General features: G+C 43.1%; 10 protein-coding genes and 517 non-coding genes across 531 annotated transcripts; 522 read left to right on the forward strand and 5 right to left on the reverse strand.

The window, feature by feature from the left end:
- The first annotated feature begins 13,271 nt into the window (after window positions 1–13,271).
- On the forward strand, window positions 13,272–13,354 carry trnal-cag (transfer RNA leucine (anticodon CAG)). Its single transcript has one exon. It is a non-coding gene; the product is annotated as a tRNA-Leu (tRNA).
- A 298-nt stretch (window positions 13,355–13,652) lies between these two features.
- trnal-cag (transfer RNA leucine (anticodon CAG)) lies at window positions 13,653–13,735 on the forward strand. The gene has a single exon. It is a non-coding gene; the product is annotated as a tRNA-Leu (tRNA).
- A 298-nt stretch (window positions 13,736–14,033) lies between these two features.
- trnal-cag (transfer RNA leucine (anticodon CAG)) lies at window positions 14,034–14,116 on the forward strand. Its single transcript has one exon. It is a non-coding gene; the product is annotated as a tRNA-Leu (tRNA).
- A 1,102-nt stretch (window positions 14,117–15,218) lies between these two features.
- trnal-cag (transfer RNA leucine (anticodon CAG)) lies at window positions 15,219–15,301 on the forward strand. The gene has a single exon. It is a non-coding gene; the product is annotated as a tRNA-Leu (tRNA).
- Window positions 15,302–17,589: 2,288 nt separating this feature from the next.
- Window positions 17,590–17,672, forward strand: trnal-cag (transfer RNA leucine (anticodon CAG)). The gene has a single exon. It is a non-coding gene; the product is annotated as a tRNA-Leu (tRNA).
- Window positions 17,673–21,207: 3,535 nt separating this feature from the next.
- trnal-cag (transfer RNA leucine (anticodon CAG)) lies at window positions 21,208–21,290 on the forward strand. The gene has a single exon. It is a non-coding gene; the product is annotated as a tRNA-Leu (tRNA).
- A 700-nt stretch (window positions 21,291–21,990) lies between these two features.
- Window positions 21,991–22,073, forward strand: trnal-cag (transfer RNA leucine (anticodon CAG)). The gene has a single exon. It is a non-coding gene; the product is annotated as a tRNA-Leu (tRNA).
- A 298-nt stretch (window positions 22,074–22,371) lies between these two features.
- Window positions 22,372–22,454, forward strand: trnal-cag (transfer RNA leucine (anticodon CAG)). Its single transcript has one exon. It is a non-coding gene; the product is annotated as a tRNA-Leu (tRNA).
- A 299-nt stretch (window positions 22,455–22,753) lies between these two features.
- trnal-cag (transfer RNA leucine (anticodon CAG)) lies at window positions 22,754–22,836 on the forward strand. Its single transcript has one exon. It is a non-coding gene; the product is annotated as a tRNA-Leu (tRNA).
- Window positions 22,837–25,165: 2,329 nt separating this feature from the next.
- trnal-cag (transfer RNA leucine (anticodon CAG)) lies at window positions 25,166–25,248 on the forward strand. Its single transcript has one exon. It is a non-coding gene; the product is annotated as a tRNA-Leu (tRNA).
- Window positions 25,249–25,948: 700 nt separating this feature from the next.
- On the forward strand, window positions 25,949–26,031 carry trnal-cag (transfer RNA leucine (anticodon CAG)). Its single transcript has one exon. It is a non-coding gene; the product is annotated as a tRNA-Leu (tRNA).
- A 298-nt stretch (window positions 26,032–26,329) lies between these two features.
- Window positions 26,330–26,412, forward strand: trnal-cag (transfer RNA leucine (anticodon CAG)). Its single transcript has one exon. It is a non-coding gene; the product is annotated as a tRNA-Leu (tRNA).
- A 299-nt stretch (window positions 26,413–26,711) lies between these two features.
- Window positions 26,712–26,794, forward strand: trnal-cag (transfer RNA leucine (anticodon CAG)). The gene has a single exon. It is a non-coding gene; the product is annotated as a tRNA-Leu (tRNA).
- Window positions 26,795–27,917: 1,123 nt separating this feature from the next.
- Window positions 27,918–28,000, forward strand: trnal-cag (transfer RNA leucine (anticodon CAG)). The gene has a single exon. It is a non-coding gene; the product is annotated as a tRNA-Leu (tRNA).
- Window positions 28,001–28,319: 319 nt separating this feature from the next.
- trnal-cag (transfer RNA leucine (anticodon CAG)) lies at window positions 28,320–28,402 on the forward strand. The gene has a single exon. It is a non-coding gene; the product is annotated as a tRNA-Leu (tRNA).
- A 298-nt stretch (window positions 28,403–28,700) lies between these two features.
- On the forward strand, window positions 28,701–28,783 carry trnal-cag (transfer RNA leucine (anticodon CAG)). Its single transcript has one exon. It is a non-coding gene; the product is annotated as a tRNA-Leu (tRNA).
- Window positions 28,784–29,102: 319 nt separating this feature from the next.
- trnal-cag (transfer RNA leucine (anticodon CAG)) lies at window positions 29,103–29,185 on the forward strand. The gene has a single exon. It is a non-coding gene; the product is annotated as a tRNA-Leu (tRNA).
- A 298-nt stretch (window positions 29,186–29,483) lies between these two features.
- trnal-cag (transfer RNA leucine (anticodon CAG)) lies at window positions 29,484–29,566 on the forward strand. Its single transcript has one exon. It is a non-coding gene; the product is annotated as a tRNA-Leu (tRNA).
- A 319-nt stretch (window positions 29,567–29,885) lies between these two features.
- On the forward strand, window positions 29,886–29,968 carry trnal-cag (transfer RNA leucine (anticodon CAG)). The gene has a single exon. It is a non-coding gene; the product is annotated as a tRNA-Leu (tRNA).
- Window positions 29,969–30,287: 319 nt separating this feature from the next.
- trnal-cag (transfer RNA leucine (anticodon CAG)) lies at window positions 30,288–30,370 on the forward strand. Its single transcript has one exon. It is a non-coding gene; the product is annotated as a tRNA-Leu (tRNA).
- Window positions 30,371–30,689: 319 nt separating this feature from the next.
- Window positions 30,690–30,772, forward strand: trnal-cag (transfer RNA leucine (anticodon CAG)). The gene has a single exon. It is a non-coding gene; the product is annotated as a tRNA-Leu (tRNA).
- A 319-nt stretch (window positions 30,773–31,091) lies between these two features.
- trnal-cag (transfer RNA leucine (anticodon CAG)) lies at window positions 31,092–31,174 on the forward strand. The gene has a single exon. It is a non-coding gene; the product is annotated as a tRNA-Leu (tRNA).
- Window positions 31,175–31,493: 319 nt separating this feature from the next.
- trnal-cag (transfer RNA leucine (anticodon CAG)) lies at window positions 31,494–31,576 on the forward strand. The gene has a single exon. It is a non-coding gene; the product is annotated as a tRNA-Leu (tRNA).
- Window positions 31,577–31,874: 298 nt separating this feature from the next.
- Window positions 31,875–31,957, forward strand: trnal-cag (transfer RNA leucine (anticodon CAG)). The gene has a single exon. It is a non-coding gene; the product is annotated as a tRNA-Leu (tRNA).
- Window positions 31,958–32,255: 298 nt separating this feature from the next.
- Window positions 32,256–32,338, forward strand: trnal-cag (transfer RNA leucine (anticodon CAG)). Its single transcript has one exon. It is a non-coding gene; the product is annotated as a tRNA-Leu (tRNA).
- A 298-nt stretch (window positions 32,339–32,636) lies between these two features.
- Window positions 32,637–32,719, forward strand: trnal-cag (transfer RNA leucine (anticodon CAG)). The gene has a single exon. It is a non-coding gene; the product is annotated as a tRNA-Leu (tRNA).
- A 299-nt stretch (window positions 32,720–33,018) lies between these two features.
- On the forward strand, window positions 33,019–33,101 carry trnal-cag (transfer RNA leucine (anticodon CAG)). Its single transcript has one exon. It is a non-coding gene; the product is annotated as a tRNA-Leu (tRNA).
- Window positions 33,102–33,399: 298 nt separating this feature from the next.
- On the forward strand, window positions 33,400–33,482 carry trnal-cag (transfer RNA leucine (anticodon CAG)). Its single transcript has one exon. It is a non-coding gene; the product is annotated as a tRNA-Leu (tRNA).
- Window positions 33,483–33,780: 298 nt separating this feature from the next.
- trnal-cag (transfer RNA leucine (anticodon CAG)) lies at window positions 33,781–33,863 on the forward strand. Its single transcript has one exon. It is a non-coding gene; the product is annotated as a tRNA-Leu (tRNA).
- A 298-nt stretch (window positions 33,864–34,161) lies between these two features.
- On the forward strand, window positions 34,162–34,244 carry trnal-cag (transfer RNA leucine (anticodon CAG)). Its single transcript has one exon. It is a non-coding gene; the product is annotated as a tRNA-Leu (tRNA).
- Window positions 34,245–34,543: 299 nt separating this feature from the next.
- Window positions 34,544–34,626, forward strand: trnal-cag (transfer RNA leucine (anticodon CAG)). The gene has a single exon. It is a non-coding gene; the product is annotated as a tRNA-Leu (tRNA).
- A 319-nt stretch (window positions 34,627–34,945) lies between these two features.
- trnal-cag (transfer RNA leucine (anticodon CAG)) lies at window positions 34,946–35,028 on the forward strand. Its single transcript has one exon. It is a non-coding gene; the product is annotated as a tRNA-Leu (tRNA).
- Window positions 35,029–35,326: 298 nt separating this feature from the next.
- Window positions 35,327–35,409, forward strand: trnal-cag (transfer RNA leucine (anticodon CAG)). The gene has a single exon. It is a non-coding gene; the product is annotated as a tRNA-Leu (tRNA).
- Window positions 35,410–35,728: 319 nt separating this feature from the next.
- Window positions 35,729–35,811, forward strand: trnal-cag (transfer RNA leucine (anticodon CAG)). Its single transcript has one exon. It is a non-coding gene; the product is annotated as a tRNA-Leu (tRNA).
- Window positions 35,812–36,109: 298 nt separating this feature from the next.
- Window positions 36,110–36,192, forward strand: trnal-cag (transfer RNA leucine (anticodon CAG)). The gene has a single exon. It is a non-coding gene; the product is annotated as a tRNA-Leu (tRNA).
- Window positions 36,193–36,511: 319 nt separating this feature from the next.
- On the forward strand, window positions 36,512–36,594 carry trnal-cag (transfer RNA leucine (anticodon CAG)). The gene has a single exon. It is a non-coding gene; the product is annotated as a tRNA-Leu (tRNA).
- Window positions 36,595–36,913: 319 nt separating this feature from the next.
- trnal-cag (transfer RNA leucine (anticodon CAG)) lies at window positions 36,914–36,996 on the forward strand. The gene has a single exon. It is a non-coding gene; the product is annotated as a tRNA-Leu (tRNA).
- A 319-nt stretch (window positions 36,997–37,315) lies between these two features.
- trnal-cag (transfer RNA leucine (anticodon CAG)) lies at window positions 37,316–37,398 on the forward strand. The gene has a single exon. It is a non-coding gene; the product is annotated as a tRNA-Leu (tRNA).
- A 319-nt stretch (window positions 37,399–37,717) lies between these two features.
- Window positions 37,718–37,800, forward strand: trnal-cag (transfer RNA leucine (anticodon CAG)). The gene has a single exon. It is a non-coding gene; the product is annotated as a tRNA-Leu (tRNA).
- Window positions 37,801–38,119: 319 nt separating this feature from the next.
- trnal-cag (transfer RNA leucine (anticodon CAG)) lies at window positions 38,120–38,202 on the forward strand. Its single transcript has one exon. It is a non-coding gene; the product is annotated as a tRNA-Leu (tRNA).
- A 298-nt stretch (window positions 38,203–38,500) lies between these two features.
- Window positions 38,501–38,583, forward strand: trnal-cag (transfer RNA leucine (anticodon CAG)). Its single transcript has one exon. It is a non-coding gene; the product is annotated as a tRNA-Leu (tRNA).
- Window positions 38,584–38,881: 298 nt separating this feature from the next.
- Window positions 38,882–38,964, forward strand: trnal-cag (transfer RNA leucine (anticodon CAG)). The gene has a single exon. It is a non-coding gene; the product is annotated as a tRNA-Leu (tRNA).
- Window positions 38,965–39,262: 298 nt separating this feature from the next.
- Window positions 39,263–39,345, forward strand: trnal-cag (transfer RNA leucine (anticodon CAG)). Its single transcript has one exon. It is a non-coding gene; the product is annotated as a tRNA-Leu (tRNA).
- A 299-nt stretch (window positions 39,346–39,644) lies between these two features.
- trnal-cag (transfer RNA leucine (anticodon CAG)) lies at window positions 39,645–39,727 on the forward strand. Its single transcript has one exon. It is a non-coding gene; the product is annotated as a tRNA-Leu (tRNA).
- Window positions 39,728–40,046: 319 nt separating this feature from the next.
- trnal-cag (transfer RNA leucine (anticodon CAG)) lies at window positions 40,047–40,129 on the forward strand. The gene has a single exon. It is a non-coding gene; the product is annotated as a tRNA-Leu (tRNA).
- Window positions 40,130–40,448: 319 nt separating this feature from the next.
- On the forward strand, window positions 40,449–40,531 carry trnal-cag (transfer RNA leucine (anticodon CAG)). The gene has a single exon. It is a non-coding gene; the product is annotated as a tRNA-Leu (tRNA).
- Window positions 40,532–41,249: 718 nt separating this feature from the next.
- Window positions 41,250–41,332, forward strand: trnal-cag (transfer RNA leucine (anticodon CAG)). Its single transcript has one exon. It is a non-coding gene; the product is annotated as a tRNA-Leu (tRNA).
- A 319-nt stretch (window positions 41,333–41,651) lies between these two features.
- On the forward strand, window positions 41,652–41,734 carry trnal-cag (transfer RNA leucine (anticodon CAG)). Its single transcript has one exon. It is a non-coding gene; the product is annotated as a tRNA-Leu (tRNA).
- A 298-nt stretch (window positions 41,735–42,032) lies between these two features.
- trnal-cag (transfer RNA leucine (anticodon CAG)) lies at window positions 42,033–42,115 on the forward strand. Its single transcript has one exon. It is a non-coding gene; the product is annotated as a tRNA-Leu (tRNA).
- A 319-nt stretch (window positions 42,116–42,434) lies between these two features.
- trnal-cag (transfer RNA leucine (anticodon CAG)) lies at window positions 42,435–42,517 on the forward strand. The gene has a single exon. It is a non-coding gene; the product is annotated as a tRNA-Leu (tRNA).
- A 319-nt stretch (window positions 42,518–42,836) lies between these two features.
- Window positions 42,837–42,919, forward strand: trnal-cag (transfer RNA leucine (anticodon CAG)). The gene has a single exon. It is a non-coding gene; the product is annotated as a tRNA-Leu (tRNA).
- A 700-nt stretch (window positions 42,920–43,619) lies between these two features.
- Window positions 43,620–43,702, forward strand: trnal-cag (transfer RNA leucine (anticodon CAG)). The gene has a single exon. It is a non-coding gene; the product is annotated as a tRNA-Leu (tRNA).
- A 721-nt stretch (window positions 43,703–44,423) lies between these two features.
- Window positions 44,424–44,506, forward strand: trnal-cag (transfer RNA leucine (anticodon CAG)). Its single transcript has one exon. It is a non-coding gene; the product is annotated as a tRNA-Leu (tRNA).
- Window positions 44,507–45,227: 721 nt separating this feature from the next.
- trnal-cag (transfer RNA leucine (anticodon CAG)) lies at window positions 45,228–45,310 on the forward strand. Its single transcript has one exon. It is a non-coding gene; the product is annotated as a tRNA-Leu (tRNA).
- Window positions 45,311–45,608: 298 nt separating this feature from the next.
- Window positions 45,609–45,691, forward strand: trnal-cag (transfer RNA leucine (anticodon CAG)). The gene has a single exon. It is a non-coding gene; the product is annotated as a tRNA-Leu (tRNA).
- A 319-nt stretch (window positions 45,692–46,010) lies between these two features.
- Window positions 46,011–46,093, forward strand: trnal-cag (transfer RNA leucine (anticodon CAG)). Its single transcript has one exon. It is a non-coding gene; the product is annotated as a tRNA-Leu (tRNA).
- Window positions 46,094–46,391: 298 nt separating this feature from the next.
- trnal-cag (transfer RNA leucine (anticodon CAG)) lies at window positions 46,392–46,474 on the forward strand. The gene has a single exon. It is a non-coding gene; the product is annotated as a tRNA-Leu (tRNA).
- A 319-nt stretch (window positions 46,475–46,793) lies between these two features.
- Window positions 46,794–46,876, forward strand: trnal-cag (transfer RNA leucine (anticodon CAG)). The gene has a single exon. It is a non-coding gene; the product is annotated as a tRNA-Leu (tRNA).
- A 319-nt stretch (window positions 46,877–47,195) lies between these two features.
- trnal-cag (transfer RNA leucine (anticodon CAG)) lies at window positions 47,196–47,278 on the forward strand. Its single transcript has one exon. It is a non-coding gene; the product is annotated as a tRNA-Leu (tRNA).
- Window positions 47,279–47,597: 319 nt separating this feature from the next.
- trnal-cag (transfer RNA leucine (anticodon CAG)) lies at window positions 47,598–47,680 on the forward strand. Its single transcript has one exon. It is a non-coding gene; the product is annotated as a tRNA-Leu (tRNA).
- A 298-nt stretch (window positions 47,681–47,978) lies between these two features.
- On the forward strand, window positions 47,979–48,061 carry trnal-cag (transfer RNA leucine (anticodon CAG)). The gene has a single exon. It is a non-coding gene; the product is annotated as a tRNA-Leu (tRNA).
- Window positions 48,062–48,359: 298 nt separating this feature from the next.
- On the forward strand, window positions 48,360–48,442 carry trnal-cag (transfer RNA leucine (anticodon CAG)). Its single transcript has one exon. It is a non-coding gene; the product is annotated as a tRNA-Leu (tRNA).
- Window positions 48,443–48,740: 298 nt separating this feature from the next.
- Window positions 48,741–48,823, forward strand: trnal-cag (transfer RNA leucine (anticodon CAG)). Its single transcript has one exon. It is a non-coding gene; the product is annotated as a tRNA-Leu (tRNA).
- Window positions 48,824–49,142: 319 nt separating this feature from the next.
- trnal-cag (transfer RNA leucine (anticodon CAG)) lies at window positions 49,143–49,225 on the forward strand. The gene has a single exon. It is a non-coding gene; the product is annotated as a tRNA-Leu (tRNA).
- A 298-nt stretch (window positions 49,226–49,523) lies between these two features.
- Window positions 49,524–49,606, forward strand: trnal-cag (transfer RNA leucine (anticodon CAG)). Its single transcript has one exon. It is a non-coding gene; the product is annotated as a tRNA-Leu (tRNA).
- Window positions 49,607–49,925: 319 nt separating this feature from the next.
- trnal-cag (transfer RNA leucine (anticodon CAG)) lies at window positions 49,926–50,008 on the forward strand. Its single transcript has one exon. It is a non-coding gene; the product is annotated as a tRNA-Leu (tRNA).
- A 298-nt stretch (window positions 50,009–50,306) lies between these two features.
- trnal-cag (transfer RNA leucine (anticodon CAG)) lies at window positions 50,307–50,389 on the forward strand. The gene has a single exon. It is a non-coding gene; the product is annotated as a tRNA-Leu (tRNA).
- A 319-nt stretch (window positions 50,390–50,708) lies between these two features.
- Window positions 50,709–50,791, forward strand: trnal-cag (transfer RNA leucine (anticodon CAG)). The gene has a single exon. It is a non-coding gene; the product is annotated as a tRNA-Leu (tRNA).
- A 298-nt stretch (window positions 50,792–51,089) lies between these two features.
- trnal-cag (transfer RNA leucine (anticodon CAG)) lies at window positions 51,090–51,172 on the forward strand. Its single transcript has one exon. It is a non-coding gene; the product is annotated as a tRNA-Leu (tRNA).
- A 319-nt stretch (window positions 51,173–51,491) lies between these two features.
- On the forward strand, window positions 51,492–51,574 carry trnal-cag (transfer RNA leucine (anticodon CAG)). Its single transcript has one exon. It is a non-coding gene; the product is annotated as a tRNA-Leu (tRNA).
- Window positions 51,575–51,893: 319 nt separating this feature from the next.
- trnal-cag (transfer RNA leucine (anticodon CAG)) lies at window positions 51,894–51,976 on the forward strand. The gene has a single exon. It is a non-coding gene; the product is annotated as a tRNA-Leu (tRNA).
- Window positions 51,977–52,295: 319 nt separating this feature from the next.
- On the forward strand, window positions 52,296–52,378 carry trnal-cag (transfer RNA leucine (anticodon CAG)). The gene has a single exon. It is a non-coding gene; the product is annotated as a tRNA-Leu (tRNA).
- A 298-nt stretch (window positions 52,379–52,676) lies between these two features.
- trnal-cag (transfer RNA leucine (anticodon CAG)) lies at window positions 52,677–52,759 on the forward strand. The gene has a single exon. It is a non-coding gene; the product is annotated as a tRNA-Leu (tRNA).
- Window positions 52,760–53,057: 298 nt separating this feature from the next.
- Window positions 53,058–53,140, forward strand: trnal-cag (transfer RNA leucine (anticodon CAG)). Its single transcript has one exon. It is a non-coding gene; the product is annotated as a tRNA-Leu (tRNA).
- Window positions 53,141–53,438: 298 nt separating this feature from the next.
- trnal-cag (transfer RNA leucine (anticodon CAG)) lies at window positions 53,439–53,521 on the forward strand. Its single transcript has one exon. It is a non-coding gene; the product is annotated as a tRNA-Leu (tRNA).
- A 319-nt stretch (window positions 53,522–53,840) lies between these two features.
- On the forward strand, window positions 53,841–53,923 carry trnal-cag (transfer RNA leucine (anticodon CAG)). The gene has a single exon. It is a non-coding gene; the product is annotated as a tRNA-Leu (tRNA).
- Window positions 53,924–54,221: 298 nt separating this feature from the next.
- On the forward strand, window positions 54,222–54,304 carry trnal-cag (transfer RNA leucine (anticodon CAG)). Its single transcript has one exon. It is a non-coding gene; the product is annotated as a tRNA-Leu (tRNA).
- A 319-nt stretch (window positions 54,305–54,623) lies between these two features.
- trnal-cag (transfer RNA leucine (anticodon CAG)) lies at window positions 54,624–54,706 on the forward strand. Its single transcript has one exon. It is a non-coding gene; the product is annotated as a tRNA-Leu (tRNA).
- Window positions 54,707–55,004: 298 nt separating this feature from the next.
- trnal-cag (transfer RNA leucine (anticodon CAG)) lies at window positions 55,005–55,087 on the forward strand. The gene has a single exon. It is a non-coding gene; the product is annotated as a tRNA-Leu (tRNA).
- Window positions 55,088–55,406: 319 nt separating this feature from the next.
- Window positions 55,407–55,489, forward strand: trnal-cag (transfer RNA leucine (anticodon CAG)). Its single transcript has one exon. It is a non-coding gene; the product is annotated as a tRNA-Leu (tRNA).
- Window positions 55,490–55,787: 298 nt separating this feature from the next.
- trnal-cag (transfer RNA leucine (anticodon CAG)) lies at window positions 55,788–55,870 on the forward strand. Its single transcript has one exon. It is a non-coding gene; the product is annotated as a tRNA-Leu (tRNA).
- A 319-nt stretch (window positions 55,871–56,189) lies between these two features.
- On the forward strand, window positions 56,190–56,272 carry trnal-cag (transfer RNA leucine (anticodon CAG)). Its single transcript has one exon. It is a non-coding gene; the product is annotated as a tRNA-Leu (tRNA).
- A 319-nt stretch (window positions 56,273–56,591) lies between these two features.
- Window positions 56,592–56,674, forward strand: trnal-cag (transfer RNA leucine (anticodon CAG)). Its single transcript has one exon. It is a non-coding gene; the product is annotated as a tRNA-Leu (tRNA).
- Window positions 56,675–56,972: 298 nt separating this feature from the next.
- trnal-cag (transfer RNA leucine (anticodon CAG)) lies at window positions 56,973–57,055 on the forward strand. The gene has a single exon. It is a non-coding gene; the product is annotated as a tRNA-Leu (tRNA).
- Window positions 57,056–57,353: 298 nt separating this feature from the next.
- trnal-cag (transfer RNA leucine (anticodon CAG)) lies at window positions 57,354–57,436 on the forward strand. Its single transcript has one exon. It is a non-coding gene; the product is annotated as a tRNA-Leu (tRNA).
- A 298-nt stretch (window positions 57,437–57,734) lies between these two features.
- trnal-cag (transfer RNA leucine (anticodon CAG)) lies at window positions 57,735–57,817 on the forward strand. Its single transcript has one exon. It is a non-coding gene; the product is annotated as a tRNA-Leu (tRNA).
- Window positions 57,818–58,517: 700 nt separating this feature from the next.
- On the forward strand, window positions 58,518–58,600 carry trnal-cag (transfer RNA leucine (anticodon CAG)). Its single transcript has one exon. It is a non-coding gene; the product is annotated as a tRNA-Leu (tRNA).
- Window positions 58,601–58,898: 298 nt separating this feature from the next.
- trnal-cag (transfer RNA leucine (anticodon CAG)) lies at window positions 58,899–58,981 on the forward strand. Its single transcript has one exon. It is a non-coding gene; the product is annotated as a tRNA-Leu (tRNA).
- Window positions 58,982–59,279: 298 nt separating this feature from the next.
- On the forward strand, window positions 59,280–59,362 carry trnal-cag (transfer RNA leucine (anticodon CAG)). The gene has a single exon. It is a non-coding gene; the product is annotated as a tRNA-Leu (tRNA).
- A 319-nt stretch (window positions 59,363–59,681) lies between these two features.
- Window positions 59,682–59,764, forward strand: trnal-cag (transfer RNA leucine (anticodon CAG)). The gene has a single exon. It is a non-coding gene; the product is annotated as a tRNA-Leu (tRNA).
- Window positions 59,765–60,083: 319 nt separating this feature from the next.
- trnal-cag (transfer RNA leucine (anticodon CAG)) lies at window positions 60,084–60,166 on the forward strand. The gene has a single exon. It is a non-coding gene; the product is annotated as a tRNA-Leu (tRNA).
- Window positions 60,167–60,485: 319 nt separating this feature from the next.
- Window positions 60,486–60,568, forward strand: trnal-cag (transfer RNA leucine (anticodon CAG)). Its single transcript has one exon. It is a non-coding gene; the product is annotated as a tRNA-Leu (tRNA).
- A 298-nt stretch (window positions 60,569–60,866) lies between these two features.
- trnal-cag (transfer RNA leucine (anticodon CAG)) lies at window positions 60,867–60,949 on the forward strand. The gene has a single exon. It is a non-coding gene; the product is annotated as a tRNA-Leu (tRNA).
- A 319-nt stretch (window positions 60,950–61,268) lies between these two features.
- trnal-cag (transfer RNA leucine (anticodon CAG)) lies at window positions 61,269–61,351 on the forward strand. Its single transcript has one exon. It is a non-coding gene; the product is annotated as a tRNA-Leu (tRNA).
- A 298-nt stretch (window positions 61,352–61,649) lies between these two features.
- Window positions 61,650–61,732, forward strand: trnal-cag (transfer RNA leucine (anticodon CAG)). The gene has a single exon. It is a non-coding gene; the product is annotated as a tRNA-Leu (tRNA).
- Window positions 61,733–62,030: 298 nt separating this feature from the next.
- Window positions 62,031–62,113, forward strand: trnal-cag (transfer RNA leucine (anticodon CAG)). Its single transcript has one exon. It is a non-coding gene; the product is annotated as a tRNA-Leu (tRNA).
- A 298-nt stretch (window positions 62,114–62,411) lies between these two features.
- Window positions 62,412–62,494, forward strand: trnal-cag (transfer RNA leucine (anticodon CAG)). Its single transcript has one exon. It is a non-coding gene; the product is annotated as a tRNA-Leu (tRNA).
- A 700-nt stretch (window positions 62,495–63,194) lies between these two features.
- Window positions 63,195–63,277, forward strand: trnal-cag (transfer RNA leucine (anticodon CAG)). Its single transcript has one exon. It is a non-coding gene; the product is annotated as a tRNA-Leu (tRNA).
- Window positions 63,278–63,596: 319 nt separating this feature from the next.
- trnal-cag (transfer RNA leucine (anticodon CAG)) lies at window positions 63,597–63,679 on the forward strand. Its single transcript has one exon. It is a non-coding gene; the product is annotated as a tRNA-Leu (tRNA).
- A 298-nt stretch (window positions 63,680–63,977) lies between these two features.
- trnal-cag (transfer RNA leucine (anticodon CAG)) lies at window positions 63,978–64,060 on the forward strand. Its single transcript has one exon. It is a non-coding gene; the product is annotated as a tRNA-Leu (tRNA).
- Window positions 64,061–64,379: 319 nt separating this feature from the next.
- Window positions 64,380–64,462, forward strand: trnal-cag (transfer RNA leucine (anticodon CAG)). The gene has a single exon. It is a non-coding gene; the product is annotated as a tRNA-Leu (tRNA).
- A 298-nt stretch (window positions 64,463–64,760) lies between these two features.
- Window positions 64,761–64,843, forward strand: trnal-cag (transfer RNA leucine (anticodon CAG)). Its single transcript has one exon. It is a non-coding gene; the product is annotated as a tRNA-Leu (tRNA).
- Window positions 64,844–65,162: 319 nt separating this feature from the next.
- Window positions 65,163–65,245, forward strand: trnal-cag (transfer RNA leucine (anticodon CAG)). Its single transcript has one exon. It is a non-coding gene; the product is annotated as a tRNA-Leu (tRNA).
- Window positions 65,246–65,564: 319 nt separating this feature from the next.
- Window positions 65,565–65,647, forward strand: trnal-cag (transfer RNA leucine (anticodon CAG)). The gene has a single exon. It is a non-coding gene; the product is annotated as a tRNA-Leu (tRNA).
- Window positions 65,648–65,945: 298 nt separating this feature from the next.
- Window positions 65,946–66,028, forward strand: trnal-cag (transfer RNA leucine (anticodon CAG)). Its single transcript has one exon. It is a non-coding gene; the product is annotated as a tRNA-Leu (tRNA).
- A 298-nt stretch (window positions 66,029–66,326) lies between these two features.
- Window positions 66,327–66,409, forward strand: trnal-cag (transfer RNA leucine (anticodon CAG)). Its single transcript has one exon. It is a non-coding gene; the product is annotated as a tRNA-Leu (tRNA).
- Window positions 66,410–66,707: 298 nt separating this feature from the next.
- trnal-cag (transfer RNA leucine (anticodon CAG)) lies at window positions 66,708–66,790 on the forward strand. Its single transcript has one exon. It is a non-coding gene; the product is annotated as a tRNA-Leu (tRNA).
- A 700-nt stretch (window positions 66,791–67,490) lies between these two features.
- trnal-cag (transfer RNA leucine (anticodon CAG)) lies at window positions 67,491–67,573 on the forward strand. Its single transcript has one exon. It is a non-coding gene; the product is annotated as a tRNA-Leu (tRNA).
- Window positions 67,574–67,871: 298 nt separating this feature from the next.
- trnal-cag (transfer RNA leucine (anticodon CAG)) lies at window positions 67,872–67,954 on the forward strand. Its single transcript has one exon. It is a non-coding gene; the product is annotated as a tRNA-Leu (tRNA).
- Window positions 67,955–68,252: 298 nt separating this feature from the next.
- trnal-cag (transfer RNA leucine (anticodon CAG)) lies at window positions 68,253–68,335 on the forward strand. Its single transcript has one exon. It is a non-coding gene; the product is annotated as a tRNA-Leu (tRNA).
- A 319-nt stretch (window positions 68,336–68,654) lies between these two features.
- trnal-cag (transfer RNA leucine (anticodon CAG)) lies at window positions 68,655–68,737 on the forward strand. Its single transcript has one exon. It is a non-coding gene; the product is annotated as a tRNA-Leu (tRNA).
- Window positions 68,738–69,035: 298 nt separating this feature from the next.
- trnal-cag (transfer RNA leucine (anticodon CAG)) lies at window positions 69,036–69,118 on the forward strand. Its single transcript has one exon. It is a non-coding gene; the product is annotated as a tRNA-Leu (tRNA).
- Window positions 69,119–69,437: 319 nt separating this feature from the next.
- Window positions 69,438–69,520, forward strand: trnal-cag (transfer RNA leucine (anticodon CAG)). Its single transcript has one exon. It is a non-coding gene; the product is annotated as a tRNA-Leu (tRNA).
- Window positions 69,521–69,818: 298 nt separating this feature from the next.
- On the forward strand, window positions 69,819–69,901 carry trnal-cag (transfer RNA leucine (anticodon CAG)). Its single transcript has one exon. It is a non-coding gene; the product is annotated as a tRNA-Leu (tRNA).
- Window positions 69,902–70,220: 319 nt separating this feature from the next.
- On the forward strand, window positions 70,221–70,303 carry trnal-cag (transfer RNA leucine (anticodon CAG)). The gene has a single exon. It is a non-coding gene; the product is annotated as a tRNA-Leu (tRNA).
- Window positions 70,304–70,601: 298 nt separating this feature from the next.
- trnal-cag (transfer RNA leucine (anticodon CAG)) lies at window positions 70,602–70,684 on the forward strand. The gene has a single exon. It is a non-coding gene; the product is annotated as a tRNA-Leu (tRNA).
- Window positions 70,685–71,003: 319 nt separating this feature from the next.
- Window positions 71,004–71,086, forward strand: trnal-cag (transfer RNA leucine (anticodon CAG)). The gene has a single exon. It is a non-coding gene; the product is annotated as a tRNA-Leu (tRNA).
- A 319-nt stretch (window positions 71,087–71,405) lies between these two features.
- Window positions 71,406–71,488, forward strand: trnal-cag (transfer RNA leucine (anticodon CAG)). The gene has a single exon. It is a non-coding gene; the product is annotated as a tRNA-Leu (tRNA).
- A 298-nt stretch (window positions 71,489–71,786) lies between these two features.
- Window positions 71,787–71,869, forward strand: trnal-cag (transfer RNA leucine (anticodon CAG)). Its single transcript has one exon. It is a non-coding gene; the product is annotated as a tRNA-Leu (tRNA).
- Window positions 71,870–72,167: 298 nt separating this feature from the next.
- On the forward strand, window positions 72,168–72,250 carry trnal-cag (transfer RNA leucine (anticodon CAG)). Its single transcript has one exon. It is a non-coding gene; the product is annotated as a tRNA-Leu (tRNA).
- Window positions 72,251–72,548: 298 nt separating this feature from the next.
- trnal-cag (transfer RNA leucine (anticodon CAG)) lies at window positions 72,549–72,631 on the forward strand. The gene has a single exon. It is a non-coding gene; the product is annotated as a tRNA-Leu (tRNA).
- A 700-nt stretch (window positions 72,632–73,331) lies between these two features.
- trnal-cag (transfer RNA leucine (anticodon CAG)) lies at window positions 73,332–73,414 on the forward strand. Its single transcript has one exon. It is a non-coding gene; the product is annotated as a tRNA-Leu (tRNA).
- A 298-nt stretch (window positions 73,415–73,712) lies between these two features.
- On the forward strand, window positions 73,713–73,795 carry trnal-cag (transfer RNA leucine (anticodon CAG)). Its single transcript has one exon. It is a non-coding gene; the product is annotated as a tRNA-Leu (tRNA).
- A 298-nt stretch (window positions 73,796–74,093) lies between these two features.
- Window positions 74,094–74,176, forward strand: trnal-cag (transfer RNA leucine (anticodon CAG)). Its single transcript has one exon. It is a non-coding gene; the product is annotated as a tRNA-Leu (tRNA).
- A 319-nt stretch (window positions 74,177–74,495) lies between these two features.
- trnal-cag (transfer RNA leucine (anticodon CAG)) lies at window positions 74,496–74,578 on the forward strand. The gene has a single exon. It is a non-coding gene; the product is annotated as a tRNA-Leu (tRNA).
- A 319-nt stretch (window positions 74,579–74,897) lies between these two features.
- Window positions 74,898–74,980, forward strand: trnal-cag (transfer RNA leucine (anticodon CAG)). Its single transcript has one exon. It is a non-coding gene; the product is annotated as a tRNA-Leu (tRNA).
- A 319-nt stretch (window positions 74,981–75,299) lies between these two features.
- trnal-cag (transfer RNA leucine (anticodon CAG)) lies at window positions 75,300–75,382 on the forward strand. Its single transcript has one exon. It is a non-coding gene; the product is annotated as a tRNA-Leu (tRNA).
- Window positions 75,383–75,680: 298 nt separating this feature from the next.
- Window positions 75,681–75,763, forward strand: trnal-cag (transfer RNA leucine (anticodon CAG)). The gene has a single exon. It is a non-coding gene; the product is annotated as a tRNA-Leu (tRNA).
- A 319-nt stretch (window positions 75,764–76,082) lies between these two features.
- Window positions 76,083–76,165, forward strand: trnal-cag (transfer RNA leucine (anticodon CAG)). Its single transcript has one exon. It is a non-coding gene; the product is annotated as a tRNA-Leu (tRNA).
- Window positions 76,166–76,463: 298 nt separating this feature from the next.
- Window positions 76,464–76,546, forward strand: trnal-cag (transfer RNA leucine (anticodon CAG)). The gene has a single exon. It is a non-coding gene; the product is annotated as a tRNA-Leu (tRNA).
- Window positions 76,547–76,844: 298 nt separating this feature from the next.
- Window positions 76,845–76,927, forward strand: trnal-cag (transfer RNA leucine (anticodon CAG)). The gene has a single exon. It is a non-coding gene; the product is annotated as a tRNA-Leu (tRNA).
- A 298-nt stretch (window positions 76,928–77,225) lies between these two features.
- trnal-cag (transfer RNA leucine (anticodon CAG)) lies at window positions 77,226–77,308 on the forward strand. Its single transcript has one exon. It is a non-coding gene; the product is annotated as a tRNA-Leu (tRNA).
- Window positions 77,309–78,008: 700 nt separating this feature from the next.
- Window positions 78,009–78,091, forward strand: trnal-cag (transfer RNA leucine (anticodon CAG)). The gene has a single exon. It is a non-coding gene; the product is annotated as a tRNA-Leu (tRNA).
- A 298-nt stretch (window positions 78,092–78,389) lies between these two features.
- Window positions 78,390–78,472, forward strand: trnal-cag (transfer RNA leucine (anticodon CAG)). Its single transcript has one exon. It is a non-coding gene; the product is annotated as a tRNA-Leu (tRNA).
- Window positions 78,473–78,770: 298 nt separating this feature from the next.
- trnal-cag (transfer RNA leucine (anticodon CAG)) lies at window positions 78,771–78,853 on the forward strand. The gene has a single exon. It is a non-coding gene; the product is annotated as a tRNA-Leu (tRNA).
- A 319-nt stretch (window positions 78,854–79,172) lies between these two features.
- On the forward strand, window positions 79,173–79,255 carry trnal-cag (transfer RNA leucine (anticodon CAG)). Its single transcript has one exon. It is a non-coding gene; the product is annotated as a tRNA-Leu (tRNA).
- Window positions 79,256–79,574: 319 nt separating this feature from the next.
- trnal-cag (transfer RNA leucine (anticodon CAG)) lies at window positions 79,575–79,657 on the forward strand. Its single transcript has one exon. It is a non-coding gene; the product is annotated as a tRNA-Leu (tRNA).
- Window positions 79,658–79,976: 319 nt separating this feature from the next.
- On the forward strand, window positions 79,977–80,059 carry trnal-cag (transfer RNA leucine (anticodon CAG)). Its single transcript has one exon. It is a non-coding gene; the product is annotated as a tRNA-Leu (tRNA).
- A 298-nt stretch (window positions 80,060–80,357) lies between these two features.
- Window positions 80,358–80,440, forward strand: trnal-cag (transfer RNA leucine (anticodon CAG)). The gene has a single exon. It is a non-coding gene; the product is annotated as a tRNA-Leu (tRNA).
- A 298-nt stretch (window positions 80,441–80,738) lies between these two features.
- Window positions 80,739–80,821, forward strand: trnal-cag (transfer RNA leucine (anticodon CAG)). The gene has a single exon. It is a non-coding gene; the product is annotated as a tRNA-Leu (tRNA).
- Window positions 80,822–81,140: 319 nt separating this feature from the next.
- On the forward strand, window positions 81,141–81,223 carry trnal-cag (transfer RNA leucine (anticodon CAG)). Its single transcript has one exon. It is a non-coding gene; the product is annotated as a tRNA-Leu (tRNA).
- A 298-nt stretch (window positions 81,224–81,521) lies between these two features.
- Window positions 81,522–81,604, forward strand: trnal-cag (transfer RNA leucine (anticodon CAG)). Its single transcript has one exon. It is a non-coding gene; the product is annotated as a tRNA-Leu (tRNA).
- Window positions 81,605–81,923: 319 nt separating this feature from the next.
- trnal-cag (transfer RNA leucine (anticodon CAG)) lies at window positions 81,924–82,006 on the forward strand. The gene has a single exon. It is a non-coding gene; the product is annotated as a tRNA-Leu (tRNA).
- A 298-nt stretch (window positions 82,007–82,304) lies between these two features.
- On the forward strand, window positions 82,305–82,387 carry trnal-cag (transfer RNA leucine (anticodon CAG)). The gene has a single exon. It is a non-coding gene; the product is annotated as a tRNA-Leu (tRNA).
- Window positions 82,388–82,685: 298 nt separating this feature from the next.
- Window positions 82,686–82,768, forward strand: trnal-cag (transfer RNA leucine (anticodon CAG)). The gene has a single exon. It is a non-coding gene; the product is annotated as a tRNA-Leu (tRNA).
- Window positions 82,769–83,066: 298 nt separating this feature from the next.
- On the forward strand, window positions 83,067–83,149 carry trnal-cag (transfer RNA leucine (anticodon CAG)). Its single transcript has one exon. It is a non-coding gene; the product is annotated as a tRNA-Leu (tRNA).
- A 700-nt stretch (window positions 83,150–83,849) lies between these two features.
- On the forward strand, window positions 83,850–83,932 carry trnal-cag (transfer RNA leucine (anticodon CAG)). The gene has a single exon. It is a non-coding gene; the product is annotated as a tRNA-Leu (tRNA).
- Window positions 83,933–84,230: 298 nt separating this feature from the next.
- Window positions 84,231–84,313, forward strand: trnal-cag (transfer RNA leucine (anticodon CAG)). Its single transcript has one exon. It is a non-coding gene; the product is annotated as a tRNA-Leu (tRNA).
- Window positions 84,314–84,611: 298 nt separating this feature from the next.
- On the forward strand, window positions 84,612–84,694 carry trnal-cag (transfer RNA leucine (anticodon CAG)). The gene has a single exon. It is a non-coding gene; the product is annotated as a tRNA-Leu (tRNA).
- A 319-nt stretch (window positions 84,695–85,013) lies between these two features.
- On the forward strand, window positions 85,014–85,096 carry trnal-cag (transfer RNA leucine (anticodon CAG)). Its single transcript has one exon. It is a non-coding gene; the product is annotated as a tRNA-Leu (tRNA).
- Window positions 85,097–85,415: 319 nt separating this feature from the next.
- Window positions 85,416–85,498, forward strand: trnal-cag (transfer RNA leucine (anticodon CAG)). Its single transcript has one exon. It is a non-coding gene; the product is annotated as a tRNA-Leu (tRNA).
- A 319-nt stretch (window positions 85,499–85,817) lies between these two features.
- Window positions 85,818–85,900, forward strand: trnal-cag (transfer RNA leucine (anticodon CAG)). Its single transcript has one exon. It is a non-coding gene; the product is annotated as a tRNA-Leu (tRNA).
- A 298-nt stretch (window positions 85,901–86,198) lies between these two features.
- Window positions 86,199–86,281, forward strand: trnal-cag (transfer RNA leucine (anticodon CAG)). Its single transcript has one exon. It is a non-coding gene; the product is annotated as a tRNA-Leu (tRNA).
- Window positions 86,282–86,579: 298 nt separating this feature from the next.
- Window positions 86,580–86,662, forward strand: trnal-cag (transfer RNA leucine (anticodon CAG)). The gene has a single exon. It is a non-coding gene; the product is annotated as a tRNA-Leu (tRNA).
- Window positions 86,663–86,981: 319 nt separating this feature from the next.
- Window positions 86,982–87,064, forward strand: trnal-cag (transfer RNA leucine (anticodon CAG)). The gene has a single exon. It is a non-coding gene; the product is annotated as a tRNA-Leu (tRNA).
- Window positions 87,065–87,383: 319 nt separating this feature from the next.
- Window positions 87,384–87,466, forward strand: trnal-cag (transfer RNA leucine (anticodon CAG)). Its single transcript has one exon. It is a non-coding gene; the product is annotated as a tRNA-Leu (tRNA).
- A 319-nt stretch (window positions 87,467–87,785) lies between these two features.
- On the forward strand, window positions 87,786–87,868 carry trnal-cag (transfer RNA leucine (anticodon CAG)). Its single transcript has one exon. It is a non-coding gene; the product is annotated as a tRNA-Leu (tRNA).
- Window positions 87,869–88,187: 319 nt separating this feature from the next.
- trnal-cag (transfer RNA leucine (anticodon CAG)) lies at window positions 88,188–88,270 on the forward strand. Its single transcript has one exon. It is a non-coding gene; the product is annotated as a tRNA-Leu (tRNA).
- A 298-nt stretch (window positions 88,271–88,568) lies between these two features.
- trnal-cag (transfer RNA leucine (anticodon CAG)) lies at window positions 88,569–88,651 on the forward strand. Its single transcript has one exon. It is a non-coding gene; the product is annotated as a tRNA-Leu (tRNA).
- Window positions 88,652–88,970: 319 nt separating this feature from the next.
- On the forward strand, window positions 88,971–89,053 carry trnal-cag (transfer RNA leucine (anticodon CAG)). Its single transcript has one exon. It is a non-coding gene; the product is annotated as a tRNA-Leu (tRNA).
- Window positions 89,054–89,753: 700 nt separating this feature from the next.
- trnal-cag (transfer RNA leucine (anticodon CAG)) lies at window positions 89,754–89,836 on the forward strand. Its single transcript has one exon. It is a non-coding gene; the product is annotated as a tRNA-Leu (tRNA).
- A 319-nt stretch (window positions 89,837–90,155) lies between these two features.
- Window positions 90,156–90,238, forward strand: trnal-cag (transfer RNA leucine (anticodon CAG)). The gene has a single exon. It is a non-coding gene; the product is annotated as a tRNA-Leu (tRNA).
- Window positions 90,239–90,557: 319 nt separating this feature from the next.
- trnal-cag (transfer RNA leucine (anticodon CAG)) lies at window positions 90,558–90,640 on the forward strand. The gene has a single exon. It is a non-coding gene; the product is annotated as a tRNA-Leu (tRNA).
- Window positions 90,641–91,361: 721 nt separating this feature from the next.
- On the forward strand, window positions 91,362–91,444 carry trnal-cag (transfer RNA leucine (anticodon CAG)). The gene has a single exon. It is a non-coding gene; the product is annotated as a tRNA-Leu (tRNA).
- A 319-nt stretch (window positions 91,445–91,763) lies between these two features.
- trnal-cag (transfer RNA leucine (anticodon CAG)) lies at window positions 91,764–91,846 on the forward strand. Its single transcript has one exon. It is a non-coding gene; the product is annotated as a tRNA-Leu (tRNA).
- A 319-nt stretch (window positions 91,847–92,165) lies between these two features.
- trnal-cag (transfer RNA leucine (anticodon CAG)) lies at window positions 92,166–92,248 on the forward strand. Its single transcript has one exon. It is a non-coding gene; the product is annotated as a tRNA-Leu (tRNA).
- Window positions 92,249–92,567: 319 nt separating this feature from the next.
- trnal-cag (transfer RNA leucine (anticodon CAG)) lies at window positions 92,568–92,650 on the forward strand. The gene has a single exon. It is a non-coding gene; the product is annotated as a tRNA-Leu (tRNA).
- Window positions 92,651–92,969: 319 nt separating this feature from the next.
- Window positions 92,970–93,052, forward strand: trnal-cag (transfer RNA leucine (anticodon CAG)). The gene has a single exon. It is a non-coding gene; the product is annotated as a tRNA-Leu (tRNA).
- A 319-nt stretch (window positions 93,053–93,371) lies between these two features.
- trnal-cag (transfer RNA leucine (anticodon CAG)) lies at window positions 93,372–93,454 on the forward strand. Its single transcript has one exon. It is a non-coding gene; the product is annotated as a tRNA-Leu (tRNA).
- A 319-nt stretch (window positions 93,455–93,773) lies between these two features.
- On the forward strand, window positions 93,774–93,856 carry trnal-cag (transfer RNA leucine (anticodon CAG)). The gene has a single exon. It is a non-coding gene; the product is annotated as a tRNA-Leu (tRNA).
- Window positions 93,857–94,175: 319 nt separating this feature from the next.
- On the forward strand, window positions 94,176–94,258 carry trnal-cag (transfer RNA leucine (anticodon CAG)). The gene has a single exon. It is a non-coding gene; the product is annotated as a tRNA-Leu (tRNA).
- Window positions 94,259–95,763: 1,505 nt separating this feature from the next.
- trnal-cag (transfer RNA leucine (anticodon CAG)) lies at window positions 95,764–95,846 on the forward strand. The gene has a single exon. It is a non-coding gene; the product is annotated as a tRNA-Leu (tRNA).
- Window positions 95,847–96,165: 319 nt separating this feature from the next.
- On the forward strand, window positions 96,166–96,248 carry trnal-cag (transfer RNA leucine (anticodon CAG)). The gene has a single exon. It is a non-coding gene; the product is annotated as a tRNA-Leu (tRNA).
- A 319-nt stretch (window positions 96,249–96,567) lies between these two features.
- trnal-cag (transfer RNA leucine (anticodon CAG)) lies at window positions 96,568–96,650 on the forward strand. The gene has a single exon. It is a non-coding gene; the product is annotated as a tRNA-Leu (tRNA).
- A 319-nt stretch (window positions 96,651–96,969) lies between these two features.
- trnal-cag (transfer RNA leucine (anticodon CAG)) lies at window positions 96,970–97,052 on the forward strand. The gene has a single exon. It is a non-coding gene; the product is annotated as a tRNA-Leu (tRNA).
- Window positions 97,053–97,371: 319 nt separating this feature from the next.
- On the forward strand, window positions 97,372–97,454 carry trnal-cag (transfer RNA leucine (anticodon CAG)). The gene has a single exon. It is a non-coding gene; the product is annotated as a tRNA-Leu (tRNA).
- Window positions 97,455–97,773: 319 nt separating this feature from the next.
- Window positions 97,774–97,856, forward strand: trnal-cag (transfer RNA leucine (anticodon CAG)). The gene has a single exon. It is a non-coding gene; the product is annotated as a tRNA-Leu (tRNA).
- A 319-nt stretch (window positions 97,857–98,175) lies between these two features.
- Window positions 98,176–98,258, forward strand: trnal-cag (transfer RNA leucine (anticodon CAG)). Its single transcript has one exon. It is a non-coding gene; the product is annotated as a tRNA-Leu (tRNA).
- A 319-nt stretch (window positions 98,259–98,577) lies between these two features.
- Window positions 98,578–98,660, forward strand: trnal-cag (transfer RNA leucine (anticodon CAG)). The gene has a single exon. It is a non-coding gene; the product is annotated as a tRNA-Leu (tRNA).
- A 319-nt stretch (window positions 98,661–98,979) lies between these two features.
- trnal-cag (transfer RNA leucine (anticodon CAG)) lies at window positions 98,980–99,062 on the forward strand. Its single transcript has one exon. It is a non-coding gene; the product is annotated as a tRNA-Leu (tRNA).
- Window positions 99,063–99,381: 319 nt separating this feature from the next.
- On the forward strand, window positions 99,382–99,464 carry trnal-cag (transfer RNA leucine (anticodon CAG)). The gene has a single exon. It is a non-coding gene; the product is annotated as a tRNA-Leu (tRNA).
- A 319-nt stretch (window positions 99,465–99,783) lies between these two features.
- On the forward strand, window positions 99,784–99,866 carry trnal-cag (transfer RNA leucine (anticodon CAG)). The gene has a single exon. It is a non-coding gene; the product is annotated as a tRNA-Leu (tRNA).
- A 1,526-nt stretch (window positions 99,867–101,392) lies between these two features.
- Window positions 101,393–101,475, forward strand: trnal-cag (transfer RNA leucine (anticodon CAG)). The gene has a single exon. It is a non-coding gene; the product is annotated as a tRNA-Leu (tRNA).
- Window positions 101,476–101,794: 319 nt separating this feature from the next.
- trnal-cag (transfer RNA leucine (anticodon CAG)) lies at window positions 101,795–101,877 on the forward strand. The gene has a single exon. It is a non-coding gene; the product is annotated as a tRNA-Leu (tRNA).
- Window positions 101,878–102,196: 319 nt separating this feature from the next.
- trnal-cag (transfer RNA leucine (anticodon CAG)) lies at window positions 102,197–102,279 on the forward strand. Its single transcript has one exon. It is a non-coding gene; the product is annotated as a tRNA-Leu (tRNA).
- A 319-nt stretch (window positions 102,280–102,598) lies between these two features.
- Window positions 102,599–102,681, forward strand: trnal-cag (transfer RNA leucine (anticodon CAG)). The gene has a single exon. It is a non-coding gene; the product is annotated as a tRNA-Leu (tRNA).
- Window positions 102,682–106,894: 4,213 nt separating this feature from the next.
- trnal-cag (transfer RNA leucine (anticodon CAG)) lies at window positions 106,895–106,977 on the forward strand. The gene has a single exon. It is a non-coding gene; the product is annotated as a tRNA-Leu (tRNA).
- Window positions 106,978–107,296: 319 nt separating this feature from the next.
- Window positions 107,297–107,379, forward strand: trnal-uag (transfer RNA leucine (anticodon UAG)). Its single transcript has one exon. It is a non-coding gene; the product is annotated as a tRNA-Leu (tRNA).
- A 319-nt stretch (window positions 107,380–107,698) lies between these two features.
- Window positions 107,699–107,781, forward strand: trnal-cag (transfer RNA leucine (anticodon CAG)). Its single transcript has one exon. It is a non-coding gene; the product is annotated as a tRNA-Leu (tRNA).
- Window positions 107,782–108,100: 319 nt separating this feature from the next.
- trnal-cag (transfer RNA leucine (anticodon CAG)) lies at window positions 108,101–108,183 on the forward strand. Its single transcript has one exon. It is a non-coding gene; the product is annotated as a tRNA-Leu (tRNA).
- Window positions 108,184–108,502: 319 nt separating this feature from the next.
- trnal-cag (transfer RNA leucine (anticodon CAG)) lies at window positions 108,503–108,585 on the forward strand. The gene has a single exon. It is a non-coding gene; the product is annotated as a tRNA-Leu (tRNA).
- A 319-nt stretch (window positions 108,586–108,904) lies between these two features.
- trnal-cag (transfer RNA leucine (anticodon CAG)) lies at window positions 108,905–108,987 on the forward strand. Its single transcript has one exon. It is a non-coding gene; the product is annotated as a tRNA-Leu (tRNA).
- Window positions 108,988–110,110: 1,123 nt separating this feature from the next.
- trnal-cag (transfer RNA leucine (anticodon CAG)) lies at window positions 110,111–110,193 on the forward strand. Its single transcript has one exon. It is a non-coding gene; the product is annotated as a tRNA-Leu (tRNA).
- A 1,505-nt stretch (window positions 110,194–111,698) lies between these two features.
- On the forward strand, window positions 111,699–111,781 carry trnal-cag (transfer RNA leucine (anticodon CAG)). Its single transcript has one exon. It is a non-coding gene; the product is annotated as a tRNA-Leu (tRNA).
- Window positions 111,782–112,502: 721 nt separating this feature from the next.
- On the forward strand, window positions 112,503–112,585 carry trnal-cag (transfer RNA leucine (anticodon CAG)). Its single transcript has one exon. It is a non-coding gene; the product is annotated as a tRNA-Leu (tRNA).
- Window positions 112,586–112,904: 319 nt separating this feature from the next.
- Window positions 112,905–112,987, forward strand: trnal-cag (transfer RNA leucine (anticodon CAG)). The gene has a single exon. It is a non-coding gene; the product is annotated as a tRNA-Leu (tRNA).
- Window positions 112,988–113,306: 319 nt separating this feature from the next.
- Window positions 113,307–113,389, forward strand: trnal-cag (transfer RNA leucine (anticodon CAG)). The gene has a single exon. It is a non-coding gene; the product is annotated as a tRNA-Leu (tRNA).
- Window positions 113,390–113,708: 319 nt separating this feature from the next.
- trnal-cag (transfer RNA leucine (anticodon CAG)) lies at window positions 113,709–113,791 on the forward strand. Its single transcript has one exon. It is a non-coding gene; the product is annotated as a tRNA-Leu (tRNA).
- Window positions 113,792–116,924: 3,133 nt separating this feature from the next.
- On the forward strand, window positions 116,925–117,007 carry trnal-cag (transfer RNA leucine (anticodon CAG)). Its single transcript has one exon. It is a non-coding gene; the product is annotated as a tRNA-Leu (tRNA).
- A 1,123-nt stretch (window positions 117,008–118,130) lies between these two features.
- trnal-cag (transfer RNA leucine (anticodon CAG)) lies at window positions 118,131–118,213 on the forward strand. The gene has a single exon. It is a non-coding gene; the product is annotated as a tRNA-Leu (tRNA).
- A 298-nt stretch (window positions 118,214–118,511) lies between these two features.
- Window positions 118,512–118,594, forward strand: trnal-cag (transfer RNA leucine (anticodon CAG)). Its single transcript has one exon. It is a non-coding gene; the product is annotated as a tRNA-Leu (tRNA).
- Window positions 118,595–121,325: 2,731 nt separating this feature from the next.
- trnal-cag (transfer RNA leucine (anticodon CAG)) lies at window positions 121,326–121,408 on the forward strand. Its single transcript has one exon. It is a non-coding gene; the product is annotated as a tRNA-Leu (tRNA).
- A 319-nt stretch (window positions 121,409–121,727) lies between these two features.
- trnal-cag (transfer RNA leucine (anticodon CAG)) lies at window positions 121,728–121,810 on the forward strand. The gene has a single exon. It is a non-coding gene; the product is annotated as a tRNA-Leu (tRNA).
- Window positions 121,811–122,531: 721 nt separating this feature from the next.
- trnal-cag (transfer RNA leucine (anticodon CAG)) lies at window positions 122,532–122,614 on the forward strand. Its single transcript has one exon. It is a non-coding gene; the product is annotated as a tRNA-Leu (tRNA).
- A 319-nt stretch (window positions 122,615–122,933) lies between these two features.
- Window positions 122,934–123,016, forward strand: trnal-cag (transfer RNA leucine (anticodon CAG)). Its single transcript has one exon. It is a non-coding gene; the product is annotated as a tRNA-Leu (tRNA).
- Window positions 123,017–123,314: 298 nt separating this feature from the next.
- trnal-cag (transfer RNA leucine (anticodon CAG)) lies at window positions 123,315–123,397 on the forward strand. The gene has a single exon. It is a non-coding gene; the product is annotated as a tRNA-Leu (tRNA).
- Window positions 123,398–124,118: 721 nt separating this feature from the next.
- trnal-cag (transfer RNA leucine (anticodon CAG)) lies at window positions 124,119–124,201 on the forward strand. The gene has a single exon. It is a non-coding gene; the product is annotated as a tRNA-Leu (tRNA).
- Window positions 124,202–124,520: 319 nt separating this feature from the next.
- trnal-cag (transfer RNA leucine (anticodon CAG)) lies at window positions 124,521–124,603 on the forward strand. Its single transcript has one exon. It is a non-coding gene; the product is annotated as a tRNA-Leu (tRNA).
- A 1,525-nt stretch (window positions 124,604–126,128) lies between these two features.
- Window positions 126,129–126,211, forward strand: trnal-cag (transfer RNA leucine (anticodon CAG)). The gene has a single exon. It is a non-coding gene; the product is annotated as a tRNA-Leu (tRNA).
- A 319-nt stretch (window positions 126,212–126,530) lies between these two features.
- On the forward strand, window positions 126,531–126,613 carry trnal-cag (transfer RNA leucine (anticodon CAG)). Its single transcript has one exon. It is a non-coding gene; the product is annotated as a tRNA-Leu (tRNA).
- A 319-nt stretch (window positions 126,614–126,932) lies between these two features.
- Window positions 126,933–127,015, forward strand: trnal-cag (transfer RNA leucine (anticodon CAG)). The gene has a single exon. It is a non-coding gene; the product is annotated as a tRNA-Leu (tRNA).
- A 319-nt stretch (window positions 127,016–127,334) lies between these two features.
- On the forward strand, window positions 127,335–127,417 carry trnal-cag (transfer RNA leucine (anticodon CAG)). The gene has a single exon. It is a non-coding gene; the product is annotated as a tRNA-Leu (tRNA).
- Window positions 127,418–127,736: 319 nt separating this feature from the next.
- Window positions 127,737–127,819, forward strand: trnal-cag (transfer RNA leucine (anticodon CAG)). Its single transcript has one exon. It is a non-coding gene; the product is annotated as a tRNA-Leu (tRNA).
- A 1,525-nt stretch (window positions 127,820–129,344) lies between these two features.
- On the forward strand, window positions 129,345–129,427 carry trnal-cag (transfer RNA leucine (anticodon CAG)). The gene has a single exon. It is a non-coding gene; the product is annotated as a tRNA-Leu (tRNA).
- Window positions 129,428–129,746: 319 nt separating this feature from the next.
- trnal-cag (transfer RNA leucine (anticodon CAG)) lies at window positions 129,747–129,829 on the forward strand. The gene has a single exon. It is a non-coding gene; the product is annotated as a tRNA-Leu (tRNA).
- Window positions 129,830–130,148: 319 nt separating this feature from the next.
- Window positions 130,149–130,231, forward strand: trnal-cag (transfer RNA leucine (anticodon CAG)). The gene has a single exon. It is a non-coding gene; the product is annotated as a tRNA-Leu (tRNA).
- Window positions 130,232–130,550: 319 nt separating this feature from the next.
- trnal-cag (transfer RNA leucine (anticodon CAG)) lies at window positions 130,551–130,633 on the forward strand. The gene has a single exon. It is a non-coding gene; the product is annotated as a tRNA-Leu (tRNA).
- A 319-nt stretch (window positions 130,634–130,952) lies between these two features.
- trnal-cag (transfer RNA leucine (anticodon CAG)) lies at window positions 130,953–131,035 on the forward strand. The gene has a single exon. It is a non-coding gene; the product is annotated as a tRNA-Leu (tRNA).
- A 298-nt stretch (window positions 131,036–131,333) lies between these two features.
- On the forward strand, window positions 131,334–131,416 carry trnal-cag (transfer RNA leucine (anticodon CAG)). The gene has a single exon. It is a non-coding gene; the product is annotated as a tRNA-Leu (tRNA).
- A 319-nt stretch (window positions 131,417–131,735) lies between these two features.
- trnal-cag (transfer RNA leucine (anticodon CAG)) lies at window positions 131,736–131,818 on the forward strand. The gene has a single exon. It is a non-coding gene; the product is annotated as a tRNA-Leu (tRNA).
- Window positions 131,819–132,137: 319 nt separating this feature from the next.
- On the forward strand, window positions 132,138–132,220 carry trnal-cag (transfer RNA leucine (anticodon CAG)). Its single transcript has one exon. It is a non-coding gene; the product is annotated as a tRNA-Leu (tRNA).
- A 319-nt stretch (window positions 132,221–132,539) lies between these two features.
- trnal-cag (transfer RNA leucine (anticodon CAG)) lies at window positions 132,540–132,622 on the forward strand. The gene has a single exon. It is a non-coding gene; the product is annotated as a tRNA-Leu (tRNA).
- A 319-nt stretch (window positions 132,623–132,941) lies between these two features.
- trnal-cag (transfer RNA leucine (anticodon CAG)) lies at window positions 132,942–133,024 on the forward strand. Its single transcript has one exon. It is a non-coding gene; the product is annotated as a tRNA-Leu (tRNA).
- Window positions 133,025–133,322: 298 nt separating this feature from the next.
- On the forward strand, window positions 133,323–133,405 carry trnal-cag (transfer RNA leucine (anticodon CAG)). The gene has a single exon. It is a non-coding gene; the product is annotated as a tRNA-Leu (tRNA).
- A 319-nt stretch (window positions 133,406–133,724) lies between these two features.
- On the forward strand, window positions 133,725–133,807 carry trnal-cag (transfer RNA leucine (anticodon CAG)). Its single transcript has one exon. It is a non-coding gene; the product is annotated as a tRNA-Leu (tRNA).
- Window positions 133,808–134,126: 319 nt separating this feature from the next.
- Window positions 134,127–134,209, forward strand: trnal-cag (transfer RNA leucine (anticodon CAG)). Its single transcript has one exon. It is a non-coding gene; the product is annotated as a tRNA-Leu (tRNA).
- A 298-nt stretch (window positions 134,210–134,507) lies between these two features.
- On the forward strand, window positions 134,508–134,590 carry trnal-cag (transfer RNA leucine (anticodon CAG)). The gene has a single exon. It is a non-coding gene; the product is annotated as a tRNA-Leu (tRNA).
- A 298-nt stretch (window positions 134,591–134,888) lies between these two features.
- Window positions 134,889–134,971, forward strand: trnal-cag (transfer RNA leucine (anticodon CAG)). The gene has a single exon. It is a non-coding gene; the product is annotated as a tRNA-Leu (tRNA).
- Window positions 134,972–135,269: 298 nt separating this feature from the next.
- Window positions 135,270–135,352, forward strand: trnal-cag (transfer RNA leucine (anticodon CAG)). The gene has a single exon. It is a non-coding gene; the product is annotated as a tRNA-Leu (tRNA).
- Window positions 135,353–135,650: 298 nt separating this feature from the next.
- trnal-cag (transfer RNA leucine (anticodon CAG)) lies at window positions 135,651–135,733 on the forward strand. The gene has a single exon. It is a non-coding gene; the product is annotated as a tRNA-Leu (tRNA).
- A 299-nt stretch (window positions 135,734–136,032) lies between these two features.
- On the forward strand, window positions 136,033–136,115 carry trnal-cag (transfer RNA leucine (anticodon CAG)). The gene has a single exon. It is a non-coding gene; the product is annotated as a tRNA-Leu (tRNA).
- A 319-nt stretch (window positions 136,116–136,434) lies between these two features.
- On the forward strand, window positions 136,435–136,517 carry trnal-cag (transfer RNA leucine (anticodon CAG)). The gene has a single exon. It is a non-coding gene; the product is annotated as a tRNA-Leu (tRNA).
- A 319-nt stretch (window positions 136,518–136,836) lies between these two features.
- Window positions 136,837–136,919, forward strand: trnal-cag (transfer RNA leucine (anticodon CAG)). The gene has a single exon. It is a non-coding gene; the product is annotated as a tRNA-Leu (tRNA).
- A 721-nt stretch (window positions 136,920–137,640) lies between these two features.
- Window positions 137,641–137,723, forward strand: trnal-cag (transfer RNA leucine (anticodon CAG)). The gene has a single exon. It is a non-coding gene; the product is annotated as a tRNA-Leu (tRNA).
- A 298-nt stretch (window positions 137,724–138,021) lies between these two features.
- trnal-cag (transfer RNA leucine (anticodon CAG)) lies at window positions 138,022–138,104 on the forward strand. Its single transcript has one exon. It is a non-coding gene; the product is annotated as a tRNA-Leu (tRNA).
- Window positions 138,105–138,423: 319 nt separating this feature from the next.
- On the forward strand, window positions 138,424–138,506 carry trnal-cag (transfer RNA leucine (anticodon CAG)). The gene has a single exon. It is a non-coding gene; the product is annotated as a tRNA-Leu (tRNA).
- Window positions 138,507–138,804: 298 nt separating this feature from the next.
- Window positions 138,805–138,887, forward strand: trnal-cag (transfer RNA leucine (anticodon CAG)). Its single transcript has one exon. It is a non-coding gene; the product is annotated as a tRNA-Leu (tRNA).
- Window positions 138,888–139,206: 319 nt separating this feature from the next.
- Window positions 139,207–139,289, forward strand: trnal-cag (transfer RNA leucine (anticodon CAG)). Its single transcript has one exon. It is a non-coding gene; the product is annotated as a tRNA-Leu (tRNA).
- A 319-nt stretch (window positions 139,290–139,608) lies between these two features.
- On the forward strand, window positions 139,609–139,691 carry trnal-cag (transfer RNA leucine (anticodon CAG)). The gene has a single exon. It is a non-coding gene; the product is annotated as a tRNA-Leu (tRNA).
- A 319-nt stretch (window positions 139,692–140,010) lies between these two features.
- Window positions 140,011–140,093, forward strand: trnal-cag (transfer RNA leucine (anticodon CAG)). Its single transcript has one exon. It is a non-coding gene; the product is annotated as a tRNA-Leu (tRNA).
- Window positions 140,094–140,772: 679 nt separating this feature from the next.
- Window positions 140,773–140,855, forward strand: trnal-cag (transfer RNA leucine (anticodon CAG)). Its single transcript has one exon. It is a non-coding gene; the product is annotated as a tRNA-Leu (tRNA).
- Window positions 140,856–141,153: 298 nt separating this feature from the next.
- trnal-cag (transfer RNA leucine (anticodon CAG)) lies at window positions 141,154–141,236 on the forward strand. Its single transcript has one exon. It is a non-coding gene; the product is annotated as a tRNA-Leu (tRNA).
- A 298-nt stretch (window positions 141,237–141,534) lies between these two features.
- Window positions 141,535–141,617, forward strand: trnal-cag (transfer RNA leucine (anticodon CAG)). Its single transcript has one exon. It is a non-coding gene; the product is annotated as a tRNA-Leu (tRNA).
- Window positions 141,618–141,915: 298 nt separating this feature from the next.
- trnal-cag (transfer RNA leucine (anticodon CAG)) lies at window positions 141,916–141,998 on the forward strand. Its single transcript has one exon. It is a non-coding gene; the product is annotated as a tRNA-Leu (tRNA).
- A 298-nt stretch (window positions 141,999–142,296) lies between these two features.
- On the forward strand, window positions 142,297–142,379 carry trnal-cag (transfer RNA leucine (anticodon CAG)). Its single transcript has one exon. It is a non-coding gene; the product is annotated as a tRNA-Leu (tRNA).
- Window positions 142,380–142,698: 319 nt separating this feature from the next.
- Window positions 142,699–142,781, forward strand: trnal-cag (transfer RNA leucine (anticodon CAG)). The gene has a single exon. It is a non-coding gene; the product is annotated as a tRNA-Leu (tRNA).
- A 298-nt stretch (window positions 142,782–143,079) lies between these two features.
- trnal-cag (transfer RNA leucine (anticodon CAG)) lies at window positions 143,080–143,162 on the forward strand. The gene has a single exon. It is a non-coding gene; the product is annotated as a tRNA-Leu (tRNA).
- A 319-nt stretch (window positions 143,163–143,481) lies between these two features.
- Window positions 143,482–143,564, forward strand: trnal-cag (transfer RNA leucine (anticodon CAG)). The gene has a single exon. It is a non-coding gene; the product is annotated as a tRNA-Leu (tRNA).
- A 298-nt stretch (window positions 143,565–143,862) lies between these two features.
- Window positions 143,863–143,945, forward strand: trnal-cag (transfer RNA leucine (anticodon CAG)). Its single transcript has one exon. It is a non-coding gene; the product is annotated as a tRNA-Leu (tRNA).
- A 319-nt stretch (window positions 143,946–144,264) lies between these two features.
- On the forward strand, window positions 144,265–144,347 carry trnal-cag (transfer RNA leucine (anticodon CAG)). The gene has a single exon. It is a non-coding gene; the product is annotated as a tRNA-Leu (tRNA).
- A 298-nt stretch (window positions 144,348–144,645) lies between these two features.
- Window positions 144,646–144,728, forward strand: trnal-cag (transfer RNA leucine (anticodon CAG)). Its single transcript has one exon. It is a non-coding gene; the product is annotated as a tRNA-Leu (tRNA).
- Window positions 144,729–145,047: 319 nt separating this feature from the next.
- trnal-cag (transfer RNA leucine (anticodon CAG)) lies at window positions 145,048–145,130 on the forward strand. The gene has a single exon. It is a non-coding gene; the product is annotated as a tRNA-Leu (tRNA).
- Window positions 145,131–145,449: 319 nt separating this feature from the next.
- trnal-cag (transfer RNA leucine (anticodon CAG)) lies at window positions 145,450–145,532 on the forward strand. The gene has a single exon. It is a non-coding gene; the product is annotated as a tRNA-Leu (tRNA).
- A 298-nt stretch (window positions 145,533–145,830) lies between these two features.
- trnal-cag (transfer RNA leucine (anticodon CAG)) lies at window positions 145,831–145,913 on the forward strand. Its single transcript has one exon. It is a non-coding gene; the product is annotated as a tRNA-Leu (tRNA).
- A 298-nt stretch (window positions 145,914–146,211) lies between these two features.
- On the forward strand, window positions 146,212–146,294 carry trnal-cag (transfer RNA leucine (anticodon CAG)). The gene has a single exon. It is a non-coding gene; the product is annotated as a tRNA-Leu (tRNA).
- A 298-nt stretch (window positions 146,295–146,592) lies between these two features.
- trnal-cag (transfer RNA leucine (anticodon CAG)) lies at window positions 146,593–146,675 on the forward strand. The gene has a single exon. It is a non-coding gene; the product is annotated as a tRNA-Leu (tRNA).
- A 319-nt stretch (window positions 146,676–146,994) lies between these two features.
- Window positions 146,995–147,077, forward strand: trnal-cag (transfer RNA leucine (anticodon CAG)). The gene has a single exon. It is a non-coding gene; the product is annotated as a tRNA-Leu (tRNA).
- A 298-nt stretch (window positions 147,078–147,375) lies between these two features.
- On the forward strand, window positions 147,376–147,458 carry trnal-cag (transfer RNA leucine (anticodon CAG)). Its single transcript has one exon. It is a non-coding gene; the product is annotated as a tRNA-Leu (tRNA).
- Window positions 147,459–147,756: 298 nt separating this feature from the next.
- trnal-cag (transfer RNA leucine (anticodon CAG)) lies at window positions 147,757–147,839 on the forward strand. Its single transcript has one exon. It is a non-coding gene; the product is annotated as a tRNA-Leu (tRNA).
- A 298-nt stretch (window positions 147,840–148,137) lies between these two features.
- Window positions 148,138–148,220, forward strand: trnal-cag (transfer RNA leucine (anticodon CAG)). The gene has a single exon. It is a non-coding gene; the product is annotated as a tRNA-Leu (tRNA).
- Window positions 148,221–148,539: 319 nt separating this feature from the next.
- Window positions 148,540–148,622, forward strand: trnal-cag (transfer RNA leucine (anticodon CAG)). Its single transcript has one exon. It is a non-coding gene; the product is annotated as a tRNA-Leu (tRNA).
- A 298-nt stretch (window positions 148,623–148,920) lies between these two features.
- trnal-cag (transfer RNA leucine (anticodon CAG)) lies at window positions 148,921–149,003 on the forward strand. The gene has a single exon. It is a non-coding gene; the product is annotated as a tRNA-Leu (tRNA).
- A 298-nt stretch (window positions 149,004–149,301) lies between these two features.
- trnal-cag (transfer RNA leucine (anticodon CAG)) lies at window positions 149,302–149,384 on the forward strand. Its single transcript has one exon. It is a non-coding gene; the product is annotated as a tRNA-Leu (tRNA).
- Window positions 149,385–149,682: 298 nt separating this feature from the next.
- Window positions 149,683–149,765, forward strand: trnal-cag (transfer RNA leucine (anticodon CAG)). Its single transcript has one exon. It is a non-coding gene; the product is annotated as a tRNA-Leu (tRNA).
- Window positions 149,766–150,063: 298 nt separating this feature from the next.
- Window positions 150,064–150,146, forward strand: trnal-cag (transfer RNA leucine (anticodon CAG)). The gene has a single exon. It is a non-coding gene; the product is annotated as a tRNA-Leu (tRNA).
- Window positions 150,147–150,444: 298 nt separating this feature from the next.
- On the forward strand, window positions 150,445–150,527 carry trnal-cag (transfer RNA leucine (anticodon CAG)). The gene has a single exon. It is a non-coding gene; the product is annotated as a tRNA-Leu (tRNA).
- A 319-nt stretch (window positions 150,528–150,846) lies between these two features.
- On the forward strand, window positions 150,847–150,929 carry trnal-cag (transfer RNA leucine (anticodon CAG)). The gene has a single exon. It is a non-coding gene; the product is annotated as a tRNA-Leu (tRNA).
- A 319-nt stretch (window positions 150,930–151,248) lies between these two features.
- trnal-cag (transfer RNA leucine (anticodon CAG)) lies at window positions 151,249–151,331 on the forward strand. The gene has a single exon. It is a non-coding gene; the product is annotated as a tRNA-Leu (tRNA).
- A 319-nt stretch (window positions 151,332–151,650) lies between these two features.
- trnal-cag (transfer RNA leucine (anticodon CAG)) lies at window positions 151,651–151,733 on the forward strand. The gene has a single exon. It is a non-coding gene; the product is annotated as a tRNA-Leu (tRNA).
- A 319-nt stretch (window positions 151,734–152,052) lies between these two features.
- Window positions 152,053–152,135, forward strand: trnal-cag (transfer RNA leucine (anticodon CAG)). Its single transcript has one exon. It is a non-coding gene; the product is annotated as a tRNA-Leu (tRNA).
- Window positions 152,136–152,433: 298 nt separating this feature from the next.
- trnal-cag (transfer RNA leucine (anticodon CAG)) lies at window positions 152,434–152,516 on the forward strand. The gene has a single exon. It is a non-coding gene; the product is annotated as a tRNA-Leu (tRNA).
- Window positions 152,517–152,835: 319 nt separating this feature from the next.
- trnal-cag (transfer RNA leucine (anticodon CAG)) lies at window positions 152,836–152,918 on the forward strand. Its single transcript has one exon. It is a non-coding gene; the product is annotated as a tRNA-Leu (tRNA).
- A 298-nt stretch (window positions 152,919–153,216) lies between these two features.
- Window positions 153,217–153,299, forward strand: trnal-cag (transfer RNA leucine (anticodon CAG)). Its single transcript has one exon. It is a non-coding gene; the product is annotated as a tRNA-Leu (tRNA).
- Window positions 153,300–153,597: 298 nt separating this feature from the next.
- On the forward strand, window positions 153,598–153,680 carry trnal-cag (transfer RNA leucine (anticodon CAG)). The gene has a single exon. It is a non-coding gene; the product is annotated as a tRNA-Leu (tRNA).
- A 298-nt stretch (window positions 153,681–153,978) lies between these two features.
- On the forward strand, window positions 153,979–154,061 carry trnal-cag (transfer RNA leucine (anticodon CAG)). The gene has a single exon. It is a non-coding gene; the product is annotated as a tRNA-Leu (tRNA).
- A 319-nt stretch (window positions 154,062–154,380) lies between these two features.
- Window positions 154,381–154,463, forward strand: trnal-cag (transfer RNA leucine (anticodon CAG)). Its single transcript has one exon. It is a non-coding gene; the product is annotated as a tRNA-Leu (tRNA).
- A 319-nt stretch (window positions 154,464–154,782) lies between these two features.
- trnal-cag (transfer RNA leucine (anticodon CAG)) lies at window positions 154,783–154,865 on the forward strand. Its single transcript has one exon. It is a non-coding gene; the product is annotated as a tRNA-Leu (tRNA).
- A 319-nt stretch (window positions 154,866–155,184) lies between these two features.
- Window positions 155,185–155,267, forward strand: trnal-cag (transfer RNA leucine (anticodon CAG)). The gene has a single exon. It is a non-coding gene; the product is annotated as a tRNA-Leu (tRNA).
- Window positions 155,268–155,586: 319 nt separating this feature from the next.
- Window positions 155,587–155,669, forward strand: trnal-cag (transfer RNA leucine (anticodon CAG)). Its single transcript has one exon. It is a non-coding gene; the product is annotated as a tRNA-Leu (tRNA).
- Window positions 155,670–155,967: 298 nt separating this feature from the next.
- trnal-cag (transfer RNA leucine (anticodon CAG)) lies at window positions 155,968–156,050 on the forward strand. The gene has a single exon. It is a non-coding gene; the product is annotated as a tRNA-Leu (tRNA).
- Window positions 156,051–156,369: 319 nt separating this feature from the next.
- Window positions 156,370–156,452, forward strand: trnal-cag (transfer RNA leucine (anticodon CAG)). Its single transcript has one exon. It is a non-coding gene; the product is annotated as a tRNA-Leu (tRNA).
- A 298-nt stretch (window positions 156,453–156,750) lies between these two features.
- On the forward strand, window positions 156,751–156,833 carry trnal-cag (transfer RNA leucine (anticodon CAG)). Its single transcript has one exon. It is a non-coding gene; the product is annotated as a tRNA-Leu (tRNA).
- A 298-nt stretch (window positions 156,834–157,131) lies between these two features.
- trnal-cag (transfer RNA leucine (anticodon CAG)) lies at window positions 157,132–157,214 on the forward strand. Its single transcript has one exon. It is a non-coding gene; the product is annotated as a tRNA-Leu (tRNA).
- Window positions 157,215–157,512: 298 nt separating this feature from the next.
- trnal-cag (transfer RNA leucine (anticodon CAG)) lies at window positions 157,513–157,595 on the forward strand. The gene has a single exon. It is a non-coding gene; the product is annotated as a tRNA-Leu (tRNA).
- Window positions 157,596–157,893: 298 nt separating this feature from the next.
- trnal-cag (transfer RNA leucine (anticodon CAG)) lies at window positions 157,894–157,976 on the forward strand. Its single transcript has one exon. It is a non-coding gene; the product is annotated as a tRNA-Leu (tRNA).
- A 298-nt stretch (window positions 157,977–158,274) lies between these two features.
- trnal-cag (transfer RNA leucine (anticodon CAG)) lies at window positions 158,275–158,357 on the forward strand. Its single transcript has one exon. It is a non-coding gene; the product is annotated as a tRNA-Leu (tRNA).
- A 319-nt stretch (window positions 158,358–158,676) lies between these two features.
- On the forward strand, window positions 158,677–158,759 carry trnal-cag (transfer RNA leucine (anticodon CAG)). The gene has a single exon. It is a non-coding gene; the product is annotated as a tRNA-Leu (tRNA).
- A 319-nt stretch (window positions 158,760–159,078) lies between these two features.
- trnal-cag (transfer RNA leucine (anticodon CAG)) lies at window positions 159,079–159,161 on the forward strand. Its single transcript has one exon. It is a non-coding gene; the product is annotated as a tRNA-Leu (tRNA).
- A 319-nt stretch (window positions 159,162–159,480) lies between these two features.
- On the forward strand, window positions 159,481–159,563 carry trnal-cag (transfer RNA leucine (anticodon CAG)). The gene has a single exon. It is a non-coding gene; the product is annotated as a tRNA-Leu (tRNA).
- Window positions 159,564–159,861: 298 nt separating this feature from the next.
- On the forward strand, window positions 159,862–159,944 carry trnal-cag (transfer RNA leucine (anticodon CAG)). Its single transcript has one exon. It is a non-coding gene; the product is annotated as a tRNA-Leu (tRNA).
- A 298-nt stretch (window positions 159,945–160,242) lies between these two features.
- On the forward strand, window positions 160,243–160,325 carry trnal-cag (transfer RNA leucine (anticodon CAG)). The gene has a single exon. It is a non-coding gene; the product is annotated as a tRNA-Leu (tRNA).
- A 319-nt stretch (window positions 160,326–160,644) lies between these two features.
- Window positions 160,645–160,727, forward strand: trnal-cag (transfer RNA leucine (anticodon CAG)). The gene has a single exon. It is a non-coding gene; the product is annotated as a tRNA-Leu (tRNA).
- A 319-nt stretch (window positions 160,728–161,046) lies between these two features.
- trnal-cag (transfer RNA leucine (anticodon CAG)) lies at window positions 161,047–161,129 on the forward strand. The gene has a single exon. It is a non-coding gene; the product is annotated as a tRNA-Leu (tRNA).
- A 319-nt stretch (window positions 161,130–161,448) lies between these two features.
- Window positions 161,449–161,531, forward strand: trnal-cag (transfer RNA leucine (anticodon CAG)). The gene has a single exon. It is a non-coding gene; the product is annotated as a tRNA-Leu (tRNA).
- A 319-nt stretch (window positions 161,532–161,850) lies between these two features.
- On the forward strand, window positions 161,851–161,933 carry trnal-cag (transfer RNA leucine (anticodon CAG)). Its single transcript has one exon. It is a non-coding gene; the product is annotated as a tRNA-Leu (tRNA).
- Window positions 161,934–162,231: 298 nt separating this feature from the next.
- Window positions 162,232–162,314, forward strand: trnal-cag (transfer RNA leucine (anticodon CAG)). The gene has a single exon. It is a non-coding gene; the product is annotated as a tRNA-Leu (tRNA).
- Window positions 162,315–162,633: 319 nt separating this feature from the next.
- On the forward strand, window positions 162,634–162,716 carry trnal-cag (transfer RNA leucine (anticodon CAG)). Its single transcript has one exon. It is a non-coding gene; the product is annotated as a tRNA-Leu (tRNA).
- Window positions 162,717–163,416: 700 nt separating this feature from the next.
- On the forward strand, window positions 163,417–163,499 carry trnal-cag (transfer RNA leucine (anticodon CAG)). The gene has a single exon. It is a non-coding gene; the product is annotated as a tRNA-Leu (tRNA).
- Window positions 163,500–163,818: 319 nt separating this feature from the next.
- On the forward strand, window positions 163,819–163,901 carry trnal-cag (transfer RNA leucine (anticodon CAG)). The gene has a single exon. It is a non-coding gene; the product is annotated as a tRNA-Leu (tRNA).
- Window positions 163,902–164,220: 319 nt separating this feature from the next.
- Window positions 164,221–164,303, forward strand: trnal-cag (transfer RNA leucine (anticodon CAG)). The gene has a single exon. It is a non-coding gene; the product is annotated as a tRNA-Leu (tRNA).
- A 700-nt stretch (window positions 164,304–165,003) lies between these two features.
- On the forward strand, window positions 165,004–165,086 carry trnal-cag (transfer RNA leucine (anticodon CAG)). The gene has a single exon. It is a non-coding gene; the product is annotated as a tRNA-Leu (tRNA).
- Window positions 165,087–165,384: 298 nt separating this feature from the next.
- trnal-cag (transfer RNA leucine (anticodon CAG)) lies at window positions 165,385–165,467 on the forward strand. The gene has a single exon. It is a non-coding gene; the product is annotated as a tRNA-Leu (tRNA).
- A 298-nt stretch (window positions 165,468–165,765) lies between these two features.
- Window positions 165,766–165,848, forward strand: trnal-cag (transfer RNA leucine (anticodon CAG)). Its single transcript has one exon. It is a non-coding gene; the product is annotated as a tRNA-Leu (tRNA).
- Window positions 165,849–166,167: 319 nt separating this feature from the next.
- On the forward strand, window positions 166,168–166,250 carry trnal-cag (transfer RNA leucine (anticodon CAG)). Its single transcript has one exon. It is a non-coding gene; the product is annotated as a tRNA-Leu (tRNA).
- Window positions 166,251–166,569: 319 nt separating this feature from the next.
- trnal-cag (transfer RNA leucine (anticodon CAG)) lies at window positions 166,570–166,652 on the forward strand. The gene has a single exon. It is a non-coding gene; the product is annotated as a tRNA-Leu (tRNA).
- Window positions 166,653–166,971: 319 nt separating this feature from the next.
- Window positions 166,972–167,054, forward strand: trnal-cag (transfer RNA leucine (anticodon CAG)). Its single transcript has one exon. It is a non-coding gene; the product is annotated as a tRNA-Leu (tRNA).
- A 298-nt stretch (window positions 167,055–167,352) lies between these two features.
- On the forward strand, window positions 167,353–167,435 carry trnal-cag (transfer RNA leucine (anticodon CAG)). The gene has a single exon. It is a non-coding gene; the product is annotated as a tRNA-Leu (tRNA).
- Window positions 167,436–167,733: 298 nt separating this feature from the next.
- On the forward strand, window positions 167,734–167,816 carry trnal-cag (transfer RNA leucine (anticodon CAG)). Its single transcript has one exon. It is a non-coding gene; the product is annotated as a tRNA-Leu (tRNA).
- Window positions 167,817–168,135: 319 nt separating this feature from the next.
- Window positions 168,136–168,218, forward strand: trnal-cag (transfer RNA leucine (anticodon CAG)). The gene has a single exon. It is a non-coding gene; the product is annotated as a tRNA-Leu (tRNA).
- A 319-nt stretch (window positions 168,219–168,537) lies between these two features.
- Window positions 168,538–168,620, forward strand: trnal-cag (transfer RNA leucine (anticodon CAG)). Its single transcript has one exon. It is a non-coding gene; the product is annotated as a tRNA-Leu (tRNA).
- A 721-nt stretch (window positions 168,621–169,341) lies between these two features.
- trnal-cag (transfer RNA leucine (anticodon CAG)) lies at window positions 169,342–169,424 on the forward strand. Its single transcript has one exon. It is a non-coding gene; the product is annotated as a tRNA-Leu (tRNA).
- A 298-nt stretch (window positions 169,425–169,722) lies between these two features.
- Window positions 169,723–169,805, forward strand: trnal-cag (transfer RNA leucine (anticodon CAG)). The gene has a single exon. It is a non-coding gene; the product is annotated as a tRNA-Leu (tRNA).
- A 298-nt stretch (window positions 169,806–170,103) lies between these two features.
- trnal-cag (transfer RNA leucine (anticodon CAG)) lies at window positions 170,104–170,186 on the forward strand. The gene has a single exon. It is a non-coding gene; the product is annotated as a tRNA-Leu (tRNA).
- A 319-nt stretch (window positions 170,187–170,505) lies between these two features.
- trnal-cag (transfer RNA leucine (anticodon CAG)) lies at window positions 170,506–170,588 on the forward strand. Its single transcript has one exon. It is a non-coding gene; the product is annotated as a tRNA-Leu (tRNA).
- A 319-nt stretch (window positions 170,589–170,907) lies between these two features.
- trnal-cag (transfer RNA leucine (anticodon CAG)) lies at window positions 170,908–170,990 on the forward strand. Its single transcript has one exon. It is a non-coding gene; the product is annotated as a tRNA-Leu (tRNA).
- Window positions 170,991–171,309: 319 nt separating this feature from the next.
- Window positions 171,310–171,392, forward strand: trnal-cag (transfer RNA leucine (anticodon CAG)). Its single transcript has one exon. It is a non-coding gene; the product is annotated as a tRNA-Leu (tRNA).
- Window positions 171,393–171,711: 319 nt separating this feature from the next.
- Window positions 171,712–171,794, forward strand: trnal-cag (transfer RNA leucine (anticodon CAG)). Its single transcript has one exon. It is a non-coding gene; the product is annotated as a tRNA-Leu (tRNA).
- Window positions 171,795–172,113: 319 nt separating this feature from the next.
- On the forward strand, window positions 172,114–172,196 carry trnal-cag (transfer RNA leucine (anticodon CAG)). The gene has a single exon. It is a non-coding gene; the product is annotated as a tRNA-Leu (tRNA).
- A 700-nt stretch (window positions 172,197–172,896) lies between these two features.
- trnal-cag (transfer RNA leucine (anticodon CAG)) lies at window positions 172,897–172,979 on the forward strand. The gene has a single exon. It is a non-coding gene; the product is annotated as a tRNA-Leu (tRNA).
- Window positions 172,980–173,298: 319 nt separating this feature from the next.
- trnal-cag (transfer RNA leucine (anticodon CAG)) lies at window positions 173,299–173,381 on the forward strand. The gene has a single exon. It is a non-coding gene; the product is annotated as a tRNA-Leu (tRNA).
- A 319-nt stretch (window positions 173,382–173,700) lies between these two features.
- trnal-cag (transfer RNA leucine (anticodon CAG)) lies at window positions 173,701–173,783 on the forward strand. The gene has a single exon. It is a non-coding gene; the product is annotated as a tRNA-Leu (tRNA).
- A 721-nt stretch (window positions 173,784–174,504) lies between these two features.
- Window positions 174,505–174,587, forward strand: trnal-cag (transfer RNA leucine (anticodon CAG)). The gene has a single exon. It is a non-coding gene; the product is annotated as a tRNA-Leu (tRNA).
- Window positions 174,588–174,906: 319 nt separating this feature from the next.
- Window positions 174,907–174,989, forward strand: trnal-cag (transfer RNA leucine (anticodon CAG)). The gene has a single exon. It is a non-coding gene; the product is annotated as a tRNA-Leu (tRNA).
- A 319-nt stretch (window positions 174,990–175,308) lies between these two features.
- On the forward strand, window positions 175,309–175,391 carry trnal-cag (transfer RNA leucine (anticodon CAG)). Its single transcript has one exon. It is a non-coding gene; the product is annotated as a tRNA-Leu (tRNA).
- A 319-nt stretch (window positions 175,392–175,710) lies between these two features.
- Window positions 175,711–175,793, forward strand: trnal-cag (transfer RNA leucine (anticodon CAG)). The gene has a single exon. It is a non-coding gene; the product is annotated as a tRNA-Leu (tRNA).
- A 319-nt stretch (window positions 175,794–176,112) lies between these two features.
- trnal-cag (transfer RNA leucine (anticodon CAG)) lies at window positions 176,113–176,195 on the forward strand. Its single transcript has one exon. It is a non-coding gene; the product is annotated as a tRNA-Leu (tRNA).
- Window positions 176,196–176,514: 319 nt separating this feature from the next.
- On the forward strand, window positions 176,515–176,597 carry trnal-cag (transfer RNA leucine (anticodon CAG)). Its single transcript has one exon. It is a non-coding gene; the product is annotated as a tRNA-Leu (tRNA).
- Window positions 176,598–176,916: 319 nt separating this feature from the next.
- On the forward strand, window positions 176,917–176,999 carry trnal-cag (transfer RNA leucine (anticodon CAG)). Its single transcript has one exon. It is a non-coding gene; the product is annotated as a tRNA-Leu (tRNA).
- Window positions 177,000–177,318: 319 nt separating this feature from the next.
- On the forward strand, window positions 177,319–177,401 carry trnal-cag (transfer RNA leucine (anticodon CAG)). The gene has a single exon. It is a non-coding gene; the product is annotated as a tRNA-Leu (tRNA).
- A 303-nt stretch (window positions 177,402–177,704) lies between these two features.
- trnal-cag (transfer RNA leucine (anticodon CAG)) lies at window positions 177,705–177,787 on the forward strand. The gene has a single exon. It is a non-coding gene; the product is annotated as a tRNA-Leu (tRNA).
- A 319-nt stretch (window positions 177,788–178,106) lies between these two features.
- On the forward strand, window positions 178,107–178,189 carry trnal-cag (transfer RNA leucine (anticodon CAG)). Its single transcript has one exon. It is a non-coding gene; the product is annotated as a tRNA-Leu (tRNA).
- A 721-nt stretch (window positions 178,190–178,910) lies between these two features.
- On the forward strand, window positions 178,911–178,993 carry trnal-cag (transfer RNA leucine (anticodon CAG)). The gene has a single exon. It is a non-coding gene; the product is annotated as a tRNA-Leu (tRNA).
- A 319-nt stretch (window positions 178,994–179,312) lies between these two features.
- trnal-cag (transfer RNA leucine (anticodon CAG)) lies at window positions 179,313–179,395 on the forward strand. Its single transcript has one exon. It is a non-coding gene; the product is annotated as a tRNA-Leu (tRNA).
- A 319-nt stretch (window positions 179,396–179,714) lies between these two features.
- Window positions 179,715–179,797, forward strand: trnal-cag (transfer RNA leucine (anticodon CAG)). Its single transcript has one exon. It is a non-coding gene; the product is annotated as a tRNA-Leu (tRNA).
- A 319-nt stretch (window positions 179,798–180,116) lies between these two features.
- trnal-cag (transfer RNA leucine (anticodon CAG)) lies at window positions 180,117–180,199 on the forward strand. The gene has a single exon. It is a non-coding gene; the product is annotated as a tRNA-Leu (tRNA).
- Window positions 180,200–180,518: 319 nt separating this feature from the next.
- trnal-cag (transfer RNA leucine (anticodon CAG)) lies at window positions 180,519–180,601 on the forward strand. The gene has a single exon. It is a non-coding gene; the product is annotated as a tRNA-Leu (tRNA).
- Window positions 180,602–180,920: 319 nt separating this feature from the next.
- On the forward strand, window positions 180,921–181,003 carry trnal-cag (transfer RNA leucine (anticodon CAG)). Its single transcript has one exon. It is a non-coding gene; the product is annotated as a tRNA-Leu (tRNA).
- A 319-nt stretch (window positions 181,004–181,322) lies between these two features.
- trnal-cag (transfer RNA leucine (anticodon CAG)) lies at window positions 181,323–181,405 on the forward strand. The gene has a single exon. It is a non-coding gene; the product is annotated as a tRNA-Leu (tRNA).
- A 319-nt stretch (window positions 181,406–181,724) lies between these two features.
- On the forward strand, window positions 181,725–181,807 carry trnal-cag (transfer RNA leucine (anticodon CAG)). Its single transcript has one exon. It is a non-coding gene; the product is annotated as a tRNA-Leu (tRNA).
- Window positions 181,808–183,333: 1,526 nt separating this feature from the next.
- Window positions 183,334–183,416, forward strand: trnal-cag (transfer RNA leucine (anticodon CAG)). Its single transcript has one exon. It is a non-coding gene; the product is annotated as a tRNA-Leu (tRNA).
- Window positions 183,417–183,735: 319 nt separating this feature from the next.
- Window positions 183,736–183,818, forward strand: trnal-cag (transfer RNA leucine (anticodon CAG)). Its single transcript has one exon. It is a non-coding gene; the product is annotated as a tRNA-Leu (tRNA).
- Window positions 183,819–184,137: 319 nt separating this feature from the next.
- On the forward strand, window positions 184,138–184,220 carry trnal-cag (transfer RNA leucine (anticodon CAG)). The gene has a single exon. It is a non-coding gene; the product is annotated as a tRNA-Leu (tRNA).
- Window positions 184,221–184,539: 319 nt separating this feature from the next.
- trnal-cag (transfer RNA leucine (anticodon CAG)) lies at window positions 184,540–184,622 on the forward strand. The gene has a single exon. It is a non-coding gene; the product is annotated as a tRNA-Leu (tRNA).
- Window positions 184,623–188,833: 4,211 nt separating this feature from the next.
- On the forward strand, window positions 188,834–188,916 carry trnal-cag (transfer RNA leucine (anticodon CAG)). The gene has a single exon. It is a non-coding gene; the product is annotated as a tRNA-Leu (tRNA).
- A 319-nt stretch (window positions 188,917–189,235) lies between these two features.
- trnal-uag (transfer RNA leucine (anticodon UAG)) lies at window positions 189,236–189,318 on the forward strand. The gene has a single exon. It is a non-coding gene; the product is annotated as a tRNA-Leu (tRNA).
- A 319-nt stretch (window positions 189,319–189,637) lies between these two features.
- Window positions 189,638–189,720, forward strand: trnal-cag (transfer RNA leucine (anticodon CAG)). The gene has a single exon. It is a non-coding gene; the product is annotated as a tRNA-Leu (tRNA).
- A 319-nt stretch (window positions 189,721–190,039) lies between these two features.
- trnal-cag (transfer RNA leucine (anticodon CAG)) lies at window positions 190,040–190,122 on the forward strand. Its single transcript has one exon. It is a non-coding gene; the product is annotated as a tRNA-Leu (tRNA).
- A 319-nt stretch (window positions 190,123–190,441) lies between these two features.
- trnal-cag (transfer RNA leucine (anticodon CAG)) lies at window positions 190,442–190,524 on the forward strand. Its single transcript has one exon. It is a non-coding gene; the product is annotated as a tRNA-Leu (tRNA).
- A 1,124-nt stretch (window positions 190,525–191,648) lies between these two features.
- trnal-cag (transfer RNA leucine (anticodon CAG)) lies at window positions 191,649–191,731 on the forward strand. Its single transcript has one exon. It is a non-coding gene; the product is annotated as a tRNA-Leu (tRNA).
- A 721-nt stretch (window positions 191,732–192,452) lies between these two features.
- trnal-cag (transfer RNA leucine (anticodon CAG)) lies at window positions 192,453–192,535 on the forward strand. Its single transcript has one exon. It is a non-coding gene; the product is annotated as a tRNA-Leu (tRNA).
- Window positions 192,536–192,854: 319 nt separating this feature from the next.
- Window positions 192,855–192,937, forward strand: trnal-cag (transfer RNA leucine (anticodon CAG)). Its single transcript has one exon. It is a non-coding gene; the product is annotated as a tRNA-Leu (tRNA).
- Window positions 192,938–193,256: 319 nt separating this feature from the next.
- On the forward strand, window positions 193,257–193,339 carry trnal-cag (transfer RNA leucine (anticodon CAG)). Its single transcript has one exon. It is a non-coding gene; the product is annotated as a tRNA-Leu (tRNA).
- Window positions 193,340–193,658: 319 nt separating this feature from the next.
- trnal-cag (transfer RNA leucine (anticodon CAG)) lies at window positions 193,659–193,741 on the forward strand. Its single transcript has one exon. It is a non-coding gene; the product is annotated as a tRNA-Leu (tRNA).
- A 319-nt stretch (window positions 193,742–194,060) lies between these two features.
- trnal-cag (transfer RNA leucine (anticodon CAG)) lies at window positions 194,061–194,143 on the forward strand. The gene has a single exon. It is a non-coding gene; the product is annotated as a tRNA-Leu (tRNA).
- A 319-nt stretch (window positions 194,144–194,462) lies between these two features.
- Window positions 194,463–194,545, forward strand: trnal-cag (transfer RNA leucine (anticodon CAG)). The gene has a single exon. It is a non-coding gene; the product is annotated as a tRNA-Leu (tRNA).
- A 1,927-nt stretch (window positions 194,546–196,472) lies between these two features.
- Window positions 196,473–196,555, forward strand: trnal-cag (transfer RNA leucine (anticodon CAG)). Its single transcript has one exon. It is a non-coding gene; the product is annotated as a tRNA-Leu (tRNA).
- Window positions 196,556–196,874: 319 nt separating this feature from the next.
- trnal-cag (transfer RNA leucine (anticodon CAG)) lies at window positions 196,875–196,957 on the forward strand. Its single transcript has one exon. It is a non-coding gene; the product is annotated as a tRNA-Leu (tRNA).
- A 721-nt stretch (window positions 196,958–197,678) lies between these two features.
- trnal-cag (transfer RNA leucine (anticodon CAG)) lies at window positions 197,679–197,761 on the forward strand. The gene has a single exon. It is a non-coding gene; the product is annotated as a tRNA-Leu (tRNA).
- A 319-nt stretch (window positions 197,762–198,080) lies between these two features.
- On the forward strand, window positions 198,081–198,163 carry trnal-cag (transfer RNA leucine (anticodon CAG)). The gene has a single exon. It is a non-coding gene; the product is annotated as a tRNA-Leu (tRNA).
- Window positions 198,164–199,286: 1,123 nt separating this feature from the next.
- Window positions 199,287–199,369, forward strand: trnal-cag (transfer RNA leucine (anticodon CAG)). The gene has a single exon. It is a non-coding gene; the product is annotated as a tRNA-Leu (tRNA).
- Window positions 199,370–200,894: 1,525 nt separating this feature from the next.
- On the forward strand, window positions 200,895–200,977 carry trnal-cag (transfer RNA leucine (anticodon CAG)). Its single transcript has one exon. It is a non-coding gene; the product is annotated as a tRNA-Leu (tRNA).
- Window positions 200,978–202,904: 1,927 nt separating this feature from the next.
- Window positions 202,905–202,987, forward strand: trnal-cag (transfer RNA leucine (anticodon CAG)). The gene has a single exon. It is a non-coding gene; the product is annotated as a tRNA-Leu (tRNA).
- Window positions 202,988–203,306: 319 nt separating this feature from the next.
- trnal-cag (transfer RNA leucine (anticodon CAG)) lies at window positions 203,307–203,389 on the forward strand. The gene has a single exon. It is a non-coding gene; the product is annotated as a tRNA-Leu (tRNA).
- A 1,123-nt stretch (window positions 203,390–204,512) lies between these two features.
- On the forward strand, window positions 204,513–204,595 carry trnal-cag (transfer RNA leucine (anticodon CAG)). Its single transcript has one exon. It is a non-coding gene; the product is annotated as a tRNA-Leu (tRNA).
- A 1,123-nt stretch (window positions 204,596–205,718) lies between these two features.
- Window positions 205,719–205,801, forward strand: trnal-cag (transfer RNA leucine (anticodon CAG)). Its single transcript has one exon. It is a non-coding gene; the product is annotated as a tRNA-Leu (tRNA).
- Window positions 205,802–207,326: 1,525 nt separating this feature from the next.
- Window positions 207,327–207,409, forward strand: trnal-cag (transfer RNA leucine (anticodon CAG)). The gene has a single exon. It is a non-coding gene; the product is annotated as a tRNA-Leu (tRNA).
- Window positions 207,410–209,336: 1,927 nt separating this feature from the next.
- Window positions 209,337–209,419, forward strand: trnal-cag (transfer RNA leucine (anticodon CAG)). The gene has a single exon. It is a non-coding gene; the product is annotated as a tRNA-Leu (tRNA).
- Window positions 209,420–211,346: 1,927 nt separating this feature from the next.
- Window positions 211,347–211,429, forward strand: trnal-cag (transfer RNA leucine (anticodon CAG)). Its single transcript has one exon. It is a non-coding gene; the product is annotated as a tRNA-Leu (tRNA).
- Window positions 211,430–212,552: 1,123 nt separating this feature from the next.
- On the forward strand, window positions 212,553–212,635 carry trnal-cag (transfer RNA leucine (anticodon CAG)). The gene has a single exon. It is a non-coding gene; the product is annotated as a tRNA-Leu (tRNA).
- Window positions 212,636–212,933: 298 nt separating this feature from the next.
- On the forward strand, window positions 212,934–213,016 carry trnal-cag (transfer RNA leucine (anticodon CAG)). The gene has a single exon. It is a non-coding gene; the product is annotated as a tRNA-Leu (tRNA).
- A 2,731-nt stretch (window positions 213,017–215,747) lies between these two features.
- Window positions 215,748–215,830, forward strand: trnal-cag (transfer RNA leucine (anticodon CAG)). Its single transcript has one exon. It is a non-coding gene; the product is annotated as a tRNA-Leu (tRNA).
- A 319-nt stretch (window positions 215,831–216,149) lies between these two features.
- Window positions 216,150–216,232, forward strand: trnal-cag (transfer RNA leucine (anticodon CAG)). The gene has a single exon. It is a non-coding gene; the product is annotated as a tRNA-Leu (tRNA).
- Window positions 216,233–217,757: 1,525 nt separating this feature from the next.
- On the forward strand, window positions 217,758–217,840 carry trnal-cag (transfer RNA leucine (anticodon CAG)). Its single transcript has one exon. It is a non-coding gene; the product is annotated as a tRNA-Leu (tRNA).
- A 319-nt stretch (window positions 217,841–218,159) lies between these two features.
- Window positions 218,160–218,242, forward strand: trnal-cag (transfer RNA leucine (anticodon CAG)). The gene has a single exon. It is a non-coding gene; the product is annotated as a tRNA-Leu (tRNA).
- Window positions 218,243–219,365: 1,123 nt separating this feature from the next.
- Window positions 219,366–219,448, forward strand: trnal-cag (transfer RNA leucine (anticodon CAG)). The gene has a single exon. It is a non-coding gene; the product is annotated as a tRNA-Leu (tRNA).
- A 319-nt stretch (window positions 219,449–219,767) lies between these two features.
- trnal-cag (transfer RNA leucine (anticodon CAG)) lies at window positions 219,768–219,850 on the forward strand. Its single transcript has one exon. It is a non-coding gene; the product is annotated as a tRNA-Leu (tRNA).
- A 319-nt stretch (window positions 219,851–220,169) lies between these two features.
- Window positions 220,170–220,252, forward strand: trnal-cag (transfer RNA leucine (anticodon CAG)). Its single transcript has one exon. It is a non-coding gene; the product is annotated as a tRNA-Leu (tRNA).
- Window positions 220,253–220,571: 319 nt separating this feature from the next.
- trnal-cag (transfer RNA leucine (anticodon CAG)) lies at window positions 220,572–220,654 on the forward strand. Its single transcript has one exon. It is a non-coding gene; the product is annotated as a tRNA-Leu (tRNA).
- A 319-nt stretch (window positions 220,655–220,973) lies between these two features.
- trnal-cag (transfer RNA leucine (anticodon CAG)) lies at window positions 220,974–221,056 on the forward strand. The gene has a single exon. It is a non-coding gene; the product is annotated as a tRNA-Leu (tRNA).
- A 1,525-nt stretch (window positions 221,057–222,581) lies between these two features.
- Window positions 222,582–222,664, forward strand: trnal-cag (transfer RNA leucine (anticodon CAG)). Its single transcript has one exon. It is a non-coding gene; the product is annotated as a tRNA-Leu (tRNA).
- A 319-nt stretch (window positions 222,665–222,983) lies between these two features.
- trnal-cag (transfer RNA leucine (anticodon CAG)) lies at window positions 222,984–223,066 on the forward strand. The gene has a single exon. It is a non-coding gene; the product is annotated as a tRNA-Leu (tRNA).
- Window positions 223,067–223,385: 319 nt separating this feature from the next.
- trnal-cag (transfer RNA leucine (anticodon CAG)) lies at window positions 223,386–223,468 on the forward strand. The gene has a single exon. It is a non-coding gene; the product is annotated as a tRNA-Leu (tRNA).
- A 319-nt stretch (window positions 223,469–223,787) lies between these two features.
- On the forward strand, window positions 223,788–223,870 carry trnal-cag (transfer RNA leucine (anticodon CAG)). Its single transcript has one exon. It is a non-coding gene; the product is annotated as a tRNA-Leu (tRNA).
- A 319-nt stretch (window positions 223,871–224,189) lies between these two features.
- On the forward strand, window positions 224,190–224,272 carry trnal-cag (transfer RNA leucine (anticodon CAG)). Its single transcript has one exon. It is a non-coding gene; the product is annotated as a tRNA-Leu (tRNA).
- A 298-nt stretch (window positions 224,273–224,570) lies between these two features.
- trnal-cag (transfer RNA leucine (anticodon CAG)) lies at window positions 224,571–224,653 on the forward strand. The gene has a single exon. It is a non-coding gene; the product is annotated as a tRNA-Leu (tRNA).
- Window positions 224,654–224,972: 319 nt separating this feature from the next.
- Window positions 224,973–225,055, forward strand: trnal-cag (transfer RNA leucine (anticodon CAG)). The gene has a single exon. It is a non-coding gene; the product is annotated as a tRNA-Leu (tRNA).
- Window positions 225,056–227,384: 2,329 nt separating this feature from the next.
- trnal-cag (transfer RNA leucine (anticodon CAG)) lies at window positions 227,385–227,467 on the forward strand. Its single transcript has one exon. It is a non-coding gene; the product is annotated as a tRNA-Leu (tRNA).
- Window positions 227,468–229,391: 1,924 nt separating this feature from the next.
- On the forward strand, window positions 229,392–229,474 carry trnal-cag (transfer RNA leucine (anticodon CAG)). The gene has a single exon. It is a non-coding gene; the product is annotated as a tRNA-Leu (tRNA).
- A 3,937-nt stretch (window positions 229,475–233,411) lies between these two features.
- trnal-cag (transfer RNA leucine (anticodon CAG)) lies at window positions 233,412–233,494 on the forward strand. Its single transcript has one exon. It is a non-coding gene; the product is annotated as a tRNA-Leu (tRNA).
- Window positions 233,495–233,792: 298 nt separating this feature from the next.
- Window positions 233,793–233,875, forward strand: trnal-cag (transfer RNA leucine (anticodon CAG)). The gene has a single exon. It is a non-coding gene; the product is annotated as a tRNA-Leu (tRNA).
- A 319-nt stretch (window positions 233,876–234,194) lies between these two features.
- Window positions 234,195–234,277, forward strand: trnal-cag (transfer RNA leucine (anticodon CAG)). The gene has a single exon. It is a non-coding gene; the product is annotated as a tRNA-Leu (tRNA).
- A 298-nt stretch (window positions 234,278–234,575) lies between these two features.
- On the forward strand, window positions 234,576–234,658 carry trnal-cag (transfer RNA leucine (anticodon CAG)). The gene has a single exon. It is a non-coding gene; the product is annotated as a tRNA-Leu (tRNA).
- Window positions 234,659–234,977: 319 nt separating this feature from the next.
- Window positions 234,978–235,060, forward strand: trnal-cag (transfer RNA leucine (anticodon CAG)). The gene has a single exon. It is a non-coding gene; the product is annotated as a tRNA-Leu (tRNA).
- Window positions 235,061–236,142: 1,082 nt separating this feature from the next.
- Window positions 236,143–236,225, forward strand: trnal-cag (transfer RNA leucine (anticodon CAG)). The gene has a single exon. It is a non-coding gene; the product is annotated as a tRNA-Leu (tRNA).
- A 319-nt stretch (window positions 236,226–236,544) lies between these two features.
- trnal-cag (transfer RNA leucine (anticodon CAG)) lies at window positions 236,545–236,627 on the forward strand. The gene has a single exon. It is a non-coding gene; the product is annotated as a tRNA-Leu (tRNA).
- Window positions 236,628–237,307: 680 nt separating this feature from the next.
- Window positions 237,308–237,390, forward strand: trnal-cag (transfer RNA leucine (anticodon CAG)). The gene has a single exon. It is a non-coding gene; the product is annotated as a tRNA-Leu (tRNA).
- Window positions 237,391–238,089: 699 nt separating this feature from the next.
- On the forward strand, window positions 238,090–238,172 carry trnal-cag (transfer RNA leucine (anticodon CAG)). The gene has a single exon. It is a non-coding gene; the product is annotated as a tRNA-Leu (tRNA).
- A 699-nt stretch (window positions 238,173–238,871) lies between these two features.
- On the forward strand, window positions 238,872–238,954 carry trnal-cag (transfer RNA leucine (anticodon CAG)). Its single transcript has one exon. It is a non-coding gene; the product is annotated as a tRNA-Leu (tRNA).
- A 699-nt stretch (window positions 238,955–239,653) lies between these two features.
- On the forward strand, window positions 239,654–239,736 carry trnal-cag (transfer RNA leucine (anticodon CAG)). The gene has a single exon. It is a non-coding gene; the product is annotated as a tRNA-Leu (tRNA).
- A 1,122-nt stretch (window positions 239,737–240,858) lies between these two features.
- Window positions 240,859–240,941, forward strand: trnal-cag (transfer RNA leucine (anticodon CAG)). The gene has a single exon. It is a non-coding gene; the product is annotated as a tRNA-Leu (tRNA).
- Window positions 240,942–241,641: 700 nt separating this feature from the next.
- Window positions 241,642–241,724, forward strand: trnal-cag (transfer RNA leucine (anticodon CAG)). The gene has a single exon. It is a non-coding gene; the product is annotated as a tRNA-Leu (tRNA).
- A 319-nt stretch (window positions 241,725–242,043) lies between these two features.
- On the forward strand, window positions 242,044–242,126 carry trnal-cag (transfer RNA leucine (anticodon CAG)). Its single transcript has one exon. It is a non-coding gene; the product is annotated as a tRNA-Leu (tRNA).
- A 2,287-nt stretch (window positions 242,127–244,413) lies between these two features.
- On the forward strand, window positions 244,414–244,496 carry trnal-cag (transfer RNA leucine (anticodon CAG)). Its single transcript has one exon. It is a non-coding gene; the product is annotated as a tRNA-Leu (tRNA).
- A 2,266-nt stretch (window positions 244,497–246,762) lies between these two features.
- On the forward strand, window positions 246,763–246,845 carry trnal-cag (transfer RNA leucine (anticodon CAG)). Its single transcript has one exon. It is a non-coding gene; the product is annotated as a tRNA-Leu (tRNA).
- A 722-nt stretch (window positions 246,846–247,567) lies between these two features.
- Window positions 247,568–247,650, forward strand: trnal-cag (transfer RNA leucine (anticodon CAG)). Its single transcript has one exon. It is a non-coding gene; the product is annotated as a tRNA-Leu (tRNA).
- Window positions 247,651–249,493: 1,843 nt separating this feature from the next.
- On the forward strand, window positions 249,494–249,576 carry trnal-cag (transfer RNA leucine (anticodon CAG)). The gene has a single exon. It is a non-coding gene; the product is annotated as a tRNA-Leu (tRNA).
- A 319-nt stretch (window positions 249,577–249,895) lies between these two features.
- On the forward strand, window positions 249,896–249,978 carry trnal-cag (transfer RNA leucine (anticodon CAG)). The gene has a single exon. It is a non-coding gene; the product is annotated as a tRNA-Leu (tRNA).
- Window positions 249,979–252,244: 2,266 nt separating this feature from the next.
- Window positions 252,245–252,327, forward strand: trnal-cag (transfer RNA leucine (anticodon CAG)). Its single transcript has one exon. It is a non-coding gene; the product is annotated as a tRNA-Leu (tRNA).
- A 722-nt stretch (window positions 252,328–253,049) lies between these two features.
- Window positions 253,050–253,132, forward strand: trnal-cag (transfer RNA leucine (anticodon CAG)). Its single transcript has one exon. It is a non-coding gene; the product is annotated as a tRNA-Leu (tRNA).
- A 1,504-nt stretch (window positions 253,133–254,636) lies between these two features.
- trnal-cag (transfer RNA leucine (anticodon CAG)) lies at window positions 254,637–254,719 on the forward strand. The gene has a single exon. It is a non-coding gene; the product is annotated as a tRNA-Leu (tRNA).
- A 3,133-nt stretch (window positions 254,720–257,852) lies between these two features.
- trnal-cag (transfer RNA leucine (anticodon CAG)) lies at window positions 257,853–257,935 on the forward strand. Its single transcript has one exon. It is a non-coding gene; the product is annotated as a tRNA-Leu (tRNA).
- A 1,123-nt stretch (window positions 257,936–259,058) lies between these two features.
- On the forward strand, window positions 259,059–259,141 carry trnal-cag (transfer RNA leucine (anticodon CAG)). Its single transcript has one exon. It is a non-coding gene; the product is annotated as a tRNA-Leu (tRNA).
- Window positions 259,142–259,439: 298 nt separating this feature from the next.
- Window positions 259,440–259,522, forward strand: trnal-cag (transfer RNA leucine (anticodon CAG)). Its single transcript has one exon. It is a non-coding gene; the product is annotated as a tRNA-Leu (tRNA).
- Window positions 259,523–262,253: 2,731 nt separating this feature from the next.
- On the forward strand, window positions 262,254–262,336 carry trnal-cag (transfer RNA leucine (anticodon CAG)). The gene has a single exon. It is a non-coding gene; the product is annotated as a tRNA-Leu (tRNA).
- A 1,123-nt stretch (window positions 262,337–263,459) lies between these two features.
- On the forward strand, window positions 263,460–263,542 carry trnal-cag (transfer RNA leucine (anticodon CAG)). The gene has a single exon. It is a non-coding gene; the product is annotated as a tRNA-Leu (tRNA).
- Window positions 263,543–263,840: 298 nt separating this feature from the next.
- On the forward strand, window positions 263,841–263,923 carry trnal-cag (transfer RNA leucine (anticodon CAG)). Its single transcript has one exon. It is a non-coding gene; the product is annotated as a tRNA-Leu (tRNA).
- Window positions 263,924–265,448: 1,525 nt separating this feature from the next.
- trnal-cag (transfer RNA leucine (anticodon CAG)) lies at window positions 265,449–265,531 on the forward strand. The gene has a single exon. It is a non-coding gene; the product is annotated as a tRNA-Leu (tRNA).
- Window positions 265,532–266,654: 1,123 nt separating this feature from the next.
- On the forward strand, window positions 266,655–266,737 carry trnal-cag (transfer RNA leucine (anticodon CAG)). The gene has a single exon. It is a non-coding gene; the product is annotated as a tRNA-Leu (tRNA).
- Window positions 266,738–267,035: 298 nt separating this feature from the next.
- On the forward strand, window positions 267,036–267,118 carry trnal-cag (transfer RNA leucine (anticodon CAG)). Its single transcript has one exon. It is a non-coding gene; the product is annotated as a tRNA-Leu (tRNA).
- A 2,329-nt stretch (window positions 267,119–269,447) lies between these two features.
- On the forward strand, window positions 269,448–269,530 carry trnal-cag (transfer RNA leucine (anticodon CAG)). The gene has a single exon. It is a non-coding gene; the product is annotated as a tRNA-Leu (tRNA).
- A 319-nt stretch (window positions 269,531–269,849) lies between these two features.
- Window positions 269,850–269,932, forward strand: trnal-cag (transfer RNA leucine (anticodon CAG)). Its single transcript has one exon. It is a non-coding gene; the product is annotated as a tRNA-Leu (tRNA).
- A 721-nt stretch (window positions 269,933–270,653) lies between these two features.
- On the forward strand, window positions 270,654–270,736 carry trnal-cag (transfer RNA leucine (anticodon CAG)). Its single transcript has one exon. It is a non-coding gene; the product is annotated as a tRNA-Leu (tRNA).
- A 319-nt stretch (window positions 270,737–271,055) lies between these two features.
- Window positions 271,056–271,138, forward strand: trnal-cag (transfer RNA leucine (anticodon CAG)). The gene has a single exon. It is a non-coding gene; the product is annotated as a tRNA-Leu (tRNA).
- Window positions 271,139–271,436: 298 nt separating this feature from the next.
- Window positions 271,437–271,519, forward strand: trnal-cag (transfer RNA leucine (anticodon CAG)). The gene has a single exon. It is a non-coding gene; the product is annotated as a tRNA-Leu (tRNA).
- A 721-nt stretch (window positions 271,520–272,240) lies between these two features.
- Window positions 272,241–272,323, forward strand: trnal-cag (transfer RNA leucine (anticodon CAG)). Its single transcript has one exon. It is a non-coding gene; the product is annotated as a tRNA-Leu (tRNA).
- A 319-nt stretch (window positions 272,324–272,642) lies between these two features.
- On the forward strand, window positions 272,643–272,725 carry trnal-cag (transfer RNA leucine (anticodon CAG)). The gene has a single exon. It is a non-coding gene; the product is annotated as a tRNA-Leu (tRNA).
- A 721-nt stretch (window positions 272,726–273,446) lies between these two features.
- Window positions 273,447–273,529, forward strand: trnal-cag (transfer RNA leucine (anticodon CAG)). The gene has a single exon. It is a non-coding gene; the product is annotated as a tRNA-Leu (tRNA).
- Window positions 273,530–273,848: 319 nt separating this feature from the next.
- trnal-cag (transfer RNA leucine (anticodon CAG)) lies at window positions 273,849–273,931 on the forward strand. Its single transcript has one exon. It is a non-coding gene; the product is annotated as a tRNA-Leu (tRNA).
- Window positions 273,932–275,456: 1,525 nt separating this feature from the next.
- On the forward strand, window positions 275,457–275,539 carry trnal-cag (transfer RNA leucine (anticodon CAG)). The gene has a single exon. It is a non-coding gene; the product is annotated as a tRNA-Leu (tRNA).
- A 319-nt stretch (window positions 275,540–275,858) lies between these two features.
- trnal-cag (transfer RNA leucine (anticodon CAG)) lies at window positions 275,859–275,941 on the forward strand. Its single transcript has one exon. It is a non-coding gene; the product is annotated as a tRNA-Leu (tRNA).
- Window positions 275,942–276,260: 319 nt separating this feature from the next.
- Window positions 276,261–276,343, forward strand: trnal-cag (transfer RNA leucine (anticodon CAG)). The gene has a single exon. It is a non-coding gene; the product is annotated as a tRNA-Leu (tRNA).
- Window positions 276,344–276,662: 319 nt separating this feature from the next.
- Window positions 276,663–276,745, forward strand: trnal-cag (transfer RNA leucine (anticodon CAG)). The gene has a single exon. It is a non-coding gene; the product is annotated as a tRNA-Leu (tRNA).
- Window positions 276,746–277,064: 319 nt separating this feature from the next.
- On the forward strand, window positions 277,065–277,147 carry trnal-cag (transfer RNA leucine (anticodon CAG)). The gene has a single exon. It is a non-coding gene; the product is annotated as a tRNA-Leu (tRNA).
- Window positions 277,148–277,445: 298 nt separating this feature from the next.
- On the forward strand, window positions 277,446–277,528 carry trnal-cag (transfer RNA leucine (anticodon CAG)). Its single transcript has one exon. It is a non-coding gene; the product is annotated as a tRNA-Leu (tRNA).
- A 319-nt stretch (window positions 277,529–277,847) lies between these two features.
- trnal-cag (transfer RNA leucine (anticodon CAG)) lies at window positions 277,848–277,930 on the forward strand. Its single transcript has one exon. It is a non-coding gene; the product is annotated as a tRNA-Leu (tRNA).
- Window positions 277,931–279,455: 1,525 nt separating this feature from the next.
- Window positions 279,456–279,538, forward strand: trnal-cag (transfer RNA leucine (anticodon CAG)). The gene has a single exon. It is a non-coding gene; the product is annotated as a tRNA-Leu (tRNA).
- A 1,123-nt stretch (window positions 279,539–280,661) lies between these two features.
- trnal-cag (transfer RNA leucine (anticodon CAG)) lies at window positions 280,662–280,744 on the forward strand. Its single transcript has one exon. It is a non-coding gene; the product is annotated as a tRNA-Leu (tRNA).
- A 319-nt stretch (window positions 280,745–281,063) lies between these two features.
- On the forward strand, window positions 281,064–281,146 carry trnal-cag (transfer RNA leucine (anticodon CAG)). Its single transcript has one exon. It is a non-coding gene; the product is annotated as a tRNA-Leu (tRNA).
- Window positions 281,147–281,465: 319 nt separating this feature from the next.
- On the forward strand, window positions 281,466–281,548 carry trnal-cag (transfer RNA leucine (anticodon CAG)). Its single transcript has one exon. It is a non-coding gene; the product is annotated as a tRNA-Leu (tRNA).
- Window positions 281,549–283,475: 1,927 nt separating this feature from the next.
- Window positions 283,476–283,558, forward strand: trnal-cag (transfer RNA leucine (anticodon CAG)). The gene has a single exon. It is a non-coding gene; the product is annotated as a tRNA-Leu (tRNA).
- A 319-nt stretch (window positions 283,559–283,877) lies between these two features.
- trnal-cag (transfer RNA leucine (anticodon CAG)) lies at window positions 283,878–283,960 on the forward strand. Its single transcript has one exon. It is a non-coding gene; the product is annotated as a tRNA-Leu (tRNA).
- A 319-nt stretch (window positions 283,961–284,279) lies between these two features.
- Window positions 284,280–284,362, forward strand: trnal-cag (transfer RNA leucine (anticodon CAG)). Its single transcript has one exon. It is a non-coding gene; the product is annotated as a tRNA-Leu (tRNA).
- A 1,927-nt stretch (window positions 284,363–286,289) lies between these two features.
- trnal-cag (transfer RNA leucine (anticodon CAG)) lies at window positions 286,290–286,372 on the forward strand. Its single transcript has one exon. It is a non-coding gene; the product is annotated as a tRNA-Leu (tRNA).
- Window positions 286,373–286,691: 319 nt separating this feature from the next.
- trnal-cag (transfer RNA leucine (anticodon CAG)) lies at window positions 286,692–286,774 on the forward strand. The gene has a single exon. It is a non-coding gene; the product is annotated as a tRNA-Leu (tRNA).
- A 1,123-nt stretch (window positions 286,775–287,897) lies between these two features.
- On the forward strand, window positions 287,898–287,980 carry trnal-cag (transfer RNA leucine (anticodon CAG)). The gene has a single exon. It is a non-coding gene; the product is annotated as a tRNA-Leu (tRNA).
- A 319-nt stretch (window positions 287,981–288,299) lies between these two features.
- On the forward strand, window positions 288,300–288,382 carry trnal-cag (transfer RNA leucine (anticodon CAG)). Its single transcript has one exon. It is a non-coding gene; the product is annotated as a tRNA-Leu (tRNA).
- Window positions 288,383–288,701: 319 nt separating this feature from the next.
- On the forward strand, window positions 288,702–288,784 carry trnal-cag (transfer RNA leucine (anticodon CAG)). Its single transcript has one exon. It is a non-coding gene; the product is annotated as a tRNA-Leu (tRNA).
- A 319-nt stretch (window positions 288,785–289,103) lies between these two features.
- trnal-cag (transfer RNA leucine (anticodon CAG)) lies at window positions 289,104–289,186 on the forward strand. The gene has a single exon. It is a non-coding gene; the product is annotated as a tRNA-Leu (tRNA).
- A 319-nt stretch (window positions 289,187–289,505) lies between these two features.
- trnal-cag (transfer RNA leucine (anticodon CAG)) lies at window positions 289,506–289,588 on the forward strand. Its single transcript has one exon. It is a non-coding gene; the product is annotated as a tRNA-Leu (tRNA).
- A 1,525-nt stretch (window positions 289,589–291,113) lies between these two features.
- Window positions 291,114–291,196, forward strand: trnal-cag (transfer RNA leucine (anticodon CAG)). Its single transcript has one exon. It is a non-coding gene; the product is annotated as a tRNA-Leu (tRNA).
- Window positions 291,197–291,515: 319 nt separating this feature from the next.
- Window positions 291,516–291,598, forward strand: trnal-cag (transfer RNA leucine (anticodon CAG)). The gene has a single exon. It is a non-coding gene; the product is annotated as a tRNA-Leu (tRNA).
- Window positions 291,599–291,917: 319 nt separating this feature from the next.
- On the forward strand, window positions 291,918–292,000 carry trnal-cag (transfer RNA leucine (anticodon CAG)). Its single transcript has one exon. It is a non-coding gene; the product is annotated as a tRNA-Leu (tRNA).
- Window positions 292,001–292,319: 319 nt separating this feature from the next.
- On the forward strand, window positions 292,320–292,402 carry trnal-cag (transfer RNA leucine (anticodon CAG)). The gene has a single exon. It is a non-coding gene; the product is annotated as a tRNA-Leu (tRNA).
- A 319-nt stretch (window positions 292,403–292,721) lies between these two features.
- Window positions 292,722–292,804, forward strand: trnal-cag (transfer RNA leucine (anticodon CAG)). The gene has a single exon. It is a non-coding gene; the product is annotated as a tRNA-Leu (tRNA).
- Window positions 292,805–293,102: 298 nt separating this feature from the next.
- trnal-cag (transfer RNA leucine (anticodon CAG)) lies at window positions 293,103–293,185 on the forward strand. The gene has a single exon. It is a non-coding gene; the product is annotated as a tRNA-Leu (tRNA).
- Window positions 293,186–293,504: 319 nt separating this feature from the next.
- On the forward strand, window positions 293,505–293,587 carry trnal-cag (transfer RNA leucine (anticodon CAG)). The gene has a single exon. It is a non-coding gene; the product is annotated as a tRNA-Leu (tRNA).
- A 1,525-nt stretch (window positions 293,588–295,112) lies between these two features.
- On the forward strand, window positions 295,113–295,195 carry trnal-cag (transfer RNA leucine (anticodon CAG)). The gene has a single exon. It is a non-coding gene; the product is annotated as a tRNA-Leu (tRNA).
- Window positions 295,196–296,318: 1,123 nt separating this feature from the next.
- Window positions 296,319–296,401, forward strand: trnal-cag (transfer RNA leucine (anticodon CAG)). The gene has a single exon. It is a non-coding gene; the product is annotated as a tRNA-Leu (tRNA).
- A 1,120-nt stretch (window positions 296,402–297,521) lies between these two features.
- Window positions 297,522–297,604, forward strand: trnal-cag (transfer RNA leucine (anticodon CAG)). Its single transcript has one exon. It is a non-coding gene; the product is annotated as a tRNA-Leu (tRNA).
- A 4,339-nt stretch (window positions 297,605–301,943) lies between these two features.
- trnal-cag (transfer RNA leucine (anticodon CAG)) lies at window positions 301,944–302,026 on the forward strand. Its single transcript has one exon. It is a non-coding gene; the product is annotated as a tRNA-Leu (tRNA).
- A 298-nt stretch (window positions 302,027–302,324) lies between these two features.
- trnal-cag (transfer RNA leucine (anticodon CAG)) lies at window positions 302,325–302,407 on the forward strand. The gene has a single exon. It is a non-coding gene; the product is annotated as a tRNA-Leu (tRNA).
- Window positions 302,408–302,726: 319 nt separating this feature from the next.
- Window positions 302,727–302,809, forward strand: trnal-cag (transfer RNA leucine (anticodon CAG)). Its single transcript has one exon. It is a non-coding gene; the product is annotated as a tRNA-Leu (tRNA).
- Window positions 302,810–303,128: 319 nt separating this feature from the next.
- trnal-cag (transfer RNA leucine (anticodon CAG)) lies at window positions 303,129–303,211 on the forward strand. Its single transcript has one exon. It is a non-coding gene; the product is annotated as a tRNA-Leu (tRNA).
- A 319-nt stretch (window positions 303,212–303,530) lies between these two features.
- trnal-cag (transfer RNA leucine (anticodon CAG)) lies at window positions 303,531–303,613 on the forward strand. Its single transcript has one exon. It is a non-coding gene; the product is annotated as a tRNA-Leu (tRNA).
- A 298-nt stretch (window positions 303,614–303,911) lies between these two features.
- Window positions 303,912–303,994, forward strand: trnal-cag (transfer RNA leucine (anticodon CAG)). Its single transcript has one exon. It is a non-coding gene; the product is annotated as a tRNA-Leu (tRNA).
- A 319-nt stretch (window positions 303,995–304,313) lies between these two features.
- On the forward strand, window positions 304,314–304,396 carry trnal-cag (transfer RNA leucine (anticodon CAG)). The gene has a single exon. It is a non-coding gene; the product is annotated as a tRNA-Leu (tRNA).
- A 1,082-nt stretch (window positions 304,397–305,478) lies between these two features.
- Window positions 305,479–305,561, forward strand: trnal-cag (transfer RNA leucine (anticodon CAG)). Its single transcript has one exon. It is a non-coding gene; the product is annotated as a tRNA-Leu (tRNA).
- Window positions 305,562–305,880: 319 nt separating this feature from the next.
- Window positions 305,881–305,963, forward strand: trnal-cag (transfer RNA leucine (anticodon CAG)). The gene has a single exon. It is a non-coding gene; the product is annotated as a tRNA-Leu (tRNA).
- Window positions 305,964–306,643: 680 nt separating this feature from the next.
- Window positions 306,644–306,726, forward strand: trnal-cag (transfer RNA leucine (anticodon CAG)). Its single transcript has one exon. It is a non-coding gene; the product is annotated as a tRNA-Leu (tRNA).
- Window positions 306,727–307,425: 699 nt separating this feature from the next.
- Window positions 307,426–307,508, forward strand: trnal-cag (transfer RNA leucine (anticodon CAG)). The gene has a single exon. It is a non-coding gene; the product is annotated as a tRNA-Leu (tRNA).
- A 699-nt stretch (window positions 307,509–308,207) lies between these two features.
- trnal-cag (transfer RNA leucine (anticodon CAG)) lies at window positions 308,208–308,290 on the forward strand. The gene has a single exon. It is a non-coding gene; the product is annotated as a tRNA-Leu (tRNA).
- Window positions 308,291–309,412: 1,122 nt separating this feature from the next.
- Window positions 309,413–309,495, forward strand: trnal-cag (transfer RNA leucine (anticodon CAG)). The gene has a single exon. It is a non-coding gene; the product is annotated as a tRNA-Leu (tRNA).
- Window positions 309,496–310,195: 700 nt separating this feature from the next.
- On the forward strand, window positions 310,196–310,278 carry trnal-cag (transfer RNA leucine (anticodon CAG)). The gene has a single exon. It is a non-coding gene; the product is annotated as a tRNA-Leu (tRNA).
- Window positions 310,279–310,597: 319 nt separating this feature from the next.
- On the forward strand, window positions 310,598–310,680 carry trnal-cag (transfer RNA leucine (anticodon CAG)). The gene has a single exon. It is a non-coding gene; the product is annotated as a tRNA-Leu (tRNA).
- A 1,864-nt stretch (window positions 310,681–312,544) lies between these two features.
- trnal-cag (transfer RNA leucine (anticodon CAG)) lies at window positions 312,545–312,627 on the forward strand. Its single transcript has one exon. It is a non-coding gene; the product is annotated as a tRNA-Leu (tRNA).
- Window positions 312,628–312,946: 319 nt separating this feature from the next.
- Window positions 312,947–313,029, forward strand: trnal-cag (transfer RNA leucine (anticodon CAG)). The gene has a single exon. It is a non-coding gene; the product is annotated as a tRNA-Leu (tRNA).
- A 2,266-nt stretch (window positions 313,030–315,295) lies between these two features.
- Window positions 315,296–315,378, forward strand: trnal-cag (transfer RNA leucine (anticodon CAG)). The gene has a single exon. It is a non-coding gene; the product is annotated as a tRNA-Leu (tRNA).
- Window positions 315,379–316,099: 721 nt separating this feature from the next.
- On the forward strand, window positions 316,100–316,182 carry trnal-cag (transfer RNA leucine (anticodon CAG)). The gene has a single exon. It is a non-coding gene; the product is annotated as a tRNA-Leu (tRNA).
- Window positions 316,183–316,902: 720 nt separating this feature from the next.
- Window positions 316,903–316,985, forward strand: trnal-cag (transfer RNA leucine (anticodon CAG)). The gene has a single exon. It is a non-coding gene; the product is annotated as a tRNA-Leu (tRNA).
- A 319-nt stretch (window positions 316,986–317,304) lies between these two features.
- Window positions 317,305–317,387, forward strand: trnal-cag (transfer RNA leucine (anticodon CAG)). Its single transcript has one exon. It is a non-coding gene; the product is annotated as a tRNA-Leu (tRNA).
- Window positions 317,388–318,488: 1,101 nt separating this feature from the next.
- trnal-cag (transfer RNA leucine (anticodon CAG)) lies at window positions 318,489–318,571 on the forward strand. Its single transcript has one exon. It is a non-coding gene; the product is annotated as a tRNA-Leu (tRNA).
- Window positions 318,572–318,890: 319 nt separating this feature from the next.
- trnal-cag (transfer RNA leucine (anticodon CAG)) lies at window positions 318,891–318,973 on the forward strand. The gene has a single exon. It is a non-coding gene; the product is annotated as a tRNA-Leu (tRNA).
- A 298-nt stretch (window positions 318,974–319,271) lies between these two features.
- Window positions 319,272–319,354, forward strand: trnal-cag (transfer RNA leucine (anticodon CAG)). Its single transcript has one exon. It is a non-coding gene; the product is annotated as a tRNA-Leu (tRNA).
- A 1,102-nt stretch (window positions 319,355–320,456) lies between these two features.
- On the forward strand, window positions 320,457–320,539 carry trnal-cag (transfer RNA leucine (anticodon CAG)). Its single transcript has one exon. It is a non-coding gene; the product is annotated as a tRNA-Leu (tRNA).
- A 316-nt stretch (window positions 320,540–320,855) lies between these two features.
- trnal-cag (transfer RNA leucine (anticodon CAG)) lies at window positions 320,856–320,938 on the forward strand. Its single transcript has one exon. It is a non-coding gene; the product is annotated as a tRNA-Leu (tRNA).
- Window positions 320,939–322,040: 1,102 nt separating this feature from the next.
- trnal-cag (transfer RNA leucine (anticodon CAG)) lies at window positions 322,041–322,123 on the forward strand. Its single transcript has one exon. It is a non-coding gene; the product is annotated as a tRNA-Leu (tRNA).
- Window positions 322,124–322,439: 316 nt separating this feature from the next.
- trnal-cag (transfer RNA leucine (anticodon CAG)) lies at window positions 322,440–322,522 on the forward strand. The gene has a single exon. It is a non-coding gene; the product is annotated as a tRNA-Leu (tRNA).
- Window positions 322,523–322,820: 298 nt separating this feature from the next.
- On the forward strand, window positions 322,821–322,903 carry trnal-cag (transfer RNA leucine (anticodon CAG)). The gene has a single exon. It is a non-coding gene; the product is annotated as a tRNA-Leu (tRNA).
- Window positions 322,904–323,222: 319 nt separating this feature from the next.
- Window positions 323,223–323,305, forward strand: trnal-cag (transfer RNA leucine (anticodon CAG)). The gene has a single exon. It is a non-coding gene; the product is annotated as a tRNA-Leu (tRNA).
- A 1,101-nt stretch (window positions 323,306–324,406) lies between these two features.
- On the forward strand, window positions 324,407–324,489 carry trnal-cag (transfer RNA leucine (anticodon CAG)). Its single transcript has one exon. It is a non-coding gene; the product is annotated as a tRNA-Leu (tRNA).
- A 319-nt stretch (window positions 324,490–324,808) lies between these two features.
- On the forward strand, window positions 324,809–324,891 carry trnal-cag (transfer RNA leucine (anticodon CAG)). The gene has a single exon. It is a non-coding gene; the product is annotated as a tRNA-Leu (tRNA).
- A 1,864-nt stretch (window positions 324,892–326,755) lies between these two features.
- Window positions 326,756–326,838, forward strand: trnal-cag (transfer RNA leucine (anticodon CAG)). The gene has a single exon. It is a non-coding gene; the product is annotated as a tRNA-Leu (tRNA).
- A 319-nt stretch (window positions 326,839–327,157) lies between these two features.
- Window positions 327,158–327,240, forward strand: trnal-cag (transfer RNA leucine (anticodon CAG)). Its single transcript has one exon. It is a non-coding gene; the product is annotated as a tRNA-Leu (tRNA).
- A 1,102-nt stretch (window positions 327,241–328,342) lies between these two features.
- On the forward strand, window positions 328,343–328,425 carry trnal-cag (transfer RNA leucine (anticodon CAG)). The gene has a single exon. It is a non-coding gene; the product is annotated as a tRNA-Leu (tRNA).
- A 316-nt stretch (window positions 328,426–328,741) lies between these two features.
- trnal-cag (transfer RNA leucine (anticodon CAG)) lies at window positions 328,742–328,824 on the forward strand. Its single transcript has one exon. It is a non-coding gene; the product is annotated as a tRNA-Leu (tRNA).
- Window positions 328,825–329,926: 1,102 nt separating this feature from the next.
- Window positions 329,927–330,009, forward strand: trnal-cag (transfer RNA leucine (anticodon CAG)). The gene has a single exon. It is a non-coding gene; the product is annotated as a tRNA-Leu (tRNA).
- A 316-nt stretch (window positions 330,010–330,325) lies between these two features.
- Window positions 330,326–330,408, forward strand: trnal-cag (transfer RNA leucine (anticodon CAG)). Its single transcript has one exon. It is a non-coding gene; the product is annotated as a tRNA-Leu (tRNA).
- A 298-nt stretch (window positions 330,409–330,706) lies between these two features.
- trnal-cag (transfer RNA leucine (anticodon CAG)) lies at window positions 330,707–330,789 on the forward strand. Its single transcript has one exon. It is a non-coding gene; the product is annotated as a tRNA-Leu (tRNA).
- Window positions 330,790–331,108: 319 nt separating this feature from the next.
- trnal-cag (transfer RNA leucine (anticodon CAG)) lies at window positions 331,109–331,191 on the forward strand. The gene has a single exon. It is a non-coding gene; the product is annotated as a tRNA-Leu (tRNA).
- A 1,101-nt stretch (window positions 331,192–332,292) lies between these two features.
- Window positions 332,293–332,375, forward strand: trnal-cag (transfer RNA leucine (anticodon CAG)). The gene has a single exon. It is a non-coding gene; the product is annotated as a tRNA-Leu (tRNA).
- Window positions 332,376–332,694: 319 nt separating this feature from the next.
- trnal-cag (transfer RNA leucine (anticodon CAG)) lies at window positions 332,695–332,777 on the forward strand. Its single transcript has one exon. It is a non-coding gene; the product is annotated as a tRNA-Leu (tRNA).
- A 1,864-nt stretch (window positions 332,778–334,641) lies between these two features.
- Window positions 334,642–334,724, forward strand: trnal-cag (transfer RNA leucine (anticodon CAG)). The gene has a single exon. It is a non-coding gene; the product is annotated as a tRNA-Leu (tRNA).
- Window positions 334,725–335,043: 319 nt separating this feature from the next.
- On the forward strand, window positions 335,044–335,126 carry trnal-cag (transfer RNA leucine (anticodon CAG)). The gene has a single exon. It is a non-coding gene; the product is annotated as a tRNA-Leu (tRNA).
- Window positions 335,127–336,588: 1,462 nt separating this feature from the next.
- trnal-cag (transfer RNA leucine (anticodon CAG)) lies at window positions 336,589–336,671 on the forward strand. Its single transcript has one exon. It is a non-coding gene; the product is annotated as a tRNA-Leu (tRNA).
- Window positions 336,672–336,990: 319 nt separating this feature from the next.
- trnal-cag (transfer RNA leucine (anticodon CAG)) lies at window positions 336,991–337,073 on the forward strand. Its single transcript has one exon. It is a non-coding gene; the product is annotated as a tRNA-Leu (tRNA).
- A 319-nt stretch (window positions 337,074–337,392) lies between these two features.
- trnal-cag (transfer RNA leucine (anticodon CAG)) lies at window positions 337,393–337,475 on the forward strand. Its single transcript has one exon. It is a non-coding gene; the product is annotated as a tRNA-Leu (tRNA).
- A 1,102-nt stretch (window positions 337,476–338,577) lies between these two features.
- trnal-cag (transfer RNA leucine (anticodon CAG)) lies at window positions 338,578–338,660 on the forward strand. Its single transcript has one exon. It is a non-coding gene; the product is annotated as a tRNA-Leu (tRNA).
- A 319-nt stretch (window positions 338,661–338,979) lies between these two features.
- Window positions 338,980–339,062, forward strand: trnal-cag (transfer RNA leucine (anticodon CAG)). The gene has a single exon. It is a non-coding gene; the product is annotated as a tRNA-Leu (tRNA).
- Window positions 339,063–339,381: 319 nt separating this feature from the next.
- On the forward strand, window positions 339,382–339,464 carry trnal-cag (transfer RNA leucine (anticodon CAG)). The gene has a single exon. It is a non-coding gene; the product is annotated as a tRNA-Leu (tRNA).
- A 319-nt stretch (window positions 339,465–339,783) lies between these two features.
- Window positions 339,784–339,866, forward strand: trnal-cag (transfer RNA leucine (anticodon CAG)). The gene has a single exon. It is a non-coding gene; the product is annotated as a tRNA-Leu (tRNA).
- Window positions 339,867–340,185: 319 nt separating this feature from the next.
- trnal-cag (transfer RNA leucine (anticodon CAG)) lies at window positions 340,186–340,268 on the forward strand. The gene has a single exon. It is a non-coding gene; the product is annotated as a tRNA-Leu (tRNA).
- Window positions 340,269–340,587: 319 nt separating this feature from the next.
- trnal-cag (transfer RNA leucine (anticodon CAG)) lies at window positions 340,588–340,670 on the forward strand. The gene has a single exon. It is a non-coding gene; the product is annotated as a tRNA-Leu (tRNA).
- A 319-nt stretch (window positions 340,671–340,989) lies between these two features.
- Window positions 340,990–341,072, forward strand: trnal-cag (transfer RNA leucine (anticodon CAG)). The gene has a single exon. It is a non-coding gene; the product is annotated as a tRNA-Leu (tRNA).
- A 319-nt stretch (window positions 341,073–341,391) lies between these two features.
- Window positions 341,392–341,474, forward strand: trnal-cag (transfer RNA leucine (anticodon CAG)). The gene has a single exon. It is a non-coding gene; the product is annotated as a tRNA-Leu (tRNA).
- A 1,884-nt stretch (window positions 341,475–343,358) lies between these two features.
- On the forward strand, window positions 343,359–343,441 carry trnal-cag (transfer RNA leucine (anticodon CAG)). Its single transcript has one exon. It is a non-coding gene; the product is annotated as a tRNA-Leu (tRNA).
- A 1,884-nt stretch (window positions 343,442–345,325) lies between these two features.
- trnal-cag (transfer RNA leucine (anticodon CAG)) lies at window positions 345,326–345,408 on the forward strand. Its single transcript has one exon. It is a non-coding gene; the product is annotated as a tRNA-Leu (tRNA).
- Window positions 345,409–346,109: 701 nt separating this feature from the next.
- On the forward strand, window positions 346,110–346,192 carry trnal-cag (transfer RNA leucine (anticodon CAG)). Its single transcript has one exon. It is a non-coding gene; the product is annotated as a tRNA-Leu (tRNA).
- A 19,704-nt stretch (window positions 346,193–365,896) lies between these two features.
- Window positions 365,897–366,538, reverse strand: LOC134129018 (oncostatin-M-specific receptor subunit beta-like). The gene is made up of 3 exons (XM_062562168.1): window positions 366,449–366,538; window positions 366,203–366,357; window positions 365,897–366,058 (listed from the first exon to the last, which is right to left on the reverse strand). The coding sequence occupies exons 1-3, from the start codon at window positions 366,471–366,473 to the stop codon at window positions 365,897–365,899; spliced, it is 342 nt and encodes a 113-aa protein (XP_062418152.1). The 5' UTR covers window positions 366,474–366,538.
- A 176-nt stretch (window positions 366,539–366,714) lies between these two features.
- On the reverse strand, window positions 366,715–404,149 carry LOC119224742 (rho guanine nucleotide exchange factor 28-like). Of its 3 annotated transcripts, XM_037482012.2 has the most exons (38): window positions 403,713–404,149; window positions 399,508–399,649; window positions 398,923–399,032; window positions 398,392–398,578; window positions 391,371–391,554; window positions 390,748–390,949; window positions 390,439–390,505; window positions 389,827–389,867; window positions 389,235–389,310; window positions 382,353–382,474; window positions 381,880–382,265; window positions 380,981–381,143; window positions 380,646–380,754; window positions 379,722–379,764; window positions 378,884–378,973; window positions 378,260–378,383; window positions 377,427–377,571; window positions 377,133–377,188; window positions 376,056–376,113; window positions 375,424–375,547; window positions 374,989–375,119; window positions 374,152–374,292; window positions 373,762–374,012; window positions 373,556–373,681; window positions 373,347–373,464; window positions 372,853–373,107; window positions 372,691–372,767; window positions 372,430–372,608; window positions 372,199–372,299; window positions 371,920–372,111; window positions 371,004–371,135; window positions 370,761–370,894; window positions 370,646–370,693; window positions 370,480–370,560; window positions 370,209–370,373; window positions 369,064–369,315; window positions 368,646–368,979; window positions 366,715–367,589 (listed from the first exon to the last, which is right to left on the reverse strand). In XM_037482012.2, the coding sequence occupies exons 1-38, from the start codon at window positions 403,887–403,889 to the stop codon at window positions 367,402–367,404; spliced, it is 5,511 nt and encodes a 1,836-aa protein (XP_037337909.2). In that variant the 5' UTR covers window positions 403,890–404,149; the 3' UTR covers window positions 366,715–367,401. The 3 variants fall into 3 exon arrangements, with proteins under 3 accessions (XP_037337909.2, XP_062418271.1, XP_062418272.1); XM_062562287.1 differs by lacking the exon at window positions 378,884–378,973; XM_062562288.1 differs by lacking the exons at window positions 389,235–389,310; window positions 389,827–389,867; window positions 390,439–390,505; ... (4 more) ...; window positions 399,508–399,649; window positions 403,713–404,149 and adding an exon at window positions 386,419–386,765.
- Window positions 404,150–404,659: 510 nt separating this feature from the next.
- utp15 (UTP15 small subunit processome component) lies at window positions 404,660–410,794 on the reverse strand. Of its 2 annotated transcripts, none has more exons than XM_037483113.2 (12): window positions 410,643–410,794; window positions 409,864–409,957; window positions 409,666–409,758; window positions 409,374–409,558; window positions 408,853–409,031; window positions 407,563–407,688; window positions 407,315–407,450; window positions 407,016–407,100; window positions 406,011–406,166; window positions 405,772–405,873; window positions 405,403–405,536; window positions 404,660–405,297 (listed from the first exon to the last, which is right to left on the reverse strand). In XM_037483113.2, the coding sequence occupies exons 2-12, from the start codon at window positions 409,951–409,953 to the stop codon at window positions 404,997–404,999; spliced, it is 1,587 nt and encodes a 528-aa protein (XP_037339010.1). In that variant the 5' UTR covers window positions 409,954–409,957; window positions 410,643–410,794; the 3' UTR covers window positions 404,660–404,996. The 2 variants fall into 2 exon arrangements, with proteins under 2 accessions (XP_037339010.1, XP_037339011.1); XM_037483114.2 differs by lacking the exon at window positions 410,643–410,794 and adding an exon at window positions 410,304–410,607.
- Window positions 410,795–411,091: 297 nt separating this feature from the next.
- Window positions 411,092–413,875, forward strand: LOC119225329 (transcription factor BTF3-like). 2 transcript variants are annotated; one of them, XM_037483115.2, is made up of 6 exons: window positions 411,092–411,217; window positions 411,995–412,063; window positions 412,165–412,278; window positions 412,360–412,561; window positions 413,268–413,333; window positions 413,507–413,875. In XM_037483115.2, the coding sequence occupies exons 2-6, from the start codon at window positions 411,995–411,997 to the stop codon at window positions 413,551–413,553; spliced, it is 498 nt and encodes a 165-aa protein (XP_037339012.1). In that variant the 5' UTR covers window positions 411,092–411,217; the 3' UTR covers window positions 413,554–413,875. The 2 variants fall into 2 exon arrangements, with proteins under 2 accessions (XP_037339012.1, XP_037339013.1); XM_037483116.2 differs by having other exon boundaries at window positions 413,271–413,333.
- A 1,458-nt stretch (window positions 413,876–415,333) lies between these two features.
- il12b2 (interleukin 12B 2) lies at window positions 415,334–419,228 on the forward strand. The gene is made up of 8 exons (XM_062562169.1): window positions 415,334–415,360; window positions 416,280–416,355; window positions 416,457–416,714; window positions 416,849–416,954; window positions 417,045–417,232; window positions 417,431–417,579; window positions 417,657–417,767; window positions 419,049–419,228. The coding sequence occupies exons 1-8, from the start codon at window positions 415,334–415,336 to the stop codon at window positions 419,184–419,186; spliced, it is 1,053 nt and encodes a 350-aa protein (XP_062418153.1). The 3' UTR covers window positions 419,187–419,228.
- A 547-nt stretch (window positions 419,229–419,775) lies between these two features.
- Window positions 419,776–421,910, forward strand: LOC119225525 (protease-associated domain-containing protein 1-like). The gene is made up of 5 exons (XM_037483434.2): window positions 419,776–420,067; window positions 420,306–420,406; window positions 420,498–420,607; window positions 420,980–421,147; window positions 421,234–421,910. Exons 1-5 carry the CDS (start codon window positions 419,992–419,994, stop codon window positions 421,352–421,354), a joined length of 576 nt encoding a protein of 191 aa, XP_037339331.2. The 5' UTR covers window positions 419,776–419,991; the 3' UTR covers window positions 421,355–421,910.
- A 2,336-nt stretch (window positions 421,911–424,246) lies between these two features.
- Window positions 424,247–425,137, reverse strand: LOC119225101 (somatostatin receptor type 2-like). The gene has a single exon (XM_037482776.2). The coding sequence runs from the start codon at window positions 425,135–425,137 to the stop codon at window positions 424,247–424,249; it is 891 nt and encodes a 296-aa protein (XP_037338673.2).
- Window positions 425,138–426,232: 1,095 nt separating this feature from the next.
- Window positions 426,233–428,693, reverse strand: LOC119225319 (C5a anaphylatoxin chemotactic receptor 1-like). The gene is made up of 2 exons (XM_037483101.2): window positions 427,636–428,693; window positions 426,233–427,551 (listed from the first exon to the last, which is right to left on the reverse strand). The coding sequence occupies exons 1-2, from the start codon at window positions 428,538–428,540 to the stop codon at window positions 427,512–427,514; spliced, it is 945 nt and encodes a 314-aa protein (XP_037338998.1). The 5' UTR covers window positions 428,541–428,693; the 3' UTR covers window positions 426,233–427,511.
- Window positions 428,694–431,195: 2,502 nt separating this feature from the next.
- Window positions 431,196–432,080, forward strand: LOC119225106 (adenosine receptor A2b-like). Its single transcript, XM_037482781.2, has one exon. It carries the CDS (start codon window positions 431,196–431,198, stop codon window positions 432,078–432,080), a length of 885 nt encoding a protein of 294 aa, XP_037338678.1.
- A 1,519-nt stretch (window positions 432,081–433,599) lies between these two features.
- Window positions 433,600–447,716, forward strand: hic2 (hypermethylated in cancer 2). The gene is made up of 2 exons (XM_037483230.2): window positions 433,600–433,821; window positions 442,133–447,716. The coding sequence occupies exon 2, from the start codon at window positions 442,183–442,185 to the stop codon at window positions 443,896–443,898; it is 1,716 nt and encodes a 571-aa protein (XP_037339127.1). The 5' UTR covers window positions 433,600–433,821; window positions 442,133–442,182; the 3' UTR covers window positions 443,899–447,716.
- The last annotated feature ends 27,738 nt before the right edge of the window (window positions 447,717–475,454 follow it).

The raw sequence follows: 475,454 nt of genomic DNA on the forward strand, positions 1-475,454 counted from the left end.
TTCTACCCCAGCTTCTGGTCGTGTTGTGTGGTGGTTAGCACTGTCGCCTCACAGCACTAAGGTCGTGGGTTTGACTCTGCTCGTTGGCCTCTCTGTGTGGAGTCGTCATGTTCTCCCTGTGGTTCTCTCCGGGTACTCCGGCTTCCTCCTAAAGTCCCAAGACTATTTTCAGTCTTTCTCATTTCTATATTTTCAGCAATCCTTTCATCCTTTTACATACACATCAGCTAATGATAGCCTAGTATGTTAAGCTAACGTCAGCGAACAGCTAACTTGAATATCAATATAACAGAGCCACGAGCAACGAATGTGCATGTTGTCAACAACTGGTGGTAACACATCCCGTCGGACCAGGATTATTTATTTATATTCATTAATTAACTTTTCTCCCCATGTTATCGTGGTAACCTCTCCAGCAGGGCCGAGCTCCTCCTCAGGAATCTGCGATACTGTGAGACAGTCAGTTAGGCTGTGTGAAACAGTCTCTATAACAGTGTAAGACAGTCTGTGAGACTGTGTGAGAGTCATTACCCCCCCTTTCTACCCCAGCTTCTGGTCGTGTTGTGTGGTGGTTAGCACTGTCGCCTCACAGCACTAAGGTCGTGGGTTTGACTCTGCTCGTTGGCCTCTCTGTGTGGAGTCGTCATGTTCTCCCTGTGGTTCTCTCCGGGTACTCCGGCTTCCTCCTAAAGTCCCAAGACTATTTTCAGTCTTTCTCATTTCTATATTTTCAGCAATCCTTTCATCCTTTTACATACACATCAGCTAATGATAGCCTAGTATGTTAAGCTAACGTCAGCGAACAGCTAACTTGAATATCAATATAACAGAGCCACGAGCAACGAATGTGCATGTTGTCAACAACTGGTGGTAACACATCCCGTCGGACCAGGATTATTTATTTATATTCATTAATTAACTTTTCTCCCCATGTTATCGTGGTAACCTCTCCAGCAGGGCCGAGCTCCTCCTCAGGAATCAGGAATCAGGATCAGGAATCAGGAATCAGGAAACGTTTATTGCCATAATATGTAGTACATACATGGAATTTGCCTTGGCGGTAGGTGCATGACAGAAGACAGTATAATAATGACGACATAGTCCAAATAAGATAAAAATATAAAATATAATAAAATATAAGCTATGGGGGAGTACGCTAAAAACTAAAGCTATGGGTTAGTAAGTTAGAGGAGATAAGATAAAATTAGAAATAAAAATAAAGATAAAGTGCACCAGCTGAACAAAGTGACGAGTGACAAGTGAAAGTGACACAGTGAATGAATGAACATGGGAGTCAGAGTCAGTCAGAGGGGGCCCGGGCTCTGTTGATGAGCCCGACTGCCGAAGGGAAGAAACTGTATGTGTGGCGGGAGGTCTTGTGAGACAGTCTCTGAGACAGTGTGAGACAGTCTGCGAGGCTGTGTAAAACAGTCTCTATAACAGTGTGAGACAGTCTGTGAGACTGTGTGAAACAGTCTCTATAACAGTGTGAGACAGTCTGTGAGACTGTGTGAGAGTCATTACCCCCCCTTTCTACCCCAGCTTCTGGTCGTGTTGTGTGGTGGTTAGCACTGTCGCCTCACAGCACTAAGGTCGTGGGTTTGACTCTGCTCGTTGGCCTCTCTGTGTGGAGTCGTCATGTTCTCCCTGTGGTTCTCTCCGGGTACTCCGGCTTCCTCCTAAAGTCCCAAGACTATTTTCAGTCTTTCTCATTTCTATATTTTCAGCAATCCTTTCATCCTTTTACATACACATCAGCTAATGATAGCCTAGTATGTTAAGCTAACGTCAGCGAACAGCTAACTTGAATATCAATATAACAGAGCCACGAGCAACGAATGTGCATGTTGTCAACAACTGGTGGTAACACATCCCGTCGGACCAGGATTATTTATTTATATTCATTAATTAACTTTTCTCCCCATGTTATCGTGGTAACCTCTCCAGCAGGGCCGAGCTCCTCCTCAGGAATCTGCGATACTGTGAGACAGTCAGTTAGGCTGTGTGAAACAGTCTCTATAACAGTGTAAGACAGTCTGTGAGACTGTGTGAGAGTCATTACCCCCCCTTTCTACCCCAGCTTCTGGTCGTGTTGTGTGGTGGTTAGCACTGTCGCCTCACAGCACTAAGGTCGTGGGTTTGACTCTGCTCGTTGGCCTCTCTGTGTGGAGTCGTCATGTTCTCCCTGTGGTTCTCTCCGGGTACTCCGGCTTCCTCCTAAAGTCCCAAGACTATTTTCAGTCTTTCTCATTTCTATATTTTCAGCAATCCTTTCATCCTTTTACATACACATCAGCTAATGATAGCCTAGTATGTTAAGCTAACGTCAGCGAACAGCTAACTTGAATATCAATATAACAGAGCCACGAGCAACGAATGTGCATGTTGTCAACAACTGGTGGTAACACATCCCGTCGGACCAGGATTATTTATTTATATTCATTAATTAACTTTTCTCCCCATGTTATCGTGGTAACCTCTCCAGCAGGGCCGAGCTCCTCCTCAGGAATCAGGAATCAGGATCAGGAATCAGGAATCAGGAAACGTTTATTGCCATAATATGTAGTACATACATGGAATTTGCCTTGGCGGTAGGTGCATGACAGAAGACAGTATAATAATGACGACATAGTCCAAATAAGATAAAAATATAAAATATAATAAAATATAAGCTATGGGGGAGTACGCTAAAAACTAAAGCTATGGGTTAGTAAGTTAGAGGAGATAAGATAAAATTAGAAATAAAAATAAAGATAAAGTGCACCAGCTGAACAAAGTGACGAGTGACAAGTGAAAGTGACACAGTGAATGAATGAACATGGGAGTCAGAGTCAGTCAGAGGGGGCCCGGGCTCTGTTGATGAGCCCGACTGCCGAAGGGAAGAAACTGTATGTGTGGCGGGAGGTCTTGTGAGACAGTCTCTGAGACAGTGTGAGACAGTCTGCGAGGCTGTGTAAAACAGTCTCTATAACAGTGTGAGACAGTCTGTGAGACTGTGTGAAACAGTCTCTATAACAGTGTGAGACAGTCTGTGAGACTGTGTGAGAGTCATTACCCCCCCTTTCTACCCCAGCTTCTGGTCGTGTTGTGTGGTGGTTAGCACTGTCGCCTCACAGCACTAAGGTCGTGGGTTTGACTCTGCTCGTTGGCCTCTCTGTGTGGAGTCGTCATGTTCTCCCTGTGGTTCTCTCCGGGTACTCCGGCTTCCTCCTAAAGTCCCAAGACTATTTTCAGTCTTTCTCATTTCTATATTTTCAGCAATCCTTTCATCCTTTTACATACACATCAGCTAATGATAGCCTAGTATGTTAAGCTAACGTCAGCGAACAGCTAACTTGAATATCAATATAACAGAGCCACGAGCAACGAATGTGCATGTTGTCAACAACTGGTGGTAACACATCCCGTCGGACCAGGATTATTTATTTATATTCATTAATTAACTTTTCTCCCCATGTTATCGTGGTAACCTCTCCAGCAGGGCCGAGCTCCTCCTCAGGAATCTGCGATACTGTGAGACAGTCAGTTAGGCTGTGTGAAACAGTCTCTATAACAGTGTAAGACAGTCTGTGAGACTGTGTGAGAGTCATTACCCCCCCTTTCTACCCCAGCTTCTGGTCGTGTTGTGTGGTGGTTAGCACTGTCGCCTCACAGCACTAAGGTCGTGGGTTTGACTCTGCTCGTTGGCCTCTCTGTGTGGAGTCGTCATGTTCTCCCTGTGGTTCTCTCCGGGTACTCCGGCTTCCTCCTAAAGTCCCAAGACTATTTTCAGTCTTTCTCATTTCTATATTTTCAGCAATCCTTTCATCCTTTTACATACACATCAGCTAATGATAGCCTAGTATGTTAAGCTAACGTCAGCGAACAGCTAACTTGAATATCAATATAACAGAGCCACGAGCAACGAATGTGCATGTTGTCAACAACTGGTGGTAACACATCCCGTCGGACCAGGATTATTTATTTATATTCATTAATTAACTTTTCTCCCCATGTTATCGTGGTAACCTCTCCAGCAGGGCCGAGCTCCTCCTCAGGAATCAGGAATCAGGATCAGGAATCAGGAATCAGGAAACGTTTATTGCCATAATATGTAGTACATACATGGAATTTGCCTTGGCGGTAGGTGCATGACAGAAGACAGTATAATAATGACGACATAGTCCAAATAAGATAAAAATATAAAATATAATAAAATATAAGCTATGGGGGAGTACGCTAAAAACTAAAGCTATGGGTTAGTAAGTTAGAGGAGATAAGATAAAATTAGAAATAAAAATAAAGATAAAGTGCACCAGCTGAACAAAGTGACGAGTGACAAGTGAAAGTGACACAGTGAATGAATGAACATGGGAGTCAGAGTCAGTCAGAGGGGGCCCGGGCTCTGTTGATGAGCCCGACTGCCGAAGGGAAGAAACTGTATGTGTGGCGGGAGGTCTTGTGAGACAGTCTCTGAGACAGTGTGAGACAGTCTGCGAGGCTGTGTAAAACAGTCTCTATAACAGTGTGAGACAGTCTGTGAGACTGTGTGAAACAGTCTCTATAACAGTGTGAGACAGTCTGTGAGACTGTGTGAGAGTCATTACCCCCCCTTTCTACCCCAGCTTCTGGTCGTGTTGTGTGGTGGTTAGCACTGTCGCCTCACAGCACTAAGGTCGTGGGTTTGACTCTGCTCGTTGGCCTCTCTGTGTGGAGTCGTCATGTTCTCCCTGTGGTTCTCTCCGGGTACTCCGGCTTCCTCCTAAAGTCCCAAGACTATTTTCAGTCTTTCTCATTTCTATATTTTCAGCAATCCTTTCATCCTTTTACATACACATCAGCTAATGATAGCCTAGTATGTTAAGCTAACGTCAGCGAACAGCTAACTTGAATATCAATATAACAGAGCCACGAGCAACGAATGTGCATGTTGTCAACAACTGGTGGTAACACATCCCGTCGGACCAGGATTATTTATTTATATTCATTAATTAACTTTTCTCCCCATGTTATCGTGGTAACCTCTCCAGCAGGGCCGAGCTCCTCCTCAGGAATCTGCGATACTGTGAGACAGTCAGTTAGGCTGTGTGAAACAGTCTCTATAACAGTGTAAGACAGTCTGTGAGACTGTGTGAGAGTCATTACCCCCCCTTTCTACCCCAGCTTCTGGTCGTGTTGTGTGGTGGTTAGCACTGTCGCCTCACAGCACTAAGGTCGTGGGTTTGACTCTGCTCGTTGGCCTCTCTGTGTGGAGTCGTCATGTTCTCCCTGTGGTTCTCTCCGGGTACTCCGGCTTCCTCCTAAAGTCCCAAGACTATTTTCAGTCTTTCTCATTTCTATATTTTCAGCAATCCTTTCATCCTTTTACATACACATCAGCTAATGATAGCCTAGTATGTTAAGCTAACGTCAGCGAACAGCTAACTTGAATATCAATATAACAGAGCCACGAGCAACGAATGTGCATGTTGTCAACAACTGGTGGTAACACATCCCGTCGGACCAGGATTATTTATTTATATTCATTAATTAACTTTTCTCCCCATGTTATCGTGGTAACCTCTCCAGCAGGGCCGAGCTCCTCCTCAGGAATCTGCGATACTGTGAGACAGTCAGTTAGGCTGTGTGAAACAGTCTCTATAACAGTGTAAGACAGTCTGTGAGACTGTGTGAGAGTCATTACCCCCCCTTTCTACCCCAGCTTCTGGTCGTGTTGTGTGGTGGTTAGCACTGTCGCCTCACAGCACTAAGGTCGTGGGTTTGACTCTGCTCGTTGGCCTCTCTGTGTGGAGTCGTCATGTTCTCCCTGTGGTTCTCTCCGGGTACTCCGGCTTCCTCCTAAAGTCCCAAGACTATTTTCAGTCTTTCTCATTTCTATATTTTCAGCAATCCTTTCATCCTTTTACATACACATCAGCTAATGATAGCCTAGTATGTTAAGCTAACGTCAGCGAACAGCTAACTTGAATATCAATATAACAGAGCCACGAGCAACGAATGTGCATGTTGTCAACAACTGGTGGTAACACATCCCGTCGGACCAGGATTATTTATTTATATTCATTAATTAACTTTTCTCCCCATGTTATCGTGGTAACCTCTCCAGCAGGGCCGAGCTCCTCCTCAGGAATCAGGATCAGGAATCAGGAATCAGGAAACGTTTATTGCCATAATATGTAGTACATACATGGAATTTGCCTTGGCGGTAGGTGCATGACAGAAGACAGTATAATAATGACGACATAGTCCAAATAAGATAAAAATATAAAATATAATAAAATATAAGCTATGGGGGAGTACGCTAAAAACTAAAGCTATGGGTTAGTAAGTTAGAGGAGATAAGATAAAATTAGAAATAAAAATAAAGATAAAGTGCACCAGCTGAACAAAGTGACGAGTGACAAGTGAAAGTGACACAGTGAATGAATGAACATGGGAGTCAGAGTCAGTCAGAGGGGGCCCGGGCTCTGTTGATGAGCCCGACTGCCGAAGGGAAGAAACTGTATGTGTGGCGGGAGGTCTTGTGAGACAGTCTCTGAGACAGTGTGAGACAGTCTGCGAGGCTGTGTAAAACAGTCTCTATAACAGTGTGAGACAGTCTGTGAGACTGTGTGAAACAGTCTCTATAACAGTGTGAGACAGTCTGTGAGACTTGTTAGTAATTTCAAAAGAGAGGCTCGTGTTCAAAAATTGGAAGCCTGGATGGGGACGTCTGGAAGAATTCAGCCAAACTACTTCTCTCGTTCTGGTAGATTTATTCATCAGATCACAGGTCAAGTATAAGCGCTGCGTTTGCAAAGGCAGGAGCAATCCTACCGGCCCGCAGGCCGGGAGAACACACACTAACTAACATCAGCAAGAACATCATGTTTTATAACCCAAAAGACAAAGAAAAGTTTCCTATTGGCCCTAAGCTGGAATGTAGGAGGATCTGTCACCCCCCTGCATCCAAAGATCTGGTCACATTCAATGTGCAGACCACCTTGCCTAACGTAAACAATGAACAATGGTTGAGTGTTGGTTGGGGTGTGGTGTGAGCCTCCCTCCTTATCTTACACATCTGCTGTTGGTTGACCCGCTGATCTTGCCTCTGGACAGAAACCGATCCCCTTATCAATACACACAGAGAAACTTCTGTTTGTCCGTGCGGGTCCCGACTCTTAAATCAAGTCCAGACAGGAACCCCCATCCTGCCAGACTATCTCTGACTTGAATTCTTCAGCAGGACAGGGCAACATTTTCTAACTTAGCACAAAGAAAGAAACTTTTGATTATCAGACTGTGTGAGAGTCATTACCCCCCCTTTCTACCCCAGCTTCTGGTCGTGTTGTGTGGTGGTTAGCACTGTCGCCTCACAGCACTAAGGTCGTGGGTTTGACTCTGCTCGTTGGCCTCTCTGTGTGGAGTCGTCATGTTCTCCCTGTGGTTCTCTCCGGGTACTCCGGCTTCCTCCTAAAGTCCCAAGACTATTTTCAGTCTTTCTCATTTCTATATTTTCAGCAATCCTTTCATCCTTTTACATACACATCAGCTAATGATAGCCTAGTATGTTAAGCTAACGTCAGCGAACAGCTAACTTGAATATCAATATAACAGAGCCACGAGCAACGAATGTGCATGTTGTCAACAACTGGTGGTAACACATCCCGTCGGACCAGGATTATTTATTTATATTCATTAATTAACTTTTCTCCCCATGTTATCGTGGTAACCTCTCCAGCAGGGCCGAGCTCCTCCTCAGGAATCTGCGATACTGTGAGACAGTCAGTTAGGCTGTGTGAAACAGTCTCTATAACAGTGTGAGACAGTCTGTGAGACTGTGTGAGAGTCATTACCCCCCCTTTCTACCCCAGCTTCTGGTCGTGTTGTGTGGTGGTTAGCACTGTCGCCTCACAGCACTAAGGTCGTGGGTTTGACTCTGCTCGTTGGCCTCTCTGTGTGGAGTCGTCATGTTCTCCCTGTGGTTCTCTCCGGGTACTCCGGCTTCCTCCTAAAGTCCCAAGACTATTTTCAGTCTTTCTCATTTCTATATTTTCAGCAATCCTTTCATCCTTTTACATACACATCAGCTAATGATAGCCTAGTATGTTAAGCTAACGTCAGCGAACAGCTAACTTGAATATCAATATAACAGAGCCACGAGCAACGAATGTGCATGTTGTCAACAACTGGTGGTAACACATCCCGTCGGACCAGGATTATTTATTTATATTCATTAATTAACTTTTCTCCCCATGTTATCGTGGTAACCTCTCCAGCAGGGCCGAGCTCCTCCTCAGGAATCAGGAATCAGGATCAGGAATCAGGAATCAGGAAACGTTTATTGCCATAATATGTAGTACATACATGGAATTTGCCTTGGCGGTAGGTGCATGACAGAAGACAGTATAATAATGACGACATAGTCCAAATAAGATAAAAATATAAAATATAATAAAATATAAGCTATGGGGGAGTACGCTAAAAACTAAAGCTATGGGTTAGTAAGTTAGAGGAGATAAGATAAAATTAGAAATAAAAATAAAGATAAAGTGCACCAGCTGAACAAAGTGACGAGTGACAAGTGAAAGTGACACAGTGAATGAATGAACATGGGAGTCAGAGTCAGTCAGAGGGGGCCCGGGCTCTGTTGATGAGCCCGACTGCCGAAGGGAAGAAACTGTATGTGTGGCGGGAGGTCTTGTGAGACAGTCTCTGAGACAGTGTGAGACAGTCTGCGAGGCTGTGTAAAACAGTCTCTATAACAGTGTGAGACAGTCTGTGAGACTGTGTGAAACAGTCTCTATAACAGTGTGAGACAGTCTGTGAGACTGTGTGAGAGTCATTACCCCCCCTTTCTACCCCAGCTTCTGGTCGTGTTGTGTGGTGGTTAGCACTGTCGCCTCACAGCACTAAGGTCGTGGGTTTGACTCTGCTCGTTGGCCTCTCTGTGTGGAGTCGTCATGTTCTCCCTGTGGTTCTCTCCGGGTACTCCGGCTTCCTCCTAAAGTCCCAAGACTATTTTCAGTCTTTCTCATTTCTATATTTTCAGCAATCCTTTCATCCTTTTACATACACATCAGCTAATGATAGCCTAGTATGTTAAGCTAACGTCAGCGAACAGCTAACTTGAATATCAATATAACAGAGCCACGAGCAACGAATGTGCATGTTGTCAACAACTGGTGGTAACACATCCCGTCGGACCAGGATTATTTATTTATATTCATTAATTAACTTTTCTCCCCATGTTATCGTGGTAACCTCTCCAGCAGGGCCGAGCTCCTCCTCAGGAATCTGCGATACTGTGAGACAGTCAGTTAGGCTGTGTGAAACAGTCTCTATAACAGTGTAAGACAGTCTGTGAGACTGTGTGAGAGTCATTACCCCCCCTTTCTACCCCAGCTTCTGGTCGTGTTGTGTGGTGGTTAGCACTGTCGCCTCACAGCACTAAGGTCGTGGGTTTGACTCTGCTCGTTGGCCTCTCTGTGTGGAGTCGTCATGTTCTCCCTGTGGTTCTCTCCGGGTACTCCGGCTTCCTCCTAAAGTCCCAAGACTATTTTCAGTCTTTCTCATTTCTATATTTTCAGCAATCCTTTCATCCTTTTACATACACATCAGCTAATGATAGCCTAGTATGTTAAGCTAACGTCAGCGAACAGCTAACTTGAATATCAATATAACAGAGCCACGAGCAACGAATGTGCATGTTGTCAACAACTGGTGGTAACACATCCCGTCGGACCAGGATTATTTATTTATATTCATTAATTAACTTTTCTCCCCATGTTATCGTGGTAACCTCTCCAGCAGGGCCGAGCTCCTCCTCAGGAATCAGGAATCAGGATCAGGAATCAGGAATCAGGAAACGTTTATTGCCATAATATGTAGTACATACATGGAATTTGCCTTGGCGGTAGGTGCATGACAGAAGACAGTATAATAATGACGACATAGTCCAAATAAGATAAAAATATAAAATATAATAAAATATAAGCTATGGGGGAGTACGCTAAAAACTAAAGCTATGGGTTAGTAAGTTAGAGGAGATAAGATAAAATTAGAAATAAAAATAAAGATAAAGTGCACCAGCTGAACAAAGTGACGAGTGACAAGTGAAAGTGACACAGTGAATGAATGAACATGGGAGTCAGAGTCAGTCAGAGGGGGCCCGGGCTCTGTTGATGAGCCCGACTGCCGAAGGGAAGAAACTGTATGTGTGGCGGGAGGTCTTGTGAGACAGTCTCTGAGACAGTGTGAGACAGTCTGCGAGGCTGTGTAAAACAGTCTCTATAACAGTGTGAGACAGTCTGTGAGACTGTGTGAAACAGTCTCTATAACAGTGTGAGACAGTCTGTGAGACTGTGTGAGAGTCATTACCCCCCCTTTCTACCCCAGCTTCTGGTCGTGTTGTGTGGTGGTTAGCACTGTCGCCTCACAGCACTAAGGTCGTGGGTTTGACTCTGCTCGTTGGCCTCTCTGTGTGGAGTCGTCATGTTCTCCCTGTGGTTCTCTCCGGGTACTCCGGCTTCCTCCTAAAGTCCCAAGACTATTTTCAGTCTTTCTCATTTCTATATTTTCAGCAATCCTTTCATCCTTTTACATACACATCAGCTAATGATAGCCTAGTATGTTAAGCTAACGTCAGCGAACAGCTAACTTGAATATCAATATAACAGAGCCACGAGCAACGAATGTGCATGTTGTCAACAACTGGTGGTAACACATCCCGTCGGACCAGGATTATTTATTTATATTCATTAATTAACTTTTCTCCCCATGTTATCGTGGTAACCTCTCCAGCAGGGCCGAGCTCCTCCTCAGGAATCTGCGATACTGTGAGACAGTCAGTTAGGCTGTGTGAAACAGTCTCTATAACAGTGTAAGACAGTCTGTGAGACTGTGTGAGAGTCATTACCCCCCCTTTCTACCCCAGCTTCTGGTCGTGTTGTGTGGTGGTTAGCACTGTCGCCTCACAGCACTAAGGTCGTGGGTTTGACTCTGCTCGTTGGCCTCTCTGTGTGGAGTCGTCATGTTCTCCCTGTGGTTCTCTCCGGGTACTCCGGCTTCCTCCTAAAGTCCCAAGACTATTTTCAGTCTTTCTCATTTCTATATTTTCAGCAATCCTTTCATCCTTTTACATACACATCAGCTAATGATAGCCTAGTATGTTAAGCTAACGTCAGCGAACAGCTAACTTGAATATCAATATAACAGAGCCACGAGCAACGAATGTGCATGTTGTCAACAACTGGTGGTAACACATCCCGTCGGACCAGGATTATTTATTTATATTCATTAATTAACTTTTCTCCCCATGTTATCGTGGTAACCTCTCCAGCAGGGCCGAGCTCCTCCTCAGGAATCAGGAATCAGGATCAGGAATCAGGAATCAGGAAACGTTTATTGCCATAATATGTAGTACATACATGGAATTTGCCTTGGCGGTAGGTGCATGACAGAAGACAGTATAATAATGACGACATAGTCCAAATAAGATAAAAATATAAAATATAATAAAATATAAGCTATGGGGGAGTACGCTAAAAACTAAAGCTATGGGTTAGTAAGTTAGAGGAGATAAGATAAAATTAGAAATAAAAATAAAGATAAAGTGCACCAGCTGAACAAAGTGACGAGTGACAAGTGAAAGTGACACAGTGAATGAATGAACATGGGAGTCAGAGTCAGTCAGAGGGGGCCCGGGCTCTGTTGATGAGCCCGACTGCCGAAGGGAAGAAACTGTATGTGTGGCGGGAGGTCTTGTGAGACAGTCTCTGAGACAGTGTGAGACAGTCTGCGAGGCTGTGTAAAACAGTCTCTATAACAGTGTGAGACAGTCTGTGAGACTGTGTGAAACAGTCTCTATAACAGTGTGAGACAGTCTGTGAGACTGTGTGAGAGTCATTACCCCCCCTTTCTACCCCAGCTTCTGGTCGTGTTGTGTGGTGGTTAGCACTGTCGCCTCACAGCACTAAGGTCGTGGGTTTGACTCTGCTCGTTGGCCTCTCTGTGTGGAGTCGTCATGTTCTCCCTGTGGTTCTCTCCGGGTACTCCGGCTTCCTCCTAAAGTCCCAAGACTATTTTCAGTCTTTCTCATTTCTGTATTTTCAGCAATCCTTTCATCCTTTTACATACACATCAGCTAATGATAGCCTAGTATGTTAAGCTAACGTCAGCGAACAGCTAACTTGAATATCAATATAACAGAGCCACGAGCAACGAATGTGCATGTTGTCAACAACTGGTGGTAACACATCCCGTCGGACCAGGATTATTTATTTATATTCATTAATTAACTTTTCTCCCCATGTTATCGTGGTAACCTCTCCAGCAGGGCCGAGCTCCTCCTCAGGAATCTGCGATACTGTGAGACAGTCAGTTAGGCTGTGTGAAACAGTCTCTATAACAGTGTAAGACAGTCTGTGAGACTGTGTGAGAGTCATTACCCCCCCTTTCTACCCCAGCTTCTGGTCGTGTTGTGTGGTGGTTAGCACTGTCGCCTCACAGCACTAAGGTCGTGGGTTTGACTCTGCTCGTTGGCCTCTCTGTGTGGAGTCGTCATGTTCTCCCTGTGGTTCTCTCCGGGTACTCCGGCTTCCTCCTAAAGTCCCAAGACTATTTTCAGTCTTTCTCATTTCTATATTTTCAGCAATCCTTTCATCCTTTTACATACACATCAGCTAATGATAGCCTAGTATGTTAAGCTAACGTCAGCGAACAGCTAACTTGAATATCAATATAACAGAGCCACGAGCAACGAATGTGCATGTTGTCAACAACTGGTGGTAACACATCCCGTCGGACCAGGATTATTTATTTATATTCATTAATTAACTTTTCTCCCCATGTTATCGTGGTAACCTCTCCAGCAGGGCCGAGCTCCTCCTCAGGAATCTGCGATACTGTGAGACAGTCAGTTAGGCTGTGTGAAACAGTCTCTATAACAGTGTGAGACAGTCTGTGAGACTGTGTGAGAGTCATTACCCCCCCTTTCTACCCCAGCTTCTGGTCGTGTTGTGTGGTGGTTAGCACTGTCGCCTCACAGCACTAAGGTCGTGGGTTTGACTCTGCTCGTTGGCCTCTCTGTGTGGAGTCGTCATGTTCTCCCTGTGGTTCTCTCCGGGTACTCCGGCTTCCTCCTAAAGTCCCAAGACTATTTTCAGTCTTTCTCATTTCTATATTTTCAGCAATCCTTTCATCCTTTTACATACACATCAGCTAATGATAGGCTCTGTACAACCCTTTCTGTGATGAAGAAAGTGCGATTAAAAGATATGATCTATAACTCTCACCAATTTCTTTTGTTTTCCGTCAGGATGGCCGAGCGGTCTAAGGCGCTGCGTTCAGGTCGCAGTCTCCACTGGAGGCGTGGGTTCGAATCCCACTTCTGACATGTGGTTTTCTTGCTCATTTCCCTTTGACATGATGATGTAGACAGAGCAATGCTTTACATGTTAAACTGCCGCAACATATCATGTAGACTCGTCAAATGTTTGACAATTTTGAAGTCTCTCTTTTGTTTACCATTAAAAAGGGGTTTGAGTGGGATTTCAACAAAGATTCCTTCTGTTAGCATATATTGTCACCAGCGACAAGTACACTGCATCAGGCTCTGTACAACCCTTTCTGTGATGAAGAAAGTGCGATTAAAAGATATTATCTATAACTCTCACCAATTTCTTTTGTTTTCAGTCAGGATGGCCGAGCGGTCTAAGGCGCTGCGTTCAGGTCGCAGTCTCCACTGGAGGCGTGGGTTCGAATCCCACTTCTGACATGTGGTTTTCTTGCTCATTTCCCTTTGACATGATGATGTAGACAGAGCAATGCTTTACATGTTAAACTGCCGCAACATATCATGTAGACTCGTCAAATGTTTGACAATTTTGAAGTCTCTCTTTTGTTTACCATTAAAAAGGGGTTTGAGTGGGATTTCAACAAAGATTCCTTCTGTTAGCATATATTGTCACCAGCGACAAGTACACTGCATCAGGCTCTGTACAACCCTTTCTGTGATGAAGAAAGTGCGATTAAAAGATATGATCTATAACTCTCACCAATTTCTTTTGTTTTCCGTCAGGATGGCCGAGCGGTCTAAGGCGCTGCGTTCAGGTCGCAGTCTCCACTGGAGGCGTGGGTTCGAATCCCACTTCTGACATGTGGTTTTCTTGCTCAGTTGCCTGTAACATGATGATGTAAACGGAGCAATGCTTTACATCTTAAACTGCCGCAACATATCATGTAGACTCGTCAAATGTTTGACCATTTTGAAGTCTCTCTTTTGTTTACCATTAAAAAGGGGTTTGAGTGGGATTTCAACAAAGATTCCTTCTGTTAGCATATATTGTCACCAGCGACAAGTACACTGCATCAGGCTCTGTACAACCCTTTCTGTGATGAAGAAAGTGCGATTAAAAGATATTATCTATAACTCTCACCAATTTCTTTTGTTTTCCGTCAGGATGGCCGAGCGGTCTAAGGCGCTGCGTTCAGGTCGCAGTCTTCACTGGAGGCGTGGGTTCGAATCCCACTTCTGACATGTGGTTTTCTTGCTCAGTTGCCTGTAACATGATGATGTAAACGGAGCAATGCTTTACATCTTAAACTGCCGCAACATATCATGTAGACTCGTCAAATGTTTGACCATTTTGAAGTCTCTCTTTTGTTTACCATTAAAAAGGGGTTTGAGTGGGATTTCAACAAAGATTCCTTCTGTTAGCATATATTGTCACCAGCGACAAGTACACTGCATCAGGCTCTGTACAACCCTTTTTGTGATGAAGAAAGTGCGATGTAGTGTTGTATGAAATGCATTAAAAGATATGATCTATAGCTCTCACCAATTTCTTTTGTTTTCCGTCAGGATGGCCGAGCGGTCTAAGGCGCTGCGTTCAGGTCGCAGTCTTCACTGGAGGCGTGGGTTCGAATCCCACTTCTGACATGTGGTTTTCTTGCTCATTTCCCTTTGACATGATGATGTAGACAGAGCAATGCTTTACATGTTAAACTGCCGCAACATATCATGTAGACTCGTCAAATGTTTGACAATTTTGAAGTCTCTCTTTTGTTTACCATTAAAAAGGGGTTTGAGTGGGATTTGAACAAAGATTCCTTCTGTTAGCATATATTGTCACCAGCGACAAGTACACTGCATCAGGCTGTGTACAACCCTTTCTGTGATGAAGAAAGTGCGATGTAGTGTTGTATGGAATGCATTAAAAGATATGATCTATAACTCTCACCAATTTCTTTTGTTTTCCGTCAGGATGGCCGAGCGGTCTAAGGCGCTGCGTTCAGGTCGCAGTCTCCACTGGAGGCGTGGGTTCGAATCCCACTTCTGACATGTGGTTTTCTTGCTCAGTTGCCTGTTACATGATGATGTAAACGGAGCAATGCTTTACATCTTAAACTGCCGCAACATATCATGTAGACTCGTCAAATGTTTGACCATTTTGAAGTCTCTCTTTTGTTTACCATTAAAAAGGGGTTTGAGTGGGATTTCAACAAAGATTCCTTCTGTTAGCATATATTGTCACCAGCGACAAGTACACTGCATCAGGCTCTGTACAACCCTTTCTGTGATGAAGAAAGTGCGATGTAGTGTTGTATGGAATGCATTAAAAGATATGATCTATAGCTCTCACCAATTTCTTTTGTTTTCTGTCAGGATGGCCGAGCGGTCTAAGGCGCTGCGTTCAGGTCGCAGTCTTCACTGGAGGCGTGGGTTCGAATCCCACTTCTGACATGTGGTTTTCTTGCTCATTTCCCCTTTGACATGATGATGTAGACAGAGCAATGCTTTACATGTTAAACTGCCGCAACATATCATGTAGACTCGTCAAATGTTTGACCATTTTGAAGTCTCTCTTTTGTTTACCATTAAAAAGGGGTTTGAGTGGGATTTCAACAAAGATTCCTTCTGTTAGCATATATTGTCACCAGCGACAAGTACACTGCATCAGGCTCTGTACAACCCTTTCTGTGATGAAGAAAGTGCGATGTAGTGTTGTATGGAATGCATTAAAAGATATGATCTATAGCTCTCACCAATTTCTTTTGTTTTCCGTCAGGATGGCCGAGCGGTCTAAGGCGCTGCGTTCAGGTCGCAGTCTTCACTGGAGGCGTGGGTTCGAATCCCACTTCTGACATGTGGTTTTCTTGCTCATTTCCCTTTGACATGATGATGTAGACAGAGCAATGCTTTACATGTTAAACTGCCGCAACATATCATGTAGACTCGTCAAATGTTTGACAATTTTGAAGTCTCTCTTTTGTTTACCATTAAAAAGGGGTTTGAGTGGGATTTCAACAAAGATTCCTTCTGTTAGCATATATTGTCACCAGCGACAAGTACACTGCATCAGGCTCTGTACAACCCTTTCTGTGATGAAGAAAGTGCGATGTAGTGTTGTATGGAATGCATTAAAAGATATGATCTATAGCTCTCACCAATTTCTTTTGTTTTCCGTGAGGATGGCCGAGCGGTCTAAGGCGCTGCGTTCAGGTCGCAGTCTTCACTGGAGGCGTGGGTTCGAATCCCACTTCTGACATGTGGTTTTCTTGCTCATTTCCCTTTGACATGATGATGTAGACAGAGCAATGCTTTACATGTTAAACTGCTGCAACATATCATGTAGACTCGTCAAATGTTTGACAATTTTGAAGTCTCTCTTTTGTTTACCATTAAAAAGGGGTTTGAGTGGGATTTCAACAAAGATTCCTTCTGTTAGCATATATTGTCACCAGCGACAAGTACACTGCATCAGGCTCTGTACAACCCTTTCTGTGATGAAGAAAGTGCGATGTAGTGTTGTGTGGAATGCATTAAAAGATATGATCTATAGCTCTCACCAATTTCTTTTGTTTTCCGTCAGGATGGCCGAGCGGTCTAAGGCGCTGCGTTCAGGTCGCAGTCTTCACTGGAGGCGTGGGTTCGAATCCCACTTCTGACATGTGGTTTTCTTGCTCATTTCCCTTTGACATGATGATGTAGACAGAGCAATGCTTTACATGTTAAACTGCCGCAACATATCATGTAGACTCGTCAAATGTTTGACAATTTTGAAGTCTCTCTTTTGTTTACCATTAAAAAGGGGTTTGAGTGGGATTTCAACAAAGATTCCTTCTGTTAGCATATATTGTCACCAGCGACAAGTACACTGCATCAGGCTCTGTACAACGCTTTCTGTGATGAAGAAAGTGCGATTAAAAGATATGATCTATAACTCTCACCAATTTCTTTTGTTTTCCGTCAGGATGGCCGAGCGGTCTAAGGCGCTGCGTTCAGGTCGCAGTCTTCACTGGAGGCGTGGGTTCGAATCCCACTTCTGACATGTGGTTTTCTTGCTCATTTCCCTTTGACATGATGATGTAGACAGAGCAATGCTTTACATGTTAAACTGCCGCAACATATCATGTAGACTCGTCAAATGTTTGACAATTTTGAAGTCTCTCTTTTGTTTACCATTAAAAAGGGGTTTGAGTGGGATTTCAACAAAGATTCCTTCTGTTAGCATATATTGTCACCAGCGACAAGTACACTGCATCAGGCTCTGTACAACGCTTTCTGTGATGAAGAAAGTGCGATTAAAAGATATGATCTATAACTCTCACCAATTTCTTTTGTTTTCCGTCAGGATGGCCGAGCGGTCTAAGGCGCTGCGTTCAGGTCGCAGTCTCCACTGGAGGCGTGGGTTCGAATCCCACTTCTGACATGTGGTTTTCTTGCTCAGTTGCCTGTAACATGATGATGTAAACGGAGCAATGCTTTACATCTTAAACTGCCGCAACATATCATGTAGACTCGTCAAATGTTTGACCATTTTGAAGTCTCTCTTTTGTTTACCATTAAAAAGGGGTTTGAGTGGGATTTCAACAAAGATTCCTTCTGTTAGCATATATTGTCACCAGCGACAAGTACACTGCATCAGGCTCTGTACAACCCTTTCTGTGATGAAGAAAGTGCGATGTAGTGTTGTATGGAATGCATTAAAAGATATGATCTATAGCTCTCACCAATTTCTTTTGTTTTCCGTCAGGATGGCCGAGCGGTCTAAGGCGCTGCGTTCAGGTCGCAGTCTTCACTGGAGGCGTGGGTTCGAATCCCACTTCTGACATGTGGTTTTCTTGCTCATTTCCCTTTGACATGATGATGTAGACAGAGCAATGCTTTACATGTTAAACTGCCGCAACATATCATGTAGACTCGTCAAATGTTTGACCATTTTGAAGTCTCTCTTTTGTTTACCATTAAAAAGGGGTTTGAGTGGGATTTCAACAAAGATTCCTTCTGTTAGCATATATTGTCACCAGCGACAAGTACACTGCATCAGGCTGTGTACAACCCTTTCTGTGACGAAGAAAGTGCGATGTAGTGTTGTATGGAATACATTGAAAGATATGATCTATAGCTCTCACCAATTTCTTTTGTTTTCCGTCAGGATGGCCGAGCGGTCTAAGGCGCTCCGTTCAGGTCGCAGTCTCCACTGGAGGCGTGGGTTCGAATCCCACTTCTGACATGTGGTTTTCTTGCTCAGTTCCCTTTGACATGATGATGTAGACAGAGCAATGCTTTACATGTTAAACTGCCGCAACATATCATGTAGACTCGTCAAATGTTTGACCATTTTGAAGTCTCTCTTTTGTTTACCATTAAAAAGGGGTTTGAGTGGGATTTCAACAAAGATTCCTTCTGTTAGCATATATTGTCACCAGCGACAAGTACACTGCATCAGGCTCTGTACAACCCTTTCTGTGATGAAGAAAGTGCGATGTAGTGTTGTATGGAATGCATTAAAAGATATGATCTATAGCTCTCACCAATTTCTTTTGTTTTCCGTCAGGATGGCCGAGCGGTCTAAGGCGCTGCGTTCAGGTCGCAGTCTTCACTGGAGGCGTGGGTTCGAATCCCACTTCTGACATGTGGTTTTCTTGCTCATTTCCCTTTGACATGATGATGTAGACAGAGCAATGCTTTACATGTTAAACTGCCGCAACATATCATGTAGACTCGTCAAATGTTTGACAATTTTGAAGTCTCTCTTTTGTTTACCATTAAAAAGGGGTTTGAGTGGGATTTCAACAAAGATTCCTTCTGTTAGCATATATTGTCACCAGCGACAAGTACACTGCATCAGGCTCTGTACAACCCTTTCTGTGATGAAGAAAGTGCGATGTAGTGTTGTATGGAATGCATTAAAAGATATGATCTATAGCTCTCACCAATTTCTTTTGTTTTCCGTGAGGATGGCCGAGCGGTCTAAGGCGCTGCGTTCAGGTCGCAGTCTTAACTGGAGGCGTGGGTTCGAATCCCACTTCTGACATGTGGTTTTCTTGCTCATTTCCCTTTGACATGATGATGTAGACAGAGCAATGCTTTACATGTTAAACTGCCGCAACATATCATGTAGACTCGTCAAATGTTTGACAATTTTGAAGTCTCTCTTTTGTTTACCATTAAAAAGGGGTTTGAGTGGGATTTCAACAAAGATTCCTTCTGTTAGCATATATTGTCACCAGCGACAAGTACACTGCATCAGGCTCTGTACAACCCTTTCTGTGATGAAGAAAGTGCGATGTAGTGTTGTATGGAATGCATTAAAAGATATGATCTATAGCTCTCACCAATTTCTTTTGTTTTCCGTGAGGATGGCCGAGCGGTCTAAGGCGCTGCGTTCAGGTCGCAGTCTTAACTGGAGGCGTGGGTTCGAATCCCACTTCTGACATGTGGTTTTCTTGCTCATTTCCCTTTGACATGATGATGTAGACAGAGCAATGCTTTACATGTTAAACTGCCGCAACATATCATGTAGACTCGTCAAATGTTTGACAATTTTGAAGTCTCTCTTTTGTTTACCATTAAAAAGGGGTTTGAGTGGGATTTCAACAAAGATTCCTTCTGTTAGCATATATTGTCACCAGCGACAAGTACACTGCATCAGGCTCTGTACAACCCTTTCTGTGATGAAGAAAGTGCGATGTAGTGTTGTATGGAATGCATTAAAAGATATGATCTATAGCTCTCACCAATTTCTTTTGTTTTCCGTCAGGATGGCCGAGCGGTCTAAGGCGCTGCGTTCAGGTCGCAGTCTTCACTGGAGGCGTGGGTTCGAATCCCACTTCTGACATGTGGTTTTCTTGCTCATTTCCCTTTGACATGATGATGTAGACAGAGCAATGCTTTACATGTTAAACTGCCGCAACATATCATGTAGACTCGTCAAATGTTTGACCATTTTGAAGTCTCTCTTTTGTTTACCATTAAAAAGGGGTTTGAGTGGGATTTCAACAAAGATTCCTTCTGTTAGCATATATTGTCACCAGCGACAAGTACACTGCATCAGGCTCTGTACAACCCTTTCTGTGATGAAGAAAGTGCGATGTAGTGTTGTATGGAATGCATTAAAAGATATGATCTATAGCTCTCACCAATTTCTTTTGTTTTCCGTCAGGATGGCCGAGCGGTCTAAGGCGCTGCGTTCAGGTCGCAGTCTTCACTGGAGGCGTGGGTTCGAATCCCACTTCTGACATGTGGTTTTCTTGCTCATTTCCCTTTGACATGATGATGTAGACAGAGCAATGCTTTACATGTTAAACTGCCGCAACATATCATGTAGACTCGTCAAATGTTTGACAATTTTGAAGTCTCTCTTTTGTTTACCATTAAAAAGGGGTTTGAGTGGGATTTCAACAAAGATTCCTTCTGTTAGCATATATTGTCACCAGCGACAAGTACACTGCATCAGGCTCTGTACAACCCTTTCTGTGATGAAGAAAGTGCGATGTAGTGTTGTATGGAATGCATTAAAAGATATGATCTATAACTCTCACCAATTTCATTTGTTTTCCGTCAGGATGGCCGAGCGGTCTAAGGCGCTGCGTTCAGGTCGCAGTCTCCACTGGAGGCGTGGGTTGGAATCCCACTTCTGACATGTGGTTTTCTTGCTCAGTTGCCTGTAACATGATGATGTAAACGGAGCAATGCTTTACATCTTAAACTGCCGCAACATATCATGTAGACTCGTCAAATGTTTGACCATTTTGAAGTCTCTCTTTTGTTTACCATTAAAAAGGGGTTTGAGTGGGATTTCAACAAAGATTCCTTCTGTTAGCATATATTGTCACCAGCGACAAGTACACTGCATCAGGCTCTGTACAACGCTTTCTGTGATGAAGAAAGTGCGATGTAGTGTTGTATGGAATGCATTGAAAGATATGATCTATAGCTCTCACCAATTTCTTTTGTTTTCCGTCAGGATGGCCGAGCGGTCTAAGGCGCTGCGTTCAGGTCGCAGTCTCCACTGGAGGCGTGGGTTCGAATCCCACTTCTGACATGTGGTTTTCTTGCTCAGTTGCCTGTAACATGATGATGTAAACGGAGCAATGCTTTACATCTTAAACTGCCGCAACATATCATGTAGACTCGTCAAATGTTTGACCATTTTGAAGTCTCTCTTTTGTTTACCATTAAAAAGGGGTTTGAGTGGGATTTCAACAAAGATTCCTTCTGTTAGCATATATTGTCACCAGCGACAAGTACACTGCATCAGGCTCTGTACAACCCTTTCTGTGATGAAGAAAGTGCGATGTAGTGTTGTATGGAATGCATTAAAAGATATGATCTATAACTCTCACCAATTTCATTTGTTTTCCGTCAGGATGGCCGAGCGGTCTAAGGCGCTGCGTTCAGGTCGCAGTCTCCACTGGAGGTGTGGGTTCGAATCCCACTTCTGACATGTGGTTTTCTTGCTCAGTTGCCTGTAACATGATGATGTAAACGGAGCAATGCTTTACATCTTAAACTGCCGCAACATATCATGTAGACTCGTCAAATGTTTGACCATTTTGAAGTCTCTCTTTTGTTTACCATTAAAAAGGGGTTTGAGTGGGATTTCAACAAAGATTCCTTCTGTTAGCATATATTGTCACCAGCGACAAGTACACTGCATCAGGCTCTGTACAACGCTTTCTGTGATGAAGAAAGTGCGATTAAAAGATATGATCTATAACTCTCACCAATTTCTTTTGTTTTCCGTCAGGATGGCCGAGCGGTCTAAGGCGCTGCGTTCAGGTCGCAGTCTCCACTGGAGGCGTGGGTTCGAATCCCACTTCTGACATGTGGTTTTCTTGCTCAGTTGCCTGTAACATGATGATGTAAACGGAGCAATGCTTTACATCTTAAACTGCCGCAACATATCATGTAGACTCGTCAAATGTTTGACCATTTTGAAGTCTCTCTTTTGTTTACCATTAAAAAGGGGTTTGAGTGGGATTTCAACAAAGATTCCTTCTGTTAGCATATATTGTCACCAGCGACAAGTACACTGCATCAGGCTCTTTACAACGCTTTCTGTGATGAAGAAAGTGCGATTAAAAGATATGATCTATAACTCTCACCAATTTCTTTTGTTTTCCGTCAGGATGGCCGAGCGGTCTAAGGCGCTGCGTTCAGGTCGCAGTCTCCACTGGAGGCGTGGGTTCGAATCCCACTTCTGACATGTGGTTTTCTTGCTCAGTTGCCTGTAACATGATGATGTAAACGGAGCAATGCTTTACATCTTAAACTGCCGCAACATATCATGTAGACTCGTCAAATGTTTGACCATTTTGAAGTCTCTCTTTTGTTTACCATTAAAAAGGGGTTTGAGTGGGATTTCAACAAAGATTCCTTCTGTTAGCATATATTGTCACCAGCGACAAGTACACTGCATCAGGCTCTGTACAACGCTTTCTGTGATGAAGAAAGTGCGATTAAAAGATATGATCTATAACTCTCACCAATTTTCTTTTGTTTTCCGTCAGGATGGCCGAGCGGTCTAAGGCGCTGCGTTCAGGTCGCAGTCTCCACTGGAGGCGTGGGTTCGAATCCCACTTCTGACATGTGGTTTTCTTGCTCATTTCCCTTTGACATGATGATGTAGACAGAGCAATGCTTTACATGTTAAACTGCCGCAACATATCATGTAGACTCGTCAAATGTTTGACAATTTTGAAGTCTCTCTTTTGTTTACCATTAAAAAGGGGTTTGAGTGGGATTTCAACAAAGATTCCTTCTGTTAGCATATATTGTCACCAGCGACAAGTACACTGCATCAGGCTCTGTACAACCCTTTCTGTGATGAAGAAAGTGCGATGTAGTGTTGTATGGAATGCATTAAAAGATATGATCTATAACTCTCACCAATTTCTTTTGTTTTCTGTCAGGATGGCCGAGCGGTCTAAGGCGCTGCGTTCAGGTCGCAGTCTCCACTGGAGGCGTGAGTTCGAATCCCACTTCTGACATGTGGTTTTCTTGCTCAGTTGCCTGTGACATGATGATGTAAACGGAGCAATGCTTTACATCTTAAACTGCCGCAACATATCATGTAGACTCGTCAAATGTTTGACCATTTTGAAGTCTCTCTTTTGTTTACCATTAAAAAGGGGTTTGAGTGGGATTTCAACAAAGATTCCTTCTGTTAGCATATATTGTCACCAGCGACAAGTACACTGCATCAGGCTCTGTACAACCCTTTCTGTGATGAAGAAAGTGCGATGTAGTGTTGTATGGAATGCATTAAAAGATATGATCTATAACTCTCACCAATTTCTTTTGTTTTCCGTCAGGATGGCCGAGCGGTCTAAGGCGCTGCGTTCAGGTCGCAGTCTTAACTGGAGGCGTGGGTTCGAATCCCACTTCTGACATGTGGTTTTCTTGCTCATTTCCCTTTGACATGATGATGTAGACAGAGCAATGCTTTACATGTTAAACTGCCGCAACATATCATGTAGACTCGTCAAATGTTTGACAATTTTGAAGTCTCTCTTTTGTTTACCATTAAAAAGGGGTTTGAGTGGGATTTCAACAAAGATTCCTTCTGTTAGCATATATTGTCACCAGCGACAAGTACACTGCATCAGGCTCTGTACAACCCTTTCTGTGATGAAGAAAGTGCGATGTAGTGTTGTATGGAATGCATTAAAAGATATGATCTATAGCTCTCACCAATTTCTTTTGTTTTCCGTCAGGATGGCCGAGCGGTCTAAGGCGCTGCGTTCAGGTCGCAGTCTTCACTGGAGGCGTGGGTTCGAATCCCACTTCTGACATGTGGTTTTCTTGCTCATTTCCCTTTGACATGATGATGTAGACAGAGCAATGCTTTACATGTTAAACTGCCGCAACATATCATGTAGACTCGTCAAATGTTTGACCATTTTGAAGTCTCTCTTTTGTTTACCATTAAAAAGGGGTTTGAGTGGGATTTCAACAAAGATTCCTTCTGTTAGCATATATTGTCACCAGCGACAAGTACACTGCATCAGGCTCTGTACAACCCTTTCTGTGATGAAGAAAGTGCGATGTAGTGTTGTATGGAATGCATTAAAAGATATGATCTATAGCTCTCACCAATTTCTTTTGTTTTCCGTCAGGATGGCCGAGCGGTCTAAGGCGCTGCGTTCAGGTCGCAGTCTTCACTGGAGGCGTGGGTTCGAATCCCACTTCTGACATGTGGTTTTCTTGCTCATTTCCCTTTGACATGATGATGTAGACAGAGCAATGCTTTACATGTTAAACTGCCGCAACATATCATGTAGACTCGTCAAATGTTTGACAATTTTGAAGTCTCTCTTTTGTTTACCATTAAAAAGGGGTTTGAGTGGGATTTCAACAAAGATTCCTTCTGTTAGCATATATTGTCACCAGCGACAAGTACACTGCATCAGGCTCTGTACAACCCTTTCTGTGATGAAGAAAGTGCGATGTAGTGTTGTATGGAATGCATTAAAAGATATGATCTATAACTCTCACCAATTTCATTTGTTTTCCGTCAGGATGGCCGAGCGGTCTAAGGCGCTGCGTTCAGGTCGCAGTCTCCACTGGAGGCGTGGGTTGGAATCCCACTTCTGACATGTGGTTTTCTTGCTCAGTTGCCTGTAACATGATGATGTAAACGGAGCAATGCTTTACATCTTAAACTGCCGCAACATATCATGTAGACTCGTCAAATGTTTGACCATTTTGAAGTCTCTCTTTTGTTTACCATTAAAAAGGGGTTTGAGTGGGATTTCAACAAAGATTCCTTCTGTTAGCATATATTGTCACCAGCGACAAGTACACTGCATCAGGCTCTGTACAACGCTTTCTGTGATGAAGAAAGTGCGATGTAGTGTTGTATGGAATGCATTGAAAGATATGATCTATAGCTCTCACCAATTTCTTTTGTTTTCCGTCAGGATGGCCGAGCGGTCTAAGGCGCTGCGTTCAGGTCGCAGTCTCCACTGGAGGCGTGGGTTCGAATCCCACTTCTGACATGTGGTTTTCTTGCTCAGTTGCCTGTAACATGATGATGTAAACGGAGCAATGCTTTACATCTTAAACTGCCGCAACATATCATGTAGACTCGTCAAATGTTTGACCATTTTGAAGTCTCTCTTTTGTTTACCATTAAAAAGGGGTTTGAGTGGGATTTCAACAAAGATTCCTTCTGTTAGCATATATTGTCACCAGCGACAAGTACACTGCATCAGGCTCTGTACAACCCTTTCTGTGATGAAGAAAGTGCGATGTAGTGTTGTATGGAATGCATTAAAAGATATGATCTATAACTCTCACCAATTTCATTTGTTTTCCGTCAGGATGGCCGAGCGGTCTAAGGCGCTGCGTTCAGGTCGCAGTCTCCACTGGAGGTGTGGGTTCGAATCCCACTTCTGACATGTGGTTTTCTTGCTCAGTTGCCTGTAACATGATGATGTAAACGGAGCAATGCTTTACATCTTAAACTGCCGCAACATATCATGTAGACTCGTCAAATGTTTGACCATTTTGAAGTCTCTCTTTTGTTTACCATTAAAAAGGGGTTTGAGTGGGATTTCAACAAAGATTCCTTCTGTTAGCATATATTGTCACCAGCGACAAGTACACTGCATCAGGCTCTGTACAACGCTTTCTGTGATGAAGAAAGTGCGATTAAAAGATATGATCTATAACTCTCACCAATTTCTTTTGTTTTCCGTCAGGATGGCCGAGCGGTCTAAGGCGCTGCGTTCAGGTCGCAGTCTCCACTGGAGGCGTGGGTTCGAATCCCACTTCTGACATGTGGTTTTCTTGCTCAGTTGCCTGTAACATGATGATGTAAACGGAGCAATGCTTTACATCTTAAACTGCCGCAACATATCATGTAGACTCGTCAAATGTTTGACCATTTTGAAGTCTCTCTTTTGTTTACCATTAAAAAGGGGTTTGAGTGGGATTTCAACAAAGATTCCTTCTGTTAGCATATATTGTCACCAGCGACAAGTACACTGCATCAGGCTCTTTACAACGCTTTCTGTGATGAAGAAAGTGCGATTAAAAGATATGATCTATAACTCTCACCAATTTCTTTTGTTTTCCGTCAGGATGGCCGAGCGGTCTAAGGCGCTGCGTTCAGGTCGCAGTCTCCACTGGAGGCGTGGGTTCGAATCCCACTTCTGACATGTGGTTTTCTTGCTCAGTTGCCTGTAACATGATGATGTAAACGGAGCAATGCTTTACATCTTAAACTGCCGCAACATATCATGTAGACTCGTCAAATGTTTGACCATTTTGAAGTCTCTCTTTTGTTTACCATTAAAAAGGGGTTTGAGTGGGATTTCAACAAAGATTCCTTCTGTTAGCATATATTGTCACCAGCGACAAGTACACTGCATCAGGCTCTGTACAACGCTTTCTGTGATGAAGAAAGTGCGATTAAAAGATATGATCTATAACTCTCACCAATTTTCTTTTGTTTTCCGTCAGGATGGCCGAGCGGTCTAAGGCGCTGCGTTCAGGTCGCAGTCTCCACTGGAGGCGTGGGTTCGAATCCCACTTCTGACATGTGGTTTTCTTGCTCATTTCCCTTTGACATGATGATGTAGACAGAGCAATGCTTTACATGTTAAACTGCCGCAACATATCATGTAGACTCGTCAAATGTTTGACAATTTTGAAGTCTCTCTTTTGTTTACCATTAAAAAGGGGTTTGAGTGGGATTTCAACAAAGATTCCTTCTGTTAGCATATATTGTCACCAGCGACAAGTACACTGCATCAGGCTCTGTACAACCCTTTCTGTGATGAAGAAAGTGCGATGTAGTGTTGTATGGAATGCATTAAAAGATATGATCTATAACTCTCACCAATTTCTTTTGTTTTCTGTCAGGATGGCCGAGCGGTCTAAGGCGCTGCGTTCAGGTCGCAGTCTCCACTGGAGGCGTGAGTTCGAATCCCACTTCTGACATGTGGTTTTCTTGCTCAGTTGCCTGTGACATGATGATGTAAACGGAGCAATGCTTTACATCTTAAACTGCCGCAACATATCATGTAGACTCGTCAAATGTTTGACCATTTTGAAGTCTCTCTTTTGTTTACCATTAAAAAGGGGTTTGAGTGGGATTTCAACAAAGATTCCTTCTGTTAGCATATATTGTCACCAGCGACAAGTACACTGCATCAGGCTCTGTACAACCCTTTCTGTGATGAAGAAAGTGCGATGTAGTGTTGTATGGAATGCATTAAAAGATATGATCTATAACTCTCACCAATTTCTTTTGTTTTCCGTCAGGATGGCCGAGCGGTCTAAGGCGCTGCGTTCAGGTCGCAGTCTCGACTGGAGGCGTGGGTTCGAATCCCACTTCTGACATGTGGTTTTCTTGCTCAGTTGCCTGTGACATGATGATGTAAACGGAGCAATGCTTTACATGTTAAACTGCCGCAACATATCATGTAGACTCGTCAAATGTTTGACAATTTTGAAGTCTCTCTTTTGTTTACCATTAAAAAGGGGTTTGAGTGGGATTTCAACAAAGATTCCTTCTGTTAGCATATATTGTCACCAGCGACAAGTACACTGCATCAGGCTCTGTACAACCCTTTCTGTGATGAAGAAAGTGCGATGTAGTGTTGTATGGAATGCATTAAAAGATATGATCTATAACTCTCACCAATTTCTTTTGTTTTCCGTCAGGATGGCCGAGCGGTCTAAGGCGCTGCGTTCAGGTCGCAGTCTCCACTGGAGGCGTGGGTTCGAATCCCACTTCTGACATGTGGTTTTCTTGCTCAGTTTCCTGTAACATGATGATGTAAACGGAGCAATGCTTTACATCTTAAACTGCCGCAACATATCATGTAGACTCGTCAAATGTTTGACCATTTTGAAGTCTCTCTTTTGTTTACCATTAAAAAGGGGTTTGAGTGGGATTTCAACAAAGATTCCTTCTGTTAGCATATATTGTCACCAGCGACAAGTACACTGCATCAGGCTCTGTACAACGCTTTCTGTGATGAAGAAAGTGCGATGTAGTGTTGTATGGAATGCATTGAAAGATATGATCTATAGCTCTCACCAATTTCTTTTGTTTTCCGTCAGGATGGCCGAGCGGTCTAAGGCGCTGCGTTCAGGTCGCAGTCTCCACTGGAGGCGTGGGTTCGAATCCCACTTCTGACATGTGGTTTTCTTGCTCAGTTGCCTGTGACATGATGATGTAAACGGAGCAATGCTTTACATGTTAAACTGCCGCAACATATCATGTAGACTCGTCAAATGTTTGACAATTTTGAAGTCTCTCTTTTGTTTACCATTAAAAAGGGGTTTGAGTGGGATTTCAACAAAGATTCCTTCTGTTAGCATATATTGTCACCAGCGACAAGTACACTGCATCAGGCTCTGTACAACCCTTTCTGTGATGAAGAAAGTGCGATTAAAAGATATTATCTATAACTCTCACCAATTTCTTTTGTTTTCCGTCAGGATGGCCGAGCGGTCTAAGGCGCTGCGTTCAGGTCGCAGTCTCCACTGGAGGCGTGGGTTCGAATCCCACTTCTGACATGTGGTTTTCTTGCTCATTTCCCTTTGACATGATGATGTAGACAGAGCAATGCTTTACATGTTAAACTGCCGCAACATATCATGTAGACTCGTCAAATGTTTGACAATTTTGAAGTCTCTCTTTTGTTTACCATTAAAAAGGGGTTTGAGTGGGATTTCAACAAAGATTCCTTCTGTTAGCATATATTGTCACCAGCGACAAGTACACTGCATCAGGCTCTGTACAACCCTTTCTGTGATGAAGAAAGTGCGATGTAGTGTTGTATGGAATGCATTAAAAGATGTGATCTATAACTCTCATCAATTTCATTTGTTTTCCGTCAGGATGGCCGAGCGGTCTAAGGCGCTGCGTTCAGGTCGCAGTCTCCACTGGAGGCGTGGGTTCGAATCCCACTTCTGACATGTGGTTTTCTTGCTCAGTTCCCTTTGACATGATGATGTAGACAGAGCAATGCTTTACATGTTAAACTGCCGCAACATATCATGTAGACTAGTCAAATGTTTGACAATTTTGAAGTCTCTCTTTTGTTTACCATTAAAAAGGGGTTTGAGTGGGATTTCAACAAAGATTCCTTCTGTTAGCATATATTGTCACCAGCGACAAGTACACTGCATCAGGCTCTGTACAACGCTTTCTGTGATGAAGAAAGTGCGATTAAAAGATATGATCTATAACTCTCACCAATTTCTTTTGTTTTCCGTCAGGATGGCCGAGCGGTCTAAGGCGCTGCGTTCAGGTCGCAGTCTCCACTGGAGGCGTGGGTTCGAATCCCACTTCTGACATGTGGTTTTCTTGCTCATTTCCCTTTGACATGATGATGTAGACAGAGCAATGCTTTACATGTTAAACTGCCGCAACATATCACGTAGACTCGTCAAATGTTTGACAATTTTGAAGTCTCTCTTTTGTTTACCATTAAAAAGGGGTTTGAGTGGGATTTGAACAAAGATTCCTTCTGTTAGCATATATTGTCACCAGCGATCAGTACACTGCATCAGGCTCTGTACAACCCTTTCTGTGATGAAGAAAGTGCGATGTAGTGTTGTATGGAATGCATTAAAAGATATGATCTATAACTCTCACCAATTTCTTTTGTTTTCCGTCAGGATGGCCGAGCGGTCTAAGGCGCTGCGTTCAGGTCGCAGTCTCCACTGGAGGCGTGGGTTCGAATCCCACTTCTGACATGTGGTTTTCTTGCTCAGTTGCCTGTGACATGATGATGTAAACGGAGCAATGCTTTACATCTTAAACTGCCGCAACATATCATGTAGACTCGTCAAATGTTTGACCATTTTGAAGTCTCTCTTTTGTTTACCATTAAAAAGGGGTTTGAGTGGGATTTCAACAAAGATTCCTTCTGTTAGCATATATTGTCACCAGCGACAAGTACACTGCATCAGGCTCTGTACAACCCTTTCTGTGATGAAGAAAGTGCGATGTAGTGTTGTATGGAATGCATTAAAAGATATGATCTATAACTCTCACCAATTTCATTTGTTTTCCGTCAGGATGGCCGAGCGGTCTAAGGCGCTGCGTTCAGGTCGCAGTCTCCACTGGAGGCGTGGGTTCGAATCCCACTTCTGACATGTGGTTTTCTTGCTCATTTCCCTTTGACATGACGATGTAGACAGAGCAATGCTTTACATGTTAAACTGCCGCAACATATCACGTAGACTCGTCAAATGTTTGACAATTTTGAAGTCTCTCTTTTGTTTACCATTAAAAAGGGGTTTGAGTGGGATTTGAACAAAGATTCCTTCTGTTAGCATATATTGTCACCAGCGATCAGTACACTGCATCAGGCTCTGTACAACCCTTTCTGTGATGAAGAAAGTGCGATGTAGTGTTGTATGGAATGCATTAAAAGATATGATCTATAACTCTCACCAATTTCTTTTGTTTTCCGTCAGGATGGCCGAGCGGTCTAAGGCGCTGCGTTCAGGTCGCAGTCTCCACTGGAGGCGTGGGTTCGAATCCCACTTCTGACATGTGGTTTTCTTGCTCAGTTGCCTGTGACATGATGATGTAAACGGAGCAATGCTTTACATCTTAAACTGCCGCAACATATCATGTAGACTCGTCAAATGTTTGACCATTTTGAAGTCTCTCTTTTGTTTACCATTAAAAAGGGGTTTGAGTGGGATTTCAACAAAGATTCCTTCTGTTAGCATATATTGTCACCAGCGACAAGTACACTGCATCAGGCTCTGTACAACCCTTTCTGTGATGAAGAAAGTGCGATGTAGTGTTGTATGGAATGCATTAAAAGATATGATCTATAACTCTCACCAATTTCTTTTGTTTTCCGTCAGGATGGCCGAGCGGTCTAAGGCGCTGCGTTCAGGTCGCAGTCTCCACTGGAGGCGTGGGTTCGAATCCCACTTCTGACATGTGGTTTTCTTGCTCATTTCCCTTTGACATGATGATGTAGACAGAGCAATGCTTTACATGTTAAACTGCCGCAACATATCATGTAGACTCGTCAAATGTTTGACAATTTTGAAGTCTCTCTTTTGTTTACCATTAAAAAGGGGTTTGAGTGGGATTTCAACAAAGATTCCTTCTGTTAGCATATATTGTCACCAGCGACAAGTACACTGCATCAGGCTCTGTACAACCCTTTCTGTGATGAAGAAAGTGCGATGTAGTGTTGTATGGAATGCATTAAAAGATATGATCTATAACTCTCATCAATTTCATTTGTTTTCCGTCAGGATGGCCGAGCGGTCTAAGGCGCTGCGTTCAGGTCGCAGTCTCCACTGGAGGCGTGGGTTCGAATCCCACTTCTGACATGTGGTTTTCTTGCTCAGTTGCCTGTGACATGATGATGTAAACGGAGCAATGCTTTACATGTTAAACTGCCGCAACATATCATGTAGACTCGTCAAATGTTTGACAATTTTGAAGTCTCTCTTTTGTTTACCATTAAAAAGGGGTTTGAGTGGGATTTCAACAAAGATTCCTTCTGTTAGCATATATTGTCACCAGCGACAAGTACACTGCATCAGGCTCTGTACAACCCTTTCTGTGATGAAGAAAGTGCGATTAAAAGATATTATCTATAACTCTCACCAATTTCTTTTGTTTTCCGTCAGGATGGCCGAGCGGTCTAAGGCGCTGCGTTCAGGTCGCAGTCTCCACTGGAGGCGTGGGTTCGAATCCCACTTCTGACATGTGGTTTTCTTGCTCATTTCCCTTTGACATGATGATGTAGACAGAGCAACGCTTTACATGTTAAACTGCCGCAACATATCATGTAGACTCGTCAAATGTTTGACAATTTTGAAGTCTCTCTTTTGTTTACCATTAAAAAGGGGTTTGAGTGGGATTTCAACAAAGATTCCTTCTGTTAGCATATATTGTCACCAGCGACAAGTACACTGCATCAGGCTCTGTACAACCCTTTCTGTGATGAAGAAAGTGCAATTAAAAGATATTATCTATAACTCTCACCAATTTCTTTTGTTTTCCGTCAGGATGGCCGAGCGGTCTAAGGCGCTGCGTTCAGGTCGCAGTCTCCACTGGAGGCGTGGGTTCGAATCCCACTTCTGACATGTGGTTTTCTTGCTCAGTTGCCTGTAACATGATGATGTAAACGGAGCAATGCTTTACATCTTAAACTGCCGCAACATATCATGTAGACTCGTCAAATGTTTGACCATTTTGAAGTCTCTCTTTTGTTTACCATTAAAAAGGGGTTTGAGTGGGATTTCAACAAAGATTCCTTCTGTTAGCATATATTGTCACCAGCGACAAGTACACTGCATCAGGCTCTTTACAACGCTTTCTGTGATGAAGAAAGTGCGATTAAAAGATATGATCTATAACTCTCACCAATTTCTTTTGTTTTCCGTCAGGATGGCCGAGCGGTCTAAGGCGCTGCGTTCAGGTCGCAGTCTCCACTGGAGGCGTGGGTTCGAATCCCACTTCTGACATGTGGTTTTCTTGCTCAGTTGCCTGTAACATGATGATGTAAACGGAGCAATGCTTTACATCTTAAACTGCCGCAACATATCATGTAGACTCGTCAAATGTTTGACCATTTTGAAGTCTCTCTTTTGTTTACCATTAAAAAGGGGTTTGAGTGGGATTTCAACAAAGATTCCTTCTGTTAGCATATATTGTCACCAGCGACAAGTACACTGCATCAGGCTCTGTACAACGCTTTCTGTGATGAAGAAAGTGCGATTAAAAGATATGATCTATAACTCTCACCAATTTTCTTTTGTTTTCCGTCAGGATGGCCGAGCGGTCTAAGGCGCTGCGTTCAGGTCGCAGTCTCCACTGGAGGCGTGGGTTCGAATCCCACTTCTGACATGTGGTTTTCTTGCTCATTTCCCTTTGACATGATGATGTAGACAGAGCAATGCTTTACATGTTAAACTGCCGCAACATATCATGTAGACTCGTCAAATGTTTGACAATTTTGAAGTCTCTCTTTTGTTTACCATTAAAAAGGGGTTTGAGTGGGATTTCAACAAAGATTCCTTCTGTTAGCATATATTGTCACCAGCGACAAGTACACTGCATCAGGCTCTGTACAACCCTTTCTGTGATGAAGAAAGTGCGATTAAAAGATATTATCTATAACTCTCACCAATTTCTTTTGTTTTCCGTCAGGATGGCCGAGCGGTCTAAGGCGCTGCGTTCAGGTCGCAGTCTCCACTGGAGGCGTGGGTTCGAATCCCACTTCTGACATGTGGTTTTCTTGCTCATTTCCCTTTGACATGATGATGTAGACAGAGCAACGCTTTACATGTTAAACTGCCGCAACATATCATGTAGACTCGTCAAATGTTTGACAATTTTGAAGTCTCTCTTTTGTTTACCATTAAAAAGGGGTTTGAGTGGGATTTCAACAAAGATTCCTTCTGTTAGCATATATTGTCACCAGCGACAAGTACACTGCATCAGGCTCTGTACAACCCTTTCTGTGATGAAGAAAGTGCAATTAAAAGATATTATCTATAACTCTCACCAATTTCTTTTGTTTTCCGTCAGGATGGCCGAGCGGTCTAAGGCGCTGCGTTCAGGTCGCAGTCTCCACTGGAGGCGTGGGTTCGAATCCCACTTCTGACATGTGGTTTTCTTGCTCAGTTGCCTGTAACATGATGATGTAAACGGAGCAATGCTTTACATCTTAAACTGCCGCAACATATCATGTAGACTCGTCAAATGTTTGACCATTTTGAAGTCTCTCTTTTGTTTACCATTAAAAAGGGGTTTGAGTGGGATTTCAACAAAGATTCCTTCTGTTAGCATATATTGTCACCAGCGACAAGTACACTGCATCAGGCTCTTTACAACGCTTTCTGTGATGAAGAAAGTGCGATTAAAAGATATGATCTATAACTCTCACCAATTTCTTTTGTTTTCCGTCAGGATGGCCGAGCGGTCTAAGGCGCTGCGTTCAGGTCGCAGTCTCCACTGGAGGCGTGGGTTCGAATCCCACTTCTGACATGTGGTTTTCTTGCTCAGTTGCCTGTAACATGATGATGTAAACGGAGCAATGCTTTACATCTTAAACTGCCGCAACATATCATGTAGACTCGTCAAATGTTTGACCATTTTGAAGTCTCTCTTTTGTTTACCATTAAAAAGGGGTTTGAGTGGGATTTCAACAAAGATTCCTTCTGTTAGCATATATTGTCACCAGCGACAAGTACACTGCATCAGGCTCTGTACAACGCTTTCTGTGATGAAGAAAGTGCGATTAAAAGATATGATCTATAACTCTCACCAATTTTCTTTTGTTTTCCGTCAGGATGGCCGAGCGGTCTAAGGCGCTGCGTTCAGGTCGCAGTCTCCACTGGAGGCGTGGGTTCGAATCCCACTTCTGACATGTGGTTTTCTTGCTCATTTCCCTTTGACATGATGATGTAGACAGAGCAATGCTTTACATGTTAAACTGCCGCAACATATCATGTAGACTCGTCAAATGTTTGACAATTTTGAAGTCTCTCTTTTGTTTACCATTAAAAAGGGGTTTGAGTGGGATTTCAACAAAGATTCCTTCTGTTAGCATATATTGTCACCAGCGACAAGTACACTGCATCAGGCTCTGTACAACCCTTTCTGTGATGAAGAAAGTGCGATGTAGTGTTGTATGGAATGCATTGAAAGATATGATCTATAGCTCTCACCAATTTCTTTTGTTTTCCGTCAGGATGGCCGAGCGGTCTAAGGCGCTGCGTTCAGGTCGCAGTCTCCACTGGAGGCGTGGGTTCGAATCCCACTTCTGACATGTGGTTTTCTTGCTCAGTTGCCTGTGACATGATGATGTAAACGGAGCAATGCTTTACATGTTAAACTGCCGCAACATATCATGTAGACTCGTCAAATGTTTGACAATTTTGAAGTCTCTCTTTTGTTTACCATTAAAAAGGGGTTTGAGTGGGATTTCAACAAAGATTCCTTCTGTTAGCATATATTGTCACCAGCGACAAGTACACTGCATCAGGCTCTGTACAACCCTTTCTGTGATGAAGAAAGTGCGATTAAAAGATATTATCTATAACTCTCACCAATTTCTTTTGTTTTCCGTCAGGATGGCCGAGCGGTCTAAGGCGCTGCGTTCAGGTCGCAGTCTCCACTGGAGGCGTGGGTTCGAATCCCACTTCTGACATGTGGTTTTCTTGCTCATTTCCCTTTGACATGATGATGTAGACAGAGCAATGCTTTACATGTTAAACTGCCGCAACATATCATGTAGACTCGTCAAATGTTTGACAATTTTGAAGTCTCTCTTTTGTTTACCATTAAAAAGGGGTTTGAGTGGGATTTCAACAAAGATTCCTTCTGTTAGCATATATTGTCACCAGCGACAAGTACACTGCATCAGGCTCTGTACAACCCTTTCTGTGATGAAGAAAGTGCGATGTAGTGTTGTATGGAATGCATTAAAAGATGTGATCTATAACTCTCATCAATTTCATTTGTTTTCCGTCAGGATGGCCGAGCGGTCTAAGGCGCTGCGTTCAGGTCGCAGTCTCCACTGGAGGCGTGGGTTCGAATCCCACTTCTGACATGTGGTTTTCTTGCTCAGTTCCCTTTGACATGATGATGTAGACAGAGCAATGCTTTACATGTTAAACTGCCGCAACATATCATGTAGACTAGTCAAATGTTTGACAATTTTGAAGTCTCTCTTTTGTTTACCATTAAAAAGGGGTTTGAGTGGGATTTCAACAAAGATTCCTTCTGTTAGCATATATTGTCACCAGCGACAAGTACACTGCATCAGGCTCTGTACAACGCTTTCTGTGATGAAGAAAGTGCGATTAAAAGATATGATCTATAACTCTCACCAATTTCTTTTGTTTTCCGTCAGGATGGCCGAGCGGTCTAAGGCGCTGCGTTCAGGTCGCAGTCTCCACTGGAGGCGTGGGTTCGAATCCCACTTCTGACATGTGGTTTTCTTGCTCATTTCCCTTTGACATGATGATGTAGACAGAGCAATGCTTTACATGTTAAACTGCCGCAACATATCACGTAGACTCGTCAAATGTTTGACAATTTTGAAGTCTCTCTTTTGTTTACCATTAAAAAGGGGTTTGAGTGGGATTTGAACAAAGATTCCTTCTGTTAGCATATATTGTCACCAGCGATCAGTACACTGCATCAGGCTCTGTACAACCCTTTCTGTGATGAAGAAAGTGCGATGTAGTGTTGTATGGAATGCATTAAAAGATATGATCTATAACTCTCACCAATTTCTTTTGTTTTCCGTCAGGATGGCCGAGCGGTCTAAGGCGCTGCGTTCAGGTCGCAGTCTCCACTGGAGGCGTGGGTTCGAATCCCACTTCTGACATGTGGTTTTCTTGCTCAGTTGCCTGTGACATGATGATGTAAACGGAGCAATGCTTTACATCTTAAACTGCCGCAACATATCATGTAGACTCGTCAAATGTTTGACCATTTTGAAGTCTCTCTTTTGTTTACCATTAAAAAGGGGTTTGAGTGGGATTTCAACAAAGATTCCTTCTGTTAGCATATATTGTCACCAGCGACAAGTACACTGCATCAGGCTCTGTACAACCCTTTCTGTGATGAAGAAAGTGCGATGTAGTGTTGTATGGAATGCATTAAAAGATATGATCTATAACTCTCACCAATTTCATTTGTTTTCCGTCAGGATGGCCGAGCGGTCTAAGGCGCTGCGTTCAGGTCGCAGTCTCCACTGGAGGCGTGGGTTCGAATCCCACTTCTGACATGTGGTTTTCTTGCTCATTTCCCTTTGACATGACGATGTAGACAGAGCAATGCTTTACATGTTAAACTGCCGCAACATATCACGTAGACTCGTCAAATGTTTGACAATTTTGAAGTCTCTCTTTTGTTTACCATTAAAAAGGGGTTTGAGTGGGATTTGAACAAAGATTCCTTCTGTTAGCATATATTGTCACCAGCGATCAGTACACTGCATCAGGCTCTGTACAACCCTTTCTGTGATGAAGAAAGTGCGATGTAGTGTTGTATGGAATGCATTAAAAGATATGATCTATAACTCTCACCAATTTCTTTTGTTTTCCGTCAGGATGGCCGAGCGGTCTAAGGCGCTGCGTTCAGGTCGCAGTCTCCACTGGAGGCGTGGGTTCGAATCCCACTTCTGACATGTGGTTTTCTTGCTCAGTTGCCTGTGACATGATGATGTAAACGGAGCAATGCTTTACATCTTAAACTGCCGCAACATATCATGTAGACTCGTCAAATGTTTGACCATTTTGAAGTCTCTCTTTTGTTTACCATTAAAAAGGGGTTTGAGTGGGATTTCAACAAAGATTCCTTCTGTTAGCATATATTGTCACCAGCGACAAGTACACTGCATCAGGCTCTGTACAACCCTTTCTGTGATGAAGAAAGTGCGATGTAGTGTTGTATGGAATGCATTAAAAGATATGATCTATAACTCTCACCAATTTCTTTTGTTTTCCGTCAGGATGGCCGAGCGGTCTAAGGCGCTGCGTTCAGGTCGCAGTCTCCACTGGAGGCGTGGGTTCGAATCCCACTTCTGACATGTGGTTTTCTTGCTCATTTCCCTTTGACATGATGATGTAGACAGAGCAATGCTTTACATGTTAAACTGCCGCAACATATCATGTAGACTCGTCAAATGTTTGACAATTTTGAAGTCTCTCTTTTGTTTACCATTAAAAAGGGGTTTGAGTGGGATTTCAACAAAGATTCCTTCTGTTAGCATATATTGTCACCAGCGACAAGTACACTGCATCAGGCTCTGTACAACCCTTTCTGTGATGAAGAAAGTGCGATGTAGTGTTGTATGGAATGCATTAAAAGATATGATCTATAACTCTCATCAATTTCATTTGTTTTCCGTCAGGATGGCCGAGCGGTCTAAGGCGCTGCGTTCAGGTCGCAGTCTCCACTGGAGGCGTGGGTTCGAATCCCACTTCTGACATGTGGTTTTCTTGCTCAGTTGCCTGTGACATGATGATGTAAACGGAGCAATGCTTTACATGTTAAACTGCCGCAACATATCATGTAGACTCGTCAAATGTTTGACAATTTTGAAGTCTCTCTTTTGTTTACCATTAAAAAGGGGTTTGAGTGGGATTTCAACAAAGATTCCTTCTGTTAGCATATATTGTCACCAGCGACAAGTACACTGCATCAGGCTCTGTACAACCCTTTCTGTGATGAAGAAAGTGCGATTAAAAGATATTATCTATAACTCTCACCAATTTCTTTTGTTTTCCGTCAGGATGGCCGAGCGGTCTAAGGCGCTGCGTTCAGGTCGCAGTCTCCACTGGAGGCGTGGGTTCGAATCCCACTTCTGACATGTGGTTTTCTTGCTCATTTCCCTTTGACATGATGATGTAGACAGAGCAACGCTTTACATGTTAAACTGCCGCAACATATCATGTAGACTCGTCAAATGTTTGACAATTTTGAAGTCTCTCTTTTGTTTACCATTAAAAAGGGGTTTGAGTGGGATTTCAACAAAGATTCCTTCTGTTAGCATATATTGTCACCAGCGACAAGTACACTGCATCAGGCTCTGTACAACCCTTTCTGTGATGAAGAAAGTGCAATTAAAAGATATTATCTATAACTCTCACCAATTTCTTTTGTTTTCCGTCAGGATGGCCGAGCGGTCTAAGGCGCTGCGTTCAGGTCGCAGTCTCCACTGGAGGCGTGGGTTCGAATCCCACTTCTGACATGTGGTTTTCTTGCTCAGTTGCCTGTAACATGATGATGTAAACGGAGCAATGCTTTACATCTTAAACTGCCGCAACATATCATGTAGACTCGTCAAATGTTTGACCATTTTGAAGTCTCTCTTTTGTTTACCATTAAAAAGGGGTTTGAGTGGGATTTCAACAAAGATTCCTTCTGTTAGCATATATTGTCACCAGCGACAAGTACACTGCATCAGGCTCTTTACAACGCTTTCTGTGATGAAGAAAGTGGGATTAAAAGATATGATCTATAACTCTCACCAATTTCTTTTGTTTTCCGTCAGGATGGCCGAGCGGTCTAAGGCGCTGCGTTCAGGTCGCAGTCTCCACTGGAGGCGTGGGTTCGAATCCCACTTCTGACATGTGGTTTTCTTGCTCAGTTGCCTGTAACATGATGATGTAAACGGAGCAATGCTTTACATCTTAAACTGCCGCAACATATCATGTAGACTCGTCAAATGTTTGACCATTTTGAAGTCTCTCTTTTGTTTACCATTAAAAAGGGGTTTGAGTGGGATTTCAACAAAGATTCCTTCTGTTAGCATATATTGTCACCAGCGACAAGTACACTGCATCAGGCTCTGTACAACGCTTTCTGTGATGAAGAAAGTGCGATTAAAAGATATGATCTATAACTCTCACCAATTTTCTTTTGTTTTCCGTCAGGATGGCCGAGCGGTCTAAGGCGCTGCGTTCAGGTCGCAGTCTCCACTGGAGGCGTGGGTTCGAATCCCACTTCTGACATGTGGTTTTCTTGCTCATTTCCCTTTGACATGATGATGTAGACAGAGCAATGCTTTACATGTTAAACTGCCGCAACATATCATGTAGACTCGTCAAATGTTTGACAATTTTGAAGTCTCTCTTTTGTTTACCATTAAAAAGGGGTTTGAGTGGGATTTCAACAAAGATTCCTTCTGTTAGCATATATTGTCACCAGCGACAAGTACACTGCATCAGGCTCTGTACAACCCTTTCTGTGATGAAGAAAGTGCGATGTAGTGTTGTATGGAATGCATTAAAAGATATGATCTATAACTCTCACCAATTTCTTTTGTTTTCTGTCAGGATGGCCGAGCGGTCTAAGGCGCTGCGTTCAGGTCGCAGTCTCCACTGGAGGCGTGGGTTCGAATCCCACTTCTGACATGTGGTTTTCTTGCTCAGTTGCCTGTGACATGATGATGTAAACGGAGCAATGCTTTACATCTTAAACTGCCGCAACATATCATGTAGACTCGTCAAATGTTTGACCATTTTGAAGTCTCTCTTTTGTTTACCATTAAAAAGGGGTTTGAGTGGGATTTCAACAAAGATTCCTTCTGTTAGCATATATTGTCACCAGCGACAAGTACACTGCATCAGGCTCTGTACAACCCTTTCTGTGATGAAGAAAGTGCGATGTAGTGTTGTATGGAATGCATTAAAAGATATGATCTATAACTCTCACCAATTTCTTTTGTTTTCCGTCAGGATGGCCGAGCGGTCTAAGGCGCTGCGTTCAGGTCGCAGTCTCCACTGGAGGCGTGGGTTCGAATCCCACTTCTGACATGTGGTTTTCTTGCTCAGTTTCCTGTAACATGATGTAAACGGAGCAATGCTTTACATCTTAAACTGCCGCAACATATCATGTAGACTCGTCAAATGTTTGACCATTTTGAAGTCTCTCTTTTGTTTACCATTAAAAAGGGGTTTAAGTGGGATTTCAACAAAGATTCCTTCTGTTAGCATATATTGTCACCAGCGACAAGTACACTGCATCAGGCTCTGTACAACGCTTTCTGTGATGAAGAAAGTGCGATGTAGTGTTGTATGGAATGCATTGAAAGATATGATCTATAGCTCTCACCAATTTCTTTTGTTTTCCGTCAGGATGGCCGAGCGGTCTAAGGCGCTGCGTTCAGGTCGCAGTCTCGACTGGAGGCGTGGGTTCGAATCCCACTTCTGACATGTGGTTTTCTTGCTCAGTTGCCTGTGACATGATGATGTAAACGGAGCAATGCTTTACATGTTAAACTGCCGCAACATATCATGTAGACTCGTCAAATGTTTGACAATTTTGAAGTCTCTCTTTTGTTTACCATTAAAAAGGGGTTTGAGTGGGATTTCAACAAAGATTCCTTCTGTTAGCATATATTGTCACCAGCGACAAGTACACTGCATCAGGCTCTGTACAACCCTTTCTGTGATGAAGAAAGTGCGATGTAGTGTTGTATGGAATGCATTAAAAGATATGATCTATAACTCTCACCAATTTCTTTTGTTTTCCGTCAGGATGGCCGAGCGGTCTAAGGCGCTGCGTTCAGGTCGCAGTCTCCACTGGAGGCGTGGGTTCGAATCCCACTTCTGACATGTGGTTTTCTTGCTCAGTTTCCTGTAACATGATGATGTAAACGGAGCAATGCTTTACATCTTAAACTGCCGCAACATATCATGTAGACTCGTCAAATGTTTGACCATTTTGAAGTCTCTCTTTTGTTTACCATTAAAAAGGGGTTTGAGTGGGATTTCAACAAAGATTCCTTCTGTTAGCATATATTGTCACCAGCGACAAGTACACTGCATCAGGCTCTGTACAACGCTTTCTGTGATGAAGAAAGTGCGATGTAGTGTTGTATGGAATGCATTGAAAGATATGATCTATAGCTCTCACCAATTTCTTTTGTTTTCCGTCAGGATGGCCGAGCGGTCTAAGGCGCTGCGTTCAGGTCGCAGTCTCCACTGGAGGCGTGGGTTCGAATCCCACTTCTGACATGTGGTTTTCTTGCTCAGTTGCCTGTGACATGATGATGTAAACGGAGCAATGCTTTACATGTTAAACTGCCGCAACATATCATGTAGACTCGTCAAATGTTTGACAATTTTGAAGTCTCTCTTTTGTTTACCATTAAAAAGGGGTTTGAGTGGGATTTCAACAAAGATTCCTTCTGTTAGCATATATTGTCACCAGCGACAAGTACACTGCATCAGGCTCTGTACAACCCTTTCTGTGATGAAGAAAGTGCGATTAAAAGATATTATCTATAACTCTCACCAATTTCTTTTGTTTTCCGTCAGGATGGCCGAGCGGTCTAAGGCGCTGCGTTCAGGTCGCAGTCTCCACTGGAGGCGTGGGTTCGAATCCCACTTCTGACATGTGGTTTTCTTGCTCATTTCCCTTTGACATGATGATGTAGACAGAGCAATGCTTTACATGTTAAACTGCCGCAACATATCATGTAGACTCGTCAAATGTTTGACAATTTTGAAGTCTCTCTTTTGTTTACCATTAAAAAGGGGTTTGAGTGGGATTTCAACAAAGATTCCTTCTGTTAGCATATATTGTCACCAGCGACAAGTACACTGCATCAGGCTCTGTACAACCCTTTCTGTGATGAAGAAAGTGCGATGTAGTGTTGTATGGAATGCATTAAAAGATGTGATCTATAACTCTCATCAATTTCATTTGTTTTCCGTCAGGATGGCCGAGCGGTCTAAGGCGCTGCGTTCAGGTCGCAGTCTCCACTGGAGGCGTGGGTTCGAATCCCACTTCTGACATGTGGTTTTCTTGCTCAGTTCCCTTTGACATGATGATGTAGACAGAGCAATGCTTTACATGTTAAACTGCCGCAACATATCATGTAGACTAGTCAAATGTTTGACAATTTTGAAGTCTCTCTTTTGTTTACCATTAAAAAGGGGTTTGAGTGGGATTTCAACAAAGATTCCTTCTGTTAGCATATATTGTCACCAGCGACAAGTACACTGCATCAGGCTCTGTACAACCCTTTCTGTGATGAAGAAAGTGCGATGTAGTGTTGTATGGAATGCATTAAAAGATATGATCTATAACTCTCACCAATTTCTTTTGTTTTCCGTCAGGATGGCCGAGCGGTCTAAGGCGCTGCGTTCAGGTCGCAGTCTCCACTGGAGGCGTGGGTTCGAATCCCACTTCTGACATGTGGTTTTCTTGCTCAGTTTCCTGTAACATGATGATGTAAACGGAGCAATGCTTTACATCTTAAACTGCCGCAACATATCATGTAGACTCGTCAAATGTTTGACCATTTTGAAGTCTCTCTTTTGTTTACCATTAAAAAGGGGTTTGAGTGGGATTTCAACAAAGATTCCTTCTGTTAGCATATATTGTCACCAGCGACAAGTACACTGCATCAGGCTCTGTACAACGCTTTCTGTGATGAAGAAAGTGCGATGTAGTGTTGTATGGAATGCATTGAAAGATATAGCTCTATATCGATATCTGTATCTGTTAGCATATATCAGGATGGCCGAGCGGTCTAAGGCGCTGCGTTCAGGTCGCAGTCTCCACTGGAGGCGTGGGTTCGAATCCCACTTCTGACATGTGGTTTTCTTGCTCAGTTGCCTGTGACATGATGATGTAAACGGAGCAATGCTTTACATGTTAAACTGCCGCAACATATCATGTAGACTCGTCAAATGTTTGACAATTTTGAAGTCTCTCTTTTGTTTACCATTAAAAAGGGGTTTGAGTGGGATTTCAACAAAGATTCCTTCTGTTAGCATATATTGTCACCAGCGACAAGTACACTGCATCAGGCTCTGTACAACCCTTTCTGTGATGAAGAAAGTGCGATTAAAAGATATTATCTATAACTCTCACCAATTTCTTTTGTTTTCCGTCAGGATGGCCGAGCGGTCTAAGGCGCTGCGTTCAGGTCGCAGTCTCCACTGGAGGCGTGGGTTCGAATCCCACTTCTGACATGTGGTTTTCTTGCTCATTTCCCTTTGACATGATGATGTAGACAGAGCAATGCTTTACATGTTAAACTGCCGCAACATATCATGTAGACTCGTCAAATGTTTGACAATTTTGAAGTCTCTCTTTTGTTTACCATTAAAAAGGGGTTTGAGTGGGATTTCAACAAAGATTCCTTCTGTTAGCATATATTGTCACCAGCGACAAGTACACTGCATCAGGCTCTGTACAACCCTTTCTGTGATGAAGAAAGTGCGATGTAGTGTTGTATGGAATGCATTAAAAGATGTGATCTATAACTCTCATCAATTTCATTTGTTTTCCGTCAGGATGGCCGAACGGTCTAAGGCGCTGCGTTCAGGTCGCAGTCTCCACTGGAGGCGTGGGTTCGAATCCCACTTCTGACATGTGGTTTTCTTGCTCAGTTCCCTTTGACATGATGATGTAGACAGAGCAATGCTTTACATGTTAAACTGCCGCAACATATCATGTAGACTAGTCAAATGTTTGACAATTTTGAAGTCTCTCTTTTGTTTACCATTAAAAAGGGGTTTGAGTGGGATTTCAACAAAGATTCCTTCTGTTAGCATATATTGTCACCAGCGACAAGTACACTGCATCAGGCTCTGTACAACCCTTTCTGTGATGAAGAAAGTGCGATGTAGTGTTGTATGGAATGCATTAAAAGATATGATCTATAACTCTCACCAATTTCTTTTGTTTTCCGTCAGGATGGCCGAGCGGTCTAAGGCGCTGCGTTCAGGTCGCAGTCTCCACTGGAGGCGTGGGTTCGAATCCCACTTCTGACATGTGGTTTTCTTGCTCAGTTTCCTGTAACATGATGATGTAAACGGAGCAATGCTTTACATCTTAAACTGCCGCAACATATCATGTAGACTCGTCAAATGTTTGACCATTTTGAAGTCTCTCTTTTGTTTACCATTAAAAAGGGGTTTGAGTGGGATTTCAACAAAGATTCCTTCTGTTAGCATATATTGTCACCAGCGACAAGTACACTGCATCAGGCTCTGTACAACGCTTTCTGTGATGAAGAAAGTGCGATGTAGTGTTGTATGGAATGCATTGAAAGATATAGCTCTATATCGATATCTGTATCTGTTAGCATATATCAGGATGGCCGAGCGGTCTAAGGCGCTGCGTTCAGGTCGCAGTCTCCACTGGAGGCGTGGGTTCGAATCCCACTTCTGACATGTGGTTTTCTTGCTCAGTTCCCTTTGACATGATGATGTAGACAGAGCAATGCTTTACATGTTAAACTGCCGCAACATATCATGTAGACTAGTCAAATGTTTGACAATTTTGAAGTCTCTCTTTTGTTTACCATTAAAAAGGGGTTTGAGTGGGATTTCAACAAAGATTCCTTCTGTTAGCATATATTGTCACCAGCGACAAGTACACTGCATCAGGCTCTGTACAACCCTTTCTGTGATGAAGAAAGTGCGATGTAGTGTTGTATGGAATGCATTAAAAGATATGATCTATAGCTCTCACCAATTTCTTTTGTTTTCCGTCAGGATGGCCGAGCGGTCTAAGGCGCTGCGTTCAGGTCGCAGTCTCCACTGGAGGCGTGGGTTCGAATCCCACTTCTGACATGTGGTTTTCTTGCTCAGTTGCCTGTGACATGATGATGTAAACGGAGCAATGCTTTACATGTTAAACTGCCGCAACATATCATGTAGACTCGTCAAATGTTTGACAATTTTGAAGTCTCTCTTTTGTTTACCATTAAAAAGGGGTTTGAGTGGGATTTCAACAAAGATTCCTTCTGTTAGCATATATTGTCACCAGCGACAAGTACACTGCATCAGGCTCTGTACAACCCTTTCTGTGATGAAGAAAGTGCGATTAAAAGATATTATCTATAACTCTCACCAATTTCTTTTGTTTTCCGTCAGGATGGCCGAGCGGTCTAAGGCGCTGCGTTCAGGTCGCAGTCTCCACTGGAGGCGTGGGTTCGAATCCCACTTCTGACATGTGGTTTTCTTGCTCATTTCCCTTTGACATGATGATGTAGACAGAGCAATGCTTTACATGTTAAACTGCCGCAACATATCATGTAGACTCGTCAAATGTTTGACAATTTTGAAGTCTCTCTTTTGTTTACCATTAAAAAGGGGTTTGAGTGGGATTTCAACAAAGATTCCTTCTGTTAGCATATATTGTCACCAGCGACAAGTACACTGCATCAGGCTCTGTACAACCCTTTCTGTGATGAAGAAAGTGCGATGTAGTGTTGTATGGAATGCATTAAAAGATGTGATCTATAACTCTCATCAATTTCATTTGTTTTCCGTCAGGATGGCCGAGCGGTCTAAGGCGCTGCGTTCAGGTCGCAGTCTCCACTGGAGGCGTGGGTTCGAATCCCACTTCTGACATGTGGTTTTCTTGCTCAGTTCCCTTTGACATGATGATGTAGACAGAGCAATGCTTTACATGTTAAACTGCCGCAACATATCATGTAGACTAGTCAAATGTTTGACAATTTTGAAGTCTCTCTTTTGTTTACCATTAAAAAGGGGTTTGAGTGGGATTTCAACAAAGATTCCTTCTGTTAGCATATATTGTCACCAGCGACAAGTACACTGCATCAGGCTCTGTACAACGCTTTCTGTGATGAAGAAAGTGCGATTAAAAGATATGATCTATAACTCTCACCAATTTCTTTTGTTTTCCGTCAGGATGGCCGAGCGGTCTAAGGCGCTGCGTTCAGGTCGCAGTCTCCACTGGAGGCGTGGGTTCGAATCCCACTTCTGACATGTGGTTTTCTTGCTCATTTCCCTTTGACATGATGATGTAGACAGAGCAATGCTTTACATGTTAAACTGCCGCAACATATCACGTAGACTCGTCAAATGTTTGACAATTTTGAAGTCTCTCTTTTGTTTACCATTAAAAAGGGGTTTGAGTGGGATTTGAACAAAGATTCCTTCTGTTAGCATATATTGTCACCAGCGATCAGTACACTGCATCAGGCTCTGTACAACCCTTTCTGTGATGAAGAAAGTGCGATGTAGTGTTGTATGGAATGCATTAAAAGATATGATCTATAACTCTCACCAATTTCTTTTGTTTTCCGTCAGGATGGCCGAGCGGTCTAAGGCGCTGCGTTCAGGTCGCAGTCTCCACTGGAGGCGTGGGTTCGAATCCCACTTCTGACATGTGGTTTTCTTGCTCAGTTGCCTGTGACATGATGATGTAAACGGAGCAATGCTTTACATCTTAAACTGCCGCAACATATCATGTAGACTCGTCAAATGTTTGACCATTTTGAAGTCTCTCTTTTGTTTACCATTAAAAAGGGGTTTGAGTGGGATTTCAACAAAGATTCCTTCTGTTAGCATATATTGTCACCAGCGACAAGTACACTGCATCAGGCTCTGTACAACCCTTTCTGTGATGAAGAAAGTGCGATGTAGTGTTGTATGGAATGCATTAAAAGATATGATCTATAACTCTCACCAATTTCTTTTGTTTTCCGTCAGGATGGCCGAGCGGTCTAAGGCGCTGCGTTCAGGTCGCAGTCTCCACTGGAGGCGTGGGTTCGAATCCCACTTCTGACATGTGGTTTTCTTGCTCATTTCCCTTTGACATGATGATGTAGACAGAGCAATGCTTTACATGTTAAACTGCCGCAACATATCATGTAGACTCGTCAAATGTTTGACAATTTTGAAGTCTCTCTTTTGTTTACCATTAAAAAGGGGTTTGAGTGGGATTTCAACAAAGATTCCTTCTGTTAGCATATATTGTCACCAGCGACAAGTACACTGCATCAGGCTCTGTACAACCCTTTCTGTGATGAAGAAAGTGCGATGTAGTGTTGTATGGAATGCATTAAAAGATATGATCTATAACTCTCATCAATTTCATTTGTTTTCCGTCAGGATGGCCGAGCGGTCTAAGGCGCTGCGTTCAGGTCGCAGTCTCCACTGGAGGCGTGGGTTCGAATCCCACTTCTGACATGTGGTTTTCTTGCTCAGTTGCCTGTGACATGATGATGTAAACGGAGCAATGCTTTACATGTTAAACTGCCGCAACATATCATGTAGACTCGTCAAATGTTTGACAATTTTGAAGTCTCTCTTTTGTTTACCATTAAAAAGGGGTTTGAGTGGGATTTCAACAAAGATTCCTTCTGTTAGCATATATTGTCACCAGCGACAAGTACACTGCATCAGGCTCTGTACAACCCTTTCTGTGATGAAGAAAGTGCGATTAAAAGATATTATCTATAACTCTCACCAATTTCTTTTGTTTTCCGTCAGGATGGCCGAGCGGTCTAAGGCGCTGCGTTCAGGTCGCAGTCTCCACTGGAGGCGTGGGTTCGAATCCCACTTCTGACATGTGGTTTTCTTGCTCATTTCCCTTTGACATGATGATGTAGACAGAGCAACGCTTTACATGTTAAACTGCCGCAACATATCATGTAGACTCGTCAAATGTTTGACAATTTTGAAGTCTCTCTTTTGTTTACCATTAAAAAGGGGTTTGAGTGGGATTTCAACAAAGATTCCTTCTGTTAGCATATATTGTCACCAGCGACAAGTACACTGCATCAGGCTCTGTACAACCCTTTCTGTGATGAAGAAAGTGCGATTAAAAGATATTATCTATAACTCTCACCAATTTCTTTTGTTTTCCGTCAGGATGGCCGAGCGGTCTAAGGCGCTGCGTTCAGGTCGCAGTCTCCACTGGAGGCGTGGGTTCGAATCCCACTTCTGACATGTGGTTTTCTTGCTCAGTTGCCTGTAACATGATGATGTAAACGGAGCAATGCTTTACATCTTAAACTGCCGCAACATATCATGTAGACTCGTCAAATGTTTGACCATTTTGAAGTCTCTCTTTTGTTTACCATTAAAAAGGGGTTTGAGTGGGATTTCAACAAAGATTCCTTCTGTTAGCATATATTGTCACCAGCGACAAGTACACTGCATCAGGCTCTGTACAACCCTTTCTGTGATGAAGAAAGTGCGATTAAAAGATATTATCTATAACTCTCACCAATTTCTTTTGTTTTCCGTCAGGATGGCCGAGCGGTCTAAGGCGCTGCGTTCAGGTCGCAGTCTCCACTGGAGGCGTGGGTTCGAATCCCACTTCTGACATGTGGTTTTCTTGCTCATTTCCCTTTGACATGATGATGTAGACAGAGCAATGCTTTACATGTTAAACTGCCGCAACATATCATGTAGACTCGTCAAATGTTTGACAATTTTGAAGTCTCTCTTTTGTTTACCATTAAAAAGGGGTTTGAGTGGGATTTCAACAAAGATTCCTTCTGTTAGCATATATTGTCACCAGCGACAAGTACACTGCATCAGGCTCTGTACAACCCTTTCTGTGATGAAGAAAGTGCGATGTAGTGTTGTATGGAATGCATTAAAAGATATGATCTATAACTCTCATCAATTTCATTTGTTTTCCGTCAGGATGGCCGAGCGGTCTAAGGCGCTGCGTTCAGGTCGCAGTCTCCACTGGAGGCGTGGGTTCGAATCCCACTTCTGACATGTGGTTTTCTTGCTCAGTTGCCTGTGACATGATGATGTAAACGGAGCAATGCTTTACATGTTAAACTGCCGCAACATATCATGTAGACTCGTCAAATGTTTGACAATTTTGAAGTCTCTCTTTTGTTTACCATTAAAAAGGGGTTTGAGTGGGATTTCAACAAAGATTCCTTCTGTTAGCATATATTGTCACCAGCGACAAGTACACTGCATCAGGCTCTGTACAACCCTTTCTGTGATGAAGAAAGTGCGATTAAAAGATATTATCTATAACTCTCACCAATTTCTTTTGTTTTCCGTCAGGATGGCCGAGCGGTCTAAGGCGCTGCGTTCAGGTCGCAGTCTCCACTGGAGGCGTGGGTTCGAATCCCACTTCTGACATGTGGTTTTCTTGCTCATTTCCCTTTGACATGATGATGTAGACAGAGCAACGCTTTACATGTTAAACTGCCGCAACATATCATGTAGACTCGTCAAATGTTTGACAATTTTGAAGTCTCTCTTTTGTTTACCATTAAAAAGGGGTTTGAGTGGGATTTCAACAAAGATTCCTTCTGTTAGCATATATTGTCACCAGCGACAAGTACACTGCATCAGGCTCTGTACAACGCTTTCTGTGATGAAGAAAGTGCGATGTAGTGTTGTATGGAATGCATTGAAAGATATGATCTATAGCTCTCACCAATTTCTTTTGTTTTCCGTCAGGATGGCCGAGCGGTCTAAGGCGCTGCGTTCAGGTCGCAGTCTCCACTGGAGGCGTGGGTTCGAATCCCACTTCTGACATGTGGTTTTCTTGCTCAGTTGCCTGTGACATGATGATGTAAACGGAGCAATGCTTTACATGTTAAACTGCCGCAACATATCATGTAGACTCGTCAAATGTTTGACAATTTTGAAGTCTCTCTTTTGTTTACCATTAAAAAGGGGTTTGAGTGGGATTTCAACAAAGATTCCTTCTGTTAGCATATATTGTCACCAGCGACAAGTACACTGCATCAGGCTCTGTACAACCCTTTCTGTGATGAAGAAAGTGCGATTAAAAGATATTATCTATAACTCTCACCAATTTCTTTTGTTTTCCGTCAGGATGGCCGAGCGGTCTAAGGCGCTGCGTTCAGGTCGCAGTCTCCACTGGAGGCGTGGGTTCGAATCCCACTTCTGACATGTGGTTTTCTTGCTCATTTCCCTTTGACATGATGATGTAGACAGAGCAATGCTTTACATGTTAAACTGCCGCAACATATCATGTAGACTCGTCAAATGTTTGACAATTTTGAAGTCTCTCTTTTGTTTACCATTAAAAAGGGGTTTGAGTGGGATTTCAACAAAGATTCCTTCTGTTAGCATATATTGTCACCAGCGACAAGTACACTGCATCAGGCTCTGTACAACCCTTTCTGTGATGAAGAAAGTGCGATGTAGTGTTGTATGGAATGCATTAAAAGATGTGATCTATAACTCTCATCAATTTCATTTGTTTTCCGTCAGGATGGCCGAGCGGTCTAAGGCGCTGCGTTCAGGTCGCAGTCTCCACTGGAGGCGTGGGTTCGAATCCCACTTCTGACATGTGGTTTTCTTGCTCAGTTCCCTTTGACATGATGATGTAGACAGAGCAATGCTTTACATGTTAAACTGCCGCAACATATCATGTAGACTAGTCAAATGTTTGACAATTTTGAAGTCTCTCTTTTGTTTACCATTAAAAAGGGGTTTGAGTGGGATTTCAACAAAGATTCCTTCTGTTAGCATATATTGTCACCAGCGACAAGTACACTGCATCAGGCTCTGTACAACGCTTTCTGTGATGAAGAAAGTGCGATTAAAAGATATGATCTATAACTCTCACCAATTTCTTTTGTTTTCCGTCAGGATGGCCGAGCGGTCTAAGGCGCTGCGTTCAGGTCGCAGTCTCCACTGGAGGCGTGGGTTCGAATCCCACTTCTGACATGTGGTTTTCTTGCTCATTTCCCTTTGACATGATGATGTAGACAGAGCAATGCTTTACATGTTAAACTGCCGCAACATATCACGTAGACTCGTCAAATGTTTGACAATTTTGAAGTCTCTCTTTTGTTTACCATTAAAAAGGGGTTTGAGTGGGATTTGAACAAAGATTCCTTCTGTTAGCATATATTGTCACCAGCGATCAGTACACTGCATCAGGCTCTGTACAACCCTTTCTGTGATGAAGAAAGTGCGATGTAGTGTTGTATGGAATGCATTAAAAGATATGATCTATAACTCTCACCAATTTCTTTTGTTTTCCGTCAGGATGGCCGAGCGGTCTAAGGCGCTGCGTTCAGGTCGCAGTCTCCACTGGAGGCGTGGGTTCGAATCCCACTTCTGACATGTGGTTTTCTTGCTCAGTTGCCTGTGACATGATGATGTAAACGGAGCAATGCTTTACATCTTAAACTGCCGCAACATATCATGTAGACTCGTCAAATGTTTGACCATTTTGAAGTCTCTCTTTTGTTTACCATTAAAAAGGGGTTTGAGTGGGATTTCAACAAAGATTCCTTCTGTTAGCATATATTGTCACCAGCGACAAGTACACTGCATCAGGCTCTGTACAACCCTTTCTGTGATGAAGAAAGTGCGATGTAGTGTTGTATGGAATGCATTAAAAGATATGATCTATAACTCTCACCAATTTCTTTTGTTTTCCGTCAGGATGGCCGAGCGGTCTAAGGCGCTGCGTTCAGGTCGCAGTCTCCACTGGAGGCGTGGGTTCGAATCCCACTTCTGACATGTGGTTTTCTTGCTCATTTCCCTTTGACATGATGATGTAGACAGAGCAATGCTTTACATGTTAAACTGCCGCAACATATCATGTAGACTCGTCAAATGTTTGACAATTTTGAAGTCTCTCTTTTGTTTACCATTAAAAAGGGGTTTGAGTGGGATTTCAACAAAGATTCCTTCTGTTAGCATATATTGTCACCAGCGACAAGTACACTGCATCAGGCTCTGTACAACCCTTTCTGTGATGAAGAAAGTGCGATGTAGTGTTGTATGGAATGCATTAAAAGATATGATCTATAACTCTCATCAATTTCATTTGTTTTCCGTCAGGATGGCCGAGCGGTCTAAGGCGCTGCGTTCAGGTCGCAGTCTCCACTGGAGGCGTGGGTTCGAATCCCACTTCTGACATGTGGTTTTCTTGCTCAGTTGCCTGTGACATGATGATGTAAACGGAGCAATGCTTTACATGTTAAACTGCCGCAACATATCATGTAGACTCGTCAAATGTTTGACAATTTTGAAGTCTCTCTTTTGTTTACCATTAAAAAGGGGTTTGAGTGGGATTTCAACAAAGATTCCTTCTGTTAGCATATATTGTCACCAGCGACAAGTACACTGCATCAGGCTCTGTACAACCCTTTCTGTGATGAAGAAAGTGCGATTAAAAGATATTATCTATAACTCTCACCAATTTCTTTTGTTTTCCGTCAGGATGGCCGAGCGGTCTAAGGCGCTGCGTTCAGGTCGCAGTCTCCACTGGAGGCGTGGGTTCGAATCCCACTTCTGACATGTGGTTTTCTTGCTCATTTCCCTTTGACATGATGATGTAGACAGAGCAACGCTTTACATGTTAAACTGCCGCAACATATCATGTAGACTCGTCAAATGTTTGACAATTTTGAAGTCTCTCTTTTGTTTACCATTAAAAAGGGGTTTGAGTGGGATTTCAACAAAGATTCCTTCTGTTAGCATATATTGTCACCAGCGACAAGTACACTGCATCAGGCTCTGTACAACCCTTTCTGTGATGAAGAAAGTGCGATTAAAAGATATTATCTATAACTCTCACCAATTTCTTTTGTTTTCCGTCAGGATGGCCGAGCGGTCTAAGGCGCTGCGTTCAGGTCGCAGTCTCCACTGGAGGCGTGGGTTCGAATCCCACTTCTGACATGTGGTTTTCTTGCTCAGTTGCCTGTAACATGATGATGTAAACGGAGCAATGCTTTACATCTTAAACTGCCGCAACATATCATGTAGACTCGTCAAATGTTTGACCATTTTGAAGTCTCTCTTTTGTTTACCATTAAAAAGGGGTTTGAGTGGGATTTCAACAAAGATTCCTTCTGTTAGCATATATTGTCACCAGCGACAAGTACACTGCATCAGGCTCTGTACAACCCTTTCTGTGATGAAGAAAGTGCGATTAAAAGATATTATCTATAACTCTCACCAATTTCTTTTGTTTTCCGTCAGGATGGCCGAGCGGTCTAAGGCGCTGCGTTCAGGTCGCAGTCTCCACTGGAGGCGTGGGTTCGAATCCCACTTCTGACATGTGGTTTTCTTGCTCATTTCCCTTTGACATGATGATGTAGACAGAGCAATGCTTTACATGTTAAACTGCCGCAACATATCATGTAGACTCGTCAAATGTTTGACAATTTTGAAGTCTCTCTTTTGTTTACCATTAAAAAGGGGTTTGAGTGGGATTTCAACAAAGATTCCTTCTGTTAGCATATATTGTCACCAGCGACAAGTACACTGCATCAGGCTCTGTACAACCCTTTCTGTGATGAAGAAAGTGCGATGTAGTGTTGTATGGAATGCATTAAAAGATATGATCTATAACTCTCATCAATTTCATTTGTTTTCCGTCAGGATGGCCGAGCGGTCTAAGGCGCTGCGTTCAGGTCGCAGTCTCCACTGGAGGCGTGGGTTCGAATCCCACTTCTGACATGTGGTTTTCTTGCTCAGTTGCCTGTGACATGATGATGTAAACGGAGCAATGCTTTACATGTTAAACTGCCGCAACATATCATGTAGACTCGTCAAATGTTTGACAATTTTGAAGTCTCTCTTTTGTTTACCATTAAAAAGGGGTTTGAGTGGGATTTCAACAAAGATTCCTTCTGTTAGCATATATTGTCACCAGCGACAAGTACACTGCATCAGGCTCTGTACAACCCTTTCTGTGATGAAGAAAGTGCGATTAAAAGATATTATCTATAACTCTCACCAATTTCTTTTGTTTTCCGTCAGGATGGCCGAGCGGTCTAAGGCGCTGCGTTCAGGTCGCAGTCTCCACTGGAGGCGTGGGTTCGAATCCCACTTCTGACATGTGGTTTTCTTGCTCATTTCCCTTTGACATGATGATGTAGACAGAGCAACGCTTTACATGTTAAACTGCCGCAACATATCATGTAGACTCGTCAAATGTTTGACAATTTTGAAGTCTCTCTTTTGTTTACCATTAAAAAGGGGTTTGAGTGGGATTTCAACAAAGATTCCTTCTGTTAGCATATATTGTCACCAGCGACAAGTACACTGCATCAGGCTCTGTACAACGCTTTCTGTGATGAAGAAAGTGCGATGTAGTGTTGTATGGAATGCATTGAAAGATATGATCTATAGCTCTCACCAATTTCTTTTGTTTTCCGTCAGGATGGCCGAGCGGTCTAAGGCGCTGCGTTCAGGTCGCAGTCTCCACTGGAGGCGTGGGTTCGAATCCCACTTCTGACATGTGGTTTTCTTGCTCAGTTGCCTGTGACATGATGATGTAAACGGAGCAATGCTTTACATGTTAAACTGCCGCAACATATCATGTAGACTCGTCAAATGTTTGACAATTTTGAAGTCTCTCTTTTGTTTACCATTAAAAAGGGGTTTGAGTGGGATTTCAACAAAGATTCCTTCTGTTAGCATATATTGTCACCAGCGACAAGTACACTGCATCAGGCTCTGTACAACCCTTTCTGTGATGAAGAAAGTGCGATTAAAAGATATTATCTATAACTCTCACCAATTTCTTTTGTTTTCCGTCAGGATGGCCGAGCGGTCTAAGGCGCTGCGTTCAGGTCGCAGTCTCCACTGGAGGCGTGGGTTCGAATCCCACTTCTGACATGTGGTTTTCTTGCTCATTTCCCTTTGACATGATGATGTAGACAGAGCAATGCTTTACATGTTAAACTGCCGCAACATATCATGTAGACTCGTCAAATGTTTGACAATTTTGAAGTCTCTCTTTTGTTTACCATTAAAAAGGGGTTTGAGTGGGATTTCAACAAAGATTCCTTCTGTTAGCATATATTGTCACCAGCGACAAGTACACTGCATCAGGCTCTGTACAACCCTTTCTGTGATGAAGAAAGTGCGATGTAGTGTTGTATGGAATGCATTAAAAGATGTGATCTATAACTCTCATCAATTTCATTTGTTTTCCGTCAGGATGGCCGAGCGGTCTAAGGCGCTGCGTTCAGGTCGCAGTCTCCACTGGAGGCGTGGGTTCGAATCCCACTTCTGACATGTGGTTTTCTTGCTCAGTTCCCTTTGACATGATGATGTAGACAGAGCAATGCTTTACATGTTAAACTGCCGCAACATATCATGTAGACTAGTCAAATGTTTGACAATTTTGAAGTCTCTCTTTTGTTTACCATTAAAAAGGGGTTTGAGTGGGATTTCAACAAAGATTCCTTCTGTTAGCATATATTGTCACCAGCGACAAGTACACTGCATCAGGCTCTGTACAACGCTTTCTGTGATGAAGAAAGTGCGATTAAAAGATATGATCTATAACTCTCACCAATTTCTTTAGTTTTCCGTCAGGATGGCCGAGCGGTCTAAGGCGCTGCGTTCAGGTCGCAGTCTCCACTGGAGGCGTGGGTTCGAATCCCACTTCTGACATGTGGTTTTCTTGCTCATTTCCCTTTGACATGATGATGTAGACAGAGCAATGCTTTACATGTTAAACTGCCGCAACATATCACGTAGACTCGTCAAATGTTTGACAATTTTGAAGTCTCTCTTTTGTTTACCATTAAAAAGGGGTTTGAGTGGGATTTGAACAAAGATTCCTTCTGTTAGCATATATTGTCACCAGCGATCAGTACACTGCATCAGGCTCTGTACAACCCTTTCTGTGATGAAGAAAGTGCGATGTAGTGTTGTATGGAATGCATTAAAAGATATGATCTATAACTCTCACCAATTTCTTTTGTTTTCCGTCAGGATGGCCGAGCGGTCTAAGGCGCTGCGTTCAGGTCGCAGTCTCCACTGGAGGCGTGGGTTCGAATCCCACTTCTGACATGTGGTTTTCTTGCTCAGTTGCCTGTGACATGATGATGTAAACGGAGCAATGCTTTACATCTTAAACTGCCGCAACATATCATGTAGACTCGTCAAATGTTTGACAATTTTGAAGTCTCTCTTTTGTTTACCATTAAAAAGGGGTTTGAGTGGGATTTCAACAAAGATTCCTTCTGTTAGCATATATTGTCACCAGCGACAAGTACACTGCATCAGGCTCTGTACAACCCTTTCTGTGATGAAGAAAGTGCGATGTAGTGTTGTATGGAATGCATTAAAAGATATGATCTATAACTCTCATCAATTTCATTTGTTTTCCGTCAGGATGGCCGAGCGGTCTAAGGCGCTGCGTTCAGGTCGCAGTCTCCACTGGAGGCGTGGGTTCGAATCCCACTTCTGACATGTGGTTTTCTTGCTCAGTTGCCTGTGACATGATGATGTAAACGGAGCAATGCTTTACATGTTAAACTGCCGCAACATATCATGTAGACTCGTCAAATGTTTGACAATTTTGAAGTCTCTCTTTTGTTTACCATTAAAAAGGGGTTTGAGTGGGATTTCAACAAAGATTCCTTCTGTTAGCATATATTGTCACCAGCGACAAGTACACTGCATCAGGCTCTGTACAACCCTTTCTGTGATGAAGAAAGTGCGATTAAAAGATATTATCTATAACTCTCACCAATTTCTTTTGTTTTCCGTCAGGATGGCCGAGCGGTCTAAGGCGCTGCGTTCAGGTCGCAGTCTCCACTGGAGGCGTGGGTTCGAATCCCACTTCTGACATGTGGTTTTCTTGCTCATTTCCCTTTGACATGATGATGTAGACAGAGCAACGCTTTACATGTTAAACTGCCGCAACATATCATGTAGACTCGTCAAATGTTTGACAATTTTGAAGTCTCTCTTTTGTTTACCATTAAAAAGGGGTTTGAGTGGGATTTCAACAAAGATTCCTTCTGTTAGCATATATTGTCACCAGCGACAAGTACACTGCATCAGGCTCTGTACAACCCTTTCTGTGATGAAGAAAGTGCGATTAAAAGATATTATCTATAACTCTCACCAATTTCTTTTGTTTTCCGTCAGGATGGCCGAGCGGTCTAAGGCGCTGCGTTCAGGTCGCAGTCTCCACTGGAGGCGTGGGTTCGAATCCCACTTCTGACATGTGGTTTTCTTGCTCAGTTGCCTGTAACATGATGATGTAAACGGAGCAATGCTTTACATCTTAAACTGCCGCAACATATCATGTAGACTCGTCAAATGTTTGACCATTTTGAAGTCTCTCTTTTGTTTACCATTAAAAAGGGGTTTGAGTGGGATTTCAACAAAGATTCCTTCTGTTAGCATATATTGTCACCAGCGACAAGTACACTGCATCAGGCTCTGTACAACCCTTTCTGTGATGAAGAAAGTGCGATTAAAAGATATTATCTATAACTCTCACCAATTTCTTTTGTTTTCCGTCAGGATGGCCGAGCGGTCTAAGGCGCTGCGTTCAGGTCGCAGTCTCCACTGGAGGCGTGGGTTCGAATCCCACTTCTGACATGTGGTTTTCTTGCTCAGTTGCCTGTAACATGATGATGTAAACGGAGCAATGCTTTACATCTTAAACTGCCGCAACATATCATGTAGACTCGTCAAATGTTTGACCATTTTGAAGTCTCTCTTTTGTTTACCATTAAAAAGGGGTTTGAGTGGGATTTCAACAAAGATTCCTTCTGTTAGCATATATTGTCACCAGCGACAAGTACACTGCATCAGGCTCTGTACAACCCTTTCTGTGATGAAGAAAGTGCGATGTAGTGTTGTATGGAATGCATTAAAAGATATGATCTATAACTCTCACCAATTTCTTTTGTTTTCCGTCAGGATGGCCGAGCGGTCTAAGGCGCTGCGTTCAGGTCGCAGTCTCCACTGGAGGCGTGGGTTCGAATCTCACTTCTGACATGTGGTTTTCTTGCTCAGTTTCCTGTAACATGATGATGTAAACGGAGCAATGCTTTACATCTTAAACTGCCGCAACATATCATGTAGACTCGTCAAATGTTTGACCATTTTGAAGTCTCTCTTTTGTTTACAATTAAAAAGGGGTTTGAGTGGGATTTCAACAAAGATTCCTTCTGTTAGCATATATTGTCACCAGCGACAAGTACACTGCATCAGGCTCTGTACAACCCTTTCTGTGATGAAGAAAGTGCGATTAAAAGATATTATCTATAACTCTCACCAATTTCTTTTGTTTTCCGTCAGGATGGCCGAGCGGTCTAAGGCGCTGCGTTCAGGTCGCAGTCTCCACTGGAGGCGTGGGTTCGAATCCCACTTCTGACATGTGGTTTTCTTGCTCATTTCCCTTTGACATGATGATGTAGACAGAGCAATGCTTTACATGTTAAACTGCCGCAACATATCATGTAGACTCGTCAAATGTTTGACAATTTTGAAGTCTCTCTTTTGTTTACCATTAAAAAGGGGTTTGAGTGGGATTTCAACAAAGATTCCTTCTGTTAGCATATATTGTCACCAGCGACAAGTACACTGCATCAGGCTCTGTACAACCCTTTCTGTGATGAAGAAAGTGCGATTAAAAGATATTATCTATAACTCTCACCAATTTCTTTTGTTTTCCGTCAGGATGGCCGAGCGGTCTAAGGCGCTGCGTTCAGGTCGCAGTCTCCACTGGAGGCGTGGGTTCGAATCCCACTTCTGACATGTGGTTTTCTTGCTCAGTTGCCTGTAACATGATGATGTAAACGGAGCAATGCTTTACATCTTAAACTGCCGCAACATATCATGTAGACTCGTCAAATGTTTGACCATTTTGAAGTCTCTCTTTTGTTTACCATTAAAAAGGGGTTTGAGTGGGATTTCAACAAAGATTCCTTCTGTTAGCATATATTGTCACCAGCGACAAGTACACTGCATCAGGCTCTGTACAACCCTTTCTGTGATGAAGAAAGTGCGATTAAAAGATATTATCTATAACTCTCACCAATTTCTTTTGTTTTCCGTCAGGATGGCCGAGCGGTCTAAGGCGCTGCGTTCAGGTCGCAGTCTCCACTGGAGGCGTGGGTTCGAATCCCACTTCTGACATGTGGTTTTCTTGCTCATTTCCCTTTGACATGATGATGTAGACAGAGCAATGCTTTACATGTTAAACTGCCGCAACATATCATGTAGACTCGTCAAATGTTTGACAATTTTGAAGTCTCTCTTTTGTTTACCATTAAAAAGGGGTTTGAGTGGGATTTGAACAAAGATTCCTTCTGTTAGCATATATTGTCACCAGCGATCAGTACACTGCATCAGGCTCTGTACAACCCTTTCTGTGATGAAGAAAGTGCGATGTAGTGTTGTATGGAATGCATTAAAAGATATGATCTATAACTCTCACCAATTTCTTTTGTTTTCCGTCAGGATGGCCGAGCGGTCTAAGGCGCTGCGTTCAGGTCGCAGTCTCCACTGGAGGCGTGGGTTCGAATCCCACTTCTGACATGTGGTTTTCTTGCTCAGTTGCCTGTGACATGATGATGTAAACGGAGCAATGCTTTACATCTTAAACTGCCGCAACATATCATGTAGACTCGTCAAATGTTTGACCATTTTGAAGTCTCTCTTTTGTTTACCATTAAAAAGGGGTTTGAGTGGGATTTCAACAAAGATTCCTTCTGTTAGCATATATTGTCACCAGCGACAAGTACACTGCATCAGGCTCTGTACAACCCTTTCTGTGATGAAGAAAGTGCGATGTAGTGTTGTATGGAATGCATTACAAGATATGATCTATAACTCTCACCAATTTCTTTTGTTTTCCGTCAGGATGGCCGAGCGGTCTAAGGCGCTGCGTTCAGGTCGCAGTCTCCACTGGAGGCGTGGGTTCGAATCCCACTTCTGACATGTGGTTTTCTTGCTCAGTTGCCTGTGACATGATGATGTAAACGGAGCAATGCTTTACATGTTAAACTGCCGCAACATATCATGTAGACTCGTCAAATGTTTGACAATTTTGAAGTCTCTCTTTTGTTTACCATTAAAAAGGGGTTTGAGTGGGATTTGAACAAAGCTTCCTTCTGTTAGCATATATAGTAAGCAGCGATCAGTATACTGCATCAGGCCGTGTACAACCCTTTCTGTGATCAAGAAAGTGCTATGTAATGTTATATCGAATGCATTAAAAGATATAATCTATAACTCTCACCAATTTCTTTTGTTTTCCGTCAGGATGGCCGAGCGGTCTAAGGCGCTGCGTTCAGGTCGCAGTCTCCACTGGAGGCGTGGGTTCGAATCCCACTTCTGACATGTGGTTTTCTTGCTCATTTCCCTTTGACATGATGATGTAGACAGAGCAATGCTTTACATGTTAAACTGCCGCAACATATCATGTAGACTCGTCAAATGTTTGACAATTTTGAAGTCTCTCTTTTGTTTACCATTAAAAAGGGGTTTGAGTGGGATTTCAACAAAGATTCCTTCTGTTAGCATATATTGTCACCAGCGACAAGTACACTGCATCAGGCTCTGTACAACCCTTTCTGTGATGAAGAAAGTGCGATTAAAAGATATTATCTATAACTCTCACCAATTTCTTTTGTTTTCCGTCAGGATGGCCGAGCGGTCTAAGGCGCTGCGTTCAGGTCGCAGTCTCCACTGGAGGCGTGGGTTCGAATCCCACTTCTGACATGTGGTTTTCTTGCTCAGTTGCCTGTGACATGATGATGTAAACGGAGCAATGCTTTACATCTTAAACTGCCGCAACATATCATGTAGACTCGTCAAATGTTTGACAATTTTGAAGTCTCTCTTTTGTTTACCATTAAAAAGGGGTTTGAGTGGGATTTCAACAAAGATTCCTTCTGTTAGCATATATTGTCACCAGCGACAAGTACACTGCATCAGGCTCTGTACAACCCTTTCTGTGATGAAGAAAGTGCGATGTAGTGTTGTATGGAATGCATTAAAAGATATGATCTATAACTCTCATCAATTTCATTTGTTTTCCGTCAGGATGGCCGAGCGGTCTAAGGCGCTGCGTTCAGGTCGCAGTCTCCACTGGAGGCGTGGGTTCGAATCCCACTTCTGACATGTGGTTTTCTTGCTCAGTTGCCTGTGACATGATGATGTAAACGGAGCAATGCTTTACATGTTAAACTGCCGCAACATATCATGTAGACTCGTCAAATGTTTGACAATTTTGAAGTCTCTCTTTTGTTTACCATTAAAAAGGGGTTTGAGTGGGATTTCAACAAAGATTCCTTCTGTTAGCATATATTGTCACCAGCGACAAGTACACTGCATCAGGCTCTGTACAACCCTTTCTGTGATGAAGAAAGTGCGATTAAAAGATATTATCTATAACTCTCACCAATTTCTTTTGTTTTCCGTCAGGATGGCCGAGCGGTCTAAGGCGCTGCGTTCAGGTCGCAGTCTCCACTGGAGGCGTGGGTTCGAATCCCACTTCTGACATGTGGTTTTCTTGCTCATTTCCCTTTGACATGATGATGTAGACAGAGCAACGCTTTACATGTTAAACTGCCGCAACATATCATGTAGACTCGTCAAATGTTTGACAATTTTGAAGTCTCTCTTTTGTTTACCATTAAAAAGGGGTTTGAGTGGGATTTCAACAAAGATTCCTTCTGTTAGCATATATTGTCACCAGCGACAAGTACACTGCATCAGGCTCTGTACAACCCTTTCTGTGATGAAGAAAGTGCGATTAAAAGATATTATCTATAACTCTCACCAATTTCTTTTGTTTTCCGTCAGGATGGCCGAGCGGTCTAAGGCGCTGCGTTCAGGTCGCAGTCTCCACTGGAGGCGTGGGTTCGAATCCCACTTCTGACATGTGGTTTTCTTGCTCAGTTGCCTGTAACATGATGATGTAAACGGAGCAATGCTTTACATCTTAAACTGCCGCAACATATCATGTAGACTCGTCAAATGTTTGACCATTTTGAAGTCTCTCTTTTGTTTACCATTAAAAAGGGGTTTGAGTGGGATTTCAACAAAGATTCCTTCTGTTAGCATATATTGTCACCAGCGACAAGTACACTGCATCAGGCTCTGTACAACCCTTTCTGTGATGAAGAAAGTGCGATTAAAAGATATTATCTATAACTCTCACCAATTTCTTTTGTTTTCCGTCAGGATGGCCGAGCGGTCTAAGGCGCTGCGTTCAGGTCGCAGTCTCCACTGGAGGCGTGGGTTCGAATCCCACTTCTGACATGTGGTTTTCTTGCTCAGTTGCCTGTAACATGATGATGTAAACGGAGCAATGCTTTACATCTTAAACTGCCGCAACATATCATGTAGACTCGTCAAATGTTTGACCATTTTGAAGTCTCTCTTTTGTTTACCATTAAAAAGGGGTTTGAGTGGGATTTCAACAAAGATTCCTTCTGTTAGCATATATTGTCACCAGCGACAAGTACACTGCATCAGGCTCTGTACAACCCTTTCTGTGATGAAGAAAGTGCGATGTAGTGTTGTATGGAATGCATTAAAAGATATGATCTATAACTCTCACCAATTTCTTTTGTTTTCCGTCAGGATGGCCGAGCGGTCTAAGGCGCTGCGTTCAGGTCGCAGTCTCCACTGGAGGCGTGGGTTCGAATCTCACTTCTGACATGTGGTTTTCTTGCTCAGTTTCCTGTAACATGATGATGTAAACGGAGCAATGCTTTACATCTTAAACTGCCGCAACATATCATGTAGACTCGTCAAATGTTTGACCATTTTGAAGTCTCTCTTTTGTTTACCATTAAAAAGGGGTTTGAGTGGGATTTCAACAAAGATTCCTTCTGTTAGCATATATTGTCACCAGCGACAAGTACACTGCATCAGGCTCTGTACAACCCTTTCTGTGATGAAGAAAGTGCGATTAAAAGATATTATCTATAACTCTCACCAATTTCTTTTGTTTTCCGTCAGGATGGCCGAGCGGTCTAAGGCGCTGCGTTCAGGTCGCAGTCTCCACTGGAGGCGTGGGTTCGAATCCCACTTCTGACATGTGGTTTTCTTGCTCATTTCCCTTTGACATGATGATGTAGACAGAGCAATGCTTTACATGTTAAACTGCCGCAACATATCATGTAGACTCGTCAAATGTTTGACAATTTTGAAGTCTCTCTTTTGTTTACCATTAAAAAGGGGTTTGAGTGGGATTTCAACAAAGATTCCTTCTGTTAGCATATATTGTCACCAGCGACAAGTACACTGCATCAGGCTCTGTACAACCCTTTCTGTGATGAAGAAAGTGCGATGTAGTGTTGTATGGAATGCATTAAAAGATATGATCTATAACTCTCATCAATTTCATTTGTTTTCCGTCAGGATGGCCGAGCGGTCTAAGGCGCTGCGTTCAGGTCGCAGTCTCCACTGGAGGCGTGGGTTCGAATCCCACTTCTGACATGTGGTTTTCTTGCTCAGTTGCCTGTGACATGATGATGTAAACGGAGCAATGCTTTACATGTTAAACTGCCGCAACATATCATGTAGACTCGTCAAATGTTTGACAATTTTGAAGTCTCTCTTTTGTTTACCATTAAAAAGGGGTTTGAGTGGGATTTCAACAAAGATTCCTTCTGTTAGCATATATTGTCACCAGCGACAAGTACACTGCATCAGGCTCTGTACAACCCTTTCTGTGATGAAGAAAGTGCGATTAAAAGATATTATCTATAACTCTCACCAATTTCTTTTGTTTTCCGTCAGGATGGCCGAGCGGTCTAAGGCGCTGCGTTCAGGTCGCAGTCTCCACTGGAGGCGTGGGTTCGAATCCCACTTCTGACATGTGGTTTTCTTGCTCATTTCCCTTTGACATGATGATGTAGACAGAGCAACGCTTTACATGTTAAACTGCCGCAACATATCATGTAGACTCGTCAAATGTTTGACAATTTTGAAGTCTCTCTTTTGTTTACCATTAAAAAGGGGTTTGAGTGGGATTTCAACAAAGATTCCTTCTGTTAGCATATATTGTCACCAGCGACAAGTACACTGCATCAGGCTCTGTACAACGCTTTCTGTGATGAAGAAAGTGCGATGTAGTGTTGTATGGAATGCATTGAAAGATATGATCTATAGCTCTCACCAATTTCTTTTGTTTTCCGTCAGGATGGCCGAGCGGTCTAAGGCGCTGCGTTCAGGTCGCAGTCTCCACTGGAGGCGTGGGTTCGAATCCCACTTCTGACATGTGGTTTTCTTGCTCAGTTGCCTGTGACATGATGATGTAAACGGAGCAATGCTTTACATGTTAAACTGCCGCAACATATCATGTAGACTCGTCAAATGTTTGACAATTTTGAAGTCTCTCTTTTGTTTACCATTAAAAAGGGGTTTGAGTGGGATTTCAACAAAGATTCCTTCTGTTAGCATATATTGTCACCAGCGACAAGTACACTGCATCAGGCTCTGTACAACCCTTTCTGTGATGAAGAAAGTGCGATTAAAAGATATTATCTATAACTCTCACCAATTTCTTTTGTTTTCCGTCAGGATGGCCGAGCGGTCTAAGGCGCTGCGTTCAGGTCGCAGTCTCCACTGGAGGCGTGGGTTCGAATCCCACTTCTGACATGTGGTTTTCTTGCTCATTTCCCTTTGACATGATGATGTAGACAGAGCAATGCTTTACATGTTAAACTGCCGCAACATATCATGTAGACTCGTCAAATGTTTGACAATTTTGAAGTCTCTCTTTTGTTTACCATTAAAAAGGGGTTTGAGTGGGATTTCAACAAAGATTCCTTCTGTTAGCATATATTGTCACCAGCGATCAGTACACTGCATCAGGCTCTGTACAACCCTTTCTGTGATGAAGAAAGTGCGATGTAGTGTTGTATGGAATGCATTAAAAGATATGATCTATAACTCTCACCAATTTCTTTTGTTTTCCGTCAGGATGGCCGAGCGGTCTAAGGCGCTGCGTTCAGGTCGCAGTCTCCACTGGAGGCGTGGGTTCGAATCCCACTTCTGACATGTGGTTTTCTTGCTCAGTTGCCTGTGACATGATGATGTAAACGGAGCAATGCTTTACATCTTAAACTGCCGCAACATATCATGTAGACTCGTCAAATGTTTGACAATTTTGAAGTCTCTCTTTTGTTTACCATTAAAAAGGGGTTTGAGTGGGATTTCAACAAAGATTCCTTCTGTTAGCATATATTGTCACCAGCGACAAGTACACTGCATCAGGCTCTGTACAACCCTTTCTGTGATGAAGAAAGTGCGATGTAGTGTTGTATGGAATGCATTAAAAGATATGATCTATAACTCTCATCAATTTCATTTGTTTTCCGTCAGGATGGCCGAGCGGTCTAAGGCGCTGCGTTCAGGTCGCAGTCTCCACTGGAGGCGTGGGTTCGAATCCCACTTCTGACATGTGGTTTTCTTGCTCAGTTGCCTGTGACATGATGATGTAAACGGAGCAATGCTTTACATGTTAAACTGCCGCAACATATCATGTAGACTCGTCAAATGTTTGACAATTTTGAAGTCTCTCTTTTGTTTACCATTAAAAAGGGGTTTGAGTGGGATTTCAACAAAGATTCCTTCTGTTAGCATATATTGTCACCAGCGACAAGTACACTGCATCAGGCTCTGTACAACCCTTTCTGTGATGAAGAAAGTGCGATTAAAAGATATTATCTATAACTCTCACCAATTTCTTTTGTTTTCCGTCAGGATGGCCGAGCGGTCTAAGGCGCTGCGTTCAGGTCGCAGTCTCCACTGGAGGCGTGGGTTCGAATCCCACTTCTGACATGTGGTTTTCTTGCTCATTTCCCTTTGACATGATGATGTAGACAGAGCAACGCTTTACATGTTAAACTGCCGCAACATATCATGTAGACTCGTCAAATGTTTGACAATTTTGAAGTCTCTCTTTTGTTTACCATTAAAAAGGGGTTTGAGTGGGATTTCAACAAAGATTCCTTCTGTTAGCATATATTGTCACCAGCGACAAGTACACTGCATCAGGCTCTGTACAACCCTTTCTGTGATGAAGAAAGTGCGATTAAAAGATATTATCTATAACTCTCACCAATTTCTTTTGTTTTCCGTCAGGATGGCCGAGCGGTCTAAGGCGCTGCGTTCAGGTCGCAGTCTCCACTGGAGGCGTGGGTTCGAATCCCACTTCTGACATGTGGTTTTCTTGCTCAGTTGCCTGTAACATGATGATGTAAACGGAGCAATGCTTTACATCTTAAACTGCCGCAACATATCATGTAGACTCGTCAAATGTTTGACCATTTTGAAGTGTCTCTTTTGTTTACCATTAAAAAGGGGTTTGAGTGGGATTTCAACAAAGATTCCTTCTGTTAGCATATATTGTCACCAGCGACAAGTACACTGCATCAGGCTCTGTACAACCCTTTCTGTGATGAAGAAAGTGCGATTAAAAGATATTATCTATAACTCTCACCAATTTCTTTTGTTTTCCGTCAGGATGGCCGAGCGGTCTAAGGCGCTGCGTTCAGGTCGCAGTCTCCACTGGAGGCGTGGGTTCGAATCCCACTTCTGACATGTGGTTTTCTTGCTCAGTTGCCTGTAACATGATGATGTAAACGGAGCAATGCTTTACATCTTAAACTGCCGCAACATATCATGTAGACTCGTCAAATGTTTGACCATTTTGAAGTCTCTCTTTTGTTTACCATTAAAAAGGGGTTTGAGTGGGATTTCAACAAAGATTCCTTCTGTTAGCATATATTGTCACCAGCGACAAGTACACTGCATCAGGCTCTGTACAACCCTTTCTGTGATGAAGAAAGTGCGATGTAGTGTTGTATGGAATGCATTAAAAGATATGATCTATAACTCTCACCAATTTCTTTTGTTTTCCGTCAGGATGGCCGAGCGGTCTAAGGCGCTGCGTTCAGGTCGCAGTCTCCACTGGAGGCGTGGGTTCGAATCTCACTTCTGACATGTGGTTTTCTTGCTCAGTTTCCTGTAACATGATGATGTAAACGGAGCAATGCTTTACATCTTAAACTGCCGCAACATATCATGTAGACTCGTCAAATGTTTGACCATTTTGAAGTCTCTCTTTTGTTTACAATTAAAAAGGGGTTTGAGTGGGATTTCAACAAAGATTCCTTCTGTTAGCATATATTGTCACCAGCGACAAGTACACTGCATCAGGCTCTGTACAACCCTTTCTGTGATGAAGAAAGTGCGATTAAAAGATATTATCTATAACTCTCACCAATTTCTTTTGTTTTCCGTCAGGATGGCCGAGCGGTCTAAGGCGCTGCGTTCAGGTCGCAGTCTCCACTGGAGGCGTGGGTTCGAATCCCACTTCTGACATGTGGTTTTCTTGCTCATTTCCCTTTGACATGATGATGTAGACAGAGCAATGCTTTACATGTTAAACTGCCGCAACATATCATGTAGACTCGTCAAATGTTTGACAATTTTGAAGTCTCTCTTTTGTTTACCATTAAAAAGGGGTTTGAGTGGGATTTCAACAAAGATTCCTTCTGTTAGCATATATTGTCACCAGCGACAAGTACACTGCATCAGGCTCTGTACAACCCTTTCTGTGATGAAGAAAGTGCGATTAAAAGATATTATCTATAACTCTCACCAATTTCTTTTGTTTTCCGTCAGGATGGCCGAGCGGTCTAAGGCGCTGCGTTCAGGTCGCAGTCTCCACTGGAGGCGTGGGTTCGAATCCCACTTCTGACATGTGGTTTTCTTGCTCAGTTGCCTGTAACATGATGATGTAAACGGAGCAATGCTTTACATCTTAAACTGCCGCAACATATCATGTAGACTCGTCAAATGTTTGACCATTTTGAAGTCTCTCTTTTGTTTACCATTAAAAAGGGGTTTGAGTGGGATTTCAACAAAGATTCCTTCTGTTAGCATATATTGTCACCAGCGACAAGTACACTGCATCAGGCTCTGTACAACCCTTTCTGTGATGAAGAAAGTGCGATTAAAAGATATTATCTATAACTCTCACCAATTTCTTTTGTTTTCCGTCAGGATGGCCGAGCGGTCTAAGGCGCTGCGTTCAGGTCGCAGTCTCCACTGGAGGCGTGGGTTCGAATCCCACTTCTGACATGTGGTTTTCTTGCTCATTTCCCTTTGACATGATGATGTAGACAGAGCAATGCTTTACATGTTAAACTGCCGCAACATATCATGTAGACTCGTCAAATGTTTGACAATTTTGAAGTCTCTCTTTTGTTTACCATTAAAAAGGGGTTTGAGTGGGATTTGAACAAAGATTCCTTCTGTTAGCATATATTGTCACCAGCGACAAGTACACTGCATCAGGCTCTGTACAACCCTTTCTGTGATGAAGAAAGTGCGATGTAGTGTTGTATGGAATGCATTAAAAGATATGATCTATAACTCTCATCAATTTCATTTGTTTTCCGTCAGGATGGCCGAGCGGTCTAAGGCGCTGCGTTCAGGTCGCAGTCTCCACTGGAGGCGTGGGTTCGAATCCCACTTCTGACATGTGGTTTTCTTGCTCAGTTGCCTGTGACATGATGATGTAAACGGAGCAATGCTTTACATGTTAAACTGCCGCAACATATCATGTAGACTCGTCAAATGTTTGACAATTTTGAAGTCTCTCTTTTGTTTACCATTAAAAAGGGGTTTGAGTGGGATTTCAACAAAGATTCCTTCTGTTAGCATATATTGTCACCAGCGACAAGTACACTGCATCAGGCTCTGTACAACCCTTTCTGTGATGAAGAAAGTGCGATTAAAAGATATTATCTATAACTCTCACCAATTTCTTTTGTTTTCCGTCAGGATGGCCGAGCGGTCTAAGGCGCTGCGTTCAGGTCGCAGTCTCCACTGGAGGCGTGGGTTCGAATCCCACTTCTGACATGTGGTTTTCTTGCTCATTTCCCTTTGACATGATGATGTAGACAGAGCAACGCTTTACATGTTAAACTGCCGCAACATATCATGTAGACTCGTCAAATGTTTGACAATTTTGAAGTCTCTCTTTTGTTTACCATTAAAAAGGGGTTTGAGTGGGATTTCAACAAAGATTCCTTCTGTTAGCATATATTGTCACCAGCGACAAGTACACTGCATCAGGCTCTGTACAACGCTTTCTGTGATGAAGAAAGTGCGATGTAGTGTTGTATGGAATGCATTGAAAGATATGATCTATAGCTCTCACCAATTTCTTTTGTTTTCCGTCAGGATGGCCGAGCGGTCTAAGGCGCTGCGTTCAGGTCGCAGTCTCCACTGGAGGCGTGGGTTCGAATCCCACTTCTGACATGTGGTTTTCTTGCTCAGTTGCCTGTGACATGATGATGTAAACGGAGCAATGCTTTACATGTTAAACTGCCGCAACATATCATGTAGACTCGTCAAATGTTTGACAATTTTGAAGTCTCTCTTTTGTTTACCATTAAAAAGGGGTTTGAGTGGGATTTCAACAAAGATTCCTTCTGTTAGCATATATTGTCACCAGCGACAAGTACACTGCATCAGGCTCTGTACAACCCTTTCTGTGATGAAGAAAGTGCGATTAAAAGATATTATCTATAACTCTCACCAATTTCTTTTGTTTTCCGTCAGGATGGCCGAGCGGTCTAAGGCGCTGCGTTCAGGTCGCAGTCTCCACTGGAGGCGTGGGTTCGAATCCCACTTCTGACATGTGGTTTTCTTGCTCATTTCCCTTTGACATGATGATGTAGACAGAGCAATGCTTTACATGTTAAACTGCCGCAACATATCATGTAGACTCGTCAAATGTTTGACAATTTTGAAGTCTCTCTTTTGTTTACCATTAAAAAGGGGTTTGAGTGGGATTTCAACAAAGATTCCTTCTGTTAGCATATATTGTCACCAGCGACAAGTACACTGCATCAGGCTCTGTACAACCCTTTCTGTGATGAAGAAAGTGCGATGTAGTGTTGTATGGAATGCATTAAAAGATGTGATCTATAACTCTCATCAATTTCATTTGTTTTCCGTCAGGATGGCCGAGCGGTCTAAGGCGCTGCGTTCAGGTCGCAGTCTCCACTGGAGGCGTGGGTTCGAATCCCACTTCTGACATGTGGTTTTCTTGCTCAGTTCCCTTTGACATGATGATGTAGACAGAGCAATGCTTTACATGTTAAACTGCCGCAACATATCATGTAGACTAGTCAAATGTTTGACAATTTTGAAGTCTCTCTTTTGTTTACCATTAAAAAGGGGTTTGAGTGGGATTTCAACAAAGATTCCTTCTGTTAGCATATATTGTCACCAGCGACAAGTACACTGCATCAGGCTCTGTACAACGCTTTCTGTGATGAAGAAAGTGCGATTAAAAGATATGATCTATAACTCTCACCAATTTCTTTTGTTTTCCGTCAGGATGGCCGAGCGGTCTAAGGCGCTGCGTTCAGGTCGCAGTCTCCACTGGAGGCGTGGGTTCGAATCCCACTTCTGACATGTGGTTTTCTTGCTCATTTCCCTTTGACATGATGATGTAGACAGAGCAATGCTTTACATGTTAAACTGCCGCAACATATCACGTAGACTCGTCAAATGTTTGACAATTTTGAAGTCTCTCTTTTGTTTACCATTAAAAAGGGGTTTGAGTGGGATTTGAACAAAGATTCCTTCTGTTAGCATATATTGTCACCAGCGATCAGTACACTGCATCAGGCTCTGTACAACCCTTTCTGTGATGAAGAAAGTGCGATGTAGTGTTGTATGGAATGCATTAAAAGATATGATCTATAACTCTCACCAATTTCTTTTGTTTTCCGTCAGGATGGCCGAGCGGTCTAAGGCGCTGCGTTCAGGTCGCAGTCTCCACTGGAGGCGTGGGTTCGAATCCCACTTCTGACATGTGGTTTTCTTGCTCAGTTGCCTGTGACATGATGATGTAAACGGAGCAATGCTTTACATCTTAAACTGCCGCAACATATCATGTAGACTCGTCAAATGTTTGACAATTTTGAAGTCTCTCTTTTGTTTACCATTAAAAAGGGGTTTGAGTGGGATTTCAACAAAGATTCCTTCTGTTAGCATATATTGTCACCAGCGACAAGTACACTGCATCAGGCTCTGTACAACCCTTTCTGTGATGAAGAAAGTGCGATGTAGTGTTGTATGGAATGCATTAAAAGATATGATCTATAACTCTCATCAATTTCATTTGTTTTCCGTCAGGATGGCCGAGCGGTCTAAGGCGCTGCGTTCAGGTCGCAGTCTCCACTGGAGGCGTGGGTTCGAATCCCACTTCTGACATGTGGTTTTCTTGCTCAGTTGCCTGTGACATGATGATGTAAACGGAGCAATGCTTTACATGTTAAACTGCCGCAACATATCATGTAGACTCGTCAAATGTTTGACAATTTTGAAGTCTCTCTTTTGTTTACCATTAAAAAGGGGTTTGAGTGGGATTTCAACAAAGATTCCTTCTGTTAGCATATATTGTCACCAGCGACAAGTACACTGCATCAGGCTCTGTACAACCCTTTCTGTGATGAAGAAAGTGCGATTAAAAGATATTATCTATAACTCTCACCAATTTCTTTTGTTTTCCGTCAGGATGGCCGAGCGGTCTAAGGCGCTGCGTTCAGGTCGCAGTCTCCACTGGAGGCGTGGGTTCGAATCCCACTTCTGACATGTGGTTTTCTTGCTCATTTCCCTTTGACATGATGATGTAGACAGAGCAACGCTTTACATGTTAAACTGCCGCAACATATCATGTAGACTCGTCAAATGTTTGACAATTTTGAAGTCTCTCTTTTGTTTACCATTAAAAAGGGGTTTGAGTGGGATTTCAACAAAGATTCCTTCTGTTAGCATATATTGTCACCAGCGACAAGTACACTGCATCAGGCTCTGTACAACCCTTTCTGTGATGAAGAAAGTGCGATTAAAAGATATTATCTATAACTCTCACCAATTTCTTTTGTTTTCCGTCAGGATGGCCGAGCGGTCTAAGGCGCTGCGTTCAGGTCGCAGTCTCCACTGGAGGCGTGGGTTCGAATCCCACTTCTGACATGTGGTTTTCTTGCTCAGTTGCCTGTAACATGATGATGTAAACGGAGCAATGCTTTACATCTTAAACTGCCGCAACATATCATGTAGACTCGTCAAATGTTTGACCATTTTGAAGTGTCTCTTTTGTTTACCATTAAAAAGGGGTTTGAGTGGGATTTCAACAAAGATTCCTTCTGTTAGCATATATTGTCACCAGCGACAAGTACACTGCATCAGGCTCTGTACAACCCTTTCTGTGATGAAGAAAGTGCGATTAAAAGATATTATCTATAACTCTCACCAATTTCTTTTGTTTTCCGTCAGGATGGCCGAGCGGTCTAAGGCGCTGCGTTCAGGTCGCAGTCTCCACTGGAGGCGTGGGTTCGAATCCCACTTCTGACATGTGGTTTTCTTGCTCAGTTGCCTGTAACATGATGATGTAAACGGAGCAATGCTTTACATCTTAAACTGCCGCAACATATCATGTAGACTCGTCAAATGTTTGACCATTTTGAAGTCTCTCTTTTGTTTACCATTAAAAAGGGGTTTGAGTGGGATTTCAACAAAGATTCCTTCTGTTAGCATATATTGTCACCAGCGACAAGTACACTGCATCAGGCTCTGTACAACCCTTTCTGTGATGAAGAAAGTGCGATGTAGTGTTGTATGGAATGCATTAAAAGATATGATCTATAACTCTCACCAATTTCTTTTGTTTTCCGTCAGGATGGCCGAGCGGTCTAAGGCGCTGCGTTCAGGTCGCAGTCTCCACTGGAGGCGTGGGTTCGAATCTCACTTCTGACATGTGGTTTTCTTGCTCAGTTTCCTGTAACATGATGATGTAAACGGAGCAATGCTTTACATCTTAAACTGCCGCAACATATCATGTAGACTCGTCAAATGTTTGACCATTTTGAAGTCTCTCTTTTGTTTACAATTAAAAAGGGGTTTGAGTGGGATTTCAACAAAGATTCCTTCTGTTAGCATATATTGTCACCAGCGACAAGTACACTGCATCAGGCTCTGTACAACCCTTTCTGTGATGAAGAAAGTGCGATTAAAAGATATTATCTATAACTCTCACCAATTTCTTTTGTTTTCCGTCAGGATGGCCGAGCGGTCTAAGGCGCTGCGTTCAGGTCGCAGTCTCCACTGGAGGCGTGGGTTCGAATCCCACTTCTGACATGTGGTTTTCTTGCTCATTTCCCTTTGACATGATGATGTAGACAGAGCAATGCTTTACATGTTAAACTGCCGCAACATATCATGTAGACTCGTCAAATGTTTGACAATTTTGAAGTCTCTCTTTTGTTTACCATTAAAAAGGGGTTTGAGTGGGATTTCAACAAAGATTCCTTCTGTTAGCATATATTGTCACCAGCGACAAGTACACTGCATCAGGCTCTGTACAACCCTTTCTGTGATGAAGAAAGTGCGATTAAAAGATATTATCTATAACTCTCACCAATTTCTTTTGTTTTCCGTCAGGATGGCCGAGCGGTCTAAGGCGCTGCGTTCAGGTCGCAGTCTCCACTGGAGGCGTGGGTTCGAATCCCACTTCTGACATGTGGTTTTCTTGCTCAGTTGCCTGTAACATGATGATGTAAACGGAGCAATGCTTTACATCTTAAACTGCCGCAACATATCATGTAGACTCGTCAAATGTTTGACCATTTTGAAGTCTCTCTTTTGTTTACCATTAAAAAGGGGTTTGAGTGGGATTTCAACAAAGATTCCTTCTGTTAGCATATATTGTCACCAGCGACAAGTACACTGCATCAGGCTCTGTACAACCCTTTCTGTGATGAAGAAAGTGCGATTAAAAGATATTATCTATAACTCTCACCAATTTCTTTTGTTTTCCGTCAGGATGGCCGAGCGGTCTAAGGCGCTGCGTTCAGGTCGCAGTCTCCACTGGAGGCGTGGGTTCGAATCCCACTTCTGACATGTGGTTTTCTTGCTCATTTCCCTTTGACATGATGATGTAGACAGAGCAATGCTTTACATGTTAAACTGCCGCAACATATCATGTAGACTCGTCAAATGTTTGACAATTTTGAAGTCTCTCTTTTGTTTACCATTAAAAAGGGGTTTGAGTGGGATTTGAACAAAGATTCCTTCTGTTAGCATATATTGTCACCAGCGATCAGTACACTGCATCAGGCTCTGTACAACCCTTTCTGTGATGAAGAAAGTGCGATGTAGTGTTGTATGGAATGCATTAAAAGATATGATCTATAACTCTCACCAATTTCTTTTGTTTTCCGTCAGGATGGCCGAGCGGTCTAAGGCGCTGCGTTCAGGTCGCAGTCTCCACTGGAGGCGTGGGTTCGAATCCCACTTCTGACATGTGGTTTTCTTGCTCAGTTGCCTGTGACATGATGATGTAAACGGAGCAATGCTTTACATCTTAAACTGCCGCAACATATCATGTAGACTCGTCAAATGTTTGACCATTTTGAAGTCTCTCTTTTGTTTACCATTAAAAAGGGGTTTGAGTGGGATTTCAACAAAGATTCCTTCTGTTAGCATATATTGTCACCAGCGACAAGTACACTGCATCAGGCTCTGTACAACCCTTTCTGTGATGAAGAAAGTGCGATGTAGTGTTGTATGGAATGCATTACAAGATATGATCTATAACTCTCACCAATTTCTTTTGTTTTCCGTCAGGATGGCCGAGCGGTCTAAGGCGCTGCGTTCAGGTCGCAGTCTCCACTGGAGGCGTGGGTTCGAATCCCACTTCTGACATGTGGTTTTCTTGCTCAGTTGCCTGTGACATGATGATGTAAACGGAGCAATGCTTTACATGTTAAACTGCCGCAACATATCATGTAGACTCGTCAAATGTTTGACAATTTTGAAGTCTCTCTTTTGTTTACCATTAAAAAGGGGTTTGAGTGGGATTTGAACAAAGCTTCCTTCTGTTAGCATATATAGTAAGCAGCGATCAGTATACTGCATCAGGCCGTGTACAACCCTTTCTGTGATCAAGAAAGTGCTATGTAATGTTATATCGAATGCATTAAAAGATATAATCTATAACTCTCACCAATTTCTTTTGTTTTCCGTCAGGATGGCCGAGCGGTCTAAGGCGCTGCGTTCAGGTCGCAGTCTCCACTGGAGGCGTGGGTTCGAATCCCACTTCTGACATGTGGTTTTCTTGCTCATTTCCCTTTGACATGATGATGTAGACAGAGCAATGCTTTACATGTTAAACTGCCGCAACATATCATGTAGACTCGTCAAATGTTTGACAATTTTGAAGTCTCTCTTTTGTTTACCATTAAAAAGGGGTTTGAGTGGGATTTCAACAAAGATTCCTTCTGTTAGCATATATTGTCACCAGCGACAAGTACACTGCATCAGGCTCTGTACAACCCTTTCTGTGATGAAGAAAGTGCGATTAAAAGATATTATCTATAACTCTCACCAATTTCTTTTGTTTTCCGTCAGGATGGCCGAGCGGTCTAAGGCGCTGCGTTCAGGTCGCAGTCTCCACTGGAGGCGTGGGTTCGAATCCCACTTCTGACATGTGGTTTTCTTGCTCAGTTGCCTGTGACATGATGATGTAAACGGAGCAATGCTTTACATCTTAAACTGCCGCAACATATCATGTAGACTCGTCAAATGTTTGACAATTTTGAAGTCTCTCTTTTGTTTACCATTAAAAAGGGGTTTGAGTGGGATTTCAACAAAGATTCCTTCTGTTAGCATATATTGTCACCAGCGACAAGTACACTGCATCAGGCTCTGTACAACCCTTTCTGTGATGAAGAAAGTGCGATGTAGTGTTGTATGGAATGCATTAAAAGATATGATCTATAACTCTCATCAATTTCATTTGTTTTCCGTCAGGATGGCCGAGCGGTCTAAGGCGCTGCGTTCAGGTCGCAGTCTCCACTGGAGGCGTGGGTTCGAATCCCACTTCTGACATGTGGTTTTCTTGCTCAGTTGCCTGTGACATGATGATGTAAACGGAGCAATGCTTTACATGTTAAACTGCCGCAACATATCATGTAGACTCGTCAAATGTTTGACAATTTTGAAGTCTCTCTTTTGTTTACCATTAAAAAGGGGTTTGAGTGGGATTTCAACAAAGATTCCTTCTGTTAGCATATATTGTCACCAGCGACAAGTACACTGCATCAGGCTCTGTACAACCCTTTCTGTGATGAAGAAAGTGCGATTAAAAGATATTATCTATAACTCTCACCAATTTCTTTTGTTTTCCGTCAGGATGGCCGAGCGGTCTAAGGCGCTGCGTTCAGGTCGCAGTCTCCACTGGAGGCGTGGGTTCGAATCCCACTTCTGACATGTGGTTTTCTTGCTCATTTCCCTTTGACATGATGATGTAGACAGAGCAACGCTTTACATGTTAAACTGCCGCAACATATCATGTAGACTCGTCAAATGTTTGACAATTTTGAAGTCTCTCTTTTGTTTACCATTAAAAAGGGGTTTGAGTGGGATTTCAACAAAGATTCCTTCTGTTAGCATATATTGTCACCAGCGACAAGTACACTGCATCAGGCTCTGTACAACCCTTTCTGTGATGAAGAAAGTGCGATTAAAAGATATTATCTATAACTCTCACCAATTTCTTTTGTTTTCCGTCAGGATGGCCGAGCGGTCTAAGGCGCTGCGTTCAGGTCGCAGTCTCCACTGGAGGCGTGGGTTCGAATCCCACTTCTGACATGTGGTTTTCTTGCTCAGTTGCCTGTAACATGATGATGTAAACGGAGCAATGCTTTACATCTTAAACTGCCGCAACATATCATGTAGACTCGTCAAATGTTTGACCATTTTGAAGTCTCTCTTTTGTTTACCATTAAAAAGGGGTTTGAGTGGGATTTCAACAAAGATTCCTTCTGTTAGCATATATTGTCACCAGCGACAAGTACACTGCATCAGGCTCTGTACAACCCTTTCTGTGATGAAGAAAGTGCGATTAAAAGATATTATCTATAACTCTCACCAATTTCTTTTGTTTTCCGTCAGGATGGCCGAGCGGTCTAAGGCGCTGCGTTCAGGTCGCAGTCTCCACTGGAGGCGTGGGTTCGAATCCCACTTCTGACATGTGGTTTTCTTGCTCAGTTGCCTGTAACATGATGATGTAAACGGAGCAATGCTTTACATCTTAAACTGCCGCAACATATCATGTAGACTCGTCAAATGTTTGACCATTTTGAAGTCTCTCTTTTGTTTACCATTAAAAAGGGGTTTGAGTGGGATTTCAACAAAGATTCCTTCTGTTAGCATATATTGTCACCAGCGACAAGTACACTGCATCAGGCTCTGTACAACCCTTTCTGTGATGAAGAAAGTGCGATGTAGTGTTGTATGGAATGCATTAAAAGATATGATCTATAACTCTCACCAATTTCTTTTGTTTTCCGTCAGGATGGCCGAGCGGTCTAAGGCGCTGCGTTCAGGTCGCAGTCTCCACTGGAGGCGTGGGTTCGAATCTCACTTCTGACATGTGGTTTTCTTGCTCAGTTTCCTGTAACATGATGATGTAAACGGAGCAATGCTTTACATCTTAAACTGCCGCAACATATCATGTAGACTCGTCAAATGTTTGACCATTTTGAAGTCTCTCTTTTGTTTACAATTAAAAAGGGGTTTGAGTGGGATTTCAACAAAGATTCCTTCTGTTAGCATATATTGTCACCAGCGACAAGTACACTGCATCAGGCTCTGTACAACCCTTTCTGTGATGAAGAAAGTGCGATTAAAAGATATTATCTATAACTCTCACCAATTTCTTTTGTTTTCCGTCAGGATGGCCGAGCGGTCTAAGGCGCTGCGTTCAGGTCGCAGTCTCCACTGGAGGCGTGGGTTCGAATCCCACTTCTGACATGTGGTTTTCTTGCTCATTTCCCTTTGACATGATGATGTAGACAGAGCAATGCTTTACATGTTAAACTGCCGCAACATATCATGTAGACTCGTCAAATGTTTGACAATTTTGAAGTCTCTCTTTTGTTTACCATTAAAAAGGGGTTTGAGTGGGATTTCAACAAAGATTCCTTCTGTTAGCATATATTGTCACCAGCGACAAGTACACTGCATCAGGCTCTGTACAACCCTTTCTGTGATGAAGAAAGTGCGATTAAAAGATATTATCTATAACTCTCACCAATTTCTTTTGTTTTCCGTCAGGATGGCCGAGCGGTCTAAGGCGCTGCGTTCAGGTCGCAGTCTCCACTGGAGGCGTGGGTTCGAATCCCACTTCTGACATGTGGTTTTCTTGCTCAGTTGCCTGTAACATGATGATGTAAACGGAGCAATGCTTTACATCTTAAACTGCCGCAACATATCATGTAGACTCGTCAAATGTTTGACCATTTTGAAGTCTCTCTTTTGTTTACCATTAAAAAGGGGTTTGAGTGGGATTTCAACAAAGATTCCTTCTGTTAGCATATATTGTCACCAGCGACAAGTACACTGCATCAGGCTCTGTACAACCCTTTCTGTGATGAAGAAAGTGCGATTAAAAGATATTATCTATAACTCTCACCAATTTCTTTTGTTTTCCGTCAGGATGGCCGAGCGGTCTAAGGCGCTGCGTTCAGGTCGCAGTCTCCACTGGAGGCGTGGGTTCGAATCCCACTTCTGACATGTGGTTTTCTTGCTCATTTCCCTTTGACATGATGATGTAGACAGAGCAATGCTTTACATGTTAAACTGCCGCAACATATCATGTAGACTCGTCAAATGTTTGACAATTTTGAAGTCTCTCTTTTGTTTACCATTAAAAAGGGGTTTGAGTGGGATTTGAACAAAGATTCCTTCTGTTAGCATATATTGTCACCAGCGATCAGTACACTGCATCAGGCTCTGTACAACCCTTTCTGTGATGAAGAAAGTGCGATGTAGTGTTGTATGGAATGCATTAAAAGATATGATCTATAACTCTCACCAATTTCTTTTGTTTTCCGTCAGGATGGCCGAGCGGTCTAAGGCGCTGCGTTCAGGTCGCAGTCTCCACTGGAGGCGTGGGTTCGAATCCCACTTCTGACATGTGGTTTTCTTGCTCAGTTGCCTGTGACATGATGATGTAAACGGAGCAATGCTTTACATCTTAAACTGCCGCAACATATCATGTAGACTCGTCAAATGTTTGACCATTTTGAAGTCTCTCTTTTGTTTACCATTAAAAAGGGGTTTGAGTGGGATTTCAACAAAGATTCCTTCTGTTAGCATATATTGTCACCAGCGACAAGTACACTGCATCAGGCTCTGTACAACCCTTTCTGTGATGAAGAAAGTGCGATGTAGTGTTGTATGGAATGCATTACAAGATATGATCTATAACTCTCACCAATTTCTTTTGTTTTCCGTCAGGATGGCCGAGCGGTCTAAGGCGCTGCGTTCAGGTCGCAGTCTCCACTGGAGGCGTGGGTTCGAATCCCACTTCTGACATGTGGTTTTCTTGCTCAGTTGCCTGTGACATGATGATGTAAACGGAGCAATGCTTTACATGTTAAACTGCCGCAACATATCATGTAGACTCGTCAAATGTTTGACAATTTTGAAGTCTCTCTTTTGTTTACCATTAAAAAGGGGTTTGAGTGGGATTTGAACAAAGCTTCCTTCTGTTAGCATATATAGTAAGCAGCGATCAGTATACTGCATCAGGCCGTGTACAACCCTTTCTGTGATCAAGAAAGTGCTATGTAATGTTATATCGAATGCATTAAAAGATATAATCTATAACTCTCACCAATTTCTTTTGTTTTCCGTCAGGATGGCCGAGCGGTCTAAGGCGCTGCGTTCAGGTCGCAGTCTCCACTGGAGGCGTGGGTTCGAATCCCACTTCTGACATGTGGTTTTCTTGCTCATTTCCCTTTGACATGATGATGTAGACAGAGCAATGCTTTACATGTTAAACTGCCGCAACATATCATGTAGACTCGTCAAATGTTTGACAATTTTGAAGTCTCTCTTTTGTTTACCATTAAAAAGGGGTTTGAGTGGGATTTCAACAAAGATTCCTTCTGTTAGCATATATTGTCACCAGCGACAAGTACACTGCATCAGGCTCTGTACAACCCTTTCTGTGATGAAGAAAGTGCGATTAAAAGATATTATCTATAACTCTCACCAATTTCTTTTGTTTTCCGTCAGGATGGCCGAGCGGTCTAAGGCGCTGCGTTCAGGTCGCAGTCTCCACTGGAGGCGTGGGTTCGAATCCCACTTCTGACATGTGGTTTTCTTGCTCAGTTGCCTGTAACATGATGATGTAAACGGAGCAATGCTTTACATCTTAAACTGCCGCAACATATCATGTAGACTCGTCAAATGTTTGACCATTTTGAAGTCTCTCTTTTGTTTACCATTAAAAAGGGGTTTGAGTGGGATTTCAACAAAGATTCCTTCTGTTAGCATATATTGTCACCAGCGACAAGTACACTGCATCAGGCTCTGTACAACCCTTTCTGTGATGAAGAAAGTGCGATTAAAAGATATTATCTATAACTCTCACCAATTTCTTTTGTTTTCCGTCAGGATGGCCGAGCGGTCTAAGGCGCTGCGTTCAGGTCGCAGTCTCCACTGGAGGCGTGGGTTCGAATCCCACTTCTGACATGTGGTTTTCTTGCTCATTTCCCTTTGACATGATGATGTAGACAGAGCAATGCTTTACATGTTAAACTGCCGCAACATATCATGTAGACTCGTCAAATGTTTGACAATTTTGAAGTCTCTCTTTTGTTTACCATTAAAAAGGGGTTTGAGTGGGATTTGAACAAAGATTCCTTCTGTTAGCATATATTGTCACCAGCGATCAGTACACTGCATCAGGCTCTGTACAACCCTTTCTGTGATGAAGAAAGTGCGATGTAGTGTTGTATGGAATGCATTAAAAGATATGATCTATAACTCTCACCAATTTCTTTTGTTTTCCGTCAGGATGGCCGAGCGGTCTAAGGCGCTGCGTTCAGGTCGCAGTCTCCACTGGAGGCGTGGGTTCGAATCCCACTTCTGACATGTGGTTTTCTTGCTCAGTTGCCTGTGACATGATGATGTAAACGGAGCAATGCTTTACATCTTAAACTGCCGCAACATATCATGTAGACTCGTCAAATGTTTGACCATTTTGAAGTCTCTCTTTTGTTTACCATTAAAAAGGGGTTTGAGTGGGATTTCAACAAAGATTCCTTCTGTTAGCATATATTGTCACCAGCGACAAGTACACTGCATCAGGCTCTGTACAACCCTTTCTGTGATGAAGAAAGTGCGATTAAAAGATATTATCTATAACTCTCACCAATTTCTTTTGTTTTCCGTCAGGATGGCCGAGCGGTCTAAGGCGCTGCGTTCAGGTCGCAGTCTCCACTGGAGGCGTGGGTTCGAATCCCACTTCTGACATGTGGTTTTCTTGCTCAGTTGCCTGTGACATGATGATGTAAACGGAGCAATGCTTTACATCTTAAACTGCCGCAACATATCATGTAGACTCGTCAAATGTTTGACAATTTTGAAGTCTCTCTTTTGTTTACCATTAAAAAGGGGTTTGAGTGGGATTTCAACAAAGATTCCTTCTGTTAGCATATATTGTCACCAGCGACAAGTACACTGCATCAGGCTCTGTACAACCCTTTCTGTGATGAAGAAAGTGCGATGTAGTGTTGTATGGAATGCATTAAAAGATATGATCTATAACTCTCATCAATTTCATTTGTTTTCCGTCAGGATGGCCGAGCGGTCTAAGGCGCTGCGTTCAGGTCGCAGTCTCCACTGGAGGCGTGGGTTCGAATCCCACTTCTGACATGTGGTTTTCTTGCTCAGTTGCCTGTGACATGATGATGTAAACGGAGCAATGCTTTACATGTTAAACTGCCGCAACATATCATGTAGACTCGTCAAATGTTTGACAATTTTGAAGTCTCTCTTTTGTTTACCATTAAAAAGGGGTTTGAGTGGGATTTCAACAAAGATTCCTTCTGTTAGCATATATTGTCACCAGCGACAAGTACACTGCATCAGGCTCTGTACAACCCTTTCTGTGATGAAGAAAGTGCGATTAAAAGATATTATCTATAACTCTCACCAATTTCTTTTGTTTTCCGTCAGGATGGCCGAGCGGTCTAAGGCGCTGCGTTCAGGTCGCAGTCTCCACTGGAGGCGTGGGTTCGAATCCCACTTCTGACATGTGGTTTTCTTGCTCATTTCCCTTTGACATGATGATGTAGACAGAGCAACGCTTTACATGTTAAACTGCCGCAACATATCATGTAGACTCGTCAAATGTTTGACAATTTTGAAGTCTCTCTTTTGTTTACCATTAAAAAGGGGTTTGAGTGGGATTTCAACAAAGATTCCTTCTGTTAGCATATATTGTCACCAGCGACAAGTACACTGCATCAGGCTCTGTACAACCCTTTCTGTGATGAAGAAAGTGCGATTAAAAGATATTATCTATAACTCTCACCAATTTCTTTTGTTTTCCGTCAGGATGGCCGAGCGGTCTAAGGCGCTGCGTTCAGGTCGCAGTCTCCACTGGAGGCGTGGGTTCGAATCCCACTTCTGACATGTGGTTTTCTTGCTCAGTTGCCTGTAACATGATGATGTAAACGGAGCAATGCTTTACATCTTAAACTGCCGCAACATATCATGTAGACTCGTCAAATGTTTGACCATTTTGAAGTCTCTCTTTTGTTTACCATTAAAAAGGGGTTTGAGTGGGATTTCAACAAAGATTCCTTCTGTTAGCATATATTGTCACCAGCGACAAGTACACTGCATCAGGCTCTGTACAACCCTTTCTGTGATGAAGAAAGTGCGATTAAAAGATATTATCTATAACTCTCACCAATTTCTTTTGTTTTCCGTCAGGATGGCCGAGCGGTCTAAGGCGCTGCGTTCAGGTCGCAGTCTCCACTGGAGGCGTGGGTTCGAATCCCACTTCTGACATGTGGTTTTCTTGCTCAGTTGCCTGTAACATGATGATGTAAACGGAGCAATGCTTTACATCTTAAACTGCCGCAACATATCATGTAGACTCGTCAAATGTTTGACCATTTTGAAGTCTCTCTTTTGTTTACCATTAAAAAGGGGTTTGAGTGGGATTTCAACAAAGATTCCTTCTGTTAGCATATATTGTCACCAGCGACAAGTACACTGCATCAGGCTCTGTACAACCCTTTCTGTGATGAAGAAAGTGCGATGTAGTGTTGTATGGAATGCATTAAAAGATATGATCTATAACTCTCACCAATTTCTTTTGTTTTCCGTCAGGATGGCCGAGCGGTCTAAGGCGCTGCGTTCAGGTCGCAGTCTCCACTGGAGGCGTGGGTTCGAATCTCACTTCTGACATGTGGTTTTCTTGCTCAGTTTCCTGTAACATGATGATGTAAACGGAGCAATGCTTTACATCTTAAACTGCCGCAACATATCATGTAGACTCGTCAAATGTTTGACCATTTTGAAGTCTCTCTTTTGTTTACAATTAAAAAGGGGTTTGAGTGGGATTTCAACAAAGATTCCTTCTGTTAGCATATATTGTCACCAGCGACAAGTACACTGCATCAGGCTCTGTACAACCCTTTCTGTGATGAAGAAAGTGCGATTAAAAGATATTATCTATAACTCTCACCAATTTCTTTTGTTTTCCGTCAGGATGGCCGAGCGGTCTAAGGCGCTGCGTTCAGGTCGCAGTCTCCACTGGAGGCGTGGGTTCGAATCCCACTTCTGACATGTGGTTTTCTTGCTCATTTCCCTTTGACATGATGATGTAGACAGAGCAATGCTTTACATGTTAAACTGCCGCAACATATCATGTAGACTCGTCAAATGTTTGACAATTTTGAAGTCTCTCTTTTGTTTACCATTAAAAAGGGGTTTGAGTGGGATTTCAACAAAGATTCCTTCTGTTAGCATATATTGTCACCAGCGACAAGTACACTGCATCAGGCTCTGTACAACCCTTTCTGTGATGAAGAAAGTGCGATTAAAAGATATTATCTATAACTCTCACCAATTTCTTTTGTTTTCCGTCAGGATGGCCGAGCGGTCTAAGGCGCTGCGTTCAGGTCGCAGTCTCCACTGGAGGCGTGGGTTCGAATCCCACTTCTGACATGTGGTTTTCTTGCTCAGTTGCCTGTAACATGATGATGTAAACGGAGCAATGCTTTACATCTTAAACTGCCGCAACATATCATGTAGACTCGTCAAATGTTTGACCATTTTGAAGTCTCTCTTTTGTTTACCATTAAAAAGGGGTTTGAGTGGGATTTCAACAAAGATTCCTTCTGTTAGCATATATTGTCACCAGCGACAAGTACACTGCATCAGGCTCTGTACAACCCTTTCTGTGATGAAGAAAGTGCGATTAAAAGATATTATCTATAACTCTCACCAATTTCTTTTGTTTTCCGTCAGGATGGCCGAGCGGTCTAAGGCGCTGCGTTCAGGTCGCAGTCTCCACTGGAGGCGTGGGTTCGAATCCCACTTCTGACATGTGGTTTTCTTGCTCATTTCCCTTTGACATGATGATGTAGACAGAGCAATGCTTTACATGTTAAACTGCCGCAACATATCATGTAGACTCGTCAAATGTTTGACAATTTTGAAGTCTCTCTTTTGTTTACCATTAAAAAGGGGTTTGAGTGGGATTTGAACAAAGATTCCTTCTGTTAGCATATATTGTCACCAGCGATCAGTACACTGCATCAGGCTCTGTACAACCCTTTCTGTGATGAAGAAAGTGCGATGTAGTGTTGTATGGAATGCATTAAAAGATATGATCTATAACTCTCACCAATTTCTTTTGTTTTCCGTCAGGATGGCCGAGCGGTCTAAGGCGCTGCGTTCAGGTCGCAGTCTCCACTGGAGGCGTGGGTTCGAATCCCACTTCTGACATGTGGTTTTCTTGCTCAGTTGCCTGTGACATGATGATGTAAACGGAGCAATGCTTTACATCTTAAACTGCCGCAACATATCATGTAGACTCGTCAAATGTTTGACCATTTTGAAGTCTCTCTTTTGTTTACCATTAAAAAGGGGTTTGAGTGGGATTTCAACAAAGATTCCTTCTGTTAGCATATATTGTCACCAGCGACAAGTACACTGCATCAGGCTCTGTACAACCCTTTCTGTGATGAAGAAAGTGCGATGTAGTGTTGTATGGAATGCATTACAAGATATGATCTATAACTCTCACCAATTTCTTTTGTTTTCCGTCAGGATGGCCGAGCGGTCTAAGGCGCTGCGTTCAGGTCGCAGTCTCCACTGGAGGCGTGGGTTCGAATCCCACTTCTGACATGTGGTTTTCTTGCTCAGTTGCCTGTGACATGATGATGTAAACGGAGCAATGCTTTACATGTTAAACTGCCGCAACATATCATGTAGACTCGTCAAATGTTTGACAATTTTGAAGTCTCTCTTTTGTTTACCATTAAAAAGGGGTTTGAGTGGGATTTGAACAAAGCTTCCTTCTGTTAGCATATATAGTAAGCAGCGATCAGTATACTGCATCAGGCCGTGTACAACCCTTTCTGTGATCAAGAAAGTGCTATGTAATGTTATATCGAATGCATTAAAAGATATAATCTATAACTCTCACCAATTTCTTTTGTTTTCCGTCAGGATGGCCGAGCGGTCTAAGGCGCTGCGTTCAGGTCGCAGTCTCCACTGGAGGCGTGGGTTCGAATCCCACTTCTGACATGTGGTTTTCTTGCTCATTTCCCTTTGACATGATGATGTAGACAGAGCAATGCTTTACATGTTAAACTGCCGCAACATATCATGTAGACTCGTCAAATGTTTGACAATTTTGAAGTCTCTCTTTTGTTTACCATTAAAAAGGGGTTTGAGTGGGATTTCAACAAAGATTCCTTCTGTTAGCATATATTGTCACCAGCGACAAGTACACTGCATCAGGCTCTGTACAACCCTTTCTGTGATGAAGAAAGTGCGATTAAAAGATATTATCTATAACTCTCACCAATTTCTTTTGTTTTCCGTCAGGATGGCCGAGCGGTCTAAGGCGCTGCGTTCAGGTCGCAGTCTCCACTGGAGGCGTGGGTTCGAATCCCACTTCTGACATGTGGTTTTCTTGCTCAGTTGCCTGTAACATGATGATGTAAACGGAGCAATGCTTTACATCTTAAACTGCCGCAACATATCATGTAGACTCGTCAAATGTTTGACCATTTTGAAGTCTCTCTTTTGTTTACCATTAAAAAGGGGTTTGAGTGGGATTTCAACAAAGATTCCTTCTGTTAGCATATATTGTCACCAGCGACAAGTACACTGCATCAGGCTCTGTACAACCCTTTCTGTGATGAAGAAAGTGCGATTAAAAGATATTATCTATAACTCTCACCAATTTCTTTTGTTTTCCGTCAGGATGGCCGAGCGGTCTAAGGCGCTGCGTTCAGGTCGCAGTCTCCACTGGAGGCGTGGGTTCGAATCCCACTTCTGACATGTGGTTTTCTTGCTCATTTCCCTTTGACATGATGATGTAGACAGAGCAATGCTTTACATGTTAAACTGCCGCAACATATCATGTAGACTCGTCAAATGTTTGACAATTTTGAAGTCTCTCTTTTGTTTACCATTAAAAAGGGGTTTGAGTGGGATTTGAACAAAGATTCCTTCTGTTAGCATATATTGTCACCAGCGATCAGTACACTGCATCAGGCTCTGTACAACCCTTTCTGTGATGAAGAAAGTGCGATGTAGTGTTGTATGGAATGCATTAAAAGATATGATCTATAACTCTCACCAATTTCTTTTGTTTTCCGTCAGGATGGCCGAGCGGTCTAAGGCGCTGCGTTCAGGTCGCAGTCTCCACTGGAGGCGTGGGTTCGAATCCCACTTCTGACATGTGGTTTTCTTGCTCAGTTGCCTGTGACATGATGATGTAAACGGAGCAATGCTTTACATCTTAAACTGCCGCAACATATCATGTAGACTCGTCAAATGTTTGACCATTTTGAAGTCTCTCTTTTGTTTACCATTAAAAAGGGGTTTGAGTGGGATTTCAACAAAGATTCCTTCTGTTAGCATATATTGTCACCAGCGACAAGTACACTGCATCAGGCTCTGTACAACCCTTTCTGTGATGAAGAAAGTGCGATGTAGTGTTGTATGGAATGCATTACAAGATATGATCTATAACTCTCACCAATTTCTTTTGTTTTCCGTCAGGATGGCCGAGCGGTCTAAGGCGCTGCGTTCAGGTCGCAGTCTCCACTGGAGGCGTGGGTTCGAATCCCACTTCTGACATGTGGTTTTCTTGCTCAGTTGCCTGTGACATGATGATGTAAACGGAGCAATGCTTTACATGTTAAACTGCCGCAACATATCATGTAGACTCGTCAAATGTTTGACAATTTTGAAGTCTCTCTTTTGTTTACCATTAAAAAGGGGTTTGAGTGGGATTTGAACAAAGCTTCCTTCTGTTAGCATATATAGTAAGCAGCGATCAGTATACTGCATCAGGCCGTGTACAACCCTTTCTGTGATCAAGAAAGTGCTATGTAATGTTATATCGAATGCATTAAAAGATATAATCTATAACTCTCACCAATTTCTTTTGTTTTCCGTCAGGATGGCCGAGCGGTCTAAGGCGCTGCGTTCAGGTCGCAGTCTCCACTGGAGGCGTGGGTTCGAATCCCACTTCTGACATGTGGTTTTCTTGCTCAGTTGCCTGTGACATGATGATGTAAACGGAGCAATGCTTTACATGTTAAACTGCCGCAACATATCATGTAGACTCGTCAAATGTTTGACAATTTTGAAGTCTCTCTTTTGTTTACCATTAAAAAGGGGTTTGAGTGGGATTTGAACAAAGCTTCCTTCTGTTAGCATATATAGTAAGCAGCGATCAGTATACTGCATCAGGCCGTGTACAACCCTTTCTGTGATCAAGAAAGTGCTATGTAATGTTATATCGAATGCATTAAAAGATATAATCTATAACTCTCACCAATTTCTTTTGTTTTCCGTCAGGATGGCCGAGCGGTCTAAGGCGCTGCGTTCAGGTCGCAGTCTCCACTGGAGGCGTGGGTTCGAATCCCACTTCTGACATGTGGTTTTCTTGCTCATTTCCCTTTGACATGATGATGTAGACAGAGCAATGCTTTACATGTTAAACTGCCGCAACATATCATGTAGACTCGTCAAATGTTTGACAATTTTGAAGTCTCTCTTTTGTTTAACATTAAAAAGGGGTTTGAGTGGGATTTGAACAAAGCTTCCTTCTGTTAGCATATATTGTCACCAGCGACAAGTACACTGCATCAGGCTCTGTACAACGCTTTCTGTGATGAAGAAAGTGCGATTAAAAGATATGATCTATAACTCTCACCAATTTCTTTTGTTTTCCGTCAGGATGGCCGAGCGGTCTAAGGCGCTGCGTTCAGGTCGCAGTCTCCACTGGAGGCGTGGGTTCGAATCCCACTTCTGACATGTGGTTTTCTTGCTCAGTTCCCTTTGACATGATGATGTAAACGGAGCAATGCTTTACATGTTAAACTGCCGCAACATATCATGTAGACTCGTCAAATGTTTGACAATTTTGAAGTCTCTCTTTTGTTTAACATTAAAAAGGGGTTTGAGTGGGATTTGAACAAAGCTTCCTTCTGTTAGCATATATTGTCACCAGCGACAAGTACACTGCATCAGGCTCTGTACAACCCTTTCTGTGATCAAGAAAGTGATATGTAATGTTATATCGAATGCATTAAAAGATATGATCTATAACTCTCACCAATTTCTTTTGTTTTCAGTCAGGATGGCCGAGCGGTCTAAGGCGCTGCGTTCAGGTCGCAGTCTCCACTGGAGGCGTGGGTTCGAATCCCACTTCTGACATGTGATTTTCTTGCTCAGTTCCCTTTGACATGATGATGTAAACGGAGCAATGCTTTACATGTTAAACTGCCGCAACATATCATGTAGACTCGTCAAATGTTTGACAATTTTGAAGTCTCTCTTTTGTTTACCATTAAAAAGGGGTTTGAGTGGGATTTCAACAAAGATTCCTTCTGTTAGCATATATTGTCACCAGCGACAAGTACACTGCATCAGGCTCTGTACAACCCTTTCTGTGATGAAGAAAGTGCGATGTAGTGTTGTATGGAATGCATTAAAAGATATGATCTATAGCTCTCACCAATTTCTTTTGTTTTCCGTCAGGATGGCCGAGCGGTCTAAGGCGCTGCGTTCAGGTCGCAGTCTCCACTAGAGGCGTGGGTTCGAATCCCACTTCTGACATGTGGTTTTCTTGCTCAGTTCCCTTTGACATGATGATGTAGACAGAGCAATGCTTTACATGTTAAACTGCCGCAACATATCATGTAGACTAGTCAAATGTTTGACAATTTTGAAGTCTCTCTTTTGTTTACCATTAAAAAGGGGTTTGAGTGGGATTTCAACAAAGATTCCTTCTGTTAGCATATATTGTCACCAGCGACAAGTACACTGCATCAGGCTCTGTACAACGCTTTCTGTGATGAAGAAAGTGCGATTAAAAGATATGATCTATAACTCTCACCAATTTCTTTTGTTTTCCGTCAGGATGGCCGAGCGGTCTAAGGCGCTGCGTTCAGGTCGCAGTCTCCACTGGAGGCGTGGGTTCGAATCCCACTTCTGACATGTGGTTTTCTTGCTCAGTTCCCTTTGACATGATGATGTAGACAGAGCAATGCTTTACATGTTAAACTGCCGCAACATATTATGTAGACTCGTCAAATGTTTGACAATTTTGAAGTCTCTCTTTTGTTTACAATTAAAAAGGGGTTTGAGTGGGATTTCAACAAAGATTCCTTCTGTTAGCATATATTGTCACCAGCGACAAGTACACTGCATCAGGCTCTGTACAACCCTTTCTGTGATGAAGAAAGTGCGATGTAGTGTTGTATGGAATGCATTAAAAGATATGATCTATAACTCTCACCAATTTCTTTTGTTTTCCGTCAGGATGGCCGAGCGGTCTAAGGCGCTGCGTTCAGGTCGCAGTCTCCACTGGAGGCGTGGGTTCGAATCCCACTTCTGACATGTGGTTTTCTTGCTCAGTTGCCTGTGACATGATGATGTAAACGGAGCAATGCTTTACATCTTAAACTGCCGCAACATATCATGTAGACTCGTCAAATGTTTGACCATTTTGAAGTCTCTCTTTTGTTTACAATTAAAAAGGGGTTTGAGTGGGATTTCAACAAAGATTCCTTCTGTTAGCATATATTGTCACCAGCGACAAGTACACTGCATCAGGCTCTGTACAACCCTTTCTGTGATGAAGAAAGTGCGATGTAGTGTTGTATGGAATGCATTAAAAGATATGATCTATAACTCTCACCAATTTCTTTTGTTTTCCGTCAGGATGGCCGAGCGGTCTAAGGCGCTGCGTTCAGGTCGCAGTCTCCACTGGAGGCGTGGGTTCGAATCCCACTTCTGACATGTGGTTTTCTTGCTCAGTTGCCTGTAACATGATGATGTAAACGGAGCAATGCTTTACATCTTAAACTGCCGCAACATATCATGTAGACTCGTCAAATGTTTGACCATTTTGAAGTCTCTCTTTTGTTTACCATTAAAAAGGGGTTTGAGTGGGATTTCAACAAAGATTCCTTCTGTTAGCATATATTGTCACCAGCGACAAGTACACTGCATCAGGCTCTGTACAACCCTTTCTGTGATGAAGAAAGTGCGATGTAGTGTTGTATGGAATGCATTAAAAGATATGATCTATAACTCTCACCAATTTCTTTTGTTTTCCGTCAGGATGGCCGAGCGGTCTAAGGCGCTGCGTTCAGGTCGCAGTCTCCACTGGAGGCGTGGGTTCGAATCTCACTTCTGACATGTGGTTTTCTTGCTCAGTTTCCTGTAACATGATGATGTAAACGGAGCAATGCTTTACATCTTAAACTGCCGCAACATATCATGTAGACTCGTCAAATGTTTGACCATTTTGAAGTCTCTCTTTTGTTTACCATTAAAAAGGGGTTTGAGTGGGATTTCAACAAAGATTCCTTCTGTTAGCATATATTGTCACCAGCGACAAGTACACTGCATCAGGCTCTGTACAACGCTTTCTGTGATGAAGAAAGTGCGATGTAGTGTTGTATGGAATGCATTGAAAGATATGATCTATAGCTCTCACCAATTTCTTTTGTTTTCCGTCAGGATGGCCGAGCGGTCTAAGGCGCTGCGTTCAGGTCGCAGTCTCCACTGGAGGCGTGGGTTCGAATCCCACTTCTGACATGTGGTTTTCTTGCTCAGTTTCCTGTAACATGATGATGTAAACGGAGCAATGCTTTACATGTTAAACTGCCGCAACATATCATGTAGACTCGTCAAATGTTTGACAATTTTGAAGTCTCTCTTTTGTTTACCATTAAAAAGGGGTTTGAGTGGGATTTGAACAAAGCTTCCTTCTGTTAGCATATATAGTAAGCAGCGATCAGTATACTGCATCAGGCCGTGTACAACCCTTTCTGTGATCAAGAAAGTGCTATGTAATGTTATATCGAATGCATTAAAAGATATAATCTATAACTCTCACCAATTTCTTTTGTTTTCCGTCAGGATGGCCGAGCGGTCTAAGGCGCTGCGTTCAGGTCGCAGTCTCCACTGGAGGCGTGGGTTCGAATCCCACTTCTGACATGTTGTTTTCTTGCTCATTTCCCTTTGACATGATGATGTAGACAGAGCAATGCTTTACATGTTAAACTGCCGCAACATATCACGTAGACTCGTCAAATGTTTGACAATTTTGAAGTCTCTCTTTTGTTTACCATTAAAAAGGGGTTTGAGTGGGATTTGAACAAAGATTCCTTCTGTTAGCATATATTGTCACCAGCGATCAGTACACTGCATCAGGCTCTGTACAACCCTTTCTGTGATGAAGAAAGTGCGATGTAGTGTTGTATGGAATGCATTAAAAGATATGATCTATAACTCTCACCAATTTCTTTTGTTTTCCGTCAGGATGGCCGAGCGGTCTAAGGCGCTGCGTTCAGGTCGCAGTCTCCACTGGAGGCGTGGGTTCGAATCCCACTTCTGACATGTGGTTTTCTTGCTCAGTTGCCTGTGACATGATGATGTAAACGGAGCAATGCTTTACATCTTAAACTGCCGCAACATATCATGTAGACTCGTCAAATGTTTGACCATTTTGAAGTCTCTCTTTTGTTTACCATTAAAAAGGGGTTTGAGTGGGATTTCAACAAAGATTCCTTCTGTTAGCATATATTGTCACCAGCGACAAGTACACTGCATCAGGCTCTGTACAACCCTTTCTGTGATGAAGAAAGTGCGATGTAGTGTTGTATGGAATGCATTAAAAGATATGATCTATAACTCTCACCAATTTCTTTTGTTTTCCGTCAGGATGGCCGAGCGGTCTAAGGCGCTGCGTTCAGGTCGCAGTCTCCACTGGAGGCGTGGGTTCGAATCCCACTTCTGACATGTGGTTTTCTTGCTCAGTTTCCTGTAACATGATGATGTAAACGGAGCAATGCTTTACATCTTAAACTGCCGCAACATATCATGTAGACTCGTCAAATGTTTGACCATTTTGAAGTCTCTATTTTGTTTACCATTAAAAAGGGGTTTGAGTGGGATTTCAACAAAGATTCCTTCTGTTAGCATATATTGTCACCAGCGACAAGTACACTGCATCAGGCTCTGTACAACCCTTTCTGTGATGAAGAAAGTGCGATGTAGTGTTGTATGGAATGCATTAAAAGATATGATCTATAACTCTCACCAATTTCTTTTGTTTTCCGTCAGGATGGCCGAGCGGTCTAAGGCGCTGCGTTCAGGTCGCAGTCTCCACTGGAGGCGTGGGTTCGAATCCCACTTCTGACATGTGGTTTTCTTGCTCAGTTTCCTGTAACATGATGATGTAAACGGAGCAATGCTTTACATCTTAAACTGCCGCAACATATCATGTAGACTCGTCAAATGTTTGACCATTTTGAAGTCTCTCTTTTGTTTACCATTAAAAAGGGGTTTAAGTGGGATTTCAACAAAGATTCCTTCTGTTAGCATATATTGTCACCAGCGACAAGTACACTGCATCAGGCTCTGTACAACGCTTTCTGTGATGAAGAAAGTGCGATGTAGTGTTGTATGGAATGCATTGAAAGATATGATCTATAGCTCTCACCAATTTCTTTTGTTTTCCGTCAGGATGGCCGAGCGGTCTAAGGCGCTGCGTTCAGGTCGCAGTCTCCACTGGAGGCGTGGGTTCGAATCCCACTTCTGACATGTGGTTTTCTTGCTCAGTTTCCTGTAACATGATGATGTAAACGGAGCAATGCTTTACATGTTAAACTGCCGCAACATATCATGTAGACTCGTCAAATGTTTGACAATTTTGAAGTCTCTCTTTTGTTTACCATTAAAAAGGGGTTTGAGTGGGATTTGAACAAAGCTTCCTTCTGTTAGCATATATAGTAAGCAGCGATCAGTATACTGCATCAGGCCGTGTACAACCCTTTCTGTGATCAAGAAAGTGCTATGTAATGTTATATCGAATGCATTAAAAGATATAATCTATAACTCTCACCAATTTCTTTTGTTTTCCGTCAGGATGGCCGAGCGGTCTAAGGCGCTGCGTTCAGGTCGCAGTCTCCACTGGAGGCGTGGGTTCGAATCCCACTTCTGACATGTGGTTTTCTTGCTCATTTCCCTTTGACATGATGATGTAGACAGAGCAATGCTTTACATGTTAAACTGCCGCAACATATCACGTAGACTCGTCAAATGTTTGACAATTTTGAAGTCTCTCTTTTGTTTACCATTAAAAAGGGGTTTGAGTGGGATTTGAACAAAGATTCCTTCTGTTAGCATATATTGTCACCAGCGATCAGTACACTGCATCAGGCTCTGTACAACCCTTTCTGTGATGAAGAAAGTGCGATGTAGTGTTGTATGGAATGCATTAAAAGATATGATCTATAACTCTCACCAATTTCTTTTGTTTTCCGTCAGGATGGCCGAGCGGTCTAAGGCGCTGCGTTCAGGTCGCAGTCTCCACTGGAGGCGTGGGTTCGAATCCCACTTCTGACATGTGGTTTTCTTGCTCAGTTGCCTGTGACATGATGATGTAAACGGAGCAATGCTTTACATCTTAAACTGCCGCAACATATCATGTAGACTCGTCAAATGTTTGACCATTTTGAAGTCTCTCTTTTGTTTACCATTAAAAAGGGGTTTGAGTGGGATTTCAACAAAGATTCCTTCTGTTAGCATACACTCACCGGCCACTTTATTAGGTACACCTGTCCAACTGCTCGTTAACACTTAATTTCTAAGCAGCCAATCACATGGCGGCAACTCAGTGCATTTAGGCATGTAGACATTGTCAAGACAATCTCCTGCAGTTCAAACCGAGCATCAGTATGGGGAAGAAAGGTGATTTGAGTGACTTTGAACGTGGCATGATTGTTGGTGCCAGAAGGGCTGGTCTGAGTATTTCAGAAACTGCTAATCTACTGGGATTTTCACGCACAACCATCTCTAGGGTTTACAGAGAATGGTCCGAAAAAGAAAAAACATCCAGTGAGCGGCAGTTCTGTGGGCGGAAATGCCTTGTTGATGCCAGAGGTCAGAGGAGAATGGCCAGACTGGTTCGAGCTGATAGAAGGGCAACAGTGACTCAAATAACCACCCGTTACAACCAAGGTGGGCATAAGAGCATCTCTGAACGCACAGTACGTCCAACTTTGAGGCAGATGGGCTACAGCAGCAGAAGACCACACCGGGTGCCACTCCTTTCAGCTAAGAACAGGAAACTGAGGCTACAATTTGCACAAGCTCATCGAAATTGGACAATAGAAGATTGGAAAAACATTGCCTGGTCTGATGAGACCATTTGGATGGTAGGGTCAGAATTTGGCGTCTACAACATGAAAGCATGGATCCATCCTGCCTTGTATCAATGGTTCAGGCTGGTGGTGGTGGTGTCATGGTGTGGGGAATATTTTCTTGGCACTCTTTGGGCCCCTTGGTACCAATTGAGCATCGTTGCAACGCCACAGCCTACCTGAGTATTGTTGCTGACCATGTCCATCCCTTTATGACCACAATGTACCCAACTTCTGATGGCTACTTTCAGCAGGATAATGCACCATGTCATAAAGCTGGAATCATCTCAGACTGGTTTCTTGAACATGACAATGAGTTCGCTGTACTCAAATGGCCTCCACAATCACCAGATCTCAATCCAATAGAGCATCTTTGGGATGTGGTGGAACGGGAGATTCGCATCATGGATGTGCAGCCGACAAATCTGCGGCAACTGTGTGATGCCATCATGTCAATATGGACCAAACTCCCTGAGGAATGCTTCCAGCACCTTGTTGAATCTATGCCACGAAGAATTGAGGCAGTTCTGAAGGCAAAAGGGGGTCCAACCCGTTACTAGCATGGGGTACCTAATAAAGTGGCCGGTGAGTGTATATTGTCACCAGCGACAAGTACACTGCATCAGGCTCTGTACAACCCTTTCTGTGATAAAGAAAGTGCGATTAAAAGATATGATCTATAACTCTCACCAATTTCTTTTGTTTTCCGTCAGGATGGCCGAGCGGTCTAAGGCGCTGCGTTCAGGTCGCAGTCTCCACTGGAGGCGTGGGTTCGAATCCCACTTCTGACATGTGGTTTTCTTGCTCAGTTGCCTGTGACATGATGATGTAAACGGAGCAATGCTTTACATCTTAAACTGCCGCAACATATCATGTAGACTCGTCAAATGTTTGACCATTTTGAAGTCTCTCTTTTGTTTACAATTAAAAAGGGGTTTGAGTGGGATTTCAACAAAGATTCCTTCTGTTAGCATATATTGTCACCAGCGACAAGTACACTGCATCAGGCTCTGTACAACCCTTTCTGTGATGAAGAAAGTGCGATGTAGTGTTGTATGGAATGCATTAAAAGATATGATCTATAACTCTCACCAATTTCTTTTGTTTTCCGTCAGGATGGCCGAGCGGTCTAAGGCGCTGCGTTCAGGTCGCAGTCTCCACTGGAGGCGTGGGTTCGAATCCCACTTCTGACATGTGGTTTTCTTGCTCAGTTGCCTGTAACATGATGATGTAAACGGAGCAATGCTTTACATCTTAAACTGCCGCAACATATCATGTAGACTCGTCAAATGTTTGACCATTTTGAAGTCTCTCTTTTGTTTACCATTAAAAAGGGGTTTGAGTGGGATTTCAACAAAGATTCCTTCTGTTAGCATATATTGTCACCAGCGACAAGTACACTGCATCAGGCTCTGTACAACCCTTTCTGTGATGAAGAAAGTGCGATGTAGTGTTGTATGGAATGCATTAAAAGATATGATCTATAACTCTCACCAATTTCTTTTGTTTTCCGTCAGGATGGCCGAGCGGTCTAAGGCGCTGCGTTCAGGTCGCAGTCTCCACTGGAGGCGTGGGTTCGAATCCCACTTCTGACATGTGGTTTTCTTGCTCAGTTTCCTGTAACATGATGATGTAAACGGAGCAATGCTTTACATCTTAAACTGCCGCAACATATCATGTAGACTCGTCAAATGTTTGACCATTTTGAAGTCTCTCTTTTGTTTACCATTAAAAAGGGGTTTGAGTGGGATTTCAACAAAGATTCCTTCTGTTAGCATATATTGTCACCAGCGACAAGTACACTGCATCAGGCTCTGTACAACGCTTTCTGTGATGAAGAAAGTGCGATGTAGTGTTGTATGGAATGCATTGAAAGATATGATCTATAGCTCTCACCAATTTCTTTTGTTTTCCGTCAGGATGGCCGAGCGGTCTAAGGCGCTGCGTTCAGGTCGCAGTCTCCACTGGAGGCGTGGGTTCGAATCCCACTTCTGACATGTGGTTTTCTTGCTCAGTTTCCTGTAACATGATGATGTAAACGGAGCAATGCTTTACATGTTAAACTGCCGCAACATATCATGTAGACTCGTCAAATGTTTGACAATTTTGAAGTCTCTCTTTTGTTTACCATTAAAAAGGGGTTTGAGTGGGATTTGAACAAAGCTTCCTTCTGTTAGCATATATAGTAAGCAGCGATCAGTATACTGCATCAGGCCGTGTACAACCCTTTCTGTGATCAAGAAAGTGCTATGTAATGTTATATCGAATGCATTAAAAGATATAATCTATAACTCTCACCAATTTCTTTTGTTTTCCGTCAGGATGGCCGAGCGGTCTAAGGCGCTGCGTTCAGGTCGCAGTCTCCACTGGAGGCGTGGGTTCGAATCCCACTTCTGACATGTTGTTTTCTTGCTCATTTCCCTTTGACATGATGATGTAGACAGAGCAATGCTTTACATGTTAAACTGCCGCAACATATCACGTAGACTCGTCAAATGTTTGACAATTTTGAAGTCTCTCTTTTGTTTACCATTAAAAAGGGGTTTGAGTGGGATTTGAACAAAGATTCCTTCTGTTAGCATATATTGTCACCAGCGATCAGTACACTGCATCAGGCTCTGTACAACCCTTTCTGTGATGAAGAAAGTGCGATGTAGTGTTGTATGGAATGCATTAAAAGATATGATCTATAACTCTCACCAATTTCTTTTGTTTTCCGTCAGGATGGCCGAGCGGTCTAAGGCGCTGCGTTCAGGTCGCAGTCTCCACTGGAGGCGTGGGTTCGAATCCCACTTCTGACATGTGGTTTTCTTGCTCAGTTGCCTGTGACATGATGATGTAAACGGAGCAATGCTTTACATCTTAAACTGCCGCAACATATCATGTAGACTCGTCAAATGTTTGACCATTTTGAAGTCTCTCTTTTGTTTACCATTAAAAAGGGGTTTGAGTGGGATTTCAACAAAGATTCCTTCTGTTAGCATATATTGTCACCAGCGACAAGTACACTGCATCAGGCTCTGTACAACCCTTTCTGTGATGAAGAAAGTGCGATGTAGTGTTGTATGGAATGCATTAAAAGATATGATCTATAACTCTCACCAATTTCTTTTGTTTTCCGTCAGGATGGCCGAGCGGTCTAAGGCGCTGCGTTCAGGTCGCAGTCTCCACTGGAGGCGTGGGTTCGAATCCCACTTCTGACATGTGGTTTTCTTGCTCAGTTTCCTGTAACATGATGATGTAAACGGAGCAATGCTTTACATCTTAAACTGCCGCAACATATCATGTAGACTCGTCAAATGTTTGACCATTTTGAAGTCTCTATTTTGTTTACCATTAAAAAGGGGTTTGAGTGGGATTTCAACAAAGATTCCTTCTGTTAGCATATATTGTCACCAGCGACAAGTACACTGCATCAGGCTCTGTACAACCCTTTCTGTGATGAAGAAAGTGCGATGTAGTGTTGTATGGAATGCATTAAAAGATATGATCTATAACTCTCACCAATTTCTTTTGTTTTCCGTCAGGATGGCCGAGCGGTCTAAGGCGCTGCGTTCAGGTCGCAGTCTCCACTGGAGGCGTGGGTTCGAATCCCACTTCTGACATGTGGTTTTCTTGCTCAGTTTCCTGTAACATGATGATGTAAACGGAGCAATGCTTTACATCTTAAACTGCCGCAACATATCATGTAGACTCGTCAAATGTTTGACCATTTTGAAGTCTCTCTTTTGTTTACCATTAAAAAGGGGTTTAAGTGGGATTTCAACAAAGATTCCTTCTGTTAGCATATATTGTCACCAGCGACAAGTACACTGCATCAGGCTCTGTACAACGCTTTCTGTGATGAAGAAAGTGCGATGTAGTGTTGTATGGAATGCATTGAAAGATATGATCTATAGCTCTCACCAATTTCTTTTGTTTTCCGTCAGGATGGCCGAGCGGTCTAAGGCGCTGCGTTCAGGTCGCAGTCTCCACTGGAGGCGTGGGTTCGAATCCCACTTCTGACATGTGGTTTTCTTGCTCAGTTTCCTGTAACATGATGATGTAAACGGAGCAATGCTTTACATGTTAAACTGCCGCAACATATCATGTAGACTCGTCAAATGTTTGACAATTTTGAAGTCTCTCTTTTGTTTACCATTAAAAAGGGGTTTGAGTGGGATTTGAACAAAGCTTCCTTCTGTTAGCATATATAGTAAGCAGCGATCAGTATACTGCATCAGGCCGTGTACAACCCTTTCTGTGATCAAGAAAGTGCTATGTAATGTTATATCGAATGCATTAAAAGATATAATCTATAACTCTCACCAATTTCTTTTGTTTTCCGTCAGGATGGCCGAGCGGTCTAAGGCGCTGCGTTCAGGTCGCAGTCTCCACTGGAGGCGTGGGTTCGAATCCCACTTCTGACATGTGGTTTTCTTGCTCATTTCCCTTTGACATGATGATGTAGACAGAGCAATGCTTTACATGTTAAACTGCCGCAACATATCACGTAGACTCGTCAAATGTTTGACAATTTTGAAGTCTCTCTTTTGTTTACCATTAAAAAGGGGTTTGAGTGGGATTTGAACAAAGATTCCTTCTGTTAGCATATATTGTCACCAGCGATCAGTACACTGCATCAGGCTCTGTACAACCCTTTCTGTGATGAAGAAAGTGCGATGTAGTGTTGTATGGAATGCATTAAAAGATATGATCTATAACTCTCACCAATTTCTTTTGTTTTCCGTCAGGATGGCCGAGCGGTCTAAGGCGCTGCGTTCAGGTCGCAGTCTCCACTGGAGGCGTGGGTTCGAATCCCACTTCTGACATGTGGTTTTCTTGCTCAGTTGCCTGTGACATGATGATGTAAACGGAGCAATGCTTTACATCTTAAACTGCCGCAACATATCATGTAGACTCGTCAAATGTTTGACCATTTTGAAGTCTCTCTTTTGTTTACCATTAAAAAGGGGTTTGAGTGGGATTTCAACAAAGATTCCTTCTGTTAGCATACACTCACCGGCCACTTTATTAGGTACACCTGTCCAACTGCTCGTTAACACTTAATTTCTAAGCAGCCAATCACATGGCGGCAACTCAGTGCATTTAGGCATGTAGACATTGTCAAGACAATCTCCTGCAGTTCAAACCGAGCATCAGTATGGGGAAGAAAGGTGATTTGAGTGACTTTGAACGTGGCATGATTGTTGGTGCCAGAAGGGCTGGTCTGAGTATTTCAGAAACTGCTAATCTACTGGGATTTTCACGCACAACCATCTCTAGGGTTTACAGAGAATGGTCCGAAAAAGAAAAAACATCCAGTGAGCGGCAGTTCTGTGGGCGGAAATGCCTTGTTGATGCCAGAGGTCAGAGGAGAATGGCCAGACTGGTTCGAGCTGATAGAAGGGCAACAGTGACTCAAATAACCACCCGTTACAACCAAGGTGGGCATAAGAGCATCTCTGAACGCACAGTACGTCCAACTTTGAGGCAGATGGGCTACAGCAGCAGAAGACCACACCGGGTGCCACTCCTTTCAGCTAAGAACAGGAAACTGAGGCTACAATTTGCACAAGCTCATCGAAATTGGACAATAGAAGATTGGAAAAACATTGCCTGGTCTGATGAGACCATTTGGATGGTAGGGTCAGAATTTGGCGTCTACAACATGAAAGCATGGATCCATCCTGCCTTGTATCAATGGTTCAGGCTGGTGGTGGTGGTGTCATGGTGTGGGGAATATTTTCTTGGCACTCTTTGGGCCCCTTGGTACCAATTGAGCATCGTTGCAACGCCACAGCCTACCTGAGTATTGTTGCTGACCATGTCCATCCCTTTATGACCACAATGTACCCAACTTCTGATGGCTACTTTCAGCAGGATAATGCACCATGTCATAAAGCTGGAATCATCTCAGACTGGTTTCTTGAACATGACAATGAGTTCGCTGTACTCAAATGGCCTCCACAATCACCAGATCTCAATCCAATAGAGCATCTTTGGGATGTGGTGGAACGGGAGATTCGCATCATGGATGTGCAGCCGACAAATCTGCGGCAACTGTGTGATGCCATCATGTCAATATGGACCAAACTCCCTGAGGAATGCTTCCAGCACCTTGTTGAATCTATGCCACGAAGAATTGAGGCAGTTCTGAAGGCAAAAGGGGGTCCAACCCGTTACTAGCATGGGGTACCTAATAAAGTGGCCGGTGAGTGTATATTGTCACCAGCGACAAGTACACTGCATCAGGCTCTGTACAACCCTTTCTGTGATGAAGAAAGTGCGATGTAGTGTTGTATGGAATGCATTAAAAGATATGATCTATAACTCTCACCAATTTCTTTTGTTTTCCGTCAGGATGGCCGAGCGGTCTAAGGCGCTGCGTTCAGGTCGCAGTCTCCACTGGAGGCGTGGGTTCGAATCCCACTTCTGACATGTGGTTTTCTTGCTCAGTTTCCTGTAACATGATGATGTAAACGGAGCAATGCTTTACATCTTAAACTGCCGCAACATATCATGTAGACTCGTCAAATGTTTGACCATTTTGAAGTCTCTCTTTTGTTTACCATTAAAAAGGGGTTTAAGTGGGATTTCAACAAAGATTCCTTCTGTTAGCATATATTGTCACCAGCGACAAGTACACTGCATCAGGCTCTGTACAACGCTTTCTGTGATGAAGAAAGTGCGATGTAGTGTTGTATGGAATGCATTGAAAGATATGATCTATAGCTCTCACCAATTTCTTTTGTTTTCCGTCAGGATGGCCGAGCGGTCTAAGGCGCTGCGTTCAGGTCGCAGTCTCCACTGGAGGCGTGGGTTCGAATCCCACTTCTGACATGTGGTTTTCTTGCTCATTTCCCTTTGACATGATGATGTAGACAGAGCAATGCTTTACATGTTAAACTGCCGCAACATATCACGTAGACTCGTCAAATGTTTGACAATTTTGAAGTCTCTCTTTTGTTTACCATTAAAAAGGGGTTTGAGTGGGATTTGAACAAAGATTCCTTCTGTTAGCATATATTGTCACCAGCGATCAGTACACTGCATCAGGCTCTGTACAACCCTTTCTGTGATGAAGAAAGTGCGATGTAGTGTTGTATGGAATGCATTAAAAGATATGATCTATAACTCTCACCAATTACTTTTGTTTTCCGTCAGGATGGCCGAGCGGTCTAAGGCGCTGCGTTCAGGTCGCAGTCTCCACTGGAGGCGTGGGTTCGAATCCCACTTCTGACATGTGGTTTTCTTGCTCAGTTGCCTGTGACATGATGATGTAAACGGAGCAATGCTTTACATCTTAAACTGCCGCAACATATCATGTAGACTCGTCAAATGTTTGACCATTTTGAAGTCTCTCTTTTGTTTACCATTAAAAAGGGGTTTGAGTGGGATTTCAACAAAGCTTCCTTCTGTTAGCATATATAGTAAGCAGCAATCAGTATACTGCATCAGGCTGTGTACAACCCTTTCTGTGATCAAGAAAGTGCGATGTAGTGTTGTATGGAATGCATTGAAAGATATGATCTATAGCTCTCACCAATTTCTTTTGTTTTCCGTCAGGATGGCCGAGTGGTCTAAGGCGCTGCGTTCAGGTCGCAGTCTCCACTGGAGGCGTGGGTTCGAATCCCACTTCTGACATGTGGTTTTCTTGCTCAGTTCCCTTTGACATGATGATGTAGACAGAGCAATGCTTTACATGTTAAACTGCCGCAACATATCATGTAGACTAGTCAAATGTTTGACAATTTTGAAGTCTCTCTTTTGTTTACCATTAAAAAGGGGTTTGAGTGGGATTTGAACAAAGATTCCTTCTGTTAGCATATATAGTAAGCAGCGATCAGTATACTGCATCAGGCTGTGTACAACCCTTTCTGTGATCAAGAAAGTGCTATGTAATGTTATATCGAATGCATTAAAAGATATGATCTATAACTCTCACCAATTTCTTTTGTTTTCCGTCAGGATGGCCGAGCGGTCTAAGGCGCTGCGTTCAGGTCGCAGTCTCCACTGGAGGCGTGCGTTCGAATCCCACTTCTGACATGTGGTTTTCTTGCTCAGTTGCCTGTGACATGATGATGTAAACGGAGCAATGCTTTACATGTTAAACTGCCGCAACATATCATGTAGACTCGTCAAATGTTTGACAATTTTGAAGTCTCTCTTTTGTTTACCATTAAAAAGGGGTTTGAGTGGGATTTGAACAAAGCTTCCTTCTGTTAGCATATATTGTCACCAGCGACAAGTACACTGCATCAGGCTCTGTACAACGCTTTCTGTGATGAAGAAAGTGCGATTAAAAGATATGATCTATAACTCTCACCAATTTCGTTTGTTTTCTGTCAGGATGGCCGAGCGGTCTAAGGCGCTGCGTTCAGGTCGCAGTCTCCCCTGGAGGCGTGGGTTCGAATCCCACTTCTGACATGTGGTTTTCTTGCTCAGTTCCCTTTGACATGATGATGTAGACAGAGCAATGCTTTACATGTTAAACTGCCGCAACATATCATGTAGACTAGTCAAATGTTTGACAATTTTGAAGTCTCTCTTTTGTTTACCATTAAAAAGGGGTTTGAGTGGGATTTGAACAAAGATTCCTTCTGTTAGCATATATAGTAAGCAGCGATCAGTATACTGCATCAGGCTGTGTACAACCCTTTCTGTGATCAAGAAAGTGCTATGTAATGTTATATCGAATGCATTAAAAGATATGATCTATAACTCTCACCAATTTCTTTTGTTTTCCGTCAGGATGGCCGAGCGGTCTAAGGCGCTGCGTTCAGGTCGCAGTCTCCACTGGAGGCGTGCGTTCGAATCCCACTTCTGACATGTGGTTTTCTTGCTCAGTTGCCTGTGACATGATGATGTAAACGGAGCAATGCTTTACATGTTAAACTGCCGCAACATATCATGTAGACTCGTCAAATGTTTGACAATTTTGAAGTCTCTCTTTTGTTTACCATTAAAAAGGGGTTTGAGTGGGATTTGAACAAAGCTTCCTTCTGTTAGCATATATTGTCACCAGCGACAAGTACACTGCATCAGGCTCTGTACAACGCTTTCTGTGATGAAGAAAGTGCGATTAAAAGATATGATCTATAACTCTCACCAATTTCTTTTGTTTTCTGTCAGGATGGCCGAGCGGTCTAAGGCGCTGCGTTCAGGTCGCAGTCTCCCCTGGAGGCGTGGGTTCGAATCCCACTTCTGACATGTGGTTTTCTTGCTCAGTTCCCTTTGACATGATGATGTAGACAGAGCAATGCTTTACATGTTAAACTGCCGCAACATATCATGTAGACTAGTCAAATGTTTGACAATTTTGAAGTCTCTCTTTTGTTTACCATTAAAAAGGGGTTTGAGTGGGATTTGAACAAAGATTCCTTCTGTTAGCATATATAGTAAGCAGCGATCAGTATACTGCATCAGGCTGTGTACAACCCTTTCTGTGATCAAGAAAGTGCTATGTAATGTTATATCGAATGCATTAAAAGATATGATCTATAACTCTCACCAATTTCTTTTGTTTTCCGTCAGGATGGCCGAGCGGTCTAAGGCGCTGCGTTCAGGTCGCAGTCTCCACTGGAGGCGTGCGTTCGAATCCCACTTCTGACATGTGGTTTTCTTGCTCAGTTGCCTGTGACATGATGATGTAAACGGAGCAATGCTTTACATGTTAAACTGCCGCAACATATCATGTAGACTCGTCAAATGTTTGACAATTTTGAAGTCTCTCTTTTGTTTACCATTAAAAAGGGGTTTGAGTGGGATTTGAACAAAGCTTCCTTCTGTTAGCATATATTGTCACCAGCGACAAGTACACTGCATCAGGCTCTGTACAACGCTTTCTGTGATGAAGAAAGTGCGATTAAAAGATATGATCTATAACTCTCACCAATTTCTTTTGTTTTCTGTCAGGATGGCCGAGCGGTCTAAGGCGCTGCGTTCAGGTCGCAGTCTCCCCTGGAGGCGTGGGTTCGAATCCCACTTCTGACATGTGGTTTTCTTGCTCATTTCCCTTTGACATGATGATGTAGACAGAGCAATGCTTTACATGTTAAACTGCCGCAACATATCATGTAGACTAGTCAAATGTTTGACAATTTTGAAGTCTCTCTTTTGTTTACCATTAAAAAGGGGTTTGAGTGGGATTTCAACAAAGATTCCTTCTGTTAGCATATATTGTCACCAGCGACAAGTACACTGCATCAGGCTCTGTACAACGCTTTCTGTGATGAAGAAAGTGCGATTAAAAGATATGATCTATAACTCTCACCAATTTCTTTTGTTTTCCGTCAGGATGGCCGAGCGGTCTAAGGCGCTGCGTTCAGGTCGCAGTCTCCACTGGAGGCGTGCGTTCGAATCCCACTTCTGACATGTGGTTTTCTTGCTCAGTTGCCTGTGACATGATGATGTAAACGGAGCAATGCTTTACATGTTAAACTGCCGCAACATATCATGTAGACTCGTCAAATGTTTGACAATTTTGAAGTCTCTCTTTTGTTTACCATTAAAAAGGGGTTTGAGTGGGATTTGAACAAAGCTTCCTTCTGTTAGCATATATTGTCACCAGCGACAAGTACACTGCATCAGGCTCTGTACAACGCTTTCTGTGATGAAGAAAGTGCGATTAAAAGATATGATCTATAACTCTCACCAATTTCGTTTGTTTTCTGTCAGGATGGCCGAGCGGTCTAAGGCGCTGCGTTCAGGTCGCAGTCTCCCCTGGAGGCGTGGGTTCGAATCCCACTTCTGACATGTGGTTTTCTTGCTCAGTTCCCTTTGACATGATGATGTAGACAGAGCAATGCTTTACATGTTAAACTGCCGCAACATATCATGTAGACTAGTCAAATGTTTGACAATTTTGAAGTCTCTCTTTTGTTTACCATTAAAAAGGGGTTTGAGTGGGATTTCAACAAAGATTCCTTCTGTTAGCATATATTGTCACCAGCGACAAGTACACTGCATCAGGCTCTGTACAACGCTTTCTGTGATGAAGAAAGTGCGATTAAAAGATATGATCTATAACTCTCACCAATTTCTTTTGTTTTCCGTCAGGATGGCCGAGCGGTCTAAGGCGCTGCGTTCAGGTCGCAGTCTCGACTGGAGGCGTGGGTTCGAATCCCACTTCTGACATGTGGTTTTCTTGCTCAGTTGCCTGTAACATGATGATGTAAACGGAGCAATGCTTTACATCTTAAACTGCCGCAACATATCATGTAGACTCGTCAAATGTTTGACCATTTTGAAGTCTCTCTTTTGTTTACCATTAAAAAGGGGTTTGAGTGGGATTTCAACAAAGATTCCTTCTGTTAGCATATATTGTCACCAGCGACAAGTACACTGCATCAGGCTCTGTACAACCCTTTCTGTGATGAAGAAAGTGCGATGTAGTGTTGTATGGAATGCATTAAAAGATATGATCTATAACTCTCACCAATTTCTTTTGTTTTCCGTCAGGATGGCCGAGCGGTCTAAGGCGCTGCGTTCAGGTCGCAGTCTCCACTGGAGGCGTGGGTTCGAATCTCACTTCTGACATGTGGTTTTCTTGCTCAGTTTCCTGTAACATGATGATGTAAACGGAGCAATGCTTTACATCTTAAACTGCCGCAACATATCATGTAGACTCGTCAAATGTTTGACCATTTTGAAGTCTCTCTTTTGTTTACCATTAAAAAGGGGTTTGAGTGGGATTTCAACAAAGATTCCTTCTGTTAGCATATATTGTCACCAGCGACAAGTACACTGCATCAGGCTCTGTACAACGCTTTCTGTGATGAAGAAAGTGCGATGTAGTGTTGTATAGAATGCATTGAAAGATATGATCTATAGCTCTCACCAATTTCTTTTGTTTTCCGTCAGGATGGCCGAGCGGTCTAAGGCGCTGCGTTCAGGTCGCAGTCTCCACTGGAGGCGTGGGTTCGAATCCCACTTCTGACATGTGGTTTTCTTGCTCAGTTTCCTGTAACATGATGATGTAAACGGAGCAATGCTTTACATGTTAAACTGCCGCAACATATCATGTAGACTCGTCAAATGTTTGACAATTTTGAAGTCTCTCTTTTGTTTACCATTAAAAAGGGGTTTGAGTGGGATTTGAACAAAGCTTCCTTCTGTTAGCATATATAGTAAGCAGCGATCAGTATACTGCATCAGGCCGTGTACAACCCTTTCTGTGATCAAGAAAGTGCTATGTAATGTTATATCGAATGCATTAAAAGATATAATCTATAACTCTCACCAATTTCTTTTGTTTTCCGTCAGGATGGCCGAGCGGTCTAAGGCGCTGCGTTTAGGTCGCAGTCTCCACTGGAGGCGTGGGTTCGAATCCCACTTCTGACATGTGGTTTTCTTGCTCATTTCCCTTTGACATGATGATGTAGACAGAGCAATGCTTTACATGTTAAACTGCCGCAACATATCACGTAGACTCGTCAAATGTTTGACAATTTTGAAGTCTCTCTTTTGTTTACCATTAAAAAGGGGTTTGAGTGGGATTTGAACAAAGATTCCTTCTGTTAGCATATATTGTCACCAGCGATCAGTACACTGCATCAGGCTCTGTACAACCCTTTCTGTGATGAAGAAAGTGCGATGTAGTGTTGTATGGAATGCATTAAAAGATATGATCTATAACTCTCACCAATTTCTTTTGTTTTCCGTCAGGATGGCCGAGCGGTCTAAGGCGCTGCGTTCAGGTCGCAGTCTCCACTGGAGGCGTGGGTTCGAATCCCACTTCTGACATGTGGTTTTCTTGCTCAGTTGCCTGTGACATGATGATGTAAACGGAGCAATGCTTTACATCTTAAACTGCCGCAACATATCATGTAGACTCGTCAAATGTTTGACCATTTTGAAGTCTCTCTTTTGTTTACCATTAAAAAGGGGTTTGAGTGGGATTTCAACAAAGATTCCTTCTGTTAGCATATATTGTCACCAGCGACAAGTACACTGCATCAGGCTCTGTACAACCCTTTCTGTGATGAAGAAAGTGCGATGTAGTGTTGTATGGAATGCATTAAAAGATATGATCTATAACTCTCACCAATTTCTTTTGTTTTCCGTCAGGATGGCCGAGCGGTCTAAGGCGCTGCGTTCAGGTCGCAGTCTCCACTGGAGGCGTGGGTTCGAATCCCACTTCTGACATGTGGTTTTCTTGCTCAGTTTCCTGTAACATGATGATGTAAACGGAGCAATGCTTTACATCTTAAACTGCCGCAACATATCATGTAGACTCGTCAAATGTTTGACCATTTTGAAGTCTCTCTTTTGTTTACCATTAAAAAGGGGTTTAAGTGGGATTTCAACAAAGATTCCTTCTGTTAGCATATATTGTCACCAGCGACAAGTACACTGCATCAGGCTCTGTACAACGCTTTCTGTGATGAAGAAAGTGCGATGTAGTGTTGTATGGAATGCATTGAAAGATATGATCTATAGCTCTCACCAATTTCTTTTGTTTTCCGTCAGGATGGCCGAGCGGTCTAAGGCGCTGCGTTCAGGTCGCAGTCTCCACTGGAGGCGTGGGTTCGAATCCCACTTCTGACATGTGGTTTTCTTGCTCAGTTTCCTGTAACATGATGATGTAAACGGAGCAATGCTTTACATGTTAAACTGCCGCAACATATCATGTAGACTCGTCAAATGTTTGACAATTTTGAAGTCTCTCTTTTGTTTACCATTAAAAAGGGGTTTGAGTGGGATTTGAACAAAGCTTCCTTCTGTTAGCATATATAGTAAGCAGCGATCAGTATACTGCATCAGGCCGTGTACAACCCTTTCTGTGATCAAGAAAGTGCTATGTAATGTTATATCGAATGCATTAAAAGATATAATCTATAACTCTCACCAATTTCTTTTGTTTTCCGTCAGGATGGCCGAGCGGTCTAAGGCGCTGCGTTCAGGTCGCAGTCTCCACTGGAGGCGTGGGTTCGAATCCCACTTCTGACATGTGGTTTTCTTGCTCATTTCCCTTTGACATGATGATGTAGACAGAGCAATGCTTTACATGTTAAACTGCCGCAACATATCACGTAGACTCGTCAAATGTTTGACAATTTTGAAGTCTCTCTTTTGTTTACCATTAAAAAGGGGTTTGAGTGGGATTTGAACAAAGATTCCTTCTGTTAGCATATATTGTCACCAGCGATCAGTACACTGCATCAGGCTCTGTACAACCCTTTCTGTGATGAAGAAAGTGCGATGTAGTGTTGTATGGAATGCATTAAAAGATATGATCTATAACTCTCACCAATTTCTTTTGTTTTCCGTCAGGATGGCCGAGCGGTCTAAGGCGCTGCGTTCAGGTCGCAGTCTCCACTGGAGGCGTGGGTTTGAATCCCACTTCTGACATGTGGTTTTCTTGCTCAGTTGCCTGTGACATGATGATGTAAACGGACCAATGCTTTACATGTTAAACTGCCGCAACATATCATGTAGACTCGTCAAATGTTTGACCATTTTGAAGTCTCTCTTTTGTTTACCATTAAAAAGGGGTTTGAGTGGGATTTCAACAAAGATTCCTTCTGTTAGCATATATTGTCACCAGCGACAAGTACACTGCATCAGGCTCTGTACAACCCTTTCTGTGATGAAGAAAGTGCGATGTAGTGTTGTATGGAATGCATTAAAAGATATGATCTATAACTCTCACCAATTTCTTTTGTTTTCCGTCAGGATGGCCGAGCGGTCTAAGGCGCTTCGTTCAGGTCGCAGTCTCCACTGGAGGCGTGGGTTCGAATCCCACTTCTGACATGTGGTTTTCTTGCTCAGTTTCCTGTAACATGATGATGTAAACGGAGCAATGCTTTACATCTTAAACTGCCGCAACATATCATGTAGACTCGTCAAATGTTTGACCATTTTGAAGTCTCTCTTTTGTTTACCATTAAAAAGGGGTTTAAGTGGGATTTCAACAAAGATTCCTTCTGTTAGCATATATTGTCACCAGCGACAAGTACACTGCATCAGGCTCTGTACAACGCTTTCTGTGATGAAGAAAGTGCGATGTAGTGTTGTATGGAATGCATTGAAAGATATGATCTATAGCTCTCACCAATTTCTTTTGTTTTCCGTCAGGATGGCCGAGCGGTCTAAGGCGCTGCGTTCAGGTCGCAGTCTCCACTGGAGGCGTGGGTTCGAATCCCACTTCTGACATGTGGTTTTCTTGCTCAGTTGCCTGTGACATGATGATGTAAACGGAGCAATGCTTTACATGTTAAACTGCCGCAACATATCATGTAGACTCGTCAAATGTTTGACAATTTTGAAGTCTCTCTTTTGTTTACCATTAAAAAGGGGTTTGAGTGGGATTTCAACAAAGATTCCTTCTGTTAGCATATATTGTCACCAGCGACAAGTACACTGCATCAGGCTCTGTACAACCCTTTCTGTGATGAAGAAAGTGCGATTAAAAGATATTATCTATAACTCTCACCAATTTCTTTTGTTTTCCGTCAGGATGGCCGAGCGGTCTAAGGCGCTGCGTTCAGGTCGCAGTCTCCCCTGGAGGCGTGGGTTCGAATCCCACTTCTGACATGTGGTTTTCTTGCTCAGTTGCCTGTGACATGATGATGTAAACGGAGCAATGCTTTACATGTTAAACTGCCGCAACATATCATGTAGACTCGTCAAATGTTTGACAATTTTGAAGTCTCTCTTTTGTTTACCATTAAAAAGGGGTTTGAGTGGGATTTGAACAAAGATTCCTTCTGTTAGCATATATAGTAAGCTAGCGATCAGTATACTGCATCAGGCTGTGTACAACCCTTTCTGTGATCAAGAAAGTGCTATGTAATGTTATATCGAATGCATTAAAAGATATGATCTATAACTCTCACCAATTTCTTTTGTTTTCCGTCAGGATGGCCGAGCGGTCTAAGGCGCTGCGTTCAGGTCGCAGTCTCCACTGGAGGCGTGCGTTCGAATCCCACTTCTGACATGTGGTTTTCTTGCTCAGTTGCCTGTGACATGATGATGTAAACGGAGCAATGCTTTACATGTTAAACTGCCGCAACATATCATGTAGACTCGTCAAATGTTTGACAATTTTGAAGTCTCTCTTTTGTTTACCATTAAAAAGGGGTTTGAGTGGGATTTCAACAAAGATTCCTTCTGTTAGCATATATTGTCACCAGCGACAAGTACACTGCATCAGGCTCTGTACAACCCTTTCTGTGATCAAGAAAGTGCTATGTAATGTTATATCGAATGCATTAAAAGATATGATCTATAACTCTCACCAATTTCTTTTGTTTTCCGTCAGGATGGCCGAGCGGTCTAAGGCGCTGCGTTCAGGTCGCAGTCTCCACTGGAGGCGTGCGTTCGAATCCCACTTCTGACATGTGGTTTTCTTGCTCAGTTGCCTGTGACATGATGATGTAAACGGAGCAATGCTTTACATGTTAAACTGCCGCAACATATCATGTAGACTCGTCAAATGTTTGACAATTTTGAAGTCTCTCTTTTGTTTACCATTAAAAAGGGGTTTGAGTGGTATTTGAACAAAGATTCCTTCTGTTAGCATATATAGTAAGCAGCGATCAGTATACTGCATCAGGCTGTGTACAACCCTTTCTGTGACGAAGAAAGTGCGATGTAGTGTTGTATGGAATGCATTAAAAGATATGATCTATAACTCTCACCAATTTCTTTTGTTTTCCGTCAGGATGGCCGAGCGGTCTAAGGCGCTGCGTTCAGGTCGCAGTCTCCACTGGAGGCGTGGGTTCGAATCCCACTTCTGACATGTGGTTTTCTTGCTCAGTTGCCTGTGACATGGTGATGTAAACGGACCAATGCTTTACATGTTAAACTGCCGCAACATATCATGTAGACTCGTCAAATGTTTGACAATTTTGAAGTCTCTCTTTTGTTTACCATTAAAAAGGGGTTTGAGTGGGATTTGAACAAAGCTTCCTTCTGTTAGCATATATAGTAAGCAGCGATCAGTATACTGCATCAGGCTGTGTACAACCCTTTCTGTGATCAAGAAAGTGCTATGTAATGTTATATCGAATGCATTAAAAGATATAATCTATAACTCTCACTAATTTCTTTTGTTTTCCGTCAGGATGGCCGAGCGGTCTAAGGCGCTGCGTTCAGGTCGCAGTCTCCCCTGGAGGCGTGGGTTCGAATCCCACTTCTGACATGTGGTTTTCTTGCTCAGTAGCCTGTGACATGATGATGTAAACGGACCAATGCTTTACATGTTAAACTGCCGCAACATATCATGTAGACTCGTCAAATGTTTGACAATTTTGAAGTCTCTCTTTTGTTTACCATTAAAAAGGGGTTTGAGTGGGATTTGAACAAAGCTTCCTTCTGTTAGCATATATAGTAAGCAGCGATCAGTATACTGCATCAGGCTGTGTACAACCCTTTCTGTGATGAAGAAAGTGCGATGTAGTGTTGTATGGAATGCATTAAAAGATATGATCTATAACTCTCACCAATTTCTTTTGTTTTCCGTCAGGATGGCCGAGCGGTCTAAGGCGCTGCGTTCAGGTCGCAGTCTCCACTGGAGGCGTGGGTTCGAATCCCACTTCTGACATGTGGTTTTCTTGCTCAGTTGCCTGTGACATGATGATGTAAACGGACCAATGCTTTACATGTTAAACTGCCGCAACATATCATGTAGACTCGTCAAATGTTTGACAATTTTGAAGTCTCTCTTTTGTTTACCATTAAAAAGGGGTTTGAGTGGGATTTTAACAAAGCTTCCTTCTGTTAGCATATATAGTAAGCAGCGATCAGTATACTGCATCAGGCTGTGTACAACCCTTTCTGTGATCAAGAAAGTGCTATGTAATGTTATATCGAATGCATTAAAAGATATAATCTATAACTCTCACTAATTTCTTTTGTTTTCCGTCAGGATGGCCGAGCGGTCTAAGGCGCTGCGTTCAGGTCGCAGTCTCCACTGGAGGCGTGGGTTCGAATCCCACTTCTGACATGTGGTTTTCTTGCTCATTTCCCTTTGACATGATGATGTAGACAGAGCAATGCTTTACATCTTAAACTGCCGCAACATATCATGTAGACTCGTCAAATGTTTGACAATTTTGAAGTCTCTCTTTTGTTTACCATTAAAAAGGGGTTTGAGTGGGATTTCAACAAAGATTCCTTCTGTTAGCATATATTGTCACCAGCGACAAGTACACTGCATCAGGCTCTGTACAACCCTTTCTGTGATGAAGAAAGTGCGATGTAGTGTTGTATGGAATGCATTATAAGATATGATCTATAACTCTCACCAATTTCTTTTGTTTTCTGTCAGGATGGCCGAGCGGTCTAAGGCGCTGCGTTCAGGTCGCAGTCTCCACTGGAGGCGTGGGTTCGAATCCCACTTCTGACATGTGGTTTTCTTGCTCAGTTGCCTGTGACATGATGATGTAAACGGAGCAATGCTTTTCATGTTAAACTGCCGCAACATATCATGTAGACTCGTCAAATGTTTGACAATTTTGAAGTCTCTCTTTTGTTTACCATTAAAAAGGGGTTTGAGTGGGATTTGAACAAAGCTTCCTTCTGTTAGCATATATAGTAAGCAGCGATCAGTATACTGCATCAGGCTGTGTACAACCCTTTCTGTGATCAAGAAAGTGCTATGTAATGTTATATCGAATGCATTAAAAGATATAATCTATAACTCTCACTAATTTCTTTTGTTTTCCGTCAGGATGGCCGAGCGGTCTAAGGCGCTGCGTTCAGGTCGCAGTCTCCACTGGAGGCGTGGGTTCGAATCCCACTTCTGACATGTGATTTTCTTGCTCAGTTCCCTTTGACATGATGATGTAAACGGAGCAATGCTTTACATGTTAAACTGCCGCAACATATCATGTAGACTCGTCAAATGTTTGACAATTTTGAAGTCTCTCTTTTGTTTACCATTAAAAAGGGGTTTGAGTGGGATTTGAACAAAGCTTCCTTCTGTTAGCATATATAGTAAGCAGCGATCAGTATACTGCATCAGGCTGTGTACAACCATTTCTGTGATCAAGAAAGTGCTATGTAATGTTATATCGAATGCATTAAAAGATATAATCTATAACTCTCACTAATTTCTTTTGTTTTCCGTCAGGATGGCCGAGCGGTCTAAGGCGCTGCGTTCAGGTCGCAGTCTCCCCTGGAGGCGTGGGTTCGAATCCCACTTCTGACATGTCGTTTTCTTGCTCAGTTGCCTGTGACATGATGATGTAAACGGAGCAATGCTTTACATCTTAAACTGCCGCAACATATCATGTAGACTCGTCAAATGTTTGACAATTTTGAAGTCTCTCTTTTGTTTACCATTAAAAAGGGGTTTGAGTGGGATTTGAACAAAGCTTCCTTCTGTTAGCATATATAGTAAGCAGCGATCAGTATACTGCATCAGGCTGTGTACAACCCTTTCTGTGATCAAGAAAGTGCTATGTAATGTTATATCGAATGCATTAAAAGATATAATCTATAACTCTCACTAATTTCTTTTGTTTTCCGTCAGGATGGCCGAGCGGTCTAAGGCGCTGCGTTCAGGTCGCAGTCTCCCCTGGAGGCGTGGGTTCGAATCCCACTTCTGACATGTGGTTTTCTTGCTCAGTTGCCTGTGACATGATGATGTAAACGGAGCAATGCTTTACATCTTAAACTGCCGCAACATATCATGTAGACTCGTCAAATGTTTGACAATTTTGAAGTCTCTCTTTTGTTTACCATTAAAAAGGGGTTTGAGTGGGATTTGAACAAAGATTCCTTCTGTTAGCATATATAGTAAGCAGCGATCAGTATACTGCATCAGGCTGTGTACAACCCTTTCTGTGATCAAGAAAGTGCTATGTAATGTTATATCGAATGCATTAAAAGATATAATCTATAACTCTCACTAATTTCTTTTGTTTTCCGTCAGGATGGCCGAGCGGTCTAAGGCGCTGCGTTCAGGTCGCAGTCTCCCCTGGAGGCGTGGGTTCGAATCCCACTTCTGACATGTGGTTTTCTTGCTCAGTTGCCTGTGACATGATGATGTAAACGGACCAATGCTTTACATGTTAAACTGCCGCAACATATCATGTAGACTCGTCAAATGTTTGACAATTTTGAAGTCTCTCTTTTGTTTACCATTAAAAAGGGGTTTGAGTGGGATTTGAACAAAGCTTCCTTCTGTTAGCATATATAGTAAGCAGCGATCAGTATACTGCATCAGGCTGTGTACAACCCTTTCTGTGATCAAGAAAGTGCTATGTAATGTTATATCGAATGCATTAAAAGATATAATCTATAACTCTCACTAATTTCTTTTGTTTTCCGTCAGGATGGCCGAGCGGTCTAAGGCGCTGCGTTCAGGTCGCAGTCTCCCCTGGAGGCGTGGGTTCGAATCCCACTTCTGACATGTGGTTTTCTTGCTCAGTTGCCTGTGACATGATGATGTAAACGGAGCAATGCTTTACATCTTAAACTGCCGCAACATATCATGTAGACTCGTCAAATGTTTGACAATTTTGAAGTCTCTCTTTTGTTTACCATTAAAAAGGGGTTTGAGTGGGATTTGAACAAAGATTCCTTCTGTTAGCATATATAGTAAGCAGCGATCAGTATACTGCATCAGGCTGTGTACAACCCTTTCTGTGACGAAGAAAGTGCGATGTAGTGTTGTATGGAATGCATTGAAAGATATGATCTATAACTCTCACTAATTTCTTTTGTTTTCCGTCAGGATGGCCGAGCGGTCTAAGGCGCTGCGTTCAGGTCGCAGTCTCCCCTGGAGGCGTGGGTTCGAATCCCACTTCTGACATGTGGTTTTCTTGCTCAGTTGCCTGTGACATGATGATGTAAACGGACCAATGCTTTACATGTTAAACTGCCGCAACATATCATGTAGACTCGTCAAATGTTTGACAATTTTGAAGTCTCTCTTTTGTTTACCATTAAAAAGGGGTTTGAGTGGGATTTGAACAAAGCTTCCTTCTGTTAGCATATATAGTAAGCAGCGATCAGTATACTGCATCAGGCTGTGTACAACCCTTTCTGTGATCAAGAAAGTGCTATGTAATGTTATATCGAATGCATTAAAAGATATAATCTATAACTCTCACTAATTTCTTTTGTTTTCCGTCAGGATGGCCGAGCGGTCTAAGGCGCTGCGTTCAGGTCGCAGTCTCCCCTGGAGGCGTGGTTTCGAATCCCACTTCTGACATGTGGTTTTCTTGCTCAGTTGCCTGTGACATGATGATGTAAACGGAGCAATGCTTTACATCTTAAACTGCCGCAACATATCATGTAGACTCGTCAAATGTTTGACAATTTTGAAGTCTCTCTTTTGTTTACCATTAAAAAGGGGTTTGAGTGGGATTTGAACAAAGATTCCTTCTGTTAGCATATATAGTAAGCAGCGATCAGTATACTGCATCAGGCTGTGTACAACCCTTTCTGTGATCAAGAAAGTGCTATGTAGTGTTGTATGGAATGCATTGAAAGATATGATCTATAACTCTCACCAATTTCTTTTGTTTTCCGTCAGGATGGCCAAGCGGTCTAAGGCGCTGCGTTCAGGTCGCAGTCTCCACTGGAGGCGTGGGTTCGAATCCCACTTCTGATGTGTGGTTTTCTTGCTCAGTTGCCTGTGACATGATGATGTAAACGGAGCAATGCTTTACATGTTAAACTGCCGCAACATATCATGTAGACTCGTCAAATGTTTGACAATTTTGAAGTCTCTCTTTTGTTTACCATTAAAAAGGGGTTTGAGTGGGATTTGAACAAAGCTTCCTTCTGTTAGCATATATAGTAAGCAGCGATCAGGATACTGCATCAGGCTGTGTACAACCCTTTCTGTGACGAAGAAAGTGCGATGTAGTGTTGTATGGAATGCATTGAAAGATATGATCTATAGCTCTCACCAATTTCTTTTGTTTTCCGTCAGGATGGCCGAGCGGTCTAAGGCGCTGCGTTCAGGTCGCAGTCTCCACTGGAGGCGTGGGTTCGAATCCCACTTCTGACATGTGGTTTTCTTGCTCAGTTGCCTGTGACATGGTGATGTAAACGGACCAATGCTTTACATGTTAAACTGCCGCAACATATCATGTAGACTCGTCAAATGTTTGACAATTTTGAAGTCTCTCTTTTGTTTACCATTAAAAAGGGGTTTGAGTGGGATTTGAACAAAGCTTCCTTCTGTTAGCATATATAGTAAGCAGCGATCAGTATACTGCATCAGGCTGTGTACAACCCTTTCTGTGATCAAGAAAGTGCTATGTAATGTTATATCGAATGCATTAAAAGATATAATCTATAACTCTCACTAATTTCTTTTGTTTTCCGTCAGGATGGCCGAGCGGTCTAAGGCGCTGCGTTCAGGTCGCAGTCTCCCCTGGAGGCGTGGGTTCGAATCCCACTTCTGACATGTGGTTTTCTTGCTCAGTTGCCTGTGACATGATGATGTAAACGGACCAATGCTTTACATGTTAAACTGCCGCAACATATCATGTAGACTCGTCAAATGTTTGACAATTTTGAAGTCTCTCTTTTGTTTACCATTAAAAAGGGGTTTGAGTGGGATTTGAACAAAGCTTCCTTCTGTTAGCATATATAGTAAGCAGCGATCAGTATACTGCATCAGGCTGTGTACAACCCTTTCTGTGATCAAGAAAGTGCTATGTAATGTTATATCGAATGCATTAAAAGATATAATCTATAACTCTCACTAATTTCTTTTGTTTTCCGTCAGGATGGCCGAGCGGTCTAAGGCGCTGCGTTCAGGTCGCAGTCTCCCCTGGAGGCGTGGGTTCGAATCCCACTTCTGACATGTGGTTTTCTTGCTCAGTTGCCTGTGACATGATGATGTAAACGGAGCAATGCTTTACATCTTAAACTGCCGCAACATATCATGTAGACTCGTCAAATGTTTGACAATTTTGAAGTCTCTCTTTTGTTTACCATTAAAAAGGGGTTTGAGTGGGATTTGAACAAAGATTCCTTCTGTTAGCATATATAGTAAGCAGCGATCAGTATACTGCATCAGGCTGTGTACAACCCTTTCTGTGACGAAGAAAGTGCGATGTAGTGTTGTATGGAATGCATTGAAAGATATGATCTATAACTCTCACTAATTTCTTTTGTTTTCCGTCAGGATGGCCGAGCGGTCTAAGGCGCTGCGTTCAGGTCGCAGTCTCCACTGGAGGCGTGGGTTCGAATCCCACTTCTGACATGTGGTTTTCTTGCTCAGTTGCCTGTAACATGATGATGTAAACGGAGCAATGCTTTACATCTTAAACTGCCGCAACATATCATGTAGACTCGTCAAATGTTTGACCATTTTGAAGTCTCTCTTTTGTTTACCATTAAAAAGGGGTTTGATTGGGATTTCAACAAAGATTCCTTCTGTTAGCATATATTGTCACCAGCGACAAGTACACTGCATCAGGCTCTGTACAACCCTTTCTGTGATGAAGAAAGTGCGATTAAAAGATATGATCTATAACTCTCACCAATTTCTTTTGTTTTCCGTCAGGATGGCCGAGCGGTCTAAGGCGCTGCGTTCAGGTCGCAGTCTCCACTGGAGGCGTGGGTTCGAATCCCACTTCTGACATGTGGTTTTCTTGCTCAGTTGCCTGTAACATGATGATGTAAACGGAGCAATGCTTTACATCTTAAACTGCCGCAACATATCATGTAGACTCGTCAAATGTTTGACCATTTTGAAGTCTCTCTTTTGTTTACCATTAAAAAGGGGTTTGAGTGGGATTTGAACAAAGCTTCCTTCTGTTAGCATATATAGTAAGCAGCGATCAGTATACTGCATCAGGCTGTGTACAACCCTTTCTGTGATCAAGAAAGTGCTATGTAATGTTATATCGAATGCATTAAAAGATATAATCTATAACTCTCACTAATTTCTTTTGTTTTCCGTCAGGATGGCCGAGCGGTCTAAGGCGCTGCGTTCAGGTCGCAGTCTCCCCTGGAGGCGTGGGTTCGAATCCCACTTCTGACATGTGGTTTTCTTGCTCAGTTGCCTGTGACATGATGATGTAAACGGACCAATGCTTTACATGTTAAACTGCCGCAACATATCATGTAGACTCGTCAAATGTTTGACAATTTTGAAGTCTCTCTTTTGTTTACCATTAAAAAGGGGTTTGAGTGGGATTTGAACAAAGCTTCCTTCTGTTAGCATATATAGTAAGCAGCGATCAGTATACTGCATCAGGCTGTGTACAACCCTTTCTGTGATCAAGAAAGTGCTATGTAATGTTATATCGAATGCATTAAAAGATATAATCTATAACTCTCACTAATTTCTTTTGTTTTCCGTCACGATGGCCGAGCGGTCTAAGGCGCTGCGTTCAGGTCGCAGTCTCCCCTGGAGGCGTGGGTTCGAATCCCACTTCTGACATGTCGTTTTCTTGCTCAGTTGCCTGTGACATGATGATGTAAACGGAGCAATGCTTTACATCTTAAACTGCCGCAACATATCATGTAGACTCGTCAAATGTTTGACAATTTTGAAGTCTCTCTTTTGTTTACCATTAAAAAGGGGTTTGAGTGGGATTTGAACAAAGATTCCTTCTGTTAGCATATATAGTAAGCAGCGATCAGTATACTGCATCAGGCTGTGTACAACCCTTTCTGTGACGAAGAAAGTGCGATGTAGTGTTGTATGGAATGCATTGAAAGATATGATCTATAACTCTCACTAATTTCTTTTGTTTTCCGTCAGGATGGCCGAGCGGTCTAAGGCGCTGCGTTCAGGTCGCAGTCTCCCCTGGAGGCGTGGGTTCGAATCCCACTTCTGACATGTGGTTTTCTTGCTCAGTTGCCTGTGACATGATGATGTAAACGGACCAATGCTTTACATGTTAAACTGCCGCAACATATCATGTAGACTCGTCAAATGTTTGACAATTTTGAAGTCTCTCTTTTGTTTACCATTAAAAAGGGGTTTGAGTGGGATTTGAACAAAGCTTCCTTCTGTTAGCATATATAGTAAGCAGCGATCAGTATACTGCATCAGGCTGTGTACAACCCTTTCTGTGATCAAGAAAGTGCTATGTAATGTTATATCGAATGCATTAAAAGATATAATCTATAACTCTCACTAATTTCTTTTGTTTTCCGTCAGGATGGCCGAGCGGTCTAAGGCGCTGCGTTCAGGTCGCAGTCTCCCCTGGAGGCGTGGGTTCGAATCCCACTTCTGACATGTCGTTTTCTTGCTCAGTTGCCTGTGACATGATGATGTAAACGGAGCAATGCTTTACATCTTAAACTGCCGCAACATATCATGTAGACTCGTCAAATGTTTGACAATTTTGAAGTCTCTCTTTTGTTTACCATTAAAAAGGGGTTTGAGTGGGATTTGAACAAAGATTCCTTCTGTTAGCATATATAGTAAGCAGCGATCAGTATACTGCATCAGGCTGTGTACAACCCTTTCTGTGATCAAGAAAGTGCTATGTAATGTTATATCGAATGCATTAAAAGATATAATCTATAACTCTCACTAATTTCTTTTGTTTTCCGTCAGGATGGCCGAGCGGTCTAAGGCGCTGCGTTCAGGTCGCAGTCTCCCCTGGAGGCGTGGGTTCGAATCCCACTTCTGACATGTGGTTTTCTTGCTCAGTTGCCTGTGACATGATGATGTAAACGGAGCAATGCTTTACATCTTAAACTGCCGCAACATATCATGTAGACTCGTCAAATGTTTGACAATTTTGAAGTCTCTCTTTTGTTTACCATTAAAAAGGGGTTTGAGTGGGATTTCAACAAAGATTCCTTCTGTTAGCATATATTGTCACCAGCGACAAGTACACTGCATCAGGCTCTGTACAACCCTTTCTGTGATGAAGAAAGTGCGATGTAGTGTTGTATGGAATGCATTAAAAGATATGATCTATAACTCTCATCAATTTATTTTGTTTTCTGTCAGGATGGCCGAGCGGGCTAAGGCGCTGCGTTCAGGTCGCAGTCTCCACTGGAGGCGTGGGTTCGAATCCCACTTCTGACATGTGGTTTTCTTGCTCAGTTGCCTGTGACATGATGATGTAAACGGAGCAATGCTTTACATCTTAAACTGCCGCAACATATCATGTAGACTCGTCAAATGTTTGACAATTTTGAAGTCTCTCTTTTGTTTACCATTAAAAAGGGGTTTGAGTGGGATTTCAACAAAGATTCCTTCTGTTAGCATATATTGTCACCAGCGACAAGTACACTGCATCAGGCTCTGTACAACCCTTTCTGTGATGAAGAAAGTGCGATGTAGTGTTGTATGGAATGCATTAAAAGATATGATCTATAACTCTCATCAATTTCTTTTGTTTTCTGTCAGGATGGCCGAGCGGTCTAAGGCGCTGCGTTCAGGTCGCAGTCTCCACTGGAGGCGTGGGTTCGAATCCCACTTCTGACATGTGGTTTTCTTGCTCAGTTGCCTGTGACATGATGATGTAAACGGAGCAATGCTTTACATGTTAAACTGCCGCAACATATCATGTAGACTCGTCAAATGTTTGACAATTTTGAAGTCTCTCTTTTGTTTACCATTAAAAAGGGGTTTGAGTGGGATTTGAACAAAGCTTCCTTCTGTTAGCATATATAGTAAGCAGCGATCAGTATACTGCATCAGGCTGTGTACAACCCTTTCTGTGACGAAGAAAGTGCGATGTAGTGTTGTATGGAATGCATTGAAAGATATGATCTATAGCTCTCACCAATTTCTTTTGTTTTCCGTCAGGATGGCCGAGCGGTCTAAGGCGCTGCGTTCAGGTCGCAGTCTCCACTGGAGGCGTGGGTTCGAATCCCACTTCTGACATGTGGTTTTCTTGCTCAGTTGCCTGTGACATGGTGATGTAAACGGACCAATGCTTTACATGTTAAACTGCCGCAACATATCATGTAGACTCGTCAAATGTTTGACAATTTTGAAGTCTCTCTTTTGTTTACCATTAAAAAGGGGTTTGAGTGGGATTTGAACAAAGCTTCCTTCTGTTAGCATATATAGTAAGCAGCGATCAGTATACTGCATCAGGCTGTGTACAACCCTTTCTGTGATCAAGAAAGTGCTATGTAATGTTATATCGAATGCATTAAAAGATATAATCTATAACTCTCACTAATTTCTTTTGTTTTCCGTCAGGATGGCCGAGCGGTCTAAGGCGCTGCGTTCAGGTCGCAGTCTCCCCTGGAGGCGTGGGTTCGAATCCCACTTCTGACATGTGGTTTTCTTGCTCAGTTGCCTGTGACATGATGATGTAAACGGACCAATGCTTTACATGTTAAACTGCCGCAACATATCATGTAGACTCGTCAAATGTTTGACAATTTTGAAGTCTCTCTTTTGTTTACCATTAAAAAGGGGTTTGAGTGGGATTTGAACAAAGCTTCCTTCTGTTAGCATATATAGTAAGCAGCGATCAGTATACTGCATCAGGCTGTGTACAACCCTTTCTGTGATCAAGAAAGTGCTATGTAATGTTATATCGAATGCATTAAAAGATATAATCTATAACTCTCACTAATTTCTTTTGTTTTCCGTCAGGATGGCCGAGCGGTCTAAGGCGCTGCGTTCAGGTCGCAGTCTCCACTGGAGGCGTGGGTTCGAATCCCACTTCTGACATGTGGTTTTCTTGCTCAGTTGCCTGTGACATGATGATGTAAACGGAGCAATGCTTTACATGTTAAACTGCCGCAACATATCATGTAGACTCGTCAAATGTTTGACAATTTTGAAGTCTCTCTTTTGTTTACCATTAAAAAGGGGTTTGAGTGGGATTTGAACAAAGATTCCTTCTGTTAGCATATATAGTAAGCAGCGATCAGTATACTGCATCAGGCTGTGTACAACCCTTTCTGTGACGAAGAAAGTGCGATGTAGTGTTGTATGGAATGCATTGAAAGATATGATCTATAACTCTCACTAATTTCTTTTGTTTTCCGTCAGGATGGCCGAGCGGTCTAAGGCGCTGCGTTCAGGTCGCAGTCTCCACTGGAGGCGTGGGTTCGAATCCCACTTCTGACATGTGGTTTTCTTGCTCAGTTGCCTGTAACATGATGATGTAAACGGAGCAATGCTTTACATCTTAAACTGCCGCAACATATCATGTAGACTCGTCAAATGTTTGACCATTTTGAAGTCTCTCTTTTGTTTACCATTAAAAAGGGGTTTGATTGGGATTTCAACAAAGATTCCTTCTGTTAGCATATATTGTCACCAGCGACAAGTACACTGCATCAGGCTCTGTACAACCCTTTCTGTGATGAAGAAAGTGCGATTAAAAGATATGATCTATAACTCTCACCAATTTCTTTTGTTTTCCGTCAGGATGGCCGAGCGGTCTAAGGCGCTGCGTTCAGGTCGCAGTCTCCACTGGAGGCGTGGGTTCGAATCCCACTTCTGACATGTGGTTTTCTTGCTCAGTTGCCTGTGACATGATGATGTAAACGGAGCAATGCTTTACATCTTAAACTGCCGCAACATATCATGTAGACTCGTCAAATGTTTGACAATTTTGAAGTCTCTCTTTTGTTTACCATTAAAAAGGGGTTTGAGTGGGATTTCAACAAAGATTCCTTCTGTTAGCATATATTGTCACCAGCGACAAGTACACTGCATCAGGCTCTGTACAACCCTTTCTGTGATGAAGAAAGTGCGATGTAGTGTTGTATGGAATGCATTAAAAGATATGATCTATAACTCTCATCAATTTATTTTGTTTTCTGTCAGGATGGCCGAGCGGGCTAAGGCGCTGCGTTCAGGTCGCAGTCTCCACTGGAGGCGTGGGTTCGAATCCCACTTCTGACATGTGGTTTTCTTGCTCAGTTGCCTGTGACATGATGATGTAAACGGAGCAATGCTTTACATCTTAAACTGCCGCAACATATCATGTAGACTCGTCAAATGTTTGACAATTTTGAAGTCTCTCTTTTGTTTACCATTAAAAAGGGGTTTGAGTGGGATTTCAACAAAGATTCCTTCTGTTAGCATATATTGTCACCAGCGACAAGTACACTGCATCAGGCTCTGTACAACCCTTTCTGTGATGAAGAAAGTGCGATGTAGTGTTGTATGGAATGCATTAAAAGATATGATCTATAACTCTCATCAATTTCTTTTGTTTTCTGTCAGGATGGCCGAGCGGTCTAAGGCGCTGCGTTCAGGTCGCAGTCTCCACTGGAGGCGTGGGTTCGAATCCCACTTCTGACATGTGGTTTTCTTGCTCAGTTGCCTGTGACATGATGATGTAAACGGAGCAATGCTTTACATGTTAAACTGCCGCAACATATCATGTAGACTCGTCAAATGTTTGACAATTTTGAAGTCTCTCTTTTGTTTACCATTAAAAAGGGGTTTGAGTGGGATTTGAACAAAGCTTCCTTCTGTTAGCATATATAGTAAGCAGCGATCAGTATACTGCATCAGGCTGTGTACAACCCTTTCTGTGACGAAGAAAGTGCGATGTAGTGTTGTATGGAATGCATTGAAAGATATGATCTATAGCTCTCACCAATTTCTTTTGTTTTCCGTCAGGATGGCCGAGCGGTCTAAGGCGCTGCGTTCAGGTCGCAGTCTCCACTGGAGGCGTGGGTTCGAATCCCACTTCTGACATGTGGTTTTCTTGCTCAGTTGCCTGTGACATGGTGATGTAAACGGACCAATGCTTTACATGTTAAACTGCCGCAACATATCATGTAGACTCGTCAAATGTTTGACAATTTTGAAGTCTCTCTTTTGTTTACCATTAAAAAGGGGTTTGAGTGGGATTTGAACAAAGCTTCCTTCTGTTAGCATATATAGTAAGCAGCGATCAGTATACTGCATCAGGCTGTGTACAACCCTTTCTGTGATCAAGAAAGTGCTATGTAATGTTATATCGAATGCATTAAAAGATATAATCTATAACTCTCACTAATTTCTTTTGTTTTCCGTCAGGATGGCCGAGCGGTCTAAGGCGCTGCGTTCAGGTCGCAGTCTCCCCTGGAGGCGTGGGTTCGAATCCCACTTCTGACATGTGGTTTTCTTGCTCAGTTGCCTGTGACATGATGATGTAAACGGACCAATGCTTTACATGTTAAACTGCCGCAACATATCATGTAGACTCGTCAAATGTTTGACAATTTTGAAGTCTCTCTTTTGTTTACCATTAAAAAGGGGTTTGAGTGGGATTTGAACAAAGCTTCCTTCTGTTAGCATATATAGTAAGCAGCGATCAGTATACTGCATCAGGCTGTGTACAACCCTTTCTGTGATCAAGAAAGTGCTATGTAATGTTATATCGAATGCATTAAAAGATATAATCTATAACTCTCACTAATTTCTTTTGTTTTCCGTCAGGATGGCCGAGCGGTCTAAGGCGCTGCGTTCAGGTCGCAGTCTCCCCTGGAGGCGTGGGTTCGAATCCCACTTCTGACATGTGGTTTTCTTGCTCAGTTGCCTGTGACATGATGATGTAAACGGAGCAATGCTTTACATCTTAAACTGCCGCAACATATCATGTAGACTCGTCAAATGTTTGACAATTTTGAAGTCTCTCTTTTGTTTACCATTAAAAAGGGGTTTGAGTGGGATTTGAACAAAGATTCCTTCTGTTAGCTTATATAGTAAGCAGCGATCAGTATACTGCATCAGGCTGTGTACAACCCTTTCTGTGACGAAGAAAGTGCGATGTAGTGTTGTATGGAATGCATTGAAAGATATGATCTATAACTCTCACTAATTTCTTTTGTTTTCCGTCAGGATGGCCGAGCGGTCTAAGGCGCTGCGTTCAGGTCGCAGTCTCCCCTGGAGGCGTGGGTTCGAATCCCACTTCTGACATGTGGTTTTCTTGCTCAGTTGCCTGTGACATGATGATGTAAACGGAGCAATGCTTTACATCTTAAACTGCCGCAACATATCATGTAGACTCGTCAAATGTTTGACAATTTTGAAGTCTCTCTTTTGTTTACCATTAAAAAGGGGTTTGAGTGGGATTTGAACAAAGATTCCTTCTGTTAGCATATATAGTAAGCAGCGATCAGTATACTGCATCAGGCTGTGTACAACCCTTTCTGTGACGAAGAAAGTGCGATGTAGTGTTGTATGGAATGCATTGAAAGATATGATCTATAGCTCTCACCAATTTCTTTTGTTTTCCGTCAGGATGGCCGAGCGGTCTAAGGCGCTGCGTTCAGGTCGCAGTCTCCACTGGAGGCGTGGGTTCGAATCCCACTTCTGACATGTGGTTTTCTTGCTCAGTTGCCTGTGACATGGTGATGTAAACGGACCAATGCTTTACATGTTAAACTGCCGCAACATATCATGTAGACTCGTCAAATGTTTGACAATTTTGAAGTCTCTCTTTTGTTTACCATTAAAAAGGGGTTTGAGTGGGATTTGAACAAAGCTTCCTTCTGTTAGCATATATAGTAAGCAGCGATCAGTATACTGCATCAGGCTGTGTACAACCCTTTCTGTGATCAAGAAAGTGCTATGTAATGTTATATCGAATGCATTAAAAGATATAATCTATAACTCTCACTAATTTCTTTTGTTTTCCGTCAGGATGGCCGAGCGGTCTAAGGCGCTGCGTTCAGGTCGCAGTCTCCACTGGAGGCGTGGGTTCGAATCCCACTTCTGACATGTGGTTTTCTTGCTCATTTCCCTTTGACATGATGATGTAGACAGAGCAATGCTTTACATGTTAAACTGCCGCAACATATCATGTAGACTCGTCAAATGTTTGACAATTTTGAAGTCTCTCTTTTGTTTACCATTAAAAAGGGGTTTGAGTGGGATTTGAACAAAGCTTCCTTCTGTTAGCATATATAGTAAGCAGCGATCAGTATACTGCATCAGGCTGTGTACAACCCTTTCTGTGATCAAGAAAGTGCTATGTAATGTTATATCGAATGCATTAAAAGATATAATCTATAACTCTCACTAATTTCTTTTGTTTTCCGTCAGGATGGCCGAGCGGTCTAAGGCGCTGCGTTCAGGTCGCAGTCTCCACTGGAGGCGTGGGTTCGAATCCCACTTCTGACATGTGGTTTTCTTGCTCATTTCCCTTTGACATGATGATGTAGACAGAGCAATGCTTTACATGTTAAACTGCCGCAACATATCATGTAGACTCGTCAAATGTTTGACAATTTTGAAGTCTCTCTTTTGTTTACCATTAAAAAGGGGTTTGAGTGGGATTTGAACAAAGCTTCCTTCTGTTAGCATATATAGTAAGCAGCGATCAGTATACTGCATCAGGCTGTGTACAACCCTTTCTGTGATCAAGAAAGTGCTATGTAATGTTATATCGAATGCATTAAAAGATATAATCTATAACTCTCACTAATTTCTTTTGTTTTCCGTCAGGATGGCCGAGCGGTCTAAGGCGCTGCGTTCAGGTCGCAGTCTCCACTGGAGGCGTGGGTTCGAATCCCACTTCTGACATGTGGTTTTCTTGCTCAGTTGCCTGTGACATGATGATGTAAACGGAGCAATGCTTTACATGTTAAACTGCCGCAACATATCATGTAGACTCGTCAAATGTTTGACAATTTTGAAGTCTCTCTTTTGTTTACCATTAAAAAGGGGTTTGAGTGGGATTTGAACAAAGCTTCCTTCTGTTAGCATATATAGTAAGCAGCGATCAGTATACTGCATCAGGCTGTGTACAACCCTTTCTGTGACGAAGAAAGTGCGATGTAGTGTTGTATGGAATGCATTGAAAGATATGATCTATAGCTCTCACCAATTTCTTTTGTTTTCCGTCAGGATGGCCGAGCGGTCTAAGGCGCTGCGTTCAGGTCGCAGTCTCCACTGGAGGCGTGGGTTCGAATCCCACTTCTGACATGTGGTTTTCTTGCTCAGTTGCCTGTGACATGGTGATGTAAACGGACCAATGCTTTACATGTTAAACTGCCGCAACATATCATGTAGACTCGTCAAATGTTTGACAATTTTGAAGTCTCTCTTTTGTTTACCATTAAAAAGGGGTTTGAGTGGGATTTGAACAAAGCTTCCTTCTGTTAGCATATATAGTAAGCAGCGATCAGTATACTGCATCAGGCTGTGTACAACCCTTTCTGTGATCAAGAAAGTGCTATGTAATGTTATATCGAATGCATTAAAAGATATAATCTATAACTCTCACTAATTTCTTTTGTTTTCCGTCAGGATGGCCGAGCGGTCTAAGGCGCTGCGTTCAGGTCGCAGTCTCCCCTGGAGGCGTGGGTTCGAATCCCACTTCTGACATGTGGTTTTCTTGCTCAGTTGCCTGTGACATGATGATGTAAACGGACCAATGCTTTACATGTTAAACTGCCGCAACATATCATGTAGACTCGTCAAATGTTTGACAATTTTGAAGTCTCTCTTTTGTTTACCATTAAAAAGGGGTTTGAGTGGGATTTGAACAAAGCTTCCTTCTGTTAGCATATATAGTAAGCAGCGATCAGTATACTGCATCAGGCTGTGTACAACCCTTTCTGTGATCAAGAAAGTGCTATGTAATGTTATATCGAATGCATTAAAAGATATAATCTATAACTCTCACTAATTTCTTTTGTTTTCCTTTAGGATGGCCGAGCGGTCTAAGGCGCTGCGTTCAGGTCGCAGTCTCCCCTGGAGGCGTGGGTTCGAATCCCACTTCTGACATGTGGTTTTCTTGCTCAGTTGCCTGTGACATGATGATGTAAACGGAGCAATGCTTTACATCTTAAACTGCCGCAACATATCATGTAGACTCGTCAAATGTTTGACAATTTTGAAGTCTCTCTTTTGTTTACCATTAAAAAGGGGTTTGAGTGGGATTTGAACAAAGATTCCTTCTGTTAGCTTATATAGTAAGCAGCGATCAGTATACTGCATCAGGCTGTGTACAACCCTTTCTGTGACGAAGAAAGTGCGATGTAGTGTTGTATGGAATGCATTGAAAGATATGATCTATAACTCTCACTAATTTCTTTTGTTTTCCGTCAGGATGGCCGAGCGGTCTAAGGCGCTGCGTTCAGGTCGCAGTCTCCCCTGGAGGCGTGGGTTCGAATCCCACTTCTGACATGTGGTTTTCTTGCTCAGTTGCCTGTGACATGATGATGTAAACGGAGCAATGCTTTACATCTTAAACTGCCGCAACATATCATGTAGACTCGTCAAATGTTTGACAATTTTGAAGTCTCTCTTTTGTTTACCATTAAAAAGGGGTTTGAGTGGGATTTGAACAAAGATTCCTTCTGTTAGCATATATAGTAAGCAGCGATCAGTATACTGCATCAGGCTGTGTACAACCCTTTCTGTGACGAAGAAAGTGCGATGTAGTGTTGTATGGAATGCATTGAAAGATATGATCTATAGCTCTCACCAATTTCTTTTGTTTTCCGTCAGGATGGCCGAGCGGTCTAAGGCGCTGCGTTCAGGTCGCAGTCTCCACTGGAGGCGTGGGTTCGAATCCCACTTCTGACATGTGGTTTTCTTGCTCAGTTGCCTGTGACATGGTGATGTAAACGGACCAATGCTTTACATGTTAAACTGCCGCAACATATCATGTAGACTCGTCAAATGTTTGACAATTTTGAAGTCTCTCTTTTGTTTACCATTAAAAAGGGGTTTGAGTGGGATTTGAACAAAGCTTCCTTCTGTTAGCATATATAGTAAGCAGCGATCAGTATACTGCATCAGGCTGTGTACAACCCTTTCTGTGATCAAGAAAGTGCTATGTAATGTTATATCGAATGCATTAAAAGATATAATCTATAACTCTCACTAATTTCGTTTGTTTTCCGTCAGGATGGCCGAGCGGTCTAAGGCGCTGCGTTCAGGTCGCAGTCTCCACTGGAGGCGTGGGTTCGAATCCCACTTCTGACATGTGGTTTTCTTGCTCATTTCCCTTTGACATGATGATGTAGACAGAGCAATGCTTTACATGTTAAACTGCCGCAACATATCATGTAGACTCGTCAAATGTTTGACAATTTTGAAGTCTCTCTTTTGTTTACCATTAAAAAGGGGTTTGAGTGGGATTTGAACAAAGCTTCCTTCTGTTAGCATATATAGTAAGCAGCGATCAGTATACTGCATCAGGCTGTGTACAACCCTTTCTGTGATCAAGAAAGTGCTATGTAATGTTATATCGAATGCATTAAAAGATATAATCTATAACTCTCACTAATTTCTTTTGTTTTCCGTCAGGATGGCCGAGCGGTCTAAGGCGCTGCGTTCAGGTCGCAGTCTCCACTGGAGGCGTGGGTTCGAATCCCACTTCTGACATGTGGTTTTCTTGCTCATTTCCCTTTGACATGATGATGTAGACAGAGCAATGCTTTACATGTTAAACTGCCGCAACATATCATGTAGACTCGTCAAATGTTTGACAATTTTGAAGTCTCTCTTTTGTTTACCATTAAAAAGGGGTTTGAGTGGGATTTGAACAAAGCTTCCTTCTGTTAGCATATATAGTAAGCAGCGATCAGTATACTGCATCAGGCTGTGTACAACCCTTTCTGTGATCAAGAAAGTGCTATGTAATGTTATATCGAATGCATTAAAAGATATAATCTATAACTCTCACTAATTTCTTTTGTTTTCCGTCAGGATGGCCGAGCGGTCTAAGGCGCTGCGTTCAGGTCGCAGTCTCCACTGGAGGCGTGGGTTCGAATCCCACTTCTGACATGTGGTTTTCTTGCTCAGTTGCCTGTGACATGATGATGTAAACGGAGCAATGCTTTACATGTTAAACTGCCGCAACATATCATGTAGACTCGTCAAATGTTTGACAATTTTGAAGTCTCTCTTTTGTTTACCATTAAAAAGGGGTTTGAGTGGGATTTGAACAAAGATTCCTTCTGTTAGCATATATAGTAAGCAGCGATCAGTATACTGCATCAGGCTGTGTACAACCCTTTCTGTGACGAAGAAAGTGCGATGTAGTGTTGTATGGAATGCATTGAAAGATATGATCTATAACTCTCACTAATTTCTTTTGTTTTCCGTCAGGATGGCCGAGCGGTCTAAGGCGCTGCGTTCAGGTCGCAGTCTCCACTGGAGGCGTGGGTTCGAATCCCACTTCTGACATGTGGTTTTCTTGCTCAGTTGCCTGTAACATGATGATGTAAACGGAGCAATGCTTTACATCTTAAACTGCCGCAACATATCATGTAGACTCGTCAAATGTTTGACCATTTTGAAGTCTTTCTTTTGTTTACCATTAAAAAGGGGTTTGATTGGGATTTCAACAAAGATTCCTTCTGTTAGCATATATTGTCACCAGCGACAAGTACACTGCATCAGGCTCTGTACAACCCTTTCTGTGATGAAGAAAGTGCGATTAAAAGATATGATCTATAACTCTCACCAATTTCTTTTGTTTTCCGTCAGGATGGCCGAGCGGTCTAAGGCGCTGCGTTCAGGTCGCAGTCTCCACTGGAGGCGTGGGTTCGAATCCCACTTCTGACATGTGGTTTTCTTGCTCAGTTGCCTGTGACATGATGATGTAAACGGAGCAATGCTTTACATGTTAAACTGCCGCAACATATCATGTAGACTCGTCAAATGTTTGACAATTTTGAAGTCTCTCTTTTGTTTACCATTAAAAAGGGGTTTGAGTGGGATTTGAACAAAGCTTCCTTCTGTTAGCATATATAGTAAGCAGCGATCAGTATACTGCATCAGGCTGTGTACAACCCTTTCTGTGATCAAGAAAGTGCTATGTAATGTTATATCGAATGCATTAAAAGATATAATCTATAACTCTCACCAATTTCTTTTGTTTTCCGTCAGGATGGCCGAGCGGTCTAAGGCGCTGCGTTCAGGTCGCAGTCTCCACTGGAGGCGTGGGTTCGAATCCCACTTCTGACATGTGGTTTTCTTGCTCATTTCCCTTTGACATGATGATGTAGACAGAGCAATGCTTTACATGTTAAACTGCCGCAACATATCACGTAGACTCGTCAAATGTTTGACAATTTTGAAGTCTCTCTTTTGTTTACCATTAAAAAGGGGTTTGAGTGGGATTTGAACAAAGATTCCTTCTGTTAGCATATATTGTCACCAGCGATCAGTACACTGCATCAGGCTCTGTACAACCCTTTCTGTGATGAAGAAAGTGCGATGTAGTGTTGTATGGAATGCATTAAAAGATATGATCTATAACTCTCACCAATTTCTTTTGATTTCCGTCAGGATGGCCGAGCGGTCTAAGGCGCTGCGTTCAGGTCGCAGTCTCCACTGGAGGCGTGGGTTCGAATCCCACTTCTGACATGTGGTTTTCTTGCTCAGTTGCCTGTGACATGATGATGTAAACGGAGCAATGCTTTACATCTTAAACTGCCGCAACATATCATGTAGACTCGTCAAATGTTTGACCATTTTGAAGTCTCTCTTTTGTTTACCATTAAAAAGGGGTTTGAGTGGGATTTCAACAAAGATTCCTTCTGTTAGCATATATTGTCACCAGCGACAAGTACACTGCATCAGGCTCTGTACAACCCTTTCTGTGATGAAGAAAGTGCGATGTAGTGTTGTATGGAATGCATTAAAAGATATGATCTATAACTCTCACCAATTTCTTTTGTTTTCCGTCAGGATGGCCGAGCGGTCTAAGGCGCTGCGTTCAGGTCGCAGTCTCCACTGGAGGCGTGGGTTCGAATCCCACTTCTGACATGTGGTTTTCTTGCTCATTTCCCTTTGACATGATGATGTAGACAGAGCAATGCTTTACATGTTAAACTGCCGCAACATATCATGTAGACTCGTCAAATGTTTGACAATTTTGAAGTCTCTCTTTTGTTTACCATTAAAAAGGGGTTTGAGTGGGATTTCAACAAAGATTCCTTCTGTTAGCATATATTGTCACCAGCGACAAGTACACTGCATCAGGCTCTGTACAACCCTTTCTGTGATGAAGAAAGTGCGATGTAGTGTTGTATGGAATGCATTAAAAGATATGATCTATAACTCTCATCAATTTCATTTGTTTTCCGTCAGGATGGCCGAGCGGTCTAAGGCGCTGCGTTCAGGTCGCAGTCTCCACTGGAGGCGTGGGTTCGAATCCCACTTCTGACATGTGGTTTTCTTGCTCAGTTGCCTGTGACATGATGATGTAAACGGAGCAATGCTTTACATGTTAAACTGCCGCAACATATCATGTAGACTCGTCAAATGTTTGACAATTTTGAAGTCTCTCTTTTGTTTACCATTAAAAAGGGGTTTGAGTGGGATTTCAACAAAGATTCCTTCTGTTAGCATATATTGTCACCAGCGACAAGTACACTGCATCAGGCTCTGTACAACCCTTTCTGTGATGAAGAAAGTGCGATTAAAAGATATTATCTATAACTCTCACCAATTTCTTTTGTTTTCCGTCAGGATGGCCGAGCGGTCTAAGGCGCTGCGTTCAGGTCGCAGTCTCCACTGGAGGCGTGGGTTCGAATCCCACTTCTGACATGTGGTTTTCTTGCTCAGTTGCCTGTGACATGATGATGTAAACGGAGCAATGCTTTACATCTTAAACTGCCGCAACATATCATGTAGACTCGTCAAATGTTTGACCATTTTGAAGTCTCTCTTTTGTTTACCATTAAAAAGGGGTTTGAGTGGGATTTCAACAAAGATTCCTTCTGTTAGCATATATTGTCACCAGCGACAAGTACACTGCATCAGGCTCTGTACAACCCTTTCTGTGATGAAGAAAGTGCGATGTAGTGTTGTATGGAATGCATTAAAAGATATGATCTATAACTCTCACCAATTTCTTTTGTTTTCCGTCAGGATGGCCGAGCGGTCTAAGGCGCTGCGTTCAGGTCGCAGTCTCCACTGGAGGCGTGGGTTCGAATCCCACTTCTGACATGTGGTTTTCTTGCTCATTTCCCTTTGACATGATGATGTAGACAGAGCAATGCTTTACATGTTAAACTGCCGCAACATATCATGTAGACTCGTCAAATGTTTGACAATTTTGAAGTCTCTCTTTTGTTTACCATTAAAAAGGGGTTTGAGTGGGATTTCAACAAAGATTCCTTCTGTTAGCATATATTGTCACCAGCGACAAGTACACTGCATCAGGCTCTGTACAACCCTTTCTGTGATGAAGAAAGTGCGATGTAGTGTTGTATGGAATGCATTAAAAGATATGATCTATAACTCTCATCAATTTCATTTGTTTTCCGTCAGGATGGCCGAGCGGTCTAAGGCGCTGCGTTCAGGTCGCAGTCTCCACTGGAGGCGTGGGTTCGAATCCCACTTCTGACATGTGGTTTTCTTGCTCAGTTGCCTGTGACATGATGATGTAAACGGAGCAATGCTTTACATGTTAAACTGCCGCAACATATCATGTAGACTCGTCAAATGTTTGACAATTTTGAAGTCTCTCTTTTGTTTACCATTAAAAAGGGGTTTGAGTGGGATTTCAACAAAGATTCCTTCTGTTAGCATATATTGTCACCAGCGACAAGTACACTGCATCAGGCTCTGTACAACCCTTTCTGTGATGAAGAAAGTGCGATTAAAAGATATTATCTATAACTCTCACCAATTTCTTTTGTTTTCCGTCAGGATGGCCGAGCGGTCTAAGGCGCTGCGTTCAGGTCGCAGTCTCCACTGGAGGCGTGGGTTCGAATCCCACTTCTGACATGTGGTTTTCTTGCTCATTTCCCTTTGACATGATGATGTAGACAGAGCAACGCTTTACATGTTAAACTGCCGCAACATATCATGTAGACTCGTCAAATGTTTGACAATTTTGAAGTCTCTCTTTTGTTTACCATTAAAAAGGGGTTTGAGTGGGATTTCAACAAAGATTCCTTCTGTTAGCATATATTGTCACCAGCGACAAGTACACTGCATCAGGCTCTGTACAACCCTTTCTGTGATGAAGAAAGTGCGATTAAAAGATATTATCTATAACTCTCACCAATTTCTTTTGTTTTCCGTCAGGATGGCCGAGCGGTCTAAGGCGCTGCGTTCAGGTCGCAGTCTCCACTGGAGGCGTGGGTTCGAATCCCACTTCTGACATGTGGTTTTCTTGCTCATTTCCCTTTGACATGATGATGTAGACAGAGCAACGCTTTACATGTTAAACTGCCGCAACATATCATGTAGACTCGTCAAATGTTTGACAATTTTGAAGTCTCTCTTTTGTTTACCATTAAAAAGGGGTTTGAGTGGGATTTCAACAAAGATTCCTTCTGTTAGCATATATTGTCACCAGCGACAAGTACACTGCATCAGGCTCTGTACAACCCTTTCTGTGATGAAGAAAGTGCGATTAAAAGATATTATCTATAACTCTCACCAATTTCTTTTGTTTTCCGTCAGGATGGCCGAGCGGTCTAAGGCGCTGCGTTCAGGTCGCAGTCTCCACTGGAGGCGTGGGTTCGAATCCCACTTCTGACATGTGGTTTTCTTGCTCAGTTGCCTGTAACATGATGATGTAAACGGAGCAATGCTTTACATCTTAAACTGCCGCAACATATCATGTAGACTCGTCAAATGTTTGACCATTTTGAAGTCTCTCTTTTGTTTACCATTAAAAAGGGGTTTGAGTGGGATTTCAACAAAGATTCCTTCTGTTAGCATATATTGTCACCAGCGACAAGTACACTGCATCAGGCTCTTTACAACGCTTTCTGTGATGAAGAAAGTGCGATTAAAAGATATGATCTATAACTCTCACCAATTTCTTTTGTTTTCCGTCAGGATGGCCGAGCGGTCTAAGGCGCTGCGTTCAGGTCGCAGTCTCCACTGGAGGCGTGGGTTCGAATCCCACTTCTGACATGTGGTTTTCTTGCTCAGTTGCCTGTAACATGATGATGTAAACGGAGCAATGCTTTACATCTTAAACTGCCGCAACATATCATGTAGACTCGTCAAATGTTTGACCATTTTGAAGTCTCTCTTTTGTTTACCATTAAAAAGGGGTTTGAGTGGGATTTCAACAAAGATTCCTTCTGTTAGCATATATTGTCACCAGCGACAAGTACACTGCATCAGGCTCTGTACAACGCTTTCTGTGATGAAGAAAGTGCGATTAAAAGATATGATCTATAACTCTCACCAATTTTCTTTTGTTTTCCGTCAGGATGGCCGAGCGGTCTAAGGCGCTGCGTTCAGGTCGCAGTCTCCACTGGAGGCGTGGGTTCGAATCCCACTTCTGACATGTGGTTTTCTTGCTCATTTCCCTTTGACATGATGATGTAGACAGAGCAATGCTTTACATGTTAAACTGCCGCAACATATCATGTAGACTCGTCAAATGTTTGACAATTTTGAAGTCTCTCTTTTGTTTACCATTAAAAAGGGGTTTGAGTGGGATTTCAACAAAGATTCCTTCTGTTAGCATATATTGTCACCAGCGACAAGTACACTGCATCAGGCTCTGTACAACCCTTTCTGTGATGAAGAAAGTGCGATGTAGTGTTGTATGGAATGCATTAAAAGATATGATCTATAACTCTCACCAATTTCTTTTGTTTTCTGTCAGGATGGCCGAGCGGTCTAAGGCGCTGCGTTCAGGTCGCAGTCTCCACTGGAGGCGTGGGTTCGAATCCCACTTCTGACATGTGGTTTTCTTGCTCAGTTGCCTGTGACATGATGATGTAAACGGAGCAATGCTTTACATCTTAAACTGCCGCAACATATCATGTAGACTCGTCAAATGTTTGACCATTTTGAAGTCTCTCTTTTGTTTACCATTAAAAAGGGGTTTGAGTGGGATTTCAACAAAGATTCCTTCTGTTAGCATATATTGTCACCAGCGACAAGTACACTGCATCAGGCTCTGTACAACCCTTTCTGTGATGAAGAAAGTGCGATGTAGTGTTGTATGGAATGCATTAAAAGATATGATCTATAACTCTCACCAATTTCTTTTGTTTTCCGTCAGGATGGCCGAGCGGTCTAAGGCGCTGCGTTCAGGTCGCAGTCTCCACTGGAGGCGTGGGTTCGAATCCCACTTCTGACATGTGGTTTTCTTGCTCAGTTTCCTGTAACATGATGATGTAAACGGAGCAATGCTTTACATCTTAAACTGCCGCAACATATCATGTAGACTCGTCAAATGTTTGACCATTTTGAAGTCTCTCTTTTGTTTACCATTAAAAAGGGGTTTAAGTGGGATTTCAACAAAGATTCCTTCTGTTAGCATATATTGTCACCAGCGACAAGTACACTGCATCAGGCTCTGTACAACGCTTTCTGTGATGAAGAAAGTGCGATGTAGTGTTGTATGGAATGCATTGAAAGATATGATCTATAGCTCTCACCAATTTCTTTTGTTTTCCGTCAGGATGGCCGAGCGGTCTAAGGCGCTGCGTTCAGGTCGCAGTCTCGACTGGAGGCGTGGGTTCGAATCCCACTTCTGACATGTGGTTTTCTTGCTCAGTTGCCTGTGACATGATGATGTAAACGGAGCAATGCTTTACATGTTAAACTGCCGCAACATATCATGTAGACTCGTCAAATGTTTGACAATTTTGAAGTCTCTCTTTTGTTTACCATTAAAAAGGGGTTTGAGTGGGATTTCAACAAAGATTCCTTCTGTTAGCATATATTGTCACCAGCGACAAGTACACTGCATCAGGCTCTGTACAACCCTTTCTGTGATGAAGAAAGTGCGATGTAGTGTTGTATGGAATGCATTAAAAGATATGATCTATAACTCTCACCAATTTCTTTTGTTTTCCGTCAGGATGGCCGAGCGGTCTAAGGCGCTGCGTTCAGGTCGCAGTCTCCACTGGAGGCGTGGGTTCGAATCCCACTTCTGACATGTGGTTTTCTTGCTCAGTTTCCTGTAACATGATGATGTAAACGGAGCAATGCTTTACATCTTAAACTGCCGCAACATATCATGTAGACTCGTCAAATGTTTGACCATTTTGAAGTCTCTCTTTTGTTTACCATTAAAAAGGGGTTTGAGTGGGATTTCAACAAAGATTCCTTCTGTTAGCATATATTGTCACCAGCGACAAGTACACTGCATCAGGCTCTGTACAACGCTTTCTGTGATGAAGAAAGTGCGATTAAAAGATATTATCTATAACTCTCACCAATTTCTTTTGTTTTCCGTCAGGATGGCCGAGCGGTCTAAGGCGCTGCGTTCAGGTCGCAGTCTCCACTGGAGGCGTGGGTTCGAATCCCACTTCTGACATGTGGTTTTCTTGCTCATTTCCCTTTGACATGATGATGTAGACAGAGCAATGCTTTACATGTTAAACTGCCGCAACATATCATGTAGACTCGTCAAATGTTTGACAATTTTGAAGTCTCTCTTTTGTTTACCATTAAAAAGGGGTTTGAGTGGGATTTCAACAAAGATTCCTTCTGTTAGCATATATTGTCACCAGCGACAAGTACACTGCATCAGGCTCTGTACAACCCTTTCTGTGATGAAGAAAGTGCGATGTAGTGTTGTATGGAATGCATTAAAAGATGTGATCTATAACTCTCATCAATTTCATTTGTTTTCCGTCAGGATGGCCGAGCGGTCTAAGGCGCTGCGTTCAGGTCGCAGTCTCCACTGGAGGCGTGGGTTCGAATCCCACTTCTGACATGTGGTTTTCTTGCTCAGTTCCCTTTGACATGATGATGTAGACAGAGCAATGCTTTACATGTTAAACTGCCGCAACATATCATGTAGACTAGTCAAATGTTTGACAATTTTGAAGTCTCTCTTTTGTTTACCATTAAAAAGGGGTTTGAGTGGGATTTCAACAAAGATTCCTTCTGTTAGCATATATTGTCACCAGCGACAAGTACACTGCATCAGGCTCTGTACAACGCTTTCTGTGATGAAGAAAGTGCGATTAAAAGATATGATCTATAACTCTCACCAATTTCTTTTGTTTTCCGTCAGGATGGCCGAGCGGTCTAAGGCGCTGCGTTCAGGTCGCAGTCTCCACTGGAGGCGTGGGTTCGAATCCCACTTCTGACATGTGGTTTTCTTGCTCATTTCCCTTTGACATGATGATGTAGACAGAGCAATGCTTTACATGTTAAACTGCCGCAACATATCACGTAGACTCGTCAAATGTTTGACAATTTTGAAGTCTCTCTTTTGTTTACCATTAAAAAGGGGTTTGAGTGGGATTTGAACAAAGATTCCTTCTGTTAGCATATATTGTCACCAGCGATCAGTACACTGCATCAGGCTCTGTACAACCCTTTCTGTGATGAAGAAAGTGCGATGTAGTGTTGTATGGAATGCATTAAAAGATATGATCTATAACTCTCACCAATTTCTTTTGTTTTCCGTCAGGATGGCCGAGCGGTCTAAGGCGCTGCGTTCAGGTCGCAGTCTCCACTGGAGGCGTGGGTTCGAATCCCACTTCTGACATGTGGTTTTCTTGCTCAGTTGCCTGTGACATGATGATGTAAACGGAGCAATGCTTTACATCTTAAACTGCCGCAACATATCATGTAGACTCGTCAAATGTTTGACCATTTTGAAGTCTCTCTTTTGTTTACCATTAAAAAGGGGTTTGAGTGGGATTTCAACAAAGATTCCTTCTGTTAGCATATATTGTCACCAGCGACAAGTACACTGCATCAGGCTCTGTACAACCCTTTCTGTGATGAAGAAAGTGCGATGTAGTGTTGTATGGAATGCATTAAAAGATATGATCTATAACTCTCACCAATTTCTTTTGTTTTCCGTCAGGATGGCCGAGCGGTCTAAGGCGCTGCGTTCAGGTCGCAGTCTCCACTGGAGGCGTGGGTTCGAATCCCACTTCTGACATGTGGTTTTCTTGCTCATTTCCCTTTGACATGATGATGTAGACAGAGCAATGCTTTACATGTTAAACTGCCGCAACATATCATGTAGACTCGTCAAATGTTTGACAATTTTGAAGTCTCTCTTTTGTTTACCATTAAAAAGGGGTTTGAGTGGGATTTCAACAAAGATTCCTTCTGTTAGCATATATTGTCACCAGCGACAAGTACACTGCATCAGGCTCTGTACAACCCTTTCTGTGATGAAGAAAGTGCGATGTAGTGTTGTATGGAATGCATTAAAAGATATGATCTATAACTCTCATCAATTTCATTTGTTTTCCGTCAGGATGGCCGAGCGGTCTAAGGCGCTGCGTTCAGGTCGCAGTCTCCACTGGAGGCGTGGGTTCGAATCCCACTTCTGACATGTGGTTTTCTTGCTCAGTTGCCTGTGACATGATGATGTAAACGGAGCAATGCTTTACATGTTAAACTGCCGCAACATATCATGTAGACTCGTCAAATGTTTGACAATTTTGAAGTCTCTCTTTTGTTTACCATTAAAAAGGGGTTTGAGTGGGATTTCAACAAAGATTCCTTCTGTTAGCATATATTGTCACCAGCGACAAGTACACTGCATCAGGCTCTGTACAACCCTTTCTGTGATGAAGAAAGTGCGATTAAAAGATATTATCTATAACTCTCACCAATTTCTTTTGTTTTCCGTCAGGATGGCCGAGCGGTCTAAGGCGCTGCGTTCAGGTCGCAGTCTCCACTGGAGGCGTGGGTTCGAATTCCACTTCTGACATGTGGTTTTCTTGCTCATTTCCCTTTGACATGATGATGTAGACAGAGCAACGCTTTACATGTTAAACTGCCGCAACATATCATGTAGACTCGTCAAATGTTTGACAATTTTGAAGTCTCTCTTTTGTTTACCATTAAAAAGGGGTTTGAGTGGGATTTCAACAAAGATTCCTTCTGTTAGCATATATTGTCACCAGCGACAAGTACACTGCATCAGGCTCTGTACAACCCTTTCTGTGATGAAGAAAGTGCGATTAAAAGATATTATCTATAACTCTCACCAATTTCTTTTGTTTTCCGTCAGGATGGCCGAGCGGTCTAAGGCGCTGCGTTCAGGTCGCAGTCTCCACTGGAGGCGTGGGTTCGAATCCCACTTCTGACATGTGGTTTTCTTGCTCAGTTGCCTGTAACATGATGATGTAAACGGAGCAATGCTTTACATCTTAAACTGCCGCAACATATCATGTAGACTCGTCAAATGTTTGACCATTTTGAAGTCTCTCTTTTGTTTACCATTAAAAAGGGGTTTGAGTGGGATTTCAACAAAGATTCCTTCTGTTAGCATATATTGTCACCAGCGACAAGTACACTGCATCAGGCTCTGTACAACCCTTTCTGTGATGAAGAAAGTGCGATTAAAAGATATTATCTATAACTCTCACCAATTTCTTTTGTTTTCCGTCAGGATGGCCGAGCGGTCTAAGGCGCTGCGTTCAGGTCGCAGTCTCCACTGGAGGCGTGGGTTCGAATCCCACTTCTGACATGTGGTTTTCTTGCTCATTTCCCTTTGACATGATGATGTAGACAGAGCAATGCTTTACATGTTAAACTGCCGCAACATATCATGTAGACTCGTCAAATGTTTGACAATTTTGAAGTCTCTCTTTTGTTTACCATTAAAAAGGGGTTTGAGTGGGATTTCAACAAAGATTCCTTCTGTTAGCATATATTGTCACCAGCGACAAGTACACTGCATCAGGCTCTGTACAACCCTTTCTGTGATGAAGAAAGTGCGATTAAAAGATATTATCTATAACTCTCACCAATTTCTTTTGTTTTCCGTCAGGATGGCCGAGCGGTCTAAGGCGCTGCGTTCAGGTCGCAGTCTCCACTGGAGGCGTGGGTTCGAATCCCACTTCTGACATGTGGTTTTCTTGCTCATTTCCCTTTGACATGATGATGTAGACAGAGCAACGCTTTACATGTTAAACTGCCGCAACATATCATGTAGACTCGTCAAATGTTTGACAATTTTGAAGTCTCTCTTTTGTTTACCATTAAAAAGGGGTTTGAGTGGGATTTCAACAAAGATTCCTTCTGTTAGCATATATTGTCACCAGCGACAAGTACACTGCATCAGGCTCTGTACAACCCTTTCTGTGATGAAGAAAGTGCGATTAAAAGATATTATCTATAACTCTCACCAATTTCTTTTGTTTTCCGTCAGGATGGCCGAGCGGTCTAAGGCGCTGCGTTCAGGTCGCAGTCTCCACTGGAGGCGTGGGTTCGAATCCCACTTCTGACATGTGGTTTTCTTGCTCAGTTGCCTGTAACATGATGATGTAAACGGAGCAATGCTTTACATCTTAAACTGCCGCAACATATCATGTAGACTCGTCAAATGTTTGACCATTTTGAAGTCTCTCTTTTGTTTACCATTAAAAAGGGGTTTGAGTGGGATTTCAACAAAGATTCCTTCTGTTAGCATATATTGTCACCAGCGACAAGTACACTGCATCAGGCTCTGTACAACCCTTTCTGTGATGAAGAAAGTGCGATTAAAAGATATTATCTATAACTCTCACCAATTTCTTTTGTTTTCCGTCAGGATGGCCGAGCGGTCTAAGGCGCTGCGTTCAGGTCGCAGTCTCCACTGGAGGCGTGGGTTCGAATCCCACTTCTGACATGTGGTTTTCTTGCTCATTTCCCTTTGACATGATGATGTAGACAGAGCAATGCTTTACATGTTAAACTGCCGCAACATATCATGTAGACTCGTCAAATGTTTGACAATTTTGAAGTCTCTCTTTTGTTTACCATTAAAAAGGGGTTTGAGTGGGATTTCAACAAAGATTCCTTCTGTTAGCATATATTGTCACCAGCGACAAGTACACTGCATCAGGCTCTGTACAACCCTTTCTGTGATGAAGAAAGTGCGATGTAGTGTTGTATGGAATGCATTAAAAGATATGATCTATAACTCTCATCAATTTCATTTGTTTTCCGTCAGGATGGCCGAGCGGTCTAAGGCGCTGCGTTCAGGTCGCAGTCTCCACTGGAGGCGTGGGTTCGAATCCCACTTCTGACATGTGGTTTTCTTGCTCAGTTGCCTGTGACATGATGATGTAAACGGAGCAATGCTTTACATGTTAAACTGCCGCAACATATCATGTAGACTCGTCAAATGTTTGACAATTTTGAAGTCTCTCTTTTGTTTACCATTAAAAAGGGGTTTGAGTGGGATTTCAACAAAGATTCCTTCTGTTAGCATATATTGTCACCAGCGACAAGTACACTGCATCAGGCTCTGTACAACCCTTTCTGTGATGAAGAAAGTGCGATTAAAAGATATTATCTATAACTCTCACCAATTTCTTTTGTTTTCCGTCAGGATGGCCGAGCGGTCTAAGGCGCTGCGTTCAGGTCGCAGTCTCCACTGGAGGCGTGGGTTCGAATCCCACTTCTGACATGTGGTTTTCTTGCTCATTTCCCTTTGACATGATGATGTAGACAGAGCAACGCTTTACATGTTAAACTGCCGCAACATATCATGTAGACTCGTCAAATGTTTGACAATTTTGAAGTCTCTCTTTTGTTTACCATTAAAAAGGGGTTTGAGTGGGATTTCAACAAAGATTCCTTCTGTTAGCATATATTGTCACCAGCGACAAGTACACTGCATCAGGCTCTGTACAACGCTTTCTGTGATGAAGAAAGTGCGATGTAGTGTTGTATGGAATGCATTGAAAGATATGATCTATAGCTCTCACCAATTTCTTTTGTTTTCCGTCAGGATGGCCGAGCGGTCTAAGGCGCTGCGTTCAGGTCGCAGTCTCCACTGGAGGCGTGGGTTCGAATCCCACTTCTGACATGTGGTTTTCTTGCTCAGTTGCCTGTGACATGATGATGTAAACGGAGCAATGCTTTACATGTTAAACTGCCGCAACATATCATGTAGACTCGTCAAATGTTTGACAATTTTGAAGTCTCTCTTTTGTTTACCATTAAAAAGGGGTTTGAGTGGGATTTCAACAAAGATTCCTTCTGTTAGCATATATTGTCACCAGCGACAAGTACACTGCATCAGGCTCTGTACAACCCTTTCTGTGATGAAGAAAGTGCGATTAAAAGATATTATCTATAACTCTCACCAATTTCTTTTGTTTTCCGTCAGGATGGCCGAGCGGTCTAAGGCGCTGCGTTCAGGTCGCAGTCTCCACTGGAGGCGTGGGTTCGAATCCCACTTCTGACATGTGGTTTTCTTGCTCATTTCCCTTTGACATGATGATGTAGACAGAGCAATGCTTTACATGTTAAACTGCCGCAACATATCATGTAGACTCGTCAAATGTTTGACAATTTTGAAGTCTCTCTTTTGTTTACCATTAAAAAGGGGTTTGAGTGGGATTTCAACAAAGATTCCTTCTGTTAGCATATATTGTCACCAGCGACAAGTACACTGCATCAGGCTCTGTACAACCCTTTCTGTGATGAAGAAAGTGCGATGTAGTGTTGTATGGAATGCATTAAAAGATGTGATCTATAACTCTCATCAATTTCATTTGTTTTCCGTCAGGATGGCCGAGCGGTCTAAGGCGCTGCGTTCAGGTCGCAGTCTCCACTGGAGGCGTGGGTTCGAATCCCACTTCTGACATGTGGTTTTCTTGCTCAGTTCCCTTTGACATGATGATGTAGACAGAGCAATGCTTTACATGTTAAACTGCCGCAACATATCATGTAGACTAGTCAAATGTTTGACAATTTTGAAGTCTCTCTTTTGTTTACCATTAAAAAGGGGTTTGAGTGGGATTTCAACAAAGATTCCTTCTGTTAGCATATATTGTCACCAGCGACAAGTACACTGCATCAGGCTCTGTACAACGCTTTCTGTGATGAAGAAAGTGCGATTAAAAGATATGATCTATAACTCTCACCAATTTCTTTTGTTTTCCGTCAGGATGGCCGAGCGGTCTAAGGCGCTGCGTTCAGGTCGCAGTCTCCACTGGAGGCGTGGGTTCGAATCCCACTTCTGACATGTGGTTTTCTTGCTCATTTCCCTTTGACATGATGATGTAGACAGAGCAATGCTTTACATGTTAAACTGCCGCAACATATCACGTAGACTCGTCAAATGTTTGACAATTTTGAAGTCTCTCTTTTGTTTACCATTAAAAAGGGGTTTGAGTGGGATTTGAACAAAGATTCCTTCTGTTAGCATATATTGTCACCAGCGATCAGTACACTGCATCAGGCTCTGTACAACCCTTTCTGTGATGAAGAAAGTGCGATGTAGTGTTGTATGGAATGCATTAAAAGATATGATCTATAACTCTCACCAATTTCTTTTGTTTTCCGTCAGGATGGCCGAGCGGTCTAAGGCGCTGCGTTCAGGTCGCAGTCTCCACTGGAGGCGTGGGTTCGAATCCCACTTCTGACATGTGGTTTTCTTGCTCAGTTGCCTGTGACATGATGATGTAAACGGAGCAATGCTTTACATCTTAAACTGCCGCAACATATCATGTAGACTCGTCAAATGTTTGACAATTTTGAAGTCTCTCTTTTGTTTACCATTAAAAAGGGGTTTGAGTGGGATTTCAACAAAGATTCCTTCTGTTAGCATATATTGTCACCAGCGACAAGTACACTGCATCAGGCTCTGTACAACCCTTTCTGTGATGAAGAAAGTGCGATGTAGTGTTGTATGGAATGCATTAAAAGATATGATCTATAACTCTCATCAATTTCATTTGTTTTCCGTCAGGATGGCCGAGCGGTCTAAGGCGCTGCGTTCAGGTCGCAGTCTCCACTGGAGGCGTGGGTTCGAATCCCACTTCTGACATGTGGTTTTCTTGCTCAGTTGCCTGTGACATGATGATGTAAACGGAGCAATGCTTTACATGTTAAACTGCCGCAACATATCATGTAGACTCGTCAAATGTTTGACAATTTTGAAGTCTCTCTTTTGTTTACCATTAAAAAGGGGTTTGAGTGGGATTTCAACAAAGATTCCTTCTGTTAGCATATATTGTCACCAGCGACAAGTACACTGCATCAGGCTCTGTACAACCCTTTCTGTGATGAAGAAAGTGCGATTAAAAGATATTATCTATAACTCTCACCAATTTCTTTTGTTTTCCGTCAGGATGGCCGAGCGGTCTAAGGCGCTGCGTTCAGGTCGCAGTCTCCACTGGAGGCGTGGGTTCGAATCCCACTTCTGACATGTGGTTTTCTTGCTCATTTCCCTTTGACATGATGATGTAGACAGAGCAACGCTTTACATGTTAAACTGCCGCAACATATCATGTAGACTCGTCAAATGTTTGACAATTTTGAAGTCTCTCTTTTGTTTACCATTAAAAAGGGGTTTGAGTGGGATTTCAACAAAGATTCCTTCTGTTAGCATATATTGTCACCAGCGACAAGTACACTGCATCAGGCTCTGTACAACCCTTTCTGTGATGAAGAAAGTGCGATTAAAAGATATTATCTATAACTCTCACCAATTTCTTTTGTTTTCCGTCAGGATGGCCGAGCGGTCTAAGGCGCTGCGTTCAGGTCGCAGTCTCCACTGGAGGCGTGGGTTCGAATCCCACTTCTGACATGTGGTTTTCTTGCTCAGTTGCCTGTAACATGATGATGTAAACGGAGCAATGCTTTACATCTTAAACTGCCGCAACATATCATGTAGACTCGTCAAATGTTTGACCATTTTGAAGTCTCTCTTTTGTTTACCATTAAAAAGGGGTTTGAGTGGGATTTCAACAAAGATTCCTTCTGTTAGCATATATTGTCACCAGCGACAAGTACACTGCATCAGGCTCTGTACAACCCTTTCTGTGATGAAGAAAGTGCGATTAAAAGATATTATCTATAACTCTCACCAATTTCTTTTGTTTTCAGTCAGGATGGCCGAGCGGTCTAAGGCGCTGCGTTCAGGTCGCAGTCTCCACTGGAGGCGTGGGTTCGAATCCCACTTCTGACATGTGGTTTTCTTGCTCATTTCCCTTTGACATGATGATGTAGACAGAGCAATGCTTTACATGTTAAACTGCCGCAACATATCATGTAGACTCGTCAAATGTTTGACAATTTTGAAGTCTCTCTTTTGTTTACCATTAAAAAGGGGTTTGAGTGGGATTTCAACAAAGATTCCTTCTGTTAGCATATATTGTCACCAGCGACAAGTACACTGCATCAGGCTCTGTACAACCCTTTCTGTGATGAAGAAAGTGCGATGTAGTGTTGTATGGAATGCATTAAAAGATATGATCTATAACTCTCATCAATTTCATTTGTTTTCCGTCAGGATGGCCGAGCGGTCTAAGGCGCTGCGTTCAGGTCGCAGTCTCCACTGGAGGCGTGGGTTCGAATCCCACTTCTGACATGTGGTTTTCTTGCTCAGTTGCCTGTGACATGATGATGTAAACGGAGCAATGCTTTACATGTTAAACTGCCGCAACATATCATGTAGACTCGTCAAATGTTTGACAATTTTGAAGTCTCTCTTTTGTTTACCATTAAAAAGGGGTTTGAGTGGGATTTCAACAAAGATTCCTTCTGTTAGCATATATTGTCACCAGCGACAAGTACACTGCATCAGGCTCTGTTCAACCCTTTCTGTGATGAAGAAAGTGCGATTAAAAGATATTATCTATAACTCTCACCAATTTCTTTTGTTTTCCGTCAGGATGGCCGAGCGGTCTAAGGCGCTGCGTTCAGGTCGCAGTCTCCACTGGAGGCGTGGGTTCGAATCCCACTTCTGACATGTGGTTTTCTTGCTCATTTCCCTTTGACATGATGATGTAGACAGAGCAACGCTTTACATGTTAAACTGCCGCAACATATCATGTAGACTCGTCAAATGTTTGACAATTTTGAAGTCTCTCTTTTGTTTACCATTAAAAAGGGGTTTGAGTGGGATTTCAACAAAGATTCCTTCTGTTAGCATATATTGTCACCAGCGACAAGTACACTGCATCAGGCTCTGTACAACCCTTTCTGTGATGAAGAAAGTGCGATTAAAAGATATTATCTATAACTCTCACCAATTTCTTTTGTTTTCCGTCAGGATGGCCGAGCGGTCTAAGGCGCTGCGTTCAGGTCGCAGTCTCCACTGGAGGCGTGGGTTCGAATCCCACTTCTGACATGTGGTTTTCTTGCTCAGTTGCCTGTAACATGATGATGTAAACGGAGCAATGCTTTACATCTTAAACTGCCGCAACATATCATGTAGACTCGTCAAATGTTTGACCATTTTGAAGTCTCTCTTTTGTTTACCATTAAAAAGGGGTTTGAGTGGGATTTCAACAAAGATTCCTTCTGTTAGCATATATTGTCACCAGCGACAAGTACACTGCATCAGGCTCTGTACAACCCTTTCTGTGATGAAGAAAGTGCGATTAAAAGATATTATCTATAACTCTCACCAATTTCTTTTGTTTTCAGTCAGGATGGCCGAGCGGTCTAAGGCGCTGCGTTCAGGTCGCAGTCTCCACTGGAGGCGTGGGTTCGAATCCCACTTCTGACATGTGGTTTTCTTGCTCATTTCCCTTTGACATGATGATGTAGACAGAGCAATGCTTTACATGTTAAACTGCCGCAACATATCATGTAGACTCGTCAAATGTTTGACAATTTTGAAGTCTCTCTTTTGTTTACCATTAAAAAGGGGTTTGAGTGGGATTTCAACAAAGATTCCTTCTGTTAGCATATATTGTCACCAGCGACAAGTACACTGCATCAGGCTCTGTACAACCCTTTCTGTGATGAAGAAAGTGCGATGTAGTGTTGTATGGAATGCATTAAAAGATATGATCTATAACTCTCATCAATTTCATTTGTTTTCCGTCAGGATGGCCGAGCGGTCTAAGGCGCTGCGTTCAGGTCGCAGTCTCCACTGGAGGCGTGGGTTCGAATCCCACTTCTGACATGTGGTTTTCTTGCTCAGTTGCCTGTGACATGATGATGTAAACGGAGCAATGCTTTACATGTTAAACTGCCGCAACATATCATGTAGACTCGTCAAATGTTTGACAATTTTGAAGTCTCTCTTTTGTTTACCATTAAAAAGGGGTTTGAGTGGGATTTCAACAAAGATTCCTTCTGTTAGCATATATTGTCACCAGCGACAAGTACACTGCATCAGGCTCTGTTCAACCCTTTCTGTGATGAAGAAAGTGCGATTAAAAGATATTATCTATAACTCTCACCAATTTCTTTTGTTTTCCGTCAGGATGGCCGAGCGGTCTAAGGCGCTGCGTTCAGGTCGCAGTCTCCACTGGAGGCGTGGGTTCGAATCCCACTTCTGACATGTGGTTTTCTTGCTCATTTCCCTTTGACATGATGATGTAGACAGAGCAACGCTTTACATGTTAAACTGCCGCAACATATCATGTAGACTCGTCAAATGTTTGACAATTTTGAAGTCTCTCTTTTGTTTACCATTAAAAAGGGGTTTGAGTGGGATTTCAACAAAGATTCCTTCTGTTAGCATATATTGTCACCAGCGACAAGTACACTGCATCAGGCTCTGTACAACCCTTTCTGTGATGAAGAAAGTGCGATTAAAAGATATTATCTATAACTCTCACCAATTTCTTTTGTTTTCCGTCAGGATGGCCGAGCGGTCTAAGGCGCTGCGTTCAGGTCGCAGTCTCCACTGGAGGCGTGGGTTCGAATCCCACTTCTGACATGTGGTTTTCTTGCTCAGTTGCCTGTAACATGATGATGTAAACGGAGCAATGCTTTACATCTTAAACTGCCGCAACATATCATGTAGACTCGTCAAATGTTTGACCATTTTGAAGTCTCTCTTTTGTTTACCATTAAAAAGGGGTTTGAGTGGGATTTCAACAAAGATTCCTTCTGTTAGCATATATTGTCACCAGCGACAAGTACACTGCATCAGGCTCTGTACAACCCTTTCTGTGATGAAGAAAGTGCGATTAAAAGATATTATCTATAACTCTCACCAATTTCTTTTGTTTTCCGTCAGGATGGCCGAGCGGTCTAAGGCGCTGCGTTCAGGTCGCAGTCTCCACTGGAGGCGTGGGTTCGAATCCCACTTCTGACATGTGGTTTTCTTGCTCATTTCCCTTTGACATGATGATGTAGACAGAGCAATGCTTTACATGTTAAACTGCCGCAACATATCATGTAGACTCGTCAAATGTTTGACAATTTTGAAGTCTCTCTTTTGTTTACCATTAAAAAGGGGTTTGAGTGGGATTTCAACAAAGATTCCTTCTGTTAGCATATATTGTCACCAGCGACAAGTACACTGCATCAGGCTCTGTACAACCCTTTCTGTGATGAAGAAAGTGCGATTAAAAGATATTATCTATAACTCTCACCAATTTCTTTTGTTTTCCGTCAGGATGGCCGAGCGGTCTAAGGCGCTGCGTTCAGGTCGCAGTCTCCACTGGAGGCGTGGGTTCGAATCCCACTTCTGACATGTGGTTTTCTTGCTCAGTTGCCTGTAACATGATGATGTAAACGGAGCAATGCTTTACATCTTAAACTGCCGCAACATATCATGTAGACTCGTCAAATGTTTGACCATTTTGAAGTCTCTCTTTTGTTTACCATTAAAAAGGGGTTTGAGTGGGATTTCAACAAAGATTCCTTCTGTTAGCATATATTGTCACCAGCGACAAGTACACTGCATCAGGCTCTGTACAACCCTTTCTGTGATGAAGAAAGTGCGATTAAAAGATATTATCTATAACTCTCACCAATTTCTTTTGTTTTCCGTCAGGATGGCCGAGCGGTCTAAGGCGCTGCGTTCAGGTCGCAGTCTCCACTGGAGGCGTGGGTTCGAATCCCACTTCTGACATGTGGTTTTCTTGCTCATTTCCCTTTGACATGATGATGTAGACAGAGCAATGCTTTACATGTTAAACTGCCGCAACATATCATGTAGACTCGTCAAATGTTTGACAATTTTGAAGTCTCTCTTTTGTTTACCATTAAAAAGGGGTTTGAGTGGGATTTGAACAAAGATTCCTTCTGTTAGCATATATTGTCACCAGCGATCAGTACACTGCATCAGGCTCTGTACAACCCTTTCTGTGATGAAGAAAGTGCGATGTAGTGTTGTATGGAATGCATTAAAAGATATGATCTATAACTCTCACCAATTTCTTTTGTTTTCCGTCAGGATGGCCGAGCGGTCTAAGGCGCTGCGTTCAGGTCGCAGTCTCCACTGGAGGCGTGGGTTCGAATCCCACTTCTGACATGTGGTTTTCTTGCTCAGTTGCCTGTGACATGATGATGTAAACGGAGCAATGCTTTACATCTTAAACTGCCGCAACATATCATGTAGACTCGTCAAATGTTTGACCATTTTGAAGTCTCTCTTTTGTTTACCATTAAAAAGGGGTTTGAGTGGGATTTCAACAAAGATTCCTTCTGTTAGCATATATTGTCACCAGCGACAAGTACACTGCATCAGGCTCTGTACAACCCTTTCTGTGATGAAGAAAGTGCGATGTAGTGTTGTATGGAATGCATTACAAGATATGATCTATAACTCTCACCAATTTCTTTTGTTTTCCGTCAGGATGGCCGAGCGGTCTAAGGCGCTGCGTTCAGGTCGCAGTCTCCACTGGAGGCGTGGGTTCGAATCCCACTTCTGACATGTGGTTTTCTTGCTCAGTTGCCTGTGACATGATGATGTAAACGGAGCAATGCTTTACATGTTAAACTGCCGCAACATATCATGTAGACTCGTCAAATGTTTGACAATTTTGAAGTCTCTCTTTTGTTTACCATTAAAAAGGGGTTTGAGTGGGATTTGAACAAAGCTTCCTTCTGTTAGCATATATAGTAAGCAGCGATCAGTATACTGCATCAGGCCGTGTACAACCCTTTCTGTGATCAAGAAAGTGCTATGTAATGTTATATCGAATGCATTAAAAGATATAATCTATAACTCTCACCAATTTCTTTTGTTTTCCGTCAGGATGGCCGAGCGGTCTAAGGCGCTGCGTTCAGGTCGCAGTCTCCACTGGAGGCGTGGGTTCGAATCCCACTTCTGACATGTGGTTTTCTTGCTCAGTTGCCTGTGACATGATGATGTAAACGGAGCAATGCTTTACATGTTAAACTGCCGCAACATATCATGTAGACTCGTCAAATGTTTGACAATTTTGAAGTCTCTCTTTTGTTTACCATTAAAAAGGGGTTTGAGTGGGATTTGAACAAAGCTTCCTTCTGTTAGCATATATAGTAAGCAGCGATCAGTATACTGCATCAGGCCGTGTACAACCCTTTCTGTGATCAAGAAAGTGCTATGTAATGTTATATCGAATGCATTAAAAGATATAATCTATAACTCTCACCAATTTCTTTTGTTTTCCGTCAGGATGGCCGAGCGGTCTAAGGCGCTGCGTTCAGGTCGCAGTCTCCACTGGAGGCGTGGGTTCGAATCCCACTTCTGACATGTGGTTTTCTTGCTCATTTCCCTTTGACATGATGATGTAGACAGAGCAATGCTTTACATGTTAAACTGCCGCAACATATCATGTAGACTCGTCAAATGTTTGACAATTTTGAAGTCTCTCTTTTGTTTAACATTAAAAAGGGGTTTGAGTGGGATTTGAACAAAGCTTCCTTCTGTTAGCATATATTGTCACCAGCGACAAGTACACTGCATCAGGCTCTGTACAACGCTTTCTGTGATGAAGAAAGTGCGATTAAAAGATATGATCTATAACTCTCACCAATTTCTTTTGTTTTCCGTCAGGATGGCCGAGCGGTCTAAGGCGCTGCGTTCAGGTCGCAGTCTCCACTGGAGGCGTGGGTTCGAATCCCACTTCTGACATGTGGTTTTCTTGCTCAGTTCCCTTTGACATGATGATGTAAACGGAGCAATGCTTTACATGTTAAACTGCCGCAACATATCATGTAGACTCGTCAAATGTTTGACAATTTTGAAGTCTCTCTTTTGTTTAACATTAAAAAGGGGTTTGAGTGGGATTTGAACAAAGCTTCCTTCTGTTAGCATATATTGTCACCAGCGACAAGTACACTGCATCAGGCTCTGTACAACCCTTTCTGTGATCAAGAAAGTGATATGTAATGTTATATCGAATGCATTAAAAGATATGATCTATAACTCTCACCAATTTCTTTTGTTTTCAGTCAGGATGGCCGAGCGGTCTAAGGCGCTGCGTTCAGGTCGCAGTCTCCACTGGAGGCGTGGGTTCGAATCCCACTTCTGACATGTGATTTTCTTGCTCAGTTCCCTTTGACATGATGATGTAAACGGAGCAATGCTTTACATGTTAAACTGCCGCAACATATCATGTAGACTCGTCAAATGTTTGACAATTTTGAAGTCTCTCTTTTGTTTACCATTAAAAAGGGGTTTGAGTGGGATTTCAACAAAGATTCCTTCTGTTAGCATATATTGTCACCAGCGACAAGTACACTGCATCAGGCTCTGTACAACCCTTTCTGTGATGAAGAAAGTGCGATTAAAAGATATTATCTATAACTCTCACCAATTTCTTTTGTTTTCCGTCAGGATGGCCGAGCGGTCTAAGGCGCTGCGTTCAGGTCGCAGTCTCCACTGGAGGCGTGGGTTCGAATCCCACTTCTGACATGTGGTTTTCTTGCTCATTTCCCTTTGACATGATGATGTAGACAGAGCAACGCTTTACATGTTAAACTGCCGCAACATATCATGTAGACTCGTCAAATGTTTGACAATTTTGAAGTCTCTCTTTTGTTTACCATTAAAAAGGGGTTTGAGTGGGATTTCAACAAAGATTCCTTCTGTTAGCATATATTGTCACCAGCGACAAGTACACTGCATCAGGCTCTGTACAACCCTTTCTGTGATGAAGAAAGTGCGATTAAAAGATATTATCTATAACTCTCACCAATTTCTTTTGTTTTCCGTCAGGATGGCCGAGCGGTCTAAGGCGCTGCGTTCAGGTCGCAGTCTCCACTGGAGGCGTGGGTTCGAATCCCACTTCTGACATGTGGTTTTCTTGCTCAGTTGCCTGTAACATGATGATGTAAACGGAGCAATGCTTTACATCTTAAACTGCCGCAACATATCATGTAGACTCGTCAAATGTTTGACCATTTTGAAGTCTCTCTTTTGTTTACCATTAAAAAGGGGTTTGAGTGGGATTTCAACAAAGATTCCTTCTGTTAGCATATATTGTCACCAGCGACAAGTACACTGCATCAGGCTCTGTACAACCCTTTCTGTGATGAAGAAAGTGCGATTAAAAGATATTATCTATAACTCTCACCAATTTCTTTTGTTTTCCGTCAGGATGGCCGAGCGGTCTAAGGCGCTGCGTTCAGGTCGCAGTCTCCACTGGAGGCGTGGGTTCGAATCCCACTTCTGACATGTGGTTTTCTTGCTCATTTCCCTTTGACATGATGATGTAGACAGAGCAATGCTTTACATGTTAAACTGCCGCAACATATCATGTAGACTCGTCAAATGTTTGACAATTTTGAAGTCTCTCTTTTGTTTACCATTAAAAAGGGGTTTGAGTGGGATTTGAACAAAGATTCCTTCTGTTAGCATATATTGTCACCAGCGATCAGTACACTGCATCAGGCTCTGTACAACCCTTTCTGTGATGAAGAAAGTGCGATGTAGTGTTGTATGGAATGCATTAAAAGATATGATCTATAACTCTCACCAATTTCTTTTGTTTTCCGTCAGGATGGCCGAGCGGTCTAAGGCGCTGCGTTCAGGTCGCAGTCTCCACTGGAGGCGTGGGTTCGAATCCCACTTCTGACATGTGGTTTTCTTGCTCAGTTGCCTGTGACATGATGATGTAAACGGAGCAATGCTTTACATCTTAAACTGCCGCAACATATCATGTAGACTCGTCAAATGTTTGACCATTTTGAAGTCTCTCTTTTGTTTACCATTAAAAAGGGGTTTGAGTGGGATTTCAACAAAGATTCCTTCTGTTAGCATATATTGTCACCAGCGACAAGTACACTGCATCAGGCTCTGTACAACCCTTTCTGTGATGAAGAAAGTGCGATGTAGTGTTGTATGGAATGCATTACAAGATATGATCTATAACTCTCACCAATTTCTTTTGTTTTCCGTCAGGATGGCCGAGCGGTCTAAGGCGCTGCGTTCAGGTCGCAGTCTCCACTGGAGGCGTGGGTTCGAATCCCACTTCTGACATGTGGTTTTCTTGCTCAGTTGCCTGTGACATGATGATGTAAACGGAGCAATGCTTTACATGTTAAACTGCCGCAACATATCATGTAGACTCGTCAAATGTTTGACAATTTTGAAGTCTCTCTTTTGTTTACCATTAAAAAGGGGTTTGAGTGGGATTTGAACAAAGCTTCCTTCTGTTAGCATATATAGTAAGCAGCGATCAGTATACTGCATCAGGCCGTGTACAACCCTTTCTGTGATCAAGAAAGTGCTATGTAATGTTATATCGAATGCATTAAAAGATATAATCTATAACTCTCACCAATTTCTTTTGTTTTCCGTCAGGATGGCCGAGTGGTCTAAGGCGCTGCGTTCAGGTCGCAGTCTCCACTGGAGGCGTGGGTTCGAATCCCACTTCTGACATGTGGTTTTCTTGCTCAGTTGCCTGTGACATGATGATGTAAACGGAGCAATGCTTTACATGTTAAACTGCCGCAACATATCATGTAGACTCGTCAAATGTTTGACAATTTTGAAGTCTCTCTTTTGTTTACCATTAAAAAGGGGTTTGAGTGGGATTTGAACAAAGCTTCCTTCTGTTAGCATATATAGTAAGCAGCGATCAGTATACTGCATCAGGCCGTGTACAACCCTTTCTGTGATCAAGAAAGTGCTATGTAATGTTATATCGAATGCATTAAAAGATATAATCTATAACTCTCACCAATTTCTTTTGTTTTCCGTCAGGATGGCCGAGCGGTCTAAGGCGCTGCGTTCAGGTCGCAGTCTCCACTGGAGGCGTGGGTTCGAATCCCACTTCTGACATGTGGTTTTCTTGCTCATTTCCCTTTGACATGATGATGTAGACAGAGCAATGCTTTACATGTTAAACTGCCGCAACATATCATGTAGACTCGTCAAATGTTTGACAATTTTGAAGTCTCTCTTTTGTTTAACATTAAAAAGGGGTTTGAGTGGGATTTGAACAAAGCTTCCTTCTGTTAGCATATATTGTCACCAGCGACAAGTACACTGCATCAGGCTCTGTACAACGCTTTCTGTGATGAAGAAAGTGCGATTAAAAGATATGATCTATAACTCTCACCAATTTCTTTTGTTTTCCGTCAGGATGGCCGAGCGGTCTAAGGCGCTGCGTTCAGGTCGCAGTCTCCACTGGAGGCGTGGGTTCGAATCCCACTTCTGACATGTGGTTTTCTTGCTCAGTTCCCTTTGACATGATGATGTAAACGGAGCAATGCTTTACATGTTAAACTGCCGCAACATATCATGTAGACTCGTCAAATGTTTGACAATTTTGAAGTCTCTCTTTTGTTTAACATTAAAAAGGGGTTTGAGTGGGATTTGAACAAAGCTTCCTTCTGTTAGCATATATTGTCACCAGCGACAAGTACACTGCATCAGGCTCTGTACAACCCTTTCTGTGATCAAGAAAGTGATATGTAATGTTATATCGAATGCATTAAAAGATATGATCTATAACTCTCACCAATTTCTTTTGTTTTCAGTCAGGATGGCCGAGCGGTCTAAGGCGCTGCGTTCAGGTCGCAGTCTCCACTGGAGGCGTGGGTTCGAATCCCACTTCTGACATGTGATTTTCTTGCTCAGTTCCCTTTGACATGATGATGTAAACGGAGCAATGCTTTACATGTTAAACTGCCGCAACATATCATGTAGACTCGTCAAATGTTTGACAATTTTGAAGTCTCTCTTTTGTTTACCATTAAAAAGGGGTTTGAGTGGGATTTCAACAAAGATTCCTTCTGTTAGCATATATTGTCACCAGCGACAAGTACACTGCATCAGGCTCTGTACAACCCTTTCTGTGATGAAGAAAGTGCGATTAAAAGATATTATCTATAACTCTCACCAATTTCTTTTGTTTTCCGTCAGGATGGCCGAGCGGTCTAAGGCGCTGCGTTCAGGTCGCAGTCTCCACTGGAGGCGTGGGTTCGAATCCCACTTCTGACATGTGGTTTTCTTGCTCATTTCCCTTTGACATGATGATGTAGACAGAGCAACGCTTTACATGTTAAACTGCCGCAACATATCATGTAGACTCGTCAAATGTTTGACAATTTTGAAGTCTCTCTTTTGTTTACCATTAAAAAGGGGTTTGAGTGGGATTTCAACAAAGATTCCTTCTGTTAGCATATATTGTCACCAGCGACAAGTACACTGCATCAGGCTCTGTACAACCCTTTCTGTGATGAAGAAAGTGCGATTAAAAGATATTATCTATAACTCTCACCAATTTCTTTTGTTTTCCGTCAGGATGGCCGAGCGGTCTAAGGCGCTGCGTTCAGGTCGCAGTCTCCACTGGAGGCGTGGGTTCGAATCCCACTTCTGACATGTGGTTTTCTTGCTCAGTTGCCTGTAACATGATGATGTAAACGGAGCAATGCTTTACATCTTAAACTGCCGCAACATATCATGTAGACTCGTCAAATGTTTGACCATTTTGAAGTCTCTCTTTTGTTTACCATTAAAAAGGGGTTTGAGTGGGATTTCAACAAAGATTCCTTCTGTTAGCATATATTGTCACCAGCGACAAGTACACTGCATCAGGCTCTGTACAACCCTTTCTGTGATGAAGAAAGTGCGATTAAAAGATATTATCTATAACTCTCACCAATTTCTTTTGTTTTCCGTCAGGATGGCCGAGCGGTCTAAGGCGCTGCGTTCAGGTCGCAGTCTCCACTGGAGGCGTGGGTTCGAATCCCACTTCTGACATGTGGTTTTCTTGCTCATTTCCCTTTGACATGATGATGTAGACAGAGCAATGCTTTACATGTTAAACTGCCGCAACATATCATGTAGACTCGTCAAATGTTTGACAATTTTGAAGTCTCTCTTTTGTTTACCATTAAAAAGGGGTTTGAGTGGGATTTCAACAAAGATTCCTTCTGTTAGCATATATTGTCACCAGCGACAAGTACACTGCATCAGGCTCTGTACAACCCTTTCTGTGATGAAGAAAGTGCGATTAAAAGATATTATCTATAACTCTCACCAATTTCTTTTGTTTTCCGTCAGGATGGCCGAGCGGTCTAAGGCGCTGCGTTCAGGTCGCAGTCTCCACTGGAGGCGTGGGTTCGAATCCCACTTCTGACATGTGGTTTTCTTGCTCAGTTGCCTGTAACATGATGATGTAAACGGAGCAATGCTTTACATCTTAAACTGCCGCAACATATCATGTAGACTCGTCAAATGTTTGACCATTTTGAAGTCTCTCTTTTGTTTACCATTAAAAAGGGGTTTGAGTGGGATTTCAACAAAGATTCCTTCTGTTAGCATATATTGTCACCAGCGACAAGTACACTGCATCAGGCTCTGTACAACCCTTTCTGTGATGAAGAAAGTGCGATTAAAAGATATTATCTATAACTCTCACCAATTTCTTTTGTTTTCCGTCAGGATGGCCGAGCGGTCTAAGGCGCTGCGTTCAGGTCGCAGTCTCCACTGGAGGCGTGGGTTCGAATCCCACTTCTGACATGTGGTTTTCTTGCTCATTTCCCTTTGACATGATGATGTAGACAGAGCAATGCTTTACATGTTAAACTGCCGCAACATATCATGTAGACTCGTCAAATGTTTGACAATTTTGAAGTCTCTCTTTTGTTTACCATTAAAAAGGGGTTTGAGTGGGATTTGAACAAAGATTCCTTCTGTTAGCATATATTGTCACCAGCGATCAGTACACTGCATCAGGCTCTGTACAACCCTTTCTGTGATGAAGAAAGTGCGATGTAGTGTTGTATGGAATGCATTAAAAGATATGATCTATAACTCTCACCAATTTCTTTTGTTTTCCGTCAGGATGGCCGAGCGGTCTAAGGCGCTGCGTTCAGGTCGCAGTCTCCACTGGAGGCGTGGGTTCGAATCCCACTTCTGACATGTGGTTTTCTTGCTCAGTTGCCTGTGACATGATGATGTAAACGGAGCAATGCTTTACATCTTAAACTGCCGCAACATATCATGTAGACTCGTCAAATGTTTGACCATTTTGAAGTCTCTCTTTTGTTTACCATTAAAAAGGGGTTTGAGTGGGATTTCAACAAAGATTCCTTCTGTTAGCATATATTGTCACCAGCGACAAGTACACTGCATCAGGCTCTGTACAACCCTTTCTGTGATGAAGAAAGTGCGATGTAGTGTTGTATGGAATGCATTACAAGATATGATCTATAACTCTCACCAATTTCTTTTGTTTTCCGTCAGGATGGCCGAGCGGTCTAAGGCGCTGCGTTCAGGTCGCAGTCTCCACTGGAGGCGTGGGTTCGAATCCCACTTCTGACATGTGGTTTTCTTGCTCAGTTGCCTGTGACATGATGATGTAAACGGAGCAATGCTTTACATGTTAAACTGCCGCAACATATCATGTAGACTCGTCAAATGTTTGACAATTTTGAAGTCTCTCTTTTGTTTACCATTAAAAAGGGGTTTGAGTGGGATTTGAACAAAGCTTCCTTCTGTTAGCATATATAGTAAGCAGCGATCAGTATACTGCATCAGGCCGTGTACAACCCTTTCTGTGATCAAGAAAGTGCTATGTAATGTTATATCGAATGCATTAAAAGATATAATCTATAACTCTCACCAATTTCTTTTGTTTTCCGTCAGGATGGCCGAGCGGTCTAAGGCGCTGCGTTCAGGTCGCAGTCTCCACTGGAGGCGTGGGTTCGAATCCCACTTCTGACATGTGGTTTTCTTGCTCATTTCCCTTTGACATGATGATGTAGACAGAGCAATGCTTTACATGTTAAACTGCCGCAACATATCATGTAGACTCGTCAAATGTTTGACAATTTTGAAGTCTCTCTTTTGTTTACCATTAAAAAGGGGTTTGAGTGGGATTTCAACAAAGATTCCTTCTGTTAGCATATATTGTCACCAGCGACAAGTACACTGCATCAGGCTCTGTACAACCCTTTCTGTGATGAAGAAAGTGCGATTAAAAGATATTATCTATAACTCTCACCAATTTCTTTTGTTTTCCGTCAGGATGGCCGAGCGGTCTAAGGCGCTGCGTTCAGGTCGCAGTCTCCACTGGAGGCGTGGGTTCGAATCCCACTTCTGACATGTGGTTTTCTTGCTCAGTTGCCTGTAACATGATGATGTAAACGGAGCAATGCTTTACATCTTAAACTGCCGCAACATATCATGTAGACTCGTCAAATGTTTGACCATTTTGAAGTCTCTCTTTTGTTTACCATTAAAAAGGGGTTTGAGTGGGATTTCAACAAAGATTCCTTCTGTTAGCATATATTGTCACCAGCGACAAGTACACTGCATCAGGCTCTGTACAACCCTTTCTGTGATGAAGAAAGTGCGATTAAAAGATATTATCTATAACTCTCACCAATTTCTTTTGTTTTCCGTCAGGATGGCCGAGCGGTCTAAGGCGCTGCGTTCAGGTCGCAGTCTCCACTGGAGGCGTGGGTTCGAATCCCACTTCTGACATGTGGTTTTCTTGCTCATTTCCCTTTGACATGATGATGTAGACAGAGCAATGCTTTACATGTTAAACTGCCGCAACATATCATGTAGACTCGTCAAATGTTTGACAATTTTGAAGTCTCTCTTTTGTTTACCATTAAAAAGGGGTTTGAGTGGGATTTGAACAAAGATTCCTTCTGTTAGCATATATTGTCACCAGCGATCAGTACACTGCATCAGGCTCTGTACAACCCTTTCTGTGATGAAGAAAGTGCGATGTAGTGTTGTATGGAATGCATTAAAAGATATGATCTATAACTCTCACCAATTTCTTTTGTTTTCCGTCAGGATGGCCGAGCGGTCTAAGGCGCTGCGTTCAGGTCGCAGTCTCCACTGGAGGCGTGGGTTCGAATCCCACTTCTGACATGTGGTTTTCTTGCTCAGTTGCCTGTGACATGATGATGTAAACGGAGCAATGCTTTACATCTTAAACTGCCGCAACATATCATGTAGACTCGTCAAATGTTTGACCATTTTGAAGTCTCTCTTTTGTTTACCATTAAAAAGGGGTTTGAGTGGGATTTCAACAAAGATTCCTTCTGTTAGCATATATTGTCACCAGCGACAAGTACACTGCATCAGGCTCTGTACAACCCTTTCTGTGATGAAGAAAGTGCGATGTAGTGTTGTATGGAATGCATTACAAGATATGATCTATAACTCTCACCAATTTCTTTTGTTTTCCGTCAGGATGGCCGAGCGGTCTAAGGCGCTGCGTTCAGGTCGCAGTCTCCACTGGAGGCGTGGGTTCGAATCCCACTTCTGACATGTGGTTTTCTTGCTCAGTTGCCTGTGACATGATGATGTAAACGGAGCAATGCTTTACATGTTAAACTGCCGCAACATATCATGTAGACTCGTCAAATGTTTGACAATTTTGAAGTCTCTCTTTTGTTTACCATTAAAAAGGGGTTTGAGTGGGATTTGAACAAAGCTTCCTTCTGTTAGCATATATAGTAAGCAGCGATCAGTATACTGCATCAGGCCGTGTACAACCCTTTCTGTGATCAAGAAAGTGCTATGTAATGTTATATCGAATGCATTAAAAGATATAATCTATAACTCTCACCAATTTCGTTTGTTTTCCGTCAGGATGGCCGAGCGGTCTAAGGCGCTGCGTTCAGGTCGCAGTCTCCACTGGAGGCGTGGGTTCGAATCCCACTTCTGACATGTGGTTTTCTTGCTCAGTTGCCTGTGACATGATGATGTAAACGGAGCAATGCTTTACATGTTAAACTGCCGCAACATATCATGTAGACTCGTCAAATGTTTGACAATTTTGAAGTCTCTCTTTTGTTTACCATTAAAAAGGGGTTTGAGTGGGATTTGAACAAAGCTTCCTTCTGTTAGCATATATAGTAAGCAGCGATCAGTATACTGCATCAGGCCGTGTACAACCCTTTCTGTGATCAAGAAAGTGCTATGTAATGTTATATCGAATGCATTAAAAGATATAATCTATAACTCTCACCAATTTCTTTTGTTTTCCGTCAGGATGGCCGAGCGGTCTAAGGCGCTGCGTTCAGGTCGCAGTCTCCACTGGAGGCGTGGGTTCGAATCCCACTTCTGACATGTGGTTTTCTTGCTCATTTCCCTTTGACATGATGATGTAGACAGAGCAATGCTTTACATGTTAAACTGCCGCAACATATCATGTAGACTCGTCAAATGTTTGACAATTTTGAAGTCTCTCTTTTGTTTAACATTAAAAAGGGGTTTGAGTGGGATTTGAACAAAGCTTCCTTCTGTTAGCATATATTGTCACCAGCGACAAGTACACTGCATCAGGCTCTGTACAACGCTTTCTGTGATGAAGAAAGTGCGATTAAAAGATATGATCTATAACTCTCACCAATTTCTTTTGTTTTCCGTCAGGATGGCCGAGCGGTCTAAGGCGCTGCGTTCAGGTCGCAGTCTCCACTGGAGGCGTGGGTTCGAATCCCACTTCTGACATGTGGTTTTCTTGCTCAGTTCCCTTTGACATGATGATGTAAACGGAGCAATGCTTTACATGTTAAACTGCCGCAACATATCATGTAGACTCGTCAAATGTTTGACAATTTTGAAGTCTCTCTTTTGTTTAACATTAAAAAGGGGTTTGAGTGGGATTTGAACAAAGCTTCCTTCTGTTAGCATATATTGTCACCAGCGACAAGTACACTGCATCAGGCTCTGTACAACCCTTTCTGTGATCAAGAAAGTGATATGTAATGTTATATCGAATGCATTAAAAGATATGATCTATAACTCTCACCAATTTCTTTTGTTTTCAGTCAGGATGGCCGAGCGGTCTAAGGCGCTGCGTTCAGGTCGCAGTCTCCACTGGAGGCGTGGGTTCGAATCCCACTTCTGACATGTGATTTTCTTGCTCAGTTCCCTTTGACATGATGATGTAAACGGAGCAATGCTTTACATGTTAAACTGCCGCAACATATCATGTAGACTCGTCAAATGTTTGACAATTTTGAAGTCTCTCTTTTGTTTACCATTAAAAAGGGGTTTGAGTGGGATTTCAACAAAGATTCCTTCTGTTAGCATATATTGTCACCAGCGACAAGTACACTGCATCAGGCTCTGTACAACCCTTTCTGTGATGAAGAAAGTGCGATGTAGTGTTGTATGGAATGCATTAAAAGATATGATCTATAGCTCTCACCAATTTCTTTTGTTTTCCGTCAGGATGGCCGAGCGGTCTAAGGCGCTGCGTTCAGGTCGCAGTCTCCACTAGAGGCGTGGGTTCGAATCCCACTTCTGACATGTGGTTTTCTTGCTCAGTTCCCTTTGACATGATGATGTAGACAGAGCAATGCTTTACATGTTAAACTGCCGCAACATATCATGTAGACTAGTCAAATGTTTGACAATTTTGAAGTCTCTCTTTTGTTTACCATTAAAAAGGGGTTTGAGTGGGATTTCAACAAAGATTCCTTCTGTTAGCATATATTGTCACCAGCGACAAGTACACTGCATCAGGCTCTGTACAACGCTTTCTGTGATGAAGAAAGTGCGATTAAAAGATATGATCTATAACTCTCACCAATTTCTTTTGTTTTCCGTCAGGATGGCCGAGCGGTCTAAGGCGCTGCGTTCAGGTCGCAGTCTCCACTGGAGGCGTGGGTTCGAATCCCACTTCTGACATGTGGTTTTCTTGCTCAGTTCCCTTTGACATGATGATGTAGACAGAGCAATGCTTTACATGTTAAACTGCCGCAACATATTATGTAGACTCGTCAAATGTTTGACAATTTTGAAGTCTCTCTTTTGTTTACAATTAAAAAGGGGTTTGAGTGGGATTTCAACAAAGATTCCTTCTGTTAGCATATATTGTCACCAGCGACAAGTACACTGCATCAGGCTCTGTACAACCCTTTCTGTGATGAAGAAAGTGCGATGTAGTGTTGTATGGAATGCATTAAAAGATATGATCTATAACTCTCACCAATTTCTTTTGTTTTCCGTCAGGATGGCCGAGCGGTCTAAGGCGCTGCGTTCAGGTCGCAGTCTCCACTGGAGGCGTGGGTTCGAATCCCACTTCTGACATGTGGTTTTCTTGCTCAGTTGCCTGTGACATGATGATGTAAACGGAGCAATGCTTTACATCTTAAACTGCCGCAACATATCATGTAGACTCGTCAAATGTTTGACCATTTTGAAGTCTCTCTTTTGTTTACAATTAAAAAGGGGTTTGAGTGGGATTTCAACAAAGATTCCTTCTGTTAGCATATATTGTCACCAGCGACAAGTACACTGCATCAGGCTCTGTACAACCCTTTCTGTGATGAAGAAAGTGCGATGTAGTGTTGTATGGAATGCATTAAAAGATATGATCTATAACTCTCACCAATTTCTTTTGTTTTCCGTCAGGATGGCCGAGCGGTCTAAGGCGCTGCGTTCAGGTCGCAGTCTCCACTGGAGGCGTGGGTTCGAATCCCACTTCTGACATGTGGTTTTCTTGCTCAGTTGCCTGTAACATGATGATGTAAACGGAGCAATGCTTTACATCTTAAACTGCCGCAACATATCATGTAGACTCGTCAAATGTTTGACCATTTTGAAGTCTCTCTTTTGTTTACCATTAAAAAGGGGTTTGAGTGGGATTTCAACAAAGATTCCTTCTGTTAGCATATATTGTCACCAGCGACAAGTACACTGCATCAGGCTCTGTACAACCCTTTCTGTGATGAAGAAAGTGCGATGTAGTGTTGTATGGAATGCATTAAAAGATATGATCTATAACTCTCACCAATTTCTTTTGTTTTCCGTCAGGATGGCCGAGCGGTCTAAGGCGCTGCGTTCAGGTCGCAGTCTCCACTGGAGGCGTGGGTTCGAATCTCACTTCTGACATGTGGTTTTCTTGCTCAGTTTCCTGTAACATGATGATGTAAACGGAGCAATGCTTTACATCTTAAACTGCCGCAACATATCATGTAGACTCGTCAAATGTTTGACCATTTTGAAGTCTCTCTTTTGTTTACAATTAAAAAGGGGTTTGAGTGGGATTTCAACAAAGATTCCTTCTGTTAGCATATATTGTCACCAGCGACAAGTACACTGCATCAGGCTCTGTACAACCCTTTCTGTGATGAAGAAAGTGCGATTAAAAGATATTATCTATAACTCTCACCAATTTCTTTTGTTTTCCGTCAGGATGGCCGAGCGGTCTAAGGCGCTGCGTTCAGGTCGCAGTCTCCACTGGAGGCGTGGGTTCGAATCCCACTTCTGACATGTGGTTTTCTTGCTCAGTTGCCTGTAACATGATGATGTAAACGGAGCAATGCTTTACATCTTAAACTGCCGCAACATATCATGTAGACTCGTCAAATGTTTGACCATTTTGAAGTCTCTCTTTTGTTTACCATTAAAAAGGGGTTTGAGTGGGATTTCAACAAAGATTCCTTCTGTTAGCATATATTGTCACCAGCGACAAGTACACTGCATCAGGCTCTGTACAACCCTTTCTGTGATGAAGAAAGTGCGATTAAAAGATATTATCTATAACTCTCACCAATTTCTTTTGTTTTCCGTCAGGATGGCCGAGCGGTCTAAGGCGCTGCGTTCAGGTCGCAGTCTCCACTGGAGGCGTGGGTTCGAATCCCACTTCTGACATGTGGTTTTCTTGCTCATTTCCCTTTGACATGATGATGTAGACAGAGCAATGCTTTACATGTTAAACTGCCGCAACATATCATGTAGACTCGTCAAATGTTTGACAATTTTGAAGTCTCTCTTTTGTTTACCATTAAAAAGGGGTTTGAGTGGGATTTCAACAAAGATTCCTTCTGTTAGCATATATTGTCACCAGCGACAAGTACACTGCATCAGGCTCTGTACAACCCTTTCTGTGATGAAGAAAGTGCGATTAAAAGATATTATCTATAACTCTCACCAATTTCTTTTGTTTTCCGTCAGGATGGCCGAGCGGTCTAAGGCGCTGCGTTCAGGTCGCAGTCTCCACTGGAGGCGTGGGTTCGAATCCCACTTCTGACATGTGGTTTTCTTGCTCATTTCCCTTTGACATGATGATGTAGACAGAGCAATGCTTTACATGTTAAACTGCCGCAACATATCATGTAGACTCGTCAAATGTTTGACAATTTTGAAGTCTCTCTTTTGTTTACCATTAAAAAGGGGTTTGAGTGGGATTTGAACAAAGATTCCTTCTGTTAGCATATATTGTCACCAGCGATCAGTACACTGCATCAGGCTCTGTACAACCCTTTCTGTGATGAAGAAAGTGCGATGTAGTGTTGTATGGAATGCATTAAAAGATATGATCTATAACTCTCACCAATTTCTTTTGTTTTCCGTCAGGATGGCCGAGCGGTCTAAGGCGCTGCGTTCAGGTCGCAGTCTCCACTGGAGGCGTGGGTTCGAATCCCACTTCTGACATGTGGTTTTCTTGCTCAGTTGCCTGTGACATGATGATGTAAACGGAGCAATGCTTTACATCTTAAACTGCCGCAACATATCATGTAGACTCGTCAAATGTTTGACCATTTTGAAGTCTCTCTTTTGTTTACCATTAAAAAGGGGTTTGAGTGGGATTTCAACAAAGATTCCTTCTGTTAGCATATATTGTCACCAGCGACAAGTACACTGCATCAGGCTCTGTACAACCCTTTCTGTGATGAAGAAAGTGCGATGTAGTGTTGTATGGAATGCATTACAAGATATGATCTATAACTCTCACCAATTTCTTTTGTTTTCCGTCAGGATGGCCGAGCGGTCTAAGGCGCTGCGTTCAGGTCGCAGTCTCCACTGGAGGCGTGGGTTCGAATCCCACTTCTGACATGTGGTTTTCTTGCTCAGTTGCCTGTGACATGATGATGTAAACGGAGCAATGCTTTACATGTTAAACTGCCGCAACATATCATGTAGACTCGTCAAATGTTTGACAATTTTGAAGTCTCTCTTTTGTTTACCATTAAAAAGGGGTTTGAGTGGGATTTGAACAAAGCTTCCTTCTGTTAGCATATATAGTAAGCAGCGATCAGTATACTGCATCAGGCCGTGTACAACCCTTTCTGTGATCAAGAAAGTGCTATGTAATGTTATATCGAATGCATTAAAAGATATAATCTATAACTCTCACCAATTTCTTTTGTTTTCCGTCAGGATGGCCGAGCGGTCTAAGGCGCTGCGTTCAGGTCGCAGTCTCCACTGGAGGCGTGGGTTCGAATCCCACTTCTGACATGTGGTTTTCTTGCTCATTTCCCTTTGACATGATGATGTAGACAGAGCAATGCTTTACATGTTAAACTGCCGCAACATATCATGTAGACTCGTCAAATGTTTGACAATTTTGAAGTCTCTCTTTTGTTTACCATTAAAAAGGGGTTTGAGTGGGATTTCAACAAAGATTCCTTCTGTTAGCATATATTGTCACCAGCGACAAGTACACTGCATCAGGCTCTGTACAACCCTTTCTGTGATGAAGAAAGTGCGATTAAAAGATATTATCTATAACTCTCACCAATTTCTTTTGTTTTCCGTCAGGATGGCCGAGCGGTCTAAGGCGCTGCGTTCAGGTCGCAGTCTCCACTGGAGGCGTGGGTTCGAATCCCACTTCTGACATGTGGTTTTCTTGCTCAGTTGCCTGTAACATGATGATGTAAACGGAGCAATGCTTTACATCTTAAACTGCCGCAACATATCATGTAGACTCGTCAAATGTTTGACCATTTTGAAGTCTCTCTTTTGTTTACCATTAAAAAGGGGTTTGAGTGGGATTTCAACAAAGATTCCTTCTGTTAGCATATATTGTCACCAGCGACAAGTACACTGCATCAGGCTCTGTACAACCCTTTCTGTGATGAAGAAAGTGCGATTAAAAGATATTATCTATAACTCTCACCAATTTCTTTTGTTTTCCGTCAGGATGGCCGAGCGGTCTAAGGCGCTGCGTTCAGGTCGCAGTCTCCACTGGAGGCGTGGGTTCGAATCCCACTTCTGACATGTGGTTTTCTTGCTCATTTCCCTTTGACATGATGATGTAGACAGAGCAATGCTTTACATGTTAAACTGCCGCAACATATCATGTAGACTCGTCAAATGTTTGACAATTTTGAAGTCTCTCTTTTGTTTACCATTAAAAAGGGGTTTGAGTGGGATTTGAACAAAGATTCCTTCTGTTAGCATATATTGTCACCAGCGATCAGTACACTGCATCAGGCTCTGTACAACCCTTTCTGTGATGAAGAAAGTGCGATGTAGTGTTGTATGGAATGCATTAAAAGATATGATCTATAACTCTCACCAATTTCTTTTGTTTTCCGTCAGGATGGCCGAGCGGTCTAAGGCGCTGCGTTCAGGTCGCAGTCTCCACTGGAGGCGTGGGTTCGAATCCCACTTCTGACATGTGGTTTTCTTGCTCAGTTGCCTGTGACATGATGATGTAAACGGAGCAATGCTTTACATCTTAAACTGCCGCAACATATCATGTAGACTCGTCAAATGTTTGACCATTTTGAAGTCTCTCTTTTGTTTACCATTAAAAAGGGGTTTGAGTGGGATTTCAACAAAGATTCCTTCTGTTAGCATATATTGTCACCAGCGACAAGTACACTGCATCAGGCTCTGTACAACCCTTTCTGTGATGAAGAAAGTGCGATGTAGTGTTGTATGGAATGCATTACAAGATATGATCTATAACTCTCACCAATTTCTTTTGTTTTCCGTCAGGATGGCCGAGCGGTCTAAGGCGCTGCGTTCAGGTCGCAGTCTCCACTGGAGGCGTGGGTTCGAATCCCACTTCTGACATGTGGTTTTCTTGCTCAGTTGCCTGTGACATGATGATGTAAACGGAGCAATGCTTTACATGTTAAACTGCCGCAACATATCATGTAGACTCGTCAAATGTTTGACAATTTTGAAGTCTCTCTTTTGTTTACCATTAAAAAGGGGTTTGAGTGGGATTTGAACAAAGCTTCCTTCTGTTAGCATATATAGTAAGCAGCGATCAGTATACTGCATCAGGCCGTGTACAACCCTTTCTGTGATCAAGAAAGTGCTATGTAATGTTATATCGAATGCATTAAAAGATATAATCTATAACTCTCACCAATTTCTTTTGTTTTCCGTCAGGATGGCCGAGCGGTCTAAGGCGCTGCGTTCAGGTCGCAGTCTCCACTGGAGGCGTGGGTTTGAATCCCACTTCTGACATGTGGTTTTCTTGCTCAGTTGCCTGTGACATGATGATGTAAACGGAGCAATGCTTTACATGTTAAACTGCCGCAACATATCATGTAGACTCGTCAAATGTTTGACAATTTTGAAGTCTCTCTTTTGTTTACCATTAAAAAGGGGTTTGAGTGGGATTTGAACAAAGCTTCCTTCTGTTAGCATATATAGTAAGCAGCGATCAGTATACTGCATCAGGCCGTGTACAACCCTTTCTGTGATCAAGAAAGTGCTATGTAATGTTATATCGAATGCATTAAAAGATATAATCTATAACTCTCACCAATTTCTTTTGTTTTCCGTCAGGATGGCCGAGCGGTCTAAGGCGCTGCGTTCAGGTCGCAGTCTCCACTGGAGGCGTGGGTTCGAATCCCACTTCTGACATGTGGTTTTCTTGCTCATTTCCCTTTGACATGATGATGTAGACAGAGCAATGCTTTACATGTTAAACTGCCGCAACATATCATGTAGACTCGTCAAATGTTTGACAATTTTGAAGTCTCTCTTTTGTTTACCATTAAAAAGGGGTTTGAGTGGGATTTCAACAAAGATTCCTTCTGTTAGCATATATTGTCACCAGCGACAAGTACACTGCATCAGGCTCTGTACAACCCTTTCTGTGATGAAGAAAGTGCGATTAAAAGATATTATCTATAACTCTCACCAATTTCTTTTGTTTTCCGTCAGGATGGCCGAGCGGTCTAAGGCGCTGCGTTCAGGTCGCAGTCTCCACTGGAGGCGTGGGTTCGAATCCCACTTCTGACATGTGGTTTTCTTGCTCAGTTGCCTGTAACATGATGATGTAAACGGAGCAATGCTTTACATCTTAAACTGCCGCAACATATCATGTAGACTCGTCAAATGTTTGACCATTTTGAAGTCTCTCTTTTGTTTACCATTAAAAAGGGGTTTGAGTGGGATTTCAACAAAGATTCCTTCTGTTAGCATATATTGTCACCAGCGACAAGTACACTGCATCAGGCTCTGTACAACCCTTTCTGTGATGAAGAAAGTGCGATTAAAAGATATTATCTATAACTCTCACCAATTTCTTTTGTTTTCCGTCAGGATGGCCGAGCGGTCTAAGGCGCTGCGTTCAGGTCGCAGTCTCCACTGGAGGCGTGGGTTCGAATCCCACTTCTGACATGTGGTTTTCTTGCTCATTTCCCTTTGACATGATGATGTAGACAGAGCAATGCTTTACATGTTAAACTGCCGCAACATATCATGTAGACTCGTCAAATGTTTGACAATTTTGAAGTCTCTCTTTTGTTTACCATTAAAAAGGGGTTTGAGTGGGATTTGAACAAAGATTCCTTCTGTTAGCATATATTGTCACCAGCGATCAGTACACTGCATCAGGCTCTGTACAACCCTTTCTGTGATGAAGAAAGTGCGATGTAGTGTTGTATGGAATGCATTAAAAGATATGATCTATAACTCTCACCAATTTCTTTTGTTTTCCGTCAGGATGGCCGAGCGGTCTAAGGCGCTGCGTTCAGGTCGCAGTCTCCACTGGAGGCGTGGGTTCGAATCCCACTTCTGACATGTGGTTTTCTTGCTCAGTTGCCTGTGACATGATGATGTAAACGGAGCAATGCTTTACATCTTAAACTGCCGCAACATATCATGTAGACTCGTCAAATGTTTGACCATTTTGAAGTCTCTCTTTTGTTTACCATTAAAAAGGGGTTTGAGTGGGATTTCAACAAAGATTCCTTCTGTTAGCATATATTGTCACCAGCGACAAGTACACTGCATCAGGCTCTGTACAACCCTTTCTGTGATGAAGAAAGTGCGATGTAGTGTTGTATGGAATGCATTACAAGATATGATCTATAACTCTCACCAATTTCTTTTGTTTTCCGTCAGGATGGCCGAGCGGTCTAAGGCGCTGCGTTCAGGTCGCAGTCTCCACTGGAGGCGTGGGTTCGAATCCCACTTCTGACATGTGGTTTTCTTGCTCAGTTGCCTGTGACATGATGATGTAAACGGAGCAATGCTTTACATGTTAAACTGCCGCAACATATCATGTAGACTCGTCAAATGTTTGACAATTTTGAAGTCTCTCTTTTGTTTACCATTAAAAAGGGGTTTGAGTGGGATTTGAACAAAGCTTCCTTCTGTTAGCATATATAGTAAGCAGCGATCAGTATACTGCATCAGGCCGTGTACAACCCTTTCTGTGATCAAGAAAGTGCTATGTAATGTTATATCGAATGCATTAAAAGATATAATCTATAACTCTCACCAATTTCTTTTGTTTTCCGTCAGGATGGCCGAGCGGTCTAAGGCGCTGCGTTCAGGTCGCAGTCTCCACTGGAGGCGTGGGTTCGAATCCCACTTCTGACATGTGGTTTTCTTGCTCAGTTGCCTGTGACATGATGATGTAAACGGAGCAATGCTTTACATGTTAAACTGCCGCAACATATCATGTAGACTCGTCAAATGTTTGACAATTTTGAAGTCTCTCTTTTGTTTACCATTAAAAAGGGGTTTGAGTGGGATTTGAACAAAGCTTCCTTCTGTTAGCATATATAGTAAGCAGCGATCAGTATACTGCATCAGGCCGTGTACAACCCTTTCTGTGATCAAGAAAGTGCTATGTAATGTTATATCGAATGCATTAAAAGATATAATCTATAACTCTCACCAATTTCTTTTGTTTTCCGTCAGGATGGCCGAGCGGTCTAAGGCGCTGCGTTCAGGTCGCAGTCTCCACTGGAGGCGTGGGTTCGAATCCCACTTCTGACATGTGGTTTTCTTGCTCATTTCCCTTTGACATGATGATGTAGACAGAGCAATGCTTTACATGTTAAACTGCCGCAACATATCATGTAGACTCGTCAAATGTTTGACAATTTTGAAGTCTCTCTTTTGTTTAACATTAAAAAGGGGTTTGAGTGGGATTTGAACAAAGCTTCCTTCTGTTAGCATATATTGTCACCAGCGACAAGTACACTGCATCAGGCTCTGTACAACCCTTTCTGTGATCAAGAAAGTGATATGTAATGTTATATCGAATGCATTAAAAGATATGATCTATAACTCTCACCAATTTCTTTTGTTTTCAGTCAGGATGGCCGAGCGGTCTAAGGCGCTGCGTTCAGGTCGCAGTCTCCACTGGAGGCGTGGGTTCGAATCCCACTTCTGACATGTGATTTTCTTGCTCAGTTCCCTTTGACATGATGATGTAAACGGAGCAATGCTTTACATGTTAAACTGCCGCAACATATCATGTAGACTCGTCAAATGTTTGACAATTTTGAAGTCTCTCTTTTGTTTACCATTAAAAAGGGGTTTGAGTGGGATTTCAACAAAGATTCCTTCTGTTAGCATATATTGTCACCAGCGACAAGTACACTGCATCAGGCTCTGTACAACCCTTTCTGTGATGAAGAAAGTGCGATGTAGTGTTGTATGGAATGCATTAAAAGATATGATCTATAGCTCTCACCAATTTCTTTTGTTTTCCGTCAGGATGGCCGAGCGGTCTAAGGCGCTGCGTTCAGGTCGCAGTCTCCACTAGAGGCGTGGGTTCGAATCCCACTTCTGACATGTGGTTTTCTTGCTCAGTTCCCTTTGACATGATGATGTAGACAGAGCAATGCTTTACATGTTAAACTGCCGCAACATATCATGTAGACTAGTCAAATGTTTGACAATTTTGAAGTCTCTCTTTTGTTTACCATTAAAAAGGGGTTTGAGTGGGATTTCAACAAAGATTCCTTCTGTTAGCATATATTGTCACCAGCGACAAGTACACTGCATCAGGCTCTGTACAACGCTTTCTGTGATGAAGAAAGTGCGATTAAAAGATATGATCTATAACTCTCACCAATTTCTTTTGTTTTCCGTCAGGATGGCCGAGCGGTCTAAGGCGCTGCGTTCAGGTCGCAGTCTCCACTGGAGGCGTGGGTTCGAATCCCACTTCTGACATGTGGTTTTCTTGCTCAGTTCCCTTTGACATGATGATGTAGACAGAGCAATGCTTTACATGTTAAACTGCCGCAACATATTATGTAGACTCGTCAAATGTTTGACAATTTTGAAGTCTCTCTTTTGTTTACAATTAAAAAGGGGTTTGAGTGGGATTTCAACAAAGATTCCTTCTGTTAGCATATATTGTCACCAGCGACAAGTACACTGCATCAGGCTCTGTACAACCCTTTCTGTGATGAAGAAAGTGCGATGTAGTGTTGTATGGAATGCATTAAAAGATATGATCTATAACTCTCACCAATTTCTTTTGTTTTCCGTCAGGATGGCCGAGCGGTCTAAGGCGCTGCGTTCAGGTCGCAGTCTCCACTGGAGGCGTGGGTTCGAATCCCACTTCTGACATGTGGTTTTCTTGCTCAGTTGCCTGTGACATGATGATGTAAACGGAGCAATGCTTTACATCTTAAACTGCCGCAACATATCATGTAGACTCGTCAAATGTTTGACCATTTTGAAGTCTCTCTTTTGTTTACAATTAAAAAGGGGTTTGAGTGGGATTTCAACAAAGATTCCTTCTGTTAGCATATATTGTCACCAGCGACAAGTACACTGCATCAGGCTCTGTACAACCCTTTCTGTGATGAAGAAAGTGCGATGTAGTGTTGTATGGAATGCATTAAAAGATATGATCTATAACTCTCACCAATTTCTTTTGTTTTCCGTCAGGATGGCCGAGCGGTCTAAGGCGCTGCGTTCAGGTCGCAGTCTCCACTGGAGGCGTGGGTTCGAATCCCACTTCTGACATGTGGTTTTCTTGCTCAGTTGCCTGTAACATGATGATGTAAACGGAGCAATGCTTTACATCTTAAACTGCCGCAACATATCATGTAGACTCGTCAAATGTTTGACCATTTTGAAGTCTCTCTTTTGTTTACCATTAAAAAGGGGTTTGAGTGGGATTTCAACAAAGATTCCTTCTGTTAGCATATATTGTCACCAGCGACAAGTACACTGCATCAGGCTCTGTACAACCCTTTCTGTGATGAAGAAAGTGCGATGTAGTGTTGTATGGAATGCATTAAAAGATATGATCTATAACTCTCACCAATTTCTTTTGTTTTCCGTCAGGATGGCCGAGCGGTCTAAGGCGCTGCGTTCAGGTCGCAGTCTCCACTGGAGGCGTGGGTTCGAATCTCACTTCTGACATGTGGTTTTCTTGCTCAGTTTCCTGTAACATGATGATGTAAACGGAGCAATGCTTTACATCTTAAACTGCCGCAACATATCATGTAGACTCGTCAAATGTTTGACCATTTTGAAGTCTCTCTTTTGTTTACCATTAAAAAGGGGTTTGAGTGGGATTTCAACAAAGATTCCTTCTGTTAGCATATATTGTCACCAGCGACAAGTACACTGCATCAGGCTCTGTACAACGCTTTCTGTGATGAAGAAAGTGCGATGTAGTGTTGTATGGAATGCATTGAAAGATATGATCTATAGCTCTCACCAATTTCTTTTGTTTTCCGTCAGGATGGCCGAGCGGTCTAAGGCGCTGCGTTCAGGTCGCAGTCTCCACTGGAGGCGTGGGTTCGAATCCCACTTCTGACATGTGGTTTTCTTGCTCAGTTTCCTGTAACATGATGATGTAAACGGAGCAATGCTTTACATGTTAAACTGCCGCAACATATCATGTAGACTCGTCAAATGTTTGACAATTTTGAAGTCTCTCTTTTGTTTACCATTAAAAAGGGGTTTGAGTGGGATTTGAACAAAGCTTCCTTCTGTTAGCATATATAGTAAGCAGCGATCAGTATACTGCATCAGGCCGTGTACAACCCTTTCTGTGATCAAGAAAGTGCTATGTAATGTTATATCGAATGCATTAAAAGATATAATCTATAACTCTCACCAATTTCTTTTGTTTTCCGTCAGGATGGCCGAGCGGTCTAAGGCGCTGCGTTCAGGTCGCAGTCTCCACTGGAGGCGTGGGTTCGAATCCCACTTCTGACATGTTGTTTTCTTGCTCATTTCCCTTTGACATGATGATGTAGACAGAGCAATGCTTTACATGTTAAACTGCCGCAACATATCACGTAGACTCGTCAAATGTTTGACAATTTTGAAGTCTCTCTTTTGTTTACCATTAAAAAGGGGTTTGAGTGGGATTTGAACAAAGATTCCTTCTGTTAGCATATATTGTCACCAGCGATCAGTACACTGCATCAGGCTCTGTACAACCCTTTCTGTGATGAAGAAAGTGCGATGTAGTGTTGTATGGAATGCATTAAAAGATATGATCTATAACTCTCACCAATTTCTTTTGTTTTCCGTCAGGATGGCCGAGCGGTCTAAGGCGCTGCGTTCAGGTCGCAGTCTCCACTGGAGGCGTGGGTTCGAATCCCACTTCTGACATGTGGTTTTCTTGCTCAGTTGCCTGTGACATGATGATGTAAACGGAGCAATGCTTTACATCTTAAACTGCCGCAACATATCATGTAGACTCGTCAAATGTTTGACCATTTTGAAGTCTCTCTTTTGTTTACCATTAAAAAGGGGTTTGAGTGGGATTTCAACAAAGATTCCTTCTGTTAGCATATATTGTCACCAGCGACAAGTACACTGCATCAGGCTCTGTACAACCCTTTCTGTGATGAAGAAAGTGCGATGTAGTGTTGTATGGAATGCATTAAAAGATATGATCTATAACTCTCACCAATTTCTTTTGTTTTCCGTCAGGATGGCCGAGCGGTCTAAGGCGCTGCGTTCAGGTCGCAGTCTCCACTGGAGGCGTGGGTTCGAATCCCACTTCTGACATGTGGTTTTCTTGCTCAGTTTCCTGTAACATGATGATGTAAACGGAGCAATGCTTTACATCTTAAACTGCCGCAACATATCATGTAGACTCGTCAAATGTTTGACCATTTTGAAGTCTCTATTTTGTTTACCATTAAAAAGGGGTTTGAGTGGGATTTCAACAAAGATTCCTTCTGTTAGCATATATTGTCACCAGCGACAAGTACACTGCATCAGGCTCTGTACAACCCTTTCTGTGATGAAGAAAGTGCGATGTAGTGTTGTATGGAATGCATTAAAAGATATGATCTATAACTCTCACCAATTTCTTTTGTTTTCCGTCAGGATGGCCGAGCGGTCTAAGGCGCTGCGTTCAGGTCGCAGTCTCCACTGGAGGCGTGGGTTCGAATCCCACTTCTGACATGTGGTTTTCTTGCTCAGTTTCCTGTAACATGATGATGTAAACGGAGCAATGCTTTACATCTTAAACTGCCGCAACATATCATGTAGACTCGTCAAATGTTTGACCATTTTGAAGTCTCTCTTTTGTTTACCATTAAAAAGGGGTTTAAGTGGGATTTCAACAAAGATTCCTTCTGTTAGCATATATTGTCACCAGCGACAAGTACACTGCATCAGGCTCTGTACAACGCTTTCTGTGATGAAGAAAGTGCGATGTAGTGTTGTATGGAATGCATTGAAAGATATGATCTATAGCTCTCACCAATTTCTTTTGTTTTCCGTCAGGATGGCCGAGCGGTCTAAGGCGCTGCGTTCAGGTCGCAGTCTCCACTGGAGGCGTGGGTTCGAATCCCACTTCTGACATGTGGTTTTCTTGCTCAGTTTCCTGTAACATGATGATGTAAACGGAGCAATGCTTTACATGTTAAACTGCCGCAACATATCATGTAGACTCGTCAAATGTTTGACAATTTTGAAGTCTCTCTTTTGTTTACCATTAAAAAGGGGTTTGAGTGGGATTTGAACAAAGCTTCCTTCTGTTAGCATATATAGTAAGCAGCGATCAGTATACTGCATCAGGCCGTGTACAACCCTTTCTGTGATCAAGAAAGTGCTATGTAATGTTATATCGAATGCATTAAAAGATATAATCTATAACTCTCACCAATTTCTTTTGTTTTCCGTCAGGATGGCCGAGCGGTCTAAGGCGCTGCGTTCAGGTCGCAGTCTCCACTGGAGGCGTGGGTTCGAATCCCACTTCTGACATGTGGTTTTCTTGCTCATTTCCCTTTGACATGATGATGTAGACAGAGCAATGCTTTACATGTTAAACTGCCGCAACATATCACGTAGACTCGTCAAATGTTTGACAATTTTGAAGTCTCTCTTTTGTTTACCATTAAAAAGGGGTTTGAGTGGGATTTGAACAAAGATTCCTTCTGTTAGCATATATTGTCACCAGCGATCAGTACACTGCATCAGGCTCTGTACAACCCTTTCTGTGATGAAGAAAGTGCGATGTAGTGTTGTATGGAATGCATTAAAAGATATGATCTATAACTCTCACCAATTTCTTTTGTTTTCCGTCAGGATGGCCGAGCGGTCTAAGGCGCTGCGTTCAGGTCGCAGTCTCCACTGGAGGCGTGGGTTCGAATCCCACTTCTGACATGTGGTTTTCTTGCTCAGTTGCCTGTGACATGATGATGTAAACGGAGCAATGCTTTACATCTTAAACTGCCGCAACATATCATGTAGACTCGTCAAATGTTTGACCATTTTGAAGTCTCTCTTTTGTTTACCATTAAAAAGGGGTTTGAGTGGGATTTCAACAAAGATTCCTTCTGTTAGCATACTGTATATTGTCACCAGCGACAAGTACACTGCATCAGGCTCTGTACAACCCTTTCTGTGATAAAGAAAGTGCGATTAAAAGATATGATCTATAACTCTCACCAATTTCTTTTGTTTTCCGTCAGGATGGCCGAGCGGTCTAAGGCGCTGCGTTCAGGTCGCAGTCTCCACTGGAGGCGTGGGTTCGAATCCCACTTCTGACATGTGGTTTTCTTGCTCAGTTGCCTGTGACATGATGATGTAAACGGAGCAATGCTTTACATCTTAAACTGCCGCAACATATCATGTAGACTCGTCAAATGTTTGACCATTTTAAAGTCTCTCTTTTGTTTACAATTAAAAAGGGGTTTGAGTGGGATTTCAACAAAGATTCCTTCTGTTAGCATATATTGTCACCAGCGACAAGTACACTGCATCAGGCTCTGTACAACCCTTTCTGTGATGAAGAAAGTGCGATGTAGTGTTGTATGGAATGCATTAAAAGATATGATCTATAACTCTCACCAATTTCTTTTGTTTTCCGTCAGGATGGCCGAGCGGTCTAAGGCGCTGCGTTCAGGTCGCAGTCTCCACTGGAGGCGTGGGTTCGAATCCCACTTCTGACATGTGGTTTTCTTGCTCAGTTGCCTGTAACATGATGATGTAAACGGAGCAATGCTTTACATCTTAAACTGCCGCAACATATCATGTAGACTCGTCAAATGTTTGACCATTTTGAAGTCTCTCTTTTGTTTACCATTAAAAAGGGGTTTGAGTGGGATTTCAACAAAGATTCCTTCTGTTAGCATATATTGTCACCAGCGACAAGTACACTGCATCAGGCTCTGTACAACCCTTTCTGTGATGAAGAAAGTGCGATGTAGTGTTGTATGGAATGCATTAAAAGATATGATCTATAACTCTCACCAATTTCTTTTGTTTTCCGTCAGGATGGCCGAGCGGTCTAAGGCGCTGCGTTCAGGTCGCAGTCTCCACTGGAGGCGTGGGTTCGAATCTCACTTCTGACATGTGGTTTTCTTGCTCAGTTTCCTGTAACATGATGATGTAAACGGAGCAATGCTTTACATCTTAAACTGCCGCAACATATCATGTAGACTCGTCAAATGTTTGACCATTTTGAAGTCTCTCTTTTGTTTACCATTAAAAAGGGGTTTGAGTGGGATTTCAACAAAGATTCCTTCTGTTAGCATATATTGTCACCAGCGACAAGTACACTGCATCAGGCTCTGTACAACGCTTTCTGTGATGAAGAAAGTGCGATGTAGTGTTGTATGGAATGCATTGAAAGATATGATCTATAGCTCTCACCAATTTCTTTTGTTTTCCGTCAGGATGGCCGAGCGGTCTAAGGCGCTGCGTTCAGGTCGCAGTCTCCACTGGAGGCGTGGGTTCGAATCCCACTTCTGACATGTGGTTTTCTTGCTCAGTTTCCTGTAACATGATGATGTAAACGGAGCAATGCTTTACATGTTAAACTGCCGCAACATATCATGTAGACTCGTCAAATGTTTGACAATTTTGAAGTCTCTCTTTTGTTTACCATTAAAAAGGGGTTTGAGTGGGATTTGAACAAAGCTTCCTTCTGTTAGCATATATAGTAAGCAGCGATCAGTATACTGCATCAGGCCGTGTACAACCCTTTCTGTGATCAAGAAAGTGCTATGTAATGTTATATCGAATGCATTAAAAGATATAATCTATAACTCTCACCAATTTCTTTTGTTTTCCGTCAGGATGGCCGAGCGGTCTAAGGCGCTGCGTTCAGGTCGCAGTCTCCACTGGAGGCGTGGGTTCGAATCCCACTTCTGACATGTTGTTTTCTTGCTCATTTCCCTTTGACATGATGATGTAGACAGAGCAATGCTTTACATGTTAAACTGCCGCAACATATCACGTAGACTCGTCAAATGTTTGACAATTTTGAAGTCTCTCTTTTGTTTACCATTAAAAAGGGGTTTGAGTGGGATTTGAACAAAGATTCCTTCTGTTAGCATATATTGTCACCAGCGATCAGTACACTGCATCAGGCTCTGTACAACCCTTTCTGTGATGAAGAAAGTGTGATGTAGTGTTGTATGGAATGCATTAAAAGATATGATCTATAACTCTCACCAATTTCTTTTGTTTTCCGTCAGGATGGCCGAGCGGTCTAAGGCGCTGCGTTCAGGTCGCAGTCTCCACTGGAGGCGTGGGTTCGAATCCCACTTCTGACATGTGGTTTTCTTGCTCAGTTGCCTGTGACATGATGATGTAAACGGAGCAATGCTTTACATCTTAAACTGCCGCAACATATCATGTAGACTCGTCAAATGTTTGACCATTTTGAAGTCTCTCTTTTGTTTACCATTAAAAAGGGGTTTGAGTGGGATTTCAACAAAGATTCCTTCTGTTAGCATATATTGTCACCAGCGACAAGTACACTGCATCAGGCTCTGTACAACCCTTTCTGTGATGAAGAAAGTGCGATGTAGTGTTGTATGGAATGCATTAAAAGATATGATCTATAACTCTCACCAATTTCTTTTGTTTTCCGTCAGGATGGCCGAGCGGTCTAAGGCGCTGCGTTCAGGTCGCAGTCTCCACTGGAGGCGTGGGTTCGAATCCCACTTCTGACATGTGGTTTTCTTGCTCAGTTTCCTGTAACATGATGATGTAAACGGAGCAATGCTTTACATCTTAAACTGCCGCAACATATCATGTAGACTCGTCAAATGTTTGACCATTTTGAAGTCTCTATTTTGTTTACCATTAAAAAGGGGTTTGAGTGGGATTTCAACAAAGATTCCTTCTGTTAGCATATATTGTCACCAGCGACAAGTACACTGCATCAGGCTCTGTACAACCCTTTCTGTGATGAAGAAAGTGCGATGTAGTGTTGTATGGAATGCATTAAAAGATATGATCTATAACTCTCACCAATTTCTTTTGTTTTCCGTCAGGATGGCCGAGCGGTCTAAGGCGCTGCGTTCAGGTCGCAGTCTCCACTGGAGGCGTGGGTTCGAATCCCACTTCTGACATGTGGTTTTCTTGCTCAGTTTCCTGTAACATGATGATGTAAACGGAGCAATGCTTTACATCTTAAACTGCCGCAACATATCATGTAGACTCGTCAAATGTTTGACCATTTTGAAGTCTCTCTTTTGTTTACCATTAAAAAGGGGTTTAAGTGGGATTTCAACAAAGATTCCTTCTGTTAGCATATATTGTCACCAGCGACAAGTACACTGCATCAGGCTCTGTACAACGCTTTCTGTGATGAAGAAAGTGCGATGTAGTGTTGTATGGAATGCATTGAAAGATATGATCTATAGCTCTCACCAATTTCTTTTGTTTTCCGTCAGGATGGCCGAGCGGTCTAAGGCGCTGCGTTCAGGTCGCAGTCTCCACTGGAGGCGTGGGTTCGAATCCCACTTCTGACATGTGGTTTTCTTGCTCAGTTTCCTGTAACATGATGATGTAAACGGAGCAATGCTTTACATGTTAAACTGCCGCAACATATCATGTAGACTCGTCAAATGTTTGACAATTTTGAAGTCTCTCTTTTGTTTACCATTAAAAAGGGGTTTGAGTGGGATTTGAACAAAGCTTCCTTCTGTTAGCATATATAGTAAGCAGCGATCAGTATACTGCATCAGGCCGTGTACAACCCTTTCTGTGATCAAGAAAGTGCTATGTAATGTTATATCGAATGCATTAAAAGATATAATCTATAACTCTCACCAATTTCTTTTGTTTTCCGTCAGGATGGCCGAGCGGTCTAAGGCGCTGCGTTCAGGTCGCAGTCTCCACTGGAGGCGTGGGTTCGAATCCCACTTCTGACATGTGGTTTTCTTGCTCATTTCCCTTTGACATGATGATGTAGACAGAGCAATGCTTTACATGTTAAACTGCCGCAACATATCACGTAGACTCGTCAAATGTTTGACAATTTTGAAGTCTCTCTTTTGTTTACCATTAAAAAGGGGTTTGAGTGGGATTTGAACAAAGATTCCTTCTGTTAGCATATATTGTCACCAGCGATCAGTACACTGCATCAGGCTCTGTACAACCCTTTCTGTGATGAAGAAAGTGCGATGTAGTGTTGTATGGAATGCATTAAAAGATATGATCTATAACTCTCACCAATTTCTTTTGTTTTCCGTCAGGATGGCCGAGCGGTCTAAGGCGCTGCGTTCAGGTCGCAGTCTCCACTGGAGGCGTGGGTTCGAATCCCACTTCTGACATGTGGTTTTCTTGCTCAGTTGCCTGTGACATGATGATGTAAACGGAGCAATGCTTTACATCTTAAACTGCCGCAACATATCATGTAGACTCGTCAAATGTTTGACCATTTTGAAGTCTCTCTTTTGTTTACCATTAAAAAGGGGTTTGAGTGGGATTTCAACAAAGATTCCTTCTGTTAGCATACACTCACCGGCCACTTTATTAGGTACACCTGTCCAACTGCTCGTTAACACTTAATTTCTAAGCAGCCAATCACATGGCGGCAACTCAGTGCATTTAGGCATGTAGACATTGTCAAGACAATCTCCTGCAGTTCAAACCGAGCATCAGTATGGGGAAGAAAGGTGATTTGAGTGACTTTGAACGTGGCATGATTGTTGGTGCCAGAAGGGCTGGTCTGAGTATTTCAGAAACTGCTAATCTACTGGGATTTTCACGCACAACCATCTCTAGGGTTTACAGAGAATGGTCCGAAAAAGAAAAAACATCCAGTGAGCGGCAGTTCTGTGGGCGGAAATGCCTTGTTGATGCCAGAGGTCAGAGGAGAATGGCCAGACTGGTTCGAGCTGATAGAAGGGCAACAGTGACTCAAATAACCACCCGTTACAACCAAGGTGGGCATAAGAGCATCTCTGAACGCACAGTACGTCCAACTTTGAGGCAGATGGGCTACAGCAGCAGAAGACCACACCGGGTGCCACTCCTTTCAGCTAAGAACAGGAAACTGAGGCTACAATTTGCACAAGCTCATCGAAATTGGACAATAGAAGATTGGAAAAACATTGCCTGGTCTGATGAGACCATTTGGATGGTAGGGTCAGAATTTGGCGTCTACAACATGAAAGCATGGATCCATCCTGCCTTGTATCAATGGTTCAGGCTGGTGGTGGTGGTGTCATGGTGTGGGGAATATTTTCTTGGCACTCTTTGGGCCCCTTGGTACCAATTGAGCATCGTTGCAACGCCACAGCCTACCTGAGTATTGTTGCTGACCATGTCCATCCCTTTATGACCACAATGTACCCAACTTCTGATGGCTACTTTCAGCAGGATAATGCACCATGTCATAAAGCTGGAATCATCTCAGACTGGTTTCTTGAACATGACAATGAGTTCGCTGTACTCAAATGGCCTCCACAATCACCAGATCTCAATCCAATAGAGCATCTTTGGGATGTGGTGGAACGGGAGATTCGCATCATGGATGTGCAGCCGACAAATCTGCGGCAACTGTGTGATGCCATCATGTCAATATGGACCAAACTCCCTGAGGAATGCTTCCAGCACCTTGTTGAATCTATGCCACGAAGAATTGAGGCAGTTCTGAAGGCAAAAGGGGGTCCAACCCGTTACTAGCATGGGGTACCTAATAAAGTGGCCGGTGAGTGTATATTGTCACCAGCGACAAGTACACTGCATCAGGCTCTGTACAACCCTTTCTGTGATGAAGAAAGTGCGATGTAGTGTTGTATGGAATGCATTAAAAGATATGATCTATAACTCTCACCAATTTCTTTTGTTTTCCGTCAGGATGGCCGAGCGGTCTAAGGCGCTGCGTTCAGGTCGCAGTCTCCACTGGAGGCGTGGGTTCGAATCCCACTTCTGACATGTGGTTTTCTTGCTCAGTTTCCTGTAACATGATGATGTAAACGGAGCAATGCTTTACATCTTAAACTGCCGCAACATATCATGTAGACTCGTCAAATGTTTGACCATTTTGAAGTCTCTCTTTTGTTTACCATTAAAAAGGGGTTTAAGTGGGATTTCAACAAAGATTCCTTCTGTTAGCATATATTGTCACCAGCGACAAGTACACTGCATCAGGCTCTGTACAACGCTTTCTGTGATGAAGAAAGTGCGATGTAGTGTTGTATGGAATGCATTGAAAGATATGATCTATAGCTCTCACCAATTTCTTTTGTTTTCCGTCAGGATGGCCGAGCGGTCTAAGGCGCTGCGTTCAGGTCGCAGTCTCCACTGGAGGCGTGGGTTCGAATCCCACTTCTGACATGTGGTTTTCTTGCTCATTTCCCTTTGACATGATGATGTAGACAGAGCAATGCTTTACATGTTAAACTGCCGCAACATATCACGTAGACTCGTCAAATGTTTGACAATTTTGAAGTCTCTCTTTTGTTTACCATTAAAAAGGGGTTTGAGTGGGATTTGAACAAAGATTCCTTCTGTTAGCATATATTGTCACCAGCGATCAGTACACTGCATCAGGCTCTGTACAACCCTTTCTGTGATGAAGAAAGTGCGATGTAGTGTTGTATGGAATGCATTAAAAGATATGATCTATAACTCTCACCAATTACTTTTGTTTTCCGTCAGGATGGCCGAGCGGTCTAAGGCGCTGCGTTCAGGTCGCAGTCTCCACTGGAGGCGTGGGTTCGAATCCCACTTCTGACATGTGGTTTTCTTGCTCAGTTGCCTGTGACATGATGATGTAAACGGAGCAATGCTTTACATCTTAAACTGCCGCAACATATCATGTAGACTCGTCAAATGTTTGACCATTTTGAAGTCTCTCTTTTGTTTACCATTAAAAAGGGGTTTGAGTGGGATTTCAACAAAGCTTCCTTCTGTTAGCATATATAGTAAGCAGCAATCAGTATACTGCATCAGGCTGTGTACAACCCTTTCTGTGATCAAGAAAGTGCGATGTAGTGTTGTATGGAATGCATTGAAAGATATGATCTATAGCTCTCACCAATTTCTTTTGTTTTCCGTCAGGATGGCCGAGTGGTCTAAGGCGCTGCGTTCAGGTCGCAGTCTCCACTGGAGGCGTGGGTTCGAATCCCACTTCTGACATGTGGTTTTCTTGCTCAGTTCCCTTTGACATGATGATGTAGACAGAGCAATGCTTTACATGTTAAACTGCCGCAACATATCATGTAGACTAGTCAAATGTTTGACAATTTTGAAGTCTCTCTTTTGTTTACCATTAAAAAGGGGTTTGAGTGGGATTTGAACAAAGATTCCTTCTGTTAGCATATATAGTAAGCAGCGATCAGTATACTGCATCAGGCTGTGTACAACCCTTTCTGTGATCAAGAAAGTGCTATGTAATGTTATATCGAATGCATTAAAAGATATGATCTATAACTCTCACCAATTTCTTTTGTTTTCCGTCAGGATGGCCGAGCGGTCTAAGGCGCTGCGTTCAGGTCGCAGTCTCCACTGGAGGCGTGCGTTCGAATCCCACTTCTGACATGTGGTTTTCTTGCTCAGTTGCCTGTGACATGATGATGTAAACGGAGCAATGCTTTACATGTTAAACTGCCGCAACATATCATGTAGACTCGTCAAATGTTTGACAATTTTGAAGTCTCTCTTTTGTTTACCATTAAAAAGGGGTTTGAGTGGGATTTGAACAAAGCTTCCTTCTGTTAGCATATATTGTCACCAGCGACAAGTACACTGCATCAGGCTCTGTACAACGCTTTCTGTGATGAAGAAAGTGCGATTAAAAGATATGATCTATAACTCTCACCAATTTCGTTTGTTTTCTGTCAGGATGGCCGAGCGGTCTAAGGCGCTGCGTTCAGGTCGCAGTCTCCCCTGGAGGCGTGGGTTCGAATCCCACTTCTGACATGTGGTTTTCTTGCTCAGTTCCCTTTGACATGATGATGTAGACAGAGCAATGCTTTACATGTTAAACTGCCGCAACATATCATGTAGACTAGTCAAATGTTTGACAATTTTGAAGTCTCTCTTTTGTTTACCATTAAAAAGGGGTTTGAGTGGGATTTGAACAAAGATTCCTTCTGTTAGCATATATAGTAAGCAGCGATCAGTATACTGCATCAGGCTGTGTACAACCCTTTCTGTGATCAAGAAAGTGCTATGTAATGTTATATCGAATGCATTAAAAGATATGATCTATAACTCTCACCAATTTCTTTTGTTTTCCGTCAGGATGGCCGAGCGGTCTAAGGCGCTGCGTTCAGGTCGCAGTCTCCACTGGAGGCGTGCGTTCGAATCCCACTTCTGACATGTGGTTTTCTTGCTCAGTTGCCTGTGACATGATGATGTAAACGGAGCAATGCTTTACATGTTAAACTGCCGCAACATATCATGTAGACTCGTCAAATGTTTGACAATTTTGAAGTCTCTCTTTTGTTTACCATTAAAAAGGGGTTTGAGTGGGATTTGAACAAAGCTTCCTTCTGTTAGCATATATTGTCACCAGCGACAAGTACACTGCATCAGGCTCTGTACAACGCTTTCTGTGATGAAGAAAGTGCGATTAAAAGATATGATCTATAACTCTCACCAATTTCTTTTGTTTTCTGTCAGGATGGCCGAGCGGTCTAAGGCGCTGCGTTCAGGTCGCAGTCTCCCCTGGAGGCGTGGGTTCGAATCCCACTTCTGACATGTGGTTTTCTTGCTCAGTTCCCTTTGACATGATGATGTAGACAGAGCAATGCTTTACATGTTAAACTGCCGCAACATATCATGTAGACTAGTCAAATGTTTGACAATTTTGAAGTCTCTCTTTTGTTTACCATTAAAAAGGGGTTTGAGTGGGATTTGAACAAAGATTCCTTCTGTTAGCATATATAGTAAGCAGCGATCAGTATACTGCATCAGGCTGTGTACAACCCTTTCTGTGATCAAGAAAGTGCTATGTAATGTTATATCGAATGCATTAAAAGATATGATCTATAACTCTCACCAATTTCTTTTGTTTTCCGTCAGGATGGCCGAGCGGTCTAAGGCGCTGCGTTCAGGTCGCAGTCTCCACTGGAGGCGTGCGTTCGAATCCCACTTCTGACATGTGGTTTTCTTGCTCAGTTGCCTGTGACATGATGATGTAAACGGAGCAATGCTTTACATGTTAAACTGCCGCAACATATCATGTAGACTCGTCAAATGTTTGACAATTTTGAAGTCTCTCTTTTGTTTACCATTAAAAAGGGGTTTGAGTGGGATTTGAACAAAGCTTCCTTCTGTTAGCATATATTGTCACCAGCGACAAGTACACTGCATCAGGCTCTGTACAACGCTTTCTGTGATGAAGAAAGTGCGATTAAAAGATATGATCTATAACTCTCCAATTTCTTTTGTTTTCTGTCAGGATGGCCGAGCGGTCTAAGGCGCTGCGTTCAGGTCGCAGTCTCCCCTGGAGGCGTGGGTTCGAATCCCACTTCTGACATGTGGTTTTCTTGCTCATTTCCCTTTGACATGATGATGTAGACAGAGCAATGCTTTACATGTTAAACTGCCGCAACATATCATGTAGACTAGTCAAATGTTTGACAATTTTGAAGTCTCTCTTTTGTTTACCATTAAAAAGGGGTTTGAGTGGGATTTCAACAAAGATTCCTTCTGTTAGCATATATTGTCACCAGCGACAAGTACACTGCATCAGGCTCTGTACAACGCTTTCTGTGATGAAGAAAGTGCGATTAAAAGATATGATCTATAACTCTCACCAATTTCTTTTGTTTTCCGTCAGGATGGCCGAGCGGTCTAAGGCGCTGCGTTCAGGTCGCAGTCTCCACTGGAGGCGTGCGTTCGAATCCCACTTCTGACATGTGGTTTTCTTGCTCAGTTGCCTGTGACATGATGATGTAAACGGAGCAATGCTTTACATGTTAAACTGCCGCAACATATCATGTAGACTCGTCAAATGTTTGACAATTTTGAAGTCTCTCTTTTGTTTACCATTAAAAAGGGGTTTGAGTGGGATTTGAACAAAGCTTCCTTCTGTTAGCATATATTGTCACCAGCGACAAGTACACTGCATCAGGCTCTGTACAACGCTTTCTGTGATGAAGAAAGTGCGATTAAAAGATATGATCTATAACTCTCACCAATTTCTTTTGTTTTCTGTCAGGATGGCCGAGCGGTCTAAGGCGCTGCGTTCAGGTCGCAGTCTCCCCTGGAGGCGTGGGTTCGAATCCCACTTCTGACATGTGGTTTTCTTGCTCAGTTCCCTTTGACATGATGATGTAGACAGAGCAATGCTTTACATGTTAAACTGCCGCAACATATCATGTAGACTAGTCAAATGTTTGACAATTTTGAAGTCTCTCTTTTGTTTACCATTAAAAAGGGGTTTGAGTGGGATTTCAACAAAGATTCCTTCTGTTAGCATATATTGTCACCAGCGACAAGTACACTGCATCAGGCTCTGTACAACGCTTTCTGTGATGAAGAAAGTGCGATTAAAAGATATGATCTATAACTCTCACCAATTTCTTTTGTTTTCCGTCAGGATGGCCGAGCGGTCTAAGGCGCTGCGTTCAGGTCGCAGTCTCGACTGGAGGCGTGGGTTCGAATCCCACTTCTGACATGTGGTTTTCTTGCTCAGTTGCCTGTAACATGATGATGTAAACGGAGCAATGCTTTACATCTTAAACTGCCGCAACATATCATGTAGACTCGTCAAATGTTTGACCATTTTGAAGTCTCTCTTTTGTTTACCATTAAAAAGGGGTTTGAGTGGGATTTCAACAAAGATTCCTTCTGTTAGCATATATTGTCACCAGCGACAAGTACACTGCATCAGGCTCTGTACAACCCTTTCTGTGATGAAGAAAGTGCGATGTAGTGTTGTATGGAATGCATTAAAAGATATGATCTATAACTCTCACCAATTTCTTTTGTTTTCCGTCAGGATGGCCGAGCGGTCTAAGGCGCTGCGTTCAGGTCGCAGTCTCCACTGGAGGCGTGGGTTCGAATCTCACTTCTGACATGTGGTTTTCTTGCTCAGTTTCCTGTAACATGATGATGTAAACGGAGCAATGCTTTACATCTTAAACTGCCGCAACATATCATGTAGACTCGTCAAATGTTTGACCATTTTGAAGTCTCTCTTTTGTTTACCATTAAAAAGGGGTTTGAGTGGGATTTCAACAAAGATTCCTTCTGTTAGCATATATTGTCACCAGCGACAAGTACACTGCATCAGGCTCTGTACAACGCTTTCTGTGATGAAGAAAGTGCGATGTAGTGTTGTATAGAATGCATTGAAAGATATGATCTATAGCTCTCACCAATTTCTTTTGTTTTCCGTCAGGATGGCCGAGCGGTCTAAGGCGCTGCGTTCAGGTCGCAGTCTCCACTGGAGGCGTGGGTTCGAATCCCACTTCTGACATGTGGTTTTCTTGCTCAGTTTCCTGTAACATGATGATGTAAACGGAGCAATGCTTTACATGTTAAACTGCCGCAACATATCATGTAGACTCGTCAAATGTTTGACAATTTTGAAGTCTCTCTTTTGTTTACCATTAAAAAGGGGTTTGAGTGGGATTTGAACAAAGCTTCCTTCTGTTAGCATATATAGTAAGCAGCGATCAGTATACTGCATCAGGCCGTGTACAACCCTTTCTGTGATCAAGAAAGTGCTATGTAATGTTATATCGAATGCATTAAAAGATATAATCTATAACTCTCACCAATTTCTTTTGTTTTCCGTCAGGATGGCCGAGCGGTCTAAGGCGCTGCGTTTAGGTCGCAGTCTCCACTGGAGGCGTGGGTTCGAATCCCACTTCTGACATGTGGTTTTCTTGCTCATTTCCCTTTGACATGATGATGTAGACAGAGCAATGCTTTACATGTTAAACTGCCGCAACATATCACGTAGACTCGTCAAATGTTTGACAATTTTGAAGTCTCTCTTTTGTTTACCATTAAAAAGGGGTTTGAGTGGGATTTGAACAAAGATTCCTTCTGTTAGCATATATTGTCACCAGCGATCAGTACACTGCATCAGGCTCTGTACAACCCTTTCTGTGATGAAGAAAGTGCGATGTAGTGTTGTATGGAATGCATTAAAAGATATGATCTATAACTCTCACCAATTTCTTTTGTTTTCCGTCAGGATGGCCGAGCGGTCTAAGGCGCTGCGTTCAGGTCGCAGTCTCCACTGGAGGCGTGGGTTCGAATCCCACTTCTGACATGTGGTTTTCTTGCTCAGTTGCCTGTGACATGATGATGTAAACGGAGCAATGCTTTACATCTTAAACTGCCGCAACATATCATGTAGACTCGTCAAATGTTTGACCATTTTGAAGTCTCTCTTTTGTTTACCATTAAAAAGGGGTTTGAGTGGGATTTCAACAAAGATTCCTTCTGTTAGCATATATTGTCACCAGCGACAAGTACACTGCATCAGGCTCTGTACAACCCTTTCTGTGATGAAGAAAGTGCGATGTAGTGTTGTATGGAATGCATTAAAAGATATGATCTATAACTCTCACCAATTTCTTTTGTTTTCCGTCAGGATGGCCGAGCGGTCTAAGGCGCTGCGTTCAGGTCGCAGTCTCCACTGGAGGCGTGGGTTCGAATCCCACTTCTGACATGTGGTTTTCTTGCTCAGTTTCCTGTAACATGATGATGTAAACGGAGCAATGCTTTACATCTTAAACTGCCGCAACATATCATGTAGACTCGTCAAATGTTTGACCATTTTGAAGTCTCTCTTTTGTTTACCATTAAAAAGGGGTTTAAGTGGGATTTCAACAAAGATTCCTTCTGTTAGCATATATTGTCACCAGCGACAAGTACACTGCATCAGGCTCTGTACAACGCTTTCTGTGATGAAGAAAGTGCGATGTAGTGTTGTATGGAATGCATTGAAAGATATGATCTATAGCTCTCACCAATTTCTTTTGTTTTCCGTCAGGATGGCCGAGCGGTCTAAGGCGCTGCGTTCAGGTCGCAGTCTCCACTGGAGGCGTGGGTTCGAATCCCACTTCTGACATGTGGTTTTCTTGCTCAGTTTCCTGTAACATGATGATGTAAACGGAGCAATGCTTTACATGTTAAACTGCCGCAACATATCATGTAGACTCGTCAAATGTTTGACAATTTTGAAGTCTCTCTTTTGTTTACCATTAAAAAGGGGTTTGAGTGGGATTTGAACAAAGATTCCTTCTGTTAGCATATATAGTAAGCTAGCGATCAGTATACTGCATCAGGCTGTGTACAACCCTTTCTGTGATCAAGAAAGTGCTATGTAATGTTATATCGAATGCATTAAAAGATATGATCTATAACTCTCACCAATTTCTTTTGTTTTCCGTCAGGATGGCCGAGCGGTCTAAGGCGCTGCGTTCAGGTCGCAGTCTCCACTGGAGGCGTGCGTTCGAATCCCACTTCTGACATGTGGTTTTCTTGCTCAGTTGCCTGTGACATGATGATGTAAACGGAGCAATGCTTTACATGTTAAACTGCCGCAACATATCATGTAGACTCGTCAAATGTTTGACAATTTTGAAGTCTCTCTTTTGTTTACCATTAAAAAGGGGTTTGAGTGGGATTTCAACAAAGATTCCTTCTGTTAGCATATATTGTCACCAGCGACAAGTACACTGCATCAGGCTCTGTACAACCCTTTCTGTGATCAAGAAAGTGCTATGTAATGTTATATCGAATGCATTAAAAGATATGATCTATAACTCTCACCAATTTCTTTTGTTTTCCGTCAGGATGGCCGAGCGGTCTAAGGCGCTGCGTTCAGGTCGCAGTCTCCACTGGAGGCGTGCGTTCGAATCCCACTTCTGACATGTGGTTTTCTTGCTCAGTTGCCTGTGACATGATGATGTAAACGGAGCAATGCTTTACATGTTAAACTGCCGCAACATATCATGTAGACTCGTCAAATGTTTGACAATTTTGAAGTCTCTCTTTTGTTTACCATTAAAAAGGGGTTTGAGTGGTATTTGAACAAAGATTCCTTCTGTTAGCATATATAGTAAGCAGCGATCAGTATACTGCATCAGGCTGTGTACAACCCTTTCTGTGACGAAGAAAGTGCGATGTAGTGTTGTATGGAATGCATTAAAAGATATGATCTATAACTCTCACCAATTTCTTTTGTTTTCCGTCAGGATGGCCGAGCGGTCTAAGGCGCTGCGTTCAGGTCGCAGTCTCCACTGGAGGCGTGGGTTCGAATCCCACTTCTGACATGTGGTTTTCTTGCTCAGTTGCCTGTGACATGGTGATGTAAACGGACCAATGCTTTACATGTTAAACTGCCGCAACATATCATGTAGACTCGTCAAATGTTTGACAATTTTGAAGTCTCTCTTTTGTTTACCATTAAAAAGGGGTTTGAGTGGGATTTGAACAAAGCTTCCTTCTGTTAGCATATATAGTAAGCAGCGATCAGTATACTGCATCAGGCTGTGTACAACCCTTTCTGTGATCAAGAAAGTGCTATGTAATGTTATATCGAATGCATTAAAAGATATAATCTATAACTCTCACTAATTTCTTTTGTTTTCCGTCAGGATGGCCGAGCGGTCTAAGGCGCTGCGTTCAGGTCGCAGTCTCCCCTGGAGGCGTGGGTTCGAATCCCACTTCTGACATGTGGTTTTCTTGCTCAGTAGCCTGTGACATGATGATGTAAACGGACCAATGCTTTACATGTTAAACTGCCGCAACATATCATGTAGACTCGTCAAATGTTTGACAATTTTGAAGTCTCTCTTTTGTTTACCATTAAAAAGGGGTTTGAGTGGGATTTGAACAAAGCTTCCTTCTGTTAGCATATATAGTAAGCAGCGATCAGTATACTGCATCAGGCTGTGTACAACCCTTTCTGTGATGAAGAAAGTGCGATGTAGTGTTGTATGGAATGCATTAAAAGATATGATCTATAACTCTCACCAATTTCTTTTGTTTTCCGTCAGGATGGCCGAGCGGTCTAAGGCGCTGCGTTCAGGTCGCAGTCTCCACTGGAGGCGTGGGTTCGAATCCCACTTCTGACATGTGGTTTTCTTGCTCAGTTGCCTGTGACATGATGATGTAAACGGACCAATGCTTTACATGTTAAACTGCCGCAACATATAATGTAGACTCGTCAAATGTTTGACAATTTTGAAGTCTCTCTTTTGTTTACCATTAAAAAGGGGTTTGAGTGGGATTTTAACAAAGCTTCCTTCTGTTAGCATATATAGTAAGCAGCGATCAGTATACTGCATCAGGCTGTGTACAACCCTTTCTGTGATCAAGAAAGTGCTATGTAATGTTATATCGAATGCATTAAAAGATATAATCTATAACTCTCACTAATTTCTTTTGTTTTCCGTCAGGATGGCCGAGCGGTCTAAGGCGCTGCGTTCAGGTCGCAGTCTCCACTGGAGGCGTGGGTTCGAATCCCACTTCTGACATGTGGTTTTCTTGCTCATTTCCCTTTGACATGATGATGTAGACAGAGCAATGCTTTACATCTTAAACTGCCGCAACATATCATGTAGACTCGTCAAATGTTTGACAATTTTGAAGTCTCTCTTTTGTTTACCATTAAAAAGGGGTTTGAGTGGGATTTCAACAAAGATTCCTTCTGTTAGCATATATTGTCACCAGCGACAAGTACACTGCATCAGGCTCTGTACAACCCTTTCTGTGATGAAGAAAGTGCGATGTAGTGTTGTATGGAATGCATTATAAGATATGATCTATAACTCTCACCAATTTCTTTTGTTTTCTGTCAGGATGGCCGAGCGGTCTAAGGCGCTGCGTTCAGGTCGCAGTCTCCACTGGAGGCGTGGGTTCGAATCCCACTTCTGACATGTGGTTTTCTTGCTCAGTTGCCTGTGACATGATGATGTAAACGGAGCAATGCTTTTCATGTTAAACTGCCGCAACATATCATGTAGACTCGTCAAATGTTTGACAATTTTGAAGTCTCTCTTTTGTTTACCATTAAAAAGGGGTTTGAGTGGGATTTGAACAAAGCTTCCTTCTGTTAGCATATATAGTAAGCAGCGATCAGTATACTGCATCAGGCTGTGTACAACCCTTTCTGTGATCAAGAAAGTGCTATGTAATGTTATATCGAATGCATTAAAAGATATAATCTATAACTCTCACTAATTTCTTTTGTTTTCCGTCAGGATGGCCGAGCGGTCTAAGGCGCTGCGTTCAGGTCGCAGTCTCCACTGGAGGCGTGGGTTCGAATCCCACTTCTGACATGTGGTTTTCTTGCTCATTTCCCTTTGACATGATGATGTAGACAGAGCAATGCTTTACATGTTAAACTGCCGCAACATATCATGTAGACTCGTCAAATGTTTGACAATTTTGAAGTCTCTCTTTTGTTTACCATTAAAAAGGGGTTTGAGTGGGATTTCAACAAAGATTCCTTCTGTTAGCATATATTGTCACCAGCGACAAGTACACTGCATCAGGCTCTGTACAACCCTTTCTGTGATGAAGAAAGTGCGATGTAGTGTTGTATGGAATGCATTATAAGATATGATCTATAACTCTCACCAATTTCTTTTGTTTTCTGTCAGGATGGCCGAGCGGTCTAAGGCGCTGCGTTCAGGTCGCAGTCTCCACTGGAGGCGTGGGTTCGAATCCCACTTCTGACATGTGGTTTTCTTGCTCAGTTGCCTGTGACATGATGATGTAAACGGAGCAATGCTTTTCATGTTAAACTGCCGCAACATATCATGTAGACTCGTCAAATGTTTGACAATTTTGAAGTCTCTCTTTTGTTTACCATTAAAAAGGGGTTTGAGTGGGATTTGAACAAAGCTTCCTTCTGTTAGCATATATAGTAAGCAGCGATCAGTATACTGCATCAGGCTGTGTACAACCCTTTCTGTGATCAAGAAAGTGCTATGTAATGTTATATCGAATGCATTAAAAGATATAATCTATAACTCTCACTAATTTCTTTTGTTTTCCGTCAGGATGGCCGAGCGGTCTAAGGCGCTGCGTTCAGGTCGCAGTCTCCACTGGAGGCGTGGGTTCGAATCCCACTTCTGACATGTGATTTTCTTGCTCAGTTCCCTTTGACATGATGATGTAAACGGAGCAATGCTTTACATGTTAAACTGCCGCAACATATCATGTAGACTCGTCAAATGTTTGACAATTTTGAAGTCTCTCTTTTGTTTACCATTAAAAAGGGGTTTGAGTGGGATTTGAACAAAGCTTCCTTCTGTTAGCATATATAGTAAGCAGCGATCAGTATACTGCATCAGGCTGTGTACAACCATTTCTGTGATCAAGAAAGTGCTATGTAATGTTATATCGAATGCATTAAAAGATATAATCTATAACTCTCACTAATTTCTTTTGTTTTCCGTCAGGATGGCCGAGCGGTCTAAGGCGCTGCGTTCAGGTCGCAGTCTCCCCTGGAGGCGTGGGTTCGAATCCCACTTCTGACATGTCGTTTTCTTGCTCAGTTGCCTGTGACATGATGATGTAAACGGAGCAATGCTTTACATCTTAAACTGCCGCAACATATCATGTAGACTCGTCAAATGTTTGACAATTTTGAAGTCTCTCTTTTGTTTACCATTAAAAAGGGGTTTGAGTGGGATTTGAACAAAGCTTCCTTCTGTTAGCATATATAGTAAGCAGCGATCAGTATACTGCATCAGGCTGTGTACAACCCTTTCTGTGATCAAGAAAGTGCTATGTAATGTTATATCGAATGCATTAAAAGATATAATCTATAACTCTCACTAATTTCTTTTGTTTTCCGTCAGGATGGCCGAGCGGTCTAAGGCGCTGCGTTCAGGTCGCAGTCTCCCCTGGAGGCGTGGGTTCGAATCCCACTTCTGACATGTCGTTTTCTTGCTCAGTTGCCTGTGACATGATGATGTAAACGGAGCAATGCTTTACATCTTAAACTGCCGCAACATATCATGTAGACTCGTCAAATGTTTGACAATTTTGAAGTCTCTCTTTTGTTTACCATTAAAAAGGGGTTTGAGTGGGATTTGAACAAAGATTCCTTCTGTTAGCATATATAGTAAGCAGCGATCAGTATACTGCATCAGGCTGTGTACAACCCTTTCTGTGATCAAGAAAGTGCTATGTAATGTTATATCGAATGCATTAAAAGATATAATCTATAACTCTCACTAATTTCTTTTGTTTTCCGTCAGGATGGCCGAGCGGTCTAAGGCGCTGCGTTCAGGTCGCAGTCTCCCCTGGAGGCGTGGGTTCGAATCCCACTTCTGACATGTCGTTTTCTTGCTCAGTTGCCTGTGACATGATGATGTAAACGGAGCAATGCTTTACATCTTAAACTGCCGCAACATATCATGTAGACTCGTCAAATGTTTGACAATTTTGAAGTCTCTCTTTTGTTTACCATTAAAAAGGGGTTTGAGTGGGATTTGAACAAAGCTTCCTTCTGTTAGCATATATAGTAAGCAGCGATCAGTATACTGCATCAGAATGTGTACAACCCTTTCTGTGATCAAGAAAGTGCTATGTAATGTTATATCGAATGCATTAAAAGATATAATCTATAACTCTCACTAATTTCTTTTGTTTTCCGTCAGGATGGCCGAGCGGTCTAAGGCGCTGCGTTCAGGTCGCAGTCTCCCCTGGAGGCGTGGGTTCGAATCCCACTTCTGACATGTCGTTTTCTTGCTCAGTTGCCTGTGACATGATGATGTAAACGGAGCAATGCTTTACATCTTAAACTGCCGCAACATATCATGTAGACTCGTCAAATGTTTGACAATTTTGAAGTCTCTCTTTTGTTTACCATTAAAAAGGGGTTTGAGTGGGATTTGAACAAAGATTCCTTCTGTTAGCATATATAGTAAGCAGCGATCAGTATACTGCATCAGGCTGTGTACAACCCTTTCTGTGATCAAGAAAGTGCTATGTAATGTTATATCGAATGCATTAAAAGATATAATCTATAACTCTCACTAATTTCTTTTGTTTTCCGTCAGGATGGCCGAGCGGTCTAAGGCGCTGCGTTCAGGTCGCAGTCTCCACTGGAGGCGTGGGTTCGAATCCCACTTCTGACATGTGATTTTCTTGCTCAGTTCCCTTTGACATGATGATGTAAACGGAGCAATGCTTTACATGTTAAACTGCCGCAACATATCATGTAGACTCGTCAAATGTTTGACAATTTTGAAGTCTCTCTTTTGTTTACCATTAAAAAGGGGTTTGAGTGGGATTTGAACAAAGCTTCCTTCTGTTAGCATATATTGTCACCAGCGACAAGTACACTGCATCAGGCTCTGTACAACCCTTTCTGTGATGAAGAAAGTGCGATGTAGTGTTGTATGGAATGCATTAAAAGATATGATCTATAACTCTCATCAATTTATTTTGTTTTCTGTCAGGATGGCCGAGCGGTCTAAGGCGCTGCGTTCAGGTCGCAGTCTCCACTGGAGGCGTGGGTTCGAATCCCACTTCTGACATGTGGTTTTCTTGCTCAGTTGCCTGTGACATGATGATGTAAACGGAGCAATGCTTTACATGTTAAACTGCCGCAACATATCATGTAGACTCGTCAAATGTTTGACAATTTTGAAGTCTCTCTTTTGTTTACCATTAAAAAGGGGTTTGAGTGGGATTTGAACAAAGCTTCCTTCTGTTAGCATATATAGTAAGCAGCGATCAGTATACTGCATCAGGCTGTGTACAACCCTTTCTGTGATCAAGAAAGTGCTATGTAATGTTATATCGAATGCATTAAAAGATATAATCTATAACTCTCACTAATTTCTTTTGTTTTCCGTCAGGATGGCCGAGCGGTCTAAGGCGCTGCGTTCAGGTCGCAGTCTCCCCTGGAGGCGTGGGTTCGAATCCCACTTCTGACATGTCGTTTTCTTGCTCAGTTGCCTGTGACATGATGATGTAAACGGAGCAATGCTTTACATCTTAAACTGCCGCAACATATCATGTAGACTCGTCAAATGTTTGACAATTTTGAAGTCTCTCTTTTGTTTACCATTAAAAAGGGGTTTGAGTGGGATTTGAACAAAGATTCCTTCTGTTAGCATATATAGTAAGCAGCGATCAGTATACTGCATCAGGCTGTGTACAACCCTTTCTGTGATCAAGAAAGTGCTATGTAATGTTATATCGAATGCATTAAAAGATATAATCTATAACTCTCACTAATTTCTTTTGTTTTCCGTCAGGATGGCCGAGCGGTCTAAGGCGCTGCGTTCAGGTCGCAGTCTCCACTGGAGGCGTGGGTTCGAATCCCACTTCTGACATGTGATTTTCTTGCTCAGTTCCCTTTGACATGATGATGTAAACGGAGCAATGCTTTACATGTTAAACTGCCGCAACATATCATGTAGACTCGTCAAATGTTTGACAATTTTGAAGTCTCTCTTTTGTTTACCATTAAAAAGGGGTTTGAGTGGGATTTGAACAAAGCTTCCTTCTGTTAGCATATATTGTCACCAGCGACAAGTACACTGCATCAGGCTCTGTACAACCCTTTCTGTGATGAAGAAAGTGCGATGTAGTGTTGTATGGAATGCATTAAAAGATATGATCTATAACTCTCATCAATTTATTTTGTTTTCTGTCAGGATGGCCGAGCGGTCTAAGGCGCTGCGTTCAGGTCGCAGTCTCCACTGGAGGCGTGGGTTCGAATCCCACTTCTGACATGTGGTTTTCTTGCTCAGTTGCCTGTGACATGATGATGTAAACGGAGCAATGCTTTACATGTTAAACTGCCGCAACATATCATGTAGACTCGTCAAATGTTTGACAATTTTGAAGTCTCTCTTTTGTTTACCATTAAAAAGGGGTTTGAGTGGGATTTGAACAAAGCTTCCTTCTGTTAGCATATATAGTAAGCAGCGATCAGTATACTGCATCAGGCTGTGTACAACCCTTTCTGTGATCAAGAAAGTGCTATGTAATGTTATATCGAATGCATTAAAAGATATAATCTATAACTCTCACTAATTTCTTTTGTTTTCCGTCAGGATGGCCGAGCGGTCTAAGGCGCTGCGTTCAGGTCGCAGTCTCCCCTGGAGGCGTGGGTTCGAATCCCACTTCTGACATGTGGTTTTCTTGCTCAGTTGCCTGTGACATGATGATGTAAACGGAGCAATGCTTTACATCTTAAACTGCCGCAACATATCATGTAGACTCGTCAAATGTTTGACAATTTTGAAGTCTCTCTTTTGTTTACCATTAAAAAGGGGTTTGAGTGGGATTTGAACAAAGATTCCTTCTGTTAGCATATATAGTAAGCAGCGATCAGTATACTGCATCAGGCTGTGTACAACCCTTTCTGTGATCAAGAAAGTGCTATGTAGTGTTGTATGGAATGCATTGAAAGATATGATCTATAACTCTCACCAATTTCTTTTGTTTTCCGTCAGGATGGCCGAGCGGTCTAAGGCGCTGCGTTCAGGTCGCAGTCTCCACTGGAGGCGTGGGTTCGAATCCCACTTCTGATGTGTGGTTTTCTTGCTCAGTTGCCTGTGACATGATGATGTAAACGGAGCAATGCTTTACATGTTAAACTGCCGCAACATATCATGTAGACTCGTCAAATGTTTGACAATTTTGAAGTCTCTCTTTTGTTTACCATTAAAAAGGGGTTTGAGTGGGATTTGAACAAAGCTTCCTTCTGTTAGCATATATAGTAAGCAGCGATCAGGATACTGCATCAGGCTGTGTACAACCCTTTCTGTGACGAAGAAAGTGCGATGTAGTGTTGTATGGAATGCATTGAAAGATATGATCTATAGCTCTCACCAATTTCTTTTGTTTTCCGTCAGGATGGCCGAGCGGTCTAAGGCGCTGCGTTCAGGTCGCAGTCTCCACTGGAGGCGTGGGTTCGAATCCCACTTCTGACATGTGGTTTTCTTGCTCAGTTGCCTGTGACATGGTGATGTAAACGGACCAATGCTTTACATGTTAAACTGCCGCAACATATCATGTAGACTCGTCAAATGTTTGACAATTTTGAAGTCTCTCTTTTGTTTACCATTAAAAAGGGGTTTGAGTGGGATTTGAACAAAGCTTCCTTCTGTTAGCATATATAGTAAGCAGCGATCAGTATACTGCATCAGGCTGTGTACAACCCTTTCTGTGATCAAGAAAGTGCTATGTAATGTTATATCGAATGCATTAAAAGATATAATCTATAACTCTCACTAATTTCTTTTGTTTTCCGTCAGGATGGCCGAGCGGTCTAAGGCGCTGCGTTCAGGTCGCAGTCTCCCCTGGAGGCGTGGGTTCGAATCCCACTTCTGACATGTGGTTTTCTTGCTCAGTTGCCTGTGACATGATGATGTAAACGGAGCAATGCTTTACATGTTAAACTGCCGCAACATATCATGTAGACTCGTCAAATGTTTGACAATTTTGAAGTCTCTCTTTTGTTTACCATTAAAAAGGGGTTTGAGTGGGATTTGAACAAAGCTTCCTTCTGTTAGCATATATAGTAAGCAGCGATCAGTATACTGCATCAGGCTGTGTACAACCCTTTCTGTGATCAAGAAAGTGCTATGTAATGTTATATCGAATGCATTAAAAGATATAATCTATAACTCTCACTAATTTCTTTTGTTTTCCGTCAGGATGGCCGAGCGGTCTAAGGCGCTGCGTTCAGGTCGCAGTCTCCCCTGGAGGCGTGGGTTCGAATCCCACTTCTGACATGTGGTTTTCTTGCTCAGTTGCCTGTGACATGATGATGTAAACGGAGCAATGCTTTACATCTTAAACTGCCGCAACATATCATGTAGACTCGTCAAATGTTTGACAATTTTGAAGTCTCTCTTTTGTTTACCATTAAAAAGGGGTTTGAGTGGGATTTGAACAAAGATTCCTTCTGTTAGCATATATAGTAAGCAGCGATCAGTATACTGCATCAGGCTGTGTACAACCCTTTCTGTGATCAAGAAAGTGCTATGTAGTGTTGTATGGAATGCATTGAAAGATATGATCTATAACTCTCACCAATTTCTTTTGTTTTCCGTCAGGATGGCCGAGCGGTCTAAGGCGCTGCGTTCAGGTCGCAGTCTCCACTGGAGGCGTGGGTTCGAATCCCACTTCTGATGTGTGGTTTTCTTGCTCAGTTGCCTGTGACATGATGATGTAAACGGAGCAATGCTTTACATGTTAAACTGCCGCAACATATCATGTAGACTCGTCAAATGTTTGACAATTTTGAAGTCTCTCTTTTGTTTACCATTAAAAAGGGGTTTGAGTGGGATTTGAACAAAGCTTCCTTCTGTTAGCATATATAGTAAGCAGCGATCAGGATACTGCATCAGGCTGTGTACAACCCTTTCTGTGACGAAGAAAGTGCGATGTAGTGTTGTATGGAATGCATTGAAAGATATGATCTATAGCTCTCACCAATTTCTTTTGTTTTCCGTCAGGATGGCCGAGCGGTCTAAGGCGCTGCGTTCAGGTCGCAGTCTCCACTGGAGGCGTGGGTTCGAATCCCACTTCTGACATGTGGTTTTCTTGCTCAGTTGCCTGTGACATGGTGATGTAAACGGACCAATGCTTTACATGTTAAACTGCCGCAACATATCATGTAGACTCGTCAAATGTTTGACAATTTTGAAGTCTCTCTTTTGTTTACCATTAAAAAGGGGTTTGAGTGGGATTTGAACAAAGCTTCCTTCTGTTAGCATATATAGTAAGCAGCGATCAGTATACTGCATCAGGCTGTGTACAACCCTTTCTGTGATCAAGAAAGTGCTATGTAATGTTATATCGAATGCATTAAAAGATATAATCTATAACTCTCACTAATTTCTTTTGTTTTCCGTCAGGATGGCCGAGCGGTCTAAGGCGCTGCGTTCAGGTCGCAGTCTCCCCTGGAGGCGTGGGTTCGAATCCCACTTCTGACATGTGGTTTTCTTGCTCAGTTGCCTGTGACATGATGATGTAAACGGACCAATGCTTTACATGTTAAACTGCCGCAACATATCATGTAGACTCGTCAAATGTTTGACAATTTTGAAGTCTCTCTTTTGTTTACCATTAAAAAGGGGTTTGAGTGGGATTTGAACAAAGCTTCCTTCTGTTAGCATATATAGTAAGCAGCGATCAGTATACTGCATCAGGCTGTGTACAACCCTTTCTGTGATCAAGAAAGTGCTATGTAATGTTATATCGAATGCATTAAAAGATATAATCTATAACTCTCACTAATTTCTTTTGTTTTCCGTCAGGATGGCCGAGCGGTCTAAGGCGCTGCGTTCAGGTCGCAGTCTCCCCTGGAGGCGTGGGTTCGAATCCCACTTCTGACATGTGGTTTTCTTGCTCAGTTGCCTGTGACATGATGATGTAAACGGACCAATGCTTTACATGTTAAACTGCCGCAACATATCATGTAGACTCGTCAAATGTTTGACAATTTTGAAGTCTCTCTTTTGTTTACCATTAAAAAGGGGTTTGAGTGGGATTTGAACAAAGCTTCCTTCTGTTAGCATATATAGTAAGCAGCGATCAGTATACTGCATCAGGCTGTGTACAACCCTTTCTGTGATCAAGAAAGTGCTATGTAATGTTATATCGAATGCATTAAAAGATATAATCTATAACTCTCACTAATTTCTTTTGTTTTCCGTCAGGATGGCCGAGCGGTCTAAGGCGCTGCGTTCAGGTCGCAGTCTCCCCTGGAGGCGTGGGTTCGAATCCCACTTCTGACATGTGGTTTTCTTGCTCAGTTGCCTGTGACATGATGATGTAAACGGAGCAATGCTTTACATCTTAAACTGCCGCAACATATCATGTAGACTCGTCAAATGTTTGACAATTTTGAAGTCTCTCTTTTGTTTACCATTAAAAAGGGGTTTGAGTGGGATTTGAACAAAGATTCCTTCTGTTAGCATATATAGTAAGCAGCGATCAGTATACTGCATCAGGCTGTGTACAACCCTTTCTGTGATCAAGAAAGTGCTATGTAGTGTTGTATGGAATGCATTGAAAGATATGATCTATAACTCTCACCAATTTCTTTTGTTTTCCGTCAGGATGGCCGAGCGGTCTAAGGCGCTGCGTTCAGGTCGCAGTCTCCACTGGAGGCGTGGGTTCGAATCCCACTTCTGATGTGTGGTTTTCTTGCTCAGTTGCCTGTGACATGATGATGTAAACGGAGCAATGCTTTACATGTTAAACTGCCGCAACATATCATGTAGACTCGTCAAATGTTTGACAATTTTGAAGTCTCTCTTTTGTTTACCATTAAAAAGGGGTTTGAGTGGGATTTGAACAAAGCTTCCTTCTGTTAGCATATATAGTAAGCAGCGATCAGGATACTGCATCAGGCTGTGTACAACCCTTTCTGTGACGAAGAAAGTGCGATGTAGTGTTGTATGGAATGCATTGAAAGATATGATCTATAGCTCTCACCAATTTCTTTTGTTTTCCGTCAGGATGGCCGAGCGGTCTAAGGCGCTGCGTTCAGGTCGCAGTCTCCACTGGAGGCGTGGGTTCGAATCCCACTTCTGACATGTGGTTTTCTTGCTCAGTTGCCTGTGACATGGTGATGTAAACGGACCAATGCTTTACATGTTAAACTGCCGCAACATATCATGTAGACTCGTCAAATGTTTGACAATTTTGAAGTCTCTCTTTTGTTTACCATTAAAAAGGGGTTTGAGTGGGATTTGAACAAAGCTTCCTTCTGTTAGCATATATTGTCACCAGCGACAAGTACACTGCATCAGGCTCTGTACAACCCTTTCTGTGATGAAGAAAGTGCGATGTAGTGTTGTATGGAATGCATTAAAAGATATGATCTATAACTCTCATCAATTTATTTTGTTTTCTGTCAGGATGGCCGAGCGGTCTAAGGCGCTGCGTTCAGGTCGCAGTCTCCACTGGAGGCGTGGGTTCGAATCCCACTTCTGACATGTGGTTTTCTTGCTCAGTTGCCTGTGACATGATGATGTAAACGGAGCAATGCTTTACATGTTAAACTGCCGCAACATATCATGTAGACTCGTCAAATGTTTGACAATTTTGAAGTCTCTCTTTTGTTTACCATTAAAAAGGGGTTTGAGTGGGATTTGAACAAAGCTTCCTTCTGTTAGCATATATAGTAAGCAGCGATCAGTATACTGCATCAGGCTGTGTACAACCCTTTCTGTGATCAAGAAAGTGCTATGTAATGTTATATCGAATGCATTAAAAGATATAATCTATAACTCTCACTAATTTCTTTTGTTTTCCGTCAGGATGGCCGAGCGGTCTAAGGCGCTGCGTTCAGGTCGCAGTCTCCCCTGGAGGCGTGGGTTCGAATCCCACTTCTGACATGTGGTTTTCTTGCTCAGTTGCCTGTGACATGATGATGTAAACGGAGCAATGCTTTACATCTTAAACTGCCGCAACATATCATGTAGACTCGTCAAATGTTTGACAATTTTGAAGTCTCTCTTTTGTTTACCATTAAAAAGGGGTTTGAGTGGGATTTGAACAAAGATTCCTTCTGTTAGCATATATAGTAAGCAGCGATCAGTATACTGCATCAGGCTGTGTACAACCCTTTCTGTGATCAAGAAAGTGCTATGTAGTGTTGTATGGAATGCATTGAAAGATATGATCTATAACTCTCACCAATTTCTTTTGTTTTCCGTCAGGATGGCCGAGCGGTCTAAGGCGCTGCGTTCAGGTCGCAGTCTCCACTGGAGGCGTGGGTTCGAATCCCACTTCTGATGTGTGGTTTTCTTGCTCAGTTGCCTGTGACATGATGATGTAAACGGAGCAATGCTTTACATGTTAAACTGCCGCAACATATCATGTAGACTCGTCAAATGTTTGACAATTTTGAAGTCTCTCTTTTGTTTACCATTAAAAAGGGGTTTGAGTGGGATTTGAACAAAGCTTCCTTCTGTTAGCATATATTGTCACCAGCGACAAGTACACTGCATCAGGCTCTGTACAACCCTTTCTGTGATGAAGAAAGTGCGATGTAGTGTTGTATGGAATGCATTAAAAGATATGATCTATAACTCTCATCAATTTATTTTGTTTTCTGTCAGGATGGCCGAGCGGTCTAAGGCGCTGCGTTCAGGTCGCAGTCTCCACTGGAGGCGTGGGTTCGAATCCCACTTCTGACATGTGGTTTTCTTGCTCAGTTGCCTGTGACATGATGATGTAAACGGAGCAATGCTTTACATGTTAAACTGCCGCAACATATCATGTAGACTCGTCAAATGTTTGACAATTTTGAAGTCTCTCTTTTGTTTACCATTAAAAAGGGGTTTGAGTGGGATTTGAACAAAGCTTCCTTCTGTTAGCATATATAGTAAGCAGCGATCAGTATACTGCATCAGGCTGTGTACAACCCTTTCTGTGATCAAGAAAGTGCTATGTAATGTTATATCGAATGCATTAAAAGATATAATCTATAACTCTCACTAATTTCTTTTGTTTTCCGTCAGGATGGCCGAGCGGTCTAAGGCGCTGCGTTCAGGTCGCAGTCTCCCCTGGAGGCGTGGGTTCGAATCCCACTTCTGACATGTGGTTTTCTTGCTCAGTTGCCTGTGACATGATGATGTAAACGGAGCAATGCTTTACATCTTAAACTGCCGCAACATATCATGTAGACTCGTCAAATGTTTGACAATTTTGAAGTCTCTCTTTTGTTTACCATTAAAAAGGGGTTTGAGTGGGATTTGAACAAAGATTCCTTCTGTTAGCATATATAGTAAGCAGCGATCAGTATACTGCATCAGGCTGTGTACAACCCTTTCTGTGATCAAGAAAGTGCTATGTAGTGTTGTATGGAATGCATTGAAAGATATGATCTATAACTCTCACCAATTTCTTTTGTTTTCCGTCAGGATGGCCGAGCGGTCTAAGGCGCTGCGTTCAGGTCGCAGTCTCCACTGGAGGCGTGGGTTCGAATCCCACTTCTGATGTGTGGTTTTCTTGCTCAGTTGCCTGTGACATGATGATGTAAACGGAGCAATGCTTTACATGTTAAACTGCCGCAACATATCATGTAGACTCGTCAAATGTTTGACAATTTTGAAGTCTCTCTTTTGTTTACCATTAAAAAGGGGTTTGAGTGGGATTTGAACAAAGCTTCCTTCTGTTAGCATATATAGTAAGCAGCGATCAGGATACTGCATCAGGCTGTGTACAACCCTTTCTGTGACGAAGAAAGTGCGATGTAGTGTTGTATGGAATGCATTGAAAGATATGATCTATAGCTCTCACCAATTTCTTTTGTTTTCCGTCAGGATGGCCGAGCGGTCTAAGGCGCTGCGTTCAGGTCGCAGTCTCCACTGGAGGCGTGGGTTCGAATCCCACTTCTGACATGTGGTTTTCTTGCTCAGTTGCCTGTGACATGGTGATGTAAACGGACCAATGCTTTACATGTTAAACTGCCGCAACATATCATGTAGACTCGTCAAATGTTTGACAATTTTGAAGTCTCTCTTTTGTTTACCATTAAAAAGGGGTTTGAGTGGGATTTGAACAAAGCTTCCTTCTGTTAGCATATATAGTAAGCAGCGATCAGTATACTGCATCAGGCTGTGTACAACCCTTTCTGTGATCAAGAAAGTGCTATGTAATGTTATATCGAATGCATTAAAAGATATAATCTATAACTCTCACTAATTTCTTTTGTTTTCCGTCAGGATGGCCGAGCGGTCTAAGGCGCTGCGTTCAGGTCGCAGTCTCCCCTGGAGGCGTGGGTTCGAATCCCACTTCTGACATGTGGTTTTCTTGCTCAGTTGCCTGTGACATGATGATGTAAACGGAGCAATGCTTTACATGTTAAACTGCCGCAACATATCATGTAGACTCGTCAAATGTTTGACAATTTTGAAGTCTCTCTTTTGTTTACCATTAAAAAGGGGTTTGAGTGGGATTTGAACAAAGCTTCCTTCTGTTAGCATATATAGTAAGCAGCGATCAGTATACTGCATCAGGCTGTGTAGAACCCTTTCTGTGATCAAGAAAGTGCTATGTAATGTTATATCGAATGCATTAAAAGATATAATCTATAACTCTCACTAATTTCTTTTGTTTTCCGTCAGGATGGCCGAGCGGTCTAAGGCGCTGCGTTCAGGTCGCAGTCTCCCCTGGAGGCGTGGGTTCGAATCCCACTTCTGACATGTGGTTTTCTTGCTCAGTTGCCTGTGACATGATGATGTAAACGGAGCAATGCTTTACATCTTAAACTGCCGCAACATATCATGTAGACTCGTCAAATGTTTGACAATTTTGAAGTCTCTCTTTTGTTTACCATTAAAAAGGGGTTTGAGTGGGATTTGAACAAAGATTCCTTCTGTTAGCATATATAGTAAGCAGCGATCAGTATACTGCATCAGGCTGTGTACAACCCTTTCTGTGATCAAGAAAGTGCTATGTAGTGTTGTATGGAATGCATTGAAAGATATGATCTATAACTCTCACCAATTTCTTTTGTTTTCCGTCAGGATGGCCGAGCGGTCTAAGGCGCTGCGTTCAGGTCGCAGTCTCCACTGGAGGCGTGGGTTCGAATCCCACTTCTGATGTGTGGTTTTCTTGCTCAGTTGCCTGTGACATGATGATGTAAACGGAGCAATGCTTTACATGTTAAACTGCCGCAACATATCATGTAGACTCGTCAAATGTTTGACAATTTTGAAGTCTCTCTTTTGTTTACCATTAAAAAGGGGTTTGAGTGGGATTTGAACAAAGCTTCCTTCTGTTAGCATATATAGTAAGCAGCGATCAGGATACTGCATCAGGCTGTGTACAACCCTTTCTGTGACGAAGAAAGTGCGATGTAGTGTTGTATGGAATGCATTGAAAGATATGATCTATAGCTCTCACCAATTTCTTTTGTTTTCCGTCAGGATGGCCGAGCGGTCTAAGGCGCTGCGTTCAGGTCGCAGTCTCCACTGGAGGCGTGGGTTCGAATCCCACTTCTGACATGTGGTTTTCTTGCTCAGTTGCCTGTGACATGGTGATGTAAACGGACCAATGCTTTACATGTTAAACTGCCGCAACATATCATGTAGACTCGTCAAATGTTTGACAATTTTGAAGTCTCTCTTTTGTTTACCATTAAAAAGGGGTTTGAGTGGGATTTGAACAAAGCTTCCTTCTGTTAGCATATATAGTAAGCAGCGATCAGTATACTGCATCAGGCTGTGTACAACCCTTTCTGTGATCAAGAAAGTGCTATGTAATGTTATATCGAATGCATTAAAAGATATAATCTATAACTCTCACTAATTTCTTTTGTTTTCCGTCAGGATGGCCGAGCGGTCTAAGGCGCTGCGTTCAGGTCGCAGTCTCCCCTGGAGGCGTGGGTTCGAATCCCACTTCTGACATGTGGTTTTCTTGCTCAGTTGCCTGTGACATGATGATGTAAACGGACCAATGCTTTACATGTTAAACTGCCGCAACATATCATGTAGACTCGTCAAATGTTTGACAATTTTGAAGTCTCTCTTTTGTTTACCATTAAAAAGGGGTTTGAGTGGGATTTGAACAAAGCTTCCTTCTGTTAGCATATATAGTAAGCAGCGATCAGTATACTGCATCAGGCTGTGTACAACCCTTTCTGTGATCAAGAAAGTGCTATGTAATGTTATATCGAATGCATTAAAAGATATAATCTATAACTCTCACTAATTTCTTTTGTTTTCCGTCAGGATGGCCGAGCGGTCTAAGGCGCTGCGTTCAGGTCGCAGTCTCCCCTGGAGGCGTGGGTTCGAATCCCACTTCTGACATGTGGTTTTCTTGCTCAGTTGCCTGTGACATGATGATGTAAACGGACCAATGCTTTACATGTTAAACTGCCGCAACATATCATGTAGACTCGTCAAATGTTTGACAATTTTGAAGTCTCTCTTTTGTTTACCATTAAAAAGGGGTTTGAGTGGGATTTGAACAAAGCTTCCTTCTGTTAGCATATATAGTAAGCAGCGATCAGTATACTGCATCAGGCTGTGTACAACCCTTTCTGTGATCAAGAAAGTGCTATGTAATGTTATATCGAATGCATTAAAAGATATAATCTATAACTCTCACTAATTTCTTTTGTTTTCCGTCAGGATGGCCGAGCGGTCTAAGGCGCTGCGTTCAGGTCGCAGTCTCCCCTGGAGGCGTGGGTTCGAATCCCACTTCTGACATGTGGTTTTCTTGCTCAGTTGCCTGTGACATGATGATGTAAACGGAGCAATGCTTTACATCTTAAACTGCCGCAACATATCATGTAGACTCGTCAAATGTTTGACAATTTTGAAGTCTCTCTTTTGTTTACCATTAAAAAGGGGTTTGAGTGGGATTTGAACAAAGATTCCTTCTGTTAGCATATATAGTAAGCAGCGATCAGTATACTGCATCAGGCTGTGTACAACCCTTTCTGTGATCAAGAAAGTGCTATGTAGTGTTGTATGGAATGCATTGAAAGATATGATCTATAACTCTCACCAATTTCTTTTGTTTTCCGTCAGGATGGCCGAGCGGTCTAAGGCGCTGCGTTCAGGTCGCAGTCTCCACTGGAGGCGTGGGTTCGAATCCCACTTCTGATGTGTGGTTTTCTTGCTCAGTTGCCTGTGACATGATGATGTAAACGGAGCAATGCTTTACATGTTAAACTGCCGCAACATATCATGTAGACTCGTCAAATGTTTGACAATTTTGAAGTCTCTCTTTTGTTTACCATTAAAAAGGGGTTTGAGTGGGATTTGAACAAAGCTTCCTTCTGTTAGCATATATAGTAAGCAGCGATCAGGATACTGCATCAGGCTGTGTACAACCCTTTCTGTGACGAAGAAAGTGCGATGTAGTGTTGTATGGAATGCATTGAAAGATATGATCTATAGCTCTCACCAATTTCTTTTGTTTTCCGTCAGGATGGCCGAGCGGTCTAAGGCGCTGCGTTCAGGTCGCAGTCTCCACTGGAGGCGTGGGTTCGAATCCCACTTCTGACATGTGGTTTTCTTGCTCAGTTGCCTGTGACATGGTGATGTAAACGGACCAATGCTTTACATGTTAAACTGCCGCAACATATCATGTAGACTCGTCAAATGTTTGACAATTTTGAAGTCTCTCTTTTGTTTACCATTAAAAAGGGGTTTGAGTGGGATTTGAACAAAGCTTCCTTCTGTTAGCATATATAGTAAGCAGCGATCAGTATACTGCATCAGGCTGTGTACAACCCTTTCTGTGATCAAGAAAGTGCTATGTAATGTTATATCGAATGCATTAAAAGATATAATCTATAACTCTCACTAATTTCTTTTGTTTTCCGTCAGGATGGCCGAGCGGTCTAAGGCGCTGCGTTCAGGTCGCAGTCTCCCCTGGAGGCGTGGGTTCGAATCCCACTTCTGACATGTGGTTTTCTTGCTCAGTTGCCTGTGACATGATGATGTAAACGGACCAATGCTTTACATGTTAAACTGCCGCAACATATCATGTAGACTCGTCAAATGTTTGACAATTTTGAAGTCTCTCTTTTGTTTACCATTAAAAAGGGGTTTGAGTGGGATTTGAACAAAGCTTCCTTCTGTTAGCATATATAGTAAGCAGCGATCAGTATACTGCATCAGGCTGTGTACAACCCTTTCTGTGATCAAGAAAGTGCTATGTAATGTTATATCGAATGCATTAAAAGATATAATCTATAACTCTCACTAATTTCTTTTGTTTTCCGTCAGGATGGCCGAGCGGTCTAAGGCGCTGCGTTCAGGTCGCAGTCTCCCCTGGAGGCGTGGGTTCGAATCCCACTTCTGACATGTGGTTTTCTTGCTCAGTTGCCTGTGACATGATGATGTAAACGGACCAATGCTTTACATGTTAAACTGCCGCAACATATCATGTAGACTCGTCAAATGTTTGACAATTTTGAAGTCTCTCTTTTGTTTACCATTAAAAAGGGGTTTGAGTGGGATTTGAACAAAGCTTCCTTCTGTTAGCATATATAGTAAGCAGCGATCAGTATACTGCATCAGGCTGTGTACAACCCTTTCTGTGATCAAGAAAGTGCTATGTAATGTTATATCGAATGCATTAAAAGATATAATCTATAACTCTCACTAATTTCTTTTGTTTTCCGTCAGGATGGCCGAGCGGTCTAAGGCGCTGCGTTCAGGTCGCAGTCTCCCCTGGAGGCGTGGGTTCGAATCCCACTTCTGACATGTGGTTTTCTTGCTCAGTTGCCTGTGACATGATGATGTAAACGGAGCAATGCTTTACATCTTAAACTGCCGCAACATATCATGTAGACTCGTCAAATGTTTGACAATTTTGAAGTCTCTCTTTTGTTTACCATTAAAAAGGGGTTTGAGTGGGATTTGAACAAAGATTCCTTCTGTTAGCATATATAGTAAGCAGCGATCAGTATACTGCATCAGGCTGTGTACAACCCTTTCTGTGATCAAGAAAGTGCTATGTAGTGTTGTATGGAATGCATTGAAAGATATGATCTATAACTCTCACCAATTTCTTTTGTTTTCCGTCAGGATGGCCGAGCGGTCTAAGGCGCTGCGTTCAGGTCGCAGTCTCCACTGGAGGCGTGGGTTCGAATCCCACTTCTGATGTGTGGTTTTCTTGCTCAGTTGCCTGTGACATGATGATGTAAACGGAGCAATGCTTTACATGTTAAACTGCCGCAACATATCATGTAGACTCGTCAAATGTTTGACAATTTTGAAGTCTCTCTTTTGTTTACCATTAAAAAGGGGTTTGAGTGGGATTTGAACAAAGCTTCCTTCTGTTAGCATATATAGTAAGCAGCGATCAGGATACTGCATCAGGCTGTGTACAACCCTTTCTGTGACGAAGAAAGTGCGATGTAGTGTTGTATGGAATGCATTGAAAGATATGATCTATAGCTCTCACCAATTTCTTTTGTTTTCCGTCAGGATGGCCGAGCGGTCTAAGGCGCTGCGTTCAGGTCGCAGTCTCCACTGGAGGCGTGGGTTCGAATCCCACTTCTGACATGTGGTTTTCTTGCTCAGTTGCCTGTGACATGGTGATGTAAACGGACCAATGCTTTACATGTTAAACTGCCGCAACATATCATGTAGACTCGTCAAATGTTTGACAATTTTGAAGTCTCTCTTTTGTTTACCATTAAAAAGGGGTTTGAGTGGGATTTGAACAAAGCTTCCTTCTGTTAGCATATATAGTAAGCAGCGATCAGTATACTGCATCAGGCTGTGTACAACCCTTTCTGTGATCAAGAAAGTGCTATGTAATGTTATATCGAATGCATTAAAAGATATAATCTATAACTCTCACTAATTTCTTTTGTTTTCCGTCAGGATGGCCGAGCGGTCTAAGGCGCTGCGTTCAGGTCGCAGTCTCCCCTGGAGGCGTGGGTTCGAATCCCACTTCTGACATGTGGTTTTCTTGCTCAGTTGCCTGTGACATGATGATGTAAACGGACCAATGCTTTACATGTTAAACTGCCGCAACATATCATGTAGACTCGTCAAATGTTTGACAATTTTGAAGTCTCTCTTTTGTTTACCATTAAAAAGGGGTTTGAGTGGGATTTGAACAAAGCTTCCTTCTGTTAGCATATATAGTAAGCAGCGATCAGTATACTGCATCAGGCTGTGTACAACCCTTTCTGTGATCAAGAAAGTGCTATGTAATGTTATATCGAATGCATTAAAAGATATAATCTATAACTCTCACTAATTTCTTTTGTTTTCCGTCAGGATGGCCGAGCGGTCTAAGGCGCTGCGTTCAGGTCGCAGTCTCCCCTGGAGGCGTGGGTTCGAATCCCACTTCTGACATGTGGTTTTCTTGCTCAGTTGCCTGTGACATGATGATGTAAACGGAGCAATGCTTTACATCTTAAACTGCCGCAACATATCATGTAGACTCGTCAAATGTTTGACAATTTTGAAGTCTCTCTTTTGTTTACCATTAAAAAGGGGTTTGAGTGGGATTTGAACAAAGATTCCTTCTGTTAGCATATATAGTAAGCAGCGATCAGTATACTGCATCAGGCTGTGTACAACCCTTTCTGTGACGAAGAAAGTGCGATGTAGTGTTGTATGGAATGCATTGAAAGATATGATCTATAACTCTCACTAATTTCTTTTGTTTTCCGTCAGGATGGCCGAGCGGTCTAAGGCGCTGCGTTCAGGTCGCAGTCTCCACTGGAGGCGTGGGTTCGAATCCCACTTCTGACATGTGGTTTTCTTGCTCAGTTGCCTGTAACATGATGATGTAAACGGAGCAATGCTTTACATCTTAAACTGCCGCAACATATCATGTAGACTCGTCAAATGTTTGACCATTTTGAAGTCTCTCTTTTGTTTACCATTAAAAAGGGGTTTGATTGGGATTTCAACAAAGATTCCTTCTGTTAGCATATATTGTCACCAGCGACAAGTACACTGCATCAGGCTCTGTACAACCCTTTCTGTGATGAAGAAAGTGCGATTAAAAGATATGATCTATAACTCTCACCAATTTCTTTTGTTTTCCGTCAGGATGGCCGAGCGGTCTAAGGCGCTGCGTTCAGGTCGCAGTCTCCACTGGAGGCGTGGGTTCGAATCCCACTTCTGACATGTGGTTTTCTTGCTCAGTTGCCTGTAACATGATGATGTAAACGGAGCAATGCTTTACATCTTAAACTGCCGCAACATATCATGTAGACTCGTCAAATGTTTGACCATTTTGAAGTCTCTCTTTTGTTTACCATTAAAAAGGGGTTTGAGTGGGATTTGAACAAAGCTTCCTTCTGTTAGCATATATAGTAAGCAGCGATCAGTATACTGCATCAGGCTGTGTACAACCCTTTCTGTGATCAAGAAAGTGCTATGTAATGTTATATCGAATGCATTAAAAGATATAATCTATAACTCTCACTAATTTCTTTTGTTTTCCGTCAGGATGGCCGAGCGGTCTAAGGCGCTGCGTTCAGGTCGCAGTCTCCCCTGGAGGCGTGGGTTCGAATCCCACTTCTGACATGTGGTTTTCTTGCTCAGTTGCCTGTGACATGATGATGTAAACGGACCAATGCTTTACATGTTAAACTGCCGCAACATATCATGTAGACTCGTCAAATGTTTGACAATTTTGAAGTCTCTCTTTTGTTTACCATTAAAAAGGGGTTTGAGTGGGATTTGAACAAAGCTTCCTTCTGTTAGCATATATAGTAAGCAGCGATCAGTATACTGCATCAGGCTGTGTACAACCCTTTCTGTGATCAAGAAAGTGCTATGTAATGTTATATCGAATGCATTAAAAGATATAATCTATAACTCTCACTAATTTCTTTTGTTTTCCGTCACGATGGCCGAGCGGTCTAAGGCGCTGCGTTCAGGTCGCAGTCTCCCCTGGAGGCGTGGGTTCGAATCCCACTTCTGACATGTCGTTTTCTTGCTCAGTTGCCTGTGACATGATGATGTAAACGGAGCAATGCTTTACATCTTAAACTGCCGCAACATATCATGTAGACTCGTCAAATGTTTGACAATTTTGAAGTCTCTCTTTTGTTTACCATTAAAAAGGGGTTTGAGTGGGATTTGAACAAAGATTCCTTCTGTTAGCATATATAGTAAGCAGCGATCAGTATACTGCATCAGGCTGTGTACAACCCTTTCTGTGACGAAGAAAGTGCGATGTAGTGTTGTATGGAATGCATTGAAAGATATGATCTATAACTCTCACTAATTTCTTTTGTTTTCCGTCAGGATGGCCGAGCGGTCTAAGGCGCTGCGTTCAGGTCGCAGTCTCCCCTGGAGGCGTGGGTTCGAATCCCACTTCTGACATGTGGTTTTCTTGCTCAGTTGCCTGTGACATGATGATGTAAACGGACCAATGCTTTACATGTTAAACTGCCGCAACATATCATGTAGACTCGTCAAATGTTTGACAATTTTGAAGTCTCTCTTTTGTTTACCATTAAAAAGGGGTTTGAGTGGGATTTGAACAAAGCTTCCTTCTGTTAGCATATATAGTAAGCAGCGATCAGTATACTGCATCAGGCTGTGTACAACCCTTTCTGTGATCAAGAAAGTGCTATGTAATGTTATATCGAATGCATTAAAAGATATAATCTATAACTCTCACTAATTTCTTTTGTTTTCCGTCAGGATGGCCGAGCGGTCTAAGGCGCTGCGTTCAGGTCGCAGTCTCCCCTGGAGGCGTGGGTTCGAATCCCACTTCTGACATGTCGTTTTCTTGCTCAGTTGCCTGTGACATGATGATGTAAACGGAGCAATGCTTTACATCTTAAACTGCCGCAACATATCATGTAGACTCGTCAAATGTTTGACAATTTTGAAGTCTCTCTTTTGTTTACCATTAAAAAGGGGTTTGAGTGGGATTTGAACAAAGATTCCTTCTGTTAGCATATATAGTAAGCAGCGATCAGTATACTGCATCAGGCTGTGTACAACCCTTTCTGTGATCAAGAAAGTGCTATGTAATGTTATATCGAATGCATTAAAAGATATAATCTATAACTCTCACTAATTTCTTTTGTTTTCCGTCAGGATGGCCGAGCGGTCTAAGGCGCTGCGTTCAGGTCGCAGTCTCCCCTGGAGGCGTGGGTTCGAATCCCACTTCTGACATGTGGTTTTCTTGCTCAGTTGCCTGTGACATGATGATGTAAACGGAGCAATGCTTTACATCTTAAACTGCCGCAACATATCATGTAGACTCGTCAAATGTTTGACAAATTTGAAGTCTCTCTTTTGTTTACCATTAAAAAGGGGTTTGAGTGGGATTTCAACAAAGATTCCTTCTGTTAGCATATATTGTCACCAGCGACAAGTACACTGCATCAGGCTCTGTACAACCCTTTCTGTGATGAAGAAAGTGCGATGTAGTGTTGTATGGAATGCATTAAAAGATATGATCTATAACTCTCATCAATTTATTTTGTTTTCTGTCAGGATGGCCGAGCGGGCTAAGGCGCTGCGTTCAGGTCGCAGTCTCCACTGGAGGCGTGGGTTCGAATCCCACTTCTGACATGTGGTTTTCTTGCTCAGTTGCCTGTGACATGATGATGTAAACGGAGCAATGCTTTACATCTTAAACTGCCGCAACATATCATGTAGACTCGTCAAATGTTTGACAATTTTGAAGTCTCTCTTTTGTTTACCATTAAAAAGGGGTTTGAGTGGGATTTCAACAAAGATTCCTTCTGTTAGCATATATTGTCACCAGCGACAAGTACACTGCATCAGGCTCTGTACAACCCTTTCTGTGATGAAGAAAGTGCGATGTAGTGTTGTATGGAATGCATTAAAAGATATGATCTATAACTCTCATCAATTTCTTTTGTTTTCTGTCAGGATGGCCGAGCGGTCTAAGGCGCTGCGTTCAGGTCGCAGTCTCCACTGGAGGCGTGGGTTCGAATCCCACTTCTGACATGTGGTTTTCTTGCTCAGTTGCCTGTGACATGATGATGTAAACGGAGCAATGCTTTACATGTTAAACTGCCGCAACATATCATGTAGACTCGTCAAATGTTTGACAATTTTGAAGTCTCTCTTTTGTTTACCATTAAAAAGGGGTTTGAGTGGGATTTGAACAAAGCTTCCTTCTGTTAGCATATATAGTAAGCAGCGATCAGTATACTGCATCAGGCTGTGTACAACCCTTTCTGTGACGAAGAAAGTGCGATGTAGTGTTGTATGGAATGCATTGAAAGATATGATCTATAGCTCTCACCAATTTATTTTGTTTTCCGTCAGGATGGCCGAGCGGTCTAAGGCGCTGCGTTCAGGTCGCAGTCTCCACTGGAGGCGTGGGTTCGAATCCCACTTCTGACATGTGGTTTTCTTGCTCAGTTGCCTGTGACATGGTGATGTAAACGGACCAATGCTTTACATGTTAAACTGCCGCAACATATCATGTAGACTCGTCAAATGTTTGACAATTTTGAAGTCTCTCTTTTGTTTACCATTAAAAAGGGGTTTGAGTGGGATTTGAACAAAGCTTCCTTCTGTTAGCATATATAGTAAGCAGCGATCAGTATACTGCATCAGGCTGTGTACAACCCTTTCTGTGATCAAGAAAGTGCTATGTAATGTTATATCGAATGCATTAAAAGATATAATCTATAACTCTCACTAATTTCTTTTGTTTTCCGTCAGGATGGCCGAGCGGTCTAAGGCGCTGCGTTCAGGTCGCAGTCTCCCCTGGAGGCGTGGGTTCGAATCCCACTTCTGACATGTGGTTTTCTTGCTCAGTTGCCTGTGACATGATGATGTAAACGGACCAATGCTTTACATGTTAAACTGCCGCAACATATCATGTAGACTCGTCAAATGTTTGACAATTTTGAAGTCTCTCTTTTGTTTACCATTAAAAAGGGGTTTGAGTGGGATTTGAACAAAGCTTCCTTCTGTTAGCATATATAGTAAGCAGCGATCAGTATACTGCATCAGGCTGTGTACAACCCTTTCTGTGATCAAGAAAGTGCTATGTAATGTTATATCGAATGCATTAAAAGATATAATCTATAACTCTCACTAATTTCTTTTGTTTTCCGTCAGGATGGCCGAGCGGTCTAAGGCGCTGCGTTCAGGTCGCAGTCTCCCCTGGAGGCGTGGGTTCGAATCCCACTTCTGACATGTGGTTTTCTTGCTCAGTTGCCTGTGACATGATGATGTAAACGGAGCAATGCTTTACATCTTAAACTGCCGCAACATATCATGTAGACTCGTCAAATGTTTGACAATTTTGAAGTCTCTCTTTTGTTTACCATTAAAAAGGGGTTTGAGTGGGATTTGAACAAAGATTCCTTCTGTTAGCTTATATAGTAAGCAGCGATCAGTATACTGCATCAGGCTGTGTACAACCCTTTCTGTGACGAAGAAAGTGCGATGTAGTGTTGTATGGAATGCATTGAAAGATATGATCTATAACTCTCACTAATTTCTTTTGTTTTCCGTCAGGATGGCCGAGCGGTCTAAGGCGCTGCGTTCAGGTCGCAGTCTCCCCTGGAGGCGTGGGTTCGAATCCCACTTCTGACATGTGGTATTCTTGCTCAGTTGCCTGTGACATGATGATGTAAACGGAGCAATGCTTTACATCTTAAACTGCCGCAACATATCATGTAGACTCGTCAAATGTTTGACAATTTTGAAGTCTCTCTTTTGTTTACCATTAAAAAGGGGTTTGAGTGGGATTTGAACAAAGATTCCTTCTGTTAGCATATATAGTAAGCAGCGATCAGTATACTGCATCAGGCTGTGTACAACCCTTTCTGTGACGAAGAAAGTGCGATGTAGTGTTGTATGGAATGCATTGAAAGATATGATCTATAGCTCTCACCAATTTCTTTTGTTTTCCGTCAGGATGGCCGAGCGGTCTAAGGCGCTGCGTTCAGGTCGCAGTCTCCACTGGAGGCGTGGGTTCGAATCCCACTTCTGACATGTGGTTTTCTTGCTCAGTTGCCTGTGACATGGTGATGTAAACGGACCAATGCTTTACATGTTAAACTGCCGCAACATATCATGTAGACTCGTCAAATGTTTGACAATTGTGAAGTCTCTCTTTTGTTTACCATTAAAAAGGGGTTTGAGTGGGATTTGAACAAAGCTTCCTTCTGTTAGCATATATAGTAAGCAGCGATCAGTATACTGCATCAGGCTGTGTACAACCCTTTCTGTGATCAAGAAAGTGCTATGTAATGTTATATCGAATGCATTAAAAGATATAATCTATAACTCTCACTAATTTCTTTTGTTTTCCGTCAGGATGGCCGAGCGGTCTAAGGCGCTGCGTTCAGGTCGCAGTCTCCACTGGAGGCGTGGGTTCGAATCCCACTTCTGACATGTGGTTTTCTTGCTCAGTTGCCTGTGACATGATGATGTAAACGGAGCAATGCTTTACATGTTAAACTGCCGCAACATATCATGTAGACTCGTCAAATGTTTGACAATTTTGAAGTCTCTCTTTTGTTTACCATTAAAAAGGGGTTTGAGTGGGATTTGAACAAAGCTTCCTTCTGTTAGCATATATAGTAAGCAGCGATCAGTATACTGCATCAGGCTGTGTACAACCCTTTCTGTGATCAAGAAAGTGCTATGTAATGTTATATCGAATGCATTAAAAGATATAATCTATAACTCTCACTAATTTCTTTTGTTTTCCGTCAGGATGGCCGAGCGGTCTAAGGCGCTGCGTTCAGGTCGCAGTCTCCCCTGGAGGCGTGGGTTCGAATCCCACTTCTGACTTGTGGTTTTCTTGCTCAGTTGCCTGTGACATGATGATGTAAACGGAGCAATGCTTTACATCTTAAACTGCCGCAACATATCATGTAGACTCGTCAAATGTTTGACAATTTTGAAGTCTCTCTTTTGTTTACCATTAAAAAGGGGTTTGAGTGGGATTTGAACAAAGATTCCTTCTGTTAGCTTATATAGTAAGCAGCGATCAGTATACTGCATCAGGCTGTGTACAACCCTTTCTGTGACGAAGAAAGTGCGATGTAGTGTTGTATGGAATGCATTGAAAGATATGATCTATAACTCTCACTAATTTCTTTTGTTTTCCGTCAGGATGGCCGAGCGGTCTAAGGCGCTGCGTTCAGGTCGCAGTCTCCCCTGGAGGCGTGGGTTCGAATCCCACTTCTGACATGTGGTTTTCTTGCTCAGTTGCCTGTGACATGATGATGTAAACGGAGCAATGCTTTACATCTTAAACTGCCGCAACATATCATGTAGACTCGTCAAATGTTTGACAATTTTGAAGTCTCTCTTTTGTTTACCATTAAAAAGGGGTTTGAGTGGGATTTGAACAAAGATTCCTTCTGTTAGCATATATAGTAAGCAGCGATCAGTATACTGCATCAGGCTGTGTACAACCCTTTCTGTGACGAAGAAAGTGCGATGTAGTGTTGTATGGAATGCATTGAAAGATATGATCTATAGCTCTCACCAATTTCTTTTGTTTTCCGTCAGGATGGCCGAGCGGTCTAAGGCGCTGCGTTCAGGTCGCAGTCTCCACTGGAGGCGTGGGTTCGAATCCCACTTCTGACATGTGGTTTTCTTGCTCAGTTGCCTGTGACATGGTGATGTAAACGGACCAATGCTTTACATGTTAAACTGCCGCAACATATCATGTAGACTCGTCAAATGTTTGACAATTGTGAAGTCTCTCTTTTGTTTACCATTAAAAAGGGGTTTGAGTGGGATTTGAACAAAGCTTCCTTCTGTTAGCATATATAGTAAGCAGCGATCAGTATACTGCATCAGGCTGTGTACAACCCTTTCTGTGATCAAGAAAGTGCTATGTAATGTTATATCGAATGCATTAAAAGATATAATCTATAACTCTCACTAATTTCTTTTGTTTTCCGTCAGGATGGCCGAGCGGTCTAAGGCGCTGCGTTCAGGTCGCAGTCTCCACTGGAGGCGTGGGTTCGAATCCCACTTCTGACATGTGGTTTTCTTGCTCATTTCCCTTTGACATGATGATGTAGACAGAGCAATGCTTTACATGTTAAACTGCCGCAACATATCATGTAGACTCGTCAAATGTTTGACAATTTTGAAGTCTCTCTTTTGTTTACCATTAAAAAGGGGTTTGAGTGGGATTTGAACAAAGCTTCCTTCTGTTAGCATATATAGTAAGCAGCGATCAGTATACTGCATCAGGCTGTGTACAACCCTTTCTGTGATCAAGAAAGTGCTATGTAATGTTATATCGAATGCATTAAAAGATATAATCTATAACTCTCACTAATTTCTTTTGTTTTCCGTCAGGATGGCCGAGCGGTCTAAGGCGCTGCGTTCAGGTCGCAGTCTCCACTGGAGGCGTGGGTTCGAATCCCACTTCTGACATGTGGTTTTCTTGCTCATTTCCCTTTGACATGATGATGTAGACAGAGCAATGCTTTACATGTTAAACTGCCGCAACATATCATGTAGACTCGTCAAATGTTTGACAATTTTGAAGTCTCTCTTTTGTTTACCATTAAAAAGGGGTTTGAGTGGGATTTGAACAAAGCTTCCTTCTGTTAGCATATATAGTAAGCAGCGATCAGTATACTGCATCAGGCTGTGTACAACCCTTTCTGTGATCAAGAAAGTGCTATGTAATGTTATATCGAATGCATTAAAAGATATAATCTATAACTCTCACTAATTTCTTTTGTTTTCCGTCAGGATGGCCGAGCGGTCTAAGGCGCTGCGTTCAGGTCGCAGTCTCCACTGGAGGCGTGGGTTCGAATCCCACTTCTGACATGTGGTTTTCTTGCTCAGTTGCCTGTGACATGATGATGTAAACGGAGCAATGCTTTACATGTTAAACTGCCGCAACATATCATGTAGACTCGTCAAATGTTTGACAATTTTGAAGTCTCTCTTTTGTTTACCATTAAAAAGGGGTTTGAGTGGGATTTGAACAAAGCTTCCTTCTGTTAGCATATATAGTAAGCAGCGATCAGTATACTGCATCAGGCTGTGTACAACCCTTTCTGTGACGAAGAAAGTGCGATGTAGTGTTGTATGGAATGCATTGAAAGATATGATCTATAGCTCTCACCAATTTCTTTTGTTTTCCGTCAGGATGGCCGAGCGGTCTAAGGCGCTGCGTTCAGGTCGCAGTCTCCACTGGAGGCGTGGGTTCGAATCCCACTTCTGACATGTGGTTTTCTTGCTCAGTTGCCTGTGACATGGTGATGTAAACGGACCAATGCTTTACATGTTAAACTGCCGCAACATATCATGTAGACTCGTCAAATGTTTGACAATTTTGAAGTCTCTCTTTTGTTTACCATTAAAAAGGGGTTTGAGTGGGATTTGAACAAAGCTTCCTTCTGTTAGCATATATAGTAAGCAGCGATCAGTATACTGCATCAGGCTGTGTACAACCCTTTCTGTGATCAAGAAAGTGCTATGTAATGTTATATCGAATGCATTAAAAGATATAATCTATAACTCTCACTAATTTCTTTTGTTTTCCGTCAGGATGGCCGAGCGGTCTAAGGCGCTGCGTTCAGGTCGCAGTCTCCCCTGGAGGCGTGGGTTCGAATCCCACTTCTGACATGTGGTTTTCTTGCTCAGTTGCCTGTGACATGATGATGTAAACGGACCAATGCTTTACATGTTAAACTGCCGCAACATATCATGTAGACTCGTCAAATGTTTGACAATTTTGAAGTCTCTCTTTTGTTTACCATTAAAAAGGGGTTTGAGTGGGATTTGAACAAAGCTTCCTTCTGTTAGCATATATAGTAAGCAGCGATCAGTATACTGCATCAGGCTGTGTACAACCCTTTCTGTGATCAAGAAAGTGCTATGTAATGTTATATCGAATGCATTAAAAGATATAATCTATAACTCTCACTAATTTCTTTTGTTTTCCGTCAGGATGGCCGAGCGGTCTAAGGCGCTGCGTTCAGGTCGCAGTCTCCCCTGGAGGCGTGGGTTCGAATCCCACTTCTGACATGTGGTTTTCTTGCTCAGTTGCCTGTGACATGATGATGTAAACGGAGCAATGCTTTACATCTTAAACTGCCGCAACATATCATGTAGACTCGTCAAATGTTTGACAATTTTGAAGTCTCTCTTTTGTTTACCATTAAAAAGGGGTTTGAGTGGGATTTGAACAAAGATTCCTTCTGTTAGCTTATATAGTAAGCAGCGATCAGTATACTGCATCAGGCTGTGTACAACCCTTTCTGTGACGAAGAAAGTGCGATGTAGTGTTGTATGGAATGCATTGAAAGATATGATCTATAACTCTCACTAATTTCTTTTGTTTTCCGTCAGGATGGCCGAGCGGTCTAAGGCGCTGCGTTCAGGTCGCAGTCTCCCCTGGAGGCGTGGGTTCGAATCCCACTTCTGACATGTGGTTTTCTTGCTCAGTTGCCTGTGACATGATGATGTAAACGGAGCAATGCTTTACATCTTAAACTGCCGCAACATATCATGTAGACTCGTCAAATGTTTGACAATTTTGAAGTCTCTCTTTTGTTTACCATTAAAAAGGGGTTTGAGTGGGATTTGAACAAAGATTCCTTCTGTTAGCATATATAGTAAGCAGCGATCAGTATACTGCATCAGGCTGTGTACAACCCTTTCTGTGACGAAGAAAGTGCGATGTAGTGTTGTATGGAATGCATTGAAAGATATGATCTATAGCTCTCACCAATTTCTTTTGTTTTCCGTCAGGATGGCCGAGCGGTCTAAGGCGCTGCGTTCAGGTCGCAGTCTCCACTGGAGGCGTGGGTTCGAATCCCACTTCTGACATGTGGTTTTCTTGCTCAGTTGCCTGTGACATGGTGATGTAAACGGACCAATGCTTTACATGTTAAACTGCCGCAACATATCATGTAGACTCGTCAAATGTTTGACAATTTTGAAGTCTCTCTTTTGTTTACCATTAAAAAGGGGTTTGAGTGGGATTTGAACAAAGCTTCCTTCTGTTAGCATATATAGTAAGCAGCGATCAGTATACTGCATCAGGCTGTGTACAACCCTTTCTGTGATCAAGAAAGTGCTATGTAATGTTATATCGAATGCATTAAAAGATATAATCTATAACTCTCACTAATTTCTTTTGTTTTCCGTCAGGATGGCCGAGCGGTCTAAGGCGCTGCGTTCAGGTCGCAGTCTCCACTGGAGGCGTGGGTTCGAATCCCACTTCTGACATGTGGTTTTCTTGCTCATTTCCCTTTGACATGATGATGTAGACAGAGCAATGCTTTACATGTTAAACTGCCGCAACATATCATGTAGACTCGTCAAATGTTTGACAATTTTGAAGTCTCTCTTTTGTTTACCATTAAAAAGGGGTTTGAGTGGGATTTGAACAAAGCTTCCTTCTGTTAGCATATATAGTAAGCAGCGATCAGTATACTGCATCAGGCTGTGTACAACCCTTTCTGTGATCAAGAAAGTGCTATGTAATGTTATATCGAATGCATTAAAAGATATAATCTATAACTCTCACTAATTTCTTTTGTTTTCCGTCAGGATGGCCGAGCGGTCTAAGGCGCTGCGTTCAGGTCGCAGTCTCCACTGGAGGCGTGGGTTCGAATCCCACTTCTGACATGTGGTTTTCTTGCTCATTTCCCTTTGACATGATGATGTAGACAGAGCAATGCTTTACATGTTAAACTGCCGCAACATATCATGTAGACTCGTCAAATGTTTGACAATTTTGAAGTCTCTCTTTTGTTTACCATTAAAAAGGGGTTTGAGTGGGATTTGAACAAAGCTTCCTTCTGTTAGCATATATAGTAAGCAGCGATCAGTATACTGCATCAGGCTGTGTACAACCCTTTCTGTGATCAAGAAAGTGCTATGTAATGTTATATCGAATGCATTAAAAGATATAATCTATAACTCTCACTAATTTCTTTTGTTTTCCGTCAGGATGGCCGAGCGGTCTAAGGCGCTGCGTTCAGGTCGCAGTCTCCACTGGAGGCGTGGGTTCGAATCCCACTTCTGACATGTGGTTTTCTTGCTCAGTTGCCTGTGACATGATGATGTAAACGGAGCAATGCTTTACATGTTAAACTGCCGCAACATATCATGTAGACTCGTCAAATGTTTGACAATTTTGAAGTCTCTCTTTTGTTTACCATTAAAAAGGGGTTTGAGTGGGATTTGAACAAAGATTCCTTCTGTTAGCATATATAGTAAGCAGCGATCAGTATACTGCATCAGGCTGTGTACAACCCTTTCTGTGACGAAGAAAGTGCGATGTAGTGTTGTATGGAATGCATTGAAAGATATGATCTATAACTCTCACTAATTTCTTTTGTTTTCCGTCAGGATGGCCGAGCGGTCTAAGGCGCTGCGTTCAGGTCGCAGTCTCCACTGGAGGCGTGGGTTCGAATCCCACTTCTGACATGTGGTTTTCTTGCTCAGTTGCCTGTAACATGATGATGTAAACGGAGCAATGCTTTACATCTTAAACTGCCGCAACATATCATGTAGACTCGTCAAATGTTTGACCATTTTGAAGTCTTTCTTTTGTTTACCATTAAAAAGGGGTTTGATTGGGATTTCAACAAAGATTCCTTCTGTTAGCATATATTGTCACCAGCGACAAGTACACTGCATCAGGCTCTGTACAACCCTTTCTGTGATGAAGAAAGTGCGATTAAAAGATATGATCTATAACTCTCACCAATTTCTTTTGTTTTCCGTCAGGATGGCCGAGCGGTCTAAGGCGCTGCGTTCAGGTCGCAGTCTCCACTGGAGGCGTGGGTTCGAATCCCACTTCTGACATGTGGTTTTCTTGCTCAGTTGCCTGTGACATGATGATGTAAACGGAGCAATGCTTTACATGTTAAACTGCCGCAACATATCATGTAGACTCGTCAAATGTTTGACAATTTTGAAGTCTCTCTTTTGTTTACCATTAAAAAGGGGTTTGAGTGGGATTTGAACAAAGCTTCCTTCTGTTAGCATATATAGTAAGCAGCGATCAGTATACTGCATCAGGCTGTGTACAACCCTTTCTGTGATCAAGAAAGTGCTATGTAATGTTATATCGAATGCATTAAAAGATATAATCTATAACTCTCACCAATTTCTTTTGTTTTCCGTCAGGATGGCCGAGCGGTCTAAGGCGCTGCGTTCAGGTCGCAGTCTCCACTGGAGGCGTGGGTTCGAATCCCACTTCTGACATGTGGTTTTCTTGCTCAGTTGCCTGTGACATGATGATGTAAACGGAGCAATGCTTTACATGTTAAACTGCCGCAACATATCATGTAGACTCGTCAAATGTTTGACAATTTTGAAGTCTCTCTTTTGTTTACCATTAAAAAGGGGTTTGAGTGGGATTTGAACAAAGCTTCCTTCTGTTAGCATATATAGTAAGCAGCGATCAGTATACTGCATCAGGCTGTGTACAACCCTTTCTGTGATCAAGAAAGTGCTATGTAATGTTATATCGAATGCATTAAAAGATATAATCTATAACTCTCACCAATTTCTTTTGTTTTCCGTCAGGATGGCCGAGCGGTCTAAGGCGCTGCGTTCAGGTTGCAGTCTCCACTGGAGGCGTGGGTTCGAATCCCACTTCTGACATGTGGTTTTCTTGCTCAGTTGCCTGTGACATGATGATGTAAACGGAGCAATGCTTTACATGTTAAACTGCCGCAACATATCATGTAGACTCGTCAAATGTTTGACAATTTTGAAGTCTCTCTTTTGTTTACCATTAAAAAGGGGTTTGAGTGGGATTTGAACAAAGCTTCCTTCTGTTAGCATATATAGTAAGCAGCGATCAGTATACTGCATCAGGCTGTGTACAACCCTTTCTGTGATCAAGAAAGTGCTATGTAATGTTATATCGAATGCATTAAAAGATATAATCTATAACTCTCACTAATTTCTTTTGTTTTCCGTCAGGATGGCCGAGCGGTCTAAGGCGCTGCGTTCAGGTCGCAGTCTCCCCTGGAGGCGTGGGTTCGAATCCCACTTCTGACATGTGGTTTTCTTGCTCAGTTGCCTGTGACATGATGATGTAAACGGAGCAATGCTTTACATCTTAAACTGCCGCAACATATCATGTAGACTCGTCAAATGTTTGACAATTTTGAAGTCTCTCTTTTGTTTACCATTAAAAAGGGGTTTGAGTGGGATTTCAACAAAGATTCCTTCTGTTAGCATATATTGTCACCAGCGACAAGTACACTGCATCAGGCTCTGTACAACCCTTTCTGTGATGAAGAAAGTGCGATGTAGTGTTGTATGGAATGCATTAAAAGATATGATCTATAACTCTCATCAATTTATTTTGTTTTCTGTCAGGATGGCCGAGCGGGCTAAGGCGCTGCGTTCAGGTCGCAGTCTCCACTGGAGGCGTGGGTTCGAATCCCACTTCTGACATGTGGTTTTCTTGCTCAGTTGCCTGTGACATGATGATGTAAACGGAGCAATGCTTTACATCTTAAACTGCCGCAACATATCATGTAGACTCGTCAAATGTTTGACAATTTTGAAGTCTCTCTTTTGTTTACCATTAAAAAGGGGTTTGAGTGGGATTTGAACAAAGCTTCCTTCTGTTAGCATATATAGTAAGCAGCGATCAGTATACTGCATCAGGCTGTGTACAACCCTTTCTGTGATCAAGAAAGTGCTATGTAATGTTATATCGAATGCATTAAAAGATATAATCTATAACTCTCACTAATTTCTTTTGTTTTCCGTCAGGATGGCCGAGCGGTCTAAGGCGCTGCGTTCAGGTCGCAGTCTCCCCTGGAGGCGTGGGTTCGAATCCCACTTCTGACATGTGGTTTTCTTGCTCAGTTGCCTGTGACATGATGATGTAAACGGAGCAATGCTTTACATCTTAAACTGCCGCAACATATCATGTAGACTCGTCAAATGTTTGACAATTTTGAAGTCTCTCTTTTGTTTACCATTAAAAAGGGGTTTGAGTGGGATTTGAACAAAGATTCCTTCTGTTAGCATATATAGTAAGCAGCGATCAGTATACTGCATCAGGCTGTGTACAACCCTTTCTGTGATCAAGAAAGTGCTATGTAGTGTTGTATGGAATGCATTGAAAGATATGATCTATAACTCTCACCAATTTCTTTTGTTTTCCGTCAGGATGGCCGAGCGGTCTAAGGCGCTGCGTTCAGGTCGCAGTCTCCACTGGAGGCGTGGGTTCGAATCCCACTTCTGATGTGTGGTTTTCTTGCTCAGTTGCCTGTGACATGATGATGTAAACGGAGCAATGCTTTACATGTTAAACTGCCGCAACATATCATGTAGACTCGTCAAATGTTTGACAATTTTGAAGTCTCTCTTTTGTTTACCATTAAAAAGGGGTTTGAGTGGGATTTGAACAAAGCTTCCTTCTGTTAGCATATATAGTAAGCAGCGATCAGGATACTGCATCAGGCTGTGTACAACCCTTTCTGTGACGAAGAAAGTGCGATGTAGTGTTGTATGGAATGCATTGAAAGATATGATCTATAGCTCTCACCAATTTCTTTTGTTTTCCGTCAGGATGGCCGAGCGGTCTAAGGCGCTGCGTTCAGGTCGCAGTCTCCACTGGAGGCGTGGGTTCGAATCCCACTTCTGACATGTGGTTTTCTTGCTCAGTTGCCTGTGACATGGTGATGTAAACGGACCGATGCTTTACATGTTAAACTGCCGCAACATATCATGTAGACTCGTCAAATGTTTGACAATTTTGAAGTCTCTCTTTTGTTTACCATTAAAAAGGGGTTTGAGTGGGATTTGAACAAAGCTTCCTTCTGTTAGCATATATAGTAAGCAGCGATCAGTATACTGCATCAGGCTGTGTACAACCCTTTCTGTGATCAAGAAAGTGCTATGTAATGTTATATCGAATGCATTAAAAGATATAATCTATAACTCTCACTAATTTCTTTTGTTTTCCGTCAGGATGGCCGAGCGGTCTAAGGCGCTGCGTTCAGGTCGCAGTCTCCCCTGGAGGCGTGGGTTCGAATCCCACTTCTGACATGTGGTTTTCTTGCTCAGTTGCCTGTGACATGATGATGTAAACGGACCAATGCTTTACATGTTAAACTGCCGCAACATATCATGTAGACTCGTCAAATGTTTGACAATTTTGAAGTCTCTCTTTTGTTTACCATTAAAAAGGGGTTTGAGTGGGATTTGAACAAAGCTTCCTTCTGTTAGCATATATAGTAAGCAGCGATCAGTATACTGCATCAGGCTGTGTACAACCCTTTCTGTGATCAAGAAAGTGCTATGTAATGTTATATCGAATGCATTAAAAGATATAATCTATAACTCTCACTAATTTCTTTTGTTTTCCGTCAGGATGGCCGAGCGGTCTAAGGCGCTGCGTTCAGGTCGCAGTCTCCCCTGGAGGCGTGGGTTCGAATCCCACTTCTGACATGTGGTTTTCTTGCTCAGTTGCCTGTGACATGATGATGTAAACGGAGCAATGCTTTACATCTTAAACTGCCGCAACATATCATGTAGACTCGTCAAATGTTTGACAATTTTGAAGTCTCTCTTTTGTTTACCATTAAAAAGGGGTTTGAGTGGGATTTGAACAAAGATTCCTTCTGTTAGCATATATAGTAAGCAGCGATCAGTATACTGCATCAGGCTGTGTACAACCCTTTCTGTGACGAAGAAAGTGCGATGTAGTGTTGTATGGAATGCATTGAAAGATATGATCTATAACTCTCACTAATTTCTTTTGTTTTCCGTCAGGATGGCCGAGCGGTCTAAGGCGCTGCGTTCAGGTCGCAGTCTCCCCTGGAGGCGTGGGTTCGAATCCCACTTCTGACATGTGGTTTTCTTGCTCAGTTGCCTGTGACATGATGATGTAAACGGACCAATGCTTTACATGTTAAACTGCCGCAACATATCATGTAGACTCGTCAAATGTTTGACAATTTTGAAGTCTCTCTTTTGTTTACCATTAAAAAGGGGTTTGAGTAGGATTTGAACAAAGCTTCCTTCTGTTAGCATATATAGTAAGCAGCGATCAGTATACTGCATCAGGCTGTGTACAACCCTTTCTGTGATCAAGAAAGTGCTATGTAATGTTATATCGAATGCATTAAAAGATATAATCTATAACTCTCACTAATTTCTTTTGTTTTCCGTCAGGATGGCCGAGCGGTCTAAGGCGCTGCGTTCAGGTCGCAGTCTCCCCTGGAGGCGTGGGTTCGAATCCCACTTCTGACATGTGGTTTTCTTGCTCAGTTGCCTGTGACATGATGTAAACGGAGCAATGCTTTACATCTTAAACTGCCGCAACATATCATGTAGACTCGTCAAATGTTTGACAATTTTGAAGTCTCTCTTTTGTTTACCATTAAAAAGGGGTTTGAGTGGGATTTGAACAAAGCTTCCTTCTGTTAGCATATATAGTAAGCAGCGATCAGTATACTGCATCAGGCTGTGTACAACCCTTTCTGTGACGAAGAAAGTGCGATGTAGTGTTGTATGGAATGCATTGAAAGATATGATCTATAGCTCTCACCAATTTCTTTTGTTTTCCGTCAGGATGGCCGAGCGGTCTAAGGCGCTGCGTTCAGGTCGCAGTCTCCACTGGAGGCGTGGGTTCGAATCCCACTTCTGACATGTGGTTTTCTTGCTCAGTTGCCTGTGACATGGTGATGTAAACGGACCAATGCTTTACATGTTAAACTGCCGCAACATATCATGTAGACTCGTCAAATGTTTGACAATTTTGAAGTCTCTCTTTTGTTTACCATTAAAAAGGGGTTTGAGTGGGATTTGAACAAAGCTTCCTTCTGTTAGCATATATAGTAAGCAGCGATCAGTATACTGCATCAGGCTGTGTACAACCCTTTCTGTGATCAAGAAAGTGCTATGTAATGTTATATCGAATGCATTAAAAGATATAATCTATAACTCTCACTAATTTCTTTTGTTTTCCGTCAGGATGGCCGAGCGGTCTAAGGCGCTGCGTTCAGGTCGCAGTCTCCCCTGGAGGCGTGGGTTCGAATCCCACTTCTGACATGTGGTTTTCTTGCTCAGTTGCCTATGACATGATGATGTAAACGGACCAATGCTTTACATGTTAAACTGCCGCAACATATCATGTAGACTCGTCAAATGTTTGACAATTTTGAAGTCTCTCTTTTGTTTACCATTAAAAAGGGGTTTGAGTGGGATTTGAACAAAGCTTCCTTCTGTTAGCATATATAGTAAGCAGCGATCAGTATACTGCATCAGGCTGTGTACAACCCTTTCTGTGATCAAGAAAGTGCTATGTAATGTTATATCGAATGCATTAAAAGATATAATCTATAACTCTCACTAATTTCTTTTGTTTTCCGTCAGGATGGCCGAGCGGTCTAAGGCGCTGCGTTCAGGTCGCAGTCTCCCCTGGAGGCGTGGGTTCGAATCCCACTTCTGACTTGTGGTTTTCTTGCTCAGTTGCCTGTAACATGATGATGTAAACGGAGCAATGCTTTACATCTTAAACTGCCGCAACATATCATGTAGACTCGTCAAATGTTTGACAATTTTGAAGTCTCTCTTTTGTTTACCATTAAAAAGGGGTTTGAGTGGGATTTGAACAAAGATTCCTTCTGTTAGCATATATAGTAAGCAGCGATCAGTATACTGCATCAGGCTGTGTACAACCCTTTCTGTGATCAAGAAAGTGCTATGTAATGTTATATCGAATGCATTAAAAGATATAATCTATAACTCTCACTAATTTCTTTTGTTTTCCGTCAGGATGGCCGAGCGGTCTAAGGCGCTGCGTTCAGGTCGCAGTCTCCCCTGGAGGCGTGGGTTCGAATCCCACTTCTGACATGTGGTTTTCTTGCTCAGTTGCCTGTGACATGATGATGTAAACGGAGCAATGCTTTACATCTTAAACTGCCGCAACATATCATGTAGACTCGTCAAATGTTTGACAATTTTGAAGTCTCTCTTTTGTTTACCATTAAAAAGGGGTTTGAGTGGGATTTCAACAAAGATTCCTTCTGTTAGCATATATTGTCACCAGCGACAAGTACACTGCATCAGGCTCTGTACAACCCTTTCTGTGATGAAGAAAGTGCGATGTAGTGTTGTATGGAATGCATTAAAAGATATGATCTATAACTCTCATCAATTTATTTTGTTTTCTGTCAGGATGGCCGAGCGGGCTAAGGCGCTGCGTTCAGGTCGCAGTCTCCACTGGAGGCGTGGGTTCGAATCCCACTTCTGACATGTGGTTTTCTTGCTCAGTTGCCTGTGACATGATGATGTAAACGGAGCAATGCTTTACATCTTAAACTGCCGCAACATATCATGTAGACTCGTCAAATGTTTGACAATTTTGAAGTCTCTCTTTTGTTTACCATTAAAAAGGGGTTTGAGTGGGATTTCAACAAAGATTCCTTCTGTTAGCATATATAGTAAGCAGCGATCAGTATACTGCATCAGGCTGTGTACAACCCTTTCTGTGATCAAGAAAGTGCTATGTAATGTTATATCGAATGCATTAAAAGATATAATCTATAACTCTCACTAATTTCTTTTGTTTTCCGTCAGGATGGCCGAGCGGTCTAAGGCGCTGCGTTCAGGTCGCAGTCTCCCCTGGAGGCGTGGGTTCGAATCCCACTTCTGACATGTGGTTTTCTTGCTCAGTTGCCTGTGACATGATGATGTAAACGGAGCAATGCTTTACATGTTAAACTGCCGCAACATATCATGTAGACTCGTCAAATGTTTGACAATTTTGAAGTCTCTCTTTTGTTTACCATTAAAAAGGGGTTTGAGTGGGATTTGAACAAAGCTTCCTTCTGTTAGCATATATAGTAAGCAGCGATCAGTATACTGCATCAGGCTGTGTACAACCCTTTCTGTGATCAAGAAAGTGCTATGTAATGTTATATCGAATGCATTAAAAGATATAATCTATAACTCTCACTAATTTCTTTTGTTTTCCGTCAGGATGGCCGAGCGGTCTAAGGCGCTGCGTTCAGGTCGCAGTCTCCCCTGGAGGCGTGGGTTCGAATCCCACTTCTGACTTGTGGTTTTCTTGCTCAGTTGCCTGTGACATGATGATGTAAACGGAGCAATGCTTTACATCTTAAACTGCCGCAACATATCATGTAGACTCGTCAAATGTTTGACAATTTTGAAGTCTCTCTTTTGTTTACCATTAAAAAGGGGTTTGAGTGGGATTTGAACAAAGATTCCTTCTGTTAGCATATATAGTAAGCAGCGATCAGTATACTGCATCAGGCTGTGTACAACCCTTTCTGTGACGAAGAAAGTGCGATGTAGTGTTGTATGGAATGCATTGAAAGATATGATCTATAACTCTCACTAATTTCTTTTGTTTTCCGTCAGGATGGCCGAGCGGTCTAAGGCGCTGCGTTCAGGTCGCAGTCTCCCCTGGAGGCGTGGGTTCGAATCCCACTTCTGACATGTGGTTTTCTTGCTCAGTTGCCTGTGACATGATGATGTAAACGGACCAATGCTTTACATGTTAAACTGCCGCAACATATCATGTAGACTCGTCAAATGTTTGACAATTTTGAAGTCTCTCTTTTGTTTACCATTAAAAAGGGGTTTGAGTGGGATTTGAACAAAGCTTCCTTCTGTTAGCATATATAGTAAGCAGCGATCAGTATACTGCATCAGGCTGTGTACAACCCTTTCTGTGATCAAGAAAGTGCTATGTAATGTTATATCGAATGCATTAAAAGATATAATCTATAACTCTCACTAATTTCTTTTGTTTTCCGTCAGGATGGCCGAGCGGTCTAAGGCGCTGCGTTCAGGTCGCAGTCTCCCCTGGAGGCGTGGGTTCGAATCCCACTTCTGACATGTGGTTTTCTTGCTCAGTTGCCTGTGACATGATGATGTAAACGGAGCAATGCTTTACATCTTAAACTGCCGCAACATATCATGTAGACTCGTCAAATGTTTGACAATTTTGAAGTCTCTCTTTTGTTTACCATTAAAAAGGGGTTTGAGTGGGATTTCAACAAAGATTCCTTCTGTTAGCATATATTGTCACCAGCGACAAGTACACTGCATCAGGCTCTGTACAACCCTTTCTGTGATGAAGAAAGTGCGATGTAGTGTTGTATGGAATGCATTAAAAGATATGATCTATAACTCTCATCAATTTATTTTGTTTTCTGTCAGGATGGCCGAGCGGGCTAAGGCGCTGCGTTCAGGTCGCAGTCTCCACTGGAGGCGTGGGTTCGAATCCCACTTCTGACATGTGGTTTTCTTGCTCAGTTGCCTGTGACATGATGATGTAAACGGAGCAATGCTTTACATCTTAAACTGCCGCAACATATCATGTAGACTCGTCAAATGTTTGACAATTTTGAAGTCTCTCTTTTGTTTACCATTAAAAAGGGGTTTGAGTGGGATTTCAACAAAGATTCCTTCTGTTAGCATATATAGTAAGCAGCGATCAGTATACTGCATCAGGCTGTGTACAACCCTTTCTGTGACGAAGAAAGTGCGATGTAGTGTTGTATGGAATGCATTGAAAGATATGATCTATAACTCTCACTAATTTCTTTTGTTTTCCGTCAGGATGGCCGAGCGGTCTAAGGCGCTGCGTTCAGGTCGCAGTCTCCACTGGAGGCGTGGGTTCGAATCCCACTTCTGACATGTGGTTTTCTTGCTCAGTTGCCTGTAACATGATGATGTAAACGGAGCAATGCTTTACATCTTAAACTGCCGCAACATATCATGTAGACTCGTCAAATGTTTGACCATTTTGAAGTCTCTCTTTTGTTTACCATTAAAAAGGGGTTTGATTGGGATTTCAACAAAGATTCCTTCTGTTAGCATATATTGTCACCAGCGACAAGTACACTGCATCAGGCTCTGTACAACCCTTTCTGTGATGAAGAAAGTGCGATTAAAAGATATGATCTATAACTCTCACCAATTTCTTTTGTTTTCCGTCAGGATGGCCGAGCGGTCTAAGGCGCTGCGTTCAGGTCGCAGTCTCCACTGGAGGCGTGGGTTCGAATCCCACTTCTGACATGTGGTTTTCTTGCTCAGTTGCCTGTGACATGATGATGTAAACGGAGCAATGCTTTACATGTTAAACTGCCGCAACATATCATGTAGACTCGTCAAATGTTTGACAATTTTGAAGTCTCTCTTTTGTTTACCATTAAAAAGGGGTTTGAGTGGGATTTGAACAAAGCTTCCTTCTGTTAGCATATATAGTAAGCAGCGATCAGTATACTGCATCAGGCTGTGTACAACCCTTTCTGTGACGAAGAAAGTGCGATGTAGTGTTGTATGGAATGCATTGAAAGATATGATCTATAACTCTCACTAATTTCTTTTGTTTTCCGTCAGGATGGCCGAGCGGTCTAAGGCGCTGCGTTCAGGTCGCAGTCTCCACTGGAGGCGTGGGTTCGAATCCCACTTCTGACATGTGGTTTTCTTGCTCAGTTGCCTGTAACATGATGATGTAAACGGAGCAATGCTTTACATCTTAAACTGCCGCAACATATCATGTAGACTCGTCAAATGTTTGACCATTTTGAAGTCTCTCTTTTGTTTACCATTAAAAAGGGGTTTGATTGGGATTTCAACAAAGATTCCTTCTGTTAGCATATATTGTCACCAGCGACAAGTACACTGCATCAGGCTCTGTACAACCCTTTCTGTGATGAAGAAAGTGCGATTAAAAGATATGATCTATAACTCTCACCAATTTCTTTTGTTTTCCGTCAGGATGGCCGAGCGGTCTAAGGCGCTGCGTTCAGGTCGCAGTCTCCACTGGAGGCGTGGGTTCGAATCCCACTTCTGACATGTGGTTTTCTTGCTCAGTTGCCTGTGACATGATGATGTAAACGGAGCAATGCTTTACATGTTAAACTGCCGCAACATATCATGTAGACTCGTCAAATGTTTGACTATTTTGAAGTCTCTCTTTTGTTTACCATTAAAAAGGGGTTTGAGTGGGATTTGAACAAAGCTTCCTTCTGTTAGCATATATAGTAAGCAGCGATCAGTATACTGCATCAGGCTGTGTACAACCCTTTCTGTGATCAAGAAAGTGCTATGTAATGTTATATCGAATGCATTAAAAGATATAATCTATAACTCTCACCAATTTCTTTTGTTTTCCGTCAGGATGGCCGAGCGGTCTAAGGCGCTGCGTTCAGGTCGCAGTCTCCACTGGAGGCGTGGGTTCGAATCCCACTTCTGACATGTGGTTTTCTTGCTCAGTTGCCTGTGACATGATGATGTAGACAGAGCAATGCTTTACATGTTAAACTGCCGCAACATATCATGTAGACTCGTCAAATGTTTGACAATTTTGAAGTCTCTCTTTTGTTTACCATTAAAAAGGGGTTTGAGTGGGATTTCAACAAAGATTCCTTCTGTTAGCATATATTGTCACCAGCGACAAGTACACTGCATCAGGCTCTGTACAACCCTTTCTGTGATGAAGAAAGTGCGATTAAAAGATATGATCTATAACTCTCACCAATTTCTTTTGTTTTCCGTCAGGATGGCCGAGCGGTCTAAGGCGCTGCGTTCAGGTCGCAGTCTCCACTGGAGGCGTGGGTTCGAAAACCCACTTCTGACATGTGGTTTTCTTGCTCAGTTCCCTTTGACATGATGATGTAGACAGAGCAATGCTTTACATGTTAAACTGCCGCAACATATCATGTAGACTCGTCAAATGTTTGACAATTTTGAAGTCTCTCTTTTGTCTACCATTAAAAAGGGGTTTGAGTGGGATTTCAACAAAGATTCCTTCTGTTAGCATATATTGTCACCAGCGACAAGTACACTGCATCAGGCTCTGTACAACCCTTTCTGTGATGAAGAAAGTGCGATTAAAAGATATGATCTATAACTCTCACCAATTTCTTTTGTTTTCCGTCAGGATGGCCGAGCGGTCTAAGGCGCTGCGTTCAGGTCGCAGTCTCCCCTGGAGGCGTGGGTTCGAATCCCACTTCTGACATGTGGTTTTCTTGCTCAGTTGCCTGTGACATGATGATGTAAACGGAGCAATGCTTTACATCTTAAACTGCCGCAACATATCATGTAGACTCGTCAAATGTTTGACAATTTTGAAGTCTCTCTTTTGTTTACCATTAAAAAGGGGTTTGAGTGGGATTTGAACAAAGCTTCCTTCTGTTAGCATATATAGTAAGCAGCGATCAGTATACTGCATCAGGCTGTGTACAACCCTTTCTGTGATCAAGAAAGTGCTATGTAATGTTGTATGGAATGCATTAAAAGATATGATCTATAACTCTCACCAATTTCTTTTGTTTTCTGTCAGGATGGCCGAGCGGTCTAAGGCGCTGCGTTCAGGTCGCAGTCTCCACTGGAGGCGTGGGTTCGAATCCCACTTCTGACATGTGGTTTTCTTGCTCAGTTGCCTGTGACATGATGATGTAAACGGAGCAATGCTTTACATCTTAAACTGCCGCAACATATCATGTAGACTCGTCAAATGTTTGACAATTTTGAAGTCTCTCTTTTGTTTACCATTAAAAAGGGGTTTGAGTGGGATTTGAACAAAGATTCCTTCTGTTAGCATATATAGTAAGCAGCGATCAGTATACTGCATCAGGCTGTGTACAACCCTTTCTGTGACGAAGAAAGTGCGATGTAGTGTTGTATGGAATGCATTGAAAGATATGATCTATAGCTCTCACCAATTTCTTTTGTTTTCCGTCAGGATGGCCGAGCGGTCTAAGGCGCTGCGTTCAGGTCGCAGTCTCCACTGGAGGCGTGGGTTCGAATCCCACTTCTGACATGTGGTTTTCTTGCTCAGTTCCCTTTGACATGATGATGTAGACAGAGCAATGCTTTACATGTTAAACTGCCGCAACATATCATGTAGACTCGTCAAATGTTTGACAATTTTGAAGTCTCTCTTTTGTTTACCATTAAAAAGGGGTTTGAGTGGGATTTCAACAAAGATTCCTTCTGTTAGCATATATTGTCACCAGCGACAAGTACACTGCATCAGGCTCTGTACAACCCTTTCTGTGATGAAGAAAGTGCGATTAAAAGATATGATCTATAACTCTCACCAATTTCTTTTGTTTTCCCTCAGGATGGCCGAGCGGTCTAAGGCGCTGCGTTCAGGTCGCAGTCTCCACTGGAGGCGTGTGTTCGAAATCCCACTTCTGACATGTGGTTTTCTTGCTCAGTTCCCTTTGACATGATGATGTAGACAGAGCAATGCTTTACATGTTAAACTGCCGCAACATATCATGTAGACTCGTCAAATGTTTGACAATTTTGAAGTCTCTCTTTTGTTTACCATTAAAAAGGGGTTTGAGTGGGATTTCAACAAAGATTCCTTCTGTTAGCATATATTGTCACCAGCGACAAGTACACTGCATCAGGCTCTGTACAACCCTTTCTGTGATAAAGAAAGTGCGATTAAAAGATATGATCTATAACTCTCACCAATTTCTTTTGTTTTCCGTCAGGATGGCCGAGCGGTCTAAGGCGCTGCGTTCAGGTCGCAGTCTCCACTGGAGGCGTGGGTTCGAATCCCACTTCTGACATGTGGTTTTCTTGCTCAGTTGCCTGTGACATGATGATGTAAACGGAGCAATGCTTTACATCTTAAACTGCCGCAACATATCATGTAGACTCGTCAAATGTTTGACAATTTTGAAGTCTCTCTTTTGTTTACCATCAAAAAGGGGTTTGAGTGGGATTTGAACAAAGATTCCTTCTGTTAGCATATATAGTAAGCAGCGATCAGTATACTGCATCAGGCTGTGTACAACCCTTTCTGTGACGAAGAAAGTGCGATGTAGTGTTGTATGGAATGCATTGAAAGATATGATCTATAGCTCTCACCAATTTCTTTTGTTTTCCGTCAGGATGGCCGAGCGTCTAAGGCGCTGCGTTCAGGTCGCAGTCTCCACTGGAGGCGTGGGTTCGAATCCCACTTCTGACATGTGGTTTTCTTGCTCAGTTCCCTTTGACATGATGATGTAGACAGAGCAATGCTTTACATGTTAAACTGCCGCAACATATCATGTAGACTCGTCAAATGTTTGACAATTTTGAAGTCTCTCTTTTGTTTACCATTAAAAAGGGGTTTGAGTGGGATTTCAACAAAGATTCCTTCTGTTAGCATATATTGTCACCAGCGACAAGTACACTGCATCAGGCTCTGTACAACCCTTTCTGTGATAAAGAAAGTGCGATTAAAAGATATGATCTATAACTCTCACCAATTTCTTTTGTTTTCCGTCAGGATGGCCGAGCGGTCTAAGGCGCTGCGTTCAGGTCGCAGTCTCCACTGGAGGCGTGGGTTCGAATCCCACTTCTGACATGTGGTTTTCTTGCTCAGTTGCCTGTGACATGATGATGTAAACGGAGCAATGCTTTACATCTTAAACTGCCGCAACATATCATGTAGACTCGTCAAATGTTTGACAATTTTGAAGTCTCTCTTTTGTTTACCATCAAAAAGGGGTTTGAGTGGGATTTGAACAAAGATTCCTTCTGTTAGCATATATAGTAAGCAGCGATCAGTATACTGCATCAGGCTGTGTACAACCCTTTCTGTGACGAAGAAAGTGCGATGTAGTGTTGTATGGAATGCATTGAAAGATATGATCTATAGCTCTCACCAATTTCTTTTGTTTTCCGTCAGGATGGCCGAGCGTCTAAGGCGCTGCGTTCAGGTCGCAGTCTCCACTGGAGGCGTGGGTTCGAATCCCACTTCTGACATGTGGTTTTCTTGCTCAGTTCCCTTTGACATGATGATGTAGACAGAGCAATGCTTTACATGTTAAACTGCCGCAACATATCATGTAGACTCGTCAAATGTTTGACAATTTTGAAGTCTCTCTTTTGTTTACCATTAAAAAGGGGTTTGAGTGGGATTTCAACAAAGATTCCTTCTGTTAGCATATATTGTCACCAGCGACAAGTACACTGCATCAGGCTCTGTACAACCCTTTCTGTGATAAAGAAAGTGCGATTAAAAGATATGATCTATAACTCTCACCAATTTCTTTTGTTTTCCGTCAGGATGGCCGAGCGGTCTAAGGCGCTGCGTTCAGGTCGCAGTCTCCACTGGAGGCGTGGGTTCGAATCCCACTTCTGACATGTGGTTTTCTTGCTCAGTTGCCTGTGACATGATGATGTAAACGGAGCAATGCTTTACATCTTAAACTGCCGCAACATATCATGTAGACTCGTCAAATGTTTGACAATTTTGAAGTCTCTCTTTTGTTTACCATCAAAAAGGGGTTTGAGTGGGATTTGAACAAAGATTCCTTCTGTTAGCATATATAGTAAGCAGCGATCAGTATACTGCATCAGGCTGTGTACAACCCTTTCTGTGACGAAGAAAGTGCGATGTAGTGTTGTATGGAATGCATTGAAAGATATGATCTATAGCTCTCACCAATTTCTTTTGTTTTCCGTCAGGATGGCCGAGCGTCTAAGGCGCTGCGTTCAGGTCGCAGTCTCCACTGGAGGCGTGGGTTCGAATCCCACTTCTGACATGTGGTTTTCTTGCTCAGTTCCCTTTGACATGATGATGTAGACAGAGCAATGCTTTACATGTTAAACTGCCGCAACATATCATGTAGACTCGTCAAATGTTTGACAATTTTGAAGTCTCTCTTTTGTTTACCATTAAAAAGGGGTTTGAGTGGGATTTCAACAAAGATTCCTTCTGTTAGCATATATTGTCACCAGCGACAAGTACACTGCATCAGGCTCTGTACAACCCTTTCTGTGATAAAGAAAGTGCGATTAAAAGATATGATCTATAACTCTCACCAATTTCTTTTGTTTTCCGTCAGGATGGCCGAGCGGTCTAAGGCGCTGCGTTCAGGTCGCAGTCTCCACTGGAGGCGTGGGTTCGAATCCCACTTCTGACATGTGGTTTTCTTGCTCAGTTGCCTGTGACATGATGATGTAAACGGAGCAATGCTTTACATCTTAAACTGCCGCAACATATCATGTAGACTCGTCAAATGTTTGACAATTTTGAAGTCTCTCTTTTGTTTACCATCAAAAAGGGGTTTGAGTGGGATTTGAACAAAGATTCCTTCTGTTAGCATATATAGTAAGCAGCGATCAGTATACTGCATCAGGCTGTGTACAACCCTTTCTGTGACGAAGAAAGTGCGATGTAGTGTTGTATGGAATGCATTGAAAGATATGATCTATAGCTCTCACCAATTTCTTTTGTTTTCCGTCAGGATGGCCGAGCGTCTAAGGCGCTGCGTTCAGGTCGCAGTCTCCACTGGAGGCGTGGGTTCGAATCCCACTTCTGACATGTGGTTTTCTTGCTCAGTTCCCTTTGACATGATGATGTAGACAGAGCAATGCTTTACATGTTAAACTGCCGCAACATATCATGTAGACTAGTCAAATGTTTGACAATTTTGAAGTCTCTCTTTTGTTTACCATTAAAAAGGGGTTTGAGTGGGATTTCAACAAAGATTCCTTCTGTTAGCATATATAGTAAGCAGCGATCAGTATACTGCATCAGGCTGTGTACAACCCTTTCTGTGATCAAGAAAGTGCTATGTAATGTTGTATGGAATGCATTAAAAGATATGATCTATAACTCTCACCAATTTCTTTTGTTTTCCGTCAGGATGGCCGAGCGGTCTAAGGCGCTGCGTTCAGGTCGCAGTCTCCCCTGGAGGCGTGGGTTCGAATCCCACTTCTGACATGTGGTTTTCTTGCTCAGTTGCCTGTGACATGATGATGTAAACGGAGCAATGCTTTACATCTTAAACTGCCGCAACATATCATGTAGACTCGTCAAATGTTTGACAATTTTGAAGTCTCTCTTTTGTTTACCATTAAAAAGGGGTTTGAGTGGGATTTCAACAAAGATTCCTTCTGTTAGCATATATAGTAAGCAGCGATCAGTATACTGCATCAGGCTGTGTACAACCCTTTCTGTGATCAAGAAAGTGCTATGTAATGTTGTATGGAATGCATTAAAAGATATGATCTATAACTCTCACCAATTTCTTTTGTTTTCTGTCAGGATGGCCGAGCGGTCTAAGGCGCTGCGTTCAGGTCGCAGTCTCCACTGGAGGCGTGGGTTCGAATCCCACTTCTGACATGTGGTTTACTTGCTCAGTTGCCTGTGACATGATGATGTAAACGGAGCAATGCTTTACATCTTAAACTGCCGCAACATATCATGTAGACTCGTCAAATGTTTGACAATTTTGAAGTCTCTCTTTTGTTTACCATTAAAAAGGGGTTTGAGTGGGATTTCAACAAAGATTCCTTCTGTTAGCATATATTGTCACCAGCGACAAGTACACTGCATCAGGCTCTGTACAACCCTTTCTGTGATGAAGAAAGTGCGATTAAAAGATATGATCTATAACTCTCACCAATTTCTTTTGTTTTCCGTCAGGATGGCCAAGCGGTCTAAGGCGCTGCGTTCAGGTCGCAGTCTCCCCTGGAGGCGTGGGTTCGAATCCCACTTCTGACATGTGGTTTTCTTGCTCAGTTGCCTGTGACATGATGATGTAAACGGAGCAATGCTTTACATCTTAAACTGCCGCAACATATCATGTAGACTCGTCAAATGTTTGACAATTTTGAAGTCTCTCTTTTGTTTACCATTAAAAAGGGGTTTGAGTGGGATTTCAACAAAGATTCCTTCTGTTAGCATATATAGTAAGCAGCGATCAGTATACTGCATCAGGCTGTGTACAACCCTTTCTGTGATCAAGAAAGTGCTATGTAATGTTGTATGGAATGCATTAAAAGATATGATCTATAACTCTCACCAATTTCTTTTGTTTTCTGTCAGGATGGCCGAGCGGTCTAAGGCGCTGCGTTCAGGTCGCAGTCTCCACTGGAGGCGTGGGTTCGAATCCCACTTCTGACATGTGGTTTACTTGCTCAGTTGCCTGTGACATGATGATGTAAACGGAGCAATGCTTTACATCTTAAACTGCCGCAACATATCATGTAGACTCGTCAAATGTTTGACAATTTTGAAGTCTCTCTTTTGTTTACCATTAAAAAGGGGTTTGAGTGGGATTTCAACAAAGATTCCTTCTGTTAGCATATATTGTCACCAGCGACAAGTACACTGCATCAGGCTCTGTACAACCCTTTCTGTGATGAAGAAAGTGCGATGTAGTGTTGTATGGAATGCATTAAAAGATATGATCTATAACTCTCACCAATTTCTTTTGTTTTCTGTCAGGATGGCCGAGCGGTCTAAGGCGCTGCGTTCAGGTCGCAGTCTCCACTGGAGGCGTGGGTTCGAATCCCACTTCTGACATGTGGTTTTCTTGCTCAGTTGCCTGTGACATGATGATGTAAACGGAGCAATGCTTTACATCTTAAACTGCCGCAACATATCATGTAGACTCGTCAAATGTTTGACAATTTTGAAGTCTCTCTTTTGTTTACCATTAAAAAGGGGTTTGAGTGGGATTTCAACAAAGATTCCTTCTGTTAGCATATATAGTAAGCAGCGATCAGTATACTGCATCAGGCTGTGTACAACCCTTTCTGTGATCAAGAAAGTGCTATGTAATGTTATATCGAATGCATTAAAAGATATAATCTATAACTCTCACTAATTTCGTCTGTTTTCCGTCATTATGGCCGAGCGGTCTAAGGCGCTGCGTTCAGGTCGCAGTCTCCCCTGGAGGCGTGGGTTCGAATCCCACTTCTGACATGTGCTTTTCTTGCTCAGTTGCCTGTGACATGATGATGTAAACGGAGCAATGCTTTACATCTTAAACTGCCGCAACATATCATGTAGACTCGTCAAATGTTTGACAATTTTGAAGTCTCTCTTTTGTTTACCATTAAAAAGGGGTTTGAGTGGGATTTCAACAAAGATTCCTTCTGTTAGCATATATAGTAAGCAGCGATCAGTATACTGCATCAGGCTGTGTACAACCCTTTCTGTGACGAAGAAAGTGCGATGTAGTGTTGTATGGAATGCATTGAAAGATATGATCTATAACTCTCACCAATTTCTTTTGTTTTCCGTTAGGATGGCCGAGCGGTCTAAGGCGCTGCGTTCAGGTCGCAGTCTCCACTGGAGGTGTGGGTTCGAATCCCACTTCTGACATGTGGTTTTCTTGCTCAGTTCCCTTTGACATGATGATGTAGACAGAGCAATGCTTTACATGTTAAACTGCCGCAACATATCATGTAGACTCGTCAAATGTTTGACAATTTTGAAGTCTCTCTTTTGTTTACCATTAAAAAGGGGTTTGAGTGGGATTTCAACAAAGATTCCTTCTGTTAGCATATATTGTCACCAGCGACAAGTACACTGCATCAGGCTCTGTACAACCCTTTCTGTGATGAAGAAAGTGCGATTAAAAGATATGATCTATAACTCTCACCAATTTCTTTTGTTTTCCGTCAGGATGGCCGAGCGGTCTAAGGCGCTGCGTTCAGGTCGCAGTCTCCCCTGGAGGCGTGGGTTCGAATCCCACTTCTGACATGTGCTTTTCTTGCTCAGTTGCCTGTGACATGATGATGTAAACGGAGCAATGCTTTACATCTTAAACTGCCGCAACATATCATGTAGACTCGTCAAATGTTTGACAATTTTGAAGTCTCTCTTTTGTTTACCATTAAAAAGGGGTTTGAGTGGGATTTCAACAAAGATTCCTTCTGTTAGCATATATAGTAAGCAGCGATCAGTATACTGCATCAGGCTGTGTACAACCCTTTCTGTGACGAAGAAAGTGCGATGTAGTGTTGTATGGAATGCATTGAAAGATATGATCTATAACTCTCACCAATTTCTTTTGTTTTCCGTTAGGATGGCCGAGCGGTCTAAGGCGCTGCGTTCAGGTCGCAGTCTCCACTGGAGGTGTGGGTTCGAATCCCACTTCTGACATGTGGTTTTCTTGCTCAGTTCCCTTTGACATGATGATGTAGACAGAGCAATGCTTTACATGTTAAACTGCCGCAACATATCATGTAGACTCGTCAAATGTTTGACAATTTTGAAGTCTCTCTTTTGTTTACCATTAAAAAGGGGTTTGAGTGGGATTTCAACAAAGATTCCTTCTGTTAGCATATATTGTCACCAGCGACAAGTACACTGCATCAGGCTCTGTACAACGCTTTCTGTGATGAAGAAAGTGCGATTAAAAGATATGATCTATAACTCTCACCAGTTTCTTTTGTTTTCCGTCAGGATGGCCGAGCGGTCTAAGGCGCTGCGTTCAGGTCGCAGTCTCCCCTGGAGGCGTGGGTTCGAATCCCACTTCTGACATGTGGTTTTCTTGCTCAGTTGCCTGTGACATGATGATGTAAACGGAGCAATGCTTTACATCTTAAACTGCCGCAACATATCATGTAGACTCGTCAAATGTTTGACAATTTTGAAGTCTCTCTTTTGTTTACCATTAAAAAGGGGTTTGAGTGGGATTTCAACAAAGATTCCTTCTGTTAGCATATATTGTCACCAGCGACAAGTACACTGCATCAGGCTCTGTACAACCCTTTCTGTGATGAAGAAAGTGCGATGTAGTGTTGTATGGAATGCATTAAAAGATATGATCTATAACTCTCACCAATTTCTTTTGTTTTCTGTCAGGATGGCCGAGCGGTCTAAGGCGCTGCGTTCAGGTCGCAGTCTCCACTGGAGGCGTGGGTTCGAATCCCACTTCTGACATGTGGTTTTCTTGCTCAGTTGCCTGTGACATGATGATGTAAACGGAGCAATGCTTTACATCTTAAACTGCCGCAACATATCATGTAGACTCGTCAAATGTTTGACAATTTTGAAGTCTCTCTTTTGTTTACCATTAAAAAGGGGTTTGAGTGGGATTTCAACAAAGATTCCTTCTGTTAGCATATATAGTAAGCAGCGATCAGTATACTGCATCAGGCTGTGTACAACCCTTTCTGTGATCAAGAAAGTGCTATGTAATGTTATATCGAATGCATTAAAAGATATAATCTATAACTCTCACTAATTTCGTCTGTTTTCCGTCATTATGGCCGAGCGGTCTAAGGCGCTGCGTTCAGGTCGCAGTCTCCCCTGGAGGCGTGGGTTCGAATCCCACTTCTGACATGTGCTTTTCTTGCTCAGTTGCCTGTGACATGATGATGTAAACGGAGCAATGCTTTACATCTTAAACTGCCGCAACATATCATGTAGACTCGTCAAATGTTTGACAATTTTGAAGTCTCTCTTTTGTTTACCATTAAAAAGGGGTTTGAGTGGGATTTCAACAAAGATTCCTTCTGTTAGCATATATAGTAAGCAGCGATCAGTATACTGCATCAGGCTGTGTACAACCCTTTCTGTGACGAAGAAAGTGCGATGTAGTGTTGTATGGAATGCATTGAAAGATATGATCTATAACTCTCACCAATTTCTTTTGTTTTCCGTTAGGATGGCCGAGCGGTCTAAGGCGCTGCGTTCAGGTCGCAGTCTCCACTGGAGGTGTGGGTTCGAATCCCACTTCTGACATGTGGTTTTCTTGCTCAGTTCCCTTTGACATGATGATGTAGACAGAGCAATGCTTTACATGTTAAACTGCCGCAACATATCATGTAGACTCGTCAAATGTTTGACAATTTTGAAGTCTCTCTTTTGTTTACCATTAAAAAGGGGTTTGAGTGGGATTTCAACAAAGATTCCTTCTGTTAGCATATATTGTCACCAGCGACAAGTACACTGCATCAGGCTCTGTACAACCCTTTCTGTGATGAAGAAAGTGCGATTAAAAGATATGATCTATAACTCTCACCAATTTCTTTTGTTTTCCGTCAGGATGGCCGAGCGGTCTAAGGCGCTGCGTTCAGGTCGCAGTCTCCCCTGGAGGCGTGGGTTCGAATCCCACTTCTGACATGTGCTTTTCTTGCTCAGTTGCCTGTGACATGATGATGTAAACGGAGCAATGCTTTACATCTTAAACTGCCGCAACATATCATGTAGACTCGTCAAATGTTTGACAATTTTGAAGTCTCTCTTTTGTTTACCATTAAAAAGGGGTTTGAGTGGGATTTCAACAAAGATTCCTTCTGTTAGCATATATAGTAAGCAGCGATCAGTATACTGCATCAGGCTGTGTACAACCCTTTCTGTGACGAAGAAAGTGCGATGTAGTGTTGTATGGAATGCATTGAAAGATATGATCTATAACTCTCACCAATTTCTTTTGTTTTCCGTTAGGATGGCCGAGCGGTCTAAGGCGCTGCGTTCAGGTCGCAGTCTCCACTGGAGGTGTGGGTTCGAATCCCACTTCTGACATGTGGTTTTCTTGCTCAGTTCCCTTTGACATGATGATGTAGACAGAGCAATGCTTTACATGTTAAACTGCCGCAACATATCATGTAGACTCGTCAAATGTTTGACAATTTTGAAGTCTCTCTTTTGTTTACCATTAAAAAGGGGTTTGAGTGGGATTTCAACAAAGATTCCTTCTGTTAGCATATATTGTCACCAGCGACAAGTACACTGCATCAGGCTCTGTACAACGCTTTCTGTGATGAAGAAAGTGCGATTAAAAGATATGATCTATAACTCTCACCAGTTTCTTTTGTTTTCCGTCAGGATGGCCGAGCGGTCTAAGGCGCTGCGTTCAGGTCGCAGTCTCCCCTGGAGGCGTGGGTTCGAATCCCACTTCTGACATGTGGTTTTCTTGCTCAGTTGCCTGTGACATGATGATGTAAACGGAGCAATGCTTTACATCTTAAACTGCCGCAACATATCATGTAGACTCGTCAAATGTTTGACAATTTTGAAGTCTCTCTTTTGTTTACCATTAAAAAGGGGTTTGAGTGGGATTTCAACAAAGATTCCTTCTGTTAGCATATATTGTCACCAGCGACAAGTACACTGCATCAGGCTCTGTACAACCCTTTCTGTGATGAAGAAAGTGCGATTAAAAGATATGATCTATAACTCTCACCAATTTCTTTTGTTTTCCGTCAGGATGGCCGAGCGGTCTAAGGCGCTGCGTTCAGGTCGCAGTCTCCACTGGAGGCGTGGGTTCGAATCCCACTTCTGACATGTGGTTTTCTTGCTCATTTCCCTTTGACATGATGATGTAGACAGAGCAATGCTTTACATGTTAAACTGCCGCAACATATCATGTAGACTCGTCAAATGTTTGACAATTTTGAAGTCTCTCTTTTGTTTACCATTAAAAAGGGGTTTGAGTGGGATTTCAACAAAGATTCCTTCTGTTAGCATATATAGTAAGCAGCGATCAGTATACTGCATCAGGCTGTGTACAACCCTTTCTGTGACGAAGAAAGTGCGATGTAGTGTTGTATGGAATGCATTGAAAGATATGATCTATAACTCTCACCAATTTCTTTTGTTTTCCGTTAGGATGGCCGAGCGGTCTAAGGCGCTGCGTTCAGGTCGCAGTCTCCACTGGAGGCGTGGGTTCGAAAACCCACTTCTGACATGTGGTTTTCTTGCTCAGTTCCCTTTGACATGATGATGTAGACAGAGCAATGCTTTACATGTTAAACTGCCACAACATATCATGTAGACTCGTCAAATGTTTGACAATTTTGAAGTCTCTCTTTTGTTTACCATTAAAAAGGGGTTTGAGTGGGATTTCAACAAAGATTCCTTCTGTTAGCATATATTGTCACCAGCGACAAGTACACTGCATCAGGCTCTGTACAACCCTTTCTGTGATGAAGAAAGTGCGATGTAGTGTTGTATGGAATGCATTAAAAGATATGATCTATAACTCTCACCAATTTCTTTTGTTTTCTGTCAGGATGGCCGAGCGGTCTAAGGCGCTGCGTTCAGGTCGCAGTCTCCACTGGAGGCGTGGGTTCGAATCCCACTTCTGACATGTGGTTTTCTTGCTCAGTTGCCTGTGACATGATGATGTAAACGGAGCAATGCTTTACATCTTAAACTGCCGCAACATATCATGTAGACTCGTCAAATGTTTGACAATTTTGAAGTCTCTCTTTTGTTTACCATTAAAAAGGGGTTTGAGTGGGATTTCAACAAAGATTCCTTCTGTTAGCATATATTGTCACCAGCGACAAGTACACTGCATCAGGCTCTGTACAACGCTTTCTGTGATGAAGAAAGTGCGATTAAAAGATATGATCTATAACTCTCACCAGTTTCTTTTGTTTTCCGTCAGGATGGCCGAGCGGTCTAAGGCGCTGCGTTCAGGTCGCAGTCTCCCCTGGAGGCGTGGGTTCGAATCCCACTTCTGACATGTGGTTTTCTTGCTCAGTTCCCTTTGACATGATGATGTAGACAGAGCAATGCTTTACATGTTAAACTGCCGCAACATATCATGTAGACTCGTCAAATGTTTGACAATTTTGAAGTCTCTCTTTTGTTTACCATTAAAAAGGGGTTTGAGTGGGATTTCAACAAAGATTCCTTCTGTTAGCATATATTGTCACCAGCGACAAGTACACTGCATCAGGCTCTGTACAACCCTTTCTGTGATGAAGAAAGTGCGATTAAAAGATATGATCTATAACTCTCACCAATTTCTTTTGTTTTCCGTCAGGATGGCCGAGCGGTCTAAGGCGCTGCGTTCAGGTCGCAGTCTCCCCTGGAGGCGTGGGTTCGAATCCCACTTCTGACATGTGCTTTTCTTGCTCAGTTGCCTGTGACATGATGATGTAAACGGAGCAATGCTTTACATCTTAAACTGCCGCAACATATCATGTAGACTCGTCAAATGTTTGACAATTTTGAAGTCTCTCTTTTGTTTACCATTAAAAAGGGGTTTGAGTGGGATTTCAACAAAGATTCCTTCTGTTAGCATATATAGTAAGCAGCGATCAGTATACTGCATCAGGCTGTGTACAACCCTTTCTGTGACGAAGAAAGTGCGATGTAGTGTTGTATGGAATGCATTGAAAGATATGATCTATAACTCTCACCAATTTCTTTTGTTTTCCGTTAGGATGGCCGAGCGGTCTAAGGCGCTGCGTTCAGGTCGCAGTCTCCACTGGAGGTGTGGGTTCGAATCCCACTTCTGACATGTGGTTTTCTTGCTCAGTTCCCTTTGACATGATGATGTAGACAGAGCAATGCTTTACATGTTAAACTGCCGCAACATATCATGTAGACTCGTCAAATGTTTGACAATTTTGAAGTCTCTCTTTTGTTTACCATTAAAAAGGGGTTTGAGTGGGATTTCAACAAAGATTCCTTCTGTTAGCATATATTGTCACCAGCGACAAGTACACTGCATCAGGCTCTGTACAACGCTTTCTGTGATGAAGAAAGTGCGATTAAAAGATATGATCTATAACTCTCACCAGTTTCTTTTGTTTTCCGTCAGGATGGCCGAGCGGTCTAAGGCGCTGCGTTCAGGTCGCAGTCTCCCCTGGAGGCGTGGGTTCGAATCCCACTTCTGACATGTGGTTTTCTTGCTCAGTTGCCTGTGACATGATGATGTAAACGGAGCAATGCTTTACATCTTAAACTGCCGCAACATATCATGTAGACTCGTCAAATGTTTGACAATTTTGAAGTCTCTCTTTTGTTTACCATTAAAAAGGGGTTTGAGTGGGATTTCAACAAAGATTCCTTCTGTTAGCATATATTGTCACCAGCGACAAGTACACTGCATCAGGCTCTGTACAACCCTTTCTGTGATGAAGAAAGTGCGATTAAAAGATATGATCTATAACTCTCACCAATTTCTTTTGTTTTCCGTCAGGATGGCCGAGCGGTCTAAGGCGCTGCGTTCAGGTCGCAGTCTCCACTGGAGGCGTGGGTTCGAATCCCACTTCTGACATGTGGTTTACTTGCTCAGTTGCCTGTGACATGATGATGTAAACGGAGCAATGCTTTACATCTTAAACTGCCGCAACATATCATGTAGACTCGTCAAATGTTTGACAATTTTGAAGTCTCTCTTTTGTTTACCATTAAAAAGGGGTTTGAGTGGGATTTCAACAAAGATTCCTTCTGTTAGCATATATTGTCACCAGCGACAAGTACACTGCATCAGGCTCTGTACAACCCTTTCTGTGATGAAGAAAGTGCGATGTAGTGTTGTATGGAATGCATTAAAAGATATGATCTATAACTCTCACCAATTTCTTTTGTTTTCTGTCAGGATGGCCGAGCGGTCTAAGGCGCTGCGTTCAGGTCGCAGTCTCCACTGGAGGCGTGGGTTCGAATCCCACTTCTGACATGTGGTTTTCTTGCTCAGTTGCCTGTGACATGATGATGTAAACGGAGCAATGCTTTACATCTTAAACTGCCGCAACATATCATGTAGACTCGTCAAATGTTTGACAATTTTGAAGTCTCTCTTTTGTTTACCATTAAAAAGGGGTTTGAGTGGGATTTCAACAAAGATTCCTTCTGTTAGCATATATAGTAAGCAGCGATCAGTATACTGCATCAGGCTGTGTACAACCCTTTCTGTGATCAAGAAAGTGCTATGTAATGTTATATCGAATGCATTAAAAGATATAATCTATAACTCTCACTAATTTCGTCTGTTTTCCGTCATTATGGCCGAGCGGTCTAAGGCGCTGCGTTCAGGTCGCAGTCTCCCCTGGAGGCGTGGGTTCGAATCCCACTTCTGACATGTGCTTTTCTTGCTCAGTTGCCTGTGACATGATGATGTAAACGGAGCAATGCTTTACATCTTAAACTGCCGCAACATATCATGTAGACTCGTCAAATGTTTGACAATTTTGAAGTCTCTCTTTTGTTTACCATTAAAAAGGGGTTTGAGTGGGATTTCAACAAAGATTCCTTCTGTTAGCATATATAGTAAGCAGCGATCAGTATACTGCATCAGGCTGTGTACAACCCTTTCTGTGACGAAGAAAGTGCGATGTAGTGTTGTATGGAATGCATTGAAAGATATGATCTATAACTCTCACCAATTTCTTTTGTTTTCCGTTAGGATGGCCGAGCGGTCTAAGGCGCTGCGTTCAGGTCGCAGTCTCCACTGGAGGTGTGGGTTCGAATCCCACTTCTGACATGTGGTTTTCTTGCTCAGTTCCCTTTGACATGATGATGTAGACAGAGCAATGCTTTACATGTTAAACTGCCGCAACATATCATGTAGACTCGTCAAATGTTTGACAATTTTGAAGTCTCTCTTTTGTTTACCATTAAAAAGGGGTTTGAGTGGGATTTCAACAAAGATTCCTTCTGTTAGCATATATTGTCACCAGCGACAAGTACACTGCATCAGGCTCTGTACAACCCTTTCTGTGATGAAGAAAGTGCGATTAAAAGATATGATCTATAACTCTCACCAATTTCTTTTGTTTTCCGTCAGGATGGCCGAGCGGTCTAAGGCGCTGCGTTCAGGTCGCAGTCTCCCCTGGAGGCGTGGGTTCGAATCCCACTTCTGACATGTGCTTTTCTTGCTCAGTTGCCTGTGACATGATGATGTAAACGGAGCAATGCTTTACATCTTAAACTGCCGCAACATATCATGTAGACTCGTCAAATGTTTGACAATTTTGAAGTCTCTCTTTTGTTTACCATTAAAAAGGGGTTTGAGTGGGATTTGAACAAAGCTTCCTTCTGTTAGCATATATAGTAAGCAGCGATCAGTATACTGCATCAGGCTGTGTACAACCCTTTCTGTGACGAAGAAAGTGCGATGTAGTGTTGTATGGAATGCATTGAAAGATATGATCTATAACTCTCACCAATTTCTTTTGTTTTCCGTTAGGATGGCCGAGCGGTCTAAGGCGCTGCGTTCAGGTCGCAGTCTCCACTGGAGGTGTGGGTTCGAATCCCACTTCTGACATGTGGTTTTCTTGCTCAGTTCCCTTTGACATGATGATGTAGACAGAGCAATGCTTTACATGTTAAACTGCCGCAACATATCATGTAGACTCGTCAAATGTTTGACAATTTTGAAGTCTCTTTTTTGTTTACCATTAAAAAGGGGTTTGAGTGGGATTTCAACAAAGATTCCTTCTGTTAGCATATATTGTCACCAGCGACAAGTACACTGCATCAGGCTCTGTACAACGCTTTCTGTGATGAAGAAAGTGCGATTAAAAGATATGATCTATAACTCTCACCAGTTTCTTTTGTTTTCCGTCAGGATGGCCGAGCGGTCTAAGGCGCTGCGTTCAGGTCGCAGTCTCCCCTGGAGGCGTGGGTTCGAATCCCACTTCTGACATGTGGTTTTCTTGCTCAGTTGCCTGTGACATGATGATGTAAACGGAGCAATGCTTTACATCTTAAACTGCCGCAACATATCATGTAGACTCGTCAAATGTTTGACAATTTTGAAGTCTCTCTTTTGTTTACCATTAAAAAGGGGTTTGAGTGGGATTTCAACAAAGATTCCTTCTGTTAGCATATATTGTCACCAGCGACAAGTACACTGCATCAGGCTCTGTACAACCCTTTCTGTGATGAAGAAAGTGCGATTAAAAGATATGATCTATAACTCTCACCAATTTCTTTTGTTTTCCGTCAGGATGGCCGAGCGGTCTAAGGCGCTGCGTTCAGGTCGCAGTCTCCACTGGAGGCGTGGGTTCGAATCCCACTTCTGACATGTGGTTTTCTTGCTCATTTCCCTTTGACATGATGATGTAGACAGAGCAATGCTTTACATGTTAAACTGCCGCAACATATCATGTAGACTCGTCAAATGTTTGACAATTTTGAAGTCTCTCTTTTGTTTACCATTAAAAAGGGGTTTGAGTGGGATTTCAACAAAGATTCCTTCTGTTAGCATATATAGTAAGCAGCGATCAGTATACTGCATCAGGCTGTGTACAACCCTTTCTGTGACGAAGAAAGTGCGATGTAGTGTTGTATGGAATGCATTGAAAGATATGATCTATAACTCTCACCAATTTCTTTTGTTTTCCGTTAGGATGGCCGAGCGGTCTAAGGCGCTGCGTTCAGGTCGCAGTCTCCACTGGAGGCGTGGGTTCGAAAACCCACTTCTGACATGTGGTTTTCTTGCTCAGTTCCCTTTGACATGATGATGTAGACAGAGCAATGCTTTACATGTTAAACTGCCACAACATATCATGTAGACTCGTCAAATGTTTGACAATTTTGAAGTCTCTCTTTTGTTTACCATTAAAAAGGGGTTTGAGTGGGATTTCAACAAAGATTCCTTCTGTTAGCATATATTGTCACCAGCGACAAGTACACTGCATCAGGCTCTGTACAACCCTTTCTGTGATGAAGAAAGTGCGATGTAGTGTTGTATGGAATGCATTAAAAGATATGATCTATAACTCTCACCAATTTCTTTTGTTTTCTGTCAGGATGGCCGAGCGGTCTAAGGCGCTGCGTTCAGGTCGCAGTCTCCACTGGAGGCGTGGGTTCGAATCCCACTTCTGACATGTGGTTTTCTTGCTCAGTTGCCTGTGACATGATGATGTAAACGGAGCAATGCTTTACATCTTAAACTGCCGCAACATATCATGTAGACTCGTCAAATGTTTGACAATTTTGAAGTCTCTCTTTTGTTTACCATTAAAAAGGGGTTTGAGTGGGATTTCAACAAAGATTCCTTCTGTTAGCATATATTGTCACCAGCGACAAGTACACTGCATCAGGCTCTGTACAACGCTTTCTGTGATGAAGAAAGTGCGATTAAAAGATATGATCTATAACTCTCACCAGTTTCTTTTGTTTTCCGTCAGGATGGCCGAGCGGTCTAAGGCGCTGCGTTCAGGTCGCAGTCTCCCCTGGAGGCGTGGGTTCGAATCCCACTTCTGACATGTGGTTTTCTTGCTCAGTTGCCTGTGACATGATGATGTAAACGGAGCAATGCTTTACATCTTAAACTGCCACAACATATCATGTAGACTCGTCAAATGTTTGACAATTTTGAAGTCTCTCTTTTGTTTACCATTAAAAAGGGGTTTGAGTGGGATTTCAACAAAGATTCCTTCTGTTAGCATATATTGTCACCAGCGACAAGTACACTGCATCAGGCTCTGTACAACCCTTTCTGTGATCAAGAAAGTGCTATGTAATGTTATATCGAATGCATTAAAAGATATAATCTATAACTCTCACTAATTTCTTTTGTTTTCCGTCAGGATGGCCGAGCGGTCTAAGGCGCTGCGTTCAGGTCGCAGTCTCCCCTGGAGGCGTGGGTTCGAATCCCACTTCTGACATGTGGTTTTCTTGCTCAGTTGCCTGTGACATGATGATGTAAACGGAGCAATGCTTTACATCTTAAACTGCCGCAACATATCATGTAGACTCGTCAAATGTTTGACAATTTTGAAGTCTCTCTTTTGTTTACCATTAAAAAGGGGTTTGAGTGGGATTTGAACAAAGATTCCTTCTGTTAGCATATATAGTAAGCAGCGATCAGTATACTGCATCAGGCTGTGTACAACCCTTTCTGTGATCAAGAAAGTGCTATGTAGTGTTGTATGGAATGCATTGAAAGATATGATCTATAACTCTCACCAATTTCTTTTGTTTTCCGTCAGGATGGCCGAGCGGTCTAAGGCGCTGCGTTCAGGTCGCAGTCTCCACTGGAGGCGTGGGTTCGAATCCCACTTCTGATGTGTGGTTTTCTTGCTCAGTTGCCTGTGACATGATGATGTAAACGGAGCAATGCTTTACATGTTAAACTGCCGCAACATATCATGTAGACTCGTCAAATGTTTGACAATTTTGAAGTCTCTCTTTTGTTTACCATTAAAAAGGGGTTTGAGTGGGATTTGAACAAAGCTTCCTTCTGTTAGCATATATAGTAAGCAGCGATCAGGATACTGCATCAGGCTGTGTACAACCCTTTCTGTGACGAAGAAAGTGCGATGTAGTGTTGTATGGAATGCATTGAAAGATATGATCTATAGCTCTCACCAATTTCTTTTGTTTTCCGTCAGGATGGCCGAGCGGTCTAAGGCGCTGCGTTCAGGTCGCAGTCTCCACTGGAGGCGTGGGTTCGAATCCCACTTCTGACATGTGGTTTTCTTGCTCAGTTGCCTGTGACATGGTGATGTAAACGGACCAATGCTTTACATGTTAAACTGCCGCAACATATCATGTAGACTCGTCAAATGTTTGACAATTTTGAAGTCTCTCTTTTGTTTACCATTAAAAAGGGGTTTGAGTGGGATTTGAACAAAGCTTCCTTCTGTTAGCATATATAGTAAGCAGCGATCAGTATACTGCATCAGGCTGTGTACAACCCTTTCTGTGATCAAGAAAGTGCTATGTAATGTTATATCGAATGCATTAAAAGATATAATCTATAACTCTCACTAATTTCTTTTGTTTTCCGTCAGGATGGCCGAGCGGTCTAAGGCGCTGCGTTCAGGTCGCAGTCTCCCCTGGAGGCGTGGGTTCGAATCCCACTTCTGACATGTGGTTTTCTTGCTCAGTTGCCTGTGACATGATGATGTAAACGGACCAATGCTTTACATGTTAAACTGCCGCAACATATCATGTAGACTCGTCAAATGTTTGACAATTTTGAAGTCTCTCTTTTGTTTACCATTAAAAAGGGGTTTGAGTGGGATTTGAACAAAGCTTCCTTCTGTTAGCATATATAGTAAGCAGCGATCAGTATACTGCATCAGGCTGTGTACAACCCTTTCTGTGATCAAGAAAGTGCTATGTAATGTTATATCGAATGCATTAAAAGATATAATCTATAACTCTCACTAATTTCTTTTGTTTTCCGTCAGGATGGCCGAGCGGTCTAAGGCGCTGCGTTCAGGTCGCAGTCTCCCCTGGAGGCGTGGGTTCGAATCCCACTTCTGACATGTGGTTTTCTTGCTCAGTTGCCTGTGACATGATGATGTAAACGGAGCAATGCTTTACATCTTAAACTGCCGCAACATATCATGTAGACTCGTCAAATGTTTGACAATTTTGAAGTCTCTCTTTTGTTTACCATTAAAAAGGGGTTTGAGTGGGATTTGAACAAAGATTCCTTCTGTTAGCATATATAGTAAGCAGCGATCAGTATACTGCATCAGGCTGTGTACAACCCTTTCTGTGACGAAGAAAGTGCGATGTAGTGTTGTATGGAATGCATTGAAAGATATGATCTATAACTCTCACTAATTTCTTTTGTTTTCCGTCAGGATGGCCGAGCGGTCTAAGGCGCTGCGTTCAGGTCGCAGTCTCCCCTGGAGGCGTGGGTTCGAATCCCACTTCTGACATGTGGTTTTCTTGCTCAGTTGCCTGTGACATGATGATGTAAACGGACCAATGCTTTACATGTTAAACTGCCGCAACATATCATGTAGACTCGTCAAATGTTTGACAATTTTGAAGTCTCTCTTTTGTTTACCATTAAAAAGGGGTTTGAGTGGGATTTGAACAAAGCTTCCTTCTGTTAGCATATATAGTAAGCAGCGATCAGTATACTGCATCAGGCTGTGTACAACCCTTTCTGTGATCAAGAAAGTGCTATGTAATGTTATATCGAATGCATTAAAAGATATAATCTATAACTCTCACTAATTTCTTTTGTTTTCCGTCAGGATGGCCGAGCGGTCTAAGGCGCTGCGTTCAGGTCGCAGTCTCCCCTGGAGGCGTGGGTTCGAATCCCACTTCTGACATGTGGTTTTCTTGCTCAGTTGCCTGTGACATGATGATGTAAACGGAGCAATGCTTTACATCTTAAACTGCCGCAACATATCATGTAGACTCGTCAAATGTTTGACAATTTTGAAGTCTCTCTTTTGTTTACCATTAAAAAGGGGTTTGAGTGGGATTTGAACAAAGATTCCTTCTGTTAGCATATATAGTAAGCAGCGATCAGTATACTGCATCAGGCTGTGTACAACCCTTTCTGTGACGAAGAAAGTGCGATGTAGTGTTGTATGGAATGCATTGAAAGATATGATCTATAACTCTCACTAATTTCTTTTGTTTTCCGTCAGGATGGCCGAGCGGTCTAAGGCGCTGCGTTCAGGTCGCAGTCTCCCCTGGAGGCGTGGGTTCGAATCCCACTTCTGACATGTGGTTTTCTTGCTCAGTTGCCTGTGACATGATGATGTAAACGGACCAATGCTTTACATGTTAAACTGCCGCAACATATCATGTAGACTCGTCAAATGTTTGACAATTTTGAAGTCTCTCTTTTGTTTACCATTAAAAAGGGGTTTGAGTGGGATTTGAACAAAGCTTCCTTCTGTTAGCATATATAGTAAGCAGCGATCAGTATACTGCATCAGGCTGTGTACAACCCTTTCTGTGATCAAGAAAGTGCTATGTAATGTTATATCGAATGCATTAAAAGATATAATCTATAACTCTCACTAATTTCTTTTGTTTTCCGTCAGGATGGCCGAGCGGTCTAAGGCGCTGCGTTCAGGTCGCAGTCTCCCCTGGAGGCGTGGGTTCGAATCCCACTTCTGACATGTGGTTTTCTTGCTCAGTTGCCTGTGACATGATGATGTAAACGGAGCAATGCTTTACATCTTAAACTGCCGCAACATATCATGTAGACTCGTCAAATGTTTGACAATTTTGAAGTCTCTCTTTTGTTTACCATTAAAAAGGGGTTTGAGTGGGATTTGAACAAAGATTCCTTCTGTTAGCATATATAGTAAGCAGCGATCAGTATACTGCATCAGGCTGTGTACAACCCTTTCTGTGATCAAGAAAGTGCTATGTAGTGTTGTATGGAATGCATTGAAAGATATGATCTATAACTCTCACCAATTTCTTTTGTTTTCCGTCAGGATGGCCGAGCGGTCTAAGGCGCTGCGTTCAGGTCGCAGTCTCCACTGGAGGCGTGGGTTCGAATCCCACTTCTGATGTGTGGTTTTCTTGCTCAGTTGCCTGTGACATGATGATGTAAACGGAGCAATGCTTTACATGTTAAACTGCCGCAACATATCATGTAGACTCGTCAAATGTTTGACAATTTTGAAGTCTCTCTTTTGTTTACCATTAAAAAGGGGTTTGAGTGGGATTTGAACAAAGCTTCCTTCTGTTAGCATATATAGTAAGCAGCGATCAGGATACTGCATCAGGCTGTGTACAACCCTTTCTGTGACGAAGAAAGTGCGATGTAGTGTTGTATGGAATGCATTGAAAGATATGATCTATAGCTCTCACCAATTTCTTTTGTTTTCCGTCAGGATGGCCGAGCGGTCTAAGGCGCTGCGTTCAGGTCGCAGTCTCCACTGGAGGCGTGGGTTCGAATCCCACTTCTGACATGTGGTTTTCTTGCTCAGTTGCCTGTGACATGGTGATGTAAACGGACCAATGCTTTACATGTTAAACTGCCGCAACATATCATGTAGACTCGTCAAATGTTTGACAATTTTGAAGTCTCTCTTTTGTTTACCATTAAAAAGGGGTTTGAGTGGGATTTGAACAAAGCTTCCTTCTGTTAGCATATATAGTAAGCAGCGATCAGTATACTGCATCAGGCTGTGTACAACCCTTTCTGTGATCAAGAAAGTGCTATGTAATGTTATATCGAATGCATTAAAAGATATAATCTATAACTCTCACTAATTTCTTTTGTTTTCCGTCAGGATGGCCGAGCGGTCTAAGGCGCTGCGTTCAGGTCGCAGTCTCCCCTGGAGGCGTGGGTTCGAATCCCACTTCTGACATGTGGTTTTCTTGCTCAGTTGCCTGTGACATGATGATGTAAACGGACCAATGCTTTACATGTTAAACTGCCGCAACATATCATGTAGACTCGTCAAATGTTTGACAATTTTGAAGTCTCTCTTTTGTTTACCATTAAAAAGGGGTTTGAGTGGGATTTGAACAAAGCTTCCTTCTGTTAGCATATATAGTAAGCAGCGATCAGTATACTGCATCAGGCTGTGTACAACCCTTTCTGTGATCAAGAAAGTGCTATGTAATGTTATATCGAATGCATTAAAAGATATAATCTATAACTCTCACTAATTTCTTTTGTTTTCCGTCAGGATGGCCGAGCGGTCTAAGGCGCTGCGTTCAGGTCGCAGTCTCCCCTGGAGGCGTGGGTTCGAATCCCACTTCTGACATGTGGTTTTCTTGCTCAGTTGCCTGTGACATGATGATGTAAACGGAGCAATGCTTTACATCTTAAACTGCCGCAACATATCATGTAGACTCGTCAAATGTTTGACAATTTTGAAGTCTCTCTTTTGTTTACCATTAAAAAGGGGTTTGAGTGGGATTTGAACAAAGATTCCTTCTGTTAGCATATATAGTAAGCAGCGATCAGTATACTGCATCAGGCTGTGTACAACCCTTTCTGTGACGAAGAAAGTGCGATGTAGTGTTGTATGGAATGCATTGAAAGATATGATCTATAACTCTCACTAATTTCTTTTGTTTTCCGTCAGGATGGCCGAGCGGTCTAAGGCGCTGCGTTCAGGTCGCAGTCTCCACTGGAGGCGTGGGTTCGAATCCCACTTCTGACATGTGGTTTTCTTGCTCAGTTGCCTGTAACATGATGATGTAAACGGAGCAATGCTTTACATCTTAAACTGCCGCAACATATCATGTAGACTCGTCAAATGTTTGACCATTTTGAAGTCTCTCTTTTGTTTACCATTAAAAAGGGGTTTGATTGGGATTTCAACAAAGATTCCTTCTGTTAGCATATATTGTCACCAGCGACAAGTACACTGCATCAGGCTCTGTACAACCCTTTCTGTGATGAAGAAAGTGCGATTAAAAGATATGATCTATAACTCTCACCAATTTCTTTTGTTTTCCGTCAGGATGGCCGAGCGGTCTAAGGCGCTGCGTTCAGGTCGCAGTCTCCACTGGAGGCGTGGGTTCGAATCCCACTTCTGACATGTGGTTTTCTTGCTCAGTTGCCTGTAACATGATGATGTAAACGGAGCAATGCTTTACATCTTAAACTGCCGCAACATATCATGTAGACTCGTCAAATGTTTGACCATTTTGAAGTCTCTCTTTTGTTTACCATTAAAAAGGGGTTTGAGTGGGATTTGAACAAAGCTTCCTTCTGTTAGCATATATAGTAAGCAGCGATCAGTATACTGCATCAGGCTGTGTACAACCCTTTCTGTGATCAAGAAAGTGCTATGTAATGTTATATCGAATGCATTAAAAGATATAATCTATAACTCTCACTAATTTCTTTTGTTTTCCGTCACGATGGCCGAGCGGTCTAAGGCGCTGCGTTCAGGTCGCAGTCTCCCCTGGAGGCGTGGGTTCGAATCCCACTTCTGACATGTCGTTTTCTTGCTCAGTTGCCTGTGACATGATGATGTAAACGGAGCAATGCTTTACATCTTAAACTGCCGCAACATATCATGTAGACTCGTCAAATGTTTGACAATTTTGAAGTCTCTCTTTTGTTTACCATTAAAAAGGGGTTTGAGTGGGATTTGAACAAAGATTCCTTCTGTTAGCATATATAGTAAGCAGCGATCAGTATACTGCATCAGGCTGTGTACAACCCTTTCTGTGACGAAGAAAGTGCGATGTAGTGTTGTATGGAATGCATTGAAAGATATGATCTATAACTCTCACTAATTTCTTTTGTTTTCCGTCAGGATGGCCGAGCGGTCTAAGGCGCTGCGTTCAGGTCGCAGTCTCCCCTGGAGGCGTGGGTTCGAATCCCACTTCTGACATGTGGTTTTCTTGCTCAGTTGCCTGTGACATGATGATGTAAACGGACCAATGCTTTACATGTTAAACTGCCGCAACATATCATGTAGACTCGTCAAATGTTTGACAATTTTGAAGTCTCTCTTTTGTTTACCATTAAAAAGGGGTTTGAGTGGGATTTGAACAAAGCTTCCTTCTGTTAGCATATATAGTAAGCAGCGATCAGTATACTGCATCAGGCTGTGTACAACCCTTTCTGTGATCAAGAAAGTGCTATGTAATGTTATATCGAATGCATTAAAAGATATAATCTATAACTCTCACTAATTTCTTTTGTTTTCCGTCAGGATGGCCGAGCGGTCTAAGGCGCTGCGTTCAGGTCGCAGTCTCCCCTGGAGGCGTGGGTTCGAATCCCACTTCTGACATGTCGTTTTCTTGCTCAGTTGCCTGTGACATGATGATGTAAACGGAGCAATGCTTTACATCTTAAACTGCCGCAACATATCATGTAGACTCGTCAAATGTTTGACAATTTTGAAGTCTCTCTTTTGTTTACCATTAAAAAGGGGTTTGAGTGGGATTTGAACAAAGATTCCTTCTGTTAGCATATATAGTAAGCAGCGATCAGTATACTGCATCAGGCTGTGTACAACCCTTTCTGTGATCAAGAAAGTGCTATGTAATGTTATATCGAATGCATTAAAAGATATAATCTATAACTCTCACTAATTTCTTTTGTTTTCCGTCAGGATGGCCGAGCGGTCTAAGGCGCTGCGTTCAGGTCGCAGTCTCCCCTGGAGGCGTGGGTTCGAATCCCACTTCTGACATGTGGTTTTCTTGCTCAGTTGCCTGTGACATGATGATGTAAACGGAGCAATGCTTTACATCTTAAACTGCCGCAACATATCATGTAGACTCGTCAAATGTTTGACAATTTTGAAGTCTCTCTTTTGTTTACCATTAAAAAGGGGTTTGAGTGGGATTTCAACAAAGATTCCTTCTGTTAGCATATATTGTCACCAGCGACAAGTACACTGCATCAGGCTCTGTACAACCCTTTCTGTGATGAAGAAAGTGCGATGTAGTGTTGTATGGAATGCATTAAAAGATATGATCTATAACTCTCATCAATTTATTTTGTTTTCTGTCAGGATGGCCGAGCGGGCTAAGGCGCTGCGTTCAGGTCGCAGTCTCCACTGGAGGCGTGGGTTCGAATCCCACTTCTGACATGTGGTTTTCTTGCTCAGTTGCCTGTGACATGATGATGTAAACGGAGCAATGCTTTACATCTTAAACTGCCGCAACATATCATGTAGACTCGTCAAATGTTTGACAATTTTGAAGTCTCTCTTTTGTTTACCATTAAAAAGGGGTTTGAGTGGGATTTCAACAAAGATTCCTTCTGTTAGCATATATTGTCACCAGCGACAAGTACACTGCATCAGGCTCTGTACAACCCTTTCTGTGATGAAGAAAGTGCGATGTAGTGTTGTATGGAATGCATTAAAAGATATGATCTATAACTCTCATCAATTTCTTTTGTTTTCTGTCAGGATGGCCGAGCGGTCTAAGGCGCTGCGTTCAGGTCGCAGTCTCCACTGGAGGCGTGGGTTCGAATCCCACTTCTGATGTGTGGTTTTCTTGCTCAGTTGCCTGTGACATGATGATGTAAACGGAGCAATGCTTTACATGTTAAACTGCCGCAACATATCATGTAGACTCGTCAAATGTTTGACAATTTTGAAGTCTCTCTTTTGTTTACCATTAAAAAGGGGTTTGAGTGGGATTTGAACAAAGCTTCCTTCTGTTAGCATATATAGTAAGCAGCGATCAGGATACTGCATCAGGCTGTGTACAACCCTTTCTGTGACGAAGAAAGTGCGATGTAGTGTTGTATGGAATGCATTGAAAGATATGATCTATAGCTCTCACCAATTTCTTTTGTTTTCCGTCAGGATGGCCGAGCGGTCTAAGGCGCTGCGTTCAGGTCGCAGTCTCCACTGGAGGCGTGGGTTCGAATCCCACTTCTGACATGTGGTTTTCTTGCTCAGTTGCCTGTGACATGGTGATGTAAACGGACCAATGCTTTACATGTTAAACTGCCGCAACATATCATGTAGACTCGTCAAATGTTTGACAATTTTGAAGTCTCTCTTTTGTTTACCATTAAAAAGGGGTTTGAGTGGGATTTGAACAAAGCTTCCTTCTGTTAGCATATATAGTAAGCAGCGATCAGTATACTGCATCAGGCTGTGTACAACCCTTTCTGTGATCAAGAAAGTGCTATGTAATGTTATATCGAATGCATTAAAAGATATAATCTATAACTCTCACTAATTTCTTTTGTTTTCCGTCAGGATGGCCGAGCGGTCTAAGGCGCTGCGTTCAGGTCGCAGTCTCCCCTGGAGGCGTGGGTTCGAATCCCACTTCTGACATGTGGTTTTCTTGCTCAGTTGCCTGTGACATGATGATGTAAACGGACCAATGCTTTACATGTTAAACTGCCGCAACATATCATGTAGACTCGTCAAATGTTTGACAATTTTGAAGTCTCTCTTTTGTTTACCATTAAAAAGGGGTTTGAGTGGGATTTGAACAAAGCTTCCTTCTGTTAGCATATATAGTAAGCAGCGATCAGTATACTGCATCAGGCTGTGTACAACCCTTTCTGTGATCAAGAAAGTGCTATGTAATGTTATATCGAATGCATTAAAAGATATAATCTATAACTCTCACTAATTTCTTTTGTTTTCCGTCAGGATGGCCGAGCGGTCTAAGGCGCTGCGTTCAGGTCGCAGTCTCCCCTGGAGGCGTGGGTTCGAATCCCACTTCTGACATGTGGTTTTCTTGCTCAGTTGCCTGTGACATGATGATGTAAACGGAGCAATGCTTTACATCTTAAACTGCCGCAACATATCATGTAGACTCGTCAAATGTTTGACAATTTTGAAGTCTCTCTTTTGTTTACCATTAAAAAGGGGTTTGAGTGGGATTTGAACAAAGATTCCTTCTGTTAGCATATATAGTAAGCAGCGATCAGTATACTGCATCAGGCTGTGTACAACCCTTTCTGTGACGAAGAAAGTGCGATGTAGTGTTGTATGGAATGCATTGAAAGATATGATCTATAACTCTCACTAATTTCTTTTGTTTTCCGTCAGGATGGCCGAGCGGTCTAAGGCGCTGCGTTCAGGTCGCAGTCTCCACTGGAGGCGTGGGTTCGAATCCCACTTCTGACATGTGGTTTTCTTGCTCAGTTGCCTGTAACATGATGATGTAAACGGAGCAATGCTTTACATCTTAAACTGCCGCAACATATCATGTAGACTCGTCAAATGTTTGACCATTTTGAAGTCTCTCTTTTGTTTACCATTAAAAAGGGGTTTGATTGGGATTTCAACAAAGATTCCTTCTGTTAGCATATATTGTCACCAGCGACAAGTACACTGCATCAGGCTCTGTACAACCCTTTCTGTGATGAAGAAAGTGCGATTAAAAGATATGATCTATAACTCTCACCAATTTCTTTTGTTTTCCGTCAGGATGGCCGAGCGGTCTAAGGCGCTGCGTTCAGGTCGCAGTCTCCACTGGAGGCGTGGGTTCGAATCCCACTTCTGACATGTGGTTTTCTTGCTCAGTTGCCTGTAACATGATGATGTAAACGGAGCAATGCTTTACATCTTAAACTGCCGCAACATATCATGTAGACTCGTCAAATGTTTGACCATTTTGAAGTCTCTCTTTTGTTTACCATTAAAAAGGGGTTTGAGTGGGATTTGAACAAAGCTTCCTTCTGTTAGCATATATAGTAAGCAGCGATCAGTATACTGCATCAGGCTGTGTACAACCCTTTCTGTGATCAAGAAAGTGCTATGTAATGTTATATCGAATGCATTAAAAGATATAATCTATAACTCTCACTAATTTCTTTTGTTTTCCGTCACGATGGCCGAGCGGTCTAAGGCGCTGCGTTCAGGTCGCAGTCTCCCCTGGAGGCGTGGGTTCGAATCCCACTTCTGACATGTCGTTTTCTTGCTCAGTTGCCTGTGACATGATGATGTAAACGGAGCAATGCTTTACATCTTAAACTGCCGCAACATATCATGTAGACTCGTCAAATGTTTGACAATTTTGAAGTCTCTCTTTTGTTTACCATTAAAAAGGGGTTTGAGTGGGATTTGAACAAAGATTCCTTCTGTTAGCATATATAGTAAGCAGCGATCAGTATACTGCATCAGGCTGTGTACAACCCTTTCTGTGACGAAGAAAGTGCGATGTAGTGTTGTATGGAATGCATTAAAAGATATGATCTATAACTCTCATCAATTTATTTTGTTTTCTGTCAGGATGGCCGAGCGGGCTAAGGCGCTGCGTTCAGGTCGCAGTCTCCACTGGAGGCGTGGGTTCGAATCCCACTTCTGACATGTGGTTTTCTTGCTCAGTTGCCTGTGACATGATGATGTAAACGGAGCAATGCTTTACATCTTAAACTGCCGCAACATATCATGTAGACTCGTCAAATGTTTGACAATTTTGAAGTCTCTCTTTTGTTTACCATTAAAAAGGGGTTTGAGTGGGATTTCAACAAAGATTCCTTCTGTTAGCATATATTGTCACCAGCGACAAGTACACTGCATCAGGCTCTGTACAACCCTTTCTGTGATGAAGAAAGTGCGATGTAGTGTTGTATGGAATGCATTAAAAGATATGATCTATAACTCTCATCAATTTCTTTTGTTTTCTGTCAGGATGGCCGAGCGGTCTAAGGCGCTGCGTTCAGGTCGCAGTCTCCACTGGAGGCGTGGGTTCGAATCCCACTTCTGATGTGTGGTTTTCTTGCTCAGTTGCCTGTGACATGATGATGTAAACGGAGCAATGCTTTACATGTTAAACTGCCGCAACATATCATGTAGACTCGTCAAATGTTTGACAATTTTGAAGTCTCTCTTTTGTTTACCATTAAAAAGGGGTTTGAGTGGGATTTGAACAAAGCTTCCTTCTGTTAGCATATATAGTAAGCAGCGATCAGGATACTGCATCAGGCTGTGTACAACCCTTTCTGTGACGAAGAAAGTGCGATGTAGTGTTGTATGGAATGCATTGAAAGATATGATCTATAGCTCTCACCAATTTCTTTTGTTTTCCGTCAGGATGGCCGAGCGGTCTAAGGCGCTGCGTTCAGGTCGCAGTCTCCACTGGAGGCGTGGGTTCGAATCCCACTTCTGACATGTGGTTTTCTTGCTCAGTTGCCTGTGACATGGTGATGTAAACGGACCAATGCTTTACATGTTAAACTGCCGCAACATATCATGTAGACTCGTCAAATGTTTGACAATTTTGAAGTCTCTCTTTTGTTTACCATTAAAAAGGGGTTTGAGTGGGATTTGAACAAAGCTTCCTTCTGTTAGCATATATAGTAAGCAGCGATCAGTATACTGCATCAGGCTGTGTACAACCCTTTCTGTGATCAAGAAAGTGCTATGTAATGTTATATCGAATGCATTAAAAGATATAATCTATAACTCTCACTAATTTCTTTTGTTTTCCGTCAGGATGGCCGAGCGGTCTAAGGCGCTGCGTTCAGGTCGCAGTCTCCCCTGGAGGCGTGGGTTCGAATCCCACTTCTGACATGTGGTTTTCTTGCTCAGTTGCCTGTGACATGATGATGTAAACGGACCAATGCTTTACATGTTAAACTGCCGCAACATATCATGTAGACTCGTCAAATGTTTGACAATTTTGAAGTCTCTCTTTTGTTTACCATTAAAAAGGGGTTTGAGTGGGATTTGAACAAAGCTTCCTTCTGTTAGCATATATAGTAAGCAGCGATCAGTATACTGCATCAGGCTGTGTACAACCCTTTCTGTGATCAAGAAAGTGCTATGTAATGTTATATCGAATGCATTAAAAGATATAATCTATAACTCTCACTAATTTCTTTTGTTTTCCGTCAGGATGGCCGAGCGGTCTAAGGCGCTGCGTTCAGGTCGCAGTCTCCCCTGGAGGCGTGGGTTCGAATCCCACTTCTGACATGTGGTTTTCTTGCTCAGTTGCCTGTGACATGATGATGTAAACGGAGCAATGCTTTACATCTTAAACTGCCGCAACATATCATGTAGACTCGTCAAATGTTTGACAATTTTGAAGTCTCTCTTTTGTTTACCATTAAAAAGGGGTTTGAGTGGGATTTGAACAAAGATTCCTTCTGTTAGCATATATAGTAAGCAGCGATCAGTATACTGCATCAGGCTGTGTACAACCCTTTCTGTGACGAAGAAAGTGCGATGTAGTGTTGTATGGAATGCATTGAAAGATATGATCTATAACTCTCACTAATTTCTTTTGTTTTCCGTCAGGATGGCCGAGCGGTCTAAGGCGCTGCGTTCAGGTCGCAGTCTCCACTGGAGGCGTGGGTTCGAATCCCACTTCTGACATGTGGTTTTCTTGCTCAGTTGCCTGTAACATGATGATGTAAACGGAGCAATGCTTTACATCTTAAACTGCCGCAACATATCATGTAGACTCGTCAAATGTTTGACCATTTTGAAGTCTCTCTTTTGTTTACCATTAAAAAGGGGTTTGATTGGGATTTCAACAAAGATTCCTTCTGTTAGCATATATTGTCACCAGCGACAAGTACACTGCATCAGGCTCTGTACAACCCTTTCTGTGATGAAGAAAGTGCGATTAAAAGATATGATCTATAACTCTCACCAATTTCTTTTGTTTTCCGTCAGGATGGCCGAGCGGTCTAAGGCGCTGCGTTCAGGTCGCAGTCTCCACTGGAGGCGTGGGTTCGAATCCCACTTCTGACATGTGGTTTTCTTGCTCAGTTGCCTGTAACATGATGATGTAAACGGAGCAATGCTTTACATCTTAAACTGCCGCAACATATCATGTAGACTCGTCAAATGTTTGACCATTTTGAAGTCTCTCTTTTGTTTACCATTAAAAAGGGGTTTGAGTGGGATTTGAACAAAGCTTCCTTCTGTTAGCATATATAGTAAGCAGCGATCAGTATACTGCATCAGGCTGTGTACAACCCTTTCTGTGATCAAGAAAGTGCTATGTAATGTTATATCGAATGCATTAAAAGATATAATCTATAACTCTCACTAATTTCTTTTGTTTTCCGTCACGATGGCCGAGCGGTCTAAGGCGCTGCGTTCAGGTCGCAGTCTCCCCTGGAGGCGTGGGTTCGAATCCCACTTCTGACATGTCGTTTTCTTGCTCAGTTGCCTGTGACATGATGATGTAAACGGAGCAATGCTTTACATCTTAAACTGCCGCAACATATCATGTAGACTCGTCAAATGTTTGACAATTTTGAAGTCTCTCTTTTGTTTACCATTAAAAAGGGGTTTGAGTGGGATTTGAACAAAGATTCCTTCTGTTAGCATATATAGTAAGCAGCGATCAGTATACTGCATCAGGCTGTGTACAACCCTTTCTGTGACGAAGAAAGTGCGATGTAGTGTTGTATGGAATGCATTGAAAGATATGATCTATAACTCTCACTAATTTCTTTTGTTTTCCGTCAGGATGGCCGAGCGGTCTAAGGCGCTGCGTTCAGGTCGCAGTCTCCCCTGGAGGCGTGGGTTCGAATCCCACTTCTGACATGTGGTTTTCTTGCTCAGTTGCCTGTGACATGATGATGTAAACGGACCAATGCTTTACATGTTAAACTGCCGCAACATATCATGTAGACTCGTCAAATGTTTGACAATTTTGAAGTCTCTCTTTTGTTTACCATTAAAAAGGGGTTTGAGTGGGATTTGAACAAAGCTTCCTTCTGTTAGCATATATAGTAAGCAGCGATCAGTATACTGCATCAGGCTGTGTACAACCCTTTCTGTGATCAAGAAAGTGCTATGTAATGTTATATCGAATGCATTAAAAGATATAATCTATAACTCTCACTAATTTCTTTTGTTTTCCGTCAGGATGGCCGAGCGGTCTAAGGCGCTGCGTTCAGGTCGCAGTCTCCCCTGGAGGCGTGGGTTCGAATCCCACTTCTGACATGTCGTTTTCTTGCTCAGTTGCCTGTGACATGATGATGTAAACGGAGCAATGCTTTACATCTTAAACTGCCGCAACATATCATGTAGACTCGTCAAATGTTTGACAATTTTGAAGTCTCTCTTTTGTTTACCATTAAAAAGGGGTTTGAGTGGGATTTGAACAAAGATTCCTTCTGTTAGCATATATAGTAAGCAGCGATCAGTATACTGCATCAGGCTGTGTACAACCCTTTCTGTGATCAAGAAAGTGCTATGTAATGTTATATCGAATGCATTAAAAGATATAATCTATAACTCTCACTAATTTCTTTTGTTTTCCGTCAGGATGGCCGAGCGGTCTAAGGCGCTGCGTTCAGGTCGCAGTCTCCCCTGGAGGCGTGGGTTCGAATCCCACTTCTGACATGTGGTTTTCTTGCTCAGTTGCCTGTGACATGATGATGTAAACGGAGCAATGCTTTACATCTTAAACTGCCGCAACATATCATGTAGACTCGTCAAATGTTTGACAATTTTGAAGTCTCTCTTTTGTTTACCATTAAAAAGGGGTTTGAGTGGGATTTCAACAAAGATTCCTTCTGTTAGCATATATTGTCACCAGCGACAAGTACACTGCATCAGGCTCTGTACAACCCTTTCTGTGATGAAGAAAGTGCGATGTAGTGTTGTATGGAATGCATTAAAAGATATGATCTATAACTCTCATCAATTTATTTTGTTTTCTGTCAGGATGGCCGAGCGGGCTAAGGCGCTGCGTTCAGGTCGCAGTCTCCACTGGAGGCGTGGGTTCGAATCCCACTTCTGACATGTGGTTTTCTTGCTCAGTTGCCTGTGACATGATGATGTAAACGGAGCAATGCTTTACATCTTAAACTGCCGCAACATATCATGTAGACTCGTCAAATGTTTGACAATTTTGAAGTCTCTCTTTTGTTTACCATTAAAAAGGGGTTTGAGTGGGATTTCAACAAAGATTCCTTCTGTTAGCATATATTGTCACCAGCGACAAGTACACTGCATCAGGCTCTGTACAACCCTTTCTGTGATGAAGAAAGTGCGATGTAGTGTTGTATGGAATGCATTAAAAGATATGATCTATAACTCTCATCAATTTCTTTTGTTTTCTGTCAGGATGGCCGAGCGGTCTAAGGCGCTGCGTTCAGGTCGCAGTCTCCACTGGAGGCGTGGGTTCGAATCCCACTTCTGACATGTGGTTTTCTTGCTCAGTTGCCTGTGACATGATGATGTAAACGGAGCAATGCTTTACATGTTAAACTGCCGCAACATATCATGTAGACTCGTCAAATGTTTGACAATTTTGAAGTCTCTCTTTTGTTTACCATTAAAAAGGGGTTTGAGTGGGATTTGAACAAAGCTTCCTTCTGTTAGCATATATAGTAAGCAGCGATCAGTATACTGCATCAGGCTGTGTACAACCCTTTCTGTGACGAAGAAAGTGCGATGTAGTGTTGTATGGAATGCATTGAAAGATATGATCTATAGCTCTCACCAATTTCTTTTGTTTTCCGTCAGGATGGCCGAGCGGTCTAAGGCGCTGCGTTCAGGTCGCAGTCTCCACTGGAGGCGTGGGTTCGAATCCCACTTCTGACATGTGGTTTTCTTGCTCAGTTGCCTGTGACATGGTGATGTAAACGGACCAATGCTTTACATGTTAAACTGCCGCAACATATCATGTAGACTCGTCAAATGTTTGACAATTTTGAAGTCTCTCTTTTGTTTACCATTAAAAAGGGGTTTGAGTGGGATTTGAACAAAGCTTCCTTCTGTTAGCATATATAGTAAGCAGCGATCAGTATACTGCATCAGGCTGTGTACAACCCTTTCTGTGATCAAGAAAGTGCTATGTAATGTTATATCGAATGCATTAAAAGATATAATCTATAACTCTCACTAATTTCTTTTGTTTTCCGTCAGGATGGCCGAGCGGTCTAAGGCGCTGCGTTCAGGTCGCAGTCTCCCCTGGAGGCGTGGGTTCGAATCCCACTTCTGACATGTGGTTTTCTTGCTCAGTTGCCTGTGACATGATGATGTAAACGGACCAATGCTTTACATGTTAAACTGCCGCAACATATCATGTAGACTCGTCAAATGTTTGACAATTTTGAAGTCTCTCTTTTGTTTACCATTAAAAAGGGGTTTGAGTGGGATTTGAACAAAGCTTCCTTCTGTTAGCATATATAGTAAGCAGCGATCAGTATACTGCATCAGGCTGTGTACAACCCTTTCTGTGATCAAGAAAGTGCTATGTAATGTTATATCGAATGCATTAAAAGATATAATCTATAACTCTCACTAATTTCTTTTGTTTTCCGTCAGGATGGCCGAGCGGTCTAAGGCGCTGCGTTCAGGTCGCAGTCTCCACTGGAGGCGTGGGTTCGAATCCCACTTCTGACATGTGGTTTTCTTGCTCAGTTGCCTGTGACATGATGATGTAAACGGAGCAATGCTTTACATGTTAAACTGCCGCAACATATCATGTAGACTCGTCAAATGTTTGACAATTTTGAAGTCTCTCTTTTGTTTACCATTAAAAAGGGGTTTGAGTGGGATTTGAACAAAGATTCCTTCTGTTAGCATATATAGTAAGCAGCGATCAGTATACTGCATCAGGCTGTGTACAACCCTTTCTGTGACGAAGAAAGTGCGATGTAGTGTTGTATGGAATGCATTGAAAGATATGATCTATAACTCTCACTAATTTCTTTTGTTTTCCGTCAGGATGGCCGAGCGGTCTAAGGCGCTGCGTTCAGGTCGCAGTCTCCACTGGAGGCGTGGGTTCGAATCCCACTTCTGACATGTGGTTTTCTTGCTCAGTTGCCTGTAACATGATGATGTAAACGGAGCAATGCTTTACATCTTAAACTGCCGCAACATATCATGTAGACTCGTCAAATGTTTGACCATTTTGAAGTCTCTCTTTTGTTTACCATTAAAAAGGGGTTTGATTGGGATTTCAACAAAGATTCCTTCTGTTAGCATATATTGTCACCAGCGACAAGTACACTGCATCAGGCTCTGTACAACCCTTTCTGTGATGAAGAAAGTGCGATTAAAAGATATGATCTATAACTCTCACCAATTTCTTTTGTTTTCCGTCAGGATGGCCGAGCGGTCTAAGGCGCTGCGTTCAGGTCGCAGTCTCCACTGGAGGCGTGGGTTCGAATCCCACTTCTGACATGTGGTTTTCTTGCTCAGTTGCCTGTGACATGATGATGTAAACGGAGCAATGCTTTACATCTTAAACTGCCGCAACATATCATGTAGACTCGTCAAATGTTTGACAATTTTGAAGTCTCTCTTTTGTTTACCATTAAAAAGGGGTTTGAGTGGGATTTCAACAAAGATTCCTTCTGTTAGCATATATTGTCACCAGCGACAAGTACACTGCATCAGGCTCTGTACAACCCTTTCTGTGATGAAGAAAGTGCGATGTAGTGTTGTATGGAATGCATTAAAAGATATGATCTATAACTCTCATCAATTTATTTTGTTTTCTGTCAGGATGGCCGAGCGGGCTAAGGCGCTGCGTTCAGGTCGCAGTCTCCACTGGAGGCGTGGGTTCGAATCCCACTTCTGACATGTGGTTTTCTTGCTCAGTTGCCTGTGACATGATGATGTAAACGGAGCAATGCTTTACATCTTAAACTGCCGCAACATATCATGTAGACTCGTCAAATGTTTGACAATTTTGACGTCTCTCTTTTGTTTACCATTAAAAAGGGGTTTGAGTGGGATTTCAACAAAGATTCCTTCTGTTAGCATATATTGTCACCAGCGACAAGTACACTGCATCAGGCTCTGTACAACCCTTTCTGTGATGAAGAAAGTGCGATGTAGTGTTGTATGGAATGCATTAAAAGATATGATCTATAACTCTCATCAATTTCTTTTGTTTTCTGTCAGGATGGCCGAGCGGTCTAAGGCGCTGCGTTCAGGTCGCAGTCTCCACTGGAGGCGTGGGTTCGAATCCCACTTCTGACATGTGGTTTTCTTGCTCAGTTGCCTGTGACATGATGATGTAAACGGAGCAATGCTTTACATGTTAAACTGCCGCAACATATCATGTAGACTCGTCAAATGTTTGACAATTTTGAAGTCTCTCTTTTGTTTACCATTAAAAAGGGGTTTGAGTGGGATTTGAACAAAGCTTCCTTCTGTTAGCATATATAGTAAGCAGCGATCAGTATACTGCATCAGGCTGTGTACAACCCTTTCTGTGACGAAGAAAGTGCGATGTAGTGTTGTATGGAATGCATTGAAAGATATGATCTATAGCTCTCACCAATTTCTTTTGTTTTCCGTCAGGATGGCCGAGCGGTCTAAGGCGCTGCGTTCAGGTCGCAGTCTCCACTGGAGGCGTGGGTTCGAATCCCACTTCTGACATGTGGTTTTCTTGCTCAGTTGCCTGTGACATGGTGATGTAAACGGACCAATGCTTTACATGTTAAACTGCCGCAACATATCATGTAGACTCGTCAAATGTTTGACAATTTTGAAGTCTCTCTTTTGTTTACCATTAAAAAGGGGTTTGAGTGGGATTTGAACAAAGCTTCCTTCTGTTAGCATATATAGTAAGCAGCGATCAGTATACTGCATCAGGCTGTGTACAACCCTTTCTGTGATCAAGAAAGTGCTATGTAATGTTATATCGAATGCATTAAAAGATATAATCTATAACTCTCACTAATTTCTTTTGTTTTCCGTCAGGATGGCCGAGCGGTCTAAGGCGCTGCGTTCAGGTCGCAGTCTCCCCTGGAGGCGTGGGTTCGAATCCCACTTCTGACATGTGGTTTTCTTGCTCAGTTGCCTGTGACATGATGATGTAAACGGACCAATGCTTTACATGTTAAACTGCCGCAACATATCATGTAGACTCGTCAAATGTTTGACAATTTTGAAGTCTCTCTTTTGTTTACCATTAAAAAGGGGTTTGAGTGGGATTTGAACAAAGCTTCCTTCTGTTAGCATATATAGTAAGCAGCGATCAGTATACTGCATCAGGCTGTGTACAACCCTTTCTGTGATCAAGAAAGTGCTATGTAATGTTATATCGAATGCATTAAAAGATATAATCTATAACTCTCACTAATTTCTTTTGTTTTCCGTCAGGATGGCCGAGCGGTCTAAGGCGCTGCGTTCAGGTCGCAGTCTCCACTGGAGGCGTGGGTTCGAATCCCACTTCTGACATGTGGTTTTCTTGCTCAGTTGCCTGTGACATGATGATGTAAACGGAGCAATGCTTTACATGTTAAACTGCCGCAACATATCATGTAGACTCGTCAAATGTTTGACAATTTTGAAGTCTCTCTTTTGTTTACCATTAAAAAGGGGTTTGAGTGGGATTTGAACAAAGCTTCCTTCTGTTAGCATATATAGTAAGCAGCGATCAGTATACTGCATCAGGCTGTGTACAACCCTTTCTGTGACGAAGAAAGTGCGATGTAGTGTTGTATGGAATGCATTGAAAGATATGATCTATAGCTCTCACCAATTTCTTTTGTTTTCCGTCAGGATGGCCGAGCGGTCTAAGGCGCTGCGTTCAGGTCGCAGTCTCCACTGGAGGCGTGGGTTCGAATCCCACTTCTGACATGTGGTTTTCTTGCTCAGTTGCCTGTGACATGGTGATGTAAACGGACCAATGCTTTACATGTTAAACTGCCGCAACATATCATGTAGACTCGTCAAATGTTTGACAATTTTGAAGTCTCTCTTTTGTTTACCATTAAAAAGGGGTTTGAGTGGGATTTGAACAAAGCTTCCTTCTGTTAGCATATATAGTAAGCAGCGATCAGTATACTGCATCAGGCTGTGTACAACCCTTTCTGTGATCAAGAAAGTGCTATGTAATGTTATATCGAATGCATTAAAAGATATAATCTATAACTCTCACTAATTTCTTTTGTTTTCCGTCAGGATGGCCGAGCGGTCTAAGGCGCTGCGTTCAGGTCGCAGTCTCCCCTGGAGGCGTGGGTTCGAATCCCACTTCTGACATGTGGTTTTCTTGCTCAGTTGCCTGTGACATGATGATGTAAACGGACCAATGCTTTACATGTTAAACTGCCGCAACATATCATGTAGACTCGTCAAATGTTTGACAATTTTGAAGTCTCTCTTTTGTTTACCATTAAAAAGGGGTTTGAGTGGGATTTGAACAAAGCTTCCTTCTGTTAGCATATATAGTAAGCAGCGATCAGTATACTGCATCAGGCTGTGTACAACCCTTTCTGTGATCAAGAAAGTGCTATGTAATGTTATATCGAATGCATTAAAAGATATAATCTATAACTCTCACTAATTTCTTTTGTTTTCCGTCAGGATGGCCGAGCGGTCTAAGGCGCTGCGTTCAGGTCGCAGTCTCCCCTGGAGGCGTGGGTTCGAATCCCACTTCTGACATGTGGTTTTCTTGCTCAGTTGCCTGTGACATGATGATGTAAACGGAGCAATGCTTTACATCTTAAACTGCCGCAACATATCATGTAGACTCGTCAAATGTTTGACAATTTTGAAGTCTCTCTTTTGTTTACCATTAAAAAGGGGTTTGAGTGGGATTTGAACAAAGATTCCTTCTGTTAGCTTATATAGTAAGCAGCGATCAGTATACTGCATCAGGCTGTGTACAACCCTTTCTGTGACGAAGAAAGTGCGATGTAGTGTTGTATGGAATGCATTGAAAGATATGATCTATAACTCTCACTAATTTCTTTTGTTTTCCGTCAGGATGGCCGAGCGGTCTAAGGCGCTGCGTTCAGGTCGCAGTCTCCCCTGGAGGCGTGGGTTCGAATCCCACTTCTGACATGTGGTTTTCTTGCTCAGTTGCCTGTGACATGATGATGTAAACGGAGCAATGCTTTACATCTTAAACTGCCGCAACATATCATGTAGACTCGTCAAATGTTTGACAATTTTGAAGTCTCTCTTTTGTTTACCATTAAAAAGGGGTTTGAGTGGGATTTGAACAAAGATTCCTTCTGTTAGCATATATAGTAAGCAGCGATCAGTATACTGCATCAGGCTGTGTACAACCCTTTCTGTGACGAAGAAAGTGCGATGTAGTGTTGTATGGAATGCATTGAAAGATATGATCTATAGCTCTCACCAATTTCTTTTGTTTTCCGTCAGGATGGCCGAGCGGTCTAAGGCGCTGCGTTCAGGTCGCAGTCTCCACTGGAGGCGTGGGTTCGAATCCCACTTCTGACATGTGGTTTTCTTGCTCAGTTGCCTGTGACATGGTGATGTAAACGGACCAATGCTTTACATGTTAAACTGCCGCAACATATCATGTAGACTCGTCAAATGTTTGACAATTTTGAAGTCTCTCTTTTGTTTACCATTAAAAAGGGGTTTGAGTGGGATTTGAACAAAGCTTCCTTCTGTTAGCATATATAGTAAGCAGCGATCAGTATACTGCATCAGGCTGTGTACAACCCTTTCTGTGATCAAGAAAGTGCTATGTAATGTTATATCGAATGCATTAAAAGATATAATCTATAACTCTCACTAATTTCTTTTGTTTTCCGTCAGGATGGCCGAGCGGTCTAAGGCGCTGCGTTCAGGTCGCAGTCTCCACTGGAGGCGTGGGTTCGAATCCCACTTCTGACATGTGGTTTTCTTGCTCATTTCCCTTTGACATGATGATGTAGACAGAGCAATGCTTTACATGTTAAACTGCCGCAACATATCATGTAGACTCGTCAAATGTTTGACAATTTTGAAGTCTCTCTTTTGTTTACCATTAAAAAGGGGTTTGAGTGGGATTTGAACAAAGCTTCCTTCTGTTAGCATATATAGTAAGCAGCGATCAGTATACTGCATCAGGCTGTGTACAACCCTTTCTGTGATCAAGAAAGTGCTATGTAATGTTATATCGAATGCATTAAAAGATATAATCTATAACTCTCACTAATTTCTTTTGTTTTCCGTCAGGATGGCCGAGCGGTCTAAGGCGCTGCGTTCAGGTCGCAGTCTCCACTGGAGGCGTGGGTTCGAATCCCACTTCTGACATGTGGTTTTCTTGCTCATTTCCCTTTGACATGATGATGTAGACAGAGCAATGCTTTACATGTTAAACTGCCGCAACATATCATGTAGACTCGTCAAATGTTTGACAATTTTGAAGTCTCTCTTTTGTTTACCATTAAAAAGGGGTTTGAGTGGGATTTGAACAAAGCTTCCTTCTGTTAGCATATATAGTAAGCAGCGATCAGTATACTGCATCAGGCTGTGTACAACCCTTTCTGTGATCAAGAAAGTGCTATGTAATGTTATATCGAATGCATTAAAAGATATAATCTATAACTCTCACTAATTTCTTTTGTTTTCCGTCAGGATGGCCGAGCGGTCTAAGGCGCTGCGTTCAGGTCGCAGTCTCCACTGGAGGCGTGGGTTCGAATCCCACTTCTGACATGTGGTTTTCTTGCTCAGTTGCCTGTGACATGATGATGTAAACGGAGCAATGCTTTACATGTTAAACTGCCGCAACATATCATGTAGACTCGTCAAATGTTTGACAATTTTGAAGTCTCTCTTTTGTTTACCATTAAAAAGGGGTTTGAGTGGGATTTGAACAAAGATTCCTTCTGTTAGCATATATAGTAAGCAGCGATCAGTATACTGCATCAGGCTGTGTACAACCCTTTCTGTGACGAAGAAAGTGCGATGTAGTGTTGTATGGAATGCATTGAAAGATATGATCTATAACTCTCACTAATTTCTTTTGTTTTCCGTCAGGATGGCCGAGCGGTCTAAGGCGCTGCGTTCAGGTCGCAGTCTCCACTGGAGGCGTGGGTTCGAATCCCACTTCTGACATGTGGTTTTCATGCTCAGTTGCCTGTAACATGATGATGTAAACGGAGCAATGCTTTACATCTTAAACTGCCGCAACATATCATGTAGACTCGTCAAATGTTTGACCATTTTGAAGTCTTTCTTTTGTTTACCATTAAAAAGGGGTTTGATTGGGATTTCAACAAAGATTCCTTCTGTTAGCATATATTGTCACCAGCGACAAGTACACTGCATCAGGCTCTGTACAACCCTTTCTGTGATGAAGAAAGTGCGATTAAAAGATATGATCTATAACTCTCACCAATTTCTTTTGTTTTCCGTCAGGATGGCCGAGCGGTCTAAGGCGCTGCGTTCAGGTCGCAGTCTCCACTGGAGGCGTGGGTTCGAATCCCACTTCTGACATGTGGTTTTCTTGCTCAGTTGCCTGTGACATGATGATGTAAACGGAGCAATGCTTTACATGTTAAACTGCCGCAACATATCATGTAGACTCGTCAAATGTTTGACAATTTTGAAGTCTCTCTTTTGTTTACCATTAAAAAGGGGTTTGAGTGGGATTTGAACAAAGCTTCCTTCTGTTAGCATATATAGTAAGCAGCGATCAGTATACTGCATCAGGCTGTGTACAACCCTTTCTGTGATCAAGAAAGTGCTATGTAATGTTATATCGAATGCATTAAAAGATATAATCTATAACTCTCACCAATTTCTTTTGTTTTCCGTCAGGATGGCCGAGCGGTCTAAGGCGCTGCGTTCAGGTCGCAGTCTCCACTGGAGGCGTGGGTTCGAATCCCACTTCTGACATGTGGTTTTCTTGCTCAGTTGCCTGTGACATGATGATGTAAACGGAGCAATGCTTTACATGTTAAACTGCCGCAACATATCATGTAGACTCGTCAAATGTTTGACAATTTTGAAGTCTCTCTTTTGTTTACCATTAAAAAGGGGTTTGAGTGGGATTTGAACAAAGCTTCCTTCTGTTAGCATATATAGTAAGCAGCGATCAGTATACTGCATCAGGCTGTGTACAACCCTTTCTGTGATCAAGAAAGTGCTATGTAATGTTATATCGAATGCATTAAAAGATATAATCTATAACTCTCACCAATTTCTTTTGTTTTCCGTCAGGATGGCCGAGCGGTCTAAGGCGCTGCGTTCAGGTTGGAGTCTCCACTGGAGGCGTGGGTTCGAATCCCACTTCTGACATGTGGTTTTCTTGCTCAGTTGCCTGTGACATGATGATGTAAACGGAGCAATGCTTTACATGTTTTACTGCCGCAACATATCATGTAGACTCGTCAAATGTTTGACAATTTTGAAGTCTCTCTTTTGTTTACCATTAAAAAGGGGTTTGAGTGGGATTTGAACAAAGCTTCCTTCTGTTAGCATATATAGTAAGCAGCGATCAGTATACTGCATCAGGCTGTGTACAACCCTTTCTGTGATCAAGAAAGTGCTATGTAATGTTATATCGAATGCATTAAAAGATATAATCTATAACTCTCACTAATTTCTTTTGTTTTCCGTCAGGATGGCCGAGCGGTCTAAGGCGCTGCGTTCAGGTCGCAGTCTCCCCTGGAGGCGTGGGTTCGAATCCCACTTCTGACATGTGGTTTTCTTGCTCAGTTGCCTGTGACATGATGATGTAAACGGAGCAATGCTTTACATCTTAAACTGCCGCAACATATCATGTAGACTCGTCAAATGTTTGACAATTTTGAAGTCTCTCTTTTGTTTACCATTAAAAAGGGGTTTGAGTGGGATTTCAACAAAGATTCCTTCTGTTAGCATATATTGTCACCAGCGACAAGTACACTGCATCAGGCTCTGTACAACCCTTTCTGTGATGAAGAAAGTGCGATGTAGTGTTGTATGGAATGCATTAAAAGATATGATCTATAACTCTCATCAATTTATTTTGTTTTCTGTCAGGATGGCCGAGCGGGCTAAGGCGCTGCGTTCAGGTCGCAGTCTCCACTGGAGGCGTGGGTTCGAATCCCACTTCTGACATGTGGTTTTCTTGCTCAGTTGCCTGTGACATGATGATGTAAACGGAGCAATGCTTTACATCTTAAACTGCCGCAACATATCATGTAGACTCGTCAAATGTTTGACAATTTTGAAGTCTCTCTTTTGTTTACCATTAAAAAGGGGTTTGAGTGGGATTTCAACAAAGATTCCTTCTGTTAGCATATATTGTCACCAGCGACAAGTACACTGCATCAGGCTCTGTACAACCCTTTCTGTGATGAAGAAAGTGCGATGTAGTGTTGTATGGAATGCATTAAAAGATATGATCTATAACTCTCATCAATTTATTTTGTTTTCTGTCAGGATGGCCGAGCGGTCTAAGGCGCTGCGTTCAGGTCGCAGTCTCCACTGGAGGCGTGGGTTCGAATCCCACTTCTGACATGTGGTTTTCTTGCTCAGTTGCCTGTGACATGATGATGTAAACGGAGCAATGCTTTACATGTTAAACTGCCGCAACATATCATGTAGACTCGTCAAATGTTTGACAATTTTGAAGTCTCTCTTTTGTTTACCATTAAAAAGGGGTTTGAGTGGGATTTGAACAAAGCTTCCTTCTGTTAGCATATATAGTAAGCAGCGATCAGTATACTGCATCAGGCTGTGTACAACCCTTTCTGTGATCAAGAAAGTGCTATGTAATGTTATATCGAATGCATTAAAAGATATAATCTATAACTCTCACTAATTTCTTTTGTTTTCCGTCAGGATGGCCGAGCGGTCTAAGGCGCTGCGTTCAGGTCGCAGTCTCCCCTGGAGGCGTGGGTTCGAATCCCACTTCTGACATGTGGTTTTCTTGCTCAGTTGCCTGTGACATGATGATGTAAACGGAGCAATGCTTTACATCTTAAACTGCCGCAACATATCATGTAGACTCGTCAAATGTTTGACAATTTTGAAGTCTCTCTTTTGTTTACCATTAAAAAGGGGTTTGAGTGGGATTTGAACAAAGATTCCTTCTGTTAGCATATATAGTAAGCAGCGATCAGTATACTGCATCAGGCTGTGTACAACCCTTTCTGTGATCAAGAAAGTGCTATGTAGTGTTGTATGGAATGCATTGAAAGATATGATCTATAACTCTCACCAATTTCTTTTGTTTTCCGTCAGGATGGCCGAGCGGTCTAAGGCGCTGCGTTCAGGTCGCAGTCTCCACTGGAGGCGTGGGTTCGAATCCCACTTCTGATGTGTGGTTTTCTTGCTCAGTTGCCTGTGACATGATGATGTAAACGGAGCAATGCTTTACATGTTAAACTGCCGCAACATATCATGTAGACTCGTCAAATGTTTGACAATTTTGAAGTCTCTCTTTTGTTTACCATTAAAAAGGGGTTTGAGTGGGATTTGAACAAAGCTTCCTTCTGTTAGCATATATAGTAAGCAGCGATCAGTATACTGCATCAGGCTGTGTACAACCCTTTCTGTGATCAAGAAAGTGCTATGTAATGTTATATCGAATGCATTAAAAGATATAATCTATAACTCTCACTAATTTCTTTTGTTTTCCGTCAGGATGGCCGAGCGGTCTAAGGCGCTGCGTTCAGGTCGCAGTCTCCACTGGAGGCGTGGGTTCGAATCCCACTTCTGACATGTGGTTTTCTTGCTCATTTCCCTTTGACATAATGATGTAGACAGAGCAATGCTTTACATCTTAAACTGCCGCAACATATCATGTAGACTCGTCAAATGTTTGACAATTTTGACGTCTCTCTTTTGTTTACCATTAAAAAGGGGTTTGAGTGGGATTTCAACAAAGATTCCTTCTGTTAGCATATATTGTCACCAGCGACAAGTACACTGCATCAGGCTCTGTACAACCCTTTCTGTGATGAAGAAAGTGCGATGTAGTGTTGTATGGAATGCATTAAAAGATATGATCTATAACTCTCATCAATTTCTTTTGTTTTCTGTCAGGATGGCCGAGCGGTCTAAGGCGCTGCGTTCAGGTCGCAGTCTCCACTGGAGGCGTGGGTTCGAATCCCACTTCTGACATGTGGTTTTCTTGCTCAGTTGCCTGTGACATGATGATGTAAACGGAGCAATGCTTTACATGTTAAACTGCCGCAACATATCATGTAGACTCGTCAAATGTTTGACAATTTTGAAGTCTCTCTTTTGTTTACCATTAAAAAGGGGTTTGAGTGGGATTTGAACAAAGCTTCCTTCTGTTAGCATATATAGTAAGCAGCGATCAGTATACTGCATCAGGCTGTGTACAACCCTTTCTGTGACGAAGAAAGTGCGATGTAGTGTTGTATGGAATGCATTGAAAGATATGATCTATAGCTCTCACCAATTTCTTTTGTTTTCCGTCAGGATGGCCGAGCGGTCTAAGGCGCTGCGTTCAGGTCGCAGTCTCCACTGGAGGCGTGGGTTCGAATCCCACTTCTGACATGTGGTTTTCTTGCTCAGTTGCCTGTGACATGGTGATGTAAACGGACCAATGCTTTACATGTTAAACTGCCGCAACATATCATGTAGACTCGTCAAATGTTTGACAATTTTGAAGTCTCTCTTTTGTTTACCATTAAAAAGGGGTTTGAGTGGGATTTGAACAAAGCTTCCTTCTGTTAGCATATATAGTAAGCAGCGATCAGTATACTGCATCAGGCTGTGTACAACCCTTTCTGTGATCAAGAAAGTGCTATGTAATGTTATATCGAATGCATTAAAAGATATAATCTATAACTCTCACTAATTTCTTTTGTTTTCCGTCAGGATGGCCGAGCGGTCTAAGGCGCTGCGTTCAGGTCGCAGTCTCCCCTGGAGGCGTGGGTTCGAATCCCACTTCTGACATGTGCTTTTCTTGCTCAGTTGCCTGTGACATGATGATGTAAACGGACCAATGCTTTACATGTTAAACTGCCGCAACATATCATGTAGACTCGTCAAATGTTTGACAATTTTGAAGTCTCTCTTTTGTTTACCATTAAAAAGGGGTTTGAGTGGGATTTGAACAAAGCTTCCTTCTGTTAGCATATATAGTAAGCAGCGATCAGTATACTGCATCAGGCTGTGTACAACCCTTTCTGTGATCAAGAAAGTGCTATGTAATGTTATATCGAATGCATTAAAAGATATAATCTATAACTCTCACTAATTTCTTTTGTTTTCCGTCAGGATGGCCGAGCGGTCTAAGGCGCTGCGTTCAGGTCGCAGTCTCCCCTGGAGGCGTGGGTTCGAATCCCACTTCTGACATGTGGTTTTCTTGCTCAGTTGCCTGTGACATGATGATGTAAACGGAGCAATGCTTTACATCTTAAACTGCCGCAACATATCATGTAGACTCGTCAAATGTTTGACAATTTTGAAGTCTCTCTTTTGTTTACCATTAAAAAGGGGTTTGAGTGGGATTTGAACAAAGATTCCTTCTGTTAGCTTATATAGTAAGCAGCGATCAGTATACTGCATCAGGCTGTGTACAACCCTTTCTGTGACGAAGAAAGTGCGATGTAGTGTTGTATGGAATGCATTGAAAGATATGATCTATAACTCTCACTAATTTCTTTTGTTTTCCGTCAGGATGGCCGAGCGGTCTAAGGCGCTGCGTTCAGGTCGCAGTCTCCCCTGGAGGCGTGGGTTCGAATCCCACTTCTGACATGTGGTTTTCTTGCTCAGTTGCCTGTGACATGATGATGTAAACGGAGCAATGCTTTACATCTTAAACTGCCGCAACATATCATGTAGACTCGTCAAATGTTTGACAATTTTGAAGTCTCTCTTTTGTTTACCATTAAAAAGGGGTTTGAGTGGGATTTGAACAAAGATTCCTTCTGTTAGCATATATAGTAAGCAGCGATCAGTATACTGCATCAGGCTGTGTACAACCCTTTCTGTGATCAAGAAAGTGCTATGTAGTGTTGTATGGAATGCATTGAAAGATATGATCTATAACTCTCACCAATTTCTTTTGTTTTCCGTCAGGATGGCCGAGCGGTCTAAGGCGCTGCGTTCAGGTCGCAGTCTCCACTGGAGGCGTGGGTTCGAATCCCACTTCTGATGTGTGGTTTTCTTGCTCAGTTGCCTGTGACATGATGATGTAAACGGAGCAATGCTTTACATGTTAAACTGCCGCAACATATCATGTAGACTCGTCAAATGTTTGACAATTTTGAAGTCTCTCTTTTGTTTACCATTAAAAAGGGGTTTGAGTGGGATTTGAACAAAGCTTCCTTCTGTTAGCATATATAGTAAGCAGCGATCAGTATACTGCATCAGGCTGTGTACAACCCTTTCTGTGATCAAGAAAGTGCTATGTAATGTTATATCGAATGCATTAAAAGATATAATCTATAACTCTCACTAATTTCTTTTGTTTTCCGTCAGGATGGCCGAGCGGTCTAAGGCGCTGCGTTCAGGTCGCAGTCTCCACTGGAGGCGTGGGTTCGAATCCCACTTCTGACATGTGGTTTTCTTGCTCATTTCCCTTTGACATGATGATGTAGACAGAGCAATGCTTTACATCTTAAACTGCCGCAACATATCATGTAGACTCGTCAAATGTTTGACAATTTTGACGTCTCTCTTTTGTTTACCATTAAAAAGGGGTTTGAGTGGGATTTCAACAAAGATTCCTTCTGTTAGCATATATTGTCACCAGCGACAAGTACACTGCATCAGGCTCTGTACAACCCTTTCTGTGATGAAGAAAGTGCGATGTAGTGTTGTATGGAATGCATTAAAAGATATGATCTATAACTCTCATCAATTTCTTTTGTTTTCTGTCAGGATGGCCGAGCGGTCTAAGGCGCTGCGTTCAGGTCGCAGTCTCCACTGGAGGCGTGGGTTCGAATCCCACTTCTGACATGTGGTTTTCTTGCTCAGTTGCCTGTGACATGATGATGTAAACGGAGCAATGCTTTACATGTTAAACTGCCGCAACATATCATGTAGACTCGTCAAATGTTTGACAATTTTGAAGTCTCTCTTTTGTTTACCATTAAAAAGGGGTTTGAGTGGGATTTGAACAAAGCTTCCTTCTGTTAGCATATATAGTAAGCAGCGATCAGTATACTGCATCAGGCTGTGTACAACCCTTTCTGTGACGAAGAAAGTGCGATGTAGTGTTGTATGGAATGCATTGAAAGATATGATCTATAGCTCTCACCAATTTCTTTTGTTTTCCGTCAGGATGGCCGAGCGGTCTAAGGCGCTGCGTTCAGGTCGCAGTCTCCACTGGAGGCGTGGGTTCGAATCCCACTTCTGACATGTGGTTTTCTTGCTCAGTTGCCTGTGACATGGTGATGTAAACGGACCAATGCTTTACATGTTAAACTGCCGCAACATATCATGTAGACTCGTCAAATGTTTGACAATTTTGAAGTCTCTCTTTTGTTTACCATTAAAAAGGGGTTTGAGTGGGATTTGAACAAAGCTTCCTTCTGTTAGCATATATAGTAAGCAGCGATCAGTATACTGCATCAGGCTGTGTACAACCCTTTCTGTGATCAAGAAAGTGCTATGTAATGTTATATCGAATGCATTAAAAGATATAATCTATAACTCTCACTAATTTCTTTTGTTTTCCGTCAGGATGGCCGAGCGGTCTAAGGCGCTGCGTTCAGGTCGCAGTCTCCCCTGGAGGCGTGGGTTCGAATCCCACTTCTGACATGTGGTTTTCTTGCTCAGTTGCCTGTGACATGATGATGTAAACGGACCAATGCTTTACATGTTAAACTGCCGCAACATATCATGTAGACTCGTCAAATGTTTGACAATTTTGAAGTCTCTCTTTTGTTTACCATTAAAAAGGGGTTTGAGTGGGATTTGAACAAAGCTTCCTTCTGTTAGCATATATAGTAAGCAGCGATCAGTATACTGCATCAGGCTGTGTACAACCCTTTCTGTGATCAAGAAAGTGCTATGTAATGTTATATCGAATGCATTAAAAGATATAATCTATAACTCTCACTAATTTCTTTTGTTTTCCGTCAGGATGGCCGAGCGGTCTAAGGCGCTGCGTTCAGGTCGCAGTCTCCCCTGGAGGCGTGGGTTCGAATCCCACTTCTGACATGTGGTTTTCTTGCTCAGTTGCCTGTGACATGATGATGTAAACGGAGCAATGCTTTACATCTTAAACTGCCGCAACATATCATGTAGACTCGTCAAATGTTTGACAATTTTGAAGTCTCTCTTTTGTTTACCATTAAAAAGGGGTTTGAGTGGGATTTGAACAAAGATTCCTTCTGTTAGCTTATATAGTAAGCAGCGATCAGTATACTGCATCAGGCTGTGTACAACCCTTTCTGTGACGAAGAAAGTGCGATGTAGTGTTGTATGGAATGCATTGAAAGATATGATCTATAACTCTCACTAATTTCTTTTGTTTTCCGTCAGGATGGCCGAGCGGTCTAAGGCGCTGCGTTCAGGTCGCAGTCTCCCCTGGAGGCGTGGGTTCGAATCCCACTTCTGACATGTGGTTTTCTTGCTCAGTTGCCTGTGACATGATGATGTAAACGGAGCAATGCTTTACATCTTAAACTGCCGCAACATATCATGTAGACTCGTCAAATGTTTGACAATTTTGAAGTCTCTCTTTTGTTTACCATTAAAAAGGGGTTTGAGTGGGATTTGAACAAAGATTCCTTCTGTTAGCATATATAGTAAGCAGCGATCAGTATACTGCATCAGGCTGTGTACAACCCTTTCTGTGATCAAGAAAGTGCTATGTAGTGTTGTATGGAATGCATTGAAAGATATGATCTATAACTCTCACCAATTTCTTTTGTTTTCCGTCAGGATGGCCGAGCGGTCTAAGGCGCTGCGTTCAGGTCGCAGTCTCCACTGGAGGCGTGGGTTCGAATCCCACTTCTGATGTGTGGTTTTCTTGCTCAGTTGCCTGTGACATGATGATGTAAACGGAGCAATGCTTTACATGTTAAACTGCCGCAACATATCATGTAGACTCGTCAAATGTTTGACAATTTTGAAGTCTCTCTTTTGTTTACCATTAAAAAGGGGTTTGAGTGGGATTTGAACAAAGCTTCCTTCTGTTAGCATATATAGTAAGCAGCGATCAGTATACTGCATCAGGCTGTGTACAACCCTTTCTGTGATCAAGAAAGTGCTATGTAATGTTATATCGAATGCATTAAAAGATATAATCTATAACTCTCACTAATTTCTTTTGTTTTCCGTCAGGATGGCCGAGCGGTCTAAGGCGCTGCGTTCAGGTCGCAGTCTCCACTGGAGGCGTGGGTTCGAATCCCACTTCTGACATGTGGTTTTCTTGCTCATTTCCCTTTGACATGATGATGTAGACAGAGCAATGCTTTACATCTTAAACTGCCGCAACATATCATGTAGACTCGTCAAATGTTTGACAATTTTGACGTCTCTCTTTTGTTTACCATTAAAAAGGGGTTTGAGTGGGATTTCAACAAAGATTCCTTCTGTTAGCATATATTGTCACCAGCGACAAGTACACTGCATCAGGCTCTGTACAACCCTTTCTGTGATGAAGAAAGTGCGATGTAGTGTTGTATGGAATGCATTAAAAGATATGATCTATAACTCTCATCAATTTCTTTTGTTTTCTGTCAGGATGGCCGAGCGGTCTAAGGCGCTGCGTTCAGGTCGCAGTCTCCACTGGAGGCGTGGGTTCGAATCCCACTTCTGACATGTGGTTTTCTTGCTCAGTTGCCTGTGACATGATGATGTAAACGGAGCAATGCTTTACATGTTAAACTGCCGCAACATATCATGTAGACTCGTCAAATGTTTGACAATTTTGAAGTCTCTCTTTTGTTTACCATTAAAAAGGGGTTTGAGTGGGATTTGAACAAAGCTTCCTTCTGTTAGCATATATAGTAAGCAGCGATCAGTATACTGCATCAGGCTGTGTACAACCCTTTCTGTGATCAAGAAAGTGCTATGTAATGTTATATCGAATGCATTAAAAGATATAATCTATAACTCTCACTAATTTCTTTTGTTTTCCGTCAGGATGGCCGAGCGGTCTAAGGCGCTGCGTTCAGGTCGCAGTCTCCCCTGGAGGCGTGGGTTCGAATCCCACTTCTGACATGTGGTTTTCTTGCTCAGTTGCCTGTGACATGATGATGTAAACGGAGCAATGCTTTACATCTTAAACTGCCGCAACATATCATGTAGACTCGTCAAATGTTTGACAATTTTGAAGTCTCTCTTTTGTTTACCATTAAAAAGGGGTTTGAGTGGGATTTGAACAAAGATTCCTTCTGTTAGCTTATATAGTAAGCAGCGATCAGTATACTGCATCAGGCTGTGTACAACCCTTTCTGTGACGAAGAAAGTGCGATGTAGTGTTGTATGGAATGCATTGAAAGATATGATCTATAACTCTCACTAATTTCTTTTGTTTTCCGTCAGGATGGCCGAGCGGTCTAAGGCGCTGCGTTCAGGTCGCAGTCTCCCCTGGAGGCGTGGGTTCGAATCCCACTTCTGACATGTGGTTTTCTTGCTCAGTTGCCTGTGACATGATGATGTAAACGGAGCAATGCTTTACATCTTAAACTGCCGCAACATATCATGTAGACTCGTCAAATGTTTGACAATTTTGAAGTCTCTCTTTTGTTTACCATTAAAAAGGGGTTTGAGTGGGATTTGAACAAAGATTCCTTCTGTTAGCATATATAGTAAGCAGCGATCAGTATACTGCATCAGGCTGTGTACAACCCTTTCTGTGACGAAGAAAGTGCGATGTAGTGTTGTATGGAATGCATTGAAAGATATGATCTATAGCTCTCACCAATTTCTTTTGTTTTCCGTCAGGATGGCCGAGCGGTCTAAGGCGCTGCGTTCAGGTCGCAGTCTCCACTGGAGGCGTGGGTTCGAATCCCACTTCTGACATGTGGTTTTCTTGCTCAGTTGCCTGTGACATGGTGATGTAAACGGACCAATGCTTTACATGTTAAACTGCCGCAACATATCATGTAGACTCGTCAAATGTTTGACAATTTTGAAGTCTCTCTTTTGTTTACCATTAAAAAGGGGTTTGAGTGGGATTTGAACAAAGCTTCCTTCTGTTAGCATATATAGTAAGCAGCGATCAGTATACTGCATCAGGCTGTGTACAACCCTTTCTGTGATCAAGAAAGTGCTATGTAATGTTATATCGAATGCATTAAAAGATATAATCTATAACTCTCACTAATTTCTTTTGTTTTCCGTCAGGATGGCCGAGCGGTCTAAGGCGCTGCGTTCAGGTCGCAGTCTCCACTGGAGGCGTGGGTTCGAATCCCACTTCTGACATGTGGTTTTCTTGCTCATTTCCCTTTGACATGATGATGTAGACAGAGCAATGCTTTACATGTTAAACTGCCGCAACATATCATGTAGACTCGTCAAATGTTTGACAATTTTGAAGTCTCTCTTTTGTTTACCATTAAAAAGGGGTTTGAGTGGGATTTGAACAAAGCTTCCTTCTGTTAGCATATATAGTAAGCAGCGATCAGTATACTGCATCAGGCTGTGTACAACCCTTTCTGTGATCAAGAAAGTGCTATGTAATGTTATATCGAATGCATTAAAAGATATAATCTATAACTCTCACTAATTTCTTTTGTTTTCCGTCAGGATGGCCGAGCGGTCTAAGGCGCTGCGTTCAGGTCGCAGTCTCCACTGGAGGCGTGGGTTCGAATCCCACTTCTGACATGTGGTTTTCTTGCTCATTTCCCTTTGACATGATGATGTAGACAGAGCAATGCTTTACATGTTAAACTGCCGCAACATATCATGTAGACTCGTCAAATGTTTGACAATTTTGAAGTCTCTCTTTTGTTTACCATTAAAAAGGGGTTTGAGTGGGATTTGAACAAAGCTTCCTTCTGTTAGCATATATAGTAAGCAGCGATCAGTATACTGCATCAGGCTGTGTACAACCCTTTCTGTGATCAAGAAAGTGCTATGTAATGTTATATCGAATGCATTAAAAGATATAATCTATAACTCTCACTAATTTCTTTTGTTTTCCGTCAGGATGGCCGAGCGGTCTAAGGCGCTGCGTTCAGGTCGCAGTCTCCACTGGAGGCGTGGGTTCGAATCCCACTTCTGACATGTGGTTTTCTTGCTCAGTTGCCTGTGACATGATGATGTAAACGGAGCAATGCTTTACATGTTAAACTGCCGCAACATATCATGTAGACTCGTCAAATGTTTGACAATTTTGAAGTCTCTCTTTTGTTTACCATTAAAAAGGGGTTTGAGTGGGATTTGAACAAAGCTTCCTTCTGTTAGCATATATAGTAAGCAGCGATCAGTATACTGCATCAGGCTGTGTACAACCCTTTCTGTGACGAAGAAAGTGCGATGTAGTGTTGTATGGAATGCATTGAAAGATATGATCTATAGCTCTCACCAATTTCTTTTGTTTTCCGTCAGGATGGCCGAGCGGTCTAAGGCGCTGCGTTCAGGTCGCAGTCTCCACTGGAGGCGTGGGTTCGAATCCCACTTCTGACATGTGGTTTTCTTGCTCAGTTGCCTGTGACATGGTGATGTAAACGGACCAATGCTTTACATGTTAAACTGCCGCAACATATCATGTAGACTCGTCAAATGTTTGACAATTTTGAAGTCTCTCTTTTGTTTACCATTAAAAAGGGGTTTGAGTGGGATTTGAACAAAGCTTCCTTCTGTTAGCATATATAGTAAGCAGCGATCAGTATACTGCATCAGGCTGTGTACAACCCTTTCTGTGATCAAGAAAGTGCTATGTAATGTTATATCGAATGCATTAAAAGATATAATCTATAACTCTCACTAATTTCTTTTGTTTTCCGTCAGGATGGCCGAGCGGTCTAAGGCGCTGCGTTCAGGTCGCAGTCTCCCCTGGAGGCGTGGGTTCGAATCCCACTTCTGACATGTGGTTTTCTTGCTCAGTTGCCTGTGACATGATGATGTAAACGGACCAATGCTTTACATGTTAAACTGCCGCAACATATCATGTAGACTCGTCAAATGTTTGACAATTTTGAAGTCTCTCTTTTGTTTACCATTAAAAAGGGGTTTGAGTGGGATTTGAACAAAGCTTCCTTCTGTTAGCATATATAGTAAGCAGCGATCAGTATACTGCATCAGGCTGTGTACAACCCTTTCTGTGATCAAGAAAGTGCTATGTAATGTTATATCGAATGCATTAAAAGATATAATCTATAACTCTCACTAATTTCTTTTGTTTTCCGTCAGGATGGCCGAGCGGTCTAAGGCGCTGCGTTCAGGTCGCAGTCTCCCCTGGAGGCGTGGGTTCGAATCCCACTTCTGACATGTGGTTTTCTTGCTCAGTTGCCTGTGACATGATGATGTAAACGGAGCAATGCTTTACATCTTAAACTGCCGCAACATATCATGTAGACTCGTCAAATGTTTGACAATTTTGAAGTCTCTCTTTTGTTTACCATTAAAAAGGGGTTTGAGTGGGATTTGAACAAAGATTCCTTCTGTTAGCTTATATAGTAAGCAGCGATCAGTATACTGCATCAGGCTGTGTACAACCCTTTCTGTGACGAAGAAAGTGCGATGTAGTGTTGTATGGAATGCATTGAAAGATATGATCTATAACTCTCACTAATTTCTTTTGTTTTCCGTCAGGATGGCCGAGCGGTCTAAGGCGCTGCGTTCAGGTCGCAGTCTCCCCTGGAGGCGTGGGTTCGAATCCCACTTCTGACATGTGGTTTTCTTGCTCAGTTGCCTGTGACATGATGATGTAAACGGAGCAATGCTTTACATCTTAAACTGCCGCAACATATCATGTAGACTCGTCAAATGTTTGACAATTTTGAAGTCTCTCTTTTGTTTACCATTAAAAAGGGGTTTGAGTGGGATTTGAACAAAGATTCCTTCTGTTAGCATATATAGTAAGCAGCGATCAGTATACTGCATCAGGCTGTGTACAACCCTTTCTGTGACGAAGAAAGTGCGATGTAGTGTTGTATGGAATGCATTGAAAGATATGATCTATAGCTCTCACCAATTTCTTTTGTTTTCCGTCAGGATGGCCGAGCGGTCTAAGGCGCTGCGTTCAGGTCGCAGTCTCCACTGGAGGCGTGGGTTCGAATCCCACTTCTGACATGTGGTTTTCTTGCTCAGTTGCCTGTGACATGGTGATGTAAACGGACCAATGCTTTACATGTTAAACTGCCGCAACATATCATGTAGACTCGTCAAATGTTTGACAATTTTGAAGTCTCTCTTTTGTTTACCATTAAAAAGGGGTTTGAGTGGGATTTGAACAAAGCTTCCTTCTGTTAGCATATATAGTAAGCAGCGATCAGTATACTGCATCAGGCTGTGTACAACCCTTTCTGTGATCAAGAAAGTGCTATGTAATGTTATATCGAATGCATTAAAAGATATAATCTATAACTCTCACTAATTTCTTTTGTTTTCCGTCAGGATGGCCGAGCGGTCTAAGGCGCTGCGTTCAGGTCGCAGTCTCCACTGGAGGCGTGGGTTCGAATCCCACTTCTGACATGTGGTTTTCTTGCTCATTTCCCTTTGACATGATGATGTAGACAGAGCAATGCTTTACATGTTAAACTGCCGCAACATATCATGTAGACTCGTCAAATGTTTGACAATTTTGAAGTCTCTCTTTTGTTTACCATTAAAAAGGGGTTTGAGTGGGATTTGAACAAAGCTTCCTTCTGTTAGCATATATAGTAAGCAGCGATCAGTATACTGCATCAGGCTGTGTACAACCCTTTCTGTGATCAAGAAAGTGCTATGTAATGTTATATCGAATGCATTAAAAGATATAATCTATAACTCTCACTAATTTCTTTTGTTTTCCGTCAGGATGGCCGAGCGGTCTAAGGCGCTGCGTTCAGGTCGCAGTCTCCACTGGAGGCGTGGGTTCGAATCCCACTTCTGACATGTGGTTTTCTTGCTCATTTCCCTTTGACATGATGATGTAGACAGAGCAATGCTTTACATGTTAAACTGCCGCAACATATCATGTAGACTCGTCAAATGTTTGACAATTTTGAAGTCTCTCTTTTGTTTACCATTAAAAAGGGGTTTGAGTGGGATTTGAACAAAGCTTCCTTCTGTTAGCATATATAGTAAGCAGCGATCAGTATACTGCATCAGGCTGTGTACAACCCTTTCTGTGATCAAGAAAGTGCTATGTAATGTTATATCGAATGCATTAAAAGATATAATCTATAACTCTCACTAATTTCTTTTGTTTTCCGTCAGGATGGCCGAGCGGTCTAAGGCGCTGCGTTCAGGTCGCAGTCTCCACTGGAGGCGTGGGTTCGAATCCCACTTCTGACATGTGGTTTTCTTGCTCAGTTGCCTGTGACATGATGATGTAAACGGAGCAATGCTTTACATGTTAAACTGCCGCAACATATCATGTAGACTCGTCAAATGTTTGACAATTTTGAAGTCTCTCTTTTGTTTACCATTAAAAAGGGGTTTGAGTGGGATTTGAACAAAGATTCCTTCTGTTAGCATATATAGTAAGCAGCGATCAGTATACTGCATCAGGCTGTGTACAACCCTTTCTGTGACGAAGAAAGTGCGATGTAGTGTTGTATGGAATGCATTGAAAGATATGATCTATAACTCTCACTAATTTCTTTTGTTTTCCGTCAGGATGGCCGAGCGGTCTAAGGCGCTGCGTTCAGGTCGCAGTCTCCACTGGAGGCGTGGGTTCGAATCCCACTTCTGACATGTGGTTTTCTTGCTCAGTTGCCTGTAACATGATGATGTAAACGGAGCAATGCTTTACATCTTAAACTGCCGCAACATATCATGTAGACTCGTCAAATGTTTGACCATTTTGAAGTCTTTCTTTTGTTTACCATTAAAAAGGGGTTTGATTGGGATTTCAACAAAGATTCCTTCTGTTAGCATATATTGTCACCAGCGACAAGTACACTGCATCAGGCTCTGTACAACCCTTTCTGTGATGAAGAAAGTGCGATTAAAAGATATGATCTATAACTCTCACCAATTTCTTTTGTTTTCCGTCAGGATGGCCGAGCGGTCTAAGGCGCTGCGTTCAGGTCGCAGTCTCCACTGGAGGCGTGGGTTCGAATCCCACTTCTGACATGTGGTTTTCTTGCTCAGTTGCCTGTGACATGATGATGTAAACGGAGCAATGCTTTACATGTTAAACTGCCGCAACATATCATGTAGACTCGTCAAATGTTTGACAATTTTGAAGTCTCTCTTTTGTTTACCATTAAAAAGGGGTTTGAGTGGGATTTGAACAAAGCTTCCTTCTGTTAGCATATATAGTAAGCAGCGATCAGTATACTGCATCAGGCTGTGTACAACCCTTTCTGTGATCAAGAAAGTGCTATGTAATGTTATATCGAATGCATTAAAAGATATAATCTATAACTCTCACCAATTTCTTTTGTTTTCCGTCAGGATGGCCGAGCGGTCTAAGGCGCTGCGTTCAGGTCGCAGTCTCCACTGGAGGCGTGGGTTCGAATCCCACTTCTGACATGTGGTTTTCTTGCTCAGTTGCCTGTGACATGATGATGTAAACGGAGCAATGCTTTACATGTTAAACTGCCGCAACATATCATGTAGACTCGTCAAATGTTTGACAATTTTGAAGTCTCTCTTTTGTTTACCATTAAAAAGGGGTTTGAGTGGGATTTGAACAAAGCTTCCTTCTGTTAGCATATATAGTAAGCAGCGATCAGTATACTGCATCAGGCTGTGTACAACCCTTTCTGTGATCAAGAAAGTGCTATGTAATGTTATATCGAATGCATTAAAAGATATAATCTATAACTCTCACCAATTTCTTTTGTTTTCCGTCAGGATGGCCGAGCGGTCTAAGGCGCTGCGTTCAGGTTGCAGTCTCCACTGGAGGCGTGGGTTCGAATCCCACTTCTGACATGTGGTTTTCTTGCTCAGTTGCCTGTGACATGATGATGTAAACGGAGCAATGCTTTACATGTTTTACTGCCGCAACATATCATGTAGACTCGTCAAATGTTTGACAATTTTGAAGTCTCTCTTTTGTTTACCATTAAAAAGGGGTTTGAGTGGGATTTGAACAAAGCTTCCTTCTGTTAGCATATATAGTAAGCAGCGATCAGTATACTGCATCAGGCTGTGTACAACCCTTTCTGTGATCAAGAAAGTGCTATGTAATGTTATATCGAATGCATTAAAAGATATAATCTATAACTCTCACTAATTTCTTTTGTTTTCCGTCAGGATGGCCGAGCGGTCTAAGGCGCTGCGTTCAGGTCGCAGTCTCCCCTGGAGGCGTGGGTTCGAATCCCACTTCTGACATGTGGTTTTCTTGCTCAGTTGCCTGTGACATGATGATGTAAACGGAGCAATGCTTTACATCTTAAACTGCCGCAACATATCATGTAGACTCGTCAAATGTTTGACAATTTTGAAGTCTCTCTTTTGTTTACCATTAAAAAGGGGTTTGAGTGGGATTTCAACAAAGATTCCTTCTGTTAGCATATATTGTCACCAGCGACAAGTACACTGCATCAGGCTCTGTACAACCCTTTCTGTGATGAAGAAAGTGCGATGTAGTGTTGTATGGAATGCATTAAAAGATATGATCTATAACTCTCATCAATTTATTTTGTTTTCTGTCAGGATGGCCGAGCGGGCTAAGGCGCTGCGTTCAGGTCGCAGTCTCCACTGGAGGCGTGGGTTCGAATCCCACTTCTGACATGTGGTTTTCTTGCTCAGTTGCCTGTGACATGATGATGTAAACGGAGCAATGCTTTACATCTTAAACTGCCGCAACATATCATGTAGACTCGTCAAATGTTTGACAATTTTGAAGTCTCTCTTTTGTTTACCATTAAAAAGGGGTTTGAGTGGGATTTCAACAAAGATTCCTTCTGTTAGCATATATTGTCACCAGCGACAAGTACACTGCATCAGGCTCTGTACAACCCTTTCTGTGATGAAGAAAGTGCGATGTAGTGTTGTATGGAATGCATTAAAAGATATGATCTATAACTCTCATCAATTTATTTTGTTTTCTGTCAGGATGGCCGAGCGGTCTAAGGCGCTGCGTTCAGGTCGCAGTCTCCACTGGAGGCGTGGGTTCGAATCCCACTTCTGACATGTGGTTTTCTTGCTCAGTTGCCTGTGACATGATGATGTAAACGGAGCAATGCTTTACATGTTAAACTGCCGCAACATATCATGTAGACTCGTCAAATGTTTGACAATTTTGAAGTCTCTCTTTTGTTTACCATTAAAAAGGGGTTTGAGTGGGATTTGAACAAAGCTTCCTTCTGTTAGCATATATAGTAAGCAGCGATCAGTATACTGCATCAGGCTGTGTACAACCCTTTCTGTGATCAAGAAAGTGCTATGTAATGTTATATCGAATGCATTAAAAGATATAATCTATAACTCTCACTAATTTCTTTTGTTTTCCGTCAGGATGGCCGAGCGGTCTAAGGCGCTGCGTTCAGGTCGCAGTCTCCCCTGGAGGCGTGGGTTCGAATCCCACTTCTGACATGTGGTTTTCTTGCTCAGTTGCCTGTGACATGATGATGTAAACGGAGCAATGCTTTACATCTTAAACTGCCGCAACATATCATGTAGACTCGTCAAATGTTTGACAATTTTGAAGTCTCTCTTTTGTTTACCATTAAAAAGGGGTTTGAGTGGGATTTGAACAAAGATTCCTTCTGTTAGCATATATAGTAAGCAGCGATCAGTATACTGCATCAGGCTGTGTACAACCCTTTCTGTGATCAAGAAAGTGCTATGTAGTGTTGTATGGAATGCATTGAAAGATATGATCTATAACTCTCACCAATTTCTTTTGTTTTCCGTCAGGATGGCCGAGCGGTCTAAGGCGCTGCGTTCAGGTCGCAGTCTCCACTGGAGGCGTGGGTTCGAATCCCACTTCTGATGTGTGGTTTTCTTGCTCAGTTGCCTGTGACATGATGATGTAAACGGAGCAATGCTTTACATGTTAAACTGCCGCAACATATCATGTAGACTCGTCAAATGTTTGACAATTTTGAAGTCTCTCTTTTGTTTACCATTAAAAAGGGGTTTGAGTGGGATTTGAACAAAGCTTCCTTCTGTTAGCATATATAGTAAGCAGCGATCAGGATACTGCATCAGGCTGTGTACAACCCTTTCTGTGACGAAGAAAGTGCGATGTAGTGTTGTATGGAATGCATTGAAAGATATGATCTATAGCTCTCACCAATTTCTTTTGTTTTCCGTCAGGATGGCCGAGCGGTCTAAGGCGCTGCGTTCAGGTCGCAGTCTCCACTGGAGGCGTGGGTTCGAATCCCACTTCTGACATGTGGTTTTCTTGCTCAGTTGCCTGTGACATGGTGATGTAAACGGACCGATGCTTTACATGTTAAACTGCCGCAACATATCATGTAGACTCGTCAAATGTTTGACAATTTTGAAGTCTCTCTTTTGTTTACCATTAAAAAGGGGTTTGAGTGGGATTTGAACAAAGATTCCTTCTGTTAGCATATATAGTAAGCAGCGATCAGTATACTGCATCAGGCTGTGTACAACCCTTTCTGTGATGAAGAAAGTGCGATGTAGTGTTGTATGGAATGCATTGAAAGATATGATCTATAACTCTCACTAATTTCTTTTGTTTTCCGTCAGGATGGCCGAGCGGTCTAAGGCGCTGCGTTCAGGTCGCAGTCTCCCCTGGAGGCGTGGGTTCGAATCCCACTTCTGACATGTGGTTTTCTTGCTCAGTTGCCTGTGACATGATGATGTAAACGGACCAATGCTTTACATGTTAAACTGCCGCAACATATCATGTAGACTCGTCAAATGTTTGACAATTTTGAAGTCTCTCTTTTGTTTACCATTAAAAAGGGGTTTGAGTAGGATTTGAACAAAGCTTCCTTCTGTTAGCATATATAGTAAGCAGCGATCAGTATACTGCATCAGGCTGTGTACAACCCTTTCTGTGATCAAGAAAGTGCTATGTAATGTTATATCGAATGCATTAAAAGATATAATCTATAACTCTCACTAATTTCTTTTGTTTTCCGTCAGGATGGCCGAGCGGTCTAAGGCGCTGCGTTCAGGTCGCAGTCTCCCCTGGAGGCGTGGGTTCGAATCCCACTTCTGACATGTGGTTTTCTTGCTCAGTTGCCTGTGACATGATGTAAACGGAGCAATGCTTTACATCTTAAACTGCCGCAACATATCATGTAGACTCGTCAAATGTTTGACAATTTTGAAGTCTCTCTTTTGTTTACCATTAAAAAGGGGTTTGAGTGGGATTTGAACAAAGCTTCCTTCTGTTAGCATATATAGTAAGCAGCGATCAGTATACTGCATCAGGCTGTGTACAACCCTTTCTGTGACGAAGAAAGTGCGATGTAGTGTTGTATGGAATGCATTGAAAGATATGATCTATAGCTCTCACCAATTTCTTTTGTTTTCCGTCAGGATGGCCGAGCGGTCTAAGGCGCTGCGTTCAGGTCGCAGTCTCCACTGGAGGCGTGGGTTCGAATCCCACTTCTGACATGTGGTTTTCTTGCTCAGTTGCCTGTGACATGGTGATGTAAACGGACCAATGCTTTACATGTTAAACTGCCGCAACATATCATGTAGACTCGTCAAATGTTTGACAATTTTGAAGTCTCTCTTTTGTTTACCATTAAAAAGGGGTTTGAGTGGGATTTGAACAAAGCTTCCTTCTGTTAGCATATATAGTAAGCAGCGATCAGTATACTGCATCAGGCTGTGTACAACCCTTTCTGTGATCAAGAAAGTGCTATGTAATGTTATATCGAATGCATTAAAAGATATAATCTATAACTCTCACTAATTTCTTTTGTTTTCCGTCAGGATGGCCGAGCGGTCTAAGGCGCTGCGTTCAGGTCGCAGTCTCCCCTGGAGGCGTGGGTTCGAATCCCACTTCTGACATGTGGTTTTCTTGCTCAGTTGCCTGTGACATGATGATGTAAACGGACCAATGCTTTACATGTTAAACTGCCGCAACATATCATGTAGACTCGTCAAATGTTTGACAATTTTGAAGTCTCTCTTTTGTTTACCATTAAAAAGGGGTTTGAGTGGGATTTGAACAAAGCTTCCTTCTGTTAGCATATATAGTAAGCAGCGATCAGTATACTGCATCAGGCTGTGTACAACCCTTTCTGTGATCAAGAAAGTGCTATGTAATGTTATATCGAATGCATTAAAAGATATAATCTATAACTCTCACTAATTTCTTTTGTTTTCCGTCAGGATGGCCGAGCGGTCTAAGGCGCTGCGTTCAGGTCGCAGTCTCCCCTGGAGGCGTGGGTTCGAATCCCACTTCTGACTTGTGGTTTTCTTGCTCAGTTGCCTGTGACATGATGATGTAAACGGAGCAATGCTTTACATCTTAAACTGCCGCAACATATCATGTAGACTCGTCAAATGTTTGACAATTTTGAAGTCTCTCTTTTGTTTACCATTAAAAAGGGGTTTGAGTGGGATTTGAACAAAGATTCCTTCTGTTAGCATATATAGTAAGCAGCGATCAGTATACTGCATCAGGCTGTGTACAACCCTTTCTGTGATCAAGAAAGTGCTATGTAATGTTATATCGAATGCATTAAAAGATATAATCTATAACTCTCACTAATTTCTTTTGTTTTCCGTCAGGATGGCCGAGCGGTCTAAGGCGCTGCGTTCAGGTCGCAGTCTCCCCTGGAGGCGTGGGTTCGAATCCCACTTCTGACATGTGGTTTTCTTGCTCAGTTGCCTGTGACATGATGATGTAAACGGAGCAATGCTTTACATCTTAAACTGCCGCAACATATCATGTAGACTCGTCAAATGTTTGACAATTTTGAAGTCTCTCTTTTGTTTACCATTAAAAAGGGGTTTGAGTGGGATTTCAACAAAGATTCCTTCTGTTAGCATATATTGTCACCAGCGACAAGTACACTGCATCAGGCTCTGTACAACCCTTTCTGTGATGAAGAAAGTGCGATGTAGTGTTGTATGGAATGCATTAAAAGATATGATCTATAACTCTCATCAATTTATTTTGTTTTCTGTCAGGATGGCCGAGCGGGCTAAGGCGCTGCGTTCAGGTCGCAGTCTCCACTGGAGGCGTGGGTTCGAATCCCACTTCTGACATGTGGTTTTCTTGCTCAGTTGCCTGTGACATGATGATGTAAACGGAGCAATGCTTTACATCTTAAACTGCCGCAACATATCATGTAGACTCGTCAAATGTTTGACAATTTTGAAGTCTCTCTTTTGTTTACCATTAAAAAGGGGTTTGAGTGGGATTTCAACAAAGATTCCTTCTGTTAGCATATATAGTAAGCAGCGATCAGTATACTGCATCAGGCTGTGTACAACCCTTTCTGTGATCAAGAAAGTGCTATGTAATGTTATATCGAATGCATTAAAAGATATAATCTATAACTCTCACTAATTTCTTTTGTTTTCCGTCAGGATGGCCGAGCGGTCTAAGGCGCTGCGTTCAGGTCGCAGTCTCCCCTGGAGGCGTGGGTTCGAATCCCACTTCTGACATGTGGTTTTCTTGCTCAGTTGCCTGTGACATGATGATGTAAACGGACCAATGCTTTACATGTTAAACTGCCGCAACATATCATGTAGACTCGTCAAATGTTTGACAATTTTGAAGTCTCTCTTTTGTTTACCATTAAAAAGGGGTTTGAGTGGGATTTGAACAAAGCTTCCTTCTGTTAGCATATATAGTAAGCAGCGATCAGTATACTGCATCAGGCTGTGTACAACCCTTTCTGTGATCAAGAAAGTGCTATGTAATGTTATATCGAATGCATTAAAAGATATAATCTATAACTCTCACTAATTTCTTTTGTTTTCCGTCAGGATGGCCGAGCGGTCTAAGGCGCTGCGTTCAGGTCGCAGTCTCCCCTGGAGGCGTGGGTTCGAATCCCACTTCTGACTTGTGGTTTTCTTGCTCAGTTGCCTGTGACATGATGATGTAAACGGAGCAATGCTTTACATCTTAAACTGCCGCAACATATCATGTAGACTCGTCAAATGTTTGACAATTTTGAAGTCTCTCTTTTGTTTACCATTAAAAAGGGGTTTGAGTGGGATTTGAACAAAGATTCCTTCTGTTAGCATATATAGTAAGCAGCGATCAGTATACTGCATCAGGCTGTGTACAACCCTTTCTGTGACGAAGAAAGTGCGATGTAGTGTTGTATGGAATGCATTGAAAGATATGATCTATAACTCTCACTAATTTCTTTTGTTTTCCGTCAGGATGGCCGAGCGGTCTAAGGCGCTGCGTTCAGGTCGCAGTCTCCCCTGGAGGCGTGGGTTCGAATCCCACTTCTGACATGTGGTTTTCTTGCTCAGTTGCCTGTGACATGATGATGTAAACGGACCAATGCTTTACATGTTAAACTGCCGCAACATATCATGTAGACTCGTCAAATGTTTGACAATTTTGAAGTCTCTCTTTTGTTTACCATTAAAAAGGGGTTTGAGTGGGATTTGAACAAAGCTTCCTTCTGTTAGCATATATAGTAAGCAGCGATCAGTATACTGCATCAGGCTGTGTACAACCCTTTCTGTGATCAAGAAAGTGCTATGTAATGTTATATCGAATGCATTAAAAGATATAATCTATAACTCTCACTAATTTCTTTTGTTTTCCGTCAGGATGGCCGAGCGGTCTAAGGCGCTGCGTTCAGGTCGCAGTCTCCCCTGGAGGCGTGGGTTCGAATCCCACTTCTGACATGTCGTTTTCTTGCTCAGTTGCCTGTGACATGATGATGTAAACGGAGCAATGCTTTACATCTTAAACTGCCGCAACATATCATGTAGACTCGTCAAATGTTTGACAATTTTGAAGTCTCTCTTTTGTTTACCATTAAAAAGGGGTTTGAGTGGGATTTGAACAAAGATTCCTTCTGTTAGCATATATAGTAAGCAGCGATCAGTATACTGCATCAGGCTGTGTACAACCCTTTCTGTGATCAAGAAAGTGCTATGTAATGTTATATCGAATGCATTAAAAGATATAATCTATAACTCTCACTAATTTCTTTTGTTTTCCGTCAGGATGGCCGAGCGGTCTAAGGCGCTGCGTTCAGGTCGCAGTCTCCCCTGGAGGCGTGGGTTCGAATCCCACTTCTGACATGTGGTTTTCTTGCTCAGTTGCCTGTGACATGATGATGTAAACGGAGCAATGCTTTACATCTTAAACTGCCGCAACATATCATGTAGACTCGTCAAATGTTTGACAATTTTGAAGTCTCTCTTTTGTTTACCATTAAAAAGGGGTTTGAGTGGGATTTCAACAAAGATTCCTTCTGTTAGCATATATTGTCACCAGCGACAAGTACACTGCATCAGGCTCTGTACAACCCTTTCTGTGATGAAGAAAGTGCGATGTAGTGTTGTATGGAATGCATTAAAAGATATGATCTATAACTCTCATCAATTTATTTTGTTTTCTGTCAGGATGGCCGAGCGGGCTAAGGCGCTGCGTTCAGGTCGCAGTCTCCACTGGAGGCGTGGGTTCGAATCCCACTTCTGACATGTGGTTTTCTTGCTCAGTTGCCTGTGACATGATGATGTAAACGGAGCAATGCTTTACATCTTAAACTGCCGCAACATATCATGTAGACTCGTCAAATGTTTGACAATTTTGAAGTCTCTCTTTTGTTTACCATTAAAAAGGGGTTTGAGTGGGATTTCAACAAAGATTCCTTCTGTTAGCATATATAGTAAGCAGCGATCAGTATACTGCATCAGGCTGTGTACAACCCTTTCTGTGACGAAGAAAGTGCGATGTAGTGTTGTATGGAATGCATTGAAAGATATGATCTATAACTCTCACTAATTTCTTTTGTTTTCCGTCAGGATGGCCGAGCGGTCTAAGGCGCTGCGTTCAGGTCGCAGTCTCCACTGGAGGCGTGGGTTCGAATCCCACTTCTGACATGTGGTTTTCTTGCTCAGTTGCCTGTAACATGATGATGTAAACGGAGCAATGCTTTACATCTTAAACTGCCGCAACATATCATGTAGACTCGTCAAATGTTTGACCATTTTGAAGTCTCTCTTTTGTTTACAATTAAAAAGGGGTTTGATTGGGATTTCAACAAAGATTCCTTCTGTTAGCATATATTGTCACCAGCGACAAGTACACTGCATCAGGCTCTGTACAACCCTTTCTGTGATGAAGAAAGTGCGATTAAAAGATATGATCTATAACTCTCACCAATTTCTTTTGTTTTCCGTCAGGATGGCCGAGCGGTCTAAGGCGCTGCGTTCAGGTCGCAGTCTCCACTGGAGGCGTGGGTTCGAATCCCACTTCTGACATGTGGTTTTCTTGCTCAGTTGCCTGTGACATGATGATGTAAACGGAGCAATGCTTTACATGTTAAACTGCCGCAACATATCATGTAGACTCGTCAAATGTTTGACAATTTTGAAGTCTCTCTTTTGTTTACCATTAAAAAGGGGTTTGAGTGGGATTTGAACAAAGCTTCCTTCTGTTAGCATATATAGTAAGCAGCGATCAGTATACTGCATCAGGCTGTGTACAACCCTTTCTGTGATCAAGAAAGTGCTATGTAATGTTATATCGAATGCATTAAAAGATATAATCTATAACTCTCACCAATTTCTTTTGTTTTCCGTCAGGATGGCCGAGCGGTCTAAGGCGCTGCGTTCAGGTCGCAGTCTCCACTGGAGGCGTGGGTTCGAATCCCACTTCTGACATGTGGTTTTCTTGCTCAGTTGCCTGTGACATGATGATGTAAACGGAGCAATGCTTTACATGTTAAACTGCCGCAACATATCATGTAGACTCGTCAAATGTTTGACAATTTTGAAGTCTCTCTTTTGTTTACCATTAAAAAGGGGTTTGAGTGGGATTTGAACAAAGCTTCCTTCTGTTAGCATATATAGTAAGCAGCGATCCGTATACTGCATCAGGCTGTGTACAACCCTTTCTGTGATCAAGAAAGTGCTATGTAATGTTATATCGAATGCATTAAAAGATATAATCTATAACTCTCACTAATTTCTTTTGTTTTCCGTCAGGATGGCCGAGCGGTCTAAGGCGCTGCGTTCAGGTCGCAGTCTCCACTGGAGGCGTGGGTTCGAATCCCACTTCTGACATGTGGTTTTCTTGCTCAGTTGCCTGTGACATGATGATGTAAACGGAGCAATGCTTTACATGTTAAACTGCCGCAACATATCATGTAGACTCGTCAAATGTTTGACAATTTTGAAGTCTCTCTTTTGTTTACCATTAAAAAGGGGTTTGAGTGGGATTTGAACAAAGATTCCTTCTGTTAGCATATATAGTAAGCAGCGATCAGTATACTGCATCAGGCTGTGTACAACCCTTTCTGTGACGAAGAAAGTGCGATGTAGTGTTGTATGGAATGCATTGAAAGATATGATCTATAACTCTCACTAATTTCTTTTGTTTTCCGTCAGGATGGCCGAGCGGTCTAAGGCGCTGCGTTCAGGTCGCAGTCTCCACTGGAGGCGTGGGTTCGAATCCCACTTCTGACATGTGGTTTTCTTGCTCAGTTGCCTGTAACATGATGATGTAAACGGAGCAATGCTTTACATCTTAAACTGCCGCAACATATCATGTAGACTCGTCAAATGTTTGACCATTTTGAAGTCTCTCTTTTGTTTACCATTAAAAAGGGGTTTGATTGGGATTTCAACAAAGATTCCTTCTGTTAGCATATATTGTCACCAGCGACAAGTACACTGCATCAGGCTCTGTACAACCCTTTCTGTGATGAAGAAAGTGCGATTAAAAGATATGATCTATAACTCTCACCAATTTCTTTTGTTTTCCGTCAGGATGGCCGAGCGGTCTAAGGCGCTGCGTTCAGGTCGCAGTCTCCACTGGAGGCGTGGGTTCGAATCCCACTTCTGACATGTGGTTTTCTTGCTCAGTTGCCTGTGACATGATGATGTAAACGGAGCAATGCTTTACATGTTAAACTGCCGCAACATATCATGTAGACTCGTCAAATGTTTGACTATTTTGAAGTCTCTCTTTTGTTTACCATTAAAAAGGGGTTTGAGTGGGATTTGAACAAAGCTTCCTTCTGTTAGCATATATAGTAAGCAGCGATCAGTATACTGCATCAGGCTGTGTACAACCCTTTCTGTGATCAAGAAAGTGCTATGTAATGTTATATCGAATGCATTAAAAGATATAATCTATAACTCTCACCAATTTCTTTTGTTTTCCGTCAGGATGGCCGAGCGGTCTAAGGCGCTGCGTTCAGGTCGCAGTCTCCACTGGAGGCGTGGGTTCGAATCCCACTTCTGACATGTGGTTTTCTTGCTCAGTTGCCTGTGACATGATGATGTAGACAGAGCAATGCTTTACATGTTAAACTGCCGCAACATATCATGTAGACTCGTCAAATGTTTGACAATTTTGAAGTCTCTCTTTTGTTTACCATTAAAAAGGGGTTTGAGTGGGATTTCAACAAAGATTCCTTCTGTTAGCATATATTGTCACCAGCGACAAGTACACTGCATCAGGCTCTGTACAACCCTTTCTGTGATGAAGAAAGTGCGATTAAAAGATATGATCTATAACTCTCACCAATTTCTTTTGTTTTCCGTCAGGATGGCCGAGCGGTCTAAGGCGCTGCGTTCAGGTCGCAGTCTCCACTGGAGGCGTGGGTTCGAAAACCCACTTCTGACATGTGGTTTTCTTGCTCAGTTCCCTTTGACATGATGATGTAGACAGAGCAATGCTTTACATGTTAAACTGCCGCAACATATCATGTAGACTCGTCAAATGTTTGACAATTTTGAAGTCTCTCTTTTGTCTACCATTAAAAAGGGGTTTGAGTGGGATTTCAACAAAGATTCCTTCTGTTAGCATATATTGTCACCAGCGACAAGTACACTGCATCAGGCTCTGTACAACCCTTTCTGTGATGAAGAAAGTGCGATTAAAAGATATGATCTATAACTCTCACCAATTTCTTTTGTTTTCCGTCAGGATGGCCGAGCGGTCTAAGGCGCTGCGTTCAGGTCGCAGTCTCCCCTGGAGGCGTGGGTTCGAATCCCACTTCTGACATGTGGTTTTCTTGCTCAGTTGCCTGTGACATGATGATGTAAACGGAGCAATGCTTTACATCTTAAACTGCCGCAACATATCATGTAGACTCGTCAAATGTTTGACAATTTTGAAGTCTCTCTTTTGTTTACCATTAAAAAGGGGTTTGAGTGGGATTTGAACAAAGCTTCCTTCTGTTAGCATATATAGTAAGCAGCGATCAGTATACTGCATCAGGCTGTGTACAACCCTTTCTGTGATCAAGAAAGTGCTATGTAATGTTGTATGGAATGCATTAAAAGATATGATCTATAACTCTCACCAATTTCTTTTGTTTTCTGTCAGGATGGCCGAGCGGTCTAAGGCGCTGCGTTCAGGTCGCAGTCTCCACTGGAGGCGTGGGTTCGAATCCCACTTCTGACATGTGGTTTTCTTGCTCAGTTGCCTGTGACATGATGATGTAAACGGAGCAATGCTTTACATCTTAAACTGCCGCAACATATCATGTAGACTCGTCAAATGTTTGACAATTTTGAAGTCTCTCTTTTGTTTACCATTAAAAAGGGGTTTGAGTGGGATTTGAACAAAGATTCCTTCTGTTAGCATATATAGTAAGCAGCGATCAGTATACTGCATCAGGCTGTGTACAACCCTTTCTGTGACGAAGAAAGTGCGATGTAGTGTTGTATGGAATGCATTGAAAGATATGATCTATAGCTCTCACCAATTTCTTTTGTTTTCCGTCAGGATGGCCGAGCGGTCTAAGGCGCTGCGTTCAGGTCGCAGTCTCCACTGGAGGCGTGGGTTCGAATCCCACTTCTGACATGTGGTTTTCTTGCTCAGTTCCCTTTGACATGATGATGTAGACAGAGCAATGCTTTACATGTTAAACTGCCGCAACATATCATGTAGACTCGTCAAATGTTTGACAATTTTGAAGTCTCTCTTTTGTTTACCATTAAAAAGGGGTTTGAGTGGGATTTCAACAAAGATTCCTTCTGTTAGCATATATTGTCACCAGCGACAAGTACACTGCATCAGGCTCTGTACAACCCTTTCTGTGATGAAGAAAGTGCGATTAAAAGATATGATCTATAACTCTCACCAATTTCTTTTGTTTTCCCTCAGGATGGCCGAGCGGTCTAAGGCGCTGCGTTCAGGTCGCAGTCTCCACTGGAGGCGTGGGTTCGAAAACCCACTTCTGACATGTGGTTTTCTTGCTCAGTTCCCTTTGACATGATGATGTAGACAGAGCAATGCTTTACATGTTAAACTGCCGCAACATATCATGTAGACTCGTCAAATGTTTGACAATTTTGAAGTCTCTCTTTTGTTTACCATTAAAAAGGGGTTTGAGTGGGATTTCAACAAAGATTCCTTCTGTTAGCATATATTGTCACCAGCGACAAGTACACTGCATCAGGCTCTGTACAACCCTTTCTGTGATAAAGAAAGTGCGATTAAAAGATATGATCTATAACTCTCACCAATTTCTTTTGTTTTCCGTCAGGATGGCCGAGCGGTCTAAGGCGCTGCGTTCAGGTCGCAGTCTCCACTGGAGGCGTGGGTTCGAATCCCACTTCTGACATGTGGTTTTCTTGCTCAGTTGCCTGTGACATGATGATGTAAACGGAGCAATGCTTTACATCTTAAACTGCCGCAACATATCATGTAGACTCGTCAAATGTTTGACAATTTTGAAGTCTCTCTTTTGTTTACCATCAAAAAGGGGTTTGAGTGGGATTTGAACAAAGATTCCTTCTGTTAGCATATATAGTAAGCAGCGATCAGTATACTGCATCAGGCTGTGTACAACCCTTTCTGTGACGAAGAAAGTGCGATGTAGTGTTGTATGGAATGCATTGAAAGATATGATCTATAGCTCTCACCAATTTCTTTTGTTTTCCGTCAGGATGGCCGAGCGTCTAAGGCGCTGCGTTCAGGTCGCAGTCTCCACTGGAGGCGTGGGTTCGAATCCCACTTCTGACATGTGGTTTTCTTGCTCAGTTCCCTTTGACATGATGATGTAGACAGAGCAATGCTTTACATGTTAAACTGCCGCAACATATCATGTAGACTCGTCAAATGTTTGACAATTTTGAAGTCTCTCTTTTGTTTACCATTAAAAAGGGGTTTGAGTGGGATTTCAACAAAGATTCCTTCTGTTAGCATATATTGTCACCAGCGACAAGTACACTGCATCAGGCTCTGTACAACCCTTTCTGTGATAAAGAAAGTGCGATTAAAAGATATGATCTATAACTCTCACCAATTTCTTTTGTTTTCCGTCAGGATGGCCGAGCGGTCTAAGGCGCTGCGTTCAGGTCGCAGTCTCCACTGGAGGCGTGGGTTCGAATCCCACTTCTGACATGTGGTTTTCTTGCTCAGTTGCCTGTGACATGATGATGTAAACGGAGCAATGCTTTACATCTTAAACTGCCGCAACATATCATGTAGACTCGTCAAATGTTTGACAATTTTGAAGTCTCTCTTTTGTTTACCATCAAAAAGGGGTTTGAGTGGGATTTGAACAAAGATTCCTTCTGTTAGCATATATAGTAAGCAGCGATCAGTATACTGCATCAGGCTGTGTACAACCCTTTCTGTGACGAAGAAAGTGCGATGTAGTGTTGTATGGAATGCATTGAAAGATATGATCTATAGCTCTCACCAATTTCTTTTGTTTTCCGTCAGGATGGCCGAGCGTCTAAGGCGCTGCGTTCAGGTCGCAGTCTCCACTGGAGGCGTGGGTTCGAATCCCACTTCTGACATGTGGTTTTCTTGCTCAGTTCCCTTTGACATGATGATGTAGACAGAGCAATGCTTTACATGTTAAACTGCCGCAACATATCATGTAGACTCGTCAAATGTTTGACAATTTTGAAGTCTCTCTTTTGTTTACCATTAAAAAGGGGTTTGAGTGGGATTTCAACAAAGATTCCTTCTGTTAGCATATATTGTCACCAGCGACAAGTACACTGCATCAGGCTCTGTACAACCCTTTCTGTGATAAAGAAAGTGCGATTAAAAGATATGATCTATAACTCTCACCAATTTCTTTTGTTTTCCGTCAGGATGGCCGAGCGGTCTAAGGCGCTGCGTTCAGGTCGCAGTCTCCACTGGAGGCGTGGGTTCGAATCCCACTTCTGACATGTGGTTTTCTTGCTCAGTTGCCTGTGACATGATGATGTAAACGGAGCAATGCTTTACATCTTAAACTGCCGCAACATATCATGTAGACTCGTCAAATGTTTGACAATTTTGAAGTCTCTCTTTTGTTTACCATCAAAAAGGGGTTTGAGTGGGATTTGAACAAAGATTCCTTCTGTTAGCATATATAGTAAGCAGCGATCAGTATACTGCATCAGGCTGTGTACAACCCTTTCTGTGACGAAGAAAGTGCGATGTAGTGTTGTATGGAATGCATTGAAAGATATGATCTATAGCTCTCACCAATTTCTTTTGTTTTCCGTCAGGATGGCCGAGCGTCTAAGGCGCTGCGTTCAGGTCGCAGTCTCCACTGGAGGCGTGGGTTCGAATCCCACTTCTGACATGTGGTTTTCTTGCTCAGTTCCCTTTGACATGATGATGTAGACAGAGCAATGCTTTACATGTTAAACTGCCGCAACATATCATGTAGACTAGTCAAATGTTTGACAATTTTGAAGTCTCTCTTTTGTTTACCATTAAAAAGGGGTTTGAGTGGGATTTCAACAAAGATTCCTTCTGTTAGCATATATAGTAAGCAGCGATCAGTATACTGCATCAGGCTGTGTACAACCCTTTCTGTGATCAAGAAAGTGCTATGTAATGTTGTATGGAATGCATTAAAAGATATGATCTATAACTCTCACCAATTTCTTTTGTTTTCCGTCAGGATGGCCGAGCGGTCTAAGGCGCTGCGTTCAGGTCGCAGTCTCCCCTGGAGGCGTGGGTTCGAATCCCACTTCTGACATGTGGTTTTCTTGCTCAGTTGCCTGTGACATGATGATGTAAACGGAGCAATGCTTTACATCTTAAACTGCCGCAACATATCATGTAGACTCGTCAAATGTTTGACAATTTTGAAGTCTCTCTTTTGTTTACCATTAAAAAGGGGTTTGAGTGGGATTTCAACAAAGATTCCTTCTGTTAGCATATATAGTAAGCAGCGATCAGTATACTGCATCAGGCTGTGTACAACCCTTTCTGTGATCAAGAAAGTGCTATGTAATGTTGTATGGAATGCATTAAAAGATATGATCTATAACTCTCACCAATTTCTTTTGTTTTCTGTCAGGATGGCCGAGCGGTCTAAGGCGCTGCGTTCAGGTCGCAGTCTCCACTGGAGGCGTGGGTTCGAATCCCACTTCTGACATGTGGTTTACTTGCTCAGTTGCCTGTGACATGATGATGTAAACGGAGCAATGCTTTACATCTTAAACTGCCGCAACATATCATGTAGACTCGTCAAATGTTTGACAATTTTGAAGTCTCTCTTTTGTTTACCATTAAAAAGGGGTTTGAGTGGGATTTCAACAAAGATTCCTTCTGTTAGCATATATTGTCACCAGCGACAAGTACACTGCATCAGGCTCTGTACAACCCTTTCTGTGATGAAGAAAGTGCGATTAAAAGATATGATCTATAACTCTCACCAATTTCTTTTGTTTTCCGTCAGGATGGCCAAGCGGTCTAAGGCGCTGCGTTCAGGTCGCAGTCTCCCCTGGAGGCGTGGGTTCGAATCCCACTTCTGACATGTGGTTTTCTTGCTCAGTTGCCTGTGACATGATGATGTAAACGGAGCAATGCTTTACATCTTAAACTGCCGCAACATATCATGTAGACTCGTCAAATGTTTGACAATTTTGAAGTCTCTCTTTTGTTTACCATTAAAAAGGGGTTTGAGTGGGATTTCAACAAAGATTCCTTCTGTTAGCATATATAGTAAGCAGCGATCAGTATACTGCATCAGGCTGTGTACAACCCTTTCTGTGATCAAGAAATTGCTATGTAATGTTGTATGGAATGCATTAAAAGATATGATCTATAACTCTCACCAATTTCTTTTGTTTTCTGTCAGGATGGCCGAGCGGTCTAAGGCGCTGCGTTCAGGTCGCAGTCTCCACTGGAGGCGTGGGTTCGAATCCCACTTCTGACATGTGGTTTACTTGCTCAGTTGCCTGTGACATGATGATGTAAACGGAGCAATGCTTTACATCTTAAACTGCCGCAACATATCATGTAGACTCGTCAAATGTTTGACAATTTTGAAGTCTCTCTTTTGTTTACCATTAAAAAGGGGTTTGAGTGGGATTTCAACAAAGATTCCTTCTGTTAGCATATATTGTCACCAGCGACAAGTACACTGCATCAGGCTCTGTACAACCCTTTCTGTGATGAAGAAAGTGCGATGTAGTGTTGTATGGAATGCATTAAAAGATATGATCTATAACTCTCACCAATTTCTTTTGTTTTCTGTCAGGATGGCCGAGCGGTCTAAGGCGCTGCGTTCAGGTCGCAGTCTCCACTGGAGGCGTGGGTTCGAATCCCACTTCTGACATGTGGTTTTCTTGCTCAGTTGCCTGTGACATGATGATGTAAACGGAGCAATGCTTTACATCTTAAACTGCCGCAACATATCATGTAGACTCGTCAAATGTTTGACAATTTTGAAGTCTCTCTTTTGTTTACCATTAAAAAGGGGTTTGAGTGGGATTTCAACAAAGATTCCTTCTGTTAGCATATATAGTAAGCAGCGATCAGTATACTGCATCAGGCTGTGTACAACCCTTTCTGTGATCAAGAAAGTGCTATGTAATGTTATATCGAATGCATTAAAAGATATAATCTATAACTCTCACTAATTTCGTCTGTTTTCCGTCATTATGGCCGAGCGGTCTAAGGCGCTGCGTTCAGGTCGCAGTCTCCCCTGGAGGCGTGGGTTCGAATCCCACTTCTGACATGTGCTTTTCTTGCTCAGTTGCCTGTGACATGATGATGTAAACGGAGCAATGCTTTACATGTTAAACTGCCGCAACATATCATGTAGACTCGTCAAATGTTTGACAATTTTGAAGTCTCTCTTTTGTTTACCATTAAAAAGGGGTTTGAGTGGGATTTCAACAAAGATTCCTTCTGTTAGCATATATTGTCACCAGCGACAAGTACACTGCATCAGGCTCTGTACAACCCTTTCTGTGATGAAGAAAGTGCGATTAAAAGATATGATCTATAACTCTCACCAATTTCTTTTGTTTTCCGTCAGGATGGCCGAGCGGTCTAAGGCGCTGCGTTCAGGTCGCAGTCTCCCCTGGAGGCGTGGGTTCGAATCCCACTTCTGACATGTGCTTTTCTTGCTCAGTTGCCTGTGACATGATGATGTAAACGGAGCAATGCTTTACATCTTAAACTGCCGCAACATATCATGTAGACTCGTCAAATGTTTGACAATTTTGAAGTCTCTCTTTTGTTTACCATTAAAAAGGGGTTTGAGTGGGATTTCAACAAAGATTCCTTCTGTTAGCATATATAGTAAGCAGCGATCAGTATACTGCATCAGGCTGTGTACAACCCTTTCTGTGACGAAGAAAGTGCGATGTAGTGTTGTATGGAATGCATTGAAAGATATGATCTATAACTCTCACCAATTTCTTTTGTTTTCCGTTAGGATGGCCGAGCGGTCTAAGGCGCTGCGTTCAGGTCGCAGTCTCCACTGGAGGTGTGGGTTCGAATCCCACTTCTGACATGTGGTTTTCTTGCTCAGTTCCCTTTGACATGATGATGTAGACAGAGCAATGCTTTACATGTTAAACTGCCGCAACATATCATGTAGACTCGTCAAATGTTTGACAATTTTGAAGTCTCTCTTTTGTTTACCATTAAAAAGGGGTTTGAGTGGGATTTCAACAAAGATTCCTTCTGTTAGCATATATTGTCACCAGCGACAAGTACACTGCATCAGGCTCTGTACAACGCTTTCTGTGATGAAGAAAGTGCGATTAAAAGATATGATCTATAACTCTCACCAGTTTCTTTTGTTTTCCGTCAGGATGGCCGAGCGGTCTAAGGCGCTGCGTTCAGGTCGCAGTCTCCCCTGGAGGCGTGGGTTCGAATCCCACTTCTGACATGTGGTTTTCTTGCTCAGTTGCCTGTGACATGATGATGTAAACGGAGCAATGCTTTACATCTTAAACTGCCGCAACATATCATGTAGACTCGTCAAATGTTTGACAATTTTGAAGTCTCTCTTTTGTTTACCATTAAAAAGGGGTTTGAGTGGGATTTCAACAAAGATTCCTTCTGTTAGCATATATTGTCACCAGCGACAAGTACACTGCATCAGGCTCTGTACAACCCTTTCTGTGATGAAGAAAGTGCGATTAAAAGATATGATCTATAACTCTCACCAATTTCTTTTGTTTTCCGTCAGGATGGCCGAGCGGTCTAAGGCGCTGCGTTCAGGTCGCAGTCTCCACTGGAGGCGTGGGTTCGAATCCCACTTCTGACATGTGGTTTACTTGCTCAGTTGCCTGTGACATGATGATGTAAACGGAGCAATGCTTTACATCTTAAACTGCCGCAACATATCATGTAGACTCGTCAAATGTTTGACAATTTTGAAGTCTCTCTTTTGTTTACCATTAAAAAGGGGTTTGAGTGGGATTTCAACAAAGATTCCTTCTGTTAGCATATATTGTCACCAGCGACAAGTACACTGCATCAGGCTCTGTACAACCCTTTCTGTGATGAAGAAAGTGCGATGTAGTGTTGTATGGAATGCATTAAAAGATATGATCTATAACTCTCACCAATTTCTTTTGTTTTCTGTCAGGATGGCCGAGCGGTCTAAGGCGCTGCGTTCAGGTCGCAGTCTCCACTGGAGGCGTGGGTTCGAATCCCACTTCTGACATGTGGTTTTCTTGCTCAGTTGCCTGTGACATGATGATGTAAACGGAGCAATGCTTTACATCTTAAACTGCCGCAACATATCATGTAGACTCGTCAAATGTTTGACAATTTTGAAGTCTCTCTTTTGTTTACCATTAAAAAGGGGTTTGAGTGGGATTTCAACAAAGATTCCTTCTGTTAGCATATATAGTAAGCAGCGATCAGTATACTGCATCAGGCTGTGTACAACCCTTTCTGTGATCAAGAAAGTGCTATGTAATGTTATATCGAATGCATTAAAAGATATAATCTATAACTCTCACTAATTTCGTCTGTTTTCCGTCATTATGGCCGAGCGGTCTAAGGCGCTGCGTTCAGGTCGCAGTCTCCCCTGGAGGCGTGGGTTCGAATCCCACTTCTGACATGTGCTTTTCTTGCTCAGTTGCCTGTGACATGATGATGTAAACGGAGCAATGCTTTACATCTTAAACTGCCGCAACATATCATGTAGACTCGTCAAATGTTTGACAATTTTGAAGTCTCTCTTTTGTTTACCATTAAAAAGGGGTTTGAGTGGGATTTCAACAAAGATTCCTTCTGTTAGCATATATAGTAAGCAGCGATCAGTATACTGCATCAGGCTGTGTACAACCCTTTCTGTGACGAAGAAAGTGCGATGTAGTGTTGTATGGAATGCATTGAAAGATATGATCTATAACTCTCACCAATTTCTTTTGTTTTCCGTTAGGATGGCCGAGCGGTCTAAGGCGCTGCGTTCAGGTCGCAGTCTCCACTGGAGGTGTGGGTTCGAATCCCACTTCTGACATGTGGTTTTCTTGCTCAGTTCCCTTTGACATGATGATGTAGACAGAGCAATGCTTTACATGTTAAACTGCCGCAACATATCATGTAGACTCGTCAAATGTTTGACAATTTTGAAGTCTCTCTTTTGTTTACCATTAAAAAGGGGTTTGAGTGGGATTTCAACAAAGATTCCTTCTGTTAGCATATATTGTCACCAGCGACAAGTACACTGCATCAGGCTCTGTACAACCCTTTCTGTGATGAAGAAAGTGCGATTAAAAGATATGATCTATAACTCTCACCAATTTCTTTTGTTTTCCGTCAGGATGGCCGAGCGGTCTAAGGCGCTGCGTTCAGGTCGCAGTCTCCCCTGGAGGCGTGGGTTCGAATCCCACTTCTGACATGTGCTTTTCTTGCTCAGTTGCCTGTGACATGATGATGTAAACGGAGCAATGCTTTACATCTTAAACTGCCGCAACATATCATGTAGACTCGTCAAATGTTTGACAATTTTGAAGTCTCTCTTTTGTTTACCATTAAAAAGGGGTTTGAGTGGGATTTCAACAAAGATTCCTTCTGTTAGCATATATAGTAAGCAGCGATCAGTATACTGCATCAGGCTGTGTACAACCCTTTCTGTGACGAAGAAAGTGCGATGTAGTGTTGTATGGAATGCATTGAAAGATATGATCTATAACTCTCACCAATTTCTTTTGTTTTCCGTTAGGATGGCCGAGCGGTCTAAGGCGCTGCGTTCAGGTCGCAGTCTCCACTGGAGGTGTGGGTTCGAATCCCACTTCTGACATGTGGTTTTCTTGCTCAGTTCCCTTTGACATGATGATGTAGACAGAGCAATGCTTTACATGTTAAACTGCCGCAACATATCATGTAGACTCGTCAAATGTTTGACAATTTTGAAGTCTCTCTTTTGTTTACCATTAAAAAGGGGTTTGAGTGGGATTTCAACAAAGATTCCTTCTGTTAGCATATATTGTCACCAGCGACAAGTACACTGCATCAGGCTCTGTACAACGCTTTCTGTGATGAAGAAAGTGCGATTAAAAGATATGATCTATAACTCTCACCAGTTTCTTTTGTTTTCCGTCAGGATGGCCGAGCGGTCTAAGGCGCTGCGTTCAGGTCGCAGTCTCCCCTGGAGGCGTGGGTTCGAATCCCACTTCTGACATGTGGTTTTCTTGCTCAGTTGCCTGTGACATGATGATGTAAACGGAGCAATGCTTTACATCTTAAACTGCCGCAACATATCATGTAGACTCGTCAAATGTTTGACAATTTTGAAGTCTCTCTTTTGTTTACCATTAAAAAGGGGTTTGAGTGGGATTTCAACAAAGATTCCTTCTGTTAGCATATATTGTCACCAGCGACAAGTACACTGCATCAGGCTCTGTACAACCCTTTCTGTGATGAAGAAAGTGCGATTAAAAGATATGATCTATAACTCTCACCAATTTCTTTTGTTTTCCGTCAGGATGGCCGAGCGGTCTAAGGCGCTGCGTTCAGGTCGCAGTCTCCACTGGAGGCGTGGGTTCGAATCCCACTTCTGACATGTGGTTTTCTTGCTCATTTCCCTTTGACATGATGATGTAGACAGAGCAATGCTTTACATGTTAAACTGCCGCAACATATCATGTAGACTCGTCAAATGTTTGACAATTTTGAAGTCTCTCTTTTGTTTACCATTAAAAAGGGGTTTGAGTGGGATTTCAACAAAGATTCCTTCTGTTAGCATATATAGTAAGCAGCGATCAGTATACTGCATCAGGCTGTGTACAACCCTTTCTGTGACGAAGAAAGTGCGATGTAGTGTTGTATGGAATGCATTGAAAGATATGATCTATAACTCTCACCAATTTCTTTTGTTTTCCGTTAGGATGGCCGAGCGGTCTAAGGCGCTGCGTTCAGGTCGCAGTCTCCCCTGGAGGCGTGGGTTCGAATCCCACTTCTGACATGTGGTTTTCTTGCTCAGTTGCCTGTGACATGATGATGTAAACGGAGCAATGCTTTACATCTTAAACTGCCGCAACATATCATGTAGACTCGTCAAATGTTTGACAATTTTGAAGTCTCTCTTTTGTTTACCATTAAAAAGGGGTTTGAGTGGGATTTGAACAAAGCTTCCTTCTGTTAGCATATATAGTAAGCAGCGATCAGTATACTGCATCAGGCTGTGTACAACCCTTTCTGTGACGAAGAAAGTGCGATGTAGTGTTGTATGGAATGCATTGAAAGATATGATCTATAGCTCTCACCAATTTCTTTTGTTTTCCGTCAGGATGGCCGAGCGGTCTAAGGCGCTGCGTTCAGGTCGCAGTCTCCACTGGAGGCGTGGGTTCGAATCCCACTTCTGACATGTGGTTTTCTTGCTCAGTTCCCTTTGACATGATGATGTAGACAGAGCAATGCTTTACATGTTAAACTGCCGCAACATATCATGTAGACTAGTCAAATGTTTGACAATTTTGAAGTCTCTCTTTTGTTTACCATTAAAAAGGGGTTTGAGTGGGATTTGAACAAAGATTCCTTCTGTTAGCATACATAGTAAGCAGCGATCAGTATACTGCATCAGGCTGTGTACAACCCTTTCTGTGACGAAGAAAGTGCGATGTAGTGTTGTATGGAATGCATTGAAAGATATGATCTATAGCTCTCACCAATTTCTTTTGTTTTCCGTCAGGATGGCCGAGCGGTCTAAGTCGCTGCGTTCAGGTCGCAGTCTCCTCGGAGGCGTGAGTTCGAATCCCACTTCTGACATGTGGTTTTCTTGCTCAGTTGCCTGTGACATGATGATGTAAACGGAGCAATGCTTTACATCTTAAACTGCCACAACATATCATGTAGACTCGTCAAATGTTTGACAATTTTGAAGTCTCTCTTTTGTTTACCATTAAAAAGGGGTTTGAGTGGGATTTCAACAAAGATTCCTTCTGTTAGCATATATTGTCACCAGCGACAAGTACACTGCATCAGGCTCTGTACAACCCTTTCTGTGATGAAGAAAGTGCGATGTAGTGTTGTATGGAATGCATTAAAAGATATGATCTATAACTCTCACCAATTTCTTTTGTTTTCTGTCAGGATGGCCGAGCGGTCTAAGGCGCTGCGTTCAGGTCGCAGTCTCCACTGGAGGCGTGGGTTCGAATCCCACTTCTGACATGTGGTTTTCTTGCTCAGTTGCCTGTGACATGATGATGTAAACGGAGCAATGCTTTACATCTTAAACTGCCGCAACATATCATGTAGACTCGTCAAATGTTTGACAATTTTGAAGTCTCTCTTTTGTTTACCATTAAAAAGGGGTTTGAGTGGGATTTGAACAAAGCTTCCTTCTGTTAGCATATATAGTAAGCAGCGATCAGTATACTGCATCAGGCTGTGTACAACCCTTTCTGTGACGAAGAAAGTGCGATGTAGTGTTGTATGGAATGCATTGAAAGATATGATCTATAGCTCTCACCAATTTCTTTTGTTTTCCGTCAGGATGGCCGAGCGGTCTAAGGCGCTGCGTTCAGGTCGCAGTCTCCACTGGAGGCGTGGGTTCGAATCCCACTTCTGACATGTGGTTTTCTTGCTCAGTTCCCTTTGACATGATGATGTAGACAGAGCAATGCTTTACATGTTAAACTGCCGCAACATATCATGTAGACAAGTCAAATGTTTGACAATTTTGAAGTCTCTCTTTTGTTTACCATTAAAAAGGGGTTTGAGTGGGATTTGAACAAAGATTCCTTCTGTTAGCATACATAGTAAGCAGCGATCAGTATACTGCATCAGGCTGTGTACAACCCTTTCTGTGACGAAGAAAGTGCGATGTAGTGTTGTATGGAATGCATTGAAAGATATGATCTATAGCTCTCACCAATTTCTTTTGTTTTCCGTCAGGATGGCCGAGCGGTCTAAGTCGCTGCGTTCAGGTCGCAGTCTCCTCGGAGGCGTGGGTTCGAATCCCACTTCTGACATGTGGTTTTCTTGCTCAGTTGCCTGTGACATGATGATGTAAACGGAGCAATGCTTTACATCTTAAACTGCCGCAACATATCATGTAGACTCGTCAAATGTTTGACAATTTTGAAGTCTCTCTTTTGTTTACCATTAAAAAGGGGTTTGAGTGGGATTTCAACAAAGATTCCTTCTGTTAGCATATATTGTCACCAGCGACAAGTACACTGCATCAGGCTCTGTACAACGCTTTCTGTGATGAAGAAAGTGCGATTAAAAGATATGATCTATAACTCTCACCAGTTTCTTTTGTTTTCCGTCAGGATGGCCGAGCGGTCTAAGGCGCTGCGTTCAGGTCGCAGTCTCCCCTGGAGGCGTGGGTTCGAATCCCACTTCTGACATGTGGTTTTCTTGCTCAGTTGCCTGTGACATGATGATGTAAACGGAGCAATGCTTTACATCTTAAACTGCCACAACATATCATGTAGACTCGTCAAATGTTTGACAATTTTGAAGTCTCTCTTTTGTTTACCATTAAAAAGGGGTTTGAGTGGGATTTCAACAAAGATTCCTTCTGTTAGCATATATTGTCACCAGCGACAAGTACACTGCATCAGGCTCTGTACAACCCTTTCTGTGATGAACAAAGTGCGATGTAGTGTTGTATGGAATGCATTAAAAGATATGATCTATAACTCTCACCAATTTCTTTTGTTTTCTGTCAGGATGGCCGAGCGGTCTAAGGCGCTGCGTTCAGGTCGCAGTCTCCACTGGAGGCGTGGGTTCGAATCCCACTTCTGACATGTGGTTTTCTTGCTCAGTTGCCTGTGACATGATGATGTAAACGGAGCAATGCTTTACATCTTAAACTGCCGCAACATATCATGTAGACTCGTCAAATGTTTGACAATTTTGAAGTCTCTCTTTTGTTTACCATTAAAAAGGGGTTTGAGTGGGATTTGAACAAAGCTTCCTTCTGTTAGCATATATAGTAAGCAGCGATCAGTATACTGCATCAGGCTGTGTACAACCCTTTCTGTGACGAAGAAAGTGCGATGTAGTGTTGTATGGAATGCATTGAAAGATATGATCTATAGCTCTCACCAATTTCTTTTGTTTTCCGTCAGGATGGCCGAGCGGTCTAAGGCGCTGCGTTCAGGTCGCAGTCTCCACTGGAGGCGTGGGTTCGAATCCCACTTCTGACATGTGGTTTTCTTGCTCAGTTCCCTTTGACATGATGATGTAGACAGAGCAATGCTTTACATGTTAAACTGCCGCAACATATCATGTAGACTAGTCAAATGTTTGACAATTTTGAAGTCTCTCTTTTGTTTACCATTAAAAAGGGGTTTGAGTGGGATTTCAACAAAGATTCCTTCTGTTAGCATATATTGTCACCAGCGACAAGTACACTGCATCAGGCTCTGTACAACGCTTTCTGTGATGAAGAAAGTGCGATTAAAAGATATGATCTATAACTCTCACCAGTTTCTTTTGTTTTCCGTCAGGATGGCCGAGCGGTCTAAGGCGCTGCGTTCAGGTCGCAGTCTCCACTGGAGGCGTGGGTTCGAATCCCACTTCTGACATGTGGTTTTCTTGCTCAGTTGCCTGTAACATGATGATGTAAACGGAGCAATGCTTTACATCTTAAACTGCCGCAACATATCATGTAGACTCGTCAAATGTTTGACCATTTTGAAGTCTCTCTTTTGTTTACCATTAAAAAGGGGTTTGAGTGGGATTTCAACAAAGATTCCTTCTGTTAGCATATATTGTCACCAGCGACAAGTACACTGCATCAGGCTCTGTACAACCCTTTCTGTGATGAAGAAAGTGCGATTAAAAGATATTATCTATAACTCTCACCAATTTCTTTTGTTTTCCGTCAGGATGGCCGAGCGGTCTAAGGCGCTGCGTTCAGGTCGCAGTCTTCACTGGAGGCGTGGGTTCGAATCCCACTTCTGACATGTGGTTTTCTTGCTCAGTTGCCTGTAACATGATGATGTAAACGGAGCAATGCTTTACATCTTAAACTGCCGCAACATATCATGTAGACTCGTCAAATGTTTGACCATTTTGAAGTCTCTCTTTTGTTTACCATTAAAAAGGGGTTTGAGTGGGATTTCAACAAAGATTCCTTCTGTTAGCATATATTGTCACCAGCGACAAGTACACTGCATCAGGCTCTGTACAACCCTTTTTGTGATGAAGAAAGTGCGATGTAGTGTTGTATGAAATGCATTAAAAGATATGATCTATAGCTCTCACCAATTTTTTTTGTTTTCCGTCAGGATGGCCGAGCGGTCTAAGGCGCTGCGTTCAGGTCGCAGTCTTCACTGGAGGCGTGGGTTCGAATCCCACTTCTGACATGTGGTTTTCTTGCTCATTTCCCTTTGACATGATGATGTAGACAGAGCAATGCTTTACATGTTAAACTGCCGCAACATATCATGTAGACTCGTCAAATGTTTGACAATTTTGAAGTCTCTCTTTTGTTTACCATTAAAAAGGGGTTTGAGTGGGATTTCAACAAAGATTCCTTCTGTTAGCATATATTGTCACCAGCGACAAGTACACTGCATCAGGCTCTGTACAACCCTTTCTGTGATGAAGAAAGTGCGATGTAGTGTTGTATGGAATGCATTAAAAGATATGATCTATAACTCTCACCAATTTCTTTTGTTTTCTGTCAGGATGGCCGAGCGGTCTAAGGCGCTGCGTTCAGGTCGCAGTCTCCACTGGAGGCGTGGGTTCGAATCCCACTTCTGACATGTGGTTTTCTTGCTCAGTTGCCTGTGACATGATGATGTAAACGGAGCAATGCTTTACATCTTAAACTGCCGCAACATATGTAGACTCGTCAAATGTTTGACAATTTTGAAGTCTCTCTTTTGTTTACCATTAAAAAGGGGTTTGAGTGGGATTTGAACAAAGCTTCCTTCTGTTAGCATATATAGTAAGCAGCGATCAGTATACTGCATCAGGCTGTGTACAACCCTTTCTGTGACGAAGAAAGTGCGATGTAGTGTTGTATGGAATGCATTGAAAGATATGATCTATAGCTCTCACCAATTTCTTTTGTTTTCCGTCAGGATGGCCGAGCGGTCTAAGGCGCTGCGTTCAGGTCGCAGTCTCCACTGGAGGCGTGGGTTCGAATCCCACTTCTGACATGTGGTTTTCTTGCTCAGTTCCCTTTGACATGATGATGTAGACAGAGCAATGCTTTACATGTTAAACTGCCGCAACATATCATGTAGACTAGTCAAATGTTTGACAATTTTGAAGTCTCTCTTTTGTTTACCATTAAAAAGGGGTTTGAGTGGGATTTCAACAAAGATTCCTTCTGTTAGCATATATTGTCACCAGCGACAAGTACACTGCATCAGGCTCTGTACAACGCTTTCTGTGATGAAGAAAGTGCGATTAAAAGATATGATCTATAACTCTCACCAGTTTCTTTTGTTTTCCGTCAGGATGGCCGAGCGGTCTAAGGCGCTGCGTTCAGGTCGCAGTCTTCACTGGAGGCGTGGGTTCGAATCCCACTTCTGACATGTGGTTTTCTTGCTCAGTTGCCTGTAACATGATGATGTAAACGGAGCAATGCTTTACATCTTAAACTGCCGCAACATATCATGTAGACTCGTCAAATGTTTGACCATTTTGAAGTCTCTCTTTTGTTTACCATTAAAAAGGGGTTTGAGTGGGATTTCAACAAAGATTCCTTCTGTTAGCATATATTGTCACCAGCGACAAGTACACTGCATCAGGCTCTGTACAACCCTTTTTGTGATGAAGAAAGTGCGATGTAGTGTTGTATGAAATGCATTAAAAGATATGATCTATAGCTCTCACCAATTTCTTTTGTTTTCCGTCAGGATGGCCGAGCGGTCTAAGGCGCTGCGTTCAGGTCGCAGTCTTCACTGGAGGCGTGGGTTCGAATCCCACTTCTGACATGTGGTTTTCTTGCTCATTTCCCTTTGACATGATGATGTAGACAGAGCAATGCTTTACATGTTAAACTGCCGCAACATATCATGTAGACTCGTCAAATGTTTGACAATTTTGAAGTCTCTCTTTTGTTTACCATTAAAAAGGGGTTTGAGTGGGATTTCAACAAAGATTCCTTCTGTTAGCATATATTGTCACCAGCGACAAGTACACTGCATCAGGCTCTGTACAACCCTTTCTGTGATGAAGAAAGTGCGATGTAGTGTTGTATGGAATGCATTAAAAGATATGATCTATAACTCTCACCAATTTCTTTTGTTTTCTGTCAGGATGGCCGAGCGGTCTAAGGCGCTGCGTTCAGGTCGCAGTCTCCACTGGAGGCGTGGGTTCGAATCCCACTTCTGACATGTGGTTTTCTTGCTCAGTTGCCTGTGACATGATGATGTAAACGGAGCAATGCTTTACATCTTAAACTGCCGCAACATATGTAGACTCGTCAAATGTTTGACAATTTTGAAGTCTCTCTTTTGTTTACCATTAAAAAGGGGTTTGAGTGGGATTTGAACAAAGCTTCCTTCTGTTAGCATATATAGTAAGCAGCGATCAGTATACTGCATCAGGCTGTGTACAACCCTTTCTGTGACGAAGAAAGTGCGATGTAGTGTTGTATGGAATGCATTGAAAGATATGATCTATAGCTCTCACCAATTTCTTTTGTTTTCCGTCAGGATGGCCGAGCGGTCTAAGGCGCTGCGTTCAGGTCGCAGTCTCCACTGGAGGCGTGGGTTCGAATCCCACTTCTGACATGTGGTTTTCTTGCTCAGTTCCCTTTGACATGATGATGTAGACAGAGCAATGCTTTACATGTTAAACTGCCGCAACATATCATGTAGACTAGTCAAATGTTTGACAATTTTGAAGTCTCTCTTTTGTTTACCATTAAAAAGGGGTTTGAGTGGGATTTCAACAAAGATTCCTTCTGTTAGCATATATTGTCACCAGCGACAAGTACACTGCATCAGGCTCTGTACAACGCTTTCTGTGATGAAGAAAGTGCGATTAAAAGATATGATCTATAACTCTCACCAGTTTCTTTTGTTTTCCGTCAGGATGGCCGAGCGGTCTAAGGCGCTGCGTTCAGGTCGCAGTCTCCACTGGAGGCGTGGGTTCGAATCCCACTTCTGACATGTGGTTTTCTTGCTCAGTTGCCTGTGACATGATGATGTAAACGGAGCAATGCTTTACATCTTAAACTGCCGCAACATATCATGTAGACTCGTCAAATGTTTGACAATTTTGAAGTCTCTCTTTTGTTTACCATTAAAAAGGGGTTTGAGTGGGATTTGAACAAAGCTTCCTTCTGTTAGCATATATAGTAAGCAGCGATCAGTATACTGCATCAGGCTGTGTACAACCCTTTCTGTGACGAAGAAAGTGCGATGTAGTGTTGTATGGAATGCATTGAAAGATATGATCTATAGCTCTCACCAATTTCTTTTGTTTTCCGTCAGGATGGCCGAGCGGTCTAAGGCGCTGCGTTCAGGTCGCAGTCTCCACTGGAGGCGTGGGTTCGAATCCCACTTCTGACATGTGGTTTTCTTGCTCAGTTCCCTTTGACATGATGATGTAGACAGAGCAATGCTTTACATGTTAAACTGCCGCAACATATCATGTAGACTAGTCAAATGTTTGACAATTTTGAAGTCTCTCTTTTGTTTACCATTAAAAAGGGGTTTGAGTGGGATTTGAACAAAGATTCCTTCTGTTAGCATACATAGTAAGCAGCGATCAGTATACTGCATCAGGCTGTGTACAACCCTTTCTGTGACGAAGAAAGTGCGATGTAGTGTTGTATGGAATGCATTGAAAGATATGATCTATAGCTCTCACCAATTTCTTTTGTTTTCCGTCAGGATGGCCGAGCGGTCTAAGTCGCTGCGTTCAGGTCGCAGTCTCCTCGGAGGCGTGGGTTCGAATCCCACTTCTGACATGTGGTTTTCTTGCTCAGTTGCCTGTGACATGATGATGTAAACGGAGCAATGCTTTACATCTTAAACTGCCGCAACATATCATGTAGACTCGTCAAATGTTTGACAATTTTGAAGTCTCTCTTTTGTTTACCATTAAAAAGGGGTTTGAGTGGGATTTCAACAAAGATTCCTTCTGTTAGCATATATTGTCACCAGCGACAAGTACACTGCATCAGGCTCTGTACAACGCTTTCTGTGATGAAGAAAGTGCGATTAAAAGATATGATCTATAACTCTCACCAGTTTCTTTTGTTTTCCGTCAGGATGGCCGAGCGGTCTAAGGCGCTGCGTTCAGGTCACAGTCTCCCCTGGAGGCGTGGGTTCGAATCCCACTTCTGACATGTGGTTTTCTTGCTCAGTTGCCTGTGACATGATGATGTAAACGGAGCAATGCTTTACATCTTAAACTGCCACAACATATCATGTAGACTCGTCAAATGTTTGACAATTTTGAAGTCTCTCTTTTGTTTACCATTAAAAAGGGGTTTGAGTGGGATTTCAACAAAGATTCCTTCTGTTAGCATATATTGTCACCAGCGACAAGTACACTGCATCAGGCTCTGTACAACCCTTTCTGTGATGAAGAAAGTGCGATGTAGTGTTGTATGGAATGCATTAAAAGATATGATCTATAACTCTCACCAATTTCTTTTGTTTTCTGTCAGGATGGCCGAGCGGTCTAAGGCGCTGCGTTCAGGTCGCAGTCTCCACTGGAGGCGTGGGTTCGAATCCCACTTCTGACATGTGGTTTTCTTGCTCAGTTGCCTGTGACATGATGATGTAAACGGAGCAATGCTTTACATCTTAAACTGCCGCAACATATCATGTAGACTCGTCAAATGTTTGACAATTTTGAAGTCTCTCTTTTGTTTACCATTAAAAAGGGGTTTGAGTGGGATTTGAACAAAGCTTCCTTCTGTTAGCATATATAGTAAGCAGCGATCAGTATACTGCATCAGGCTGTGTACAACCCTTTCTGTGACGAAGAAAGTGCGATGTAGTGTTGTATGGAATGCATTGAAAGATATGATCTATAGCTCTCACCAATTTCTTTTGTTTTCCGTCAGGATGGCCGAGCGGTCTAAGGCGCTGCGTTCAGGTCGCAGTCTCCACTGGAGGCGTGGGTTCGAATCCCACTTCTGACATGTGGTTTTCTTGCTCAGTTCCCTTTGACATGATGATGTAGACAGAGCAATGCTTTACATGTTAAACTGCCGCAACATATCATGTAGACTAGTCAAATGTTTGACAATTTTGAAGTCTCTCTTTTGTTTACCATTAAAAAGGGGTTTGAGTGGGATTTCAACAAAGATTCCTTCTGTTAGCATATATTGTCACCAGCGACAAGTACACTGCATCAGGCTCTGTACAACGCTTTCTGTGATGAAGAAAGTGCGATTAAAAGATATGATCTATAACTCTCACCAGTTTCTTTTGTTTTCCGTCAGGATGGCCCAGCGGTCTAAGGCGCTGCGTTCAGGTCGCAGTCTCCACTGGAGGCGTGGGTTCGAATCCCACTTCTGACATGTGGTTTTCTTGCTCAGTTCCCTTTGACATGATGATGTAGACAGAGCAATGCTTTACATGTTAAACTGCCGCAACATATCATGTAGACTAGTCAAATGTTTGACAATTTTGAAGTCTCTCTTTTGTTTACCATTAAAAAGGGGTTTGAGTGGGATTTCAACAAAGATTCCTTCTGTTAGCATATATTGTCACCAGCGACAAGTACACTGCATCAGGCTCTGTACAACGCTTTCTGTGATGAAGAAAGTGCGATTAAAAGATATGATCTATAACTCTCACCAGTTTCTTTTGTTTTCCGTCAGGATGGCCGAGCGGTCTAAGGCGCTGCGTTCAGGTCGCAGTCTCCCCTGGAGGCGTGGGTTCGAATCCCACTTGTGACATGTGGTTTTCTTGCTCAGTTCCCTTTGACATGATGATGTAGACAGAGCAATGCTTTACATGTTAAACTGCCGCAACATATCATGTAGACTAGTCAAATGTTTGACAATTTTGAAGTCTCTCTTTTGTTTACCATTAAAAAGGGGTTTGAGTGGGATTTCAACAAAGATTCCTTCTGTTAGCATATATTGTCACCAGCGACAAGTACACTGCATCAGGCTCTGTACAACGCTTTCTGTGATGAAGAAAGCGCGATTAAAAGATATGATCTATAACTCTCACCAGTTTCTTTTGTTTTCCGTCAGGATGGCCGAGCGGTCTAAGGCGCTGCGTTCAGGTCGCAGTCTCCCCTGGAGGCGTGGGTTCGAATCCCACTTCTGACATGTGGTTTTCTTGCTCAGTTGCCTGTGACATGATGATGTAAACGGAGCAATGCTTTACATCTTAAACTGCCGCAACATATCATGTAGACTCGTCAAATGTTTGACAATTTTGAAGTCTCTCTTTTGTTTACCATTAAAAAGGGGTTTGAGTGGGATTTCAACAGAGATTCCTTCTGTTAGCATATATAGTAAGCAGCGATCAGTATACTGCATCAGGCTGTGTACAACCCTTTCTGTGACGAAGAAAGTGCGATGTAGTGTTGTATGGAATGCATTGAAAGATATGATCTATAACTCTCACCAATTTCTTTTGTTTTCCGTCAGGATGGCCGAGCGGTCTAAGGCGCTGTGTTCAGGTCGCAGTCTCCCCTGGAGGCGTGGGTTCGAATCCCACTTCTGACATGTGGTTTTCTTGCTCAGTTGCCTGTGACATGATGATGTAAATGGAGCAATGCTTTACATCTTAAACTGCCGCAACATATCATGTAGACTCGTCAAATGTTTGACAATTTTGAAGTCTCTCTTTTGTTTACCATTAAAAAGGGGTTTGAGTGGGATTTGAACAAAGCTTCCTTCTGTTAGCATATATAGTAAGCAGCGATCAGTATACTGCATCAGGCTGTGTACAACCCTTTCTGTGATCAAGAAAGTGGTATGTAATGTTGTATGGAATGCATTAAAAGATATGATCTATAACTCTCACCAATTTCTTTTGTTTTCTGTCAGGATGGCCGAGCGGTCTAAGGCGCTGCGTTCAGGTCGCAGTCTCCACTGGAGGCGTGGGTTCGAATCCCACTTCTGACATGTGGTTTTCTTGCTCAGTTGCCTGTGACATGATGATGTAAACGGAGCAATGCTTTACATCTTAAACTGCCGCAACATATCATGTAGACTCGTCAAATGTTTGACAATTTTGAAGTCTCTCTTTTGTTTACCATTAAAAAGGGGTTTGAGTGGGATTTGAACAAAGCTTCCTTCTGTTAGCATATATAGTAAGCAGCGATCAGTATACTGCATCAGGCTGTGTACAACCCTTTCTGTGACGAAGAAAGTGCGATGTAGTGTTGTATGGAATGCATTGAAAGATATGATCTATAGCTCTCACCAATTTCTTTTGTTTTCCGTCAGGATGGCCGAGCGGTCTAAGGCGCTGCGTTCAGGTCGCAGTCTCCACTGGAGGCGTGGGTTCGAATCCCACTTCTGACATGTGGTTTTCTTGCTCAGTTCCCTTTGACATGATGATGTAGACAGAGCAATGCTTTACATGTTAAACTGCCGCAACATATCATGTAGACTAGTCAAATGTTTGACAATTTTGAAGTCTCTCTTTTGTTTACCATTAAAAAGGGGTTTGAGTGGGATTTCAACAAAGATTCCTTCTGTTAGCATATATTGTCACCAGCGACAAGTACACTGCATCAGGCTCTGTACAACGCTTTCTGTGATGAAGAAAGTGCGATTAAAAGATATGATCTATAACTCTCACCAATTTCTTTTGTTTTCCGTCAGGATGGCCGAGCGGTCTAAGGCGCTGCGTTCAGGTCGCAGTCTTCACTGGAGGCGTGGGTTCGAATCCCACTTCTGACATGTGGTTTTCTTGCTCAGTTGCCTGTAACATGATGATGTAAACGGAGCAATGCTTTACATCTTAAACTGCCGCAACATATCATGTAGACTCGTCAAATGTTTGACCATTTTGAAGTCTCTCTTTTGTTTACCATTAAAAAGGGGTTTGAGTGGGATTTCAACAAAGATTCCTTCTGTTAGCATATATTGTCACCAGCGACAAGTACACTGCATCAGGCTCTGTACAACCCTTTTTGTGATGAAGAAAGTGCGATGTAGTGTTGTATGAAATGCATTAAAAGATATGATCTATAGCTCTCACCAATTTTTTTTGTTTTCCGTCAGGATGGCCGAGCGGTCTAAGGCGCTGCGTTCAGGTCGCAGTCTTCACTGGAGGCGTGGGTTCGAATCCCACTTCTGACATGTGGTTTTCTTGCTCATTTCCCTTTGACATGATGATGTAGACAGAGCAATGCTTTACATGTTAAACTGCCGCAACATATCATGTAGACTCGTCAAATGTTTGACAATTTTGAAGTCTCTCTTTTGTTTACCATTAAAAAGGGGTTTGAGTGGGATTTCAACAAAGATTCCTTCTGTTAGCATATATTGTCACCAGCGACAAGTACACTGCATCAGGCTCTGTACAACCCTTTCTGTGATGAAGAAAGTGCGATGTAGTGTTGTATGGAATGCATTAAAAGATATGATCTATAACTCTCACCAATTTCTTTTGTTTTCTGTCAGGATGGCCGAGCGGTCTAAGGCGCTGCGTTCAGGTCGCAGTCTCCACTGGAGGCGTGGGTTCGAATCCCACTTCTGACATGTGGTTTTCTTGCTCAGTTGCCTGTGACATGATGATGTAAACGGAGCAATGCTTTACATCTTAAACTGCCGCAACATATGTAGACTCGTCAAATGTTTGACAATTTTGAAGTCTCTCTTTTGTTTACCATTAAAAAGGGGTTTGAGTGGGATTTGAACAAAGCTTCCTTCTGTTAGCATATATAGTAAGCAGCGATCAGTATACTGCATCAGGCTGTGTACAACCCTTTCTGTGACGAAGAAAGTGCGATGTAGTGTTGTATGGAATGCATTGAAAGATATGATCTATAGCTCTCACCAATTTCTTTTGTTTTCCGTCAGGATGGCCGAGCGGTCTAAGGCGCTGCGTTCAGGTCGCAGTCTCCACTGGAGGCGTGGGTTCGAATCCCACTTCTGACATGTGGTTTTCTTGCTCAGTTCCCTTTGACATGATGATGTAGACAGAGCAATGCTTTACATGTTAAACTGCCGCAACATATCATGTAGACTAGTCAAATGTTTGACAATTTTGAAGTCTCTCTTTTGTTTACCATTAAAAAGGGGTTTGAGTGGGATTTCAACAAAGATTCCTTCTGTTAGCATATATTGTCACCAGCGACAAGTACACTGCATCAGGCTCTGTACAACGCTTTCTGTGATGAAGAAAGTGCGATTAAAAGATATGATCTATAACTCTCACCAGTTTCTTTTGTTTTCCGTCAGGATGGCCGAGCGGTCTAAGGCGCTGCGTTCAGGTCGCAGTCTTCACTGGAGGCGTGGGTTCGAATCCCACTTCTGACATGTGGTTTTCTTGCTCAGTTGCCTGTAACATGATGATGTAAACGGAGCAATGCTTTACATCTTAAACTGCCGCAACATATCATGTAGACTCGTCAAATGTTTGACCATTTTGAAGTCTCTCTTTTGTTTACCATTAAAAAGGGGTTTGAGTGGGATTTCAACAAAGATTCCTTCTGTTAGCATATATTGTCACCAGCGACAAGTACACTGCATCAGGCTCTGTACAACCCTTTTTGTGATGAAGAAAGTGCGATGTAGTGTTGTATGAAATGCATTAAAAGATATGATCTATAGCTCTCACCAATTTCTTTTGTTTTCCGTCAGGATGGCCGAGCGGTCTAAGGCGCTGCGTTCAGGTCGCAGTCTTCACTGGAGGCGTGGGTTCGAATCCCACTTCTGACATGTGGTTTTCTTGCTCATTTCCCTTTGACATGATGATGTAGACAGAGCAATGCTTTACATGTTAAACTGCCGCAACATATCATGTAGACTCGTCAAATGTTTGACAATTTTGAAGTCTCTCTTTTGTTTACCATTAAAAAGGGGTTTGAGTGGGATTTCAACAAAGATTCCTTCTGTTAGCATATATTGTCACCAGCGACAAGTACACTGCATCAGGCTCTGTACAACCCTTTCTGTGATGAAGAAAGTGCGATGTAGTGTTGTATGGAATGCATTAAAAGATATGATCTATAACTCTCACCAATTTCTTTTGTTTTCTGTCAGGATGGCCGAGCGGTCTAAGGCGCTGCGTTCAGGTCGCAGTCTCCACTGGAGGCGTGGGTTCGAATCCCACTTCTGACATGTGGTTTTCTTGCTCAGTTGCCTGTGACATGATGATGTAAACGGAGCAATGCTTTACATCTTAAACTGCCGCAACATATGTAGACTCGTCAAATGTTTGACAATTTTGAAGTCTCTCTTTTGTTTACCATTAAAAAGGGGTTTGAGTGGGATTTGAACAAAGCTTCCTTCTGTTAGCATATATAGTAAGCAGCGATCAGTATACTGCATCAGGCTGTGTACAACCCTTTCTGTGACGAAGAAAGTGCGATGTAGTGTTGTATGGAATGCATTGAAAGATATGATCTATAGCTCTCACCAATTTCTTTTGTTTTCCGTCAGGATGGCCGAGCGGTCTAAGGCGCTGCGTTCAGGTCGCAGTCTCCACTGGAGGCGTGGGTTCGAATCCCACTTCTGACATGTGGTTTTCTTGCTCAGTTCCCTTTGACATGATGATGTAGACAGAGCAATGCTTTACATGTTAAACTGCCGCAACATATCATGTAGACTAGTCAAATGTTTGACAATTTTGAAGTCTCTCTTTTGTTTACCATTAAAAAGGGGTTTGAGTGGGATTTCAACAAAGATTCCTTCTGTTAGCATATATTGTCACCAGCGACAAGTACACTGCATCAGGCTCTGTACAACGCTTTCTGTGATGAAGAAAGTGCGATTAAAAGATATGATCTATAACTCTCACCAGTTTCTTTTGTTTTCCGTCAGGATGGCCGAGCGGTCTAAGGCGCTGCGTTCAGGTCGCAGTCTCCACTGGAGGCGTGGGTTCGAATCCCACTTCTGACATGTGGTTTTCTTGCTCAGTTGCCTGTGACATGATGATGTAAACGGAGCAATGCTTTACATCTTAAACTGCCGCAACATATCATGTAGACTCGTCAAATGTTTGACAATTTTGAAGTCTCTCTTTTGTTTACCATTAAAAAGGGGTTTGAGTGGGATTTGAACAAAGCTTCCTTCTGTTAGCATATATAGTAAGCAGCGATCAGTATACTGCATCAGGCTGTGTACAACCCTTTCTGTGACGAAGAAAGTGCGATGTAGTGTTGTATGGAATGCATTGAAAGATATGATCTATAGCTCTCACCAATTTCTTTTGTTTTCCGTCAGGATGGCCGAGCGGTCTAAGGCGCTGCGTTCAGGTCGCAGTCTCCACTGGAGGCGTGGGTTCGAATCCCACTTCTGACATGTGGTTTTCTTGCTCAGTTCCCTTTGACATGATGATGTAGACAGAGCAATGCTTTACATGTTAAACTGCCGCAACATATCATGTAGACTAGTCAAATGTTTGACAATTTTGAAGTCTCTCTTTTGTTTACCATTAAAAAGGGGTTTGAGTGGGATTTGAACAAAGATTCCTTCTGTTAGCATACATAGTAAGCAGCGATCAGTATACTGCATCAGGCTGTGTACAACCCTTTCTGTGACGAAGAAAGTGCGATGTAGTGTTGTATGGAATGCATTGAAAGATATGATCTATAGCTCTCACCAATTTCTTTTGTTTTCCGTCAGGATGGCCGAGCGGTCTAAGTCGCTGCGTTCAGGTCGCAGTCTCCTCGGAGGCGTGGGTTCGAATCCCACTTCTGACATGTGGTTTTCTTGCTCAGTTGCCTGTGACATGATGATGTAAACGGAGCAATGCTTTACATCTTAAACTGCCGCAACATATCATGTAGACTCGTCAAATGTTTGACAATTTTGAAGTCTCTCTTTTGTTTACCATTAAAAAGGGGTTTGAGTGGGATTTCAACAAAGATTCCTTCTGTTAGCATATATTGTCACCAGCGACAAGTACACTGCATCAGGCTCTGTACAACGCTTTCTGTGATGAAGAAAGTGCGATTAAAAGATATGATCTATAACTCTCACCAGTTTCTTTTGTTTTCCGTCAGGATGGCCGAGCGGTCTAAGGCGCTGCGTTCAGGTCACAGTCTCCCCTGGAGGCGTGGGTTCGAATCCCACTTCTGACATGTGGTTTTCTTGCTCAGTTGCCTGTGACATGATGATGTAAACGGAGCAATGCTTTACATCTTAAACTGCCACAACATATCATGTAGACTCGTCAAATGTTTGACAATTTTGAAGTCTCTCTTTTGTTTACCATTAAAAAGGGGTTTGAGTGGGATTTCAACAAAGATTCCTTCTGTTAGCATATATTGTCACCAGCGACAAGTACACTGCATCAGGCTCTGTACAACCCTTTCTGTGATGAAGAAAGTGCGATGTAGTGTTGTATGGAATGCATTAAAAGATATGATCTATAACTCTCACCAATTTCTTTTGTTTTCTGTCAGGATGGCCGAGCGGTCTAAGGCGCTGCGTTCAGGTCGCAGTCTCCACTGGAGGCGTGGGTTCGAATCCCACTTCTGACATGTGGTTTTCTTGCTCAGTTGCCTGTGACATGATGATGTAAACGGAGCAATGCTTTACATCTTAAACTGCCGCAACATATCATGTAGACTCGTCAAATGTTTGACAATTTTGAAGTCTCTCTTTTGTTTACCATTAAAAAGGGGTTTGAGTGGGATTTGAACAAAGCTTCCTTCTGTTAGCATATATAGTAAGCAGCGATCAGTATACTGCATCAGGCTGTGTACAACCCTTTCTGTGACGAAGAAAGTGCGATGTAGTGTTGTATGGAATGCATTGAAAGATATGATCTATAGCTCTCACCAATTTCTTTTGTTTTCCGTCAGGATGGCCGAGCGGTCTAAGGCGCTGCGTTCAGGTCGCAGTCTCCACTGGAGGCGTGGGTTCGAATCCCACTTCTGACATGTGGTTTTCTTGCTCAGTTCCCTTTGACATGATGATGTAGACAGAGCAATGCTTTACATGTTAAACTGCCGCAACATATCATGTAGACTAGTCAAATGTTTGACAATTTTGAAGTCTCTCTTTTGTTTACCATTAAAAAGGGGTTTGAGTGGGATTTCAACAAAGATTCCTTCTGTTAGCATATATTGTCACCAGCGACAAGTACACTGCATCAGGCTCTGTACAACGCTTTCTGTGATGAAGAAAGTGCGATTAAAAGATATGATCTATAACTCTCACCAGTTTCTTTTGTTTTCCGTCAGGATGGCCCAGCGGTCTAAGGCGCTGCGTTCAGGTCGCAGTCTCCACTGGAGGCGTGGGTTCGAATCCCACTTCTGACATGTGGTTTTCTTGCTCAGTTCCCTTTGACATGATGATGTAGACAGAGCAATGCTTTACATGTTAAACTGCCGCAACATATCATGTAGACTAGTCAAATGTTTGACAATTTTGAAGTCTCTCTTTTGTTTACCATTAAAAAGGGGTTTGAGTGGGATTTCAACAAAGATTCCTTCTGTTAGCATATATTGTCACCAGCGACAAGTACACTGCATCAGGCTCTGTACAACGCTTTCTGTGATGAAGAAAGTGCGATTAAAAGATATGATCTATAACTCTCACCAGTTTCTTTTGTTTTCCGTCAGGATGGCCGAGCGGTCTAAGGCGCTGCGTTCAGGTCGCAGTCTCCCCTGGAGGCGTGGGTTCGAATCCCACTTGTGACATGTGGTTTTCTTGCTCAGTTCCCTTTGACATGATGATGTAGACAGAGCAATGCTTTACATGTTAAACTGCCGCAACATATCATGTAGACTAGTCAAATGTTTGACAATTTTGAAGTCTCTCTTTTGTTTACCATTAAAAAGGGGTTTGAGTGGGATTTCAACAAAGATTCCTTCTGTTAGCATATATTGTCACCAGCGACAAGTACACTGCATCAGGCTCTGTACAACGCTTTCTGTGATGAAGAAAGCGCGATTAAAAGATATGATCTATAACTCTCACCAGTTTCTTTTGTTTTCCGTCAGGATGGCCGAGCGGTCTAAGGCGCTGCGTTCAGGTCGCAGTCTTCACTGGAGGCGTGGGTTCGAATCCCACTTCTGACATGTGGTTTTCTTGCTCAGTTGCCTGTAACATGATGATGTAAACGGAGCAATGCTTTACATCTTAAACTGCCGCAACATATCATGTAGACTCGTCAAATGTTTGACCATTTTGAAGTCTCTCTTTTGTTTACCATTAAAAAGGGGTTTGAGTGGGATTTCAACAAAGATTCCTTCTGTTAGCATATATTGTCACCAGCGACAAGTACACTGCATCAGGCTCTGTACAACCCTTTTTGTGACGAAGAAAGTGCGATGTAGTGTTGTATGGAATGCATTGAAAGATATGATCTATAACTCTCACCAATTTCTTTTGTTTTCCGTCAGGATGGCCGAGCGGTCTAAGGCGCTGTGTTCAGGTCGCAGTCTCCCCTGGAGGCGTGGGTTCGAATCCCACTTCTGACATGTGGTTTTCTTGCTCAGTTGCCTGTGACATGATGATGTAAATGGAGCAATGCTTTACATCTTAAACTGCCGCAACATATCATGTAGACTCGTCAAATGTTTGACAATTTTGAAGTCTCTCTTTTGTTTACCATTAAAAAGGGGTTTGAGTGGGATTTGAACAAAGCTTCCTTCTGTTAGCATATATAGTAAGCAGCGATCAGTATACTGCATCAGGCTGTGTACAACCCTTTCTGTGATCAAGAAAGTGGTATGTAATGTTGTATGGAATGCATTAAAAGATATGATCTATAACTCTCACCAATTTCTTTTGTTTTCTGTCAGGATGGCCGAGCGGTCTAAGGCGCTGCGTTCAGGTCGCAGTCTCCACTGGAGGCGTGGGTTCGAATCCCACTTCTGACATGTGGTTTTCTTGCTCAGTTGCCTGTGACATGATGATGTAAACGGAGCAATGCTTTACATCTTAAACTGCCGCAACATATCATGTAGACTCGTCAAATGTTTGACAATTTTGAAGTCTCTCTTTTGTTTACCATTAAAAAGGGGTTTGAGTGGGATTTGAACAAAGCTTCCTTCTGTTAGCATATATAGTAAGCAGCGATCAGTATACTGCATCAGGCTGTGTACAACCCTTTCTGTGACGAAGAAAGTGCGATGTAGTGTTGTATGGAATGCATTGAAAGATATGATCTATAGCTCTCACCAATTTCTTTTGTTTTCCGTCAGGATGGCCGAGCGGTCTAAGGCGCTGCGTTCAGGTCGCAGTCTCCACTGGAGGCGTGGGTTCGAATCCCACTTCTGACATGTGGTTTTCTTGCTCAGTTCCCTTTGACATGATGATGTAGACAGAGCAATGCTTTACATGTTAAACTGCCGCAACATATCATGTAGACTAGTCAAATGTTTGACAATTTTGAAGTCTCTCTTTTGTTTACCATTAAAAAGGGGTTTGAGTGGGATTTCAACAAAGATTCCTTCTGTTAGCATATATTGTCACCAGCGACAAGTACACTGCATCAGGCTCTGTACAACGCTTTCTGTGATGAAGAAAGTGCGATTAAAAGATATGATCTATAACTCTCACCAGTTTCTTTTGTTTTCCGTCAGGATGGCCCAGCGGTCTAAGGCGCTGCGTTCAGGTCGCAGTCTCCACTGGAGGCGTGGGTTCGAATCCCACTTCTGACATGTGGTTTTCTTGCTCAGTTCCCTTTGACATGATGATGTAGACAGAGCAATGCTTTACATGTTAAACTGCCGCAACATATCATGTAGACTAGTCAAATGTTTGACAATTTTGAAGTCTCTCTTTTGTTTACCATTAAAAAGGGGTTTGAGTGGGATTTCAACAAAGATTCCTTCTGTTAGCATATATTGTCACCAGCGACAAGTACACTGCATCAGGCTCTGTACAACGCTTTCTGTGATGAAGAAAGTGCGATTAAAAGATATGATCTATAACTCTCACCAGTTTCTTTTGTTTTCCGTCAGGATGGCCGAGCGGTCTAAGGCGCTGCGTTCAGGTCGCAGTCTCCCCTGGAGGCGTGGGTTCGAATCCCACTTGTGACATGTGGTTTTCTTGCTCAGTTCCCTTTGACATGATGATGTAGACAGAGCAATGCTTTACATGTTAAACTGCCGCAACATATCATGTAGACTAGTCAAATGTTTGACAATTTTGAAGTCTCTCTTTTGTTTACCATTAAAAAGGGGTTTGAGTGGGATTTCAACAAAGATTCCTTCTGTTAGCATATATTGTCACCAGCGACAAGTACACTGCATCAGGCTCTGTACAACGCTTTCTGTGATGAAGAAAGTGCGATTAAAAGATATGATCTATAACTCTCACCAGTTTCTTTTGTTTTCCGTCAGGATGGCCGAGCGGTCTAAGGCGCTGCGTTCAGGTCGCAGTCTCCCCTGGAGGCGTGGGTTCGAATCCCACTTCTGACATGTGGTTTTCTTGCTCAGTTGCCTGTGACATGATGATGTAAACGGAGCAATGCTTTACATCTTAAACTGCCGCAACATATCATGTAGACTCGTCAAATGTTTGACAATTTTGAAGTCTCTCTTTTGTTTACCATTAAAAAGGGGTTTGAGTGGGATTTCAACAGAGATTCCTTCTGTTAGCATATATAGTAAGCAGCGATCAGTATACTGCATCAGGCTGTGTACAACCCTTTCTGTGACGAAGAAAGTGCGATGTAGTGTTGTATGGAATGCATTGAAAGATATGATCTATAACTCTCACCAATTTCTTTTGTTTTCCGTCAGGATGGCCGAGCGGTCTAAGGCGCTGTGTTCAGATCGCAGTCTCCCCTGGAGGCGTGGGTTCGAATCCCACTTCTGACATGTGGTTTTCTTGCTCAGTTGCCTGTGACATGATGATGTAAATGGAGCAATGCTTTACATCTTAAACTGCCGCAACATATCATGTAGACTCGTCAAATGTTTGACAATTTTGAAGTCTCTCTTTTGTTTACCATTAAAAAGGGGTTTGAGTGGGATTTGAACAAAGCTTCCTTCTGTTAGCATATATAGTAAGCAGCGATCAGTATACTGCATCAGGCTGTGTACAACCCTTTCTGTGATCAAGAAAGTGGTATGTAATGTTGTATGGAATGCATTAAAAGATATGATCTATAACTCTCACCAATTTCTTTTGTTTTCTGTCAGGATGGCCGAGCGGTCTAAGGCGCTGCGTTCAGGTCGCAGTCTCCACTGGAGGCGTGGGTTCGAATCCCACTTCTGACATGTGGTTTTCTTGCTCAGTTGCCTGTGACATGATGATGTAAACGGAGCAATGCTTTACATCTTAAACTGCCGCAACATATCATGTAGACTCGTCAAATGTTTGACAATTTTGAAGTCTCTCTTTTGTTTACCATTAAAAAGGGGTTTGAGTGGGATTTCAACAAAGATTCCTTCTGTTAGCATATATTGTCACCAGCGACAAGTACACTGCATCAGGCTCTGTACAACCCTTTCTGTGATGAAGAAAGTGCGATGTAGTGTTGTATGGAATGCATTAAAAGATATGATCTATAACTCTCACCAATTTCTTTTGTTTTCTGTCAGGATGGCCGAGCGGTCTAAGGCGCTGCGTTCAGGTCGCAGTCTCCACTGGAGGCGTGGGTTCGAATCCCACTTCTGACATGTGGTTTTCTTGCTCAGTTGCCTGTGACATGATGATGTAAACGGAGCAATGCTTTACATGTTAAACTGCCGCAACATATCATGTAGACTCGTCAAATGTTTGACAATTTTGAAGTCTCTCTTTTGTTTACCATTAAAAAGAGGTTTGAGTGGGATTTGAACAAAGATTCCTTCTGTTAGCATATATAGTAAGCAGCGATCAGTATACTGCATCAGGCTGTGTACAACCCTTTCTGTGACGAAGAAAGTGCGATGTAGTGTTGTATGGAATGCATTGAAAGATATGATCTATAGCTCTCACCAGTTTCTTTTGTTTTCCGTCAGGATGGCCGAGCGGTCTAAGGCGCTGCGTTCAGGTCGCAGTCTCCCCTGGAGGCGTGGGTTCGAATCCCACTTGTGACATGTGGTTTTCTTGCTCAGTTCCCTTTGACATGATGATGTAGACAGAGCAATGCTTTACATGTTAAACTGCCGCAACATATCATGTAGACTAGTCAAATGTTTGACAATTTTGAAGTCTCTCTTTTGTTTACCATTAAAAAGGGGTTTGAGTGGGATTTCAACAAAGATTCCTTCTGTTAGCATATATTGTCACCAGCGACAAGTACACTGCATCAGGCTCTGTACAACGCTTTCTGTGATGAAGAAAGTGCGATTAAAAGATATGATCTATAACTCTCACCAGTTTCTTTTGTTTTCCGTCAGGATGGCCGAGCGGTCTAAGGCGCGGCTTTCAGGTCGCAGTCTCCCCTGGAGGCGTGGGTTCGAATCCCACTTCTGACATGTGGTTTTCTTGCTCAGTTGCCTGTGACATGATGATGTAAATGGAGCAATGCTTTACATCTTAAACTGCCGCAACATATCATGTAGACTCGTCAAATGTTTGACAATTTTGAAGTCTCTCTTTTGTTTACCATTAAAAAGGGGTTTGAGTGGGATTTGAACAAAGCTTCCTTCTGTTAGCATATATAGTAAGCAGCGATCAGTATACTGCATCAGGCTGTGTACAACCCTTTCTGTGATCAAGAAAGTGGTATGTAATGTTGTATGGAATGCATTAAAAGATATGATCTATAACTCTCACCAATTTCTTTTGTTTTCTGTCAGGATGGCCGAGCGGTCTAAGGCGCTGCGTTCAGGTCGCAGTCTCCACTGGAGGCGTGGGTTCGAATCCCACTTCTGACATGTGGTTTTCTTGCTCAGTTGCCTGTGACATGATGATGTAAACGGAGCAATGCTTTACATCTTAAACTGCCGCAACATATCATGTAGACTCGTCAAATGTTTGACAATTTTGAAGTCTCTCTTTTGTTTACCATTAAAAAGGGGTTTGAGTGGGATTTCAACAAAGATTCCTTCTGTTAGCATATATTGTCACCAGCGACAAGTACACTGCATCAGGCTCTGTACAACCCTTTCTGTGATGAAGAAAGTGCGATGTAGTGTTGTATGGAATGCATTAAAAGATATGATCTATAACTCTCACCAATTTCTTTTGTTTTCTGTCAGGATGGCCGAGCGGTCTAAGGCGCTGCGTTCAGGTCGCAGTCTCCACTGGAGGCGTGGGTTCGAATCCCACTTCTGACATGTGGTTTTCTTGCTCAGTTGCCTGTGACATGATGATGTAAACGGAGCAATGCTTTACATGTTAAACTGCCGCAACATATCATGTAGACTCGTCAAATGTTTGACAATTTTGAAGTCTCTCTTTTGTTTACCATTAAAAAGAGGTTTGAGTGGGATTTGAACAAAGATTCCTTCTGTTAGCATATATAGTAAGCAGCGATCAGTATACTGCATCAGGCTGTGTACAACCCTTTCTGTGACGAAGAAAGTGCGATGTAGTGTTGTATGGAATGCATTGAAAGATATGATCTATAGCTCTCACCAATTTCTTTTGTTTTCCGTCAGGATGGCCGAGCGGTCTAAGGCGCTGCGTTCAGGTCGCAGTCTCCACTGGAGGCGTGGGTTCGAATCCCACTTCTGACATGTGGTTTTCTTGCTCAGTTGCCTGTGACATGATGATGTAAACGGAGCAATGCTTTACATCTTAAACTGCCGCAACATATCATGTAGACTCGTCAAATGTTTGACAATTTTGAAGTCTCTCTTTTGTTTACCATTAAAAAGGGGTTTGAGTGGGATTTGAACAAAGCTTCCTTCTGTTAGCATATATAGTAAGCAGCGATCAGTATACTGCATCAGGCTGTGTACAACCCTTTCTGTGATCAAGAAAGTGGTATGTAATGTTGTATGGAATGCATTAAAAGATATGATCTATAACTCTCACCAATTTCTTTTGTTTTCTGTCAGGATGGCCGAGCGGTCTAAGGCGCTGCGTTCAGGTCGCAGTCTCCACTGGAGGCGTGGGTTCGAATCCCACTTCTGACATGTGGTTTTCTTGCTCAGTTGCCTGTGACATGATGATGTAAACGGAGCAATGCTTTACATCTTAAACTGCCGCAACATATCATGTAGACTCGTCAAATGTTTGACAATTTTGAAGTCTCTCTTTTGTTTACCATTAAAAAGGGGTTTGAGTGGGATTTCAACAAAGATTCCTTCTGTTAGCATATATTGTCACCAGCGACAAGTACACTGCATCAGGCTCTGTACAACCCTTTCTGTGATGAAGAAAGTGCGATGTAGTGTTGTATGGAATGCATTAAAAGATATGATCTATAACTCTCACCAATTTCTTTTGTTTTCTGTCAGGATGGCCGAGCGGTCTAAGGCGCTGCGTTCAGGTCGCAGTCTCCACTGGAGGCGTGGGTTCGAATCCCACTTCTGACATGTGGTTTTCTTGCTCAGTTGCCTGTGACATGATGATGTAAACGGAGCAATGCTTTACATCTTAAACTGCCGCAACATATCATGTAGACTCGTCAAATGTTTGACAATTTTGAAGTCTCTCTTTTGTTTACCATTAAAAAGGGGTTTGAGTGGGATTTGAACAAAGCTTCCTTCTGTTAGCATATATAGTAAGCAGCGATCAGTATACTGCATCAGGCTGTGTACAACCCTTTCTGTGATCAAGAAAGTGGTATGTAATGTTGTATGGAATGCATTAAAAGATATGATCTATAACTCTCACCAATTTCTTTTGTTTTCTGTCAGGATGGCCGAGCGGTCTAAGGCGCTGCGTTCAGGTCGCAGTCTCCACTGGAGGCGTGGGTTCGAATCCCACTTCTGACATGTGGTTTTCTTGCTCAGTTGCCTGTGACATGATGATGTAAACGGAGCAATGCTTTACATCTTAAACTGCCGCAACATATCATGTAGACTCGTCAAATGTTTGACAATTTTGAAGTCTCTCTTTTGTTTACCATTAAAAAGGGGTTTGAGTGGGATTTCAACAAAGATTCCTTCTGTTAGCATATATTGTCACCAGCGACAAGTACACTGCATCAGGCTCTGTACAACCCTTTCTGTGATGAAGAAAGTGTGATGTAGTGTTGTATGGAATGCATTAAAAGATATGATCTATAACTCTCACCAATTTCTTTTGTTTTCTGTCAGGATGGCCGAGCGGTCTAAGGCGCTGCGTTCAGGTCGCAGTCTCCACTGGAGGCGTGGGTTCGAATCCCACTTCTGACATGTGGTTTTCTTGCTCAGTTGCCTGTGACATGATGATGTAAACGGAGCAATGCTTTACATGTTAAACTGCCGCAACATATCATGTAGACTCGTCAAATGTTTGACAATTTTGAAGTCTCTCTTTTGTTTACCATTAAAAAGAGGTTTGAGTGGGATTTGAACAAAGATTCCTTCTGTTAGCATATATAGTAAGCAGCGATCAGTATACTGCATCAGGCTGTGTACAACCCTTTCTGTGACGAAGAAAGTGCGATGTAGTGTTGTATGGAATGCATTGAAAGATATGATCTATAGCTCTCACCAATTTCTTTTGTTTTCCGTCAGGATGGCCGAGCGGTCTAAGGCGCTGCGTTCAGGTCGCAGTCTCCACTGGAGGCGTGGGTTCGAATCCCACTTCTGACATGTGGTTTTCTTGCTCAGTTGCCTGTGACATGATGATGTAAACGGAGCAATGCTTTACATCTTAAACTGCCGCAACATATCATGTAGACTCGTCAAATGTTTGACAATTTTGAAGTCTCTCTTTTGTTTACCATTAAAAAGGGGTTTGAGTGGGATTTGAACAAAGCTTCCTTCTGTTAGCATATATTGTCACCAGCGACAAGTACACTGCATCAGGCTCTGTACAACGCTTTCTGTGATGAAGAAAGTGCGATTAAAAGATATGATCTATAACTCTCACCAGTTTCTTTTGTTTTCCGTCAGGATGGCCGAGCGGTCTAAGGCGCTGCGTTCAGGTCGCAGTCTCCCCTGGAGGCGTGGGTTCGAATCCCACTTCTGACATGTGGTTTTCTTGCTCAGTTCCCTTTGACATGATGATGTAGACAGAGCAATGCTTTACATGTTAAACTGCCGCAACATATCATGTAGACTAGTCAAATGTTTGACAATTTTGAAGTCTCTCTTTTGTTTACCATTAAAAAGGGGTTTGAGTGGGATTTGAACAAAGATTCCTTCTGTTAGCATACATAGTAAGCAGCGATCAGTATACTGCATCAGGCTGTGTACAACCCTTTCTGTGACGAAGAAAGTGCGATGTAGTGTTGTATGGAATGCATTGAAAGATATGATCTATAGCTCTCACCAATTTCTTTTGTTTTCCGTCAGGATGGCCGAGCGGTCTAAGTCGCTGCGTTCAGGTCGCAGTCTCCTCGGAGGCGTGGGTTCGAATCCCACTTCTGACATGTGGTTTTCTTGCTCAGTTGCCTGTGACATGATGATGTAAACGGAGCAATGCTTTACATCTTAAACTGCCGCAACATATCATGTAGACTCGTCAAATGTTTGACAATTTTGAAGTCTCTCTTTTGTTTACCATTAAAAAGGGGTTTGAGTGGGATTTCAACAAAGATTCCTTCTGTTAGCATATATTGTCACCAGCGACAAGTACACTGCATCAGGCTCTGTACAACGCTTTCTGTGATGAAGAAAGTGCGATTAAAAGATATGATCTATAACTCTCACCAGTTTCTTTTGTTTTCCGTCAGGATGGCCGAGCGGTCTAAGGCGCTGCGTTCAGGTCGCAGTCTCCCCTGGAGGCGTGGGTTCGAATCCCACTTCTGACATGTGGTTTTCTTGCTCAGTTGCCTGTGACATGATGATGTAAACGGAGCAATGCTTTACATCTTAAACTGCCACAACATATCATGTAGACTCGTCAAATGTTTGACAATTGTGAAGTCTCTCTTTTGTTTACCATTAAAAAGGGGTTTGAGTGGGATTTCAACAAAGATTCCTTCTGTTAGCATATATTGTCACCAGCGACAAGTACACTGCATCAGGCTCTGTACAACCCTTTCTGTGATGAAGAAAGTGCGATGTAGTGTTGTATGGAATGCATTAAAAGATATGATCTATAACTCTCACCAATTTCTTTTGTTTTCTGTCAGGATGGCCGAGCGGTCTAAGGCGCTGCGTTCAGGTCGCAGTCTCCACTGGAGGCGTGGGTTAGAATCCCACTTCTGACATGTGGTTTTCTTGCTCAGTTGCCCGTGACATGATGATGTAAACGGAGCAATGCTTTACATCTTAAACTGCCGCAACATATCATGTAGACTCGTCAAATGTTTGACAATTTTGAAGTCTCTCTTTTGTTTACCATTAAAAAGGGGTTTGAGTGGGATTTGAACAAAGCTTCCTTCTGTTAGCATATATAGTAAGCAGCGATCAGTATACTGCATCAGGCTGTGTACAACCCTTTCTGTGACGAAGAAAGTGCGATGTAGTGTTGTATGGAATGCATTGAAAGATATGATCTATAGCTCTCACCAATTTCTTTTGTTTTCCGTCAGGATGGCCGAGCGGTCTAAGGCGCTGCGTTCAGGTCGCAGTCTCCACTGGAGGCGTGGGTTCGAATCCCACTTCTGACATGTGGTTTTCTTGCTCAGTTGCCTGTGACATGATGATGTAAACGGAGCAATGCTTTACATCTTAAACTGCCGCAACATATCATGTAGACTCGTCAAATGTTTGACAATTTTGAAGTCTCTCTTTTGTTTACCATTAAAAAGGGGTTTGAGTGGGATTTGAACAAAGCTTCCTTCTGTTAGCATATATTGTCACCAGCGACAAGTACACTGCATCAGGCTCTGTACAACGCTTTCTGTGATGAAGAAAGTGCGATTAAAAGATATGATCTATAACTCTCACCAGTTTCTTTTGTTTTCCGTCAGGATGGCCGAGCGGTCTAAGGCGCTGCGTTCAGGTCGCAGTCTCCCCTGGAGGCGTGGGTTCGAATCCCACTTCTGACATGTGGTTTTCTTGCTCAGTTCCCTTTGACATGATGATGTAGACAGAGCAATGCTTTACATGTTAAACTGCCGCAACATATCATGTAGACTAGTCAAATGTTTGACAATTTTGAAGTCTCTCTTTTGTTTACCATTAAAAAGGGGTTTGAGTGGGATTTGAACAAAGATTCCTTCTGTTAGCATACATAGTAAGCAGCGATCAGTATACTGCATCAGGCTGTGTACAACCCTTTCTGTGACGAAGAAAGTGCGATGTAGTGTTGTATGGAATGCATTGAAAGATATGATCTATAGCTCTCACCAATTTCTTTTGTTTTCCGTCAGGATGGCCGAGCGGTCTAAGTCGCTGCGTTCAGGTCGCAGTCTCCTCGGAGGCGTGGGTTCGAATCCCACTTCTGACATGTGGTTTTCTTGCTCAGTTGCCTGTGACATGATGATGTAAACGGAGCAATGCTTTACATCTTAAACTGCCGCAACATATCATGTAGACTCGTCAAATGTTTGACAATTTTGAAGTCTCTCTTTTGTTTACCATTAAAAAGGGGTTTGAGTGGGATTTCAACAAAGATTCCTTCTGTTAGCATATATTGTCACCAGCGACAAGTACACTGCATCAGGCTCTGTACAACGCTTTCTGTGATGAAGAAAGTGCGATTAAAAGATATGATCTATAACTCTCACCAGTTTCTTTTGTTTTCCGTCAGGATGGCCGAGCGGTCTAAGGCGCTGCGTTCAGGTCGCAGTCTCCCCTGGAGGCGTGGGTTCGAATCCCACTTCTGACATGTGGTTTTCTTGCTCAGTTGCCTGTGACATGATGATGTAAACGGAGCAATGCTTTACATCTTAAACTGCCACAACATATCATGTAGACTCGTCAAATGTTTGACAATTTTGAAGTCTCTCTTTTGTTTACCATTAAAAAGGGGTTTGAGTGGGATTTCAACAAAGATTCCTTCTGTTAGCATATATTGTCACCAGCGACAAGTACACTGCATCAGGCTCTGTACAACCCTTTCTGTGATGAAGAAAGTGCGATGTAGTGTTGTATGGAATGCATTAAAAGATATGATCTATAACTCTCACCAATTTCTTTTGTTTTCTGTCAGGATGGCCGAGCGGTCTAAGGCGCTGCGTTCAGGTCGCAGTCTCCACTGGAGGCGTGGGTTAGAATCCCACTTCTGACATGTGGTTTTCTTGCTCAGTTGCCCGTGACATGATGATGTAAACGGAGCAATGCTTTACATCTTAAACTGCCGCAACATATCATGTAGACTCGTCAAATGTTTGACAATTTTGAAGTCTCTCTTTTGTTTACCATTAAAAAGGGGTTTGAGTGGGATTTGAACAAAGCTTCCTTCTGTTAGCATATATAGTAAGCAGCGATCAGTATACTGCATCAGGCTGTGTACAACCCTTTCTGTGACGAAGAAAGTGCGATGTAGTGTTGTATGGAATGCATTGAAAGATATGATCTATAGCTCTCACCAATTTCTTTTGTTTTCCGTCAGGATGGCCGAGCGGTCTAAGGCGCTGCGTTCAGGTCGCAGTCTCCACTGGAGGCGTGGGTTCGAATCCCACTTCTGACATGTGGTTTTCTTGCTCAGTTCCCTTTGACATGATGATGTAGACAGAGCAATGCTTTACATGTTAAACTGCCGCAACATATCATGTAGACTCGTCAAATGTTTGACAATTTTGAAGTCTCTCTTTTGTTTACCATTAAAAAGGGGTTTGAGTGGGATTTCAACAAAGATTCCTTCTGTTAGCATATATTGACACCAGCGACAAGTACACTGCATCAGGCTCTCTACAACCCTTTCTGTGATGAAGAAAGTGCGATTAAAAGATATGATCTATAACTCTCACCAATTTCTTTTGTTTTCCGTTAAGGATGGCCGAGCGGTCTAAGGCGCTGCGTTCAGGTCGCAGTCTCCCCTGGAGGCGTGTTTTCGAATCCTACTTCTGACATGTGGTTTTCTTGCTCAGTTGCCTGTGACATGATGATGTAAACGGAGCAATGCTTTACATGTTAAACTGCCGCAACATATCATGTAGACTCGTCAAATGTTTGACAATTTTGAAGTCTCTCTTTTGTTTACCATTAAAAAGGGGTTTGAGTGGGATTTGAACAAAGCTTCCTTCTGTTAGCATATATTGTCACCAGCGACAAGTACACTGCATCAGGCTGTGTACAACCGTTTCTGTGATGAAGAAAGTGCTATGTAATGTTATATCGAATGCATTAAAAGATATAATCTATAACTCTCACTAATTTCTTTTGTTTTCCGTCAGGATGGCCGAGCGGTCTAAGGCGCTGCGTTCAGGTCGCAGTCTCCACTGGAGGCGTGGGTTCGAATCCCACTTCTGACATGTGGTTTTCTTGCTCAGTTGCCTGTGACATGATGATGTAAACGGAGCAATGCTTTACATGTTAAACCGCCGCAACATATCATGTAGACTCGTCAAATGTTTGACAATTTTGAAGTCTCTCTTTTGTTTACCATTAAAAAGGGGTTTGAGTGCGATTTGAACAAAGATTCCTTCTGTTAGCATATATTGTCACCAGCGACAAGTACACTGCATCAGGCTGTGTACAACCCTTTCTGTGATGAAGAAAGTGCGATGTACAGGTATGTGTGCATATATGCACATATATATGCACATATGTTGACCTAATAAGTAAAATGATTAAAATCCATAGCTACTAGGAAACAAAAATAAAAGCCCAAAATGTAGAAATTTACATTATTTATTTAAGAACTATCAAAATGTACAAAAACAAAAATGACAAGAAACTGGAAAGGAAAAAAAATCATTTCATGAATCTTCGCATCTCTGCGAGCTTGGATTTTATAGCTATTTTGCCCTCGGTTGGCTGCCGGCCACTTCTTCAATGTAGCATCTAGAGAAGACAAAAATAATTAGACAATATAATAATATTGTAACAATAATGAGCGAATGGCATTCAGCCATCTGTTCTGAATTAACAAATCCTGACTTTTTAACACATTCCGTGTTCTCTGGGCTGGGCTTTGAGCGAACAAGACCTTTTGTTTTACACACACACACACACCATGCTCGAAGAAGGTATGGATTAAAATCAAGCAAATCAATTACCGTCATAGACAAAATAAGGCCGGACAGAGGGGATTAAGGGTGAAGGAGGGGTGAATATTATTATTATTTATGAACACTTCAGACAACAACAATATGCCGTGAGGTTATTTGCAACAGTATATGTTCTACAAAATAGAAGACTACACACCTTACAGCACATTGAGCGCAATACCCCAGAAATGTGGTTTTAGAAAAGGAAAGGTGGGATCAAGAATGGCATATATGCAGCATATGTATTATCATATATGTGCATATATGCAGCATATAAACTGCATAACGGTTTCATAGATGCGCAAATATGCCACATATATATATGCATGTATATAGTTAAATTTTTGCATGTATATACAGGTCCTTCTCAAAAAATTAGCATATTGTGATAAACGTTCATTATTTTCCATAATGTAATGATACAAATTAAACTTTCATATATTTTAGATTCATTCCACACCAACTGAAATATTTCAGGTCTTTTATTGTTTTAATACTGATGATTTTGGCATACAGCTCATGAAAACCCCAAAATCCTATCTCCAAAAATTAGCATATCATGAAAAGGTTCTCTAAACAAGCTATTAACCTAATCATCTGAATCAACTAATTAACTCTAAACACCTGCAAAAGATTCCTGAGGCTTTTAAAAACTCCCAGCCTGGTTCATTACTCAAAACCGCAATCATGGGTAAGACTGCCGACCTGACTGCTGTCCAGAAGGCCATCATTGACACCCTCAAGTGAGAGGGAAAGACACGGAATTTTTTGTTCGGTAAAGTGCTGTATCAAGGCACCTCAGTGGGAAGTCTGTGGGAAGGAAAAAGTGTGGCAAAAATCGCTGCACAACAAGAAGAGGTTAATTAATTAATTAATTTTTATCATTACATTACGGAAAATAATGAACTTTTATCACAATATGCTAAGGACCTGTACATGTGCATATATGTGTACATGTATGCGTGCATATATGCACCTATATGTACATATAACATATATAACATATAGGAAAACGGCCAATTTCATATATGTCACATATAAATATATCAAAAACCTATATCAAAACATATATGTTTAAATAGGTTCTTTCCATGTGGGATTGTACGGCCCGCGGGATGATTCTGACCGGCCCGCGAAAGATTACATAATAAGACGCAATCGTGCACGTCAACTGTGCACGTGAAATGCGTGTGATTGACTTCGTTCCGTGTCACCCCTGAAAAATTTGAAAATGTCAGCTCATGCCAAAAAGAGGAAAGTGGATGCCGAAAGCAGAATTTTCTAAACAAACATGGACTACTATTTTTTTTCTTTACTGATAGTGCACCCACTGATGTTCAGCTTGAACTCATTGACCTGCAGTCTGATTGACTCCTGAAAGAGCACTTTAAGTCAGCATCACTGCTAGAGTTCTACTGTGCTCTCAAGGAGGAGAACTTTCCAAACATGAGGAGACATGCTCAGAAGATGTTGGTTCTCTTTGGATCCACCTACATATGTAGCATCTGCACCTCAGACATTCAGCCTGACTTGGAATATAAAAAGTGAAATGAAACACTTGATCTAGCTAAAGATTAAAGGTTTAATATAGGCATTTAAAGTCAAAAAGGCTACAAAACTGGGACACTTTTCTTTACACAGTTCAGTGACGTGTCTTGTTCATTTTGGCTACAAAGATGTGATGTCTTTAGAAAGCTAACAAAATGCTGGTTTCAATAGTATATGAAACTCAAAATGCTATGTTATTAATGTGACTGAAAGAGTCAAATCCTTCACATTTTGTAAATTCTATTTGAATAAATGATCATTTTGAAAGCTAAACTCACCTTTTAATTGCCAAATAACACACGCTTACCAGCGGTCAAAACAATGACATTTACTGCTTTTTATCTAGAAATAAGCAGGCATAGTTGAGTTCGGCATTTTGGCCATCCAAAATATTTTCAGTTGCTCATTTGAGAGCGAACGCTACGTCTACGTGGTCGGCACCGACTACGGGAGATGGCTGGTTAACTTCAGCAGCTATTGACTGAGCCTCCATGGTGCGGAGCCGTGCTCCTAACTCACTAAGCCTCGCCTCCAACCTATCAAATATACTACACGTCTTACATGTACCATAATCCGCAAGGGGGGCAGAGGAATAGCTAAACATATGACACACCGAACAAGAACAGGAGCAGGAGAGGTAGGGAGGGAAGACGTCACAAGGTTAGCTGCTAAGCTAATGCTAATAGAGGTAACGTTGACGCTAAACAACGTCTAAGCAACTATTCAATTGAACGAAAAAGTGCTGCACGGTGAGGCGTTTAACAACGCCACGAAAATAATTCGCCGCTTATACTAAAATAGATCACGACACAATCAACTTAGTATAGCTACAGCTGTGAAAAAGTTGAATCACACACGCTGCCCCTTCAGACACCGTCATAGTCCTGTGGGATTCGCCAGAGATGCACCAACACAACTGACATCACGTGGTTCCATTTGATCACGTGGTCCATTTGATCACGTGGTCCATTTGTTGACGTATCATAGTTCAATTCGATCATGTGGTCGATTTGATGACATCACATCCAACTGATGTTATTCCCATTCCATTCCCACCACTTGAAGAAGCACAGTGGACTCACCAAGTCAATACAGACAGTTTCATAGTCCACTGACTTCCCTCGCTTTCAAGATGTTAGACATGAGCCTTCAGGATTTGGTAGTGAAGAGACAGGCACCATTGACTCTCAATGAAATTCGCCCCATAACTTATCAGCTACTTGTGGCATTTACCATGCTAGAGGATCTCCGCATTCTTTACACAGACCTGAAACCTGACAACATTATGCTTGTCAACCACCAAGATGAGCCTTTCAAGGTAAAATTAATTGACTTTAGTTTGGCCATTCCAGCCTCCGAAGTGAGGGCAGGAATAATTGTGCAACCTTGTGCTTACCGAGCACCTGAAGTGACCTTGGGCCTCCCAATATCAGAAGCAATTGACATGTGGGCACTGGGATGTGTTTTGGCATCTCTGTTTTTTGGCCAGGATATTTTCAAGGGAGAATCAGCATACGATGTAATGAAAACAGTTTGCTGCCTGCTGGGTCAGCCACAAGACCACCTGCTAAATGCTGGAACAAACACTCGACAGTATTTCAAGAGAATTTACCGTCCTGGCAATTCACAATGGACACTAAAGACACCACAAGAGTCCAAGAAGGAAAATAATAACCAGCTAAAATGGTCAAAGTGGCGGTTCGACCATGTTGGAAATTTGGCTGACGCAGTAGATATCTTTTCAGATGCAATTGATGAGGTTGAACATGAAGACACAGCGGCATTTTTAAATCTCCTTCAAATGTTGCTAAACTCAGATGCTGAAGCAAGAATAACACCTCGGCATGCCTTGAAACATTCTTTTGTGACTATGAGTCACCTGGCAGACTACGCTCACAGAAGCTCTTATACACAAACTGCCTCTAAGCTGATGGTCGTCTGCCCTGGGTGTGATTTAGACGAATGTCAGGAATATCTTAGCAGTTCCGAAAACGACATGGAATTAACTGACTCTGAAGAGGTGTTTCTTCAAAAGATAGACAACTCCAGCCTTGCACACTGCCCAGAATCCCGCCGTGGAACTCCAACCTCACTGAAACAATTGCAGGATAAGGAGTATCCCTTACTCTGCAACAAGTCTGTTCAATACAAAGTTTTGGACTATATTGGAGAAGGAAGTTATGGACACGTACTCAAGTGTGTCAATTTAAAAACAAACAAGAATACGGCCATAAAGTTTCACAAAGACGTTAAGAATTATGCCAAAGAAGTAGAGATGCTGGAAAAGCTCAGGACCCTTGACCCAAAGAAAAACAACTTGGTGACATTCATGGACAGTTTTATAGTTAATGACATGGCTTGCATCACTTTTGAGTTGCTAGACAGGAGCCTTTACGATTTGATGAATGAGAATCAGGATCTAACTATTAGTGAAATCCGTCCGATAACTCATCAGCTACTTGTAGCATTAAACGCGCTAAAGAGTGTTGGCCTCATTTACCAAGACCTGAAACTTGACAACATTATGCTCATCAACCACAAAGATGAGCCCTACAAGGTGAAACTAATTGACTTTGGTATAGCCATACCAGCCTCCGAAGTGGCGGAAAGAAGGATTCATCAAGTTTGTGTATACCGAGCACCAGAAGTGACCTTGGGCCTCCCCATATCAGAAGCCATTGACATGTGGTCACTGGGATGTGTTTTGACATCTCTGTTTTTTGGCCAGGATATCTTCAACGGAGAATCAACATACGACGTAATGAAAACTATTTGCTGTCTGCTGGGTCAGCCACAAGACCACCTGCTAAATGCTGGAAGAGACACTCACCACTATTTTACGAGAAAAAACTGCTCAGGCAATTCACAATGGAGACTACAAACACCAGAAGAGTACAACGAGGGACATCATGAACAACTGCATTTGTCAACGTGGCCATTCGACCGTATTGGAAATTTGGCTCGCGCAGTAGATAGGCATTCAGATGCAATTGAAGACGATGAACTTGAAGACAAAGAGGCATTTATAAATCTCGTTCAAATGTTGCTCAATTCAGATGGTGAAACAAGAATAACACCTGAGCATGCCTTGGAACATTCTTTTGTGACTATGAGTCACCTGGCCGACTACGCACACGATAGCTCTTATACACAAACTGCCTTTGAGCTGATGGTCGTCTGCCCTGCGTGTGATTCAGACGAATGTCGTGAATATCTCACTGATCTCAAAAGCGACATGAAATCAACTCACTCAAGAGATGTTTCCTCAAACATTGACAACTCCAAGCCTGAGGAAACACCCTGCACAGAACCCAACTGTGTAACTCCAACCTCACTGGAACCATCACAGGAAAATGAGCGTCCCTTGCTTTGCAACAAGTCTGTACAATACAAAGTATTGGAGACTGTTGGAGAAGGAGATTTTGGACAAGTAGTCAAGTGCGTCAATTTGAAAACAAACGAGAATTTGGCCATAAAGTTTCTCAAAGACGTTAATGATTACACCGAAGAAGTAAAGATCCTGAAAAAGCTCAGCATCCTTGACCCAGAGAAAAACAACTTAGTGACATTCATGGACAGTTTCATAGTTGATGACATGTCTTGCATCGCTTTTGAGTTGCTAGACAGGAGCCTTTACGATTTGATGGTAGAGAGAGAGGGACCATTGACTCTTAATGAAATCCGTCCCATAACTCATCAGCTACTTGAAGCATTTAACGCCCTGAAGAGTATCGGCCTCCTTTACGTAGACATGAAACTTAACAACATTATGCTCGTCAACCACCAAGATGAGCCCTTCAGAGTTAAATTAATAGATTTTGGTTTGGCCATGCCAGCCTGGAGAGTATGGGATGGAATGATTATTCAACCTTCTGCATACCGAGCACCAGAAGTGACCTTGGGCCTCCCCATATCAGAAGCCATTGACATGTGGGCACTGGGATGTGTTTTGGCATCTCTGTTTTTTGGCCAGGATATCTTCAATAGAGAATCAACATACGACGTAATGAAAACTGTTTGTTGTCTGCTGGGTCAGCCACAAGACCACCTGCTAAATGCTGGAAAATACACCAACCAGTATTTCAAGAGAAAACACTGCTCTGACAATTCACAATGGACACTAAAGACACCAAAAGAGTACAAGAAGCAAAATGATAACCAACTGCCATTGTCAATGTGGCGATTCAACGATGTCGGAAATTTGGCTGACGCAATAGATATCTATTCAGATGCAATTGACGAGGTTGAATTTAAAGACACGGGGGCATTTTTAAATCTCATTCAAATGTTGCTCAATTCCGATGCTGAAACAAGAATAAAACCTCAGCATGCCTTGAAACAATCTTTTGTGACTATGAGTCACCTGGCAGACTACGCTCACAGAAGCTCTTACACACAAACTGCCTTTAAGCTGATGGTCGTCTGTTACAGTCTCTGAGACACCGTGAGACAGTCTCTGAGACAGTGTGAGACAGTCTGTGAGGCTGTGTGAAACAGTCTCTGAGACAGTGTGAGACAGTCTGTGAGGCTGTGTGAAACAGTCTCTGAGACAATGTGAGACAGTCTGTGAGGCTGTGTGAAACAGTCTCTGAGACAGTGTGAGACAGTCTGTGAGGCTGTGTGAAACAGTCTCTATAACAGTGTGAGACAGTCTGTGAGGCTGTGTGAAACAGTCTCTGAGACAGTGTGAGACAGTCTGTGAGGCTGTGTGAAACAGTCTCTATAACAGTGTGAGACAGTCTGTGAGGCTGTGTGAAACAGTCTCTGAGACAGTGTGAGACAGTCTGTGAGGCTGTGTGAAACAGTCTCTATAACAGTGTGAGACAGTCTGTGAGGCTGTGTGAAACAGTCTCTGAGACAGTGTGAGACAGTCTGTGAGGCTGTGTGAAACAGTCTCTATAACAGTGTGAGACAGTCTGTGAGGCTGTGTGAAACAGTCTATATAACAGTGTGAGACAGTCTGTGAGGCTGTGTGAAACAGTCTCTATAACAGTGTGAGACAGTCTATGAGACTGTGTGAGAGTCATTACCCCCCCTTTCTACCCCAGCTTCTGGTCGTGTTGTGTGGTGGTTAGCACTGTCGCCTCACAGCACTAAGGTCGTGGGTTTGACTCTGCTCGTTGGCCTCTCTGTGTGGAGTCGTCATGTTCTCCCTGTGGTTCTCTCCGGGTACTCCGGCTTCCTCCTAAAGTCCCAAGACTATTTTCAGTCTTTCTCATTTCTATATTTTCAGCAATCCTTTCATCCTTTTACATACACATCAGCTAATGATAGCCTAGTATTTTAAGCTAACGTCAGCGAACAGCTAACTTGAATATCAATATAACAGTCTCTGAGACAGTGTGAGACAGTGTGTGAGACTGTGTGAGACCGTCTCTGAGACAGTGTGAGACAGTCTGTGACAGCCAACTTGAATATCAATATAACAGAGCCACGAGCAACGAATGTGCATGTTGTCAACAACTGGTGGTAACACATCCCGTCGGACCAGGATTATTTATTTATATTCATTAATTAACTTTTCTCCCCATGTTATCGTGGTAACCTCTCCAGCAGGGCCGAGCTCCTCCTCAGGAATCAGGATCAGGAATCAGGAATCAGGAAACGTTTATTGCCATAATATGTAGTACATACATGGAATTTGCCTTGGCGGTAGGTGCATGACAGAAGACAGTATAATAATGACGACATAGTCCAAATAAGATAAAAATATAATAAAATATAAGCTATGGGGGAGTACGCTAAAAACTAAAGCTATGGGTTAGTAAGTTAGAGGAGATAAGATAAAATTAGAAATAAAAATAAAGATAAAGTGCACCAGCTGAACAAAGTGACGAGTGACAAGTGAAAGTGACACAGTGAATGAATGAACATGGGAGTCAGAGTCAGTCAGAGGGGGCCCGGGCTCTGTTGATGAGCCCGACTGCCGAAGGGAAGAAACTGTTTGTGTGGCGGGAGGTCTTGTGAGACAATGTGAGACAGTCTCTGAGACAGTGTGAGACAGTCTGCGAGGCTCTGTAAAACAGTCTCTATAACAGTGTGAGACAGTCTGTGAGACTGTGTGAAACAGTCTCTATAACAGTGTGAGACAGTCTGTGAGGCTGTGTGAAACAGTCTCTGAGACAGTGTGAGACAGTCTGTGAGGCTGTGTGAAACAGTCTCTATAACAGTGTGAGACAGTCTGTGAGGCTGTGTGAAACAGTCTCTGAGACAGTGTGAGACAGTCTGTGAGGCTGTGTGAAACAGTCTCTGAGATACTGTGAGACAGTCAGTGAGGCTGTGTGAGACAGTCTCTGAGATACTGTGAGACAGTCTGTGAGGCTTTGTGAAACAGTCTCTATAACAGTGTGAGACAGTCTGTGAGGCTGTGTGAGACAGTCTCTGAGATACTGTGAGATAGTCAGTTAGGCTGTGTGAAACAGTCTCTATAACAGTGTGAGACAGTCTGTGAGACTGTGTGAGAGTCATTACCCCCCCTTTCTACCCCAGCTTCTGGTCGTGTTGTGTGGTGGTTAGCACTGTCGCCTCACAGCACTAAGGTCGTGGGTTTGACTCTGCTCGTTGGCCTCTCTGTGTGGAGTCGTCATGTTCTCCCTGTGGTTCTCTCCGGGTACTCCGGCTTCCTCCTAAAGTCCCAAGACTATTTTCAGTCTTTCTCATTTCTATATTTTCAGCAATCCTTTCATCCTTTTACATACACATCAGCTAATGATAGCCTAGTATTTTAAGCTAACGTCAGCGAACAGCTAACTTGAATATCAATATAACAGTCTCTGAGACAGTGTGAGACAGTGTGTGAGACTGTGTGAGACCGTCTCTGAGACAGTGTGAGACAGTCTGTGACAGCCAACTTGAATATCAATATAACAGAGCCACGAGCAACGAATGTGCATGTTGTCAACAACTGGTGGTAACACATCCCGTCGGACCAGGATTATTTATTTATATTCATTAATTAACTTTTCTCCCCATGTTATCGTGGTAACCTCTCCAGCAGGGCCGAGCTCCTCCTCAGGAATCAGGATCAGGAATCAGGAATCAGGAAACGTTTATTGCCATAATATGTAGTACATACATGGAATTTGCCTTGGCGGTAGGTGCATGACAGAAGACAGTATAATAATGACGACATAGTCCAAATAAGATAAAAATATAATAAAATATAAGCTATGGGGGAGTACGCTAAAAACTAAAGCTATGGGTTAGTAAGTTAGAGGAGATAAGATAAAATTAGAAATAAAAATAAAGATAAAGTGCACCAGCTGAACAAAGTGACGAGTGACAAGTGAAAGTGACACAGTGAATGAATGAACATGTGAGTCAGAGTCAGTCAGAGGGGGCCCGGGCTCTGTTGATGAGCCCGACTGCCGAAGGGAAGAAACTGTTTGTGTGGCGGGAGGTCTTGTGAGACAGTGTGAGACAGTCTCTGAGACAGTGTGAGACAGTCTGCGAGGCTGTGTAAAACAGTCTCTATAACAGTGTGAGACAGTCTGTGAGACTGTGTGAAACAGTCTCTATAACAGTGTGAGACAGTCAGTTAGGCTGTGTGAAACAGTCTCTATAACAGTGTGAGACAGTCTATGAGACTGTGTGAGAGTCATTACCCCCCCTTTCTACCCCAGCTTCTGGTCGTGTTGTGTGGTGGTTAGCACTGTCGCCTCACAGCACTAAGGTCGTGGGTTTGACTCTGCTCGTTGGCCTCTCTGTGTGGAGTCGTCATGTTCTCCCTGTGGTTCTCTCCGGGTACTCCGGCTTCCTCCTAAAGTCCCAAGACTATTTTCAGTCTTTCTCATTTCTATATTTTCAGCAATCCTTTAATCCTTTTACATACACATCAGCTAATGATAGCCTAGTATGTTAAGCTAACGTCAGCGAACAGCTAACTTGAATATCAATATAACAGAGCCACGAGCAACGAATGTGCATGTTGTCAACAACTGGTGGTAACACATCCCGTCGGACCAGGATTATTTATTTATATTCATTAATTAACTTTTCTCCCCATGTTATCGTGGTAACCTCTCCAGCAGGGCCGAGCTCCTCCTCAGGAATCTGCGATACTGTGAGACAGTCAGTTAGGCTGTGTGAAACAGTCTCTATAACAGTGTGAGACAGTCTATGAGACTGTGTGAGAGTCATTACCCCCCCTTTCTACCCCAGCTTCTGGTCGTGTTGTGTGGTGGTTAGCACTGTCGCCTCACAGCACTAAGGTCGTGGGTTTGACTCTGCTCGTTGGCCTCTCTGTGTGGAGTTGTCATGTTCTCCCTGTGGTTCTCTCCGGGTACTCCGGCTTCCTCCTAAAGTCCCAAGACTATTTTCAGTCTTTCTCATTTCTATATTTTCAGCAATCCTTTAATCCTTTTACATACACATCAGCTAATGATAGCCTAGTATTTTAAGCTAACGTCAGCGAACAGCTAACTTGAATATCAATATAACAAAGCCACGAGCAACGAATGTGCATGTTGTCAACAACTGGTGGTAACACATCCCGTCGGACCAGGATTATTTATTTATATTCATTAATTAACTTTTCTCCCCATGTTATCGTGGTAACCTCTCCAGCAGGGCCGAGCTCCTCCTCAGGAATCAGGATCAGGAATCAGGAATCAGGAAACGTTTATTGCCATAATATGTAGTACATACATGGAATTTGCCTTGGCGGTAGGTGCATGACAGAAGACAGTATAATAATGACGACATAGTCCAAATAAGATACAAATATAAAATATAATAAAATATAAGCTATGGGGGAGTACGCTAAAAACTAAAGCTATGGGTTAGTAAGTTAGAGGAGATAAGATAAAATTAGAAATAAAAATAAAGATAAAGTGCACCAGCTGAACAAAGTGACGAGTGACAAGTGAAAGTGACACAGTGAATGAATGAACATGTGAGTCAGAGTCAGTCAGAGGGGGCCCGGGCTCTGTTGATGAGCCTGACTGCCGAAGGGAAGAAACTGTTCGTGTGGCGGGAGGTCTTGTGAGACAGTCTCTGAGACAGTGTGAGACAGTCTGTGAGACTGTGTGACAGTCATTACCCCCCCCCTTTCTACCCCAGCTTTTGGTCGTGTTGTGTGGTGGTTAGCACTGTCGCCTCACAGCACTAAGGTCGTGGGTTTGACTCTGCTCGTTGGCCTCTCTGTGTGGAGTCGTCATGTTCTCCCTCTCTTTTGTTTACCATTAAAAAGGGGTTTGAGTGGGATTTGAACAAAGATTACTTCTGTTAGCATATATTGTCACCAGCGACAAGTACACTGCATCAGGCTGTGTACAACCCTTTCTGTGATGAAGAAAGTGCGACGTAGTGTTGTATGGAATGCATTAAAAGATATGATCTATAACTCACACCAATTTCTTTTGTTTTCCGCCAGGATGGCCGAGCGGTCTAAGGCGCTGCGTTCAGGTCGCAGTCTCCACTGGAGGCGTGGGTTCAAATCCCACTTCTGACATCTGATTTTCTTGCTCAGTTCCCTTTGACATGATGATGTAGACAGAGCAATGCTTTACATGTTAAACTGCCGCAACATATCATGTAGACTCTTCAAATATTTGACAATTTTGAAGTCTCTCTTTTGTTTAACATTAGAAAAGGGTTTGAGTGGGATTTGAACAAAGATTCCTTCTGTTAGCATATATTGTCACCAGCGACAAGTACACTGCATCTGGCTGTGTACAACCCTTTCTGTGATGAAGAAAGTGCGATGTAGTGTTGTATGGAATGCATTAAAAGATATGATCTATAACTCTCACCAATTTCTTTTGTTTTCCGTCAGGATGGCCGAGCGGTCTAAGGCGCTGCGTTTAGGTCGCAGTCTCCACTGGAGGCATGGGTTCAAATCCCACTTCTGCCATGTGGCTTGATTGCTCAGTTGCCTGTGACATGATAATGGAGCAATCCTTTAAATGTTAAACTGCTATGACATATCATGTAGACTCTTCAAATTCTTTCATGTCAAATGAGTGACTATTTTGAAATCTCTCTTTTGTTTACCATTAAAAAGGGGTTTGACTGGGATTAGAACAAAGCTTCCTTCTGTTAGCAAATATAGTAACCAGCGACCAGTATACTAAATTAAGCAGTGCACAACCCTTTCTGTAAAGAAGAAAACAGATCTATTTGTGGTGTCCTGTAACAATGATTGAAATGAAAAAAGTAGAGACATTTTTCGAATCAGTAGCATTAATAATTTTATTCATTAAATTCTTGGCACAACACAAATAATAAAAATAGTTCAATTCATTCAAAAGTGACATAAAACAATATAATAAGCATCAGGTATATTTAAAGGTGACAAAACAAAAAATAACAGGCATTAATTACAGTTTGTTTTGAAATTGGAATTGCCCATAAGCTTATGAGATTTAGCCTTTTTGGTCTTTGGTGTCTTAAAGGGTGTGCTGTCGAGCGACTACTCAGACCTCGGACTGAATGAGGCCTGCAGAGGTCAGCCCCCACGTTATATTCAGCTATAGACCTGCGGACCTGGGTATTGGGGATAACCGTAGCACTAACAAATCATAGCACTTAAATTGTACTTATAATGGCACTTTTCTATAACATGTTTTGAAACTACTTATTTGACGAAATTGTACTTTGTTACTTTTTCTTCTGAGTTTGTATCTCTATGTGGAAATGCACTTATTGTAAGTCACTTTGGATAAAAGTAATGTAATGTAATAATAGCAGATAGTGGTATGTTAATATCAGCCAGTTTTTAAAAAAAACCTACACCCCAGGTGTCTAGAAGTGTCTAAAACATTATAGGGTGCCGTCACACCTTTCACCAAAATCATACACGTGTGTGCCTTTGATCGTTTGATTATTGATAATCTCGGCCATGTCTGTCCAGGATATGACATTTTTTGAGTGGTTTAAAGCATTTAAAATGCATTCAGCATGTTTCCTACTTGTGTCGTATGACATTCCTCAAAATCACATCTTTTCGGAGCCCTTCATCAACGTATGTTGAGGCGACCGGTGTTGAGACAGAGCTGCTTTCATCGGGAGGTAGTGACCCTTCTCTCGCTCGCCCTGTCGCACCACAGACAAGTAGCTTTGTAAAATACCGGCATATTTTTTGGCCTTTTCATACATGTCTGTGTCAGGTTGGTTCAATACATCGGTCATGGTTTTATCCAGTTTATATTGTAGGGCATGTCTTATGGAGCTGCGCTGATCGTGTTGCTGCTGCTTTAACGATTCAATCTGGTGCAGGGGGACCAGAAACATTTTTTGAGCATGCTCCATTTTATTTCCCGCGAATGACGAGACGAATAAAAGGAATTGCGGCGCCTAATAACGGTGATAAAAACCCTCCCGTCTGAGCGTCTTTTACTTCTAGTCAAGTCTGATCTTTTTATCGGTTACCAGTCTGATGAGATTCTTCTTCTTCAAAAGTACAAACTGTTTGTCGGTCAAGGGAATACCTCTTAACACGTTGAGGGCGATGTCACACAGCGCGGTAATAAAACTGTTTGCATTAGCCACAATGACTTTATATATTAATTTTAACAGTCAAATTCCTCCGCATGCGTGACGACATTCTGTATTACCTCTTTAGTTTTTTAGGTAAATACACCACTTCTTGTTCTGTTAGCAAACCCTTTCTGAGCGTCAAGTGTTCGGGCGTCATGGCTTTACAATCTGGCGATGAGGCGATAACCATAGGCGGGGTACGCTGCATCATTAAATGCTTGTACAATTTTTTTTGTATTACCGGCAAACATCTGTCTGGCCATTAGAGTAATTTGATATTTATCCCTAAGGTTTTTAAACAAAATGAAATAGTGTTTGTCCGGGTTTAGTTGAATGCCCTCCTTTTCAAAATAGACTGCAACGTATTTCTCGCGATCGGCCTGTGTTTTGACATGGCCTGACGCCTCTTGTTTTCATTTCATGAATGTCTTCACATAACCTCTAAACAATGTGTCTGTCTTGTCGGGGAAATGCCGGACTTCATTGATAGACACAACTCGGTAACCCTTTTCCACAGCATTCTGCAGCTCCAAAGGAGACCCAAACCCCAGACAGTTCTCTCTCACTTTCTCTCCCTGTGAGTACACTCACGAGTTTGGTTCAAAGTTTCAGCACACAATCCGCACAGGGGGAAGATGAGCTTTCCGTGACATCTGTACGGTAAGACGGGGTGAAACAGGCCTCGGGGTGGGAGCACCGTGCACTTTATGAACCCAAAGTAGTTATCGATAGATTCAAAATCCCTGACGATAATCTGGGGGTGTCCGACGGGATACTGCTTTTTTGCCTTTACAGTTGGGTACAGACTTGTGAAGTCGTAGTATCTGATTTTTTTTATCATCGCAGACCGTGTAGTACAACTTCATAGCATTTGTACGCCCACCAAGGGGGGCCTTTCTGGGATCCAGACGTTCAAACTTTTTGTATGTGGCCATAAATGCCTGAACAAAAGCGCTGGAGAGCTTTAATGAGGCCATTCAAACCATGTTGTTTTTGCAGGGCATCCATTTTATCCATAAATGCCTTGTATTGTCTACCATACGGGACTTTGGTGACAAGGTTCATGTTGCTCTGTACGTGACATTTGAAACACCCGTGGAAAAACAACGTGTTTGTTTCCGAATTATAACCGTCCACATAGAACGGAGCAAACTTTTGCTCCCCGTGGCAGAGTGCATGTCCGATCTCCATATTCTCCGTGTGGGATACGTATTAAAGCCACTACATGGAAACATCAGAATATGTTTTATTCTGGTTTGTGTAGGCCCCCTCATGTGTCAGAGCCACAGTGTCCCTGGGGAGAAACAATGTATTGAACACACCCATACAACTCGATGCCAACGTGGTGAAAGAAAAAGGGTCAAGCCGTGTACATTCTAAGAATGTTTCGCGATAAATGGTGCAAGCTCTCTACATCACCTCTACGTCACATGTGTCAAACTCAAGGCCGGCGGGCCACATCCGGCCCGTGAATGAATAATCTTTGGCCTGCATGAAAATATATTTACTATTAGAGCTGGCCCGCCGGTATATTGCACGCATCATAATACTACAAATCCCACAATGCACTCTCAATGTGTCGTCGCGCATTCGCAGAGCAGAGACAGTTTAAGGAGATCGCAGAGTAAACTTGTTCGCATCTCCGGCGGAATACGTGCATTTATTTGTCTAGGTCACATATGTCGAACTCGCGGTCCGCCACCGGTCCCACCGTCAGCGCCCCTCCCGTCAGCACGATATAGTTATGGAAACCAGATGCAATGTGGGCTATGAATGTATAACCCCTGTATTTTGGCCTCCTATAGCGGCTCACAAAGTTGTCCACACATTTCAAAGTGCTGAAACAAAATTTGTTCCTCTCGAGATCCATCGCACATACATAATTTGCTTTGTGATTACCATCATAAAATCGTGTCTCAAACAATCATACAATATGCTGTTTGAGGCTCCTTTTCAATGGGTTGTTTGAAGAATTTGTGCTCGTCCTCACCCATCACGCATTTCTGTGTCTTGGTTGCGCTTGTTCGACACTGTTGTATAAGAGACGTTGCACAGTTGTGGTACATCCGTGTCTCATATGTCTCGTAGCAATACGGACACACATATGAAGCCCCCAAAAAAGCCTGTCTTATTTACAATCAAACTGTCTGAGGGTGTGGTGTGTCGTGTGTTTTGAGGCATTGCAGACGTTTACGTCCTGCAGTGTGATGGAAGATTATGATTTTCAATCCCAGATACCTTTCAAAAACACCTACATCGGCGAATGAGACTTTGTGTTTGGGGTCGAAATCCAGCGAGTTGTGTAGTTGTAATGCAGATCTTAATTTATAACGTGTGTCCTTGTCTGGGATGTTAAAATCTGATAGACAAAGAGAAACCGATTGTTATCCCTGTTGTTTGGTGTGTACAGAAGCCGAACTTTTTTGATAATATCTGATCATAAGGGACATTCCCTAGTTTTAAACGCCACCCTGTGCGGCCACTTCTATTTCCTGCCACTGAGACCAGTTTCCAATTCGTCGTCCGATAGTCATCATTACTTTGCACGACTTGGGGAATTTGCTCCATAATCAGATCTACATTGTAGGAGTCGTCTGCTCGGTGAACTGCTTGCACATCGCTAGCCAGCGAAGGTCCACGTAATACAACATAGAGAACGCTGCCTTCAGACACTTCAGCGATCGCTTGGTTAATAACAACAGACACGCTGTCTCTCACCAGGTCTGGCACTCGCTCAATGTCTGTGAGATCAAGGCTTCTGAAATCAAAAATATCAACAATACATCATGCGATATGTGTATGTTTTTTGTGTTAGTCCATTTGTTTGTGCACTTTCTAAATGTTTTGCACTGTCAGTTCTATTTTTCAATAAAGGGCTGGAAATTAATGTTTTTAAATTTTTAATATTTTTTATCCGATTAATCAATTAATCGAACAAATAATCGACAGATTAATCGATTATTAAAATAATCGTTAGTTGCAGCTCTACTTTAAAATGACCTCTGCACAGATCAAGATCTATTCCTGACTGGATCACTTGTTTGTCCTCAGTCTTACTTTAATGTAACAGTGCTGCATCCTGCTGTACAAACCAGAGAAAATTAGGTTGTGAAAATATTGATATAATTTAACTGGAAGTACTAACTTCAGATAAGGAAGACGCAGTAGCCTTCACTTTAACGAGTGCTTATGTTGCGCCCTCAGTGCAAGATTATTGCCTGAAAGGACAAAAATGCATCAACTGAGAAGCGTGTATGTACAGTACACAAGTTTTGCCACCAGGCGGCAGCAGCGCGAGACGAACGGTGGTGGCTTTATCTAAGCTCTCTCCTGCGGAACTGGCTTAATCCGGTTCTCAGCAGGAGAAAACATCGACAGTTGGCACTGTTGCGCTGATGAGTGTGTTTTATGTTTTACAGTCACCTTCGTTGAACAAATTAAAGTGGATCAAGACAAATCCGACGTGCCGTCTTTGAGGGTGTTACAGTTAACATTAATATACATTTTCAAATTTAACAATCATACAACCTACACCTGAGTTTCTCTTTCACCAAACTAAGCCCAGCTAAGTTACCTTTAATTAATCAAAGACACTTTAATTTACATTCAGCTTTGGTTGTTCTAATAAACTCCAGCAATCACTATGGTTTGGTCGAAATAAATTGGTAATTTAGAACGTAAAATGTGAGAATTAGCGCACTCAAAATGCAGATCTTCAACGGTCTGAGCAGCATCCCAGCCTGAGTGGGGGTACTTTGCGGATGGGTTGGGGCTCAGGCGGGGCAGATTTAGCGACCCTCACTCTTCGGGGGCAGACTTTAAATTATCAAAAATAAAATGCCATTTGTTCAATTTAAATCAGTTAAATCACGTACCTTAAAGTTTGATAGCGACTAACGTTAGCTAACGTTAAATCACAAGCAAAGCTGGACCCGGATCCACGGCTCATTAACGTTACAACATGGACAAGTTAGTTGGACAAAGCAACCGAAAAACGTACATCTTTCACTGGCGACACGGTTTATTTAATACATGGTTAAATATTCACTTACCAGTTTAGATAAGTTAATAAAGTTGAACGTAGATGGTCCGATCTACGGGGTGGGAAACGGCCGCGGTGCGCGGTACCCCTGCTCTATAGCAAGAGCTAATTCATACGGACTTGCCATCTTGGCTTGCTGCATGAATTACCGTAAGTATTGTAATTGTCAGTCGTCATGTCTGACCTTTAAACTCAACATTTAGATATACATTTAGATTTAACATTTAGATTTACATTTAAAATGTACATTTAGATTTAACATTTAGATTTATATTTAACATTTACATTTAGATTTAGCATTTATATGTATATTTAACATTTATATATAACATTTAACATTTACATTTAACATGTATTATTTAACAACTTTGTGTTACTGCCAAACATTGTACTTGGAAAAGTTGTTGCATGTATTTACATGATTTTGTCTCTAAATGTTTGAAAAAGTGACATGTGAATATTGTCCTGCTTTTTTTATTCATATGATAACGCTAAATGTACGAAAACTGCGCAGGATTTTAGAACGTGCAACATTTTACAAACGACGCCCCATATAATGCATGTGTACTACAATATGTAATCAGAAATAAAACACAACACTCACCACCAAAGGGTTCCATTGTCGCTCGGGGTAGACACGATTGTCTAAAAAGCTCTGTACTGCAAAAGTTGTTTGAAAACTTCCCAAAAACCTAAATACCTGCCTTTTGGGCGGGAGTGGTCTATAACCCCCCCCCCCCACATGGCCCCTAGACCCTGCCTAGGTCATACGTATTTGTTACCTGCGAGTCTCACTCGAATGAATGTGCCCGGTGAGTGAAGGGGAAATCTGAGTAAAGCAACTTCCATAGATGGCATTTTGTAGAGTCAATTCAGTGTGGATCAGATCTGGGTAGGAGCATGAATTGTGCACAACAAGTACATGACACATTTAACACATTTAACGAGGCACAGAAGCTGGAGATCACTGACTGTTCTTTAGCCAAAAAATGTGGGGGTATGCATCCACAGTGGTACCGTTAGTGGCATATCTCTCTGGCTAAGAAATAACATTATTGTGTATGTTCCCATCAATAGAGCCGCTGTGCGCATTCAGGCACTAAAATGACAAGTTGGTGTGACACAGCTGATGGCTTCCTGTCACTGCATCCCAAAATAAATGAATGCATGTTCCCTGATTTTTAAGTATTTGAAATCCAGTGAGGGGGCATTCCGTTCTGTGGGTTCCCTTTTGTCCCGTTTGCACAGGGTCAGTAGGGGCCCATCTCCGGTCATCACTAACGGCCCCTCAGTTTTAAATGTGTGCTGTTCTCTGGATCAATGATACTCCAGCAGTAACCGTGTGCTCTTCTTCCCTCCCTCTCAGAGTGCTGACCTACCAGCCCACCGTGCGCGTGCCCAACGTCCAGGCCCTGGACCCGTCGTACCTGACCTCCACGCTGGCCGACTATGCAGTCCCCTTCCACCCGTCCACCCTGGCCAGCATCCCAACAGACATGCAGAGTGAGTCGGCGTGGGAGGGGCCTCTGTAAGCGCTGTAACCATGTGCCACTGTTAACGATCCGTTCCCTCTCGCAGGTCTGGATTTTGTTTCCTTAATTCAAGGACATCCTCAGGTATGTATTACAAGGCAGGAGTCATAACTAGCTGCCACTTCACCCTCCTCGGCCTGTGCCTCGGGGGATATGATTATTAACATGACTAGGAGTTGCCGCTTTGTTTAAGCTGAAATATTCCCCATTCGATAGCCATGTTTCAGTAAGTAATAACAGAACAGGCTCAAGAGGATATCTAGTCAAGCCAAATAACAGCATGCAACAGCATCGGGTATGCAACAGTTGAGAAACACTGACGGGGGATACGATTGGTGGAGGGGAAGGGAAACCTCCTGATCACTGTCACAATCTTGTCGGTGAAATAGCTTGGCACGATATGTGCGTTCTGGTTCGGTTGTAGAACTGTCGCACCCTGGCCGAGTGATCCACGCACTTCAGAGGGACGTCAGGGGTCCACGTCCACGTGTAAGCATCAGACTCCACAGGCGGTAAACTGAGATTTCTCTAGAATTACAAGACAAACAAAAACAAGCACCAATAGCACAGCCAATGCCGTTAAAAGTAGTATAATGACCCAAAAGCGGCCATTGTGCAGAGCCCTTTAACAGCACCAAACCCAGATCCCAGATCCTTCAGCAGGTGGCTCACATCGTAAACGACAGCATGGCTTCCAGCGCGGAGGATCTGGATCTCGTAGACGTGGCCCACAGAGTCGCTGTGGTTCACCCGCCAGCTCTGCGAGAGGCTCAGCCCGTCGCTGTCAGCCTGCAGAGGACCGATGCTCGCCATCGGAGGCTGCAAAACTGTCACACACAAAGCTCGTAGAGATGCAGGGCCCATTGGAAGGAGGTTTATACTTCAGAGATGTTTTGAGATGTTGCACCAAACACTCACCCGAGCAGCTTCCCCTGTGATCCATAGAACAGATAAGATGCAACCATAGCAGGTAAATAAAGGGTGTTGTGAATCGCTGCTTCCCCTTTAGTGCATAAGGTGAAACCAGAGTGACAGCCGCGCACAGACTGAAAGCCCCACGATTCTAAGGCAATGCGCAGGCTGCCTATATGTAGGGGGGGGGGGGGGGGCGTTGCACAAAAAGAGGAGCATAAATCTCAAACTGATGCTGCTTTAAACGCACAGCAAAATACACAGAAACAGACATTTGGTGCAATAGTTTTTTATGGACAGCACAATATTAATACAGGTCAAATCTGATTACAGAGATTACAACAAAAAGATGATCAACGTTGACGGTGCGCAAAGCAAATTACACACAATAAATTATCATAAAAGAAGATGAACAGATAACACAATTATTTTCCACAAATCACGTACAGTATTTGACAGAAAGATTTTTGGCACTTGAGGGAATGAAATAATAATAATGACAATAATAGGAATATAAGTTCTTCTTCCAAGACACTGTGCATAGGTAGCCTTTCAATAAAACTATAGATATATTTAATATTGATCAAACAAATTATTTAAGATCACATAAGAGGTAACAGCACTGTGGACATCAGGGGAAGGGCTCCATTGGCTTAACACAATAAGTGCTCATGGTAAAAACACTGCTGATAATTCTGGTGCTGTGGGTTCCCATTGTCCGGGGGACGGATGCACCTCTGCCATCAGACAAGTGCAAAGGATGCTGAAAAGAATCAGTGGGCATACAAAAAACATGCGCGTTAAAGCTAGTTTACAAGTTATCGCTCCGCAGAAGGCACAGCGGTTTCAATAGGCAGGAGGAGGACGATTAATGGCCACCACATACGCTGATGAAGGCACACATATCTCCGTGTACTTCCTCGTCTCAAACACGCGAGCCACAGATCAGCCGCAGGCTCTTAGAGGTAAACAATGTTCTCCTCGCATGCCTCCTCCCCGTTCTCTCCTTCCAGAGAGAGGTAGGCGTGGGGGGGGAGGAGGGGTGTGAGAGACGGAGACGTGGAGTAGCCATCCTCATAGAGTCTGTGGCCGGTGACCTCTGACCTCCAGGGACCCGGGGAGCGCCTGTCCAACGGCACGCTGAAGTCTGCCAAGAGGGAGAACAACATGGTGTGTGGGGAGAGCTGATGCCAAGCGTGCAGCACACTCTCTATTTCCCCGTCTCGAACTCAGGTGGCGGCACGGATCTCTGCATGACTGACTCCCAGTGGATGTCCGCTCACCACCTGAAGATCAACCCCGACAAGACCGAACTACTTCTCTTCCCCGGAATAAACTCCCCCGCTCAGGACCTGACAGTTAACTTCGGCGACTCCGTGTTAACCCCCACTTTGACTGCTAGGAACCTCGGGGTGACACTTGACTCCCAACTCTCCCTGACTGCCAACATCGCAGCGACGACACGATCCTCTAGATACACGCTCTACAACATCAGGAGAATGCGAGGCCTTCTCAGTCAGAAGGCGGCGCAGGTACTGATTCAGGCTCTTGTCATCTCCCGCCTTGACTACTGTAACTCTCTCCTGGCAGGTCTCCCTGCTGCCGCCATTCGACCACTGCAGCTCATCCAGAATGCAGCAGCTCGACTGGTCTTCAACCTTCCAAAATTCTCTCACACCACACCACTTCTCCTTTCTCTTCACTGGTTACCAGTGGCTACTGCATCCAGTTCAAAACATTGGTTCTCACATACCATGCTGTGAATGGATCGGGTCCAGTCTACATCCAGGAAATGGTGAAACCCTACATCCCAACCCGTTCACTCCGCTCTGCATCTGCCTGTTCCTTCCTCACTGAGAGATCGTGACTCTTCGCTCTCCTGCTCCCAGATGGTGGAATGAGTTCTCTGATGACATCAGGACTGCAGAGAGCCTCTCATCAAGACACACCTCTTTAAGCCTCTACCTTGACTAAAACACTAAAACCATAGCACTAACAAATTGTAGCACTTAAATTGTACTTATAATGGCATGTTTTGAACCTGCTTATTTGATGAAAATTGTACTTTCTTGTTACTTGTTCTTCTGAGTTTGTATCTCTATGTGGAAATGCACTTATTGTAAGTCGCTTTGGATAAAAGCGTCAGCTAAATGACAAGTAATGTAATGTATTCAAAGTGGGGGGGTGGCGTGAGCACACTTACCGCTGTTGGTCCCTTGCTGCTGGGTGCTGATCCTGCCGCTGAGGGCCCGAGGGAGGTCGTTCCGAGGCCGGGGGCACATGCGACCATCCGGAGGCGGCTTGCTGTGCGCCTGGCTCAGCAGGGTGTTGAGGCTGTTGTACAGGCTGGCGCTCAGGCCCAGGTTAGCGCCGCAGTTCTGTCCTGACACGGCAGAGAGCAGATGCTGCTGCTGGTTGTCGTCAGCGGGGCGGCGGCGGGGGGGATGACTCTGCTGGAGGGATGCGAGCATGGTGGCCTTGTTCTCGTACACAGAAAGGTTGCCGTCCAGGCTGCCCGAGCGGCTGTGGCCGGACACCTGAGACATCAAAACGATACACGTTTGTACGTGGAATTCTTAAGCTTTCGTTCATTCGCGTACCTTGTGCTTCCCTTCCTTCACCTTGTACCCATCCAGCGGTATGGTCACAGGCAGGCTGCTCTGCCGGTGGTGTCTCCAGCGCTGCAGCAGCCTCTGCTGGGCGTCGATCTTCTCCTTCTCCTTCTCCACGCTCCTCTGGCCCTCCCTCAGTCGCTCCAGGCTCTGCTGGTACTCCAGCAGCTGAGCCTCGAGCTCCTCACGCTCGCAGCGCAGCCGCTCGGCCTCTAGGAGGCACCGCTGCTCCCGCTGCTCCAGCACACTCTCCTGCTGGCACTGGGGACATGGTTCAGAGCCATCAGTGCTTTTTATTCATGTAAAGGTTGGTTATGGAGGGTTAAAGGATCAACCCAAATATATAACTTACTTATGTGTTTTCCCTAGTATTGCTGTTGTAAAGCACTGTTGCTTGTTAACCCTTTAAGGAAGGGAGGTAATGTGGGAGGGGGTCATAACTAAACATACATATTATTGCAGACTATCATGATTTTATTTCTATTTTTGTACTTTGTAGTTATTAATCTGCCTCACTTTTATTGCCCTGCCTCAGACGTTACTTAATTTCATGTCCTACAGCTATATGAAAGTGTACAAACCATGAAAATTAGGCTTGAATATGAAAGTTAATTTACATGTGAAAAACAATACAAATGATTAGAAGGTCCTATATAAATGTTATTCATTCTTACTAAAGTGAGCAGAATAAACTGAGATAGACAAGGCCTCTAAAACTTTACACCTTTATGTATCCCATTCATCAAATTCAAATTGCAAATTGTGATTGTCCTGCTGTGAGAAAAAATTGTTCTTTTTTCCCCACACACAGTAAGAGATTTACTCACAGTAAACCCATCAGAAAGAATACGTTGCATGTTGCATTTTATGAATTTTGTGTTGTATTTGTGTTGCAGATGTTCAGAAAAGAAGCCTGTGAGGTATAAGTACAAGTAAAAATCTCCCAGCTGTGGTAAAAGGGAAAAGGCAGCAACACAAACCATCTGTAAACCCATCTTATCAGGGAGAGTTGTACGCGGATGAATCCCTCTCACTGGTTCTATTAGTTCATTCCTTAGTTAACTCTAGCTCTACCTGCTTGAATTTGGATGTGTTATCTACGAGCAGAGGCAGACGAATTGAGACAAATGAAAGTGTGTCGGCACAAGGCCTACCTGTCGTTTGTCTCTGGCCAGACACTCTTTGTCCCAACGTTGCTGCACCTGTTTGAGCTTCACGTGGAGCTTCTGGACCTCATCCACTTCCTCCTTCTTCCTCTCTAAACCCCTCTTCTCTACTTCCTCTTTCTTCTTATCGACACTCTTCTGCTTATCCTGCTCCTGGATGACAACGGAAACCTCCGGTCGTTATTTCCTAAAAAACTCTCACTGATATGCGTGTGGTAAAGATAATATTATTTGGGTATAGATATCATGTGATTGATACCAGATGGAGCTGAGGTCTTTCTCCCTCCAGGAGGAGGAGCCTCTGGACTTCATAGCAGCTGTCCTGGACGGTCACGGCAGCCTGGCAACACAGAGAGGAGACACGTGATCAGCCTGCAGACACTCACCCTGTCCCCCGTGCATCCGGCGCATTTGACCCTCCTCACCTGCAGACTGTAGAGGAGCTGAGTCAGACTCTGAACGCTCTCTGCCACCTACAGAAAGGCTGTGTTATTACAGGGAGAGTCACAATGCAGGTTTATTTGATCATGGCGGCTGTACCTTCAACAGCGTCCCTTTGGCGTCTCTTCTTCTCAGCTCGACAGCCGGGCTCCACGGCGCGCCGTCCAGCCCCGCCAGCTCGCCGTCTGATCCAGGAGAGGCGGAGCTTATGCTGAGAGTGCTCAGGTAATCCGCTGCGGCAACGAGAAGCAAACGTCACGCCGACGTCCACCTGCATCGGTGAAGACCGAGCGATGCAGAGTGGGAGGAACTTGAATTTAAGCACAAGCGGCCAGAACTCACGCTCCGATGGAGACTCGTGTACGCTGCTCCCCCGGCTGTCGTAGCCGCAGCACTCCGGTCCTCGGGCCGGGGAGCCGTCACTCTTTACGGTAAGGCCATCCCCACTTTGCAGAATGGAGATCAGGTTCTCCGCTGCGGAGGGAGCAAAACCCATGAGAGTGTTCTGCCAAGTTTGATTTTTCCATGCAAACAAGGACAAGAAACCTACAATTTAGCATTCGGTTTAAATAACTATTTAATGTTGTTCCCTAAAGTATTGTTTAATTCAAACAAATAAATGTGCTTCTGAGCTTTGCCAAGCTGCCTCTCATTTGATTAAAAGTCATGTACACTCTATAAAATTGGAGTGAGCTATGAAAGGAATGACACACAAACAACAAACTCAATTTTACATCTGTGTTTGAAGCAAGTGGCAGCTTCTTCAACACACTGTGAGGTTCCTCAAACTATGCTCCTATATGAAATAAGATACACCATGAGACATGGAATGCTTTAGGAATGATACATCAAAACCATGGCATAAACACGTGTTTTAAGTTCACGAAAGCTGATTGTGAAATATCGGCCACCTGAAAAATGTCATATTCAGAGAATGGTTGTACTAAGCTCCATCTTCTTGTGTTTTTGTTTTTACAAAAATATAAAAGAAGGATAGCAACAGCTATGCACAAATGGATGGGTAACGTCACAGTGACGATATCTGCATCTTTAATCCAAGCTATGGTCTGAACTGAATTGCAGTTGGTTTAATAATAAGACAGGCTACTTTACGAGGAGAAGGCCAATGTTTGAAAAAGTCTGCCAATAAGATGCATTCAGGTTAATGTTTTCATGTAGGTTAAAACACTAATCATACATGTTAACCATGATCAGGCTTGTTAACTACGTACAGTAGCCCCTCGTCCCCCTCTCTCACCTTCCCTGAGCGCTGCTGTGAGCAGCGCAGAGACCTGTCGCGGCGTCTCGCCGCGTGGGTCCGTCGGCACCAGCAGGTGGCGCTGTGCACAGGGTTCTGGAGAGCTGAGGGTAAACTGCGTGAGCTCGGCATAGAGCTGTAACTTCTCCTCCAGGCTGTTGCAGATTAGCTGGTCTTGACCCGACAGCGTCTCTGCACACACGGAACACTGCGATCAGGACCTGGGGGGGGTGTTTGGTGGGTCTCCTATGGGACGGTGGACAGGAGAAAGGTTCTCACCTTGGAACTTGGCGATCTTCTGAACTCTGACCTCTGCCACTCGCCTGGACTCCTCTATCTCGGCAGTTCGCTCCTCCTCCTCCTCCTCTTCCTCAGGACAACTGCCGGGCAAATACAGCTTAGGTGACACACTAATCTAAATTAACCAGGCGTGCATACACACAAACACACACACACACATTCATGCAGACTCACTAAGAAGAAACACTGACAGACACTGTGGACACACACCTCTCCACAGCTTGTCGTATGTGTCTCATCCACGCGTTCCTCTCGTCTCGGGTGTTGGTGTGGACTTCATACATCTCCGGCCCCACCGAGGAGGCGGAGATGAGGAACATCCCTCTCTCCTCGTTGGCTACTTCTCGAACAATGAGCTTTTGCAAAGGGATTACGGGCGGCTTCTGGTCCTGAAACAAAATGCAGGTTAAACTGGTGTGATGATTTATAGAAAGGTGAAATATGAGCGGTTTGATTTCAAAGACTTCTTACCACCGCAGCAAACACGAAGCGTTGATCCTTCTCTTGTAGGAAGACTAGAACGTCTGTGAGCAGGAGAGCCAGAGTGTCTGAGAAGGGAAGATAACAGATCCGTGTGGATTGGAGCTCGGTTCAACTCAAAAGATCCTGCGGGCCAGACGGCGTGCAGCACACCTTTCAGCCGTCCCGTGGCGGTCTTCCAGTAGACCAGCCCTTTATACTGCAGAACCCTGTGCTGGCTGTGCAGGTCCTGTTTGCGGAACACCTTGTCGTTCTTTAGCTTGGCGAAACTCTTGTTCTCCAGCCGCACCAGCACTTCCTGGAGTTCCTGAAACCTCTCGTGCCTATTCACCGTCAGGTCCACCGCGGCAATGATGTCACGGATCTGGGCCAGGGCCCTCGACAGGTCATAGTGTTCCTGACTTTCCTCTGTAGGGGAGAAAGACGGATGGCATTCAAGTCATATTTGACCTCGGCAAAAGCACTTTATAAATGTATTTCCAATTAGACGTAACAGGTTTGTAAAGAAACACCGGCCCGCTGCTTATAAAGAAAGGTCTATGGAGACGTATTTTAATTAAGTAGATGATCTCTTTCTTCAGGAAATATGTCACAAAATATAAACATTTTAAGGTTGTCATGAAAATATGTTCAGAAAGATTACTTACCACGAGTGTAATGTAGTATCCTCTCCAGCAGCACCGGGTACTTGGTGATGCGCTGAGTGACCAGCAGGATGAACTCTGGCACCTCTCTCCGCCTCACCAGAGTGTTGTTGCTCTGTTGCTGTGAGCAGAGCGGTTAACACCAAAATGAGCACCTGGTCAAACAAAGACATGCTGTGAAGCACTTAAGAAGTCTGGAAGCAGGAGCCTACTTTGACAAAGTTTTGCAGTTTTTTGTTCTGTTGCTGGAGCTCTTTGAAGACATTGACGGCCTCGGTGTGATGGCTGCAGAACTCTCCGTACACCTGCTTCATCTCCTCGGCGTATTCGTCTGAGAACTAGGCGAGAGGGGCCGTGAGAGGTCGATCGGATACATTATCCGTGCTCAGTTTATGTGCGCGAAGCCGTCCCAACCGACCTGCTCTAGCAGAATGTCTCCAATCTGGTGGATGAGGTAATTGCCGGGGGTGTCGGTGTGGGCGGCGGCCTGTCGGCGCTCCAGCAGCGCTCCGAAGAGGTTCTTGTGAAAGAGAAGCAGGGGGTCCAAGCAGGGGAAGATCCGAGCCACACAGTCCCAGTCGAGCTGCAGCTCTTCCAGCATGCCTCTCCGGAACACCCCCGACATGACCGTCAGGGTCTGGATGTGGTGCAGCTCCGTCTGCATCAGCTCTAAGTGGGAGGGGCCGGGAACAGTGGGCGGAGGGATTACTAAAGGCAAATTGTTGTTCTGTGATTCTTTGGCTCCACCCCCTCAGGTGGGACTTAGTAAACACAGCGCATTAAGCTACATTTAGTCAAATTGTCCCACCGTAAATGACTTCCTGTCGCTTGATGGTGTGCCTGTCGTGCTGCAGGCAGAACTCGGGGCTGACCGCCAGACTCCAGGACTCCACGTCCAGGCCCAGCTCCTCAGCGGACAGGCCGCTCATCAGGGGAGCGTCCACGCCATCTGAGTGGGACAGAAGCCGTGAACCATGTCTTTCTCCTTTTTCCTCTCTTCTTGAAATTTTTTACATCTGCAGCGTGTCCAGAAGTGATGTTGCCCTTTATTGATGGAGGTCTTGTGAGGTATATTTAGATCTTTATGTGAGGCTCTCATGGTTGCTCTCATGGTTGCACTGGAAAGCCACCCAAAATCTTTTAAATCCCTTTCATAAAAATTCATCATTGGGAACATTTTATTTGATGTAAATGTGAACATAGTTTCCTTATATTTTATTCTCTTCCTCTTGCACTATGGTGCCTTGTTGTCCATTGTCTAACAGTCTGATGTTATGCGCCAACCGCCAAGTCAAACTCCTGAAATATTTTGGTAATAAATGTTGATTATTCGAGATGTTTGCTTACTTACTTACTTACTTTTTTTGTCATTTATTCATTAGTTTTGCTAAAGGAATATTTGTTGTGTAGTACAATTCATTTATTTTTTATGACTTATGTGTAACAGCTGGTGTCCATGGTGTAACCTAGGAGGCGACAGGTGGAAGTGTAGGAGAGACAGTGAGAGGATATCCTTTGTACTTTTGTTTTGTTGAATAAATGATGTACAGGGAAGTCCTTTGGCTGCATAAACCACCGTAAAACCACTACTATCTTTATTAGCCCAGTGTTGGCGAATGGCGTGGCAAGCTTCCCTTTTTCTCACCGTGTGTGGCGGTTGGCAGCTCGGTGGATGTTGGCGTCGCCGTGACCGGCGTTCCCTCATCAGCCAGCACGCCGTTAGTCCAAGCCGTGACGGCGCCCTCCCCGCCCGGCGCCGCTGCGTCGCTCAGCCGCCTGCACAGAGACAAAATGTTTTTTCCATCAACATTCATTGCTTATGAATTACCACAGGGGTATAATCCAACTTTTACATGCACACACATAACACAATTTCCTTTTCTTTTGGTGTCCATCTTATGCATCTATTTGTAATTTTGTAAAATATTTTAATAGTATATAGGTGGAGGCTTTAAATAAGCCGAGTTGTTTGCATGGGTGTGAACTATGATCACATCCATTTAGAGCATTTCAGTTCAGTGTTTGTACTAGAATGATGTATCTAGAACCACCTGATGAGGGATGCATTTATACATCCTACCTGCTGTCTATCGAGATGGAGAAGCTTTTGGAGAGAGGGCCGATGGTTTCTCTCTTCTCCCTGGTCGTCGTAGGCAGTGAAGCTGAGGAGCAGAATGTGGACGGAGAGTTGTCTTTCACAGAGTCTGGGGACAACAAGAAGAGGAATTAGTCACACTTTCTCCTTCCGCAGATGAATAATTCAAATGCTAGGTTGAGGTTGTCCCAGAGAGCGGTGACCCGATGTTGTGACGAGGTCCGCGGGGCTCTTTCATTGTTCAGCCGGGCCCCTTGTGACAAGGTGTTGTCGTAATGGATGCTGAGCGTGTTTGACCTCGACATCCTTGCCGGACATCAAACACACTGACGGTTGACACAGCATACGGCAGGAAAATAAAAGCTCCCCTCAGTGCAAGGTAGGCAACTCGAGTTCAGCACACACACACACAATCCAGACAAGAGCCCCCCGCTGAGGCAGATTAAAATGTAACTTTTTTTTACCACGGAAAAAAACAACAAGTACAGGGGAGGGTGGGGAGGGGATTCTCGACAGCAGGGGAAACAAGGGAGGACAGGTAAAAAACTTAATCAAAGACCAAGGGAGGACACACTATGGGAGGAGGGGAGGGGGGCACGCTGTAATATTTGACTCACTGTGTGGGAGAGACATGGTCTTGCTTTTCAGCAGCAACGCATTCCTCTCCTGCGGCTTCTGAGGAGACACCAAACCACGTGAAGCGCTTGTAATCGCAGGGCGACAATTTCACCTGACACCAGAGCCGACTTAACAAACAACAAGGCCGAAGAGCAGCCTCGTCACGCGCGTTGTTACCCGACGCCAGTTTGACGTCTTCAAACACATTCCGCCGCGAGTTCTTTTGTCACCAGTGGTGGAATTTAAGTCTTCCTGTTGTACCCGCTTCCCTTTCAGCCTGTCGCTGATTTATGTTTGGGTTTTTTGGGCCTTTATGAGACTGCACAGGCAAGTGTGTCAGGGAACACGGGGACGGGCAGAGGGAAGGAGCTGCGCTGAGTCTGCAGATCCTGCGTGAACTTATTGGTTTCAGAGTCTAAATAGTGTGAGAGTGGCTGATTTTTAGTTGTGTACTTGAAGGCAGCCAGGTGAGCTTTTCTCTACCAGTGGTCAAGGACGCTCAGGGTGCAGGCGGTTGGTTCGACGCGGTTCCGCTAACATTGACCCAAAGACGCATAGAGAAAGACAAAAACGTATTTCCTTCTTTGGCTCCATGCCAATGGTTCACCCTTTCACTAACGTAGGATTTGATATATTAAAAAAAATTGGCTTGGCAAATGTTTTGGCCGGAACGGGAATGCGCTCTTTTGTTCCGAGGCCCCTTTATTCCAAAATACAGTCATGTAGTAGTCATGTGATTAAAATAGGTTTTCCAGTGATGTTACGCAGTAGAGGCTGAACATTTTCAGTATTCGAACTTTGAGTATAGATCAAACACCAATTGAGCCAGACCCAACTATACCCATTGTGATAGTATCCATATCTATACTTTTTGTTAGTCTTGTAGCACAAAATTAGATAAGCAGATATGTTTTCCTCCCCAGCGACAGAAGACTTTGTGGAGTAAAGCTATAGAATATGGGTGGTGGTGGTCCTTTAATGATCTTAAAAATATACTATACATTGTATTTTCCCCTCTTATTTGAAATGATTGTTGGTTTGACAGGAGAGAAGAAGTGTGTGATGGTCGTGTATACCTTGCCGCATGCTGCCACAGACTCTCGACAGCTTTTGTGCACATTGAGGAAACAGTCTACGGACAAAAACAAATCATCAAATGATTGGTATCAAACCAAATGACCACATTTCTGTCATCTGTGTCCACATAGCTGCCTAGCAGCGACCCCCCCCCCCCCCCCCCCCCCCCCCCCCCCCCATACCTCTTCCGCTCGGAGGAAAACAGTGAGGCGGCACGTGCAAAGAGCTTTTACACAAACCCTAAAACAAGTTGTGCCACCACGGGACATAAACACAGCGACAGTAAGACTCACTGGAGCACTGCAGCAGCTCCTTCCCAGAAACAGGCCTGTCGCAGCCCACACACAGAGCGGCACCAGGGGGGGGCGCCGAGACAAACTGGTGTCCGTTAGCGACTCCCGCCTTCTCCTTCCCCTCCTTTGCCTCTTTCCCCTTCACCTGAAACACAGGTCAACAACATTTCCAGGCACATTCATTGGGCACCGGGTGCAGTGGGAGCACCAGAAGGCACAGGGAGGCCCGGCCGGGTCCCCCTGCTGCTCCAACACACCTGTTGAAGTGGAGCTGGTTGTGGATGAAGGGGCCCCCTGAGTGAGGCCTCGTGTTTACCTTGTGAAAGTCCAATGGGACGACTGCTGTTGTGGTGCTTCATTCTCAGAGGGGGGGGGGGGTCCTCTGTGCGTGTGCGATAGAGCCGTGTTTATTTTCTCATCGGACTCTTGGAGTGCACGTTTTGTCCCGTGACCTTTTGTACTTCTTTGTTCTGCCGCACATACAGGCACGCATGTTCTTGAACACACACACACACACATGTTTGATGAGATCGTACTATGGTATGTGTTTTGGTTCCTCTTGTGTGTGTGTGTGTGTGGTGTGAGGTGGGGGTCTGTGCGTTATGTAACAGGATATTTTCACTGCGTCCCGTTGCTAAGACCGGAGCAGAGGGGAATTTCTTTTTCCTCCCTCACCAAATAAAGGCACCGCACCGCAGACAACAGGCTCCTCAGAGGAGGAATTTGTACTGGGCCTGTGCCGCCCGAGGTGGTAAAGCTTTCTCTGGGGAGGTCCTTCCAGGCTCCTCAAAGTACAGATTTTAAACATGCAGCGATGGGACGTCTTAGCTCACCTTGGTCTTGTTGCGGGTGCTGGACATCCTGCTCTTGAGGAAGCTGAAGGTCCGGCTGACTTTGTACTTCTCCGACTCGACCTTGGAGGGGATTATGTACTTATCCCACTCCTCGTCCTCGATCCTGTTTCAGCATGAACACGTCAGTCAGCGGCCATCACAGTGCTTCTCATACACTAAGAGCTAGATAATCAGGTATATCGGAGTCATGCTGAAATGAATTATTGTCCAGACGGTCTTCCAGGAACACTGGTCCACACACTATGTCTCTCAACAACATGCTTGGCATGCTTGGAAGTCACTATGGACTCTAGGGGATGCTATTTTTAGTCCAACCGTGGCAAGATGCAATTGATAATGTGTCAACTATTAGCAGCAACTTATGCTTCGAACATCAAGCACTCGAGGTGAGGAGACAATAGAAATTAAAGAAGAGGAACATGCACATCAAAGATGCTGTGACCCGCAGTAACAAAATAAAAGAAGATTACATACAACTGCAGAAAAAGAATCCGTGTGGTTAATGGATGAGTTGGGGAATGGGTTGTTTTTTTCTCATGGGGGTGGTTAGAGTGAGTTAAGCCACACATGCATGGCTGCGAGGCCGCTCTGGAGAACACATACTCTTTGAGGAACTCTGTGAGGGTGAGGTGTTGGAGCGATGCACTGCTCTCCTCCTCCGCTGACTGGGCCCGCTTACGGAAACCCAAACGCCTGCTTGGACACGACACACCTCAGACTGGGTTGTAGTGTTTCCGTGGACTCAGAATGTGAATATTAATGTGTGGCATTTAAGATAAGAGTTTACACTACTGGGCTTAATCTAGACAATGTGTGTAGTGTCATATTGAGGTGATGACTACATTTGGATGGATCCTGATATGTTGACATATTAGTTAGTGAGTCTCATAAGGCTGATGTTGTACTGAGATACTGAGATGAAACATTATCATACAATAATGTTATGATGTAATGTAAAGGTAATTGCCTCACATGATCATCTAAAAATGTTCCCTTACAATCAAGCGACATATGGTTATCATGTAAGCGTGCGAAAAATGTATGAGGCGGCCACGTGAAATGAATTAAAAAATGAGGGTGGACTTATGAGATGAAAACAAAAGGAGGCAAAACGTGAAGATGTGCCAGAGGGTGAGATCGTAAAGCCAATGTTAATTCAATGAGCCTGTTAAACACCGATCACCAAAACATATATTAGAGCACGCTACAAATTCAGTATCACACCTAGAAGATGAACTATGGTGTATTCAAGGTATCAAGGGCAGCAGAGTTTGGATGTTTATTATGTGGAGGTTGCAATCATAGTATATTGTGTCTTCAGCCGTCTAAAAGAAACTAGGACACGTGCTTCACACTGTGACCCACGCCACACGTTCTACACTGGAAATACACACCAAAGCCTGCAATTGTTCTGTACTTGGAAAAAAAACTCCTTTTTTACCTCTTTTCTCTGGTGGTCTCAGTCAGGGTGAAGGCCCTCTGCTCTGTAAAGAACAAAAAGTAACAGGGAAAGGCAGATGAGTTTGGTCGAAAAATGTGTGAAATTGAGTCTGGAACCAGCAAAACCCTAAAAACATCACACACAGTTTGGCTCCCAAGAGCCAGATGACACCAAAGATGAAAAACCAGGAGGAAAACAAAAAATAGGCAGTCGCCTCAGGGTAGAAACATCTCCTCCTTCAGAAGGTCCAAAAGACATACATAGAGAGCATTTTGTCCAGCGCCTCTGGAAATACATATATGTATAAAAGAAGAAGCAGTCGTAAAGATCCACATGTGTAATATAATCATTTAAATGAGGGGACTTTGGAACACTGTTTTTTTAAAAGGCATGCTTGTGATTTTCAAGCAATTCTAAATAATCAATCTGTTCCCCCTTAAGACAGCTGTTTTTGCATTGCATATTGCAAAAAACTAAACCCCACCACAAATTAAGGGCTGCACGATGGGGTCTCATGACAAACATCGTTGTTCTGCAAAGAAATGTGTTGAATCAATAGAAACTTCAGACAACCCCCCCCCCCATTCTCCATCTGGTGTACTAAAATCACACTAGGGCACTTTAAATATCCCAGGCACGACTTCCAATTGTGCAACTCTTGCGAATCCCCGGATCGGCTGAATTGAGGCGCGGCAGCATCCAGCTGTTCCTGTGCTCACCAGCGGGGTTGAGACGAGAGATGGTGCATGGAGCAGCACCAGAACGCCGACTCTAAACACTTACATACTTCACAGAGGGACGCTTGATTTACGACACCTGTCTGCCACTGAGACATGTGGCTATTCAGCTGGTTCCCGGGGGAACACACAAGGTCACGGAGAAAAAAAAAAGGGGGGGGGGGGGGGGGGGTCAAAGTTGACTCACCTTCTGCCTGGTCGGTGATGGCGGCGTCCTGATTCAGCAGCGGCGATGGCTTGGCCTTGGGGGAGGAAAAAGAGTAAGAGCGCAGGCGGACCTCGGCTTCCTCCGGGCTCTGTGGAGAGGAAAGGAAGCCCATCAGAAGGAAATGGATCCGGCAGAGCGGAAAGTTCAAATTTGGGAGCAGGAAACTTGACTTTAAGTCCACATTATGTGTTTGCAACGTGTTTTACTTTTACTGTTTTAATGTGCTTGTAGGTGAACTTTAACTGTAAGTTTTGACCCAATGGCAAAGGTTTAATTGATGTATGGATGAGAGAAACCGTATATTGAAGGTGTACCTTGACGGGGGGGGAGTGCAGGCGGTTAAAGTCTGGTGACGTCTCGAGAGAGTCCCTCTCCTCTCTGGGGCTGGATCGCAGGACGGACTGCTTCTTCACGGACGAGCAGGGGTAGGAGTGTCCCAGTATGTCTTCCTCTCCACTATCGCACTCCAGGCTAGGACTACGCACACGCACACACACAAACACACACAAGAGTTGGGAACAAATGGAATCTTTTCATATACACGTTCACATTTGTTGGAATGGAGGACTCACACAAGCATTTTACTAAGATTTGAGATTCAGATTCGATGAATAAGATTTGTGGAATTGATTCTGGTCTTCATCATGCTAGGATTGATGTTTTTAAAAGGCAACAACACTAACAACAACTACTAACCATGACCCCCCCATTGAAAAACACATCACTGAATTAACAAAAACAAAAGTCCCCTAAAAAAAAAAAATCCACTTCCCTGGGGAGCAGTTGTTTTAGTTTATAGTTTGTACAGCTGTTCCTGATGAAGTGGCCCCTGGGTGTACAGGCTAACACTTTGTATCTTTTCTCCTTTTCGTGCTAATGGAGAGGATCCTGCATCTCTAAGGAAACAAGGAGGAATGTCCAACAACCTCAACGCAACAACAGCTCAATTGTGTGCGGGCTTCCTGTCACCTTCTCTGACTCCGCGCTTAAAATGTGAGCAAAATGTGTGACTGACACAAGTTTATAAATTGGTGCTCTCAATTCATTATTACTCCCCCGAACATCTCCATGATCAAAATGCAGCGTGTTTAATCACCCACTTTAAGGTGTAAAAACTGAACCGGGTTGTGAGGTTGTCGTGTTAAAGGTTCTGCGGTTAACGCGGTTAACGTCCCTTTTTGTAAATAGTTAGTTAATGGTAATAGCGTCCTACCTCAGGCCCTGGCTCGCCTCGGTCAAGCTGCATCCTCTGCGGTTCAAAGCAGGAGAAACTGGCAGGCTGGGCTGCGTCTGACGCCTCTGCCCTCCCTCAAACAAGCGGAAGGCGGACGCCAGGGGGGAGGAAGGAAAAGACGGGGAGGACATGAGGGTAGCGGGGGGAGACGTGCGAGGGGAAGGCTCCTTCTCTGGGACTCGGATCCCCTTCTCGCCGCCGCGGGGTGAGGACGGGTGGCGGTTCTGGGAATGGTTCCCCGAGGCCGGGGGAGTCGTGGAGAAGGAGCCCCAGCATGGGCGGCCAAGTCGGGGCGCAGGGCTCACCTCCTCCTCCTCCTCATCCTCCTCCTCCGGAGGCCGGTATTTAATATCTGCGTCATCCACCTGGAACATGCGCAGGGGCTGTTCATGACTAAATGTTGTAAACGATATAACCTACTCAGAGAAAAACACTAACGGCTGGCGTCTCACCTGGTCCACCAGCATGGCGTTGGCGTACACTCGGCCTTTGCCGTGGATCATCGCTGAGAGTCGTACAGCAGCAGCCAGCGTTGGGGACGGGGCCTGGCTCTCCCTTGTGGACTGCGTTTGTCCTTCATAAAAGGGAGGGAGCCCCACACAAAGAGAAAGAGAGAGAGAGAGAGAGAGAGATTTTTCAACATTATATTTGGTTTCCACAGCAACATCAAATAACACCTAACAAACACCGGAAGTGACATTGACGTCCCGGGCGGTTGTACAACATTGTTCAAGAGTCCCTTATGATTGTTTGTCTGAACGGGACAAACACGCGCTCGTAAAGGAGCCTGCATGGAGCAGCGGGCGAGGCGTCTGTGCTTCCCCGCCTTGCCTCTGATGAGCCGGCTGAGTGGAAACTCTCAGAGAGCACACAGTGGCATTGAGAGGGAACCCCTTCCAGCACAGTAGAGTCCCTGTGAGCATCGGTCTGGTGCCGCTGTTAAACACACACACACACACACACACACACACACACACACACACACACACACACACACACACACACACACACACACACACACACACACACACACACACACACACACACACACACACACACACACACACACACACACACACACACAGTGGCAGGCTGTTCTGTACTAAACACAACTTCTCCAGGATATAAAAACCAGCTGCGGTCCGGGCACAAACACAGAGGCAACGCGCTACGAGCCACTACAACAACCTTTGATGGGACGGTCACGAAGAAACATTACTTCACCACATAAACAGTGAGACAATTTGTGGACGGGTCAAAATAAACACACAAATCCATTGAAATGGTGGACACACTATACGTGCACACAGATGAAACACTGCCCGTCTGTGGACTGTATACATAGTCTGTATAAAATATGCACTTTGCCTCTGTGACCTCCAACACAGGTTTACCTATAGGCAAGAGGGAGGCTCTGCTATTCCTCATCTCAGCAATGACGACACAGCCTAAGATATAGAGACCATTGTTTTTGTTAAAATGATATGAAAATGTTCAGACGAATGAAGCCAATGTGAAAGTGCCTTAAACGGCCGTTGAAAACTACTTGCTGGCTTCAGGGTGGCAGCCCACAAACCAACAGGTGATGTCACAGTGTGTGATTTCATACATCATGACTGACATGTTTCCATAGTCAGCTTCAAGTGGCCTTTTGATGAATTTCACATTGGCTTCATAGCGAGCACTGTGAAGAGCAAGTAGGTACTACTACACGCTATCAGCCAAATTCAACACTTATTACACATTGAATAAGATGTAAAGGTTCAACTGATTATGAGCTTCAAAGTGGGAGTGGAACAACAAGTAAAAACGATGGTTTGGTATTCCGGGGTCACAAATGCAAAGCTAGCAACAACAAAAAATAATAATAATAATTTTGTTTTTATAGCACTTTTCTTGGTACCCAAAGACGCATTACAATTTAAATCAAAATAAGGGAAAACGTGCAGATGAGGGAGACAGAAAACACTAAAATATGACAACAATAATCAAGCTCTGGCTGTTGATGGAGATGACAAGGGGTGAAGGGTAAAGAACAACGGAATACTTTCCTTCCTGGTTGGTCATGAACAGCAGACAGAAAATGACATCACTAAATTACAAGCGAATTGATGCGGTGCAAACCCGGGAACAACAACAACTTTTAACCGCGTTAGCAACTGGTACGCAGCGCTCATCACACAAACCAGAAGAGGCCGCCTCGTTAGCTCCGTGGAAGTGTTATGTTCCCAGCGACAGCTTCACCTCACTCTTGCCAAGCCGGGGCCTGAAACAACGTCACGGTGCAGAAACATGTCTTTGGCACTGTTCTCCCCCTAAACTCATCGAGCAGATATTAAACTGATGGCAAAGCCGCGGTTTCCCAGCGCCGCAAAACAGGAGGCCATCGTAGCAGAGAGTAAATTAGAGCAACAATTGGCTGCGCTTCCTGCCAAAAAGGAGTCAAGCAGACATTGATGAGGACACCAGATGAGTGCGGCTGCATCCGCGAATAATGCAAAGACCCAAGTCAAACCACCCCACGTCCATCCTGGAGTCATGGAATATCTGGAGAGCCTCAATATACCATAAGTAGTTGTTGAAAATACCATGCTGTACATGAGCTGTACGACAGGCCACTGGGACGAGGGCAGTTTATGGACCCAGGTCAAACCGCTTTTTGAAAGCAGACACTCGAAAGGAACCTGACGGCCTAATAGCCAGGCTTCTGGGTTCGGGTCCAAAGCCACAGCTGGCTGCCCCGGAGGTCCCGATCGCTCACGCACCTCTCTGACATCGCCTCAGTGAACATTGCTGTCCATCCCTGTTTAACATTAGTTAACTGGAGGGAATAACAAAGGAGCGAGGAGTTCGTCTTTCTAACAGGTTAGAAAAATCAATCTTTCTCGCAGGGGAGGCCGTCCTAACAGCTGGGTTGCCATTTTCAGAGGGGGTTCTGAGGAATGCGGGGCAGCGTGTGGGGCTGAGCATTGGACCAGCATGTCCATGAGCGATTGAGCCGACCCTATACAGTAGCTCGGAGAGGGAAAGGAGAGAGACCCCAGACAAAGGCAGCAGTCAGGGGCCAGGTTTCCAGACCAGGGCAGTTAAACACAGAGTGACCCTTCAACCCCGCGTACACCCCGCGGGAGAGGGAGATCCAAGGAGGCAGGATGGAGCGTGGGGGAGGCGAGGCTGTCACAAGGGCTCCTTTCTCAGGCCGCTAGTGTGCTAAAAACAGCAAAAGTCAAAGTTTAAGATATTGGCTTGTTTATTGTGAGTACAAAGGGGGTTATTATACTTTTGATGATGTAAGTCCCCTTTTTAAGCACCGCACCAAACTACTGTCACCCCAGAGAGAGCTGGAATTGAAATTGAAATTGGGAGCAGAGTGTAAAGGAACCAAAACAACAAGCTATTAACCTTGAAGCAGGGGAGAGCTCATTATTTTTGGATGGAGGGCCGGTAGGAATCACTAAAACAACTGTCCACCAGAGTCCACAAACCCAGTCTTTGAGCCGTGACACCTGCGGTCCCACAAGCACCACACAGCGCGCTCCCCGTCACGTTTACGCTTCAGGGCTTCACCTTCAGGTGATGGATCCCCGGAGAGGTCAACTCAAACGGAAATAAATAAACCTGTGGCTTCCCGACACCTAAAATCACATTTGGAATTGGCCCGTGCATCGCTGCGTCCGAGCTGTTCCACCTCTCACCCAGTTTAGAATATGTTCGGAAAGGTTTATAGCGCTATGTTTTGCCCTCCTGGACAGCACAGAAAGCAGCTTGTAAAAGCTGCAGATCAGATGCGGTACTTTGTACAATCTGGTGGAGGTTCCAGGTTAAACGAGGCTGCCGGAGTCGGGCCATGACACGCACCCATGGCAGCAACTTGGTCTCCCCTTCTTCCCAACAGTCCCTTGAACGAAAGCAATGAGCTGTTATAATCATTCCCATTTACTCCGGCCATATTTGAATGATCCACCTCAGCAGCATGTGTGAGCGGACTTGGATGCAGATTCTAAGGGAGGAGACCTCACCTCCGCTGGCAATCAACAGCAGGGATTAAGCCTCCACTCTTACTCTATACAGCAATCCCCCGAGGCCATGGCTCCTTGCACGGGTCCATTTGACACACACACACACACACACACACACACTGCAGTGAGGGTCGTGGACCCTTAAGGGCCCCGGAAAGCGCTCAATCGGCTTCGAGAGGACGTCTGACATTCCCCAACATACTGTCACATATCAGGTTACATCACTGGCAGACTCCAGACTGGGGCCCAGGCCCGTGAGCGCCGATGTGTAATGGGAACAGTCTAATTTTAGCGGTATTGTTCTCCATGCCATCTGTAACATGATGCTTGGAGAAAAGGGGCAACTGAACAGACATGAAACCACGCAGGTCTGCCCAAGATGTCAGTGACACTTTGCCCGCTCTTCAACCTGAGCTGAGCGTTATTTGACCATCTGGAGGTGAAACGGCGACTGATGATGACTGTCAGCGAGTCGGGAAGAAAAAAACGCCACGGTTACCTTTTTTGCCCGTCTTCTTGCGCATCCTCATCTTGGGAAAGGAGGGCCAGGAGTAGTTGAAAGGAGAGTCCGAGTCAGAATCCATGATTTAGAAGAAGTGTGCAGCAACTCAGTCTTGATCCATTTCCCAGCGGCTCCACGGAGCTGCGCTCGCTCTACTTTCTCCGGAGCCCCGCTGTAGACACTCTGACACTTCACGAGTGAGCCAGCATGTTCCCCTCTGTCTGCCTCGCTCCCCCCCCAGAATCCTCCCCTTCCCCCTCGACAACTCTGCCCCGACTGTACGACGGAGCCGAGGGAGCTCTCTCTGTCTGCCCCTTTCTTTACTGACTGGTCCCCTCAAATGGGCGCCGGACCGTTAGGGTCTCTCTTCCACACAACACACAGAGGGGGGAGGAGGGAGATCAACACACGCTGACAGGAGAAGTGGGGGGGGGGGGAGGAGTGTATTGACTGCCGGAAAGAGTGACCGAATGAGGGAGAGAAACAGAGAGACCAAGTCAAACATGGGAGTGACTTCACGGTCCGCGGCGAAGACACACACGGGGGGCAGACAGCGCATCGGAGCGGGGGGGGAATCATTAACCCCGGCCAGGTTGTGATATGCCGAGCCGCACACTGCACACACTGGGCCAATGGTGGTCCTTCAGAGCAGCTCTCTGTCCATGTAAAAGCCAAAGCTCAGGGGGGAAAGGGGACGCGTGATGGTGGTAGTTGTTGGGAGGTGAATACGGGCCGGGGGGGGGGGGGGGGGGGGCAGTGTGCCAGGTCAGCAGTCTCACCATGGAGACAGCTCTTCTTCCCCACCTCTCCCTAGCAGGAGTGCCGTGCTCCATTTGCAGCAGCAGCAGCAGTCAGTGTGCAGCTAAAGGTAGTAAAGGTGACAGGATTTTAAGAGACAAACCACACAATGGCAGTGTGGAGAGACGCCAAACGTGGCTTTTTATAAACACACATAAATGATGGAATGTGGTTTAAGGAAAAGGAAGCGAGAGGAATAAGGGATGAGAAGGGTTTTGTAGGCAGAGTTTATGGGTGAAGGCGGTGGGGGTAGTAGGTACACTGAGACTATAGAAAGTAGTTGCTGTGTGAGGGGGTGTGTGTGTGTGCATGGGGAGGGGGTGTTGGCGCTGTACTGGTGAGCATTAATGCTGCCTTTGTGGGTGTCTGTGTGAGGCTTTAATCCCTTTTTTCCGTTCCCCCATTAGATCCCTGGGCCTGGGGTCGGAGCCTCTTGTTAGCGTTCCTGGCGTTGTGCTCCCTGTCTGTTGTCACGCGGCCAAACTATCCATATCATAAACTCCTTTCTCTCCACTCACACACACAGACCTCCACTACCCCGTTCCACGGGACCTCTGCAAGCTACTGGAAAACTGCATTCAGCAATGCCCTGGCAACCCCCATTCAGCCTACTTTTTTTTTTCATTTTTTACTTCCACATCCCCCGTTGCCAAAGCACCCTTCCCCGCTCGCTCTCCCTCTTACTACACACAGGTGGACACAAACACCAACCTCCATGCTTGCTGTCCTCCGTGGAGAGCAGAGGGGGGACATGAGTATGGGGGTAGGTGTGTGTTTTTGTCTTTGGGTGTGGTATTTTCAAATTAGGAAGGACAAATGGAAGAACTTTTATTTTACTCTTAAAAGGGCTTGAACTATCACACTAACATTGAAAAGCTGCTGCAACCTGCTGTGCCTCTAATGTATTTAATCACGGTCATGCCTTATGATTTGGAGAGGGGAAAGAGCTGACATTGAGATGATGTGGGGGGGGGGGGGTCGACATGACAGCTACGCTTGAAATTCCTCATCCCTTGCTGAAGCTGTGGCTACAGAAGCCCCGTCTATCCGATGACGCATTAGCTCTGTGATAATAACAGGAACTGGAATCGCACGACATGCTTTCACTTCTTTGTTTAAAAAATTAAATAAATAGACACCTGCCGGTCACTCGTTAGGCCCGACAGCTTGGGAATGTCTAATGAGGAGTTGAAATTCCTCAGAGGTTCAAAATAAGCATTGTAATCCCAGAAGAATAACATGTATAAAGCCTTAATCATCCTGAGTCAGGGCACTGAGGGGAAACAGGATTCAAGTTACCACTATCATTTGTCCGAGCCACAAAAAGTGTTTGAAGGCGACCAGTCGGGCTGAGAGGCAAGCGAGCTTCAAAGGCCAGAAAATTCAAAAATGTCTCAACCAGCCAACACACACACACACAGTCCAAAATGGCTAAACCGTACATCATGGAAAACGACACCAGCCGCAGGAAGTTCAGATTGCAGACGTCCAGAGCCAAGTGTATAAAAGCCTGAAGCTTCTCGCTTGTGACCGCAGCATTCTTACGCCGAGGCCTCGGTCTGCGGCGATACAAGCCCATTATTAGACCGCAGGATGTTCCCGCTCTCCAGCCTTCCCCGGATCACAGAGAGGCCACCTTCGGCCGCGGAGTCGGGAGTCATTCGTGTCACGGCCGCCAAGAACAGGATGAGTCAGGACCGCACTCTGCATTACCAGGATTTCTGGTACAACCACTGTGAACACATTCTACAGAGTGGGGATAAGCTGACATGTGACCTTGTGGTTTGCAGGGACAGCAGAGACTCAGATTCCAGGTTCTGTTCAGGAAGGATAACCCTTCATGTAGTAATAACTAGAAGCAACTTGTGACTCGAAGGCACTAAAAACAACATTGATTGGTTTCAGTGAGCGTACACACATGATCTACTGTACACCGCATTACAACTCGATCGAAAATCTAACAACAGGCTTCTGAGAACGTGACCTGGCTCCCGTTTAAAGAGGCATATCTTTACCGGAGTCACACAGCGATGGGGCGTCCTCATCCTCGTCCTCTTCGTTTAAGCAAAACATCAGCGGCTCCTCGTGGTCCTGAGGAAACAGAGGATGGTTTAACAATAACAGCGTGCACATTTCCACAGCTAGACATGGCTGCAAAAAAACTAGAATGGACCAAAGTGTGTGGCAAGTGCCTAGGTGTGACAGGGCAAGGTGGCCATCTGTATCGCATAAAGCAGGTCCTATTGGGCGACTATGATCATGTGCACAGGCCTCTAAAAACACACTTGACCGCTCACATAGAGGGTCATGTCAGCACGAGGTGCAAACTCCAACACCTTAACAATGAGCGTAGAACAATGTGAAGCATTGAGGGGCCACTGGCTGATGCAGATGCTCACAGGAGTGAATGGAGCCTTGAGAGTTTTTAGAGCTGTAAATTAGATGCCAAGAGTGATCCATCTTTGCTAAATAGTTCAAAGTGCACACACTTGATGTGGAGCATTTTTGGAAAGAGAGATCATACTGAGATGAGAAGTATAAGAAAACTATATTCTGCTCTCTTTTATGAAAGAAAACTCCATTACTGTCCTTGTCTGAAATACTCACAGTTTCCTCGAGAGCTGCTCTGTGGATATCAGAATACGCTGCTGAAAGAAAGAAACAATTATCTGTTGTTTACTATGTGGTTTAGATGTCTGATGACACTTAACTACCACATGCATTCCAGATCAAAGGACAAACAAGGTAGGACAGAGTGTTTGGGTGGTGAGATACGAAGCCTGTGGGTCCCATCAAAATATATAAGGCTATAAATGAGGGAGAGGGAAGTGGCAGCGCCCCATAAAGGACGTACAGGCGGGGGGGGGGGAGGGACTATCTGCTGATGGCTATTTTATATATTGTTTTGATTAATCATCTGTAATATGTTAGATATTTGTAGCTACATAAAAAGGCCAAACACAAACATATTTATCAACCGTTAGCTTGCTTACGATCACAGAACATTTCACTGAATTGTTCAAATTTACACCTATGATCTTGGATACTCAAGAATCTTTTTTTTCTCTTTTCTCTACCTCCTTGATTTTAGACTTGCGATACCTCACATCCCCACAGGAGAGCAGTCAATGTACAAAGTATCAAGCTGCAAGACCCCCAAAAAGCAGACAATGGCAACAAAAGTATTTGTTTAGTTCTACCAGCCTGTCAAACACACACCGTTGTCTCTGGCATTCTCCACCGGCCCTTCCTTCCCTGAGACGCGCTCCCTCCTTAGAGCTTTGATCTTTGGGAGGAAAGAAGATGTTTAAGTGAGTAGATGCTGTGTATAATGCACTAATTGGCTGGCCTTATTTTGATATTCATCCCTGTTTTTTATATTTATTTTGATTCACCTTGTTGTTTTTTGTTGTTGTCACTGATTGGCGGAGGGCTACCAGACGAAATTCTATTTTATCAGATCATAATTGACTGGATCTGTGTAAAACTACAGTACTTGGTCACCAGCCCGAATAAACGCAAAGTCACCTCTCTGAGGAAGTCCTGGTCCCTGAGCCGCTCCCTGAGAAGCAGGATGTCGGCGTGCCGACTCTCCTCCGAGCTCCACCGAAGGTTCTGGCGCACAGTCAGAGTCAGGTTGCCCGAATCGTGGCAGAACCTCAGCAAGCGGGACCGGTCTGCCCACACCTGAGACAGACCTGCTGGAGGTGTTGCCAGAGGGTTGGGCGGGCTGCATCACAATGGGTGGGTTAGTTTTAAAAAAAAAACATTAGAAAGGGATATTCTGAAGAAGCATAAAAAATGTGTATAAGGACACTTATATATGTAAACAATGGTCTAACAGCACTGCCAGTTGAGGGTCTTGCAAATAGGCCATTTAAGGTTAAGATGTATTGACCCACATTCTGCCTGATTGGGCACAGCACATTCCTGAGTTCGACAGCTGGTACAAACATCAAATGTACTTCAAAACTAGTTTGTTTACAGTATTCCAAAATAAAGCAATGTGAGGAGTTTGCATGTTCCCTCAGCTCTAATTGAGTGACGACATGTCTCGTGTGTACAGTGTCAGCTGGGAGGGGCTCTGCCACCCTCTACGCAGCAAAAGCAAGTACAAGCGGAGGCAGCAACACCGGGAGTCTGAACCTTACTGTGCGAGCAGCTCCAGGATCTCCGTGTTAGCCGCCGTCTGTGCCAGCTGCAGCGGCGTGACTCCCTCTTGGTTTGGCAGACTAACCGCCATCAGACCCCCCGGCTGACACAGCAGCAGCTCTGCCAGCTGAAACAGACCCCACCGCACGGCCAGGTGGAGGGGCGACTCCCTGGGGGTTCGCTCTGGAGACGGAGGGGAACAATTTAACAACCTCGAAAATTGCAGCGGTGAGAAGAGAAAAACAGAAAAGGTATGCAGCGGCATCAAAGACAGCTGCTGGATGAAAGGGGGAGGGGAAAGGTTCGGTAAGACCAGAGCCAGTGGGTGAAACGTGAGATAGTGAGGAGAAAACCAACACTGCAAGAATGTCGCCTTGATAACACCTCCCTGTGATCATTAACCTCCACTTCAATGATTGATTTCCTCTGTTCCACTAACCCACTTTTGAGGCAATCAAAGCTTTGCAACAGAGTGGTGACAGCTTATTCCTCTGCTTGACAGCGGTCCAAAAAGGATCTGTATCCAGCTATTCGGCCATATCCAATCAGCTACATTCAAGAGACTGGGAAACAAAAGTAATTGTGTGGTAAAGTAATTTTAAATGCAGGATTAATCCACCATTATCTTCATGTAGTATCAATCTGATTATTGTTGTTATAATAAAAGAGAAAACGAAAGACAGAAAGTCTGTACATTTCAACTTGGTCAAGGCAAAATAGCCAGATGCTTTTAGCAGCAACGCAGACTTTAACCACAATGAGACCCAGCCTACAACAATTGTTTGCAGTCTAATGTCTTTCAGAGGAACAAAGAGGCCAGACGGATGCTGCCCACATTGATTGTGCATCAGTCACCAACGCCGCACAAAATGGAGCTAGAGTCCACCAGCAAAGAGGGACTGTGTTCCTACCGTCTGCCCTGACTGGAGCACTTTGAATGGGATTTAACTGAGCAACACCACAGAGTGAAACCCAAACAACAGCTGGCTTTGACACGGATTAAAAACATTCATAACAGTGGTTGTTTGACCGACAGGGGCTTTTTCACTGCAAAGTGTTGGTTTCTATATCATATAATAAGGACATTTTACACATTGGGGTTGATGTGGGCTCCTTCAAATATTAACAAAACTAAGATTATATCGATGTACATTACATGTTATTTAGCTGACGCTTTTATCCAAAGCGACTTACAATAAGTGCATTTCCACCATAGATACAAACTCAGAAGAGCAAGTAACAAGAATGTACGATTTTCATCAAATAAGCAGGTTCAAAACATGTTATAGAAAAGTGCCATTATAAGTACAATTTAAGTGCCACGATTTGTTAGTGCTACAGTTTGTTAGTGTTTTAGTCAAGGAATAGTCTAAATAGGTGTGTCTTGAGTGGTAGGCGGAAGATGTAAAGCAGGGATGTCAAACTCATTTCAGGTTCGGGCAGATACTGCCGACTTCGAGCGAACGCCCGCCACTGATGATCGGCGCGAACGGCTGACGGAGGGAGCGCTGACGGCGGGACGTACGCACTCCGGTGGCGGACCGCACTGGACGGGCAGCCGGCCACCGGCAGCGGGCCGCGACTTCGACATGGACAGTTCAATATAATTACATCTATGGTTTAAATACACGTATTCTGCCACATACTGGTGGGGATGTGAACATGCTTACTCTGCGTCTCCTTAGACTGTCTCTGCTCTGCTCACTGAAGCAAAACAATACCTGGACAATAAATATCAGAGCCAAGAGCAGCGAGTGTAGTCAACTACTGCTGCTAACACATCCCGTCGGACCCGCATTATTTATTTATATCCTTTAATGAACTTTTCTGCTCATGTTACCCTGGTAATCGCTGTCATTGCAGACGGTTGCGTCCATTCTTACTGTGAAAATCTACGTACTTCCGGTTTAGCTGCTACGCTTCGTATTTTCATTTTATGGGAAAACCCACAAAAATAATTAACCGAGTAAAAAGTTGTTGGTATGGTTTTTACGGTAAAAGGGACGATGATAAGGTACATGGACCTGCCTCCCACCTGTCTTGAAAACTCCTGTTTTCAAATTCCACCTTTCGTTTACCCATTTTTTGGAGAGAGGGATGGCTGAAAGTTGACACAAGTGGTATGTAATACAGACTGTGAGGCGCGCTTTCGCGTTCCCGCGAATGCGCGACGACACATGGAGAGTGCATTGTGGGATTTGTAGTATTATGGTGATGCGCGATATACCGGTGGGCCAGCTCTAATAGTAATAGATTTGATCATGCGGGCCAAAGATAATTCATTCACAGGCCGGATGTGGCCCGCGGTCCTTGAGTTTGACACATGTGATGTAAAGGCTCTCTGTGGTCCTGATGTCATCAGAGAGCTCATTCCACCATCTGGGAGCCAGGACAGCGAAGAGTCGCGATCTCGCCGAGTGCTTTTCTCTCAGAGAGGGAAGAACAAGCAGCTTAGCAGATACTGCGGAGTGAACGGGTTAGGATGTAGGGTTTCACCTTGTCCTGGATGTAGACTGGACCCGATCCATTCACAGCATGGTATGTGAGAACCAATGTTTTGAACTGGATGCAGGCAGCCAGACAATGGCAACAAAGTTGGGAGATGGGAGTCAAGTGTCACCCTGAGGTTCCTAGCAGTCAGAGTGGGGGTTAACACAGAGTTGCCAAAGTTAACAGTCAGGTCCTGGGTGGGAGAGTCTTTTCCGGGGAAGAGAAGTAGTTCGGTAGAGCGGACTTCCACTGAGACAAGTCAATCAGCTCGGCAGAGATCCGTGCCGCCACCTGAGTGTCCAAGTGAGGGAAGAAGAGAATTAGTTGGGTGTTCTCGGCATAGCGGTGGTAGGAGAAACCATGCGAGCGAATGACGGAGCCGAGAGAGTTGCTGTAGATAGAGAAGAGGAGGAGACCCAGGACGGAGCCCTGAGGAACTCCAGTAGTAAGAGGACAAGGTTCCGACACAGATCCTCTCCAAGTTACCCGGTAGGTGCGGCCATCAAGGTAGGATGAGAGAATTGAGAGAGCAGAACCTGTGAAACCAAGTTCCTGAAGGGAGGAGATAAGGATCTGGTGGTTTACTGTGTCAAATGCTGCAGAAAGGTCCAGAAGGATGAGGACGGAGGAGAGAGAGGCGGCTCTAGCAGCGTGGAGTTGCTCTGAGACCGCAGGAAGAGCGGCCTCTGTGGAATGGCCCGTCTTGAAGTTTGACTGGTGGGGGTCAAGGAGGTTGTTACGATGGAGATAGGAGGAGAGTTGGTTAAAGATAGCACGTTCAATAGTTTTGGACAGAAAGGGAAGAAGAGATACCGGTCTGTAGTTGTTTTCTTCAGAAGGGTTGAGGGTGGGTTTCTTCAAGAGTGGGTTAACTCTTGCCTCCTATCCATAAGGACGAGAGATAATAACTAGAAAATGCATTTCCTGCTGTAAATGCGTTGGAATGCATAAAGCTGAAATTCATTTCAGAAAGTTGCTTAAAGTACAGAAATAAAAAAAGCTGAATTGCTGAAAATACAGAAATGAGAAAAGGTGAAATGAACTTGAAAGAATTGCAAAAAAACAGAAATGGGAGAAGCTTCTATGAATTTGAAAAAATACAGAAATAATAAAAGCTTAAATTGCTTCTAAACATTGCTGAAAGAATATAAATAGGAAAAGCTGAAATTAATTTTAATGAATTGCAAAAGATACAGAAATGGGAGAAGCTGATAAAAATTGTAGGAAATTGTGGTAGTAGCAGTAGAATAAGTAAGTACTAGTTGTACTAGTATTTGAAAGAGCAGTTCGTATTTTAACAAAACAGCTTCATTCTGTGCTTTATGGTTGAGGAACAGATAATCGTTAAGGCTTTTATTTTGGAATGATGGAATAGGGTGAGGGGTGGTTGGGAGACAGAATGTTAGACTAAATGGACTATGTAAAATGGATTTGTACAGCGCTTTTCTAGTCTTCTGACCACTCAAAGCGCATTAACACTGTCACAGCGTGCGGGTACGAGGGCAAGGAGGGAGGAAACAATCAGACACGGCAGACAATCACAGGGGAAAACAGGACAAGGCAGGAAGTAAAGTTACCCCAGGGAAACAAGAGACATGAAACTACAAAATAAAAGGAAAGGATAGATGTCTGTTGACAGAAAGCATAGCCATGTCATGTGACTTTACTAATCAGCGGTTATGCTTTAGCTGTGTCAGACAGAGTGCAGCGCGTGAGCGAGTAACCGTGACAACGGAGCAGCTGCGGTCACTAACGAGCTCAGAGGGGCAGAGAGAGACAGTGATTAACACAGAATCCACACCTCAATCAAAATGTCCCCTGGAGCAAAACTATACGGGTTAGACAAAAAATAATGAGATTTTGAGAGACACAAGACTCTAACGAACGCATCAGTGTAGTTTACATGTCTTTCTGTGTTCAAATAGCAGTTTACAAAACATGTACCTTCTGGGTTTTTTTTAAAATATGTTTAGATTTGTATTGGAGCCTATGGGGCTTGACACAGACTTTGTCTCACTCCTCCTTAAACAAAAAGTAGATAACAGTGGGATTCCATACCCATATCAGTCCGACCAGCACATGCGCGGCATCGTCTTGATCCAAAAATGAAGCCTGAAAAGTCTGTAAGGGCAAAAGTGCAATTTATTTTTTGGAACATTCCAAAGCTGCCCTCTAGCTCTCTACATAGAAACTGAAAAAGTTGAAAGTTGAAGACGTTTAAGAGGATTTGAAAACCATGTTAAAAAAAGTTTGATTTTAATTAATATAAATTAAATTATAACAGCTAGAAAGCTGAACATTTTAATATTTGAACGATTTAAATAGCTGAAAGTGTGAAAGAGTTGAAACAAGCCACTGAAGAAATTGAATAAAGATTTGAAGAACAATACTTGGAATGCTGCATACCAACAATAATTTTTCCAACACACTGTAGAGCTATCTATGCGATTCATACGTTTGTATTCATATAGGTTACTTTATTGTAGAGGAAAGATTCTCCGACCCAGGGCCTGACTCAGTGTTAACCCCCACTTTGACTGCTAGGAACCTCGGGGTGACACTTGACTCCCAACTCTCCCTGACAGCCAACATCACAGCGACAACACGATCCTGTAGATACACGCTATACAACATCAGGAGAATACGAGCCCTTCTCACTCAGAAGGCGGCGCAGGAACTGATTCAAGCTCTTGTCATCTCCCGCGTTGACTACTGTAACTCTCTCCTGGCAGGTCTCCCTGCTGCCGCCATTCGACCACTGCAGCTCATCCAGAATTCAGAAGCTCGACTGGTCTTTAACCTTCCGAAATTCTCCCACACTTCCCCACTCCTCCGCTCTCTTCACTGGCCACCAGTTTAAAACATTGGTACTCACGTACCATGTTGTGAATGGATCGGGTCCAGTCTACATCCAGGACATGGTCATGCTTGTTCCTCCCTCACTGAGAGAAAAACACTGGCCAAGATCACGACTCTTTGCTGTTGTGGCTCCCAAATGGTGGAATGAGCTCTCTGATGACATCAGGACTGCAGTGGGCCTTCACATCTTCCGCCACAAACTAAAGACACACCTCTTTAGACTATACCTCGACTAAAAAGACCAACAAAATGCAGCACTTAAATTGTACTTATAATGGCTTATTTGATGAAAATGTACTTTCCTGTTTGTATCCTTATGGTTAAAAAGCGTCAGCTAAATGACATGTAATGTAATGTAGTAGCAGTTTTCAAACACTTGGCTGGAGGACAATAGTCAGCCTCAGAGCACCACCTAGTGGGCTACAGAGGTGCTGCAACAGGGATCAATTATATTTTTATGTTATGTTATGTTGGTCCTTTCAAGGCCGGGTAATGTCGCATTTACACATAACTAAATAAAGTTGAATGTCAAGGTCAAAGCTACAAAGGGGTTTGTGAGGAAATTAGCCTAATACATTGAATATGGATTCATAGTGGTAGGAACCATGACGGCTGAGGGAACAGTGGCATAACACATGTATGTCCTTCTTTTTACATGTTCATTGTCTCATTTATTTGAATTCATTTGCATTTCTTCAGCTTTCTTATTTTTAAATCCGAGCAGGGTCTTAAGTTAAAAACAGTAAAGAATTGCAGTTTAAGACTTTTCTTGAGATCTGAAAGGCTTTGGTTATTAAAATTAAGATTCTGTCTTGATCCAAGAAAACTCTGCCACAGGGTGCAGGCCTTTTTGAGCTATAAAGAGAAAGCTCAGTAACGCTTGCCAGCTGTAATAAATACTTTAATGCTTAATTTTTCATAGCTGCACTCAAGAGGGACATTATCATTTCCAGCACCAATCTTAGTTATTTTGACAGAATGAGGTTTAGTGTCTCTAGTCCCCTTGAAAGTAACGTGCATACTATAGGCAAGCGACACAGACCAAATTAAATGTATTGATGAAAATGTATAATATGGCCGCACACAGCAGTAGCAATGATGTCAGTAGCAATGTTATCAAATTATCTGCAGACATTCAGAAGGAGATGCTGCGATGAAACAGACCGCCTTAACTATGTTAATGCTAAATCCAGTTTGTTATTTCTGTAGGTGGCCCTACACAAACACGCGAATGCTAGAAACAGATGGTGGCATCTCGTTTGCACACGCGCACACACACACACACACACACACACACACACACACACACACACACACACACACACACACACACACACACACACACACACACACACACACACACACACACACACACACACACACACTTAATGAGCTCTGCATAGGACTACTTCCAGAAGGAAAGGCTCTATTAACCACATTACATGCTGCTTAATTGGCTTTGATGAATTCAACAGAAGCGCACATGTGACCGCGTTCACTTACGATTACAGCCCAGTAAGGATGTCAAATGGGAATGATGATGCGTGGGGGGTTGAGGTAGACAGAGAGTTCACCTTCCTCTCATGTTCAAAGACACTGTTTAAAATGAAAACCCCAATGTGCTTTTGATCCGCACATCTGTTTGGCGCGATGGAATGATGGCGTTCTCACCGTCTCTCCCGTGGCTTCCCAACACGTTCCAGCTGCGGGGGATGTCCAGGTTGGCCACGGCCAAGGCAACGCGGCGATCCATAGCCCCGCGAGAGCTCTCCTGGCCCAGGTTGAAGAGGCTGCTCAGCTCTTTGTGATCCTCACAGCTGAGGCAGTGTGCATGTATTACCAGATGCTCTGCTAGGTCCTGGGAATGACGAAAATAGAATCGGTGATAACTGGTGTGCAATGTCAAAAAGAAAAAAAACACACCAACTAATATAAACGGCTGATAAGCAATCGAAGATTTATTGTTTTCGAAGTAAAACAACTTTTAGGATTGTACGACTTGAGGCGTGTGATTCCTTTTACACTAACAACTTTACATCATTACTTTAGCAAAGCAATGTTTTCCAAATAAATATTACAGCCAGTGCTTTTGTCTGCACAGCATGAAGAATCTGTGTACCGGAATGTGTGTGACATTTTTACCACTGGGTCGCACAAACCTGCGTGAAATGTTTAAGATCGTATTTGCATTATTGTCCCTACCTGAGCGTCATCCTGGACATACTCCAGGGAAGCTCCGCCCACCCAGGTGACATGTGTGGTTCCAGAGGACAGGTATGCCTGGACAGAGACCACTTCTGCCAGGTTGTGTCCTAATCACAGCAAAAACATAGACGTTCCTCTGGGTGCATTACTCTCATTATTTCATGATAGGTTTGATGCTTGGAGCTGCCTACAGCAGAGAAAGGAATTCAACAGGTTTTGAGTCCCTGCAATAGAACGAAAATAAATTGACTGGTTTCTAAAGAATGAACTAAAATGATTCAAATAACAAAAATGTTCTGGAATTGTCTTTTGAATGTTGATCAAAAGCATTTCTCCTTCTGCTTCTGATAGCTTTGCTCTTACGGAGGGCTCGAGCCTGCAAGGACTGCTTGATGTCCGTGTTAACCTGCACAGAGGCTCAGTAATGTTGACGTATTGTTTATAGAGCCGTTTCCCGCCTGAGAGGAAGCTGATAAGATTCTGTGCCTTCCCAGACCTCAAGTCACAGACTGTGTGTGTGTGTAAAAATCTCCCAAAACGGTATCCAATAGCACAGCAACACACGCGTATATTTGACCATACCCGGTACTATAAAGCACAGCATGACATCACTGTGAGCCCTGGTGACATGCACCAGCGTGGACCCTTCCAGAACGATGTACACCTCGGCATCCTCCGGCACCGAGTCGTAACCCTCCAGCAATGCAAACACCTTCGCCTGGCCCTGAGAGGGAAAACATCATGAGGCCGGAGAGCAGAACATAAAGCAGTCATCCCCACCGTTGTTGCTTTTATACATAAAATCCTGCTTGATATAATTTCACAAGAACATGCGAATGTAAAGTGAAAAATAATGTTAAATAATTAATTAAAAATCCCATTTAAAGTGACTGACCTAATAATTAAACAGAGGTCTAGCCAGTTGATGCCAGCTGTGTTGCAGTGAAAAGGAGATCACCCCTGTCTGGGAGGTGGGGTCTCTGGTTCATTAGTAGAGCTGCTAAAATTGCAACATGAAGACAAAAGAACACTCCAAGTGACTTCGATCAACCAAGTCAGGAGATTTAAAACTCCCTGGTCATCCCAAAGAGTTCAGTTACCGGAGTGACCAGAGGAGAAGAAGAAGAAAGACTATGAGGGAGGGGGAGAGGCATGTGGGAGACTCCATGATGAATTGGAAGTGTGGCTCTTTGGTCTGATGAGACCATCACAAACACACCATCTCTACTGTGGAGCACCAGCGTGGAGCACAATGGGGTGGCATCACGCTCTGGGGCGTGGATGGCTTGTAAAGGTGGAGGGGAACATGAGTTTGCTACCACTCTATAAGATGCTGAGGAGGCTGAGGAGTCCTTCGAGTATGGGGAGCACTCCAGACAGGAGGATGATGACTAAGCTATCATCCCTGATGAACAACACCTCCCAGCCCACGGTGGACGCCATTGGAAGCTCTGTACAACTCCTTCAGCCGGCGGCCGATTCCCCCTCGGTGTGTGAAGGAGAGGTACCGCAGGTCCCTCCTTCCTGCTGCCATCAGGCTGCACAACCAACTGTGCACCCCGCGAACCATTTGATCACGGAAAACACCACGGAAAACACCACCAACAGTACGATATGTGTGCAACAAAGATGACGATGTGCAATAACCACATGGATATATATATATATATATATATATATATATTAAGATCGTATATATATATATATATATATATATATATATATATATATATATATATATAGTTTTTGCATTCATTTTTTATTTCTATTATTACTGCCGTTCTTCTTGTTTTTCTACCATGTATCTTGAGTACATCGACCACTTTGCTGCTCGATCTTGTGAATTTACCCTTTGTAGGACTAATGAAAGGAATATCTTATCTGAGTACAGTAAAATATCACCAAATCCTGGAGGATAATCTGACTGAAGATTTATTTTCCAGCAGGACAACAGCCAAAACGTCCAGCAAAAGCTCCACAGAAACGGATCAAAGACAAGCTGAATGTTATTGATTAGTAAAGTCAAAGCCCAACTGGACTTGTGGCTGTTCCCATACAATCTGCAAAGTAGACGAAGACTGTGGGCTATTGGGACACACAGAGAGTCAATCCCAGCTAACATTGGGCGAGAGAACCCCAGACCGGTCGCTATTCCACACACCTACAGGTAATTCTAGAGCAATCAACTCACCAATACCACATGTCTTTGGATTGTGAAAGAAAGCCAGAATACTTTTTATAGGCATTGTATCTGTATGCCTACGCACCTTAGATTAGGACTTTATTCTGATCCAGTGTTCTACATTTCCAAAAGCACACCAAATCCCCTGACAGCCTGCCTCTTGAGGGTACAATAAAAATTAACCCTCAATAAAAACAGGAATGTGTTGGTGCCTACCAAAGACTTACCCTGATCCCAACGGGCCAGAAACCTTCAGACTGCTGATCTGAGGCAGAAGGATAATAATAATGCACAGCATTCACAATGATATGTGGGCTGATTAGGAGCCTTAAAAAAAACGCAAGTCTCAATAGACTCTACAACCTCACTTCAGCTTGTTTCTAGGTCATCAATGTATTTAAGGCTGGATGCCAGTGATTGGTTACATGAGCTAAGATCAGTCAGTCATCTTCTATAACAATTATCCCGTAAAGCTTTGCAGGGTTTCGGCTGTCAATCACAGGGCTGACAAAGACACAGACAACCATTCTCTCTCACATTCATAAGGGCAACTTGAAGTCACCAATCACCCAACCCTGCTTGTCTTTGGGCTGTGGGAGTAAGCCGGAGAACCCGGGTAGAGCCAGCACAGACACAAGGAGAACATGCAGAATCCACCCAGAGAGGTGCTGGGCGGGTTTGAACCCAGAACCTCCATATGTGACCACCACCATGCCCCCCTCCTTCCCTTACACAAGGGATGAATTTGAAATTGATGAACTGAACCAAAAAACAGGCTCCTCAAAGCCTCCTAGATAACGAGGTTACCATCTCAAGTCTTTTATTTTGAGCCACTATTGTGGGCCACAGGTCATCCCTGTGTCCCTTGAATGAATGGAGAGACAAAAAGGGACCAAGCAAGGTCAGAGGACACATGGAACCTTATTTAAGGTAGCTGCTGATCACAGCTGGAACAGCTGGTGAAACGTTCAAAGGTGTAGTGTTTGCCAGCATGATCAATGCACTTAGTAACTAATAATGATAATAATTTAAAGACAGAAGTTATTGCCACTGCCAAAGAGGAGCCGTTTTCTCGATGTAGCTTGTCACCTATTTAATAAACTGAGTATGTAATTACAGTAGTTCTGTGTCCTGTCAATATGTATAAAACAAATTTCTACAGGCGTAATGCTTATCAATAATTTGCATATTTTACGATTGTGAGGTCATGATTAATAATCCCAGAAACACTGGGATTAATTCATTGGCGTCTTGACCATCCTCACTTTATTTATACGTTTTTTCTTTCTTCTGCCCGGACTTTAATTGTATCCATAGTAAAAAGTATTGAGGGACATTTCAGATGAGAAAAGACAAAGCCCGGATCAAGCGAGGGTCAAGGAGCGGGGAAATGACTAAAAAGAGACGTGTGATGTACCCAGCGTGACTGGTACGTACATCTGAGCTTCGTGTTCGGATACAGTTTATTAATGTTATTGTTCTGTCAGTGATCTGTGAGGAGATCGGAGAAGAGCAGCTGCGTGTGTGTGTGTGTGGAAACGAGTCCAATCCCCCATATCCTGTTACATCGAAATATTCAAGAGGGATACAGATTATATTTTTAAAAGCCTAAAGGTTTAAAACAGTTAAGGATGTCCTGGTGTGTTTCAGTGTGTGACAGAACGAGACAGTTAAAGTACAGAGTCCCAAAAAAGGGAATCAGATGGAGCATCATCATGTTAAACACACCCAGTGGACTTTGGTTCTGTTTGAAATGAGATGCTGCACAGAGAGAGCATTTATGAATTCAACCAACATGTCGGTCACTCGGTGGGTCTCTGTATGCTGAGCCTGAAAGCAATAAGCCACTGTCTTCCAGGGATGCTAACCTATTTTTTGATCATTGTACTGCTGCCACTTTCCACCAACAATTTGTTGTGTAAGATATCAACTTACGGCTCACACAAGACACGGCATGTGGGTTATTGGGTAGTGGATCATCCTTGATCAGTGGTTTGATTCCTGGCTCCACTAGCCCATGAGTCCTTGAGAAGGACCCTTCTCTGATTAATCACTCTTGTCACTGTGTGAATTTTGTATGAATGGTAGTTAAATCCTGAGAGGCACTGTGAGTAATCCGCTCTCTCTCCGTCCTAATCCCACCGTCAGGGTTCATTAATCCATTTTCTTCTGGTCATCTATTCTTTGACAGATGGAGCATCAGGTTGAAAAACAAAGTTACTGATGGCCCATAATGACATGCTTCTATTGTGACTGAAAATATGATCCAATGCCCAAATAGTCCAACATCTTAACACGTTTCCTTCAAAGACTTTTAATGTCCCTCTTTGATCAAAATCCACGCCCTCCTGTCCCTCAAATCTATTTTTTTACTCCTGCAGCAGTGAACTTGATTACTTAATTACTGGTGTGATGTATTCCTCTCAAACATTTGATGCATGTTAGTTAAGCATTGGTCCTGACCACGAAAACACACACGCAAATAAATGGGGCGGTTGATCTCACTGCATTGCAAACTCAATTCGATGCGATCTTTCCAAAGCGATTACCGAACCTTTTGAGATTGATCAGAGAAGCAGGTCTCAGACCTGCAGCGCATACTCACATACAGGGGTACCCTCCTCCTGCTCAGCTCCATCTTCGGGCACCTGTGGACATTAAAGACAGTCACTGGAGAGAGACACGAGGAGAAGTGACATCCGTGTAGCCCCATGCGAGTCCTCGTGACTGCTTTGGTTATTCTGCCGTTCCCTTCTGATCCTGAAACGATTACAGAACTCATCTGTGCCGCTGCCAAGCAGTCCAGATGGGCTTCTGATCTCCGGCGCGCGAGTAATCATTTTAATGATGCTTTTGCAGCTCGTTTTGGTGTGGAGACGCGGACACCAACTAAGCCCCCAATAGGGAGTGCATGCAGCGGGTACCTCACTGTGTGTGCGCGCGTGCGCGTGCGTGCGCGCATACACAATAAGAAAATCGATTGAAGTGTTATCGCGGCGAGGTTCAGACCCGCTGGTGGAGAACTGCGTTTCTACTGCGGTCCCATCATATTCCGTATTCCAAACGAGGTTTTATAACCGTAATACGGGTCACTCGTGCAGTGCTGGTAAGTGTGACAGCTTTGCCGTACAGAACCAGGGCAGTATTGGACATTTTAGACTGAACACGTGACGAAACATGTTCCGATTCCTCGCGCTGTTTTAACGTTGACCCGTTTCGCCGCCCCCCCCCCCCCGCCGCCCCCCCAACCAGAGGCGATCGATCTGTCATCAATGGCAGACCAGCACTAGCATTGGTTAGACGCCACTGCCCTACCTTCGCTCACAGGAAGCCGCGCACCGGTCCGCTCATGTCCGCCGCAAGCAGAGAGCCAGGAGCTACAAGTGGAGGAATGCCGCTCGGTCCGTTTTACCGGTGAGAGTCACGGGGGGGGGGCCCGGAGGGGTCCGTGAGGTCACAGCGAGCTCTAGCGGACAGCCCACGCCGCGGAATGTGGGACTCTTTGTGCACAGTGACGTCTTCAGACTCAACACACAATCACTATTGGCCTGCTTCAGTATTACAAAAGTTTATTTTCATCTGCTTATGACACACTTTACCAATCCCATGAAAACCAGTGAAAGCATTTGAAACACACGCAGACCACATTCACATTTTGAAAGTGTAATAATTACAAGATGTCCCATAAAAAGCCTTCACTTTCCAGCCACACATCCACTTTGGGTTTCCGATTGTGCTGAAGTTAAAACACCAGAGTGATGCGCTCATGGGTTTGTCAGTCTCATAAAAACCTGTATCAAATGTTTCTGTTGGGCAGAAGCGTGTCCCCATTGATTGTGGTGAAGACGCTCTAACTCGCATCTGAAGCCACCCTCTCCGGCTACAGGCCTCAGGTGGCATGAAGCTGTGGTCTGGAGGTACCCACTTCTCCTGGGGTCAGGCCGTTAGCTCTGGTGGAACCAGGGCACGGCACTGACATTTTGGGGAGGCTAGAGGCAAACATGGTGTCCAACATGCCCAGCACCTCCATGAGGTCCTGCTGGTAGCCGATCTCTTTCTCCAGCAGCTCTTGCAGACGCAGCAACTGGCGGTCCACGAGCGGCGACTGGCCGACCACCTGCTTGTAAACATCCAGGATCATCTCGGCCGCCGTCACAAGCACTGGGGCAAACCTGGGGTCAACCACGTTCCTGGAGGGGAACAGGGGGGGGGGGGGGGGGGAATGTTTCATGAACAAGCTCCTATCCTCGTATGCGGCTGGTACCGCGTCAGTGTTTTTCTTTGCTTCTTCTTACCCTAAAATGAAGTGGAGCAAGCTGGCGAGCCCCTGCTCATCCCGTCCCGCCAGAGCGTTCTTCAGTGTTCCTCTTCGATCCAGCTCCTTTATGACAGCCACCATGACCTCTGGGTTTCTCTTTCTCCTCCATATCTGTAGATAAAAGTTGAAATAAAACAACCTTTGTGAGACTTTGCTCTCCTCTGTTGGCCTTGTGAATTTCCAGGGAAGCAGGTTTGCGTTGTACAACAGGAAAGAAGCATATCGCAGCTTTGCGTTGTAAACAGATCAAATACAAATAAAGGCAACGTTGAAACTTAAAGTAAATTGAAGAATAGAATATTAACCAAGTTAACATTTAATGTTATAAAATAAATACAATGTATACCTCCAAAGCCGCATCCAAAGCCTTTGACACATTAAATTTCTTCAGCTGCTTGTCGTATTGGGCCAAATACTCTTTCACTGGTTTGCTGACAAGATAGTCCTCCTGGAAGAGGCAGAGCAAAGGAAGTCATCAGAAACAGTAAGAAAGTAGAGCATCATAACAAGGTTTACATAAAGGCATTTCATGGAAAACAACCAAACAGAAGTCAGCCTCAGCATGAACACCACATGGGAACGGACCTGCTTGGGGGCGTAGTTCTTCCCCTTCAAAGAGACCCGATAGGACGGCCGTCGCCTCTGCTGACCCGGGACTCCCTTCGACTCCTCTGGGCTCTTCCTGTGTCTGATGCTCAGGATGTTGTTGGTCATTCCCACGACGATGGACTCGTCGTCCGGCTGAGGAGGAGAAGCAACATTTCATATTTGGACTGGGAATCCCAGCAGGAATTAAAAATAAAAGACAAAGTCTGTAAAATAATTTAAATGTTGTCAGAATTCTTGAGATCATCAAAAGATTCAGTCGATGGATCACTCAAGAGATCATCATTCAACGGTTTTTGTTAGACAAGAACTCCAGATGAGCTGTGCACTTTTTAAAGTATTTGATTGTAATGAAGCCAAAGGGATTTTAGCGGTGACTGAAAGCAGACAAAGTCGAGACGACCTATTGCTCTGTGGACTGTGGTTTTGAAGCCTTATGACTACTGCTACCTTGGATTAAGACCGCCACCATCTTGTTTTTTGCAACAAGAGAATGGAATTAATCACATTTGGACTAAGAAGGAGTAGCCATTTATCACCTCATTCAAAACACTTTGAAAAAGCTATTGAAAAAGACTTCAAAATAGAGATAAAGAGCAAACTGAGGGAATACATCAAGGAGTAATTTCCTCTCAAACATAGCCCCTGCTGGCCAGTAGGGAGAATGCAGGTTTAAAGAACTTATGCTTTGCCTTCACTTTTCCGACCACTAGGTCGCTGCCCGATTGTTCTGGAAACCCTGATTATGCCACAGCAGGAGGAGAGGATGAACCATTTCCTCTATTTGATTTAAATCATCGGTAGCTAATCACTAGATATTTCTGCAGAAACTGCTTGGTGCCTGTTTATAAGCCAAATGAATCCAGATAAATGAGTTTCATATTTTAGGTGATGTAATCAACTGCTGTGTTATGCTCATACACATGGCTTCTCTTAACGACACCCAACCTTAAAGCATGACAGAAATACAATAAGATGTCTTACAGCCAGAGCCAGACTGAGGATTGAGGCAGCGTAGTCCAAGTTGTGCACCACTTTGAAGTTGGTGGTGTTGTACACCTTTACATGCCTGAAACACAGAAAAATACCAAATTGGAACCTATGCGTTGAGTCAGATGAAATTAAAGACAACATTTTAGTCTGTAAAATCATTTTACACATTGTCAGTATTCTTGAGATCATCAGGTAATTCAGTCGATGGATCACTCAAGAGATCATCATTCAACGCTTTCTTGCGTTATCAAAATAAAAAGTACATCATGCCAATGCCATCTGTCCCATACCTGTCCAGAGAAGCCGACAGCAGCCTCTGACCGTTGCTGCTGAGACACAAACAGGTGACAGTTTTGTGATGGTTCTTCAGTGACACCAGAGGCTGGCCCCCTTTCAGCAAATCCCACACCTTCACGTAACGTCCACCTGAAGAGAGGGACGAGTCATTTTAATGGTGTGGATAAACATTACTACAGTGCAGAGTGCGTTTTTTGTCTCACAAATGGAAATAACCGTCACGGTTGTAACGACCAACTACCTGCAGAGACGAGGAGTCCCTCGGAGGGATAAAGAAGCAAACTCTCCACTGGCTGGCCATGGTCCATGGTCATCACGCTCTTATCTGCTCTAGCATCAAACACTTTCAGTGTGTGGTCATAGGATCCTAGGATTAAAAATATATTTTAGTCACACAAAATCTCCCTCAAACTTTCACCTGCACTGACAATCCGTCTGGAGCCCAGTCAGGACAAACCGGTCTGCTGTGGAAGGAATTGGAACTTTTTTGCAATGTTCAAACCAACTTGACTGGAGGAGATGGCTGTTTCGTTGACAAAAACTATGACGAAAAATTATGTGACCTTTTCACATGACAAAGACGAAAAAGGATCTTAAAAAGCAAAAACTATAACTAAATCTAACTTTTGTTAGGACGAAAATGTTGGTGGTAAAGAAGTATACTTTTTTTCCCCCTCGCATGCACCCAACAGACATGGGCAAAGTACGGCGATTATCAACGTGTCATGATGACATCATCCACGGACCCAGACCACTCGGTCACCGCGGTGGATATTGTCACAGATACGGACCGCGACGACTATTTTACGCTTCGGTGAGTGTGGCTTCCTTGGTTTAGCTCAGCGGTCTCAGTCTAGCTAACTGCTAGCAGGCTAAAGACGCAGAATTTCAGTGACCGATGGAGATGAAAAGCCGTTTAACAGCTCGAGGCTGGTCGGCCAGCAGAGATGTCCATGCGGTCCATTGCACCAATTGTATGATGGTTAAGGGGTCTCTCGTTGGGATAAGTAATTTCACAGTGGGAACAAAAGGACCACGACGTTTCCGTTGGCCATGTCAAAAGCCTTGCGATTAAACAGAAAAAAAGACTAAAAATGTGTTAAATATCCTTGCAAATAAATGCTTTGCTACTTGTTAAAAGCCAAATCCTTTCATTTAATGATTTTTCACATGCCATTTATATTAGCTCACACAAAAATTTCATCCATTTCTTCCTGTCGGTGCTGGTGTTTGATGAAGGACAACGTGTTCACATCAGCAATGTTTTTGTTGGCGTTGTAAAAACCCGTAGACGACAGGATCACGACAAAACAAAACGGCTCCAGACAGACGCAATACACAACGTTTGGTGGCTACAACTATTTCAAATTTTTCCCGTTAACAGTATTATGAAAGCCATGGGGTACTTGAAGCCGTACTGGATCGTCAATAATGTACTGGTCAAGGGTTTGCTTAACAATAGTACATTGTTGACGATCCAGTACTGCTTCTTATACCTTATTGCTTAAATGAAAATGTGCCTCCAGCTCACCCGTAATGAAGAGATCTCTGTTGAGTTTGCTGGTGACACCACAGCGAATGTAATCGGTGTGTTCCCTATAGCTGTTGAGCTCCGTGGCGTTTGGGAGGTCCCAAAGCCGACAGGTGTAGTCGTCCGAGCCGGTGAAGATCTGGTACCGGTCCGAGGTGAAATCCGTGACCTGCACCGCCCTGAGCAGCAAATTAAATGCATTTACATCAGTTCGCTTTCATGGCCAGATGTTGAGGAAAAAAGGGAGACACCGTGGTGATATAGTATCAGGTGCTGGATACTAATATTTTGCATTGAAACCATTTATTTTTTAACAGTCGCAGCACATTTTGATTAAAACTCAGCTTCAGTATGTGAAGGCTTCAAGTCGTTCAGATATTTTAAAGGTTGTCAGAATTCTTGAGAATCATCATGAAATTCAGACGATGGATCACTCAACAAATCATCATCCAACGATTCCAGGCTTTATTTGAAAACACTCACACGAAAACATCAGACATTAAGACACGGCGAATACCTACTTTGTGTGCCCTTTAAACACCCTCAGTGCCACCTTGCCACTGACATCGAACAGCCGGACCACTGAGTCCTCGCATCCCGCCACGAGCAGCTGACCGTCCGCCCTGAACCTTGCACAGTATGCAGTGTTCTTAAAGCCCGTTAACGCCTTTACCGGCTCCCGGGAGTAGGGGCCATAGATGTGGATCTGTGTGGGAGAACAAGAGTTAGAGTTCCTGCCAACACATGGCCTGGTATATACCATATTTGGATGAACATGACAGAGCTGAATTCACAAAAGAGAAGCAAACATACTCTTGTGAAGGCTGTCACTGCAAAATTATGTGGTGCCACCGGGGAGAAGTTTATGCTTGAGACAGCACCGAATTCTTTTATCTGGATCGGCGGCTGTGTGAAGAGAAACAGAATATGCATGGTTAAGATGGAGAAAGTAACAATAAGGATGTTATTGGGTTGTTGATTTTTCCATTAATATAAAAACTAGATGCTCACCTTGTAGTTTTTCCAGTACAGCGTGTCATGTGTGATTTTCTCTCCGAGTTTTGGATATACTTGGATTTTGGTTGGTTTAAACGAAGCCATTTTCCTGCCGAGATATAGAAAATTAAAACATACACTAACATATAGCAAGAGTTTATAGGACCGGTTAACTTTTAAAAGTGCAGGGGACATTTAAACAAACGATTGTGTCGTTAAAAAAAACAAAATGTTGAGACTCATACACATGACGTGACAGGGTCAGAACAAGGGGAGTTGAGAGGGGAGCACTTTTCAGATAATCCATTCCAAATAAACTGAATAGTAATTTAAGGGTCAAAACTAGAGCGGTCGCTTAATCCACGAGAGCACAGCCGGAGAAAGATGGGCATCGAAATAAGAACAACGTGATCAACAACGCGGACGGAAAGGCTTCAGAGTTCACACAAACTTACCGAATAGCGTCGCAGCTCCCTGAACGTTGCTCTTACCGAAGGATATGCTAACGGTTTAGCTATTTCGATGTCTTATCTGACTGCGGTTTATTAATGCACACAACGATCTCAATGAAATAGAAAATGTTACCGTTACGAGTATACCTCACACAAAGGTAACATTAGACATAGTGCTACTGAAGGAGCAGGCTATTAGAAGATTCCCACGCCAACGTGCTCAGCCCAACATAAGCTAACGTAAATTAGCACAATGCGCGTTAGCCACATAGCACGCTCTACTAAACTGTAGTTACACGGTAATTCTAACATTTGAGCGAAACAAGGCCGGAACAGACTTACTTTTTTTGAAAGAATGATTTTTTAAATTAGTTGATACCGATGTCGGTTCCTGATGTAAACCAAGAGTAGCTCATTTTAAGGCGATATCACGTTGCCTCTCCGTGGACTGGAGGACGCCATTGTAACAATGTGACGACTTCCGTTATGAATGTTAAATCTTTATTGTTCACTGAAAGGAACACTCCTTTTTACATTTTTTAGTTGTTCAAATGGCATTGGTTTTTAACCCAGAAATACATGTGTTTTAGTATACGTGTTTTGTATCAGCTTAATTAAGTCGTTGAAATGTACAGACATTAATGTAAAAATAAAAATAATATTTTCCCGATTTACTAACTTTTATTTGGTTATGTAAAGCAGTTATTAGACGTGACTAGTATAATAACTGCTTTGACTATACTTTTGACTATTTCATTATTTAGATGGCGCTGTAAATTAAGAGACTCGTGAGCAGATATTTTGAAAGACCGAGGGCTCATCCGTCAAGTTATTGATCTAAGGGCGTCACTTCCGGTACTCGCTCTTTTCTCGGAGCGTCTAGCGACTGTGTGACCCGCGTGTTTACACACTCCCAGGTCAGTTTACGTATCTGTGGACTTATTACGACGTCCCAGGCTCAGATAGTTGACGTTGTAGACAGCTATGAATTCCTTGAGTTACATTTCGCGCTGTTGAAGAAACGCTCGACTCGACGACATGCTGCTAGCATTATGTTTTACGCTGGCTTGAGCTAGCCGCCTTAGCTTTGCGGGCTAACAAGCCCACAGCGTCAAGGAACCAGAGTTAAGCAAAAAGGCTTTACCTTCCTCTCTGGTCGAAAGGTCAAGCGTGAGCCAACACCACACCGTCTCGATAGTGTGCACCGTTGCGTTTGATTTGCAGATGGCGCACAACTTAACACACTACTCCAGCCGAACACCTCTGTCTGATTCACTTGGGTCGGGACTAAAAACTGCAGCTATTTTTGAACTTCTGGCAGCTGTAACGCTACATTCTTGTTCGAATGCTCTGCCGACGGAAGAATTCCCCGGGGGGGTTCAGTACGGTCGTCTAGCTAATTGACAGTTCCCACCATGCATTGTGTGCTTTTTCCATTATGAAATGTGGATTAATCTACCATTGGTCGCATTTATTTATTTCTGATTCGCATTTAACGTTCAAGGACTACTATCCGTCTGTTGGAAAACAATCCGGGTTTATGAATGTGAAATCTCTTAATTGAATATGGCATGATTATGGGAGGCTTTCATGTTTCCCAGCAATCTGTAATGAATATTAGTTTCCTCAAAGTGAATAAGTTGTAACGTTGTGTTGCTTATTAAATTCACTGTGTGCATGCTGTTCTTTGTCAGATGAAGGAGTTCATAATGAACCAAGAGAAACTCGCCAAACTGCAGGCGCAGGTCCGCATAGGTGGCAAGGTGAGTGGGAACACATCCCAGAAAATGTTTGTCCCTCCCCACCCAGATTATCAAATCTGGGTATTGGTCTATGTATTATAGCTCATTGTTTTTCTCCATAGGGGTCAGCACGCAGAAAGAAGAAGGTTGTGCACAGGACAGCAACAGCCGATGACAAGAAGCTGCAGTTCTCCCTCAAAAAACTGGGGGTCAACAACATCTCCGGCATTGAGGAGGTACAGCCAGCATTCAGTGTGGCCTTCTTCAGTCTTTCAACTGTGCCCTCAAACCATTTTCTGTTTGTGTTGCCCTTTTAGGTGAATATGTTCACAAACCAAGGGACGGTGATCCACTTCAGCAATCCAAAGGTTCAGGCCTCCTTGGCTGCCAACACCTTCACGATCACAGGCCACGCCGAGAACAAGCAGCTCACAGAGATGCTCCCGGGAATCCTAAACCAGCTGGGAGCCGACAGTCTCACGAGCCTCAGGAGATTAGCAGAGAGCCTGCCCAAACCAGGTACCCACGTAGGGCCCCCCCGGCAATGGTGTTTCAACATGGATGATTTTTATAAAACCGTTGACTCTATCCTGGAAGCCTTTTAGACTGAGACACAACAGTGTGGGATTGCCACTGACACCACTGCCTTCCATCACAGTAGAACTTTATCAAGCAGCACAAACTGTTCCAGCTAAACCAGGATATGCTAAGATCACCCACATGCGGAATAGGCCTCAGTTAATAATAGCACTCACTTCAAATATATTTCCTGAATGTTCCTTTTTGCCCCCAACGCTGAAAGCTTTATTTTAGTTATTGAATGGCTTAAATATGTTACATACTGTTGTAGTTAATCCCTTGACCCCAAACTCAAAGTTAATCTGATCATCTGGCCTGCAGAATACTTACTTAATGTCCAAACCATTTTAACACTAAAGTCAAGTAACTGAAGTAGAAATATGGATCTTCCTGTCCAAGAAAAGGGACGTCAGGGGCTGTTTAAATGAATCTGTGTTCCTCAAAAATCCTTTAAAGGGTGCTGGACAAATGGGCTCTATTATCTTCTTACATTTTTTTGTTCTTGGGAGATAATTGAAATCTCCTCAGACCACTTTTAATATTTATTTTGGGTAGCTTAATTGTTTAGAATTCTCGGGAATAATCAATGGATAGTTTACAATTTATAAGCACTGCTTATACCAACTATTTGTTCTTCCTCCCTTAGCAGCTGGAGAGAACAAAGCCCCCATGGTTATTGCAGAGGAGGAAGAGGAGGATGATGACGTTCCAGGTGAGAAAATTCGCACATCCACTTTATAAAACACGTCACATTAATTGTATTAATGGAAGAAATCATTTGAAGAGTCACATAACGTTTCTGTTCTGTAAGTTTCCTTTGTATGCCTGAACATGTACTCATGGACACCTCTTGCCCTCTTTTTACCCTCTTGTTTTCATTCTTAGATCTGGTTGAAAACTTTGATGAGGCCTCGAAGGACGAGGCAAACTAACCAACATCAGCAAACATTTGAAGGCCCCTCTTGGCCCACTGTACTATGACACAGCAACATATTTGTAACTGTTAATTTCTCCAATTGCTCTGCGGCTACAAACAAAGTGGCGTTTTTAAATCGTAACCATGACAATTAGGCTAAAATGTACAATCATTTTCCTTATTTTCCCTATGTGTTCATATATCCTCTGGTTCGGTTTTCCTCGTTCTGCTATAAGAAATTAAAAATTTAATTCAGTGGAATGTGCAAACCCTTTATCTTAAATGCCTCAAATGTATCGCTCGAATGAATAATGTAATAAAAATTGCATTGAACCAAAGTAGTGTTTTTGTTTTTTTTAGCTTTATTTGTGCCTTTTCAACACACACACGTGTATATATAAATAAACAGGCTGTCTGGATGGCTCTGTCCTGAGTCAATATCCATGTGCTCTTCTGTACTGTCGTTGATGTGTTGAACATCTTCCATTTCTCCCACTTCGATATTGTTCCTCTTTGGTTCTTTTGTCTTCATCCATACCTCTAGTGTTGGTGCCATCTTTGTAAAAGCTTTTTTACTAGCTGCTAGCAGATAGCTGTCTTCTCCTGTCATGTCACCAAGTTAAATAAACTCAAGCATTCTGGTCAGAATCCTGGGCTCTGGCATACCTACGTCATGTTTTAAAGTAGTTGAATCATCAAACTCGTGGTTGAAGTCAGGTCCACAGGTGATTGGAACCTAACTTGTGCACAGTAGCTCCCCCATGTACATACTGTTTATTTAACAACTGAACAAAAACCACACATCTTTCTCACGTCAGTTGTAGGTACACAGAAGAGCTGGAGATGTTTCTGTAAATCTGAATTACTTGCAGTCACACCGTAATAAAAAGCTTTTAGAAGATCATGATTTGACTACATCAGGGGGGTTTTGCCGCTGCACTAAGGTCACCCGACTGCTGGCGTCACCTGTGAGTCCCCCGCTGGACTATGGTCTCCCGCTCATTATGTTGCCGTCCAGTGAGCAAAGGTCAGCGATCCGCTGTGTAGGCTTTAAATGACATCATGACATGTTTCTGTGTACATGAGTCATCAGTTAAACGTGTCTCTTCTGAGGAGGATGATGAAACTCGGCTTAGACGGGCTGTGCCTTCATCTGGACTAACATGACCTCAGAGCCGGCTTTCGAAACTGACGTCATCGCAGAGTCTGACTGCTCACACGCATTTAAAAACAAAGCAGCACTTAAACAATCCAAACCAATTGGGAGTTGTGCGGTAGAGAAACGTATTCATGCAATTGTGTCTGCTCCTTTAGTCCTCTATAGATCTGCTTCCATGAAGTAACTGGAAGGTTTGGTTGTAACTTCCAACTGTGTTGGGAATTCAACACACTCACTTGTTGAATACTAAGAACACGGAGGTGGAGGAGGGGGGCGGCGCAGTTATTTGAGTGTATTAAATTAGTGAATAATGCAACATACGCTTTTAAGGAACTGAAACTATTTCTGATGAATGACTGGTTTTGCAGAATTTCAGGTCATAATGCGGTCGCAACTTAGATTCTAAGAAGCTCCCCTCCTGACTGCAGGAGGACGGAGGAGAATCGGACACCCGGACGCAGGCCTCCAAGGCTTTGTTTATCCAGGAAGTGCTTCACCTGCCGTGGGTCGTGTGATGGGATCAGGTGATAACGGATGAGCTGACCACATGACCACAAGAACAAAAAAGTTTTTGTTTGAATTTTCGAGTTGCTTTGCCCCTTTGACATTTGGCCAGAAAAATTTGGGTGGCCCGTGCATGACTAAGAGCGCACGGACGCTCAGGGTGTCTTTCGCTCTGCTTTTGTGTGTTTAACTTCTAAACCATCAAATGTCTCACAATGCTGGGGGGCTGGGAGGGGATGACCTTCATGACAAATCACTGATCTTTAGACGAGATAAAGATTTTCGAACCTAAAAACTGAGTGTATCCCTTCCACAAAAAAGAGATCTCTGGAGCTGAAGGAGACTAACAATCATTTCTATTCTTATTCTTCATGTGTTCTTTCCATGAGATCTGGAGACTTGTAAGGTTGAAAATTTGGATAACTTCTTTTAAGAGGAGAGATTGAAGAACACATGTGTGTGTGTGTGTGTGTGTGCATACGCGTGTGTGCGTGTCCGAGTGTGTGTGTGGGTTTGCGCTCTGTTTGCATGATTCCAGGATTTGAAATCTAATACGTAGTATTTCACAAGAGTGTGTTACTCTGTAGTATTTCAATTTAAAAGGTTGAGGGCAACCCCCCGCCGCATTGAGCACCCACACGTATTATCTCTTATCTCCATCTCCACACCGTTGACTAGATTTGAAATGCAAAGTGGGGAAATGCGTCAGCGAAGAGCTGCTTTTTAAGCAGGTTTCACTCACACTTCCAGAGGTGGCATGAGGATGATGCATGCAGCGATATAAAAAGAGATGCTCAGTGGCCTGTTGAACCACACAACCCTCGGGGTTACTACCACTGAACTTCTGCTCTTCAGGGGTTTTTTTGGTCTTTTGCAAAGCGTCCCTTCAGTGTGAACTAATCTAAAATGGTAAGAAATAACTATTGGAATAAGAGATTGCATTATCATACCTCATATTCTCAACCAGTCTTGTTGAAATGTATCATTTGCATATTTCTTAATTGAAGTTATAATTATTGAGGTTTTAATGGAAAGAATGGATCATTTCAAATAATACCCTCCTCCTGCTGTTCCCTCAGAATACTCTGTGGTTATGTGGGCTTCTCTTCGTCAGCCTCACTGGAGCAGAGGGACTGAGCCACTTCCCAGAACACTGTATGTCTCTTTTTTACTCTCTGCACATTTAAAAAAAAAAAAAAAAAGACACGCTGAAGGGTTCTAAATCTGTCCATCCTGTCCTCCCCATAAATGTGCAGTCGTGGTGGCAAAGAGGAACAACGCAAACCCCGTCACGCTGACCTGCCGCACGGAGGACCCCGGAGCCGTCAGGTGGAAGTTCCACGGCGAGGCCCTGGAAGACGTTCACCTCGAGGACAATGCCCAGCAGCACGGACACCACCTGGCCCTCTCCGAGGTGGACACACCCATGTTGGGAGAATACAGCTGCTGGAGGGGAACAGAGATGTTATCATCCACCTTTCTGCTGCTCAGGGCCGACGGGGAAGAAGAGTCAGGTCAGAGGCTGCCGGTTTCGTTTTCCCTTCTTTCTGCCACTCACCCCACAAATAGAGGAACTCATTGTGGCATCTAAAATGTGTCAAGTCTGGAAACTCCGACCTGTTTTTACGTACGTTGTTTGTCTTTGTAGATTCTCCCTCCTTCAGCTGTTGGGCAAAGTCTTACGACTGCACCTTCAGCTGTGAGTGGACCAGCAGTGAACATAGCGCAGTGCGTCTCGGACTGGGCCGTGACTGGTAAAGTTACTCAGTCGAAGTCCTGCAAACTATTTCATGCGGACAGAATTGTGCCTTTCTGAAGTGTTTTTACCCCCCCCCCCCCCGCAGCACCGAGGCCAGGAAGTCGTGTCGCTGGATCAGCGGCCATCGGCTGGAGGACGGGACGTTCCATTTGGAGTTGTCCCACCCTGTGTCGCGCTACGCCGAGGAAAGCACTATGCTGGAACTCACTGCTGAGGCCATCGTGCACCTCTCCGTCGTCAGGACGACCCAGAGGTTTTACCTGAGGGACATCGGTGAGCAGACATAAGACCAGCGTTTGTCTTTAGATTGGTCCATTTTTCAGAAAATTAACTTTCTAACCTAGGTGTTTTCTGCATAAAAACCATAATGACACGATTCAGTGTGAATTTGAATAATAAGAAAATAGCTACAGTTACAATTAGTGAAATTGGAAAAGAATGCACATGATGCCCTTTTTTTCTTCCGTCCAGTCAAACCCGATAGTCCCCAGATTGTGACGTGTCAGGAGGGGGAGGACAACCTGAACGTGACTGTTGTCCCCCCGCCCAGCTGGTCGACCCCTCACAGCTTCTTCAGCCTGGAACACCAAATCGAGTACATTTTGAAAGATGACGGCAGGGTAAACACACAGTCCATGTATTCTCTCCTGCTTTTCATGTCTTTCTTTTGCTTACTTTGTGACCTGTCTTATCGCAGAAAGAATACTCCTCCTTTGTCCTCCTGCCGAAGGGCGTCAGCCAGCTGAGGGTTCGTTCCAGAGACTCTCTGGTCCTCTCAGCCTGGAGCGAGTGGACCGATTGGAAAAACGTAACCCACTGATGTGTTCGTCTGTTTTCTTCATTCTTGCTGTCTTCCTTTTGGGGAAATCCCACACTGATGGCTGAGAGATAACACAAACCAGAATTAGATTTTTTACACATTTTATTTATGTATTTAATATAATGAATAGATGTAATTAATATATTTAAATGAAATATTGTTATTTTATATTTAATATATTCATGTTATATAAACACGTACAATGTATATTATTTGAATTATTTATTTTGAGTATTTATTGTTAATATTTATTATTTATTCTGAATCAAATACACCAAAACCAGAGCAAACCCCCATTATTATTATTATTAAAGAATTCTCCTCTGATTCAATATGAAATCTTATAAACCATGAAAAATAGGGCTTCACGGGGAACAATTCCACATAAGTGTTTATCTGCTATCTCAGACTTTGACAGCATTTCTTTGTATTCTGGTGCTTTGACGCCGTGAAAAAACAAGCGACTATTAAAATAGCATTGTGCTTCCTTCCTTATACATGTTCCTTCTTTATTCACGTGCTGCTCATGTCATGTGTACTACAAGGCATCGGTCCACACTTATCTACTTCATCTACATGTGGGGTGGACAAAATACTAGCAACATAAGCCAGTTGTGTACTGTATATTCCTAGCCAGACATGAGATGAAGACACATTAAATGCTTGTACTTTTAGTTACTAATCATTATGTTGATCACAAGACTCCAGTAACTGGTATAATGGTTGTCTGTATTTATATATATAATATTCAACTATTTTTAGTTGGTAGTAAACAGACAATGGAAGCGCTCCACCAATGAATTCTCTATCTTTCATTTGATACGATTACCTAGTTTGGGTAGTAAAACTTCCAATACCAGGCTTTTATATAAGTTTAATATATCAAATTATTATATTAAGTTTACTTAAACTTAAAATTAATTATACAATTTTTTCTTGAATAGTTTACAACATCATCAGGTTAAGAGGTTAACATTTGAATCTATTAATCACTGAAATTGGTTAATATGCCAGAAATGCATCCTTTTGTTGCTGCAGTCACAAATCAATATATTGGCTGCCAGCTCAAAGCCCCAGAGCTGGGCATAGAGACACCTGGGCCAGAGGTTACCTGGTTTGAAGCCGGAGCAGTAAATTCTACATTCTTGATATCTATAGACACAACTTGCAGGGACTCATTTAATTTTAGGCATTCAATGTTGTAAGCATTTCTTATACAGTTTTCTTGTCATAGCTTCAGATCCTAATTTGTCCATAAACTCATTGCAGGTCATAACGGGGAAAAAGAGCCGATGCAAATGCAAAAACGCAGCAATATCTTGCTGCCCAGAGTTACCATCTGGATTCTTGGACAGCTGCAAGAAGAGACGCAAAAATAAAAGGAAGAAACACAAAGAATCTCAATAAGAATATGCATTGCAACAAGGATCTTGTCATATTGGAAATAAACACCACTATTTACTTAAAGTACATTTATTTTTTGGTAATAATACATACAGATTTGGGTGTTTTTTTCTGAAGCAAACATTGGGGATGGTGCCCGGTATATTTATGCAATAAATCTATATGTTCAGAAAAGTAGTATTGTTCAAGTGGTTTATAAACTTTCAGGTATATGAAGGATGACTTTAAAAATATCTGAGTAAATGCTCTTTTAATATGATTATAATGTTATTAAAACACATAAGAGTAAACCTGCATTCTTTGGGACCAAAAGAAGCTGGATTAAATTAAAACATCAAGTGGTGATCAGCCTAAAGGTTGCCTATGAAATATATTGATTACCTCATTTTGACAGCATGACTTGCAGCCTTTACATACAGTTTAAAAAACATTACATGAGAATTTAATCAAATGTGTCAGCTTATTCTCTGCAAGAAAGCAAGTTATTTTATTAACTATTTATTTTATTGGTTTACGGCTGCTACTTCACATTAAGCAGTGAGTTAGGACAGCTGTAGAAAAAACAGAGAGTGCAAACGGGGCCTAAAGGCTCTGCTTCGCCTCGCGACCCCCGGCCAGCAGGGTGATCCGTGCATGCGGATGCGAGATACGCATGCGCGTGACAAGAAGCCCGGAAGTACCTGCTAACTATCCGTGCTAAGTGTTATCGAAAGGACCGCAGCTAACGCTAATATACAGAAGCACAAATGAACAGGTACTGCACAGACCCGTCTATGTAACGCCGAGGAGCTCTACAAATGCCTTGAATATGGCGAAGGTGCTTCGGACGACTGCTTTAGTTTTGTATCTCTGGACTGTTTTCATGCACTTCAGTCGCGTGTCAGGTGAGTATGTTAAGAAGGGGAGGGGGGCTCGAGGGGGTTCAAACGCTAATAAAGAGCTAATTTAGCTAACGCTAGCTAACGGGTCGTTGTTACGGAAGCTCGCTCTGGCTTCTGTTACCTGTGAATTTTCGCCGTGCTGCTGTTTTTTAATCAAACACTGACTTAATTGACTTAATGCTGACGATGCTCGAATCCACATATCCATAAGCTCACTAACTTCTCCTTCTGGTCTGGCCAGGTCTCGGGATCAATGAGCTGCTTTATTTCCGGGTTATCAGTCCGGAGGAGATCGGTTACATCTTCAGCGCAGCACCTGCTAAAGACTTTGGAGGAGATTTTGTTAGTGTCCCTTTTCTCAATTTCTCATATATTCTTTGTCAATGGATTGCAAAAGCCACACTCACCACCTAAATTAACCCCCCCCCCCCAGACGTCCTCGTACGATCACATCTTCCTTGTGCCTTCGGACCCGGCAGACGGCTGCTCTGAGTTGGAGGACAGAGAAATCATCCAGGGACAAGTGGTGCTGGTGGAAAGAGGGTATGTGAGCTATAGTGGCTCCCCCCTGTATCAGCCTGGATGCTCTGATGGAGGGGGGAGGCGAGTGTGAATGAAATTGTTGTTTTCTAATATGAAGCTGCTTGATAAAGACTGGTTATTGACGTTGACTTCTTCCCCTCTTAACCCTAAATAATACTCTGAAGATAGTTAGTACCAAGCATTGAGAATATCAATTTACTGTGTTGTGTTAAACATCAAATCCTCAAAAAGAATAGTCTTGCTTGATTTCTTTTTTTTTTTTTAAGAGCAATTTGTAGAGAACAAACTTTGCAGAGCTGGGCTCTTTGTCTAAAATGATACATCTGGTACTTGTATTTAAAAACGAGAGACGTCTGTCTGTGCGCCCTGCAGAGGTTGCTCCTTCGTACAAAAGGCCCGACACGTGGAGGAAGCCGGAGGCAAAGCCGTCCTGATTGCTGATGACACAGCGGACAATGACAGTCAGTACCTCGACATGATTGCCGACGGAAGCCCTGCCAAACCAAGCATTCCTGCCCTGTTCCTGCTGGGACGGGACGGGTAAGACTATCATATTCATATCTATTCATTTTGGATTAACCCAATAAAAATAGGGACTAACACCAGCCTTTGAATGTTCCATGTAGAATGATGATCAGACGATCGCTTGAGAGACAAGCCCTGCCGTGGGCCGTCATTTCCATTCCTGTCAATGTTTCCTCGTTGGCCTCGTTCCCACTCAAGCAGCCCCCGTGGACACTGTGGTAGAAATGACGCGCAACCACAACTTCAAGCACCTCCTCACTCTATAAACAGGGTTTGGTCATCAGCGCATATCCTGTCAGTGCGGAATGAGGAAAGTTCTTCAGTGTTCAACAAATAAACAAGCCAGTAAAATGAGCTAATAGAGCAAACCTTGAATGTCATCTCCCTGTAAAATAAGAATAAACTCCTGCTTATTTGCATAGTTAAATTTCAACACATGTTCCTCATATGGTTAATTGATATAAAGGGGTTTTCCTCTTTCATAAAATCATTAATGGCCTTTCTGAGGCACACCTACAATTTTTAAACCACTACATTTTCTGTTAGGTACAGACTGTTTTCACAATGTACTAATACAAGCACAAAAGCAGAGTCTTGACTGCCAAAAATAAATTAAAAAGTAGACACATTGGTGGTCACAATACACCAATTTTTTCTTCCATTAAAGGCAGCTGATCAATGACATGAGAAATTGTTTTCCCACTTGGATATTAAATGGATTTTGATGATGTTTTGTTTATTCTCTTGTATCTTTAATAAAAACGTGCTAAGATGTCAATACATTGTTTAAAATCCTGGAAAAAAGTATAGCACAAAACATTTCAAACACATGTGGTAGACTTGGAGGAGACACAACGTTTTTTTTTTCTTTTCATGTATGAGTTTTAGCAAACTGTCAACCTGCTGACCTGCCAGTTTGAAAAAACTTGCCAGTGAAGATGCTATATTCAATGCAGCTTTACTCTGATGGCCTCTGCAGCAAGGCGCGTTTTCTTTCCAAGTTTCGGGTTACCGTATATTCCTGTTATTTTGGGTAGGACAAATCTAGATGTTAGTGTGACGCGAGTTCACGCGCTCTCGTTATTCTTAGTGAGATCCCCCTATTTGACTTTACTCGGACGGGCGGTGTTTCCCATAGATATTTATATAGCTGTGGCGTTTCCCCATTAACTTCTCGTAAGACGAGAAACACTTCTCGCGAGATCTCCTAGTGGGAACCCTGAGAAGTGTTTAAAATGCATGATCCCGGTCACACTGCACCCGTCACTGCGAGTGAAAGGGGCGTAGTACGGGGGAGGGTCGCCACACGGGTCGTGGGTCCGCTTCAAAGTTAGTCTACAGGTTATTTTTGTCAACCTCTACAGTCAACTTCGAGAACTTTTTTCAGGATTGTTCAATCGTCATTAATCACGACTGCCACGGAGCAAATAAAAAAAATATATTTAAATCTCCCAATAAAATTGATGGCTCGGAAATACGGAAGATACGTTAGAAGCGGACCTGTTCATCTCTTTCAAGCTCCACGGGACCTGCCCCTGTCCCTCCCCGTGGGGTGTGGGGTGTCCGTATGGGGGATGGACCTCAGCCTGACCCCGGGGGCTCACCCTGTCCGCTGTTCGTACCCCTTTTCTAAGGTCGGTGCGTCTCAATGAAAAAACTTCAAAGGCTGAGAGCGAACTCGGTTTAAGATTCAGAATATAACAAGTTACAGAGAAACAAGGATAATAAAACTGTCGAACAGAAACGGAGATGAAAGTGTTGAGAACGGACAAAGTCCGGAGATGTTAATCTTCTCTAACACCGTCCAGCAAAAAACATGAACCACCCCAAAGAGGATGACTTCATCCAAGCATCGATATCTTCTTACAAACATCTATAATTTTCCCTGCTGTCTTATTGCATCACCATCTAGGGAGCGGGTGGTGTCCACAATGAGCCTCTTGTCAGGGGGAGTTTTTCTTTGTCTTCACTGAGCTTTATTTTAGATGAGGAATCTCTGCTAATAATATTATAATTGCCTATTTGATTTAGCTGAAATGTAAAGTATTTGATATGGAAGAACATTTAAAATCAGATTAATGCTCTAATTTACTTTAAGGCACATTCGGTATAAAAGCAGAGGTTACAAATCTAGTATTGTGTGCAGTTGTCATGTTAAAAGTAGAAAAGCAGAGTTTATGAACGTTTGTATTTGTCTCAGCATTTGGGTAATGTAGCATCGTTAATAATTCCACATTCTATTGCCTTACAATGTGACAGTCATTATTGATCATACAATAGCCGTTTCTCTTAGAACAAATAGAGATACATATTAATAAATTAAGGATATTGAATGAAAATGAATGACATTTGTGTTAGTAAGTGTTTTGCTGCTTTGGTGTTTGGATCGTTGAGGGCTTAACATTTAGCCAATGCCAATACTCATCCTCTGTGATGAAAGCTGCTGTGTATTGATTTAATGTATTTTTTCATAATTAAAACAAAATTAGATATGCATGTGCAGTTTTGTTTATTCTCATTCCTTCTGCTTAATGTTCTATAGAGAGTTAGACCCTTTCATTTCGTGAGGATGTTAAATGCTTAACGGCAAAAGCAAAACCACAACACAATACACTTTATGCACTAAATATAATTATTAAAACACCACAAAAGCTAATGATGTATCAACTCTTTGTTTTACAATAACATCAATCATTTCAATATATATCAATATATATATTCCTTCAGTTTATGTACAAAAGTGCTCTTCCCTTGTCACGTTTACCTGGACAGATACTTACTTCCCACCCACCATAATAAATGTGATAAATATAAAACCCACATCTTCAATGAATTACTTCCAACTGACTTAAACATTTTTCTTTAACTTTTCTGATATGGATGCGGGTGCAGTAAAGACATTTTCGTAAAAGCGTGCATAAAAACTTAAACTTATAGAAACAAAAAATGATTCAGCGTGCTGGAGCGAAGGAGGAAACACCAAGCCATGCATTTCTCGTTCTTCTTGTTATCTCCAGGCCGTTGCCCCCCCCCCCCCCCCCCCGACTCAAAAGACAAAGAGATATAGCCTTAACATGTAAATATAGAATATGTACCACGAGGGTCTTTCCACCGTTACTTCCCGCGGCACCTCGGACACACTCGGCCCCACACGGTCCGGACCAGGGCCTCTCTCAGAGCCGGACTCCCCCAGATGTACACGGACGGCGTGCACACCGCGTTGAAGCGAGCCATTATGGCGAACGCGTTGGTGGCTTCGTTCCTAAACATCAGCCCTCCCCCTGAGCCGAATCGGATGATGATGTTCACAAACGACGGGCCCCACAACACCAAGAAGCTAACGACCACGAAGATAAGAATCCTCAAGGATTCCTTCTTGCTCTCTTTCTCCGCGCCGGGGGGCTCCCTGTCCACCTGGACTCTAGCAACCACGTACAGTTTAATGGTCATGACGACTTTGGTGACAACGATGATCTGTAAGACTATAATACTGGACACATACAGCTGTGACGCTTTGGAGGGGGGCAGCAGATTCCTGACGACCAGGTGGGCGATGTTGTAAAGCCAGCAGTACACGTTGACGCCGACCACCAGCTTCCTGCTGATGAAGCGGCTGTACACGTACGGGTGGCACACGGCCAAGTACCGGTCGAACTGCGCGAACATAAACGTCAGTATGTTGACCCCCAGGAGCGAGGGTAGGATGTTATACGTCCCACCTCTGGGCGGATATCCCTCGTAAACGTCGAACAGGCCGAGATAATACACCGAAAAGCCCACCAGAGTGTCACAGATACTGGTGCTCAGCATGAACACAAACCGGTTCTGGAGACGGAGGGCTCTCGTGGCCAAGATGGTGACGACCACGGGCCCGGCTACCAGCACGGTGCTGGTAGCGAACACGATCTGGAAAATGAAAATTAAGTAATCCCCGGGTCCGTCGAACGGCACCGAGAGTGGGACCCCTCCTCCCACTAAGGAGCCCGTGGTGTTGGAGGGCGGCATCGTCTCAATGCGCAGCCTGCGCTCACGCGCGCCTTGTTATAGGATGGGGACCAACCCCGCCGTGAATGGCACGAGGCGGGATCTCTTGAGAGGCTCCGACTTTTTTATTCTCTTGTTTTCGCTCAACCTAACCATGCTGACATGGGGTCATTTACATAACAATACTAATATGAATATAGTGTTGATGATAATAACAATTATAACAATAATAATAATTCAGAAAATTCAGAATACCTTTAGTAAAAAAGACATATCATAGGACCACCCCCCGATGTTTGGTTAGGAGATATTACATACCCCTGTTAAATGACAGCTGTACATGTGAACATACCAAACAAAATGTTTTCAGATTTGTATGCAACAATTCGATTATCTTTATAATGAAAAACATTGTGTGCGTATGAGGAATAACTATATTTCGAACTTTATTCAAACAAGAGGCGTTACATTTAAATGAACGCACCTCTTCGAGTGCAGTCTTCATTGGAGCAGTGGGAAGACTGAAGACTTCTTTAAAAATAAATGTTTTGAATTATTGTATTGTCTTTAGAATATCAATGTGCCAATGAGTAACCTATAGATTGAAGATTAAAGATGAGTGTTACAAAAGCAGCACAATTGTTTTTTTATAAATCTATACAATATATTAGACCACGTAGATGTAATCATAATAATAATAATAGGTATTCATACATTATTATAATGAAAATTCGCATAATAACCATAACAAGCTATTGCGCTATTCACTTCCATGAATAGCGCAAAATAAATCAAATAGACGATGTCTCTGACGTAGAAAGTGGGCACAACTCCCATTCCTAGCGTTGGTGCTCAACCTGTATTTCCACAAGAGAGGTTCGATTTAAATTCACTTTGGTTACATCGCTTCTTGGTTGGTAATCGTCAGAGCAACATTGGAGCGACATTTCTGTCTAACTTAACTCACTTCACGGATGTTCCTTCTCATACGTCATGTTGTATTGTAGTCTATTCAAATGTATATATTAGTAAATTAAATAAAATAATTGAAATTGTACAATGCCACTGCAGTTTAAAATGACAATGTCACGGTTCAAAGCAAGGCAGCATGTGAAGAACAGTTAAAAAAAATTATAGTTTATTTAATTTAGTTTAATTTGTATTTACGGTCCCCTTTAATGTTTATATCGCCGTTTCCCCTCTTACCTGCTGCACCTCGGACACACAATGCCCCACACGGTCCGGACCAAGGCCTCCCCCACATGTACACGGGCTTTGTAAAACTCACACAAATTAAAACATAAATGATGCATACATTATAACGAATCTCGCAAAAAATATTAATGATTATTATTATAGAACATAAAACGCAAACCATTCAACTAACACAAATTAAAACATAAATGATGCATACATTATAACTAAAAGTCTCGCAAAAAAATGATGATTATTATGATAGAACATAAAACGTAAACCATTCAACTAACCATTCGACAGTGCCATCAAAAAGCACTTGTCTCGTACTAAATGTATATGAACATTTTGAACAGTTTCCTCACATCGACATAACAACAATTTGTTTCTGTAAATGAATAGCGTATGAATGTCGTTGTTTAGGAGACAAGAAGCAGCGCAACACCGTGGCCCTGAAGTAGTAAAAACCTGCTGCTGCCGTCCTGCTCCTCGTTATTCTGCAATAAAAAGCATGGTTTACATATAACAGGTTATTAAGTTACATTGTGTACAAGGTACAGAAGTTACATTTCAAATGCCACTGTGTTCACATTATCTGCGTGCAGAGACGCGGCAACGTGAGCTCTCCGTCAAGTCAAAAAGCCAACCAATCCAGAACCAAGAAGAGCTCCACTTCAAAATGTTTGGTTCAACCAAACTTCGCAAACCAAGACAGATTGTCCCCCAACATCAGAGCTGGACATCCGCTGAATGTAGCAAACACCAACTCATGCGCCCTGATTGTCGCATTATTGTCTGATGATTATAAACACAATATGTCTCCTTGCTTGTGGTAGATGGGCATCTTACCGCCAACGTGATGGGGGCATTAGACATTTAAAATGTGCATTGCTTGCATGGAATTAATCTGATTATTTTTTATTAAATGATGATTATTTCAACTCGTAAGTCGCATGAACAGACACCGAACACAGGCCCGAAAACGGATGTCCCCGTCGGTGGAGACGCGTTATCCCGGACATAAAAAAACACAATCCAGTTGGAGATGAGGAACAGAGACAGTTTACATGCTTTTCTGTACTTATGCAAAGGGGCCGTTATTAATTATTGTGAATACAATAATATTTCCAAATAGAAGTGTTGGTATTGATTGCCTGAATTGTCTCTTTTGTTGAGAGTCATTTTCTTTAACAGTTTCTCCTCATGCTGACGCTGCTTCATCATCACAGTGAAAGCCGAATCTGGGAAAAGAAAAGAGTTAATGCGTTAATGTATTGCATACAAACATATCAGCGATATGCCAAAAGCACGCAGCCGCCTCTCACCTCGCCCCCCGGCGGCAGGAGAACACCCTCCGCCACACCGTCCTCCACACGGCCTGCCGCAGCGCCGGGCTGCCCCAGATGTACACCGACGGGGTCACGAGCGCGTTCAGGCGGGCCATACTGGCGAACAGATTGGTGGCCTCGTTCCTGAACCTCATACCTTTCCGCGTCAGCTGCCTCAGTATGATGTTGATGAAGGACGGGCACCACAGCGCCAGGAAGGAGATGACCACGAACACGATGATGCGCAGCGACTCCTTCTTGTTTTCTCGCTCCGAGCTGGGCGCCTCCCTCCCCAGGTGGCTCCGGGCTATGATGTACAGCTTGATCGTCATCAACACCTTCACGAAAACTATGATCTGCAGGGTCATCACGCCGAACGCGTTGATCTGAGCCGCCATGGAGATCGGCACCAGGTTCTGCGCGGTGACGATGGAGTACGTGTAGATCCAGCAGAACGCGCAGATCCCGATCACCGCGGCTCTTGTGACGTGGCGGTTGTAGAAGAACGGGTGGCACACGGCGAAGTAGCGGTCGAACTGGGCGAAGAGGAAGGTCAGCACGTTGACGCCGAGGAACGACGGGAGGATATAGTAGGTCCCGTTTCTCGACGGGTAGCCCTCTTGGACGTCGAAGAGGCCCAGGTAGTAGACCGAGAAGCCGGTCAGCGTGTCGCTCACGCTGGTGTTCAGCATGAAGATGAAACGGTTCTGGCCGCGCAGGGAGCGCGTGCAGGAGATGGCGACGACCACCGAGCCGGCGATCGGCACGGCGCACGTGGCGAACAGGATGTGGAAGGTGAAGATGAGGTAGTCCTCCCACGCGTGGAAGTCTACCGACAGAGGGATGGAGGCGTTCAGAAGCATTCCGCCACTCCGCGGCAACACGGACACGGCACGTCGCATTTATAGATAAGTCCTGCTCAGGATGTATTCATCTCTGAAGGGGCCTATGTACGTCAGACGCATAGCCAGAATAAATTAGGCCTAATCACAACACGCGTTTGGTAATGGTAAAAAAACAAGAGATGCTTTGGTGGCTCGTTCGTGCCACTTGGGCTTTCCGTGCCACTCTTTCAGGGTCTCGTTTGTTAGTTATAAATGAGCCACTTGGCCTATAAATTCCATCCAAAGTACAAAACACACTTGCTCCAGCATAAATCCAAAGGTGCATTTTGCAAAACAAACATTTGCAAATGAATGAGCGCGGGTCACTATAGGGCCTCTCCTTCAAACCTCCATGGAATATTAAATATATTTGCTACGTTTTGTATTGCTTTACATTGACTTCTCTCTACGTGTAAGGAGATCATCGGAGCTTTAAGAACGTTCAACCTGCGGCGTCAAGTCGACGCGCGTTTCAACCACTAGAGGGAGCTCTGATAGGTCTTCCCCTGTATGGACCAAAAATCCCCCCCTCTCTGCAGGCAGAGCATCACTGGTCGTCTTCCTTCAAATTACCAATCCTCAAAAGTTTGGATTTCAATGTTATTCCACGTCGTGTTATTAGCTTACAAGTGTGACTCAGAGGGTTCACAGCAAAGCACTGGCGGAAACGCATTCCGCTCCAACACAACACGTGTTTGTATTTGACCAAATCACTGAAACACAATCTGCGCCTCTATGAGGAATCTTTGAGCAGCGTTACATCACATGTCATTTAGCTGACGCTTTCATCCAAAGCGACTTACAATAAGTGCATTTCCACCATAGAGATACAAACTCAATTTTCATCAAATAAGCAGTTTGTTAAACATGTTATATATAACATGTTTAACAAACTGCTTATTTGATGAAAATTGAGTTTGTACTTATATTGGCACTTATCTATAGATAAGTGCCAATATAAGTACAATTTAAGTGCTACGAATTGTTAGTGCTACGGTAGGAATGACATTGAGTATTTTTTTTAAATACATTGAACTCACTTATTGACTTATTCTTTTACACCACAATTATACACATTTAAATACCATTATTGACTCATACAAAAATGCATTTCCACACACTCATTCTGTCTAAAATGATCTTTCCCAAGGCTTCTCCTTCCTAGTTACCCAAATAAATACTCAGTCAAAATAAAAAAATTTACAGGGATGAAAGATAAGTTGTTAAGATGTAGAATTACTCTGCATCTGAACTTCTCTTCTTAAAACCAAAAATATGAATAAATTTAAACTATCCAACAGGGCATAGTAAATTGTCTTTCAATGTATTCATACTCTGGCAAAATCACCTAATGTAGTGATACACAATTACATAATCTGAATTACTAACAAGAACATTTTAAAAGTATTTTGGTGGAGGCTTCTTTTTATTTAAATGAGGGAGAACATTTTTTAGTTCAGCAGAATGTTTTGGAGTTTCAAATGGAATGTCTTTGTATGTTTCAGCAATATGTAGTAAGCATACTGTCTTAGACAATACTACTGTTAGGCAATAGTATACCAGGTATGTTCTGTTGTGCACACCTGAACTCACACCGACGCCTTCTTCTACTCTGTTAGCATCAAGCCACAGAGCCCAGCATCATGGCAGATCATGGGGCCCGCACTTATTGTCATAGCCATGATACATTAAAAACCTAACATAACATTTGTAAAAGATTTACCCCAAATAAACTGTTAAACTTTGCTTTTGTAAATCAATTTGTCTTCTTAGTCAAAAAGTTTAGACTGAGAAAGGTCAGATTACTTTAACAGAAGTAGGAGGCTTTGTAGATTCTAATGTGTAATCTAGGCATTAGTTAAAGCAAAGCTACACTCTAAAAAATAAAACATTGGGTCAACTCAAAAAAAATGTGTTAACGTTTTCCACTAGAATTTTTAAATTAAGCCAACTGCTGGCAGAATTACATTAATTCCAAGCAGTTATTCGGTATGGTGAAGTAGCTTTTTGGCTACAATAAAACACATTTCTAAGTAACATGAACTTAATAATTGTCAACATGAATGCAAGTATTTAAGTTGATCCAACATGATGTTTTAAGTAGTGTGAAGTATTATTTGTGGTCACAGTAAAAACAGTCGATCTCAAAGGTAGTAACCAGTCGATCGCGTGCCATCGAACAAAAAATGACGTGACGTCACACATGCTACCGCGGGAGAGGACCGAAACTAATGCTAATGCTAATTAGCTCGTTATGCGCGAGCATATGGACGCGCGCGAGCACAATAGGAGGTCGGTCACTGCTATCCGAGATCAATAAAATAACAATTATAAGTAAAAACGCTAACAGTATCTGAACTTAATTTTTTAATTCACAACAATATATATTTAAGTAATTACTAAAGGTCCCCTGAATTAGTTTTTGCAGTAAATAGATGCTTATTTGAATACAATCTGAACGTAAAGACTAAAGTCTGTAAGAACGGATGATGATGAAAGTACTAAAAACAATGGGAAGGGCAACACCAATAGGCCAACAAGGTGTTGAACTCTTTCATCAGGAGTTCATTAACTTATTGTTCATGTCTCCCTCCCTCCAGAAATAAAAGCAACCCCCCCCCCTCACCCCACCACTATACGCACAGATGTGGACCTGAGCACTCAGTCGCGCTGATGAGTAACAGCAGCCACACTCTGCCTCTCGTGCTGCCCCTCACGAGCTTCGGCAACGTGCTGATGTTCCTCTTCAACATCCTCCTCGCCGCCGCCATCATCTTCCTCAACGTGTCCGTGTCGCTCGCGATACTGCTGAGCGGCGCGCTGCGCGGGGAGAACCGCTTCATGTACATGCTGAGCACGTGCCTCAGCGACGTCTGTAGCGGCGTGTCCTACTACTACGCCGGCGTCTTCGACGTGAGGGACAGCTTCGGCTCCCCCACGAGAACCTATCACATCGTACCCACGTTCCTGGGCCTGTCTTACCTCGCCATCCTGGCCGCGCAGGCGGACCGGTACCACGCGGTGGTGTCGCCTTTTAAATACTCGCAGCGCATGACGCGCAACCGGACCCTGCTGGTGATCCTGTCCTACTGGGTCTACGCGTTCCTCATCGTGGCCGTGAATAACGTAGTGACGATCGGAGTGGCCGCGAGGATCACGAGCATTGGGTCCTTTATGGGGAACATATTGACGGTGATCATAATGATAGGGCTCAACATCAAGCTTTTCGTGATAGCCAGGTTCCAGCTGGAACGCGAGCCGCCCTCCGAGGAGAGGGACAGCCGGCGCTCGTCGGTGTATCTCATCCTGGTGGTGGCCGTGTTTTTCCTCGGCACGTGGCTCCCCATATTCTGTCATGTCATAGTGTGCAATTTCTTCGGGACGACGTGCTACACGTTCAAGAACGAAGGCACCAACCCGCTGCGCATTCTGCCCCGGGTTAACGCCGCCCTGACGCCCCTCCTGTACATCAGGGGGTGCTCCGCGCTGCGCGTCGCGCTACTCGCCGGGGTGTGGAGACCCCGCTGCGGGGGCAGGAAGGTGGTGGCACGCTGTTAACATGCCTTTCATTCGATATCCGAATTGAGCTCATTTTGATGTTAAAATAATCTGATTCAGTCACACACTCATAATTATTCTAAAATGAAATAATATATACTGTACCACTCAAAAGTGTGTAAACAACTTCTCATTCAGTTGAATGAGAAGTTGTTTCCAAACCTTTTGACACATACAAGTCAGCTGTTTTCGTGGCTTTTTGTAGGTTTCAGGTCTGAAATTGCCACACGCCCGATCGTTCCAATTTCAAGTTATCAAGTGAAATGTTTTGTCTCAACGTCTTGCCATATGTTGTTGTCTCATCTCTTGTTAATCTAATGCAGCAATACTATGAATGAACAGTTAAAAGCTCATACATTAGGAAGTGTGCCCGTTTTCTTTCTTAGAGGCATGCAGATGTCTATTTATGATTATCAACATGTTTACCTTGCGATTCTATTAATAAGTTTACCTTTTGCAAACGATTAAAAAGTAAACATGAAAAAAGGGCAGTGTTTTGGCGTTTTTCTTCTTATGTCTCGTTGTGATAAGCCGATCAGAGACAGTTTAATGAAATGGATTTGCTACGATAAATGTTCTGTTGTTAAATGAAAACTTAGAGGTATCTCAGGTCGGCCTGACAGCGGGTCTGAAACCTCACTGACACGGTGAGACGCGACCACTTGAATCGTGCACGTGGATGCTGCGCTCCCCGCGGCCGCCACGACGCGTCAGTAGAGCACTTTGACTCCTGCACGGACGGTGAGCCACTCAACGCATGATAGCGCGGAAGATCGCCCCCGCTTCGGCTCCATGCGCAACGGGCGGGGGTCTCTCCGAGCTGCAGGCGAGGGAGCGAGAACCGCAGCCAGGTGGCATCACCGAGGTGGTGGCGGAGGCTCCAGCAAACGGCACACCACGTCCACTGTTTGTCCATTGGCTCGGTGGGGGTCCTGTGGGGGGAGGAGCTATCATATCGTCAAACTTCCGCACATCTGGTGCCTAATTTTTGAACAAGGAATGTCTCTCTTTCTCTCTCTCTCTCTCTCTTTGTGCTGATATGTGTGAATCATTCGACTCAAATGCGTTGAAGTCTCAAGTGGTGAATATTGTTACAAATCCAATTGATGAAGTAATTCCAGAATAAACAGGCTTGATGTCTTCTGCGATGGTCACATTGAAGAGGATCATCAACATTATTTGCATAACCGTAAACTATGTGGCGCTTGTACAGAAAAAAATATATATATATATATATATAATAAATAAAGGAACTAGTAATAATTACATTCATATTTTCATTTCTTTAAATATTCTCAATTATAAAATGGGCTTTGCTTCCTTCAGTATTCCTCTTTTTAAACACGGAATCAGGACTATATGTTTCATAAGTTGTGTCAATAAGTCCTATCCTAGTCCTGTATTAAAATGAGCATATAGAGCCAGGGCGAAAAGAGGGGAGGCCCGAAAACACAACATATCCCTCCCCTCGGCCCCCCACCCACCCACCCACCCCACTCTCTTTCTCTGCCATCTTGCAGGTAAACTTGCCAGGGGTCCTGGGGCTGAGAAAGTGGCCAAACCCTCCCACAGTGGGCTGTGTTTTTCCCCCTGCTGCACTCTGGGCTGGTTTCTATTCAAATGTGGGTCAGGGGTGAGGAAGCCTAACGTCATAAGCTTTGCAACATGGCGTCCCGAAGGCTGTGAGATGAGCAGGAGGATGGTAACGAACGCTTGAGGACGATCCCACCGATGTAAAAAGGTATTTGAAACGAATCCCGGGTCTCTGTTGAATGGCGGACCGCAGACGCGCGTCGCGCTGTCGGTTGGATGCTTTTTCTCCCGGTCGCCCGAAGGTTTGGGAGCTTTTTTCATCCGCCGGTGGAGTGTGTGTGTTTTTTTTTCACGACGTGCCAACAAAAAGAGGAAACCGGGGCTGAGCTGGTGCGTTTGGGGGTCTACCAGCCCGTTTAGGCGAACCCTCCGGTCCGAACCGAGGGCTTGGCAACGGTTGTGGCGGTTTTTTCTCTAATTTCCTCGGCGTCGTGCGCAAATAATACGAGATGCCCCCGTGGGACCGAGTGTGTGCTGCCGAATATTTACCAGGCTGGCAAAGCGCAGCGGGCGACAGAAAACAGTCCACGCACGCACACGCACACACAGTGTAAAACGCGACGTGTTTTTCTCAGAGTCTTCTGCTCCTCCAGCAGTCCAACCAGGACCCCGATGCTCATCTGACCGATCAGATCCTTTAATCACACCACGGCTTTTAGCGCAGCAGTAACTTGACTAAAACCTGCGGATTTCACGCACGGTATATTTTTGACAGTATCTCATTAACGTGTGTGTAAGTAAGCTACATTCTTGATATGCGGGTCAAGCCACCTTGGTTCATGGTTCGGATGTTATATACACACACACACACACACACACACACAGACTCTGCACAACGCAGGCTCTACTTCTCGTACCCCTGAGTTGGAGGCCAACGATGCAGGGGCTCGTGGGGGGGGGGGGGGGGTGATCAGTACGCTGCAACGGTACTTTGTGACCCACGGATGTTGATTGTGTCTCATACAACAACAAAAGCCACATCAGCATGTATTCATTGACTATTTGAGGACTGGACTCCAATCAGGAAATGAACGGATGAGTTGGGGGCTAGTAAAAGCAATGCTCAGGTGCGAAGGCCGCTCGGGCTCTGCTTCTCTGGTGATTAAAGCTGTTAAAGTACCAAGGGGCATGGAGATAATGAGGCACAGGAATGTCAGTAATGCAGGGTCCCTTCCAACAATCCTTATTTCTGTAAAAGGTCTGTTTTTGCTTGGGTTTTCTTAGCTAAGAACCACCACAATGCTTTTATCATACTTTTTTATCATACTTGGTATGAATGGTGTGAGGCTACCCTACCTGTGCCAGGTATTCTGGCTAGTTGTTGTCCTCTGTGTTGCTTAATGCCAACAAGTTGACTTTAAAGGAGGTTTGAGAGAAAAAGCATAGATTCTGTTTTCTTTGGACGCTGAGAAATTTCTTGAGTTGGGGAGAGTTTGGTCCCAAATTTAGTGCGACTTAAAGACATCAATGTTCTTAACTAGCTATCCCGCTCAAAGGTTGCAAAGTGCTGCAGCCTATAATATGGAGATTATAGGACTACATTTCCTCTGGTTACACCCACAAGCTGCTGTTGAAGGGAGCGGTTGCTCTGCCTGTCAGCCTAAAAGACGTTTTTTTTCTTAATAATACTGCTGCCAAATACTATTTAAAGCATGTGACAGTTTATCTGAACGTGTTTTTTAAATTTTTAATTCTAACACGTTATATACCATGGGGAAGCTCTTTCAACTGGAGTGTTGCAGCAGTGGCTTTAGAAGGCCCACAGTAGGTTTGGCCCATGTGACCAGTGTTTCTAACACAAATGGCCACAGCCGACTGAGTTGCATCTCAAAGAGGAGCACTAAATAAAAAATGATTAATAATTAGCGGTCTGGCATTACTCATGGAAACAAGAATCAATAAATCCACCTGCATGGTCTTTGAGGTCACCACCACATGTACGTTTTGAGGAGGTGTCCGACGAGTTGATGTAGGCCACAGAGCTGGACGGATCGCTGTGACTGGTTTCATTGGTTACCGTGGACTTGTACACGGTGCTTGGCTGACGATTCGTATGCCAATTGCCTCAAGGGTGGGCTGTCGTTGTTCCTTAAGAAGAAACGGTCTGTGGAATGCAGAGCATTGATAGCCAGAAGGTTATGCTGTGGAGGGGGGTGTGACAGCTCTGTAAAAGATCCCTCCTAACCCAAAATGCCTTCTTGTCCTTAGCCAGAGCATTAGGCTCTAGGTCATGTGGGTCTGCTGTATTCTGTTCGGTGGGGGGTTGGGGTTATCTCGTCAACAAAGTTCATACTCTCAAGACAGAGGTCACGTTATCATTCCAATCATATGCTGGCTTGCTGGCAACTGGCTGATTGCTTCTCTGTTGGTGGAGCGAGGATTCAGGCTGTGCTGCTCGCCGGTGTTGTTGGCAAAACTCTGTGTTTAATTGTGTCTTTATTTGATTACCCGGTATTTTGCATCAGCATCAGAGCCATAGAATACAACACAGCATAGTGGACGCTATATGACAGAGAGAGAGAATCAAGGTTAACAAACACCGGTACAATCAAAAGAAGCCAAAGCTTAATATAGCATGAATTTAAATCAAGTTGCTATGGTAGCTCATGGTACAGAACGTTTATCTCCATCATTAAATACAGCAAACAGATTTTTTAAATCGGATCCTGCCTCTCCTAAAAATGAGAACGGCGATTGAGGAGGCTGTACGTGGCCACATCCAGTATCGCCACAGTGAGTGTGCTGGGCAAGGCCGTACAAGCTGTTTATGCACCCATGAGGGACCTGTTCCTGCTTCTTCACCTGCTGGCTGTGGCATTTTGCTTATCGTGTGAGTGACATGAGCACCACTGAAGAAATCTATCCATTGTGATACCGGACAACAGGTTGGGACTTGTGGTGCTTTTTCTCTCAAAGAACTTTACATCTTCTTTCTGCGGGTTTGATGCCCCCTCTGTCTTAGACCTCTGAAATAATTAGAAATAGTTCTAAAATAACATTCCTAAAATGTTATTTGAGGCGTTTTGTGGGGTTGTGTTACAGGTCCAAGTTGAGGACACGTGTGAACTGGAGAGAAACGGGTCTCTGCTGTACTGCCCTTTGCTGCAGGGTATACATGGGGTACGTAGTATGCAGCAGCCTACGGCCCCCCTCCTGTGAGGAAATGGGCAGGACTTCTTTGACTGCAACACGGCCCGGATCTCCTGACAGAAAATGAGACTTGCGATAGGGACACAGTTATTTGTGCCCCTGCCTCCTGACTCTGCAGAACCTGTTCACTTGCATTTGTATGCAAACTATCCTGGAGGGAAGATCCAGATCAGCCCATCCTTTCTTTCTCTGATACTCTGTACAGCAGGATGTCAGCCCCCCTTCTCCAGATATTCTGAAGAGGGCATATAATCAGAATGGGATCAGTGTCCAGAATTCGGGTAGATACTCTGGAGTGCTGGAGTTATTCAACCTTTTGCCATGGAGACACATGCATAGGCAGGCAGGCAGTTTTTTTTTTTGATTTTCACTTTTCATTTCCCACTCTGTCGTCTCTGGTGGGAACATATCCCTGTGTATTCTGCTCTCTGCAGCACCACAGCGCCGCGCTGGTTGCATCATTGTATCCCTTTGGAATATTAGATCCAAGATTACTGATGCTTGTTTCAGAATTTCAATGCAATAAACCCACATTACCTTTTTTTTCCAGGTAGATGTTTTTTTTTTTTTTTGCTTGTGACTTGACAGACGTGGAAAGTCTTGATGGGACAGCTGTGTGACAGGATGAAGGTCATTACTCCGCAGTGCATGTCCCTAATCCAAACTGATTAGAAATAAAATAAGTGAGTCCGTTTCTACAGGTCGAGAGTAGATTCATAAAACATCTATATAAAGCATGTGTTGCACAGCCCAAAGCAAAAGTTCAAAAGGAAAACATCTCCAGTACACTAGAAAATGGAATATCGTTACAAAATTACACGTCATGTTGTACTCCAATTTGCTGCATCAGAGGAAACCCTGTGAACAGGTTTACAGGGATTGGGTCAAAATAGAAATACCACAGACATTACACAGGTAAATGGAGCATACTGGAAGGGCTGTCTGTTCAGCTTGACCTCTTCACTCCTCCTGTGAGGTGTTCTCTCCTTCAGACCTTACCCATGCATCAGCGGCAGCCATGTTGGAAAAAAGGGCTCGGAGGTAGTTGCTCTTGTTTGTCTTTCAAACTGGCTTTGTACCATCCCCCTAAACCCTCCCCCACTCCCTCTGCCCACCAGCATTGTGTGTATGTGTGTGTGTGTGTGCGCGCGCTGTCTCCGACAGGCCTTTTGCTCCCTTCCTCTGACTGCCTCAAACAGCCTTCACCTGCACGTCCGCTGTTCTTTTGGCAACCTGTTTTTAATGAAGCCGCTCAAGAAACACGAGCACGTTTCGGAAACCCTTATTGTTCTCAATTGGTTGTTTTTAGCAGGTGACCTTAACCAGCAGTAGGGTGTGTTTTGTTATTGCGCCACAGGACTTCTCACCTCTGCCCTCCCTAGTCCTGCACTCAGGAGATTAGTGCCACAGCCCACTGCTCCCGTGGACTGAAAAGTTTACTCACTCACTGTTTAACCCATAAACTTCTTGTGGCGGGGGTTGCATACTTAAATAGTGTAGAACCTGATTATCCAGATTGCTGGTACAACACTTCTGGGGTGTGCGGGGGAACTTGTGAGGTTTCGGTTTTTGGTCTCCTGTGGTGGATTGACAGGCTGCTTTGTCAGCATGATCAGGTCGGTGTAAATGGCCCTGTCTGCTAATCTCCCCCTCAACGGGCACCTGGCACAAGCAGAGGTTGAGTTAAAGCTGTGGGGTGTTTCCCCGGGCCTCTATCATTACACCATGGTCTGTTTTCAAAAAACGGTTAATGGCACTGCCAGGGTAAGCTGATACAGACTTGTGCTCGAAGGCCAGCGACTACCCTTGTGTGCTGTCCGAGCCCTGAACCCTCTTGGTTTGGTATGCGGTGCAGTATCTGGTCAGGGAGTAATGTTTCTTGCCACCCTCCTCACTGGCACCTCTCAACCTCTCTGCAACCCTTTGCCGAGAGCTAAAAAAGGGTCTATCACTGCAGAACGTGCTTCCCATTAACTTCTTGGCGTCATGCACGTGACGCCGTCCTCCTGCCTGCCGGAAACAAGTCTATATAACAGCGCATCCATCCGTGGTTGTAGTATTGAGCGACTGTATTGCTGTGGTCCTTACAAAGTGCAAAGAGCACCCGTGCTCTGTGGCGCGGGCCTGTCCTGTGGTATTAGGGCCTGCTTTCCTGTGCAGCACTATCGGGATGGGAGCGGGGCCCACACGTGCCCCACCCTAGCTGCATATAGATCAACCGTAATCCATTAGCAGCTCCCTGGAATCCAGCTGGCCTAGCAGAGCACTGAAGGGGCCAGGGGGAGAAAGGGTGGCTGTGAGGGTGATTGGTGAGGAGGGGGTTGGGGAGGGCGAGGGCTCTTTATTTCTTCTTCTTCTTCCTCCTGAGCTGGCTACTCCACTCGGAGCCCAGCCCCATTTTCATGTCGGGCTGCTGGTGAAGCTTTTTGAATCCTCTCCTAAAGCCTGCAGAGGTGTGTGTGTGTGTGTGTGTTCAGGGAGAGGCTTGACTGATATATGGCTTCCTGGCTGGCATCACAGCCGTGGCCCTCCTTTGTCTCGCAGCCCTCGTCTCCGTGGCCGCACGCAGGGATAGAGTGCCACACGCACCCCTGAAGCACATTCTGCAATTAAGTGCAGAAGTCTTTGTAGTTCACGTTGGGGACTGTTGTCTCTGCATGCCCGGAGAGAGGCTGGTGAGGGTGGGAGAGAGAGAGGAAAGGGGCAGAGGAAAGCAGGGGGAGGGGAGGAAGAAGGAGACCCTGAGTAGAAGTGTCAAAGCAGAGGAGACGAGCCCAGGCCTGGACTTGACAGTAATGATCACTCCGGCTGATTGTATCAGCTTGACGGTTTTGTTTGATACAGTGAGCCAGCGACAGTATTTACTCCCCTTGTTGTTCATGCGAGTTGTAACGAAACCCCTGCCTTGTCTCGCCCCAATTCTTTGGCATTATTCATCCCATCAGAGTCTTGCGTGGCGATTTGTAGGGCCCTGGTCAGCAAGTAATTAAGGCTTTGTTTAAGAATGGTGGCATTATTGCCCTGGAAATTGGCAAATTCTTAAGAAAACAAAGCTAAAACAGGCTTAGTAAGTTCATTAAAATTGAATGGTTAAAGGAACCCTAAATGTGTGACAATGCTATATTGTAATAAAAAAAAATATTTGCAACATTTGCATTTCCTTTTGCCTGATATCTTTTTTGTTAATATCAGCTCCTGTTTTTCCTGCATTTATTGCGTATACTCCTGTGATTCTGTATACCTTGCTCTGATCAGGACCGTTAAAGATTTTGTCCATTTTCCCAGCCTGCCAACGACTTTAAACATGAGTCAAGAATGCGCCCCTCTCCTTTGAAGAAGCACAGTACTACTGTTGCATCACACCTGAGGTGCGGATAGACTGTGAGACTAGTGCAGTGCATTTCTTTCCAATGAATAGTGTTCTCAAAGTCCAAAGTGGAGCACTGTCATCTGTACAAGGTCATCTTTATGCAGTCTAAGATGGAATGAGATTCTTCTGTCCTAATTTCATAAATGAGGGCCTCTCCCGAGGATCAGGTTTTGCTGTTCTTGTCTTTGAGCTGCACCCACCAGCCCACACCCATGCTCCTCTGCCCCAGCCCCTGTGTAGTTTTACCTTCTCAGGTGTCACCAAATCCCCCCCACCCTTCCCCCGACCCTGTTGTGGCACCAACCCCCAGCCCCAGACAATGGGGCAGGGCTGACATTACCATGACCTAATGAGGCTTGAGTGGGCCATGTTTCCAAAAAGGGCAACCCCATCGCCAGAGGGGAGGGGCACCTTGGAAAAGTGGTTACTTTACCTTTTTAAGCCCATTTAGCTGTGATACACCTGAGGTTGCAATTTGTTGAACGAGGAAATCTAGAGGAAGGGTCCAGTTTTTGCTGTATGATTATAATTTGCAATTTGTGTTCTTGTTAATTTCCGTGACAGCTAAAAGTTGAGCTTACATCCACATTGATACATTGTAAATTAAAAACTGAACTGCGTCCAAAAGGCGTTGCTGCATTGTTTCGAGGGCACTGCACTTTGTACACATGAGCCTCACACAGAAAATTGACATCACATTTACTTTTTCACTTTTTACTCGCACATATAAGCTTTACTAGTCTATGGGTCAATAGATGTGATGTTGTCACTCCTCTCCCTCACACTCTATTGTACTGTAGAGAAACCATTTGTTTATTTCCATTAGTTTCTGCATGTGGACTTCACAATTGTTTGTGCAGAACAAAATGGCAAAAATCTGAAAACGAGAGTCCACTGTTTTATATCAGTCGTTTTTCCTCAGCGCCTCAAAGCAAGAGTTCAGATTTCCGCTCTGTAGGTCTGGTAACTCCGCTGCACATGTCCCTTGCTATTTGCTCCTATAACGGCTGCTTTCTCCACAGAAATGCAAACATTTTAACTGCACAACAGCAGTTCAGATAACAAAGTCAGCAACGCTCGTAACCAGTTATCCAGAAAATATTGACCTGGTAGTTGATAGATATTCAAGGCGGTTGTCATCCCCCTTAAACCCAATCAAGCACTACATCGCTTGTTGTCCGTTTACAACCGTCGACAATACAAGGTAACCCCATAGTTTTTAAACATATTTGTCTTTCGTTGCTCTGCCGTAATGTGGACGCTCAGTGTAAAATTAGTTTTCAAATGGAAACGTAGTAGTGGGGACATGGCCTTAGATCGGTGTGTCTGTGTGCACCAATAGGTTTTGGTGGTCGTCTGCAGACTGTGTGCTGCACAGGGTAACGTTAGATGTTGAGATGGAAATAGCCTAGCAGCTAGCTCAGCCTAGCATGGGCGACAGTGGCGCATGGAGAGAGGGTGCGCTGGGAACCGAAGGGTTGGTGGTTCGAACCCCACCTGCTCCAAGTCAGATGTCGAAGTGTCCTTGAGCAAGACACCTAACCCTCAACCGCTCCCCAGGCCCACTGCATCCCACTGTGTGGGATGGGTAAAATGCAGAGAGCAATTTCCTGTATGTGTAAAATAATACTTGGCAATAAAAATGGCATCTTCTGCTTCTTCTTCTAGCAGCGAGCCTAGCATAGTGGTGCTTTAAGGGGTCCATTTGTCACTCACCCCCCTTCTGTTCAACATGTGGAGGAATTACTCTGTACAGTTCTCCGCTGTATGTTGCGCCTCGGTTTGTTTTACTTCCAATGCAAAAAGCTCTCTCCATCTTGAGCAACATGATTGTTCACACCAACAAATGTTTTCAGGTTGTCCAAGATGTGTTGGAAACCAAGCTTAGTGCTTCATGTGTAAAATGTAAAGCTAACCACCCTTTTCATTTCTCTTTCAGCTTCAGGTGGTACTCGTGTAGGAAGAGAGCGAGAAAGAAGGAAGGTGGAAATGGAACTGCCCAATCATGCCAAACAACTGCTGCTGCAACTCAACCAGCAGAGAGCCAAGGGGTTCCTCTGTGACGTCATCATCGTGGTGGAGAATGCACTCTTCCGTGCCCACAAGAACATCCTGGCTGCGAGCAGCATCTATTTCAAATCACTGGTCCTCCATGATAACCTCATTAACCTCGACACAGAGATGGTTAACCCCTCTGTATTCAGACAAGTTCTGGATTTCATCTACACTGGGAAACTCCTGTCCTCGTTGGACCAGAGCAGTGAGCAGAACTTCAGTGCCCTCTTAACAGCAGCTAGCTACCTCCAGCTCCATGACCTCGCTGCTCTGTGCAGAAAAAAGCTCAAGCGCAATGGTGGGAAACCCCTGCCAGGTAAACCCTCCACTCCAGGTCCCCTTAGCCGCTTACGCCTCAACAACCAGCGCCTTTCCACTTCTACACCTGCTGGCCCCAAAAACCACTACCCTCCGACCCCTTCTGATGCCGACCAGCCGCAGCCAGATGAGGGCCTTCGGGACAAGCTCTCAGACGACGAAATGTTTGTTGGCAGCTCTGGGAGGAATGGCAATGGGGGGAATGGCAGCAGTAACGGTAACCTCAGCAGTGGAGGAAGTGCTGGGGAGCCAGACCTCGGACTGGACTTGTCCAAGAAGAGTCCTCCCTCTGCAGCCACTGATGCGCTCAGCCCACACAGCAACTCCCAAGAGTCCCCTCAATCTGCCTCAGTATCCACAACCAACAGTGCCTCGCTGGATGACTCCTCTACCACCCTACCAGGTGTGGACGCCTGTGGCTCAGAAACCACGGATCTCAACCCTAAAGCCTCAGAAGAAACCGAAAACCAGCCCGATGGCCCCCCACCCCAAAAGAAATCGCGGCAGGGTGCTCGCAAGAACGAATGGCCTAAGAAAGAGGCGTCAGGGTTGAAGACCGAAGATCACGACAGGCCCCTGGTTAATGGGGTGATTGTGGGTCCTAAAGATGGCCGCTCCTCTGACCAGGCCTTTCAGTGTAAAGACGAGGAAGACGCTGGAGAGAACGGCCAGGACCACACTGACGAGAGTGGGCAAAGTGATGGAGAGAGTGCAGGAGGTCGAGGAGGAACGGGAGGGGGACAACACGGCGCCAACTACGTGTACAGACAGGAAGGTTTTGAACCAGCGTTTGGCGACAACCTCTACGTGTGCATTCCCTGCGGCAAAGGCTTCCCCAGTTCTGAGCAGCTCAACGCCCACGTGGAGACGCACAACGAGGACGAGCTCTACATCAAAGAGGAGGGAGGGACCTTCGTGAAAGAGGAGGACGAGGAGGAGGCAGAGGACCTCTCCGCAGCCGTGGGCCCTTCCAGCTTTGGTTCCGATGCGCGTCCGTTCAAGTGCACAGTCTGCAGTAAGAGCTACAAAGACCCGGCCACGCTGAGGCAACACGAAAAAAGCCATTGGCTGACCAGGCCTTTTCCCTGCAACATCTGCGGCAAAATGTTCACCCAGAGGGGCACCATGACCCGCCACATGCGCAGCCACCTTGGCCTCAAGCCGTTTGCCTGCGAAGAGTGCGGCATGCGCTTCACACGCCAGTACCGTCTGACAGAGCACATGCGCGTCCACTCCGGGGAGAAGCCGTATGAATGCCAGCTCTGTGGGGGGAAGTTTACCCAGCAGCGTAACCTCATCAGTCACCTAAGGATGCACACCTCACCCTCTTAGAAATGTATCAAGCCAAAGAACTTTGGGATATAGAAGGAAAAATTCCATCTTACCACGACCCGGCTGAAATGAGATAGCTGTTAGCCACAGAGTGGGTCTTGGTGATGGTGGGAAGTTGATGCAAGGATCATGTCATAATTCATACCAAGCGACGTCTTCTCACCTCTCAGGAGTTCTAGAAGGACAAATTACTCCGTCTCTTGCCAAAGTCTCAAAGCCATGTTGGTGTGGCACGACTTCTGGTCTGCATTGCAAAGTCTGTCAAATGTAAATGTGGCTACTGATGTAATGATGAGCCGCCGCCAGACCCCCACCTAGTGTCCCTCAGCAGCTTATCGCTCGTCTACCATTTTTTGCGCTTTTTCAGATTGCTCCTCAAACTGATCAACCCTTGAGTCCCCTGTATGAACTCAAGTGCTATCTTGACCAAAAACCCGTTCAAACAATACTGGCAATAATTCAGCAAAAAACTATTTTGAACCCTTACAGCTTTATATCCATTGTTATGTTGGTGATGGGGATCTGTGTGTGAAAGGAGGGGTAACTGGGTTTGGGACCATCTCCATGCTTTAACTGACAGTCCTGAAAGAAATGGTGGGATGACATTGGATTCGGTTTTTGTTTTACAGACCACAAACAAGCAGGTCTCTCTCTGTGGCTGCTTGCAGCAATACACGGTGAATGTTCATTGTTGTTGGTTTTGCCTGCTAGTGCTCCCAGGAATTCATCCTGGTTGGATAGACAAACCCCCTTGAGGTACTTGATTTACTCAAAGAACTTGTAATGTTTCGGTGAATGTTTAAACTGGAAAGTCTTGGGATTTTTCTTGTTGGGGGGAGGGGGGTTGGCTGGATTGGGTGGGCAGTTTAAAAGGGGTAAAGAGAGGGTGTTTTAGACTGAACATGATCAGTTGGTATGTTTTTATTTTTTTGTCTGTATAGCTTTCCTCCCCTCAGAAAAAAATAGTCTATTTATATAGGCTTATGACCTCGCTACCTCTGATTACTCTTACAAACTCTGTTGATTAGTTGAAAGTTCTTATGTAATTAATTGTAAAAAGTGTGTAGATTATGGTAACTTTTCACCTAATGCTTTAACCTGCCCATCTCTCAACACATGTTTTTAATGCTCATAGATTTTAGACATTAATAGTTTTTTCTTTAGCTGTTGTTTTTACTTGTCAACAGTTTTTTGGGGTGCCCTGCTCAGTGTGGACCCGCCTCAAAGTGTAGTGTAGCTACCCGCCTGGAGCAGACAGTGGTTAGTTAGCCTACATGTATAGTGTTCCAAAGATCTAATGAATGTTGAGGAGAACAGAGCTAACTAACATTGCTAGACAAGTTCATAACCAAAGTTTTAAAAAAAAGATGTACTTAAGATATATAGCATACTAAATTATTTCACTTTTGATTTCTTTTTTGCTGTATAAAACAAATTATGAATTTATATTTCAGACGAAGAGAGCCACTCTTTTGACGGAGCTTTGGTCAATGACTCTGAGACTGAGGCAGCTTCTTGTGGTTTGCAAGGAAAGCTTGTGCTGATTGGTGGGCTGGTGTGATTTTAAACATGGTTACGTTTTTTTTTTTTTTTTTTTTAAAGAGGTGTTCCCGGAACATGTTTCCTTGGTTTCATTTGGTTGATATCCAAAGTCCGTATCACTTTATATTCCCTGACTTAAAAAACAGGACTTTGTGAAATTCTAATGTGTTCTGTTTCAGACCAAAAAAAGCAAAAAAAGATAGGAATTATAATCAGAATTTTAATGTGAAGTTCAAGTTGCTTTTTTTTTTTTTTTTTTTTGAGCCAGACATGTGAAAACTTGTAAAGAAGAAGGGGGGAGAAGAGATGCACTGGACATTTGGACAACCCACTCCTCTCCCGCGGCATCCTTTTTTCAACTGATTATATTCCATGATATCACAGAATGATTTTAAAATTATTTTTAACCTCCTGAAGCTTTACCTCATCCTAAGCAACTGTCAGCTGGGAACCCTCCCTCCTGCTGTCTGCTGGTCCAGTGTATCTACTCTTTAACAGTTAAGCTGTGGATCACCGACCTTCACTACAAGTTTTTGGTATAGGCATTCCTCTTATTATGTTGGTTGGTCTTCTTGATTTATTATTTTTTTTATCCTCCTTGTTTCTTATGTTTTGTTCTGTGAAATGCTGATGCGGACACAGTTACACAAACATCACTACCGTTTTAAGGTACCTGCGTCCTGGACTCCCAGAGTTGTTACTTTGTCACGTTGGATGTCGGCATCTTGCAGTTGCTGTTTAGTAATTGCATGGTACATTTACCACCCCCTCCCCTGCCCCCCACCCCCAAAAAAGAGATACATGTTATTTATCGGCCTGATCCACTGTTGCTTGTGACCTCTCCTGGCTTAAATGGAGTCCACAATGCATTGCCTTCAAACGTTATTGTACTTGTCAGCACTTACTGCAGCACAGCGTAATGTCTGTAGTGCAAAAGGTGTTTTTGTACATCAAATTCTCTAGCCATCTCTGCAAAAGACTTTGCAGCTGCATTTGAATGCTTGCTTGTTTGACATAACAAAGAAAATAATTCAACAAAACAAAAAAAAACACAAAAAAAAGACAAACTCCAAACTGTGACCATACTGCTATCACTACTATTGGTACTACTACTATTCAACTACTTCAGGGACTGTTTGGCATCTGTGGATGCAGACTCTCAGCTACATTTGTAAGACATAGTATTGTATCGATTTCTCTGTATTTTAATCATGGGAAAAGCAAAAACACTAGTTTCATATTAAGACAAGCAGGGGGGTACTTTTTCAACTAACGCAAAGAGCCTTGACAAAGGCCAGGCAGCTCGAAAGAAGTCTACATTTTAGTTAGTGACGCGTTTGTGTTCCGATATAGTTGCAAAGTTGTACAAAATACTAAGAATAGGAAGAAAAAAAAAGCTCATATCCAAATCCACAAACTATTTTTTAAACCAAAGCACATTTGAATGATTATGGAACCATGTGTGGCTCTAAAAAGAAACATGTATTTATCTCATTGTTTACATAAACTTTTACAGTTTTACAGACCTCAGTTGAGGCTCGGCAAGTCAGAGAGGTGGTGTTATTATTATTATTTTTTCCCTTTTTTGGTAAAGATGCTTTTCCTTATGTTGCTGCCAAAAAAAAGTAAAGCATCAAATCTGGGGTGAACTGCTGCATATTCAATTAAGGCGAGGGGTGTGTGCCAGCTGGCTGTGTGGTGACCCTGCACCCCGGTCCCCCCCTGCCCTCTGGCCTGTTTTCAGATGGGACCTCAGAGTTAGGGGGTTAGGAGGGGGGGCAGTGCGTCCTTGACGTGTTAATCAAAAGGCATTGTTAGCTGGGTTTTTAGCTCAATTAGCATCTTTCTGTTACCCAAATGCGCTTAAGGACTACCTCTGCTGATTTGGGTCTCGTACTGTGTCGCCGTTAGACTGGTTTGGCTTGTTGTTGTTTTGGTAATATGGTACATCTCTTAATGCTGGAAATTCTGAAAAAAACGCTACCTGGAGAGTGTAGATCTGGTATGTTCACTGCATGTTAACAAGCATATCTAGTAGTCTTAACTGTGAATCTTATGGGTGTTTTTTTCTGCTTCTGTGATGTTGTATTTTATTTTAATTTTTTCTTAGCTGCCTGTGTACTGCAGGTGGAAGCAGCACAGACCCCCTGGCTGGCCGAGCCTCCTACAAAGTTGGTGCAAACACTTATTGACAGTGTTCTTTTTTTTTATCAAATGTTTATTGTCAGTGATGAATGTATTTATTTCTGGTCCTGCCTTCCCCTCTGTAAAGAATTCGCTCTGCGTGTGATACTGAGGTGGCGACAGGACCTCCTTTCTTTGGTTTGTTTTGAGGTTTTCAAGCTGAGAATAAATGAGACACAAAACATAGCCATTAACCACAATCTGTGAAAGCTGACCGTTTTTTCTTGTGGGAAAACCGATTTATTTTTCTCCAACTTAAAGAAAACGGTCAATAACATTAAATATCTACTCTTAGTTATGCCTGACAGTCTGTAGAGTCTTTTTGTTATTTTTATTTCATGTGTTTCACTTTTTTTTTGTGCTCATGTGTTCTTGAGTTCTCGCTGAATGACTGCACGTCGGGGGAGTTGAACTTTAACCCCTTGTGTGTGTGTGTGTGTGTGTCCATGGACGCAGGCAGAGGCTACTGTATCTTTTCAATCTTGCTCTCTCTGGGTGTTGCCACTGTACTGCCTATTACAACCCCCCCCTCCCCTCCCCCCCATTCACACAGCAGAAACATGCTCACAATCGGCACTTGGCTCCGTTTTCATGAGTCGTCTTAAGAACACCTTTCCCTTCTCTTTGTACACGACACGTGGTGTTTAGCGTCTTGTTGGTTCTATTTGGAGGAGTTTAGAGACGTTGGGCGAGATAGCTTTACTAAGTGCACTTTGTATGTTCTGTCAAAGCCTGTGGGATGACACCTGGGGGCTCTCGTTATGGTTCCCATTTAACCGACGGCCCCGCTGCTGTCTGTCCTCTAGTGCATCATTGTTCCCGTCTTTATGGAAGTATCATATCATTATGCAGTGTTATGAAAACTTTAAAAGTTGAATATACAAAGTAGGTAAACGCAAACCAAGGGAACCATGTTTGGCTCCAAGGTGTCTGTGTTTCTGTCTCATTTCTTGGTATTATTGACCTCCCATTCTTTTTTAAAAATACATTTTGTAAAGCCGAGGGCTGATCCGGGCTGGTTATTATGGAGATGCTCTTTCTTACTTCGCCGGACTAAAGCCAAAGACAATTTGAAAACGGCCTTCGTTGCCGTCGAAGCATTTCTAAGCTTTATAGTCTCCTTGCTTTATCTCCAATGCGCCTGACCTTCTGCTTCAGCCCTTTGACCTTCTGTAATCTTCGTCACTGCACAGGCGACTTTTTCCTCTGCTGCATTCTTATGTTTCACATCAGTGTTTACTGTACCTCCTACGACATTTTGCAGTAGTTACTAAAAAACACCATATTACCTCAAAACATTCAGTGTTTACAGAAATGTGCTATCTTGCCACTACATCCTACTTTTATTTATTTTTTGCCGTCCATTCCTAACCAAAATATGGAGTCTGTATGTATGCGTAACAGTCATCTCATTTCTATCTGTTTATTGAATTTACAAAGACAGTCTCACTTTGAAAAACATGATTAGCTGCTAATGAGTAGATAAAATAAATATTTATCTACTACTTGATCATTGGAGCTGCCCATGAAGCAGGTGTATCAAGCTTCCTCCCTGGTCCTGTTTTCATTAGGAGCGTCTTCTCAATAATGTATCATGATCCGTAGGCTGAGAGGCTCTAAAATGGACGTTAGGGTCTTTGCTGATTTAATAATTTAGAGGCAGAGAAGCTTCTCCCCCCCCCCCCCCCCCCCCCCCCCCATGGCAAACACACTTGACGTGCACACGCCCAGGTGCATCCATTTTCGTTGGCATGTACGCGCATGCACCTTCACCCATGTGACCAACACGGATGCCAACGTCTGGACTTCAAACACAACCAACGTGCACACACCAGTATTCGGGGACCCTTTCTGTTTTTGTGGCTTTTGGCAGCACCCGGGTTGAGCTTCTCTCGTTATCGGCAGTCCTCAGAGAGCTCGTATTCAGGTCAGAGCTGCCGCCACTGCGCATAGCGATGGGGCTCGCTCAAACTCAAAGTGTCATAAAATAAAAAAGTGTAAAACCGCTGACCTCAGCACTCACAATCTTGCAGTCTTAATGTACAGCAGTGAGGAAAAATAAACTGTTATTTTATGATCTTTTCATTAAAAGCTTGATTGAAAACCAAGAGTGTATTTTGACTGTTCTGTGCCTTGGTGTTCTTCCCCACTTGAGTTATTTAACTGATCATTTTTTACATCCTATTGGTAACAATATTTCTGGTTCTCAGTGTCGCCATCCTGTGCAGCTTACCTTTTGGGTTTATTTATTTATGTTCTATGAGCATAAATAAGTGTTACTTGTAGTGTTGGGTGTAATTCCTGCATAATTCTTGTCATCGTTCAAATTTTCCTTCACCGCCAAATCTAGATAAGCAAAGATAGACAAAGTAACCCCAGCGGTCACACTGCTGTAAGTGGTCATGCTAGGCCAATAGTCCCCTGGATAGAGCTTCTAATAGAGACTGTATTGTCTTCACCTCCTGTACTTAGGACAGGCGCACTGGGCCTTTTCCAGCCTGTCTGCCCCCCCCCCCCCCCCACTGTCTTTTGATGCCCAGGCAGGAATGCCCCTGGCTGTGGACCCCTAACCTTTACGTCACTCAAGGTAAACACACACTTGTATAGATCACGCACACTTGAGCACACGCCCCTCCCCAGGTATGTGGATGAGCTTCTCCGACGGTCTGCTCTGTCTGTTTCTACTGCGGTCCTTCTCATTTTCATGTCCTTCATGACGACTCCACCCTGCCTCCACCAGCCACTGCCCTCCCCCCTTATCTACCCTGCCTTATTTCCCACCATCCCGGGTCAGGGTGTTGGGAGCTGGCACGTTTAGCTTTGCCATTAGAGAACTGTGCCCCCAGAGGTGTCCCCGTGCTAAGTGACCCAGAATGCCGATCGCTTGGAAACAATGGTGCTGGTGTCGCTGGCCCTTCCCTGCCCTCCCCCACCCGGGCCCCTCTATTCCCCCCCCTAACAACGGCAACTAAACACAATAGAGCGCGGCGGGGTAAGTAGCTGCATGATGGGTTGGCTGGTCACAGGGTGGACATTGGCCACATCAAACACCTGGATTACCCGTTTACCCGTCCGGGGCTGTTCTCGTCGTGTTCTTTTGGCTCCGTGAGAAAAAAGCTTTTTACAGCAAAAGAGAACTTTGGAGAAAATCTTCCCCCCCATCTCTTCTAGTTTTTCTTGTCCCAGTGGGTCTGCAAGCATGAGAGGAATTTACCAAGGTCTGCCCAGGAGGGTCCAGGCTTGCCTCTGCTTGTCTGGGATGGCCCTCCATTATCTGAGGAATTTGGATGCCTGGCCTGCCCATGGTGGGCGAGGGAGATGGACAGCCTCTGTTATAAGTGGTGTACACACACACACACACACACACACCACACACACACCTTTATCTCCAATGCCAGACCTTCTTGTCCACATGCTGATGTTAAGCAGTGGGACTCTTGTCTCTGTCACTCACTCTGTTGTAACTCCTGTGTGGGAAATGGTCTGACGTATTTTGCTAATACCATAGAAATAGTACGAGTAGGAGAAACCTTTCCATTGGCTGCCATTTATTGACAACCTGAGTAAATTACTCATTGAATAATTACTAAATACGTTTTTCCACACACACACTATCAATGTGGAAGCCCATTGCAATTTTGATGTGAGGAATATCAAGCTACCTAGCTTCCCAGCTAGCCATTAAAAATCAAAAGCTCACCATTCCTGTTTACATGATCTGCTAACTGTTGCCCATCATATATAGTGAACACATACATGTAGTTGGTGTGATACTTTTATGCTTGGATGTGTTCTTTTTATTTAATTCTACTTGGTTTACCTTAGCCTTTTCTTACATGTTGTACTGAATAGTTGATTTAGGTTTTTATTATTTCTGTGCTGTTTAGAGATTTCCATCATTAATAGATTCACACATACTCATTCATATAGGTTTTTAACATTTAGATTTGTCATTTTTAGTGGTTTACATAATGATTTATTTAAAAAGGGCAAATTGATAATCAAACTCTTTCATGGTGCTCATTTAGGGAGTCACTGTCTTGTCCTGGTTGAGGAGTGCAGGGTCAGAGGGCAAAGCAGAAAGTGCCAAGCAGGCAGACACAGATCTGATAAGGATGAGCGTTAGAGACGCACCAAGCACCATCCAACACTCACGCTTTGTTCCTTATGTTTACGTTAATGTGAGGAGACCTCACATTGGATGGGATTGGATCTTGTGTTGCGGATATATACCTTCTCATCTCAGATAACACCAAGCTATTCCTTTTGCGTAAACTAAAACCTTTAGTCCTACATGTTTCTCCACTCATTGCATGCTAAGAATATTTTGAGCACTTCAATAAATGCCTGCTTTTTTGAGTGATAAATTCATTCTCGCATCACAAGTTCATGGCATTCTGATCGTGTGTGAAAATATTGTTAATGTTTTGATGCATATCCATTACTGCCATGTGTTGAGTTATGGGCAGGAACCCCCAGGTTGCCTGTGGAGCCGGGAGGAAGAGCTGTGGATTTGCTGCTTTCCTCCTCCTATTCAAATCGCTGTCCGGGTTCATCCCGGGATCCAAAACTCTTCTCCCTAGTTTTACCTTTGCGTCCCCCTGCCTCTGCACCGTGAGGCCTTTCCCTCTGTCCATGCAGTTAACCCCCCGCCCCCGCACCTCCCTCCCCTCAGGGAAGAGTGCAGTGCATCCCATCCCACTGGGAAGACACACGCTTGGCACAAAAGTGCAATGCTGCAGGCAATGTATACATCTCCATTCGTGTAGGGTTTCATTGATTTATATTTTTTTGCTGTGTGTGTGTGTGTGTGTGTGTGTGTGTGTGTGTGTGTGTGTGTGTGTGTGTGTGTGTGTGTGTGTGTGTGTGTGTGTGTGTGTGTGTGTGTGTGTGTACACATACATAGAAGATGTTACCCTGACAGGTACTGTGCAAGGATTCACTCGCTCCTTCATCAATAACCCATCACTATTGACAGGGGCCGAGCACACTCTCAGCGTCGATATCTGCTCTTAAATTCAGTGGGTCTGTTTTACGGAGCTCAGGGAGGATGCCCAAGGCCTGTGTTGACGGGGGGGGGGGGGGGGGGGGCGCAAAGCCTGACAAGTAGGCACAAAGGTACAAACCAGAAGTTGTAAAATGGGATTGTTGTGCTCTGGAAAATGTTGCCTGTATGTGTTGGAGGGTTAGGTAAACCTTGTCTTTCTTCAAAACCCATGAATATCACATCAGAATCCAGAGCCAGGTGCAGTTTAGACCTCTTTTTCAGTGCAACACAAAATAAAGCACCTATGTCTCCGCCTGTCTCCTTTCACCCCCATTCCCCTCTGAAGAAATTAATCTTTTCTCTCTCTCTCTCTCTTTTTGGACCTTCCTTTTTTATTTTTTTTATTTCATGAGGCCTCAGCCTGAATTAAACCTGGGCCGCTGAGTCACTGAACGCTTGATGGTGAAAGGCAAAGAAAGAGCGCACAGGGAGAAGGGAGAGATGAAGGAGAAAGGGCTCAGCAGGTGGTGGGCACCGCCGCAGCTTTCGGCCCGCTTGGTCTTTTCAGCTGGCACACAACTGCGAGGGCTGCCACAGAGGCCCCGCTTTCCATCAGAATATTTCCCCTTCTCTTCCCCCCTCTTTAAACGATAAACGAGGAGAACAGGCTTGGTGCGGCATAATAGGATCCTTTCTCTCTGCCTCTGCCATGTGTGAGAAACGAGAACAATGGCAGGGACCGGGAGGGGAAATGATTCAAAGTGAGATTTTCACCTGCTCCCTTCAACCCTAGCCCAGCTCCTTTCAGAGCATGCTAATGCCAGTTCATTTACAGAGTACTGTAAGCTGTGACACACACACACACATATATAAATGCACAGATCTTTTTTTCTCTCTTTGTGATGGACAGTTTAGATTATTGTGCTCCAAGACGTCCATTTCGGTAATTATACTCATTATCATCATTATTTCATTTTCAGGGATAAGTAAAAATGAGGCTGGGCTGACCTGCTTTGTGGTTAATTACCACTTTTTCCCTTTGTTCAGTCAGAATTACAGTTGTGGATGTATGGCCTCCAGTGAAATGTTCCTATCAGCTGTAAAAATCCAGAAACTAAGTAGGCTACTTAATATTCTGACCAAGTTGCAAAATGTTTTCTTTAATACCAAAATGTCTAGAATGCCATTTTGAGCAGTTGAGGAAACTCTTTAAAACACTATGAGAAATATATAATTTAGTCGTCTAAACAATTTAAGATGAAAAACGCCTAGCCGACTGAGCAGATCATCGGTTGATAAAAATGATCTTTTCATTTTTTGATTAAATGCTTCAGCAGTGCTTAAATACTTTCTTTCTGAGGTCAAAAATGGGAAAATTACCAACTAGAAAGTTCTACTGATTGAAGTTCTCTGCCAAGTGTGTCTGAAACAACCACTGCTTTATTATGTGACTGAATGAATGTTACCTGGCTTAGGCCAATGATTACATAAACCTGAGTATTTTCTATTTAGAAAATATCGTATACACAAAGCGGGTGAAATCATTTCTCTCAGTAAATATATTTCCTAAGGAGCTATTGACATGACATTTTCACCAGATGTTGGTAACAACCCAAGTAATACATACATACAAGAAACCAAAACAAAGAAGTTCAGAAATAAAGTTCTGTGTAATAATGTGAAATGACACAGGGAAAAAGTATTGAACACACTTACTCATATTTATTCAATACTTTGTACAAAAGCCTTTGTTGGTAATGACAGCTTCAAGACGCCTCCTGGATGGAGAAACTAGTCACATGCATTGCTCTGGTGGGATTTTGGCCCAAACAGTCTTCAAATCTTGAAGGTATATACGTATACGTGTATAAGTATTTATACTTTATAAGTATAAAGGTATGCACACCTCTCCACGGATGCACGTGCGCAACTGATTGTATGGTGGTCCTGGCGGATGATATAGACTCCTAAGTCAACTGTCATCTAACACGGCCAAAGCTTGTCAAAACGGCTTTTCTCTATGTAATCAACTGGCTAACTAATTAAATTGATTAAAAGGAATCTACCATTGATGGCACATTTTGTGTCCAAATGTGAGGCGATCCACTGTTTGCCTTGATGCCATGAACAGTAAAGGATGTCATGAGGGTTTCTGAGTAAAGAGCATCATGGCCAATGGGTAAACTAATTTAGTCTCTCAAATCCTCCCATTTGTATTCATTTATTTACTCATTTCCCTTGTGAGTGTGCATGGTTTTGTGTATCTTGATTGTAATTCCATTTAGTGGTGGAAGAAATACAACTTATTCCTTCACAGGAAGACTTTGAGTGTGTATGCATACTAACACACCAAAACACCTCCCACAGACACAATCACACTAATAATCTTGTGGGAAAAACATTAAAAATAATAATTATTGGCCATTGCATTCATAGATACAGCGCCGCACATTTATTATGTGGCTCTGTGTTTCACAATATGAAAAAGTAAATGAAAAAGCATTCAGCTTGAAAAGCAGATGTGTTGATTGCCAACATGATTTCACATAAATAGCAGGATGTATTACTCTCCCTCATGTCTGGGTAAATGCTTCCCTTCTGCTCCAATTACCAGTCCTTTCTGACCCTACCTTAAAATCAAAGCACGTACACCTGAACAAAGGATCCAGGGTCTCGTTTCAGGGTTGAATATTTTAAAAGAGTAGCAATAATGGCATAAAAAGAGCTTTGGAAGATCTGGCACTGTTAGAAGATCAAGCAGTGAGTCTGTGAAGAGACGCATGTTTTAATTTCAGAGAAATTCCCCTGATTTCCTTCCCTAGCTCCTCATTAAAGGAGGAGTAAAGGTTCAACAATAGGAGACTGTTATATGGGCTGTATATGTTGAATAAAAAGGAAATGGCATGGTAATGGTAAAAAAAGATCCTATTTTTACGGAAAATAACTCATTTTTTACAGTAGTTTTTCTGTTTTTTCAAATGAAAATAAACCTATTATCTGTAAATTAACAGTCCAAATGTAAATTTAAGTATTATGCTAATAATGACAAATCACATGTTTTTCTCATTTTTTCACGGAAGACATACTGTATAGTATTTTACTGTTTTCTTAAATTACATTCAAATCATGTAAAATAACGGTCAAATGACTCACACACACGTTTATTTTTCGAGGCATGGTGGTGTGGTGGTTAGCACCATTACCTTACAGTAAAAAAATCCTAGGTATGACTCTGCCACAGTGTCCTTTCACTTTATTGAAGGTGTTTAAATGTAATACAGAGAATCTCCAAAATAAATGTGTTTCTCTGTAAAATTGTTAATGAAAATTCCTGTAAATTTATGATTTTTCGCACTTCATTTGAATTAAGTTATTTGACCTTCATTTGATGTTTTTTGTTTGGCAGCCGCTGCTGCCAGTCTTTTTTTTTCTTAATGGTGTAAGCTTTATTTTATAAAACCTCTTTTGGTTGTAATTGGTCCATTTTACCTACTGGCCAACACATTCCAGTTGTGTAATGTTATTGGTGTTAATAGGGACATAACTAGGTGGTTTCTACCCATTTTCTATTTAAAAAGCTACTGTACTCTTCTCCTATCCCCTGCTCTCTCCTGTTTGGTTACATTAAGAGAAAGAATACCTCCTCCCTCCTTTACGCCTCAGCTCCTCCTGTAATTGATCTGTTTCTGTTTCTCATTCCTTCCCCAGTCTTCTTTTTCGGAATTTTCCCTTTTTGGTAACATTTTTCTCTTTCCCTTCTTCTCCATAATGCATTAAATTCATTGAAAAAGGGAGCCTTTGTTCTTTGTCTGCTGCTTTCGCTTTTCTACTGACTTTTTTGTCCTTTACTGTGTCTTCAAAGACGGAGAAGAAAAGAGAAGAGTAAAGATAATGGCTGCGTGTCAGAGCACAGGGGAAAAGTCCCTCGCGGCACCGAGCTACGCCCGTTGCCCTAAAGCCATCAGAGTGCATTGTGGGAAGAAGGTCAGTGACAGCTGGGAGAGCAACTTTAATTAGGCTTTTCGCCCAGTTCCTCACAACAAAATGCGAATTATGTTTTTTTACTGACATGTTATCATCTCCACCAGGAGTTCATTGAGTTGTGTGAGTGTGTCTGTCCACATTCCACTGTATTCTTTTTGGTGGTCATTTGACCTTATGCTCAAGAATGCTCCAGGTAGCTTAAATAGTCCACACGACACGCTCCACAGTGAACAGCACTTTATGGAGTTTGCATTTAATGAAATCAAATATTACAGCATTGGTCTTTGCATACATACATGGCAGAGATCTATCACTGCAGATCCTTTGTATGCTACAAATTCAATTTGGTTTCTTAACTGACACAGACTTTGCAAACTGAACTGTACTTTACTGCTGTAGGTCTGTCCTTCTTACTTATTATGGTTATTTTCATCCAGATCAGTCTTTTTCCCCGCTCATTAACCTTTGTACTCGCACAAAATGCCATGTGTAGCCTGCTTTAGGTACAGTTACCAATACCATGGGCCTTTAATGAAACAAGCTCGCAGACATTAGGGTTCACTTTTAGATTTGAGGCAACTAGACCAAAAGAGCTGTGCCTGGTCATGTGTACAAGACATTGTGCTCATGCTTACACAACAACTGTATTGCTAATGTTCAGTAAAGGCTTCCTTGAGGACGCCTTTAAGTGTATACATTAAAGAGAGAGGAATGAGGCTGCTGTATGTCACAAGTGTACATGTGTGTGTGTGTGTGTGTGTGTGTGTGTACCATCCAGAGCTCTGTGCCATTAGATACTTCCGTGTCTGATACCTTTCAGGAGGCTAATGGGGCCCGCGGCGAATGAGTAAGCGGCAGTGCCTGCAGAGGACAAGGATTCATCAGCTCTTTCTCGGCTCCCAGGTTTCTTCATTCCCTCCCCCCCAAGCCTCCTCTCCTCATTCCCTGCCTGTGGCCATTGGCTGGGCGTGGGAGAGGACTTTATGGTGTATGAATAATTGAGCAGAGGGAGGAAAAAACAGAGAGGGAGAGATGTGTAAACTGACCCGTAGCTGTCCTCACCCGAAAGCCGGCCTTGCTCATGAATCCATGTTCCGCTGTACACCGTGTCAAAATATACCAGCTATGCATTGAAATGTGTTCCAGACAGATGGAGCTGAATGGCAATGCTGGATCTCCCTTTGAAACCTGGGTTAGTCCTTAAGATCAGTGTGTGTGTGTGTGTGTGTGTGTGTGTGTAAACGCGCACAAATACATGCACCTCAATTCAACCAATGGTCAGTTTGAGGTTGCATTGCACTTACCTCTCTATCCCCACAAACCCCCCCCCAGTCTGCAGCTCTACACGTCTGTGAGTGTGTGTGTGTGTGTCCAGGAGAGTCGGTGAGTCAGTGAATGAGTTTTTTATACGCTCCTGGTTTCTTTTTAAGGATCGCACAGAGCCACAAAGGAAGAAGAGATTGTTGCCATGCAGGCTTGACCCCATTCAGGTCCCGATGTGGAGTGGCTCCAGCGAGAGGGTTCGGTGCAGTCAGCCACGCCGTGTGAGGCTGATGGGCACTGCAAATCCTTAAAGGCAAGTAAACACACACCGCACACACACGCCCTCGCTATACCTGGGTTGCCATGGTTTCTGGTGAATGTCGTTGGGCAAGTTGAAGCACATCTCTGGTAATTCCACCCTGCCTGGCAGCCATACTGTTGGTGTGTGTGTGTGTGTGTGCGTGCGTGCGTGTGTGTGTGTGTGTGCATTGCAGGCAGGACGGTAAATATGCTGTGGCTTGCAACACAGGAGTGGATTCCACATTTCAAGTGAGGGAGAGACCAGCAGCTTATCCATTGTGTGATAATATGTGCCTCCACAGAAATACCCATTTTCTCCAGATGAGCACAAACAAAGTATGAATGGTCATCATCTAGAAAAGCACCGTCATAAGGAGGACTCTGTGTAATCGATTAGACCAAACATTTCAGCCACTCCTTTGTGTGAGGCTTTGAAAATGTGATGTATGTAATTAACATTACATAGCTACAGCCTTAGTGATTATTGATTTAGCGTGGCGCTGAGGCTGTCGGTCACAAGACCCTCCACTGTGACATTTCTCGTGCCGTCAATGGTCTGGTCTCTTTAAATAGACACTGATGGCTCTTGTTCAGGAAAAAACCACTATACCTGCCTTATGCTGACCGAATTGTTTTTAATATTCCAAGCAGCTTCTGGTCTTCGTTAATATCAAGTCCGCTATAAGCTTTTTCAATGTTACATCCAACAATTGACAAAATGTCTGAATCTCTACTCAAATACTGAATAAACTTCCATTTAAATATTGAGCAAGCAGTAGTTATTGATAATAAATGTCTATTCATGCTTGGTTTGATTTTTTATACTCAATTTGTATCTATTGTACTCACATTAGAAATGATTCCATCAAAAATGTATTTAGTCATTACGGTGCAATTACATGAATGCAGAACAAAAGGAAAGGAAGCCAATGGCTGAAGGAAACTTGTTAAACCTTTGCAGCACAGACTCCATTGAGTTGTTTGTTTGTTTATCCGGGTTAGAATGTCACAAGGGAAAGTATACTTTCAGAGCAAATAGAAATCCTCCCAATCGCTTATTAAACACCTCGTAGTCCTCTAAGGAAAACTAATGCCTGCAAGTCCCTGCTCACAATTATGTAGTGGTATCTAAAAGGAGGGTGGCTGCACACACACTCTCTCTCACACACACACACACACACACACATAAAGCTGTGTCCTGCAGCTGGGAAGTGACCTCTTTACTTTGACTGTTAAAACAATAAAACGGCGACTTCATTATGATCTCCCCCCAGCCATTAGACAGTTACACCTCGGCAATAAGTCGACAGGCAATAAAATCATGAAGTACCTCGAGGGGACGGATGAAAACACACACACGTGCACAAATGGATTTAATAATCGTCACTCTGGGCTTTTAGGCGCCCACACACACACACACAGACAAATTGGATTAAAGATAAACTCAGCATGTTTAGTGTTTTATCCAAAGCCCAATTTTTGGTGTTTTACTTCATGAATCTGTTGAACTCCACACATCCCCTGCGTCTTAGGGCCTTTCCTTCCAATGCTTAGAGTTTGGGTCAAGCTCTGTGTCTGCTCTGTGGCTCCAAACTTTTATATAAAATTCCTGTAATCTTCTCGTAATGTTTCCTTACATATTTCCATGCATGCAGATCGGCAGGATGCACGGAGGGAGATGATTTCGCCTGTTCTGGGTTTACTCAGTCCACCTCAGCAGTTCTCTCCCTCTCTCTCTTTGGAGATGAGGGTCTCATCCCCTTCTTTTGCTCTCCAATCCACAACAGCCACCCTCCCATCTCCCTTAATCATAGACACGATGACCCGGCCCACCTTGAGCTCTGTGTGCTTTAGCCCACTCAGCAGTCCTGCTAATCAGAAATCAGCCGTTGGGTCTTCACAGCAGCACCGGGGGCTCCTCAGTCCAACATCCCCGTCAGGGGGGTGAGAGCAACGCATCGCCATGCCTGCTGTTGGTCAAGTGATCACAAGGAAAGGCTAATGTCTTCATTTATTATTTTTGACACCCGGGAAATGAATGGACTCCAGTTAGAAGATACACCTAATTTGAATGAGAATTAATTATTCATTTCTATTTTTCAACAGATTTGACTCTTTGTTTGTTATTCCAATGAATCCCTTCATCACAGGAAATACTTGTTGAAACTTTAGCTGTTGCCAGATTAGCTTTTGCTTGTTTTAGATGGCACCCCCTCCTCCCCTTAATGGATTTCTTTTTTAATTGTCCATGCTCTTCGATCAAATAACATGTTCCACCAAAAAGCCTTTGTTGCATGGAATGTTTGATAGTGACTTGCTTTCAATGGGAGATCATTTCAAAAAGCAAAGCGTTAGTGTGGAACACATCAGGTAAATAATATATTTTTGCTCTGCCAGGCTCTGCAGTAGCTGCAAGTGTAGTGTCTTGAGGAAAGGGCCAGTCAGCCGACAGAGGGGGGTGGGTGTCATTAACGTTGCCACAGCAACCTACATCTACTACTCTACTACTACTCACCCCCAACCCCACTCACATCTTATGAATTTCCCCCACCAATTGAGTTGAGGTGCAGGGAAGCGGCAGTAAATGATTTATAAACAAGCCCATGGAATTATTTCTGGTCATCGTTAATGGACATTAATTCTCAAAGTGCTTAAATGTGTCATTGTACATGCATTGATTTGTTGTATAAATAGACGTTTACTGCAATCGCCGGGGCCATCATTATCATTTCATCCTGCTTCGCTCTCATTTAACAAAAACAGATCTAATCCAGTCATCGCTGTTTCACCCAGAGCTGATGGAATCATTCTATCTACTCCCACTGGCTAAGTGGGACATTTGTGCAGCTCTTTCATATAACTGTACGAATGTTTTATTTTTATCTTCATTGTTTTATGCACAAAACATTCCTTTGAAGAAATTAATTGAACTTACAAGGCTGCTTGTTCTTTATTTTTAAAAAATAGGTATACAATACAGTACATTACATCACATGTCATTTAGCTGATGCTTTTATCCAAAGCGACTTTCAATAAGTGCATTTCAACCATATGGTACATAAGGTACATATATACGATATATACATATCCGATACAATAGTAAGCGGCAAAAGACAACAAATAATTCCATTTTGCTATAGTTACATGAGCAATTTAGGCAATGGTGTGTGACGGTGAGGCCAGGCAGGTATCAACCAAAGCTCATTCTGACACCTGCTCAGGCAACCAAGCTGCATTCAATCAACCAATCACCTGGCAGCATATCTACCCCGGCTCTTCGTCCACTCACCACCAGGTCGTTGTTTCCACTGACCTGGTAGCGGCTACGCTGGGCTGCTCAAAATGAGCGGTGGTTTCAGAGATTTGCTTATTGTCTGCGTTCCCCTGACCCTGCATTCTGTGTCCTTGCAGTAATCCGTTCCCCCAGTCTTCTGTCTGTCTGTCCGTTTCCCCGCCTGGATTAAACCGCATTTTAGCACTGCAAAGATAGGTCTTACATTCAGACCAAACATAACCTCGTTTTAACTACAGATGAACATTGCAATCGTGGGGTCTATCTTCACGTAGCAAGCTTCTTATCAATGTTCAGCTCACCCAAGTAAACCAATCTTCCCTAATGTGTTGGATGCATCTTTTTATAACCAGCGAGACAAAGCATGCAGGCATCTTACTCTCAGTGAGTGACGGTATTCACACATTGTCATGCAAAATGATTCATTAAATTGTTTCATATCATCGGCGTAATTCGTTGGACAATCCGTGAGGGACAAAAATATTTGTCCCAAGGTCGTCCACCATTGTGTCTCAATAAGCCCTGACGCAAACATTAATGACCCCACGGTTCGGCATGTAAAGATGAAGAATGATCTCATTTTGACTGTACATGGTGAGGCAGATTACAACCAGCTCATCATGGATGCTTTGAAGTGGCTCTCATGTGATGGACTTAATTGTTCCTCAGCACTGAAGTGGAATAAAGGAATGGAACTTGAATCCCTTCATGTACAATAGAGAATACGTCCACCATTGTTTTCCTCCGATAACTGTTTCATTCACTTATTACAGCCTACAGCCACGTGTTGGCATTTGAAAGAATGACAAATCTGTCCTGTAACAGCACTTATCTTATGTGTCATTATTTGACATGTTTTGCTTTTTTTTTTGTCCGTGCGACATGTAGGTTAAGCCATCTCCATGCAGTGAGGCTTGCTCTAATAAAACCTGATCGCTACAACATCTGATGGTCGACAATGTGAAATTACATCCTCTCCGATTAGCCCGGTTTGATTTTTTTCTCTTGCCTCCCCTCCCTTTCCCTGCTCACTTCATTCCCTTATTAATATCCTTACTGGTATCTTGCAATCTCTCCCTGGTTCCACCTCTGTCACAGCCAACCCCCCTCCCATTCTGTCCTCTCCCTCTGCTCTCTGGCATGTTCATTAGTCTGACAGCAGAGTGCTGGTAATCGCGGCGAGCGGAGGAGGGAGGTGAGGTAGCCCCGGGTCCATAATGGGAACCAGCATGGTGCATATGGTACATAAACACATCAGACGCCCTGCCAAAAGGGATCGGACTGTACGTGTGTGCACATCCTCGGCAAAACAGACATTACCACAAGCATAACAAGTACCGGGTGCACTGAGAGCTGCTCCAGATATGTGAAACGCACACACACACACACACACACACTCACATGTGGTGTGATATTATTCTGTAGCTGTGTCTTGCATCATTGGTGGCGACAATTGACTCAAATCGATTGCTGTAGCTAACCATGAAGATCTCTTTAGGATCGAATAATCAACTGGAAGAGCATTTCACTGTTTGCTTTTTTGTTTCTGTCTAATGGCCTTCAAATTTCCAACAGCAGCCGTCATTGACATACAGTACCAACTTTGCGAATAGCTCATTGACCTTATTTGTTACTCACAGCCATTAAATGGTTTCTCAGCATTGCGTCTGTAGTGCACCTTTAACAAACAACACAAACACTTCAAAGCCTGAATCTAAAATGTAATCCAATCTTTATTTGAGCTCACTTTAGCTTAGTTGCTTACTTTGTATTTTTTGTTGTTGTATTCATTTCAAGATACCATCTGTTCTGAGTGGAACAAAAAATAATGATTGAGGGAAGTTTTTGGTCAAGGTATGGCCCTGATTTCTCAAACCGGGCTTGCCCTGTTTGTCCTCCTCTTTCCTTCTCAGCATCTATCCTCCCTCTGTGGTCAAGGTGAAGACTTTATTTTCACTCTCCCTTTGAGTCCAGTCAGTCTTTACTGCCCTCTTAACGTAATGATCTCCTCCATCCTTAGGCCTGCTCCGTCCCTTGCAGTCTCTCCTCCCTCGCTCTTTTTTCTCCTTTCCACACTTGTATGTTCTCCATCTCTTCTCTATTTGTTCCTTTTTAATGCAGATAACTCTCACTGCTCTCTGCTCTGTGGACCCCTCGCTGTTGGAAACAGTGGAGTCCAGCTCCATTCATCTCTGCCAGACTTAATTAGTAACACACACACACACACACACAGGTCTCTAGTCTGTTTGGCCATGGTCGGGTGGGGAGGGGGGGGGGGGCCATGACAGCAGGCCTTTCCAAAGCCGGCCAATGAATATAGATCACCTACCTACTCGGCCACAGAGACCCGGACTGGCCCTCTGGGACTGCAGGCTTTTAGACCGGGTCAGACCTGCTCCATGTGGACATGCAGATAGAGCCTTCAGCAGCTCGCCACTGGCACCCTTTGTGTGTGGTGCATTTGTGCTTGTACACACATTTCTCCAGTCAATAAATAGGCAATTGTGCCATATATATGGGGTGTTATTGCTCGGCAGACTCCAGTTAGATTTTGCTTTAGTAGTGTTGAGACTGTGCTCGGAAACAACAGTTTCTGGAATAATAGAAGAGAACAACAGCCAACAGCTGAGCGTTTCCTTTCCCTTCAGCAGAGCACATGGGGATGGATGGCAGGAGACATTTACGTCATAGTACTTGATAAATACAAGGCCGTTGCTTCCACCAGAGGAAGGAATTTATTGTCAATATATTTCTAAGTTTAATACTAGGCAATAACATACATTTACATTCACATACGCAATGAGAGCAGTTATAAAAGTAGCTAAAGAAAGCATCAGAGCTAGAATGTTAGAGAGGAGATTCTTGGGTTGTGTTTGCCTCACGGCACACGTGAACAGTTGAGGCAAACAATGCAACAAAACAGGAGAATTAAATATCAAATCACTGTCATCTCAAGCTGAATTTGTAAATTGAATAATATCAATATTCATATTGATTTATTTTATACGTTTGAACCGAATCTCTAAAACCGGCTCTCTAAAATGAAAACATGTCAACTTAAATTAATCGACTTTTCCAATTGATGTTAATATTGATATTACCTGAGACATTGGAGGAGGAGGTGGAGTAGCAGCTAGTCATGACTTTAATAAACCCTAAACCCTGTCTAGATTGCAACCCATTTGTAAGCCTGTAAACAATACAGCAGGTTCTCTTTGTCGTAGTGTACAAGGCATCCGGTCTGTATTGAGGTTTTCCATCTGGTTTTATCAAGTTTAGTCTTTAAAAACAATAAAGTCATTATTGTGGGTGGTTTTAATATCCATGTGGATGTTGATAGCAATAGCCTTGGTACTGCGTTCATGTCATTGTTAGATTCCATTGGCTTCTGTTAGAGATTACAGAAACCTCATTGTATTAAGATAGAAACTCCAACAGTCTTTCCACAGCATTGTTTTTTTATCAGACCTAATATGTAATAACCTTTGAGTGTACTCCACTCGGCATACGTTTCTACAGAAGATCTATCTGATTGAGCTGTAGCCAGATTTAAAGAAGCGGTTCTTTCCATTTGTAATTATATATCATGTATAAATATATCGAGAGGGTTCCAGTCCTAACTTTTGATAGTGGCACAAGCTCTCTGAGAATTATGGAAGCTCTATTGCTCCTCTAAAAAGAAAAAAATAACTAAAAGGAAGTTTGCTCCTTGGAATTACCGCCAAATGGTCAAATTAAAACAAACTTGAAGGGTAGTTGTGTTCCACTAATTAAACATACACTCAGTTAGTTTGGTGAGTGAGTCTTAAAGCATATAGCAGGCTCACCATAATGCAAGAGGAGCTTCTTACTTGTCATTAATAGAGAAAAATAAAAACAACCAGTCAGGATTTAGGACAGCGCTGATGAAAACTACTACTGACGTAGACTGCTAGGGAACGTCCAAGGAGACACTGAGCTCCTATCTCCTCTTCTCTCCCTCCTTCTATAAGAATTCCCATCTCAGTAATGCAAGTCACTGAATTAGCCTGTTTTACCCAGAGCCTCACAGGTTTTCATGGATTGTGGTTCCCTGTGGACCCTCTAAAAATGTTATCACCTATCCGCCCAAGCATTTTGAGAAAAACGTGGGAAATAACAACAAATACAATAACTTTTTGAATTCCCTGGAAGGAACACAAATGAATGCACAGTTAATTATACCTTTGGTGAATACCAAAATGAACATAATAATAATGTTAACAATGTAATACGACCTCTGCACAAACTGAGGAGATCAGCAGCGTGTGATCAGGCTCAAGTGCTTGGCTGTGCTCACCCCATTCATGCACGTATGTATGTGTGCGTGAGCCATGTGCTGCGTATCCGGACAGAGTCTGTGTTGACCAAAGCTTGCTCGGTGTATAAGAGGAAGGAATCTACAGCGGTAATACATCTTTCCTATGCCCGTGGTGAGCGCTGTGCCACTGTGGCTAGGTAATCTGTCTTGTTGTGTGACCAATCCCCTGCAAACACGCAGTAGGCATGCTAATCTGCTTTGAGAATGACTAAACCAGCTCTAAGATCAATGCTGTTGTTTCTAAGACAACAGCAAAGCGAAAAAAGAGAGACGGATGTTTTCGGACCTTATCTAAAATCTTCATGTTAACCAGCACACTGTCCATTTACATATATTTAACAAAACATTTTTAAAGCTAATATCACAATAAATCAATTTATGACAAAAGAATACCAAGTACAAGACGGGGGGAGAATTTCTGTTGTATATACGTACAACAATGAAATAAAAAGTGCTGATGGATCATCCTACCTTGATCTCATTATGTGCAAGTGACCCAGTTGGTATAAGCAGATTGCTGATGAGTAGGCTACTCTTAGAGCTAAATACCATCAGTGTAGCAGGAGGACAGACTAAGTGGGAGGCAGAGGGGAGCTTATACGTTAATGAGAAAGGTTCCACTGAGTTTTTAATTGATAAATCGCTTCCCTACAAATGTCCAACAACACATGCACATTTTCACTGGTCACATGCAAATGAATCTTTTCAAAATAAACTTCCACCCTTAAAGGGAAAAACCTTTGGCAACAGAAATCGGTTAAGACACCTATCGTGATTGGGTAATCACCCCACGGCTTTATGAGCGTGCACGACAAGAGGGCCCTGGGACCGGCTCACCTAAACGGAATGCAGCCTTCATTCCTGTCATTAATTTCCTTGTGCTTTTCCTGCTCTGAGACAAGATGTCTGCCGTGAAAGGCGTCTGTTGCTTTTCTCTCTCTTGGGCCTGATTGACACGTTGCCAGTTCCAAATTCATTGCAAGTAAAAGGCTGATGATTAGAACTGTATCCAGTATGAATTAAATCATCAGCCCATCATAGCCCTTGTTCTGTAAACAAACATATATTATCGTGATTGTATGACACATCTGAAAAACAACCGCTGAAAACGCAAATCCTATTTAAAAAATCCTCATTTGTGTATTATTAATCTTAAAACACTTTAGAGGTTCTTAAACTTATTTCATACCAGATGCAGCCCACTTTGATCGAACGCAACGAAGTCCAGACCATTCTATTGCGGACGGTACGGTTGGCGAGGGGGTGACCAAAGTTGGCGGGCCGTACCGGAGGCCCCGGCAGGCCGGATGTGGCCCGCGAGCCGGAGTTTGAGACCCCTGTGATAATGGCATGTTTGATGAAACCTTTTTTTGCGAGTCACATGCTCTCAGCCTGTGAGCCTCCTGTGTCACAGCAGGATCTGTCCACTAAATCAAACCAAACAAGGTTAGTCATGAATAAATGATGTTAAATGACATTACAACCATTTAAGAAACACCTCGTCACCGGTCCATTTTTACAAAACGTTGTAATTTGACAACAATCATATAACTTGTTTTACATGTAATTCACGTCCAGCGGAGTGAGGCATGCTGGTAGAAAAGAGCAAAGATGCCCTGAGCATCTTTTGTTATTTGTATTCCTTTTTGTCTCCATCTGTGTCTCACTTTCACCATGTAATGCAGGTCTTATGTCGGCACTTGTTCACTCACACACACAAACTGTGTGTCCTGCAGCAGTTAATGAAAAACACACACCAAAGTCAGTCACCCAGATCATGAATATTAACTCTCCAACACTACAAAGTGGTTATTGTGTTTGGACAGAGCCCAAAGCAAGTCAAGTGTCACAGTTGAAGGTGCTTCATCGTTTCTCCCATGAAGCAGAATAGCCATCCAGTGATGCACCCCGGAGCTATTTGAGATTCAAACAGGCCGTTGGACTACTCACAGACCCACTCTTAACATGCAAATATGAAGGGAATGGGCTGCAGGCCCTAACGGGGCAGAGGGTAGCTATTGAAGAGACAGGAAAAAAATCCAACTGATTACAGAGAAACAACAGAGAGAGAGCCACACACATTCCTCCATGCAGCATCCTTCACCTCCTGTAAACCTGTGGGACAGGTCGCTCCACAAAGAGCTGTCAAGAACATGCTGTTGCACCATGGTTGTTGCAGCCAAAGATTACACCCACGCACATAAAACCTGGTGCAGTTTCTTGAGCTAAAAAAAAACTTTCCGCTGCCGATAGTTCATCAAAGCAGCTGCACTGATGTTTTATCTAGTACCATTATGCTTAACAAGTTCACTTGGTATTTACACTTGTACTTTTACAGAGCCTTCCTTGTTGTCTTAAACACGTCATCAGTCATCCTCAGCAGAGCTAACTGAGCCAGTGGTTCTCAACTGGTCTGTCTCCGGGACCCACCATCCCCCCTTAATGACAAGCCGCGACCCAAATCGAGGAACATTCTCAACTTGTCAAATTTATTCAAAATCAATCATTTTATATTCAGGATGTTTAATTATCCTAAAAACCCAATGTCTCCCCCATATCAGAAAAGTCCCTTCAAAATAAAATCACAGGAGGTATTTTTTTGTGATTTTTATTTTTTTTATTCAAATTTTTATTTTCCCATGCAGAGGCCATTAAAAACGGGTCCGCGACCCACCAGTTGAGAATCACTGAACTAAGCATTCGCCTTCCATTGTACACCGACAACACCTCAGCCATTTGACGTGAATGTCTCGCCCCAAGGACACATTGACATGAATGCAATTGCCAATATTCTGACGCTCTAATATTGGAGCCAGTGGCCCATAAGTGGCTCTCGCCAGGGCAGTGCTGACATTTCCCTTCAACAGGGATAAACTCCATTTCACATAGCTGAGTGTGTGAACCTAGTTGAATGTTGCCTGAAGTTTAGCTAGCTGGTTGGTTTAGTCCAAGCACAGAACCTCGTGCAACTGACAAACCTTTGTGTGAAAGATTAAAGATAAATTGTTAATTTTAATTAACTTTAATTATAATGTTATAATCTCTGTAATAGGGTGTAATGATCAATAGTGTCAAAAGCCAACAAGACAAGAACAGAGACAAGTCTTTTGTCTGATGCAATGAATAGGCCATTAGTAATTGTCTCTGTGCTATGATGTAATCTAAATGTGGGACTGATTTCTGAAGGATCTTATGGGGAAGAGAAGATTAGTTCATTTACAACTACCATGAAGGACTGTGGCCCTGTTAACAAAGACAGATTCACAATGTAATAGGACGTGCTAACTGAAGTTAAGACTTCTCTAAGCAGCCTAGTCGGGATGGGACCTATGAGACCGGAAGAAGGTTGTTGAAGGCAGTTGGTCACGGTTGATGGGAGCGAAGCCATTCATATATATATATATATATATATATTCTGCTTCTAAGGTGACTGCATCTGAAGAAGGAGAGATTTTTCTCAAGTCAAAGTTAATACACGGATCACTTTCAAATGTATATGTGAATCTGCCCCAAAATCTCAACATTAAACTTAAAATACATCTAATAATACAATAATAATGAACCAGAATGATTCAATAAATCAGTTTAATAACCCGCTGATTCAGAGCGTAGTTAAAGTTGAAGCACTTCAATATATCATTTTAACTTACCAGGCAACAGACTGAGATACAATAAGTCATCTTTCATTCTATCAGAACCTCTTTCTGATCAGAGCGAGCAGCATGCTGGTAATATTTAGCTTCCCCCTCGATCTCTGTTTGTGCACATGCTTTTGTGGACATCTGTTTTGGTAATGTTAGTGTGTGTGTGTGTGTGTGTGTGTGATTAAACTTAAAGAGACGGAGAGAGAGAGTTGTTGGCTGCTCCCTGACCCCTCTCGTGTAAACACGGACACACTCCGGTGAGGTGCTGAATGGCAGTGGTTATGAGAGAGCCTTGCACCACCTACACACACACACACACACACACACACAACACGTAGAGTAACACACATACACTGGGAGCTCTGCCAAGGAGGGAAGACCTGCAGAGAAAGGCTTCCCCTGGCTCACTGCCAACGCTCCATTAACAAACTGTGGAGGAAAGGGAGAGCAGGAGGGAAAAGAGGAGGGAAACCCAGTAAGACTGGGGAAGGAAGGGGAGTGGAAATGTTTGGATGTATGGAGGATATAATAAAACCCCCCATTCCTTTTTATCTGAAGGTTAACGCCAGGTTGATGGAATAAAAGGGTTGATTTAGTAAATTACCCTATTCAAGAATGAAGTCAATTAAATTAGTTACCATACAATGTTGTTACCCAAATCGATGTACCTTTATTTAAAACATGCTTGAGGGGCAAACGATGTTTAGATGTAAAGGAAGGATGTAAGTACAATGTTTCTCTGTAGTTTTAACAGTGAAAAAGCTTTATTAACCAAAACTACATCCATCAATAATCTGGAGCAACAAACATTTTAAAGCTGTCATTTAAAAAGGGTAATAATCCATAAAGGAAAAAGGGCAAAAAATAATTGATATGTCTTTTCTCTTTACTCACAGGTCATCAGGCCCAAGAACCTTAACACTTAACACTCTAAAAAAAAAGGATCTCCAGAGCACTCGTCAGTATTCTGAGAGTCAGGACAAGTGCAGAGTTGAAGAGAGCTGATTATAACACGAGAACAACAAGAGAACAACAGCATGGGCAAACAGAAACAGATGTTTGTCCGGGTCACGTGCTGTTTACCAGGTCATGTTTCTGCTGTCCTTTGCCCGTCTGGCCTGTTATCAGACACACTACCTGCGCCCGTCAGCTGACCACAACTGACCCCGGGATGACCTCCAACATCAGTCCCATTGCCTGAGGGTTGCTTTTGCTTCAGAATCACAGTCAGCTGCGACACATCTTCCAGCACCAGAGATCTGTGTGAATGTCCTTAAAAACAGCTGCGCCACAGATAAGACTTTTGAAGAGGAGACACTTCAGTTTACAGTCTTACAGACAAGAGACTGTAAATAAAACAGCGTTACTGTTTATTTGCCTTTGTCATTTTTCGGCTTCTGCAGGCCTTTTCGTAGATGGTTCTGAAAGCAAGTGCTGCCATAAGATCTGCACTTCAATGTCTTCTCTGGCTCAGTGATCCAATGAAGTTTTACACTCTCAATTTCCAAATGACATGAGTCCATTTTGTCTAAAGTCCTCTTCAGTCAAAATGCCACTAATGTTAAGGAAAGTGTTTCCTTTAGAGAAGTTATTCCCCACTTGAAGGGCACTCCACCCTCACTTCCTGATAGCTTTTTACAACCTGAATCCAGAATTGGGTGAGTTTCAATACTCCCTGATTGAGATAGTGGAGTGTGGGTGATCCTAATTCTGTAGAACAATGGCTGATGTTAGGACAGAATCGGGTTGGAGCACATCACTTGCTGCTGGTAATCTGTGGTAATCATGTTAGGTTTGCTGTAGAGACACAACACACAAAACAACAACAACAAGCAGCTCAGAAAACAGCAGAAGCTCTGCTGTGTGTCTGGACCAGTGATGCTAATCTGACCACTTTGTTCAGTAAGTACGTTAGTACGTCCAAACCAGTAATCACATTAAAGTTACTTGTCCAAGTCACTGTGCGTTACTATTGTGTCATTAATAGTAAAATATATATTTGATTTCTTGCGTCACATGTCCATACACAGACCTACCACGCAGCGACATGTAACTTGTAATCTAACTTTTAAAATCAAGTAATCTGTAAAGAAACTAAGTTAATTTTTAAAGGAGTAATCAGTAGTCAGTAATCCGATTACTTTTTCAAAGTAACTGTTGCAACACTGGTCTGGATCCAGAGTCAACATTTATATGCTGACATTTCAAAGGCCAATGTGGTAAAGAGAACGTAGCCCCTCATGACTGGATTCTGGAGGTCACAGAACAATTGAATCCTGAGCAGCCTTCTGCATCCCATTACCCATCATGCAGCAGCGACCCTCTAGAGTCACACTGTGGCGGAAGAGCTGGGTGCAAGGGGACATGGACTATTAAATGTTCCTCTGGCTACAAAAAGATGAGCAGACTTCAAGACATTCTTAGTCTCTCTGGAGTAAAATGTTCTTTAACGGAGCACCACCAACCCGGGATGCTGGTAAATATGACATGAGCGTCTCAAGCAGCTCATTGGACTCATGCATATGTGAGCATCTCAAGTGATGCTGTAAAGCGGTTCCCAAAGGCCCAACGGCCTGGTTGTACATTTTCCACCAGAACTCAGAAGCAGTGTGCGCTGTTTGAGGTGAATTCTTTTTATTTTGCTCAACACTCACGTCTATAACATGAGCCAGCGAATGGGTTCAAAGCTCACTCATTTCTTTGGTGCTGCTAAGCTGCACTGGCAGACTGCAAAATGGAATTTGACCTATGTGATGTCCTTCTTAATCAGATGTAATTGACACACATGGACCTTCATCATGACTGCTTATGCCCTTACCCACTGTGCCGGAGCTCTGCAGAGCTCAGCCTCTGTTTGACTACCGCCATTTACAGTCAATCAGCCAAATGAAGTCACCAGGGCTTTAATTAATAAAATAAGTCACATTTATGCTATGGGTTTGACAGAAGAAAACGTGTTAATCAAGTTTGAAACAGGATACAAAACCTCTCAGTTCACTCATCGGCACCTTTCCTGCTTACATGTGCTTAAACGTGCTTATTCTGGGCAGGCCTCGCACATTTGTGTGAGAACGTTGTGCCATTGGATAATTCCATTAATATACAGTAACCAGTTTCTCCTTGTACCCTCCCGCTGAGGGAAAAATGTGTCTCATTCCAATTTAATGCATGGCCAATCCCCACCTCGACAGAGCAGTAATTAAAATCACACGCAAAGCCCCATTCATCAGAGGAGATGACAGAGACAGAGAGGTGGGGGACTAGGGCCTCTGTTGCTGTGCCCTTGAACCCCAGTCTGAGGAGTTGAAACTACCCTCAATAATCAAATGCCCAAAGTGTACACTGCACATTCTGAGTCACTACCCCACTATCTGCACCATTATCATCCCATTAGCGCCGCCCCCACCAGTTTAGGCCCCGCCCCTCATAGAAGTGATTCTTTCCCTCCTTGATTACTGATCCCCCACCTTTTAAGCCGCAGATTTTCTACTTTGACAGCAGCTCTGCTGTGCTGTCTTCACACACACCGGCAGACATACACACATTGCACGGCCATGACCCCCAGAGAGCCCTGTGCCTATCCACAATGTCCTCCAGGGACACAGGGGGCCCAAAGGGCCTCTGCGGGGTCGGACGTGTGTGCGTCATTGTTTGCGGTCTGTGATTACGCGTGCTGCCAGCAGGCAGCTGTTTGCATGTTTTATCCCGCCGTCCAGCTACACTGGGATAGGGGGCCGCGTCTGGCGCCCTGGTGACATCACATCACTCATTTAGGTCTCAAAAAACCCTGAACTCAGAAATCATGCTGCGCCCCATTTTGTTCGAGCCTCAGCTTTTTATAGGGTTTTCAATGGAAACAAAAATAAAAAAAAGATGTTTTGAGATGCAACAGAAAAGCTGTGATCTCTCCGTGGAGCCTCTCCAGCCCCAGCGGTGGTGGCATATGTCCCCCCCCCCCCCCCCCCCCAACCCCCAACGCTCTCTGTGTGCCTCCTTTCTCTCCATCCCGCAGTGGACTGCACTTGAGCTTGAATGGCCAGAGCAGGCAAGACAAGCAGCTGCCCGGGCCCTGTGCTGCAGAGAGGGACGCACTGAGGGGAGGGGGCACAGGTTTTAATGAGATTCCCAGTGTCAATGGCCACTCTCTCTGAAGAGGGCAAGAAGAAAAGGGCGCTCTCTCTTTCTCTCCACTCCCCTCTCCTCTGTGCCCCTTCCTCAGGCTCTCCCTCTCTCCCTCCTTCACTCCATCTCCTGCCCTCCTCCCCAGCTGGCGAGGGGCTTTTGTTAGACGCCAGATGATACCCCAGATGCCCCAGCCCAGCCGCCCCTTTCAGCTACATTCACCAGCCTCCCCTCGGGTCAGAGGTCAGCACAGGGCATCTGAATGGGTCTCCGTGGCAACAGTGGCCATGGCAGTTGAGAGAGTGGCAGAGGCTTTTTGTTGTTGTTGCCTTGTTGCCATGGATAGAGCTTAATTACCTGATACGATAATACGCTGATAAAAAAACAAAATCACACTACAGTTCAACAAGAAACGTTCAGTTATCTAACATGGGATCCTCACTTTGAAAGGGAACCTTATAATTGAATGAGAGAGGAGAAAAAGCAGGGCAGAAGCGGTGCATGTTGCAGACACAGCTCTTGTGTTGCTGCTGTTTGGCGCTGCTTCAGCCCTCTGCTGTGCAGACACGTAACTGCATGCTCGTCACACACTTTCACCGCATCATCATACACTGCTTTTGCGGCTTGGACACATGTTGTGGGATGCTGATTGATCACGCTTCACACACACCTTACCGGCAGACCTGATGAAGTACGGTATGGCTGGATATTAAAGGAACTGTACAAAGTAAGTATTAACTCGGGACGACGTGTTGAAAGAGTTAAGAGGACAAAGACTGAAATAATAATATTAATAATAATAATACTAATATTAATAGTAATATTATTCTATAGTTTAATGTACTGTGGTGTGGTGTCTTTGCAACTAAATATATTGACTTAAAATACATAACACGGTAACCTATCTGTCTGACAAGATGAACCTCCTGATGCTTTTTCCAAACTCTTGTATACTTGAGTGCCTTTTAGTGATTGAATCGCATCAGGTCTCTTCTCCTCTCAGCCTGTGGTCACGCTGTCCAAACAGATCAAAGGTCACGCGATAAGGAGAGGGCAAACACTGGGGGCCATTCAGCAGCCCGGACCCAAGGCGTAGATCACGTGGGCACGGGCCCCACTGTGTGTCTTGACACGCCCTTTGAGAGTTCTGGGGAAGTCTTTTAAATAGAGCAGCATTATAGAAAATCGATTTTGTTATGCTGTTAACAAGCAAATTGCATTGAACACAGTGAAATATGTCACTGTGAGGGCTTGAGTGTTGCTACCATACTGCTGCTGAGTGAGCGCGCGCGGGTTCGTGTGTTGACGTGCGCTGTTGCCTCGTGGCCTTAAGCTCACACGAGTCCGTTAAGCCTGTGGCTCCAACCGCACCCTTTAAAACATTAAACAAGCTTTTATTACATCTTACAGTTATGACCCCATCGATGTCATCAATAGTGAGAAAGATGAAAACTAAATCCTTCTCTGACTTGTTTTAGCACTACAGTAGGTATGCTAACCACTACAGCCGCACACTAAAGACAGCCTGACCTTAGTGTGCCACCGGTTTCCCTTTGTCCCAAAAAAAATATATAAAAAATGCTCAATCAATTCTGCACCTGTCATCAATAAGTCCGACTGTCTGCCCTGTTTCTGCTCAGCCTCACTACTCACAGCTTTAATGGCTGGACAGGCTCAGAGAAGAGTTTCTTTCTGCATAGCACAATGCTGCATGAAGCATGGATGTGTCACAAGACGCCCTGCAGCGCTGAGCATGTGATGAACAAGGATGTACGGAGCTGCAGGATCTGTTTGTTCAGACAGAGAGGATCCACACGGACACACGCCATCCACATGTACACACGCCATCCACATGTACACACGCCATCCACACGTACACACGCCATCCACACGGACACA

The sequence above is a fragment of the Pungitius pungitius genome, chromosome 5, assembly GCF_949316345.1.
Source record: "Pungitius pungitius chromosome 5, fPunPun2.1, whole genome shotgun sequence".
NCBI classification, from domain to species: domain Eukaryota; kingdom Metazoa; phylum Chordata; class Actinopteri; order Perciformes; family Gasterosteidae; genus Pungitius; species Pungitius pungitius.

What these genes read in the sequence shown, in the direction of transcription:
- LOC119225329 (XM_037483115.2), top strand. Translation starts at nt 411,995, where the DNA reads ATGAAGGAGTTCATAATGAACCAAGAGAAACTCGCCAAACTGCAGGCG. An exon ending in AGGTCCGCATAGGTGGCAAG is followed by an intron (nt 412,064 to 412,164) that starts GTGAGTGGGAAC and finishes TTTTCTCCATAG; the next exon opens with GGGTCAGCACGCAGAAAGAA. An exon ending in GGAGGATGATGACGTTCCAG is followed by an intron (nt 413,334 to 413,506) that starts GTGAGAAAATTC and finishes TTTCATTCTTAG; the next exon opens with ATCTGGTTGAAAACTTTGAT.
- LOC119225319 (XM_037483101.2), bottom strand. Translation starts at nt 428,540, where the DNA reads ATGCGACGTGCCGTGTCCGTGTTGCCGCGGAGTGGCGGAATGCTTCTG. An exon ending in TCCTGCCGCCGGGGGGCGAG is followed by an intron (nt 427,552 to 427,635) that starts GTGAGAGGCGGC and finishes TTCTTTTCCCAG; the next exon opens with ATTCGGCTTTCACTGTGATG.
- LOC119225101 (XM_037482776.2), bottom strand. Translation starts at nt 425,137, where the DNA reads ATGCCGCCCTCCAACACCACGGGCTCCTTAGTGGGAGGAGGGGTCCCA.
- LOC119225525 (XM_037483434.2), top strand. Translation starts at nt 419,992, where the DNA reads ATGGCGAAGGTGCTTCGGACGACTGCTTTAGTTTTGTATCTCTGGACT. An exon ending in GCACTTCAGTCGCGTGTCAG is followed by an intron (nt 420,068 to 420,305) that starts GTGAGTATGTTA and finishes TGGTCTGGCCAG; the next exon opens with GTCTCGGGATCAATGAGCTG. An exon ending in GTGGTGCTGGTGGAAAGAGG is followed by an intron (nt 420,608 to 420,979) that starts GTATGTGAGCTA and finishes TGCGCCCTGCAG; the next exon opens with AGGTTGCTCCTTCGTACAAA.
- LOC119225106 (XM_037482781.2), top strand. Translation starts at nt 431,196, where the DNA reads ATGAGTAACAGCAGCCACACTCTGCCTCTCGTGCTGCCCCTCACGAGC.
- LOC119224742 (XM_037482012.2), bottom strand. Translation starts at nt 403,889, where the DNA reads ATGAGTTCTGTAATCGTTTCAGGATCAGAAGGGAACGGCAGAATAACC. An exon ending in GGGAAGCCACGGGAGAGACG is followed by an intron (nt 391,555 to 398,391) that starts GTGAGAACGCCA and finishes CTCCGTCTCCAG; the next exon opens with AGCGAACCCCCAGGGAGTCG. An exon ending in CCAAAGGGACGCTGTTGAAG is followed by an intron (nt 370,694 to 370,760) that starts GTACAGCCGCCA and finishes GCCTTTCTGTAG; the next exon opens with GTGGCAGAGAGCGTTCAGAG.
- hic2 (XM_037483230.2), top strand. Translation starts at nt 442,183, where the DNA reads ATGGAACTGCCCAATCATGCCAAACAACTGCTGCTGCAACTCAACCAG.
- LOC134129018 (XM_062562168.1), bottom strand. Translation starts at nt 366,473, where the DNA reads ATGGATCACAGGGGAAGCTGCTCGG. An exon ending in TCACAGGGGAAGCTGCTCGG is followed by an intron (nt 366,358 to 366,448) that starts GTGAGTGTTTGG and finishes TGTGTGTGACAG; the next exon opens with TTTTGCAGCCTCCGATGGCG. An exon ending in GCCATGCTGTCGTTTACGAT is followed by an intron (nt 366,059 to 366,202) that starts GTGAGCCACCTG and finishes TTGTAATTCTAG; the next exon opens with AGAAATCTCAGTTTACCGCC.
- utp15 (XM_037483113.2), bottom strand. Translation starts at nt 409,953, where the DNA reads ATGGCTTCGTTTAAACCAACCAAAATCCAAGTATATCCAAAACTCGGA. An exon ending in CAGTGACAGCCTTCACAAGA is followed by an intron (nt 409,559 to 409,665) that starts GTATGTTTGCTT and finishes TCTCCCACACAG; the next exon opens with ATCCACATCTATGGCCCCTA. An exon ending in GTGTTTAAAGGGCACACAAA is followed by an intron (nt 409,032 to 409,373) that starts GTAGGTATTCGC and finishes TTTGCTGCTCAG; the next exon opens with GGCGGTGCAGGTCACGGATT.
- il12b2 (XM_062562169.1), top strand. Translation starts at nt 415,334, where the DNA reads ATGACTAAGAGCGCACGGACGCTCAGG. An exon ending in AGAGCGCACGGACGCTCAGG is followed by an intron (nt 415,361 to 416,279) that starts GTGTCTTTCGCT and finishes CTGTTCCCTCAG; the next exon opens with AATACTCTGTGGTTATGTGG. An exon ending in GAGCCACTTCCCAGAACACT is followed by an intron (nt 416,356 to 416,456) that starts GTATGTCTCTTT and finishes ATAAATGTGCAG; the next exon opens with TCGTGGTGGCAAAGAGGAAC.